Below are 576716 nucleotides of genomic sequence, written 5' to 3'. Positions count from 1 at the left end.
TGTCTTCAGTTGTGTGATTCTAAACCTTGTGCTCTACATGATTTGTGAACTAGCGTAAACTGAGGCTAACCTAGTTTTCCAAATAAGGGGGTACTCTGGCACAAAGCTGTTGCAGCTGTGTTGGATCCAGTATTTGATGTTAACTCTACTTAAATCTCCACAGTACCAGTAGATCATCCACTCACTTGGGTCAGTACTAAGGGTTCAACTCCAGTAAATCCGTAGTGAACTGTGAGCACTACTGCTGGGCCTTTACCTTGGAAATCACCGCCAAGAAAATACGTCTGCACTGACAGAAAACCTCAAAAACAATAGTATGTTGAACTGAAAGCACTCACCAGCTGTAATCCTCTAATTAACCATGACCAGGATGTCAACAACTCTTTGTCTTTTGTATGCTTTCAGCCTTTGCATTGTGGATTCTCCTGGTGTTGAAATCAGGTTCATATAAATGTCAGGATACGTGATTTCCGGCCACATATCAATGTTCGTAGACCACTTGTTGTTTGGTAGCTTGTATAGATCCATGTCCAGTCCAACTGTCTTTAATTTCATGTTATATTCCACATTTTTCCCGGTCTCACTGTAGTTACTGCTATGCTCCACCATGTTGAGCCGGTTTGTTTTTGCCACTCAGTCTGACTTAGAGGGGCGTGGCCCAGGGGGGAAGTGACATATGTGCATTCCCTCTATAACATGTTTCAAAAGTAATGGATTACAGTTACAGGTTACTTTTTGCTGTAACACAGTAGTCTGAGGCATTACTAGTCAATTTCCAGTAATACTTTACTTGGTACATGTTCAATAGCTTGAGTTACAACACACTTTTCACCCATAATTTAATTGCTCAAATGAAAACAAAAAAAAAACAAACAAAAAAAAAAAACAGCAAGACCATGAGACCTTAAGGCAGTGGTTCCCAACCTTTTTTGGCTCATGACCCCATTTTAACATCACAAATTTCTAACCCCAGACATTCAAAATGGAAACTTTTTTTTTTTGGCTAAAATTACTTTGTTTTTGTTCATGTAATAGTTTGCTATACTATGTTGCAAATAAACATTAATTTTAGACGACATTTAGTCTATATAATGTATATTATTATGGACAGAGGCAGAAAAGCCAGGTGTAGTTACTGCACAAAGTGAGAATTTTATTTTCCTTGGTCAGGATATGTACAGTCAGTCCAGCTTGGATTTACAAGGCTGACAATTAATACTGAACAAACAAGAACTCAAACTATGAATTATGAAAGAGCTGCAGCATCTGAAACCGACCACAATGAACATTTGACAGATAAACAGTACCACAGTGCTTCAGTTTCAGCTTCACAGTTTGTCATGTCTTTTATGGATTGGGATTGTCTCTCTCAACCCACCATATATTTTTGATTAGTAGTTTTTGTTTTTATGAATTACTAGAAATTTCAGGTGACCCCATTTGAATTCCAGGTGACCCCACACTTGAAAAACACTGTCTTAAGGAATAAAAATTGCAGAAGGAAAGGTCTATTTCCTGTTAGTGTTCAGCCAATGGGTGAAGACCATAGAAGACAGTAGATTGTCCACATGGTCGTATGCTCATTACTAACTCTAACCCTGCTTTACAGAAGGTAGTTAGCATGACCCCTGTGATCAGCAATGACAAGGTAAGCTAACGTTTCTACGACTAGTTAGAATTCTTCAATTGTGGATTTATCTACCCTCGTCCCTAGCGCCATGCCCCCTGTTTGAACAAGTAAAATGTTGGAAAAACGCAAGTGTTCCTGCTGGAATTATCTGTCCACATGTACTTAGTGGCGCAAATTTATGTGTCTCAAGACTCTCCTTTCTCTTTTATGGGTGGGTGGGTGGGTGGGGGGGGGTCTACTGCGCATGCACCATTTATGACGAGAGTCTGTATGTCACAAGAGTCATGTAACGCATTATAATTCTGAGACAGTAATATTGTAAGGTAAAGAATTACTTTAAAATAACAGTAACAAGTAATCTATAATGTATTACTTTTTGGAAGTAACTTGCACAACACTGATCATAAAGGTCCTGTAGGTCAGTTCTTTAGTCATATAGTGTAAGTTGATGAAAGTATGGATGACATACAGTATATTTTCTCATTGCTGTTGGAGGAATTGTTGTAACATCCCATTAGTGGAGGCTGAATAACCACGATCTCACATTTTTTCCACAACTTTTTTTTTTAGCATATTAGATGAAAGTTACAAATACTACAATCACCTTGCATGCATCTGAGGTAAATTTGGCTTGTAAATAACTGAATTATTCTTCCAATCGTTTATTTAATGGTGTATGCAGGGAAATTAAGATGCTGGAATTGGGTTACCGCTCACTGATTACCTGTGGGGAAAAAAAAGAAAAAAAAAACAAAAAAAAAAACCGCTTCATTATCAGTAGAGAGAAGTTGAGCTTTTATTTTTCGAACCTTGTTGTGTCCAATATGTACTGCACTTAGAGAAAATTGGACAGACAAGTTGTCCTTTGCAATTTGCTATTTTTAGACAGCCACTTGCTTGTTACAGCACTTGCCAACAAGCCATGGACAGTAAGGCTGAGACAGATTAGGACGTGTGTAGGAGGCAGTAACTGCATCTGTTTATAAGAAATGTTTGTCAAATTATTGCCGATAATTGTCAACTGTGTACTTTTTACAAACCGCAATAAACGGACAAATAGATTTTACAAACATGCCACATCTGGAGTGAATGATGTCTCTGTTTTATGATTGTTTTCTGCTCTGTATTATATTATTCTTTGGTTGCAAAACAATGTCAGTTCCATTACGTCCATAGGAGGAGGATATTGCTGTTCATATTTTCTGGCTACTGAAGAAAACTCATAATTGACTTAAATGAATCCTTGAATAGAGCCAATCTAAAAATTACACAGAAGCGAAACAAACATAAACAGATACAGAGAAAAGGAGTCAGACTGAGATGGATACACATTTGTATATTAAAGGGAGCATAAAAGGTGATGGAAGTCGCGCTGGGAAATAAAAACGATAGCAGACAAACATCAGCTTCTTCATATTTAAATCTGTTCACTCTTATTATGTAAGGTCTCATTTTATAAGCGTCTTGCATATAATATTCTGCTCAGGAGATCCAGATAAGACTAAAAAAAGACTGTGTTATCAGTTTATTTCCAAACTGGAAACTGTGCGTCTTATCCACTCTCTCCCTCTTTGTTTTCTTTCCCTCGCTCTCTGGCCTCTTACCTTTCCTTCCCCTCGCTCTTTCCTTCTCTCAGCTTTGATGTCTGAGCTCTACGGGGCTTTCGCTGCTGAATTAGTATTCCCTTCATGATTATTGTATGACGGTGGTTTGTAGACGGAGCGAGGCAATCTGTAAACTGCATAAACTGGAAAAGAGAGGTTGACATCTCTGTGGATCAGATCGTAGTCCGTGTGCAAATGGTCAAATGCACACTTTAGCCCCTGAGAGGTGACAATATTCCTGTAATTAGATCCCAGGATGTCATTTACAGTCACTGGCGTTTTGAACCCGAAGTGTGACAGTAAAGCTGTAGCAGTGACAGTAATTATAACGCTGAGGTCGAGCAGGCAGATTGTGATATTTGCAGGCAAATAACTGTGCTACCGTCATCTTTTTGACTTTTCTCTTTGTACTTCTGTTCACATATTTCACATTCACTTTGTGCTTTTGTCCATATGAGTTGTTTCTTATCGTATTGTTATGTCTATGATGCTGATTTAAAAAAAAAAAAAAAAAAAAAAAATCTGGGTCCTGACTTTGAATTCTCGGAGCACCTTTATTGATTTCCACGTATCGCAGCCCTGGGGTGGCGTGCGACCTTGCCGAGTAAATGATTAACACTTCAGTCAGGGCTGTCAATATCTGATGTGACTCGATGTCAGAACTTCTGACATTTGGTCTTGATGTCAACTATTTAACTACTTCCTGCATTTTTTCCCTCCCTTTTTGTCTACTTTTTTTTTTTTTCTTTTTTCATACCGAGTTGTATAACTACTCCACTTTTTCTTGAAGTATTATTTTTGTTGAATTTATTTATACTGTTAATATATTTACTTGTTTTATTGTTTTTATCCTTCTATGCTGTTTTATGGCTTTATTCTGTTTTACTCTATAATGATTCATGTATTTTCATGATTGTAATGTAGATTTTATTCTATTTTCATAAGATCTGTTGTTTCTATTCAGTTTTATATTGGGTTTCTTTTTTGTTGATGTTGTTCTATTTATGTACAGTACTGTGCAGAACGCTTAGGCCACTTTTAGCTATGTTGTTTTTACATGGTTTTAATGAGCATAATAGCTTTTTATCAGTCGCTGCATTAAAATAATTTTTTTTTTTTTAAAAAGGGGATATCGTTCACAGCATTAAAAACTCACCTTCAACTTCATGGCTTCTACAGGAAACAGTCAATATTTGGTGTGTTCTCTTTTCTAATGACGAAAAGTCACCCAAACAATAAGAAATATTCAACATGTGTTGAATAAAACCTGGTGTGAAATACTAGAAAATTAGTTCAGTGAATTTCATAATATCTGCACATAGGAGAATTCAAGGCATTTAAGTACAAAGGAAGGTCACTAAACACCAGATACTTCAATCTGATCGTTTTTTTCCTCAGAAATTCTTGTTTTTAATGTTGTTCTTTATTTCAGCTGTATCTGAGAAATGTGTTCGTACATTATAATATATCATGACCCTTACTAAAACGACAAACTTTTGCACAATCTTCTATTTGTTACATTTTGAAATTTTTCTCCTTAATCTATAAGAGTCTGTTCTCTCTTAATTAGGGCATTAACAGAAAAGCCGGTTTGATGAGAGAAAGATGTCTGTGGCACAAGTCGACGTTACTTTGAAGGAGTCGACTAGTCGTGCGTTATTCTCTCTCTCCCTTCCATCACCCGACAGTGCGCGTGAGCCTTCATTCAGTGCATGTCATCTTTCTACATGAAAACATGGAGCGTGAGGTAGTGATGCGGATCAGCAGACCCGGGTCAGGTTGGTGCAGGTCCAAAAAATGTCACTTTATTTGCAGGGCGGGTCAAATAATTCCACTAAAGCAGGTTGAAAAAAAACCAAACAAACCTGACCCGTGCACCACTAGCACAAGGCCAAGACTGAAGGAAGAAGACGACTCAGAGTAGAGTTACTAAACTGACTGTGATCTAGAAAAACTATGGTCTAAGCAGACTGATCTCAGGAAATAGCGTTGTATCTGTGTATTGTATTTTGCGTGCTATACGTACGCATTTTCTTCCTTTCGCGTGTTATTTAATGCCATTTGATGGTGCTAGCCCCTAACCGTTAAACAGGCTAATGGTGTGCTATTTTACATGGCGTAAATATACATGTATATACATGAAAGCTTATAATACGCACAGATTACGCGCCACTTTTAATTCATGATATCACGTTGGTCTAAGTAATGTTCTGTGAACCATACAAGCACAACTAATATTGAATAATAATTTGGACAGCCAGTGTGCTTGGATTATTCTGTTCATTTATTTCATGAAGACAATGTGCTCTTTTCTCTAACATGCTGTGTGTCTTTTCTGCCGCTATCTTAACTTTTTCCCACTTTATGTTGTTCACTTAAATTTAAAAGGAAATTCAAGGTGTTTGTCTGTGTTTAGTTTTCATTAAATGTCTGAGAAGGACTGTTGATGCTTGTGTCTTACAAGTTTTTATTCTGCTCTTTTACTGTACATTGTTAATGTTACAGTGAACATTAGTACAAGTTGCTCAGTGTTGATCAGCTGTGTGTCTGTATTGTTCCTCGCTGTCAATGTGATGACGTCATCATACAACTAGTCGACTCGACTTTGACTTTATTGAAAAATAAGTCGATCTGAAAAAATGTATCTCTTATTATCATCTTACCATCATCTGGGAACCATTTTTACCTTATCTATATGAAAAGTACTTTTCAAATGACTGTTACAACCCAAAAGATGAAACATATTTACAGAGGACACCGGGAGTCAAGGAGTATAATTCGAAAGAACATATTTTATTATATTGCATTTATTTTCGTTCTTCGTCGATTCTCTTCTTTTTTTTTGAAAACAAGCTGATTGTTAATCGAGCAGAATCAAAACCCCTTTAAACCCCGTGCCCAAAGTAACAAAAGAAAAGACCAGAGTGGACCGGCAAAATAAACATAAGGATGGTGCGCTAGTCAAGCCAACCCTATACAGGGCCGTAGAAGCTGCCAGCGCACCGCTTCCCTATCAAAAAAATCAAACCACAAACTAAATCCTAACGAAAGAAAAGCGAAAACAAGATGTCCGGATCCACCTGGCCAAACAAAAAGGATAAGCTAACAGAAGGCTAACAAAAACCCCGCTGGCGTGTCAACTTGCGTGGAGTGGAGTGGAGCGGATGCGCGCCTCAACGTGTGCGCTCCGGACGCCGGCATCGCTGGAGGAGGTGGAGAGAGCAGGAGGCAAGAGAGAGCGAGAGCCCAGCACCGGCCCAATTTATAGGCTTTGCCGGCAGAAAAACCAATTAGCCACCTATTTAAAAAAACACTAAATACATAATATTTCACAAAAATGTTATCAAGGCACGATAACAAAGAGAGCAATAATCACCCAAAAGTGTAAAGTAAGAATTATAACAAAAAACCCACAAAAGACAAAGGGGGAAAAATAAAGGTGCGAACATAACAATGACATTTGATTGATTGATCACTAAAAATAAAACCTTGACCTCCTTGAATGAAACTTATTTTTCCGTTTTACCTTCACTGCTTCCATCTTCACTGTTATTGTGTGATCTATTTACTGCTGCTTATTCTCCATTCACATCCTCCTACACTATTTCCTGCTTCATTTAACTCCCTTTTTTACGATCTCCTTGAGTTCCTTTTTTTGTTTTTTGTTTTTTTTGTTTTTTGCCATGTTCTTCTTCCTAAACACCACAGATGGCCACAGCTGAGTAGAAGGAGATGTAGGCTACCTCCTGCTGTAGCCTCCACTCTATGTGTGTCATGTCTCGTAGGCTGAGCTGACCTTCACATGGTTCAGAAGATGCCAGAAGGAAAAGGATCTGACCCCTCCAACAAGAGCAAACACACAGGATAGAACACTCTGAATGTGGTGGGCATATAGAACCAACTGCACAAAGAATATGCCTGTAATCATGTGAAGGACAGTTGCCAACTAATGTATATTTAATGTTTTACCTCAGCACTGCTTTTCCACTAACTCGCATTCTCATCCGAATCTGTCTTTTTGTTTTTATTTTCATCTCATTGCATCTTTAAGAGCCTCTGTAACACAGCTTTTGTTGTAGCTTCATCCTAAGGCTAGTATGTGTTTCATAAATCATTTATGTGAGCAAGCCACTTCAGAATTTTGTCCTCTAATTGGGAGTATTTATTGGCCTCAGTGTGAAACTATGCTAAAATACTGACAGCCATGAATAACACCTACTTTTGCATGGACGGCATATGTCCAATATGAAGTAGCTCAGTTGCATGGAAATACCTATGTCGCTGTTGCTAGGATACAGAGATACGGTGTCAATTAAGATTTTCAAATTCAATATCTCTTTTACACTTGTAGCCAAAAACTTTAGCGAATGACACATTTTGTTTTTGCAAAAAATTTACTTGATTTTATTTTATTTTTTGTATTTAAATTGTGTGTTTCTGATTTACATTGAATGAATGAATGAATGAATGAATTTATTTTTGGTTTGTACATCAATCATGGCACGTAGTACATTAATCATAATAAACATAAAAACCAAAAAAGGAATAGGCTAGAAGGAAAAGCTTACTTTTTTTGGCCTATCCTTTTCACCTAATACACTGCTTACATCAATTTAAATGTGTACAACATTGAGCATTTACACCATAAAAAAAAAATCAACAACAACAAAAACATATCTACCATCTCAATTCAATATTCCTAAATATTTTTAAACTCAAGGCACTTTTTTTTTTACTTTGCTAAAGGAATGAATAACTTAAATGCATCATCAGGTCCATTCGATAATTTCACACCCACAACCCCAGTCCATCTAGACTTCAGATTTGTCCTCTCACCTTTAGTCCACTCACAAATATGAAAATCTCTGAAATTATATTTACTCTTTCTTAATTCCAAGAAACCATGAATGGTATTTGGGACAATACTATTTGTATTCCTCATCTTCCATATACCTATTTAGAAATAATTTTGAAGAACAGTTAAAATCCATTATAGAAGTTCAAAAAAATTGAATGACAAATACGTCATGTTTAACCCATAAAAACCCAAACAGTCATTGGCAACCAAATCATCTACTGATCTAAACTGTTTAATACCTATTGATCCACTAATCCTATCAATACATGTAAATATTTAGTGTAAAATGCAGTTTGTCGTCTTTTCATGGTCATCAGATATGACCCATTTGGACGTTCAGAGGCTCTGTAGTTACCATGGAAACACTGTTATCTTCAACAACATTGATTCAAGAGTAAAACCTATGGAAATGGATAAATGATAGTGGATGTAGATACTTGTTTTTATGTTCAGGTAATGATATCTTTTGCTGAAAAAGTCACATTTTCTTCAGTTTTCTCTGTTTTTGATATAATAACCATTGGATTCACTATGAACTTTAATGAACATCTACATGATCAGTGGATCAAATACAGGAAAATGCATGATTTACACTGAAAAATGGAAAATACAGATGATAATATTGCAATAAATGGATTAAGAAAGGTTAAATAGAGAGAAAAATTCATTTGGGAACTGCCACAAATGTAGCCCTGGATCTTTATGGGTTAACCAAAGAATCCATTTGTGTTTTCCCAAAACTTCTAGGCACAAATATAAGTCTTTTCTGGAAATTCAGCAAAATTTGTCACGCGACTGTGAATACTGTAGTGTATAGAACAGTATGTGTGATAGATTAACAGGAGAGGGTTTCTGTGTTTTGCTCAAGGGCACATCAGTCAAGAGTTTCTCTGCCTGTCTGGGGAATCGAGCTAGCAGCCTTTTATTCACAAGTTGCTCCTCCAACCTCCTATGCTCCAAGTTTAAGTGCAGTGTTGAAAAGTTAGTGACAGTTTTAAATGACAGATCATAAAAACAGACAAAAACAGCATTTTATAATTTTTTATTTATTTATTTTTTGATTGAAAGACACTAAACACAAATTGCTCTCAAATCTCCAGTTGTCAACTCATACTATGAAAGTAGGTCCATGTTTGCATTTTGGAAGATTTTTCAGTCTGATAGTTTCATTTTAGGGAACAACCCCAAGGCCTTATTTGGCAAAACACCAGAATCTGAATGTGAAATCCTGAGTGTGTGACTCAAAAGAACAGGTCAGCGTACTGGGTATAGAAGTGTCTGTGTTTTAAAATCATATTGTTTCTGCAGCTCAAACAGCAAAAGTTAAATGACACCCCTGTGTTTTTTACTCGCAAGAATCAAGTGACAATTGGTGGAGATTTGGAAATAATTGGGGCTGTAGATTTATGACAGAAAAAAATAGCTTTACTAGTCACAGAAGATGGAAGGAGAACAGCTGAGAAAACAGAAAGCTAAAAGGAAAGGATGTTAAGTGCATAAAGAGAAACAGCAGCACATTTCAAAAGTGTATTTTTGTGCAGTGGAGAAAGACTTGGTCATATTAAATGATTTTTGTCCATAGTAAAAAGCAACTAAAAGAAAAGAAATAGATTATTAATTGTTAAGATGTGCTTTGAATAAGAAGTACAGCTATTACTGTCCCTCTACTGATTGTTTTTAATATTTCCACTTGGATATTTTTGTGTGGATAGAGTTTTACAACACACTGGTTTGGAATTTTTTTTAGCTTTTCTCTTTCTATGAAATACAAGGAATGTGTCTTATCTAGATTTTTAATCGTTGCTGTTTTTTTCCACACACTTTCCATGTCAGTAGGAAGAAGTGTAGGTTTTGATTTTAGTTTCGGTATGTTTAACTTTTTCGGGGGAATATAAATTGGAGTGGTGCCCAGAAACAGGAATTAAAAATAAGTACAAATTGTACAGACAGGAATTTGATTTTCCTGTGATCAAAGAAACATGGCTGATGCATTATACAGGGCATTTCTGTCCATCACATTGCTGACCTCAACATCACTGTCTTCATTCTAGGTCCAGTATGGAGAGAAAGCTGTGGAAGTGGAAACTGTTTAACTGAAGGTGATTTTTTCACTGAGCAGCTGACACACACACACACACACACACACACACTAAAACTCAGCTTCAAATAAGAAAAACAGAATTCTGGATTATAATGAGAACTGTCTTCAGGCTGATGCCAAGATGATTCTCCTAACACAATTTTCATAACGGTTTTTCTCACTCAATCAGACACTGATTGTGAATCATTAATTTGTTGTTGTATAGATGCTAAAATCATTTCATTACATCGTATAATGGTCCAGTGTAAGCTACAACCAAAACCCTTAAAAAAAACAATTGGAGAAAATTACAAAACTTTGTAAATTTGGCAACATTTCTCATCTAGCTAGGAATACAAGCTACATAAATTAGTTAGTACATATTGAAGGATATACTATGGTTTGTGAAATCAAGTTTGTGTAAAGTGTTTTTGTCACTTCCATTAGCGTAATATTCACAAAACTGCTTATGGTTAATTTTGTTGAGGCTGAACTAAATTATCCTACACCCAAAAAGTCACTCAAACATCTCACAGTGATTTCAGGTCACTGGGACCAACACTACGGATACTGCTGGGCTATTGTTGAAAGACTGCACATCTGATTTACAATAAGTATTAGTGACAGAATAATCAGTCAATCAAATTTTGATGTTAATGACAGGATGCCCTCTGGGCCCGGTAATGTGCCCTGTGCTACCCCTGACTTTCATATGAACATGAATTTAAAGGAGTGATATTTTGCTTTTTTTTAAACGGAATTATGCATTTTAAAACATTTCCCTGTGGTCTACATAAACTATAAATGCTATGCTTGGGTCTGAATTCTTCATTAATTCAACTCCACAGGTCCATCTTCAACCCTATTTCTGAGTAATGACACCAGAAAGGTCATTTTGAGCGCTGGCCCTTTAAATGCAAATGAGCCATTTCGCACCTAACCCCCTCCAGGTTGTTGACTGTGCTGCTCTGTCCCGTTCAACCAACAACTGAACATTTTAAGTAATCGGCTCAAAGTTTGAACATATTTTCAGTGTGGACTACAATCGCTGCTGCTGATAAACAATTATGGCATACTCGGAGAAATGTTTGTCAGAAGTCTTGACCTTATAGGTGCAAATGTCATGACAAAACTAGTTATAAAGCTTAACTAATTAAGAAGGGATTAAAACAGGTTGTAGAAATCTACTAGATTTTTCCTGGAATGAATATAAAGACAGCTTTGTAGCACCTGGAGGGTTCAAATTCAAACTTTTTAACTTTTAGGGTCCAAATACACAAATAAATGTACCAAAGACTAATAAAAGTGGGTTTAGCAAAATATGACCCCTTTAAAGAAAAAGAAAATGGTATCCACTGTCACTACTACACTAGATCTTTTGTCTCTTGATCTACTGAAAATCCCTTTTTCAAGGCACCCTTTTGGAGACACAAGATAAGTGAGACAGGAAGAGCTATGTCGAACAAGATTCACTAACAAAGGCCGGCAAAGGCATCCTGCAATACAATTAAGACATGAAATAATTCTGGGTTTTATAGTGTGAACGTCTTCACTATGGCAGCTCTTTAACACAGAGGCTCAGCGCGCCATTTAATATCAGTAGTGCATCTGAAAACATTTGGTGAATGGTGGATCTGCAGCTGAACGAGCAGCGGAAATGTTAGATCAGTATCCACAATGAAAGAATTAGAATGAAGGGAGACATCCTGCCGCACCTTAATGACTGTATTCTCTTTTAGGGACAACCAGAATTATCTTTTAAGATGCACAATGAATCTAGAGGCAACTGTTACTAACTGAACATAATGGTGACTTCGGGCATCATTTTACCACAGGCATAGTTTTTACAAGAACATCAGGAAAACTCAAAATGATCTAATGCATGCATTGGACGAGGTCATAAATATATATTAAACATAGTCAATGAGACGTCTGACTTCAGGAAAACTTACACTGTGCATCTGGATGCCTGGCATAATTAAAAAGTTTCAACTTCTCTTTGTTTTTTTCTATTTTCTATACTGGCATTTTCATTTTCAGCTCTCAAATGGATACAAACTTATGCAAGGAACACAACTGAACAAACAAGGCTGTCATTGTTGGCATTTTACTCTTGGTGAAAGAATTGCTGAAATAAAATGTTACATTACGATATTTTCAGGTGAGAATATAGTTGTTAAGACTTAAATCTATGGTCAAGTCATCATGATAGAGCCTAAAAACTTTGCTTGGACATTTTCCCTCTAGCTTGGCTTTGGTGTCCCAGGTCACGACATGATGCAAAAGGGATTCTGTACTGATCAATAAATGATATCAGTATGATCTGATGTTTAGTATCACTTTAATTTGCTTGGAACCTTGGCAAAGGAGATACTGGAGGTAGTATCTGACAGTAGCTTGTGGTTCCTGGGCTCAAACGATTTTGAGTTGAGGTGAGTACAGCACTAATGTTTACTGAACATTATATATTCAGTGCATTTTAATGGGGCAAATGTGACTACGGTAATGACCTGACCATTCCTAATACACTGAAAACGTCTTAGAAGCAAGTGGGATGAGGATCAGCACCTCCAAATCTGAGGCCATGGCTCTCGACCGGAAAAAGGTGGCCTGCCCTCTCCAGATCAGTGGAGAGTCCTTGCCCCAAGTGGAGGAGTTCAAGTATCTCAGGGCCTTCTTCACAACTGAGGGAAGGACGGAACGTGAGACTGAATGACGGATCGGTGCAGCGTCTGCAGTGATGCGGACATTGTATCGGTCTGTCATGGTGAAGAAGGAGCTGAGCTGAAAGCTACCAATTTGCTGGTCAGTCTACATACCTACTCTCACCTATGGTCACTTTGGTCATGACCGAAAGGACAAGATCCTGGATACAAGCGGTCCAAATAAGTTTCCTCCGTGGGGTGGCTGGGCGCCACTGCTCCTCCACATCGAGAGGGGCCAGCTGAGGTGGCTCGGGCATCTGTGTCGAATGCCTCCCTGGGGAGGTGTTCCAGGCATGTCCCACCGGGAGGAGGCCTCAGGGAAGACCTAGCACACGCTGGAGAAACTATGTCTCTCGGCTGGCCTGGGAACACATCGGGATCCCCCCAGATCCAGAGGGAAGTCTGGGCATCCCTGCTTAGACTGTTGCCTCTGCAACCCAGCCCTGGATAAGCAGTAGAGGATGGATGGATGGACAATAGATGGATGGACGGACGGACAGACAGACATATTTAGAAACCATTATTCCAGAACATGAGAGAGAAAAAAAGAAACCATTCTCAGATTTTCTGGAAATCATTATACAACGATGTGCTTCAGTAGACTTTGACTTTAGCCTGAGGAGCCAAAGAGCCAGTGGCACGTGACCAGAGAGGTCTGAGGGGCTCAGAGCTTTCTAGAACATATATTATGGAATAAATCCACTCATTGTTTTATAGATAATCAAAAGAATCAAGGCAGTCCCATTGTGTGCTGAAACCAGTGGAGAGAATTAACGTGTGGCATTTTGTCTGTCTGTGATAAAACTGTGGTTGCATCATTACTGAATGAGCTCCTCTGTGTGTTGAAGAAGACCAGGCATGCCAACACACTGGTCCATTGTGCAAGTTACAGAAGAACACACACTCCTCAGTATGTCTTTGTAAAACTGCACATCTCTCATCCTACGCTGAGTCCAACACAAGTGTTAAAACAGGAACCTACTGCACTTGTGGAGCAATACAGAGAAATGAATTATAATAGAACAATGTTTAGAAGAGTTTAATGTGTTTGGATATACCTGACACAGACCACAACATGAGAGCAAATGTAAAACAAAAAACAAAACAAAACAAAAACTAAGGAAAACCAACCAAGACTTCTAGATTGGTAGCATGACTTCAGTCAAAATGATCAATAACTACAATTTGAATGTTTCCTTCTCTCTTAGGACTCACCCAAATTTACATGAGATTTTCTAAAAGGTAACCTTTTCTGTTTTCTTTTGTCTTCAGAGGTTTTCATTTTCATGCCAGTGCAGTTTTACAGATTCAGCTCACAATTTTAAAAAAACCTTTTTAATCCCTGAGGAGGAAAAATCCAATATTCACTAAAACTTCAGTGGAATTTCAGAACATTTAACTGAGCTTCTGTAAAACTCCTTCCAGGGTGAGGATAATGTTGCTTTTACATTAACATCTTATTTGCTCTTATGTCCTTTGTTTGGCAGCATTGTGTGCGATATGCCAACATGTCTGTCTTTTTTTCTTTCTTTGTGAATCATGCTTGTGTGGACAGGATTGTTGTTTTGTTGAGTTACTCTGTCCAATAGTAGAATGTCTGTGTGACCATTGGCCTGGTGTAAATCTTTCACTTTGGCATTGTCAGCGTCTGGGTGTGGTTGCATGTCTGTGTCTTGTGACTACACTTACTTAAATCTGCTCATGTGTGAAAGCCAGGGATTGTGGGTGTATACATGCATACGCCTTGGTATGGGTGTGTAATGGGGTGGCACATTAGTAGCATCTGTAATGGGGCTGAAACAAAAACCTCAGCTGGCCTCTTTTGTTTTAGCATCACATATGGTCATGTTTCATTCTTCTGCTTTGCATTATTGAGTGAAAGAGCCTTTATATTGTGTGAAAGAGTTCGTACGTCCATTGTGCGTATGGTTGAATTAGTCTTCTTAAGCCAGTTTCATGGTCTTTTCATCAGTATATTTCACATGGGGGTGTCTGCAGCAGTGCGGGTGGACGTATCGGGGCTTGACTGGGTATGTGTTTGTGCAGACTTCCTACTGTATGTGTGTGTTGTGGGGGTGTTTGGGGGCCTTGGTGTACGTTAGTTGTTCCCAACCTTTTTTGGCTTGTTACAAATTTCTGGCGACCCTAGACATTCAAAACAGAGACTTTTTCTTTTTTTTTTTTTTTTTTGCTAAAATTTGTTTTTGATCATGTAATAGTTTGCTATACTATGTTGCAAACAAACATTACTTTTAGACAACATTACGGACAGAGGCAGAAAAGCTAGGTTGCCATTACTGCACAAAGTGAGAATTTTATTTTCCTTGGTCAGGATATGTACAGTCAGTCCAGCTTGGATTTACAAGGCTGACAATTAATACCGAACAAACAATGACTTAAACTATGAATTATGTAAGAGCTGCAGCATCTGAAACTGACCACAATAAACATTTGACAGATAAACAGTACCACACTGCTTCAGTAGTCGTTTTTCCATTGGACATCTGCGCAAAACTTTACCGATATTTACTAAATGTCGAAAAAACAGAAGTGCGTAATGTTGATTTTTCCATTAAATCACAAATGCGATGATTTGTTTATTTATTATCGCGAGATGACACGAGAAGTCATTCCATAAACATGGCGACGAACGAAAATATGGTGTTGATTTACAGATATATTCATTATTATTATATATTACCCCTCTATCTCGTACTAAATTAAAAAATGATCGGGTTTCCTGGTGTGTTCACACATACCACGATATGTTTCTTCTTCTTCTTCGCTTGTTGTAACGTACATCAACATCTGTTTTTTAATTCAGAAGACAGAAGAATCATGAGGTAAGTTACGTATAAAGTCATGCATTATTGAACAGCAACATTTGAAAGGTGGAAATACACAATATAACAACCACCTGAAAAGATTTCTTTGAGTCCCAGTTACTGTTGTATGCCTTCAACTGAAAGGGGGGAAAGAACAGAATACTAACGTAAAAAGAAAAAATTTTTAATCCTGACTTTAGTTGCGAAAAAAGGTCTTTCCATTGCAGTTTTGCATGATATACCATTTGCGCTACGCCCAAAAAACCACCTCTTGCCAGCACAAAAACTTTTAATTGAAAAAATGAGACTTTTGGCATTTTTCCATCAGGTACATTTTTATGCGCAAGTTATGTTTGTGCAATTTGAGGGTCAATGGAAAAGCGACTAGTTTCAGATTCACAGTTTGTCATGTCTTTTATGTATTGTGACTGTCTCTGTCAACTCACCATATATCTTTTATTAGTAAGTTTTATTCTTATTTTTATCAATGACTAGAAATTTCAGGCGACCCCATTTGAATTCCAGGCGACCCAACGTAGGGCTGACAAACACTGGTGTTTGTATAAGATAGTGTAATCATATGTGTGTAATTTTGGGGGGTTTCCTGTGTCTGGTTAATATCCACAGTGTTAATCAAAAGTAGATAAAAATAGTTCGACAGAGGGAAAAGTCTGCTGACAATCTAATCTGCATGAACAATATCTGTCACACGTACACACACACACACACACACACACACACAATAGGTCTGTATAAAGAGAAAAGTTATCAGTCTCAGTGGCGGAGGTTTCTCAGGAAGTTTCAAGTGCTATAGTAGTTGCCACACACACCGACTGTGTTTCTTTAAGCTAATAATAGACTGTCTTTATGAAGGTGGAATACAAACACTTGATTTCTTTTAAAGAGAAACTCTTCTTACAGACGTCATGCTGTGTAAACTCAAACATGAAGCCAAAATAATATGAAGAAGAGCCTGGCTTCTAAGATATGGACAAAGAGAAAGCACCATGCAGCCAGTGTGTCAGAGGGGATGCAACACCACCTCATGTGGCTACGAGGCAAAAAAAAGAACAGACACATGAAAAGCATATTTCAGTTATAGTGTGTTTTTATTTAGTGAACCATGTAGAGCCTTTTTCTGAATAAAGGCATATGTAATGGGATCACAGTTTTAAACAAAATACTATAAAGCGACTAACCCTTTTCTCCTCCCCTCTCCTTTGCTTTTCCAGTCATAGGGAAATGCTGGTTCTCCAGAGAAGGTCGTGAGGGAAATATTTTATTTTTGTGTTGTTTATTCTTGCCTTCCTGGTTTGCATATCGTTAGCCTCCAGCCAAGTGCTGTTAATTAGGTAAACAGGTAATTCCCAGCACGAGCCAAATGCTCTGTGTGCGCCTATCTGCATATGTTATGTGTGCGAGAGTGTACAGTACGAGCACATGTGTGTGGGGGAATGCAAAGGCATAAATACATCATAAAGCGGCGCAATATTCAATAATATTAGCGCACATTGAGAAATAGAATGAAAAATATGCACAGTGACAGAAGAATCATGAGGTAAGTTATGTATAAAGTCATGCATTATTGAAAAGCAACATTTGAAAGGTGGAAATACACAATATAAAAACCACCTGAAAAGATTTCTTTGAGTGCCAGTTACTGTTGTATGCCTTCAACTGAAAGGGGGGAAAGAACAGAATACTAACGTAAAAAAAAAAAGAAGAAGATATTATGAAGAAATTGGAGAGTGAGAGAGAAAGCTAGAAAAGTGATATTCCCTCTCGGTGTGTCAGGCTCGCTGGTGTGTGACATGTCCGTCTCAGTGGGGACTTCCTGCCTCCCTCCCTAACTGTTTTTCTTTTTTGTATCATGCCATCCACTTTTTCTCCATCCTCTACTATTTCTATATTTCTCTTTCTGTCACTGCTTTGTAGTTGCTCTACCTTGACACATTTTCTTTTCCTCCTACATAAAAATCCCCCCTGCCTGTCCCATTCACTTACACTCACAAACACTTGACCTCATCTACTGTACACACTGTGTTTATATCGCATCTGTTTTAATGTAGTCATCTGTTTCATTGTGGTCCATAGGGAAATGCTGGTGTCTATTACTGTTTGCTGTCAAACAATTACAGGGATTGAATGATATGTTTGTATTTAGGGTCTGATACTAATGGGTCCAATCAAGCGAAAGTGAACATCAACATGAAAAAGTAAATTTGCACACATCATTTATCAAGCGGGCTCATTTTTTAGCTAAAGATCTCTATTTTATAGAACTGTTATCCTTTTTAAAATACCACTTAAAACCAATTTTATCGATTGCACTTTTTACACCACAGCCATGCCTCAGACATAAAAATGTAGCTCAAATTTGATGCTAAAAGTTATATCTAAAAAGTTTGAAAATTTATTCCATCTGTTGATTATATAGATGATTAAGTTTCAAGTATTAGATTTTAATTATTTTGTGAGTATTATTGATATTAATGAATTTGAATATTTGTGAGTTGCTTAAAAGGCCCTGTCCATGTGTTACCACAAAAATACCAATTTTAAATTTTCAAGTTACTTATAATTCAAAAATTTGAGTGAAACTTTCAGAAAGTAATGATATTTTGATACATTTTGGGTGATGCATACAATGGTAATGAGTCGTCCACATGTTACTATGGGAACCTGTCCATGTGTTACCACATTCTCATGTCAATAAAACAGAGACTTTTCAATATTTTACTACAAAATTTATTTTCAGCATAGTTGAACATAATATCGAGAAGTTTTTCTTCTACTTGACATCAATTTCTATCGAGAACCGCATGTTTTGAATGTTTGCGCAAAGCTTAAAAAATCATTGTCCGTTTCAAGTCCATGTGTTACCGAGCAGTAATTTGACATTTTTCACCTAAAAATGTTATCTCCCCAAATTTAGTTACACATAAAGTGTAAAAAAAAATGCTTATAAATACCTGCTCAAATATGTATAATACATGCATATAAGTTACTCTGCTTACATGACAGAGACTGCTGAACACGAAATGTGTCCACATGTTACCGCTTGATTGGACCCTAATGCGGATTAATAGTTCAGAAGATAATAACTAATTTTTGGAAATATACTTTTTCAGTAACAATTAAAATCTTGGCATCCAAGTTTGGAATAAATTCAACAGGAAATTTTGATGAAATGCCTTTAAGCCTGCCGCACAATTAAATACAGTACAAATGATTTTAGAATATGTGATGTCCAAAGCTGTGTATGTATATCATAGATGTGAAGGTTTATATGTAATATTACCCATAAAGATGGAATCATTTCATTTTCAGACATATACCTCTTTTAATTCCTATTTATACACATCAGTATGACCTTTGACCTGGTTCAATGATTACATACTGAGTCCCAGTTACACTTTATCTATCAATAATAAATCACATTGTCACAATAATTTCATGAGAAGAGGTAAAAATATTTCATTGCTACTTTATGGGACACAGTATATGTATTTGCTTAATGTGTGTAAGCACCTAATGTAGGTTATTTATGAATCAACAATAATTTTATCCCCTGTTAAAGTTATAATTTAACAGATTGGTTAAAAGATAATGCTAAAAGCACTCATATTTTCATTATTGTACTTTTAAAAATATTTTTATTGTGTACGTTTATTGTGTTCATGTTATCTATGATGGAGACTATAAGGAAGATTGGAATTTAAGAAGTTCATTACTGATCATGGACACATGATCATAGGTCAACTTTGTATTTTTGATTGTGGATATTTGAGACCTGGTGCAGGGATTTTCCCATTGTTTTATGATGTTATAGTAAATAAAATCAGATACTCTCAAGGAAATAGTATAACATTTCTGTAATAATATTCATAACTTTTCAAAAAACACAATACACATGCCCATAAAGTTGGAATAATTTATACATATCAGTGAACACCTTTGACCAGGTCCAGTAATTACATACCGAGTACCAGTAATCTACCAAGAATAAATCATATTGTCACAATAATTTATTGAGAAGAGGTAAATAATAATTTAACTGCAACTTAATGTGCAACAGTGTATTACCACTAATCATAAAAATGTATAAATTACTTACGACAATCACTATTAATTGATAGATCTGTCAGATAATTTTGCCCTGCAAGCATTAGAAGCATAAATAAGACACTCTTCTAGATTTTATATTCAATGATCTTCATAAATAAACATAAAAAAAGAAAAAAAAAACATTTTTGGCAGGCTACTTGATGGTGTTATACAGCAGCCTTGACAAGTCGAGGGCTTTACTGATATCACTGCACATTTGTAAGGTTTCTACATTGTAGTGTTAACAGCCAGTGAACAAATAGCTGTGTTAAAATAGAAAAATGCCCTTTCATAATGTCAGTGTGTAAAGAGAAGTTGTTGAGAATAGTGTCTCCACATTCTGTCACTTCGGGCTGATAAGTCGACCTCCCACCTGCTTAGTAAATCAGACAAGCCCCGCAAAAACAGGCTGACATTTTCATTTGGTCAAATAAATCAGTCAAATATAAATGAAACAAATGAGAAACAGATAGGCCAGCATGGCTGTACAGCCCAAATGCAAATACAAACCCAGGCTTAATTTTAGTTGATGTGTTGCTGTTGTTTTTGCTTCATGTATTTAATTTTGTTTTAACCCAAAAAGACCCAAACAGCTACTGGCGACCAAAACCATCTACTGATGTCAAATGTTTAATACCTGTTGACCCACTAATCCTATTAATATATGTAAATAATTGGTGTAAAATACAGTTTATCATCTTTTCATGGTCATCAGATATGACCCATTTGGACATTCAGAGGCTCTGTAGTTACCATAGAAACACCATCATCTTCTACAACATTAATGCACCAGTAAAACCCATGGAGTTGGGTCAATGACAGTGGATGGAGACACTTGGATTATGTTCAGTTAATGATAGAGTTTACTGAATAAGTCACTTTTTCCTCCATTTTCTCTATTTTTAATATAATAATATTCAGCTTTCATTTGAGATTTTATGGACATCAGTCATAACCTGTAAATTAAATATGGGAACATAACAGAGATCTGGTTTATATATTTTGCTGAAAAAGTCACTTTTTCTTCAGTTTTCTCTCTTTCTGATATAATAACCCTCAACTTTAATCTGAGCTTTTATGAACATTTATAGGATCAATTAAATGTAGGAAAATACCTGATTTTCACAGAAAAAAAAACACAAATTACAGAGGATAATATCATAATAAATGCTGCTAAATCACTTAAAGATTAAATAGTGACAGGAATGTATTTGGGAACTGCCACAAAAACTAGAACTGGGTCTTCATGGGTTAATGTAGATTTTTTTTTTTTTTTTTTTTTTTAAATTACGGTTGTTCTCTTTTTAGTTATGTATATAAGAACATAGAGAAATGTGGCTTTTCACAAGACTGATGACTGATTATCAACAGAATGAGTAACTGCATTCAGGAAATAATAAAGCCTTGTAATATCCCTCCCAAGAACAACATACACTTCTAACATTTCATCTCACTGCTCCATTTTTCAGTCCAGAAAGTCAAAAAATATCCAACATGGGAGACAACTCTGTGGAGGATCAAGAGCCTAACAACAAATACCTTTTCAATCATTGTAGAGTTGTTTTTTTGTGCCACAATAGCAGCCATAAAACAACCAAACAGTGTTGACCTAAATGTTCAGTGTTGCAATGCTATCATTGTGGGCCGTCAATCACCGCTAACTGGCCGAGTTGACAGTTACGTCATAAATCTTGGAGACAAGCCTTCTGAAGAGTCACTCATTATCTGCCCATACAAACAGTGATGAAGGAAGACTGATTGTGGGGATGAGAAATGAGTTTCTCAAGGTTAAATACACAATGTGAGACAAAGGTTTACCCTGTCATCAGAGAGTGGGAGAAGTTAGTGACCGCAAGTGGTAAAGAGGCGTGTTGTAACTTGCACTTAGTGTGTAGTTCCAACGTGATTGTCATGGTGAGAGCATTTAAAGGAGACTCAAGTTATTTATTAATTTATTCTGGTAAAAACTTTACCTGTTATATATTTCAGCTGTGTCTTGAAGAGAGAAAGTATATAATAAAGGCTGCTGTGAAAACAGATGTGTTGTTGTGTTGTTTGATGGATAAAATCGTAAGTAGCTGACATGTTATTTTCTTGACAGGTTCCTTTATCTGCCTGTCAAGCAAGTACACCCTGTCTGTTCCTTTGTGTGTGTGTGTTTTTTTTTTTGTTTGGTTTTTTTTTTTATTAAAGCTGCAGTTTAATTTCTGTAATAATCAGATAATATTTCCCACTTGTACACCATGTACCAGTGGAAGCATAAAGTTTGTTAAAGCTTGGAACAAAACCTCAGACTTCGATTCTACGCTTAAACTACAACCAGTAGTGCGGTGATTAATCTTGTGAAGCATTTCACAAATACACACTGTTACCAATTCTTTAAACAACGGGGCATTGTAGATTCTGGCATTTCTATTTGTTCTGGGCTATTTTCAGCAGCAGACTGGGTTTTCTAAGCACATGCAGGACTTATGTGGGCTGAGTATTTCACTGCTAGGCCTTCAGTGGTGTTATACCTGACTTAATACTCCTTTAAATATCAACTAGCGTGTTGACCCGTGGGGTTCTAGATGTGGTAGTTATTACGCTGTTGTGTATTCATGCATGCTGTACCACATCTGTGAAGCAGTCACTGCGAAAACGTTCTGGCCAAAGCAATGTGACTATAAGGCTATTGTATTCCAAAATTACTAATATCTCCCAAAATACTGGTCCTATCAACTTCCCGTTTTTGCTTGTCTGTTCCTTGACCAAAAATACATAAGTATGCCAAACTGCAGCAGTCAGCTCTGTCTGGATTTTCTGTGAATCCCCAGACACTCACACATGTACACACACAGAAGCCACTTGGCTTTTATAATATAGATGGCTCTCATTGTGTTTTGTATTGAAATCAAAAAGTAATATAAAAGAATGCATTCATAGTTACCTTTAGGGTGCGATTTGTTGAGGTTGGATGGGGGGAATCAACCTATTTCTGCTCAATAAATTTCATTCTCTTGGGGGGGGGGGGCAACCAACCAATGTAAATAAAAGGCAGATTGTGACAGTTTTCTTCCTCCTATATCCTACATTACTGGCACTAACGTTCACCTGAACCGAACTGTCCGCAGTCTCAGAATTCACGAATTTCCCCATGCACTGGGGCACCATAAAGGGGGGGGTAAACGTGTTAAATTCTTGGGGTACAGCATTTGTGTGTCCAGTGGATACAGGTTAGAAGTTGTGGAAATTTGGTGTAAGATCTGCTGTACAATAGAGGAATAGAACCCGGGAGTTGGACATTGAAAGTAGGGCTGAAAAATATATCGTTATCGTATCTATATCCAGATATGAACATTCAAGATATTAATACTGAAAAAGCAACGATATAAACGATATAGATTTCCCCTGTGCTCACCCCGCATGTACAGCTCTGGAAGTCACAACAACTTTCATTTTTACGATTGCCCTTGAATGCATCACTTATTTATTTGTACTTTATGTTAATGTTGATGGCTGGCAGTGAGTTCTTATAAATGAAACTGCACTTTCCACCTTCTTTTGTATTATGATGTTTGTACTTTTCTGAAAAATGCTTGGTTTTCACCGAACCCGTAGTCATATCGTATCGTGTCGATATCGAGATATTTGGCATGAATATCCAGATATGAAATTTTGTCCATATCATTCAGCCCTAATTGAAAGTATGTAAAGTTTAACTTTTGTTTCACATGTTAGTTACATTAGTTATGGACCGCACCCCCACATTTATAAACTGCTGCCCCCCCTCTGAAAAAAACAAAAAAACACCCCCCCCTCTGTTTTTTTGACAAATCACATCCTGGTTACCTTATATACTGTATGTATGTCTTTGAAAGGGCTGCACATCATTACTGTATGACTTCATCAGATTCACATGACTTGATGACTTGACTAATCTTACTGGTGTAACACACAGTTTAGGAAGAAATAGAATGGTCCTCATTTTGTTTTGTACTCCAATCGATGTGGATGAGAGACTTTTACACAGGACTGAACATAACAGTTTATTGCGACTCACTGCCGTCCTGTGTCTGAATGCACTGAACTCCTGTCCGTCTGATCGGAGTCTGTGCTGAACGGTCTGTCACCATGTTATGCGAGGAGGGGGGGTCTGGAGGGGGGCGTTAACGGGCCAGGTCTGACCATGGACTGGCTTTCATAATGTAGATACTGTAGCTTCAATACTCTGCAAAAACACAATAGAACAGGTTGTTTCATTACAGACAGCAAGATTAAATATCATAACAAAAATAAGAAACCCAGTAAATATAATTCAGCAGGTCTCCTTTCACCACATACTGTACATCACCTTGAACAGAATCATCAGTATTTACTGAATAGAATCACAAAAACATGCAAAATTTCATAAAATACATTATAATTACTAAAACTACTGCTTATTTGTTAGTATGTCTATAATCAAGTCCATTTCTTCACCTGTCAGCTTTGTTGTGTGTTGGGAAATCAGCAATTAAATCCTTTTGTTGGTCTCTATAGAAGCAGTTTTCTAGGTGAGCTTGCTCTAACTAGTTTCTCTAACCGTCCAATCAAATGACGTGAAAATGCTGACATTATTGTACACCTGCTAGATCGCCCCATGTGGCCAACAGGAAATCTTATTACCTCCACCAAGGAACGGTGGAGGTTATGTTTTCATCAGGGTTTGTCTGTCTGTCTGTCTGTTAGTAAGATTACTCAAAAGTTACGGAAGGATTTTGATGAAATTTTCAGGAAATGTTGATACTGGCACAAGGAACAAATAATTACATTTTGGTGGTGATTGGGGGGGGGGGGTGGAGGGATGGATTGATCTGCCTTGGCGGAGGTCTGCGCTCTCCGAGTGCTTTTCTAGTTGGTTAATGCAACAGGTTCATTGTCACTTATTTAAAGTTACAGAGGCTGCACTCTTGATTCTGAGTCTGAAGGCAGATGTCTTCTACCCGGCAACACACGATGGTGAAATACAATTGGACAAACAGTCTAACATACACATACACTCCTGGAAGCAGTGTCACCAAGAGAAAATTAATAAAGAGAGGAGACTACTAGCAATAATGTCATACATTTTCAAAGAATGAATATAAAAATGTAGGGTGTAAATTTAGGTCAGTGATCCTGATTCTTTCGGCCACCAGAGAGGGCCTCGCTGACCCTGACGACCCATCACTGCTAAGAGAAGAAAAGCAAGCAAAAACAAATAACAAAAAACAACAACCTATGGTGCCCAGGTTCATTTTAATAACTGAATGTCTCACCCAGTAAACCTTGGAAGCTCTGACTTTTAATAGTTTTGGAAATTCTGCAGAACCAGCTAATAAAACCTAAATACTAAGTTCTTGTATTTTTATGTCAATTTAATTATGTATTCTGTACATAATTGTCCAAAAAAAATGGGTAGAGGAAGCTTGAATGTGAGGCTGAAAACAGGCAGGAGACTTCACTGAAGTCAGCCTCGAATGAAAGATATCCGTGACCATCCCCGTTGTGTAATTCAATTCCATTCTGGAAATGAAAGCAAATAAGTGAAGACATCAGACACGGAGAGTCTTCCTATCAGTCACCGAATATATAGAGTCTTTGAAGTGGCATTAAATCATCTGGGGTTACATACACATATATGCTACATCTGTCACTTCCTGTTCATTCTCACTCTATATAACGTCTGTGTCAAGCGGAGGTAACCTGAATGTGCAATTAACTGATGTTATACTGTAGCCTGTAGATTTGGTATCCATAGTAACTAGCATGATTATTTCTCGAGGCAATGTAGGTGGCTGAGGCATATGCCTCCTCAGAATTGTGAAGAGTTAAGTGTTTGTGAAGAAAAGGAAAGTGCCTTCAAAATGTTCAAGCTTTCTTTGTCTTTCAAACACACACTGAGTAACTTAGTCAAGAGAACAATGTGTACTTTATGAGGGTAATCAAATCCCAAGTCCTACGAGAACTTTAGAAAGTCAGAAAATATCATTAGCATCATTGTGAATGGAGTGTGGAATATTATATACCTGTGTTTACCCTTTGACAGCTGATGGGATGATGGAATTATTCTTGAAAAGCAATGAGCAGAAGGGGAAGGAAAGGAAGCAAACACATTCAATAGTTTTTATGTATAATAGTAATCCAATTTGCCTGCCACTCTGACTGATTGCAATCAGCGAGGGTCCTTCGCCTCTGTATTGGGTCTGAGGCAAATGCTGCTGAAATCTAATTGAACAGCATCGTGTTGTGTCTCCATGAGGCAGTCCACTCTGATGTTTATTGGACCACTGACTGACTGTGCTCATCGGTGTATGTGTCATCTCTCCTTTTCCCTTCATCCCTGCTGTCGGGCAGTTTTCTTTGTTGCGTGACAAAGTCTCCAGTAAATGCTACTTAAACTGTTTTCAGACCACTCTAATCAACAACAAAAAAGGTTGGCAAACATTTGTTAAGAGGAAACAAAAAGTTAACTTGTTCCGGCAGAAAAGTTCTGGACTGCAATTATAAAGTGGAGTGAGTCAATAGTTGTTACTTAGAAAGATAAATAGAAAAAACAGGAGATTACTTTGCTTTATCACACTTGGTGCTTTCCTAGTTGGTCCAGTTAATGGGAACTTGGAGCTTTTTGAGGGAAGACCAGGCTCCTCACTAGCAAACACCGCATGTACCATACTTGTCAGTTAATTAGCTGCAGTGGTTATACGCTTAGAAACATCATGTCTTTAAAATGTTTTTTTCTTTTCCAGTAGTGGCTTGTAATATTTAAAGAAAAAAAAGAATGACATCGATATCTAACTGTGACAAATAGCTTTTGCATTTACAACAAAGTAATTCACAACACCCATCACAACTAAAATGTCAATGATATCCTGAGGGTTTTTATTCTCTCTAGGGAAATTAAGACAGACTCCTATAAATCCAGACGTTGTAATTAGACAAAGATACTACTGACTCCCATAAATCCCGAGGTGATAACTCCATTTCCTGTCAGGTAGGGGCACACTTCCTGTCACAGTGACAGAAGAGGTCAAATGTCGAGCACTAGGGTCAACAGTCTGTTCCCCATCAACACCAATCAGCTTTGTCTTCTACTTTGACCTATGTTCCTCTATGTTCCCCTTCCTGGTGCATTCTTTCCTTCCTTTTTACATCTCATCAGACCATCACCACAGTGAAGCATTTTTTCTCCTCCACCCCCCCTGTGATTTTACTTTCCCACTCCGCTGCTTGTTACGTGACTCCACTCTGTCCCCCTAGGCTAACACACACCAGAACAGACCTGACTATATCTCCCATTCAGCCTCCCAAATCAAATTACCATGGACAAAACAGAGTAATAAAAAGTAATGGGTTGTTATACGAGGTACACACTCAAAACAGAACAAGTCCTTCAGCTCTCTGATTCACAATATTGTGTTTGTTTCTCATAACTGACTGCATAGTTTCAGCCACAATACACTGTTAGAATGTGAGGGTAAATGTACAAGTAATGCATGCTTATTTATCCTTAATGCCAGTATTACTCATAATTTCCAGCAGGTTTTGTTTTATCTATACTGTATTGTAGTGTGGTTATAAATTAATTAATGCAAACCAAGTTAGTAAAATGAGTTTTACATTTTTAAAGTTAATTCACCAGAAATCAATGCCCAATGTAAGCAATGTTCACTCAAATGATCAAGCGACATCTTTGACTCAGGCACGAAATGTGAATTTTAGTGAATTAATTGGTTTGTGGTGCAGTGGATAACGCTCGTGCCTCACAGCAAGAAGGTCCTGGGTTTGATTCCAACACCAATCGATGGTGGTGGGACCTTTCTGCATGGAGTTTGCATGTTCTCCCCATGTCTGTGTGGGTTCTCTCTGGAAACTCCGGCTTCCTCCCACCATCCAAAGACATGCACTGATAGGTTAATCGGTTAATTTAAATTGCCCACAGGTTTGTTTGTCTCTATATGTAAGCCCTGCAATGAACATGTTCAGGGTGTACCCCGCCTTCGCTCATAAATAGCTGGGATAGGCTTCAGCGACCCTAGTGAGGATAAAGCAGGTTCAGATAATGAATTAATTAATTTCTTTGTTGAAACAACTTACTTCAGTGTTAAATAAAATACATATACTATAACAGGGTAAATAAGTTTTTCAAAGCAGTATATAATAAATTAGTACGAACTAAAGGTGAGATGGTAGCTGTCTGATTCAGATAACAGTGGTGTTTTTGGGTGAGTTTTAATCATCATTCCACTCTGACTCATTCTCATTTGTTGGTGTGTTCATTATTTTCTCACTTCACCCTGGTAACACGTGTTGGACTGACACATGCATCCGTTCAGTTGTATCATCCAGAATCATTGTCTAATCACCACAGTGATTATCATACTGCCACTGTCACTTCAGCCTCTGAACACATATAATATAAAAACAGTAGGACAGAAGACATACATCACAGTCAGTGGTTTTCCTTTTGTATGCTTGTGTGTGATAGCTGTGTCATATATGTATATGATTACATGTTTAGCCTACATGTACATGGGTGAAATAATGTAGGTTTTTCCTCTACAACAGCCACTATCTGCAGGGTGACTGTCACAGTGTCACAATGACCACACCGCTTTGACAGACAAGTCATTTCCTCAAAGTGTTTAAGTGATTATTTATGTTTATCGGTCTGTCAGCAGGATTACACCAAAATCACTGTGTTGAATTTAATGAAATTTGGTGGAAAGGTATGACCTGAGACAAGGACGGACCAGTAAAATTATGAAGGAGCTTCATACACAGAGTCTAGGGGTGTATTCACACCTGAAAAGTCCTTTGGTCTGCTTATTTGATTAAGATCGAATGCAGACTTTTTTTTGTTGTTTGGATTGGATCGCATTCTTATTACACTTTTTGCTAGCGGACCAAAATTTGTAAACAGGAGCACGCATGTGATGAACTGCCCTGGCATTGGACAGAAAAGTCGGGGGTGGGGTAAATCAGAGAGGGTGTTGATGAAAACAAACATGGAGGTCCTGAATGTAGTTATCGTTTTCAGAATATGTTCACAAATTTACAAAAATGTTAACTGTCAAGAACAGCTCATTTGGCGCATGTTTCGTAATACGTGCATCTGACCAAATGTCAAGGAGACATTCAATCTCCTCTTTGCTCCATGTCTGTCCACGGCTCATGGCTGCTGCTGTTAGCTCGGACTACCCATGAGGCTGGGCTACTTCCAACAGCTACGGTGGCTCGTCAAGCACAAAAAGGCGCATGGTTCCTTGGTTCGTCTTGGATTGAGGCCAGTTACATTCACACCAGAAGTGAACCGGCCCAGAGTCTGTTTGGAAGCGGACCAAGACACGCTTTTGATTCGATTCAGAGTTCGCATGTTTGTATTCACACCTAAAAAAAGTCTGGACTTTCTGAGGAAACAAACTCTGGTCCGTTATAAAAGGACCAAAGGAAGAAGGTCTGAATACACCCTAGATTTGTTTCCACAACCCTTTGCAGGTCACTCATAGAAAAACTCAGAAATTCAAAATTTCAACCTTTGTCTGTTTTTGGAGAACATAATAAGACTTTATTACTTTTGTGAAATGTTTCTAAATTTTATATTGTTATGTTGAAAGTCAAGGTCAGTGAAGTTACCATATTTGGTTCCTTACCTGTAAGATAAAAAAAAATACAAGAAAAATGCATGTAATGTGAAAGAATCATGTATTTTTGAACTTTAGAACAACATAATTGAATTGAACCTCATTCCTTACATTAGTACCATTACTTCATGGTACCTAACACAGCAGGTCCACTCACTGTTCATGCAGAGGTGGACCTTACAGACCCTGTAGACCACATTGGACCTGAAATTGCTGATTCACTGTCCTCACTGTAACTGTTACTGTTACTGTCTTGTAATTTATGTGGAAATTACCAAAAATAGTCACTTGCCCGATAAAGGGTTACCAGAGGAGACCTCCCAGGCTTAAGGCTTTTACACACTAGGGGCATGATGAATAAACATGGAAGTGCAAAATATTCACCCACTATATTTTGCATCAACACTGTTCATATAGTTCTTATTTTTTATAGCTTTGTTTATTGTTTTTTTAAGTGATAAAAATCCAAAGAACAAAGGAATAACACAAATGTAACATGCTTCCCCAGATTAAAAAAAGAAACTTAGAAAAAAAGGGAGTAAACAGAGGAGTGTAAAAATATAAATATAGCTAAGAAGGGTTGTACAGAGCAACTCCCAAATAGTACAGTATATTCACGCTCATTAGCACAACACTTGCACCAAGACAGCTTTGGTGTAAACAATGGCATAGAAATGACAGCATTAGAGTCAGTTAATAACATAGTAAACATAGTAAAGTTCACTGAGTGCATTTTAGTCAGTTGCAACATTAGTTCAATAAACCATTCAAATACATTCACACCAGCCTGCTGAACACAAATACTAATGGACTCCTTAAGGTCTATGTCCAATGGGTTTGGTTTCTTTGGTTTTTCTGTCCAGTGTCCAGGTAAAAAAGGCCCACATGGTGCAAACTGGATACACATGAGACTCATGAAACAGAAAGTCTTCACAAATGGTTAAGTTGTTGGTTGTTGCTGCTCTACCAGTGGTGTAGTGGTTCATGGAGAAGTGGGTATACTTTTTTTTGGTTTTGTTTTTTACCCAGAAATCCATCAGTAGTATTTGCTCACTATTATAAAATTATCATGACTTGATCAGGAGCAGTTTGTAAGTATTACTGGTCACACAAGCAGCTGCATGAATGTAAATGTATTCAACATGAGGCAAACATAGGATAATGTTAGCCATTTTTAATGTTAGCCTAGCCTAGCCTAGCGTATAGTTTAACTATTGGCGACAAAATCTCCAGTAGTTTAAAACAGTGACTCATTCTGAAACCACCTTAAAACTTACCTCAGAATTATACATTCCATTAAAGTAGGTTCTCTCAATATGTGTCACTCATTTGAAAGACGTTTATTCTGCCTTTCTTGTTGGCATTTCCAATAATCGTGCATCTTTCAACGAGACGTGCACTGACCTGTCAATCGACTGGGGTGGCACTGGGACCTGAGGTGGCCAATCAGGTTCCAGAGATGGCCAGCGCTAAGCAGAGCCCTGGCTCTGGTGCTAAGTTAGCAATATTTTACTTGGCATGACCCGCCCTACTCTGCCCCTGATTGGCTCATCAGTCCTCATGCCTAAAGTTAACCAATCTAATCAGTGAAGGTACCAAGTACTAGCCAATTAGAGGCAGAGTGGGGCGGGTCATGGCTTCACCATCCTAGGGGAAAACATGGGCAGTTTAGCTCAGATACTACTGAGTGGGGGATTTAGAAGTGGGTATACCCAATACTGACTGAAAAATAAGTATGTGTACTCTGTATACTGCCGTATGCCCTGGCCTACACCACTGTGCTCTACACATTGCCCTTCTCTACATTTTATGATGATGATGATGATGGTTGTTGTTGTTGTTGTTGTGGTCCAGGTCCATAGTTGTTGTACATAACATCTATTTCACTTAAATGACTGCCTTATTCCTTATTTGTACTGAGAAATTTTGAAAAAATCAACTTTGCTCTAAAAAAAAAAATATATATATATATATATAAGTATAAGTGATATACCTATATTATGTGCTAATAATATGCAAATTAATCACCAAAAAGCGCAGCTACCTTTAGGTTATAACCATCAATGTATTTGTCTTAGGGTATTTAGTTTTAGTATCGCTAAAATTAGACTTTTGGGAACTCTGCTGCACTTGTTTAGTTTGGAAAATTGCATTAACATATGGATGGACAGAAACTGAATTTTGCAGAACTCACACCTGAATGTTTGATATTCAATTATTTTTCAGTGCCTCCTAGGTCAAGTGGTATTATCAGCTTCTCATCTGAAATGGGTACACAGATTAAATGTCACACTTTGCTAAATGTAACGAAACATTAAAAAATAAAATAAAATAAAACTAACCCATTACACCAACTGACAAAGAAGTAAAACATTTCAGGTTGGTTTTTGGTTTGATAATCCTGTGAAACCAAAAGTGTAAACTAGTATTGAAGTTGAGTTCACTTCTATGTTGGTATTTTTCATACGTATTTTTCTAAAATGATGCCTATTACTACATGGAAATCCATCTATCATGGGGTTTTTTTTTAACAGATTAAGTTTTAAAGGTCTGTTATTTACAGCCTTTAAATGCACACACGATGTCCTTTATCTGTGAGCTTTTTATTTAATTACTTTAATGGCTGCACCAAGGTGAGAACCAGTGGAAAATGGCCTAAAAGAAAATAACATCAATTATAGTTTCTGGTGTTTTTTTTTTTTTTTTTTTAGATTAGTCAGAACTGTAGTCTACACACACACAAAATCACACTCTCCAAATGTATTGCTTGAATGCTTTCGGATTTAAAGGTAATATGCCACTGTGCTAGTTATTTGTACTGAATAATCACTAAACACCCAAAACTCATAACTCACATTTGCTTTCAGGTGAATAAATAAAAGAAAAGACATGTTCTTAAATCAGGTCAAGCTAAATTCATAACGTGCACGCTGCAATTTTGGTGTGTGGGTGGAAAAAAAGAATGAGTCCACCAAGGCTTGACCAGGTGTTTTAAGAGTGTGTGTGACTGTTAGATGTTGTCCATACACACAGACACATACACACACAGTCAGAGCGGCTGAGTCACCGGTCTGGTCCTGTGGAGTGCTGATAACAGCGTTTGCTCTGGGGCCTCTGGAGCAGGGAGCAAACCTATGTGTGTGTGTCTGTGTGTGTGTGTGTGTGTGTTGTTTTTCATGTGTGCAGAAGCAGTGGAGATTGAGTAACGGATAGAGTGAAAAAGTACAAACAAAAGACACAAACTAGACGTACTTTAAGGAATAAAAAGCCATTAAAAAAAGCATACGTAGGAATGTTTGTGTGGGTCTATTTGTCCCTGTGCGAGGGAGTTTGTACACATTCATTAGTCGGACTGTTTCTGGATCAGTGTGTGTTTTCCTACATAAAACAGAGGCTGCAGAAATCTTTTAAGTGGCTTCAGTCATGCAGGTTCAGGGATTGTGCAGCATTTGTGTGTGTGTGTGTGTGTGTTTGTGACAGGACAAAATGAAAGAGTGAGAGACTGAAGTAGAGAAAGAGGTGGAAAAGGAAATAAAAAAAAAACAACAACAAAGCGATGCAGAGATGGAGACAAATAGGAGGAGAAATCTGTTGAGCTGAGGTGAAAGAAGAAACAGCAAATGAGGGAGAAAGAAAGAAAGAAAGAAAATGCAGAAAACACCTCTTTAAAGTGTGCCTTCTCTATCACAGCCAGTGCTAGCTCAAATCCCAACAGCCTCTTCTTCAATGAAGCGTCATTGCTCACAAGCCACCTAAGTCTAAATGACAGTAAGAAACCCCCTAAGCCCCGTAACATGGAACGGCAAGCCCCAAAAGGTCCAGAGTCTTAGAGCTGTGAAACTGTGACACTTCTGTGATCCCTTCACTCCTCTGCACATATATCTCTATTTCTGCAACACAACAGTATTATATAATGCACTGTTGAAAATGAGGTATGTTATTTATCCATCCATTTTCTATACCTCTGACTCTGAGGCACAACGGGGAATCTACTGTCGTCCATAATGTTGGGATAAAATATTTTTTACCTCTTCTCATGAAATGACAGTGGCAATGTGATTTATGTCTGATAGAAAAAGTGGGATTCAGTATGTAATCATTGCACCTGGTCAGAGGTGATACTGATGTGTATAAATTGGAATAAAAAGAGGAATGTGTCTGAAAACAAAATTATTCCAACTTTATGGGCAACAGTGTATTACAGAGAGAAGTGAATTAGAGACAGGGTAGACTAGCAGGGTTTCTGCAAAGTCCTTGTTGCCACGCCATACATTTGATACAAAAAATCATCACCATCTCATTAGACTTATATATATATATATATATATATATATATATATATATATATATATATATCTACAGGGTGTCCCATAAGTCTCCATACATAGGAGACATAATACATTCCATACATATATGGTTCTAACATGTATTTCTTTATATTTCTTCTTTATAGTTCTTCAGCAGTGGAGGACATGCATTGAAATGTGTTCCCGACAAAATGGCAGTCATATAGAGCATATTATATAAATAAAAATGGTTTATGTCAAGAAATGTTTATTTTTCCTATGTATGGAGACTGTATATTATATATACAGGGTGTCCCTAAAAATTTGACATCATGACATCACCTAATAATTTGTTTAAAACTGGTTTGCTCTTTTTGCTCAAAAAAGTGTAATCATAGTTTATGTAATATTTTTGTTTTGTTTTGATTTTCATTTTTCTTACTTTTATTTATTTCTTCTTTTTTCTTCTGATGTTTCAAAATTATCCCTGTGTGGTGTATCTGTAAGTTTATACATTTTTGGGTGTTCCCTCTGTAAAATATGTTTTAGCTCACTCTAACGAACTGTAGATGTTTGTTAAACACCATAAACATCCTGTAAAAGCTTCTGTTAATAAAACCAAATCTTAAAAAAAAAACAAAAAAAACAATGTAATCATTTTTATTGTTCTGCTTTCAGGAATAGACGTGCCCTTTATTGCAACAGAAAAGGTGTTCCGTGTATTGACGTACGCCCAAACTCAGTCAAATGTGAATGCACAACGTGAATTTGTTAGAAAATTTCATAAACTACTGCCAACAGGAAAGGATGTGGCATAAGAATTTTCAAGAGGAAGGCTGTTTGTGTTGGAAAAAAGGACGCCACTACTGACTTGATGTGTGCCGCGTCACAAGCAGCGGACACACATTGAACATTTGTAATAACTTTGAAACATTATAAAATTACCATCCCCGCAGAATTTTTCATTGGGAATTTGTAGAATAAAACATTTGATGTCCAAAATAAATCCTGTTAAGTATCATTTCTCCTGACCATGTAGTCACTCTGATATGAACATCTCAGATGATGTCAAATGTTTTGGGACACCCTGTGTAATAGGCCTACTATTTCCAATAAGAAGCCGTGCGCACTCTGTATCGCTGTACAATTTTTACCCACGTACAATTTCTACCCCCTAAGAATTCTGCACATGCTCCAAACCGTCAGGCAACCGCATTCTTTTCGATGCCAACATCCAGTAGTGAAACCTGTTGTCCTGAATTGACCCTGTTTATTCATCATTTACTAGAATAAATTTCACTTTATTTGAATATTCAAAACTGCACAGTTAAAGGTGGGGCCTGAGGTCTTGGAAAAACGATTCGAGCTAGCTACATTTTGAAAATACTCAGTTCAAAAGTCCAAACCCCTTTCCTCAGACGTCCCTCTGAAGCCACGCCTCCAGAATAGTGGCACACGCAATGCTTGTTCCCGAGCATTCACGAATGCTGCACAGCAACAATTCGCCGGCTGAGGTTCTGCTCTGCTCTGTACCCGTGTTGGGCTCCGACGCTGTCTACGGTCCGGTCCGGTCCGGCCGAACTGTCTCCGACACCGGCTGAGGCTCCGACCCCTGCTTCACTCCCGTACGCCTCCTATCCCAACTATGGCCCTGACTGAGGCTCTGGCTGGTGTATCCATGCATAGCTCATTCAGTTTCCTCCAACACCCCCTGCTCTTCCAGAACAGCCACAGTTCAGACCTGTGTGACTAATGTTACATTTCCTACTGACCTTTCCATCCTAATATAACTAATATAGCCAGGTTCCCGCTACGCTTCCTCTACAAGCACTCCAGCCTCTGGAAACGCAAAGAGGGGTACGCGCAGAGGGGGGAGGGGTGAATGGCAGTTGAGTTTGATAGACATATCACCGTTCAATCATTTCGAGTGGGCGCTCAAAATGATTGGATGGTGTTTTTTCAGTCCTGCCCGTTCCACAGGTGACTGATTTTTTAAATTTTTGTGTTAGAGCATTTAATTAATTAGTTGTAATTGGGGTGTGAAGGGGATTTTAAGGAATAAATGCTCCAGAAAAAACATCTCAGACCCCACCTTTAATGGGGGTAAAAAATAATACAGGTGTAAAATCAGCATGCTGCGTGTTGTTCCAAATTTACCCACATAGTGAGCATGTGCGAAAACACCAGAAGGACAAGAATAATACGGGATAAAAACTGTATGTGACACTGCACGTCTGAGGTAATGGCTGTTTCTCAAGACCAAGAACGCAAGAAGCTAGTTGACAAGAACAACATCCGGATATTCCATGCGTTCTTGGTTTATGCGAACTTGCAACTGGAACAGTACTCGGGCTGCGACTGACGTTTCACAAGAATGTGAGAATGGAAGAACAGACAAGAGTGCGTATTGAGAAACGGCCAATGGGCTCTATGCACAGCCTCACTACTTCCTGAACTTCAGGTGACTCCTTTATTTCCTGTCCGTCATTATTGGACACACTGATTAATCCAAGTGTGTCTAACTAATCAGTAGTTACAATAAGAAGTAGCAGACACACCTGGATTAATCAGTGTGTCCAATAATGACGGACAGGAAATAAAGGAGTCACCTGAAGTTCATGTGGGGTTGTGCATAGAGTCCATTGGAAGATCAGCGCATGAAGGGATTTTTTTTTCTACACTGGGTAGGCTTACTTATTGAATAAGTTGGACAGAAACCAGCCGACCTGGTGTGTGTGTAAAATATATACATTATATATTCACAAAATTATGCTGTTTTCTAAAAAGAATTAATTATATTTGAGTGTAAACCCTTTTGATACGTAACACTAAACAATGTTTTGATTTTAAAGACATGCATCAATGCTGTGTAAATTCACCAGCAATTGATGAATATATAAAAATACATATTTTCTTGGTAAAAACACTTCAACTTGCAATGTCTTGTTTGTTTTTTGAGCATTTCCACACATTTTATGATGCAGACTCACACTCAGTATTCCTTTAATATAACTCTACGTCATGAAATTTGTATTTGTATAAAAAAAATCGATGTTACACCTCTGATACGAAGTGTTCATCTGTGCTTCAGTCAGGTTCTGCCAAACTTCATTTTCCAATTGGTCGAACTGTAACCGTCTTATCAGTCTGGTTAGAAACACAGGACTCACAAGTGCACAGTGGTTTTGCCTTGATCTGTTAATTTTTTGATCATTTTGAAACATAAATAACAGATGAAAACATCACAGTGACATAATACAGGCTGTAGAAGTAGACTTTTAGTTGGAGAAGTCTGGGAGCACTTCAGGGCATCAGTCACAGAAATGGGAGAGGATGGCAAGAAAAGAGAAAATAATTTTCTAACTGTAATGTACATGTAAATAGATGAAGTTTTTGAGGTATTTAACTGGTGGTGAAACCTGCACAAAGACTCAGACTAACCTTGACATGGCTCTGAATATCTTTTGACTCTCAGATCAACGGACATCCCTGAACTACTCATCAACATTCAGTCACTGATTATCTCCATTTCAGCTGTTTTCTGACTTAACCTTCAGAATATTGTAGTGGTTGGAGTTTTATTTTGCATATCACTTTCCAGAAACTATACCAGATTAGATTTATACTGTGTTTTACTTTCATAACTCATATATAATACATATGTTCAACTGCACACAATAGATTCATCCAACCATTCAGTCCTATGGATGGTTTAAAGTCTGTTTACTTTGTATGTGTGGATGAAAGGTAGGATGAGTAAAGCTCCTCACTATGCCCTCCATTTCTACTAGACAATGTGTAGACCTTGTAGAGTGCTACTACTGGCTAAAATGCGCACCTACTGGCAAAAATTGTTGTTATCTTCTGCAATTTGTCTCTTAAGGTCCATGGAAACAGCCCAAGGCCTGAACATGCACCCATAAAGGTGAAATGACACCACGGCAGCTGAATCCCAAAAGGCACTTTTCAGTGTTTTTTTTTTTTTTTTCGTTTTTAGAGCAATTTTCTTGAAAATCTCCTACCACCTTTAATGCCTTAAAAGAATGAGTCAATGTTTTTAAAGCCTGTGCTCTGATGTCCATGAACTAAAATCTAGTTGAGATAATGTTAGTGTTGTTGTTGTTTCTGTGTATTCAGGCAACTGAGTAAACAAAGACCAGTGATTAACAGCAGGTTATGAGTCTAACTAAGCAAGCAGTAATTCCTGCACAATTGTACTATTTTATGATAGTAAATCTTTTTTTTTTTTTTTTTTATACAACTACAGGGTGGGGAAGCAAAATTTACAATAAACATTTAGTTGTTTTTTCTCAGCAGGCACTACGTCAATTGTTTTGAAACCAAATATATATTGATGTCATAATCATACCTAACACTATTATCCATACCTTTTCAGAAACTTTTGCCCATATGAGTAATCAGGAAAGCAAATGTCAAAGAGTGTGTGATTTGCTGAATGCACTCGTCACACCAAAGGAGATTTCAAAAATAGTTGGAGTGTCCATAAAGACTGTTTATAATGGAAAGAAGAGAATGACTATGAGCAAAACTATTACGAGAAAGTCTGGAAGTGGAGGAAGCAACAAAAAACGTACCAAAGCTTTTATTAAAGCTCTCAAATCCAAAATCCTAAAGGATCCAACCAAATCCATGAGAAAAATGGCAATTGAACTTGAGGTAGACAACAAGACCGTTAGAAATGCAGTAAAATATGATTTTTTGAAGTTAAAATCTTACACAAGAACACCAAAACACTTGTTGACAACAGCAACAAATCCAACTTTAGCAATTTTTGGGAATCATGTTTATGGCCGCCTTCTAGCCCAGATCTAAACCCTCTGGATTCTGCTATTTGGGGCGTTTTAGAACATGCTACCAATAGAACATCACACAGCAATGTCGGCTTTCTTAAAGATACTATTAAAGAAGAATGGGAGAAGTTGTCACCCGAATATTTGAGGAACACTTGCGCAAGTTTCAGGAAGTGTGTGAAGGCAGTTATTGAGAAAGAAGGAGGACACAGAATAAAAACATTTTCTATATGAAAATTTTCTTGTGGCAAATAAATTCTCATGACTTTCAATAAACTCATTGGTCATACACTGTCTTTCAATCCCTGCCTCAAAATATTGTAAATTTTGCTTCCCCACCCTGTATAGTGACATTTAAAATGAGTGCGTGCACAGTTGGTACCCAGTAACACCCTATCACTTGCTTTTTATTAAAAAAAAATTTTCAACACTTCTATTTTTTAGTATTAAAAACAATCCAAATTTGGTAAATGGTAAATGGACTGAACTAATATAGCACATTTTATACACCTTCATAGTGCCCAAAGTACTTTACAAGGCCTCACATTCACCCATTCACACACACACACACACACACACACACACACACACACACACACACACACACACACACAATTACACCAGAAGGCAGCTGACCCCCCATACCAGGTGCTGCCAGACCGGACTGGGATCAATTTAGGGTTCAGTGTCTTGCCCAAGGACACTTCAACATGTGGACAGTCGGAGCCAGGATTCAATTCATCACATCATTTAACCCATAAAGACCCAGTGCTACTTTTGTGACAGTTCCCAAATTATTTTTTCTCTATTTTTAATTTTTCTTAAGTCATTTATCACCACTTATTCTAATATTATGCTCAGTATTTTGCATTCTTAAGTGAAAATCTGGTATGTTCCTATATTTAATTGACAGATTATGATTGATGTCCATAAAAGCTCAAATGAAAGCTAATGTTATTATATGAAAAATAGAGAAAATGGGGGAAAAAGTGACTTATTCTGTAAAAATGTATCATTAACTGAATGTAAACCAAGTGTTTCCATCCACTGTCATTTATCCAACTCAATGGGTTTTACTGGTGAATCAATGTTGTGGAAGATGACTGTGTTCCCAGGTTCACTACGGAGCTTCTGGATGTCCAAATGGGTCATATCTGGTGACTATGAAAAGACAAAAAACTGAATTTTACACCATTTATTTACATGTATTGATTGAATAATTGGATCAACAGTTATTTAAATTTTTATATCAGTAAATGATTTTGGTTGCCAGTGGATGTTTGGGTCTTTATGGGTTAATGTGGACCAAAATTGCAATTCAAGACAAAGAAATGCATTTTGTGAAGTCAGTTTATAGTGTGGATGTTTTCTACAAACACTCAAGACCACATTAACAAAGTCAAAATTCTAAGGAAAATCGAGCTATAATTAAGTCTTCCTCATTTTTGTTTTATATAAGTATCATCTTTAATCACTCTTGGTGGTTACTTGACATTTGTAATCTTTTTTTTTATCCTTCGGAGTGTCTAGACAGTCAGAAATGTGTGAGAGAAAGCAGGAGGGGAATGATTTGTAGGCAGAAGTGCAGGTAAAACAAGTGAGATTTGAAGAAAATGAAACAAGGAGAGATGAAGGTGGAGAGGAGTGGGGTTCTCATGGGACAAGTTTCATCTACCACTTCAGACAATTCACCACAATCTCCTCCAAAATACCCAGAAACAGGCCGGAGTCTTTCTTCCATCTCTCCCAGTCTTTGCCAGTTAAGGTGAGCGAAATAATTCACCCAAAATCCCAGTGGAATTGTGGAATACCCCTCATTCCAGTGAGCCCTCATGTTGGAGGTTGGTTCATACCTCCTGTGTGGGAGCTGGATTCTCAAAAAGGCCATAAGCCAAAAAATGGCCTCAAGCCTGAACGCTAACCCACCTATAAACCAGCAGGTTCACCAGTTTGTAGTGAAAATTTCTTTGTGTGTGTATCTTCTACTGCAGTCTTGTGTGCATGTGTGTCTACTTTCCACTTCTTCCATCTTTATTCACCAAAACATGTCCATCTCTACATACTAAAACTTAAAGATGCAACAAAACATCTCAGATAGCCTTGTAGAGCACTGTAGCCTGAGGACACATTACTGCAAATAAATAAAAACTTACTGCCCTAATAACTTTTTGCTGTTTATTTCAATCTGTTCCCATTTTAATTTATTTTCCCAGGAAACATACGCGACCATATTGCCCAGAAAACTTGTCAGTTGCATCACAGCTTTAGTGCTGCGAGGCAGTACAGCCCCAGGGGTTATTGCCAATGTGTTGCATTAATTACAGAGTAAGTTCTTGGTGTCCATGTAAATTTTACTGTGTACTTTTTGATGTTTCGCATTTGTAGCCTTTGTTAGTTAGCGTATCAGCCTGCTCTGGTCATGCTAATGTCAAAAATGAAAATGAGATGATGATGAGAATAGGTATCAAAGTGATTTTAAGGTTTCTGAGCAGTTACATGAGTTTTTATTGATCTTCCTTTTGGTTTAGGATGAGCTGATGTATCATGTGGGGTTTCTGACATTACTTTAAATCTACCAGCAGTGGCTCACACAGAGTTCAGAAAATGTGTAAACAAATCTGATAATAAGGAAAAGTGTGATTATTGGCTACTTGTCAATTAAACAGGCAATGCTACTGTCACTAGCTGGGCTTCCATTGCAGTTTTCCACAAAATGAAAGCGATATTTCTACAATTACAACACTTACAAGTGTTTCCATTGAAGAGTGCTTGGCTTCTGATGCATGATTCTAGTAAAGTCCCATCTCGCGACTTGTTGTATTTCTCATAAAATACTGCATAGTTGCCATAAGATGCTCATTTAAGGAAAACTGACGTACTGAGTTTGATGCCAAACCTCCACGGTGTTGGCACTGTAGTGTCGGTTCATCTACTGCTATTGCAGTGACTGTCTTAAACAGAAGAAGAAGGGACTGTATAATCGTCCGTAGGCAAAGTCCTTATTTATGGCAGTGGCCAAGCAGAATGGATTTCTGGGAGAGAATTGTACATCAGAAATTCACCGAGTTGTGGATCCAGAATTTCCAAATGACCCAGGCAATGTTTAATGAACTGTGTGAAGTTATTGAACCTCTGGTGGCACCAGACTTGTCATGCCCTCGGGAAGCAGTTCCTACATAAAATTCAGTGACTATTGCCCGATACAAACTAGAACCACCTGTTCTGAGTACAGGGGAATAAGTGAGACATTTGAGAAAAAACGCCGTGCACCAATCAAGGTTATTATCGTTAACGAAAACAAAATGATGAAAACTAGAATTGAAAAAACATTTTTGTTAACTGAAATAAATAAAAACTACAATTAAAAGAAATAACGATAACTAGCTGAAACTGTATTGTGTGCTTACAAAACTAAAACATATAAAAACTTATGGATAAAATTCCCTTCGTTTTTGTCATCGTCAATGTCAGATTGATATGAAATCAATTTATTTTGCTTGAGCAAATTGGTGGCACCATACGACACCTCATGGTCCGTCACTTCTTGTCACTTGTCATTTAGAGTTAGCTTCTCGTTCCCACTCTACCTAGAAACATGGAGACTAAAGCTGGGAGAAAGCAGCAGAGTCCTGCCTGAGATTTCTTTGAATACGACGGCGAGGAAGATAAATGATATGAAAAAACTAAACTAAAACTAACCATTTAGAAAAAAACAAAAATAAATAAAAACTATCAAACCAGCTCTAAAAACTAATGAAAACTGACTGAATTAGATAAAAAATAGTCATAACTAAATAAAACTAAACTATAATGAAAAATCCAAAACTATTATAATCTTGGCACAGATGTGTGAAAATTAGCAAAATGTTTTTCCGTTACACTTTTGTGCTATACTTCTATATCGAAACGTCTCAAAAACCACCTCGTGAGAGCATAAAACATTATTGCGATCTTTGATCATTTTTGCGACATTTCAGTGTTACCATTACCATTACCAGTTTGCTATTGGGCAATTTAAGTTTTGTGCATTTCTGAGGGTAATGGAAACACAGCTTTTGATGTCAAAACATTCAATAGTGTGTGTTCACATGCACATGAGTATCCCAGATAATGTTAGGTTTTAGGACTCTCTCGTCTTTGTGTTTGCGTATGTAAACATTGTATCTTGATTTCATTGTACAACCTTCAAGAAACATGGATAGTCCAGCTGAAATACTGTGATAGTACCCAAGATGCTGTTACACATATACACATTATTGTGGTAACTGATGGTTGCAGAAATGATGGTGATGATAGTGAAAGCATCTCACAAGTGGAATTACAGATACAGAGTTTTGTCTTTTAGTAATAAAAAATAAATTCACTTATCAGATCAAGTGGAGATATCTGATTCAACAAATTTAAATAGTCCTCATACACACCCTCTCCCACCCTTACACACACTTAAACTTACTCTTTTTCTTTAATTCTCTGTTTATATTTTTGTTGTACTTATATATTATTATTTTATTCCTATTATCTTTCTTTAAGCTAATGCTGTAATGAGGTGAGATTAATTTTATAAGCCCCACGGGGTTTTCTGATCTCACCTGCACAATTTGCTTCTTTGTTTGTCCTAATGTTTGATTTGTTGTTGTGCAAATAAATAAATAAGTAAATAAATAAATAAATAAATAAATAAAGCATCAGAAAGCTGACTGTTCAGTGTCTGTAGTAAAACAACCAACAGGACGTTGTCTCTCCAACACAGAACAGTACGACAGGTCAGATCACGGTGGAAAACATGACAGAAATATTACATTGAGGAATGTTATTAAGTCCAGAGTCTAATGTCCATCATGACAGCCCTCTGCCATCAGTCACAGCTGTGTATCTTCATCTTTCTCCTCATCCTACATGGTGACAGTGGCTGAAAACAGCTGGACATGTTTATCTGTTGATCTCTTCTCCCAAAGCTGCAGCAGATGAATACCAGTAAGACGAATCCATTACATGACTGATATCAGACTGATATAATCCAAAGTGGCCTCGTTTTCTCCAGTCACAGTAACTTTGACATTTAATTTAATGTCTGAATAAATTATCACGTTACATTATAACAGGGACAGTGGTACTGATTATTTAAACGGGGACACAAATAGCCAGATTTTGCTGTATTCAATATAATCACCATATCCCAAATATGATAAAAACTTGGATAAATCTCATACTGGGATTCTAGTCTACATATAACTACAGTCATTGTTAATGATCTAGAAAGAACACATGAGATTCAAAGAAATGTGCAAAGATGTGGTATTTTTTTATGAAGCATGGAAACCATCTTTTTTCCTCAGATATTTCTGGTTGTGGTGCATGACTGTCAGTCTGTCCTGTTACTTTTCATGGGACTCTAGTTGGTACTATGAAGATGAATGAGCTGAAAATATAGACAGCATTCTCAGCTATGACAACGGCCTGTCCAGCAACAGAGTGAAAATCGGGCTGAAAGACACCAACACAGACCACAGAATAGAAATGTAAGACAGAATTTATGGATGCTATTGATGATGCATTACTTGGTTCTAAGGGTGGGCAATACCGGGAATTTTTGTATCAATCTGATCCCAAGTAAATACAGGGCTAGTATCGCTGATACCGATACTTTTTACTTGAAATGTCATGATCATTGAATAATTTTGTGATTTTGCCTTTAGTTAGTTGATTATGATTATGATAAAACACAGGACAAAGATTTGAATCAAATCAACATGTTTTTTTTATTAACTAGAATATAAAACAATTAACAGTATATATGTATATCTTTTTTTTTCTAAACTTGTCTTGTCCAGCGTCATAACAGCAGAATGGTACTCTGGCTGCCTTTTGGTGCTGAACAAATTTGCTTTGCCAAAGGAAACTTCATAAAGTATCCCCTTGATATTCTACTGTCTGTATTATGTGTTTTATTGAACCATATTTTGATCCCAGACCTGACATGAAGGATGTGTCAGGTGTACAAACATGTGGCAGTTTCCTTGTCAGCTGCAGTGAATTAGCTCCACACAGTGCTTCTCTTTCTCTTCGCCATCACAGGCTGCTCTCAGTCTGTGCTCTGACTCTCTTCTCTCCGACAGAGCTGGGGTAAAGTGTGCCTGAAAGACCAGCAGAGAGAAAGAGAGAGAGGGAGAGAGAGAGGTGCGCTGTTTGCACAGACAGATTTGGAGAGAAGCTGCGCTCACATGAACTCTGTGGGGAAATTGCAACAAAAGTATCGATCTCATCATGCTGGTATCGATCCGATACCGATACTCACCTTGGTATTGATACTATTGATATTTAGATCAATACGCCCAGCCCTACTTGGCACTAATGCTTAGACCAGGAGAGTGCCTGCACTGTCTACAATGGAACAGCAAGGGCAAATAGTTCTTGATCCAAGGTTGACTCCATTGATAGAGCCCACCTCAGTGTCCTTGTCCAAATGGTGTTAGATTGGTATTCACAATGTTGTAAATAACTACTTTGCAGTAAGAAGGTCTGTGTTGAAAAGCTGGTGTCTGTAAGAACTGATGGAACATTGGTGTAGAGTTACATTTCTGAAGTCATTCATCAATAACTATAATAGCAAAGGTTATGTAATTCAGTCCTGCTGTGGCACCTATTATTGAGTGTTGTCTGGCTATCAAAGTAAAGCAACACAGAAACGACCAGATGCTCCTGGAGGAATGTTCCGCTAATGATCTCCTTCTCTATGCTGATGACATATTGCTGTTCAAGGTTATTTTAGTTTCTTTTATTGCTGTGTGAAGTAAAAGCTTCATGGATTCAGTAGAGGAGAATTTCATCTTCTACTTGAGGTGCCTGAGTGGATACCTGATCTTTCATTCTTTATGGATGTACTTAAAAACACGTGAAATAATCAACGTTGTTAAGATTCACAACAAAACTGTCATTTTGTAAGGAAAAGAATAAATTAAAAGGATTCAACATTTCTTCTCACTGAGCCTGTTTACATGTGGCCTGGTTAGCCATCCGGTTTTCTCAGTGTATTCAGTACTGAGAAAACAGTCTGGAATTGGGCTGATCACTTTGAAATATGCACAATCTATTCTGTACTGAACCAATTGCAAGTCTGGGGGGCAGGTATTCTGCAACGTGTCATACGTACCGACTTCTTTTTGTCGCAAGTTAAAGTCAGTTCCAAGTCCACAAATCTCTTTACAGTTGTCGATTGTTTACTTGATTCAAAAATAAGAACTGAATTATAGATTACACCATGTATTCTTAAGTATCTCTGACAAAAGCATCACATCCATCTTATCTGTGACTGGTTTACTCTGAACCTGTTAGTCCCGCCTTCATATTTGGTTTCAAGCCCTGCGTTTCCAGACGGATTTCTCATTGAGAAAGACGGATGGCTGGCCAGGCTAGTTTACATGCACACTAAAACTCAGATTATCTTATTTCTGGAGTTATTATTTATACATTATTTAAGGGATCATATAAACAGGATCATCTGATATCTGATATTGTATTAGATCCATGCATTTATACCTTTTAACCCAGAAAGACCCAAAAATCCACTGGCGACTAAACCCATCTACTGATCTAAACTGTTTAACACCTGTTGCTTCACTAATCCTATCAATACATGTAAATAACTGATGTAAAATGCAGTTTGTCATTTTTTCATGGTCATCAGATATGACCCATTGGGACATTCAGAGGTTCCGTAATTAACGCAGAAACACCGTCATCTTCTACAACAGGGGTGTCAAACTCATTTTAATTCAGGGGCAACATTCAGCCCAATATGACTTGAAGTGGGCCGGACCAGTAAAATAATAACAGCAGAAAAAAGTACAATTACATTAAATCAATGTTTAAAATGTGAATAACATGAAAAACCTGAAATGGCTTAAGAAATATATATGCAATTTTAACAATATGCCTCTGTTTATTATTCACACATGTAGCGTAGAAGACTCTCCAAACCAAAAAATTGTTGGGCACCAGACAGGAGAACAGTTAAAATTCACCTCAACCTGTCAAATTTCTAAAACATTTAACTTAAATTGGAGAGAAAAACCCCAGCTGATCACTTCATGGCTACAAAAATGATATCAGACAGCACCATTAAATTAAAGTTTCTTACTTTTCTCATTTTAAATCAGTAATTCAGAATCATCAACATAATCATCATCAAAACATTTCAGAATATTCATCAACTCAAACAAGTATGAAATCAGGAAACAGTAAATTAAACAGACATTAAAGTAAACGTAGGTAGTAAGTCCCAGGAAACCAAAGTTTGTTAAACACATGTAGACCAAGGGGGGGGGGGGGGGGGGGGGGGGGGTGAGAGTGTGTAGAAGTGCATGTATGTGAGAGGGAGTGTGTAGCAAGGTTATAATCGTTAATGAAAATGAACGAAATGACGAAAACTAAAACTGAAAAAACATTTTCGTTAACTGCAATAAATAAAAACTCTAATTAAAAGAAAACTCACTGTATTGTGAGCGTACAAAACTAACTAAAACGTATAAAAATTATGGATAAAATTCCCTTCGTTTTCGTCTTTGTCAATGTCAGATTGATATCAAATTGATTTATTTGGCTCCAGCAATTTTAGCTAGCAGCACCATACGACACTACACAGTCTGTCATGTGTGGTCACTGTGGTTTCCAGTCGTCTTCTGGTCCCCACTCTACCTGGAACATACAGACTAAAGCTGGGACAAAGCAGCACAGTCCTGTCTGGGATTTACTTTAGTGATGAGTGGGGTCGTTTTTTTTGTTTTGTTTTTTTGCGCTCACTGTGTGTGTGAGGGAGAGAGACAGAGCGGAGCTAAATGACAGACAATGTCAGACAGAACTAGCATCCAGGTAAAGACTGGAGAGTTTATCACCATGAAAAGGCCTTCCAAGCCCTGAACTGCACAGTTTAGAAGAGGAGAGAAGAGGAGGAGGAAAACTAATCCAGTTACAGAGGTATGGAACCTGTTAGAATGTTAAAAACCATTTGATGTTACTAGCTACAGTTAGCTAAACTGAAATGAAGCAAAGTTGGCTAATAATGGAACTGTAGATGATTAAGATATGAGATATCTCCTAAGGTATGGTTTACTGATGATGAACTGGGTTATATATGTTTATATATGTTTCTATCCAGTTTAACTGCTGGTTAGCCGGTTTATATATGTTTCTATCTGCTTTAACTGCTGGTTAGCTGGTTTATGTATGTTTCTATCTGCTTTAACTGCTGGTTAACTGGTTTATGTATGTTTCTATCTGCTTTAACTGCTGGTTAGCTGGTTTATGTATGTTTCTATCTGCTTTAACTGCTGGTTAGCTGGTTTATGTATGTTTCTATCTGCTTTAACTGCTGGTTAGCTGGTTTATGTATGTTTCTATCTGCTTTAACTGCTGGTTAACTGGTTTATGTATGTTTCTATCTGCTTTAACTGCTGGTTAGCTGGTTTATGTATGTTTCTATCCGCTTTAACTGCTGGTTAACTGGTTTATGTATGTTTCTATCTGGTTTAACTGCTGGTTAGCTGGTTTATATATGTTTCTATCTGGTTTAACTGCTGGTTAGCTGGTTTATATATGTTGCTATCTGCTTTAACTGCTGGTTAGCCGGTTTATATATGTTTCTATCCGCTTTAACTGCTGGTTAGCCGGTTTATATATGTTTCTATCTGCTTTAACTGCTGGTTAGCCGGTTTATATATGTTTCTATCCGCTTTAACTGCTGGTTAGCCGGTTTATATATGTCTCTATCCGCTTTAACTGCTGGTTAACTAGTTTATGTATGTTTCTATCTGCTTTATCTGCTGGTTAGCTGGTTTATATATGTTTCTATCTGCTTTAACTGCTGGTTAGTTGGTTTATATATGTTTCTATCCGGTTTAACTGCTGGTTAGATGGGTTATATATGTTTCTATCTGCTTTAACTGCTGGTTAGCTGGTTTATATATGTTTCTATGTGCTTTAACTGCTGGTTAACTGGTTTATATATGTTTCTATCTGGTTTAACTGCTGGTTTGCTGGTTTATATATGTTTCTATCTGGTTTAACTGCTGGCTAACTGGTTTATATATGTTTCTATTTGCTTTAACTGCTGGTTAGCTGGGTTATATATGTTTCTATCTGCTTTAACTGCTGGTTAGCTGGGTTATATATGTTTCTATCTGGTTAAACTGCTGGTTAGCTGGGTTATATATGTTTCTATCTGCTTTAACTGCTGGTTAGTTGGGTTATATATGTTTCTATCTGGTTAAACTGCTGGTTAACTGGTGTATATATATATATGTTTCTATCTGCTTTAACTGCTGGTTAGCTGGGTTATGTATGTTTCTATCTGCTTTAACTGCTGGCTGCTTTGTGCATCTCCTCTCACGCTTTGCACATCTTCGCATTGTTTTCATGTAAGTGACATTGTGTATGGATCGCACCCCAACCTGCTGTAGGGAATTTATACATCGTAATGTACATGTGTTTGTGTCTCTGCTCAGTCAGTGAGCTGCCCTAACCCAACCCCCAAATAAAGTGTCCAGGGTAATCCGCTGATTCGCACCTCACTAATTTCTTTGAGTAGGATGGTGAGGAAGATAAAATATATGAAATAGCTAAAGCTAATACTAAAACTAAACTAAACTAAAACTAAGCATTCAGAAAAAAAACGATAACTAATAAAAACTAGCAAACATGGTCTAAAAACGAATTATGACTAACTGAATTAGAGAAAAAAAAGTCAAAACTAAATAAAACTAAACTATAATTAAAAATCCAAAACTATTATAACCTTGGTGTGTAGGGGAGTATTGTTGGTCAGTCATCAGGTTTGTTCGGTTCTTTCCGGGGGATGATGGTGAGTATGGAGATGAGTTCAGTACAGTTCATAGATATGTGAATGTATGTGTGTGAAAGGGGAAAAAAGATAAATGCGGTCCAGTTCTGGGCAGGTTGGAGGTTAGGGCCAGGGTGCGATTTGCTGGGGGGAATGGGGGGGGGGATCAACCCTCCTCTGGTTTTGACATCCCTACTTCTGCTCAGTGAATTTCATCCTCGGGGGAACAACCAACCAACTGAAATACCTGGCAGGTTGTGGCTGAGTTTTCTTCCACCTATATCCTATATTACTGGCACTAACGTTTACCTGAACCAAACTGTCGGCAGTCTCAGAATTCGCAAATGTCTCCATGCACTGAGGCACTGTGAAGGGGACTAAATGTGACAAATTCCTGGGGCTCAGCATTTGTGTGTCTAGTGGATACAGGTTAGAAGTTGTGAAAATTCCGGGTAAGATCCACTGTATAATAGAGGAATTGAACCTGGGAGTTGGACATTGAAAGTATGTAAAGTTTCACTTTTGTTTTAAGCCAGCGTTAGTTACGTTAGTTGTGGACCGCACCCCATGTATATAACTCGTGGGATTTTGAGCTGGCAAAAACATTTCAGTGTTTTCTATGCTGCCTTTATATTGGCTGTTGACCACATCTAAAGTTACCAGTCAAGCGTGACTCTGTTCAAGAGATTTGACTCAATATAGAACATTAATGGATTAGTGCAAACGCCAACATTGCACGGAAATTATACCACATGTTTGGGCCGTGCGTTTTTAATGGTGTTAACTCTACATGATTTACAGGGAATAATGCAAAATACAGAGGGTAATATTATAATAATTGGTAATAAATTACTTAACAAAGGTTAAATAGAGAGAAGAAATCATTTGGGAACTGCCAGAAAAGTAGCATTGAGTCTTTATGGGTTAATCTGACTTATTTAGTCTTTTTACATCTGTCCATATGTTTAAAAAAAAATCATAAAAGTCAGACGTGAGCAGAAGACAAGAACTGAAAGTTTGATTGACTCTGAAAGAAGTCCCATAATGGAGTGAAATGTCTAGTGTATTTCTGAAGCACATGTAAATTAATGAGATCTGATTACGCCAATTATCTAATATTTATGGTCATGTAAATGGGCTCGGTGAAGATGTTGGAAAACCACACATGGACATGAATGTACATAAATATTGTGAACATACTTTCCAAGGTTGAGCAGGAGTTTGCCGACACATTCAGTGACTTTGAGGAACTTGGATTCTCCGTGACATTTATTTACAATCCCCTTCAGGAAGGTGGGCATAGGTTAGGTTTTTGGACAGATGGCTGAACCGTTTTGTGGTGTTCCTGTGGAGATGGAGATTATGAAACTCCAAAATCGTGTCCACTTAAATTTTCAACAGTATTCACAGCACATCAGGAACCATGTGGAAGCAAAAAAACGATGAAAGCTTCTCTGAAAATGCCTGCTTTGTTTCCACCTGCATAGCTTTTTCTGACAAATGCAGCAAACAAAATGATAAATGTAAATTGTAAAAATAAAACAAGAACATGTTTTTTATGACATTAATGCATATAGTGTAAATTCAACACATTTAAATGCAAATAAATGCATAAAGAAAAATACAAATATGCGGCTGAGTTTAACCCATAAAGACCTAGAGTGACTTTTGTGTCAGTTCCCAAATACATTTTTTTCCCTTTTTAACCTTTCTTAAGTGATTATCCCCATTTATCATAATATTTTCCGATACATTTTGCCTTTTTTTTTTTTTTTTTGGTGAAAATCAGGTATTTTTCTGTATTTATTTTACTGATCATGTGCTTTAATCATCATGCTGAGATTACATTTGAGGGTTATCATGCCAAAAATAGAGAAAACTAGAGAAAAAGAGACTTTTTCACTAAAACCTATCAGTAACTGAATATAAACCAAGTGTGTCCATCCACTGTCATTGATCAAACTCCATAGGTTTTTACTGGTGAATCAACAGCCACTTTTACACAGAGATACCAGAAAAAAGGCAAGATGGTGATCCCACCTTTTTCCCACCACTGACCGATTTCCACAGCCAAAGGAGTAACAGAGGTGAGACAGGCTGGACTTTTACACAGCGGACCCGCGTTCCAGAATCAAAGGGGCAATGACGCAGCATATAGTGTGATGTATAACTTGTACGTTAGAAATACCCCGAGCATAGCGGTATTACTAACCTCTCCAGAGTCTTTCACTGTTCCACAAATGTGGAACGGTGAAACCATTATGGATAGAGTCCTCTGCCCAAAGTGACAACAACTCACGAATCTCAGCGTCTCCCCAGTTTGACATTTTTCTGGTCGCATTGATGTTTGTTTACTGTACACAAGGTAGCTTTCAATAAACATGAAAAGTAAAAAAAAAAAAAAAAAAAAAAAATTACAGAACAAAATATCAATGAAGAAATGCCCGTTTCAAATAATCTTCCAGGCTTACAGAACAGGTGGCTGGTAGCTCTGGTTTTTTAGCTGGTAATCAGTATATTGGGTGGTATTTGATCGAGGAAGAAGTCCAAAATGAGAAGAAGAAGAATCCAGGCACTCCAAAAAAGGATCAATGTGGAACATACTTGCTCCTCTGTCTTTACTAAATGCTTGTGTTAAAGTTGTTTGCTTTAGTATAATTCTGCCTGCTTCCTCTGGCTACGGTGTGGCTGGTCTTCGAGTTCAGTTTGACTCTCATACTGTTTGGGACGGTGTCTCTTCAGCTGATCGAACAGGTTCGTAGTGTTGACATACGTTATTCTAAGAGTATAATATGACGGACCTGTATGTTGAGGACGTGGAGGACTCACATCCATTCTCCCTCAGATTAAGGTTTCCGAAGATAGTGAAACAGAAAATGAGCTGCACAGAGTCGGGTGAACTGTGAGCGGCACAGACACCGCTGAGTCAAGTACGCCAGACTCTGTGGGGGCCGAGTCTTAAGTTATGATAGACTTGCCCTGCCGTATTTAGTTTCACTTTCATTGCATGTACTCATTGTGGGGTATATGCGCCATGGAACGCACCCTCGTACAAACCCCCTCAAATCCATGATCTCTCTGCTTTGTAGGATCATTGATACATTGTAATCCTTTCCGATCTAATATCATCATATCGCACACCCCTAGTTAAGATGCTTTTATGTTTCACACAAAACATGAATGTTGGATATCAGCTTAGGGATGGGAATCGTTAAGAATTTAACGATTTCGATTCCATTATTGATATTGCTTATCGATCCGATTCCTTATCAATTCTCTTATCGATTCTCATTGGGTGAGGGAATAAAAGAGTACAAACAGGTGTGTTTGCATTAAATGTCTTTTATATTTCCATCTCTGCACAGAAAATGTAAGATATACAGTATGTACAAATAATAATTACAGATGACACCGGGCCAGTTCGGGGGGGGGGGGGGGCATGCAGTGAAAGTGAAACTAAAGACTCTTTACTAATTCCTCTATTGCCGCATTTCTAATACGTGGAACCAGTTTGACTCGGCTCGGCTTGTCTCCCATTGTTGTGCACCTCATTTCCTTTCCCTTGTTACCTTCGGAAACTCGTATTTGAGGAGTTACGATGTTTGTTGCCCACACCGGAAGCGGAACCAACCCAGCGTTCACTCTGCTGCTACATTCACAAGCGCCGCTAAGTAGCTTATCAAATACGTGACATTCCTGTAAATGATTCACATGCTGTGGACAAATGTTTGAGCATATTGGAGGGATTCCACCCTTCTGAAGACATGAAAGCTTTGCAAGTGTTCCAAGTAAGTGGACCTGGTGTCATCATTTTAGACCGTTTCTGCCTCAACACCATGTTGGCTACGTTCTGACCAAAACAATGCAGCGTACGTGTGACGTCATCACGCTTGCACAACAAAGGTGGAATTGATAAGCAGAATCGTTAAGCAGGGAGGCAAACGATTCCAAGGAATCAAGCTACTGGGAACCGGTTCTCAAAAAGAACCGGTTCTCGATTCCCATCCCTATATCAGCTTATAAATGTTTACAACTGGTTTGAGTGGAGATCAGCAAAGTGAAGTCATGTTTTCTCTGTTAATTTTGTTTTGCCAAATGGTCTTTCACATGAATAATACTTGGACCCCCTTGACCCATACATTTGCTCTGAGTTCATTTGGACTGATGAGCCTGAAGTACTGTCATTAGTTGTTCACTGTTCAGGTTATAGCGTTCAAAAACAGCCCTAAAGATACAGATCTAAATGCTCCACACAGAGCAGAAAAGGCCAAACGTATATGTGTGGAAAGCTCAAACACTTTGTTACCCGTAGTATAGTATTATTTTTGTCTTTGGCACTTTGTTTGCTGACCTTATTGTTGAATAATCCATCTCAACATAACCACCATTATTCCTGGCTTTGGCAACACCCCACCTTTCAACCACCTCCAGGCCAGAATTAACTTCACCTTCATCTTTCACTTTTTACTTTTTTTCTTCCCTTTTTTTTCCCCACTCTGCTGAATTTCACCTTCCCCCACCTCATACTCCTCTTTAACTTTCTCCTTTACCTCTTCTTTGGCTTTCTGCAGTCACATTTAGAGACTAGATGGTTTATAATAAATACATTAATCTGAGTAGAATAAAAGTTACAGCTGTGGCTTTAAGCGCTGCATGATTTATGAACTGGAAACTTCACAGGCATTTTCATGGTTCAAGCTCTCGTTATGTGCTATCTTTTTCAGTCCTTTATGTAGTTTTTATTAAAAGAATCTATAGAAATTGCAGATGGCTAATTACCTAGTTGTGCTAGTTTTTTTTGCCGGTGCAGTGTCACTACAGCATACACGCTACTCTTTAATTGAAAAGCAACTATATGATTTACTCACTACACCGTGGACTACGTTATGAGATACATTTATATTTTAAAAACACCCCAAAAATTGGAAAATATAAGGCAAAAAAATGCAAGATCTTCATGCCAGGATGTGATAGCAAATGCACCAAGGCTTTTACTGTAGATTACATACATTAGCACTACTTTTTGTGTAAATGTGTCCGTGTTTGCCAGATAAGAGCGGCTTTTTGTTTTGAATAATGCATAACCGATGTGTCATATTTTTAATCATAAATTGATAACAGTAAACACCAAAGCCAGCCCTCAGAGTCTGCTGAGATGCTATTTTTAAATGGCTTTTTTCATGTATGCAAGAAACTTATTGTAAGAGATTAGAGTGCATAAAAAGACAGTAGTATACAGTGTGTTAACTATTGGATCTTAACCCATAAAGACCCAAACAGCCACTGAAAACCAAAAACATCTACTGAACTACAATGTTTAACACCTCTTGATCCACTAATCCTATCATTACATGTAAATAATTGGTGTAAAATACAGTTTGTCAACTTTTCATAGTCATCAGATATGACCCATTTGGACGTTCAGAGGCTCCGTAGTTACCGTGGAAACGCTGTCATCTTCTACAACATTGATTCACCAGTAAAACTCTAGGGAGTTTGATCAATGACGGTAGATGGAAATGCTGTTTTTATGTTCAGGTAATGATATACACTACCAGTCAAAAGTTTGGACTCACCTGGTTTTTCGTTATTTTCATGAAAATTTACATTGTAGATTCTCACTGAAGGTATCAAAACTTTGAAGGAACACATATGGAATTATATAGTTAAAAAAAGTGTGACCTAACTCAAAGCATGTTTTATATTTTCGATTCCACATTTTGCTTTTAACTACTGCTTTGAATAGTCTTAGCAATTTCTCGATGAGCTTTATGAGGTAGTCACCTGAAATGTTATCCAACAGTCTTGAAGGAGTTCCCAGTGATGCTGAGAACTTGTTGGCCATCTGTAGTCCATCTCATGCCTTTTAAATGAGGTGAGTCCAAACTTTTGACTGGTAGTATATATTTACTAAATAGTCACTTTTTCCTTCTGTTTTCTCTGTTTCTTATATAATAGCCCTCAACTTTAATCTGGGCTTTTATGAACATCTACTCAATCCGTGAATTAAATTTAGAAAAATACATGATTTACACTGAAAAACCACATAATATAGAGGATACAATAATAGACCACTTTGGAGTCAACGTTCCGTCTACGTCACCACAGTTGTGCACGCAAGCTGGTGGCAGAAAAACACTGTATATCAACGTAGGTAAATTGAGAGATCAGAGAGAACAGAGAGAAAAGAGGAGGAAAATGTCTTGTGCTGTAGATTGTCAGAATAGAAATGCTGAAAAAAAGCAACCTTCACTTTCACAGACTACTGTCGTTGAAGATGCCCTTTGAGTCAAACCGTAGATGCTTATGGTTGAAAGCTATTAAATAGATGGACTGGAGTGATGAAATCATCTGGAATTCTGGACTCTGCAGTGCCCATTTCATGCAAGTGCAGTTAGCTGTCAGTATATAGCTGGCCGACTCGTCAATGATCGCCCATGTCTTGTAAAACTGCATCTTATGTCCTTGTCGCTGACCATCACACAAATCTCAGTATTCAATATCCTGGACATGACTGCAAAGTACAAAGTTTGTTATATGTTACAACCTGTTCTGTGTTCTTTGTGCTCTTAAACTGAAGGGTCAAACAGGATGTTCATTAATAATAAGTGACATGGGCTGCCTATGTGATTTTTCTTCCGTGAATTGTTGTTGTTACCACAGTATTCGTACCCTTAAAATGCCAGGTGCAACAAAATTATAGACATTAAGGGATTTGTATGCATTGAGCTTTTGAAAAACGCTGTTTTTTTTTTCAACAAGACAGCTTCAGCTTCAGCCATTTGGTTTGTTCTGTGACGCTCTGAGCCGAGTGAGTATGGTTCAGGAAATCTCACCCCTCTAATAATGGTCAACTTATCTTTGGAAGACACCTTGCCTCTCGTTGACAGACCATTAAAATAATCGGAGAAGGCCTCTGTATTTTCCATTACTCTGTTTCTCTCCTGATTTTCGCATTCCTGACACTGGTTTCCATGTACTGTTGATACCACAACTGTCACCTTCTGCCACCAGTTAGGCCCCGCCCACAAAATACATCATCACTGTTACCAACATTGAAATGGTCTGTAATAAATAGTGATCAGTCGCTTAAGAAAAGTTAAATATAGAGAAAAACTGCCTCAAAAGGAGCACTGGGTCTTTATGGGCTAAATGGTACACAACGCCATAAAAATAGGTCCTTTAATAGAGGGTATGCACATACGTCACTCCCCCCTGGGCCACGCCACTCTAAGTCAGACTGAGTGGCAAAAACCAACCTGCTCAACATAACGGAGTATAGCAGTAAACACAGCCAGACCGGGAAAATGTGAAATATGAAATTAAATTAAGGACAACTGGACTGGACATGGAGCCGTACGAGCTACCAAAGAACAAGTGGTCCACGAACATTGACATGTGAACAGAAATCGCGTATCCGGACATCTAGGGTGGAGGGGATCATCGCTATTTTTACCTGAAACAAATATACATGGTTTCATCATTACTGACAACCAGGGGCTAAAATTAGGCAGAGAACCAGAGCTGATCCAAAGTGCATTTACAGTAGACTGTGTACTGACCCCAGGGAATATATGCATGATCTACTGGTACTGAGGAGATTTACGTCTAGTTCAACACAGATACTACTGCTGTGGACCAGCAGGGTACGACTTTATTCTTGTAAAGTATGATATTTTTCCCACCTGTTTTTAAATTACGACATTATTCTTGTATTATGGTTTTATTGTCGGAATAGGATGACTTTAATCTCATAAACGAATGACATTTTTATGAGGTTTTTTTTTTTATAACTACGACTTTATTGTCATAACATTGTGATTCTTTTTGTATTCAACTTTATTATCATAAAATTACAGGTTTTATATCGATATTTCATGACTTTAAATTCGTATTGACAAGTGTTTTTATTTTCTTATGTGGCCCTAATACTCCATTGTAGCTTTATGCTCCAGTTCCCCCGTATTTGAAAAATTGGGTTAGCCTCAGTTTAAGTTAGTTTACAAATCGTGTAGGAGCACAAGGTTCATAATCACAAAATGAAGACAAAAACCATGAAAGAGCTTTACTAAGAAGTAACGTTAGCCAAAACTACATCATTTAAGGTATGATTTTACCCCAAAATACAGCATAAATTAATGTTACCTGACACCAAACAGGATCCACAAATCTAGGTTTGGTTTCCTGGATTTGTGGATCCATCTCTTTTCTTTGGCTTTCAGTGTCTGTAAAACGATAGCTCCGACTGCTTTCCAAACCTGTTCATACACTCAATCTCACAGCAGCTCTTGCCCATTTTTTTTTATTAAATACTGTTTTTCAGTTTAGACAGTATTGAAGCCAACGCTACTACTCATCTCCCTCTTTCTGCCACTCAGTGGGCGGAACCGCGGTGACTTCCGCTAGCGGTGACGTCACGTGCATACCCTCTATACATGACTTAAAAAGGTAATTGTTTTATTCTTGCGTTCCTTATCATATTGAGGCCATATTGGAGAGTAGAAGAGCGGCGTCCCTGAAGCTGGTAAAGATCCAACTCTTCAGGCCTCCTGATGCAAGGTTTTTCAGATGAAGGTCAGTTGCTTTATTCCCTTTTCAGCCCTAAAGAAGCATCATGTGGCTCAGATTCAAACACACACTGATGAACATGGCACGACTCAGAGTGTCTGAATGATTTGTTGCGGTGTATTCCATACTTCCAGACGGGGGAAAAACAAACAAGTAACCTAGTTTCCAAAAAAACGACCTAAAAGGGTAAATTCACAGTTCTCTCTAATTTACTGTGAATCAGCAGTGCAGCTCCCCAACCTTCCTGATTCCTGAATTCCAAAGCAGCAGTAGTTTTCCACCTTGTTAAAAGGGTTCTCCGATGCGCCGTGTTTCTCTGATAACCAACACTCTCCTCTCCCTTCAGGCAGACTGAGAGTGAGCGAGAGGAAGGCAGGCAAACATCCAAATGTGTTCCTCCGTCAAAGGTAATGAAAGAAGCCCGTATTCTTTGATCACGCGGCAAGGGCATCAAGCCTGTGTTAGATTTCTGAAATATCTGAGATGCTCAAAGCCTTATCTGTTTGCACATACACACATTCTTTCGGCATGTCACAGCCACACAAATGTGCATGTAAATAAATCTCGCACATAAACACACTCATTGAGAAGTGGAGACACTTCCAGCACTGTCAAAAGTAGAAACAGCATCTCTGAACAGATAAGTAGGCGAGGAAGGGTTGATTTCTATCACTTTTCGGAATGATGTTGACACCAACAAAAAGCTGCCTGTCTCACAATTTCCTTTTATTTCTCTGCACCACACCTTCATCCTTTTTATTCATCTTTTTCCACTTATCTTTCAGGCTACAATCCTCCCAGTACAATTTTTCATCTTTCAATTTGAGCAACCCATTTTCATCTAATTTTGAAGGCAACTCTCCTTCTAAACTCTGATGTACACTGACACGTCCATCTAAAAACACACACATTCTGACATATAATAATACTTCCAACATGTAAGATTCATTTGTATTTAGGGATGGATTCTGCATGGTTGTTGTCAAATGGCTTTATGAACTCCATCAAGACTTGTCCTGTCTTGTCTTCATTTTTGATTCCTTTAAGATCGATCTGTTTTTCTTTCTATAAATCCTTCATCAAACATCAGAATGCCTTTCACATGCATTACGCCATGTTTCGTGGTATCATTTTCAGGGGTAAAAATGGAGACAAGGAAACCAGTGCCAACAGAGCCTAATTTCAGGATCACAAAAAATACTACATATTGTATTATATTATTGTTGTTTTTGTCATGTATTTTACATGCAATGCTGTTAAGTCAGATGACTGGAAACATGGTTGAATTGCCAGGTTATCAATTTCAGGTGGCTTTTTTGTGTATTTCCAGCTAAAAAAAAAAATCAGAAACAACATTTCATTGGACCATGTTTAGCTTTGATTACAGGACGCTAGTGATGTAGTTCTTGAGACCGGTCTTGGTCTGAGACTGGTCTCCAGACCAATTTGTTTGTGGTCTTGGTCTTGTCTTGGTCTCGATTCTCTTTGGTCTCAGTCTTCTCTTGGTCTCGGACATAGCTGTCTCGATGGGATTTGTACAAAAATTGCATCATCACAGTATCATTATTTATTATGTGCCCTCTTCAAATGCAACAAGTCAGATGCATCTATTTTAAAAACCTGTTACACTATATAAGACTTAATATGAACTTCTTCCACGTACATCCCATCTCTTTCCCTTGACGAGTTCTAATAAACTGGTCATAGGAGAGGACAGATGAGAATATTATTTTCCATCAGGCCTAGAGGGAGTGTTACATTAATGAAATACAGACCTGATGTGTAACTATGACATATCTGGGTGATTTAAAATGAAAGACATAAGGACAATATAATAGAAAAGATAACATGAATTTGATTGAACTAGTCATGACACTTTTCAGCAATGCCTTTTGCTTTACAATTGATATGAGTAATCATGTCATGCTGATTCTAACTCTAGTCTGTTTTCGGTCTTGGTCTCGATCTCGCCTTAGTGTGTCATAGTCTTGGTCTTGTCTTGGTCTCAATACACTTTGGTCTCGGCAGTGTTTTGGTCTCGATACCCTTTGGTCTCGGCAGTGTTTTGGTCTCGATACCCTTTGGTCTCAACAGTGTCTTGGTCTCAATTCCCTCCGGTCTCGGGAGTGCCTTGGTCTCTGTCCAGCTGGTCTTGACTACAACACTACAGGATGCATTGACTGTAACATTCTTTATGATATATAATGCTTATGCAATTGCTCAATAAATGTCACACCATTTGTTTCTTTCCATAGTTGTATTATTTTTTGCCAAGATACTGTATGGATGATGGAAAAGTTGGACGACTGTGTAAAGTCTTCTCCATCACATCCTAGAGATTTTCAGTGTAGTTCAGGTCTGGACTCTGTGGAGGATGATGTTTCATGCATTCCGAACCACTCTTTCACAATTTGAGCCTGGTGAATCCTGGTATTGTCAACTTATAATGTGAATAAAATAATCCACTGATGTTAAAACCTGGTCATTCAGTCCATTCACTTCAACTGACCTCATTTTATGGACACATAACATTGCTGAACCCAGACCTATCCAGGTCAACCAAGGCATGATGGGTAATCACTTCATCCACCTCTCTTCTCATCCTGATGCAACCCCATCACCCTGGAACAGGGTCAAACTGGACTCATCAGACCACATGACCTTTTTTCATTGAAACACAGTCTAAACTGTGGATGTTTAAGAAGTGAGACAAGTTTGGATTAAAGAACTGAAACATATTGATCACTACAGAAAATTTCACGAGTTTTAACAATACAATTGCATCACCTCCTTTCATCTTCTCTACTGCAGAAATGTCCAAAAATGTGGGTGGTATACACAGTCTCCATTTCAAACAAAGAAAGAACTTCCATTAAAATATATGCATGCATAAATACAGGTAAATAACCTAAAAACAGGTTATTGAGTCTTTGTACACTTCCAGAAGGTGTGAGTGTGTCTTCCTGTATTTGGTGGATATCATTTACATTCATGAAAGTGCTGGAACACAGACAACAGTAGACCTTTCAGTCTTGGAGGCCATTACAGTGTTTTGGTTGTTGCAATTGTATGCCTTTCCTCAGGTTCCTCTTGTAAACTGAATGGTGACTGAATGACTAATCGAACACTGCTTGAGCAGAGACACATGTCAAAGCATTTTGATTGGTGAAGATAAATACCCATGAACGCTGCAGAGTCATTTGAGCCGTGAATGAATGCAGGTTGTACCCGACTCCCATTGAAGATAGAAGCCAGAGGACTGTGGGGCTTTTGAGGAAGGGATGATTGTTGATGACAGGTTTGGAGCTTGCAAAAGGACGATGCTAAGCATATGCCCACAAATCACAGGAGACTGAGATTTTAGCAACAAATACAGATGTTGAACTGAGGGGTAGCATCACACGTCAGTATAAGACACACTGTAAAGATAAGTGTATTGACACACAAGGAATTTAGGTGTTTTTGCTAACAGGCATCTAGACTACAACATGATGATGACAAATGACACAATATTATTTAAAATTTAAATATTTTTTGGGTTAATTTTATTTACAATGTAATCTACACATATAAAATGTTTGAGTTTTTACATGATATCTTACTCAACATTGAGGGTTTTTTTTAATCATTATTGTTTTGAATGTTCCGCCTCTAGATTTCTGAAATATTTGTCTCATTCTGACCATAAATCCTCATTTTAACCCTCAAGTAACCGTCTGGTTTCTTCAGCTCTCATTCAGGAAGAAAAATCAGCCTTTAAACTTAACAGGAGTGGAAATCCCAGACTCTGTAGGTGTGATGTGTTTTAATACTGTCCATACAGTGTAAATAAAGATTTATCTTTAACTGTAGATCAAGGAAATCTGGTCTCCTTGAGGAAACTGTGCGTAATGAATCATCTTTAATTAAACATTTTGCATGTTTTAGTGATTTTTGTGGTGTTGAAGTGTTCTGAAAACTGTCAGTTGTGACATAGTTGAGATGTTGTGGGTGTATTTTACTGAATAATACTTAAAATAATACAAAAAGCATAGATTTTTCTCTTGCATCATCTGAAGACCATAACCCATAATTTTGATCATAGCTCACTGCAGTCAAACCAAACATCCTTCCTTTTCTTCTCTACTTAAAAAAGATGTTTAAAAAAATGAACCCATTAGCTCAGCAGCACATTACCAACATCACACTGTCTGGAAGAGGTGAAGAGGAAGAGAGAGTGGGAGACGGTGGAGGGATGGTGGGTAGTATTTACGGGGAAGAGGCCGAAAGGCAATACTGTAAATCTGGGGGAAAAAAAGTGTAGTGAGGAGAGAGCGAGGGAGTTACAGAGAGAAATAGATGAGAAAGGGCAGAGATGAGTAGAAGCAGAGGAGAAAGAGAGAGATGGATGAAGAAGAGAGTGGAAATGTGGGAGAGTGCCAGAAAGGACAAGAATGAAGGCTGATGGGAATGTGTAATGGCTGATGCTCAAATTTTAGTGCAAGGCTACAGACCAGTGGGCTGGTTGTAAGAGGTTTTGATCCCCTGTCGAGTCATTTCAGAGTCTTAAAACCTGGGACTCTTTAGTTGGCACACAGTTGTTAAAGGAGGTGTTAAAGGGGAGCTAAGCCTCTATGAGGAACTGGCGCCCAGTCAGGAGGGCTGCAGTGGCACCTGAACAGCTTCACACCAAAAGAAACAGGAAATAAAATCCTGGCTCGTGACGCAACAGGACTTGAATGAGGCATGCATATTTTGGAAAACACTGAACAGGGACTCACGTTGAAAGGTTTGCTTTAAATGGCCATGAAATCAGGATGACGGTGGAGAAGTGTGTGTGTATGGGGGGTGGGGGGGTGGGGGTGAGTAGGAGGCGTCGAGGGGGGGGAAAGGATGAAAATGCGGAGGTGGAAATAAGGATAGATAGGAGGAGAAGAGCATGACGAATGAGGGAGAGAAGGAGTTGGAGGTGAGAAGAAAGAGAAACGCCAGGAAAAAAAAAACAGTAAAGAAGGAGAGGAGAGCTGAGAGACGACAGGGAGAAAGTGGAGGTGGTGTGGACAGAAAAAACAGAGAAGGAGAGAGGAGAATACAGAGCTGTAGTCTTGCTCCAGGCACCACAATTCTGTCAGCAATGGCATCTTTATCTGCTAAATGCACTTTTGATGCCTCGCCACATATGTTGCTGTAAATTACTTTTAAGACCCATATTAGACGATGAGGAGAAAGAGACCAAGATGAGGGCATGAGTGCCATGATTTTGCCCTGGGTCTTTTTTTTTTTTTTTTTTAATGGAGTGGAGATGGGGTAGGTGGGTGGGTGGGGGGATTCTGGCTCCAGTTTGTCTTGGGTGTGTTTCTCATCCTTGATCACTGCCTTCTCTTCCTTCCCTCTTTCCCCACCTTTCCTTAAGTCCTCCCCTCCACCTCTTACCCCTTCTCTTTGTCATCCTCTTTCAAACATCCTTATATCATCCATATTTCCCGTTTGCTCCCTATTTCTCCCCCTTTTTTGCCTCACTCCTTTCATCTGATCTATCCCTCCTCCCCTTGCCCTATATGCTAGCAGACATTCTTCACTCAGCTTATCTCAGTTTTAATGTAATAGCCGCAGTTTTTCACAAACAAGAGTACGGGCTATTAACCATACGAGGAACAAGAGTTGAGAAGATAGCCTTACAGTACGTGGGTGGTGTGATTTACACTGTTTTCTTTTATTTGAAGAGAAACAGCTGGTTTAATTATCAACCCCTGCAGAAGCGCACAGTGATGCACATTGTATGAACTCGTGTAGTATATCACAAGAGAAAGACAAGTCCGTATGGAGCGTGTTTATTTTAGTAAGTTGTTCGTAAAAATGGATTACAGGAAGTTTGAATATCAACATCATGACAGATTTCTTGTCTTATTTATGCACTTAAATAATGCGCAAGCAAATCATCTCCTCATGCTTCAGCTTTTACACCACTTTATTCATGTCTAAACCAAACCTAGTTTCAGACTTTTTCAGCATTGAGGGGGAACCGGCATTTAAAAAAAAAAAAAAAGCTAAGGCAAGAACAAGTAAAAAAGTAGATGTATTTCCGTTAGAGGGGTTAATCTTTGGAATGGCCTGGAAGATCGATTCAAACAGTCTAAAACAATTAAAAGTTTTCAAAAGATGTACAGAATAATGATTATTCAAAAATATAGAGCTCAGGATTGACTAAAGAAAATACTTGTTTAAAAGACTGGGATCAATATTGGTAGTTGAGATAAGGACATGATTTACTTGAATTAAAATTAAATATGATTACACTGATTTTTTTTTTTTTTTTATGTTTGTTTTTATGTGGAAACGTGTTAATTGTAAATAGGGTTAGGCAAAAATAGTTTTTACTTCAACCTAAACCCTTTTGGTCGCACTGTATATGGAACAATGGATATGTTGTTTTTGTTTGTTGTTTAAAGTAAATAACAACCGAATAAACTACTACTACTACTACTACTACTACTACTACTACTACGACACTGTATGCCCAATACTATCCACTGTTGTTCTGGAATATGGCTAAAAATTATCTGCAAGTTATCAAGCCCAAAGTGACTCGATAACTTTTTGTACACTATTAGCCTATCGTATGATTCTCTTTAAGTGGAAGGAACCTCTGCCACCCACTTTTGTGTAATGGGCGCATTATTTACTTTTCTTATTAAAGTTCTATTCATGGACAAATAATTCATTTTATCAACAATGGAATACTTTTTTCTCTACTGTCAGCAAAAGTGTCCTGCTGTCTCCTATGTCCTCTTGATGGAGAAATTTGTTGTTAGTATACATTATATTAACTCTTAACCAGCCCTGAGCATTGTAAAGAGGAGTTGACAATACTATTCATTTTGTTGTTGTTGTGGGGTTCTTTTTGTGTTTAATACATCTGTAGGTTTGTTGTGTAATTTGTTTTTTTTGTATTGTGTCTGTGTGGTTATTTTGTCTCAGTACATGTTTATGTAAATGTATGTATGTATGTATGTATGTATGTATAATAGATAGATAGATAGATAGATAGATAGATAGATAGATAGATAGATAGATAGATAGATAGATAGATAGATAGATAGATAGATATCTGCTTTTGCAAAACACTGTTAAGAGAGAAGTTTTTTTCAATCTTTAGCCCTATTTGCACTCAACAGGTATTAACTCTTTTCATCTTTTAAGTTTTAATTATAGTTTTAATTATGTGTAACTCTACTATGTCTGTAATTGTAAAGCAGATATGTTCATAATTCCAGGTCGAGCCTCTTCTGCTTGTTATGATCATTCTGTGATCTGCTGCATGCCATCCAGTCCACTTAGAGCATTGCATTGTTATATCTTCAAAGCGTGGGCTACATCATCATCATCATCATCATCATCATCATCATCATCTAACAGCAGACAGCAGCAGCACTGATTAGCTGTTTCGAATGTGATCACTTAAAATAAGCTACTGATATGAAACACAAAAAAGCACACAATGAAAGCTTTCCTTATATAATGAAGATTCACGGCATATTAACATGAACATATGTTAATATAAATCACTAAATATTATAAAACAGGCCTGGGGGCTCTGGAAATAATGTAAGAGCATATAGGGCAGTCATCTAAACATGTGTCAAGCAATAACTCATTTATCTGTAGAAAATATTGGCTACAAAGGTAATAACAGCCTATTGTTAACAGATAATTGAGGCTGAACTACATCTGTTCGCTAACTGTCCATATGTATCAGCGTTTACTTTTCACACTATTAAGTGACATATCTGTTTTCATGTGCCTGATATAGTAAGTGTTGATGGATCTAGTATTTTTTTTCCACATATGGTGCAGTTGCCAAGTGTTTTATTTGTCCCTTGAGTGTAGTTACTGTAGCTGAAACCTGTCGCAGGTGAAGTCACCACTATTGTTATTGTTGTTTTTGTTGTTGCGAGCATGTGGTTACAGATGGAAACTGAGGCGGCAATGACGTTCAAAGTAACAAGAAATAATGATGGAGAACTTATAAAGAAAGATTGTTCATGAATATCAAATCACAAGTTTATGTTAAGTCTCAAGTTACTTATTCATATGTATATATTCGTATATTCAACTTCAAGTGTGACTTGTGTCCAAGTGAAGTGAATTGTAGCATCTTTTTTCCCTCTGTGCAGTTTTTCAGCCTATTTCCTGGTTGACTATGGAGGCTGCTATGGTAATTATAAATGTAAGTTTTATACGAGTTTTGGGTGCGAATTCAAGAGGCTCATGTTGTGATACTGCATGGATATTTATTAAAAGAACAAAATCTGGAAAGATGCGATGAATGACATGCATTAAACTGTTTTTTTCAGTTATCTGTGAGTTGTGAGCCTTGGCATTAGAAGAGGGAAACGTCAATACATTTGAGACAAAAAAACAGACTTAGCTTACCCTGTGCAAATGTGCTGCGTGAGGGGTTCATTTCCAAATCAGCGCTGCTCCAGTTTATAGTATTCTTTTAGTCATTATCTGAACCCGCTTTATCCTCACTAGGGTCTTGGGGGTCACTGGAGTCTATCCCAGCTACTGGGACATGTCACCAGTTCATCACAGGGCTGACATATAGAGACAAACAATCACTCTCACATTCACACCTATGGGCAATTTAGATTAACCAATTAACCTATCAGTGCATGTCTTTGGATGGTGGGAGAAAGCCGGAGTACCCAAAGAGAACCCACACAGACACGGGAAGAACATGTAAAACTCCATCAACTGGTGTTGGAATCGAACCCAGGACCTATCTTGCTGTGAGGCATGAGTTCTACCCACAGCACCATCATGTCACCATTTTGTAATATATATATATATATATATATATATATATGTACATTTTTTTTCAAATATCAATTTCCATGCATGAGTTTCAATTTTGTATCATATCTGATACATCGGGTCTCAATGCTCAAATATTATAATTTTTGAACAAACAAAAACATAATACAACACAAACATGTCTAACAAACTGGTAATTCCTTTTCAAAATTTCAAAGTTCTGCCTCCTTCCTCATTAATGACAATCTTATAGTGTCACTGGAAAGGCCTCTGGTGAACAAATTCCTCCCCCCTGGTGGATTATCTGTGTATTGCATGTATCTAATCATATACATCAGGTTTTTCAAGAAAAAAATATTACACTGATCATGTAGAGAGCTTCAAAACTCAAGTGTCAAATATGATACATTTGGTGTTATAGGGTTAACAAAGAGATAAACTGTCTACAAGTAATTTTTGACTTATTTAATTTTGCCATATTGTTTTTCCACTTTACCATTGTGTTTGACAATCTTTTCAAAACAGACTTTCTAAATGTTAAATCAATTCTGCAATAAAAATTAACAACCCCTGTAATCACTGAAAACCCATGTTGAAACAGTCAATTCATTCTAATCCAATGTCAATGGGAATATCTAAGAGTTTGTGCAGACCAACTAATGGTCCCCTCAAGCAAGCACAATGACGTTAGCATGAACATGATGGTGTTTGCAACTAGCAGCTCATTCCTTTTTGCAGACTTTTCCTCTGTAATGTGCGGATACAGCAGCCATGACGTGCTCCAGAGCTTATTCAATATGCAGCAGTAAAAAAGGAATCAACACTAGAGATAAGTGGGACTGCATTTAATGCTCCGCTGCTTTTATTGTGGATGTTAGGCCAATCTGGAACTTTTCCTGTATTTATAGAAGTAGAGTCATTATACTATTCTTGTGGTGTGGCAACACAATTTAACAGCAAGCTAAACCCCATCCAACAAATGATGTGAAGTCACGAGTCATCGTAGTCTCCGCTTTAATACGATTTTCACAATGGAGTGTGAAACTGAAATGAAGCCCCAACATACATAGAGGATATGATATTACACAATGTAAAAACTAAAAATATTACAGCTTCACTTCTATGACTGTCTTTGACTGAGTAAAATAATGTAGATCTCTTGTACTTGTTTATTTTCTCCATGTTACTATACATTTACAAGCTGTAGAAATGTCCCAAGGGTAAAAATAAGGGATGACGGCAGAAGAATGTCAGAATAAACATGAAGCCTAAAGGAAAAAAGTGTCTTATTTTTCTCATACATATCATATGTAACAGCTACTTGATGATTTATTAAAGTCAACCCTAAATTAACCAGAGGGGAAACATTTTCTATCTGACATCAGTAATATGTCACGTCTAAATACAGTCCCTAATCTTCTCCAGGCAGAAGGACAGAACTTCTCTGGAAGACCTTATGTAACTATTGCACAATCCTTTCATCATGTTGACCTGCACTTTGCCAACCTGTCTATCAGACCCATTCAATACGCTGTGATGAGTGCCATAGGCCACTCATTTTGCTGCTGCAAGTAGCTCTCTCTGCAGAACAAGATCTCCTCTGTGTCTCTGAGTTTCCTTTACCTTGAGACAGAGCTCAGCTGTAAGGAGGCAACTTCAGCACTACAGTAGTCTACAAGATTCTGTTAGACTTTCAGTATAAGACCAAAGGCGATTTTATCTGCAGAAATTGTCCTGTAAGAGCAAGTACACCATACTGATAGGCAGAGTTGTTTTGTATTGAGTATTGTTTCGTGTCAAGCCTTCAGGGTATTTTGGTATGAAACTTTCGCTTTTATTTGGTAAGCATGAATTGATGCAAACAAAAGTGTGTTTGGTTTGGTTTTGCCCTTGCAAAGTCTTCTGAGATTCTTACTAAAATCCCTCTTTATCGATAAATTTCTTGAATTTTTAAGCAAGTTTCATTCCAATAAAATATGAAAACTGAAATACAGAAAATGCTGTCGACAAGAAAGGGTTACTACGATTACAAGGACAGTCTGGAGTGGGTCGATATTGTGAATAATAGGAACCAACTTTGTAAAATTGTTACGACCACAGGTCAGCAGCAACACAATCCTACCCTGTTTTGTGGCTGTAGAATAGTGGGAAAGAACTAAATAATGCTCAACGATACTCCACACCCTCTCCATGGTGAATGTAAGTTATTGCTATCATTATACAAGTACAAGGATAGAGCTTTTAAATATTCCAGTATATCTGTGATTTGATAAATCAGATGCTGTGTGTATGTGTTCATGTATTCTGTTGAACTTTATTCTTCATTGATGAAATAAACACAATTCAGTGGGTGGATATTTGGATATCCACCCACCATCAATAAGATAAAGGAGGATATTAGTTTTTCTTTTAGCCTGTTATAAATATAGTACGACAGCAGGAAACAGTAATGAACATGACCTCATCATGTTTGCTGCTTTTGACACTTATTAGATGTATGCAGGGTGCGATTTGTTGGGGGGGATGGGAGAGATCAACCCCCCCCCAATGAATTTCATCCTCGGGGGGGGGGGACAACCAACCAATTGAGATAACAGGCAGGTTGTGACTGAGTTTTCTTACACCTATATCCTACATTACTGGCACTGAACCGAACTGTCGGTAGTCTCAGAATATGCGAACGTCCCCATGCACTGGAGCGCCGTAAAGGGGAGTAAACGTGACAAATTCATGGGGCCCAGCATTTGTGGATTTGTTGGGGGGCCACAGAGCAGTGGAGAGGGTCCAGTGGATACAGGTAGAAGTTGTCAAATTTCGTGTATAAGAGAGGAATAGAACCCGGGAGTTGGACGTTGAAAGTATGTAATATTTCATTTTCGTTCAATGCCAGCGTTAGTTATGTTAGTTATGGACCGACCGCAACCTCACGTATATAAGTGCTGCCCCCCCCACCCCCGCTCCGACAAAATACTGATATTCCAAACTCTCAAGAGCAGGAGGAAGGTGCAAACAAAAACACACTCATGACTACCAAACCCATCGACAAATTAATGCTATGTATGCACAGACTGTATCGCTCACTAAAGAAACTATAAGGCTCATTATTTACACACATCTGTATTATGGTATCATCAAGTTTTCTTCTTCAAACTAAAACTCATAGCTGGATATTTTTAACACTGTCTTATAATCTTCACGTGCTACATCAGCTGATAGTTTACATTATAGCTGTGTTATCTTAGCATTATTTGTAGACAGAAAACAGCCATAGTAAAATCATGAATCGCCTCTGTTTTCTGTACAGTTAATGTTGTCAGTAGTTGCACTAAAAATCTGTTTGGAATCCAGCAAACAATGTCAGAACTTTCACAGTTTAATCTGAACTGTGGATCAACAAACAGTGAACTCAGCAAAGATAATAACATCACGTAACTAGAAAGGTGTGCAGACTTCCACCAAGGCAGATCAGTCCCCCCCGATCACCACCAAAATTTAATCATTTGTACCGTGTGACAGTATCAACATTTCCTGAAAATTTCATCCAATCCCATCCATGACATTTTGAGTTATCTTGCTAACAAACAAACAGACCAACCCCAGTGAAAACATAACCTCTGCTGTTCCTTTGCAGAGGTAATAACTTCAGACCTTCAGAAACCTAAAAATCAATCTCACTCATGTTGAAGAATTGCTGTGATTTCAACATCAAACTCCATTCTTTTCATTTAGAGCTGTGTCCAGTGGTAAAAACAGCTTTTATCCCTTTATCACTGTTTCTTAGTGGTTCTCATCCCATCTCGTCACTTTCTGACACTTTGGTCAAAGGCTACATTGCGTTACTTTTCCTCACCATGGGAGACCGACAGAGTGACTCACTGCTCCCTCTAGTGGTCACATAAATCAGCTGTATGAATACATTCAATTCATATTTGTTTAATTCAAAATCCTGGTGTCTTTGGCATGACTTCAGAGTTCTTTATTTTTAACACTCTAAACAATATTGTATGTAAAAAATATATGATATAAATGATGATAATTAAAGAAATGAAATAGCTTAAATATAACAATAAAATAGAGAAATTCCAATTATAATCTTTTTTTTTCCCATGGGTACATTTTTAGAGCAGAAACATAACAAATGTACGGTATGTGCAGAGAAAGAGTGGTCTTATTTGGACAGACAGCATCGCTGGACTTGCAAACCTCACACAGTGTGAGTCTCTCCTGGTCTTTTCTTACCAGCGGCATGTTACAGCAGGCACCAGGTCAGGGCCCTCCCTCATTGAAAAGGTTGCACTGCAGACCACACGCCGCCAGACAGGCCACTGCAGGCAGGGCTGCCTCGTACACTGCCTCCCACTAGGGCTGAAGCAAAAACAACAGATAAGACATGAGTGTATGTATGGAATTATAGGGTTTGAAAACTAGGATCTGGCTGTTCTGGGTGGAGAAAATTGCTGGACCAGTGAACAACATTTTGGGGGTTAAGAGTTGGTTTTAAAGTAAAGGTCAGGGTTAGTTGTGATGGTAAAAGGTAGGGTGAGGGACTAGGGAAAAAGAGAACGACAAGAGGTATGTGGGTCTTTCTGTGAAACTGGATTTATTTTAGTATCTGGCACTTTACCAGCTTTTTAGACCCAATAATAAAAGATATATTTAGACATATTTCCCCCCAGGATGTACCTAATGATGACCTCAGATAATTGCAAAAAAAAATTAAAAAAAATTATACTGTTGCTGTGAGCCATCCCAAAATTAGAGAATTTTTAATCAAATATTTGGGCCAAAAATAGGACCCAAATTGGGACATGAAAAGCTACGGCGGTGTCAGTGCATTTGATCTGAAAAACATGGCTTGAAATAGTCTTATGTAGTGCTATAAATAATGACACTGTTAAATTTGATGATCCTAGTGGTCTTTCTAATCTAGACATGTTTTTTTTTTTCATGAATCGGCAGCCTTATTCCAGGTTTTGTGTATAACCCATTGTGTCCACTCGTGTTACATGCGGAACCTGCCCATTTAAACACATATATATTACGAGTGATTTTGAAACAGGGGTCCTTTTTGTGAAACACTCTGTCTTACATATTTACTTCACGTCCCAAAATGTACCTGTGAGAGAATAAAAAGTAGCACCCAATTTTCCTGTCCTTTTTACCGTGTTACATGCGGATTTTTGTATGTAGATGTCAAATAAAAATGTGTTTTATCTGAAAAATAGTTTCTCTCTTCTCTCAGTAAATATTTATTTTTAAAATAGACCCAAAGTGCTTCTAAACTTGTTTCATAACATTAGTCTACATCTTGTTTAAATTTTTAGCCCCCATGTCCTGTTTTTAGGGACCAGTTTTATAGAAGCACCCAGATGTGTATACTTATCAAAGAATTCACAGCACAAAAAAATAAGTTGAATTATTTGATACAGAAATTAAACAGTCAATACACTGTTCTATAAAAAATGAAATGATACTGAGAGTCTGTCATTGACAGTCATGAGACTGTCATTTGTCCCTCCCCCCTCTGCGCGTACCCCTCTTTGTGCATGAATCTATCGTTCTCAGAGGCTTGGAGCAACTGTACAGGAAACGAAGCCAGAACCAGAGCTTGGCTATATTAGTTATATTAGAATGGAAAGTTCATCGGCTGTTTTGTCACTGACATAAATCACTAGGAAATGTAACATTAGTCAGATAGGTGTGAACTGGGGCTGTTCTGGAAGAGCGGAGGTGTTGGAGGAGACTGAATGAGGTATGCCTGGATCGGGGCTGGAGCTGGGGCCGGAGCCAGGCGAACCCTCGGGAACAAGCATTGGGCGTGGCAGTACTCTGGAGGCGTGGCTTCAGGGGGATGTCTGAAGAAAGGAGGTTTGGACTTTTGAATTGAGTATATTCAAAATGTAGCTTGCTCAAACTGTTTTTCTAAAATCTCATACCCCACCTTTAATTTTGCTTTAATTGTAGTTGTGCTTTTATGAACAGTTCTGAAAAAGCAAAACAAAAACAAAACATCATACATATGTGGGACAATATGAGCAAAAATTATGTGTTTTAATTTCAGTTTTGTCAATTTCTCAGTGTATTTTATTGTCATGTACAATTGTGTTCTTGTATGTAGTGATTTAATTCATTTCAAAGAGAAATTAATTTGGGCACAGAATGATTCACTTGTCATGTATCTGTCAGGACTTAAGTGGATACCACACACAGGCAGGTTTAAGGGCAGCCGAACAGATGAAGTGTTACACGTGTGTCTTTTTACACCAAACTGAAAAGGCTACCTTCTGTGCTGATAAATATGTCATATTTTATTGAACTACAGCATATGTGATGTCACTCATAATGCTGCTGTGTAACACAGAAGGAAAGTAACATGTAGCACTAACACTAACACCCTGTGTTATTTCAACACGCATTTACTGAGGAAAAAAGTGCTGTCTCTTTTGTCCGGTTGTGTGACGTGTAAAGGTTCTATTATCCGCATCAGTCAGTTCCATTCAGTCAAGGTGTATTTTAATCTTGGATTTACGTGTAAGGAAAAAGGAATAATGATTTTGGATTTGTCACGTGGCCATGGCTGAATAAGCTTGAACAGCCATAGAACCACTTCAGATAAGCAGTCCTCAGTCCTCTTCCTAAATACACTGTGGGGGATTTATCAGAGCCAGGTCCAGTTTCCACCCTGTTAGTCCAATATTCCTGACTCAACGCCTTTGATTAAATTATAATTTTCTCTCTGTCTTGACTGTTGTGCTTTGTACAAAGGTCTACACTCCCAGCATAAATGCTCAACCTCTTGGGAAATGTGCTCCAGAGGACAAAGACTCTTTCCTTTAATTTTTTTTGTAGGAACCATAATTTTCTTGGTCCTCTTAATTTGCAAGTTTATGACTTTGTTTTCAACTCTCTGGGGGCTTAAAAATATTTCTACAATGTGTCTTTGTGCTTCAATACCAAACAGTGCATCATAAATTCTTAGCACATCTGGTGAAATTGTGGGCTTAACGTTTCATTCAGAAACAACTTTAAAGGCTCCTGTGCACAAGGCTAAAGCTCTATTAACACCTTTGCTTTGCAGAGCTGTTGCAACAAAACAGAGAACTGCTCTTGCTTTCAATACTGAAATTCATTTTGTAGGAAGAACTGTTTAAACTGATGCATCCTCTTCCAAAAACACTGCATATCAATGAGCGCATGTTTAGCTCGTCATATCCTTATGTCAGTGCATTTAGGGTAGTTTCATACCTACTGATTGACTCAAACCAAATTCACAGCCATGGTTCAATTCATGTTCAGTGTGACAAGTTTCAAGAAAATTCACAGGAAGTTATGAAAGGCTATTGCTGCCTAAAACAATGATAGTCTTTTATTACACCCTGATGTGTCTGTGGTGAGCGTGTGAATGTATAAATTATTTAAAACATTCATTAAAGTTCTACTGTTTGTTCAACAGGAAAAAATTCAAAACGTGTTGAGAAATTAGACCTTGTGCTTTCCATAGACAACTGAGCATGCTCAGTGCAGCCCACCACCACCACCTGTGTAATGGAGAGCAAAACACAGAGCAGTGGGTGAGACCGAATCTCTATGAAAATAGACAATTTGGGATTTTTTTTATTTATTTTTTTTTTTTTACACTATTTTCCTTGTTTACACTGTTATTTGCAGTGTTGTCGTGATTTTCCTTTATTTATTTATTTTACTGTTTTTACCAAGTTTTGACTGTTTAACTGCAAAAACAGGCTAAAATTCAAATACTTGTTGTTCAGTGTGTTACAGTTCACAGTTAAACATCCTAAATCTCTTACTGATGTACATTCTGAAAGTACCTGTACACTCAGAATGTAAAACTTGAGTTCCTCTCTTTGTCTTTCAACTGTTATTCTACATTCTTTTGACCCTAAAACACACAGTAAAACAAAACGACTGCCAGATCTTGAAAGCAGAAGGATTCCTGAAGAAAAAGGAACATAAGTACATACTCTCAGCAGCTTTGATGACACTTCTACAGACGCACGTTCACAGCAGCTCATTTTATTGAAATAATGTCTCAGGGGTTAAAGGATTAGACCTCCTATCATCCTCAAATATTACTAACACATTTTACCCTTGGGGTCAATCTGACCCCAGGGATATTTGCCTCCAGAAAACGATTTACATAAATTGTTGACCAAGTTTTTGTGTCAGGCACTTTGTTTATTTGCTGAATACATAAATAACCCCTTGATAATGAAACCTATTAGTGATTATTTTGCATGAATGTCCCTGCAGGAATACCCCACCCTCCACAATATGGGAAATATCAGTTCTACTTCAGCAGGTAGAGTACAGTAGGTCACACACACATACACACACACACACACACACACACACACACACACACACACACACACACCCCTTCATTCCCATAGTATGCGAAAATTCTCATGAGAATATTGTTCCCCCCTTCCCCATGTCATGTTAGCACCAAAAATGGAAAAGGATGGTCCCTCTATTCACTTCAACAACAAAGTAGATGTGCTGCTAAGAGTGTGTCCCACCAGACACACAGTCAGCCATGTTGAAGACAAAAAGTCATTATCTGAGTTCTTCATATGACCATCAATTCAACATATTGTACTTGAGATGATCATTTTAGAGGGGAGGCATGTGTAGTTGGAAAGACTTGGATGCGATCAACTCCCAAGTCGACATTGGCTTCCTCATTTTGGCAGGAGTTCACAAGTCAAGTTGTTTCCCACATGAACACAACAGGAGAAGTTTCAAAGTTCTGGTGGGTATAGTTGTTTTCCCCACCCCCTGTTATGTATCAACTCAAAATTCTGCACCTGCAGGTGTGGGGATACTAGGTCACACTCACACAGACAAGTTTTATACAGATAAAACAGCTCAGGGTCAATATGTGTTCAGCACATTGAACAAATATCATCATGATAATTTTATGCTTAAGTTGTTCCCATCAAATTAGGAAAAGTCATGAAATTTAATGCTGAAAAAAAAAAGCCAACTATTATTTTTTGAATTATAAACATTGAATGGGGTAAAATTGGCCCCAAGGATAATACGAGGGTTAACCATCCTTGTGTTTTGGCAAATTAAATTTAGAAAGTAAGAATGAAGGAATGAGGTGAGTGAATAAAATGTTTCCTTCATGAAAAAGTGACCAAAAACAGAGGATGGATGGATGGATGGATGGATGGATGGATGGATGGATGGATGGATGGATGGATGGATAGATAGATAGATAGATAGATAGATAGATAGATAGATAGATAGATAGATAGATAGATAGATAGATAGATAGATAGATAGATAGATAGATAGATAGATAGATAGATAGATAGATAGATAGATAGATTTACATTGAATTGCTTCACATTATATACACATGGTGTTTGTCTGTTTAAAAGATAATCCTCATGATAAGAAGAAACCCAAATAGTTAAAAAACATATAACATAAAACCTGGTATAAAACATCACAAATTTAATTCAGTTATTGTTGTATTGTCTGAACAAAAGGTTTACAGACATGTTAAGTGAAAATGGAGGTCACACTAAATACTACCACTGATTTATAGAATCAGTTTTCTTCCCTGATACTTTTATTTTTACTGCTGTACATACTTCACATATATCCAATTGTATTTGAATGTAGAGACTAGGGATGTAAACAATTAATCGACTATCAATTAAGAATTTGCTCGATTAAATTACAATAATTGTCGGTTAATTGCCCTTTTCCACTGCGATATTTGTGGTGTCGACAATAGGGGGCGCCACTGCCTGAACTAGACTTTATCGCTGAGGTTGAATACCGGCGGGAGTCACCCTGTCCACCTGTCCCACACCTGTCCACCTGTCCACCTGTCCCACACCTGTCCACCTGTCCCACACTGGTCCACAGGCTGCCGGCTTGTCCGTGCTGCGACGCCACAACCGTACCCGGATTGTGGCATTGATGAGTTAGAATCCCTTTAATTCACTTCAATTCAGTTTTATTTGTAGAGCCCTATATCATAATAAGGTTTCCTCACAGGGCTTTACAGAATTAGTTGAATATGAAAATAAACAGTCAAATAAACAGCTTTAGGGACATGGTGGAGCGAAAAAAACAGATCGGCCCGTCTGTTTGTCCCACATACTGCTGGTTGCTTATTTGTGGGAGCGGTACATCCCTGCTGGTAGGAAGAGGCCCAAATACGTGCACATATGCGGGGTCGGTATCAGGCTGATCCTGGACGGAGCGGGGGGATGGGGGGGGGTCACAGCTCCTTCAGATCCATCACCTGTGTGAACCTTTCTTCTACACTGCCCCTCCTCAGGTCCATTTATTTTATTTTGTTTCTCTGCAGAATTTATTTAGTTCTACTTGTGCCTGTACTATATCCAGTGGTACAATAAATCAATCATTAAGGAATATGACATGCTTTTTTTCATGAAGTATATAAACAATATGTAGCTTTTATTCTCATAAACCCTATCGAAAGACAAATTCAGGTTCACAGGAAAATCACCGCTTATCAGTTAATCGTTAATCGATCGACAAGGTCAACCAACTAATGATTAATCCAATCCAATCCAGCTTTATTTGTAAAGCACTTTAAAACAACTGCATTGGACCAAAGTGCTGTACATAAGAATAATTAAAACCAAAATACAAGTATAAAATACAGAATAGATTTAAAGACATAGAAACTGTGCAAAAAAAAAAAAAGTGCATACAGAAGAATAAATAAAACCCCCCAAAAAAAGAATAAAATACAAGAATAGATTAAGAAGCCATACAATTCAAACAACAATATAAATGAATAAATAAATAAATAAATAAATAGAATAGAATAGAATAGAATAGAATAGAATAGAATAGAATAGAATAGATAAATAAGAACAATAAACCACTACCAAATAAAAAAATAGAATAAAGATAATACCTTCAAACATCTCACATGGTTTCAAAAGCCAAGGAGAAAAGATGAGTTTTAAGAAGGGATTTTAAAAAAAAAATGAATTAATCGATAATTTGCATCCTTAGCAGAGACTAATAAATGCATATGTGATTAAACTGACAAACCTAATATCAGCCAAGGATGTTTGTACAGTACTTTAGTCAGTTCATGATCTTTCACATTTTCTTTTTCTGTGTCATTTATTTAGTAATTTGTTGTATTTTTTTGCGTGAGCTCTTTGTTAAATCACCTTATCCTGCTGCTGTAAGGTGTCAGAGGGGGAAAAAAAGACTGACATTAACTATCCACAGTAAACTGCCGTCTAGTTCAATAAGTGCTGTGATGTGAGCATACATTCTTCTTCACTCTGTTTGTTGTGTTTCAACCCACAAAGACTCAGGATCTGTAGACTTCTCACGTGCTTTGAAATTTCCTCCCCTCCTCAGTCAACATGAATTCACAGTACAGTTTTGCAGCTTTGACCCATTTTTCCAGTGAAAAGGTATCAAAACATTAATAGAAAGCTCTCAAACCGCCGTTTTTGAAACACTATCCCGTGCCTGTCTAGTATACACACATATTTGATATGGTTAGATGCACTACTACTGTCTCTGTTCATCCACATGAACCTCTCGAGCTTATAAACACATACAATCAAACAGAATCATCAACAAATCTGCAAACATGCAACACACTCAGCCAACACTCAACACCGCTAAATTTGGAGTTCCCACACTGTCTGGACGTTGATGCCTCGGCTTAGTTATTCTATTTGCCTTCATTTGTCAAACATGTGATTTTGACAAATGTTATGTTTAAATCATAGATGAAAAGTTTTTTTTTTTTCTCCAAATATACACACGGCACTGTCTGCAAATACTTCCACAGCCTTGAGATTTACAGGCTGAGGTGGAGTGATGAAGTTCAAACAGCAGCTGAAAGAGCTGTGAGGGATTTTATAAAGAGCTCAGAGGGTGACAGCTGAGTCGGGCTGACATGAACCTTGACCTTACACCTCTTTAGAATGTCAGCAAGCACTCACATGTGCTACAGCTACCCTCAAACACACCTATACGCGCATGCATCCACACATATGTCCAATCACCCGGTCGCCATCCGTCACTTTGTCTCTTTCACGCGCCGCCATGCAGTCTTTGAAGGCCTTTGCTGTAGCCACTAATGTGTTGCAGGGTCCCAGTAAGTAGCTGCAAACTGTTTTCTTTCATCTTCAGGGGAACAGATGAGGCGATAGGAGGACAGGGATAGAAGTCATCAAACGTCCAGACTCCCATCACATGAACAAGTCTTATCTCTAAAAAGCCAGATTTTTTTTTTAGGAACTCCCTTATCTTATGAACAGCTGCTATATTTATGCATTTATTATATTTTTTATTGGTATCTATTCCCTGGGCTTTCATATTTTATATTAAATACAGAATAGTCAGACCAATAACTGCAAAATCAAAGACAATCACAGAAATAATATAAAACCCTGTATTTCGAGAGACCTCAGGCAAGGTAAAAAGGTAACGCAGTTCTCTCGTTATTAGTTTACTGAATAAAGAAATGTTTCTGATGTTAGATGTTGTTTATGGAAAGATTTTGATGTAAATTACTTTAAGAAACTGAAGTTGTTGTACCAGAGAGTTTAAAAACAAACACAAAAGTTATGAAGGTTATTACTGACAATCAAATATATTGAACAACAATTTAATTAAATGAGATAAAACTCAAATTAGATTTGCCAGTGGTGGGCTGTGTATTTCAAACAGAGGCCTTCTATGGTATTCAACCTGACTTAATTCAGTTTTTAATATCAATACGACATCATCAATACTATACAAATAATGCAATATAGCAGGGCGTTGCATCACAGACAGGGATCTGATGTGGTGAGAATGAATTCCATTACTGAAGCAGGAAAACCAAATACACACAACCTAGTAGGTCTCCTTCCATCTATACATCATCTCAAGCACAATCATCAAAATGTACGTAGTAATATGACAAAAACATAAAAATGTTCCTAAATTATAATATATGCACCAAAACTATACAGGGGACCAAATCCAGTTCTTCTCTGCCAATGTGTGGTGGGAAATCAGCTACTAAATCTTTTATATTTCTCTTGTGTAAGTTACTACAGATATGGTTTGCTAGCTGAGTTTGCTCTGACTAGTCGCTCTTTAACCGTCCATTTAAATGACGTGAAAATGCAGACGTTATTGTTCGCCTGATAGATCGCCCCTGTACGGCCAACATGGAATTGGATTGGTTAACCCAGTGGTTCCCAACCTTTTTTGGCTCATGACCTCATTTTAACATCACAAATTTCTGGTGACCCCAGACATTCAAAATGGAGATTTTTTTTTTTTTTTTGTGCTAAAATTAATTTGTTTTTGATCATGTAATTGTTTGCTATACTATGTTGCAAATAAACATTAATTTTAGATTACATTTAGTCTATATAATGTATATTATTATGGACGGAGGCAGTAAAGCCAGGTGTAGATTACTGCACAAAGTGAGAATTTTATTTTCCTTGGTCAGGATATGTACAGTCAGTCCAGCTTGGATTTACAAGGCTGACAATGAATACTGAACAAACAATAACTCAAACTATGAATTATGAAAGAGCTGCAGCATCTGAAACTGACCACAATGAACATTCGACAGATAAACAGAACCATAGTGCTTCAGTTTCAGCTTCAGAGTTTGTCATGTCTTTTATGTATTGTGATTACCTCCGCCAAGGAGGTTATGTTTTTGCCAGGGTTTGTTTGTTTGTTTGTTTGTTTGTTTGTTTGTTTGTTTGTTTGTTTGTCTGTCCGTTAGTGTGCAACATAACTCAAAAAGTTATGGACAGATTTTGATGAAATTTTCAGGGTTTGTTGGAAATGGGATAAGGAAGAAATGATTAAATTTTGGTGGTGATCGGGGGTGGGGGGGCCCACGGGGGGGCCCATTTCCAACAAACCCTGAAAATTTCATCAAAATCTGTCCATAACTTTTTGAGTTATGTTGCACACTAACGGACAGACAAACAGACAGACAGACAAACAAACAAACAAACCCTGGCAAAAACATAACCTCCTTGGCGTGGGGGGGGGCCCACAGGGGGGGGCCACTGATCAGCCTTGGCGGAGGTCTGCGCTCTCCGAGTGCTTCTAGTTGTCTCTGTAAACTCACCATATATTTTTTATTAGTCTTTTTTTTTTTTTTTTTTTTTTTTTTAATCAATTACTAGAAATTTCAGGTGACCCCATTTGAATTCCAGGTGACCCTATGTGGGATCCTGACCCCAAGGTTGAAAAACACTCGGTTAACCCAACATGTTCACTGCCATTTATTAGAAGTTACAGAGAAATGCACTGTTGATTCAGAGCCTCAAGGCAGATTTATTTTACCCGGCAACACATGATGGATGAAATATGATTGGACAAACGCTCAAACATACATATACATGAGTGGAAGGAGTGTGACCAAGAGAAAAGCTCCGAATAAAGAGAATGGACTATTAGAAGTATTTAATGCATCTTCATGGAATACATATAAAAATGTAGGGTGTAAATGTAGGTCATTTATTGTGATTCTTGATGGCATAGAAGGACTTGTTGGTACTGACAGACAGACACTGGGTTTTATAAAAGAAATAACTAAATACAATTAGCTTGTGTGTTTACAAAGCTGAAATAAGAGGTTGAAAAATATATTTAGGTTTTCTTTTTTTAATTCATGAAGACATTTCATGTTATTTTCTTACAGAGATAATGTAGTTACTCACATATATTTCTATAGTGTCGTCTTTCCAAAAGAATACTTGGAGCATGTTTCGATTCTCCTTTTCCTCTCACTCTTGGCCTCTTGGCTTATCTTCATTGTGTTTTTTTCATTTAAATTCTAAAACATAATTTCCTGTGTCCCTTGCAGTCAAGAAATTAAAAAAAAAAAGATGCTGCAGCAGCAAACTTCTAATTATTTAATTACATCAATATTCTTCCCTGCTGGAATCACACTTGTAATTAAGTGTGATTTGAGGTTTCCAGGAGTGTGCATGAATTAATAATAAGCTAATCAAAAATCACAGGCTGATTGCCAGGACATTAATACCTAGAAAGAGGAAGGGAATTATCTGTTGTCGTTTTCTGGCTCTTGCAGCACATCTGCACCTGCCAGCGTCGCCTGGAGTCCTTTACTTGAATCCTTTCCTAAAACCTTTTCACTTTGTTTGGCTCGAGATACTCCCATGGCACAATGAGAGTTTGGTGAGATGATGACTGCTTCAAATGCGCTTTCTTTGGGCAAAACACAGCACATTTAGAAATGTTTTTTTTTTTGTTGTTTTTTTCTACTGTATTTTGCAAACATTGCAGAAAACATCCTAGCAGTTCTACAAGAAAATTCTCAGGATAATTCAGACACTTTCAAACAGGTGTAGATCGATTTAACACAGGCAGAAATTACACGTTATTTTCTTCTGATTTATGGCTACAAGAAAATACATCACAAATAAACTGGCAAAAAAACCCAAAAAAACACACAAAAGCTTGTGGCAAAATATAAAAGCTTCCAAGGAAACAAAAGACTTGAATTAAAACGATTGGGAAAATACTGTAAACAGACTGCTCTGTGAGTGTATTGTCTGTGTGTCTGCACTTTGTGGCTTGGAAATAAAATCCCTAGAAGAGATGATGCTGCAGTGAAGGGAGACCACCCACTGACCCATTGTAGGGTGGCATATTCTGGTAAGCATTCGACGCAGATGGTGGGCATCTCGCCTTCTCTTGCGTGACAGAGCTGGAACTGTCAAATGGCTGTGGTGTTACAGAGAATGTTGTTTGGCCATACTCTGTTGTGTCTTATTATGAAGCTTCAAAGACTTCCAGCACTAACAGGATCCTGATTTTGGCATTAGATTTATTTCCTCAGTCTGAAGAGCCACTCTTCACAATATCATCTCTGCTAAAAATCCTGATATTGTTCCGTTGATCCAGTGACTGTATTAAAATAAATCGCTCTCAAAGTACGGTGGATGCTGGAATATTTATGTCATTTCCACATGAATGACCATGCAAACTGCTCATTAAGTATATCCTGTTAATTTAGTAAAACTTACTTTTTAACCACGATATTTTGGCGAGTCATTTGACAAAAAATGAAACACAGCACATTGTGTAATGATAGCATTCAACAAAAATAATGTTCTGTTCAGCATGTGCAGTGACAGGCATGACACGAGGGAAGTGCATTCACAGTCATAGCAGCTTGTAACCTCTTCACCCATTGGGAAATTGTCACTTTCTGCATCACTTGTCTCATGAGGCTCTGAGTGACTTTGTTCTTAACTCGTAATCTGCAACTGCAAATGAGTGAATTATCACTATATGTAACAGGGTTATGCATTTATGCATATACATTCCCTTTCTGAAATGAAAAAAATAAAGATGAAAGAAAAAGCACAAAGCAGTCGGCACCCAGTCTAACTTTTAATTACAGTAGAGTCGTCTCCAGTGGAATAAAGACACTCTGTAACTCAGTGTGTAGAAGCTCTTCAACATTTTGCTATGGCTCACTGAGGTTTGCTCCAAAACAACACTTTTAAAAATGTTTTAATTGTCTTTGTCAGAATAAAATTCATCTGATTGGGTGTGCTTTTTAAAAGCTTACTTTGCTAAGGTCACTTGATGGTAGAAAAATTGAGAAAAATCTCCATGGAACAGTATTATTTTCAGTGAATGATGAGGCTCATACTGTGTTAAACACAACGCACGCTTTGGCCAAAAACATTCCGGAGAAGATCGATTAGTGTAGCAGCTGATGTCGCCTCTGCAGAAGAATCTTGTAGTCTTGTCCTTGTTACATCCTCTTACTGCGAACAAGGGCACTGACATATTTCCTTTCTTCTTCGGCTAACTGAAAGAAGAAGAAGGTTACATCACACATGGACAAGTGTTATATGACTGTGAAACCAATGCGTGTGCTATCTTTGAATGACAGTATTTACATGTTTCATCAGAATTCCTGCTGCATGATTGTACATTTGTTATTTTAGATGTGGGAAAAATCCCCAAAAAACTTCCAACTCAGGATAAATATCTCTACAAATTGCTCCTGGTTGCAGGGAAGACAGTCTTCACCAGGCTTTGGTTACAGATGACCCCCTACCCCCCCATCAGAGGACAACTGGACTGCAACGGTGAATGAAACACATTGAGAAGTTGATTGCTATACAAAATACTGGAACAAAAGGAATACATATAATATGACTTACACTCCACTTGGCCTCTTAAGCACCAGGGACTGGAAGCAGCCACAGTTCCGTCTATGTTGCCATGGCAATACTATGCAACACTTTGCAGTTACACATGCTATACATTCATGTAACCAGAAGAACGTCAACTACAAGCTCCACAAACCAAATGTCGGACAGAACACGACTCAACAAGTATTTAAATGACCAAACATCTTAAACTAGCTAACAGTCCGAAACCAGCGTATGTCATGAATAATTTCTTAAATGCAACAAACTTTGCGGTGCTAAGCTAACACTACTAATACTAAAACTCACTGAACAAGCCACAGAAGAGCAAAAATAAACATTGCATTGTGTATTGATAATTATAACTTTTATCTTACTATTGCTGTTTTCTTATAATAACATGGTTCCATATGAATGAAACTTCTGCTATTGGCTGCAATATTGTTTTATATTAGCTTGAAATAATTCCAACTACAAAATACATGGCTCAGGGTTTAACAGGTTTAATTTTCTTCCTTATGACCAGCAGCATGTTCTAACATTTTTAGTTATTTGTTAACATAAAATTACATTTAAAACAAAAACACTAACATTTCCATACTACTATCTGAAACACACCTCACTCTCTCACTGGTACCCATTCAAAGTACAGTATTTGGTGTTCTAGAAGATATTCGACATTACCTCTGAGTCACTTGATCTGTTCACTCTGACTTACAACAACACTGATGTGATGTTCTAGAATCAAAAAAAGCTGCAAACCTTTTATAAGTCCACTTGTCATCCTGTCAGACAACCTCCCTATCTGTCCTTATGTCCTTGCTTTGTTAATTTGCTTTCTTGATATTTGTTCATAAAAGCTTTTATCTATAAAGAGTTCCTTTTACTTTAAAGTCTGCTTTTGCAGTGGTTTCACCTTCTGACCTGTTCTCATAGAGCTGAGGGGGTTTTATTGGCCTTCATGTTTAATTATCATTGAAAAACCGAAAGGCATTGGACTATGTCATGGCATGACAAAGAGGAAAACAGTCCAACTTCCAATCAAGAAATGAACATTGCATTGATTTCCTGTGTAATGTTTGCGTTTTTAGACCATTACACAGATTGTTGCAACGTAAACTAATAAAAAGACAAAACTACACGCCATTAAAACTATTTTTACGATAAATGTGTAATGCATCTTTAACTTCTTATGGGGTTACATGCTGACTTAGATTTTCAATTTATTTTATTGTAGCCACAGCATTTAGTTTTTCCTGCTAAATCCCTGATGTGAGCCAGTGTGTGTGTGTGTGTGTGTGTGTGTGTGTGTGTGTGTGTGTGTGTGTGTGGTTTTGTGTGTCCCTTACTCTCAGGAAACAATTTAATTTGATGACTCTGATACATTTTCTCATTGTCTGTCTGTCTTTATCTCCATCTGTCTGTCTGGAAACATTTCTTGATTCACTTTTGTTCCCACGGTAATGGTGCGGCCAGCGTACGACACACAACCCGGGTCACTGAGAGCCATCTAGTGAATGAGATTGTCGGTCCTCATCACCAAACACTCCGACGAACGACTAAAATCAAAACTGATCACAAAGGACTGATACTGTCGGAAGTGCATTTTGGAATTGAATACACACAGATACACACAAAAACGCACACTCACATACGTGCAAACTCTGCTCACACGAATCTTCAGCCTCATTTCCTCCATCGAACACGCAAATAAATCCCCCTCCGAACACTGTCTCACATAGGTGCACCACCTGTCCCCCTCCTTTGCCTCGGCGCTCCTCTCTAATCCACTTGAATGTTGCTGGATATTAGATTAGAAAGTTATAGATGTGATTATTCGTCCCTGGGCAGAGCCATCTATTCGCTGATTAAAACGTGAACTGAGGGCCATTATGTAACTGCTTAAACAGATTAAACTTAGTCACCCTCGTGGGGGCCTGTTCTCTGTTGTAACATTCAATAGAGATGGCACTGCAGATGACACATGATGCCGTGTTGTCAAGGCATCTACAGGTAGATTTAGAGGAGGCACAAGACTGACAAAAGACTAATGGTCGGAGATGTGAGCTCAGAAATGTGAGCTTGTCACGAGTTTAACTTTCCAAGGAATTGAGTGTCGCTTTCAATATCTTCAATTAGTAAGCGAAAAGGCAGGCAAAGGGGATTGGTTTTACATTTGGGGGAGAAAAAAAAAAAAACAGGGCTTCTCAGACACACACACACATATGAAACTTTTGGTTTGTTTTTCCTAATATACAAAAAAGATATTGTGAAGAGGGATCTAAATTTAACTACTGCTCTTTAGATCAAATCTTCAACAAGAAGTTTAATACTGTTTTGTCTGTGTACTAGTGGTGTGTGATACCACATATTTTGGTATCGATCCGACACCTAGTAAATACAGGGCCAATATCACCGATATCGATACCAATACTTTTCAATAATTAAGGTGGATGCATAATCAAATTGCTAAATCTTGATTAATTTTCATGACCTTTAAGTGTTTTGTGATGTTTCCTTTTTTATTATTAAATAGGTAAAACCCAGGACAGAATTAGGGCAAAGTTTATAAATAAATAGAAAATACTTTATTATCAAAATAAGTTTTTTTCAGAAACAACAGAACAGTAACAAAACAGTTTTCCCTCATACATTGTCATGTCTGGAATGTTTCTCTTAAATTAAAAAAGTGCACAAAATGATCACCGGAAAACAAATTAAAACAAATCATTTTTTTCAGGTAGTGTTCAGAAACTGCAAAACTAAAATTAAATAAAAATTATCTGTACCTTATAGCCTTTTACAAATTATTCAGCTTGCCATTACCATACTTTCGGCCTGAAAATATAACCACATGGCGTTCCTCTTCCATGCCATTCTTCTGCTCTGTGTCTCAGACTGTGCATGCAATGTGGTTTGTTTTGCGCTGCTGAGTCATGTGACGGCACAACATCAAAACACAAGAGGGGGGAGGAAAAGCAAAGTGTGACTGCTCCGCACTAAGACAGAAGCAGCGAGTCCAGCGACCTGGCTGTCGCCTCTTTGACGAAACCGCAACAATGTGTACAGGAGAAAAACTGAAACTAAAGTATCGATCTCACCACGCTAGTATCAATCTGATACCGACACCGACTTGGTATCGATGCTATCGATATTTGGATTGATCTGCCCACCGCTGCTGTGTACATCGCTTTTGCCTGTTTGCCCTTTGACCTTTTTGAGGACTAAGTGGTTCATGGATGGATGGATGTCTTGTATCCTTTATTCTTTTATTAGAAAGTCTGTAGCCACATTTTTGTTCCTCTTCTGACAGCAAATAAGTAAACTATATGATCTACCCAAAAACACACAAGCAAATGTCAATGTTAATCACTTAAACCAGGGGTGTCAAACATGCGGCCTGGGGGCCAAATCTCGCCCGCCAAAGGTTCCAGTCCGGCCCATGGGATGAATTTGTAAAGCACAAAAATTACACTTAAGATATTAACAATCAACAATGTCGAACTTGTTTTAGTTGAGGTTCCACATACAGAACAATGTGATCTCAACTAAAATAACAGCATAATAACCTATAAATAATGACTCCAAGTTTTAATATTAATATTACATTACATATAATATTACATTACACCTATAAATAATGAACTCCAAATTTTTCTCTTAGTTTTAGTGTAAAAACTTACATTAAATTATGAAAATATTAACATGTACAAACTATCCTTTAACAATAAAATGTGAAAAACCTGAACTTTTGAAAGTGAAATTTTAACATTATTCTTCCTGTTATTAAATATGTTGTGCCTTTGTAGATCCAATCTGTAATATGCATGTGCAAATGGTAAGCTGAGGTGTAATATTGTTTAAATTGCACTTATTTTTTTCAAGAAATTAATTTTTTTTCAGGTTATTCACATCATTTTGTTCAGATAGTTTGTAAATGTACATATTTTCGTAATTTAATTTTTGATTGCAGTAAAACAAAAAGAAAAATTTGGAGTCGTCATTATTACAGGTTATTATGCTACTGTTTTACTGGTCCGGCCCACTTGAGATTAGGTTGGGCTTAATGTGGCCCCTGAACTAAAATGAGTTTGACACCCCTGACTTAAACCAATGTAAGTAGCAGGTTTCTTATTGTGAAACCACTGCCGTCCTACACATTTTCATTCCAAACTTGTCATGTACCATCACTTTGCCATAGGGTACCCTTCAAGCACCATTTTTTTTGACGTGCAGGGTAGTCTAAAAGATATCTACACTGTAAAGTTACATGGACATTATTCTGAATTAGAGAGGTGTCATGTAAATAGCAAATTCTGTCTAAATGAGGCCTTTTTCTCCAAATGTATTTTCTGATTCAGACATATGGAATATGCTGATATGATACAGAGTTCTGAAGATTCTGCCAACATTTATAGAATATTAGGAAACTTCTAATTGACACGTTTTACTGCTTTTCTGCATTTCTGGTTCAAAAGGACAAACACACCTAGTATATATCATTATGACAGAAGATATCAACAGGTTTATAAATATGAGTAAATACCAAAAAGCTGACAACAGAGGGAGGCTGAGTTCACACCGTGAAACATCTGTCACCAATGAAAAACCTGGAAAAATGGTTATTTTTAATGAGGTATGTACAGCTGCATGCAAACAGGAATACTGGAGCAATATTCATTTGAACTGAACGTGTAAACAGCCTTGTTCATATATTATGTTTTTTTGGAATCAAGGAATGAATGAAATACTGTATATTATTATACATGTATGCTACAAACAAAAAGTTAAAGATATTTCTTTTTTTTGTCTTTTTTTTGTAATTTTTGCCATTTGTAAATAAAACTATGTCTGGTCATTTAAAAAGTGTGATTCAATTCAATTCACACTCAAAAAAGTAAAAAGCGCTGTGCAAGAATCCCAACTGAAAAAAATAGCCCAAAAATTAAAAATATCCATAACTTTTTGTTTGTAGTGTAAATGTGGTCAGTGAACTGGCTGTTTAGGTTGATGTGAAGGACTGAAACTTAGGTGGTTCTTCATAACTACTACAACTGTCAAAAACTGGTGCTGTATGGATACTCTGTGCGTTGAAACAGAAGCTAAGGATGTCTGACCACGTGTGACGACTTACAAGTAATATTTTCTGTCACTAAAGCATTCAGTTTATTCCTGTTCAATCAAAATGCATGGTCAAACATGCACCTCTTGTTTCCCTCTAAGCAGCACGAAAATACTCTCCAGTTGGTCTCAACATGTCAAATTTGCTAAATTTGTTTTTCACTAACCTTGGTTGAACTTCCACAGGTTGTTCAAGGCGATGTTTGTTATGCATTTGTTGCTTCGGGTAACATGTCGGGTGTCATCCATCCTTTATACTGGGTTCAGAGAGTTATTGAAACTGCATGATGTGGCTGTCTAGTTGTCAGTTTTAAAAGAGTTGCAAATCCTGTCATACGCTGCCCTCCTATTCTGCTTTGTAATGATGCTACGAGTGTGCCGTGATGCCTTTAAAGTAGAGTTCCTGCTCTGAGACATGATCTACTTCGTCGTTATTTTAAAGTAAATAAGTCCTTCAGTCGGTGTGTACTGACTTTGAGTGTTCATAAAGTCACACTTCTTCTTTATGGACTATTAAGAAAAGTTGCATTAAACATATATTTGATATGTACGCTATAACGTGCATTAATGATGCATAAATAAACACAAACAGCAGGCATTCACTATAAAACCAGACAGGAACCTTTTTTCAAGTTACTGTATATCATAAAATACCTGAGTCTCACCCTACTTCCTGCATTATCAAAGTAATCATATCTCCGTAGTCTGTCTTCTGTCTGCCCGTCTCATTATGTGTGTCTTTGATGTCACGGATTACAGTCTCAGGCACAACTAATGGAGAGAATATGGTTCAACTTTCCAGACAGTCTGTATCTATCCCTGTAATGATGATAAACATGAATAAAGTGGTGTTAGATTGTCTTTGATGATCCTCACATTCAAAGAAAAAGAGAGATGGAAACTGTGTGACAATGTCCTAGGGGAGTTTAGTTAAAAGTAGAGCTGGTGAGCTCAGGGGCACATGGGGTAGGATGCACACAGAAACACAAGCGCCACCATCTTTTATTCTTTCCGCTTAAGTGGGGGAGTTATGCAGTGTGCACATTTCCCATTCACTGTGGTAGAAATAACAATCTGAACTGTGCAAAATGAGGAGGAGGAAGCACATCCACATACAACGTTTCTGAATAACTGCAACACTTCCTTGTTTCCTATAGAGAATGTGCTGCGGCGGTAACCTTTAAATATTACATTTCAGTTAATACTGCAGCACTTGAAAGTTTACAGTTTGATCATTATATTTCAATGTATTGCAATTCAAGTGATTCGATAGGAGACAAGAATTCCACCCACTCCTCTGAACTGTTTTCTAGGTGTTTTCAGAGACGTGCAAGGGTTAAAAACATGATTGGCAGCTATAATTACTCTTTGTTAAGATTCTGTCAGAAGTGATTCTACTGATCTATTCCATGGCTTGACAGCATCAGTGTAAGGTCATCTATATTTATATTTAATCTGCTGATTTGGACTGAGAAAGGAAAGCTGAAGTAAGAAATTCTGATGTTTTTTTTTCTCTTGCAAGAGCCTCAATCTGCAACGGACTGAGCAAAAAAAACCATTATTACTTTTGAGGCAGTGGTGTAGTTCAGAGTATATGGCAGTATATGGAGTATACCCACTTATTTTTCAGTCATCACTGGGTATACTCACTTCTAAATCCCCCCTGATGTGCACCATTCAGTAGTATCTGAGCCAAATTGCCCCTATTTTCCCCTAGGATGGTGAAGCCATGACCTGCCCTACGCTGCCTTTAATTGGCTAGTACTTGGTACCTTCACTGATTAGATTGGTTAACTTTAGGCATGAGGACTGATGAGCCAATCAGAGGCAGAGTAGGGTGGGTCATGCCAAGGAAAATATTGTTAATTTAGCATCAGAGCCAGGGCTCTGCTTAGCGCTGGCCACCTCTAGAACCTGATTGGCCACCTCAGGTGCCGGTGCCACCCCAGTTGATTGACAGGTCACAGCACGTCTCGTTGAAAGATGTGCGATTATTGGAAATCCGAACAAGAAAGGCAGGATAAACGCCTTTCAAATGAGTGACACATATCAAGACAACCTACTTTCATGTAATACAGAATTCTGAGTTAAGTTTTAAGGTGGTTTCAGAATGAGTCACTGTTTTAAACTACTGGTCATATAACTGCACATTTAGAGGAGAGAGTTTGTCGCCAATAGTTAAACTATGCGAGTAGGCTAACGTTATGAAAGGCTAACGTTATCCTTTTGTTTGTCTCATGTTGAATACATTTACATTCATGCATTCATGTGACCAGTAATACTTACAAACTGCTCCTGATCAAGTCATGATCATTTTATAATAGTGAGCAAACACTACTGATGGATTTTTGGGTAAAGTAAACAGAGTAGTATTATATGTCACTGTTTCTAAAATGGCGTTTTTCTGGACTACTTTAAAAAGAAAAAAAAGGCCACTGCTTTGAGGTTATTGTAGTTCAGTAGTAGTGTCAGTAGTATTGTAGTTCCATAGTCTGAGAGGACACAACACTGTGGCATCAACTCCGTACCATTGTTTTCAGGAAAATCCACAATGTGACACTCTGATTTTGCATAATCACAAAGGCTTTTATACAGGTGTGGGCTTAAATACATGATTGGCAGCTGTAATTACCAATCACTGATCAGATTCCATCAGCTGTGACCTGGTCTTCTACTCTACTCCCTTCATCTATATTTATATTTAGTCTTCAGATTTATACAGAGAAGAGACAGCTGACGAAACAAGGTGTGCATTTTCCAATTTGGCATTTTTTTGCCACTTGATTTGGAGTCTTAAGCCACAGATCAAAGTGTGTTACATGCCTCTGACACTACTCAGTGACTCAGATGTTGTATATGCTTTCAGTTGTTGAATAAAAACTGACGTTCACGGCCTAATATTATTGGCATTTAATTTTGACTCCACATATCTGACTGTATAGGAGTAAATAATATGACTTTTAGCCTATCCAGGAGTTGTTTGGATTGTTGCAGAGAGATTATTGCAGAAGCCCAAGGGGTCTGGTCTGGATTTCTGCCTCCACTCCTGAACGTTTGAGGTGAGATGAATTTTGCTTGTGTTGCTCACAGCACTGAAATGATACATGTTTAAGAAAACTTCAGCATCAGCATGTTTATCCTCAAATAGCATTGCAGGTACTCTGTGTTAGCTATCTAAAGAAGGAGCAGGTGATTATTTGATGCTGTTTCTTAGCTAATAAAAGAATATAACGGCAAAAACCTGCTGAAATTGAGCACGCAAATTTGACATGAAATATATGCATGTGTTGTTCAAGTCTCAAAATGGGCTTTAACCATTCCATAATAAATATTCATGTGATATATTACTCTCACATTCTGTTTAGTACACAACCAACATCCGGCTGTGTATATTAAGTGTATATGTTGTGGTACCGTGTGGAGCTGTGAAAATCCCCTTGCCATTGACAGTTGCTAGTGTAAGTGCTGATCCATATCCAAGTGTGCCATATGTTTCTTGTGTAACTTATTGCTTTCCCATTCCCAATAAAGTGGCAGAATAAAAAGGCTTTTACAGGTCCCTGCGGGTAGCAGCTACTTCCAGTGGTAGTCACTGAGCTGTGGGGCTGCTGTGGTGACAAATGGCACCAAGCACATATTTTACTATTGCCATTTACAATGCATGATCCAGGCTGTGCTGCTCAAATGACTGTGCAGCAACACAGTCGAGAGTTATGTTACCTGGGAGTGTGTGTGTGTGTGTGTGTGTGTGTGTGTGTGTGTGTTACTCATACACATACAATGATGTACCATTCACATTCTTTGGAGTTTATTCATCAATCACGTAAACGTTTAGCATTAATAACACATGTCAAGGTGAAAGTATGATTATTCTGTTGTGTTAAAACACAAAGCAGTGTCATCACTTCTTTGTACTTTTATAAAAATGTATTCCTCGCAAATGTAAACGTGTTACACGTCGTCAGACTGATATAACAATAGGTTCAAACACGGAAAAGCTGATAGTCAGCTGGTACTGCCCACCTTCACTGATGCAATTTTTTGACTTTATTAGAAACGAGAGAAATGTGGAACCAAACATCTACCAAAGAAGTAAGAAGTGGTGCCAAGTGCATGTATTGTAGCTTATTTTGGCATGGAGCCAGCTAATGTCATCATGTCTATGCATGTGCTGATGTAAGCACATCAATTGCCTCTATATATGTGCCAAATTTGAAGTCAATTGAAACAAAAGGGATGTTTTTATAGACATTTGAAATTTTGCCGATTTTAAGTAAATGGGAAAAAAAGGCTGAAAAATTTCAAGCAAAATTTGAACTTCAACCTACTTTTCCCAAAATGTAATGAGATCTATTCTGGGTCACTGGCAATCTATGAACCCAATTTAGTACAAATTCAACCAATAGTGTTGCTGCTGCAGAGATTTGAAATCTTGGTCATTATAAGCAAATGGGAAAATAAATAAATAAATAAATAAATTCAAAAACATTTTTTACTTTGACCTACCATTCCCAAAATGTAATCAGATCTATTCTGGGTCACTGGTAATCTATAAACCTAATTTGGTTTGAATTCAACTGATATTTTTTGCTGCTAGAGTGTTAACAAACAAACAAAGAAACAAACCGAACCAAAAACAATACCCCTTGCCTCCCCTTCAGGGGGCGGGGTAATAAATACCAAAACATATTTGCTCTTTATTTACTGACTTACCAATCAATTAACATCTTGTTCACTAGACATCACACTTAAAGTAATGAATTAATAAATCTGGAGCTGGAACATCAAAACAACCTTCTAAAATCCAGGTGAATCAGACATAAAAATTACACTTATATTCACACAGCAACAGCAGTTGAAAAGACCAATGCTGTCCATCGACCAGTGGGATCTAGGTTTTGCAGAAGCCTCCTATTAAAGCTGTTCGATTGCTTCTATCGAATGTGTGGATCAGTAGCTGAATTGAGATAAGAACCAGCTTGTGGTCCTCATGTTTCAGTGGATACAGCAGAGTTTGGTCACTGTCGCAGCAGTGACAGTGAAAGTTCATGTAATGTGATCAGTCCATTTCCTCCATAAAGAAAAATCTAAATATTAAACTTATAAACCATCTACTCTTATTATGTCCAGAAATATGTGATGTTAGCGCCTTTTGTCACTGACCCACTTATATAGTAAAGACACAATGAGCCCCTGAGCATCCTTTAAGTCAGATTATTATAGTCTAATCATCAGAAATGTTTTATTTTTTAAATGTGATCATGTCTTGGTTCCTTTCCAGATGCAGTCTGCTTCACATGCATTACTGTTCCTGTACATTTACCTCTCACGGTGCGTCCTTGTTCAGGTCCCGTGGATGTGGCCGTCAGGGGGCAGACATTAGTCGGCGAGTCATCAGAGAAACGTGGCTCCGTGGTATATTCCACACCTGCAGAAATGACTGTTGTGCACATGGTCGTACACGCGCAATATAATTGGTGGATGAAGTAAATGATAACTGTTCTATGCAGGTGTTCTGCAAGTCACATAGAAGTCACAGTCATGCCTTAGAAAAACAAAGAAATGCAGTTCAAATGAAGGAAATCTCAGCTCATGTACTTCAGGAAAGATTTCCACAATTAAATGCGTAAATGTGGATAAAATGCGCTTTATTGTAAGCGCGCCTATGATAAAGTATTCATTCTAATATGCTGAAATGTAATGCGCCGCTGTTTTTTTTTTTTATGAAAGGGAGTCAGCACATTTTTATTGTGATGCATTCTTGTGTTTTTAAAAGTAAGAAAGAGGAGAAGGAGGAGAAAGCAGAGGAAAACAGGCTGAAATCCAGAGTGTGCTGTGGTAGCCAGAGGGCGGTGGCATCTCTTTCTCTCTGCGTAAACGGAGCGAGTGGCGAAGGAGAGAGCGCACGGAGAGGAAAAGAGCTAGTGGCAAGGCAGCAGTGCCGCTGACACGAGTGAAGGGACCCCGTGGTCATTTCCACAGAGCGTTCTCTTGTCACAGCTTTACCCTGCGCCTTCTGAGCCGGACACAACACTGGGACTAGACTCTTCACACCTATTCACTTTTGGTTTTAGGACTCTTTCGCGCAGAATTTAACCACCAGACCCTGTGGTTGAAAAGGGGGGTTCTTATTCCCCCACCGTGGGAAGAGGAGTTTTTTTTTTTTTTGTATTTTTTTTTTTTTTTTTGTATTTTTTATTGTGTGTGTGTGTGAGTGCGTTGTATGCGTTTTACGCGTCGTTTGCAATGGGGAAAAGTGGCCAGAGAAGTGGAATAGGACACGGAGGCTGCAGCTTGCTGAGGATGTGCGCCACGCCGGGGATCCTGGTTCTCCTGGTGCTCGTACACCCGGGACTCACCCAAAGTAAGGCTGGGAAGTGTGTCTGAAATGTCACACCTTTCAGATTTTAATTTAATGTTCATTTTTGAGCTTGTCTTACATCTGTGTTAGTGGCGGCGATGTAGAGGTATCCCCAGCCGAAGATGTCTACTTTTTTTTTTTTTTTTTTTTTTAATTTTATTCTGTTTTATTTGTATTTTTACCATCATCATGCAATATAATTCCATGTAAAATGATGCTGATGAGAGATCTTTAGATGTGATCCAGTCTGGGTATTTGCGCATTAGATCCCTGCATGTGGAGTGGACTAAACTGAACGGCACAAGTCGAAACCCACGTTCCTCCAAGAAATAACTAAGATCTAACATTAAAACAATACATGGATGCTCTGAAGGGGGGGGGGGGGGGGGGGGCGGCGTATGCGCAACTATACCCTGATATGTGTTCTTTTTACGCGCATATAATAGTATATATTGCAATGGTTTTCCTTCACATTGGAATGAAAACCTGCTCCGGGTCGCAGTTAAATTAAGGCGAAAACTGTGAAGGGCAGGACTTGTTGTCCACGATTAGGCGACTAATGTCTCATTGCAGAACACTTAGAAAAATTGAGGGCGATGCTTCACTGCTCCGATTGGAAAATTGATCAGAAGTCACAAACGCTCAAAAGCTGCTGGAGGCGCGTAGGCAGTTGTACAGATCTCCCAACAAAACCAGCAAGAAAAAAACAAACAAATAATAATAATAATAAATAACACTCTAGAAATCTGATATTGGCATTGAAGATCTGAAACTCACCTTTATTATTAGATTATGAGAAAAAATCCCTCTGCAGAGTCTATATGAAGCAGGTCTACATAAATTATAAGCTTTAAAAAAAATGATATGGTGTTGTGCATTGCTACAGTATTTGCAGGATATGACTCTGGTAAAGCACAACAGGGATATTAAAGTGATATTTGGAGAGGCATGCAGCCATACAAAGGAAAAAAATACGCAGGTCAGAAGGTGAGCGAAAGAAACTCTGATAAGTAAGTTTCAACAGTTAGACGATTTTTGCTGTTATTTGTTAAAATTCACAATAGGGCTGTATTCTTGGCAGTTCCATGATGTTCCATGTTCCACTCTCTGTGACCTCCTCAGCCAGAACCTTTGCCTTGTTAATGTTAATCTAAAAGCCTTAATATTAATAGTCAACTCTGCTGTTACTTATCTGAGCTGTATTCTTCTAAACGGGACCTCATCATAGGTGTAGTTCTGTTTCTGTGATTGTCTACTAGTTCGGTCACTTTTCATGTAATTCCCTCTGTCTTATGAACCTAGTAGTCCGCTCGAAAGCATGCCTTGTCTGCTACCCACACATATTGATGTTTCTGATTGGCCTAGGGTTTTGATGTTAAATTTGGCCAATAATTGGACATGAAGTTGCCGCCACCCTTTTCTCACCACCCGAGGGAATATCATTTCAGCAACCCTCACCAATATTCATTAAAACCTTTCTCTATCGGTTCACTGTTAAATCAATACATTCCAATCCAGGGACACGTTTTTAGAAGGCTTTCACCCCCTTTGATAAATTACCCCTCACCCCCCGACATGTAACTCAACTTGACTTTAGTTGAAATCTCTGATAATTAGAAAGTAAAAGTGTTAGTGCTTTGCAGAGGAGGTCAAACGTGGATCTTTCTATGTCTCAAAAATTCACTCAGTGTTTTCCTCTGCTTGGCTTTTTCTAAGGTTTATATATTTTTCTGGTTACCCTTTTCCGCCTGGACTTTTGCTCTCTTGCCTGGCACTTCTCTGTTCTAAACAACTCAACTCATGTCTCTGAAGTTGTTTCTTTGTGTGTGCAGTTACTCCATTAGTTGTTCTGTCGTATCGGGGAAAAACACACAAACACATTGACCTAACACACAGGGGGAGTGGGTAACTTTGTGTACATAGCTGATCCTCTCTGTGCATCGGCGCTGGGTCCAATTCCCTATCCATTCAAGTGGAGAATAACCTCTAACATCACAAACAATGTTTTTATGTGCTCTTTGTCTTTGAATGGGAAACATAAACAGATGTTGTTTTAATGATCACTGGGCCGTTTCTGCTCATGCATCGCTAAAAAGTTTAGCCGGTTGTTGCTCCTGGTTGAAATCCGCAGTTCCTCTACACCACGTGGGATGTTGTTGTAGTTTGTTAAGGTTGTTTTTAAGGTCATACCATGGTGCAGTTTGTTGAAATGTTGACACTGCTAAAGATGATGATGGATTGGATATTCAAATTTTCTTTTTAATTCCATTTTGAGTTAAGTTATCTCACCACAAAGCAGATTCAATCCAAATTAATGTACTTTATTTCTGAGCTTTTTTTTTTTTTATGCTCTGAGTCATTTAATCTGGCCTTTTTCTTCCATCTCTGCTCAACTGGAGCTATAGAGTGATACACTGTAAGGACACACTGATACACACACCCACATGTGGACCTACAATGAGAGAAAAGTGTTAGCTGAGATCCTCTCATACCAGCTTGAGTGCATGTGTCAGCCTTCCAGCTAAACCCCACCCTCCAGCCTTTCGGCCTATTAAAAAGCCATTAGCTAAGCCCCCTTACATTTGATCCGGAGAGAATGGGTGTCAAGATCACTCTACAAAGTCTGAAAAGTCCCCTTGTTTATTATGATGACTAAGCTCGGTTATAGCCATCTTGTACAATTCAGCTGCAATAGGGTGTTAGCGAAAAACATTTGGTGTGTTTATGCTTTATATGGTTGCGGTTCCACAGTTTGACTGCTGGGTTCTGGTTGTAACACTTATTTACGCACAAACATTTCCTGTTTTATATTTATTAGATTATTCAAGTTATTTTATCAGCAGATGACAGTAATTCTAACAAACTCTACATAAAAATATAAAATAAATAGGAATACAGGGATAAAAAAAAACAAAAACAAAGCATGAGATAAGAGTGATTACATAACTTCCTTTTATTAGCATTATTATTATTATACTTACTCCCTATGTCTGAAAAAAACAAAGTGGAAATTTTGGAGTTTTCCCAAAAATGCATCAACATCACATGTGCGACCTTTGTTTATCCTGACCCTAACCCCATGTCAACGCTCTACGTCATATTTATGCGGGTTTGTGTAGATTAAAAACTTTTCTGAACACAGTCTGGTGTGTACGATGTTATAACTGAAAATAGAAGTAGAGAAGTAGCTGTTTCTATAAATACCAGCCTATGTGTATACATGGCCTAAAATCTGTTTTCCAAGAGTGACCTGGCCAAAAGAGCAACACCGACATAGTTACAACAGATCAAGATGCAACAAACAACTTTTATATACAGGGTGGGGAAGCAAAATTTAGAATGAACATTTAGTTGTTTTTTCTCAGCAGGCACTACGTCAATTGTTTTGAAACTAAACATATATTGATGTCATAATCATACCTAACACTATTATCCATACCTTTTCAGAAACTTTTGCCCATATGAGTAATCAGGAAAGCAAACGTCAAAGAGTGTGTGATTTGCTGAATGCACTCGTCACACCAAAGGAGATTTCAAAAATAGTTGGAGTGTCCATAAAGACTGTTTATAATGGAAAGAAGAGAATGACTATGAGCAAAACTATTACGAGAAAGTCTGGAAGATACTATTAAAGAAGAATGGGAGCAGTTGTCACCTGAATATTTGAGGAACACTTGCACAAGTTTCAGGAAACGTGTGAAGGCAGTTATTGAGAAAGAAGGACTTTCAATAAACTAATTGGTCATACACTGTCTTTCAATCCCTGCCTCAAAATATTGTAAATTTTACTTCCCCACCCTGTATTACAAAGCAATAAAATATGATAAGTAGGTACAATAAAAAGAATGATTCCACAGCTGATAAAAGTTAAAGAAGTGTGAAAAAAGACAAAGTCGGTGTCTAGTTTGCAGGGTGGGGTCTTCCAGGATAAGCTTTTGATTCGTAGTAACAGGATTATCATTATCCATCCTTCTACTATCTGTATTTTACTGTTTAGCAAGTCCGCTTTGCTACGTAAAATAACAAAAACCTGCAACTTCATGCTGAAAACGGCTTTGGCAAACATGCACCATGTTTTCTGTATGTTTTTTGTATTGATTTAATTCTGATGTGCTTCCTTGTGCACACGCTAAAATATCTATCGACATCATTTTGCAAATTCGCTGTCACTGCTTTCAGTGAATGTCCATTCTACATCGCACCCAAAACGCATTTAAAACTGCTCTTCATAATTACCAGAGCAGCCTCTGTAGTCCTTGACCAGGAAATAAGCTGAATAAATGCATGGAGGAAACAAAAAACATTGCAAATAACTCTAAATCACTGAGATGTTGATTCACTGAGGGTCAGATATTATCACAGGGCCTGTGTTTGCAGAGATAGGGTGGGTCATTTTTCAGGGAAATTCTTACTTAAGAAATTAAAGACATGGAGAATTCTCATGGGTTTAAGATCACAGGCAACCTCCTCACTTATTACAACATTACCAGAGGTTTACAGGTAAAACTAATCTCATACCAACAGGGTGAAGGACATGCGACTTTTGATGCGACGTCCACAATCTGCCTCCTCATGTGTTGAAATTCCACCGAAGCAACTTTTTTTTTCTACCAACAGAATTTTGTAAAGGCGCTGTTGCTGCATTCTGCTTTCAACGCTGTCAAAGACAAGTGTGATTCATGTAAAGAATTTGTGAAACATCCCAGATAAATTTTACACCCTCCCCTTTTTTAAAGTGATAGTAGATGGCGCCAGACCTATCTCCAGCACTGGCACATCACCGGCATATTGTAGAAATACAGTAGGTTCAACTATGGAGAGTAGAAAACCAGTGAAGTGTTATGAAGATGATCACATCATCTAAATCCCCAAAACAAAACATTTCTTTTTTCTACCAATATTTTTTGTATATCCTCTTGAGACCCAGCAATGCATTTTTGTCCTCTGTAGGCGACAAAAGTTTCACAGTTTTACTTTTGCATATTGCTTTTTCCAATCAAGATAATTATTTAATGTAAAAAAGCCAAAACATGTACTTTCCTGGGTGTCAGGAGGATATTCCTACTAACATCCATCCATCCATCCATCCATATAGACAGATGATGTGAGTGCTGACATAACCTCCATGGCATAGATTTTAAATAGGTCGTTTGTGTGTTAATGTGGAATTCGGTGTTGGTTCAATTGGGAACACATCTCTAAGTACTGAATACATGTTGGAGGTTGACTGATGTAGGTTTCTCTAAGGCCGATGCCGATTTTTAAAAATTCGGCCAGCCAATAGCCGATATCTAGAGCCGATATTTAAGGCAGATTTTTTTTCTTTTTAAAGCACATTGACTGTAAAATACAGTTGAAACACACAAGATTTATATGCAGCAATATAAATGAAATTATTAATAAACGTACACATGGTACTCTTTTAACATCTATCGAACTTAAAGTGCTGTCCACACAAGTGTCTAATCAAATATATTATAACATTTTTACTACTGATCAAATATTGGTTTTCAATCAAAAATTAAGGCCGATATTGAAAAAAATGAATAAATCGGCCGGCCTATATATCGGTCTGCCTCTAATACATGTGACACCTACTGCATAGGTGTCGAGGTGTACTTCTGCGAGAGGTGTTTTTGTGTGCTCATGGTTTTGGCAGCACAGAGATGTTCTCAAGGAAGTCCTGCGGTGTGTGCCTCTGTATGTCACATGTTTGCATGCCAGCATATCTGTACATGGAAGATTGTGTGATTTTGTTCATGTGTGTGTGAACTTGGCATCACCACAGTGTTCCTGCAGAGCTCACATGGTGTTTCATTACGTGTGTGTATGTGCGTGTGCTTGTGAACTTGGCATTATGATACTGCCAGAGCTCCCATGCTGTCTCCCATTATGCTCTGATCCTGTCCCATGGCGCACTGCAGCCATCAAGGTTTCAGTGCTTGTAGGGAGACAGCTGGGAATTATTGGAACAAAATTGGCCAATTTGATTGGCTGAGCTACCTTAACCAATGCAAAACGACCGGCTGAGCAGGTTTTATGGGCTGAATTTGATGCTACTTATGTATCAGCAAGAAAGGAAGATAGAAAGAGTGTGAGGGGGAAAAGATGAATGGATGAGGAAGGGAGAGATCTCTCTGGGTGGTTTGTACCAGCTTTGATCACTCCACTAGGACTTGACAAGCTGACTGACTGCCACACACACACACACACACACACACATGCACACACACACACACAGAACACACACAGCAAGATATTTCTGTGGTCAAACAATGCTGTATTCTGTCTGCGCGAGTATGCAAGCGTACTAATGCATGCTCGTGTGTGTGTGTGTGTGTGTGTGCTCGGACAGGCGTTCACCAAGTGTGTGTGAAAGGAAGTCTTTGACTGTGTCTGGGGTTGTTTTGTATAGAAGACCCTCCTGCTGCTAGCAGCAGCCTAGTGATGGCAGATTTCCCTCACCCTTTCTGCCTTCTCTCTTATTTTTTATCCATGCTTACTCATCCGTAGATTTCATAGACTCTTACTTTTAAGTGTGACCAGTGATGAGACATTTTTCCACCCACCTTTTCTCTGTCTTTATCCTTTTCAGTCACCGTCCTCTGTTAGCTGCTGAATGGATTTTACTGACCCTCTTTTTTTCTTCTTGCCTGTGGCCTTGTATTTTCCTCCATTCACTCAGTACATTTTATGCTTTAGGTTGAATCATTTCTGTCCACCTACAGTTCTGTGCATTTTGTAGACGGTTTACTTGAACACAGCAATTACGGCTCGGCCTTTTCCAAGAATCAAGGGCCCGAATGTAGGATGTTTGTCTAACGGCAGAAAACTTTGCGGGCTTGTTTTTCTTTCAGGAAAGCAGAGATGAGATCCAGTTTTTGAGGCGCAAGTGTGGTTTTCAAAAGGCTGTGTCGACAAACTGCATCGCGTTGCTTGCACCGTTTACTATCTCTCAGTCTCTGCAGGGGAAAACCCAGAGATGGAACATAAGAATGTGTCCCTGTGTGTCTGTGCATGTTTACTGGAGAGACAGGCTGAACCAGAGAAAAAAGAAAGAAGAGGATAAAGAGTAGGCAGAAGCTAAACGCTCGGAAACTGATTCTCAGCGTCTCCTGCTGTTAGGGGCTAATTCCTTCTAGAGTTTCATGTAAAGATCTGGAATTATGAATTTTTCATGGCTTGCGAAACCTAAGGCCTCATTTGGGGCTCTCATTTCCAGGCTTTTTGTTTTAGTTAGCTGTGTGTGTGTGTGGATGTGTGAGTGGATGTGTTGAGTGGGTGTTCTGAGAGGACTCCGTTTGTTCCCAATCAATGGCCTACTATGTAGTTCCCAATGGTCCCATGCAGTCCCACACTGCAAGAAATTAGAAGCTTAAAGGGTTTTTAACGCAATATCAGGAAGTTGAAATCAAAATGTGACTTCTCTTATTATTTATTTAGCATTTGTTAAAGAAGCTGGGGCGCTTTAATTCACACAATAGACAGCTGGACTTGACATCAACTAGTGCCAGGACACAGATATTTGCACCCTCGACCATCGTCTCAATTCCTGTGTCTATCATTTGTCCCCATTTCTCATTCTTCCTGTCCTGTTTTCTGCTTTTTCTTTCCCATCTGCTACCTCTGACATTGAGTTTCGTCTCTCTCACTTTCGGCTGGCTTTTATTATTCTCCTCCCCTTTGCTGCTGCTGCTGCTGTCTCACTACTCTGTCTCTTTCTCTAGTTAGATTTACACTGTTTAATTAGAGTGTGGTCCAAACAGTGGACATATTGTTGTGCCTCTGAATGGGGCCCACAAGCAGCGGGACATTATCTGTTTGTGTGTATGTGTGTGTGTGTGTGTGTGTGTTTTTGGTCACAGAAACATGGTGGAAACTCATCAGTCAGCCAAAAGGGTGGGAGGAAGTTCACATACACAGGTACTGGATCAACACAGATGGATGGAAGAGAAAAAGGGTGAGAGCGGAGGAGGGTGACAAGTTGAGGAATAGAGCACACCCTGCCCATACCGTGCCAGCTGCTCGCTATTGAGATCTCACCCTGTATCTCTTTGTTTTTAAGGCCTTTGCTTCTATCCGCAACCGGCAGCTTAGACTTTTCATGGTCCATATATTCTTTTTATTTGATACCGTAAAACCTCCAGTAAATAGCCCAGGCTGGTTTATTTGCTTCAAAAACAACGAGCGGCACACTGTGCTTATTGGAAACAAGCGATTACCCGAGCCTTTTTTTTTTTTTTTTTTTTTCCGTGTATGGGAAGACGGGAACTTCTGCTTCTTCAACTTAATCCCCTGTCCCTTCCTGTGTCGGTTTCTTGACACTTTGTTTGGATTCCTGCCAAAGTACCAATCTGCTGCGTCTCCATGTTTTTTTGCTCGTGGCGCTCATATTAAAAACACGCTGCAGATTTGGATGCATGTAAAGCCCCTATTTTTCGATAACGCTGGAAAAACCTTTTGAACCCGAGCGTTGCACAGATGTGACAGCTTCAAACGCATATGTAAACGCACAAAGACTTCACATTAATACATACGTGTGATCTGTTTGACGGAACAAATCCTTAAGGGCAGACACACGACCAGCAGATGGGTGCTGGGTGTTTTGGCTGAGTGGTGTGATAGCGTGTCGGAGTAAGAGAGTCTTATTTGTGTCACCATGAATATGTAATTAAGCTGCCATTGAGAAAAGACGTCGTGCCACAACAGGGGGTCCATGAGTCGGGGGCCATGGTCCTTTTTGTTTTCACTGAAAGCTTGTTATTTGCATTGTCCTTGTATATTGAGAGGGTGAGAGAAGAGGAGAAAACAACCAAAAAAAAAACATGTTTATTATGAGCAGGAACACAGAAAAACGCAGTGACGTAAAATAAAGTTCGGAAAGAACACTTTGGGATAGGGGGATTTCCTTTCTTTCTTTTCTCATGCAGAATCTGACATTCACGCTTCTTTTTCGATAGAAACAAAGGCAAATTGTAAAAGCCCTTTCAGCTCCTGGTTGAGTGTGGTGCGAGTACTGGGGTGAGGAGGCGCAGGAGGGAGTGGGCTGCCGAAAGAAATAGTCTTTCTCCTCTTCGTATCTTCGGCTTCTTCATTCTCTCTTCTTTTATCACTCTTTTTCTCTCCTGCTCTCCTTTCGTATCCTGTGATTTCTTCCAGTTTTTCTTTTACTCATTCCCTCCATCCATCCAACCCCTCCCTCCTTCCCTCCATCACCCCCCCCAACAGTAACTCTTTTCTTTTTTCCCCCACCCTCCCTCCCTCTCTCTCTCTCTCTCTCACTCTCTGTCGCTGTGTGCCAAAACTGTCTGGTAATCTACTGGTCCATCTGAAGGAATATGCAAAACCTGAAACCATAATTACTGTAATCACCACTGTAACTTTTTACCTCCTAGGCTTCATCTGCACTTTGCACATGTGCATACACACAGAGTCGTACTGTTTTCAAAGAGGACATTGTAAGTCTGTAGGATGCCGTGAAAAAACGGATTTAGCATGTGTTGTAAAAGGGTTTTTGGTTGCCTGTTCTGTTGCTGTAGACATGATGTAATTTACTGTACTGTACCTTGTGTAGGATTTGGAAAAACAAGGGCGCAACACACAGCCAAAAGGACAGACATGTTGTACAATGAAATAAAAGGTAGAGCTGGAATATGTGACCAGAAGTGTTATTACAATAAACATTTTAATGTCATTGTTTCTGTCCAGTCTAACCCTCAAAAACCTAAACAGTTTCCACCAACCAAAAGCATCTACTGATAGACTGTAAAATGTTTTAAGAACTTTTGCTGTTTTGTTTGGTATGGCGATTTCTAAAAAGTTGATCTTGAGAGTGTGGAAGAAGGACTCAGTGCCCACATTTGACCTTTGGAAGGGGGAACTGGCAAACACACTACATCTGAAAAGACTAAGGTATTATAATGATGATGGAGGCCAAATGTTTGACCAGATATGGACCCTGTGTTCAAATGTCTTCAATGAGGTGACTGATGTGAGTGACTGACCTTGTTGTTTTCTGCATTACATACACTTTTCTCTCTTTTATGTGACATTACTAATTTGTAGCATATTAATTTACTGTTGTCAGGACTGTGTTACTGTAAATTCATTGGCGTGCGGGAGAGAGGGTGGTGGGGCTGTTTTATGTTTATGTTGTTTTTTTGTAAAAATGAAAAAAACGAATAAATATATATTTAAAAAATGTTTAAGAACTTTTAAACCACTAATCCTATCAATACATTGAAATAATTGACTGAAATAGATGCTCTATAGCTGTGTTTCTCAATGAACGGCCCTTTTCATCATCATGCTGCCCCCCCCCAGGATGGTCAGTCTACCGGAGCTTATATATGTTGCATGAGTAGTGAGCCCCCACCTTATTGTGAAGGAGCACTTGTGAGTTGGGGGGGGGCAGTGGCACGGAAATCGCCATTGACATACCGTACTTTCCGGACTATAAGCCGCTACTTTTTTCTCGTTTTGAACCCTGCGGCTTATACAGCGACGCAGCTCGAGTATAGATTTATACGGGCTAATGGCCACCAGGGGGCGCTCTAGCAGGAAGCGCAAAAGTGAGACAGACAGGTGGAAGAGGTGATGCGAAGAGGAGAAGTTTTAATCTTAACTTTTAACAATCATTTTGCGTGTCATGCACAAACCCTCATCATGGAAAACAAACGAAGAAATGCATATTTTGCAGCTTTTAAGTTAAAAGCAATCGATGTGTCTGTCCAAGAAGGAAATAGAGCTGCAGCAAAGAAGTGCCACTGAGCAACAACGGAGGAGTGATGTAGAAGGTGTGTGACGGAGTCTTTGAGGCTGTTCAACTGAAGAACACTGAAGAAGACGACTGCAGTGGTTTCAATGAGCAGAAGGAAGATGAAGATAGAGATCAATGACTTTTCTGGGTTTTTTAACCAGCCGTGTTAATGCCGTTTAACTGCCGTGTTACAGGCACTGTTTGGAAAAAAGCAGTTAAGGTATGGAAAAAAATATTTAAATAATCTTTCTGTTTACCATCTTTCTGTGTAAATATCTCATGTGACACTGTGGACACCTGCAGCTTATAGTCAGGTACGACTTAAAGTCAGCCGCGGCTTATAGTCAAGTGCGGCTTATATTCTGGTCCGCCTTACAGCCTGGAAAGTACGGCAACATGCTGTTTGATATTGATACTTATACAGACAAACACCCCCCGAATTCAGTCTCAGCGCCCTCCTTCTATCTTTCTCAATCCAAATGCCCCCGTTGAGAAACTCTGCTCTATAGTGACTTTGGTGTCATTTTCTGCAACATTCATTCCCCATTAAAACTCATGTAGTTCAACAAATGAAAGTGGATGTGGACACTTGTAAAAGATGTAACAAGGCAAAAACTGACATACCGTAGTGTCCTGACGAACGTAAAGATGTATCCCGATAACATCGTTGTTATATTACACACATCCAGCTAGAAGTGTTTGTATAATCAGTATGATGACACACTCACAGAAACACACCCTGTACAGTAGACCTACATATGGTTCAACAGGTCCATTCAGTTATTTTGGCACCACATGGACTGTAAAAAAGAAACCCAATATATTTTACACTGCGGCGTGACAAGATTACGTGTAAGCAGTTTGCTGTGATTCATTTGAACACTGCATTCTTAGCGGCTAATGAATATAGGCAGTACTTTGCTGAGAAGGCATGTTTTGTGTGTCCATAGTGGGTGTGTGTGTTGATGAAATATCACATTGTTATTTTCCAGAATAATCCATGCACACGTTTTTTTTTTTTCCTCCCCCAGAGGAGCACAGGTAGGAAGACGCTGTAGGTGGAGAGGAGAGAAAGAGAAAAGAATAATGACTCACTACGGTGAATTTTTTGCTTCCTGAAATCTTTTGTTCTCAGGGAAAAAAGGTGATCATATAGGGGTGAAAAGCCAGGCAGAGCAATACTGAATGAGTGGGAGGGAAGACAATATAGGGAACTCGAATAAAGGGACATCAAGTGCGGGAGCAAGATATGAGAAGACTGCAGGGTTGGTAATTAATCACAGCTCTCAGCGACTGAGATTCCTTGAAATAAAACAGTAAAAGTGGATGAAAGAAGAAGTTCATCCCACTTGAATTCACAGTCGTACAAACAAAACAAAAAACCCTTGTCCAATTTTAGGGTTACGATCCCACTTTGGGGTAGTTTTTCCGGAGGTCAGAAATGAGGCTATGGACAGGACGACGTCTTAATTTGCAGAATGAGTTGATGAGGGCAAAGGAAGGATGATAGTTGGACAGGTAATGAGGACAAAAGACAACTGGGTCAACCCTGTGGAAATCAGAGCAGGCTGTTTTTCACTGCAACCAAATGGAGCTGTTTTTCAATCAGACATCAAAGAAACCAGAAGAGAGGAAAAAAAATATGAAGCTGCTATTGCTGTGAGGTGAACTGGTGGTATCCAGCATCGCTTTTTCACCAGAGTCACAGTGTATGTCTATGATTAACAGCAGCCTTTTAGTACGCTTCTACAAAGTTCTAACACTGCAGAAAAGGACAGTATAGATTCCCTTTACAGAACCAAGGCTAACTGCTAAACTGAAAAGTAAAGTTTTATTTTTCCTGCAGATAATAGGTACATCTGGGCTGATATTAAACAGATCGAAGTCTTAGCTTTGCCTTGGTCCAAGAGTCTGAGGTTTGTGGTTTTGGTCAGATCCTGGTTCTGCTTGCTTTTTTTACCTCAACTTTTCTGTTTTATAAGTCAAAAGTGAGTATATTTATGACCTGTTTTCCGTGTCAGACTGCAGAGAACAGATTGATATTGTTTTCCCGTAGGTTATACTTCTACATTATGATGGTCTATGCTTCATACCTTATATCTTATTGCATGGTTTTTGAATGTCTGTGCATTTGTTTGGTCTGCAGGGCTTGTTACAGCAGGTTTTTCCATAGGGAAATCACTTTAATATTGTGTGAAATGAGAAAGGCACGATATGAATAAAATCATGATAGGTCACAGTGGTGTCGGCATAATATTGAAAGAAAATATACTTTTTCCACAATCTCTAGTCATATACTTGACTTGAAGAACAAACACGGCTCTTTGAATATGAAAACAGGCACCTGTTAAAGAATGATTGAAGGTTCTGTGCTAAAATAGTATTTTTAGATTCTGTTAAAATAAACTATCCCACTAGTCTTCTCAATGCCCACACTGACTGCTGGGACCTTTTTTTTCTGATGTCAGAGGTCCAGAATGTTGGAGGAACGACCAGTAAAAAAAATAAAAAATAATAAAAATAAACTATCCCATACTACATGGACTAAGGTCTTTAAAGATATTTAGTGAATAAAAAATATGCAAGGGGTTCAAGTTCAAAAGGGACAGTTTTACTGCAGGCAGAGATAATCATTTATTACTTTTTGGGAGAGATTGTTTCCACCGGAGCTGAAATTAAATCTGGTGATGATAAGGTCAGTGAATGAAGGCTTAACGTTGTTTTGAATGATTGAGAGATTTACAGTAAAATCTTTTCTACAGTGTCTCGCTAACCTCAGGCTCAAAGTCAGTTTTAATACAGGTGCTGAACGTCGTGACTCAGCAGTGCAGCTATAAAAGCGCAGACCTACTGACTTGTTTTGTGCTGTTGTTTATAGCATGTTTCAGCTATGCTTTGTTTTCATTGATTCTCTCCCACACAGATTTTGTGCGTGTTGATGTGTATGTGTGTGTACTCGCCAGTGATCCTTCTCCAATTCTTCTGGGTTCTGAGCTGTATTGTCTTACAACATTTATTGATGTTTATTAAAAAAAAAAAAAAAAGCAACAACTTTGGATTGACTTTAGAAATCTTTCTGTTGCTTTTTTTTATTCCTGCTGTTTATAGTATTTGTATTTCCATCCTCTAGGATTTTCGAAAGCTTAAGGTCACAATAGGTACAATAGTAAGGGTGATGTTCAACTTATATTATTTTATGCTTTAAACATGGTTCATTGTAGCTGAATGTGTGGTTTGTTTTTGGAAATTGATTAAAGGTAGTACAGTTACGGTTCCTGTAATCTTATTATTTGTCTTATGGAAACATATAATCCATTCCTTTTGACATGAAATGTGTAAAAAAATAAAACAATGCTGCAAAAAAACCAAAACAAAACACAATAATAAAAGTGTACACCCTGTTGTCACCCAGCCCACTTAACCCTTAAAGACCTCAAACTACTTTTGTGGTCTTTTGTAATCTTTCCCAAGTGATTTATCACTATTTATTGTAATATTATCTTCTCTATTTTACATTTTTCAGTAAAAAACAGGATTTTACCATATTTTAGTGATCATGATCACAAAAGCTCAGAGTAAATTTGAAGGTCATTATATCAAAACAAATAAAACTGAGGGAAAAAAGACTTTTTCAGCAAAAAATATCATCAACTAAATGGAAAAACATTTGTTAAACTACATGGGTTTTACTGGTGAATCAATTTTACAGAAAATTACTGTGTTTCCATGTTCACTATGGAGCCTCTGAATATCCAAATGGGTCATATCTGATGCCACGGAAAAGCTGAGAAGCTATATTTTACATGAATTATTTAAATGTATTGATCAGATTTTTGGTACTGAAGTTATAAAATGTCATAGATCAGTTGATCATGTTGGCCACTGGTTGGTTTTTGGGGGTTAACACTGCCAAGGTTTTCTGTCAAATTCCGCTTCTTTTAAGAGATTTCCTGTTTCCGTCGATAAGTCAGGAATTCAATCTCCCATTCCAAAGTTATTTCAACCATTACCGAACTGTAAAACATGGTAAACATGTAAATAATTGAGGGAGTACGTGACACATTTTTCCTGAAATGCTATCATTACCCATCATCCAGCTGTGTTTTTAAACATGAAGATTGAAGCTCACTGCTGTGATCAGACAGCTGATGAAATGGAGATGTAATATTACGTGGGAGCAACAGGCTCACACATGTTTGATCCAAAGTGGCATTGCGGGAAACAAAGACTAAATTGCAGCACAGATATTATATATGAAACAGTGTTTTCTTTGAAACTTTTTAGCAACACATGACAATTCAACTACAGTCATGTTCTGATCTTCACCAGGCTTTTACCGAAGACATTACAATGCTACTTTGATGTCGTCAAGAACTTAGGTCGTAATGAGGAACGCTTTTTTTATTCTGGAGCTGCACTGCTTTTAATCAGGATCGTGACTCCATATTTGTTTCATCCCCGTGCCGCTTTACATTTTTTTATTTTTATTTTTATATTAACTATGACTGTATATTGTGCATTGCAAAATAACAATCTCATGCTTGTCCAACTACATAAAAGTCCATGCATGTGTACAAACAGTTGGTTTTAATGAATGCAGATCCCTTTTTGAAGAAGTGGGTGCTGGTTTTAGTGGCAATGTCACATTCCATAATTGCTGAAATGATTGCCCACTGCAGATCATTATATACCATTATAATATCATTATAATAAATGAATAAATATACAAATGTAAGTATTTTAGTTAGAAAGCTCTACATGTAACCACATTTAACACAAATGCAGATCATTGTCAGTTTTGTAGCTTGAGTGAATTGCATTGCATTTTTCACTTTACAGCATTCAAATTACTGTAACTCTTGAAACGTTTGTGCTACCCACAAAATTCAAACAGCATCGGAAAGCTAAGCTCCTGAGCTTTCCAGTTGTATAACACTTTACAGGTGTAATGTGGGACTTTATTACAAGTAGAAAGGAACTGATGCAAAGACTTAACAAAAAATGTGAAGCCATAATACGGATACTGAACGCTCAAGATCAAAAAGCATGTTTGAGCAGATGTAAAATAGTTGAAAGTTTATCGCTGCAAACTCAAAAAGTTTTGCTATGGACTTTTTCAGTTGTTTTTGATAATAAATATGCTAAAAACTTCAAGTCTTTTTTTTTCCTCTTTCACTAAAGCACACCGTTTTAAGCATTTATTATTTATAATAATGTTAATTAATGGCCAGATGATTAAAGTAAAGTTCTTCCCAAAAAAAAAAAAGTGGGAAAAGAATTGGCAAAAAATACATTTTCTGACACTTTTATTGCAAAGAAAACATGAAGACACCTATGCAGTCTGTTGTAATGGCAGTTTTAAAAGGGTTAAAATATGGAATAATCTGCCGACTCTTCTTACAGACCTTCCTCAAATTCAGTTTCAAAAAAAAAAGTGAAAAGTCTGCTCTTGAGTGATTGTAATTTTCCACATGGGATATATTTTTAAGTGAAGAATTTTACTTGTAGAAAATGTACTTTCGTGTAGCTTCCATTTACTTTTCTGTATTTTTAATTGCAGTTGTAAATGATCTTTGAAATCTGGAAGTTTCCACTTGTTAAGCCCCTTGAAAGTTTTTGGTAACCAGCCATCACAATTTTTAACCAACATGTAATTATAAGTATACTTTTTATTATGTGAAAATTAAATAAATAAAATTAAATAAATAAAAAAATGGTTAAAAACATTGTTGTACAACTGCACAAACATCCAGTGTTGTGTCTGTGTCTTTTGTATCACTGCTAGTTTTTAGCCACCTGTGAAGGAAACCGAACCTCTGATCCTCAGGAAGTCCCGTATCTGTTGTTTTCACACACACAAAATGTATAGCGTCATCATAGTCCCTGCACTAATGGGAGTTCATTTTACTCTGCTGATTGAGGCCAGAGTATTTGAAGTCCATTATAATATCGCAACGAAAACACAGGTGTTTTGTATCAGTGGGCTGTGGTCCAGTACATTTCAGAGGATAACATTTACTTCAAACGGATACTGTTGCATTTGGTGTTCTCCTCTATTTTTCAGTTGCCATCATCATCATCTCCCTGAGGCACAGCTGGTGTAGTGGTGCAGTAACGGATTTGAGCTCACAAACTGGCTCACAGTCCAATGACATGTGGCTCAATCAGCCCACCAGAACTGCGGAAACACTCTAACACACACGCACACACACACACACACACACACACACACACACGCACACACACACACACACACACACACACACACAATATAGTAAAGAACAGGAGACTGTGCCCTGTTCAGCTCCAATGTACAAAGGGGATTCCAGGCAGGACAGCCAACACACACACATGCACACACACACACATGTAATGGCACTGAAAGGTTAGTTTGGCAGTTAAAAGAGAAGAATGTGCCGACACTGGTCTCCATATGCAGTAGCTGTTGTGTTCTTGGCAGGTTTGCTATACATCCTGTCACTCTGTTGGACCCGTCTAATTTCTGGCAGTTGGAAGTTTTACATTGGCGGGAAAAAGTATCTATACAGTTGTAGCTGTTTCTGAAACCTACTATACCATGAGCCTCTGCTTAAAGGCCATGGCTCAGGAGGTAGAGCGGGTCGTCCAATAAACGAAGGGTTGGCGGTTCGAATCTCACTCTGTCCTTGTCATTTACTGTTGTGTTCTTGGGCAAGATACTTTGCCTCCAGTGCCATGGTGTATGAATGTTTGGTGGTGGTCGGAGGGGCTGTTTTGCACAAATTGGCAGCCATGCTTCTGCAAATGTAGTTTACCACCACCAGAGAGTGAATGTGAGAGTGAATGAATAGTGGATCAATAATGTAAAGTGCTTTGGGTGCCTTGAAAAGTGCTATAGAAATCGAATCCATTATTATTATTATTATTATTATTATTATTATTATTATTATTATTATTATTATTGTTATTATTATTATTAAATATGTTAAATATGCTGGGACCAAATATCTGGAGATCCTGGAGTATAATACATGGAGATATAGAGAGCTGAAGTCGTGCCCTGTCAGATCTTATTTCAGGAAAAAAAATTGCTTTACGGTCAGTAATAACCCATAAAGACCCAAACACCCACTGGTGACCAAAATCATTTACTAATATCTAATATTAAATAACTGTTAATCCACTAATCTTATCAATACATGTGAATAATTGGTGTAAAATGCAGTTTGTCATCTTTTCATGGTCATCAGATATGACCCATTTGGATGTTCAGAGGCTCTGTAGTGAATGTGGAAACACCGTCATCTTCTACAACATTGATTCACCAGTAAAACCCATGGAGTTGGATCAGTGACAGTGGATGGACACACTTGGTTTATGTTCAGTTAATAATATCTTTGCAGAAAAATTCACTTTTTTATTCATTTTTCTCAGTTTTTATATAATAACCTTTGAATTTACTCTGAGCTTTTATAGACATCTATATGGTCTGTGAATTAAACATAGGAAAATACACAATTTACAGTGGAAAAATTCAAAAATAAAGAGGATAATATTATATTAAATGATGATCAGTCACTTAAGAAAGATTAAATAGAGAGAAAAATTAATTTGGAACTGCCACAAAAGTAGCACTGGGTTTTTATGGGTTAATGGACAGTTTCAAGAAAGTTGCATTTTGTGGTAAAGCTGTTTCAGCATCAGACCGAAAATGCATAAATAGAAACTCCGTCTGTTCACAGTCACTTAGTGTCTCTGCAGCTTCAACATAACCAGACTCTAGTGATTTCCACTTCTTTTAATACCTTTTCACCTCATTTTCGAAGATTAAGTTTAAATGTATGAAGGCGGCAGTCCATTCATCTGTTTAACACAAAATGACGTGTTTCTCTGCTATCTTTGCTACAAACTGCAACTTTCTTGTCTTCCAAAATTAGCTTTTCAACTGAAAAACATCAAATCTGTAATTGGTGGCACAGAATTATTTATGCTGATCATGGTCCAATGGGGCACAGTGGAAGGAGTGGGACTATGGTTTCTGAAAATGTTTCTTAGTTCAGGAAACAACTATGAACTGTAAGTCACTCTGTTTTTTAAAAATATAAAACTACCTTTATTGGCCAAGTTCGACCTATGAAAACAACTATTCTTAATGCATTCTTGCATCCAGCCTCCAGTCATGAGTGCATACTGTATATTCCTAAACCAAGGATCACCTCAAACAAAACAACTTTTTTGAGTCCAAGAGACGATTCATTTCCAACATTTTTTGCAACCCACATTCAAGGATTCTTGGTTCTTGTAATATTCTACAATTTGAAATATTTCCATTTAATATAAAATAGGTTATTTATCATTTTGGTTTCCTAATGTTGCCTGTTTCTGGACTAAAGTTCATGGGATTGTTTTTTAATCTTCTGAAAATGCCTTAAAATGTAATTTTTCAATAGATTTAGACCATATTGGAGCTTTTAATGAGAGATCCCAGATTTCTGTACATTTCCAATTGTCAGAACACTGCGTCTGTGTTTGTGCATCATTGTTTAAGAATCTCCACCCTAGGGTTGCATTTCTGTGGCTTTTGAGGAACATACTGTAGTGGACCACATCATGCATACATTTACCAACTAAATGGTTACAACTGTACCAGCTGCACTCAATTACAATACTGTTGCCTACTTGTTGAAATATGCCCCGTAGTATGTCCTGAATGGCATGTAGCCATCTGTTAGTAGTATATGTTGTATTTGTGCCAATGACATCATCTGTATGGAGTTACTTTTCCTGTGAGCAGATGAATGAGGGAGAGACTTATGTCATAGTGTCACAGCAGGGTTACTTCACCACATCAGTGGAACATGGACCAAGAGTCTGTGAGCTTCTCCTCGCTTTTATATCTCCGTTTTTCTTTTACACTGTCTTGCATCTGTTTCTTTTTCATTCCTTCTCATCTTTTGTCACTTTGGTCCGAACTTCTTTCCTCCTTTCCTTTCCTTCTTTCCTTCCTGGGGGAAGGGGAGACTTAAACTTTGAACAGAAGACAAAGGGAGGGAAACTTTGCAGAAACATTTGAAGTTTTTCCCCCTTCTCAGTTCTGAGAAATGTCATCTACACCCAAGGAACAGTTTCAAAAGAAGCAGAAAGTAGCTGACTAAAGCCAGACAATGCCCAGGGCTCCCTCTAGCTCCTCCAAATCCTTGTATTGTTGCTGTGGTTATTTGTGTTGCTTCTTCCTCTCGGCCCCTCCAGGGTTTTGGTTTATCTCCGCTCAATGCTGAGGTCTTGTCAGAAAACGAGGACAGGGCTGCCGTTTTGGCCTCAGGTCAACTTACAACTCGCAAAAGTTTATTTTTAGTTTGAAAATGAACTGAAAGCTGAAGCTAATGACAAACTTGTCAGTTAGCCCTGAGAGTCACGTTTCATTTTCTGACATTCTTGTAGCATGTAATAATTTTTTTCCTCTGGTTTTGTTTAGTTGAAGAGTGTAGCCGCAAGGACATATTTTCTACATTTTTATGTATCGATGATGATCGCTGTAAAAGTTGGCTTTAATCAAATGTGGCCTCAACTTTTCATGCTGAATATAAATCCTTCCTTTGTGGAAACATCACATAAAATGTTTTCTTTTTTTTTTTTTTACCAAGGGGAGAGTTAATACATATATGGTTTTTAATGTCTTGTGATCACCATTCAAGATTTTGAGAGCGAATGCCGTCACTTCTCATGTAATCCACACCTGTATTGCAGAATTCAAGGGAAAACATCAGTCCTCACCTTCCCAGAATAGTTTCCTCCACCCTGTGCTGTTGTAGAGTTTAGTCCTTAAGTCCCTTAAGCTTTTAGTTCCATCACTTTTGGTCTTTAGAGCAGAGACGAGTAGCTGTGTCTGATGAATTATTTACAGAACACAGAGTTAAGATAACAAAATACTTCAGACTTTCAGACAGGTTGGTGCCTCGGGGTTATGCAGTCTTTGTAGTGACCGGGGCATTACAGGGGGTAGAGGATTTTGACATGCTATGAAAAGTTGTGTCTTAAAAGGGATTCACAAATAAAACAGACAGTGTTTTTTTTTTTCTGCTACTATTGGTACACAGCGTGGTAGGGGGTTTCCAATTTAATAGCAAAAAAAAAAAAAAAACTGACAAAAAAAAAAAGCAGTATGCACTTGACAGGTTTCTGCTGCTTCCCAGATAGAAGTCAATAGAAAAGCACCTTCATAACCTTGATGTTTTAACTTTTCAAATGTGATTTTTGTGTGTTGAGTGTCTCTTAATTTCTTTCACTACCTTTGTGTTTTGTCGGTTACAGAAAAAAAGGCTGCTTTCCAAATAAGCAGAATCCACTAACTGTACAAATTTCATGATATGTTATTAAATTCTCTGTCATTTTTAGAAGTGAACATCTTAAACATTCAACTAATCTGTAGTACCTATTAGTCAGAGCTGAAATAAAATTGTTATTTTCCAGTGTTATGGACAGTTTATGATTTTAATGAATGGTTTTCTGATACAAGACCTGGAGACAAAACAGGACTTAAAAATACTCCTTTACTAAAAATGTCTCCCATTTACAGTTCTATGCAAAAGCCACCTTTAGCTTTGTTGTTTTTGCAGGGTTGAAGTGAGCATACATATTTATTTCTCATTCTGTTTTCTTCAGATATAACAAGAAAACACGGGGAATATGTGTAAAGCCTTAAACATATAAAACTGAACTCGGTGGGTTCTAAAGGTTAAAGTCAGTATTCATTGTGACCTTTGACCCCATGACAAGAAGCAGCACAAACAGAAACATCTGACATGTGTTGAATGAAACCTGGTATAAAACATCAGAAAACGAATGCAATAAATCTGATATTGTTTGAAGAAAAGAGTTAAAAGCTCACACTAAACACTACCTGTTTGGTTTGTAGAAGCTATTTTTTCCCCCTGAAACTTTTGTTTATGATGCTGTACATACTCATATATATGCAGATTGTATCTTAATACAGAGACTGAAAAATGCTTGGTCAGTGTACTTTACCAAAAAACAAACATAATGTTGGCTTGGGACTTTTGCACAGTACTGTATAACTGGAGAAGCACATTCACTATTAAGATATTACAAGAATCAGGTCTTTTTACATACATTTTTGTTGAGTAAATAAGGAATATCAGAGGCAGAAACTTGGTTTTGTGATTTAAGCATTTTTCCGAGCAAAATCTAAATTTATTAACTGACTTAATTTGATATATTGCTCATCTCTAATAGGAGCTTATGTAATCGCCTCTGTCTGTTAATTTCTTCATTGGTTTTCCTGCACTGATTATGATGAAATTTGGTGGAAATGTCCATGTCCAATGGCTTGGACCGAAACCAAACCCTTTAAGATTTTAAGCATATTATTGTATTATTAGGGCATTTGATTGAATGACAGAACCATGGGGCTTTGGTTTAGGTATGCACATATACACAAACGCCTCTGGTTTTAGTATCTGCACATTTATAACCCCCCTTTTACACAGCACTTCTGTTATGGGAATATTTCACCTTGATTCCAGAATGACGTCTGTGTAAACGAAATAGTGGAATCATTTGGTCCTACCTTTATCGCAGCTTTGTAACTCCTCTGGAGGTAGTAACAGAGCCATGATAAAGGTGGAATCATGGTTCCAGAACGCTATGTAAAAGGAACACCGATCTCGTTCTGCAACCAAGGTGTGACGTTTTGATGAAGTTTTCTTGTTTATTGTTTATACGGATCCCCATTAGCTTCCACCATAGTGGTTGCTACTCTTCCTGGTGTCCGTTAAAATACAGATACAGTCACAAAATACACATAAATAAAAACAAGTTTGCAATTCATTGTTATCATCAGCAAGCTGAACATTTCATCTCAACATATAAACCTTGAAACATTTAAACCTTTATCTCCACAGCAACCTGGACTGCTAGAGTAAAAAAAAATCATCCACATTCCTACACTTCCGTCAGTAGTTCCTGTTCGAGTGTTTTTTTTTTTAATGAATATAAGCTTTTTGTGTGTTTGATGTATAGAGGTAACTTATTCCATAGACTGGAGGCTCTGTAAATTCCAGAATTTTTCAGTCGATTCATTTTTGGTTTGGGAAGTTCAAGGTGACCCATGGTAACCTGTTGTTTTGATGAAGTATTGTGTGTGCGACCCCTGAGCAAATGAGTGTGGGCCGTGTACAGTAAACAAACATATCAACTCGACCAGAAAGATGTCGAACTGGGGAGATGCCGAGATTTGCGAGTTGTTGTCACTGTGGGCGGAGGACTGTATCCATGCTAACATTTGTGGAATGGTGAAAGACTCTGGAGAGGTTAGCAACGCCGCTACAGGGTGGAGAAGCAAAATTTACAATATTTTGAGGCAGGGATTGAAAGACAGTGTATGACCAATTAGTTTATTGAAAGTCATGAGAATTTAAATCTTCAAATCATATTTTACTGCATTTCTAACGGTCTTGTTGTCTACCTCAAGTTCAATTGCTATTTTTCTCATGGATTTGGTTGGATCCTTTAGGATTTTGGATTTGAGAGCTTTAATAAAAGCTTTGGTACGTTTTTTGTTGCTTCCTCCACTTCCAGACTTTCTTGTAATAGTTTTGCTCATAGTCATTCTCTTCTTTACATTATAAACAGTCTTTATGGACACTCCAACTATTTTTGAAATCTCCTTTGGTGTGACGAGTGCATTCAGCAAATCACACACTCTTTGACGTTTGCTTTCCTGATTACTCATATGGGCAAAAGTTTTGAAAAGGTATGGATAATAGTGTTAGGTATGATTATAACATCAATATATGTTTGGTTTCAAAACAATTGACGTAGTGCCTGCTGAGAAAAAACAACTAAATGTTCACTGTAAATTTTGCTTCCCCACCCTGTATGCTCGGGGTATTTCCGATGTGCAAGTTACACATCCTTTGATTCCGGAACGCAGGTCCATTGTGTAAAAGTCCAGCCTGTCTCACCTCTCTTACTCCTTTGGCTTGGCTGTGGAAATCAGTCAATGGTGGAAAACAGGTGGAATCACCATCTCGCCTCTTTTCAGGGATCTCTGTAAAAGTGGCTATAGATTTCAGTGTTTACCTTATGACTTCATGCAAGCTAAACTACACAGTGTTTTCATTTCTAGTATGGAAGGGGACTGTAGTAATAGTAGTATAGATGATGACTGAAACAGAAATGTTATTAACACAGGGGTTGAAGTATTGCCACAAGAGGTTGTCTGAGTTTTAATAGCCTCTGGTCTATAAGAAGGCTAATGAAAGACAAAGGAACCACTTAAAAAAGACTAAAGTTCAAATGGCATTTCAACTTTAAAGTGCTATTTCAGGTTACGATTCCTCTACCTCCTCCGCAGTCGATACTCTAAATAAGACCCTCTAATATGTGGAAACAAAATGGATCGTGCTCAGGTTTTGTAGACCAAGTGTTGTAACCAATTTGTCTGTAGAAAATCAATCAAGGCATTTACTGTTTCCCCAATGTCGTACATAGAATTGCTTAACACGTACGCATGCACACACATGCACAAACACACGTACAGATGTCTCGGAGGTCTGCTTAAGTGGACATTTAATCATGAAGGACCTTTTTCTGCTGGCTGCTCCGTTGACTGGCTCGGACACACACACACACGCACACACACTCTTTTCTTCACTGTTTCAGACGCACACACTATGTCGTGTGGCAAAGTATTGATTCTCAGTGTTGTTCCTGAGCTGTTGGTTAAACAAGACAGTAATAATGGAGCAACATTGTTTAGTCTGCTTATTGAACTGTGACTGGGTGACATTGATTGTTGTCTTCTACTTTGGGAATGAATTTGCGTCGGTGTGCATGTACAGTATGTCATTGTGTCTGCGGTGATGTGTGTGGCTGCAGGAGTTTTGGTGTGAATTTGTAACCAGCTTTGCGAAAGAGGTTGCCGAAATATCGCAGCCAGGAGGTACGTCTTGGCTAAGGTTCTTTTCTTAATTTACTTTCTTCCTCAGTAGTTTAGAGGGGGAGGCTCAGTCAGAGTTGCGGAAAATATGGAGAAGAGGAAAGAGAATTAAGGGTTACTGAAGGGTAGGTGGTCTCTAAGGTGTTTGACAACTTTAACTAGAGGCGGAAAACGACAGGAGAGACGAAGGATGGGAGTGAAAACAAGAATGAAGCTTGAAAAAAAGAGAGGGAGGCACGGGAAAAACACTGGGAAAACACAGAGGAGAACAGGGTGGTGTTTCCTGTTACATTTAAAGGCAGTGGTTCCCAACTTTTTTTGGCTTGTGACCCCATTTTAACATCACAAATTTCTGGCAACCCCAGACATTCAAAACGGAGACAGTTTTTTGCTGAAATTAATTTGTTTTTGATCATGTAACAGTTTGCTATACTATGTTGCAGTAAATGTTAATTTTAGATGACATTTAGGCTATATACAGGGTGGGGAAGCAAAATTTACAATATTTTGAGGCAGGGATTGAAAGACAGTGTATGACCAATTAGTTTACTGAAAGTCATGAGAATTTATTTGCCACAAGAAAATTGACATAATAGAAAATGTTTTTATTCTATGTGTCCTCCTTCTTTCTCAATAACTGCCTTCACACGCTTCCTGAAACTTGCGCAAGTGTTCCTCAAATATTGGGGTGACAACTTCTCCCATTCTTCTTCAATAGTATCTTCCAGACTTTCTCGTAATAGTTTTGCTCATAGTCATTCTCTTCTTTACATTATAAACAGTCTTTATGGACACTCCAACTATTTTTGAAATCTCCTTTTGGTGTGACGAGTGCATTCAGCAAATCACACACTTTGACGTTTGCTTTCCTGATTACTCATATGGGCAAAAGTTTCTGCAAAGGTATGGATAATAGTGTTAGGTATGATTATGACATCAATATATGTTTGGTTTCAAAACAATTGACGTAGTGCCTGCTGAGAAAAAACAACTAAATGTTCATTGTAAATTTTGCTTCCCCACCCTGTATGGTAGGGATGTCCCGATCCGATCCACAGATTGGTATCGGCTGCTGATCTGGCATTTTTTAGAAGATCGGATGGGATTAAGTCACGAGATCGGGGGGGCAAACGTCCTGCTCCCTCAAATTGCAGTTTCCGGAGGTAGGGAAAAACTGCACAACAGCAGGAGGCTTAGAGGAACTAATACAGCATCTATAAGTTTCACTGTCACTCTGCGCTTGTACTCATTATGAGGTATGGTAGTGATGCGTGAGTCTGTTTTTTTTTTAACCCGCGGGGCTTTTGTGGAGTTATTTGACCCGCCCCAACCCAACCCATGAGGAATCTGCTTCACATCACTAACGCACAGCACCGAACACCTGGACGGACCTGTCCATAGTCACACAACAGCAGTGGAAAATATAGGCTTCTAATTTGTCCCACAGTGTGAATTTGGGAAGTGCAAAAATTATACTAAAGTTATTAAGAGTCAAAGGTGTCATAGTTGTTTTAGTTCAAGTTCCACATTCAGCCCAATTGCGATCTCAAGTGAAATAATAGTATAACCTATAAATAATGACTCCAAATTTAAAATCAAAATTTCATTGTAAAAAGTCCATATCAGATCGGTATTGGATCGGTATCGGCAAAACTAATCCCAAAAAAAATCGGATCGGAAGAAAAAAAAATCCAGATCAGGACATCACTAATATATTATATATAATGCATCGGTTTGGTGTCTGCTTCTCACTTTCTTGGAGATGTCTTAGCAGGGTTAGGCGGTTGAAGAAATCTTTCCATTCTCTGTTCCGTCAGGCTTTTTGACTGTGACTGTGTCCGGGCAGGTTGAAGCGTCGTAACGCACGTGGATCTGGTCAAACAACATATGCCCTCTCAGATATTATATCCTGTATTTTATTTGAACTTGATTTTTATTAGGAAAAGTGTGTGGTGTTTTAATTATAATGAAATATATATTGAATCATTAAAAACATATTTTTATTAGTTGTTTTTTTTTTTTTTTTTTTTTACATTTTTTATCAATTACTAGAAATTTCAGGTGACCCCATTTGAATTCCAAGATACACTAAGGTTGAAAAACACTGTTTTAAGGCCATAGTTAAAAAAAAAAAAAAATCATCAGTGTCATTTGTATGTTTTATGATAATCTGTACTTTTCACTTCAGTTTACTTTTCAAGTACTTTTAATAGGAGGTCAACCGAGGATAAATTCTTTTAAAGTAAAAACGCAGTTACCAGCAGTTTAGAAAGTTCAAGGTTTATATTTTCCATTACTATGTTAAACACAATACACTCTTTAACAACAATGAAAAATCTTGATAAGTGTACTTGAAGCTTATACTTATCGTGTTATTAACTGTTGACTGCCAGAGAATCCACGTAGCTCCATCCATTTGTGTTTATTGCAAGCTGTTTAGATATTACACAAGGTTATGCCTTCTAAAATTTCCATGCCTAAAGCCCTACGAGCAGCTATGAATAATTCATAATGGTTTAATATTGAAATTGGTCATTTGTTCCCATGCCAAAGCTCTGTGAAAGGAGAATTACAGAATACTTTGGCACCCAATAATGAATCAAGATGTTTTGAATCGACACCGACAGCGTCTAATGTTAGGTATGTTTTATTATAATGAACAGAGACTCAAAAGCACCTCAGTCGTCTCAGCACTCGGTATATCTCTGGCTCTGTGGTTGAATTGGTCTCTCTGAGACTCACAGAGGGAGATGCTTGGTCTGCACTTTCTCCTCTATCATTAAAGCGCTTTTCTGGTAACACACACACACACACACACATGGTCATTTCCATACATACACAGTTGGGACAGGCTTATGTATTACCATAATGAGGATAATGCTCACAAACGCCAAACTGAACAGACTCCACTGGCTTAATGATCACTCAATAATCTCAGAGATCACTTTAAAGAGCTTTTTTAATATTGCAGACACACTGAAAGAATTAACGCATTTGACTTGATGTTAATTAAAATATGAAAATTGAATAGTGTGATGAAATAATGTTGAAGCTGTCATAAAAGTGTAAGGTTTTAAATCCAAAACTCCCCCATTAATACATAAATGGAAGACATCCAAGCTGACTTTTGCAGCACTTTGTGGCTTGAAGCTGTGGCTCATCTTGAGCTGTTTGGGATGCTGCTCTAGTCCCTTTTCTTTCTCACTTGCTCATTCTCTGTCTTGTTCTTACTTTCTTTCATTTCCACCGTTTCAGCGTTTTCTCTCCTCCAGCCACAAAGGCCAGAGGCAGCGTCCCTGGGGGGAGCAGCTTGTGTTTGTGTACGTGTTTGTGCACGTGTGAGAGAGTTCAAGAGACTGTGAATATGCAGAAGTGTCTGAGAGAGAAAGATAGTGAGACGCAGAGATTGTATGAGAAAGGGATTGTGTGTCCTTGTGTATGTGTGTGCATGTGTGTTTGTGTGTACCGCCTCTCCTCAGCCTCTCTAATTGGGACATGGGTTCTGTCTGTGCTGTGCACCAACCATTTTGATGTAAGTCCCACATGAGCATTGCTGTAAATCTTGATAATGGTATTAAGCTTGTCGAGCCGGTCTGGGACTTTAGCCTGCAGTGCTTGCATGCATACAGACACACACAGACGAGCACGCGCACACACAGATACCAGAGGAGTTTGGTGTGGACGCTGCTTATTAATGTAGGAAAATACCCACTGTAGCCCAAACTCTGCCCATTACTGTAGAGCAGACAGACCTTTGTGACACTTAAGACAGCTTACTACCTGCTGTAAATGTATTTCAGAGCCATGGGGAGATCTGTGTATGTGTGTGTGTGAGTAACCACAGAGATATTCAGAATGTATTAAACGTAACAGCCAAGGAAAGGGGCTACAGTATGAACAAAATGAGACATATTTTGGGAAGGAAAAGGTACTTTAGCAGCAGCTAATTAAAATGCACATCAAAATGATGTGACGGTCAAATAAAAAGTAGAACTATTCTCTCTGCTGTGCAGCCGGTTAGACGTGTTCTTTGTCAGAGTGTCACAGCAATAGGTATCATCCTGTCAGCATATGCAGTGGGCGACACAGGGAAATTACAGCGCATCTTGATTGGTTGGAGCAGCTGTAACAGTACATTGAAAGTATTAAAATTGTTCCCTACCTCAGCAGGTTTCAGACGTATTGAGGCTAGAATGAGGCATCATTTTATTTGAAGACGCTGCCTCACAACTCAGTCTGAAGCTTTTGTACTTTTTGGGAGACAGCTAGACCATAATAACATTACAGAGCAGTGAGAATTTGTCCCTAACCCTGCAAGAATCAACTATGAGTCTGCAGAGTCCGTCTTTACCGTTTATCTAAAACTGATCGTGTTGCTATGAAATAAGGTCTATAAAGTAACTTTTTTTATATTGAAAAGTGAGATTATACTGTGTCATGTACTTGGCTAATTCATTTTTACAGCACTTTCCCTTTCATGAAGGCACAAACAAATAGGTTGTCAAGTTATTTTGCAGCCTGTAGTCAGATGCTCTGAAATAAACTCATTTCAAGACATTTTAAATCAAAGTGTATTAGAGCACTAGGAGGAGATTATTCCGTGACATCTCTTTGATGTTAATGCAAATGTTTTCATCGTGTTTGCTTTAAGGCGGTGAAATTACCTCACAGCAAACTCACAGATTAGTTTTTTTTTTTTTTTTTTTTTTTTTTTTTTTTTTTAGTTTTGTTTGTTTTGTTAATTTGAAACAAGTCATTTACTGATAGGTGACTTTTCACACTCTAGGGAAATTATCTTCAAAAATAGAAGGATCATTTGGTGTTAGATTGCGAGATATGCATCATAAGTCTGTGTAAAGCATATAAACAAACAAACATAATTTTGCATTTCATTTAGCATGTAGACTCTTTCTGAAACTATATCAGCAGTCCATCCTCTTGACTCCCCGCAAATGCAAATGCTGCACCAGCCAAGTGCAGTAAAAGCTAATGAGAGTAATGGGGTCTAGTGTACTCAGTGATGGGCTCAACATAAAGGGAATATGTGGGGGTTAGACGTACTGTAATATATGGGAATAGATGCCTGCAGCTGTTCGTGCTGGCTCGGGCTCAGTTTATGTCTCTATCTCTCAGAGCAGATGGAAAATATTATGATGCTGATGATGAGGGAGAGAGAGGAAAGTGAAACGAAGCAAAGACAACACACAGACTTCAAGAAAATGGCACAGAGAGAGAAATATTGACATCAGACGAAAGGGGTAAAAAAACAAAACAAAACAAAGGTTAAATTCCCCTTTCATTCACTTACATTTTAACAAGACTTTTCAAGAAGTCAGTATTTCACATAATTGCCAAACAAAATGGAAGTTGAAGGCTGAGGTTTTTCCTGATAGATATCGGACTAAAAAAAAAAAGCCTGGTAACAAAACAAACATTTCGCCGCTGGATTTTCATTACAGCGTCTCCAAAGCAGAGCAGCAATAATGTCTTATTAGCGGCAATGCAGCACAATGTGATATAAGATTCATTTCATTGTGTATATATGCAAGTGTTTCACAATCTAACTCAGAATTATAACAAAAACAAGTGAGTAAGTGAGACAAACTCTTAAAGCTGATACGCATGGTGATAAATATACACCAATGCACAGCCCTTTTGGAGTTTTCTATAATCCCTCTCCTTAACAAATTGTCTGAGAGTTTAGAGTTTGTTAGGGGAAACAAGGGGGAATTTAATCGCCGTGACACCAGCAGGGGAATCTAATAAGGTAGACACCAGTGGGGCTTGTTTAATGATTTTCTCCTTTCGCCTTTTTCAATTAGGGTACCTTGCTGTGATGTCTGCTGAGTCTGTCGCTAATTTTTTTTTTTTTTTTTTAGTTTTCTTTCTTTGGGCGAGTCTCTTATTTTCTCTTTTTACATGTCTCTCTTTCTCTCTTTTCTCTGCTGGGCAGTTGTCCTGTCACTGCAGCAAATGTACAAGGTGGGGAAGCAAAATTTACTATGAACATTTAGTTGTTTTTTCTCAGCAGGCACTACGTCAGTTGTTTTGAAACCAAATATATATTGATGTCATAATCATACCTAACACTATTATCCATACCTTTTCAGAAACTTTTGCCCATATGAGTAATCAGGAAAGCAAATGTCAAAGAGTGTGTGATTTGCTGAATGCACTCGTCACACCAAAGGAGATTTCAAAAATAGTTGGAGTGTCCATAAAGACTGTTTATAATGTAAAGAAGAGAATGACTATGAGCAAAACTATTACGAGAAAGTCTGGAAGATACTATTAAAGAAGAATGGGAGAAGTTGTCACCCGAATATTTGAGGAACACTTGCACAAGTTTCAGGAAGCGTGTGAAGGTAGTTATTGAGAAAGAAGGAGGACACATAGAATAAAAACATTTTCTATTATGTCAATTTTCTTGTGGCAAATAAATTCTCATGACTTTCAATAAACTAGTTGGTCATACACTGTCTTTCAATCCCTGCCTCAAAATATTGTAAATTTTGCTTCCCCACTCTGTATATATTGGCTGTTTTGTAGGTCCCTGCTTCTATCCAGTATGTGTTAAAGTGTGTTTTATTTTATTTATTTTATTTAACCTTTATTTACCCAGGCAAGCAATTAAGAACAGATTCTTCTTTACAAATGCAGCTTGGTTTTATGGAAGATGGTGTGCAGCATTAACCCATAAAGACCCAAACAGCCACCATCAACCAAAAGCATCTACTGATCTAAACTGTTTAATACCTGTTGATCCAATAATCCTATCAATACATGAAAATAATAGGTGTAAAATACAGTTTGTCATCTTTTCATGGTCATCAGATATGACCCATTTGGACGTTCGGAGGCTCCGTAGTGCACGTGGAAACACTGTCATCTTCTACAACATCGATTCACCAGTAAAACCCATGGAGTTGAATCAATGACAGTGGATAGAGACACTTGGTTTATGTTCAGTTAATTATATATTTTGCTGAAAAAGCCACTTTTTCTGAAGTTTTCTCTGATTTGATAAAATAACCTTTGAATTCACTCTGAGGTTTAATGAACATCTACATGATCATGATAAAATATAGGAAAATACATTATTTTCACTGAAAAAATGCAAAATGCAGAGGATAATATTGTAATAAATGGTGATAAATAACCTAGGAAAGGTTAGATAGAGACAAAAATTCATTTGGGAACTGCCACAAAATTCACACTGGGTCTTTATGGGTTAAGGTGCATCGTCATCATCACCTAGTATGTTTTGACTGAGGAAACAAGTTAATATTCCCTTAACAAACTAATCACAGAGCATACAAACCAAACACTGGCATTAATGAGGGCATTTTCTGCTTTTGGCATTCCCCAAAAGAAGGGGTTGAGAGATATTCTGCAAGGTGTCACTGAATATTTTTACACTGACTGAAATATTAAGTTATATTTGTCCAGCTCTACTTTGAAAACACCCACTAGGTCAGAGCGAGTGGAGAATTAGTGCATGAATTACAGATCACAAGGCAAAAGGTAGAATTATTCCATTTGGAGCTATTAGCTGCTTTAAAGTATCCGACGATTTACAGTAATGACATGAATAAAGGCACTGAACAGTACTTTACATTGAGAGCTTATGAGCTGAGCTTCTCTGACCTTCTAACAGTCAGTAGGTCACATTACTTCTGACCCATTAGCTAACTGGTACTCCTGCTCTGATCTACCCCAGCAACATGCCCCCCCCCCAACTCTCTCCTTCGCTCTGTCGGTCACGATCTCCCTCTCTCTCTCCATATGCACTGCATGTCCTGATAATGTGTCACAGTTCCATGTCTGGACCGTCGCAGACATTTACGTCTTCATTCTGTTACCCCGGGTGACAGGGCATTGCGTTACCTTCATTGGCAGGGCATCCTGTAACCCCGGGTGACAGGGCATTCTGTTGCCCACGGTGACAGAGCAAGGGAATCATCAGGCTTCAAGCGGGAGCACAGAGCTGCAGTGGCATGTGCAATGAGAGAGACGTGGGTATGCCAGAGGTGACGTCCTGTGTGTGCTGAGTGTGATAAAGTGTGGATGCTGCCGGGTGAGAGTATGTGACTGTGTGATTTTTGTAACTATTGAATTGTGACTCCTAGAGGTCCTGAGTACTTCATAATGGATGCTGAAAAGTTTGGTGAAGGGAATGAAGCTCAAAATTATAAGGTTTGAAATGAATGCATGTACGTGTGTGTGTGTGTTTGTGTGTGTGTGTGTGCATTCCTGGTGAATGTGGGAGGAAAGCGTGCATGGAAGGGTAGCTCTAGGAAACAGTGAAAGGGCAGTGAAGGGTGAAGGAGGATGCTTTGCGCAGAGGAGAGCAGCACTACATGACTGTCTGCTGCCCTAAATCTCAAACCATTTCCCTAATTCATTCACTATACCTGCTGCTTTTGTCTTAAGAAAAAAAGTCAATTAGTAGTATCATGCTTAACTAAGAAACCTACTGTGGACTGTAGAACCAGAGTTCAGCAGATCTGGAGAAACATTCACAAACACAGTGACACATTTGAAATTGTAATGTTCTCAAATAATTGCTGGTTGAGATGACAATTAGTGTGACTGAGCTGTAGAGTTTGCAGACAGTTGTACTCGGTTGCCTGGCTCTCAGTGGGGGGGGGGCTATAAATCAGAAACCGGATCCTTGGACCGTAGTGCACACATACACACACATACACACACACACATACACACAACCTAACCATCCATCAGCGGTGGCTGCTTTCTCGCATGTTTTAATGTTTAGCATGAACTGCCCCACTTTGCATTAGACAAGTTTGTTAGGTCTTGTCTCATGTCACCATCATCATCATCGATCCTTAAGTTAAGGATGGATTTGTTCAGCTGTATGCACATCTATTTATTCTGCAAATATTTGATGAGTTCTATCCTACCTGGGTATTAGCAGTGTTCCTGCCTGTGTGCCTGCCTAAGGCTAGTACAGCTTGTTCAGATACTATTCACTTACCACAGTCTGTTGGATACATTGGCTGCTGTTCTGTACAGTCAATCATTTTGAATGGGAAAATTTTATTTTAAAAAATCTTATCTCTTAAATATAAAGTTACATGACCACATTACCGGACATTTGCCACACAGTATCATGGACAGTATCATTCTGTGGCTGTTATTGGGTTGTGTGTTTGTCTGTACAAGTTTGTCTGGGACTGAATGTTGGATTTTGATTATCGATGACAGTCTCCGCATCAGGTTGAGATTTAATGTTGGAAAAATAAAAATCTGAAAATACAGAGGGAATAGAAATAAAAGGCTGACATTGGTGTTCAGTGTAGAAGAAAGGCAGAATGTATCAGTCAGGCCAATACAGAAAAATGCAACGAGGAACTGCTTATTACATTCTACATTTTCACTTGAAGGGGAAGGTATCATAAAACTAGAAACCATTAGCAGCCATTAGGCTGGTGTCAGTCAGCAGCAGAATAACAACCCAGCAGTTAGCAGGCAAATGGTCCACAGAAGTGTACCCGCCTGGATGGAAAGGATTCAACTTTTAGCTGGCTCGACTGTAACGCTGCAACACTGTCTGATATTAGCGTTTGTGTGTTACAAAAAGAGACACACAAACAATAATGGGTGTCAGCTGCATGTGTGTGTGTTTTTACACACACACACACACACACACACACACACACACACACACACACACACACACACACACACACACACTTGTACTCTAGAATAGCACACTGTTGTTTCTGCCTTTCATGAATTCCTCTTCTTTTTCTTTTCTCATGTTCATTAAAGCAGTGATATTTTGCCTTTTTAAAAATGGAGTATATTTTCAAACATTTCCCTGTGGTCTACATAAACTGTAAATGCTATGTTTGGGTCTGAATTCTTCATTAATTCAACTCCACAGGTCTATCTTCAACCCTATTTCTGAGTAATGACACCAGAAAGGTCATATTTGAGCGCTGGCCCTTTAAATGCTCATGAGCCACTTCAGGCCCCTCCCCCTCCAGGTTGTTGGCTGTGCTGGTCTGTCCCATTAAACCAACAACTGAACATTTTGGGTAATCGGCTCAAAGTTTGGACATATTTTCAGTATGGACTACAACTGCTGCTGCTGACAAACAATTATGGTGTACTCGGAGAAATGTTCGTCGGAAGTCTTGACCTTATATTTGCAAATATCGTGATGTAACTAGTTATAGACGTAACAAATCAAGCAGGAATTCAAACAAGTTGTAGAAATCCACTTGATTTTTGCCAAAATGAATATAAAGATAGCTTTGCAGCACCTGGAGGGTTCAAATTCAAACTTTATGAACTATTAGGGTCCAAATACACAAATAAATGTACCAAAGACTAATACAATTGGGTTTAGCAAAATATATGACCCCTTTAAGACCTAATTTAGTCTTTAGCTTTTTTTAATGTTAATATCTCAATCATACATAATTTCTAAGAAAAGAAGTTAAAGTTGATAATTCCATGGATGTAATGCAGTTCCATGTGAAACACTATAGCTGCAAAATATGGATGAAACAAGAATGCATTGTGAGTGGGTGTGGCTTAGCAAATAGGCAGTGATATGGAGCTGTAGAGACCCATTGGCCACCACCCAAAGCCCCCTCAGGAGGGCAGGTACAGGACAGAGAAATGATTATATCAGGGCACAACCATACTTTCTGGAAATATAAGCAATGTTTTGGTGACTGTGACCTGGCCTACAACTCTGCTCTTCTGGTTCCTGTGAGAAAGAAAAGACAACATAACTTTGGACATGTTCAGACTGCAGGGAAATTGGTTTTCTTTCTCAAATCAGATCCTTTACTTCAGACATCTGTGCTGTTATTCTTGTCCATGATGGGAAATGTGTGTGCAGACGCCACCAGCCCATCTGCGTGGGTTGATGTAGTGATGTTGAAGGTATCGGTAACAACATAAATGGTGATGCAGCTTCAGAGCTTTGGTTTTTATACCAATGTACCAGAAAAGAACTTAATTTTCCTGTCTATGTTTTATGTTTCTGGGTGTCATGTTATGTAGCAAAGTAACTGCAATTTAAACCAAATCCAAAAGTGGTTTGGATGTTATTCTTAAAATTGGGATTCCATGTTTTTTTTGATTGTTTGTTTTGCTGCACAAACTTTCACAAAAATCAGTCTGGGTACAATCTGGATATGACAAAAAAAGGGATTCTTGCAGGTAGTATGAGTAAAGCCTTAGAGACATAGAATTAGCCTTTGGAAAAACAAATGTATTTTCTAGTGTACTAATCCATAAAAAAAAAAAAAAAAAAAAAGACAAAAACATATTTGAAACTGTCTTACGAAAAATGACACTCATTAAAAGCTGAAAAAATCCTAAGCAGAGTTTTATGTTTCACCAAAATGACCAATTTGTTTCCTGGGTATACGTCATATTCAGTGACAGGAAAGCAGTATCAGCTTACAGGAGACACATTCACAGATGCTTGAACACACACAGATGCTCAGTCTTACTGTCAGTCCCTTCTAACTGGTTAAAATTACTGGCTTTGGAAATAGATTGACCATGAGTTCCCATGTTAACATGTAGTTTTAACTTGCAATTTATTTTCCACGCAGGACAAAAGGTCCCATTCATTTGTGGCTGAGGTGGATTCTTTGGAAAAATGACACCTCATCCGAGAGGGAAATAATTTTTTTTTTGCAGAATTAATCAATGTGACGGCTTTCCTGTTCTAGCTTACACTCTTGTGCGTCGTCTGCGCCCAGAAACTTTTCATAAAACAGTAAATTTGCCAAGTCGGCCTTTATCTCTCCTTTTTCACCGTCCTTCTCGCTTTTCCTCCCCCCCCCTCTCCATGTAAAGGAAACAGTTTAGAGAACAGTTAGTCAATCGGACCTCTCCGTCCCGCAGAGGGAGTGCAGAATAACGAGCACTGCCGGTGGATAATGGCCGTGATTTAGCTCCCCAGTCAAAAGGTTACACTGCTCTTGCTCCAGAATGAATGGGCGTAATAAGATACCCCTTGGATAAGTAAGTCTCACATGTACTGCAGTACTTGTTGAGCCCCGAAAGTCTACTTGGAACAGTTACTTTCAGTTTTTAAGGGTGAGCAAAGTTCTTTTTGAAATATAATGAGTTTTATTGAAAGAAATACAGTTATTGAGAGAGTGTTCAAGGCGCAAGGAGAAAGTAATGGATGTGCAGATATTACACAGGAAATCACAACCGCTGTTACTATTATCCTAACGCCTATAGACGGAGATAGAGAACCACTGGCCTAATATAATGTCCGCCCTGGGAAACATAGAGGAGGTCAGGGATGGAAAATGGGTTGATTTCTATCTCACAGCTGCTGTAATTCTACACATGAAGCCAGTTCTTCAGTCAATCAGCAGAAGCACTGAGTAAAGCAGTCCGTAAATGTAACAGTTGGATTTTTGTGAGAAGTGATACGAGACATTCTCCCACCCACATACGGGAAGGAATATACAAATGCACACCACGTCAAAGATGTACGGCGCAGTAGTAATCAAGAATTTATCCCATGCAACCCACAAGCTCTTCCAAACGTTTACAAGTGTTTGTCATTCACATATTGATTTGATTAGTTGTTTGTGTCTGTGTTTTTGTCGTGAACGTAAAGTATAAGTTTACATGCGCTCCCATGTGTGCCGCTGTGTGTTTGCGTAGCTGTTGACATGCGGTAGTGATTACATGTATATTTCCAGTGCCTGAGTGCTAGAGTTGGCTATTTGAAACACATGCTTTCTTTGTTCCACTGTTGGCTACTGTGGAAGCTGAGAGGGTGGTATACACCCACACACACAAACACTGAGGCAGGGTGGTAACTTGCTACTGAGTCAACACTAATTAATGCCATATTGCCTGTTTTCAAGCCAACTTTTTCCATTCTGTTTATTTATTTATTTATTTATTTATTTGTTTGTTTTTCCCTTTTTCTCCGGTGACTTTTTGCAGTAGAAATCATTTTCTGACTAGTTTGTCTCGAGGTGAAAAAAAAAAAAAAAACAGACAAAAGTCAATCAATGATTTTATAGTTTGATGTAAAATAAACATAATTTAGTGAAAAGTAACAGCTAATACACAGGTGTCAAACATGCGGCCCGGGGGCCAAATCTGGCCCGCCAAAGGTTCCAGTCCGGCCCTTGGGATGAATTTATGAAATGCAAAAATTACACTAAGATATTAACAATCCTTTTAGTTCAGGTTCCACATTCAGACAAATTCAATCTCAAGTGGGCAGGATTCAGTAAAATACTATCATAGTAACAGAAAGAATGACAACTCCAAATTTTTCTCTTCCAAAATATAAATATTTTCATGTATTTACACTAAAACAAAGTATAATTTTGCAAAAAAAATGTGAATAAACTGAACAAATATGAACAACCTGAAATGTCTTAAGGGAAGTAAGTACAATTTTAACAAGATTCTGTCTGTTACTAAATGTTTTGTGTATTTTTAAGTTATAATGTACATGTGTAAATGATCAACTGTGGCAGAATATTGTTAAAATTACACTTATTTTTTTCAGTTTGCTCATGTTATTCACATTGTTTGAAAGGATAGTTTGTAGATGTAAACTTTTTCATATTGTAAATTTAGTTTTTTCACTCTGAAACAGAGAAAAGATTGGAGTTGACATTATTTATATATTATTACATTATATTGTTATATATGTTATGTTATTTTACTGGTCTGGCCCACTTCAAATCAAATTTAGCTGAATGTTGCCCCTGAACTAAAAGGAGTTTGACACCCCTGAGGTAATAGATTTGAATGATTAGTATACTTTTGTCCATTTCTTCGTTTAACCTTTAGGGGTCTGAGCCTATTTTGGCCATTTTTCAGTACTTTTGATTTAGCCTTTATATACTATATAAAGAAATGTTTACTCTACCCATGTTTGGTATCTTTTTTTTCAGCACAACTTCATCCATCTCATCTGCGTATTATTTTTTTCACTTTAACCTACTATATCAAAACAAAAGGCCAAAAAACACACAAAAAATATAAAATCAGATTTGAAAAATGTATGTAATTTATTGCATAAATAATACAAAGATGCTTAACAAACCTTTTCAAAGACTTTAAAAGTGAATATTGATTCCAAATATTAGGTATATAAAATTAAAATTGTAATAAATTAAAACTATCCTCATATATTTAAGCATATCTGTATTACATAGGTGTTTTCTCCGGTTTTCTCCCCCGACCTCCCCACCTGCGGTTTTCCCGGTTTCCGCATCCAGGTCAGGTGGGGGTCATTAGCACCCATACCTGTGATGCAAATGCAGTCTGTGGATTAGAATCCACAGGACAAAAATGACGAAGATATGGTAGGAAATATAACACCCGCCCACCTCATTTTCATACTTTTATTCACGTTTGTTTGCTCTGGTTTCAAACCGTCATATCTCTGGTTGTATTTGCTCTATCAATGTCAAATAAAAAGTGGGAGAGTGTTTCAAGTCCGCACTTTCCAATGCAATTATCCACAGTGGTCTACATCATTGACTTCCGACGCTACAACGTATTGAATATGTCATGTGATTGTGTAACAGGGCCGTGACCGTGGACCCCTAAGGGTTAAATGTAACAAAGCTGCTCTAAATGGTGTTTTTAAAAAAATAGATTCTAACTGCTGCAATAAATAGACCATTGTACAATGCAAAGTGGGCAATTTAGTCCTGCCAAATGAGATTTTGACTGGTTCTTTCTCAGCCATAGCACCCTTCCCTTTCTATGTAATACATAAGTCAATAAAAGTGTTGCATCCCACATTATCATCTGTGCATGCCTGTCTTTCTTCCGTCCTCATTAGTGCGCGTGTGTTGTTTTGGTGGATAACCATCTGCCCCGTTTGTCAGTTATTGTCAATACTATTCAGCATACGTCCGTGTTTATCTGGCATGTGTACGTCTGTGTGTGAGAGACAGAGGAAAGAGAGGTTCACATTCAGATGGACAGACGCTGTTGAATTACTTCATTTCAATCTCTGTCTTTCCTTCTTTCTTTCTTTGATTTCACACGTGCTCATCTTCTGTCCTGCTCCTTCATCTCATCCTTTCTGTTGCGCCCACATTGTGACATGAAGAGACCTTGTTCATCTTCTTGGCTTTATTTTGACAAAATGAGATAGATGCTATTTGAAACATGGACACCTACTCTTGTAAAATGAATCATAGCACATGAGAGACAAGTGGTACTATTGGGAGCACAGGAGTTCTTCTGGGTCCTGAGTTGGATGGATGATAGCACTTGTTGAAACTACTTCTCATATATTTTAGAGACACTGAATGATGAACTTGATATATTGAAATAGTTTTTTGAGGGGATGTGAAGATTTTTACAGATGAACTCTTCACTTTAAGGCTCAGTTTCTTAAATCCGGCCTGTGTTTGTCAGTTCCTGTATATTTTGCAGCACCGACCCTTTTGAAAGAATCGAGTAGAATATTCTTTTTACTGCAGTTTTTATTGTGCGGTGTTTGTGTGCACACCAGTAGGCATGCAGTTCTGACACTGTCACAGTAGTAGGATCTAGGTCAGTGTATGCTTTAGAAATGTGTGTAGTGTGTGTCCGCATACTCACACCTTTTGTTTAGTATTGACTTGTGTGAGTATTTATGCATGCACTTGTACTGTATGTGTGTTGCGTTGTATTGTTGACTCGCTTAAATAGTCGGTCTGTCTTCAAAGTCAGCAGCTTGATATTCAGCTTTCAGTATGCAGACAGAGCACATACATGCACACACATTCATAACAATGCACACAGAATTTCCAGTGTACACTCGCCTCATCAGCTACTACTCCATACTTGACATCCAGCTGGCTCGAGTCGGGTGATTGACATGTGAGACAACCAATTATAAAAGGCAAGGAAATGAACATGAAGCACATGTAGCAGCGGGACGCTGGTGTTGGATTATGAATAAAACATTAGAAAACTGGCTCATGGTTTGATTTGGATTCTGCTTCACATTTGTTTGTTGCTGCATGTTGTTGGCAGACAGACAATATTGGGGAAAATTGTCAGGTAATGGTGTGTGTGTGTGTGTGTATGTATTTGTGTGTGTCAGGAAATGCCAGGCAAATTTCAATGCCAAAATGTCACAAAAAATGTACTCCCCACGTTCCTCTGAGTATTCTTTAGAGTTCTTCTGAGTTTTATGATGGGACACGACTCTGTGGCTGCTTTTTCAAAATCACAAAACAGTTGGCAGCATAACTGCACTTAAATTACTGCATGACTGTGAATTCAATCCCATGTGTAATTTGGAAAAAAATATGGGATATTTGTGAAAATGAGCCCTGGTAGTAATTGTGTTAGTATTTTATTTTAAACTTCTTCACTCTTTCTCTTCTACATTTTGCTGTGGGAACTGTTGCTTTGGCCGGTACTGGAGCTCTGAAGATGGGATGCATCTGGGGAAGTCCAATCCAGATCACTGTTAACTGAGAACTGAAGCAGGGGAAAGAATGTGATGCAGGAATGTCAGGCTGCCTGGGAGCGCTGAGCCACAAACCACAGGGTGACCAAAGAGATGGCAGACACTCCCGCTCTCTCTCTATGCCTCTCTATGTCTCTCTCCCACGACCCTCTCAGCTTCCCAGGCTACTGAAAGATGGAACCCAGGACACACACCAGTGCTCAGATGGCAGCACTTACTTAGGATGGTTGCCCATTTGAAAGTATAACTCCACCCTAAAGGCTGATCCAGAGTGGAGTAGCCACACCGAATTTTATGAAAGGTTTCTGCCCTAAGGGTGCTTTTTAAAAGGACAGACACTGCTGAGACCCACATATTTCATGGCCAACCTTTACAGGGGACAAAGGCTCGCTCACATACACGCCCATGTATATGTGAGTTAAAAAAAAAAGCTTAATTTGGGCCAGTAGATGCCTTTAGGCTTTTTTTTTCTGGGAAACTCGCTGGATTGACCTCACGTAGTTGAGGTAAAACCAGTTTAGGGAAGGTGAAGTTAGTGAATGGAACATTGCTAAAATACATTTAAGAACTCATCAGTCATTTGGCTGTGAAATTCGCACTGTAATTTTTGCAAAATGTTTAATGATTGGTTACTCTCGTGACACCACAAGCACACACACCTATGTAACCACACTGTTAATTTCATATAGTCCCTTATTGTGTGTAAAAAAAATAAAAAAAAATCACTGAGGGAAATGGAAATAGATGGAAGAAGGCCAACAGTGGTTGTTTTAACTCTGTAATACTTTCCTGAATGCAGTTTGAGCACAATAAAGCATACAGGTCAGGATGAAAAACTTTCCAAAAACAACAAAATCATCTAACAGGAGAGGAGCTTTTCATGATACCACTATAAATACAGCATCGACACCAAAGCACAAGCATGTTCCAAATGTGGCTTTTCTATTTGTAGTTGGTCTATGCAGCTGTTTTACTGAAAGTTATCTGATTTAGTTTCAGAATGGAGCTGATTCCCTGTCATTCTTTAGGTTGGGGGATGTTTTGCCATCATTGACATCTCATAGAGCGACACTAGCATCACTCTCACTTTACTAAAGGAAACATCTCACATCTCCTACTCTCTCTTTCTCCTCTTATTCTGCGCACATTGGTATATTTTTATATGTTTTACTATATGTCTAATTTCATATCTCCATCTGTCTGTGATCTCCTTTCCCCTCTCTTTGTAACTTTCCTCCCGGATGCTGTCTTTTGGCTTTCCTTCCAGGGAATTGTGCCTTTTTGACTTTGCTTTACTCTGAACTGTGCATTCTCGAGATAAATACAATGAGTGGGTAGCTTATCTGTACTTTATGCGTCTCTGTCACTGTTTTTTTTTTTTATATATATTTACAGTATATATACATTTTTCTGCATCTCTCCTGACATATGGAAGAGTGTGATTACCGTTTACTCATGTCACATTTCTTACTGACATTGCCTGTCCTTTGTTTTGTGTTGTTTACTTTACCCTGATGAACTCACAGTTTTCTCCTTTCTGTATAACACTCAGTTATTCACTTAACTATATAAGACATACATGTAGATCTTCATACTCCATGTGCTGGAGTGAGAAAATGTTTGGTGTTTCCACTAAACACAGTATATTCAGTGATTAAACCCTATGAATTGAACATGTTAATAGAAGAACATTCACTTAACTGACTAATTAGATGTACAACTGACTATGTAAAGGTTCTTGTTCACAGTGTTTTTAGTTGCACTTTTTAAAAGAGACAACAGGAAGATTGGAAAATGATGACATCACACCCTGTTTGCACATGTCTGTTACTGTTTTGTGTAATGAACATTCATACAAAATACAGAGAATAATATTGTAATTAGTAGTAATAAATCACTTAGGAAAAGTTAATTATGGCAAGTAAAATTCACTAGTTATTGTTGCCCACCTTCACGGTAGATTAAAGCAGTGTTTTCAACCTTGGGGTTGGGGCCCCACGAATTCAAATGGGGTCACCTGAAATTTGTAGTAATGGATAAAAATGAAAACCAAAACTTACTAATAAAAAAATATATGGTGAGTTGAGAGAGACAATCCCAATTCATAAAAGACATGACAAACTGAAGCTGAAACTGAAGCACTGTGGTACTGTTTATCTGTCAAATGTTCATTGTGGTCAGTTTCAGATGCTGCAGCACTTTCATAATTCATAGTTTGAGTTATTGTTTGTTCAGTATTAATTTTCAGCCTTGTAAATCCAAGCTGGACTGACTGTACAGGGTGGGGAAGCAAAATTTACAATGAACATTTAGTTGTTTTTTTCTCAGCAGACACTACGTCAGTTGTTTTGAAACCAAACATATATTGATGTCATAATCATACCTAACACTATTATCCATACCTTTTCAGAAACTTTTGCCCATATGAGTAATCAGGAAAGCAAATGTCAGAGTGTGTGATTTGCTGAATGCACTCGTCACACCAAAAGAGATTTCAAAAATAGTTGGAGTGTCCATAAAGACTGTTTATAATGTAAAGAAGAGAATGACTATGAGCAAAACTATTACGAGAAAGTCTGGAAGATACTATTAAAGAAGAATGGGAGAAGTTGTCACCCCAATATTTGAGGAACACTTGCGCAAGTTTCAGGAAACGTGTGAAGGCAGTTATTGAGAAAGAAGGAGGACACATAGAATAAAAACATTTTCTATTATGTAAATTTTCTTGTGGCAAATAAATTCTCATGACTTTCAGTAAACTAATTGGTCATACACTGTCTTTCAATCCCTGCCTCAAAATATTGTAAATTTTGCTTCCCCACCCTGTACAAATCCTGACCAAGGAAAATAAAATTCTCACTTTGTGCAGTAATCTACATCTGGCTTTTCTGCCTCTGTTCATAATAATATACATTTTATAGCTTAAATGTTGTCTAAAATTAATGTTTATTTGCAACATAGCATAGCAAACTATTACATGATCAAAAACAAATTAGTTTTAGCAAAAAAAAAAAGGTCTCCATTTTGAATGTCTGGGGTCGCCAGAAATTTGTGATATTAAAATGGGGTCACGAGCCAAAAAAGGTTTGGAACCACTGGATGAAAGCCCCTGTGCTGTCTACTTCAGTATTATCCATGTTGTCCCACAGTTTAAAGAAACAATGGTTTGTACTTGTTTTGTCATTTTCATGTGGACAGAAATATTTTACAAAAAGAAGGAAGAGGATCTTCATGTTGGGGGTGGACCAGGTATTAGATGTGGATGAGGTGAAGTGAGGGACCCCGACCTCAGAATACGTGGAATATTTTCTACCTGTAGAGCCATAATTGTAAGTTGGTACATAGAAACGCCTGCAGACACACAAGTATGTGACTGTCATTCACAGTGACAGTGAATCTGTTTGACAGCCTTATATTGCACAGATAATTTTCTCTGGAGAAGTTCAAGTATTCTGTCAGTCTCAATGAGTAAGACCAGAAAATCTACTCTGTGTATGTTCGGGTGCATCCATGTGCATATATATGTGTACATATGGATAAACACTTTTCCATGTGTGAATACAGCTGTATTAGAGCGTGGCGGCCTTATTGCATGTGTGCTGTCATCTCACACTCCCTCATGTCTACTCCGATAGCTGTGTGTTTAGTTTGTCTGTTTGTTGGTGAGGGGGTTGACTGCAAGACTACAAATGTCTGATTTTATTCATGCCTTAGTGGTTGTGCTCTGAGCGCTCGTTTTATTCTCCGACCTCGTAAATGTCTCCCTAGTGCACACTTAAAACATGGAACGGCGAAGGGAAGGGAAAAAGGTCAGGAGGAAGAGGAAGAGGAGGAGAGGGGTGAGGGAAATAGTGAAAGAAGAGGGAGACGAAGAGTGAGTAGTCGCTTTTCCATTGGACATCTGCGTAAAACTTGACCGATATTTACTAAATGTCGAGAAAACAGAAGTGCGTAATGTCAGTTTTTCCATTAAATCACAAATGCAATGATTTGTTTATTTATTATCGCAACATGACACGAGAAGTCATTCCATAAACATGGCGACAAATGTAAATATGGTGTTGATTTACAAATATATTCATTATTATTATTATATATTACCCCTCTATCTCGTACTAAATTAAAAAATGATCGGGTTTCCTGGTGTGTCCACACATACTGCGACATGTTTCTTCCTCTTCTTCGCTTGTTGTAACGTACGTCAACATCTGTTTTTTTAATTCACCTGACTCTAGTTGCGATAAAAGGTCTTTCCATTGCAGTTTTGCGTGATATACCAGCGCAAAAACTTTTTATTAAAATATTAGACTTTTGGTGAAACTGTCGTTTTTCCATCAGGTAAATTTTTATGTGCAAGTTATATTTGCGCAATTTGAGGGTCAATGAAAAAACCGACTAGTAATGACCAACAGTCTGTTTGTTTGCGATGGAGGTTGCATCCATTAATATTTGCTTTTTTCTGCAAATCAGTAATGTACTGTTAATAATAAAAAAAATACATTTGCATTTATACAAATTCATGCAATCTGCTGTATTTATGGCTTAAATTGCTTTTCAGTTTCTGAGGTATATAGGGCACCATAGGGAATGTGTTATCTGGGGTCTTTGTTGAGAATGCACAAAGCGTCCTCTGTGCTTTTTCTGCAGAGATTATATATTTTCTCTGACATAAATGAAATAAAGCTCAGACTGAGAAATTAATGGATGACTTCCCCTTTTTGATTTCCCCTTTGGAACTCACCTTCCAACATAATCAGCCTCTGTGTCCCCCCATTTTCCCACATATTCACACACCAGTCACAAAAACAGGCCTGATGCTGAGTTTTTCTTTTTTTTTTTTTTCTCCGTTCGTAAACCTGTTCAGATATGTGTGCTTCGTTCTGGTTCCCACCAGCCCGACGCTCAGGGGACGGACAATAATCTGTCCACCAATCAGCACCAACAAATCCCCAACCAATCACAGAGTTTGTCAAGTCACTAAATATTGTTGACTCAATTTTTTCTCCTTTTGGTTTTTCCGTAAGGACTTCTCTGCATCGTATGGACCAACGGAGAAACAGACAACCCCTGACATTTTCTCACATTCATTGGTTACTACTTTATTTCTTCTTCTTCATCATTTCTTCTTCTTCCTTTTCTCCTTCTTCTCCTCCTCCTTCTTCTCCTCCTTCATCCTTTCTTCTTCTCCTTCTTCTTCTCCTCCTTCTTCTTCTGCTTCATTTCTTCTTTTCTCCTCCTTCTTCTTCCTCTTCTCCTTCCTCTTCTTCTCCTCCTCCTTCTTCTCCTTCTTCCTCTTCTCCTTCTTCCTCTTCCTCTTCTCCTCCTTCTTCTTCATTATTTCTTCTTCTTCCTCTTCCACTTCTTTTCATTCTCCTTCTTCATCTTTTCTTCTTCTTCCTTTTCTCCTCCTTCTTCTTCTTCTTCTTCATCATTTCTTCTCTTTCTTCTTCTTCTTCTTCTTCTTCTCCTTTTTCTTCTTCTCCTTCTTCTTCTCCATCATTTCTTCTTCTTCTCCTTCTTCTTCCTCTTCTCCTTCTTCTTCTCCTCTGCCTCCTCCTCCTTCTTCTGCTTCATTTCTACTTTTCTTCTCCTCCTTCTTCTTCCTCTTTTCCTTTCCTTCTTCTTCCTCTTCTTCTTCTTCTCCTCCTCCTTCTCCTCCTTCTTCTTCCTCTTTTCCTTCTTCTTCCTCTTCTTCTTCTTCTTCTTCTTCTCCTCCTCCTTCTCCTCCTTCTTCTTCCTCTTCTCCTTCTTCTTCTTCTCCATCTTCTTTTTCTTCTCCTCCTTCTTCTCCTTCTTCCTCTTCTCCTCCTTCTTCTTCTTCTTCTTCTTCTTCTTCTTCTTCTTCTTCTTCCTTTCTACATCTTTTTTTCTCCCTCTGTCACATGCACACTCGACCACTTAAAAATGGGGACAAGCACACACATGGGGATTTGGAAAGTGGTTTTGGACATTTGCTCTCCTTCTAAGCACTTAAAGGGGATTTCAACAGGAGAAAATGGAGGAGAAAAGAAATGGAGAGGGAAGAAGTATAGTAAAGAGGAGGAAGGGAGGACAGAAGAGTGTATCTAAGTAGGATAATAGACTACTAAAGCCTACTTCCTTCCTCTCTGCTCCTTTTTAGAACCACCTAACTTTGCTGTGGTCTCTATTTAATTTTTCAATCATATAATTTCTCATCCACATCATCTCCTCTTTGTGAATGCCTTTTTCTCTCTTAAATTACTCTGTATCATTTACTAAGATTTCTGTACAGTTAACTTTTTTTGGTGTGTTTTCCACTAGTTTTCCTTGATAGTATGTTCTTATTCCCTATCTCCTCTTCTGCTTACATTGCTGTAGCCACGAGAACTACTTTGTGCAAAAATGAAAAAAATAAGCAAGTGAAAGGTGATAAATTCATGCTCTGGTTGTTCCTCCACGTTTAGTATTGGCCTTTTCAAGACCTGTGCATATTTTATCACCTAAGAGGAGTTAAGAGCCCTCTGTTTGTCTTTGACTGGAGAGAGAATGAAATCTATAAAACCTCCTCTCCTCTCCTCTCCTCTCCTCTCCTCTCCTCTCCTCTCCTCTCCTCTCCTCTCCTCTCCTCTCCTCTCCTCTCCTCTCCTCTCCTCTCCTCTCCTCTCCTCTCCTCTCCTCTCCTCTCCTCTCCTCTCCTCTCCTCTCCTCTCCTCTCCTCTCCTCTCCTCTCCTCTCCTCTCCTCTCCTCTCCTCTCCTCTCCTCCCCTCCCCTCCCCTCCTTGATAAGGCCTTGTCTGTATCTTGCTGCCCTCCTCCTGCAGGCATATGACACTAACTGTTTGTTCTGTGTAAGTAAAAATCCCTCCATCGCCCTCCTCGCCTTTATCTCTTTTGCTCTTCCTACACACTTAACCCTGTTAGTTACTCTCCAGTTAACTTGTCATTTCCAGTCAGTGTGTCTGCACTTGTGTGCATACCCATACACAGATTATTCTTTGGGAGTATCTCTCTTGCATGCATGCACACCACCTCCTCTACTACCCATTGTTCCACCAGAATTACGGTTTACACGGTAGTGAAATGCAGAGTGGTAGAGATTGAAAGAGAGTGGGAGAACGGCAGCCCGCCCCCCTTTGTAACCCACTGATCAAAGCAAAGGATAAAGGTGTTTTTTTTTCCCTTTCCCAAGATTAATTATTAACAGTAGTGTAGTGTTGTTTATATTGTAGTCGTGATGGTAGGGCAAACTGGACATGTGGTACTTAGGTATTTAATGCTTTTCCATCCTGTATTGGGGACGTGAACAACTGTTATGATGATAGTAACAAAAACAAACAGACCTAATAGAAGCATGAATAGAAAATATACATGTAGTAGGGTAAGTGAATGAAAATTAAAGTATGTCCATCTAAGTGCTACATTTCCAATCGGGATTAAATGTGACTTCTAATCATTTTGGACAAACCATCTGTGATGTCATCCATTGGTTTGTGAACTGAAATGGTGAAGTCTAAAGGTGTACAACAGGGCTGTTGATGTGTTGTTTTAAGGAAACAAGTGGGTGTAGTTTGAAAGGAATGAGACATGTACTGAAAAGACCATTCACATCCACTGACAATATCATAATAATAATAATAATAATAATAATAATAATAATAATAATAATAAAAACAACTAATTTGCGGTCCTTAGTAAAAGTTGTGACATGTACACAGATCAGCCATAACATGATGACCACTGACAGGAGAAGTGGTAATAATATGGATTTTTTCATTACAAAGGTCACGTTCACTGAGGTGGATATATTTGGTCCGTGAAGCTAATTAATGGAAGGAGCAAAATGAGCAACATAAGGAACTGAGTGACTTTAACCAGGTCCATATTGTAACAGTGAAGAGTGGGTCAGAGCATCTCTACAACTGTAGGTCTTGTTGGGTGTTCCTGGTCTGCAGTGGTTTGTATGGACCAAAAATGGACTAAGGAAGGACATCCCACTATCAGGACAACTGAGCATCTGTGGGAGGTGTTGGACAAATAAATCTGATCCTTAGAGGGCCACCTTTGTACTTCCAGGACTTCAGGAATCTGCTGATAATGTCTTGGTCCAGGTGCCACAGCACACCTTCAGAGGTCTGGTGGAGTCTAGGTCTTGGGTCAGAGCTGGTTTTGAGGAAAAAGGAGAACCTACACAATATTAGACAGATGGTAATGATGTCACCCTTACCCTAACCCTACCTCCAGTAGAAGAGGTTGTTGTTCTTTAGACCACATTTGGTAGGTTATAAATCACAATTTGTCCTTTGTCACAGTTTCTCACATCCCTACTCTTGACCATTTTGCTGTTTCAAACGCATCAGTTTCAAGGTCTACATGATCACTTGCTCACTAATATATCCCAACCACTCACAGGTCCCGTTGTAATGAGATAATCAAAATTAATACCACTTTACCTGTCAGTGGTCAGAGTGTTATGGTGGATCAGTGTATAAATGCACTAATTGCTGTTACTTGAGCTAATTAGTAACTGACAGACCATATAATTCAATACAAATTAATGCTGACATCAGCTAATGCTGCTAACTTACATCAGTTGTTGTAGTTAAGTATCACTAAATTTTGACTCATAATCCTTTGAATCCTTGTTAGTGCAGCTTCTTAAACACAACTGTGGCAGAGCAATGAGTTAGGGAGAAAAATATTTTTTTTTACTGTTTTTAATTGTACAGCTGCTTTTATGTCTTTTTAATCTATTGTAATTTGTTCTATCATTTAGATTTTTTTTTATTCTTCTATATGATGCTGTTTTTAATTGTACAACTGTTTTATTTCTTTAATTTATTCTTTTATTTTGGTTTTTATTTATTCTTCTGGACAGCACTTTGGTCCACTGTGGTTGTTTTAAGGTGCTTTACAAAAGAAGTAGAGAGAGGAAGAGAGAGAGCTTAATTGTTAATCTTCCCCTGTAAGTCACTTTGGAAAAAAAACATTTGCCAAATGCATAAATGTAAATATAAAATAAGTTTTATTCATGTGAAAGTCCAACTCCACCAACAAGCTAATGCTATTAAATGACAAATGGGACTAAAGAGACTTTAAGTGTTTTCTGTACCAGACTGTAAATCTACTAATTTCTGCCGTAAAGTTGGAAGTTTTAACGTGGGGGTCTATGGAGAGTGACTTCCACAATCCAGTGGGCATTCATTCAGTTTAGTGCAGATTTTGACACTTCTGCATTAGCTTCTCTTTTCAGCCCTGGGGGGTGGAGATGCTATGTTTCTTCATGCAGTTAATTCACCTTGCACCACGAGCTGACAGATTCACATCATCACTGATCACCAAACCTAGTGCATTCTCTACAGAAACCAATTTAAATCACTTTCAGACACATTAATAACCAGCAGTGATTTAATATAATTGAAAACATTTGAAATGGATTAACCAAAAGACAACAACAAGGTCCTTAAAAGGGTTCATGGACAGACAAGAGATGTGCAGAATACGCAGAATAAAAGTTTTTTTTTTTGCTACTGCTGTAATCATGTTACTATTAGATACAAACATTTCCTTCTCCAGATGCATACGCCCAATATTTCACTGAAGCATAATATTCAGGAGAAACTAACCTGTCAGCAGTTGAAAAAGAGCTGGTTGATTTTTATCATCTCTGCCCGTGCATTTTTGACATTTTCTAAAGTACTTTCAGTGGAATGGTCATGTAATATTTATCTGCTCGGGGGAAGCATTTGTCGCTTATAATAAAAGAAAAAATGGAAGTTTGGAGCTAGTCTGCAGGACACAAAATGATATGTTGAGTGCAATATGTCAGTATATTTTTATTAGATTTCCTTAAGGATCTAAATCGCTTGTGCATAGACATAACTCAGTGTTGACCTCCATCCCCACTCTATCTGCTTTATTGACAATGACTGCATGGACATATATATTTATTGCGAGGATCCTATTACAGGTTGAAATGATAACTAGTGTAATAGACCAAAGTATGGTGGGAATGCACACACGGCTATAAAAGTGTACTGCGAATATGATATGTATCACACATAGCGCACACAGACTAAATCACAGACACAGACACATATCAGTATTGACGGGTAATGGTTTTTGGCGTTTAGTGGCCGAGAAATGCATTATGACCTCAGTAAACCTCCTGTTCAGGCCAAAATATCCCATACTCATACATCCATAAAAGGCTGTGGAATGGAAACCTTCTAAAAGCATATTCTTCCAAACCGTTTCTGCTCTTCCATAAAACCTCTGTTACATGTAAACACTGCTCCTAATGGACACAAACACACATGGAACAAGTCAAGTCATTTTGTCCTTTCACAAACTGTCCTCAAACTCAGTAACCACTTCATTTTACGTGAAAGAAGTACAAATGCAGGTAGGAATTAACATACTGAATTTTTTTTTTTTTACAGTAATTACCAAAGTTTATTGGGCTGTTTATCATATTTGGAGGTTTTTCCAGTGTTGAATGAAAATCTCAGTAGGTGTTTGTTGTTTTTTACTTGAATTAGGAGATTGCATAGCTCTTAATGAGCTAAGCAATTTAAAGTTTTATACACCTACTTGGAATGCGGGGGAATGAAAGTTAATAAGCAGTTAACTGAGGAAAGAATGAGTTTATTATCCCTTGGTTTTGCAGCAAACAGATGATGCACTGTATACAGAAAATAGTTAATTAATGTCACCTCTGAACTCTCCGTTGTGTAATCAATAAAACGTGTAATCACTCCTTTGAAAATAAGAATAAGGTGCTGGAAATCAATTCCTTTTTCTTGTTATGCAGAAATGAAGCTGTGTACACATGCATTTGTAACAGCATAGTGTTGGAGTGCAAATGCATGTATACCTAATATCACTTTTTGTGCATCTGTATGGCATTTGCACAAATCTCAAGTTGAAATTGGAGAATATTATGCGTGTTACAGCGAAGTATTAAGTAAGATTTTAAGTCGGCTGCACATATTGTATGTATTTGTGTGTTGCTTTCATGTGTGCTCATACATTTTGCATGTGTTACTCTGTAAAGTGCTGACCCATGTGAATGAAGGAGGAATACTAGTCAGGATGGAACAGGGGCAGTGGAAGTCTGGCTTTGATCAATTTCACATGTCTGCATAGGAAAAATATATATTCAGTTGAGCATGTTTTTTTTTTTGTTTTTTTTTTTACATCTGTTGATGAAATGATGCTCTGTAAGTCCCTTGTTTTGGATCAGTAATGCATATGTGATTGAGAATGAGTTGCTTCAGATATTAACCTATAAAGGACCAGTGCTACATTTCCAAATGACTTTTTCTCTCTATTGAACCATTTTTAAAGTGATTTATCACCATTTATTGTTATACTCTCCTCTATAGTTTTTGTGTTTTTCAGTGTAAATAATGTATTTTTCAATATTTCACTCACTGATCATGTAGATTTTCCATAAAAGCTCAGATTAAAATTGAGGATTATTATATTAGAAACAGAGAAAACTGAAGAAAAAGTGACTTTTGGAGTGTGGGGTTGAATTAATGAAGAATTCAGACCCAAGCATAGCATTTACAGTTTATGTAGACCACAGAGAAATGTTTTAAAATGCAAAATTTCATTTAAGAAAAGCAAAATATCCTTTAAGCTCACCCATAAAGACCCAGTACTACTTTTGTGGCAGTTCCCAAATTATCTTTTTCTCTCCATTTAACCTTTGTTAAGTGATTTATCACCATTTATTCTAAAATTATCCTCTGTATTTTGTGTTTTTAACTGAAAAATTGGGTATTTTTTTTTAAATTTACTTTACTGATCATGTAGTTGGTGGTTATTATATCAGAAACAGAGAAAACCGAAGAAAATTAATTTTTCTGCAAATATATCATTAACTGAACATAAACCAAGTGTATCCCCCCACTGTCATTGATCCAACTCCATGGGTTTGTAGAAGATGATGGTGTTTCTACATTCACTACGGAACCTCTGAACGTCCAAATGGGTCATATCTGATGACCTTGAAAAGATGACAAACTGTATTTTACACCAATTATTTACATGTATTGATAAAATTAGTGGATCAACAGGTATTAAACAGTTTAGATCAGTAGATGCTTTTGGCCACTGGTGATGGTTTGGGTCTTTATGGGTTAAATATCAGGACCGCATGAAGCATATTGTCCATTTTTTCCCTCAATTCTTTTATTTTGTCCCTAAATGCTCTGGTCTTTCAGGCACTGACTGATTGGCTCAATATTCAACACAAACACGACGCATTTTCTAGATCAGCGGAGTGTAAATTAGGTGTGGTAGACGGTATTGTCACTTCCGGAGACGTTATTGTTGATCTCCTCAGTCTGTCGTCAGTCTGGCCCTGTGGACATTCAAGATGGTGTTGTTGAGTCAGCTTACTTGTTGCATCTTGATTCCCAACATGTTCTGTTTATTACAGTGTATGAGATGCCTCGCGGCTAGAAGTGGTTGAATCACTCTGTGGACACAACACTGATACATTCTTAAAAATCCTCTTTGTAACTCTCTGTTCGCTCATAGTTCAGTAACACTAGCGGACAGTGGTAACCCCAACATACTGCCTGCCTAGACATGTCTGGAGCTGTTTTTTTTCTTCTTTTACAAGGGATCTTTGGTCAAAATTCCATTCCACTTGCTTAGAAAACCGTAAAATTTTTAAGGTTTAGGAGAACCAAGTTAATTCCCAAAGCATAAAAAGCCACTATAAAAAAGGATAATTGAAAGATGTTGCTTATTATTGTTAGTGTTATTGACTTTTTCACTCCTGAATTCTCAAGTCTCATTCCCAGAACCTCCTGTCAAATTGCAAATGCCATCTAGCTGTCTGCAATGATGCATTCAACCATTGTGGCGCCGGACTCCAAAATCTGCTTGCTGTAATTGCCTAAAACATTTTTTTTCCTCCTCTTTCTCTCAGGCATTCACTTAATGTCTCTGGTATCTGATAGTGTCTCCACATTGTTTCTTTGTCTTGGCAGGGTGGATGTTTGCTTTCTCTGGGTGTGAGGGGTCTTGACTATAATTTAATTGGATAGTGCTGTTTTGTGAGGATCTTTCCAGACTGTGGAGGAAAACGAGTCGTGAATGAGCAGAAATGCAGATTATTAACTTCCGAACATAATATGCACTTATAACCGATGCACGACACCGAAATAAACAGCCAGTCAAAAAAAAAAAAAAAACAACAACTAAATAATCAGCTGTCATCTGCCGCTTTTGTTGAGCTCTGCCTTTTCACAGCTTTTTGCTTCACTGCGTTACTGACTTAACATCACTTTGAGCGGTTTGAACACCTCAGTATTTTTACTATTGAATTGTTTTGCAGCCTCTTTGTCCATTGTTCCATCTTCATGTTATTCTGATTTTTCCATTTCTCTGCTGAAGTATTTCCTTCTTGTTTTTTCTCCTTTTGTCGTAGCATCTTTTCTTATCTTTTGAATAAATACACTATGCATCTTCTAATACAGGAGTGTCAAAGTCATTTTAGCTCAGATAGATAGATAGATAGATAGATAGATAGATACTTTATTCATCACATAGGGAAATTTACAGGTTCCAGCAGTATCCATAAACTTAAAAAAACTTAAAAACAACAATAGTACAAATACAATGGCAAAAAACTTTTTAAATTTCCACAAGGAGTCAGTGCAAAGGAGACTGTTATGTTCAGAGTGTCTGTGCAAAAGAGTTCAGGGGCCACATACAGTCCCATATAATCACAAGTGGGCTGGAACAGTAAAAATAATAACAGTAAAAAAGTAAAATTACATTGTGAAAATATATAAATCTACAAACTATCCTTTAAACATGTTGCTTTAAAAATGTAACATGAACAACCATGAATAATCTGAAATTTCTTAAGAAAATTAGGTGCAATTTTGACAATATTATGCTTCCACTTACCACCTACACAAGTTCATTACAACTTACAGATCACAGTAGATTTACAATGGCACAAAACATTTAATAACAGACAGAAAATTGTTAAAATTGCACTTACTTCTCTTAAGACATTTCAGGTTATTCATATTTTTTGACAAAAGTTAGTTTGTAAATTTACAGATTTTCATATAATTTCACTTTTTTTACACTAAACAAAAGGAAAAATTTGGAGCTGTCGTTATTTACAGGATATTATGATAGTATTTTACTGTTCTGACCCACTTTAGACCAAAGTAGAGCTTTTGGTGGCCCATAAACTAAAAAGGCTGATTGTTAATATCTTCTGTGTAATTTTTGCATTTCACAAATTCATCCCACGCACTGGACTGCACCCGGTTTTGGCCCCCACGCCATATGTTTGACACCCCTGTTCTAATACCTCTCTACCCTTCTGTTTTTTTCTTTTTTTTTTTTACTGTTTTCATTTTGTGTTCATATTTATTAGTTCTCAGTTCACTCAGTTTGACGTCAACATGTGAATTTTATTTGTCTTTTGCATTTTAAACTTTGCTTCTTTGCTCTCACCTCCAAATATAACATCACCTCAAGACCTAGAACTAGTTTGCACGTTCTTCCTTGTGATGGCATGGGTTCTCACCAGGTTCTCCAGTTTCCTCCCACCATCCAAAGAAATACATTTCAGTATGTTAAGTGGTAACTAAATCTCTGTCGGTGTGAATATGACAATCATTGGTTGTTTGTTTTTGCCTTGTGATGAAATGGTGACACGTCCAGTTTAACCCTTTCATGCATAGGTCACTCCAGTGGACAGATATTCTCCAGCTGTTCTCTTGTATATTCATGGGTTTTGTTGTTTTAGTTCCATATCAGCCAACACAGTGATGATTATGCACCATCCCATACACTGGCATTCATACAATTACTGTAACTGTGCTGTTCTTGATAAAGCTGATCTGATGTTTGAGTGTAAATCAATTATTTGTTAGACAAAAAGTTTTTTTTTTTTTTTGCATATTATCTCCATGAAGTGAGTAATTACTAGCATTAGAATATGTTAAAATGTGAGAAGACATCAGATTAGCAGCATTAAAAATGTTTTTATTTCATTGTTTTCATATCACTTTCTAATATTGGGTTTTAAACACATGTTTCTTTACTTCAGAAATTAAAAACAAACATTTTCTAATTCCACAGAAAAAATAACTCAATCACATTGTTCTTTTCATGCCTAAGGAGGAATAAAAACACTCTAGAAAGACATCTTGACTAAGGTTCTCGTAATTTATGTATGAAAGGGTTACACCCGCCTTCACCCATCAGTAAGTGGGATGGGTTCTGGCATCCCACCCCCCCACCCCCACTCACCGGACTAAGCAGTTCAGAAAATGGATGGATTCATTTTTGAAGTGATTTATCACCATTTGTTATAATATTAGCTGCTGCATTTTCATTGAAAATCAGGTATTTTCCTCTAATTAATTTACTAGTAATGTAGATATTCAGAAAATATCGTAAAATCAAAGATTATTACATCAAAACAGAGGAAACTGAAGAGAAGGTGACTTTTTTAGAAAATGAACAAAAAAACAAGTGTCTGCAACCACTTTCATTTGACATAATACATGGGTTTTATTGGTGAAATAATGTTAATAGAGGACGAGTATTTCCACATTCACTATGGAGCCTCTCAACTTCCAAAAAAGACGCATGTGACTCATCTGAAAAGCTGACAAACTACATTTTACTTGAATTATATCAGTGTATTGATAGTATCAGAGGTTCAAGGATTATGGTTGTTGGCAGCCGTTTAGGTCTGTGAGGGTTTATTTAATAAAGTAAAATCAGGTAAATGAAGTGAATGAGACAGGATACCACCGCCTTTCTGTGGTTTGGTACACGCTGTTCTCAGTGTGAGGCATCACAGTCGGTAGCGTCAACCTTTGTGGTATTAGCATGGTTTGTGTGCAGTATGTCAAAATTATAAATTGCTGTGTCACTGTGTTTACAGAATATCTAAGTATAGCTCAGTTTGCGCGGCTTCATATTTACTCTTCTTATATATCTTGACATGCACCAAAGACAAATAAGCACTCTCACCCCTGCAGACTGAAGACCGCCAAAGCAGCTGGCCACAATGACGGGACAATTCATCAGACAGACATGCAAACTCGCATAAACACACACGAGAAGAGTTTGTAGACAGAGGGATTAAGACCGAGACAAACAAAGAAATTAAAGCCAGAGGATTCTAGGATCAAATAAAGACACTAGAAATGTAATTATTAGGCTTGTAACAGTAGACAAAATCTTACGTTTGGTACGTTTTTGGTTTTGAAAGCCATGGTTCGTTTTATTTCGGTTCAGTTCAGTACAGGAAGAAAGAAAACCCCTTAAAATGTCTTTAATTCATTTATTATGAATTTTTGAAGAATTTCCCCCCAATTTTTGAAGGCAATAGAATATAGAAAAACAGGAGGACTATAACTCTGCTGCTATAAATCAAATAGAAAATAAAATGAATAAAATATTACTAAATGCATTTTAAATATTAGTATTGCACTTTTCCCTGAAAGGTAGTTTTGAACAAACAACAAAAATCCAATCCCAGCAGTCAGGACCACTAGGAAAAGTTTGTGTGTATCAGTGTGTGGGGTCAAGCTTTGGAATGGGTTGGGGGTAGACCTCAAGCAGTGTCCAAACATTCAAAAAAAAAAAAAAAAAAAAAAAATGCACAAAGAAATGTTTTGCTCACAATATCTGGCACAAGGAAGGGTGTGATCATTATTTGGATTATCAGGTTGTTCTGTTGTATGGTGTGTGTGTGTGTGTGTGTGTGTAAACATGGGGGTGCAGATGTGTGTTGGTGTACGGCTGTAGAGATAAATGGGTGCGTATGTATATGTGTATGTAACTGTATGTGTATGTGTGTACAGGTTTGTAGGGGTGTGTTTATAGATAATCACAATCTTATGTTGTTTAACATGTGATTAAGCACCAACAGTCTGAGGACTGGAATCGGGGGGTAGGAGTGGATAAGCACTGGCTTCTTCCTACTCCCTTTCAGGCACAACAGTTGTTTTTTTTTTCTATTTTTTGATTTTTTATTTGTGTATTATTTATTTTATTATTATTTTTTCTTCCATATGTTTGGTATCATGTCTGTGTCTGAAATAAACTAAACTAAACTAAACTAAAACTAAACAAATCACAATTCTTTCAGTTCACATTCTGCATTAAAATAACATTTGTCAAAAACACAGAGGAAGGGATGTTTTGGGGTTTTTTTGGTTGAGGGGGGGCAGTCCATAACTGACGTAACTAATGATGGCGTGAAACGAAAGTGAAACTTTACAAACTTTCAACGTCCAACTCCCGGGTTCTATTCCTCTATTATACAGTGTGTGTGTGTGTGTGTGTGTGTGTGTGTGAGAGAGACAGACAGACAGAGAGAGCAAGTGTAAATGTTTTAGAACTACCTGGACATAGGCGGCAAATAACGTTTGTCTTATCAACGTCTCTTTCCCCATTGTTGTCTTTCACCTGAACCCGTAGTGATCCCAAACGGGACTGTAATGATAGTGGAGGGTCTTCAGTCTCTTCTTTCCAGGTTGAGATTATATTTGTTTTTTTTTTTTTTTGTTTTTTTTTTACCTTATATCAGCTGCTATTTCGTATTTCAGGTCAATGTGCGCTCCTTCAATATGTCCGTGTGGAACTTGCACAGATTTAAAGTTCCGCATCTAACGACATCTTTCTTTCCTTTTTCTTTTTCTCAACATACTGTGTCATTTCGGTACAGCTGTGTACCGAACCGAAAAGGTACGTACTGAAACGGTTCGGTTCGGTATGTGTACCGTTACAGGCCTAGTAATTATTAGTCTTTTCGAACATTAGACACAAACTGAACGGTAGCAGAGATGACAATGCTGTGATGTCTTTTTTATCTCTGTGACATAGATGTTTTTTGTTCCTCAGGAGTTTAATCTTTACATGTATCATTTCTTCAGCATTACACGCTTGATTACACGACTGAGGTGCTTCTACTGTAGCTCCACCGAAATCCCTCACCAGTGGAGCTGCGAGCATGAGATTCACACAAGAAAGAAGAAAGGAAGGCTAATGAGGATTTTGACTGGTCTTGACCCCAATTATGCGCCTTGTTCGATTTTTTTAGCGGACCCCAGTGAGGATCCTGATTCTGTATTTGTGCTCAATAGAATGCACTGATCTTGAAAATTTATCTGAGGAACTAATAGACCTTAATCTTCACCGTGTGCATGCCCTCTAATTGGCCGTTCTGCAGAGGGCAGCGTACGTCATAGCATAGGCGACCTGAGGCTGACGTGAATCATATGAAAGCACGGATGTTAAAATTATAGGTTTTGTTCACGAAAAATACGACTCACAATAGGTCTGCTGTAATTACTCATGAGTCATTCGGTATAACTACCACTCGACGCATCCTCAAACTTAAAAGAACTCACTTATAGAAGGTGAATGTGAGTTGCACCGTGCTCTAACCCCTTCTGATGACCTGAGTTTATCGTGAGTAAAAAGTATGGAAATTCTCTTGTAGCTCAGAATGAGGTTGTCCCGGCTCAGCTCACACCAGGGAATAGTCGGGTCCTTGAAGGAGTTCAGAGTAGACCTTCACAGTGTGGAAAATGAGCACACGGGCTTCTCCCAGCTATTGGAAATTAAATTTTTGCACTGAATTTTCATTTTAATGCACACTACTCTCAATATGACTGAGCATTTATCATTCAGTTACTTGCATTCACCCCTTTCTGAAGGAGCCAAACACAACCCCACTGTATTTAATATTGACTTCTTTGTAACACTATAAAACTATACTATAAAATTAGATCGAGAGAGGCTGTTTGTAGGACTGAATATAAAGAACTGTAATAGCTTAATGGTTGTCTTACAAATCCAAACATCGGTCTTGTAAATGTGTCTCCTTGCAGATTTGTAATAAATCTGAGATGAAACAATTACTTGCTGGATCGATTACTTGATGGACTGATATTTGGAATGCATCTACAATTAGAGATCAACCTATTTCAGCATCTTCATTGGGAGAGTTTTTATGTGTCATAAAATAGCAGTTACTTGAGGAAACTGTAACAGGACTTAACATAGATCGAATATTTAGACAGGAGAATGTTTGGCAGTTTAATCCGTAAGAAATTATTTGCAGTCCTCGACAAACAGTCCTGTAGACATGAACAGCTTGATGCTGTTTGAAAGTATAGACTTGTGTTTGCTATGCAAAGAAAGGCCAGCAGTCTACGCCGCCTCTGTTGAAGAACTCACTCTTGGCAGAAACGGCAAAACTCAGTCGGCCCTTTTACTCTCAAGTTCAGTCTGAGTCCAGTCCTTTACTTCTTCTTGTCTGTAGTTTATTCTCCAGTTTCAGTGTTTGTTGTACATGACTGAGACGCTGTGCAACAATAGGGGGAAAGGAGAAATAGAAACTAAATGAGACATAGTGTGTGTGAACAGACTCATGGGAAAAGAGATACAGACTGAGCGATACAGCAGGAGACAGTGTACAGCAGAACAAACGAACAAGAGAGTGAATAATAGAACAAGAGGACAAGAAAAGAGAGGAGCACTGTTGACTTTGTTTAAAAAAAAATCAAATCCTACCATGCCATCTGAAAATGCAACAGATCTGTTCTTATCCCAGTTTTACTGCAGATCAAATGCTTTTGTTTTTTTCTTCTTTTTTTTCTTTTTTTTTTTCCCCAGTTTGAGTCCAACAATAGAGTAATTCTCCCTTCATCTCTTACCGAGATTTACATCACCCGAAAGATCTTCACTGACAAAGACACAGCGGCTGTCGACACTTTTAGCCAGATTGATTTATTAGCGGTCGCTGTGAGTTTTTGTGCGGTGTTTGTTTTTGTTGTGTTTGATGGATCTTTCGCAGTAAAATCTACCGTCCCACTTTAAAATCATTTGTCATAAATTATGTTTAATGTTATGCTCTGACTTTTACGTAAAACTTTCTCTTTTTGACTGAAGGTTTGGATCTTTGAGCGTCATCTGTTAATTCTCAGAAGGTCTGCGTTTTTATTTGGGGTTTTCACTTAAAGAATTTCTGATTAGAGAAGATAAAGTGGGAGTTGTTAAGTCGTGTTCTTAGTTTTTGTCTGCTTTAACACTAGTTTGGGCGTTCCCTTTGTGTTGGGCCTCAGTCATCTCTTTAGTCTACAGCTTTAAGAAAAACAGAAATGAAACCAAGCTAAGACATTTTCTTTTGTATTATTGCTGATGCTGATTGCTGATGAGTATTGATTTAGTATTTACTTGAGAGTGGACAATTACCCCTCTTTTACTCTTTTACCTTACTATCTCCTCTTTTCCTCTCTGTTCATCCCTCTCTCCTAACAGACTGACTCAAGAAATAATTCTCAGTAAATTACTGCCTCTGTTTTTTTCTTCTTCTTCTTCTTTTCTTTTTGTCTAGTGGTTTGAGGTTTCCGCAAATTCTCTCTGAGACAAACATCAAAGATCTTCCAAACCACTTTACAATTAGACTAGAGAGGAGCAGCTTAAAACTGAAGATCTGTGATTTTTGCTTTGAAGACCGAGCATGTAATGAAAAATGAAGGCAGAGAAGCTGAAAGTTGTTTAGAGAGTCCTGAAGTTGTAATATTTTTTTTCTTTTGAGGAAGAAAGTCGTTAATTACATATTTTATGGCTGATTACCTGAATATTTAATTTGCATGAAAATTGTCTGACTGACCTGTTTTTTTTCTCTGGTGAGGTACAAGCTTTGTGTTTTAGTGTTTAGAGTCACCAAAGTGCGTTTGAGGTTAGTGGGTCTAGGTGCTTCTATGAAACTGGTCCATAAAAACAGGACAGAGGGGCTAAATATTCAAACAAGATATAGACTAATGTTATGGAGCAAATTTGGAAGCACTTAGGGTGTATTTTAAAAATATTTACTGAGATAAAAGAGAAACTATTTTTCAGATAAAACAAATTTTTCTATTATTTTTCTATTATTTTTATACAAAAATCTGCATATAACACTGTAAAATAGACACGAAAATTACGGCCTACTATATTTTGGAATATCTTTTTATTCTCTCCCAGGTACATTTTGGGAATTGAAATAATTAAGGTAGAGTGTTTCACAAAAATGACCGCTGTTTCAAAATCACTCGTGATTTATTTGTGTTTAAATGGACAGGTTCCACGTGTAATACAAGTGGACATGATGGATTACATACAAAACCTGGAATGAGACTGTAGGTTCATGAAAAACCTGTATGTCTGGATTAGAAAAACCACTAGGATTATCAAATTTAACACAGTGTCTTTATTTATATGTATTTTATGTATATAAGACCATTTCAAACCATGTTTTAAGATAAAATTTACTGACACCTAGGTAGCTTTTCCTGTCCCAGTTTTGGTTGTATATTTAAGATAAGATAAGATAAGATAAGACTTTATGCATCCCACCATGGGGAAATTTCACAGTTGACTGCAGCAACATACAACACACCAGTGCAAAAAACCGGAGGAAAAAAAAACACAAGTGAGAGTGAAACATAAAGGAAAATGAGGAAGTTGGTATTTATATAAATAAATATTTATATAAATAGAGAGTTTAGAATTAAACATTCTTAAAATTTCTTAAAATTTAAATGGTATTTACAATTTACAATTTATTTTGGCCCCAATATTTTATTAAAAATGCATTAATTTTGGGATGGCTCAGAGCAAGAGTATATATATTTTGCATTTATCTGAAGTCATCATTCGGTACACCCTGGGGGGAAATATATCTAAATTTGTCTTTTATTATGCGGTCTAAAAAAGCTGGCAAAGTGCCAGATACCAAAATAAACCCAGTTTCATAGAAGCACCTATTTCTAAGGATTCAGCAACCTGGCAAAAAATACAGGTCTAACAAAGTCAGACAAGGAAGTAATGTTATGATTTCTGACCACATATTTCAAAGCATCTAACTATTCAGAAAGTCAGGATTGAAAATGATTCCATTGTACAGATATTAAGAGCTTTACACGAAGGGGCACAATGAAAAATGACACGAAGGTTAGACAGAAATGAAGAAAACAAGCATTTGAATTCAACATACGAGCAGCTATAGCAGAAGCAGCGCCATATTTGATATTTCACACCAAACTTACACACACCAAGGGATGCAAGTTTGCAAAAGTTGCACCACTTCTGCATGGAAATATGCAAATATAGTCACGCCAGATCAGACCATTCAAGAGAAATGGGGGGAGTTCAACATCCCCTGGGGTCTCATCTGTAGCTTCTGCGTCTCCGTCCATCTGATCCAATGAAGTGGGATTCATGACGTTAGCATTGCAAAAATTCCCCACTGTCCCGACTGTTTTTCTGTCTTCATCATCTTTCTCTGTCATAGTAAACAAAATGTGACTAAAAATCAACAGTTCCACTTCCATCATTGTTATCACATGACATATGGTGCATAAAAAAACTGGTTGATACCTTTATTCGCAAACCTTTTGAAAAATCAAAACATTGCATCTTCACGGTGACACATTCACATTCTGTGTGAAAGTGTGAATTTATCCTGGTTAGTTTAGTCAGAAAAAGCAAAATTAATTCTACTCCATAAGAAAATAATAAAGTCAACCACATAACTCATGAAAAATACAGTGAATTCTGAAGTAATTGTGAAGCAAAATCATATCCATGCACCAGTCAGACATCAGTAAAGTCAGGATCAAAACATAACCTTTTGCTCTTTTTGTGAACTAAGACATTTTATTTTTATGCAGAAGAAGAATAATAACACTATAAAACTGTCTGATTGAACAGAGCATTATCAGACGTGGAAGACCAAGGTGAGCACCAGGTTTAATTCCAAGTGTGTCTGAGTAGTGGTTGTCATTAATAGAGTACGGCGCTAGTCCGTCCTGCCGTCCTGTCAGATACTGTATGAAAAAAAAGGACATGAAGGCGAGATATGGGTATGAATCTGCTTTAAAACAAATCCTGGGAGTGACAGGGAAAACACGCCGGCAGACAGATAATCACACATAATCACACACTCAAACAAGAGCCTCTGTGAATTCAGAAGACACGGAAAGATGGATGGAGAGGGAGAATGTTGAAATTATGAAAGGTGGAAAAAAAAAGTATCTACTGACAGTGAAAGCTCTCCTCGGTGCGAATGTAGTTTTCTGTTTACTGCTCCATAAACATCAGCCGTCAGATGAGACTTGAGCTGGAAAATGCAGTAGTTTATAGATAGTGGTCCTCAGATTTTATCCAGTATTGCTCCTTAGTGACAGACTATATGTAGATATATATATATATATATATATATAAAAAAAACCAAAAAACACAAGTGAAAATATCCCTAAAATGTTTACTTGTACATGTAATAATCTATCTCTATCTGCCATATGTAATAATATGACTCATTGTTTTAATGTATAATTAGTTTTATTGTTTTTAATTAAGTTTTAATTCTAATTCTTTATTTATATAAATATTTATATGAATACCAAATTTCTTATTTTTCTCTTGATATTTTCAGTTTTTACTTGTTTGTGGTTTTTCGACCTGTCTTTTTCTCAGCACTTGTTTTTATGTTGCTGCTGTTAACTGTGAAATTTCCCTACGGTGAGATAAATAAAATCAAATCTTACCTTACCTTACCTTGCCTTACCTTACCTGACCTTACTTTACCTTGCTTTACCTTGCTTTACCTTACCTTACCTTTCCTTACTTAACCTTACCTTACCTTTCCTTACTTTACTTTGCTTTACCTTACCTTACCTTACCTTACCTTACTTTACCTTACCTTACTTTACCTTGCTTTACCTTATCTTACCTTACTTTACCTTGCTTTACCTTACCTTACATTACCTTACCTTACCTTACCTTTATTACCCTGCCCCCTGAAGAGGAGGCAAGGGTATTGTTTTTGGTTCGGTTTGTTTGTTTGTTTGTTTGTTTGTTTGTTTGTTAACACTAGCAGCAAAACTATTGGTTGAATTCATACCAAATTGGGTTTATAGATTGCCAGTGACCCAGAATAGATGTGGTTACATTTTGGGAAAAGTAGGTCAAAGTTTTAATTTTTTTATAATTAAAAAAAAAATTCTCCCATTTACTTTACTAATTTCAAATGTCTCTAAAAACATCAATTTTGTTTCGATTTGCTTCAAACTTGGCACAAATATAGACGCAAATGATATGCTAACATCACCACACACATAGATATGATGTCATCAGCTGGATCCATGCCAAAATAAACTACAGTACGTGCGAGGGGCGGGGTTTGTTGTGCCTGGCACCACTTGTTAATTCTTGTACGTGTTTTATTTGTTGTTATGTCTGTGTACAGCACTTTAGCCAGCTGTGTTGTTTTTAAAGTGCTTTATAAATAGACTTGACTTGATAATAATGATAAATGAATCCCTCAGTCTTCTGGATTGTTTATCTGAGTGGTTTACTCAGTTTTATTCAAGCATGTTTGACTTGACCTCAGTCACAAACTGTATTTACAGGCCGCTGCGGTTATATAGATGTTTGTTTATTCCTCTCATCCTTCCATTCTTGTCTGCTGCAAATTGATTGTTTGTGGTAGATGGAAACGCTGGACCTGTTGGTAGCAGATATAAACTGTGAAATGGAGCTGGATGATGGCGCAGGGCCTCCAGTGAAATATGCTTAAGAAAATAGAAGCAGACAGGTAGGATCATACAACAAATTAGAACAACTCTGTACCTTGTAAATTTACCGTACACTGACTGACAATATCAACAAAATATTTGGCAGGTTTGGATGCAGGTAGAGGGAGAGGAAAGGAGGTTGTGGATGCGTTCTTAGTTGGTAGATAGCAGTGCATGTTTGTGGGAAAGATCCAAATAAAACACATTGATCTTATGCTTTGGAGACAAGAAGAAAGACGTTTTAACATCTGTTTGTGCTCTTTGTAGCTGTTCTTTAAACGTTCACCAAGGCTTTCTCTGTCAGCATTTAACAATATATTTACATATACAGAACGCGCTAATAATGTGACAACTTGACATCTGCCTCGCTCCTTCACCTTTCTACAGCCCACACTGGCTTGTTTACCATTCTTGCACTGGAGATCACTGCACGCACTTATTTATTTATTTATTTATTTATTCAGCGGTTTAAAGCAGGATTCTACAGATAGATTTGTTCTCTTTTTATGATAAACTTTAACTGTGAAAGACCGAAACAGCTGCTGGCAATCAAAAGCATCTACTGATCTGAAGTTTTTCATAACTATTGAACCACTAAGTCTAAATACATGTAAGTAATTCAGGTCAAATGTAATGTTTCTGCTTTTCATCGTCATCAGATATGACCCATTTGGATGTTTATAGACTCTGTAGTGGACATGGAAACACCGTCACCCTCTGTAAGAACACACCCGTATACGTGCGCACTAAAAATCTGATCATTATACGATTTCTGGAGTTATCAGATTATTCAAGTGATCATGTAAACAGAATAAAGTGATATCAGATTATGAAGAAACAGATTAACAAACCTAGACTCCTCCCCCAATAGACAAAAACAGGAAGATTGAGTCAACAGTTGCTATGTGTGTACGTATAGTGAAAGAAATCTGTGTTTTTCAATGATTGCATTTCTGAAGTGCATGTAAAAGTGTCACTGATTCACTAGTAAAACCCAAGTAGTTTGAAAAACGCTCAATTTTTAATGTTCAGTTAATAATGAATTTTGCTGCAAAAGTCCATTTCTCATCAGTTTTCTTTGTCTTGTTAGATTTTATTTTTTTTTTAACTTGTATTAAGCAAAAAATTCTGCCAATGGAACAGGTGAAAATTATCTTGTGAGATTTATTGAAATAAGATTTTCAAGATCTGTTCTCTAAAAATATGTTCGTATATCTCGCTGAAAAGTTACTCTTTAGGTGATTATGTCTTATTTTAAATGTGATGAGATATTTTGACTAGAAACAAGAAAAATACACTTGGTAAGATTTAGATTTTTGCAGTGTAAACACACAAGTTGAAATTGAGAAATTGGGGGTATGAGTACATAAGTTTTTACTTCTTCCTACACCTTTTTGAGGATGTATAATTTAATTTCATTTGTTTTATTTATCTTATAATAATAATAATAATAATAATAATAATAATATTAATAATAATAATAATAATTGTTATTATTGTTATTATTATTATTATTTTTATTTTATTATTTTTATTTATTTATTTATTCATTTATTTTTTGTTTGTTTGCTTATCAATCATTTATGTACCTGTACTTATATTTTGTTGGTTGATTTTTGTTTCGATTTCACTGTATACATGTTCAAAATAAAGAATTCATTCATTCATTCATTCATTCATTCATTCAAATAAATGTACCAAAGACTAATAAAAGTGGGTTTAGCCAAATACGACCCCTTTAAGCCATCTCCTAGCGATGGCTTTTTTGTTTGCTGCCAATAAACTATAGAGTAGTGTAGTTTCCGAAAAGGTATGGATAATAGTGTTAGGTATGATTATGACATCAATATATGTTTGGTTTCAAAACAATTGACCTAGTGCCTGCTGAGAAAAAACAACTAAATTTTCATTGTAAATTTTGCTTCCCCACCATTTATTTATTTTTTTATTTTTTATTTTTTATTTTTTTTTTGTTTGTTTGCTTATCAATCATTTATGTACCAGTACTTATATTTTGTTGGTTAATTTTTGTTTAGATTTCACTGTCTACATGTTCAAAATAAAGATTTCATTCATTCATTCATTCAAATAAATGTACCAAAGACTAATAAAAGTGGATTTAGCCAAATATAACCCCTTTAAGCCACCTCCTAGCAATGGCTGTTTTGTTTGCTGCCAATAAAATATAGAGTACTGTAGTTTCTTTTCCTAATGGTTAAAGTCATCTGTTGTAATATTACCAAGATAAATAGTTTCAAATGATAAAGGAAAAACACATTGTGAATATGTTTGTGGATCTCAGACCAGTATTCGCTAAAGGATCATTGCTTTATTAATTACAGTTGCTCTTATCTGTTGGTCGTAGCCAAAGCTGTAACTAACCCAGCAGATAAACTGCAGAGATAAGCAGTGTCGTGGGCATGCTGGTGCCTGCTCAAACTTAATGATAGCTGCCTTGTTGATTGCTCTCAAGCCAATTATGGTGCTAGGTAATTGGGGTTGATTGCTTTGAGGCCAATTATGTCCGTTGGCACACCCGATGCCTGTGTTTTCTGTGGTTGTGCATGAGGTGCCAGTATCCTGTGTGGTCTTAAAGGATAATATCAAGCTCCTGTTCCATAAAGACATTCACTTCCAAATTGGGTAGTTTTACTGTGACCTTTTTTTTTTTTTTTTTTTCTCCTTTTGAATAAAAAGTTGTCTTGTGTTTTTGTGTGCTGACTTGCAGTACATATGAAACCCATTGAAGGCCCAATTACTGTGTTTGCAGCTTACACAGTAGATGTATAAATGTGCTCATTATCCTGTGTGGTCATACAGTAGGTGTCATTACCCTCCATTCTAGCTGAGCGGAGCCATGACAGTGGGTTACAGACTCAGGGCTGGGTGGCTGAACACTGAGACTCTGTTCACAGCTTGCATCGAAATGAGCTGTAACTGAACAGACTATGTTTGAACTTCAAACTGGCTGAATTTCTCTCAGATTCAGGACTTCTGCCTCACATAGCAGGCCAAAACCGGACATGAAACCAGTGTATGTTTATTTTACAAAAACACCATTTTTTTTTTTTTTTTCCTTTAATAAACAAAAACTCTCTTCAGCAAAGCCAGGACTGTTTGCGAAACCTGATGAAAGAAAACCGTTTTTTTTTTTTTTTTTTTGCCTGTGTTAAGACAGCCTTCTGTATCGGCTGCTTCATTGGTTCTGTGTAGTAAATGTTTTTTTTTGTCTGATTGTCCAACAGCTGCTAAGTTGGCCTAAAAGACTTCATAGATGCATTTATGGGAACATAATAGTTGTTTTATAAGGTTTTAAATCAAAGGAACTGCAAAAATTGGAGCATATCTTTAACATCAGCTCCTTTAAATAACACCTAATGCACACACACTTGATGGCAATCTTGAAAATAAACTGTTTAAATAGCAAATGTTATTTTCTGTACATTGTTTTTATGCAGTTAGTGAAAATGAACTTTAATAGGCAACAATTACACTTCATGTCAGTTTTTGCACGCATACTTAGAATAACATTTCTTAATGTGTCTGATAATGAAAAAGGTGTGATGTGCAATTACATATATAATGGTGTTGGAGAATGTGAAAGAGAGGAATGCAATTTGTGTCATTATGCTAGTGGGAACTCTATAAACTTGGTAAATAACATATATTCTTCTAAAGGAGCCAACTTTTTTTTTATGTGAAAATGGCAAACTAGAGAATGTATTCCAGATATTGTTAGCTGAGAAAATGAAAAGTGTGTTAAACAGTTGCTGGCTAAATAACACTTGGTTAAGTTTTTTTTTTTTTTCCAAGATGAAAATTCTCAGATGAATGTTACATCACTGGAAGTTGTTTGAGGGAGCTTGAAAGAGTTTGGAGTATAGTAGAGGGCTTGATGTGCTCCCAAACAGGACGAGTAATGGGCATCACTGTTAGCGTTCATTAACAGGTGATTCAGAGAGGAAGAAACTCAAAATGGTTTGTTTTTGCAGGGAGTTAGCATTTACACAGAAACTCTATCCGTGTGTTAATGTATATTTTGTATATAATATAAAGCCTAGCTAGCTGAGGATCAGTTTTTATAGATGTGTGCTCAAGGGCTTGGGAAAAAGAAGGTAGAATAAGATTGTTTAGAGGTTACAAAGTAAAGGAAAGGAAGAGATTTGGGTAGAGGGGAGCTCAAAGAGATGCCTGAGAGAGTGTGGAGCAGCAGGGATGAGAAGGAGCGATACAAATAGCACTGCGAAAGGACTCGGAGATGTTTCCCAGCGGGCGACGGCTGATGTAATATTTAGAGGTACAGGGGCACTGGTGTCACCTCTGCTTGCTTTTAGACCTCTCTGAATAGCAGTCAAACACTGCCAGCTCCCACGGTGCGAAGCAACTGCGCACAAGTCAAACGGCATTAGACAAAAGCAGCACACAGGTTAGAGACTGTTTAGTGAAATTTGCATCCACGTAGTGCACACTTGTTTGGCAACTTCTGCCTTTCTCAACTTTTTCCAGCTACGTCAGCCGTACATTTCACTCGACAAACATAATGGTGCTAGATAAACATGCGTATCTCCCCCGAGAACTGACAGTTATAATTAAAAACAATTCATTACCAGAGCCTGTAAATGCTTGCAAAGTTAAGTCCATTATGCACATGCAGAGGCCTGTCCATTTAACACCACTGTATATATTGTGGAAGTCGTGATGAAGCTGGGAAGCATTGCCAGGTGCTTCCAGTTCCAGTGGATTACACAGAAAACCCATTTTCAATATACTGCTAGTGACGTTATAGATTAAACGCTTTGCTTTTTAACTTTTGCTTCATTTTTAACACATAAAGACCCAAATATCTACCAGTGACCAAAACCCTTTGCTGATCTAAACTGTTTGTTGATCCATTAATCCTATCAATCCATGTAAATAATTGGTGTAAAATACAGTTTGTCGTCTTTTCATGGTCATCAGATAAGACCCATTTGAACGTTCAGAGGCTCTGTAGTGAAAGCGGAAACACCATCATCTTCTACAACATTGATTCACCAGTAAAACCCATGGAGTTTGAAACTGAAAAAGACACTTTTTCTTCAGTTTTCTCTATTTCTGATATAATAACCATTAACTTTAATCTGCACTCCATGATCAGTAAAGTAAATACAGGAAAATACCCAATTTTTCAGTTAAAAATGCAAAATGCAGAGGGTAATTTTATAATAAATGGTGATAAGCCACGTAAAGGAGTGATGCTTTTTTGCTTTTTTAGAATGGAATTACGCATTTTAAAACATTTCCCTGTGGTCTACATAAACTGTAAATGCTATACTTGGGTCTGAATTCTTCATTAATTCAACTCCACAGGTCCATCTTCAACCCTATTTCTGAGTAATGATACCAGAAAGGTTGTTTTTAGCGCTGGCCCTTTAAATGCAAATGAGCCACTTCATGCCCCACCTACTCCAGGTTGTTGACTGTGCTGCTCTGTTCCGTTCATCCAACAACTAAACATTTTAGGCTCAAAGTTTGGACATATTTTCAGTATGGACTACAACCACTGCTGCTGATAAACAATTATGTCGTACTCGGAGAAATGAGCATCAGAAGTCTTGACCTTACATGTGCAAATGTCGTGACATAACTAGTTATAGATGTAACAAATTAAGCAGAAATTAAAACAGGTTGTAGAAATTCACTGGATTTTTGCCGGAATGAATATAAAGATAGCTTTGCAGCACCTGGAGGGTTCAAATTTAAACTTTATAAACTATTAGGGTCCAAATATACAAATATATGTACCAACGACTAATAAAAGTGGGTTTAGCAAAATATAATCCCTTTAAGACCTAATTTAGTCTTTAGCTTTTTTTAATGCTAATATCTCAATCATACATAATTTTTAAGAAAAGAAGTTAAAGTTGATAATTCCATGTGTGTAATGCAGTTCCATGTGAAACACTGCATCACTTCATAGGAACATGCAGATTTCTCATGCATAATAAGAAACAAATTGTGAGATGTATAAAAAAAAAGAAGGAAGATATGACGTATTGGAGTAAATGTTTCTTTCCACTGCGGCTGTGGTTTGTAAGTAGGTTTATGAGGCAACACAGGTGAAGCCAGTGTGACGTGAGGCGAAGGCAACACTTATGAAATGCAAACATTTCTGTCTTTCTCTAAAGTTCACTGCCAGTATTAACTGTGAATTCCAGGTGAAGTGGTGTTCAGTGTGTGATTTGACCTGAGTTCAATTTGTGCAATAGAGCTGTTTAAATTATTGATACACACACATACACACTCTCACACACACTGCGATTACATGAACTTTGGAGCTCCTGGCCCTTGGGACATTGCAGCGCCTTCCTCTGTCTAGAAAGTTGTGTGTCTCTTTGTACGTGTGTGTGTCCTGAGCAGAGCGTGACAACAGGCCCTTTCATAAAGGTCTTGGCCCTTCATCTACCTTGGGGCTTAGACTGCATGCTGGCTGCCCCTGGAAAGACCTACATCTGTCTCTTTCCCTTTTTTCCTCCCTTCTCCTCTCAGGCCGACTGTCTTTGTACTTCCTCTTTTGTTTCTTTACCTCTAGTTTTCCTCCATTTCCTGCCAACATAATTCCAAAGACATAATTGGAACTGTCTGACTCTGTTGTATTTTTTAGTTACGTAGATACTTTTTCGCCAGGCGGCCTTACTTTTCCCTTTTTTTTTTTTTTTCATCCGTCATGTTCTCTTCTTCCCTTGACATTGTGATCCCTTTCACCTTTTCTCACCTCCTGTCATCCACTCGCTTGCAAGATCATATTTTACACTTTTACCCTTGCGAACACTCTCACGCCCATGCACACTCTGCCTTGTCGATGATGCACACTCGATGGCGTCTATGGAAATTTTCAGCAATATTTGCATCACGTGTTAAATAAATAAGTCACAAAGCTGTTCTGTCCTGTAAGAAATCACATAAAATGGTGTAAAATAGCAAAAAACACCAATTATAATTTCCCTCAGGCCAAGGTTATATATTTAATATATTTTGGGGCGGCCATGGCTCAGATTATAGAGTGGGTCGTCCAATAACCGAAGGGTTGGCGGTTCGAATCCCGCTCTGTCCTTGTCAGTCTGTTGTGTCCTTGGGCAAGACACTTCACCCTCCTTGCCTCCAGTGCCACTCACACTCACACTGGTGTGGTCGGAGGGGCCGAAGGAGCAAATTTGCAGCCACACTTCTGTCAGTCTGCCCCAGGGCAACTGTGACTACAGATGTAGTTTACCACCACCAGAGGGAGAATGTGAGAGTGAATGAATAACGGGTCAATAATGTAAAGCGCTTTGAGTGACCAAAAAGCGCTACATAAATCTAATCTGTTATTTAAATGGACTTTTGGACAATTCCTCCAGCATCCAAAGCACAAAAATACTCATTTTAACCCTTTATCAGGCAAGTGACTTTTTTTTAGTCATTCCCACATACATTACAAGACAGTGACGGCAACAGTTACAGTGAGGACAGTGATTTAGCAATCTCAGGTCCAGTGTGGTCTCCAGGGTCTGTAAGGTCCACCTCTGCATGAACAGTGAGTGTACTTGCTTTGTTAGGTACCATGCAGTAATGGTACTAATGTAAGGAATGATGTTCAAAGGGAGAATGTGGATGTGGACAGGGGTCTGGATCAGCACTTTTGTAGTCATCTTATAAAAGTGATGTTCTAATGTTCTAAAATACATGTTCCTTTCACCTTACATGTGTTTTTCTTGTCTTTTTACCCCGCTCCCGAAGGGGAGGCAAGGGGTATTGTTTTTGGTTTGTTTTGTTTGTTTGTTAATGCTTTGGCAGCAAAACTGTTGGTTGAATTCATTCCAAATTTGGTTTATAGATTGCCAGTGACACAGAATAGATCTGATTACATTTTGGGAACAGTAGGTCAAAGTTCTCATTTTTTATGAATTTTTTTTATCCTTTTTTTTCTCCCATTTACTTATAATGAGTGACGTTTTTAAATGTCTATAAAATCAGCAATTTTGTTTCAGTTAACTTCAAACTTTGCACATATATAGAGGCAGTTGATATGCTGACATCAGCACAGGCATAGACATGATGACGTCAGCTGGGTCGATGCCAAAATAAGCTATGTGCGAGGGGCGGAGTTTGTTGTGCCTGGCACCACTTGTTAATTCTTGTATGTGGTTTATTTGTTTTTATGTCTGTGCACAGCACTTTGACCAAATGTGTTGTTTTTAAAGTGCTTTATAAATAGACTTAACTTGATAATAATGATAATTTAACCCCTCAGTTTTATGGATTGTTTATTTGTTGACATTGTTTGTTGATTTTTTTTTCACCTATGGGTAAGGAACCAAAAATGGTAACTTTATTGACCTTAATTTTTTGCATAACAATAACTTTTTTTTTTTTTTTAAATTTCACTAAAGTGATAAAGTGTCTAGGTCCTCCAATAACACACTAAGGTTTAAAATGTGAATTTCAGAGTATTTTTATGAGTACATTATAAAGGGTTAATATCAGATTATTGCCAGTATGCACATTTCTGAGGCAGCAGCTTAGAAAAGTTCAGCTTGTTTTTGTGAAAAGTGACTAAAACCATAAACTTTAGTTGACTATAAATACACTTAGCATAAACCGTAAGCATACACTGAAGATGAACACATTGACATATAGTAGGCGTTGTGTAACATGTGGTCCTAATGCTGCCCCAGTGCTCAGAACACTGTACCAACCTTCAACCTTCTGTTATTCATAGATGAATACAGAGCATGTAATGAACAGATAAACATGTTGTTGCAAATACCTATAGACTTGATGGAGTGGGGATGCAGTGCCATAATGGTCTTGTGTTGTGCACTCAGAGAGGTTCAATAAATGTCACTGTGAGTCACCAGCACCACAACAACAACACAACAAGGGAACATGACGTGACAATTGTGGGATGGATATGCACTTTGCCAGTCAGATGCTCAAACTGTGTACATTATTTAGCGTCTCCTCTTAATCTTCTCTTCTCGTTCTTCCCATCACTCAACCTTTATTCAGTCATCTCTCTCCTTCTCTCTCTCTGTTGCTATTTTGCTCTGCTGCTCAGTGTCCTTGTCTATCTCTTAGTCACCTTGAGATTCTGAGCGTCCATTAAGGCTTTCAACTTTACTGAAGCACCGTGCTTTCAAAGCGGTATTTTCTTTTTTTTTTTTTTTTTTTTTTTTGTACATTATTTCACCCACGACTGACTTCTCTCATCTGGACATAAAACATCACCAAACACATACACCCTGAATTTACTTTAAAAGTGATTTTAACAGTTTGTCTGCTTCTACTTGCTGTGCTTGAATATGTTGAATTTAACGTGTTTGTGTTGTGCTTTAACAGTTTTTTTCCCTTTCATATTAACCCATAAAGACCTAAATTTCCACCACTAACCAAAAGCATCAACTGATCTAAAATATTTAATAAACTTAGAGCCACTAATCCTATCAACACATGTAAATAATAGGTGTAAAATACAGTTTGTCATCTTTTCATGGTCATCAGATATGACCCATTTGGACGTTCAGAGACTCCGTAGTGAACGTGGAAACACTGTCATCTTCTACAACATTGATTCACCAGTAAAACCCATGGAGTTGAATCTATGACAGTAGATGGAGACCCTTCAGTTAATGATAGATTTTACTGAAAAGTCACTTTTTTCTCAAGTTTTCTCTGTTTTTGATATGATAACTCAAATATAATCTCAACATAATGATTAAAGTGCATGATCAGTAAAATTAATATAGAAAGATACCTGATTTTTCACTGACAAAATGCAAAATGGAGAGGATGATAGTATAATAAATGGTGATAAATAACTAAAGAAAGGTTAAATAGTGAGAAAAATTAATTTGGGAACTGACACAAAAGTAGCGCTGGGTCTTTATTAGGGATGCATCGATACCACTTTTTTCCAGACCAAATACAAGTACTTACATTTATTTATTTGCCGATACCGAATACTGATTTGAGTACTTAATACCATTACAGTTCTTAGTTACTTTTGAAAATGTGCTTTATTGTCGTTGTCATTAGTCTGATTGTATCAAAATGCTGCTACTGACATTTAATGCAGTGGAATAAGCATTTCTAAATCAATCCACCAGGGGGCATCGCTCTTAATTAACCATACTGGACCATACCACGAAGAAAAGTAAAGTTTTTTTGAGAAGAAGAAAGTCAGTAATAACAAACATGGTGATGACAGAGGAGGTAACACTAATGTGGATACTAATGTTGATATTGATGCGGGTAGTTGTCATAAATATGTCAGTAATTTTTCTCTAACTCACAGTTGCTCTTTGAAAAGATCCGCTACCTCCTCAGTTGTCCGTGGTACTGCTCCTCCATCTTGGTTCACACAGAGCCTTATATATAAGATAATATGATGATCTTATATGGCTCTGGGTACGCATCAGCAGGCTCTGGGCAAACGGACAGAATTATGTACAGAATGTACGTAGAGGACGGATAATACGCTCCATCCATATCCATCTGTCTTTATCGTAACTTGCAGTCAGCGTTACTTTTGTCACCATGGTTTATTTAGAAAAATCTCCACACTGCTGCACTATGAGGTGAACGTCACGCTGCCGTCAAGTGGTATCGGTGTGTTTCTACCGGAGCACTTTCACGAGTACGAATAGTAATACGCACGCTCAGTATCGGACCGATTCCTGAAACTGGTATCAGCGTCGGTTCATCCCTAGTCTTTATGGGCTAAAATTTTAATGCAACTAATGCCTTTCAACCCTTGAACTGCTTACATTTGCAGGGAAAATGAGCTGGTGGACTGCTATGTGTCAAAGGTATTGCAAAAATAACCCTGATATATAAATGTATAAGGACTGCAATACTTCGATATAGGTATATATGTGTGTGTATGTGCGTGTGTGTGTGGTTGTGTCAGCTTCTCAAAGTAGTACCAGTAAATTGGTTTGTCATGTTGCTGACTGGAAGCTTCAGTTTTTATCCAGGGCAAAGCCTTTTTTTTTTTTTCACTCTCTCTCTCTCTCTGCAGCTCACACAAACAGTGGGTTTGTCTCTATGCGCTGGCTCAAACTGCTGTCCTGGATTCAGAATAGCCATTTGTCAAAGTCATGCTTTATGTATTAGAAAGTTCCGCGCTTTCTTTTTCTCTACATGTCTCTCTTTGTTTGTGTGTAAATATGTGGCTCGCTTTTGTTTTCATTCTGTCATTATTCTCGGCCTCTCACTGTCGTATATAGGTTGATGTGTTATTTTATTTATGTATTAATTCATTTATTTGTTTATTTTTCTCTTGTAATTGTGACATGCATGAAGGCCAAATGTTGAGAGTTTCTATCATAGTATAATTGTTTTAATCCTTTGTAAGAACAGGCGTTATGAGTAGGAGTGGGAAGCTTTGTCATATATGAATCACATAATGTTTGTACAGTTAAGCATCTGCTGCGTACATCGTCATGGTGGAATTTACCCTGTTTAATGTTGTTGAACCTCCTCTTAGTCGCTGAATTAACCTTATAACAAACCATCGCTATATATATTAATTTTACATTAACTAGCCATGCATCATTAAAAGATCATAACACAGCCTGTTGCCTCTTAATGGTTGTCATTTAAAGGCCTCTGCTATACACAGGTGTACATACATAAGCTTTTTTTTTTTTTTTTCATTTGTGCTGAATATAACTGTAGTTGTATGTTTTGCAGGTCTCTTTTGCTGTACAGATCTTTAACGTCAATCCTGGTGTCCAACGCTGCTCTATTCCAGACTGAAACGTCTCATTCATTGTTATTGACTGAAAGACCCTGACCTTTTGTACAGACATTAGTAGTGCTTTGAGTATGAATCCTGGTGTCTTTTTTGCTCCACAGATGTTTTTTTTTTTTTTTCTAAAGCACCTCTAGCGTATCCAGTTATAAATCTTCCTTTCCTATAAATCTACTCCACTAGTCTTTGACATAATGGTCTTCGTACTTTTTCTTCCACTAGAAAAGTTCACATATGTGGGAGTATATTAATAAATAAACAAAGCAAAAAGCATCCACCGGCATCTGACAAAGAAAGTGGGATATTGTAACACTTTAATACGACCAACAGCTATTCAGCACTTAGTTTGGAGTCAGCGGTAAACATCAGTACAGGATGTGTGTGTGTGTGTGTGTTTATGCAGAGTATAGCCACCGACCAGCTGCTCCCCAATTACACAAATGGAGCTCCGAACAGGTGGAGGATGGAAGAAAATCTTACTCTGTCATCTCTTTCTGCTACAAACATATGGACAAACTCTACATCCGGAATACATTTAGATATTCTGTATGCACACAAATAAACAAAACACACCACCTGGTAAGAGCACAACAATGGATATAGATATATATATATGTTTGTGCGGTGGTTTGCATTGATCTGTGCGTTGAAATATGTTATCTGCAGCCTAGATACATATCATTTGACTATATTTGCAGCCCACATACAGATTGCACACAAAAGCATCAAGTCTTTGCTTTTTGTTTTTTTTTTTTTATGTTTTTTTTTTTTCTACTTTTGAGTACACCTTGGTCCCTTGTGTGTCTGTATGAGAATTTGTGTACGTGTGTGTGTGTGTGTGTGTGTGTGTGTGTGAGTGCGTGCATGTGTTTTGGCAGAGCTCTATAGATGTGCACAAACAACCCTCTGTGTACATAGCTCATTAGTGGTGTGGTGTGTGTGTGTGTGTGTGTGTGTGTGTGTGCGTGTGTGTGTGTGTGTGATAGAGGGGTGGATGGGAAGGGGTATACTCATGTATGTGTGTGTGTGTGTGTGTATATGTGGTGATTGATGGGGTCACAGCAGGGTGCCAGGCCTACTTACAACCTACTCCTTCCCCTCCCGTGCCTCCCTCCCATCGCTCTGTTCCATCCTCGTTTAATCTGGCAGCAGAGGCGAAGGAGCGAGAGTCACCGAGGGACATTGCTCATCTTCAAACACCACACTCATACCCCCCACCCCCCCCACCCCACTCCCACCTCTCGTCACCTTGTCTCTTTACTTTGCCCTCACTTGTCTCTCCTCCCTCCGTGCCTCCTCCCTGCAGTTTTGTCTAGCGTTTTAACTTCTCCCACCTCCCTTGTCTTCCTCCCTCCCTCCGTGCAGCCTCGGTGATGCAACGCACCTTGTCATTTTTGTTGTGGCGTTTCCCAACTTTTTTCTTTCTGTCTGAATCACGCCTCATCAACTCTGCATTTCAAATACTATTGGAAATGTCACCATTTCAGAACCCATATACACAGACACCCACACACTCACACACACACACACACACACACACACACACACACACACACACCTCCGTCTGGATATTTACTCTGATGTCTAATTCCATTTCACCCTATTTTTTTTTTTTTTTTTTTAACTCCCTCATTCTTTTTTTTTTTTTTTTTTACCGTTTCAGCTCTTGTTTCACTTGAACTTGTCAACTCTCTTCTCAAAAGAAATGGGAAATACCTGAATATCTATCTAAAAAGTGTACGGGAAAAGAGTATGTGTGTGTTGAGACAGACAGATAAGGAGGACACAGAGACGGAGGCAGGAAGTCAAACAGAGCAGTGCTGAAAAGTAATAAATGACAGACTGAATACACATTCTTTTCTGTGTGCATTTTAACAAAAGCATATATATTTGAACATAAAGCAGACAGTGTGATGAAATAACTGACAGCCCTGTTTCAGACTCACACTGTACCGCTCTCTTTTTTTTTAAACACTTTTCTTTAACATACTGCTGGTATTTCCACTGAATGGCTATTCATACAGCTTATTTGTATCTATGCAATGTTTTTGAAGCCGCTGTATAGAGCAAAAGTAAATTTCCTCTTTGAGCTGCTTCTTTCTCTGAGTGAATCTAAACTGCAGAAAAGAAAAACATAAATAAAAATATGAGTAGGTGAAAGAAGTCAAGCTGAAAACCTTTCTATGTCTGGGTTATATCTGTAAAAGATGACTTATTCGTACATGGAAGGAAATGGAAAACACATTTACAAATTAGTCTTTATTAGCTGTTTTTGTTTTGCTTTGCTGCTCACATTAAACCTTTTCTAAAAGACAAGCACTTGATTATTATAAACAACAAAAATGCCAAAGTGCGTGTGGCCTGGGAGGGGTGTGTTTTTTTGGACTTCCTTTTTTTTTTGAGTGTGTGTGTGCGTTAACTGCCAGATGAAAATGAGTAGGGGGGTGGTGGAGGGTATTGTGTGGAATGAATGACTACTTAAAGACCACCACCACAGTAGATGAACAGGCACACACATACACACACATACACACTCTCTGAAAAACCACTAAAACACTTGACCTTTCACCCCTTCTTTTGGAGCCAAGTCATTTTATTGGCTCTCCATCTTTTCCCCCTCGGTCAGTCCAAACAAACAGGCTCTTTGTTTACGATCCCCGTCTTTGTTACTGTGTCCATCTACTGCTGGCTGTCTGCAAGTATGTGGCTGTGTGTACTTGTTGAGTGTGTGTGTGTGTGCGTGTCGCATACTGGTATAAGCTACATGCTTTTGTGTGAGTTTGTGTGTGTTTATGCTAGTTTCCTGACAAAGAGAAAGTGGTTTTTGATTGTCTTCCTGTGCTAATGTTAAACAAAGGCTTAACTAAAGCCAGCCCGGCGGTAGCGAGACATAGCGTGACTGACTTACAGGGACAGGGTGACAGTCAACAGAAAGACAGGTGGACTGTCAGGACAAGAGACAGACAGGCAACAGTCAAATATCCAGACAGGCAAGGAAGGCTGACAGGCAGGGGAGTAAACACAGTAAGAATGTGTGTTTGCAGAAGAGATTTGCAATCAGATAGCCTTAGTTAAACACTTTTCTTTCTATTTAGTAAAAGACGGTACAATAGAAAAGTAGAAAAGAGACAGACCGTGTATCAGAAAGAGGTACAGACACAAATGGGAATCGTAGGAGGAATGGACATGAACAATAATGGAAGATGAACAGGGGCAATTTGGCAATAATCAGATTTATATTGTTGCCATGGGAACAATGGCAAAGAGAGCTTGGTGGGAAAAAAAAGTACAGGAGACTTGGGTAATTATGTGTATGTGAGCACCCACACAGAGAAGACTTTGAATACAGGTCTTTATTTTTTGTGCAGAACACCTGTCTTGGGTTCTTTTCCTATACCTGCATATGTGTGTATATATGAGGACACTTATGTGTGATTTCCATCTATAATGTCCTGTATCTGAATGTGTATGTGCATGTGTACGGCTATAATCAAGAAAACTCCTCCCACATCTAACCCAGCTAACCTCTCTTCTGGTGATAATCTTGAAAAAATAATAAAAATGGGAAAAAGGTAATTTGGCGAATGAGAGAAAATTACAGCCAGGGTCTCTCTCAGATCTGAAGGATGAAAAGAACAGGGAAGCTGAAATCTAAATTTAGCTTAATATTATTAAGAGAACAATATGCAAGGCAGATTGTAGCTCAAGGTTGAGACTTGATTTGGAAGTAGGAAGGATTTTTTTAATTGAACATGCAAGTACGGAAAGGTTTGTGAGGGACCTGATCTCATAAATAATTAGATGTGCACACAGAGCAAAGATCTCCAAGGCCAGTAGTCTGCGCTTCATTTCACATTATTAAAACATAAATAAATCACAAATTATGGCCTATTTTTTGTACTTTTTGCTATTTGGTGCCACTGCTGGAATCATTTTGCATTTTTTAATTTGCCTCAGAGGAAAGTTGAAAAACAAGTTGTAGGATCAAGTAATTCATCTTTGGTTCATGTCTTACCCTTTCACCAAGTTTTCAGAAAAGTTTCATGCAGTATTTTTGTGTAATTCTGCCAACATCCTTATTTGAAATACTTAAATATCATTGTCAATTCTGTTCATTTATTTGCTGTATTTTTTAAAGTCAGAGATTTTTGGTTGACTTTTTAAAACTTAGAAAAACTGCAGTAAAAATTCTAACCTTCCACTTTTAAAATGATTTATTTCCTGTCAAAGAAGAATGTGAATATGGCAGAAAAAAAAAAAAGAAAAATTGTGTTCTTTCAGCTCATTGAACTTCAGTGACCAGGAAAGATAAATAACATTAGTTAAGAGACTGAGCAGGCAGAACTGCTGAACAACTTGTTTTTGAGAAACATGAAAGTCGAACAAAAATTTGCCTTTAGTGTCCCATAAAAGTGACTATGGTAGATCTACAATGTGACTCCACAGTATGCGCTCTGTTAAATTTGCTATTGCGGCTTCTTTTTTTCATGTTTTAGTTCTTCATGCAGCGATGTGTGGGAATGAAAACTAGAAAACAGTGCACAGTATATCAAGACTTCATTATGCTTGTAAAGTTCCCCAAATGCACTAAAACTAAACAAAGATGATTATGCCATCATGGCAAACTGCATAATCTACATCTTTTCCAGAGTTTCACTTTACAACTATTTTTCTTTTTAATGGTAATCCCCACCCTTTTGTTTGGTCTCGTACAGTATCTCTTCTACATTTCCTTAGGCTTATCCTTTTTTCCTCGTATCTGTCTCTTCTAACAGCTGTGTTTCCATAGAGGATTTATGATAGTTGTGACAGCCTTAAAATCGACTGGAATGGAAAGCAACATTTCATGAAAGGAGATTGTGTGTGAGGAAAAATGGGATTCCTCTCGTCTGCTTCAGTGTTTGTGCAAGTTTTTTTTTTGTTTGTTTTTATTTGTAATTTCATAAAGTGGTGTAGAAAACCTTGCTAATTCAAGATGAGCAGAATGAACATAAAAACCTGCAAATAACTTAAGTGTTAAGTGTTCTTCTTGAATCAGTTTCTGTGGATAGCCAGTCGCTCTTGCATACATTTGGGTGCTTCTAAAAACAGGACATGGGGCTAAAAATTCAAACCAGATGTAGACTAATGTTATGAAACAAGTTTGGCAGCACTTTGGGTCTATTTTAAAAATAAATATTTACTGAGATAAAAGAGAAACTATTTTTCAGATAAAATACTTTTTATATTATCTTTATATTATTTTTATACAAAAATCTGCGTGTAACACGGAAAAAAGGACACGGAAATTATTCGCTACTTTTTTTTTTTATATCTTTTTATTCTCTCACAGGTACATTTTTGGAATCTGACTAATTATGCAAGGCACAGTGTTTCACAAAACTGTTGCAAAATCACTCATTATTTTGTTGTGTTTAAATGGGCAGGCTCTGTATGTAACACGAGTGGACACGATGGGTTACACACAAAACCTAGATTGAGATTCATGAAAAACTTGCATGTTTGGATTAGAAAAACCTACTAGAATCATCAAATTTAACACAGTGTCTTTATTTATTGCGGTATATAAGAACATTTCAAGTCATGTTTTTCAGATCAAATGCACTGACACCTTGGTAGCTTTTCCTGTCCCAATTTTAGTCCTATTTTTGGGCCCAATATTTTATTAAAAATTCATTAATTTTGGGATGGCTCAGAGCAAGAGTATAATTTTTTTTTTGGCATTTATCTGAGGTCATCATTAGGTACATCCCGGGGGGAAATATGTCTAAATTTCTCTTTTTTATTGGGTCTAAAAAGCTGGCAAAGTGCCAGGTACCAAAATGAACCCAGTTTCATAGAAGCACCCATATAATAGTCAATGTATAATGTTAATGTTATGTACTATAGATGTTAAACATATTGTATCAGCTGCATTTGGATGTCTGAAGAAATATTCTAGTGTGAAGAAAAGTCCATTTTGTACTTAATCGCAATTGTATTAAGGCTTTAATCAGTGTAAAACTATACTATCTCTGTGTTCAGTTATGGTATCAGTATGTAATGAAACTGAAATGAGTGAGCAATGCAATGTAATTAAGGGATTAAATGAGATTCTTTGAGTTTCCTGTGGTCATGACTAACAAATCTGTTTGAAGTGGTTATTAGATCATTTGTGGTTATTGTTTTAACTGTGGTGTGGTTCATCAGTTGTGTTGACTGCTAATAATGAGCAAAGAAAAACAACAAAACAAAAACATTTGTTGCAAAATCACAAGGAAAGCCTGCTGTTTTCATGCCGTAGAGGTAATTTATTCATTATTTCACCCAGCCACTGATTCATTCATTTATTCAGTCACTCCTTAGTACAATCAGTCAGTCAGGAAAGCATGCTCTAAATTGTCTGCTGTGTAGTGAATACCTTACAGACAATCAATAAGACTTTAATTCATCGCTCAAAGATAATTTCATGCTCTCAGAAGTCCATTGGTTATATTAATACATCTATTAAAGCACTGGGCTATGAACTTAATATTACTCAGGCTCAGAGGGAGTGGGAAAGAGACAGAGAAGAGGAGGAGGGGGAGGAGGAGGGGGAGTGCGAAGTGAAGAGGATGGCATGACCAGGGCTATCTCTGCGTGTTAAATGGGAGTTTAAACTGTTAATCATCCTGGTTAGGTTCCCTCTCAGATGAGGTCTAGCACTTTAATGGCTAATAAGACTCTAAAACATACTCTGCACTGCCAGAGGAAACAGACAGTTCAAGCAGCTGCGGACATCCTGCAGATTGCTTGCTCTTTTGAAGATTTTTTTTTTTCCCTTTTGTGATGAACTGCTTTAAAACTGCGTCTTTGTTGAACATCTTCCGTTATTAGTCAATGACCTGGTGCGTTTTCACTTCAGATGCATTGAAACGAGCCACTTAAGCGGAAAAGGAAAAGTGTTTTTTTTTGTGTTTTCATCAGGGTTTGGTCTGTCTGTTTGTCTGTTAGCAAGATAAGTCAAAAAGTTGTGGACAGATTTTCAGGAAATGTTGATACTGGCACAAGGAACAAATGAAAACATTTTAGTGGCAATCAGGGGGGTTGATGAAATTTTCATGAAATGTTGATTCTGGCACAAGGAAGAAATGATAAAATTTTGGTGGTGATGGGGGGGCAGATTTTGAAGAAATGTTCAGGAAATGTTGATCCTGGCACAAGGAACACATGAAAAAATGTTGGTGGTGATGGGGAGGGAGGGGGGGACTGATCTGCCTTTGGCGGAGGTCTGCGCTCTCAGAGTGCTTTTCTAGTTTTTTTTTTTTTTTTCCGTGCTGAGCTACATCTATTTATTTCAAAGACTAGACAATCATGCAAAAAAAAAAAAAAAAAAATATGGAAGGTGCTAAGGGGCCGTTGTGTGTCTTTTCTGTTATGCATCAGGATGACTTCATGTCTGATTGCAAATCTGTTCTGATGAAAATTGTGATGTAGAGGCAAACTGAAAAGAAATAAAAGTCAAAAAATGAAAATGGCACACAAAAGCAGGAAGCAGACGGCATTATCATAAAGAACTTGATGAAAAGAGTTGTGGGAGGAACAGATGTGAACAATAATGAACGATGAAAGTTCTGATGATTGATGAGTCATCTCCCACAGCCGATAATGACAGCTATCACTCTTTTTATAGTTGATGCCTTCAGGCTTATTTTTTTAAGGTTTTTTTTTTCCCATCTGCACTTCCTTTTTTTTTTTTTTTTTTTTTTTTTTTTTTTTTTTGCCTGTTCCCAGTATTTAAATGCAGTCAGTTTATAAAAATGTGACTGGCAGACAGCTGTTTGTGAAGAGTTCGTACAATAAGAGTGAGTGATTGATGAGTGATCTCTGTGCGCTGCTTTTTTCATCACTTATTTTCACTGTGGCGTGTTGCATTTATGTTTAAGGTAAGAGTCAGTCTGCTCAAAAGGATTGTAAGTCAATGGAAAATCCCTTAAATGTGACGGTGAAAGAGATTTTTGGTGCATGCACTGTATGCGCGAGTGATTTGTGATGTAAATGCTTTCTGCACACTATATTTTACCTGGATGTTTTTGAATGTGGTTCAAGTGTGTGTGTGTGTGTGTGTGTGTGTGTGAGCAGTGTTGAAAGGTTGTGTGGTCTCCTGTCACAGGTCTATGACTAATGTAGTGTGAGGGTCAACCGACTTACAGTGATAATGAAAGAAACAGGCCACCTTGTGTGTGTGTGTGTGTGTGTGTGTGTGTGTGTGAGAGTCCAGACCTATGAGAGCCTGAACAGGGTTACAGCAGCAGGAGGTCTTCCTCACAATTACGAAGACACACACCTGGCTTCCATTACACACTAGTTTACACATGATCACTCAGAAACACTCGTACAGACAGTCGCTCTGCCTCTGCATCTCCCCGCCCATCCTGCTTTGTATCGTACACTTGGAGCCATCGAACTCCTTAATGGAGGCACAGTTTCATCCGCTTTAAGGTCCACGTATATAATGTACACACACACAAACACACAAACCAGGACCTAAACAGAGCCGCAACAACATCTGCACACTACCATAGATTTAAGATGGGCCCTTTACAAAATTACAGAGCACTTTAACCCTTTATTGAGTGACAAAAGGCCATTTAGCTTTTCTAGTGACATTAAGGAGCATCACATATGCACATTACAGGAAGTGTGTGTAAGCACCAGCTGCAGTGATGAATGTTTTCCTTTTAGCTTATTGGTTTAATGTTGGAGGAAAGATTCACAGATGTGCCCGGTCTAAATGTAATGACACACTAATGACAAAAAAAACATCAAATGTATAATATGGAGTGTAGTTTAATTCCTTTTTACTGTATTACATGCACAACAATCATTTAAAAACACTCTCTTTGTAACTGTAATTTAATTTCTCTTGCATAAAAGTGGAAATTTAATATTTTAATACATCCTCCAGGTTTTTTTTTTCTCTTTTCTATAGGGCCAATAATAATATGCATGAATAAAATGATGGAGAAATAGTTTAATTATTCCTTCCATTGGGGAAATTCCATTGTTTCACTCATTTGTTACTTTGTACACACACACACACACACACACACACACACACACCTACACACACACACGCACAAACAGGTCTAGTTTACATGCATTTAATATGTAGAGTGTCAGAGCGAGTGGGCTGCCACATGGTAAGGAGCCCCGAGCAGTTGGAAGTTTGGTTCTTTGCTCAAGGGCACCTCAGCAGTGCCCTAGTGGTGAACTGGCACCTCTCCAGCTACCAGTCCACATGCACTAACCCGATTGGACCTGAACTAGCGACCCTCCGGTTCCCAAGCTGAGCCCCCACCAATGCCACTGCCACTCCAATAATAATAATGTAAATAAATGAATGTTTAGATAAGATCAGATTATTTTAGTCGCAGAATACAGCGTCACCATTGTAGGTTTTCAACGTGGCTGAGCCCAAAATATGCGTCATGTCAACATGTCTGGATATGTATTTATAAGTGTTAGAGTGAGATAAGTGCTTATGCTTTTTTATATTTAGAGGCTACAACAACCACCGTGTTTCTCAAAGGCAAAGGCATTTTTACACTTTATTATGAAACTTTTCATGGTTCCGTTTATGCACTGGCAGCACATGATTTAGGGGAAAAATGCCAGAGCTTGGTTTAATACAGAAAAAAGCCTGCAAAGATTTGATAAACAAGGTCCACACTGTATTTATTATATTTAACCAAACCATGTCATTTTCACCATGACCAAAGCCTTTGTAGCCTAAGAAACTTGGAGCAGACAGGATGAAAATTCCACTCTTGAATATCAGAAAGGAAGAGGGGGAAATAAAAAGTATTGCTTTAATGACAGATGATACTGAATTTACATGTATTCATGTTGTGACAGAAAAATAAACAACCATCACCATACAAACCCCGCTTCATTCTACAACTGCACACGGCTAGCTATACCCATTTACAATTTTTCTCAAATATGTTTGGAATATTTCTATTTTACTGGGTAGAAGATGTTGTAATATTAGCATACCAACAGGGTTTTATGTGAATCAGTGCAGGGATGGGTAAGCTCTGGTAAACAAGTAGCTTGAAAAGGTTCAATCAAGCAAAATGTGCATGATTGGTTGACCAAATAGCAGGGCTTAAATCAGGTACAGATTCCTAAGATGAGATATCATTAATCATTTTTTCAGAGGAAACACCTGAGATACAGAGTGTCTTTTCCATATACAGTACTGTGCAAATGTCGAAGGCCACCTTTAGCTTTATTATTTCTGCAGGGTTGAACTGAGCAAATCTATTTATTTCACATTCTCTTTTTTTCGGATGCAGCGATAAAAAACAGGAATTCCATGTGCAGCCTTAAAAGACACACAAAAAACTGAACCAAATGGGTTCTAAAGGTGAAAGTGAGTATTCAGTGTGACCCCTGATCCCATGACAAGAAGCAGCACAGATAGATAGATATATAGATAGACTGATAGATAGATATATAGATAGATAGATAGATAGATAGATAGATAGATAGATAGATAGATAGATAGATACCAGGTTTCATTCAATACATGTCAGATCTATCTATCTATCTATCTATCTATCTATCTATCTATCTATCTATCTATCTATCTATCTATCTATCTATCTATCTATCTATCTATCTATCATCTATCTATCTATCATCTATCTATCTATCTATCTATCTATCTATCTATCTATCTGAAAATGAATCCAGTAAATCCCATGTTGTCTGAACAAGGGGGTTAAAGACATGTTCAGTGCAAATGGAGGTCAAATTAAATACTACCTCAGGTTTGTAGAAACTTTTTTTTCCCCCTAAAACTTATATTTTTAATTTTTTTTTTTGTTTGTTACATTAATATTCTGTCTTGTCTGATTTTGTTTGTTCCTTGTTTTTTGTGTGTTTTTTGATTATGTTTTGTTTGATTGCTGTTTACTTTGTCTTATTGTTTACTTTATTGTGTATTCATTTGTGTTGCCTTCAAGGATTTATGTATGTATGTATGTACTTATTTATTTATATATTTACTTTTCTGGCACGTCCATATGGGTGTGTATGTATGTGTATGTGAGGATGATAAGTGAGGTGAATTACTTACAAAAGATCCAAGGGACTTGACTTTTCATATATTATGCTGATAGGAAGCTAAAGGATAAACTGTTGTGTGGAGAAGTGGTGGGATTACATAAGTTCTGCTTCCTCCCACTCCTTTTCGAATGTGCAAATGAAGTCATGTATATGTATACGTTTTGTTTTTTGTTTTCTTCCATGACTTCTTGCTAACTGCTTTATTTCTAAGGACTAAGTAAGATTACTTTGTCTTGTTGCATATTCGAAATAAACTAAACTAAAAAAAAAAAAAAAAAAAAAGTATCTGTAGTCGCGTAGACAGGCAGTCCTAACTCGAGTATAGAGGGGGAATCGGAGGCGTTCATACTGTATGTGTGCAGTTCCATAAGTGCATGTATACATTAGCCAGCTGTTACCCAAAGTAGATGTTGACACAGGGCCATGACCCACTACATACTACACACAAAAAACACATGCTTTCACACAGTGGCAGCAACACCCTAGATTCCTCACAGATCAATGACCTGTGTGTGTGTCTGTTTGTGTTTCACTGTTTGTGTGTATATGTTTAATGTGGAAAAGTGAGGTATGTGTGTACGTAGGTGGTCAAAGGAATACATTCATTCAGACGTCTCAGACCAGAGCAAAGGCTGTCGGGAGAAAGAATATACAGCTGCATATACTGTCTCCTTACCCTCGGTTTCTCTCTCTCTCTCTCTCTCTCTCGCTCATTTACTTAGACTCCCAGAGGAACTCACAGGCCGTACCAGGCCACTTTGTGATTGGGCTTAATGACCTTAGAAACAACAAAAGGCCTTTCAGGTTTCTTGTTTAGCTGTAGTTTTCTGAATTGCTCATTAACTCCCAAAGGAAGTCATTAGAAGAAAAAATCCATCCTGATAGGTCAACAGCAGCTGAAAGGGTCCCCATAACCGGGAAGTAATCAGGTGCTGATTATCAACATGATGCCAAGTGTAATTAGAATTTTTTTCTCTTAATTTTTCTTAGTTGTGCTTGATTTCTAGTCGTTTCCCAAGAATAACAACAGCAGCTCATGATAAAGAATCATGTTCCGTTACTGATATGAAACAGTTTTAAACTTTTCATGCTGGGCTTTTGAAACTGAATCTTTGAACACTGAAAATGAAAAGTGTATTTCACTGAAAAGTATGATGGCTGCTCTGATTTCTTTTCAACTTACTGCATCAAAATATGAAACAACTCTTTTGGGAGTTAAAACCGGCTCTGAATGTTGGTGTTCGCTCAAGTGCTTACTTCTCTTCATAAAAGTGTGTCTGTTTTGCACGTGATGTTTGTACTTTGACAGTGACATGATGGTGAGCTGCAACTTGGGCAGAGATTTGTCTCAACTATTAATTTTTATGCCTTTTTTTTAATTTTTTTGTTACTGACTTCATATACTTCCACAAATCGTAAACCTATAGATGTTTTGCATATTTTGAGGAAAAATGGAATGAGTAATGAGGAGTGACATTAAAAGAAAAACAGAAGAAATCCAACACTGCTTTATACTCTCAAAATACATAAACACAGCAAAATACAGAGTAGTTTTATTCGGAAATACTTTTTTTTTTTTTTTTTTTGCTTTTGCTGTTGCTGTCTCCTTTCCTTTCCCAACTTTCACTCTGTGTTCACAAACAACTACCTATGAAGAACAGGAAAGCTGTGCGATGTGTTCAGACAGACTGACAGAGATAGTTGTTGTGAGATATCAGACATGTCAGTGGCAGGCACTATCCAGTTGTGATCAGTTCCTGAGCTCAGAGGCTGGTGTTGATCAAGCATTTAATACCGTGTCACACCTACACGCTGACAACGTTGTACATACACGCTCTGAAAGCACAACTCTATAACTCTGTATCACATAGACGTACAGTGGCTGGTGCAGACAGATACAGTTGTGTACGCATTGTTAATACTCACACACAGCAGATTCCATCACACATGACCTTTCTTGTAGCCTTGATGAGATTAAATGAGCACAGGAGTCGGAATATTTCTGGATAGCAGTGATGGTAATAAGGCCTTCCTGATAAACATACACGTATACAGTTGTGCTCATAAGTTTGCATACTCTGACAGAATGCACATGGGACGGTCTTGGATGTTCCAACATGACAATGACCCAAAACACAAGGCCAAGTTCACCTGTCATTGGCTACAGCTAGGGATGCAAATTATTGATTAATCCATTAATCCAGTGGTTCCCAACCTTTTTTGGCTCGTGACCCCATTTTAACATCACAAGTTTCTGGCGACCCCAGACATTCAAAATGGAGACATTTTTCTCTTGGAGATGTCTTAGTGGGGCCATGTGGGTGAAAAAATCTTTCCATTCTCTGTTCGGTCCAGTTTTCTGACTACGACTGTGTCCGGGCAGGTTGAAACATCGTAATGCATGTGGTCATGTGATCGAGTCAATCACGATATGCCCTCTCAGATATTATATCCTGCATTTTATTTGAACTTGATTTTTATTAGGAAAAGTGTGTGGTGTTTTAATTATAATGGAATATATATTTGATCATTAAAAATACTTTTATTAGTATTTTTTTTTTTTTTAAATCAATTACTAGAAATTTCAGGTGACCCCATTTGGATTCCAGGTGACCCCACATGGGGTCACGACCCCAAGGTTGAAAAACACTGTGTTAATCATTAGTTGATTGAACCTTATCTATCGAATAAAGATTAATTGATAAGTGGTGATTTTTCTGAGAATCTGAATTTGTCTTTCAATAAGATCTATAACAATAAAAGCTGAAGATTGTTTATATACTTCATGAAAAAAGCATGTCATATTCCTTAATGATTGATTTATTGTACCATTGGATACAGTACAGGCAATGACATTCATGGAGTAGAACTAATGGATTTGAAGAAGGGCAGTTTTGAAGAAATGGGCATTTCTGACTTTGCATCACTGACATGATGGAGCCAGGTTTCAGTGGACAAGTGTGGCAAAGGACAATTAACTGACAATTATTAATTTAATCGAGCAAATTCTTATCAACAACTAATTGATAGTTGATTAATTGTTTACATCCCGAGCTACAGCAGAAAAAAGTGAAGGTGAATGCTTGGCCATCTCAATCTTCTGACATCAATATCATTGAGCCACCTTGGGGAGGTCTCAAACATGCAGGTCATGCAAGAAAACCGAAAATCTTAAAGGAACTGAAGGTGTTTTGTCAAGAAGAATGGTCAGCTTTACCATCTGAGAAAATAAAGAGCCTCATCCACAATTACCACAAAAGACTTGAAGCCGTCATTGATGTTAAAGGGGCTGATACAGAGGATTAAGAACTAGGGTATGGAAACTTTAGATCAGAGTCATTTGGTTAGTTTCTGTTGTCAGTATGACTTAAAAAACAGCAACACATTTGTTTGATAAAAAATGGCTTCACCCAACCACTAGCCACAAGTGAAAGAAAAGTTTTTGTGTTATCATTTATATTCTCTGGAAAGTAGCCAAAGTTCTGTAATTTCTTTGTAATTCTAAAATGCACTAAAACTTTTATTTAATCTTGACGTATTCTTTACCAACTCATCCTAAAGAGCTTGTCACAGTCACCACTTTAAGGTAAAACATAGTAAGGATTTTTTGTCTCCAGATATTTTTTTCTTCCTTTTTGCCCAAAAATGGCTCTTTAGTAAGTAAGTAAGTAAATTTTATTTATATAGCACTTTTCACAGATAAAATCAGAAAGTGCTTTACAGTTTAGTATAAAATGTTAGTAAAAGCTTAAAATAAAATATAATAAACTGTCATACATACACCAGGATAAAAACAAGACAGTAGTACAGAGAAACAGACAATAACACAAGCCCATAAAACATCAACCCAGGCTAAATGCCTGCCTAAAAAGATACGTTTAGATGGTAAAGGTTGCTGACCCATGGTCTAAGATATCACATATTGCACGTGGGTTCTGCTTGTGGCCACCCTGCTCATACTGTGTACGTTCTGCTTCAAGGTTCGTGTGGAAACTTAAGTGTTTGCATTCTTTACATAGGCTACATATATTCGTTCGGTACACCTCCATATTGTATTGAAAGCCCCTAAATGAAACGGTTGAGTATTAACAAGTGCACCATTACACCCCTAACACATACACACAGTAGGAGTAATGATAAGGCATCTTGCAGGCACACACACTCATAGCTACACATATTGTACAAATCGCTGTTCTAATTTTCTGCCTTAATAGAGGGTTTAAATATGTATATTTGGTATATATTGATAATTCTTCCCTGCTGCTTTTTATTATACTTGAATGGATCGACTGTAACACCCAATAATTTCCCCCTTGGATTAATAAAGTATTCTGATTCTGATAGTGATGATAAAAAAATAAAAAATAAAAAAATCAACACTTTGGGAACAGGATCTGAATTGATAAGCAGTGGTATCCTGGGGGAAATGTAAATAATGCTACGCTACACAAAAAAAAGCGACCACAAGTTTTGGAAGTGTTGATTACTATTTGAATGAGTACCAGAGAGAGAAAGTAGTAGCATGGGGGCGGGGGGATAGCTAAAGAAGGACTAAAAAGCAGTGCCGGGAGAGGCATGCAGAGTGAGAGAGGCCGCAATGACATTAAGTGTGAAATATTTTGAGGAGATGAAAAAGCAAGTAAATATTCTGGAGAGGGTTGAGAAGAAGGGAGTGAATTTCTCAGTCCGATGTGAATGTCTGGGTTGCATATATGGTCCATTTGTCTCACGTCAGACGCCGGAGAATTCGTTGTGCTCATCTCTTCCCGTCTCTTCGCCACCTTTTCTCTCACGCATCCCCTCCTCCTCTTGTCTATCTGTCACTCTGCATCTAAATGGTTGAAAATAATTCCTCTGTATTTATTTCTCACTGCGACTCTACCCCTTCAGTCTCCAAAACACCCCCCTCCACACACACACACACACACACACACACACACACACACACACACACACACACACACACATACAAACGAGCAGAAACGAATGCACGCGCACACTCAAATGCACACAGGAATACACACACATCTCAGTTTTGACAGAAGCCAGACAGAGCAATTATGGTTTGTTTTAGTGCCCCTGTGTCTCATCAGCCCTGATTGGTTCAAACAAGACATTGCCTCATTGGGTCTTGTCTCATCATGGAGAACATAAAGCAGTGGGCATATCAAGATTCCATTCAATGCCTATAGATGTATCTTAGATTTCCATTTTTTACTTATTTAGTAGCTGCACTGCAGTGTTTTGTAAAATACTGTCATGGTAATGTTCAGAGAGATGCACTGAATTACCTTGTCACAGGCGACTCCGGGTTCCAAACTGAATTATTTAACTTGCATGATGATGGAAAATGTCCTGGAAATAGAAGCGAAGTCTAGGCTAGCGACTGTAATTGTTTTAGAGAACTTGGATATTCAATAATCTAACAAAATGCTGTTCTTTCTCTCTGTTTTTTTTTCTCTCCCTCCTCCCTCCTCCCTCCTCCCTCCTCCCTTCACTGATTCCTGTTTTCCCCCCGTCGCTGGCCCTCTTCTGCTGAAATCATCTCAGGTAAGACCGTTTTCTATAATAAAAGCTGATGTGTCAGGTCTGATACCGAAATAGCAATATAGAAATCTCACTTTGCATTGTCCCACTTTGCAACGATGCACAGCTGCAGCAGTACAAATACGACCCAGGAGAATTTTATTTGGAAATACAGCAGCAGAAACTTATACAGACTTGTAGGTTTGGTGTACTCCTTTATGATCTTTATATACAGTACCACAACAGGAAAATAGGCTGCGTATCATATATAATGAATGTATATATGGTTGCAGTGGCTAAAAAATAAGTTATTTTGACAGAATAAATACTTCTTAAAATACACACACATACATCACCATGAGTTAAAGTAACTTTTAGACATTATGGGCCGGATCTACTAAAGGTTTGCATGTATGAAAAAAAAAAATAAAATGTATAAACCAATTTACTAACAGTGCACACTAAAAGTTGCATCTTTCAAAGGTGCAAAATAGCATGTCTGCACCCAGTTAGTATGTAATGGATATGCAATATGGGGTGTTGACATGCAATTTTGCGTGTACTGGGAGGAGAAAATGTAAATATATTAATTTAATACATGCAAAGTGATTTATCAAACAGGAAAGCAATTTTGCTCATAGAAACTGTGCCTATATTTAACACATCTCAAAAGGAGGTGCGAATGGTTTGTATGCTTAATTGCGCACACATGGAAGTGGTTATTGTCATAAAAAAGAGACGTCGAAATGATGAAACGAGATGCAGAGAACGCATTTTTCACCCTTGTGTGAACATTTTTTGAATGATTCTTTTCCACTTGAACTGACAATTGTGATTAAAAATACACACCAACATTTGGCTACAGTGGGACAAAATTATGTGGGCGTGACAGTCAATCCAACAACCCCCCCCCCTCCCTCCACACACACACACACATACACACAACTCTAAAATGAAAAATGAATGAATGAGTCATGCAATACCTCCTATGACAAAACTCCTCCAACTTTACATTTCCTTGTGTCTGGATCATTTCAGCGCACCGTTCCCATTAATCCTGACATATCCCGGTGCAGTTTTTACAGCGTATTGTCTCCAGTAGCACACAAAATTCTAGATTGTGCGTGCAAATTAGTACACTCAAATTGGGACCTTTGTAGTTCTGGCCCTATATGGGTACAGGTTTTGCTACAATGAGTTTTCTGTGTTTTGACAGTAAACATCATAGTATTCCTGATGTAGAAATCTACGTATATCTCTCTGTGTGTGATATAACCGGACGTTATGTCCCTCATATCTCAAACCTTGCCGAAGCCAAATTCCTATTAACTTGAGACGATGCGGTAGCACGGTACTGAATCTTGTTAGATGACAGCGACTGAGAGATACAGTTTTCTGATTCTCAGAGAAATGGCCTTGGACAGGAACAGTGGTTCTCGATCTCCAATTCCCCCCGGGGTGCGTTAAGTTTTTGTTCCAGCTTATCCCCTCATCTAGTCGACTCAATTGTGCTGTTCAGTGAACAGTGAAATGGACTTAGCAGCTCCTCAGTACTGTCAGGTGTGTTTGTTCTCTGAAATAAATGAACAGATGGCTCACAAACCAGCACAGGTCGTGGAGGGTAGAGATGTGTGTGTCTGTGTTGGCCTGTACGCATGCATGATGGCGTGTGGCCCTGCGCAAACACACTCTTCTGGATGCTGTTTAGGGGCATCCGTGCAAGTGTGTTTGCATCTATGTATGTGTGAGTTTGGGAGTATAACACTGTTGTTGCATGTGTGCTTGTATTTAGGCCAGTGCAGTAGGTATTTTGGCATCTCGGCGCTTTGGCGAAGCTTCGAGTTTTCTACTGCCAGGGTCTGGCATCGGAAGACGGAAGCAAAGATGAGAATGAAAAAAAAAAAAAAAAACGGCCAAGAAGATGAAAAAGGAAAAGCAAAGTCTAGGAACATAGTTGTGGATGACAGAATAGAGGGCATATTAGAAGATAATTGAAAGAAAAGGCAGAGTCCAGAAGCAGAAATGAAGAAGAAATGAAAGGTTTCCATGTGTGTCGGTAGCAGTTAGAAGACGGAAAAATGGAAGGATACAAGTATTTGGAGAAATGATAGGAAAATAAATCAGATCCAGGGAGGGAGGAGTAAAAACAGGGCATGTGTATAGTTTTAAAAGTGTAAAACAAAGGACATGGAACAAGGAAAAAGACAAGCAAGCATAGTATGATGACTGATTATAGAAATATAAAATATGAAGCCCAACTGGGGATAAAAGTGGAAATTGAGTGGGTGATGAAAAAGTTAGGACCAATCAGAAGCAAAAGCAGCAGTAGGATGAGGTTGCGCTGTGAGGGCAAGGTAAGAAAACTGGAAAAAGAGAAGCACAAAGAGAGACAAGAGGAGGCTTTAATAGTTCATTTCCAACAGAAGAATCAGCTGAAATCTTAACTTTCAAAATAAGACGATGGCGGCGTTGGAGCGATAGACAGACAAAGCATGTGGAAAACAAGACAGACTGAAGGTGTTGAGGCGGCCCTGACATGTAGAGCAAGTGACCCAAACAGAAGTTTAATTAGCATATGTAAATTACATCTGCCTCTCATGTGCCAGCCCTCTTGCCTCTCCATCCACCTTTCGCTTCTGTCTCTCACCTTTTTTTCTTTCATTACTCCAACGCAACACTTATTCATCCTCTTCTTCCTGCTCTCCTACTATCACCTTGTCCTCCTTCCAGCCCATCCCCCCCCCCCCCCCCCCGTACACTCCCTTTTATTTACTCTTTGTCTTTTCTGGCTATCACCTTATGATTTAAATCCACCCCCCTTCGCCTCCTTTTCTCCTCTCCCACCTCCTCGTTCCTCTCTCCTTTGCTCCATCCTCTGCTTCCTGGTTGCTTGGCAGATAACGTTGGCAGTTTGCTTAGCAATTGTTGACGTTATTATGGCACACTTCACTGGGGTATTTATGCGGTCTGTAATCTAAGCCTGTGAGTGATCCAGCCAAACTGTGAGCCACCCAATCTAATGGTGAGATTTGCTGGCAAACAGGGAAAGTCAGCTTTTTCTAGTGATGCCGGAAAAACCTGGTCACCGTCTCAAATTCAACCCACATAGGCGTGCGTAATGCGTCTGCGTCCCCCTCTACTGATGTCGTGACACCTCAGGTAATACTGAAGTATCTCTTTCTTTTCCTTCCTTTTCTGTTCATGCACAAACACCCATGCATCTGTCGTCCTCACACCCTTTTTCTCCTCTGTCCTAACAGCTTGGCTCACTGCCTGAACAAACCTCATGTCCAATTTAAGTAGTTTTTGTTTCCCTATCTGAATTGGAGTGACCTTTTTAGCCGAAGCCTCGTGTGATCAAAATGAGGAACATACGGGTTGTTTCTTAAAACACACTCTGCTGTAATTACAGCCCCTGCTGGAATCTTTGATGTCTACTGTGTACAAACACTTGGAATTCTAGTAGCGTCTAGTATTAATTAATCAAATTTCACAACAGATTTTTCCCTGCACTTTATTTATTTATTTATTTTTTTCATTATCGACCCAGAATGAAAGTTAGTCCACATTAGGTAATAGAAACCAAGAAAAACTACATCCAGGAAGAGGAGTCTGAAATTAGAGCCCAGATATGTACAGTGATGTTCAACATAATTGAAAAATATCGTAAAACTAGAAAAGCACTCAGAGAGCACAGACCTCCGCCAAGGCAGATCAGTCCACCCCCCATCACCACCAAAATGTAATCATTTGTTCCTTGTGCTAGTATCAACAATTTCCTGAAAATTCATGAAAATCTGTCCATAACTTTTTGAGTGATCTTGCTAACAGATAAACAAACAAACAGACAGACAGACAGACAAACCCCAATGAAAACATAACCTCCGCCGTTACAGTTAGTGGAGGTAAATATCTCAGCAGAGTTCAGATTCTTGTGCATTATATCTGGACATTTATGCGCCGTCAACTGCCGCAATATCCGTTAATGTTTGTCCTTTTTTTGTTCGGTAAACACTGGCTCATTCCAGGCTGTTTGTTAAACAGCATCTCATTTTCCATCTCATCCCAGACATCAAACGTCGGTGGAAACCCTCGGGGTCTTAGCATACTAAAAACCTTAACAAGGTGTACAGGCAGAGGAGGGGTCTCAATAAACACTCCCTTTGAAGTCTGTTAAGTTCATTGAAGCAACATCACAATAGGCTATATAACCTAGCAGTGTTTGTTATGTTGAAATGATTACATATCAGTATTTTAACTGAACTCGTATATTTGTGCTGTTTCAGTGGCCTTATATCAGAGCCTGCGTTTGATTTACGGCTACGCTTTGTTCTTTAAACTTCTCATTACTGTCTGCATTCAAAGAAGAACGACGGATATGAGAGCTCTTTGAATTACAGTAAACACTGTACCTCATCAAGGCAAACTCCAGTTAAAAACTTCCTTAACTTCATACTTTGGTTGCATATCTTGTTGTCCAAAATATATCAATAATTCATTTTAGGGAAAAAAAAATGAATAAATTGACACTTTTGCATTAATATATTAAAATCTGATGAACGCACAAAAAACTTTTGTTAAAAATACCTGAGATCCTGTTTTATACTTTTTCATAAACGCTATGACATATGTGCTGTCTGTCTATCAGCATTTTCTTTTCTCCACTTCTATGCCATTATGTATTCGGAGTTTATTCAGTTAGCTTCTCCCTAGTTATTTAGTGACTCTTGTTCTTTCTATTGCCGTTCAGCTCCTCATATTTTAATGAAATCAACAGGGTCCTTTATTGGCATGATACAAGTTTAGAGTTCTCTGCCAAGACAGAAGCTGAGTCTGATTTGTATTCTTTATAGGATAATAATATACAAAACGGAACACATTAGTGTATGTAAATTGGCCTGTCTGTAAGGTGTCATTTATGCAACTTAAATGACTTTCTGAATATTCTTCTGACATTAAAATTATTTTCTTTCCTCCAGAGTTGACTTCACAATTAAACTGTGGGAATATTTTACTCATTTTGTCAAATAAAATCACTCGTTTGTGTTCGTCAGCGCTGAACTGAACCACACCATGACACACTGACTTTGTCATGATGTGTTCCTCTTTGGAGTTTGTGCTTATTTATGTTTTGTTTGGGCTCTTTCTGGCACTATGTGTCACACTTTTCACGACAAATTGGGACATTTATTTGTCATCTGGATGTCCCCCTGGCACACATGACTTTCTTTTATGATTTTATTTTTATTTTTTTAAAGTTGAACTTGAGTTTTTCTTTTCCTTTGCCTTTATTGTCTTGTAATGGCATCGTTCACCATGATGCAACATATTTATCATCTTGGAAGGAACATAATGAAAGTTTTTCACCCAGTCAAGTTATCATTTATCACATCTCCTGTCTGCTTTTAGTTTCTACATCAAATGACTTGGTTCAGGTTTTCTACAGAGTTATTGTTGCCAAAGGAACTTCAACCACTTATGAAATCCAAGGTTTCTTGTATTTTTTTTCATTAGTATTATGAATGTTTATTGGCTGTGTTCGATAAAGACGTGAAATATCATAATTATTTGCATGGTATTAGGTTAAGAGCATTGTTTTTGTCTCTACATGTGACTTAGATGCAGATCAGATCACATTTTATGTCCAACTTGTGTAGCAAAAAGGACATTTCAAAAGCTTCAACTCCTTTTTTCTGGCCACTGTGTCACTGTTTAATCACTGGTCAAAAACCATGTTGTTCCAGTTTGATGCAGGATAGACGATACATGCAGTAAAAATGATTTTCAGTATAACAATAATATATATTTATGAACCTAGTTTTGTCAGTCATAATACAGTGTTTATGGTGTTTTTTCAGGAACTTTGTAAATGTGTCTCCTGAGGTAGATGGTCAGATTAAGTTCAGTAACTTGGTCCGCGTGCATTATTCAAAATGTAATTTAAAGCTGAAAGACACATTAATATTCATTGCAAAAACATAATATCATGCACAGTTACATACATGACAGCGTAACTGTATATTTTCTGGAAAGGCAACACGATGAGCTCATCCTATGGCAAAATCAAACAGAGTGGGGGATGAAATAGGATGACTGATAAAGAAGATCCCTTCAAGCTCCTCAGATTTTTTTTTTTTTTAATTGGATTATTGGAGGCAATGGCACAGGATTTTCCCAGTGATGATTCAGATGAGTACCACATTTCTTGCAGAAGATGGCTGTGTGTCCATCTGGACAGAATCTCTGCATTCCCCTGTCAGTAAAAACTGGGACCTGTTCCAGTTGACCATAGCGGGAACCATCCACGGGTCTGGGAGTTGATGGTCTTTAGATGCATTGTCTGGGCTCATACTCCTCACTTCCCTTGGAAAGGCCTCCCGTCCTCCTCCCACTGTGGATAAGTGCATCTGCAACCTCCAGCCTGAAGGTTTTCAGCCGTCTGTGCTTTACACACCAAGGCTTTTGGCATTTCAGTGATACAACAGCAGTTGTTGATAACGATTTCATCCATTTGCCAAAAGAGACACACGTACCACTGGTGAGACTTTGCAGTTCAGTACAAGGCCTTCATCATCTCAGTAAGATGAACAAATCACATGTGGAGTGGACAACGTTTTTGACACTGTGCTTGGACGAGGGACTCTTGATGGTAATGGGATAAATACTAGAATTAAATTATTTTTCACAACTCATTCACTCCTATCTGCTGAGAGGTTAAGATCCCTACATATGTAGTGGAGGATACTAGAATTATTACTTCACATCAGTATGGAAAGTCATTTTTCCCCCTAAATTTCCTTCTTTGTCATTGACCTCACATATGCACATCATCTCATTTTCCCTATTTTGTCAGTCAATAATTTCCCAAATTTCAGCCTCTATTTTCCTCTTCTCCTCTTGGCAGTCTTTCTCTCCTTTCACACTGTCCTATTCTGTGTCATCTGTGCCTCCCCCTCTCCTCCCCTCTGTTCTGCTCTGGTGTCCGGGGGCCTGAGGGCGGATTTAGTTATAAAAATGGTGTAGAAATGACAGAGAGCGTGAAAGAGAGGAACAGAGGATAGAGGAAGAGTGGAGCGGACACTCATCAACTAGTGTCTTGTGAAGCTGCTGATGCAGATCAGAATCCAGTTTCTGATCCAGTGTCACACTTCACTCAAACCACTAGTGACCAAAATGAAAAATTGACTTGAAATCAGTACAGAATTGGAAATGTCCTCTGTTTCCCATAGGATGCAAAAGAGGAAACCCTCATGTAAAAGCAGAATTCTCCAACTAGTGGGGAGAAAAATAACCTGAATAACAAAATATCTGATGTCAGTCTTTGTCTAATGAATACTAGGGATGAGTATTGGCAAGAATCTGGACATAAAACATAGTGGCATTATGGCACTACTTTCCACGCAGTGCAAACAACGGAATTAACAATGAAATATCAGTAAAACATACATGAAGGACTCTAGATAAACACATAATGAGCATGTTTTCATACATAATATATGCAGAATGTACATTAATCCGGTTGAATTTGTCTCAAATAGAATACCTGCATTAGTACATTTACATGGACAATACTGAAAACATTGTGTATTTAGTTTTGTAATGTCCAAAACCAACTATTTAGCACTTACCAGAACTGGAAATGGTGATGCAATGCTCTTCTTTGCTGCTTTTCACCTGCATTTCCACCTGCTAGAATATTAACCTGCCACATTATTCACTAACTTGTACTTATATTTGTTTATTTCTTTTTATGACAGTCACACAAACACAACCTCATCTGCCGCCATATCTGGTCCCTCCCCTTCTACTATCTTTGTGGCAGTTGCTGAGGGTGCTGCATTCACTTTCTGGCATTTTGCACTAAGTTTTGTTTTACCATTTCAAGTGTACATGTTGGTAGTTACAATGCACTTCATTGTGCCGCAGCTACCAGTGTTAAAACCCTTATACACTCAGTAAGTACCCAAGTACACAGTGTGAGACACAGTTGCATTCCCTGAGTATTTACACGTCATACAAACACCTTAGGCATTGTCGCCAAGTTTCACCTGCGCCTTTTTATGTTGTGTTTTTTATATTTGGCTTACATATTAAATTTCAATTAACCCGTAAAGACCCATTGCTACTTTCATGGCAGTTCCCAAATGGAATTTTCTCTGTATTTACCCTTTATCAAGTGATTTATCCCCATTTATTATAATATTATCCTCTGCACTGGAAAAAATCAAAATTTTACCAAGTGTATTTTTTTCCATTTTTAGTCAAAATATCAATCTCATCACACTTAAAATAAGACATAATCATCTAAAGCACAGGTGTCAAACATGCGGCCCGGGGGCCAAATCCGGCCCCCCAAAGGGTCCAATCCGGCCCGCAGGATGAATTTGTGAAATGCAAAAGTTACACTGAAGATATTAACGATCAATGGTGTCAAAATTATTTTAATTCAGGTTCCACATACAGACACATACAGTCCAATTAGATTTCAAGTGGGTCAGAACCAGTAAAATATTATCATAATAACCTATAAATTATGAAAACCCCAAATTCTGTCTTTGTTTTTTAGGTGTAAAAAAAGTAAAATTACATGAAAATGTTTACATTACCAAACTATACTTTTACAAAAATCATGAATAACCTGAAGAAAAATGAACATACAGAAATGTCTTTAGAAAAGTAAATGCAATTTTGTCAATATTCTGCCTGTTACTAAATGTTTTGTGCGATTGTAACGCACATATGTAAATGATAAACTGATAAACTGAGGCATAATATTGTCAAAATTGCACTTGTTTTTCTTAAGACAATTCAAGTTGTTCCTTTTATTCAGATTTTTAAGGAAACTTCGTAGGTGTAAATCTGATCGTAATATAATTTGACTTTTTCACTGTTACTATTTTACTGGTTCGGCCCACTTGAGATCAAATTGGGGTGAATGCAGCCCCTGAACTAAAATGAGTTTGACACCCCTGATCTAAAGAGTAACTTTTCAGTGAGATATAAGAACTTTGCTTAATTCAAGCAAAAAAAGTCAAAGGAACAAGTGACAAATTATCTTGGTAAGATTTCTTGAAATAAGATTTTCAAGATCTGTTGTCTAAAAATAAGTTCTTCTATCTCACTGAAAAGTTACTCTTTAGGTGGTTATGTCTTATTTTAAGTGTGATGAGATATTTTGACTAGAAATGAGAAAAATACACTTTGTAAGATTTTGATTTTTGCAGTATGTATTTTGTGTTTTTCAGTGAAAATCAAGTATTTTCCTTTATTTAATTTACTGCTCATGTAGATGTCCATCCACTGTTGTTTGTCAAACTCCATGGCTTTTACTGGTGAATCAGTGTTGTAGAAGATAACACTGTTTCCACGTTTACAACGTTCAGATGGGTCATATCTGATGACCATGAATAGATGACAAACTGTATTTTTACACCACTTATTTACATGTGTTGATAAGGTTAGTGGATCAACAGGCATTAAACAGTTTAGATCAGTAGTGGAAGTTTGGGTCTTGATGGGTTAAAGATCAACGCAGCATTTTTAATAATACTCTATCTAATGAAAATGACAAATCTGGGTTTTTTGTGGCGTTTATTTTAGGAAATGTTGTCACTGAATGTAAAATTCTCTGCTGACAAGTGAAATCTCATTTACTTTGAGCGCACTGGTGGAGGTGTTTGTGAAAGACTAAACTATCAAAATCTACGCAAAGGTTGATCTTCTGCGAATGGTCAAGGAAGTCAGATACACAGTGTTCATATGCACACACACACACACACGTATGTACTGGCCACACAGTCATTATAATGTGAAAAGTGAGTATTATCATATTCCTAATTTGCACCCGAATAGTGAGAGACACAAAGGGGATGAAGGGGACGCAGCATAACATTTCATAGCAGGGTCATAAATCTTCTATCCTCACTGCCCCCCACTTTCCACATCCCCACAACACATACATGCACACACAATGAGGACACCTACACGTCTGTTAGATGTGCACTGAGGTAATTAGGTCTTTCAGGTTATGATAATGTTTGTGCTGTTTTCTAGTTCATCTGTTCACTGGTGCACAGAATGCCATTAATCACACCAGTCTAAATCACATGCTGATTCCGCCACAGTCTCACAGTGTGTATTTGTGTGTCTTTCTGTTTAAGTGTGCATGGCTCATTTGGTACAATGCTTTTTTTCTTCTTTTTTGTCTTTACACTTTGAGAGAGACACACACAGGATAAGGAAGAATCAAGTGGAAAAAGCCAAAAATTAATGAAGGTGTTTTACCTAATAATGTGCCGGTCATAGTCTATTTTTGCCGATCATCAAATATTTTTGTATTTCTATCCCCTAAGCTCACAACTACATTTCTCTCTGTCGACTCTTCATTAATTTCTTATTCCCATCTTTCATGTTTTTTTCAGTGCTTGCAAGAAAGGCACCAGAGGCTGAGGCACCACGAGGGATGGTGGTGGGGGGCAGGGTGGGGGGGTAGGAAGAGAAGCATGTCGTCCTTTTCTCACATGAACAATCATATTTAAAATTCAGAACAAGAAAATCATTTTCACTACTTAAAGGTTGCCATGATGGGTTTTAGCAGAATTGAATTGGCATCGTTCCATTTAAAGTACAGTATCCTGAGTCCCTTTCAGAAGCCTAATTGTAAGTAATGTAGCTGTGTGCAACCTTTAAACCCAAATTATTTGCAAGAACACAAAGTTACCTTGAGGTGGAGTACAGGTTGAAGAGCAAAATGGGGACCAACAGCTGTGTCTCTCAGGTCATTTCCATATTTTAACATTTAGTACTGTGTTTCCCTCTCTGTGATGATAGACTTGTTGCTCAGAACAATTATTAACTCCTTTGCCTCCTGACATAAGACGTACAAATGTATTTATTTTCTCCATCCTTTTTTCTCCAGGACATTAAAGACTTAGGGCCAGATCCAAAAATGTATGGCTTGGGTTTTTCCAGCACAAAATTGATGCAAATGAGACTAAACACCAGCACAAACTGAGCTCCTGCGACTTCCACCTGGTGCAAAAACTCACTTCTCACTCACTAGTGGCTTTTCTACTGGACATCTGTGCAAAACTTTACTGATATTTACTAAATGTTGAAAAAACAGAAGTGCCTAATGGGGGTGTAACGGTACAGAAAAAAATCGGGTTCGGTACGTTTTCGACAGGAGGGTCTTCGGTTTGATACATTTTTGATACAGTGAGGGAGACCAGTGAAGGGGAGGGTGTTGTGTATGAGGGGGTGTGCTCCATAACTACCAAAAACCGAAAGTGAAACTTAACATGCGGCGAACGTCCAACCCGGGTTCCGTGCCTCTGTTATATTCTCTGTTGTCATGTTTAAACCCCTACTGGGCAGAATAAAGTGTGTGTGTGTCGGGGGTGCACCTGTGTTCTGCTTGCAGCCAACCTGTTCATACTGTGTGCGTTCGGTGGAAACTTAAGGCAAGTGTTTGCGTTCGTCATCTAGGCTACATGTATTAGTTCAATACATGTCTGTACTGTATCGAAGGCCCCGAACCGAAATGGTTTGGTACAAATGAGTGCACCGTTACACCCCTAGTGCGTAATGTTGGTTTTTCCATTAAATCACAGATGCAATGATGTGTTTATTTATTATCACGAGATGACACAAGAAGTCATTCCATAAACATGGCAATGAACATAAATATCACATTGATTTACAGATTTATTCAATATTATTACTATTATTATTATATATTACCCCTCTATCTCTTACTAAATTAAAAAATGATTTGGTTTCCTGGTGTGTCCACATATACCGCACCATGTTTCTTTTAAAACTCTTCTTCTTCGCTTGTTGTAACATCCGTCAACATTCTTTTTTTTTTTTTTTTCATGTGACTCTAGTTGCGGAAAATCGTCTTTCCATTGCAGTTTTGCACAATATACCAATTTCGCTACGCCCGAAAAACCACCTCTTGCCAGCGCAAAAACGTTTCATCAGAAAACGAGACTTGTAGCAAAATTTTCGCTTTCCATTAGGCAAATTTTATATGCGCAAGTTATATTTGCACAATTTGAAGGTCAGGGCGACACGGTGGTGCAGTGGTTAGCACTCGTGCCTCACAGCAAGAAGGTCCTGGGTTCAATTCCGACACCAGTCGACGGGGGGTGGGACCTTTCTGTGTGGAGTTTGCATGTTCTCCCCGTGTCTGCGTGGGTTCTCTCCGGGTACTCCGGCTTCCTCCCACAATCCAAAAACACGCACTAATAGGTTAATTGGTTAATCTAAATTGCCCATAGGTGTGAATGTGAGAGTGATTGTTTGTCTCTATATGTCAGCCCTGCGATGAACTGGCGACTTGTCCAGGGTGTACCCCGCCTTCGCCTCTGTGTAGCTGGGATAGGCTCCAAGCGACCCCCGTGACCCTAGTGAGGATAAAGCGGGTTTAGAAAATGAATGAATGAATGAATTTGACGGTCAATGGAAAATGTGACCCAGCCCTTAAAACTGAATAAGCTGAAATCGGGGGGGTGGGGGTGGGGCAGAAATTTGGAAATACTCACCTTACTTCTGCAGAGTACAAATAAAAAAAACAAACAAAAAACTAAATATCAATGTTAATGAGTCAGTACTGTTTATGGCAAAGAGACACTTTTCTAAGCTACCATGTTGAGCTGTAGAGTAGACTTGTAGAGTCAAATCTCGTAGCAGTAGGTAATTACAGCTGTCATGTACTCAGCCTGTCTGAAAACACCTGTGATTAGACAAAGACCAGCATCACGAGGTAGATTTTGCTCAGTCTGAAAACAATCTGGTGGCCACAGAAATGGGTGGGTTTCTTGTTTCTTCTCTTACCACTTTAGTTAAAATATCCTAAAACACAATTGTGGCCTTTTTGCCCAGTGATGCCAAAATATATGCACTGCAGCTTCAATACTACAGCATCTCACAGGTTTTCTCAGTGTTTATCTCAGTTTATTGTAAAACTAACACTCAAGGTCAGACGTTTCTTATCCAGACACATTCAGACGTTTCATAAAGCTGTCTGACATAATTTTTCACCGCAGATCATTTTCCAATATTTTATTTTACAATATGTTTTCTTATAGCTCTGGGACATTCTTTGTAGGTAATTATCCCACTGATAAAACAAACGCTATATTTTCAAGGTTTTCATGTTTTACTTGGGTAATGTTCTGTATCACTTTTCATGCCTGAATGCAAGTGATGACTCACAAAAGTCATTTCGCCACCTTTTCTCACTCTTAATTTGATTATAACTTGTTTTTTTAATAGTGTTTTTCTTTCTAAATTAGTATTATAATGAAAATAATTTGTTTTCCAGCGTCCCAGGCTCATTAACAAGATGAGGATACACTGGTGAAAAATGTGGTAACATGGCTCTCTTAGGCTTTAGTCTCTATTCTCTAAGGTTAGCATTTGTGTATAGTGTGAAGGAAAAAAAGGGGGTGTATAACATACCTGACCAAGAAAGCCCAGAGATCAATGGCGTTACAAAAAAGTGACGGAGAAAAAAGGAAAAAGAGCATCTCCAAGGACTCAAGATCACATAGTCTCACGCTTTTTTTTTCATAGCTACATTTTCTTTTGTTGTCTTTCCTTGACTCTTTCTGTTTCTTTTCATCCTCCTACTCTTTCTTCTTCTTTTCTTTGCTGTTTTTTCTGTTAGACACCCCACCACCACCCCCACCACCTCGGCACATATACAATGCATACACTGTGCTGCATATGTAGAAATGGATAAACTGCAGACATGATGTTGCCTGTGAAATATGCTTGGTTTACCAGAGGACAGATAAAGTCCTTTGATTTTTTTTTTTCCCCATCTCCATGTTCAGTGTATGTTATGTGATAGTAAGAGACGGGGAGGAGGGATTAAAATATCTCCTTGTTAAAATGATCCCAGACTGTGTTGGAGAAAGTGTGTCACCATATCACTGAGCCCTGACAACCACGCTGTGGTCTTGTAAGACACCTGATATAACAAGAATAAGTCTTTGTTCTCCAGTTGTAGGAAAGTAATCCAACTCCAATTACAGCACTGATGCATAACAGTTTGCATACACCTTCTGAGTGGTTCTATTTTAATTTCCTTTATCATTAGTTGAGCATCTTTGCCGTATACGCAACCCATCAGAGATAATTCACTCACAAAACTAGACATTTTTCTAAAGTTACTTCTAGTTGTTTTACCAACAGTCTTTATATGCTGTCATGCAACATTACCATTTTTTTTGACAGTTAGTAATAAACTGTACTTGGAGCTGAAAAGACCATGACAATATCTTGTTGCAGTGTGGAAAGGCAACACATGTGGACAGTTAATGCTTCCTTTAAACTAGTCCATGTGACATAAGATCTGTCTCCAAGTAAGTTATGTCCAAAAACGGCTTCTCATCATTTTCACATCAGTCAGTATCAATAATTCACAACATATGTCAAATAATTATTTCTTTCCACTTTTAAGTTATGATTTTTGTCATTTATAGTGAAAGTTGAAGAAACAAATGGTTCTTTATGGTTTTGAAGTACTGATAAAAGATGAAACAAGACAAAAATGGTGCAATAATGTTAAACAGATAAAAGACAAAACCATTATAGTGTTAAAATGGTTGTTAACAGAAACCAAAGATTGATGTGGAGAAGTGTTTTAGCTGGGAATGTCAATGAAATAAACCCTAAAGACAAAAATAGAGACCCAGGAAAGTAATAGTTTTGTATTTTTTACCTTAAATAATTAATGACTGAATTGAAAGGATTCTAAACTGCTATTTAAACATATGGTCTGGTCCTGGTGTAAAGATAGAGGGTCTTAATACTTACGTTACATCAATATTCTGTCTTACAATGTTAATGTGTGCTCGTTGTTCCTCATCTAGTTGATATGTGTTGTCCATTATCTTCTGGTGTTGTTCTTACCATTGCTGGTATGTGCTGCCCTTTACCATTATCAGTATTGTAGTTTTTCTTACCATTGTTGGTATGTAATTATTATAATATTCATTCATTCATTTATTTGTTTTGAGCAGAAGAAAAAATTAAACATGTTTTTGTGTACAAGAAACTAACATCTGAGCAAATACATGAATAAATAAAGATGATCAAGACAAAATAGCAATTGCCATGTACACTAGTAATAACAAAATAAATTCGATATGTACCGCTCAAAAATGTAAGTTGACGGTTAACTGTTACCCATGCTACCACCACCATGGATGTACTTTGTTTAAATTTTTCACACACATTTTGGTTATATAATGTAAATACTGTCAAATTAGCTTATTCTAATTTGGTATAGGCCTATTTTATTCATTGTTCTGTCTTGAAGTCTAAGGACATGAGTGAGTATTTGAAACGTTATGATGTTAAGTTATTTGATGATGAGAATGGGGGTGGGATTAAATAAGTTTTTCTTCTTCCCACTCATTTTCGAGTGTAAATGAATGATTTTGGAATTTTGAACTTGCACGTATACTGTAAATGCTCGGAATAAACAAATAAATGAATGAAATGATTGGAAATGGAATAATGCAACTTTTTTTTTTCAAACACATTTTTATTTATTTTATATTTTTTATGAGGTGTCCTTTGCAGGGGACAGTGTTTTTAAATAAAGCTGTGAATCTCTTGTCCCCTGCAGAGGACATTATTGCATTGCTTGGTCTCAAGAGGATATCATGAAAAATATAAAACAAAATCTGAAAATATATGACGCTGATTATTGTTCTATTGCTTAGCCTTTAATAAATGTGTTGCTTTTTTGGAGTGACCCCATTAAGAGTAGAGGTGCGAAGCCGAGGTCAAAGAGACAGGAGATGAACAATATTGTTTAAATATAGCGACAAAGGAGCACAACTTGGACGCTCTCATGCAGGTGATTCATAGTGTCGCCCTTGGTTGTTGATATTTTTGACTGACCAACAAGCGGTCCAGATGGAGTTCAAACTGTCCTCTTTGGCTTGTCCTAAAGTTTGAGCGTGAATCTATTTTAATCTTTTATATACCATATTGTAATTCCAGTGGTCTGACAGGAAATGAGACTGCAGAAGTGAGTCTGTTCACCCATTTTTCCAGAGCACTTTTTTTCCCCAGATTTTTCAAAATCTAGCAGTCATTTATGATTTACTGCGTGTTATAATTCTGCTAAAATGGCTACTTCTCCAGCTTCTACTACAGGCGTGAGTGAAATTACCGTAATGACCCACTATACCCTATAAAAGCCAATGTCTCAGGTTTCAGAAACTGTTGGAATTTTTCCAATTGCACAAACAGTGAAAGTTACAGCCATCCAAACTGCATATGCGCAGGGTGTGTCAGCGATGACACGTCAGGTTTTAAGGAGTTAAAATGCATCTAATCACAAGAATTTTGTGTAACTTCGATGGAGAATAAAGATTAACAAAACATTATTGTTATCTGTTTTGTTGCTGTTGATTTTTTTTTTTTTTCAATTTAGGCTGTTTATTTTTTCATAGAGGTGCTGGATCCAATCAAATAGGTTCTGGATCCCAATCAGGCTCAAATTCAGCCCTCCACATTCAAGAGAAACATAAACAGTCTGTTCCAAAATTTAGCAAAATTCCATCAACAGTTACAGAAATGCACAGTTGGATGTTTAGCTCATAAACATTTCATCAGTTCATCAAATAGTTCATCTTTTTGTCCCATTTATTTTATATATCACTATGGCAACAGCCCGGAGCACAAATATGAACATGAGTTAATAATTAAAAGTGACTGGTGAATAGATGAGTGTTTCGTTATATAAATTTAATGTGAGATGGTCAACATGATCTCATTTGTTCATCTTCTCTGATTTAGATCTCAGTTTTCTACTTAAATATGAAGTGAATCATTTATGATACTGTTTCACATTATTATCAAAACTAAATCATGTATATTATAGTAATCAGTTCAAGATAATGCAGTAGCACTTTTACTACAAAGGAATGTTAATCATATCAAATATTTAGGCCTTCATTATATATGAGAAAAGTTAATAATTCTGGCCACAATTTAAAATTTAACCCTAGCTTGAAAACAGAACAAAAAATAATACCATATAAGTACCACAGCTATAAGCAAAATTGATAAATGTAGTAATATTGATCAAACCTTAACAATACCCATCCCTACTCAAACCTCCATCAGGTTGTTGTACATCCCCTACGTATGATATCCTACTTCCTATTTTTTCTAGTGGCATAAAATAGTGCCACATGGACTGTATTAACCCATAAAAACCCAAACATAAACATTCGACCAAAAGCATCTGATCTAAGCTGTTGGGCCATTAATTCTATCAATCCATGTAACTGGTGTAAAATACAGTTATTCATCTTTTCATGGTCATCAGATATGACCCATTTGCACGTTCAGAGGCTCTGTAGTTACCGTGGAAACACCTTCATCTTCTACAACATTGATTCACCAGTAAAACCGATGGAATTGGATCAATGACAGTGGATGGAGACACTGGGTTTATGTTTAGTTAGTGATATTTCATTGGAAAAAAGTCACCTTTTCTTCATTTTTTTTTTTGTTTTGATACAGCAACCTTTGAATTTACTTTTAATTTGTATTAACATCTACATGATCAATCAATTAAACATAGGAAAATAGTTAATTTTCACTGGAAAAAATGCAAAATTCTGAGGATGATAGTATAAATGATGATAAATCACTTAAGAAAGGTTAAACTGAGAGAAAAATTCATTTGGGAGCTGCCACAAAAGTCACACTGGGTCGTTATGGGTTAATAGTGTTTACTCTGTACAAATTCAAGTTTAATTTTGATAAACTACAATGAATTTAAATAGTTAAATTGAATTTTTTTTGTGTGAATTTCAATTAAGAAATTAAATATTTGTTCCTTTCTGATGCTAATATGCTAACACCACTCGATAAATCCAAAACATTTGAACATAGAGGTTGTTTGACCGATGAACATTGGTCACAAGACTCTATCTACGCAGTAATAATTTCCACATGCCAGCTTTCTGGAAACAATACTATTGGCTCACTCAGCTGTAGTCCATTACCTCTGAGCTTACAAGTCCGAGATACTCAAAACCCATTCATCAGCTCTCTGACAAGGCAACCTACTGCAAACAGATTCAGTCATGCAGGGAATCCTCTCTGTTATAGACCCCCACACCATTTCAACTTCTGACCTCAGCGTCCACCTGCACAGGGGCTCTTTCATCACGCAGCACATCTTCTTTATGGCTTACACGCACGGGCCGTACATGTGCAGCTTCGCACATAACTCACAGAGGCCTGGAGACACACTCAGGTGCACTCAAACACACAAAAACATATAGACACTTAAAAGCCTACCCACCTTTGACCTTGTGATCCCAGTTAACTAACTAACCTCTTGTTATTTCCCCTGTTCACTGCACCTCTTTGTGTGGGGCCCACGCTGAAAAGAACCAGTCATGCAGTACTGGTAGCTCCGGGGTGATTTCGTCTTTCAGCCTATTAACATTTCCATACATCTTTTTTCCTAGACCCTTTCATACTTAGTCACTAATTCAGCTGAGTATTTGAACTTCTAACCTTTGGCTTCCTGACATTTCTACTCTTTGATTACCTTTATACCGTATATGTTGTTAATGTGAAAAGTGACAGGTAGCGCTCTTAGCATTGCTTTATTAGAACGTCGACCCATTTTACCTGTGATCGCGCGGAGTTCAATGAAAAAAGTCTTTCAAGGCATTGGAAAACATCACATGTAAGGAGATCTTTATGTAAAAAGAATAATGGGTAACCTAATGCCGTAGACTTAAACCCTGTTGGGCATTTTAAAGAAATGAAATCCACTTTACCGTTTCCACATTTGAACTCTTAACCTTCTTGTTTATGTACGGCCATGTGTTCCTAATGACGGACTTCCCTCACCAACATTGCTGGCCTGTTAAGAAACCATCCTGCAAACCAAAGCCAACCTAACATTAATGGTGCATACAGTAACCCCCTTTCCATATGAACTGCATTTGAACCTTGTTGCGTGTCGCCATGATCTATTTTCTGACCAGCTAAGTTTGATGAGTTTTGTAAATAAATAATTAACCGCACAGCGACTCTGTATTAAATCGAATAAAACTGTGTTGCTGCATAGCCTGAAATGGAAATGAATCTTAAAATTAAATCACCTAAGACCGAATCACAACCTCTAGCCATGTTTCCACTAAAACTCTTTTCCCAATGTTTATCCACGGTATCCACAGATGCACTAATGCCCTAACTTTAGCCTTTTTGTCCACCTTTCTGAGAGTCGTAAGGCAGGTTATAGTGAATAGTTAAAGTAGGGGTGTTGAACTTCCCTTTCCTTCGGTATCAGGGATTGAAATGTGAAAGAGAAGCATTGAGACTCCGAGAAGGAGGTAGATTGGGTCTTTTCGAACACTACCTCTCTTTAAACTGTAAGTTAAAAAAGAACCAGTGCTGAAATATTTCACTTTAATGGTTTTGTTATCAACATTTCAGTCACACGGCTATAATTCTTTGATTTTTCCAGAATAATTGATTGAAACTTTTGCCACCAGAAGCATATCTTTTGATCAGTGCTACCAGATTTTTAATGCGGTATCTTACTGGAAAAAAAAAAAAAAAAAAAAAGGTGGATACATGAATGTACATGCCTTCAGTTCTTCTCCTTTTTATAGATGATCCACCCACTCATAACACTGCTCCAGCTCATCTGGGAAGAAAAAAAAGGAAATATATCTCTTCCAAGTGGGAAGATTTTGCCAGCTAAAGTAACTCATTATCCCCCTTGTAACATTAAACATTTTTGTAGTCACGCTACCTGCTGCAATTTGAGCTTGTGAAGTCTCTCACAACTTTAAACTGTACCCTCATGCCTCGGAGCTTTACTGAGTTTTTGTGCCCAGCAGCATCAATATCTTGCATCTAGGCCACATGTCAGTCAAACCCAGTCAACAAACCAATCCCACAACAGAAACCAGCATGTTTATTCGCACCAATACTATCCATGTATTTCTCAAGGGGAACATGAGAAGTCGAGGCACTGTTTGATTTAAATATGAAGGCAAATCTAGGCCACTGCCGCTTAGTGTACACATTCTATACTTCAGAATGTTTTACTCCATGTATATGCTTATAAGTACTGTTTATAGCACCGAGAACATGAAAACTGCATGCTGGGGTTAATGTAGAAATCACCTTAGAGTTAACTACATGAAGGATATTCATTTTTAATGTTGATGGTGAAGTGCTCACTTCAAATAGCAAACATTCAAATCAACGCGACACGTGCTGAATCATGCATAATGTTTCTCTCCACTGAGTTGTAGCATCAATACTGGTATATACAGGGGTGCCGCTACCAATTGTGGGCCCCATGAAAGGTAAACGTTGTTGACCCTTCATAAAATTCAGTATCTTGTTGATCTGTCGGAGCAGGGGGGGGGGGGTCCCTACATAATGTCACTTGCGCTAGCGTGAATACGAAACTGACGACCCCCAACTTCTACACCTCTTATACAATCGTAGATCTTACACAAAATTTCCACAACTTCTAGCCTGTATCCATTGGACCCCCTCCACTGCTCTATGGGCACCCCAACAAATGCTGTGCCCCATGAATTTGTCATGTTTATCCCCCCCTCCACTGGGTACATATCATGAAATCAAATCAAATTTATTTCTAGAGCCCTATACCACATCAAGTTTGCCTCACAGGGCTTTAGAGAATTAGTTGGATATGAAAACAAACAACAGTCAAATAAACAGCAGATGAAGGAAATGGATTAATGTCCCTGGTCCTTAGACCCTCCTTCTCGGCAAGGAAAACCTCCAAAAACCCAGTGGGAAAAGAGAGACCTCGGGGAGAACCACAGTGAAGGAGAGATCCACTCCCATGGATGGACAGGCTATAGATGCACCAGGACTGATGGATGTCCATTTGCAGATGTAGTTCCAGTCTGTAAAGATGCAGTGGGGGGGAGCACATGAGGGGGTCCATCCAGTCAGATGAGACAGGTGAGGGTGTAATAACTCAAAACCCTCAGAGTATGTTGAGCTTCAGCTAATGCTGCGTTTCCACCACATGGAACTGGCTCGACTTGGCTCGACTCGACTCAGGTACCAGGTACTATTCATAGAGACCGTTTCCATTACAGGATACTACCAACCGTACAGTACCTGGACGTCATAGCGATGTGGTGCATTACTTCCGTGTCATCTACTCGGAGACTTGCTGATAAACTCACTCATTGCATGTTGTCTCATCAAGCTCATGCTGAATGTTTACGTCAGCCACCTAACTGACCATGGTGTAGTTTTGTGGGCTGTCATCATGTGGATTAACCTACCGCTATATTTACTGTAAATTTCCGCATCCGTTTTTTGTAAAACGGCGGGCCACAGAGTGACCAACTCTCTTGCCAATCAGTGGTCTGCAGTGCCTACATGTCACATTTTAGTATCTGTTCCCCAGTCTTGGAACCTCGGCGGATGTGATACCAAAAAACTAGTACCGGGTACCAGATTCCAGGTCCTTTTTTTGTAATGAAAATGCAAAAAGGCCAAGTCGAGTCGAGTTGAGTCGAGCCGGTACCACATAGTGGAAACGTGGCATTAGATGAAACCCCTGACAGGTTCCATTTAGGCCTCTTTATTATTATTATTATTATTATTATTATTATTATTATTATTATTATTATTCATTTATTTATTTTTGATACATGGAAGTAGCAGTGATTTGGTCTTTTGGGGGTTCAACTGCTTTCTCCCCAGAGTCTGATAAAACCTCCTCAAAGCCTGTTGTGTGATTTCTTTAAAAAGCCTTTGGATTTGACCAAAATAAGGCCAAAAATAACAGAAGACTGTTTCTGCGCTGCCATAGCTCCACCTCCCTCTCTTTCTCTCACTCTTGAGATTGTTGCATCGCTGCTCAGTAACTACTGCTCTAGTTCCCACAAGCTCAAGCACATTCAGGCTCATTTTAGAAAGTAGTGCTTGTGAGGCGAACAGACCCGAGATAAAAGTTAATTAGGGCACTGGCAGCAGTGGATCACACAGACAGAGGGACAAAACAACAAAGATGGTGTCAGAGGAATAACTTGACATTTTTGGACGTCAGTTTTTTCTTCCTCATGTGGCTCACACCATGGCAGACCATAATCCCCATGTTGGCACTCCAGATTTCAAAATGGCACTGCTGGCATTTATCATTAACACTATTATAGGTAGCACGAGCAGCCAGCCAAACTCATTAGCTTGCAACCGTAGCCACTGGTTACATAGAAAAGTGCAACACTAATGATGTGTTTTTTTTTATTTAATCTCATGAACAAATTAAGATTCTCTTTTTTCACAATGTAACACATCCCTGGAGAAGAAAACTAACACACCAACAAATCCCAAATGTTGTTATAAATCTCATTAAGATTAGGAGCCAATTACTTGTAACAAAACGTGGGAACAACGGGACGACAAATTGGTCAAAAGAAATGTCAGTGTGAGAAGCTATGATGAGGCTGGTGAAGTGTAGAGGATGAAATGGATAAAACCACATGGGAGCGGGATGGAAATGTAGCTTTCTTAAGATGCCGTTTTGAGTAGAGATAGTGCAAATACTAAAACAAAGGAAGGATGGGAGAAACAATTGGTGTGTATACATGAGACTGAGAGAACAGGAGAAAGGCAAGAAAGATGAGTATGGTCAGTAATGTGTCTGTAATAAGGTCAGAGGCAGAAGTCCATTATGAAACTCCCCAGAGGCTCTATTTATAGTGACCTAAGTAGGGAGGGAGGAAGGATATAGAGAGCGGGTAAGGTGGAGCGATTGAGATGAAGAAGAGGAGGAAGGAGGAATGAAGGAGACAAAGAGGAAGGGATGCCAGAGAGTGAAATAGGGGGAAGAAAGTGTAAAGATCTGAAAAGCAAGAAATGAGGAAGAGAGGAGCAATGGCATAAAAGTAGAAGAAAGGAAGTAGGAAGAGCTAAAAAAAAAAAAAGGAGAAGAGAATGAGGGAACACAGCAGGAGAGAAGAAAAGTTTGGCGAGAGGAGAGAGAAACCGAGTCGTGCGGCCGGAAGGAATGAGGGTGGTAGGGAGAGAGGAGAGGTGCGAGATAGACATTGAGCCTCCAGATGGAGAAAGGCATGAGCAGTGAAATGTCTGATCCAATTTTATCTTGAGCTCTGAATAAAATAGCCAAAATATGGGAAAATCTTCAAATGAAATAAGCCTCTAAGCTGTTCTTTATCGTTTGAGTTCGGGCCATCTTTATTATTTTATTGTGTGCCTGTGTGTGTATATGTGTGTGTTTTGTGTTGTACCAATTTTTCCTCCTTAAATAGATTACTTAGAAGGCTGGGCTTAGAATGGTGTCTTAATTCTTTTTTTTGGAGGAACAAAAGGAAACCAGTGAGAACATACTGTAGGTGACGGAAGCACAAGATGTGACGGATGGACAGGAAGAAGGAAAAAAATCAATAAAAAAATACAAATACATGAAAAGGAGATCTAGACTTGCACAAAGCCGATAGGGGTCGACATGAAATGTGCCTTTGGGGAACTGACTGGGAAATGAATGGATGGTTAAATCTATGTCATTTGTCCAAATAAAAAGGAGCAAGAAAGTGGGCTGGAAAGAGCAGAAAGATGCACATAACAAAAGTAAAGAGGTTTGTAAAGGATTTAGAAAAGACATCACATACCAAGATGAAAAGAAGCAGACAGTCATATTGGATGGGTAAGCAAAAAAAAAAAGGAAAAAAAAGTAATCATAAAACCGATAGGCCTGCACAGAGAGATACTGACAGGTGGAAAATTTGCAGACAGACATTAAACAGAGAGAAACCCAGGTGGATAGTGAGGCGTGGTTGATACAGCGCAGACGTACACACAACCAGCCAGCCATAGGCCACTATCAGTTGTCAGCCACCCAGAAAAACATTATCCTATCTCCCTGAAAATAGAAGTCCTTCCCTGGCCAATGTTTTGATATTCTAATGTACTGCCCTGCGCTGGCTGCTTGTATTAATAGCGATGTGAGCTGTGATAGTAGAACATGAATGAAAGCGAAGCCTTGCTTTTCCCTCAGGCTTGGGGATAAGGGAGACAGAATCCATCTGGAAGATAGTATTACACAGCAACTCATCACAAGTTTGTACCCCCACAAGCTTACATAAGACTATGCATATGAATGAGATATTTCATCTGCATGGGGTGCGCATGCTGTGTGTACCTTTGTGTCTGTGCGTGTGAATATGAAGACAAAGCGAGACTTGGGTTATACAGAGCCAACAACTGTCCTTGTCTTACCCCCCCCACCCCACCCCGCTTCTCTTTTTATATGCGAATTGTTTCTTATTATGGTGCTATTGTATTATTACTATTTTAGTCCCTCCTGACAAATCCTGTGGTTTTTTTTGTTAAAAGTGCAGTATTATCGTGTGAAATACAAAACAGCAGATATATTTGTGAAAAATGGTGGTCTTGTTTTCGCATTCTGCAGCGCCAAACTAGGGGTGTGAGAAAATATCGGTTCTGCAATATATTGCGATATTTCATTTCACAATACTGTATCGATATTAAAAAGTACTGTATCAATATTTTTAGGTATTTATTCAAATGAAGATATTTTGGAGGTTCATATTTGTTTTTTTGTTTTTTGTTTTTGTTTATATTTTATTATTATTTAACACTCTTTTATTAAATAATGTTAGTTCCTTTGTTGAGATTGCACAAAAATAATGTGATGATGTTAGTTATGAACTAATAGAATATGAACATTTGAACAGGATCTTAAACTGTAATGTCTGTAAAACATAATTTAAGTTTTAACACAGGAAAGTTTTGTGATAGATTAGATTAGATCCTGTTCTGATCAAATAAAAATGTGTTTCATTAAATATTTCTGGTGTAATTCAATTCTTCAAGGAAATAATCATTTAAAAAAAGAAACAAACAAAAAATTCCCTTTTTAACAATCATAATATATTGTATTGTGATCCTATTTGTATTGTATCGCTAGATTCTTGCCAATACACACCCCTGATCCAGACAATGACGTTGAGAAAAAGAAAGAGCAGACTTGGCCTCAATGAACTAGCATCACTGTTTTCCACACCAGTGATCCCGTTCAGAAGGAGGATGTAGAATTAAATACCTAGTTGTTAGCCATGGACTGTAACAGATTGGCGCTCATCTGGCCTTACCGTGATACCATGATCGCAGTGGCTGATAGTGTGGCATTTACACTTCCACCTACATCCCAACTCACATAATGGACACATACGAAAAGCTGTATCCAGAGCCCCATGCCATGGTACTCAACCTTGAAAGAGAGGAATTGGATATAAACTCTGCTGTGGACCAGCCGGTGCTGTCTAGTGAGGTGTATCTGCACATCTAAGCTGACTTGCACCACAGAAACTGGAGATAAGCCCAGGCTTAGAAGCCATTTCAGAACAAACGAGGCATGTTTGCTCCGCAGTTCTTCATATAGAGTAATATTCTGAATTCTGGACCCCTGCCTCTTTTTCTCCTTACATTCTCGCTACTCCATTGCTTTCTACAATTGTTTGGAATGAAGAACAGATAACTGAAAGGAACACATCCAGAAAAATGCTTTGAAGGTAATAAAGCCGTACAATATGGTACTAAGAACAGATGCAGGGGTTGTCATTGAGGACAAGCACAAATCCCTATATGCGATATTTATTTAAATAATAGTGTGTTTGCGTGAATGTAACGCTTGGCGGAGACTGCCATCAAAAGTAGCATCTGAGTGCTCTCACACTACCTACCTCCAAACACCCACACATCAGCTGCCTATGTGCTGTATGCTAAAAGCGTTCATGCATCAAGTTGTAAATATGTGTGATATATGTCTGACTGTGCAAGTGATGGTCTCACTTTCACCAGTGAACAAGTGTGTTTGTGCAGTAAGGAAGCATTACCATTTGGGTTCTATTTATGAAAAAGAACTTCATTACCAAACATATCTCTGGTTTTTAGATGGGTTTGTAAAGTTGTTTCCTTAACAGTTGTTTAGTTAGAGTGCTGCAGAAAAATCTTCAATCAGTCTACATATTTTGCCAACTGTATGACTTTCCTGGCTAGCAATTAGTGAGTTTAATTTTAGTTTCTACCTCAGAGGCGTGTGGAATAAGTGTTAATTTCACTTGTTGCAAAAGTTTGGAAGATTTAATTGTTTAGTTTAACTATGTTGTTTTTTTTAAGAGAGCCTGACACAATAAATACTACTTAATGTGGTTTATTTTCTTTGTACCTTATGTAATGAGTGGCACCATAATTAAACATATTCACTTAGTTTAAATTAAAAAGTTGATTGCCTTTCACTGTTTTTCACTTTGCAGTAGGGTGCAGCCATCTTTAAACATGACAGATGATGATGTCAGAGGGTTGGTTCATCTCTGCTGTTAGAGTTACTGAAGTAAATGCGCTATATTGTAACATGTTCAGAATACAGTGAAAATAGATAGATAGATAGATAGATAGATAGATAGATAGATAGATAGATAGATAGATAGATAGATAGATAGAGTGAGTGAGTGAGTGAGTGAGTGAGTGAGTGAGTGAGTGAGTGAGTGAGTGAGTGAGTGAGGGAGTGAGGGAGTGAGTGAGTGAGGGAGTGAGTGAGTGAGTGAGTGAGTGAGTGAGGGAGGGAGGGAGGGAGGGACCCACCCACCCGGATGTTGTTACGCCCCGGCTAGGGGACCCAGGGTGCAACACGAAGTTTGTGATCACTTTTCCTCACTCCCAAGCCATAGAGGAAAAAACCCTGGACACGGGTTTTACAAGTTTAACAAAAAGGTGATTTATTTACAAGGTGCAACATAAGGTTACTGAAAACTAGACAGAAAGCAACTGAAACTTCAGGGTGGGCTCTGGCCAAAACAACAAACAAAACTGCACTAATGAGAAATTAGGCTGACCTGCAAAACAAAAGAAACCAAAATACAAGGTCTAACCCTCCTACCAAAAACAGGAGAAAACGAGATAAAACAAACAGGGCCGCCCACCCCTACTTCTGAACAGGACTTCTGGCGGAATGGAGGCAGGGTTGGGAGTGGAGGAAGAGCGACACAGGTCCGGCCCAGCTCCGCGGTCTTTAAAGGTCCACCTCCCGTTGCTGCTCCAATCACGGCGGTGCATTTGGCTCGGCACCTGCAACATATTATCCACTCACATACAAAACAAAGGACACACCCACAGAGTGACACTACGACCCACCTATGGGTCGTAACAATGTTCAGAGGCTCTGTAGTGAATGTGGAGACACCATCATTTTCTACAACATTAAAGCACCAGTAAAACCCATGGAGTTTGATCAATAACAGTGGAGGGAGACACTTCGTTTATGTTCAGTTAATGATATCTTCACTGAAAAAGTCACTCTTTCTTCCGTTTTCTGTCTTAATATAATAACCTTTGAATTTACTCTGAGTTTTCAGGAACATCTAAATAAAATGTGTGAAGTTAAATATAGGAAAACACATGATTTACACTGAAAATACAAAGGATAGTATTATAATAAATGGTGATAAATCACTTAAGAAAGGTTAGAGACAGAGAAAAAAATAATTTGGGAACTGCCACAAAAGTACCTCTGGGTTTTTATGGGTTAAAGTGGTTCAGCTACAGCTATATGAATAGTCATGCGTTCACTTCATTAACTACTTGTAACAGCAGAGATGAACTGACCTCTGACATCATTAGCTTGTTTCAAGATGGCAGCGTCCCCACTGTGGACAAAGTGAAAAACAATCTAGTTTTCAAATTTTCAGACTTTCTATTGCAGTGCCATGTATTACCTAAGGTACAAAGACAATATAAAGCAATAATATTGTCCAGTGTTTCAGGTCCACTTTAAAGGTCACACAGATCGATTTGCATTGCTTTACGTGCATTGGTTTTCCTGCTCAGTAGGAAATATATCATCAAGTTATCTCTCTATCTGATGTTATCTATAGAAACGCCTCAGCCTCCACTCTACATGTCTAGAATCCATTTATCTGATTCATGACTGGTGCAGAGTATTCAACTCATCATTGCATTTGATATGAAATAGTTGCATGGACACCTTTAACGGTAAGATGTTCTCTGCATTGATATTTAGCTTTAAAGCCTTACATAGCAACGGGCCACTATCTAGCACTTCTTTATTGAAGTGGTCACATAGTTATTATTCAACAAGTTCAGATGATAGGCAAATACTTGAAGTTCCTTGGCCGTACATTGGTTTCTCCTCTGCACTTTCCCAGATTTCTTCACACTGTACAGTAAGATTTAACACAATTATATCAGTCAACACTATGATTACAAACTGCTTCTGAATTCAAGTGCTTTTAATTGTCTTTTGTTTTTACCCCACCGTCCACAGGGAAGGCAAGGGGTATTGTTTTTGTTCTGGTTTGTTTGTTTTTTTGTTTGTTTACAGATTGCCAGTGACCCATAATAGATCCGATTACATTTTGGGGAAAGTAGGTTCAAATTTTTCATGAATTTTGAAAAACGTTTTTTTCCCATTTACTTATGATGGATGAAATTTCACATCTATAGTAGCAAAACTCTTGGTTGCATTCTTACCAAATTGGGTTTATAGATTACCAGTGACCCAAAACAGATGTGATTGCACTGGTTGAAGTTCAAATTTTTAATGAATTTTTAAAATCTTTTTTCTTCTATCATTTACATATAATGGACGAAATTTCAAATGCCTATTAAAACATCAATTTTGTTTCAATTTACTTCAAACTTGGCACATATATAGAGACAATTAATATGCTGACATCAGCACACACATAGACATGATGACATCAGTTGGATCGATGCAAAAATAAGCTACAATATGTGCAAGGGGCAGGGTTTGTTGTGCCTGGTACCACTTGTTATCTTTTGTTTGTTGTTATCATTCCTATGTATTTATTCTCTTCTATTTGTCCTCTAGAAATCAGTGAAAATGCTTTTCCTCAGTTATTCCTCAAACTTTAAATAAAGGCTGAATGGAATAAACATATTCCTACGCATATGCGCTCCATGCTGTTCTGTGTCACAGGACATTTATAGCAGAGCAGCTGTGTCAGAGTAAGAAAGGACCGTCAGATGACATGTAAAGCAGTGAAAATATTCTCTATATTTTCATAATATAATATAGCATACACTTAAACTGTCAGTGATAGTAGTTTGTAGTTCAGCCTTTTTCAGATGTCTAAAAGGATGTTTTTGCATCTAGTCCTCTGCTCAGAGTTGCATTGTTATTCTTCCATGTTGGTACTGCTGTGTACTTCTACAAAATAGAGCTGTTTTGACTGCAATGTATCAGAGGAAAAAGTGTCACTTTAGAGTGAACTAGAAAAGACGCAAAACTATAGCTATAACATTTTTGCATAGAGACCAGGGTGACCTTTCTTGCCCCCATGTTACTGCTAAAGATAAATGCTTAAAACATACTGTATACACATGATATTCATGTGGACAGTATGCCTTAATAAAAAACATAAAACATAAGATTCACAGCACACATCTGCATAATGAACTCAGATATTCATAAATACTGTATATAACACTACAGTGATGTACACTATGATTTATTCCAACACACATGATAAAAACACATGACACAAACACTTCTTACTTATGCATTGACCTGATAAAGAGAGGCAGTACAGAACTGGAGAATTACAGTATAGGAGTGAATAAATATGGATGCCACACATATGTCAGTGCTCAGGGTTTTTTTTTTTTTTATTTAAGTAGTGTAAGTGGCAGCGGCTGACTGTGTGTGTGTGTGCGGCTCTAACACAATTATTCACAATGTGAACTAACCCCATCGTGCAATGCATGGCTGAATTTTAATGAGCAGTGATTCCTCTAACACATGCAAAATGGAGACTATCAATCCAGAAGCTATATTTTTATGGGAATATTGAAGTAAAGTCCATGAGACTCAAATCAAGTTTTGAGTCTTGGTAAACACATGTTCTTTCTTGCTACATTTTTCACATTAGCTTTTTTCTTTTTTATGCTGACTTAATACACCTGGCTGTCGAAAAGGAATGAATGCAGTATAAACATGTTCTTTTGCATATCCACTCTGTAGCCTTTCACTCTCTACTTCCCAGGCAGGGCTGCAAATTTAGTTGGAGGTTTTAGCTTGGGCCTTATCTGTCACACACAATGAAGGTCCTGTGATGCCGAACAGCTGTCTCTGTCTGCTCATATAGGAATACTCCAGCTTTCAAGTACTTTCTGCTATTATGAATTGCTTAGAATAGAGCTGAAAGCTGGATGGGTATGTAATTGGCTATGACAAGGAGTGTGCTATGCATGCTTTATTATACCTTGGCTCAGATATTTCTGTCATCAAACGGTCATGTTTGGCCACCCACTCATGGTATGATGTCTCTCCAAATTGAAATAATGCAGATGATCCTTCGAATATGAATCGGTCTAAAAAAGCCTCCAACACCTTAATACACCTCTAATGACACTGAACTCTCAAATCCATAAAGCTATATTCTAGTTGTTGCACTTTATTGCACTGGTTTTCCTCTCTGTTCTTATAATTTCACTTTATTTTTTAGCTCATCATCTAATATATGCAAATCTAATTGATCTCTGGACAGAAGTAATGGAGTGATTAAGTTCCCTGAATCTGCATGTCTATTCATGTCTTGAATAATGTGGCTTTTATCAAAGTGCTGATGGAGGATAAGACCCTGATTAAGTTTCATATTGATGTAAGTGATGTGTGCCCACCCGACACGTTGTTTCAAAGAGGATATGGTATTCAGGACATGGTGTATAATTCCCTGACTCACTATGTCAAGTAGTTCAACATCCTTAACTTACTCTCCATCTCTTGTTTTATAAACAAGCCCCATATTTGGAATAAATCCACAAACCTACATGGAGCAGTATGTGCTTTATCTTATTATCTTTTGTCAACCAGCATAAGTTTGTTGTTGGTTCTTGTTTTATCGCCCGCATCTAAACCACTTTTTATATAGACAAAGTACTCTGGATAAGGAGGAGGCAAGAAGCACACACTGAGAAACAAGGGAAGAAAGATAGGAAGATTTAATGTTTGATTAGTGGAACTAATAGGTTTTTTTTTAATCTTTGTCCAAACTTAAGTGAAAATGAAGCCATGAACAGCTGCCCTACAACAACAACATACAATATCATAAATCACTCTGTAAAAAGTCTCATTCTCTGCTCAAAAACCAAGGAATGCTCTAAATATATACACTCTGTTTGCAAATGTGTTTGTCATTTACCTACCCTAACCCTAGGCAAATACACTTCCCAGCTAACAATAGATAAAATGGACACTACATCAGCAGTGAGAGGAAAGGTTTTTGTGGTAAATTCACCCAAGACCCCAAAATCCACCCAACCTAACGTTTAACAAGGATGAAGGCAGTTGAGATAGCTGTTAGCTTAGAAATGCAGTTGGTTAATACCAACAGCAGTGTTTCCCACTGAGTCCTATTGTGTGTGTGATGCACTGGGGGTCATAAATACAGTACATTTCACAACTGAGATATGTATAAATTAGCACAACCACAGAAACAGATGCAGCATCCCTGAAACCATGGTAAATCATGCCTACATGTGCTCTCGGGATACTCTGCTTCATCTCATGGATGTGTTATGTTCTGTCAATGGTGTCTTTGTGCTTCATCAAGTTTTCAGTAATGAGGTTATTTTTGACCCTGTGAGAAAATGTTTGATCTGAGAGTCCGATTAGGTTCATACTGTCTACTGAAAATATAAAGATTTTCTTTTCTTTTTTGTCTGTCAGGTGGAAAAAGTTGAATTTTGCCTTGACATGTTTTGGTTACTACCTGTAGCCTTCCTCAGGAGGGTCACGTGATGTTACTGTGACGTGTCATTGTTTGATCTGAGAGTTACCACTGGAATTAACACACAGACTGGCATAGATCACCTGTTGTTTTGCTGATTATCTGATATCTGATGATTTGTCCGTGGAAATCATATATACATATGTCAGTGTTATCAGGTTGTAATAATAATAATAATAATAATAATAATAATAATAATAATAATAATAATGGAATACATTTATATAGCGCTTTTCTATGAGCATACAGTGGATCCATTATTCATTCACTCAAACATTCACACTCTGGTGGTGGTAAACTACATATGTAGCCACAATCCTCGCTTACGCACCACCAAACAATCATACGCCAGTGTGAGTAGCAGCACTGGAGGCAAGGCGGGTGAAGTGTCTTGCCCAAGGACACACCAGAATGACTAGGACATGGCTGTTCAATTTACTGTAAAACTAACCTTGGATACTGACAAATGGTAACGAGGTAAAAAAAATATTAAAAGAAAATGGCAGTAGCATTAATGCAGACCTTACCTCAGTGTGTTGGTTGGTTTTCGGAGGCTACTGGTTCTGGGTTTGACCTGGTTATAAGTTTTTTGCACAGGTGTGTATGTTGTAAAATGTAGCTTGTGCAGTCAGTTTCATTTTCATTGCTGTGTATTGGAACGTTAAGAGTGGCTCCAAAATTAATTTACATCGTCAGCAACATGATTAAGTAAGACTCTGCTCACCATAGTATTTTCAGTTCATTATAAGACTGTGACGGAGTAAAATAGAGTGTGGCAGGGTGCCACAGTCTGTATCATTAATGGGAAACATTGAACAAATGGCTTGCACCCACAGAATCCAAACAGAATCCACAAACTTAATGTAAGCACATGAGTGTATGTGTGGATGTTACATCATGAGAATATAATTAGACTATAAATCTAATCATATTGAAGCTTCAAGACTAAACTATATAAACAAAACCTCATCAAGTTATTGTGTGAACGGGTACACATTCGAGACAACTGAGGTCTGATTTCCCAATAAGAGGTTACAAATCATTTAAAAAAGAATAATGAAACCATTCAATATTTTCTAAAAGTGGTAATTGTCGGTGAAATGTAACAGAAATGGAAAAAGACAGAAGCAATCATGCAGTTCACAGAACCATGAAGTAAAAGAGCACTGCTTTATGGGTTAATGGTTGGTAACATTATTTCATTTTCTTACAAAATGTGTGTGACAGGTGTGTGTGCGTGTAGGTTTGACTGAAGACATCTTTGTGTGCAGTGTGTGCCTTCTGCTGACATGTTTTTCCGTGCCTGCACATTTCTGTGTTTTCTTCTGTGACTGTCTGTGAGTGTGAGTGTTTGGGAAGCATCATATATCTAATTCCAGAGCAATGATACACTCGCTCCCTGCTGTCCCATCATCCCTCACTCCTTCTCTCCGCTTTCATTTCTCCCTTCATCTCCCTAAACTCCCCAAATTGCCTCCCTAAACCTTTCCAATTTCTAATAATGGGGTTATTCAATTCTGTGTCATATAATAAAGACTGAAGGTTTCTCTCTGTGTGTGCAGTATGTGTTTTAAGTGTGCTAGTGGTGATTGTGAACAGGCGCTCAGTGGGCTGGAGCTGGGGTAATATGAGAGTCAAGAATGTCTATTTGTATTCCTGTGTTAGTGAAACAATGTGTGTATTTGTGTTTTTGCCTGTGTGTAACAAAAGAACCCAGAAAGGAAAGGGGGGAAAAAGTGAAATCTGTGACTCCATGTGTTTTTCTTTTTGTTTTAGTGCATACAAACGCTTCTGTGCTTTTGTATGTGTCTGTGCAAGTCAAGTTTTTGTTTGTATGTGTGGTTCGTGTAATTAGGCAGCACAAGTGTCTGAGAAAGATAGGGATCACTCCAGCTTTGTTTTCATTGTTGTCCATTTATGTGTGTCTGTGTTGGCAATAGTGGTTGTGGGAAAGGGTTAGTGATAAAGAGGCACTGGTTTTAGAAGTGTTTGCATGCCTATTTAAGGTATACGTACATGTGTGTGAGGGCTTGTTTCACTCTTGTGTATATGCATGTATGTTTTTGCAGCTGCTGCTGATTCTAACTAGCTGATAACAGGATAGAAGTCCAATTTCCACGGCTGATTCACATCACAGACCACTTACCACGAGCACAATTCACAGACACACAAAAACACATGCACACGCCGCGACATTATGACCCTATATGGCTGTGTTTTTGTTACGTTAGACAGACACACGGCTGAGTATCTCAGGCACTTGAAAATAGTTTGTGTTGTTTTTAAAAGCTGGGTAACTGTCGACTATCAGCATCATTGTTATTTTAGTAGTTGTGATAAGTGTGATAATCGCGCTCTAGTCTGGATCCGTCCGAGTCTTGTCCACTTCAGCTGAAATTAGACTCACATTTTATTTTATTTTGTTCGCCGTCTCCATCATGCACCCTCTCCTTTCTCCCTCCATCACTGACCCATCAGTCTCTCTTGTGGCTATTTGTATAATGGGTCAATTCATACTGTCTGTGACACTTGAACATGATTGGCCACTTCTGCTGACATCATCTGTAATAGATTTACAGATATTTATTGGTCGGGGTTTTAGGTTTTCAGAATCAGGCCGGCCTACAGGGATGAGTGAAGGAATAAATGTGGTTTTTGCTCCGGGTGCATATTTACTACATACCGTAAATCGAACCTGGACATTGTTCTGCTACAGCCATCCATTATTGATGACAGCATTCAGGGAAGACGTTTATGAGGTGGGCTGTTAGGATCTGTAATTCACTCTGTCAGTAGATCAGGAGAGAGGAATGGGGGTAAAAAGAAGGAAGAGAAAGAGGAAGAGAGATTTGGGAAAGGAAAACAGATGGGAAAATGTGAAATCTGGGGAAAGACCACAGAGGATCTTGCTAAAGAGAAAGGAAAGCATTTCTGAAACAAAGCTTTTATTCATGGGCTTTTTTTTTTTTTTTCACTCTCTGTTCCTCCCCTTTTCCTCCATTCCACCCACCCTTTTCACTGGCTATCATGTTTCTTGTGCCAATCAATAATTTATAGCTGTCACTCCAGAGCAATGAACCTCCCAGCTCTGTGAATGACAGATGAGGGTGAGAATGACTGTTGGGGCAAAGAGAAAAGTGGGAGGGGTATTAAATAAGAAACTGCAGAAACATAAAGTAACAAGTAAATGAGAGAGAGAGGAAGCAGTGCAGTAAGAAGGAAAGAGACTGACAGAGAAATGGGTGAACATGACACTGGGTAAATAACGAAGTGTGGGAGAAATTTCCCACAGATAATGAAATTATGCAGTGAAAATGTCTACCAATTTTCATACTCTCAGAGAACTAATTACAGAACTAAGAGAGAAAATGTCAGCTTCGTGACATCAAAGTGGGGAGGCTGCCTACTCATTTTTCCCCTATTTATGCCTTGTTGTTTTACCTAAGCTGCTTTTAGCTTTTAGCCCACAGCACGCTGCTATTCTCCAAGATAAGAACCACAGAAACGCAGGGAAGGGAGGGGATGGAAGACTGCACAGATACACAACTGTGTCTTCAGTTTTACATTGTAATGTGTGTTTTTAGTATTGGATATATGGGCCTGGCCAAGCGGAGTGAGAAAGCACTGAGCAGCAATACTAATTATTCCATATCTGTTTTTAAAAATTAATTTAGCAGCAAACATAATAGCTCAAATTGTAAGTCTAAGCAAGTACTTTAACATGCCATTAAGGAATAATAACCAAATGTTTAATAAAAACATGAATTTATCATCACTGACAAAGTAACTGAGGAGGAAAAATATACAGCAGTTATTCAAGGTTTGAAAAAGATACCAAAAAAGTGCTGTTCCTAAAGGAAAGTACAAATATTTAGCATACCACACTTTTCTTAATATATGAGAGTACATTATATTCAAAAATGAAACTCATCTCATTTTTATTTTAGTTTTAAAAGACATTAATTCATGGTAACAGAGTGAGAATCCAAAAAAAAAGTGAGTTGTTCAGTGTGATGCACCAGAGTAATAATCAAAGATTTTATTAAGATACTGAGAAAATTATTAGTCTTTGATGACATATGTTTCTTCACTATATTTAATACACATCTTTCTGCTGTTTTTTTTTAATATAATAAATATCATTCAAAATATTTACAGTATTTGAATATAATAAAATATAAGATTAGACACAGGCATATATTTTGAACATATTTATTTACACATTGTTATTTACATTCTGAATTTATGCTGTTTACATTCATTTACAGCCTTTACTGTTCTAAATTTACACTGGATTCTCATATATATTACTTATATATCCAGTTGTAATTCAGGTAGAAATTAAATAAACACTGTTTTAGAAACTACAGATATATGTCTTTCATGCTGAGTAATCAAAAATATTGTTTAAGAGAAAAATGAACTTGACCCTGATGTTCACTTTCGCTTGGCCAGGCCCAAAAAAACATGAATCTTAAAGCTGTGCCTGAATGTTTATAGTGTTAAAATCTTGCCCTGAGTCAGAGGCAAACACACATGAATGTTAACTGGCCCTGGTATTCAGGACTGGAACCCTAATGCCACTTAAGGACATTAGGTATAAGCTCGGTCTAAGTTCAACTTGCGTCACCTCTGGATGGCTTTTTTGGTGTTTCCATAGTGTGAGGGCAGGGACCACCAGATACTATCAGATACTATTTCTACAACCACCCTTGCCAAGGTTCCAAGCAGGCCAAAGCGATACTAAACGTGGATGGGTCAGATCCAGAATCGTCACTGCGTCGTGTGGGTGTCATCATGTTGCAATGGGAGACACTGAGCCAAGCTAGTGGGAAGTCCCCGAAAACACTGGAGAAATTTGTCAAGTCCGCTCTTTCTTTATAATTCAACCACAGATTTGAAATGTAAACAATAATACTCTCACCTGAAAAAACCTTAATGTGTCATTTTGGAAATTATAACTTGTCACCTGTAGCCAGGGGGGCCTCCACCAATTGTGGACTCCATGGAAGGTATACGTTGTGGGCCCTTCAGAAAATAAATTATCTGTAAATTTGTCGGGGGATGGGGGTACGTTGTGAAGGGACTGGAGGTATAGGGATGCATTTCTTAAGTGCCGTAACAACTGCAGCTGTCGAACTGCTGAAACCGAAACTTAATTTTGGACGTCCAACTCCCGCCTCTCTTTTACTCCGGAGCTTACACAAAATTTTCACAACTTCTTACCTATATCCACTAGGCCCCCTGGAAATGCTGGGCCCCATGAATTTGTCATTTTTACCTCCGCTTTACGGCACCCAGGCCTGTAGCTACAGTCATGCTAAAGATAACCACATAATAGTTCATGCTGTGTTGCTATTACAACTAGCCACACTAAGCATTAGCATTAGTGGAAATGCTGCTGGAAAAAATCTAAATCTTATCAAGTGTATTTTTCAAAATTTTAGTCAAAATATCTCATCACACTTAAAATAAGACATAATCATGTAAAGAGTAACTTTTCAGTGAGATATAAGATCTTATTTTTAGACTACAGAAAATCTTATTTCAATAAATCTTACCAAGATAATTTTCACTTGTTCCATTTGCATTTTTTTTTTTTTTTTTTTTTTTTTGCTTAATTCAAGATTTTTTTTTTTGCTTAATTCAATCAAAAAAATCTGCCAATATGAACATTATGAACATATGAAATTTATCTTGGTAAGATTTATTGAAATAGGATTTTCTATTGTCTAAAAATAAGTTCTTATATCTCACTGAGAAGTTACCCTTTAGGTGATTATGTCTTATTTTAAGTGTGATGAGGTATTTTGACTAGAAATGAAAAAAAATACACTTGGTAAGATTTAAATTTTTGTAGTGTGCATGCCACATTTTTTTTTGGCCCCAAATATTTGTCCTTTTTTGCACAGTTTGTCACTAGATAACTGAGCATCATCAAAAAAGACAAAACTGCTGTTATTTTGCATCTTCAGCCAGGCGAAATACCAGGAAAACCCAACAGTTGCAACTTTATGGGAAAATTTACTTTGACTAGTCAGCTACTTTCTACTCTCATTTGTCAAGTTGACAATGCATTATGGGATTTGCAGATTTCTTTGCAGAAAGTACATATATTTTTAATATTCTCTCTGCTCCTTATACCCACAGACTCTTTTTTTTTGTTGTACTACATTTGAAGGAGTTTATAGATTATTGTTCATTTTGCATAATTAGTAATGAGATCTACCAAATTACATGGAATGGACAACACATACATACAGTCGTGGAAAAAATTATTAGACCATCAAAAGTCATCAAAAACAATGGTTATGCAATCAAGTACTAAGTCCTGTGTGTATCATGTGACTAAAACAGACAGAAAAGAAAACATGGAATGCCTAAAAGCACTGTTTTTGTCAGTACAATCCCAAAGCTATTGATGTAAGAACTGAAGTGATTTTGGTTATTATCAAGAAAACATGGAAAATGGCTAGATATCAGCTCTAAAATTAAACTCTTATGAGCTATTTTTTTGTTGTCTTCATTATATTTGTCCAAACAAATGTACCTTTAGTTGTACCAGGCATTAAAATGAACAACAAATTGAAAAAAATAAGGGTGGTCTAATAATTTTTTCTGTGACTATACAAAAAACAACCCCATATCATGCAGAACAGATAGGGATATAAAAGACAAAACATTCCAGAGAGACAGATGACCATGGGAAAAAAAGTACAGTTTATTTCTTTAAACGTCCAAGACTGAGACCAGTAATACTGACATGGATAATAAGAGATTTGGTATCTTTGCACAGAAACAGCCAGTCTAAATGTAGAACTTTGAGTACATTTCAGAGCTTATACCATTACACTTTTACTCGAGTAAAGAAGTTGAAGTCTGTGTATTATTTCTACATAATTGTCTGTATTTCCAGAATAGAGACTGTGTATCTCTGAGGACCAGTAATAATGACAGTTGGTAGTGATTTGATGCTTATTATTGTTGGAGACATTTGAGCGTCTGGAATATTCATGTGCAGATTATATGGTAAATCAAATCCAATCGCTTTCTTGCCTCTCCAGCTTTTATATTTTTAACTGATGTGTAGCCCCCCACACATAAAGAAAGACGCATTCAAGCCAGTGCCCTGTTACACACATCGTGTTTTTCTAGACACCCTTAATGAAAGCGGGTGATGATATAGTGGAGGGAAATTACAAGCTTGAGGAAAATTTGCATTTGCTTGTGTGCATGTGTATAGTGTGTGTGTCTGAACTTGGAATACGTACCTGGATATATGGTGTGTGTGAGAAACAGATACTGAATTTTCTCCCTCTCCCTCCCACTCGTTCTTGTAATCCTCTGTGTTTCGATGACCTCGGCAACCTGGTGACAAAACATTCTTGCTGTCCCTTTGATTGAGGCCACTGGTGGGCGTGAAGTTTGAGCAGAGTGAAAAGACAGTGGAGGAGAGAGCATTATGGCAGAGAAGGAGGATAAAGTTGCCGGTGCCCTTAAGGTTGGCCGGCTGAGTGCTCTGTCTGTTCACTTAATTCCTCCAGTCACTCTGTCTCTTGGTATCATTTCCTCTTCCATTCTACTTCTACTTGACTGTACCATTATCATGATTTGTGGTGCATATTTAAAAAGTTTCAGATAGTGATTTGATTATAATGGAGAAAGAAGCTTCCAATGGATTAGTCTTTAATAAGTCATTTTGTGGCTTCAGATAATGTTTCTAATGCTTAAGAATTAATAACATAAGGCATAATACATTCATTCAAGTACAGAAATAATACTAGGTAAGGATGCTGATGTCCATACTCACTGTGCCTCCTGCCTTAGTCCATGTTATGAGTCAATAAAACGACTGATAGAACTGGAAATCAGTGTATAACAGCTTGGTGTGTACCAAGGTTATACTAGATAGTTTTAGATGTTTCATTATAGTTTAGTTTCATTTAGTTTTGACTTGTTTTTCTCTGATTCCGTTAGTTGTAATTAGTTTTTAGAGCAGGTTTGCTACTTTTTGTTAGTTTTTATTTTTTTTCTAAATGCTTAGTTTTAGTTTAGTTTTAGTTGTTTCATATCTTTTGTCTTCCTCGCCGTCGTATTTAAATAAATCCCATACAGGACTCTGGTGCTTACTCCCAACTTTAGTCTTCATGTTTCCAGGTAGAGTGGGGACAAGAAGATTACTCTAAACAAGTGACGAGAAGTGACGGACTGTGAAGTGCCGCTAGCTAAAATCGCTCAAGCAAAATTAATCAACTTCATATCAATCTGACACTGACAAAGACGAAAACGAAGGGAATTTTATCCATCATTTTTTATAGGTTTTAGTTAGTTTCGTAAGCGCACAATACAGTTTTAGTTAGTTATTGTTTTTTCTTTTAATTATAGTTTTTATTTATTTCAGTTAACGAAAATGTTTTTTCAATTCTAGTTTTCATCATTTCGTTAGTTTTCGTTATCGACAATAACCTTGATGTGTACTAATTAAGAACGACCGCTTTAAAAGTTTTCAAGAATTAAAACAGGAATTTGACTTGACAAATCAAGATCACTCCCTGTACCTACAATTAAGGGACTTTTATAACAAAAAACAATAAAGCACAATATTGATGCAATACAAGCTCATTGATTACAATGAGCTTGTAAAAATGATGATTAAAGTATATCATTCTAAAAAATACAGAATTATATCTTCTCTTTACAAACATTTAATGGGGAAGAGAGGTTGGAACACTTTGGATGTGAAACAGAAATGGGAAGAAGAACTAAGAATGTGTGTCTCGGAGGAGGAATGGATCAATATCTGGAGAACTCAACAGTCAACCACTTCTTCAAGAACATGGAGGGAACATTGCTGGAAAAATATAATTCGATTTTTCATAACACCTAAAATTACAGCTAAATATGTGTCCAGAGTTCAACCTTGTTGGAGAGAATGTGGAGATATCAATGTAAATCAGGCACATGTCTTTTGGTTATGTCCTAATCCTGCATCATTTTGGGATAATATACATTCAACGGTTGTTAAGATATTAGGTTATGCAATTCCTAAAACATGTTTGGTGATGTATTTTGGATGTATTATTGGTAATAATGTAAGAAAAAAACGATCGATATTTGTTTAAAATACTATTAGCAGCCTGTAAAAAAGGCTATTACCAAAAAATGGTGCAGATTAGAACCACCTACAACTAACGACTGGATAAAAATAGTGAATGGAATATTTGAGATGGACATTCTGACCCACAGACTGAGGACTAGAGAAGAACGCTGTCATGATGAATGGAGGAAATGGACAGTTTTCATTTCAATGTCACATTACTAAGAGCAATTGTTAGTCACAAAGGTTTATTATGGTCAGTGTATCCCAAATGTCACTTATGTTTGTTTTGTTTTGTAATGTACAGAAATCAAACAATGAAAATAAAGTAAAAAAAAAAAAAAGAAAAAAAAAAGAACTGGAAATCAGTGTCAGATATTTATTATTTTTCTTTTCTCCTCCTGCAGTGAGAGATGATGATGATTTCCTGAGTCTGAGTGAACTACCAGAAACCTTCCCCTCCGACCCTCCAGAGCCCTTACCTCACTTCCTGTTTGAGCCTGAGGAGGGATACATCGTCAAGAATAAGCCTGTGAATCTTTATTGCAAGGCCACGCCCGCCACACAGATTTACTTCAAATGCAACAGTGAGTGGGTCCATCAGAAAGACCACACTGTAGAGGAGAGGGTGGACGAAAACTCAGGTAAGTCTCCCACACATACAGTCGTGTTTACACTCAGATGCTCATGTAGATCTTACTGTGTTGTGCTTTGGGTTAATGGCTCAATGTTTTTTTGACTTAAAACACTGTGTAGGGTAATTGCAGCAGTGTGTACAGACACAAGAGAGTTTACTGTTCTCATTTATATAAGCTGCTAATAGAGAGCCAAAGTCCTGCGCCTTCCACTGTGGCCCATGGGATCAGACTCAGTCAATGCATACAGACAAATAATGCTGTGACTCTATCTGAGTTGTGCCACTATTAATATATATCATTTGTCTCATAGCATATTTTTTGCCAAATTGTCATATGTGTTTAACTTTACTCTCCTAACACTGCTTCATTTGCATCAGAAGTTGCTTTTCCATTGACCCTCAAACTGTGCAAATTTTACTTGCGCATAAAAATTTACCGAAGGGAAAAAGACAATTTTGCCAAAAGTCTCATTTTTCAATTAAAAGTTTTTGCGCTGGCAAGAGGTGGTTTTTCAGGCATAGCGCAAATGGTATATCACGCAAAACTGCAATGGAAATACCTTTTTTTCGCAACTAAAGTCAGGTGAATTAAAAAACTGGATGTTGATGTACAGTACAACAAACGAAGAAGAATAAACATGTCGCGGTGTGTGTGGACACACCAGGAAACTCAATAATTTTTTAATTTAGTACAAGATAGAGGGGTAATATATAATAATAAAGAATATATCTGTAAATCAACACCATATTTACATTCATCGCCATGTTTATGGAATGACTTCTCATGTCATCTTGCAATAATAAATAAACAAATCATCGCATCTGTGATTTAATGGAAAAACCGACATCTCACACTTTTGTTTTTTCGGCATTTAGTAAATATTGTTAAAGTTCTGCGCAGATGTCCAATGGAAAAGTGACTACTGGCTATGTACTGAAAACAATATGACTTAGTCCAGTGTTTTTCAGCCTTGGGGTCAGGACCCCAGGTGGGATCACCTGGAATTCAAATGGGGTCACCTGAAATTTCTAGTAAGTGATTTAAAAAAAAAAAAAACAAACAAAAACAAACTACTAATAAAAAATATGTGGTGAGTTGACAGAGACAGTCACAATACATAAAAGACATGACAAACTCTGAAGCTGAAACTGAAGCACTGTGGTACTGTTTATGTGTCAAATGTTCATTGTGGTCGGTTTCAGATGCTGCAGCTCTTTCACAATTCATAGTTTAAGTTCTTGTTTGTTCAGTATTAATTGTCAGCTTTGTAAATCCAAGCTGGACTGACTGTACATATCCTGACCAAGGAAAATAAAATTCTCACTTTGTGCAGTAATCTACACCTGGCTTTTCTGCCTCTGTCCATAATAATATACATTATATAGCCTAAATGTTGTCTAAAATTAATGTTTATTTGCAACATAGTATAGCAAACTATTACATGATCAAAAACAAATTAGGCAATTATGCTATGAGGCAACAATATGGCATTTTTCAAATTAGAAGATAATTTAGCAGCAGTGGTTGTTAGTCTGTATGTGTCAGGCCTGTGATGAACTGGTACCATATCCAGGCTGTACCCCACTTTTGATGATTGGTAACCGGGATAAACTCCAGTGCCCCTGTGACCCTCACGAGGATTAGGCAGTTTGTAAAATGAATAAAATTAATTAATCAATTTTACAAGCCGAGGAAGTCACATTGTCATAGATAGTGAAGAAACATCTAGTTTCATGTTAAACAGCTCAATGGACTGCATCTCTCACTGAAAGATGCACATCATTAACACCTAAATGGCAGCTGCTTTGGTACATTTTGCCCCCATCTTTGAGAGTTAGGTGAAAAAAGTATTACAAGAGGTGAAAGTCACAACATGTCTGGTCATGTCTGAGGTGCAGACACAGCTCAACAGACCATGGAAAGAGACAGTTACAATGACGTCACCTCCACTACTCGCTTTTGAGTGTGTGGTCTTTGTTGTTATGTTTTTCCACATTTGATCCTTTAGTAGTTTTACGACAAACTGCAACTTCATTGATTTGTAGAATTTTCTCTCAAACTGACAAACATCAAGTGTATATGATAAGTGACAATTCGATGTAATTAAGAAGGAAAAACAGTCACTTGTCTCTCACCATTTACAACAATATAGATTTTTCCAAAAATAAGGTTCCATTGGGCACAACCAGAAGGGGCGGGACTTCACATTTTTGTACTGCAGTTTTCCTGGTGAGAAGAAAATTAAAGATAAAAAAAAGAAAGTCATTTTGTGTCATGACACCAAAACTACTTTATATTCAGTAACAATTTGGTTCTGATTTGGTTTAATGAACCACAAACCTTTTAGGGTTATTTGATTAAAGGCCACTAAAGGTTTTTTTTTTTTTTTTTTGTGTGTGTGTGTGTTTGTGTGTGTGTGTGTGTGTGTGTGTGTGTGTGTGTGTGTGTGTGTGTGTGTGTGTGTGTGTGTGTGTGTGTGTAGGAGTTTCATTCAGTCTGTATAACACACAGTAACAGTTTCATGCTCCATGAAATGTGGCCAGCATTCTTCCCGAGTTGTGTCACCGGCTCACTGTAACAAACAGGTTAAACCTATTATTCAGATGTTTAGTTATTTGTGCAGAAAGTTAGGTCACATGTCAGATGTGTGTACACAGCTGTCTTATGGCTGCGACTGTACTGCAGTGTTCACAGGACAGTTTAATAGGATCCACAGTGATGTGCTGGCCTGCAGCCAAAGTTCTACACTTGTCACTTGACAGCAAACGGTATTACTTTGTTGGCTAGGTAATGATGAATCATGCTGTTGTTTTGGCAGGAAGACAAAGATGTACACAACCTGGTTTCTTGGACTTAAGGTTGACATTAGCTCAGCTTCTGGGTCTCCACCTGCTTGTTAATGAGCCTGTGTCCCCAGTGGGGGTGATTAAACGCATGATTTCCACCCTGGAAACAGTTTGAAAACCACTGATATATAATACCTGCTGAATGGAAAACACACCAGGGTCAACAGTAGTACAAATCACAGTGTTTTGGTGGAGTTTGCACATTTGTTTCTTGAAGTAGGTGAACAGAACACATACTGTATGGAGCCTGGTTCTGTGTTAACTCTTCAATAGTTGTCAGTGATTATATTGGATGCAGCATTGAAGTGGCAGAACTTTTGATTCTTTTTCAACTCAACTTGACACATCAACTTGCCCACCGAAGATTTCCACTTGTAATACAAAGCAGACCCCGGAGCCATACACTGTGCTGTACGTATGTGTGTGTATGTGTGTAGTCTTTGGTTGTCCTGTTTACTGAGTGGTTCTGCCACACTGTTAAACCCAAAACACAGCCAGAAGCAACTGAGCAGGACAGTTTGATGTCTCCCCTGATTCAGTTGTCACACACGAATAGTCAAGCCAGTGGAGATGCAAGAAACAAAAGCTGAATGCAGTAAACATAAGATAAGTAAACCAGTAAGGTACAAATATCGAAATATAGTTTGTTTACACAGTGGCAAACACTGTGAAGTTTTAATATAACAGGAAAAAAATATATGTTTTAGTCACTGATGTGTGATTTGCTTTGTAATTCATCACCTATTTTTTCACTGCAAATGACATTTCAGCCAAACTGCCATCAGTCTCGGTTGTGACTGTTTTGCTCTTGTGTCCTCTGGCTGCTGTCTTTTCTCTAATCTTTTTCATTACACCTCATATATTATATCAAGCTACTGTTTGTGTTCCCTTTTTAATCTCTCAGTTTCCCTCAGACTTACATTTTTTCTGAATATGTAATCATAACTTTTTTTTTTCTTTTCTGCTTTGGCCTCTTAGCTCTTTTTTTCTGGTTCCATTCATCTCTCTCTGTCTCTCATGTCATTTTTCAACTTACCTGTTTCATTCATTTCTTTTGTTGTTGAGTGTCCTCCCATGCTTGCGTTTGTCCTTTGTCTCCTTAAAACTTTGTTCTACAAGTTGTTGTTTTTTTTGCCTTCAGAAAAATAAGGGAGTGCTGTTATAGCCTTGTACTTGAACTACAGCAGTATTTGCAATTTTACAGGTCATTACACCAGTGCCTGAGATCTGTTTCTATAATGGTGCAAACATTTGATAAGACATTTTCACATATACTATGTTAAAGTCTCTAAATGATGGATAGTTAAGCAAAATCAATTGACTGTGAGAAAGAGGTTATGGTAAGAGGGTATGTCCTTATATCTGATCACTGAGTGGTTGTCACTCTGACTCAGGTCTATTATAGTTAATGAAAACGATGACTCAACTAAAGCTATCAGTGCAAAAGTTACTTTAAGTTGAATAAAGTACACAAAAAAATATAAATACAATATGTTTTCACAGATGGAAATTTGAACCAAGGTCTGTTTCAAGGTCTGCGTTTTTGTTGCCTTGTGTAGATTTGATCCACTTGGTGTGAATTTCACACTGTGCTTTTGATAGTGGACTAAAGCCTTATTTGCACTGGACTAGTATGACCTGAGAACCACTGATGATCTGGAAATCAATCCGCTAAACTTTTGCTAAGTCTGGTTTTCACTCAAATTTATTGACATTATCACTTAATTCTGATGTGGTTAGAAAGGTAGAAAAATGTTTCTTACTGGAGCTGTCACGCTCTCTCCTTTGAAAATGTCGCTTTTCTGAAGGATTTAAGTGAATATCCATGCTACATCATGTCATGAACCCCCTAAATTTCCATCCAGACTACTTTTCCAAGTTTGATTTATCACCACCAGTGCAGCCTCCATAATCCTTGACCAGGAAATAGGCTTTAAAATGCATGAAGGAAACAACTAATTTTGCAAAAGACTCCAAAACACAATGATGCCATTTCACACTGGTTTAATGTTATCACATAATATTGCACTGGAATTTTTACTGAACAGATTACAGGCATAAATCGACCACAGATGACAGACAAGCTTCATAATTATGTCAAATTACCGGAAGTGACTTGTCAATAGAGCTTGTGTTCTATGTTGTAGAATTGAACATTTTACTAATTCCCTTTTTTTGTTTACTTTGTCAGTCTTCTATTAGTTCTTTATCCTCCTTATATTTTGTGTTGTTGTGATGATGTCTTTAAAGTTAAAATGATGGACTAGTGTTTCACACCAATATGAACCGAGCCATGGTTATGATTGATCCAGACCAAGACCATCTTTTGGTTGGACCACATACTGGCTGCTCAGTCCTGGTTGTGGGGGTATGTGTGTCCAGAGGAAGTTTCACTGCTGCTACTTTGCTCTGAATCAAACTGGGAAGTCTGAAAGTGGAAACAGGGTGGGTGTGAAAGTGCCCTAAAACTAAATATCAAACTAAATGAATACATATATATATATATATATATATATATATATATATATATATATATATATATATATATATATATGTACACACACACACACGCTTACTTTAAAACACACAATTAGAATATCAATTTGTACAGTATTTACTAGACAATATATTATCAATATGATAATTAACCCTTAGGGGTCTGGGCCTATTTTGGCTGTTTTCAGTACTTTTGATATTGCCTTTATATACTATATAAAGAAATGTTTACTGTACTGTTACGCCCCGGCCTAGGGGTTCACCAGGGCGAACATAATGTGCTCAACTTTGTCCCCTCCCAGCTCCCAAGCACACACGTCAGTCGAAAACTAAAGTTTACAATGTTTATTACAATTATTTTTTCCTAAACAACTAAGGAAGGGTTAGGGGAGGGAGCGGCTAAAACAACAAACAAAATATCTTCTTTACAGTTTAAACTAAATTACCTACTCAAAATAAATGCACGAAATAAAATACAGCAAACTTGCCTAAACTTCCTAACCAAAAACAGGAGAAAAGGTGAAACGAAAAAGAGCCGACCTCCCCTACCTGAAAAAGGTTCAATTTTCAAAAACTATTTATAACGATAAACAAACGAATTTTGCAGGAGCACACGAAGACTGACGGTCACACACACACAAACACAGGGTTGGGAGCTGGCAGGAGGCAAGAGAGAGCATGGATGGAAGCTCCAGGGCCATTTTTAAAGGGGCCGGTCAATCACCTTCCACCAATCCGCTTCCTGCAACAAACAGACACAAAAGGGGCACAGCACACCTACAGGACGGGGGAGAACACACACACTAAAAACGCAGACCAGAAAATTTAATCAAAATCTGTCCATAACTTTTTGAGTTATGTTGCACACTAACGGACAGACAAACAGACAGACAGACAAACAAACCCTGGCAAAAACATAACCTCCTTGGCATGGGGGGGGCCACGGGGGGGCCACTGATCAGCCTTGGCAGAGGTCTGCGCTCTCCGAGTGCTTCTAGTTTTTCACTTTAATCTACTATATCAACACAGAAGGCCAAAAAAACACACCAAAAATATAAAATCTAATTGAAAAAATTTGTATAATTTATTGCATAAATAACACAAAGATGCTTAATGAACCTTTTCAAAGACTTTAAAAGTGAATATTGGTTCCAAATATTAGGTATATAAAATTTAAATTGTAATAAATTAAAACTATACTCAAATATTTGACATAAAAGCATATCTTTACATAGGCGTTTTCTCCAGTTTTCTCACCCCCCCCCGGGCCTCCTGGATTCCGCATCCAGTTGAGGTGGGGTCATTCTCACCCTTACCTGTAATGCAAATACAGTCTGTGGATTAGAATCCGCAGTTTGGGCCATTTTTTTCCATTTTGAAAAAGGACAAAAAATGACAAAGATATAGTAAGAAATATAACGCCCCCACCCCCCCACCTCATTTTCATACTTCTATTCACGTTTGTTTGCTCCAGTTTCAAACCATCATATCTCCAGTTTTATTTGCTCTATCAACATCAAAAAAAAAGTGGGAGAGTGTCTTTCGAATGCAGTTGTCCCCAATGGTCTACGTGACCAACTTCTGATGTTACAACTCGTTGAAAATGTCATGTGATTCAGTCTCAGGGCTGTGACAGTGGACCCCTAAGGGTTAAAGAAGTACACAAATAATTGTGCAAAAATTGTTGTTTTATTAAATTTATGTGTTTATAATGTGTAATTAAAAGTAAACTGGAAATAAACTGAACTAAATCAAATGTGAAAAACTAAATTAACAAAATAAAAACAGTCCAAACTCTCCCTGACTCAAGTCTTTCACTAAAAGCGATGCTGTTATACACATATTATACACTCTCATCCTACTGTTGACTCGTTTTCCTTCTGTCCTTCCCCCCAGCCTCTCTGTGTTCTTTACTGACATCATATGCAGCTGGTAGTCATTTATTAGTCTCCCATCAGTCATTCATTATCTAGCTGCTGGATTCCAGACACTGCGTTATTGGGAGAATATTCTCCTCAATTAACAACCCATGGAGATAGCCTCTCATATGTGATAGAAAAATCAGGATTACACACTCAGCTAGATAACAAAAAATAATCGACATATTTTGAATATCAACTTTTTTTTTTTTTTTTTTTGTGACAATGCAGTTTTCTGGATGTCTCGCAGCCACATTAACCGATTAAATATATATCGTTTAAATTGAACTTTTAGTTTTAAACAAGTTTTATAATTTCATTTTCAAGTTATCTAGTACTGCAGCTTGTTGGGAAAAAAAAAACCCTCAGGCCTGTTTAGAAAAAGGATGTTTTTTTTTTTGTTTTTTTTAATTTATGGAGTGTGTTAATTTAAGCTTAATTTATCTCATACAAAGCAGTCTTGATGTTACTTAAATTTAAAAAAGAAAGAAAAATTGCTCACTACTTTGTACTGCTCTGGGACATTTAATCTCTCTAGCACACACTGATCCATTCAGATATGCACATAAAAAATATAATCAATCAATAAATAAATGGAGATCATTATGTAATATAAAGAGCAAGTGAGTTTTGGGAATATCTGTCTCTACTGAAATAGTTTTACTAGTGAATATGCTTCTTTGCTTTTTCGGGAATCTGCTGTGCACAAAGTTTTCTGAAGCTGTGCGATATTGATGCTTAGCTTTATCTAGGCTGAGCTGTCACGCAGAATAGAAATATAAAGAAATAAAACAATCATGCCCTAATATAATGAAACATGAAACTCAATTTGTGCTTTTTTGCAAGTCTTTTGGGTCTCCTAAACAAAGGCAATGAGAATCAGAAGGGGATTCTAAATATATATTATTCAACACAAGCTGTATGTATTATGCAATGTAGTTTAATGAAGGGCATAGAAAGCAGCTGTAGGGTCTTTGCCTGGTGCATGTGCATGTGCGTGTGTGTGTGTGTGTGTGGGTGTGTGTGTGTGTGTGTGTGCAGTTTATCTGTTTATCTGTGTGAAAACCTAAACTCTGTAAGCTGTTTTCCCTTTTTGTTTCCTGCTGTTTCAGAGACACAGCTAGAAGCTATGGGCCCCATACTGTTTTTATTATCTGTCTTCTCACTCCTATCCTCTCCATTTCTTTCTTCCTTCTCTTCTCTTCTCTTCCCTCTGCTCCATGCTGTTTTCTGCTCTACTCTAATTTCCAGCATCTGAAATTGGAGAGAGCAAAGGCAGATAAAACCTGAGCCTGAGAAAGCATGGGAGAGGAGCGGGGATGATGGAGGGATGCTGACGAAGGCTACCTTAGAGAGGGCTCGAAAGGCCAACAGATATCAGGGAGTCACACTGAGGAGAAAGATGATATGAATCCTGCTGTGTTGTTTTCTTTCTCTTTCTTATTCACTCCCACTCTCTCTTTCTGTCATCCTTTTTGGAGCATGAAAAGGAAAGCCAGCTTAAGTGCTGAAACATGGTGTCGAATTGATCTCTGGGTTTAAGTTAAAAGAAAACAACACAAAAAAGCCTACAAAGATGAAAACAAAACTGAAAGGCCCTGTGTGTGATGCCTTGCAGCGTAAATACATTTGCAGGCTTTAAACATGTATGTCCAAACAAGATAAAGCAAATGCTGTTTATTTGTCTGTATACAGGCAACGAAAGGCACACAAAGAAACATTCCGACTAACTTAAGGTGATTCATTTGAAGTGGGGTTGTATGAGGTACTTTTCGTTTACTCAGTGTGCTCCTAGTTGTAGATGGTGGTTCTCTGTTTGGAGAAGCAGAATGCGCAGCACAGTTGGAATATTTTTACCCTTTTGCTTTGAAGTGAGACTCATAACAGATAGTTCCAGTTCAGAACACGCTCTTATTGCAAGGTAAAGTAGTGGAATGTTCTAAATGTTTGCTTACACTTACACTCGGAGGTAAAGGAGTGATATTTGGCTTTTTTAAATGGAATTATGCATTTTAAAACATTTTCCCGTGGTCTACATAAACTGTAAATGCTATACGTTGGTCTGAATTCTTCATTAATTCAACTCCACAAGTCCATCTTCAACCCTATTTCTGAGGAATGACACCAGAAAGGTGGTTTTGAGCGCTGGCCCTTTAAATGCAAATGAGCCACTTCATGCCCCACCCCCCACAGGTTGTTGTCTGTGCTGCTCTGTCCTGTTCATCCAACAACTGAACATTTTAGGTAATCGGCTCAAAGTTTGGACATATTTTCAGTATGGACTACAACTACTGCTGCTGACAATCAGTTATGGCGTACTCAGAGAAATGTTCATCAGAAGCCTTGACCTTATATGTGCAAATGTCATGACATAACTAGTTGTAAACATAGCAAATTAAGCAGGAATTGAAACGGGTTGTAGAAATCCACTCGATTTTTGCCCTAATGAATATAATAATAGCTTTGCAGCACCTGGAGGGTTCAGATTCAAACTTTATGAACTGTTAGGGTCCAAATACACAAATAAATGTACCAAAGACTTATAAAAGTGGGATTATAGCAAAATATGACCCCTTTAAGGTGGACCTCTTTTTAGGTCATCAGGTTATATTTGTGTGTTTCCAGTACCATCACATGTACGTCATACAACCCCTACAAATGAAGCCAAATCTTAAACCCTGTAAAGCCTGAACCATTAAATCACTGACAGAAAATTAACATTTTTCGAAACTGGAGCCTTTATTGGTCCTTCTGAACAACCCCCCAATTTTTTTTTTCAAATATCAATTTCCATGTATGAGTTTCAATTTTGTATCATATTTGATACATCGGATCTCAGTGCTCAAATATTATTATTTTTGAACAAACAAAAACATAATATAACACAAACATGTCTAACAAATTGGTAATTCCTTTTCAAAACTGGCAAAGTTCTGCCTCCTTCCTCATTAATGAAAATCTTGTAGTGTCACTGGAAAGGCCTCTGGTGAACAAATCCCCCCCCCCCCCCCAGTGGATTATCCATGTATTGCATGTATCTAAATGTATACATCAGGTTTTCCAAAAAAAATAAATAAATAAATCAAACTGATCACGTAGAGGGCTTCAAAACTCATGTATCAAATATGATACGTTTGGCGTTATGGGGTTAAAGACACACAGGATGCAGGAATGTACAGTAAACACAACCTAATATTTTTATAGTTTTCATTTCGATAACACTAATCTTACACCCATTTTCCATCATATGTGCCATAAAATTTGAAAAGGTATTACAATTTAGTTGAAATGCTGCATGTTAAAATGAATACACGGTGGCAGAAACACTGATGAAGTCAGAATCAGTAAAGGTTTTTCTTTTAATAACTCTCATCATGGTGAAAACACACAACTATAAACAGGGGCGCCACTACCAGTTGAAATCTAAATGAAAGTTAAAAGTTGTGGGCCCTTTCATAAAATTAAATATCTTGTCAATCTGTCAGAGCACGTGCAGGGTTGGGGTGGGGTCCATACATAACGTCACTTACGTTAGCATGAAACAAAACTTAAACTTAACATGCTTTCAACGTCCGATTCCTGACTTCTGTGCCTCTCTTATACAACGGATCTTACACGAAATTTTCATAACTTCTAGCCTGTATCCACTGGACCCCCTCCTCTGCTCTATGGCCCCCCCCACAAATGCTGGGCCCCATGAATTTGTCATGTTTACCCCCCCTTATCGGCGCCCCCAGACTATAAATATTACCACGCTCATGCCTCTTTACATTTTATGTTCGCTGTTTACTTTACCGCATGCTGGCTCTCTAAAATTAATTAACTGAACACTTAAATTAAAATGTGGCACCATTAGTGTCATTTACACCATCTGTGCTTTTCATGGTATGAAAACTGAAAAAGCCTACTGCTGAAAAACAACACACAACTACCTCACTAAGTTTACCTGGCAGGTCTAACACCATTATAAAGGGTTATTACCTAATGTTTTCATCTGGGTTTGTCTGTTTGTTTGTTTGTCCGTCTTTTAGCAAGATAACTCAAAAAAGTTATGGACGGATTTGGATGAAATTTTCAGGAAATGTTGATACTGGCACAAGGAACAAATGATAAAATTTGGGTGGTGATTGGGGTGGGGCAGATTTTTTGTTTGTTCATCTGTCTGTTAGCAAGATAACTCAAAAAGTTATGGATGGATTTGGATGAAATTTTCAGGAAATGTTGATACTAGCACAAGGAGCAAATGATTAAGTTTTGGTGGTGATTGGGGGGGTGGGGGGGGTGGGCTTTTGATGAAATTTTCAGGAAATAGTGATACTGGCAAAAGGAACAAATTATTAAATTTTGGTGGTGATTGGGGAGGGGGGGTTGTTGTAATTTTCAGGAAATGTTGATACTGGCACAAGGAACAAATGCTGAAATTTTGGTGGTGATTGGGGGGGCGGGGGGGGGGGGGTTGATGAAATTTTCAGGAAAAGTTGTATCTTGGCACAATTAACAAATGATTACGTTTTGTTGGTAATTGGGGGGGTGGATGAAATTTTCAGGAAATGTTGATACTGGCACAAGGAGCAAATGATTAAATTTTGGTGGTGATGGTGGGGGTGTGGGCTTTTGATGAAATTTTCAGGAAATAGTGATACTGGCAAAAGGAACAAATGATTAAATTTTGGTGGTGATTGATGTAATTTTCAGGAAATGTTGATACTGGCACAAGGAACAAATGTTGAAATTTTGGGGGGGGGGTTGATGAAATTTTCAGGAAAAGTTGTATCTTGGCACAATTAACAAATGATTACATTTTGTTGGTGATTGGGGGGGGGGGTTGATGAAATTTTCAGGAAATGTTGATACTGGCACAAGGAGCAAATGATTAAATTTTGGTGGTGATTGTGGGGGTGGGGGAGTGGGCTTTTGATGAAATTTTCAGGAAATAGTGATACTGGCAAAAGGAACAAATGATTAAATTTTGGTGGTGATTGATGTAATTTTCAGGAAATGTTGATACTGGCACAAGGAACAAATGATTAAATTTTGGTGGTGATTGATGTAATTTTCAGGAAATGTTGATACTGGCACAAGGAACAAATGCTGAAATTTTTGGGGGGGGGGGGGTTGATGAAATTTTCAGGAAAAGTTGTATCTTGGCACAATTAACAAATGATTACATTTTGTTGGTGATTGGGGGGGGGGGGGGGTTGATGAAATTTTCAGGAAATGTTGATACTGGCACAAGGAACACATGATTAAATTTTGGTGATGTTGGGGGGGGGGGCACTGATCTGCCTTGGTGGAGGTCTGCGCTCTCCAAGTGCTTTTCTAGTTTTATGTGCATTTGATGGAAGTATGGCTGTGTTGCTTTCATAAATCATATACATGTGAACACTTAGAGCCTCATCTGGAGGCTGGGTTAACCAGGTGAAGGTCACATCCAAGGGTGGGAGTGCAGGATTGTGAAGGAGGAGGAGGCGTGTGTGGGAGTAGGGGGTGGGGTGGGTCAGCAGGATGGCCTAAGGGTTAGTGAGGTCATATTCCAACTGGAGGGAATGGGCTTGATTCCCTAAGCAGCTACAGTTCTTGTCACAGTATCCTTCACAAACACAGCGAACTCGACCTGCCTCTGGGTCACTGCCTCCCCCTCCCCCTCCCCATCTCTCGTAGCCGCAGCGGGAAAGTAGCATTTCATCAAGTCCAAAACCACAAAAACAAGCTGCCTCCATTCAGACAGGCATTTTAATAAAGTAGCATCATTAACAGTGGCATTTGCTAAAACATGCTTAGCAGATTTCCATCACACTGAAACTGACTTAAGGTGAGAACAGGCATTATTCATCCAGAATGTGAAGGGCATTTCCAACGTTTTCTTAAACAACGTCCATACGACCTCAGTATATCTCCATTAGCCTTGAAGAGTGCTAATGGCATATTGTGTACCAGGTTACTTACTTTGTCTCCATTAGCCAAAGTGTGAATAGTTATTAGTCTGCCAGCACTGACCTGTGACTCCACTTCCACACATACACACACACACACACACACACACACACACACACACACACACACACACACACATACACACACATACATTACTAGCACACCGTATTGGCTGGCGTGATTTGTGACCTCTTTCCCTCCTTCGCTGCCATCGCACTCGTATTGATTTCTTCTCATCTTTTCTTCTGTCCCTCCTTCTTTCTCCTCCTCCTAATGTTTCTCTTCTCCTCTCTCTCCTTCTCACTTTCTGGCATTACTCCCACCCTCCAGCTCTTCCCCCTCTCCTCCTTTTACCCCCTGTCTTTTTTGTCTCAATCAATCTCTTCATCTCTTACACTGAGATTGTTGAATTATTAACAACTATGAGGACTTATAAAAGAGGTCAGTTAGCTTCTGTGTCAGTGAGTCTTGATATGCCGTCTGTTTGTGTTTGTATCGCTGTTGTATAGACAACTCCGTTTATTGCCCTGCTGTTTCCGTTTGTGCTGTCTGTGTGAAAGGTGACGCTTTCGTTTCTGGGAAGTTGTGTGATCCCAAAACAAGCACTTTTCTTTTCCTGTTTGTTGCTTTGTGAGTCTGTATGCGCATCAGTGTGTAGCTGCAGTTCCCTGTAGACTTTCTCTCATGTCCTGAAATGTCCTGCATTGCTGCCTTTTAGAGCTACTGGAGCACACAAATGTGCACAGTGAATGACATTCACATGTACAGCGTGCATGTGCAAACACATGCATTACAGGGAGTCTAACATGAACTGTGAACAACCGTGATGATCAATCAAAGTCAGAACGATGGCTATTAACAGAGTGGAAACACACACACACACACACACACATACACACACGTATACACGCGTATCCACGTTCTGTGTGTGTGTTGTGTGGCTGAATTGGTCATGGCTCGGCGACTCTTCTGTTTAAGTTCTGGATGATTTCCCTCCACTGGCTGAGACCTTACTTAACCCGTCCATGCTTTCTCTCACTATGTCTCATCCTGTTTGTCAGTTTCTTTTCCTCTTTCTGTCTCCATCTTTGACCTTGACTCTATTTTTTAAAACATTAAAGCAATAATTTCTTGCATGCTTTCAAGTGATGTACACACTCTGGCGGCAATACTTTAAGTTTTTATTCATAAAAGGTCAGTTTTTATTTTTTTATTTCTCAATATATGACTCAACTGAAGCAGATTTTTTTTTTTTTAAATACACTGTTCTCCATAAAGTTGGAACACATTATTTTTACATTTTCTCATGAAATATTTGTGACAATGATTGCTATGTGTTCTTGATGTGTAACTACGATTCAGTATGTAATCATTAGACCTGGTAAAAGATGATACTGATGTGTATGAATAAGAATGAAAAGAGGAGTGTATGTGAATATATATATATATATATATATATATATATATATATATATATATATATATACATACATACATACATACATACATACATACATACATACACACACACACACACACAGTAAAAAATGCAGTGTCAATATTTCTGAGTCAAGCTATTTTAACTCAGACAGAGTATTTATAGCTTTATGGAGAGTAAACCAGCTCTGACAGTAGAGTTAAAAGTCAGTGTAAAGTTTTACACAGATGCAGTGTAAAATTCAACTCTATGGAGTGATGTTTAGTGCCAGATTAGTGGGTACTGGACATTTTACTCATTGTGTTCATTTTCATGTACAGGGGTTTGGGAGGGGTGGGGGTGGTGTTGGTTAATGTTTATTTAGGTTAATATGTCTGTTTTATAATGTTTTTTGGCCTTTTCATGTTTATTATTTAATTAATGTATTAGTTAAACCTGTAGGCAGAACAATACCTTACCTGATTGTCGCTGTAAAGCTCTACATGTATTACAAGTGAAGAGGACTTCAAAGTATAAAGTATAAATAATTAAATGATGACAAATCACTTCAGAAATGTTAAATATAGTGAAAAAAATCATTTGGGAACTACTACAAAAGTAGCACTGGGTCTTTATGGCTTAAAAAAACAAATAAATAATAATAATAAAAGCTCCTAGGTTTCCATACACCCATATGACATGAATCTTTTTCCAGCTTTCTTGTCAGTTACGTTCATTTTAACCAATCAGTGTCAATTCAACTCCAGTTTTCTTCCATTTAACAGGTTTAAATGCAGTAATAAACTTGCTAAGGTACTCAAAGAGGTCCCCTGTAGGGAAATCTGCTCTCACTTTACAGCTCCTCTATAAAGTAATGGTGCAGGGTCACATCTGAAAAAAAAAAAAAAAAAAAAAAAAAAAAAAAAGATGCTCAGATCTCTGTCTCTTGGTATGTATGTGATTTATTTACAGTAGCTTGGGAAAAAAATGTTGAAACAATATTTGTGTCAGAGCTGTTTTTGCGTCCGCCCCCTGGTTGTCTGATCTCCTGTCTTCTGTCAGTCACTCTCCTCTGTGCTGCTGATGAAATAATAGTAGCCGGTGTTGACTTTTTTCTTTATCCTCTGTGTCTTTTCCCTAAAGGCCTGTCTGTTTGACCTGTCACTGATCACATTTGAACACCACAAAGCTTTGGAGTGCCCCCCCCTCCCTTCCCTTATCTCTTTCAGTTTCTAAACCATTTAGCCTCAAACCCCCATCTGTGTTTCCACGTCTGTCCCTGACTCACAGGCTTTTCTCTCACATGTCTTCCTCTCAAGCGCTTTTCGTACATGTCTAATTCATTTGATCAAAACTTGATACCTTTTTTTTTTTTCAATTTTTAATCAGATCATCTATGGTTTTAATGTGATTACAGACTTTGATGTGAATGACCATAATGTGCTACAACAAAATACATTTGTAAATGTTTCTAATTAACATCAAATCCAGTTACTTTTAACAAATGATTAAAAATTAACTAATTGACTCAGCATTTGCCATGCTTGTCTAAATCCATTAAAACAAAAAAAAAAAACCAACATGCTTTTTCTGCTTCCCTTATCGCCTCAGTGAAAAAGCTGCTTATCAACCGTTCCTCCTCCAAATTTTGACTAAATTTGATAACATGACAGAACCCTGTCTGTAAGCTTCTGATGACAGTGCATTTTTTTTTCAGTTTCAGCCTTTTAAAGTAAATTATCCAACTTGCTCTTGTGCCGTAATAACATTTATTTAATAATGTGGCTTGAAATCATCAGTCATAAACTTGGTGAAATTAAGATAAACTGTATGGTAAATTATTATAAAGGCTACTTGTCCTATTTCTTTAGACATATTTGCATGGATATAAACAGCTCTATATCTTGAATATCTTTATTTTCACTCCAGTTTTTTTCCCTTCAGTTCACATTTGTCAAATAAAGTCCCAACCTGACAAAATATATTCACCTAGTTGTACTTTAACTCCCCAGTTGACAAGAAAACTTTGTTATGAGAATTGACTTGGAGAAATCTTTGGGCTTGTGCACACATTTGTGATTGATAGAAATATTTGACAGTATCCACTTGTCTTGATAGTTGTCTTCCATTTTTCATCTACTCCTTCCCCCTCACCTCCCTCAGCTGACAGTTGTGGTTTTGTTGATGTGAAGCTCTGTCATGCTACAGAGACCCAAAACTCCTCGCCTGTCTTCTCATAAGTGAATGATGTGAATGCTTTAAGCACTGTATCTAAACAAAATAAGACACTTTTTTTTTTTTTTTAAAGCCTCAGGTAATTCCGTCATATTCTGCCCAGTAACACTAGATATGTGAGCTTTGCATCGGCAAATAGTGGCAACAACTGGGATTTTACCAACAGTAAATCATCAGTGAGACTCTGCATCCAGTGACATTTGTCTTTATTCTCAGTTTTTTTTACTCCTCAGTGACATATTCCATATTGACATGACACTGAAGAAAAATAAGGGGATCTGTTTTTGTGCTGGATATAGATATTTGTACGTTTGTGATGCCACATGTTTGACATTTAAATCTACTTTTCTCTTGTGACTTTCCACATTTATATTAGGTGTGATATGACAATATTTAGATTCAGGAGTTATGGCATTGATTCGTAGTCAGGTTTGTTCATTACTCTGTCAATTTTGCTAAGTTTTGCATACAGTCATTCAAGATTGAAGAAGTTTATTGTCATATACACAGCAGGTACTTACTTTGCGAGTTCCTTTCACACAACTAACATTAACAATTAAACTAAACAAAAATGAAAATAAAGGACATAAACTGTACATTTAAAAAGAATAACACAAGTGGTACCAGGCACAACAAACCCCGCCCCTTGCACATATTGTAGCTTATTTGGGTATCGATCCAGCTGATGTCATCATGTCTATGCGTGTGTGATGTCAGCCTATCAATTGTCTCTATATATGTGCCAAGTTTGAAGTAAATTGAAACAAAAGTTATGTTTTTATAGACATTTGAAATTTTGCCCATTATAAGTGAATGGGAGAAAAAAAAAAGAATTAGAAAATATATAAAAAGTTTGAAGTTTAACCAACTTTTCCCAAAATGTAACCACTTCTATCCTGGGTCACTGGCAATCTGTAAACCCAATTTTGTATGAATTCAACTAATACTTTTGCTGCTACAAACATTTGAAATTTCACCCATTAAAAGTAAATGGGAAAAAAAAAAAGATTTTAAAAATTCATAAAAAATTTGAACTTTGACCTACTTTTCCCAAAATGTAATCATATGTAGTCTGGGTCACTGGCAATCTCTAACCCCAATTTGGTATGAATTCAACCAGTATTTTTACAGGCATTTGAAATTTTGCCCAAAATAAGTAAATAGGGAAAAATTATTTTAAAAATTCATTTAAAAAAAAAAAAAAAATGAAAGTTTGACTTATATTTTTCAAAATGTAATGGCATGTATTCTGGGCCACTGGCAATCTATAAACCAAATTTGGTGTGAATTCAACCAATAGTTCTGCTGCTACAGACATTTGAATTTTTGCCCATTATAAGTAAATGTGGGGGGGGGGGGGGGGGGGGGGGATTTAAAAATTCACAACAAATTTGAATTTTGACATACTTTTTCTAAAATGTAATCAGATCTATTCTGGGTCACTGGCAATCTATAAACCTAATTTGGTAGGAATTCCACCAATAGTTTTGCTGCTAGAGTGTTAACAAACAAACAAACAAACTGAACCAAAAACAATACCCCTTGCCTCCCTTTCAGGGGGGCGGGGTAATTAAACTAAAAGAAAATAAAGGAAATAAACTGTACACAAAGCAAGGAAAAATAAATAGGTAAAATAAAAGTGCTCTGTGCAAAAAGTAAGTGTATCAGGTGCAAGAAAAAAAAAAAGATTGATTGCAAAATACAAAATACTGTCACAGTGGTAAGACGCTGAGGGTAAATATTATTACTGTCGTCGAGCAGATATGCAAGGATATGTACAATGTGAGTTGCAGTCAATCATGCATACAATATAATCCATATGCCTTTCTTACAGCAGCTTTTATACACATTAACAGTTCATTAGAAACACTGACACAAATGCAAGGAAATGTGTCCTTTAAGCGTGTGCCTCGATTAAGAAAGCACAGTGTCTCCTTTAGATGATGTTTGGAAAATCCGGATTTCGATTTCTGATCAGTCGTCTGAAGCTGACAGTAGCGCAATTACGTGAGTGCAGGAAAACATACAGAGGGGTTTGTGTATCTTCTTAGTTTCTGCCAGTATGAGAAACACATTTCATCATTACAACCATTGATTTTTCCTGCTGTGAAACCAACTCAGCTTTCCCCCAAAGCTCCCTATTTCACTCTATACGTGTCCTGTTCGTGCTTTGTTTTTTTCTCTCTTTTGTCAATTTTCTCAGCTTGTCTTCTCTTACCAATGTCTCTGTGCTTCTTTACTTCCAATAAACTCAAAATAGGGTTAGCGTTATTTTCTGCACTGTCATAAATAATCTGTAGAGGCTGAAAGATACTTTCTCTGATCCAACCTCTTTTCCACGTTCAACATAAATACACTTAAAAGTACAAATAAGCTAAATTTTTCATGCAGCTGCAGAGGTATAAAATGCACTGCTTTTCTTCTCAGACTATATATGTCGAGTCGACTATAAGGTACGTGAAATCCTTGAGCCTAAAATGTAAGTAGAGCACCTTTCTTCAAAGTTGCGTCTCTAGAAAGTAGCTTTATGCAGCAGGTCTCCAGCAGCTGTTGTCCCATACGCTGCAGTGATAGTGTCTAACCCATAAATAGTGAAGAGCAGGTGAAAATACTGACTAATATCTGTAGTTGTGTGTTTGAATGTTTAATTACTTCATATTTTATGTATTGCTAAGAAAAGTAACTGCTTACTGTTACTGTTTAATCTAACACACAGCAAAAAAAATGCAATGTATCTATTGGCTATCGCTGAAACCGCTGCAGTAACTTCATATTTTGCAAGTAAACGTTTTATCTGTAGGTTAACCCTTTATCGGGCAAGTGACTATTTTTTGGTCATTTCTACATATATTACATGACAGTGACAGCAACAGTTACAGTGAGGACAGTAAGTCAACAATCTCCGTTCCAATGTGGTCTACAGGGTCTGTAAGGTCCACCTCTGCATGAACAGTGAGTAGGGATGGGAATCGAGAACCGGTTCTTTTTGAGAACCGGTTCCCAGTAGCTCGATTCCTTGGAATTGTTTGCCTGCCTGCTTAACGATTCTGCCTTATCGATTCCGCCTTCGTTGTGCATGCGCGATGACGTCACACGTACGCTGCATTGTTTTGGTCAGAACGTAGCCAACATGGCATTGAGGCAGAAACGGTCTAAAAAGATGACACCAGGGCCACTTACTTGGAACACTTGCAAAGCTTCCATGTCTTCAAAAGGGTGGAATCCCTCCAATATCCTCACACATTTGTCCACAGCATGTGAATCATTTACAGGAATGTCACGTATTTGATACTCAGCGGCGCTTGTGAATGTAGCGGCAGAGTGAACGCCGGGCCGGTTCCAGTTCCGGTGTGGGCAACAAACATCGTACCTCCTCAAATACAAGTTTTTGAAGGGAAGAAGGGAAAGGAAAGGAGGCGCACAACGACGGGAGACAAGCTGAGCTGAGTCGAACTGGTTCCACATAGTAGAAATGCAGCAATAGAGGAATTAGTAAAGAGTCTTTAGTTTCACTTTCCCTGTACCCCCCCCCCCCCCCCCCGAACCGGCCCAGCATCATCTGTTCTTATTATTTGTACATACTGTATATGATATATTTTCTGTGCAGAGATGGAAGTATAAAAGACAGTTAATGCAAACACACGCGTTTGTACTCCTTTATTCCCTCACCCAATGAGAATTGATAAGAGAATCGATAAGGAATCGGATCGATAAGCAATATCGATAATGGAATCGGAATCGTTAGATTCTTAATGATTCCCATCCCTAACAGTGAGTGTACCTGCTTTGTTAGGTACCATGAAGTAATGGTACTAATGTAATGAATGATGTTCAAATAATGTGGATTTGGACAGGTGTCTGGATGAGCACTGATGTTGTAATGTTATAAAAGTGATGTTCTAATGTTCTAAAATACATATTCCTTTCGCCTTACATGTGTTTTTTTTGTAGTTTTATTTATTTATTTATTTATTTTACTTCTTGTATTATTAATATAATTTTTTTGCCCCTTATGGGTAAGGAACCAAATATTAGGGATGTGCCAAAAAATCGATTCATATAATTCGCGATTCTCATTTACTACAATTCAGAATCGATTTAAAAGGTCCAAAATCGACTTTAAAAAATAAAACAAATCCGCCGGTAGTCTGCCTCCATTTTGTATGCGGGACGTCCTGACGTCATCACACAGCCAGTTCTGGAACATATGCATGCGTGGTAAGCACCAAAACAAAGAGAAAACTAATGGAGGAGGTAGGGTTAGCTATGGGGTTAGCAGTTAGCGATTAGTGGCTTGTGCAATTAGCGGCTAGCGCATTGACACATCATCAAATGGCATTAAATAACACGTGAAAGGATTAAAATGCGTATGTATAGCACACCAAATGCAAACTACTGGCGTCACATACAATGCGATTTCATGAGCTCAGTCTGTCAGCTGCATCACCCAGAGTTTAAGGACATGGTTCCGAGTCAGCCACCAGCAGCAAACGAATACACACTGCTGTACCTCACTAAACTCCCTGGCAAGCATGGATAAATGTTTAAGACTTAATAAATGTGAAAAAGACATTTTAATGTCTGTATTTGTTATTCTGTCTTGCAAAGCAGACTGGAGTAGATCATGAGGATCCTTTGCACACCTATAGATTGAAGTAGAAATCATAATGAATCAAATCGTTTTGAATTGAAAATTGATTTTGAATCGAATCGTAGTCCCAAAAATCAGATTTGAATTGAATTGTGAGATAGTAAAAGATTCCCATGCCTACCAAATATGGTAACTTCATTGACCTTGGTTTTCTACACGACAAAACATTTTGAAAACTTTCACAAAATTAATAAAGTCTTGTTATGTCCTCCAATAACACACTCAAGTTGAAATTTTGAAAGTCAGATTATTTCTATTAGTGCCCTGTAAAGGGTTAATAAGGCATGTTGGTAGTAAAGAGGGTAATAAAGCTTTAAATGTGCATACGTTTTTCTTTTATTTGGCTTTTGCACAAACTTGTTCATGACCTCAAACTGTGTCTCCCAATTCCATGATCCTGTTCATGTGTCATCCCATATGCTTTCTTTGCATTAGTTTGAGTCCATTTGCTATAACTGGCTGTCTGGCTCATTTGAGGCATTCACTGAAATTGCCTTCCTCTCCTCATTACTTCAGCAGTACCATGCTCTCTGGTCCTTACCTCCTCCCTATTCCTTGTGCCCTTTTTGTCCTCATGCTGAGTTTTTTGCTCATTGCAACTGCCTACTAGTTGTCTTCGGCTTTAGTCGCGGGTCCGCTTGCTGGTTATAATTGCCTTTTTAGCTGCCATTTTCTTAGCCTCTATGTCTCTTACTGTGTCCCCAGCTCTTTCATTTAAACTCCCTTGTTTGCTAGTTTGCTGTTTTCACGCTAGTTTGTAAACAGTTTCTGCTCTTTGCCCTTGTGGCTCGTAGCTTTTCTCCCCCTCAGTGGTTATTATTCCTTGTTATGCCAGCAGTCCACATTCTTCTTTACTTTGTGTTGCTTTCCTCTTTTCCACTCAGTGCTACTTCAGTGTCATCCGAGTTCTCGTTTTATTGTCCGTCTTGATGTACAATCTTATCAACCTTGATTTATTTTCTTATAAAAACCATGTTCTTCATGTCTCAGCTCACTTCAGTAGGAGCTCCTTTAGCCTTTTCAACTTTTTTCCCCTTATGGTTTCTTTTAAATTCTCCTGCCAGTTTTTAATGCCTTTCAGTGCACTATATCTCTGACTGGATTTACCTTTTTACCACTGTGTCCCCTTTGCCTCTGTGCTGGCTTGATTATTGTAACTGTCTCTCAATTTCTTAGTGAACTTACTGAGAGTCTTCCTGAGTACGAAGACTAAGGCAGTCCCACAGAGCTGGATGTGTCTTTGTTAGACTGCAGAAATAAACCACTAACACCCTTTCTCACGATGTGTTGCCCATCTCCCCCTCATCCCCCGTGAACTTTTGCCTAAAATCCGTTTTTATCTCCTTTTCTTTTTCCTTTCCATCTCACATTTCATTGCCCTTTCCCGCCTCTCATTCTGTCAACCTTTCTCTTGTGTCGTTCCATTACTTCTGCCCGTCTGCTGTTTTTCTCCCTTTGCTTTTTTTGTCTGTATGATTACTCTGCTTTTTTCTTTTTTTTCCCCCATCGTGCACTAACTTCTTTTACACACATTTTCTTTACTGCTTGTGCTTGTGTGTTCTACCCATCCCTTTCTTTGCTATATTCTTGTTCTCCATTTCCTCGTTCCTATTTCTATGCTTCCTAACGATGGGGGGCCAGCCATTAAACCTCACACGTATTCTTTACATGATGCTGCTTTCAAAACACCGAAGAAAAGGGAATTGGAGAGGGATGTAAAATAAGCAGCAAAAGCACATAAGAACAATCTCATGAAGTTTTTGTAGCATTAACCCATAAAGACCCAAACATCCACCACTGACCAAAACCATCTGTTGATCTAAACTGTTCATCCACTAATCTTACCAGTACATGTAAATAATTGGTGTAAAATGCAGGTTGTTGTCTTATCATGGTCATCAGATATGACCCATTTGGAGGTTCAGAGTCTCCGTAGTTACCGTAGAAATACGGTCATCTTCTGCAACATTGATTCGCCAGTAAAACCCATGGAGTTGGATCAACGACAGTGGATGGAGACACTGGGTTTATGCTCACTTAATGATAGATTTGCTGAAAATGTGACTTTTTCCTCATGTCTTTCTGTTTTGATATAATAACCTTTGACTTTACCTTGACCTTTATGAACATCTACATGATCAGTCAGTTAAACAGAGAAAAATAGATGATTTTCAGTGGAAAAAATGCAAAATTCAGAGGATAATGTTATAATATTCATTCATTCAGTTTCTGAACCTGCTTTATCCTCACTAGGGTCACGGGGGTCGCTGGAGCCTATCCCAGCTACTTATGGGTGAAGGCGGGGTACACCCTGTGCGAGTTACCAGTTCATCGCAGGGCTTACATATAAAGACAAACAATCACTCTCACATTCATGCCTATGGGCAATTTAGGTTAACCGATTAAGATATCAGTGCATGTCTTTGGATGATGGGAGTAAGCCAGAGCACCCAGAGAGAACCCACACAGACATGGGGAGAACATGCAAACTCCACACAGAAAGGTCCCACCCCCATCAACTGGTGTTGGAATTGAACCCAGGACCTTCCTGCTGTGAGGCACGAGTGCTAATAATATTATAATAAATGGTGAAAAATCACTTAGGAAAGAAAAAAAATCATTTGGGAACTGCCACAAAAGTCTCAGTGGATCCTTATGGGTTAAATCCTTGAATCTGCTAAGCAAATTTATGTGGATTTGTATACAGCAGCAGATATTCCGTGATTTAACCCCCACCCCCCATATATTTACTCGAGAAGATATTTACTGCTTGCTTTTGCTCGCCGTTTTGCTTTTTAAATATAAATCTCTGTCACAAATGGGTATGATATTTTACTTTTAGAATTTCAGCCTTGACTGATATTACAGGTATGATGTTTTCTTCTCTCCTGCAGGTCTGGTGGTAAGAGAAGCCAGCATAGAAATAACACGGCAGCAGGTGGAGGAATTGTTTGGTCCAGAAGATTATTGGTGTCAGTGTGTGGCCTGGAGCTCTGCCGGAACCACCAAAAGCCGCAAAGCACACGTCCGCATTGCATGTGAGTACAAATCAGACAACTAATTATACAAACAACAGGGAAGATGAACAATGAGGGAATCAGGGAGTTTCCTATTTGTCAAAAAAAAATAGTGTGAAAGCTTAACGCTGCTGTATAAAGACAAATTCATGTATTTTTTGTGGAGATGGCCGAGCAAATCCTTACTCGGATCTTCAACTTCACACGACTGGCAGATCTGTGTGTCCGTTTAGTCGGATCAGTTGAGTCCTACCACATTAAAATTCCAAACGGCGTCACCCACAAACCTCCAGCAACTTTTACAACCTAATAACAGCACATGCTCTTATAGAGGCTGCCAAGAGTCCCATAAATTACAGTAAGGAGTTGATTTGTAGCGAGGAGTGGGACTGAATGAGCCAAATCTATCTGTGAGCCCAGCAGTCTGAGTTAGAGACGGTTGAGTGAATCCATATTCAGATCTCTTACCTGAGATCCACTCACACACAGAGATTCAGATACTCATGAGATCCTCTGTGATTCAACTCCTCTGCTTCAGATTTGTACTAATGGGTTTAACTTTGCAAGGCTGGCTCAAATAACTCAAGTGACTCGTACAACCTGGATCATATTCAGACTAGGGGTGTTTATTGGCAAGAATCTGGCATTACAATATAAATCACAATACTAGGATCACGATATGATATATCACGATATGTCATGATACTGTTAAAAAGGCAATTTTTTTGTTTGTTTCGTTTTTAAATGATTATTTCCTTGAAGAATTGAATTATACCAGAAATATGCACAAATCCTATACATATTTTTATTTGATCACAACAGGATGTAATGCTATATCACAAAATTTTCCGGTATTATAACTTAAATTATGTTTTACAGACATTACAGTTTAAGATCCTGTTCAAATGTTCATATTCTATTAGTTCATAACTAACATCATAACATTATTTTTGTGCAATCCCAACAAAGGAACTAACATTATTTAATAAAAGAGTGTTAAATAATAATAATTAAAATATAAACAACAAAGAAAAAGAAAAAAACAAAAATGAATCTCCACAATATCTGCATTTGAATAAATACCTAAAAATATCGATACAGTACTTTTTAATATCAATACAGTATTGTGAAGTGAAATATCATGATATATTGCAGAACCAATATTTTCTTACTCCCCTAATTCAGACTGATCCAGATCCTTGAAATGATCCAAGATTCCCATCACTAATTTTCAGACTTTTTTCTTCCTCCTAAATCAGGTGTGTCAGACTCGTTTTAGTTCAGGGGCCTCATACAGCCCAATATAATGTCAGGTGGGCCAGACCAGTAAAATAATTTAGTGAAAAAAGTAAAATTACATCATGAAAATATTTATAAAAGTTTCCTTTAAAATGTGAGTAATATGAACCACCTGAAATTTCGTAAGAAAAAGTGCAGTTTTAACAATGTTGTGCCTCAGTTTATCATTTACACTTGTATTAAAACTTACAGATCACAGTGAATCTACAAATACACACAACATTTAGTAACAGGCAGAATATTGGTCAAATTGCACTTATTTCCCTTAAGACATTACAGGTTCTTATTTGTTCTGGTTATCCAGGTTTTGCTGTAAAAGGATAGTTTGTAATTGTCAACAATTTCATGTAATTTTACTTTTTCACACCGAAACAAAGAGGAAAAAAATTGGAGTTGTCAGTATTTATTGGTTATTATTACAGTATTTTATTGCTCTGACCCACTTTAGATCATATTGGTCTGTATGTGGAACCTGAACTACAATGATTCTGACACCTTTAATTGTTTGCATTTCGCAAATTCATCACATGCGCTGGATTGGACCCTGTGGCAGGCCAGTTATGGCCCGTGGGCTGTATGTTTGACACCTGTGTCCTGAATTATAGATTTAAGTCAGCCAAAGTTCATTCAGTTGTTAAATTCATTGTGCTGTTAAACTCATTTCTGACACTATTTCACTGTAACTATAACTTGTTTTCTTAAATGAGGCACCAGTCAGGGTTCAGAAATGACTACATTTATTCATTTACATCAAACACAGTTACTAGTGCAGTTTTCCATAGACAGTGTTTCACTGCTTTAAGTCTCTTGTTTCAGCTCTTGGTCTGTTTACAGCAGTGTATCGTTTCACGTTGTGTTCAGTTGTGTTTTGACATAAACCGGTGCTTTATTTACCCTCCATCTGAACTGGAAAGTTCAGATAAAGAGCTGACAAACAAAACACAAAGTGTGAAGATGTGAAACACCAGATAAGAGTCTTATTCTATAGGAGTATACTCCATTAAGATCCAGTTTGAATGATGCAGCGGGAACTATTTAGTTTGCATGCTAAAATTAGCTTCTGCTTAACTTGATTTTTCTCCTTAAATTAGGACTTTGAATTTTATTTATTAACCTCATGTACTTTTTTTTTGTTTTTTTTTTATCATTACATGTAAAGTAGTAGAATGACACCTAGATGTGTTTTAGGAACTCAGGGACACAGTACTGCAGCAGATTGAACACAGATTAGGACCCGTAAGTAGGAAGTGATGTCACAACTAACAAGTAGTTCCAGGCACAACAAACTCCGCCTCTCGCACGTATTGGATCTTTTTTTGGCATCGATCCAGCTGATGTCATCATGTCTATGCCTATGCTAATGTCGTCATATCAGTTTCCTCTATATATGTTAGAAGTAAATTGAAACAAAATTGATGTTTTTATAGACATTTGAAATTTCACCCATTATAAGTAAATGGAAAAAAAAAAGATTTCAAAAATTCATAGAAAATTTGAACTTTGACCTACTTTTCCCAAAATGTAATGACGTCTATCCTGGATCACTGGTAATCTATAAACCCAATTTGCATGAATTCAACCAATAGTTTTGCTGCTACAGACATTTGAAATTTCGCCCATTAGAAGTAAATGGGAAAAAAAAAGATTTTAAAAATTCATAAAAAAATTTTAACTTTGACCTACTTTTCCTAAAATGTAATCAGGTCTATTCTGGGTCACTGGTGATCTATAAATCCAATTTGGTATGAATTCAATCAAAAGTTTTGCTGCTTAAGTGTTAACAAACTAACAAACAAACCAAACCAAAAACAACACCCTTGGCCTATCCCTCAGGGGGCAGGGTTATAAACCCAATCCGCACAATATTACCTTTTGCTTTGCTGATTTTCATGCAAAAAAGCACATGTAACAAACCACAGTGATGGTATGGATTCACAGCAGAACATTTCTCAATTTAACAACAGTCAGGTCCTACTTCAGCTACATTTCATTGTGCTTTTTCTGCTTTTATTCTGAAAGTAAATACAAAAGATGTGTCATACAGTGGGTATTAGTTTTTAATTATCCACATTCGTATTATATTAGTAAACTGTAGTTATGGAAACCCCACATGATTCATGGTTGGAAACTTTTCTTCCAGTCAAGACTTAACTTCATAACTTCAGTCTGTCATCAGTAGCTTTTTGCTACGGTCTGGTGAAGAATTTAATAAGACAACTGGGAGTCTGAATATAAGGTCATCAAAAGAACACAGTCCAGACTAAGAACAAAGCAGACTCGATATCCCTCTAGCAGACAGTGTTAGCATGTAACACAGATCACATTGGGAAATCATTTTAGTGTAACTCTAACAACACTGCAGGAGAAAAGAAATACTTATATGTTGACTGATGGTTATTTGACAGTTCTGCAGCAACTATGTAGCAAGGGGATTGTTTGGTCGATGGAGATGTGTGACAGAAATGACCCAAAAAGCCTTGTTTGTTCTTTCAATATAAGCTTCATATAACACAATTGATTGGTCCTCTAAAGCTCGCTTTGCTGTCCTGACAACCTAACCCACAGCAGTAGTTTTCCGAACATCATTGCAGCGGTCAGTTCATCCATATAAGACAACAGGGACTTGTCTGAGTGCTCAGGTTATAGAGGGGTCAATCAGACAAGAAATACCAATAACAAAATCGACCACACCTCCAGAGTTTACCCAGCTTACTGACAGTGTAGCTGTGCTTCAGTCAACTCTCCAGAGTCCATTCAGGAGGCTCACAGAACAAACTGCTCACTTTCACATATGTAGTACTTTCACAGACCATATGACTCCAACAGACAGCTACTCTGGAAATGTGCTTTTCCCAGGTTGGTCATATAGGGTGTTGCAAAAGGAAATCCATCACTTACCCTTGTTTTTCACTCGTGGTTATTTTATTTGACTGTAAATATGTCTCACATTTTCACTTTTGCAGGTGCTGGTTGTGTAGTCACATTTTCATATTAACAATGCAATAAATAATAGAATAAATACTTGGAGACAGTGTCAAAAAGCATCAGGATATTTTGTCTAGACTATTACATCATCTGTGACACTTTCTCGTGAAATAGAGTCAGATTTTTAGCCGTTAATTTGGCCTGTGAGCTTTAAAGTCTGAATTTAGAACAGAGCTTCCCTACTCTCTGCATTGCTCTGTTCAGTATTTGTGGCAGTATGTGAGGATGTTTTTGTGTCTGTCAGTAGAGAGTTAGTGACTCAGTCAGAAATATCCTTCTAAGCTCCGCTAATAACATTCTCAAATGGAATGGGTGCTCCTTGGGGTGCAATGAAATCTGGGTAATGTGCTGTTTTTGGCTTATGTTCTAGCTGATACATGCTGAGAGACAGATGCAGGCAAGTGTATGTATACAGACGTTTTCGACTCACAAAAGCAGACACTTAACAGTGAATGTAGACACCAACAGCACAAAACACTCAATAATGTATTAAATGCAGTAGTGGTATATAACACTGAAGAGGATGATGTGTGTGTTTACAGTGTGTGCTGGCATTACTTCTTGACATATCGCTTCCAATAGTATCATGAAATAGAGCTGTGAAGAGGGATGGGCTGCCTGTTCAGTTTTGTCCTATTCTGCATTGCATCGTTAGTCAGATTGATTTGTCTGCATTATCTAATCTATGATATATTTCTGTCAAAATTAAGTGTTTTGCTATAGATTGGAATTAGCTGCAAATTGAAGACCAGGTCAAATATTGTACCATAGTTGCTGAATTTAGGAGTTTTATGTAGTATTGATTCCCAACTCTCAACAGCAGAACACACTTAGGACTACCAAATCCAACAACAAATCAATGCTGTGTATCCACAGACTGTATCACTCACTGAATAAAGTATAAAGCTCAATGTTTACTGTATTATGGTATCATCAAGTTTTCTTCATAGCCACTTATTTGGACAGTCCGTTAAAATTATGCTGTGTTTTATAACCGTCACGTGCTGCTTCGGCTGATAGTTTACATCATAGCTCTGTTAGCTTAAAACAGCCACAATTAAATGACAAATTACCTCAGTTTTTGTAGGGTTTGTGTTGTCAATAACTGCACTAAAGATGTGTTTGGAATCAAATAAAGTCAGAACTGTCATAGTTTAGTCTGAAGCATGGATCAACAAACAGCGAACTTAAAAGATAATGACATCACATATAGGGATGGGAATCGAGAACCGGTTCTTTTTGAGAACCGGATCCCAGTAGCTCAATTCCTTGGAATCGTTTGCCTGCCTGCTTAACGTTTCTGATTATCAATTACGCCTTCGTTGCGCATGCGCAATGACATCACGCGTACACTGCATTGTTTTGGTCGGAACGTAGCCAACATGGTGTTGAGGCAGCAACGGTCTAAAAAGATGACACCAGGTCCACTTGGAACACTTGCAAAGCTTCCATGTCTTCAAAAGGGTGGAATCCCTCCAATCTGCTCAAACATTTGTCTGCACAGCATATGATTCATTTACAGGAATGTCACGTATTTGATATGGTACTTAGTGACGCTTGTGAATGTAGCGGCAGAGTGAACGCCGGGCCCAGCTCAGGTTCCGGTACAGGCAACAAATGTCATACCCAAATACAAGTTTCCGAAGGTAGGGGAAAGGAAATGAGGTGCACAACAATGGGCCGAGTCGAACTGGTTCGACGTAGTGGACATGCGGCAATAGAGGAATTAGTAAAGAGTCTTTAGTTTCACTTTCACTGCCCCCAACCCCCCCCCCCCCCCCCCGAACCGGGCCCACCATCATCTGTTATTAATATTTGTACATACTGTATAAGGTATATTTTCTGTGCAGAGATGGAAATATAAAAGACAGTTAATGCTAACACACCCGTTTGTACTCTTTTATTCCCTCACCCAATGAAAATCGATAAGAGAATTAATAATGAATCGGATCGATAGGCAAAATCGATAATGGAATCGAAATCGATAAATTCTTAACAGTTCCCATCCCTAGTCACATAATATCTTTATACCTTGAAACTTACTAATGCAAAAGAAATGCTATGATTTCAACATAAAATTTATCATGGGAGACTGTCAGAGTGACTCACTACTCCCTCTAGTGGACACATGAATATGTCAGACCTTCAATATGAATAGATTTAGTTCATACATTTTGTCTACAATCCAATAGATTTGTGTCGTAAGTATAATTTAAAGGGGTCATATTTAGCTAAACCCCCTTATATTAGTCTTTGGTACATCTATTTGTGTGTTTGGGGGCCGTAATAGTAGAAAAAGTTTGAATTTGAACCCTCCACGTGCTGCAAAGCTATCTTTATATTCATTTTGGCAAAAATCGAGTGGATTTCTACAACCTGTTTTAATTCCTGCTTTATTTGTTACGTCTATAACTAGTTACGTCACGACATTTGCACATATAAGATTGAGACCTCCGATGAACATTTCTCAGAGTACGGCGAAACAGGACAGAGCAGCATGGTCAATAACCTGGAGGGGATGGGGTGTGAAGTGGCTCATTTGCATTTAAAGGGCCAGCGCTCAAAATGACCTTTCTGGTGTCATTACTCAGAAATAGGGTTGAAGATGGACCTGTGCAGTTAAATTAATGAAGAATTCAGACCCAAGCATAGCATTTGCAGTTTATGTAGACCACAGGGAAATGTTTTAAAATGCATAATTCCATTTAAAAAAGCAAAATATGACCCCTTTAAAAGCTCTTTATTCTAAACACTCAAATGAAAATTTTAGGTAGTTTTTTAATATTTGAAAGTAGAAATACTATATATAACCCCTTTAAAAGTGAATATAGAGATTTCTCAATATTACTGTAGATACCAGGGTTCTTATTCTTTCTATCTTCTATGCTGCATCTATTTATTGTCCCTTTTTTTTTTTTTTCATTTTCTCAGCCCACACACTATATCCCATTTCCCACACATAAGACCTCTGTTAGACGTTAGGTGTATGTATGGAGATGGAGAAACTGTCTATGCCGACTGGTATCAAGGAGAAGGAATATGATGAAGGTCTTTTTTTTTTTTTTGGTGGTTTATATCTTCTTTATATTTGCTTCCTCATGGTTTTCCAGTTTTTTGCTCACTTTCTCCCTCTGACTTTGTCCCCCTGTCCTTCACTTTCTCTCTCTGTGTAGTAACAGTGATTTTTCCTTTAACCAGATCTGATTACAGTCAGCCCCCTCTTGCGATAACCTTTTACTTCAAATCGACCCAACCTTCTGACCTACCCCTGCTTTCTGCTCCTATTTGGATCTAGTGTTGTGATTAAAATGCTTCCTGGCAGGCAGAGCTTGCTGAGCAAAGTGTCTTTTCTACCGCACCATGCAATAGCAATTCAGCATTTCTCTCCAGCGCTCCTATCTCCTCTTCCCACTCATTGTCTTATTTTCCTCTTTCTCAGTGTCTCCTCTTTTATTTATTTCTTCTTCTCTCTTGTTTTGCCCATCATGTGCTTATTGTTTAATATTGTCACTCCAGCTCTCCTTCATGCTTTGATGTCCCTCATTTTTCAGCATCTTCCGGCTGTTTTAATAACTGTACAATTACCGCTTCAAGGCAGAAACTAAATATGGAGTTTGTAGCTGGATAATCGCAATCAGTGTTGTGGCTGTAAAAGTGTCAAACACACAATCAGGGATTAAATCTCAGAGTGATTTGTTGGCATTTTGGAGGAAACCACTTTAGTTGAGTTATGGCTATTTCAGGTTTATAAAGCAGGTGAGAGAATCACGCACATTCACAGCTACTTAGTAATGCAAAGCGTTGCAGTCACACACACATACAAGTGTAAGTGAAACACAGACATGCACATACACACAAATGTGCATGCAGTGTCAGTTATGCTCTTTGGCCCTGCAGCTATCAGGTCAAGTCTTTCTCCTTCAATGGATTAGCAATATGTCAAGGTCGCACTGCATACAAACACACACTCAACACATAGGTACACACACCCAGACACACACATTTCAGATGATGGCAATTTGTTCTGCCACCTTCCACTGAGACATGTGTGTGCATAGCAATCAGGAGGCCAGACACTCAGGGACACAGAAATGCAGGCAGCCACTTATGCCAACTGAAAAAATGTCTGTTACTTAAATTTTTGTTTATGAGGGAAATGTTTCGTCTGGATGTTTTTATTTTCCCTCAGTCACAGAAGGAATCGACCAACAAAAACAATACTCAACAGTGATTTTTTTTTTATTAGAACTTTAAACACATTAAGCATTGATTAGGCCTCCTGCTTACTGTATTTCCACTCTCTTTTTCTTGTACCTGTGTGTCCCCCTCATTTGTAAATCAGCACTTAAAAATAACTGCAGTGCCTTTGCCAGACACTTAGTCTTGCTTAGCAACCCAGAAAACGAAGTGCCACAACCACCACAATCTTGAAAACATTTGACCTTTTTGGCATGAAATGGCACACTAAGCAGTGTGAGCATTTGCATAATGCAAATCAAAACAGAAATGTGCAGACAGGTCTGATATACCACTGGCACAGTCCTCAACACAGTCAGTGGAAAAGCTCCAGTGTTTTTCTCGAGATGACATCATTAAGTCTTGGTTTCTGGTTTTGAAGAGACTTCATAATGGTCACAATCACTGAATAAACATTTTCACAGTAGAACCCATAGGCTGTGTGGATGTGTGGTTATGATGTCTCACCATCGCTGGAAGCCACTGAGCTTTTTCCCAGATGTCAAGGACCGCTTCGGCGTACACATAAGTGTTAAAGTGGTAAGCCGCAGTGTTGAAATAGTCATATGAAACTGAAGTTACTTCCAAGTGTGATAAGAATAACACATGTATATCAATATATCATTAACATACTAAAGTGTATCTTTAAAGAAGCCACTATAAAGGAGGGGGGGGGGTTTGTTTTAAAACCCAATGAAGTAAAACCATATGTTGCGTATAGGTCAGATGTCAAATCAATAAAGAAAGGTCTCAACTCAGTAAAAAGGTTCATTATTAAGCAGTAAACATGATATATTATTTTCACCAAAAAAAAATCTAAAGGTTGAAAGAAAAAATACTTTTCCATTTAATCTGAGCTACCATGAACTGTACTCCTACCACTAATGTATCATAATGTAAAATACACAAAACTAAATGCCATTTATATCAAGATGCTCTCTGTCCACTGCTGTTCTTTATATACTTTTCATTTTCAGAAATCTTGACTCACTTTACTGAACATCTAAAGTATATATTTTCAGTATGAATCTCATTTCATTATTTGAAGAGGCAACTACAACTTTGAATCCCTACGGGTATAAATGAGTCCTTTGTAAAATCCAGATCAGAGTGCAGGTGTGGTGCCAACAAATAAAGTTGTTTACGTGTTCAAAAGTTGACGGTGCATGGAAAGACCTTGCCTGATGTCTAAGACTGATCACAGGTTGTGTAGAGGAGAAATGACAGGGTGGGGAATTCAGTGAAAGAACTGGTCGGAGTGGAAAGAGACTCTCTAAAGTCACTTAGAGAAAATGATCCCCTATGTAACCACAGCGAAAATGACTGCGACATACAAGGTCACTTCATTTTTTCCACTTTTGATATTTCTTACCTCCACTGGTGGTAGAATGCCCAAAAAATACACAAATGCCAGTAAATATTTGTACTGTAAAAATTGTTCAAGCCAGTTTGGGTTATTTCTGTAGCTCAGAGCTGGACCAGAGATAGGCCAGAGTCAGCCACAATTTGTTGTAAACCAGTGTGTTAGGTCAGACGTTTGACCAAAAATGTTGTTGGGTTTTTTTTTGTTTTTTTTTTTTTGTTTTTTTTAAACAACAGTTTTTCACTGCAGGGGAAACAGAACATGTTGGCAGAGTCATTCTGTGCTAAATCACAGTCTGTAGAAAAATGGCGGACTGCAAAGAATGATGAGCTTTAATGGCAGGTCGCCGTGCCAGCCCAATGCATTGGGTCATTATTTTTATTCCAATTTCAGGTCAAACCAGTTAAATCTGAAACCTTAAACTTATTATTATTCCCTATATATCAATATATTGAGAGATTCCCTCCAGTGGCTGCAGCTAGCCCGAAATGATAAGTAAGAATTATTACCGGAGTTTTGAAGAAGGTTAGCTCACTTTATAGTCCCCAGAGGGAAATTCAGTCTCTGCATTTTACTCCTAAGGGTGTTTTCACACAGCGCACTCGAGTCCGTATCCGAGTATGCTGGACCCCCAAGTCCGCTTAATTTTATCCATGTGAATGCAACTGTTTCGTACTCGAGTACCGTGCCTGAGTCCAGTTGAGAAGGTAGTCTGGGGTCTGGACTGCCTGTACTCCAGCATGGTATGTTGCAGTGTGAATGCAATCTGTGCCCGAGTCCGGAAGTGACCAAATCACCACTCCAACAACGGAAGTGGGTTAATCACCACGAAACCATAGACGGCGCTCCTGTTGTCTCCTGAAAAAGCCTCGGATCCGCGTGGCACAGGCTCGCCTTATCGACCGAACCACTCAGTGATGTATCAGGGATAACGAAGGTCGCTCTGCTTCACTTTTCCCTCAAACAGGCTAACAGATAGGTAAGGGTTTGTCTTGTCGCATTTGTAGGAAAACAACAGAATACCTTCCACATCGCCACCTACTGTTTCAGCCCTGTAACACCCATTCGTACTTGGGCATGGGCCATGGTACGCACATGTGAACGCAACATCTGCAGGAAAGGTGTATATGTATCCAAGTACAGTATGGATTGGAGTACACTGTGTGAAAATGCCCTAATATACACAGTACCTAGCATTAGCAAGTAGTATTAGCACATAGAACATCAGGAGCATCAGAAGATGCATGTGGACCAACTTCATCATCTTCATCAGCACTGTGGTCAAAGGTGAGAATGAACCTATAAAGTGGAAAAGGGGTGGTGCAGTGGTTAGCACTATCGCTTCACAGTAAGAGGGTCCTGGGCTTAATTCCAGTGCCGACCAGTGTGGACCTTTCTGAGTGGAGTTTGCATGTTCTCCCTGTGTCTGCGTGGGTTCTCTCTAGATACTCAGGCTTCCTCCCACCATCCGAAGACACGGTCTAAATCTAAATCACCTGTAGGTATGAATGTGAGAGTGAACGGTTATCTGTCTGCGTCACCCCTGCAGTGAGCTGGTGACACATCCAGGATGAACCCCGCCCTCGCCCATAGGTAGTTGGGGTAGGCTCTGGAACCCCAGCAACCCCCACAAGGACTAAGCTTCAGTGTTTTGAAGCTCAACCATTAATCCTATCAACACATGTAAATAATCGGTGTAAAATACAGTTTGTCATCTTTTCATGGTCATCAGATATGACCCATTTGGATGTTCAGAGGCTCTGTAGTTGCCATGGAAACACCGTCATCTTCTATAACATTAATTCACCAGTAAAACCCATGGAGTTGGATCAATGACAGTGGATGGACACAGTTGTTTTACATTCAGGTATTGATATGTTTACTAAAAAAAAGTCACTTTTTCCCTCAGTTTTCTCTGTTTTTGATATAATATCCCTCAATTTTAATCTGAGCTTTAATGAACATCTACATGATCAGTAAATTAAATATAGGAAAATGCATGATTTATACTGGAAAAACGGAAAATACAGAAGATAATATTATAATAAATGGAGATAAATCACATAAGAAAATATAAATATAGAGGAAAAAAAAAAACCACAAAAGTAGCACTGGGTCTTTGGGTTAATATATTTTACATTTATCTACAACAGTTATTATCTTACTTTCATTTGTGCTTTATCAGTTAGACTATATCTCTTTTTTTTTTTTTACGCCAGAAGTCTAATTGTTTTCATTTCTTTCATTGTGAAGGAAATTGGATATCCAAATTATTCTCTCTGAGAGCAAAAGAGAGTGTTTTCTTGCTATTTTCTTCCCAAGAATCTCACACAGCTTTTTATTGCTTGAGCAGCTCCACCAGGGGAAACCGTTATGATTTGGCATGGGTAGCATGTAGGCAGAGACACCCATTTTGGATAATTGCTCTGAAATGTGCTTATGTGGAGGTGCTTCGGGCAACAAACTAACCACAAACATAATAACAGTTTTAGTTGAGCAATGGCAGAAGGAGAAGTTTTAGACTGAGAGAGGTAAGGAGGCGGAGTATCATAGAAGGAAAAGAGGAGTTTATGCAAGAGGAGGTCATTCTGAAAAGATGCTTACCCCGCCTCATTGTATATATACGAGAGTTTATGCTGAAGAACGCTTTACAAGGTTGCCCCGTGTGCCCCACTGTACTTCAGAAAACTTGTTCAGTGAATTCATCTGCGCTTTTATTATATTTATGAGGCCGGGTAATGTTATCTGTATTTTCCGAGTGAAGCGGGGTCAGTGAATTGTTATGACACAGCTGTCCCTCCTCTCCTGTGCACAGATTTCCCCCGAGTACATATTTGCGCACAAACAACACAACACACACCTTCCATTCATGTGAATCCGTGTTTTCCTTGATGCTGTGAACACAATGTCACATTCTTTTTATCGGAAACATACTGACGGTTACAAACACACATACACACACACACATAAGGCCTGGCTTCCTAAGTGGCAAAACTGTCTCTGTCATAGCCTGAGATTAGTCGAATGTGTGAGCTTTTAAGTGTATGTGTGTATTTCCGTCCCTTGAGCAGTTTGCGTTAATCTCTTTTAATTTCATTCTCAATCTTTATGGAAATCAACTCGCAGCCAACTCCTCATTTCACCATCTCCCTTACTAATTAAGACCAGGAAATTTGTGCTGGAATTGGCTGGCATGAAAGAAACGCTTCCCATCCTTCAATCACCGTCCTCATCCTCATCCTCATCTCGTGTCTGCGGTTGTTTGTGTGTGTGTTTGTGATTGACCCTGTTTGTCTGTCCCGTTGTGTGAGTATCTGCTTGTTGCTGTTTCCCTCTGCATATGTTGTGCCTGTTTGTTTGCATAGATCTGCTGTTTGTCTTGTTTTTCTCCTTATGATTGCATCTTTCTGTCTTTCCGTCTTGATTTATCTCTGTGTTTTTGAGTATTTATCCATGTATGTGTGTCTCGGTGCATTGTGTGGGTAGCCATGTGGTGGATTTAGAACTAAATCTTTGGGTGATTACTCCCATAATGAACCATCATGCTCTGTTCAGGCTGTCAACCCCCATAGGGATTGACTGTATTATGAAGTTATCATTCAGCTCCAGCAATACCCTGTGTCGTAACTCTCTTATCCAATATAGCTCCTCACAGAATCTGATAATGAGTAGACATGTACAATTAATGCATTTGTTAAGGTGGGAAGTCTTTATGAGAATTTTAAAGGCTTTGTCACTGGTGTTTGTAGAAAGCAGACGGCATGTTCACTTCTGACACTTCCTAACATCAGTTTACAGCCTGCGTATAGCTAATTATGCACTTAAAATTGAGTGTCCTTATTTGTAATGTACATATTTTTCCACATCATTTTCTCTTCATGCAGCCTAAGGCAGAAAAACAACTCCTCATGCTGATGCCATTAAGGTCTGGCTTTTTGAACACTGTCATTGAGAGAAAAATATGAGTCTGTGGAAAACAGCCTATTCACTGTGAAGGGTTCCTCTTACTCCTTTTCAGTGTTTGGGGTGTTACTGTATGTGTGAATAGGGGAGAGCGTCATTCCTGATGATGCATCTACACTAAAAAACAAGAAGATAGAACAAGAAAATTGGATTGAATTTTAAAGGTGGGAAACTTTTAGTATACTGATAAAGGTGTTATCTCTCAGTTTCTTCTTTATTAATAAGATTCTGATGGCGACGAGGTGGATGTAATCAAAGACTAATGTCTGGCTGTTTTGATGGATTACTGAACTGTTTTGAGAAAGATAAGGGACATAAAAAAGACAGTACAAAGTGATGATACATCTCATGATACTTAGTGGATTTGCTGATGTTTGGGAACAGGACATGACTTTGATAGGTAAAAACCAAGCAGGTGGTTTTGGTATTAAGAAGGACTAAGGTGGTCTTGCTGTGTGCTGCCAACGTCCCCCCTTCTTCCTCCTGACTCTGTCTGCTTCTCATCTTTCAACCCCCCACCTGTCTTCCTAACTGCAAACGCCCCTCTCGTCCTGTGTATTTTACCTCTCCTTCATCTTCCACTGCTGCCTTTTCTACCTGTTAGCCGCTGTAAGGTGACTGTCTTGATAAAATACCCAGAGTGTCTAGAACTCAACCAGTACAGCATTAAAAACAGTATATCTAGTGTGTGTGTCTGTTTGTGTCCATAAATGGTGCACCATAGCTGACGGATAAGGTGATTAAGAGTACACCTGGGAACCAGGAGAGTGAAAGGACGCAAGGATAAAACACACACACACTGTGCCCTCCTATGAAAGTTTTCTGTGTGGTTTAGAAAAACTAAAGGACAGGGAGGATTTGTCTTTCATAGCTGCAGCAATCCTTCAAAAAGTAATAAAGTGAACCAAAGTCTTCAAAGTCAAAAAGTTCTTTAAGAACAAAAGTGTGATACGGATCATAGTTTCCCAAAGATTAGAATCAGTGTTATACTGAAGGAATAATATAAGAATAAATGTGTGGATCAGTCATATGATTATGTCGACAGTTGAACTCATAACTGTGTCTGAGTCACACTAAGATATGCACCTACCATACTCACCTTCATGCACGTGTCTACTCATACATTACTTAAATCTTTAACTTAAATCTTTAATAATACGTATGTACACATGTACAAAGAAGTTAATTCCACTTGAATTTATTTCTGACACATTAATTACTATGTTACCATGTTATGTTAATTACTATGTGTTTATGGCAGTTTGTGTTACACTGTGGACAGTTTTAAGCACAGCTCGTCTACTGTGCAAAAAACAGTCATGCAAAAAATGATCAGACCACCCCTTGTTTTCTTCAGTTTCTTGGTTGTTTTTATGCCTGGAGCAACTAAAGGTACATTTGTTTAGACAAATGTAATGATAACAACAAAAATAGCTCATAAGAATTTAATTTTAGAGCTGATATCTAGCCATTTTCCATGTTTTCTTGATAATAACCAAAATCCCTTCAGTTCTTACACCAACAGCTATGGCATTGTACTGACAAAAACAGTGCTTTTAGACATTCCATGTTTTCTTTTCTGTCTGTTTTAGTCACATGATACACACAGGAGTTAGTACTTGATTGCATAACCATTGTTTTAGATGACTTTTAATGGTCTAATTTTTTTTTCCGCAACTATATAATCCTTACAGAACTATTTTTGCAGATGTTTCCAAATTATTTATGTTCACTACATTTAACATTGCTTAAATGACTTATTAGCATTTGTTATAATATTTTCCATTTTTGAGATCAAATGCGCTATTTTCCTCTATTTAATGTACTGATCATGTACCTGTTCATAAAAGCTCAGAGTCAATTCAAAGGTGGTTATATTATAACTGAAGAAGGAGTGACTTTTTACAGAGAAGTATATCATACTGAACATATAACCAAATGCCTTCAACCACTGCCATTTGTCAAACCACATGGATTTATTGGTGAATCAGTGTTGCAGACGATGACAGTTTTTCTTCATCGAGTAGTAGACAGCCTCTGTATGTCCAAATAAGACACATCTGATGTCAATTAAATGCTGAGACACTGTATTTCACCTGAATTATTTACATGTATTGATGAGATTAGTGGTTCAGAACCTATAAAACTTTTTAGATCAGTAGATGCATTTGGTTGCTATAGCAGCTGTTTAGGTCTTTGAGGGTTAAATAGCACTAACAATAACAAAAAAAAAATGTGTATTTCCTGATTCTATTCCTGTGCCCTCAGAAATACACTGCAGTTCTTTTTCCCCACTTCATCCCTTCCATATGTTCGCATTCAGAAATCCATCAGACCATCTGATCAGCACCATAAATAAAGTCACCTGCTAAGTCCGGCGACACCGCCACCCTCTCATGTTGCAGTTTGTTTTATGGCCTTTTTCTGCAGCAGGATAATTATTTTAACATGTGTTGAGACAAGCTACCAGTACACACACACACACACACACACACACCTACACACACGTACACACACACACACACACACACACACACACACACACACATACAATCTATAGAATCAGAGAGGTAGAAAGAAAACTTGTGACTATGTGCTTTAGGGGACCCAACTAGACGACAGAAGAACGTTAAGAACGAAGGTCTGAATAAATTATATTAGAGTAATGCTTGCATATCATCAGCGTCAAAGCACTTCAGTGTTAAAGGCAGACTCAGGCAGAGATTGTGAGAAATAAAATGCACATTAAAAGGGTGTCGTTAAAGCAACTCATTCCAAAAGTACTATAGAGAAGAAAAGAAAACTCATCTAAACAACTGAGTTGTCGTTGGCCCTGTTGAACTCCTTTAGTGACTGTGATTCAGTTTTTTTGTGTAAGAGTCTGTAAAGAAGTCTGGCAGTGAGGGAAACAAAAATACAGCTTCAGAGTCAAGATCACTGTTAAAGAAAAGCCCCCCTCTATCCATTCATTCATTAATTTTCGTCATCCTCTCCTCCATTCATTTTCCTTCCACCCACAAGTTCTTCGTAAATTTTATTTAATTTAATTTTCTTTCAAACGCCTTTGCGCGCTTCTCCTTTTTGTCTTTCCATCATTTGTTGTTTTTATTTAAAAGTCAGAGTAATTGTCTTTAAGTCAGCTACTGTGAGCGTTTTCTTTCTCCTCAAAATGAAAACAGCTGAACTTGCTGTGAAATGTTCTGGTGAAAGAAATGGCAGTGCATTCCATGCTGCTTTGTAATGCTGTCATTTATCACAGCATGTGAACCATTAGTGAAAATCATTTATTGTTTTTGGCCTGCTACAGATTCTCAATCTCTGGCAAGTCTATATGGAATGAAAGCAAGATTAAATACTGTGCATAATGACTGAGGCAAGTATGTAACAAAGCAGCTTGTGTTTAGTGTCTGAAGCAGTTACACTTATTGCTATTACTACATTACGCAAACAGTAAAATGTGTGTATTTGTGAATGTGTTTTTCTGTGCTTTCAAGCTCCGTAATAATGACCTCATTGTTGTCGTTTTGTTGAAATGAAGTATTGAGTCCAGTTTACAGTGACATTGCACCTTCTCTAAAATGGCTGCTCCAATAAATAGATTTTTTTTCTCTTTTCTTATAATTATCAATAATGCCATTATGGTTCTTTTTTCTATCATCCTGCTTAGAAACTGAAAATCTTGTCAGTTTAACCCTCAAAGTCCTAAACAGTCACTGGTGACCAAAAGTATCTGCTGATATAAAATGTTTAATCCCTTTTGCACCACTAATCTTGTCGATGCATTTTAGTATTCCAGGTTTAAATGCAATTTCTCAGATCAGATATGGCATCACATATGACCCATTTGGATGTTCAGAAGGTCCATAGTCAACGTGGAAACACTGTCATCTACTGCAACATTGATTCACTAGTAAAACCCATGGAGTTTAACAAACAGCAGTGATTTTATGTTCAGTTAATAATATATTCTGTTGAAAAAGTCACTTTTTCTTCAGCTTCTCTGTTTTGATAGAATAATTTTTCAGTTTATTTAATTTACACTGAGTTTTTATGATGATTTCATGATTGGCAAATTAAATATAGAAAAATAACTGATTTTTACCAGAAAATGCAAAATGCAGAAGACCTTTACTGGTGTATTTCATTTATCAGGTGTCAAACATTATCTGATTCAGGTCTACTTCGATCTCATTCAGTTCATTTAAAGTCACAGTTTTCACCAAAAATATTAATAGCGTCAAAATGTGATATTTTCTCACTTTGGAACTTTGACAGAAACCTTTAAAAAGTTTTTTTTTTTTTTTTTCCTTTTAGAGAATTTAATATAGATGTTTTTAGACTTCCAAATAAATCACTGCCTTCCCAAAGCAAATGTCCAACTAAGAGCTACATAATGTCACTGAAAAGCTGAGGAACTCAACCTTACTTAACTTTATGCATTTATTTATTTATTTATTAAAGCATGTGTAGATAAGTGAGTCAAACATTGTTTAACCCTTTCATGCATGAATTATGAGAACCTTAGTCAAGATTTTTTTTTCTGGAGTGTTTTTATACCTCGTTAGGCATAAAAAAAAATTGCAATTGAGTTTTTTTTTTTTTCATGGAGTTACAAAAATGTCCATGCATTTAATTTTTTAAGTAAAGAAACATGTATTTAAAACCCGGTATCAGAAAGTAAAATGAAAACAATGAAATAAAAACATTTTTAAGGCTGCTAATTTGATGTTTCTCACATTTTAACACACTCTAATGCTAGTTATTACCTCATATAATATGCAAAAAACAACTCTTTTTGTCTAACAAATAATAACTGATTTACACTTAAACATGTTAGTGCAGATCAGGTTTATCAAGAACAGCAAAGTTATAGAAATGGTATGAATTGCAGTGTATTATGGGATGTTGCATAAGTGTCCACTGTATTGGCTCATATGGAACTAAAACAACAAAACCTATGAATATACAAGAGAACAGCTGGAGAACGACTGTCCTCTGGAGTGACCACAATGAATGAAAGTGTTAACATTTTTGGGGGAAAAACAGCCATTTGAGCCACAGATGATGACCTCATTCTTACAGGGTAAAATAAATGGTGATAAATAAATGACTTGAGAGAAAAAAATCATTTGGAAATCACCATAAATATACCTCTAGGTCTTTAAGAACTACTCAGTTTTCTTGTGTGACCTTAATTTTTCAATTGGTGCTGTTGCAGGTATTTCAGTATCACATTATTTAATAAGTACCTTATTAAGTGCATTCTAACCAACAGCTCTAAGGAAATCCTGTACTATACTAAGCTACATAATACAATGAAAATCAAGGCTCAAAGCTAATTCGTCTCTACAGTTTATAATAATCTGCCTCTCAATGACATGTCTCTCTTTGTCTCTCCTACAGACCTGAAGAAGTCATTTGAACAGGAACCACTAGGGAAAGAAGTATCTCTGGAGCAGGAAGTGCTGCTGCAGTGTCGCCCTCCGGAGGGGATACCGGCTGCCGAGGTACGTGCAGCGTTACCATTAACCTCCACCTGAAGAGAATACAAAGCCAGACGTAGGCTTGACAGAAAGGACTGCTAGCATTGAACAGAGGGTGATGGAAGACACGGGTTGTCAGAATAAAGACAGAGAAGGGAAAAAAAGATTTATAAATAGAAATTGTCAAGTGCAAAAAAAAAACAAAAAAAAAAACTTGAAAGTGCCACCAAAAGTCAGTTATTACAGATGACACTTTCTGAAATTGCCTGGAACGATGAGTGACAGACAGCAGAAACAATGGTTTGATTGGTGCATACATTGTTACATTCAGGGCTTAGAGGGTGTGCTGAATAAAAATGTGTCCTGATCATTATTGTGTCCAAAGTAACAAAAAAGTCTCACCAAGTAACTTTAACCCATGAAGACCCAAACAGCCACTGGTGACCAAAACCATCTACTGGTACTAAATGTTTAATACCTGTTGATCCACTAATTCTATCAATACATATAAATAATTGGTGTAAAATGCAGTTTATCGTCTTTTCATGGTCATCAGATATGACCCATTTGGACGTTGTGAACGTGGAAACAGCGTCATCTTCTACAACATTTATTCACCAGTAAAACCCATGGAGTTGGATCAATGACACTGGATGGCGATGCTTGTTTTTACATTCAATTATTGATATCTTTGCTGAAAAAAGTCACTTTTTCTTCAATTTTCTGTGTCTGATTTAATCACTTTTAAATTTACTCTGAGCTTTTATGAAAATCTATATAATCAGTAAATTAAATGTCAGAAAATACATGATTCGCACTGAAAAAATGCAAAATACATAAGATAATATTATCATAAATGGTGATAAATAACTTAAGAAAGGTTGAATCTGCCACAAAAGTAGCACTGGGTCTTTATGGGTTAAACGCCCATTCCCGACAGAAACGTATCTCTCTAGAAATGAAATAAACACTTATTACAATACAAAGCTGTTTATCCTTTATGGGGCAAGTGACTGTTTTTGGTAATTTCCTCAAACATTAAATATGGGGCCAATCCCGTGCCTCAGTGAGGTCCAGAAGCATATTGTTTTTTTCTAACACTATACAGTGATTCAGAGAAATTTTATAGATATTTTTAACTTGTAAATCGTGAAAATGAGTGATTTTTGTCAGTTTATTTATGTAGTTACAGGACAGTGGGCATTAGCATTAGTTACAAAGAACAAGATGCATGCACCAGATTTAGCAGAGAAGCTAATTTCCATCTGTTGTCCTGGACTGGTTTATGACCTTATAACAGTTGTTTTATTGCATGTGTTTACTTTTTAGCAAGTGTTGCTGGGATGTTTTGAGGCAAAAGGAGGTAGATGACGATGTCCAATAACACACTAAGGTTGAAATTTTGAATTTCAGTATTTCAATGAATGCCTTATAAAGGGTTAATGAATTAAACAGATGTGCAGCAGCATTTCCGTTGAACTGTCATAGTAAAATAAAATCACGGGAAGAGCCTGAGTTACTTTTTGAGTTGCTTGAAAGTGCTGCTACGAGGGTATAACACTGTTCCAATGAACCGAAGTTTAAAGTTAGACGTAAAAGTCCCCAGAGAGCCAATTTAAGTCACAGCTCAACTTACATGATGGGATCTCAGTGGCTACAGAGATTTAGCCTATATTCCTGTGTCCATTTTTGCATTCACGCTATTACTGTACTTGCAAAATATTACAGAGATAAATGAAAGTGGATTGGCCACCCTCCCTTAAAAGGAAAATAAATTGTTCCTTGTCACCAGCTCAAGCACATAAATTGTAATAGCATTTCAGCTGAAGGAGCAGAGGCACAATAATTAACATTTCTTTAGATTCAATTTTTAACTTGCTTATAGGAGTTGCCTGTTACAATCACCAGTCTGTGGGCTGTGTAAATAGTTCCTTCAGTGCCTTGCTTAAGCACACTTTAATGGTGAAGTCAGAGTTTCCAGGCTTCTTAATGCAAACAGATGGCTTTACCCGTACAGTATAAGCACACCGACAGTGACATAAACATGCACAGTTTATCAGACAATCACAATCCTGCACTGTGTGATGTAAAAGAATATTATCCGCCTCAAGTACATTGTCTGCACATCGATATTTTATTCACTCATCAAATGCTTCACACGGTAAACATCCACTTTGGAAGAGCCACACATGTCACTTCCACTCCCCGAGGGCTTTAACTACAGCGAAGAACATCATTTACAATTCAGATTGTTCTTTACTTTCCTGGTTTCATCTGGCTGTGTTCCCACCTGAATGGATAAAAAGACATAATTTCATTTAGTCGGTCACCGGGGAAGAGCAGCGCAGCACTTTGAGAGGCCTGTGCTACTGGATAAGGAGTCTATGAATCAGGTTTCGCTCCTCGGGGTTTGATAGTCGTTTTCAATTGCACCTAAGTACACAGCTCCCCTGAGAGACTGAAGGGGAGAGGGAAACTGAAGGAGGAGGGGGGGTGGGGTGGGGGGTTCAGAAGGAGGTACTCCAGCAGACCAGAATACAAAGTGAGAGGTGTTTGTGGGGGGGTAGTGGGAGGAAAAGTAGAGATCAAGGTGTAGAGCAGGAAAAAAAAAAAAGACAGAGGAGTCATAGTTTCCTGGGCTTCACTAGTCGCTTTTCCATTGACCCTCAAATTGCGCAACAATAACTTGACATACAACATTAACATAAAAATTTACCCAATGGAAAAACAACAATTTCTCCAAGTCTCATTTTTCGATTAAAGGTTTTCGCGCTGGCAAGAGGTGGTTTTTCGGGCGTATCGCAAATGGTATATCACGCAAAACTGCGATGACAAAGACTTTTTTTCACAACTAGAGTCAGGTGAATTAAAAAAACGGATGTTGACATACGTTACAACAAGCGAAGAAGAAGAAGAAACATGTCACGATATGTGCGGACACACCAGGAAACCCAGTCATTTTTAAATTTAGTACAAGACAGAGGGATAATATATAATAATAATAATGAATATATCTGTAAATCAACACCATATTTATGTTCATATTTATGTCCTCTCTATGGATATGGAATGACTTCTCATGTCATCTCGCGATAATAAATAAACAAATCATCGCATTTGTGATTTAATGGAAAAACCGACATTACGCACTTCTGTTTTTTCGACATTTAGTAAATATCGGTAAAGTTTTGCGCAGATGTCCAATGGAAAAGCGACTAGTCTTTCACTTATAGAATCTCGTATTCCATTTCGAGGGGGGAAATCAGGCAAATAAATTGGACGCCTCGTGGCAGCAATTAAACAATACGAGCCGGAGAGACTTTTACACACATACAAACCATCGCTTCATTTCATGTTTCTCCACTCAGACTCAAAATTCATGCTTCATTATCTTGCAAGCAAATCTGCCACACTAGTGACTAATTACAAGTCTTATCTGCGTGTGTTTTTTTGACACCTGTTTGAACAGAACACATTCTCCTGCGTGCACGTACACACAGACACACCTACACCAGGAGGATTTTCCCAGAGTGTTGAATTTGCTATCTTTTTCCCTTTCTTTCTCCTGTCATAATGGGATCTCAGGACAAATGGATTGGTCTGTCTCCCCTGTCTGTTGAAGCTGATTAGAGGGATTTAGGTTTAAAACCCGCTGATGACCTCAGGTTGCAGCCCCGACTTTCTTTTTTTATCTCTTCTGACTTTCCATTTCTCTTTGTTCTTATCATGTCCATTTTCTCGGCCATTCCCATTCCCTATTTCCCCTTTCCTCTTTCTTTTACTTGCTTCCACACACACATACATACACACACACATATATATGTACAAAGTTTTTTACTTTTTGATTGACAGCTCTCCATGCTGGTGTCCTATGACCTCTCTCAAAATGGTCTAATATTAGTGGTTGCGGTTCCTGTGTCGACCAGTTGACGACTGTTGTAAAGTTGTCAATGTGATGGGGTTGGTGCCCTGATATGCGATACCCCCATCATAATGCCCAGCTGGTATCACGTGGGTGTCAACATGCCGCAATAAAGCTTTAGCTCCTTAGACAAACACATACAGTTTACATTCATCCACACGCAGCGAGTGTATACATTCACATGCCAACATGTGGTCACAGCCATAAAAACAACCACACACATACGGTCTAAGACATGACAAAAGGTTCAACGTGGGGGAAATTATCAAGGGATTCTTTTTGTTTCACATCTGTTATACCTAAAAGGTCAGGGTCATACCCATCTGAAACAGTTAAAGAAAAAACAGCCAACACACTGTTTTCCTTTTCACTTTCTCCTGACAGTATAGCTTCTGTCATCAGTCAGTCTCTTCAATGTATTTTTTTTTTCTTTCTTTCAATCTCAAGCTCCTCAGAGACACAATTTGAGGTATCGTGAAATCCTTAAGAAACATCTAAATCTCTTTAGACTGTGATAGAAAGCCTTTAAAAGCTGATGGAAAGCTATTGGATTCAGCAGAGAGGGTTCAGCAGTTCAACAGGAAAGGCTTTATAGATACAGACGGTGAATTCAGACAACTTGCAACAAGTTCATCCACTTTCTATGAAAAAGGTTCCTTGGTTTGGTGCACTTTACTGTGAATAGTTTATTTATTTATTTATTTATTTATTTTTGGTGGTATCCTGCATAGTATTTACTCCGATGAGTTAAGATGATGCAAATACCCATTAGAATGTCATCAAATCACCCACAAAGTAAGCTGTGATGCGAAATAAGCATTTTAATAGCAAACAGTGGGACTTTATGTTGGCCTGTTGTGAGGTTCATTAGGACAACTGGAAAAAAGGTTTAAAAAAGACTGCAGTCTGAGAGTGAGAAAACATTTTATCTTGAAACCCTAAGAGTACAAATGACCCCAAAGGCCAGGCAAAGCCAGCAGATTCCACATAGCAGGTGGGGTTATAGACGTGTGTGTTGGCGTTGCGTCCTCGATGCTGCGGATGCCTGCGTTGGTGTCTATGTGAATATTTGTGTGTGCCTGTCTGCGTCTGTCTCTGCGTGTGAGTGATTACGGCAGCTGCGGTGAAATAAACACATCACTGTGTGGTGACAGGCCCTCCACGTGTCTACCCCCGATGTGCACATACACACACACACACACTCACTCACAAATACGCACACACAAATACACACACATGCATGCCTATAAACACACAAGCAGTAACTGGATATATGTCTGGAGCCTGGTCAAGTTCCTGTCACATTCTTAACCACTCAATCCACACCCTAAATTAGTTATTTACTTGAATAATGGCCGTTGCATCAAGTTATCCATTAGTGTAAACTGTCTGTTGAATAAATTATGACTGAACTGAAAACTTTTATTACAGAGTATTGTAATAACATCACAGTAGCTAAATGTTAAATATTATAGAGTGGGATCTGTCAGACGGTAATATCCTCTTAAACTACAGGTTTAATATCATAAAGCTTTTGTTCCACTGTAGTATCGGTGCTGCACAAACATCTGGCTGCATGCTCCATGGATGCTGTCATTGACAACAGCCATCATTTAAAAAAAAAAAGATTTTACCATGAGGCAGAACACACACAGAACACATCATCCTGAGCAAGAGGCAACTAGGACATTCATAGTGTACAATTATGTGTTTTTATGTGAATACCCCCAACCTCACCCTTCACATACACACACATACACACATTCTGCCTCCAAACCTCCTGGCAATGACCATTAATGTCATTTTTTTTTTTGTGTGTGTGTGTGTGTGAATGACTTTCTATGTCAGCCAGTATAAAATATGTCTAGATGGACATTTGTGTAATTACCTGTGTGTGTATGTGTGTGTGAATGAATCTCTGTGTGATGCAAATTACAGCAGACTTTTCTGTCAAAAAGCATCAGTGCTGTAGTGTGGCCAAAATGCTAACGGCTACTCCCTCTTACAGTCACACAGGATACTGTACACACACACACAGACACACACACACACGCACACACACACACACACACACACACACACACATACACATACACATACACACAGTCCCTGAAGTCACCATTGTTAATGTGTCATATGATGACTTTTACTAGCAGAACCTATCTGGAGGTTATAATGTTAGTGCCAGTGGTACGCTTGAAATGGACAGTGAAGGTGACAGTGCGAATTAAACTGTCTAACAAATAAGACACGCTCCCTTCCTGTGTCCAAAGATAAAAGCAGATCTATTGAATTGCTTTGGCTTTAAATTTGTTTCAGATCCCACCAGAACTCAGCGTTCCTCTCTGCACGTTTAAAAAAAATGGTACTAGAGGAAACACTCGAGAACTTCCAAATACATCTGAATCATGTTCTACCAATCCTAATAATAATAAGATATATTTTATCCAGTGGAAGATTTATCCTCCAAGCTAGAAAACATCCACACATTCTGAAATATTGGATTTCTGAGTGAATAAAATGATCTAACCTTCAGTGATTGAAATGGCCAGTAAATTGGATTCTATTAAACATTCATTGGATCTTTCTACTTGGAGTATTGTGCCCACTGCATCTAGAAAAACACATTGGATGCAATGTGTGGATGAGTTTGTGTACCTGTGTGAGTGTGTTGCTGTGTGCACAAAAAACAATTTATGTAATGCTGCTTCCCAATAGATCCTTACCTTAATCCTCTTTGAGCTAGCATAGTAAGCCCAATGGCTCATCTCCCATCACATTTTACCTTGATCCTCAACCTCTGTCAGAAATCATCACCGTAATCCACAGATTAGTCAGCAATCTCTTTTTTTTATTCCAACTGCCTGGGTGAATTATTGGAATGGTGTTAACATTATTAAAATGCTGTTGCAATGGTCTATCATTGCAGAGTAATTTACAAATGGGACAGGCGGCTTTTCTATTGTTTGCCTGATGTTTTGGTAGTAAATGTATTGTGGTTGGAAGATGACAGTGAAGAGAGGGATTATGATCTTAATCTAATGATGTGTGCACACTGACACATGGATAAAGATGAACATGTACAAGCACAGAAACACATAAAGAGGCATTCATCACTCAGACTCCATATATGCTAGCGCAGTCTTTTATCAGCAGTTTTTCTTTTCAAAAGGATAGTGTCACAGTTTTGTACACAGAGAGAAAAATATACTGAATATACAAAAAAACAGATATATACAGCCGGTGTTAGCTGTGATTTTAAAAGCCTTGGGAGGCTGTTCATCCAGTGCTAAGCCATGTCAGTAAATTCAGGCATTAGTCAGATCCCACTCCAAAGCCAGCAGACTGTGCAGAACTGCATCAGAAATGTGTGTTTTCCATTGCAGAATCTCATCATCAGCAATCCAAGTTTCTCACTATTTTAGTCTGTTGACTTCTTTCTCACTTTCTGTGTCTTTATACAGTCATAAAATCTGTTGCTCACTTTCTCAGTTCAGATACTTTCAGTTCCAATCACTGGTTCTGTCTAGACTAAGAAACTCAAATTCATTTTGTTTGCAAAATAGTCTCACAAAAGATTTTTGTTCTTTTCTTTCTTTTATCTTACTTTCTTTCTTTTTTGTACCTCTGCAAGCCATTTGAACATATATATATATATATACACTGTATAAAAACCCAGATGTTTATCTTGGCTTTGCCACACAAGTGGAAGAGTTTTGCAGCCCTTATAATGACTATAACTGCAAGCATTTACTGTACATTCATCTTTCCTCTCAGCCATTTAAGGAAACTATCAATCAAAATTCAAAGAAGGAACCTTCTCATTACGTGTAGCAGCCCTGTGTTTTGTTTCTTAACTAACAGCTCAATCTGCATTATTTTCTTACCTCCTCAGAGGGAACAGGAAGTGAGCAGGGCGGTGATCATATGCAGTTTTAGTCTCGTGGTCTGAGGTTTGACTCTTTCTGAAACTCTGAGTCTCTTCTTTGTGTGTGTGGTGTGTCAAAGGCTGAGTGGGTTCTTGACTCAGAGGTATGAGGTTATAGGAAATAATGAAGGAGTCTGTATGAGTTGCCCCCCCTCAAAAAAACCAGGAGGACCTAACCCTCTCCCCTTCATTACCTATTAACCGGCTTGTGAAATACTATAGTGTGGACCAGCTTTGCCATTAACCTTCTTCCTTCCTTACCTTTTTTAATGTCTGTCTGGAACGAGTCCTAAATTTGCTGGTGTTGAAATACTAACCCACTGTTGTGTTTTTTAATACTTATTTGATGACAGTTTAATTGATTTTCTGTGTCTGCGAAAGGAACTGTGGGACGTTTGCTCACAGACGTTGGGGCCTGTGTCTTTATTTGCATGCTTCTTGCACATTCCACTTCATTGTATTGTTCCTCTTTGTCTCTTTCTGCCAATGTCGCTGTCTCTCTATCTTCATCATGTTCTGTCTTTCTTGACATAGTTCTGGGACAAAGCTGTGGATTGATGGTGACATGACAGTGTAGGGTGTACTGCGTTGTCAGGCAGCTAGCCGTGCTGCCCTCGGCACTCCTGACAGTGTTGTCATGGATGAATGAACACAGTGTTTTGACACGGGGTGTGACAGTGTCAAATAACTAAACTTCTCTGTTCTGTCAAATTTTATAAGTTGTTAGACCTTATAAGGTCCTCAAAAAACTTTAAGCTACACATTCACTTCCATTTGACATCGTCTCCTTTCAAATGTCTATGTATTATTAACCAGTGACAGCATTAGAAATATGGTTATTGAACGATTAAGTACCTTAAAATATTTCTCAGCCTTACAATTGACAAGATGTGGATATAATTTTGTGTGCTTAACTACTAATGCAATTGGGACCATAAATTCTTCATTTGGGACCAAGATTGAAAAAGTTTAATAAGACAGGCCTTTGAGTAATTGCAACCAATTAATTGCTTTTCACTTCCATTGCCATTCCCGTTCAGTTAAGTAGTCTTCAGTGAGTTACTAAAAGAGGTCATTGTCAGCACAGTTAACATTTTTAATAACATTGAAAGGGTTGATAACAGAAAATTATGTTCTCAAAAATCTGATGACTATCTCATCTTGGAGCAGCAAAGATGTTTGTCATAAAACGATCTTCCGCTGTGTAACGCTCATTACTGGTACGACGCAGTCCTCCATTAAAACTATGTAAAACAGGGGGTGTGAAATTGAATATGACTGCATTTTTTGCTGAGTAGTATTTATCAAGATACTGCTTACACTCTGAAATGGTATTGAAACATTAGCTTATCAAACACCGCAGAGCAGCTTCTGGCGCAGTTGATGCTTTGCTGAAATCAGAAGCATAATTCTTTCAAAGGTAGATAATTGTTGGTACTTAAATGGGACCTGGCAGACACCGGTATACAGCACTTACAGAAAGGATGCACTTGTAGGAAGCCATAAAGACAGAATCTGCTGTTTATGATGACTTCTGATGTGTTCGGTGAAAGGCCTGTAATAGTAACTGCCGCAATTATGGTTTTCAGCTTTCAACAGGAAAGCAAGGGGTTGTTTTCAAAGATGTATTCTTGGCTAGTGCGGGTTAAAAATAATTATGCTGAAAATGTCGACACTACTTTCACCTAGAATTACTGCCTCACTTTGTTAACATGTATGATTCCAGTGGAAAAAAACAAGCATTTTTTACTGAGGCTTTTGTCACATGGTATAGTGACACTCATCTGAACATCAGTAAAATCAGTGTTCTCTTAGTGGACTGCAAGAGGAAGCTCTGAAGCCCCCTAGTTCTCCAGAGAGTCATCCAGAAACAAGAGGGTGGACTCTCAGTAGGGTCATGCTCCAAAGGAAGTGGTACAGTAGACTATCCTTTCTGAGGAGACATGGATTGTTCAGTATATGCTGGCACACCGATAAGGGGGGGTTCACATGACAAATTCATGGGGCCCAGCATTTGTAGGAGGCCCGTAGAGCAATGGAGGGGGTCCAGTGAATACAGGTTAAAAGTTGTGTAAATTTTGTGAAAATATGTTAAAGTATGTTAAGCTTCAGTGTTGTTTCACGCTAGCATAAGTGATGTTGTGTACGGACCACACCCCCACATACATACCCCCCAACCCCACCCCCTGATCCAACAGATTGAGGATCTACAATTGGTAGTAAGTAAGTAAGTAAGTAAGTAAAGCTTTATTCATATAACACTTTTTAAAACAACATGTTACAAATTGCTTCACATAAAGGAGAGATAGATAAGAACAAATAAATCAAATTTTATTTATATAGCGCCAAAAGTTATCTCATGACACTTTACATATAGAGTTGGTCAGAACCAGACTCTAAGCCAATTTACAGAAAGTGGCGCCCCTGAGTGCATGCTACAGGTTTCTGAAGATCCTCAGTCAGTCCAGAGCAGCTAATGATCCGAACTTCACAGTAGCAGGTTTTGGACGTCAGCAATCTCAATAAGGTGTTAAAAACGCCATGAGGTGATGAGGCTGGAAAAGAATAGTGTGCAGACAAGGGACAAAATCAACAATCTGTGACACTGCCGCAAAAGAGCTATAAATTGTAAAACATACTGTAGGTGCTTTACTCATTTTCAACAGAACATTACATTATCTGACCAAATGTGAAATATTACCACAGTCATCTGTTCTTGAATTGTGTTGAATTATAGCCTTAACCCATAATGACCCAGCGCTACTTTTGTGGCAGCTCCCAAAAGATTTTTCTCTCTATTTAACCTCTCTTAAATGATTTTTCACCATTTATTATAATATTATCCTCTGTGTTTTTCGTTTTTCATTGAATATCAGGTATTTTCTTATATTTACTTCACTGATCATGTAGATGTTCATAAAAGCTTGGATTGAAGTTCAGGGTTATTATATCAAAAACAAGAGGAACCAGAAGAAAAGGTGACTTTTTCAGCAATAAATGAACACAAAAATAAGCATCTCCATCCACTGTCATTTATCAAACTCCAAGATAATTTTCACCTGTTCCACTGGCAGATTTTTTTTTTGCTTAATTCAGGCAAAAAAAAATATCTGCCAATGGAATAAGTGAAAATTATCTAGGTAAGATTTTTTGAAGTATGATTTTCAAGAACTATTGTCTAAAAATAAGTTCTTATATTTCAGTTTGGGTGATTATGTCTTATTTTAAGTGAGATACTTTGACTAGAAATGAGAAAAATACACTTGGTAAGATTTAGATTTTTTCAGTGTACTGGTGAGTCAATGTTGTAGAAGATGACAGTGTTTCCATGTTCACTACGGAGCCTCTGAACATCCAAATGGGTCATATCTTATGATCATGAAAAGACGACAAACTGCATTTTACACCAATTATTTTCATGTATTGTAAGGATTAATGGATCAACAGGTATTAAACATTTTATATCAGTAGATGCTTTTGGTCAGCGATGGATATTTGGGTCTTTATGGGTTAAAGTTGTCCATTGCTCATTTGATTCCTCAAGTCAAAGATGACGTTTTTCCAAATTTTCTTCAAGACTCTCCTGACTCACATTAGTGGAAGGGACCGATGGACATATGCACTTGCAGAAAACATAATGAATCTGGCTCCAGCTGTTGCCAACATGGAGGCATTAAAAAAGAAAAACTGAGCTCGAAATGGATGTCATAATAAATTAAGTTAAATGTGTTACACGTAGAACTGCAACCTACACAGAAAGCTCACTGTTCTTGCACTGGCACTAATATTTGGCATCAGATATGTTTTGTAGGGTTTTAATATAATGCCATTAAATGTTTTTGCGACTATATGTTATTGCTTTTCTGCAGCACTAGGCCTTTGTGTACTGCGATTAGCTTCTGCTTTGCATGTTAACCGAGCTTGCACTGTACTGTAATTTACACTGTACATCCTCGACAAAATGCAGCAGTACCAAACAGGGAGGTCTCCGATAGTTCAGCTGACCCGGCTAATAAAGCAAAGCTGATTTTGTTATTGGGCGGTTTTAATAACACTGGAGAGCTAGAGAGTCAATTAAAAAGGATTAGCATGCCCCCAATCAGCTCAGAGCCTCTTCATGCTTTAATGATTATGGAGTGTCATCAGCACTCCTACACTGTACAGTGAATCAGCTTTGACATAGACACACACACACACACACACACATATATATATATATATACAGAAACACAAACTAAAACGGGTTCAGAGATGTCTGTGCATCTACACCTGTATCATAAAAGAACCGAAAGGGTTAATATCGCCTGGGGTTTCTTTTCTGATTGCTCTCAATTTTATACCCGCTGTTACTTTTGTCTCTGTCTTAGTGCATCTCCCTTTTTTATTTTTTTTTTTCCTTTTACCTTCTTTCCCCCCTCCCCTCTCAGTTGTCTGTTGTTTCCATTAGTGATGCTAAAGTACTTAGTGAACTGGAGGGTTCAGCAGGAAAGGCAAAATACATCACTGTCCAGAGAAATAAAGAACGCCGCAGAGACACAGATACACAGGGCTTCAACACTTTTACCGCATTGACCTGTAACCATGCACGGGGCTGTTCTAAAATTTAACAACCCGTCAGTCATTTCAACACTGGCTCAACAGCCACGACTGTCAGTTAAGCAACTGCACTTGGCTGTTAAAGAAAGAGAGGAGCTCAGTAAACTCCCATTCTTATTCTCTGTCCTTATGTGGTTCTTTCATCACTATTCTAATCACAGCAGTGGCCAATGACAAAATAGTTTCTGTATTTCTTTTTAATGTGAATATATATTTAAAAATAATCAGCCTTGTCCTCATGGTTACAAACCTTTCACAGATTTATATAGACATGCTGAAAGCTCTCTTCAAGTGTAATTCACTTAATATTTACCCCCTCCCCTGTATTTCCACCCGACCTTGGTATTGCAAAATAACTTAAAAACAACTATGCACACTTGAATAAGCATACAGGCCAAGTAGGCATCGACAGTCCACATAAAAAGTATGCCAAATACAAGAAAAGAACATTTTAAGCATGTGTAGTGAGCTTATTTTCCTGGCAGTAAAACAAAAAGTGCAGATGCAGAGGCTTCCGCATGCCAGTGAAGTGGTGCAACAATGTCAAGTGAAGTTGTGAATGTGTAAATGGTAACGCTACCCAAACGTAGATAAAGTAGTCAGTGTCTGACTTGGTGGTTGATTTTTCAGCCATGAGCTTCTACACAAAAAGCAGTGATGGGCATGTGCAAATCAAGGTATGACATCAGTGTTTCCGAAACCTCTCATATGTTCTTTTTTTTTTTGTGGAAAGTAAAAAATCTGCCTAAAATCTTAGTAAAAATCTGCACTTAAGAAAAATGTCAGTTTTCTTAGCTATAAAACTTTATGTTGATGAGGCCCAAACATAAAGAATAGGGATTATCAAAGACTGGAGTATCTATACCAGTGTTTCTCAACCTTTTTTTGAACAGACACCCCTTTACGTCATTATCCTCCTACATTATTATCCTATGCATTTTTGTCCTCTGTAGGGGACAAAAGTTTTACTTCAAAAATGCTGTCCATTGCAAAGGACATTCCATTAAAAATAATTTTAAAAATGTATTTAAAAAACTGATATATTATGCAGTTTCCAATCAAGACAATTGTTTAATGTAAAAAAGCTAAAACTTTAACTTTCCTGGGTCTCAGGAGGTTATGAGCTCCTGCCCCCCCCCCCCAAAAAAAAGTATAATAATAATTGTAAATTTTGCGACTGGGGGGGGATTTATAGCGCTCTGTAACAAGTTGTTGGGTGAGGGGTGGGGGGGTTAAGTAAATTGATCTGATGGAGCTTATGCACATTGCATAGGTAGTGCCCCCCTCGCGACTGGGGGGTGGGCGTGACGGGTCCTACCACTGAAGCCCGGGGGGGCACGGAACTTCACCATTGACATAACATGCTGCTTGATATTGATACTTATACAGACTAACACCCCCCATTTCGGTCTCAGTCCCCCCTCAGCTTTCTCCTTCCAAACACCCCCCTGAGGGGCAGTATCGCCCCCGTTGAGAAACACTGATCTATACACTCAAGCGTTATTGGTTTTCCTAATGGTACCGGAGAAAGAAAAATAGGTTTCCTATGTTTTACAGCAACATAGAAATTGTTTGTCTTTTTTTTTTTTCTCATTTTTTCTGTGATGTATTTTTGATTTGAAGATATTGAGACCGCTGGAAACCCCCACATAGTAAAGACACTGATAGTCCTGCAGTCAGGTTTATACTTAAAATCATGAGACGTTTTGCTGTGAATAATTTTGGCATTTGTTTGCAATCATAACAAAATTTGAATCAAGGATATAGTGATCAGTTAAAAAAAAAAAAAGCTGCTGCACTTTATTATGAAAATTAAGAAAGATTAGGCCAATATTTTAAATATATAGGCCTACACTATGAATAAGAAAAAGTTAATAATTATGTTCACAATTTTTACTGTAACATTAATTCCAACTGGAAAAAAGTAAAACAAAAAGAACACGGTTAAAGATCAATAAGCTACATCAATAAATGTGGAAGTATCAATAAAGTCTTAACAATATACAAAGAAAAATGCTTGTTTTGCAAAATATCCACAGCTCTGATTCACTATATTTACACTGGTCTACAAGGAAAATGCTTCCAGAATAAAAGTAATGAAATTTTACCACATGAGAGTCACTGATAAAGAAAAATCAAGTAAAAAATGCTGGTTAGCTGAACTTCCCAAGATAGAGCCTTGGGTCAAAATGTGAAATTCAAGAATTAACGAGAGAATGGGTTTGACTCAAAAGGAATATTTGTCTCAGAGCTACAAGATCTACTTCAAAACACTGTCTGCACATTAGAATACATTCACTTTACAGGTTCTATTTAGTGGAAGATTTATAAAACTATTATATAGTTGTACATAAACCAATATATATGTGTAATAACACTTAATCATATACCTTGAAAACATCAGCAAACCAGCACTTTTGTCATTTATTCTCCAATTAATCTTATTAAAATACGTAACATTTAGCACATTTAATCTCCGAAGCAAATCATTTCTAAAAAATTGTAGACCAGTGTTATCGACATGTTCTGAAATCTGTACCTTCAGATTGAAATAGTGCCTTATGACATCAAAAACAGTCCAAATGACACACAAATACACAGTGCAAATTCAATAATAGATTCATCAAATGGTTTACTTTCCTAACTTAAATCCTTTCCATTTCACCAGTAGAAAGTGTTTCCCTTTTCAACTGTTCCCCAGTGATATCTGAGGTGTTAATTTTGATTCCAGCTGTTAGTAGGTCACTATGTGTTTTGGGAAATATTCCCCTGATGTGTGAGAGCTGTTGAGTAGATTTGGATGTTTTTGGTCTTGCCTCTTCCTCTGATGATTTGAGTCTAGGGTCTCATTTCAGTGTTCCGTCCTCTTCACCCTAAACGGTCATTTCTGCATTTTTTCTGTCCCTTCAGTCATTTCTGCAGATATCACTGTCCCACTGAAGTTCCATTCTTCTTCAAGACTCTCAAAGACTGTGTGCTTTTCTATATGCTCTTTTTATTTGTTCACTTGTTCACTTTTTTTTTTTTCTGTTTACAATACAGTATTTATATTTGCGCCTTATTCAGTTTCTTGCTTCTGCTCTCAAATGAAATGATGGCTTTTATTTTGCTTCTGCTCATGAGAAGGGACAAACTATTCCATTTATTATTGCTTGATGATGTAGTTTTCCAGTGGATTGTCCAGTGCAGTTGTTATATACTGATGGTTACATGGCTAAAAGCTGAATTAACCCGTAAAGACCCAAACATCCACCACTGACCAAAAGCATCTACTGATCTAAACTGTAGATCCACTAATCCTATTAAAACATGTAAATAAGTGATGTAAAATACAGTTTATCATCTTTTCATGGTCATCAGATATGACCCATGTGGACGTTCAGAGGCTCCGTAGTGAATGTGGAAACACCGTCATCTTCTACAACATTGATTCACCAGTAAAACCCATGGAGTTGGATCAATGACAGTGGATGGAGACACTTGGTTTATCTTCAGTTAATAATAAATATGGCTAAAAAAAGTCACATTTCTTTAGTTTTCTCTGTTTTTGATATAATATCCATCAACTTTAATCTGAATTTTTATGGACTTCTACATGATCAGTGAATTAAATACAAGAAAAATACTTGATTTATATTTAAAAAACACAAAATACAGAACATAATATTAGAATAAATGGTGATAAATCAGTGAAGAAAGGTTAAAAACTGAGAAAAATACATTTGGGAGATTCCACAATAGTAGCACTGGGTTAAGTTTTAATGGTCAGTAGCATGTGATAGTAGAATTTACCCATAAAGACCCAAACAGCCACTGGTAACCTAAAGTATATATTGATCTAAAATGTGTAATAGCTTCTGAACCACTAAACCTATCAATACATTGAAAAATATTGGTGTAAAATACAGTTTGTCATCTTTTCATGGTCATCAGATATGACCCATTTGGATGTTCAGATGCTCCGTAGTGAATGTGGAAACACCATCATCTTCTACAACATTGATTCACCAGTAAAACCCATGGAGTTGGATCAATGACAGTGGATGGACACACTTGATTTATGTTCAGTTAATGATATATTTTACTGAAAAAGTCACTTTTTCTTCAGTTTAAATAATAACCTTTGAATTTAATCAGAGCTTTTATGAACATCTACATGATCCGTCAATTAAACATAGGAAAATAGATGATTTTCACCAGAAAGAAAAGAAAAATTCAGAAGATAATATTAATAATAAATGATGATAAATCACTTAAGAAAGTTTAAATAGAGAAAAAAAATCTTTTGGGACCTGATATATATATATCTACAGGGTGGGGAAGCAAAATTTACACTATTTTGAGGCAGGGATTGAAAGACAGTGTATGACCAATTAGTTTATTGAAAGTCAAGAGAATTTATTTGCCACAAGAAAATTTACATAATAGAAAATATTTTTATTCTATGTGTCCTCCTTCTTTCTCAATAACTGCCTTCACACGCTTCCTGAAACTTGCGCAAGTGTTCCTCAAATTCGGGTGACAACTTCTCCCATTCTTCTTTAATAGTATCTTCCAGACTTTCTCGTAATAGTTTTGCTCATAGTCATTCTCTTCTTTCCATTATAAACAGTTTTTATGGACACTCCAACTATTTTTGAAATCTCCTTTGGTGTGACGAGTGCATTCAGCAAATCACACACTCTTTGACGTTTGCTTTCCTGATTACTCATATGGGCAAAAGTTTCTGAAAAGGTATGGATAATAGTGTTAGGTATGATTATGACATCAATATATGTTTGGTTTCAAAACAATTGACGTAGTGCCTGCTAAGAAAAAACAACTAAATGCTTAAACTTATTTTCTTTTAATACGAACAGCATCCTTGAGTGTCTAGAAAAGCACCAGTACAATGTATTATTATTGTTTATTGTTATATTTGTTCAACGATATGTCATTGATGATGACAGTCTACAAAGGTTAGAATATCTGGCAATACTTTGTAATAATAATGTATAGAACACACTTTTCTGTGCTTGGTTATATTTTTTTCTGCATCACCTACTTTTATATTCAGTCATTCTTATTTTATATATTTTTTTTTAACAAACAGAAAACCAACCCCTGTACTGTATCTTGGCAATGAAATATTATTGAATTGTCTGGAGGAAATTTGGGCTTCAGTGAATTCAATATCACACGTCTTTGTTAAAAGCTGCCTCTGCCCTTGGCTTCAGACTTTGCTTTGCCTCAAGCCTTCCTCTGCTGGTATCTATCTTATGTTCTCTGTTTCATGTTTTTCAAAAGTCTTTCCAAGTCTCTGGCCTCTTCCTCTGTCTCCTTCAGTATTTGCACATGTCTTTTTCCTCATCTACTCACCCATCACCTTCACTACGTCTCCAAAGTGTAGCCCATCTATCAGTCCACCTCAGTGGGAGTCATGCCATGTTACACCTGCTTCTTTGATACTAAAGAAAAAGGTTATTAAAGCTATCTGAAGTCAGGGTTTTCTTTTTTTCCCCCCTCTTTTCCCCTCCTCCAGACACACATACGCATACCTTGTGTTTTGACATGTAGGGTCTATGTTAAAATATTACCCTTGCCAACTTCCTCCTGTCGTCTACTAATTTTCTCTCCCCTGTGCTTCCTCCTCTCCCCTGCATTCCTCACATGACTTCTACTTTACCTCTTTTCTTTTCCCAAGTGTTGGCTCTAATGGATTGCCCTGGTATATCTTCCCTATCTCGCCTCTTCACTCACTTTTCTCCCCATTCAGCACCACATTCTCTTTCTGCTCCCACTCCATCGTTCTTTCCCTAATTGTTGACACTGTATGGAAATTCCAAATTGCCCCCTCTCTCCTCCGGTCTCCCTCACCTCCTCATTACCTTTTCATTTGTCCTTTTCATACCATCGCTCTCTCACTCTCCCTCTCTACCTTCCACTCTTGCTTCCTCTCCCTATTTGTTGACATTGTCGGGTTAGCTTTAATGGATCACCCACAGATATCTGTTCCTAGCCTCCACTCCCTGTTTCCTCATCCTCCTCTACCATAATCACCGCCTCCCTAACTCTCCATCTCTCTGTCTCTTTCTCTCTCCCCTCTTTTACTGTTGCTGTGGAAATACCTTTTCTCTATCCGACCCTCTCTCGAGATTGCTCCCCATCCATCTTTCCCTCTCTCTGTCTCTCTCCACTCTTGAATGTTGACATGAGAGGGTGAGTCTAATAGATCACTGTGAAGCATCTGCACCTGTGTTAAATCTCAGAGGTAACACAATGTGTGTGTATGTGTGTGTGTGTGTGTTCGTGTGTAGGTTTGTGAGTACATGCGTGCACCCTAGAGAAGCCAAAGCAGGCTTTCTATTCAGCACATCTGTGACCTCTTTTAGTGCTGAGCAACTTTCTGTTTTACCTCTCCTCTTCTTTCCTACGTCCTTTTTCATTTCACCTGCTTCTACATGCCCACATTTGTCATTTGTATGCACTCTCCTTTTGAATCATTTATAAGATTACAATGCATAAAGGGAACCTCTTGACTTTGTTGTTTTATTTTAGTTTTCAGGGACAGTCTAACTTACAGTACATGGGAACGATGAAACTGCAGAAACAAATGCTGTGTTGTTATGATGCACTCAAGCACAAAGATGATGGTGATCTTTGAAGTCATGCTTGCAAGTAAGCAGCTGAGTAAAATAAAACTCATGTATCATATGTACGTGCCATGCATCATTCATTGGAAGTGTACCAAGGTGCAGTGGAGTAGTAGGTTATAAATAGGCCTCTGTAGGCCTGTCCCAGTCCAACTGGGTGTCCTCCTGTGTCCCAGTTCTGTCTGTGTGGGACACCTTGGAAAGCGCTCTGCTATTCCTCACACTCTGCTGCACATTGGGGAATCTTCCTTTTGTATATATGTGCTTCTTTCACACTGCTCAACTACATCTTAATTCCTAGTGGTGCACCTCTTTTAAGAACATACAAGTCCTAGTTCTTCTAATGTGTGAGACCTCAGAGAATTCATGGCCTTGTCCGTGAAATATATTCTTTTTTTTGTGGCTTTTGCAATTCAGTAGATACCGTATGGTGCAGTGTAATACAGAAACCACAGCTTAAAAAATAGAAAGAGAGAAAGACGGAGAGATAATTTAGTTTAGTTTTTTTTTTTTTTTTTTTTTTTTTTTTTACACATTTTATCTGATTTATTTGTAACTGCTAAGAGACTTCCCCATTCATTTTCCAAAAGGCTGTTGGGATCTTGTGTACATTTTGTAAAGTTTTTGTGGAATTGAGTAAAAGTTACCTTTTCTCTTCTGTCACATCACATAATTTCGAAATAAAGAATCCACATCTAGTCTTAATATATGTCTGGTTTTTTTTTTGTTTTTTTTTTCCAATATTTTTATTGTGTTTCAAAACAACAAAGTAGCTTATAGAAATACAAAGGAAAAAACAAATTAATAAATACAAAAGAAAAAAAGAGAAGAAGAAGAAAAAGAATTAAGTGAAGTAAATAGGGCGTAAAACTCAAGATTATAAGGTATATGATGTTGCATCACTAGTAAACTGGCTGGATTCCACATAGATTCCTACAAAAAATCAAAGAGGTGAGTGACATGTTATGGACAACTTCCGTGGCCAAGGTCTTCTTTGGTTTGAGCCATATGGTCCAAAAAAGGCTGCCAAATCTAATAGAATGTCTTTAGATTATTACTCATGTTGTATCTGATCTCCATGTGAAGCATAATGCAATATGTGTGTTGTTATACACCATTCAGTTTTACAAGAGAAAGCTGTACAGAGATGAAAATGCACTGAATGATTTGTGAGCGCATAAATGAAACAGAACATTATCAGAAAGCTGAATTAGGTAGCTAAAAAAGTTGTAACTGCTTTTTATCAAAGGTGTCTTTTAGGACATCAGTGTGGGATGATTGTCGATGGCGACCCAGTTATGTCAGTGTGGTTAATTGGGTCTTTATGTCACTCGCCTGGATCTGGTTAATTAAGCTGTCAGAGCCTCTGAAATCCCATGTTGGCATAGTCACACACAGACATATACACACACACACACTTCCATCCTTTCAGTCCTGTGTAAATGCATGCACATGGCGACCTGATGTTAACCTGCACAATCTGCCCAGTCTGCCCAGCCCTGGCATGTATTGTATAGTAGCGGAGCTTGTGGCCATAGTAAATTCCCCACAGTAGTATTGGGCAGCAGGATTGTCCTAATCACCTCCCATGTGTGATGAAGATGCAGCCAGAAACACCAGGACATATGGCCAATTAAAACAGGGATGTGAAATGGCACAGATAAGCTGTAGGTGACTGAAAATCAGGCTTCACACAATCAATGTTAGGCAATGACAAGGTTATCATTAACGACTATTCTTGATGTCTCCACGGATAATAGACCTAGTTTTTTAAACAGAGCCTAAAAGCTGATCGATTTCTTGATTAGTTGTATCTGATTGCATCTGACATCTCGCCTGAGTTTGTCTTTTTTATCGCCTCTGATCGTAGATGGTTGCCCTGCATTTCTTTTGTGTGAAAGACAGCCTCTTGTCAGTAATGTCTGTTCCATTATCATCCTTGAAGACCTAAATCACACTTGAAAGCAGGCTGCTTTGATGACAGCCTAAATAATGGGTCTTTTAATCTGCCGCTCAACATTCCTACTGAAGTGAATGTGCATCAGAATGAAAAAAACTTTTTGAATTTAGCAGCATCTTAAAATTGTATGTTTGAATTTGGAAATCTTAGCTGAAAGATGCGAACAAAACAGAATCGATAATGTCACTGTTAGAGTAAATAGGTTAAGGCATTTTGTTCATTCAGAGTAATGTTAGGGAGGAGAGTAAAGTGGGGTACACACATAAGGATTTTTGTAAATCTGAAAATGATTTTAATCTGTTACAGACCCCACACATGAAGACAAAAAATCAGGCATCGAACAGTTTTGATCATACTGTGTGTGTGATGTGCTCTGATAATCTCAACACACCACACACTAAACGATTCTGTCCCACCACTGTTCTAGAATCTATCCTCAAGCCAGAAATGCTGTGTGATCAAAAGTGATCTAACAAAAATAAAGAAGAAACATAGCATGACTCGGGAGCAGAGTCCTGAATCAAGTTGGGTAACCCCCCCTCCAAAAAAAAAAGGGTCTGGTAATCTGCAAAAATATGCGGTGACGGGTAAAAAAAAGAAAAAAAAAAGAGAAGAATTTTTGGGTGTACAGGACCAGGTAAAATTAAACGAAATGCGGGTGGGTAGTGGGCAAGCAAGTGAAAAAAAAACATTTGTGGATTAACCTAATTTGCAGGACCTTTAATGATGATGAGCATCTAATTTTACCGTGGTTGATCCACATCCGTTTTTATTTTGAAGTGAGCTTCACCTCTGTTTACATCCGGCCACAGATGTCATTGAGCAGCACATATTTGAGATGTATTTGGTCAAGGCAGACGGCCATCCTTCAGGAGTCTGGGTCTGCTCGAGGTTTCTGCCTGTTAAAGGGAAGTTTTTCCTCGCCACTGTCACCAGTCACAAGTGGTTGCTCCTGGAGGATTCTGTTGGGTTTCCATAAATTTGATTTGATTTTGATAAAGCACTTTGTGACTCTGTCTGTAAAAAGTGTTCTATAAATAAAACTTACTTACTTATATATTGATGGCGTGCGTTGTGGGCAAAAATGAAGCCCTTAAAAGTGAGTTATGTGTAGACAATGTGTTTAATCATGGGTCGGGTCAGGTTGTGGGTCTAATGTACATGAGTACAGGTGGGTGTGGGTTTGGAAAAGTGGACCCGTGTAGGACTCTGCTCGAGAGTCGTCGGCTTTCCCCACACACATGAAGATTTTTCGTCGTAAATATTGAACAAGTTTAATATTTACGATTGCCGGTCCCGACCCATTTCAGAGCCAATTATGGGGACAAATTCACTCTTAACACACCTCAGACCACAGAATAATCTTAAAGGATAATCTTAGAAAACATAAAATAATCTGACGTCTGCCATCTTTGGTTGGGAAGGGGGAAAATCGGGACAAAAACAGTCCGATTATCTTTAAGTGTGTACTCCGCTTAAGGGAGTAGGAGATGTTCGAAGTGGTCAGAGTAAGATACAGCCCTTGGAGTTGAGAGGACAATTAGTGCCGAGGTTTTGTTGGCACTATTCTGCAGCCATTTGTATTTGTTAGAGTAGTACAAATTGGCAGGTACTGTATAGAAGAACTGAGGTAAGCAAGAGAAGAGGCGCAGTCGTGTGGAGAACAGAGGATAAACACAAACACATGCGCCCAGTTCTCCCCGTAAATCTACTTTGCTACAACTTTCTTGTCCAAATCAATGGTTTCTACTTTGGTACCTACAAATTACGTCTGTGGTAATGTCACAAAATTGACATATAACGGGCTGTTTGCTTCATTCTACTGGATAGGCTGTGTTATAAACACACGTCTGCAGGACCGATGGAAGTGTAAGTTATATGCTTTTCTATTTCAGTCCGAGCTGGATTTAGATAAGAAGCAAAGTTCCTGTTACACAGATGCACAGTAATATCTCAGGAGTTTGGAGCGAATCTAGTCGCCTCTCAAATCCGCTCTCCATTTCAAAAGTATATACTCTATCAGAATGAAGTCTCAGTAGGAATAAATAAGCATGAGTTCCTCTTATAGAGTTGGTGTTATAATAACCGACATAATATGGTTCGAAACTACTCTGATCTCTTAAACAGACATAATCAGCCGACAAGCGTTTACCGATCTAGGTTTAACAACTTTTGAACCATTAACCTTATCAATAAAGTAAAATAATTCAGCTAAAATCCAGCATCTCAACTTTAAGCAAAGTCAGATATGACCCATCATCATCTGCAACATTGATTTACCAATAAAGCTCATGTAGTTTAGTGGTTGTAGATGTTTGTTTTTATGTTCAGTTGATATATTTTCCCGATAAAAGTCACTTTTTCTTTAGTTTTCTCATTTTGATCAAATAAACTTTGAACTTACTCATCAGTAAATTACATATAGGAAGGTGAATGGGCGAGGTCAAGGGCGTCACAGATGGACAGCCCGCTACTTTTTAATTCATAACTTTTGAACCAGACAAGTTTAAGACAAATATTACACATAATTGGAAAGGTCTAAATGCCATCTTAAACATACTCAAAGGGCAAAATTTAGTTTCAAATATTTTTAAATGAAAAATATAAAAAAACTGCTGTGTCACGGATGGACAAAAAATTAACGTCCATTTTTTTTGTGCAAGAATTACAAAGTTCTCAAAAGCGAAGTTCCTATGACATTTTCATCCTAAAATGTATTCAGTGTAAACCTTAAACCCTCTATTTTAGAACCTAATAATTGGTTAGAGGAAAAAAATATTTGCTCATACCTAAATAGCAAGAGTTTTGAAAAATGGCAGCGTCACAGATGGACAACAAAAGTAAATATCAAATTAAGCTTTTTTTTTTTTCAATTTTTTTTTTTTTTTTTTTACAATATTTACAGCATACAAATTATATTAACATTATATTCAAATGTATTTTACATAGATATATGCATTTATTAATTTTGAACATGTGTTTAGAATATGACATAAATAATATAACAGTCAAATATCAATGTATTTGGAATAAATTTAGTTTATTTATGAGAGTTTATAAAAATGAACCCAGAATGACAGCACAAAACTTTGTCACTTTCTAAACACTCACACTCATAAAACTCCTCAAAATTTTATTTTTTTTTACATTTTCCTGAAAATATAAGTAATTACCTACCCAAAAATTTAAGTTTGGTGTAGATTATTGTAATTAAATTTTTTTTGACCAGATGTTAACCTTCCCTTGACTTCGCCTAAATGTCACATTGCCTCTAAAAAATGGAAAACATTATAATAAATGGACATAAATCGTTTAGCAAAGGTTAAATGTACAGAAAATTCATTGGGAAATCGCCACTACTTTGAGCTTTTATGAACATCCAAATGCAGAGGATAACATTATAATGAATGGTGATACCTGTTAAATAAATGTTAAATGTAGAGAAAATTTAATTTGGAAGTCGCCACAAAAACAGTTTTAAGGATTAAGCTCATCACAAACCAAACGCTGCAGAGACAATCAGTGAATGTTTGGCGCAGCCTTTGTGACATGCACAGTTAATTTGTCAGTTTATGTGCCACGTTTGTTTGATGGGGAGGAAAACAATTCAAGACAAATTGTTTTCTTTCAGTTTGTTTTTGTTTTTATGTTTATTTTTGTTCATATGATGGTTTATCTCTGAAACAGCAAAGTCCTTTTGTTCATCTAATTACAATGAGCTAATTGTTTTGTCTTTTACCAACATGCACATGTATCCATACACACACACACACACACTCGCGCACACACACACAGTCTTCACCATATCCATGTGCACTGTTGGATTAAATTTCTATTAGCTTTCCTCGATTGAGTTTGAAGATTGTTGATTAGCCAGTAATGGCCTTTGTTACTGCACTAATGAATAGCTTGATTACAATTCTACTTAGCTACACATCAGGAGGCGAGTGATATGTGTGTGTGTGTGTGTGTGTGTGTGTGTGTGTGTGTGTGTGTGTATTTGTGTGTGCCTTTAGGTGTGTGTGGCATCTGTTGGTATTATCCTCTGATAAACACACACACACACACACACACACACACACATATACACACTCACAGTTATAGCCAATTGTCTGGGTTTGTGTCAAGAAAGCTGATGGTAGCAGAAGAAAATGATAGATGGTCTTCTGTGCCAACACTCATCTCTCATTCTCTCTCATTCTCTCTCTCTCCCTCTCTCTCTCTCTCTCTATCTCACTCTGTCTGTCTCTGTGCTTCTCAGTATGTTTTCTCCCACCTGCTCTTGATTTCTCCAGCCTACTGTCACTCGATCTGTTCTCCTTTTTCTTAATGTATCCATCCTATCCTTACTCACATCCTTCCATTCCGTCCCTTTCTTTACATTCCTCTCACAGCGTCCTCAACCCCCTCCTTTCATATCTCTCTCTCTCTCTCTCTCTCTTTTCTGCTGACTGGACTGACCGTGCTCTTGAGAACTGCGTTGGCATGTTTTGTTTGGTGCACGTATGTGGCTTTGTAATATGTTTGCGTGTGCATATGTGCATCTGTGAGTGTATGCTAATGGAAACAAGCATGCCAATTACTGTGATGGCTCTCTAGATGCCAGTCAACGCCAATAATGAGTGTGGCACATCTGGCAGAGGTGTATGTGTGTGTCGGAGGAGGAGGGAGTATAGGGACAAGGTTGAATGTTAGAGCCGATGTGGGAGAATCAGGTGATTTTTCTTCTGACAGTGAACTTCCACAAAGGATTTGATGCATTTGTTAACTAAAAATGAAAAACAAGCAGTGGATTATTTTATGGAAGAGACACAATCTACACAAGATATTTCAAAGATTAACCCATAAAGACCCAAAATCAACTACAGATCTAAACTGTTTAATAACTGTCGATCTACTAATCCTATCAATACATGTAAATAATTGGTGTAAAATGCAGTTTGTCATCTTTTCATGGTCACCAAATATGACCCATTTGGACGTTCAGAGGCTCCGTAGTGAATATGGAAACACCGTCATCTTCTTCAACAGTGATTCACCAGTAAGACCATGGAGTTGGATCAATGACAGTGGATGGACACACTTGGTTTACTTTCAGTTAATAATAAATTTGACTAAAAAAGTCACATTTCTTTAGTTTTCTCTGTTTTTCATATAATATCCATCAACTTTAATCTGCACTTTTATGAACTTCTACATGATCAGTGAATTAAATACAGGAAGATACCTGATTTATATTTAAAAACGCAAAATACAGAATAAATGGTGATAAATCAGTGAAAAAAGGTTAAAAACAGACAAAAATACATTTGGGAGATTCCACAATAGTAGCACTGGGTCTTTATGGGTTAAGTTTTAATGATCTGTAGCGTGTGAAAGTAGAATTTACCCATAAAGATCTAAAACAGCCACCGGTAACCTAAAGCATCTACTGATCTGAAATGTGTAATAGCTTCTAAATCACTAAACCTATCAATACATTGAAAAAAAATTGGTGTAAAATGCAGTTTGACATCTTTTCATGGTCATCAGATATGACCCATTTTGACATTCAATGGCTTCGAAGTGAATGTGGATACACTGTCATCTTCTTCAACGTTGATTCATCAATTAAACCCATGGAGTTGGATCAATGACAGTGGATGGACACACTTGGTTTACATTCAGTTAATAATAAATTTGACTAAGAAAGTCCAAATTCTTCATTTTTCTCTGTTTTTGATATAATATCCATCAACTTTAATCTGAGCTTTTATGGACTTCTATATGATCAGTGAATTAAATATGAGAAAATACCGGATTTATATTTAAAAACGCAAAATACAGAACATAAAATTAGAATAAATGGTGATAAATCAGTGAAGAAAGGTTAAAAATAGAGAAAAATACATTTGGGAGATTACACAATAGTAGCACTGGGTCTTTATGGGTTAAGTTTTAATGATCTGTAGCATGTGAAAGTAAAATTAACCCATAAAGACCCAAACAGCCACCAGTAACCTAAAGCATCTACTGATCTAAAATGTTAAATAGCTTCTAAACCACTAAACCTATCAATACTTTGGAAAAAATTGGTGTAAAATGCAGGTTGTCATTTTTTCATGGTCATCAGATATGACCCATTTGGACGTTCAGAGGCTCCGTAGTGAACGTGGAAACACTATCATCTTCTACAACATTGATTCACCAGTAAAACCCATGGAGTTGGATCAATGACAGTGGATGGACACACTGGGTTTATATTCAATGACTGATATCTTTACTGAAAAGTCAATAATATCCATTAACTTTAATCTGAGCTTTTTTGAACATCTACATGATCAGTAAATTGAATATAGGAAAATACCTGATTTTCACTGAAAAACCACCAATAGAGGATAATATTAGAATAAATGGTGAACAATTGCTTAAGAACAGTTAAATATGGAGAACCGTGTCTATCTGAAAACTCTAATTTGAGCCAAACCTACATAATATGAAGAATACACTTTGACAATCAAAACTACCAGTTAAGTTTATAATTTAACTTGTTGTTTCTCACTTTCATGACATATTAAACCCAGTGCATCTGCTATGTCCAGTATGATCCAATTACAGTATATCTGCAGTTTTAAGTCCAACAGAAACAATAGACTTTCTAATGGTTTGTACTGGTTTATTTTTGTGTTGTCATGTGGACAGGGATATTTTCCAAAACTGAATTTGTGTGGGAAGAATTAAAAAAAAAAAAAAAATGTCAGGAGAAAATATGCGTTTAGAAAAATACCCATGTTATTATGAGCAGGGCAGCAGACAAGGCGATGTGAGGTTTGTGTCATAGTTCAGAGGATGCTTCAACAATGTGACTCTCTCTCTCCTCGTCCTTATCTCCCGTGACTGCCTCCCTCACTGTTTCTTTTTTCTGCTGTCCGACACCTCGGTCTCAGTTTGCCTTGAAAATAATGTGACAGAGCTTGCCGGGGTGGGTAGTGGGAGGTGGAATTATTAAATCATGGAAGGGACACATGAAGCACACTCAGTCCCTACCCACACATAGGTAGAGTAATCCCTGTGAGAGCTCTTTAACCCACTCATCTGTGGTCTTACAGTGATCCAGATAATATAGCTAATCAAGAGGATAATCCTCAGTGACGAACATAATAACACTTAAGTGAGTCACAGGCGCGCACACACATGCAGTACAGCTTGATTTCCTGGCATTGTCTTTGATTGCAGATGGAGATTTTTCATAACTGGTTTATTCCATGTTTCGTCATACTCTTATTATGTACGTGCCCGTTTGCGTCTGCCGCTACTTTAAAAAATTAATGTCGTGATTCGGTGGCTGATTCTATCCGTGAACCTCGTATCTCTCCGCTTGTATCGACTCCCATATGAGACGCTTTGTAGTGGCTCTACAAAGCATGTCATATTTTAGCATTTATCATAGATATTCTTTGCTCTGTTATCTCACTTCTTGCTCTGTGGTCTGCCATTTGTTTTGCTTTTGCAAGATTTATACTGTGTTTCTCTTTGTGACATAGTGTGACTATGATGTTCCTGCTCTCAATAGCAGATATGCTGCAAAGCTTTTGCGTTTTCAAACATTTTATGCTGCTCTCTCCAGTGCAACAAAAGGGGGAATATATCTCTATATCTTGGCCTACTTTTATCTTACACAGCATGCGTCCAAGCTTTTGTTCAAACAAAGATGCATATCGCAATAGATTGTATAATACATTACACTTTTCTCATGCTTTATTACACAGCATGAGATGGGCATTTGGCCTTAACTTGCAGAAAATCTGAAATAATCACTCCCTTTTGCATAAGGCTGGTAATTCCTGTTATTAAGTCCTGAGGAAATAAAGATCCGCATTTATCAAATATACAAGTACACAGGCTTTGAGAGTACCTGAAGGGAAATGAATGTCTTTGTTGGTAGGTTGAAAACATCACAAAAGAAAGGGTGTAACTGATCAGGCCAAGCTTTTATCCCTCTGAAGAGAAAGCAAACTGTTTTCTATGTCTTTGGAAAAAGAATGGACTCTTCTTGAACCGCACTTGAAATCCTGTTACAGTTTAAATGGAGGGCAGACTACTTTTTTGTGTATGTGCACTGTGTCAAAGGGTGTTTTGTGTGGGTGTAACAGTGCCAGAGATTGAAGTGTCTCCACAAAGGCATGTATAATGTTATTATTTCATATATACACAGCAGCAATAAAGGTTTTATGGGTGTTTTCTGTCTGGTGGTGTGTGGGTAAAGCAGAGAGACAGGTGATGTAGGGCCAAGAGTTAAAATAACAAATACACATTTTCCCCTGGGGTTGACTTGATCCAATCAGCCTCCCTCTTCCATTCACACACACACACACACACACACACACACACACACACACACACACACACACACACACACACACACTCTCTCACCAGCTGTGGCTAATGATGCGGTGGCAGTGGTAGTATAGCCACCACATGTGGTCTCTTTGTCTGAGCCCAACAGAGCACATATCAGTCTCACATGCTTCAACCTTTAGGCATCATCAAACGCTGCAGCTATTTCCAGTGCATTATCGCACAAGAGCACACAGCCAATTTTAATAAGCTGCCGGTACAGCCCTGCATTAGTATTATTTCTTTTCTTTTTTTTTTTTTTTTTGCTGGGAAATGACTTGATCGCCCATTTTAAAGCAAACATTATGCTGGATTCACACTCACGTCACATTCTAAACACTGATCTCTGAGCTCACCAAAGAGCCTACAAACTAGAATGATTCATCAATTGATTGCTGGAAAAGCTGATTATATAAATACACAATCCCTACATCTCAGTTACCTCTGATCAAATCACTAGTGGTTGTATTTTTAATTCACTATTTGCATAAGATGGTTTTCATTTGTTAAATTGTAGCTGCAGCAAAGGTCTGCTTATATCACTGTGGCATCGAAACATTTCCTTATAAGGGATGTTTAATGTTATAAGTATTTTTTTTTTTTCCTGTTTTTTGTTGTCCACTCTGGTTTATGGAGCCATATTGTTGGTGTGTGTTAGTTGAATAAGCAACTTTTAGAGCAGAAAGTTCTGCAGGTTAATTAGAAATTGAAATTTATTTTAATTTTTGAAGCATGGTTCACATGTTTATCCTCACTGGTGTTGTTGACTGACAGTTAATTATTAATGGTGCTTTCAGGAAGAAGTGAGCAACGAAGGAAGTAAATGATTGCATAGATTAACTGTAGACTTCCAAGGGTATAAAAGAAGATTAGATAGATGAGTTTAGTGTAGATTTGAACTTTTCACGCACTATACAAAAATTGTAAGTCCATTTACTATTTTAATATAATAAGAAAAAATACGGAAGATTGTAAAATGTTATTGTATATTGATTGATCGATTGATTGATTGATTGAAATTTTTGTTTCAAACATGTAGACAGTGAAATCAAAACAAAATCAACCAACAAAATATTAGTAATGATACATAACTGGTTGATAAGTAAACAAAATAAAATAAATAAATAAAATTAAATAAATTAAATATGCTCAAAAAGGAGTAAGAAGTAAAAGCTTATATACTCCTATCCCCAGTCTCTATTCCTTATGATCTCTATATAGCAATTATTATTTTATATGAATATCAATATAATAATAATAATAATAAGAAGAAGAAGAAGAAATACAAGAAGAAGAAGAACGATAATAAAACAATATAACACATCCTTATTCCTATATACACTAATATAATAATAACCTTTTACAAATTATCATACCAGTATCAGCATTCTCAGCTATTAATAAAATCTAAAAAAAACAAACAAAAAACAAAAACACATATACATATGTAATATAAATACATATAATATTGTAAATTGTCCTATGTAGTACTATAATAATAATAATAATAATAATAATATATTCATATATCCATATTTAAACTAGATATTATCAACGCATATGTAGCAAAGCCCCACTCTGAAAAACCACCAGATGCCCCCCCCCCCCCCCCCCCAAGCCCTTTCCCCTCTATATTTTGTAAAAATGATTTGTTTTTAATGAATAAATCATCATCATCATCATCATCATCATCATCATCATCATCATCATCATCATGCCATTCATTGACAACATTTTAGTTACTGGATTAACTCACCAAAGCTAGGAAGCATGGTATAATGGCATTTCACGACTCCTTCTGGGGAAACTAATAAAGAGGAAACAGATTATGGATTATAATCAGGGTATTTAATGGATTTAACCAGCTACATTTTACAGTTAAACCCAACCAGACGCTCTTGTAGTCCCTCAGGGGTCTTTCCTGATCAGGAGAAGGTACTCTGAAGCAATGACTCTCTTGGGATCATTTTCATTTTTCAACACCCCTTTCCAGTTAAACTTGTTTTTCTCTTTTACCCTTTAATTTTCTGTGTCCTGTGGGTTGCTACTTCACTGCCTGCATGCTATTTTTTTTCCCTTTGATCATCAAGAGCCAAATTCAGGTCAAGGGGTGGTATAAAGAATATCAGTGAAAACCTTATATCTTCTCATTGCTGTTGTGTTTCATTTAAGAGTCAGCCTGTTATGGAGACATCATCTGCTTCTACTTAGACATGTCCCGTTACGGTTGGGACAACTATATGAACATGTTTACAGATAATTTATTCTCTGAAGACTGAGCTATTCAACGTCACTTTGTGATTATCGACTTAATACGGCTTGAGAGTGTGGCTTTAGATTAGAGTTTATCAGATATATTGTTTTAGATTGTACTCTGGTTTATTCTCTGTCGTAGCTTATTTAAGTAACCAGAGCGTGAATGAATACAGTCCATTTACAGAATATGCTTTTGTTCACTACATACTACACATATAGGGCCAGATCTACTAAGGTCCCAATTTGTATTTGCGTGTGCAATCTAAAATTTTGTGTGTGAGGTTTAACCGTGGTTTGTGGGTGATTTACAAAGATTACTTGCAAAAATTATAACAGGTGCAAAGTCTTGGAGACCACCTTATGTAAATGAGGATTTTGTGTGCACTTTTGGAGACAATACGCTGTAAAAACTGCTCTGGGATAATCCAGGATTAATGGGAACAGTGTGATAAAATGATCCATACACAAGGAAATGTAAAGTTGGAAGAGTTTGGTCATAGAAGGTATTGCATGACCCATTCATTAATTTATTTTTCATTTTAGAGCTCGGGGGGAGGGGTTGTTGGACTGACTGTCACGCCCACATAATTTCGTCACACTGTAGCCTAATGTTGGTGCGTATTTTTAATCACAATCGTCAGATCAAGGGGAAAAGAATCAAAAATATACTCACAAGGGTGAAAAATGCGTTTCGTCGTTTCATCATTTTGAAGTCTCCTTTTTGCGACAATAACCATTCCATGTGTGCGCAATTACGCATACAAACCGTTTGCACCTCCCTTTGAGATGTGTTAAATATAGATGCAGTTTCTATGAGTAAAGTTGCTTTTGGGTTTGATAAATCACTTTGCGTGTGCTAAATTAAATTATGAATGAATGTTTATTTCAGTTAAATACAAAACACATACATATTAAAAAAGAAACAAACAAACATAAAATGAACACAATTTGTAACTGAAAAAGGAAGAAGCTGAAGCCAGAGGCTTATTTCTGCTTCTCCTATTCCCATCCTTACTCCAAGTCCACACCTGAAGTTGCAGCAGATTAGTACTTAAACACAAATTATACTGCATTCGGTGTTATAAGTCACTTTGAAATCATATTACTTTCATAGCCCTTAAGAATTTGACAAATTAAAGCCTTTTTGAAACTCGACAGTGAACTACACAATTTCACTTCATCCTTCAATTTGTTCCATAATTTGACACCGATAACAGAAACACAGTGATATTTAACGTTTGTTCTTACTTTACATTTTTCAAACACAAACATCCCTCTTAAATTATCATTTCCTTCTCTTAACTTAAAAATTTTCTGAATACAACGAGACGTGTTAAATATAGACACAGTTTCTATGAGCAAAATTGCTTTTGGGTTTGATAAATCTCTTTGCGTGTGCTAATTAATATATTTACATTTTCTCCTCCCAGCACACACACAATTGCATATAAACCCCCCGTATTGCATATTCATTGCGGCAAACATACTAACTGGATTCAGACACACTATTTTGCACCTTTGAAAGACGTAACCCTTAGTGCGCACTGTTAGTAAATCAGTTTATACATTTTTTTTGTGTGTGGAATGAGTTTGCACACGTTTTTATACACGTAAATCTTTATTAGATCCAGCTCTGTATTTGCTTTCTTCAGACAGAAAACCTACCTTGTGTTTTGCTCTTATAGTACAGGTAGTATTTGCCCAGCCGTTTGTGTTCTGCGTATATACACTGTATTTTTCTTTTGTTTTGTCTTTGCCTTTTCTTCAGTATAACCTTTACTTTGTAATAGAAACTGAAAGGTCACACAGCATCTCACTTTTTGAGATTGAGAACACAGAGCTCCAGTATGCCCCTTGGCCAAAGATCAGACAGCGAGGCAGGTAGAATAACTGAGAGAGGAGGATGACAAGGAGGCCGGGGCATGCAGTAAACTGAAGAATAGCACCGAATTTCCTCTTCTTCTGAGATTTCCATTTCCTAATGTGAAGGGAGGAGGAAATTAAACAACGTGAATTAAACCACGCCACTTGGACATTTATGTGGCTGCCATAAAGCTCGGACAGGCTGAATTTATGAGGGTTTGGACCAGTAAATACAGCACTCAGGAAATGTGATTAGCCTCATAAATAGGATAGTTTCCCACTGTCCTTCCCTTCACCCAAAGTACCCTGTGAAAGCATATGTTTGAGATGTTTTTTTTCCTGCTCACTCCCACCCTTGGCTTCGATTCTGTGAATGACAACCTTTATGATAAGACGTTACTTCCATCACTTATAATAAAAATAGTTAATAGTTTTACACCCTTCTCCCTAAAGTACATTTATTTGCTCATAAAATCCACCTGTCACTTCTGAGACATATTTTTGACAATAGGTTTATCTTTTCCACTGACACAGGATATTGACATAAGATAAATCTGTCCCCTTTTCTTGCATGTTTATTGGTTTAACCCATAAAAACCCAGTGCAGTTCCCAAATGAATTTTTCTGTATTTCTACCTTTCTTAACTGATTTATCACCTTTTTAAAATAATATTATCCTCTATTTTGCATTTTTTTTGGTGTAAATCATATGTTTTCCTATATTTAATTCACACATCATGTAGATGTTCATGAAAACTCAGAATACATTCAAAGTTAATTATATCAAAACAGAGAAAAATTAATCTCTTTAATGATTTACCATCATTTATTATATTATCCTCTGTATTTTTAATTTTTCATTGAATACCAGGTATTGTCTTATATTTACTTCACTGATCATATAGATGTTCATAAAAGCTTGGATTAAAGTTCAGGGTTATTATATCAAAAATAAGAGAAAGCAGAAGAAAAGGTGACTTTTTCAGCAATAACTGAACACAAAAACAAGCATCTCCATCCGCTGTCGCTGATCAAATTCCAGAGGTTTTACTGGTGAATCAATGTTGTAGAAGATGACAGTGTTTCCACGTTCTCTACGGAGCCTCTGAACGTCTAAATGGGTCATATCTGATGACCATGAAAGGACGACAAACTGCATTTTACACTAATTATTTACATGTATTGATAGAATTAGTTGATCAAGTGGTATTAAACAGTAGTGATGGGGATGAGACTGCATATGTCGAGACCGAGTCCAAACCAAGACGAAGACCATAAAAACAAGTCAGTTTTCATGACCATGATATTATATCACCCTAGTTAATAATCAGCAGTTAGGCAGTCTGGCAAACTCTTGCCTACTTAACCTCTTCATATGGACTTTTTACTATCTTTAAAAAAATCCCCACCATATGCATCATCTTCTGGCAATTTTTCAAAACTGCTTCAACAGCACTGCTCTGTCATCAACATGTTAAACCCACCCTGCTTTTGAATCATAGTTAGGACGTGCAGAGTAAATTCAAATTTGCCAGTGGTATGTGTAGATTTGTAGGCTACTTTACAATATTTTTCCAATATTTCTAAAATGTAATAATTTTGACAATACACTAGAACATAATATTCAATATCCTTTAAAACTTTTCAAATGTAGCCCATCAACATTCCATATGTTTTTATATTATTATTATTATTATTATTATTATTATTATTATTATTATTTAAATTTATTTGTAAAGATGGATAATTGAATTTTTTGTTAACACGAACATAAAAAAAAAAAAAATGTGTTGGTCTCGAGGACTCGCTTTAAAATTACGAGTCCTTCCTCCCACTGTGGTCCGAGACCAAGTCAAGACCGAGTCCTTGACGGGTCAAGTCCAAAACGAGACCGAGAAAGCAGAAAATGGTCTCAAGACTCAAGACCGGACGCGAGTACCTCAACACTATTAAACAGTTTATGTCAGTAGATGGTTTGTGTCACTGGTGGCTGTTTGGGTTTCTATGAGTTAACTGAATTTCCTCAAACTATCTGTGTGAAACCATCAATTCCTGTATTTATTCTTTTTACTCATACTGTATCTATTCTAGAGACTTTAGACTGTTTTAGTGAAAAATATCACTTTGACAGTGGATTGTATTCCCCTTTCACCAGCCATTACTCTGACGGTGAATCAGTTGTGAAAACAAGATTATTCTGTGATCCTATAATATTTCTCAGCTGGCAGGATCTAACAGTGTTACAAAAAGCCAAGAGTTTAAATTGATGTATAATATTTTATCTGCTTTAATTGGGTTTTGGTTTATAGCATCAAGACACTCTCCCACTGTAAAATCAGATAAAACCCGCTGCTCTGTACTGTCAGTACACAGTAACGCCATTAAGTACCTTTATCTCTCCTTTGCCTAATATTTCTGATGGCTTCTCTCTGTCTCTCTGAGGTGAAATAGAAACATTTAATCTGACTCGGAGCTTCTCGTCTCCATCTCTGTCTTGCAGGTGGAGTGGTTGAAGAATGAGGAGATAATTGACCCGGCTGAAGACAGGAATTTCTACATCACCATCGACCATAACCTGATCATCAAACAGGCCCGACTCTCCGACACAGCCAACTACACATGCGTTGCAAAGAACATAGTAGCCAAAAGAAAAAGCACCATAGCTACTGTAATCGTTTACGGTAAGCTCTTGGGTTTATCTCTGCATTTATGTGAAGGGGTAGGGTGTCAGAACTGAAAAGCACTTGATATGACACCTTTTCTAACTGCTAACTGCCGCGATCCAACAGCGTCTTTGATCAACCAGCCCCCATCTGCCGCCTGAAATGAGCTCTACTGCCATGCCAGATAGCTCTCTTTGTGATTGGCCTGATTTTCCCATGTCACCCTTGACCTCATCCAATTAAAATCCACCAATCATGTCTTCAGTTTCAAATTAGAACACTTGGGCTCTCCAAATGTCTTTGTTTTCAGCCAAGAACCCCACTACCAAATCAATTGTACAGCATATGGTGTGATAACAGCTGTGACAAAAACAACAAAAAATAACTTAGAGTTGCTCGGTCTTAAATGAATGCGAATTTGTTTTTCAGGCAAAGCTCTTCTTGCGTTGTTGTAGAAAAATGCCCTGCAAAAAATCTAAATCTTACCAAGTGTATATTTGTCATTTCTAGTCCAAATATCTCATCACACTTAAAATAAGACATAATCACCTAAAGAGTAACTTTTCAGTGAGATATAAGAACTTATTTTTAGATAATAGATCTTGAAAAACTTATTTCAAGAAATCTTACCAAGATTTTCACTTGTTCCATTGGCAGTTTTTTTTTTTTTTTAGCTAAATTACCTCCGCCAAATAGGTTATGTTTTCATCGGGGTTTGTCTGTTTGTTTGTTTGTCTGTTAGCAAGATAACTCAAAAAGTTATGGATGGATTTTGGTGAAATTTTCAGATGTTGATACTGGCACAAGGAACAAATGATTAAATTTTGGTGGTGATCGGGGGGAGGGGTTGTTTGTTTGTAAGTAAGTAATTTATTTGTCCATTTAACAAAACATGATATATACATACATACAGTTTGGATTTCTATATTACACGTGGGTGAAAAGGTGTAGGCTGAAGCAACAGCTTATTTATGCCTACCCTATTTACAAAAAGGAAAGATGCAGAAACAAAACAAGACAAGAAAAGCACTCGGAGAGCGCAGACCTCCGCCAAGACAGATCTGCCCCCGCGGTCACCACCAAAATTTAATCATTTCTTCCTTGTGCCAGTATCAACATTTCCTGAAAATTTCATGAAAATGCGTCCATAACTTTTTGAGTTATCTTGCTAAAAAACAAACACGCACACAAACACGCAAATACACAAAGCAAAGTCATCACAATACCTCCTGGCGGTGGTAATAACAAGATGGTGTAGTTTTAAACAATAATATAGATAAACAAATAATATAATCTAAGCAAAATCTTAGATTCATACTGATAATTTGCTTAGTTTATCCAGACATTTTATATTTATTGAATACATTAGTTTTAAACATCTGTCTGTTAGCAAGATAACTGAAAAAGTTATGGAAGGATTTTGATGATTTTTGATGATTTTGATTTGGGGGGGATCTACCTTGGCGGTGGTCTGTGCTTTTCTAGTTCAATATATATATATTTATTTATTTTTTTTTTTTTTTGCTTAATTCAAGCAAAAAAAAATCTGCCAATGGAACAAGTGAAAATTATCTTGATAAGATTTATTGAAATAAGATTTTCAAGATCTATTGTTTAAAAATAAGTTCTTATATCTCACTGAAAAGTTATTCTTTAGGTGATTGTGTTTTATTTTAAGTGTGATGAGATATTTTGACTAGAAAGGAGAAAAAAAAAACACTTGGTAAGATTTAGATTTTTTGCAGTGTGTTTCATATTTCTTGTGTTTTTTTCTCTTCATTTTTACCAAACACTACCCTGACATGAGAAAATGAGAAATGTTTTGTGGGGAAGCAATGCATAGCACAAACACATAGAAAGTATGCCCCACCCTTTACACACACACACACACACACGCACACATATACACACAACAGCATAACACTGACTCTATTCAAGAAGAGGAGTGTTTCAATCAAAAATAACTGTGCATGTGTGCGTGTTGGATGGAGACAGCGAGAGATGGAGTGGTTTGACACTGATGTATCCTTACAGAAATAGATTGTTCAATCTGTGGTTCAATCTTCTCGGCTCCACAAGGGCCTGGCTGACACTGGTTACAAGGTGAAATAGTAACGGGAAAAAAACACAGGAACATAACGGGGGGAAAAAATGGAACGGCTACAGACAGAAAAGAGACAGGTGAGGAGAAAGGAGAGGTGGAGGAGAAGCAAAGTTAATAACTGGAAAACCCAAGGAAGGAGATGACAAAAGTTGACTACCTGATTTTTGCAGTTACATTCCTTCTGGATATCCATTTCTAATTGGGCATTAGGAAAAGGCCCGGGCACTGAGAGAGCTGTCAGGAAGCAGGAGAGGAATTTCAACCCACTACACTTCTCTGGACATCAGCTCACTCTCCTGGTCTCCCTTTATACCTCCTCTTTTCTATCCCCCTGTCTGTATTTAATCCACTCATCTTTACCTGTTACATGGAGCATTTTTCCTCTATATGAAAATCAATAATAATACAATAGAATGAAGTGGCAAAATAAACAAAAACAGATTCACAAAAGCACAGAAGAGACTATGAAAGCACTTATGATTATTTTAGCTTCTGAGCAATTGAGTCTCTGAGACTATGGTTTTTGTTATTATGATTTTATTTATTTATTTATTTATTTTCAAATTTCTGTTTCCCTCCAACAAGGGTGCAGGGTTAAGCAATTTGCGAGCAGAGTGACAGTATGTGTATGTTTTATTATGTGTTTTAGTGGGTTTGAGAATGAGCATTATAGGGAAAAATTGTGTCACAGTAGCAGTAGGGTAACAAAAACATTGCATAAGACTGTGTGTGTTTGTGTGTTTGTGTGTTTGTGGTATTTGAGAGCAGAAAAATCCAGCTGTTCTCACTAAACTTGAACAACCCAGCCTCTTGGCATTTGTAAAACACTTACTGAATCCATCAAAACAAGTAGTTCAATTAAATCAAACACCACATTAAAATCACAAGTCTCTCCGTAGAGAATTACACTTGATTTATTACAGAATGTTTTCAATGCATTTTGTGTTATTTATATGCATGACCAGAGGCCTATTCTGAATGCATACAAACCCATTTATTGCTACATACAGCTTTAACATCAACTTTCAGAACAGTTTGATTAAATGTTTATTAACTTGGCTCTGTTATCACAGTGAACGGCGGTTGGTCGACTTGGACAGAGTGGTCAGCGTGTAACAGTCGCTGTGGGCGGGGCTTTCAGAAACGTACCCGAAGCTGTACTAACCCCGCCCCCCTCAATGGTGGACTCCCCTGTGATGGACAGGCCATACAGAAACAGGTCTGCACAACGCTATGCACCGGTAAGATTCAACCCAGACTCACCTTATACCGATTCAGACATTACTGTGTATTCTTTTTTCCATTTTTTAAAACTTTTTTAAAAATTATTATTATTATTATTATTATTATTATTATTATTATTATTATTATTATTATTATTAATAATAATTCATTTTAAATGTCTTTTTTTTTTTTTTTTTTTTTTTTTTTTTTTTTACATTACTGCGTATTCTAACATCTCTCTCTCTGCTACATAATCATACTTCACCTTCCTGTCCTCTCCCACTAGTGGATGGCGTTTGGACTGAGTGGAGTAAGTGGTCTGCCTGTGGGACAGAGTGTACTCAGTGGAGAAGGAGAGAGTGCAACAACCCCGCCCCTAAAAATGGAGGAAAGGACTGTGAAGGACTGGTACTCCAGTCCCAGAACTGTACGGATGGACTCTGTATGCAAAGTGAGCAGACTTCAGTTTAAATAAATTACTAACAATTTCTGTTTTATGTATCAACTGATGACATAATCATTTACTGGCATTTTTAATCATGGTTAGATAACTTTTAAGAACAGAAGTAGCAGAGAGTTTACTTTTAATAATCAGACAATTTACAGTAGGGCTGGGCGATCTCACCAAAAATGATCACATGATGATCTTTAGAGGAAAAATCATGATCCAACATTTTCTCACCTCTTATTTAAAAGTAGGAGTTAAACCCAAACAATGTTAACCTCTAGTTTTCTCTGATTTATGGAGGAATAGTCTGCGTGTAATGGTGTTTATTGTTATCTGACTAGAAAATCTGAATTTTTATGTCATATTGGACCAACATTATTGCAATATTGACTATATCTAGCTGAAGTAAACATGAGTGACATTTTACCGTGTATACAGCTGCAGTGTTTCCATTAATTATCTCAACTGTGGCAGCTGCCCGCTGGTGTTTTATAATGAATCAAAAACATTTTCCCCCCAGCGTAACTCATAATCATCTGTCTAAATCCGACTTGTTGTATGTCAGAGTTTAGAAGCCAGACCTACAGCTGACAGACTTGCATCACTATTTCTTCACCAGTAAAACAAATTTTGCAAATTAAAGTGGACTTAACCTGAACACTTTTGCACAAACAGACACTAAAGTATCCCTACAATAGGACTTAAGTGAACTCATTAGCTTAGTGACCTGTGCTAGTGATAGTAATGCTACAAAATGCTCTGTTTAAGATAATAATAATAAACAACACATTTAAAACGAACATAATATAATTTTTGATTATTTACTCCGCCCCCCGAAGGGGAGGCAAGGGGTATTGTTTTTGGTTCGGTTTGTTTGTTTAACACTCTAGCAGCAAAACTATTGGTTAAATTCATACCAAATTGGGTTTATAGATTCCCAGTGACCCAGAATAGATCTCATTGCATTTTGGGAAAAGTACATCAAAGATAAAAATTTTTTATGAATTTTTAATTTTAATTTTTTTTTTTATCCCATTTACTTATAATGGGAGACATTTCTAATGTCTGTAGCAGCATAACAATTTGTTGAATTCATACCAAACTGGGTTGATAGATTGCCAGTGACCCAGAATAGATGTGGTTACATTTTGGAAAAATTAGGTCAAAGTTAAAAATGTTCTATGAATTTTTGTTTTATTCCTCCCATTTACTTAAAATGGACAAAATTTCAAATGTCTATAAAAAACATCAATTTTGTTTAAATTTGCTTCAAACTTGGCACATATATAGAGGTAATTAATATACTGACATCACCACATGCATAGACATGATGACATCAACTGGATGGATGCCTAAATTAGCTACTATACGTGCGAGGGGTGGGGTTTCTTGTGCCTGGCACCACTTGGTACTATCTAAGTTGGAGAGATCACCCAGCCCTTGTTTCCAGTAAAGTATAGTATCATATCATAGTATGTATCTGTATTTATAAATCTATAATAATCTATGTTTAGAAATTCATAACTGAACTCATCCCACCACACAATACTACACTACATATAGGTCTGGAATATAGCAAACTGTGTTCTCATTGAACCCCTGGTTTGACATCCACTGCATGATTTTGAGATGAGCTACACTGTTAGAAAATGGCTGAGAGCTGGGTAGAGAGGTGCTGAATGACCAGGTATGGATGTGTGTGACAGGAGTAGTTCAGAGACATCTGCAGCAGGGAGAATTCTAAGACACCTACAAAGAACAATATGAGGCTCTGACAGGGTTAGGTTGGGTTTTTGACTGCTTTGCCACTTTACAAAACTCAATATCACCTTAAGTGTACACTATATTTAGAATATGTTCGCTGCTTTGCCTAGCTGTCATATAGTGCTTTTTTTTAACAGCTAATATCCTGAAGTTCGCTTCATGCCTGCCAGACTCACCTGACAATAAGAGTGATCCAGTTTCCACCATGAACAGGTTTTTTAGCGCATTAATACAGATCCGCCTCTGTTGCAATCCAGTGATTCAGCTGCCTTCATCAGGTACAGTTGAATGTAAAATTTGGGCAACCATTAAGATATAGCACAATTTGATAACTTTTTTTTACTGAAAAGATATAAACACACCCTCATGGAAAGTAAGACAATATTACATATTATAATATTACATAATCTGAAAAAAAAAAAAAAAAAAAAAGCATGTGGCATGTGCAAAACTTGGGGCACCCTACACACTCAGAACCCCCTCGGCAGATACCAAAACATGCAAATGCTTTTTGGGGTCAGCTAAAAGCACTTTTAACTCTTGTATGTGGGATATTCTCTCATTCTTTCTTGCAAAAGACCTCTACTTCTGCAATATTCTGGGGCCATCTTGCATGCACAGCTATTATAAGATCTACCCACTGATTTTCAATGATGCTTAAAGCTGAGGACTGTGAGGACCATTCAGTGACCTTCATCTTATGTCTCTAATGTAGTCCACTGGGGATGCTGACGTATCATCAGGATAATTTTTAGAATGCATCATCATCTTTTGACAGTTTGATGTTTGCTTCCAGAATTTGCTGTTTTTTAGTTGAATCAGTTCTTGCCGCTACCTGTGCAATTTTTCCTGTGTCACTGGGTGCGACATAACCCTGAAGCATGATGGATCCAGAACAGATGTCAAGCTGTTCTTTTCATGAATGCTGCTCCTTTTTTATTTCTCCTAACATACATTTGCTGGTTGTAGCCTAAGTGTTCTCTTTTAGCTTCATCAGTCCGCAGCATTTGTTCCCAAAATGCATTTGGCTTTTTGTCCCATCGCACGCTTTTGATGTTGGATTTTATGATTAGGACACCGTACGGTTTTCTCCTACAGACTCCCCCATGCAGGCCTTCTTTTGCAAGTATAGCACAGTGGAGTAGAACACCACCACTCCTGAGTTTGCTAAATGGTAAGATTTTTTGCTGTCAAATGGGGATTGATTCAGCTCTTTGACCAGCTAATAAGCAGTTCTCTCTGAGATTGCTCTTGGTCTTCCAGATGTCATCTTGACCTCCACAGTTCCCCTCAGCTGCCATATCTTTATTATATTTCACACTGTGGAAACAGAAAATGTTTCACTATGTTCTTGTAGCTTCCCCGGCTTGGTGGACACTTTCATTTTCAGTCTTACAGAGCTGCATAGAAGACCCCACAGTTGCTGAGTGTTTGCACAAGGTCTAAAGAGTCAGAGAATTTAGACTTTACTTTGACACTTCCTGATGACACCTGTTGACATTATTCACAGGCTGATAAAGATCTGAGCTTCTAAAAACTTGTAAAACAATCTGAGACATGGGAACATGTAGGGTGCCAAAACATCTGCACATTCCAATTGTGTTCTTATTCTTTTAATTTTTATTACATTTCTGAAATAAAATGTAACCATGCATTAATGTTGCTGGTAATATTGACATTTTTCCACATACTCCAGAGGCTGTTTATATCTTTTCCATTAAAAAAGTCACCAAATGAAAAAGATGAAAATGTTTTTTCAAGTGATGTTGACTGTACTTTGCTGTCAGTTTGGATGTGAACTTGTGAGTCTGTCAGGCATGAAGGGCTTCTCCATTAAAAGGATCTATATGACAACAACGTCAAGTAACACACTGTACATTGCTGTCTTATTGTCACAAGAACTGGATTTTGAAATAAATCCAATAGTTCTTTGTAGAACAGTGGCTTCAGTCACACATTAACAATGACGGTTTGGCAGAGTTCCTCTGAAGAACAGGTGGGCTGTTCACCCTGATCACAGTGCATTAGTATGGATTATACCAGCATCAAGATGGGATTTTAATCAGAAAATGGCACGCTGAGCCATTTTCACCTCTGAAAGACAGATTTTTAGGAGGCTCTGGGGGCTCAGCTGGTAGAGTGGGTCCAGCCTTGGACACTTTCTGCATGTCATTCCCTCTCTGTCTGCCTTGGCTCTCATCTCTCTAAACTGCAGAAGCAGAAAAAGAAAAAACAGATTTTTATAAATTGGCAGATTTTTATATGTAATATCACCAGCTGCACAATACTGGAAAAAACTGACATTGTGATTATGTTTTTTTAACCCTCCGATATATATTGCGATATAAAATAGCTGTGTGGTGCCGATGTAAATGGTCAAACAAATCAGTTGTGTTACCTCTCGTGTCAACAACTGCAAGGCACTATCGACGCAGAACATGTCTTTCAGTATCATCCTTTTTGTCGCTGAAATAATCCCAAATAACTGATGTTGCTTTTCTTTTTGGCACCAAGTCTTTGTTTTTGGTGATTTTCTCTTGTTCGTTGCTCATTTTTCAATGTTGTTACCAGTGACTCACTCCATGTGCAGGGGCGTGGTCTGCTTTGGCAAATTGATTAAGAACGATTGTGATTGGTGGATCGCTGTGCGCAGTGTGGGTCAGGTACCCTTGTAGTTAGATGAGAACACACTGAGTTCATTTGCAGGACCTGCGATGTGACTATTGCACACACGTATATTGCAATGACGATGCTCAAACATGCAGCTCTAGCATTGATGTATTTCACCACAATCGAGTCATTTAATTTCTTTTTACAGCAACATGTTTTTGTGTTTAGTATCACTAATGCGTTTCCCATTCCATGTAAACTTCTGTCAAGTAATTAACAACTCACACAAACAAAGCAGCTGTCAGATGTATCCCAGTCAAACTATCCTAGTCAACAGGCTTTAGAGGTTCGTCAACATAAAGACAGGATTCCTTCTTCTTCTTCTCTGCTCTTGCTTGTGGATGTGTTTACTTGTCTCTGTTTACTTGTGCCACTCCTCCCATCATCATTTCCTCCATGAAACTATAATTTTCAATTTTCTACTGCAACAACTACTCTTTGTATCCATTTTATATTCTCATTTTCATCGTTTTTTTACTCTGTCTCTCAGTCCCCCAGGTTTTATGTGTTTCTCCAGGAAGCTTTCTTCTTCTCCTTTTGTAGTGGTTTCCTCTTATTCAGCCTTACCCACAAAACCTCCATGTACATTGCATTTGATTCATCGGCCAGTCATCTTGATTAATGTTACTATTTCTTGTTCAGAACCCCAGTCAAAGTTCTACCTCAAGCAGTGGTAAATCATGTGTGGAAAAATCTGTGAAATAACAATTTTCTCATTTCTGACACCAGTAAGAAAAAAAAAAGTGGTAAATTCAAAACCGCATGGAAAGAGGGGGCTGAGTCATATTGGGACGAATATAGCAGCAGCAGTTTTTCCAAGGTGGAGGCAATTATATTTGTTGACTTGTAGGAATAGTGCTTGTTACTCCCTGTGCTCAGAGTAATTGGCAGACAAGCATCTGACGTGAAGAGAGAGAAAGGGAGAAAAGAGGGAAAGAGAGAGAGACAGGCCTGACCATGTGAGGAGGGAAAAAAGGTAAAATCAGAGACATGTTCATCTTGAAACGAGTGCACATATTGGACACGATACACCTATGGTTTCCATCATTGCTCTTCAGTCTTCATACTTCAGAAACATAAATCTACCAGTAAGTACCAGTATAGTAAGAATTTCTTGGAAGGGGGATCATCTCTGCTTCAGTTGAGGAATTAGGTCCACTCATTCCCATTTAAAGCTGTGTATGACTTTCATTACCAATTTTTCCTCAAATCTGTAAAACCCCAGTCATAGCCTAAGTATCACGAATCCGTAAGTCTTTCCGTGAGTACGCACCTGAATCTCTTCCCTCATGGTGAACAATTTCAAAGTGCACTCCACCGTAAACAGTCCATTTGTTTTCAAACAGAGCCGGTTGGTCACTTGGGCATTTTCGTAAATTTGTCGCAGCTACAGTAGCAAGAGACAATGAAGCTGTTTCCGTGTTTGTTGCCACTGCAGCCATAATGCAGCTGTGTGGAGCTCCGCTTTCCGAAATGCACATTGTGACAAATTTCCGAAAATGCCCGAGTGACCTACTGGCTCTGTTTGTAAATAAATGGATTGTTTATGGTGGAGTACACTTGGAAATTGTTCACCGTGAGGAAAGAGATTCAGGTGCGTAATCATGGAAAGACTGACGGAGTCGTGATACTTAGGCTATGACTCAGGTTTTACACATTTCATGGAAAATTGGTGACAAAAGTCATACACAGCTTTAAGGTTCCCTGACCTTATGATATTAGAGATGTTATGCTGATGATGTTATGATGCTCACTCATAAAACAGCGTCCAGTTGTCCATTTCACTGAACAAACAAAAAACTTTTTTCATTTGCTACTGAAGGAAAAATATCTAATCTTGACTAAACTGGGCATGTTGATTCCAAATCTTAAACTAGAATTTCTTCATCATGTCAGGATTTTGAGATATTTGAACTTGTAAAAAAAAAAAAAAATTCCAGTCTTACACCAACACTGTTTATTGTGTGATAGTATGTGCTGATAATTAAAGTCAGAATTATTTAGAGAGGAACACCAAGCCCAAACAAGCTTGGCTCAAAATTGTCCCAAAACTTTTCAATCACAGTCTTTTGTGTGAGTGGTTTTTGTCAGTTTCCTGTTGTAGAACCAACAGTAATCACCATCATGGGTTTAAATTGGGTTGAAACTCCTTGGAATATAGTTTCCATTTCAAAATATATTGATGATTGTTTACAATGCTCATCACTTACATCATCATGGGAAAAAAAAATAAGATGTGGGTGGAGGAAATTAAGTTTGCCATTACAACATTAATGCATGCATGCATTCATTAATTTTCTTAATAGCTTAATCCTCTGGAGGGTAACGAGGGAGGCTGAGCGTATCCTAGCTACCAACAGGTGAAGGCGGGGTTTACCCTGGACGTGTCCTCAGTTCATCGCAGGGCTGACATATACAGACGGACCACCCTTCACTGTCACTTTCACATCTATGGGGGATTTAGTGGCCAATTAACCTGTTAAGCAAGGTTATTATTGTTAACGAATGAAATGGCGAAAACTAGAATTGAAAAAACATGTTTGCTAACTGAAATAAATAAAAACTATAATTAAAAGAAAAAATGATAACTAACTGAAACTGTATTGTGCACTTACAAAACTAACTAAAAATTATGGATAAAATTCCCTTCGTATTCTTCTTTGTCAATGTCGGATTGATAAGAAATTGATTTATTTCGCTCGAGCAATTTTAGCTTCACGGTCCGTCACTTCTCGTCACTTGTCATTTAGAGTCGTCTTCTCTTCCCCACTCTACCTGGAAACATGGAGACTAAAGTTGGAAGGAATCAGCAGAGTCCTGTATTGGATTTCTCTGAATATGACGGCGAGGAAGATAAAAGATATGAAAAAACTAAAACTAAACTAAAACGAAGCATTTGGAAAAAAAAAAAAGTAAACTAATAAAAACTAGTAAACCTGTTCTAAAAACTAAATAAAACTGACTGAATTAGAGAAAAAAAGTAATAACTAAATAAAACTAAACTATAATGAAAAATCCAAAACTATTATAACCTTGCTGTTGAGGTGCATGTCTTTGGATGGTTGGAGGAAGCCCGGACAGAACCTATGTGGACACGGGGAGAACATGCAAAGTCTACACAGAAAGGCCAACGGCGGCCAGCGCTGGATCACACACAGAACCTTCTTGCTGTGAGATGACAGCGCTGACACTATTTTAAGTGACATTTTGCAGACCATCTGTTCATATCCTTTTTAGGAGCAAATACTTATAAATTTGGACTCTATGTTGCCCTGAAGACTTCACAAATGAATCCCAAGCTATTAAATCTAGAGAGCTTTGAGAGGAATAGAGGATTTCTGGAATATGAGTTCTTCAATCTAGGGCTCAGTGAAAATTCCAGCTTTCAGGTTTCCATCATGTTGGACTGCACCACATTTTTGAAGGTATTAAAAGCATCTGACTTTTTAGCAGTTATAATTTCTAGAATTTAAATTATGGTGTGATATGCTGTTAAATGCATCTTGTGCATAACTCAAAATCCTCACATGCCAGAGAAATTTAGCTTTCACATTTGGAATCAATGAACCAGATTTAAGTGAAATTGCATATTTCAGAGATTTTATTGATAATAAAGGAGAGATTGTCACCAAACGCCCAGGAAGAGATACTACAAACTAGTTTTTCTATAACCTACTAAGGGCCAGATCTACTAAGGTCCCAGTTTGTATGTACTACTTTGCGTGCGCAATCTAGAATTTTTTATGTGGGGCTGAACCATGGTTTGCAAGTGATTTACAAAGATTGCTTGCATAAATGACAACAGGTGCAAAGTCTTGGAGACCGCCCTATTTAAATGACGATTTTGTGTGCACTAGTGGAAACAATACGCTGGAAAAACTGCTCTGGGATACACCAGCACTAATGGGAACAGTGACTGAAATGATCCAGACGCACAGAAATGTTAAGTTGGAAGAGTTTTGTCATAAAAGGTATTGCATGACTCATTCATTCATTTATTTTTCATTTTAGAGCTGGGGGGGTGTATTTGGATTGACTGTCACGCCCACATAATTTCGTCACACTGTAGCCTAATGTCGGTATGTATTTTAATCACAATCATCAGATCAAGTAGAAAAGAATCATTCCACAAATGTTCACATCGGGGTGAAAAATTCGTTCTCTGCATCTTGTTTCGTCATTTCGATGTCTCCTTTTTGCGACAATAACCACTTCCATGTGTGCACAAGTACGCATACAAACCGTTTGCACCTCCCTTTGAGATGTGTTAAATATAGACGCAGTTTCTATGAGCAAAACTGCTTTGAGTTTGATTAACCACTTTACGTGTGCTAAATTAATATATTTACATTTTCTCCTCCCAGCACACGCACAATTATGTGTAAATGCCCCATCTTGCATATTCATTGTGACAAACATACTAATTGGATGCAGACGCGCTATTTTGCACCTTTGATAGATGCGACCCTTAGTACGCACTGTTAGTAAATCAGTTTGTTCATTTTTTTTGCGTGTGCAGTGAGTTTTGTACACGTTTTTATACATGCAAACCTTTAGTAGATCCGTCCCTAAATGTTGTTTGCATTGTCTTTTGTGCAAAGTGTTTACTTCTGCATGTTCAAGGCTCATTTTAACCTAGAAGTGATGTGAGCCTTTAGAGAGAGAAAAAAACCTGATCCAAACAGTGAATCCTTGTTTGTCTGAAAAGGCCGTCTGTCTTCTGCCAGAGGGAGGTGGATAGCAATGATTTAATTCGTTGTCCGTGTCATGGGCAATGGAATAATACTATATAATCCCTCAAAAAGCTTTGCCTTTAGGCACGTTATTGACAGACCTGACTGTATATGTAGGGCCCTGCCCACTTATGCACTGTCTCTGATCCATCTAAAGGATTCCCTGAGGCTTGTGAGGTATGGCCACACAATATGTGGTAAAACCTAGAGGGGTATAGATTTAGGCTCATTTCCCCTAATTGATTTTCTGTCTTTAAAATGACTGTACAGACGTGGTTTTATGTCAGCACTAATGTTTCAACTGTTTCCTGTAGCATTTACAGGAATCCATGAAGTATGTATGCATGTGTATGTGCTTGTTTGTAAGGTTAGGAGGGAACATCCTGCACACACAGCAGTAATAGGCTACATATGTAAACCCTATACTCTTACATACAACATGATATTCTGTTTTAATCTCTTTACTGTGTAGTAGGGGTATGTTTCAGTGTTATTGGGTTGTGAATGAAACGATAAAACACTGGGAAGGTAGAGAGTGAGTTAGTGTTCTTAATAGTGCTCTGTAATTGACTTTGTGTTCAAAAAGCTCTTCACTTTCCACTTCTTTTTTTATTTCTCATCCTCTTTCCACCAACACCTCCCTCCCTTCTATTTAATTCAGTGGTTTCTCTCTCCTTTTTTTTTTTTTTTTTTTTCTAAACTTGTCCTGTTATATCCTGAGACGTAGAAATCCATTTGACCTCGCTTTTGGCCCCTTACTCTGCCTCCTCTCTTTCTGTTTATGTGTTTAACCAAGAGTTATAGAGTGTTCTCACCAGACGTTGCAGGTCTTTTTTTCGAAGTTGTTTGTGTTGTTTTATATCTCTTGGCCTGCTGACATTTTTCTGACGCATCGATCAGGATTTTTGGAGGAGATTCACTCAGTGCGCTTCTGTCATTTTCAAGAGCATGACATTTTTCTGCACGTGTATGCGCGCTTGTATGTTTGTGAGTGTATGTGGTGCATGATAGTACTTTTACAGGGTGGGGAAGCAAAATTTACAATATTTTGAGGCAGGGATTGAAAGACAGTGTACGACCAATTAGTTTATTGAAAGTCATGAGAATTTATTTGCCACAAGAAAATTGACATAATAGAAAATGTTTTTATTCTATGTGTCCTCCTTCTTTCTCAATAACTGCCTTCACACGCTTCCTGAAACTTGCGCAAGTGTTCCTCAAATATTCGGGTGACAACTTCTCCCATTCTTTAATAGTATCTTCCAGACTTTCTCGTAATAGTTTTGCTCATAGTCATTCTCTTCTTTCCATTATAAACAGTCTTTATGGACACTCCAACTATTTTTGAAATCTCCTTTGGTGTGACGAGTGCATTCAGCAAATCACACACTCTTTGAGGTTTGCTTTCCGGATTACTCATATGGGCAAAAATTTCTGAAAAGGTATGGATAATAGTGTTAGGTATGATTATGACATCAATATATGTTTGGTTTCAAAACAATTGACATAGTGCCTGCTGAGAAAAAACAACTAAATGTTCATTGTAAATTTTGCTTCCCCACCCTGTAGTTGTATAAAAAAAAAAAAAAAGATTGACTAAAAATCTAAAAAGATTTGTCAAATTTGCTGTATGTTCTGTAAAATCACAGTAACCACAAAAGACATTACCTTTTATGGAAGTTCTTGTTGTTTGAAAAGAACATTGAGTGGTGTTTGTATTGTATTATACAAAACGATTGGCAGTATCAGCAGGAACGGTGGAGAAATCAAACCCATCTCCCTGCTGAAAGCTCTATTCTTCACCTTCTTGTGCTTTCTCATTGTGGGTTCTAATCACCTCACTTTGTTGTATTGTTTCCTGCTCTCTGTGTGAGCTGTTTTCTGCTCTTTGATTATCCTCATTTACAGTGCTACTGCTCCTTTCCATTGTGCTTGCGTTGGCTCTTTCTGAATCATTTACTCTCATTTTTCTACCACCATGTTTTAGTATTTGCACATTTCTGTCATAATTTCAACATGATAAATCTTTTTCATGGCATGTCGCTCCTGCTTATACAGACAATCAGTGTGACATTTTTTCAATGCAGTCATGTAATGAATAAGTTTGCCAAATCATCTAATACGAGAATAAGAAATCAGATAAAACAGTGTTGAAAAATGCTAGTTCATGTCATTTATAGCATCATATGACTGTGTCTTTATCTAAAACTAAAGACATGAAAAGTGGTTCAGCCCACATGCAAAGTTAAGCATAAACACCTCATTGTGTCTGTCATTTAGAATAGAATAGAATAGAATAGAATAGAATAGAATAGAATAGAATAGAATAGAATAGAATAGAATAGAATAGAATAGAATGCCTTCATTGTCATTATACATATGTACAACGAAATTGTAAGTGATTTGTTCATGAGTGGGACTGTTTGCATTACCCCACTTAACCATATCTTGTCGTTTGGTGCAGAATCAGTGTGTCTAATACAGTCAGCTGGTCTGGCAAGAAGCTTTTAAGCTGACCATGTTGCTATGTTGTCTTTATCAATTATACACCAGCATCTCAATTATACATCAGTACATCAGCGGTTCGTCTATGTCATAGACCTTCTGTCTGCCCCGACTAAGTGGACCACTCAGCATGACACAGCAATAACTGCCCCACAGATGTCAGGGTTTCATAAATTACCTGTGTGTCTTATTTAGTCTTGTGCCTGTCACAATGCTGCATATCTGAAATTCCACTCAAGACATAGTGTTGGATGCAAGGTTATTATCGTTAACGAAAACTAACGAAATGACGAAAACTAGAATTGAAATAACTGAATTTGAAATTAACTGAAATAAATTAAAACTATAATTAGAAGAAAAATGATAACTAACTGAAACTGTATTGTGTGGTTACAAAACTAATTAAAACATATAAATATTACGGATAAAATTCCCTTCGTTTTCGTCTTTGTCAATGTCAGATTGATATGAAATCAATTTATTTTGCTCAAGCAATTTTAGCTGATGGGACCATACAGCACTTCACATCACGTCGTTTAGAGTCATTTTCTCGACCTAACTCTACTTGGAAATATGGAAATTAAAGTTGGGAGAAAGCAGCAGAGTCCTGTGTGGGATTTATTTGAATATGATGGCAAGAAAGATAAAAGATATGAAAAAAGTAAAACTAAGCATTTAGAAAAAACAAAAACTAATAAAAACTAGCAAACCTGCTCTAAAAACTAACTAAAACCAACTGAATTAGAGGGGAAAAAATTCAATACTAAATAAAACTAAACTATAATGAAAAATCCAAAACTATTATAACCTTGGTTGGATGTGCTCAGTTTGGAACTTCTTTTTAGCCCCTCACAATATTGACACTCAACACAGACTCACAACCAGCAGACGATTGAATTGAATCTTGTAATTTCATCCAAAACGTAAAGCCACTGGAAACACTACATCCTGTTCTCACAGCATGAAATTACCCAAACTGGACCAGATAATGAACCAGTGCTTGCATTCACATGTAATGGTTCTCTATGCTAGATTTGTGCTTGTGTGTGTATGTGAAGTTTGTGTTGTGATGGGATCCAGATGTCTGTTGACATCCACTAAGCCAACAGTCTTTAGTGCTGCACACTGTTGCAGCTGTAGTGAAGCAGAAGACATGCATAAAATAACTGGAGGGTGAGCGTGTGGATATTACTTTACATAGACATCAGTGTGTTATGGCTGTTATCGTGGATTCTGATTGTTAGCTTTGTAATTCAGTTAGCTAATGTCAGCAAACGAGCAGTTCCCAGCATGAAATAGATTAATATACAGGGTGGGGAAGCAGAATTTACAATATTTTGAGACAGGGATTGAAAGACAGTGTATGACCAATTAGTTTATTGAAAGTCATGAGAATTTCTTTGCCACAAGAAAATTTACATAATAGAAAATGTTTTTATTCTATGTGTCCTCCTTCTTTCTCAATAACTGCCTTCACACACTTCCTGAAACTTGCGCAAGTGTTCCTCAAACATTCGGGTGACAACTTCTCCCATTCTTCTTTAATAGTATCTTCCAGACTTTCTCGTAATAGTTTTGCTCATAGTCATGCTCTTCTTTACATTATAAACAGTCTTTACCGGACACTCCAACTATTTTTGAAATCTCCTTTGGTGTGACGAGTGCATTCAGCAAATCACACACTCTTTGACGTTTGCTTTCCTGATTACTCATATGGGCAAAAGTTTCTGAAAAGGTATGGATAATAGTGTTAGGTATGATTATGACATCAATATATGTTTGGTTTCAAAACAATTGACGTAGTGCCTGCTGAGAAAAAACAACTAAATGTTCATTGTAAATTTTGCTTCCCCACCCTGTAAACATCACAAAACTGTAGGTAGTAGATTCGTTCAGCAATCCAGTCACCATTTTGTACTAAATACATTAAAGTTTCTACAATAAAACTTGTTAGAAAGCGTAGATTCTCTGCAAATGACCTTCTAAGTTATTGCCCCGCCCCCCTCAAGAGGTTTTGTTTTTGGTTCGATTTGTTTGTTTTCCTGTTTACTTATAATGGATGAAATTTCAAATGTCTGCAGCTGCAAAACTATTTGTTGAATTCATACCAAATTTAGTTAGTTAGTCAGGATAGATGTCATTACATTTTGGAAAAAGTAGGTCAAAGTTAAAATTTTTAATAAATTTTTTAAAATGTTTTTTCTTCTCCGATTTACTTATAATGGACAAATTTTCAAATGTCTTCAAACACATCAATTTTGTTTCAGTTTACTTCAAACTTGGCACAATATAAAGGCACTTGATATGCTGACATCATCACATGCATAGAACTGGATCCATGTCAAAATAAGCTACAATACATGCGAGGGGCGGGATTTGTTGTGCCTGGCACCACTTGTTTTGATATTATTCCTGAGTGCCAAAACGTAATAAGTGAAATAATCACCTGGATTGTGGTAATAAAGCCAATGATACTAGTGTTACATATTAAAAAAGGACGTGTTTTGTCCTTGTGCTTCTTCAGTTATAAGCCTTGGAATCTGGAATAGTAAATAGGTGAAAATGAACAGAAATTAGGAGGGAAGGAACAGGTTAAAGATGGAAAAAGTAACTTGATCTGATGTTTATTTAGAGTAATAACCAAATGTTCTCTGTCACGATTGCATAACATACATTTTTTTAAGTTTAGTCTTTAATTTTCTAAATATCAGTTCCACCCACTTTGTCATTGCACCTATTGCTTGTTCATGATTCATATTAATTTATTCTGTGTTAGTAGGTTGTAGGTAAATAGATGCTCGTTTAGTCATTTAGTTCAACTCACTGTCCTGCATTTTCCTTAGAGGCAATGACACATCACTTAAATTAACTAACTACATCATGTCAAAAACTGATTCATCTGATTTAGGATTAGTTGAATGTAATAAGGTTTTTGCACAGGAAAAAAACAACAACTTTAGCCTCATTTAATGGCCCATTTCTACCTCAAATGACAGCTTCACTCTGCAGTGTTAGCTTTGCTTGCACAAAATTACCCCCAGAAAACTGCATCCATCTTCCACAGGCACATTTCCACTTCATCCATGGTAATAGTCAGCAGCTTTGTGGGTTCAGAGGGCAATCATGACAGATTGTTAATATTTTGTGTTTGTGTAAACCTAATTGTCTAACAAATGCCATCTTGGTGGTTTTTGTAACATAAGCATAACTTGTATTCATTCCACAGATATTTTCATTGTCTGGTTAATGCTGTCTGACTCTACATGATGGGAATGATGGAGTACTTTAATATGACAAAAAGAAAAAAAAAATACACTTTTACATAAAATATGTTCAAATTATGGTACAGTTTCACCATAGTAACAAGTTTGAGTTGAGGGGAATCATTTAGGTTTATGGACAGCCAAACCCAACACCACTGTAGCGTGTCAGGTCATTTTGTGTGTCTGTGTCCTGTCATGTTTGTTCCATTTTATTTGACCTATTTGTTTGATTTTTGTTGTCTCCCTCTCCTTTTCCTTCATCCATTCCACCTCCCCCTTTTCCCGTCTCAAGGTTCATTGTTTCAGAAGTCCACTGAGCCCAAAGAAAAGACTCAATGTAAGTCAATGTTTTATGTTTTATCATCTTTATTTTTCTTTCTTTGTCATCTCTCTCACTCTTTTTTTTTAATTTTTATTTTACTGTATTTTTCCTTTGATTACATACATTAAACTACCGGCCTTGTCTTTGTGCTGTCATTTCGTCTCCCTTGATGCACGACCTCGGCTGATCAAACTGTAACTTCAATCCTCCTATAAGATATTTTCTCTGATCTGAAACATCCAATCATGGTGGTATTTCTAGCTTTTTCCTCTATTGTGTGAGTAGGATTTCTAAAGCCTATGTCTTGAATTCAGGGTTCAGGGTGAATTTAGAGCACCAGCTTATCTTCATTTTTTGTTGACTTTTCATACATGCATATTTCTATATCTATTCATCCAGTTTTATTCAATATGAAATATACTTTAATGTCGAGGTCCCAAATCTCAAAGGTATGTGCTGAAACAAACACCAGGGTAGTGACAGATACTTTAATTAACTTGGCTCTCTCTTTCTTTCCTTCTGTCCTACAGTAGTGATCGATCGATTCAGCATCAGTTCACTCGACTCACAATTTGTGAGTTTGTTGCAGTTGTGGTCATTCTGGAGATTAGCCAGCCAGCTTTGAATCATTGCCAAAGTAGACAATTTGCCATAGTTCTGAACACTTGTTTTGTGTTTACAAGGATATTGGCTCGCTCAGAACTCAGCGGAGCATGGTCCAACTGTACAGAACTGAATTAAAGTTTGATCCCGACCTTTGTTTTTTTTCTTTCTCTGAAAATGAATGCTTTATCCAACCCACTGGTAATGCATCATCTTGTTGTAATGTATCATCTTGTTGGCCGTATAATTTGTAATTTAAAAGTCAGATTACAGATAATATAGTATAGAGATTTTATATATATATAAACTGACAAAGAAGGCCAGCTCTGTCCTGGGATGTCCTCTAGAACAGGTGGAGGAGGTGGGGAAGAGGAGGTTGACAGCCAAGCTGTCCTCCATGATGGACAAAGACTCCCACCCCCTCCAACACACACTCACTGCACTAAGGAGCTCCATTAGTTACAGGATGAGACACCCCAAGTGTGCGAAGGAGAGGTATTGCAGGTCTTTCCTTCCTGTAGCAAGTCAGGCTCCACAACAGAAACTGCTCCAAATAATTCTGTGCAATAAACCGTACAATAAACCGTATCCCTGTTCAACCTGTAACACGATCAACATACACACAACTGTAAATAGTATATATAAGTTTTTAGATTTGACTTTATTTTTTGATTTTGCATTTCTTCTGCTCTTTGGTTTTTGTGCTTCGCTGCTGTAACCTGGAATTTCCCCTTGTGGGACAAAAATGGCATATCTGTCTGTCTGTCTGTCTGTCTGTCTGTCTGTCTGTCTGTCTGTCTGTCTGTCTGTCTGTCTGTCTATCTATCTATCTATCTATCTATCTATCTATCTATCTCTCTCTCTCTCTCTCTCTCTCTCTCTATATATATATATATATATATATGTATATGTATATGTATACAGCTCTGAAGAAAATTAAGAAACCACTGCAATTTCCTCTGAAATCAGTATGTCTGCATGTATGACAGCCATTCCATTCCTGCCTGTTGAATTCCAACACAAGCACACCTTATTCGACGGAATAAACACTAGATCCATGTCTTATTTAACAAGGAGAAGATTAAGCGCTACTACTGTGGCCATCACTATCCTCTTGCAGTACACAAAAACAGTGCTGTTAGTACCGCAAAAGTAACTGGAATCCAAAAATAACTATTGAAAACTACTGGACTTCTGCTCTGACAATGTTCCCAAACTCTGAGGACTGGTTCTTCTATCAGGACAATGCTCCTGGCCTCAGCTAGGTCAATAAAAGTGTGGATGGAAGATGGAGGAAGATGGATGAATTTAGATTCCAGGAGCTGCATAAAGTCATCCCACAACAATGGTGGAGAGCCACAACACGTGAAAGCTGTCATTGAAAATCAAGGTTATTCCACCAAATATTGATGTCTGAACATATTTTACAGGCCAGGCACAAAGAGGATTTGCCGAGGACTCGCCATTCCGAGGGTAAACAAACAACTGAAAGTTGCTGGAGGAACAATGCGACTACAGCACCCCTGTGGTAGCCTTTCAGAACTTAGAAAACTCCTCTTTCAAATGGTCACTGACTCATTCCATGACAATGCTTGAGAACTGAAGCAATGCGTCATGAAATTGGTTCATTCTTTTTCAATAACCCTGTACATGCTCTAAATAACAATATTTTTTTTGGAATTCTGGAGAAATGTTGGTAGTTTAGAGAATAAAACGAAAATGTTCATTTTACTCAAACACATACCTATAAATGGTCAAATCACAGAAAGTGATATTTTTGCAGTGGTCTCTTATGTTTTTTTCCAGAGCTGTAGATTGTATACACATCTGTATTCTCCCTCCTAATCTTTTCCCTTCTCTACTACCGTCTTTTACTTCCCCTTTTTCTCACTGTTTTAGTAGTTCCTCAGCGAGGTAGACAAAAATCGAAAGGTGCAAGAGGAAAAGAGCCTCTGCCATTTATTATTACTGTAGCTTTTACTCCTTTCATTGCGCAAACGCTCATTTTATCTTCAAAGCGATCTATGAGAGTCTGTGATGTGTTCTAATGACTCTCGTTTAAGGCCCGCTCAACCATTTTCATCGTCCCTGTGTGTGTTTGAGATGACGAGTCCCAGAAAGAAACAGCGGAAATGGAGGCAGTCGTTGCTCATTTAACAGATCGTCACTCTAAGTTTTAGTATTCACATTATAGTCAGTAACATGAGCACTGGGAGGTTGTATGAGTCCATGAAGTGGCTTTGAGGCTTAATCACACCTGTTTTTGCAGAATGTGACTATTGTTATAAACATCATGTGGTTCATTTTAGATCTCATTGTGATATTTTGCATTATTTTTAATATCATTTGTTATAGAGCCCGACAGATTTATCGGGCCGATTATAGCGTATCACCGATTAATCAACATGGGTCAATATGTAACTGATGTATTAACTTTTTTGCTGTGGAGATTCTGTCACTTGCTGCTTTTGAGAGAGTTAGAGGAATAGTAGACTGCTATCCCACCTCCTCGCTCTGAAAATCATGGACCGCTACCTACCCCCCCCCCCCCCCACACACACACACACACGCACACACAATAACAGACTGCTACCTCCACCCTGAAAATCACGGACCTCTACCCAACTCCTGTCTTACGAACTACCCCCCCCCCCCCCCCCCCCCCCCCATCCGTGCACTTCCTGTTCACCTCACAATTTCATTCTGCGGGCACGCTTGGGTATTAATACCATATATTAGTTGTCGCTTACATTTTAAAGAATGATTTGCCAAACAGTTTTTATGCCACTACTTATAAGATATAGATTCACATCTTTTCCGAAAAGTCTGCTCTCCCCAGCATAAAAACTACCACATCTACAGGGTGGGGAAGCAAAATTTACAATGAACATTTAGTTGTTTTTTCTCAGCAGACACTACGTCAATTGTTTTGAAACCAAACATATATTGATGTCATAATCATACCTAACACTATTATCCATACCTTTTCAGAAACTTTTGCCCATATGAGTAATCAGGAAAGCAAACCTCAAAGAGTGTGTGATTTGCTGAATGCACTCGTCACACCAAAGGAGATTTCAAAAATAGTTGGAGTGTCCATAAAGACTGTTTATAATGGAAAGAAGAGAATGACTATGAGCAAAACTATTACGAGAAAGTCTGGAAGATACTATGAAAGAAGAATGGGAGAAGTTGTCACTCGAATATTTGAGGAACACTTGCACAAGTTTCAGGAAGCGTGTGAAGGCAGTTATTGAGAAAGAAGGAGGACACATAGAATAAAAACATTTTCTATTATGTAAATTTTCTTGTGGCAAATAAATTCTCATGACTTTCAATAAACTAATTGGTCATACACTGTCTTTCAATCCCTTTCAATCAAAATATTGTAAATTTTGCTTCCCCACCCTGTACAACCTGTGATTCCCCATGGGTCACATACTAGTCTAATATAAGACTATTATACAGCATTTTAAAGTTGTGTAAATTATCTTTGTGAGATAAACAAAGATGCAACTGTCCACCATTATCTAATATGAGACTATTATATCATGTGTATGTCAATGTTCTTATTTCATATATCAGCCGATATATCGGTTATTGGCCGATATAGCAGCTTTTTTTAGCCCCCAATATCAGTATCGCCATCGGCCCCAAAAATCCCAAAATATCAGTCAGGCTCTAATTTGTTATATTGGCCATATGTTTAATGTCTACTTTTTTGCACACATAGCTGCAGTGCACAAAAGTTTTTGAGAAACGCTGCAAAAATGCTATATTTCTGTTTTAGTGAGTTATATTTCAAGCAGTCTGGGAGGAATGACAATGGAAATAAGACAGCTACTGCACGGATCAGTTTAAGGTCTGTAGAAAATCTGTCCCGTGGCTCAGTGTTTGGCTACTCAGAGGTAGGGGGTTAATTATGTGATTAATGTAATTTAGTGGTCGCTGAGGTTCAGAAAAGTTGTGGAATGAAATGACGTCGGGTCACCTATGTTTGTGTTTAGTCTAGTAATTGGACAGAAAGGAGAGCTCCAGAAGGAAGGTGTGTCTCTCCAAATCCTAGTGTTTCTTTTTCCAACTGATTTCAGCTCCTGCAGCTTTAAAAGGAAAATATGAAACTTTAAATTTTACAGTTTTGTTGACCAAGATGACTGCACTGTAGGGACGAATAGAGGGTTTTATTCACTACTAAAAATGATTCAGAGGTGCTGCGATTTTGCTCTGTTTCTAATCACTGCTCAGTTTGGGAATAGAATCTCCAAACCAACAAAATTGTAAGATGTTTCTTGTGGGATTTTGATCTCAATTCAGCAGTTGTGGATGTTACTTCATTGCCTTTTAATCATTACTGCCTCTTTGTACATTATTATAAGCACGATTTTCACTTGTAGGAGCATTTGTCATAGGATGAAAAACTTCATCTGCAACAGAACAGAATTCTAATTAGTGCTACTTTATTTTTCCCATTTGTGCTGCATTTTCCCCTTCACTTGTTAGCTCCTGACTGTGTTTTGAAAAAAAAACTGACAGAGCTGTTTGTCTCAGTTACAGAGCAGCTCAGCTGGAGGGATGGGAGGATGGTGACTGAACCGTAGATTTGTGCAGAGAGAGACTGTTTTTTGGCAGTAGTTTGTGACTCATTTTTATGTCCAGAAAACACTCAGAGAGGTCATAATGTCCCTATCTGCTGGTTAAAACCAGTTGCCCTGAAAGGCTTGCATTCAGGCTGTTGATTAAATAGCTACAATTATGGTGTTTACAGGGTTGTTTCTCAATGCATGAGACCCAATGATTTCACATAAAGAGTTGTTTGCCATCATATAAATACACCTACTGGCTTCAGTGACTCCAAAGTGACTTCAGTTTTTGGCACCATTAACTGTCAAGTTTTTCCACATAGAAGATAAGCACGGACACATTTACAAATTACTGCTCATCTTGTCTCTCCCGCTTTCACTCTCTCTTCTGCTCATCCCTGCCAGTTACTTAGAGCGGATGTGTGTGCCAGGAGAGCAGTATGGGTGGTGTTTGCGTGTTTGTGCCAAGCAAGATCAAAAAGGCAGTTGAATGAGTTTCAAGTAGTGATTGTCCACAGCTCTGCTTTGGATGCAGATCACAAAGGAGATAGAGATGAACTAAGCTGAGTTATCCTTGTTTCCCCCTTCTCGAAATCCTCTCCGTGGCAGATTGGACAGACTCTGCGAATGACAAAAAGCTCAGCCAATCGATAGACAGCGATCCGTGATGACTGAGGGTGAGCCGCAGCTTCTGTTCCACTCACCCATGTGTGTAATCAACTGTGTGTGATAGACAGTTGTCTTGAGACGTGGAAGTTCATGATGAAGTCCCACACTTTAGTACAGACTGAAAAAAAAAACAACTTCACAGGAATTTTTTGCATTTCAAAGTCGTGCTAGACATGACGCTCATTAGATACATGATGCAGTCGACACTAACACTTACACTGTCATACTGCGTGTACGCTCCAGAATAACTGAATTTAGCATGTGGACACTGGCAGAATAATGTGGTTTCTGTAACCAGTAAACATTTGGCAATAACTGCATTCATATACTCTATTCAGTGCTGCTCCTGTAACACTATCATCCTAAATGATGACAAACTGTGATTAGTTCTTTCCTAAAGATAAACCAAATAATCAAATAGCCCATTAATCTGAGCCAATATGAAGCTTTTAAAAAGTATCACAATCAGTTGAATGTGACTCAGAGTTTCTGATGGCTGAAATTAGACTCCACAAGTGGAATTACTGACTTTACAGGATTTTTTTTTTTTTTTAATGCATATGCTGAGATTGTTATGATTAGTTTGATGTACACTTCCGGATTTATTGATGGATTACTTGAATTTGATATTCAATGATCCTGATTCATTAATGTATTCAACAATATCTGACTTTGAGAGATAACGAGATAATATTGGCTGATTAAACATTGTTTGGCTTTTCCTTGCTCCAAACTATATTATTATATAATGATGCCGGTAAATCTCTGGTTTATAGCATGAAAAGTAGGGAAGTGTTGCCTTACTTTAAATTATTTTTCCTTCAAGCCAACCTTACCTCATAAAATATATACTAAATAACTGCATCTTGTTAGCCATCATGGATAATTTTTAAAAGAAGAAAACTTGAATAATTTGCGCTTGACTCACATGCAAATATCAGATAAGTAAAATCTGGAGGGCAGGATCTCATCTGAGCTGTTGTAGAGACTAGAGTCTAATGGGCAGTCACATTCTTTTTAGACCGTCAGAGGGCAGGTACTCTTCGTTCATTCACATGTTTTTTGAGCATGTGCACATATTTGTGTGTATATATTGATGGTGTTGTGTGTTTCCTAACCTTTTGAACACAACATCCTCCCTCCTATCCGGAGCTGTCAGATAGCACTCGCAGATGTTTGAGTGTATCACTCTCTTCCCAGGTGATTTATTGTTTATTCAATTCCTTTCTGGTGTGTCCACTGAAAGGCACATATTTTTAATCTAAATCCAATTTAGCGTAGCTTACGGGTGAGCGCTTTGGACATGAAACTGCTTGTCAAGTACATGGGAGGGAAAAAAGCACAGGTGATAGTTGACTTGTGGTTAAAAGTTAATATATTTGTGTGTGTGTGTGTGTGGGGGGGGGGGGGGGGGGGGGGGGGGGGGGGCTTGTCCGTCCATGCAGTCGTGAGCGACAGTTTTCGCATGAGTGCCCATAGAAATGAGCATAGGTATGTACCTATCAGTACTTAGTCAGCTTGTATGCCTTCCTCATTCTATCACTGCTGATTTTGTCATTCTGGCTTCACAGTGCACAGCCCCGGGCCACGCTTAGATACACACAGAGGTCCAAACACATTATTCATTCATCTGGGCTTGGTCAGAAGTGCACACCCACGTTCACTGCCTTTTTTAGACTCCATCTTGTCAAACTAAAGACTGACTGTTATGCAAGGCTGTCAGGTAGCAAAAGAACATCATAATTTAAGAATAGGCAGTTAGCATTTTGAAAAGTACTCTGGTTTTCAGGTGGACATAATAAAATAAAAACCCAAGAAGCAGACTAACATGCAGTGCAAAAAAGGATGAAGGCCGTCAAACAGCAGCAGAAGTATTGGCAACATAATAGGAAATTGCAGCAAATTAAGCCCAAATAATCATCTATCGGTGGGAGATCACGCAAGAAACGTCTTTTTACTGTGTCTCTTTAAAAGCAGTAATTGATTGATTCTGTGAATTCAGAGACGCACTTGGTCTTTTCATTGTACCAGTCCTTTTTGTTGTGACATTCTCAATAGCATATTCACCACTTTACCAGCACAGTATCGGTTCAGTAGCATCAGCAACATCCTGGCTGTGCTTTGTTTTTTTGGGATATGTCAGTTGTACAGAAGAACTTATTACAAGTAGCTGAAAACCAGCATTACTGTTACTGTTTCTGAAGCTCTGATAATAAAAAAAGACATGTTCAGGCTGTCAGACAATGTGATGTTAACATGTAACAGGGAAATGCAATCAGAGAACGAAAACGGAAATGTAAAGAAAAAACAAAACAAAAAAAAAAAAAAACATTGGTTTCCAGCAAGTTTATGTAGGTTACTCAGACAGGTAGAAGCTCTAATGGGACATGTTGTTTCATTCATCTACAAATCAAACAGATGGAGGCAGAGGAGGTCGGAGAGGGACGTGTGAGTTTTAGAGGGAGACGAAGATCTGAGAGAGATGGGATTTAAACTGATAGACACAGAATAAAGGATTTTAAGCCCAGTGGTATCACACAATTCCAAAAAATACACTTACTCTCACACGTGTATGAAGAACGCAGCAGGCCATAGCCTAGTTAACTTCTCCCAAAGCATCACCAGAAAATAGGCAAAGATAGGCAGCCTCAAGAAAAACTTTTTTTTTTTTTTTCTGAAGTTCCAGACCTTCAAGTTAAAGTAAAACAAGATAAAGATTCCCCAAATAGATGAGGACGATGATGATTATAATTAAGATCATGCTTAAGAGGATTATCCAACTCCATTCCCTCCTGACAAGTGCAAGGACCTTGATAAGGGAGCAGCTTTATGAAGCAACGCCATTTGAGTGTAAGGGAATTCACAGCAATTTCTAACATGAACTAAGTGGAAATTGATTGCTGTATATGGAAAAATCCAAAACAGGTCAAGCACTTTTTTAATTTTTTTTTTTTTAACTTTGAAGGTTTTACTCTTTCAGGTTTTCCCCCACAGTGACATAAATGTTTCAAGGTGGGATGTGAGGTTATCTGATGTTCATCGCCGCTCTGTTCCTCACTATGATATATGTGCTTTAAACCATGAGAGTTCATATACAGACTGGTGACAAATTAAAGGAAAAAATAATGTTTCAAGGTTAGAACAGGGTTAATATACAGTAGAAGCACTGATTCTACATGTGAAGTGTGAACTTTACTGGAGGGATGACACCATTCTTTCAGAGGATAGTCTCTCAATTTTTGTTCGGACTCAGAGATAAAAGGCTGTGGGTTCGATTCCCTTTGGTCTGCAGTCTGTCTATATTAATTCTACCTGTTTTCACAATGCCGTGCAGGTTTCCTCTGGTTTCCCCTGTCATTGAAAACAGGTACATATATGAAAAGTCTCCTGTCAGTGTCCTTCACCAAGGTACCGATGGAGATTTGGAGTCGCTCCCTGAGTGCCTTCAGTGGCAGCTCGCAGCTCGTAATGTTTATGTTTACGCATTTGGCAGACGCTTTTTCCAAAGCGACTTACAGGGGAAAACCAATTAAATCACTCAATCAATCAAATTTTATTTATATAGCGCCAGATCACAAAAAAGTTATCTCTTGACATTTTATATATAGAGTTGGTCAAAACCAGACTCTAAGTCAATTTACAGAAAAATGTAATGCATAGCATCTGATGTGCAACATGCTAATGCTAGGTGCTTTGTGTGTGAGGATGGGTAAATGCACAGACCAAATTTCCCTACAGGATAATAAAGTGACTTAACCTCAACCTTTAACCTTTATTTTTAAGAAGATTTAAAATGTAATTCAAGAACAGACACACTGTGGTTACATTAATGAAGTTCTTACTTTGCGAGTTCTATTCACACTACGGAAATAGCAACTAAACTACAGTAAACTAAACTAAATTAAAGGAATGAACTTATCTCTAAGCACAGAAAATAAAGTAATAACTATGTACAAAAAGGTAGATAACCCCACCCACCCTATTTTTACCTTATTGATATCCTCAAAAATATAAAATTCAATTAACCCCTAAAGACCCAGTGCTACTTATCTGGCAGTTCCAAACTACTTTTTTTTTCCTCTATATTTGCCCTTTCTTAAGTGATTTATCACCATTTATTATAATATTATCCTCTTTATTTTGCAGCTTTTCAGTGAAAATCATGTATTTTCCTATATTTAATTTACAGATTATGTAGATCTTCATTAAAGCTCAGAATAAAAGGTGAAGGTTATTATATCAGAAACAGAGAAAACAGAATTTTTCAGTGAAGATATCAATAACTGAACATAAACCCAGTGCGTTCATCCACTGTCATTGATCCAACTCCATGGGTTTTACTGGTGAATCAATGTTGTAGAAGATGACAGTGTTTCCACATTCGATACGGAGCCTCTGAACGTCCAAATGGGTCATATCTGATGACCATGAAAAGATGACAAACTGCATTTTACATCAATTATTTACATGTATTGATAAGATTAGTGGATCAACAGGTATTTAACATTTGATATCAGTAAATGATTTTGGTCACCAGTAGGTGTTTGGGTCTTTATGGTTTATTATTGACCGTAAAGCTATTTTTTTTCCTGAAATAAGATCGGACAGGGCACGACTTCAGCTCTCTATAGCTCCATGTATTGTACTCCAGGATCTGCACATATTTGGTCCCAGCGTATTTAACATATTTAAGGAGAGGTTCATCGATTAGTATGTCTTAGTGAATCACCAGGTATTAAACATTTTAGATCAGTAGATAGTTGTTTGCCGGTGGCTGTTTGGGTCTTTATGGGTTAAGCTGGTGTTGTGGTGCCCTCCCACGTGTCATAATAGGATGCCACCAGTGGCGGCTGCTCGTCTTTCAGACAGGGGAAGCTCATTGTCGGCTTAAATCCAAAAAAAAAAAAAAAAAAAAAAAAAAGTCAAGTTATTTAAACATACATTCGTCCCTCTGTTCCTTTTTAAGAAAATGCTCAGTAACCTTATCGTACCAAGTAGGCGTCTTTTCCAGGGACTGGACCAGTGTCCTCTCTGCTTAGATTGCTTTGGCCCAGCGTGTTGTGGGTGTAAGACTTCAGCCTTTTTAAACTACAGATGCTCCTTTCACTGCGACCTAGCCGACAGTATGATTGATTTAACTATCTACAAAACGATATTAAACTCGAACAAGAAATGATTAAATTATGGAACTGAAACAAGAAAACAGTGAAATTATGTTAAATTGAAACAAAAAAAGTACAATGAGTGTGTTTTATTTACAGTGCAAGAAATGAACGAGTAATTTCGTAGTGGGTTCTCTGATTTCACAGCAGAATGTGTGACGGTATTAAACTGAACTGTGTCAGTGAAGGAGCAGATCTGAAAACAGCTGTCAATCAAACGGGATTCAGCCTTTCAACTGATCCTCCAATCAGCACGTGGGATTCTGGCATCCAGGCCGGCCGAGCTCCACCCACAGCTCCATTCACCCCCAGAGACGCCCGGCGTCCGGGGGCAGGACAACATCGAGGCATTTATCCAATTACCGTCCAGTTTAGAGGCAATGAAAAAAACTGTTCCACTCAGTCCCATTGAAGCCCAGAGACGCCCGCAGTCTACGGACAAATGCACTGAGCAGAGATGGAGGAGAAAACAGCACAACGGGAATGGAGGAGAAGTGAACAACATCGCGTCCGTTGGTTTGTGATAAAGCTGATTTGAACAAACTCATCTTTAAGATGAACGTGTTCTAACACATTTGTAGTCAATAAAATGTCAACACAACAGTACATATTTAACCATTTAATTTTCGTAATTTTAGGGGAAGCCGGGCTTCCCTTGCAGTCTATGAGAAATCGCCACTGGATGCCACGTATTACAAAGTTGTTGTTTTTTTTTTTTTACTTGAACCCTGTAGTCACTGCTTTTGCACAAATAATCACCAAGTATATCCAGATTTGTAAAATACAGATAAACCCAATAAAGATAGGCAATTAGGAAGGTGAGTTTGCATTCATTTTTATGTTGTTGTGTCATGTTCGATGTCAAAAACTTGCTGGAAAACAGGGAACAAAAAAGAACTAATTCGCTGTTGCACATTGCTCCTGACCGTAAAAACCAATAAATAATGTTCCAGTTCAGCTATAGACACAGTGCATGTCATAGCATGCTAGAGGAGGATTGAAAAATAGCAGCTACACCTGCATATCACGTTTCAATCATTGTCGATGAGAGCTGGAGTCAATAACCATGACTGTTGCAGAGTCTGTTGACCCTGGAACGCCAAAAGCCGGGCATGAGTGTGTTTAGTTAAGTCTGTTTTCCATTGTGAAAGGATTATCAGATTAATCATTGTCAATTTGGTAGCAATTTGGTTTGTTTATCACTAGACATTGCCATTGCAATACTGAACAATGCACTGCACATAACAGATTTTCCTCATGGAGAAGGGCTATAGTGAAGGATGAATCATCTGGCTACATATTTTTTTTGTCCGCATCTCTTCAGATCAGTACCTACTGCATGTATTCATCTTGAAACACTAGCCTATTTAGCAGCCTTTGTAACTGAAGCTCCTGTTATTCACACCACAACAACAAACCCTCATTCAGACTCATTCATCTTGATCCAACATCAGAACGAACTGGGCCTTTTGCAGCATTTTCCTCCACGCCATGGATCATGATCAGATGTTAATTGGTTGATTGTACCATGCAGTGCACCTGTGTGAAAGCATCTGCATTCATTATGTTTCTCCAGTTCCCTTCTTCTTCAGCTGTTTCCTTTCATTTGTGTCGTATTTCTTTTCATTCATGCTGTGCTTTAAGCTTTTCTACAGGGTGGGGAAGCAAAATTTACAATGAACATTTAGTTGTTTTTTCTCAGCAGGCACTACGTCAATTGTTTTGAAACCAAACATATATTGATGTCATAATCATACCTAACACTATTATCCATACCTTTTCAGAAACTTTTGCCCATATGAGTAATCAGGAAAGCAAACGTCAAGGAGTGTGTGATTTGCCGAATGCACTCGTCACACCAAAGGAGATTTCAAAAATAGTTGGAATAGATTAGGTCTGATGAATAACTCAATGTGTTGGAAATGTCAAAATGATAATGGTACTCTGATCCACTGTTTGTGGGAATGTCCAATCATCAGACGTTTCTGGATAGTTGTAAATCATACTCTAAATAACTGGTTGGACAGAACTGTGCCACTTTGTCCAAGGCTGTGTTTATTGGGTGAAAAAGGACAGATAGCTAATGTATCAAATGAAAAATTTTCTGTTATTATGGTTGGGGTCTCAGTAGCAGTCAGGATTATTCTTAAACACTGGAAAATACCTAAAGCCCCACAGTTTAAAGAATGGGTCAATAGGATGATAAAGACTGCTTCATATGAATGTATGCTTCATAAGGTCAATAACAGGGATAAAACCACAGCACCAGTTTGGGAGTCATTCTGGTCTTACATAACTGTGACTGACAGTCAGCAGGATGATAGTTGAACTACTTCCCTCATGTATTTAATTAATTAATTAATTAATTAATTAATTATCATTTTTATTTTATTATTATTATTATTATTTATTTTTTTTTTTTTTTAAGATCTTCCACGCTTTGTAGTTTTTTTTGTTTTGTTTTGTTTTGTTTTTTTTCATGTATGTACAGAAGCCCTCAATGTTATTGTTGTTATTGAGCAACACTGTATGAGTGTCATGACCCAAGTGAAAACTCTAATAAAAACTTGAATTATAAAAAAAAAAAAAAAAATAGTTGGAGTGCCCATAAAGACTGTTTATAATGTAAAGAAGAGAATGACTATGAGCAAAACTATTACGAGAAAGTCTGGAAGATACTATTAAAGAAGAATGGGAGAAGTTGTCACCCGAATATTTGAGGAACACTTGCGCAAGTTTCAGGAAGCGTGTGAAGGCAGTTATTGAGAAAGGAGGACACATAGAATAAAAACATTTTCTATTATGTAAATTTTCTTGTGGCAAAGAAATTCTCTTGACTTTCAATAAACTAATTGGTCATACACTGTCTTTCAATCCCTGCCTCAAAATATTGTAAATTTTGCTTCCCCACCCTGTACTTGCATATACATATATTTTAGGTCTGTGTGTGAAACATCCTTATACACACATATGATCATGTTGGATCAGAAACCCTCCAATTATTATTTTTTTTCTTTTCTTGGACAAAGTGCCCACAGACATTTGATTCAACACCATCTCAGACATAATTATGACAGACACACACTATCCTCACACACACGGCTCCCCAGAGACTCTGAAAGTGGTTCATAGCCCCCTCAAGTGGTAAATGAGTAACTAACAGCCAGAGTGACCTTTCCTCTGTGAATACGTATGTGTATAATAGTTGTCAGTGCACAGCTGTATGAGAGTGGGGATGTTTGTGTGCCTCATCAAAGGGTTCTTTCATGCATAATCAAGTTCATGCTTTCTGAACTTGTTCTGATGCGACAACAGCAAATCCTTTAGCAAATGACTCCGGCTGTTTGTAGCTAAAAGCCTGTTATCTGCCTCTCAACTTTAAGGGTGGATTAAAAAGGAGCATTCCTATACTTTTCTGTCTTCTCCTTAATAGCTGCAGACAAATCCCCTCCTACCAGCTACAGAGGACATGATTATACAAGTGAGAGACTCCTAAAAACTTTAACAGGCACTTTCATGTTAAGTATGTTGGTTTGTTTGTTTGGCTTTGAAGTTTAAGTGCATTTTGACTTCATGTGCCCCCACGCCACTTCTACTGTTTTTTTTTTTTTTTTATTATCACCCTCTCCTCATTTCTACTCTTCTTTCCTTGTTTCTCTGCTCTTAATTTCTTCTATCCTCATTTGCTTTCTCTTCTCTTCTTTTCTCTTCTCTCCTTTCCTCTCCTCCATCCTACTAATTTCCTCTTATCATCCCTGGTTCCTTCTTTTTTTCCAAATGCTTCTTTTATTCCTCTCTACCCTCTTTTCATTTTATATCCTCTCTGCTTCTGTGTCCTCTTTTCCATATTCCTTCCCACGTATTGGTTTTTCCATCCTGTTATTGTCCGTATTTCCTTCATTGTGCTTTTACTTTATGTTCTCCCATCCTTTTTTCATTTCTTCTTTTTTCATCCTTAAGTGTGGCCTACACTTTTTCACCATCTGAATCATCCCATCAGGTACATTTTTCTCAGTCCCTTCTGGAGCTTTAAAATCCTGATCATGAATGACAATTGTACTATTGTTCCCACTGAAACACCATTAAAGTCTCAGCCAGATTGAAAAAGGATGTTAGGACCCTTGTAAAATAATTAACAGCCTTATTAAGTTTTAAGTGTTGGGACCACTCTTTTTTTTTTTTTTTTTTAATGAAAGGTGTCTCTGTCTTCTCTCTACCTCTGTCTAGACAAATTATCATATTACACAAGCTGGAGGCCTATTTAAAGTTTTATTTGAAATGAAACTTATAGAGAATGTCCTTTGTGTCTAAAACGTGGTCTGAGGTGAAAATGAAAGTGTTGGACACAAATTAGACAGATGGACATATGGGATATAAATTAAAGTTCGGTATGAAATAAAACTTAATAAACTATTAGTCCTTTTGCTGCTGTTTCATAAAAATAATTATTTTGCACTCCAAGCATATTTAGATGGATTGGGTTATTGTATATTTAACAATAGCTCTGTTTCTAAACTTATTTTTTCTCTATGTCCCCTTTTAGCTGCCACTAGTTCGGACGATGTGGCGCTGTACGTCGGCGTCGTCATCGCCGTCATCATGTGCCTGGTCATCTCTGTCATCGTAGCTCTGTTCGTTTACCGCAAGACGCACCGTGAATTCGACTCGGTCATCATCGATACCTCAGCGCTAAATGGAGGATTCCAGTCTGTTATTATCAAAACGGCACGATCAGGTAAGGAATGTTGTACTTTAAGAGGGAATGTCAATGAATAAGAAATCTAATACATTTTGAAAATAAAGTAAACCTGAAGGAAAAAGGTGCAGGTCTTTAGAGACAAATAAATCCAATTTACAAATGACATTTGAACAACATAAATGTCAGACGAAAATTGTGCATGCAAAGGTGAGGCTGAATGTCTAGCCTTTTTCACTTCTACCTTAGAAAAGCTGACTTTAATAGTAAGTTATTTTTATACAATAGTACTTATACTGTTCTAGCTCTGTCTGTCTACCTAGATGTTTCATAGGTAATGTATAGCCTCCTGAAACCTAGCAATGCATTTTTGTCCTCTGCAGGGGACAAAAGTTCCACAGTTTTACTTAAAAATGCTGTCCATTGCAAAGGACATTTCATTAAAAAATTAAAAATAAATAAAAAATAATTTTAAAAATGTATCTGAAAAAACTGTTGCATTATGCAGTTTCCAATCAAGACAACTGTTTAATGTAAAATAAAAAAGCTAAAACTTTCACTTTCCTGGGTCTCAGGAGGATAGATAACAGTAAACCTATGGTGACCTTGGGACTGGTAGAATTTTTCCAGATTTTTAGAAACACTTTTTTTCTTTTTCAAAATGTTTTATTATTATGTAGAACATCAAGGTTAGTGAAGTTACCATATTTGGTTCCTTACCTGTTAGCAGCAAAATAAATAAATAAATAAATCCAAGAAGTACAGTATACATAAAAAATACTAGAAAAACACATGTAAATATCCACATTATCCCTTTGAACATCATTCCTTACATTAGTACCATTACTTCCTGGTACCTAACAAAGCAGGTGTAACCGGTGGTGTCAGACTCTGCGCTGTGTTTTTAAAGACGAGACCCGCACATACGACTTTGGAGGCAGTCTCCGTTTATTGTTTCTTTTGCTCCTGACAAAAATGGCATAAAACAAAAACCTCCGGTCAGCGACCCCCGTAAAACATGCCCCTCTCCCATAGAAATCCAGAAGAAAAGGGCAATACATTAAGTTATTAAAACAAAATACAACATACCTGACAAAAGTGGCATAAAACAAAGACCTCCAGTCAGCGACCCCCATAAAACATGCCCCTGCACAAACCAAATGATACGGAAATGTATTCTAGCACATCATAAGCACCTCATACACTTCAAACTGGCCAGTTCATACAAAAAAATCAAATCAGCAGAGGCTAAACCAAAAACTTTCATGAACTGCATGGCTGCTTACCTCTCCCATAGAAATCCGGAACAAAAGGGAAGAGGTAAAGGCACGAAAACTCTGGTTATAGCGGGCAGTGTCACACTGTAAATTGCTCATTGGGGAACAGACTCAAATTAAAAGTTGCACGTACTGACTCAGAGGCGTATAATGTCAGGTATTAACCAAAAGAAATTAAAATAAAATGAACAGATTTTTTGTAATTATAACAATACACAATTTCCTCTCCATACCCACATTGCTGTGAAATAATTGACCCCGTTATACAGGTACACCTCATGCAGAGGTGGACCTTACAGACCCTGTAGACCACATTGGACCTCGCTGTCCTCACTGGAACTGTTGGTGTCGCTGTCTTGTAATGTGTGCAGAAGTGACCAAAAATAGTCACTTGCTAGATAAAGGGTTAATATAAAGTGTGCGTACAATCCCATCCACTTTGACTCTCTTTTAGATGCTATCATTGTCTGTACTTTGTTACTGGCAGTCAATCTACACCGGTCCAGATTAATCTCTGTCTCAACCAGAGACCACTGTCTTCCATCAACTACTCTTTCTCTGTCATTCCCTCTGTCTCTCCCTCTCATTCCCCCCTTTCCCATCTGCACATTCAGGTCAATCACATTTCCTGTTTATCAGCATCCTCTCCTCTCCATCTTCGTCTCTGTGTCTCTGTCTTTCTCTTTGCTCTGCCTCGGTGTCTCCCGTCACAGTGACTCCTACCACAACAGACACTCCCTCCCTGTTTGTCTTCTTGTTGAAGTGGAGCCATCTTTCACTCTCCCCTGTCTCTGTTGTCATTTCTTTCTGTCTTTGGGAAATGGATCAGACAACATTAAACAACCACACGCATTTATGCATACTGGTGAACATATAAGCAGGAAATCTAAAGTCCTTACAGATCATAAACCTTTTATATTGCAGCTGTTGTTTTAAATTGTTAAACATGACAAAAAAATCTATATCAAATCCAGGTATTTCTATGCTGTTTTACTTTTAACCCTTAGGGGTCCACGGTCATGGCCCTGTGACTGAATCACATGACATTTTCAACACGTCATAGTGTCGGAAGTCGGTCACGTAGACCACTGAGGAAGTGCAGACTTGTAACACTCTCCCACTTTTTATTTGATGTTGATAGAGCAAATACAACTGGAGATATGATGTTTTGAAACCAGAGCAAACGATCGTGAATAAAAGTATAAAAATGAGGTGGGGGGGAGGGTATATTTCTTACCATCATTTTTTTGTCCTTTTTCAAAATGGAAAAAAATGGCCAAATCTGTGGATTCTAATCCACAGACTGCATTAGCATGACAGGTAAGGGTGAGAATGACACCCACCTGAACCGGATGCAGAAACCGGGGGGTTAGAAAACCGGAGAAAACACCTATATAAAGATGTGCTTTTATGTCAAATATTTGAGGATGGTTTCAATTGATTCCAATTTTGATTTTATATACCAAATATTTGGAACCAATATTCACTTTTACAGTCTTTGAAAAGATTCGTTAAGCATCTTCGTGTTATTTATGCAATAAATTATATACGTTTTTCAAATCGGATTTAATATTATTTTGTGTGTTTTTGGCCATTTGTGTTGATATAGTAGATTAAAGTGAAAAAATAATGGGCAGATGAGATTAAGTTGTGCTGAAAAAAAAAGATACCAAACATGGGAAAAGTAAACATTTCTCTGTATAGTATATAAAGGCAAAACCAAAAGTACTCAAAATGGCCAAAATAGGCTCAGACCCCTAAGGGTTAAATATATTTGATAAACACCCACCGAAAAAGTTGAGGTAAATGCTGTCGGATGGGGTTATTTGAAGAATATAACGTATGCATTAATGCGGCTATGTTCAAGTCTGCAGCATAAACAAAAACTCACAAAAACAGACACCCCTCCTCACCTTTAAGAGGATAATTAAACAGTGTGCAGAGTGTGCAGGTATGGGGTCGGTTGTGGGTGGTGCGATTAAAATTCTAATCATGGTACAGGAAAAATGGGAAAGCGAGGTCGGGAATAATGCAGGGCGCACTGGTAGACTGTGGGCTAATTTTATGTGTGTGTACAGGGGTGAATGTCCTTCCCTGAGCTGAGATTGTGTGACATTTTATCAGTGAAGAATTAGGATACTTGTCACTCTACACCGAGGGACCGTCTACGATTACGATTAACAAAGAATTACGTCTCCACAAGTCTTTTTCCTCTCTGTTCCTCTCTCTGTCTGTCTCTAGTTTCTCTCTCTCTCTGGCTTTTCGTTAGTTGTTAATTAAATTTCAGCAGGGATAATTTGGCAGGAATACCCGCTGGCTTTAAGGGTAAACAGCCTGATGACAGAGAGAGAGGAAGAGAGTGATAGGTGACAGATGTGTGTGTGGGGGTGTGTTAGTGGTGGTGGTGAGTGATAATGAGGCATTTTAAAATTAGAATGGATAGCCTCATGGTGGGAATGATGGGATTTTAGGCTTCTTGCCCAAAAAAACCCAAAAAAAAAACATGCAGCCTGGTGCAAAGAATTGTGGAATTGTTCTCGGTTGGCACCTGGAGTTCCTGTGATTCTATTTCTAATTAAATCTCCAATTTCTTTCTCCAAGATTTATATGATTGGATAGCTGAACATTTGGTTGGGTTTATTATCCATGGAGTAAATTGTGTTAATTTGAACAGCTGTAATGGAAGAAATGCTAAGAGCACATTTGCTTGATTCATGTAGTGTTTAATTCCGTGTTAGCATAAGGCGAATCGCTGTAGGGACCTGGGTTCAATCCCAGTGTCGGCCAATAGGGGCGTTTTTTGTGTGGAGTTTGCATGTTCCTCTGTCTGTCTGTCTGTCTGTCTGTCTGTCTGTCTGTCTGTCTGTCTGTCTGTCTGTCCTCCCACCATCCAAACAAATGCAGCTTATGTAAATCAGTCACTGTAAATTACCTGTATGTGTAAATGTTACAGTTATTAATGGTTTATTGCCTGTATATGTGGGCAAGCACTAAGCAGATCAGAAAATGACTGGATGGATGGATGGTTGGATGGATGGATGGATGGATGGATGGATGGATGGATGGATGGATGGATGGATGGATAAGTAGGTGGATGGATGTACAGACAGATGGACAGACGGACAGACGGACGGATGGATGGATGGATGGATGGATGGATGGATGGATGGATGGATGGATGGATAGATAGATAGATAGATAGATAGATAGATAGATAGATAGATAGATAGATAGATAGATAGATAGATAGATAGATAGATAGATAGATAGATAGATAGATAGATAGATAGATAGATGATTTGTACATTAATCATTGCACTTAGTATAAAAATTATAATAAACATAAAAACCAAAAAAGGAATAGGTTAGAAACAAAAGCTTATTTTTTGCCTTTTCTTTTCCTTTGATACACTGCTTACATTAAATTAAATGTGTAAAGCATCGAGCATTCTCAATATAACAAAAAATCAACAAAAACTACATACCCACCATCTCAAGTGTAGACAGACAGACAGACAGATTATTTGTACATTAATCATTGCACTTAGTATACAAATTATTAGAAACATAAAAACCAAAAATGGACTAGGCTAGACGCAAAAGCTTTTTTTCCCTCTCCTTTTCCTCTGATACACTGCTTGTATTAAATTAAATGTGTACATCATCGAGCATTCTCAATAAAAAAAAAAAGATCAACAAAAACATATCTACCATCTCAACTTTAGACAGATAAACTTTCTGATCTCGAAGTTTATTAATAATGACTAACAATTAACATCCCTCATCAGTTACCATTTGAACAGCAGGTTTGTCAGTCAGTTCCTTAGATGTGACATTGTTAGCGTTTTAAAAATAGACAGTGATGCGGTTCAGGTCTGACAGCTTCCTTGGTTGTGGGGGTGAAGTCAGAGTGGCTGACAACAACTTAAAGAGCTTAAATCACAGTGTGGCGGAATGAACCCCCAGTATAGTGCATGAAAAATACAGACAGGTGACAAACTGGAGGAGAAGTCTGTACAAACGAACAGAGAAACATAATGAATACAGCTGCTTCCACACAGGTGCACTGCACGCTACAATTGACCAATTAACATCCAATCATGCTCTGTGGCATGGATGAAAACGCCGAGCAGGCCCAGTTGATTCAGATTTTTGGATCAAAATTAGAAGGGGAGAAGATCTGAGTTTGTTTGAAAGGAGGTTCATTTTCAGGGTACAGCTGGTAGGAGCTTCAGCCACAAAGACAGTTTGTGAGTAGTGTTTGAGCAGCAGCGGTGACTAGTCCATCTGCATTTAGATCCCTGAGAAAATCACACGGTGGTTTGATACACATGAGTCATTTGGCTTTACTGTCCCCAGATCGAAGAGAGGTTTTTAAACACCATGTTAGACAACACTCCCCACCACCACCACCATCATCATCATCATAATCATCATCACACTGGAAAAAATCCAAATCTTACTCAGTGTATTTTTCTCATTTTCACATCTGAGTCTGAGTGTGACAACCATAAGTCACCAATCAACACATAAACCTCATAACTCTACAGTGACTAAGGATTAAGTAAACCTGTAATTTTTCTTGCATCTAGTTTAAGGATATACTGTCTTCTGGCCTCACTGCAAAAATCTAAATCTTACCAAGTGTATTTTTCTCATTTTTAGTCAAAATATCTCATCACACTTAAAGTAACTTTTGAGCCAGTGAGATATGAGGACTTAATTTTAGACAATAGATCTTGAAAATCCTATTTCAAGAAATCTTACCAAGATAATTTTCACTTGTTCCATTGGGAGATTTTTTTAGCTTGAAGTAAGCAAAAAAAAAAAAAAAAAAAAATCTCGAATTAAGCAAAAAGAAAAAAAAAAAAAGAGATTAAATGAGAATTAATGACATTCTTGTGGTTCAGACACGTTCTATACATGAAATTACCTGGTATTACAAAAATATTGTCATTAAAATTAAGTTACAATTAAATTGACAGTTTGGCAATATTGTCAGCTTGAATTAAGCAAAAAAAAAAAAAAAAAAAAATTTGAATTTAGCAAAAAAAAAAATCTTGAATTAAGCAAAAAAAAAAAAAAATCTACCAATGGAACAAGTGAATTTTTTTTTTTTTTTTGGTAAGATTTCTTGAAATAAGATTTTCAAGATATATTGTCTAAAAATAAGTTCTTATATCTCACTGGCTGAAAAGTTATTTTAAGTGTGATGAGATATTTTGACTAAAAATGAGAAGAAGACACTTGGTAAGGTTTTGATTTTTGCAGTGAGGCCAGAAGACAGTATATCCTTAAACTAGATGCAATAAAAATTACAGGTTTACATAATCCTTAGTCATGTTTATTAAAAATAAGTTCTTATATCTCACTGAAAAGTTACTCTTTAGGTGATTGTCTTATTTTAAGTGTGATGAGATATTTTGACTAGAAATGAGAAAAATACACTTGGTAAGATTTTGATTTTTTCAGTGCATAATCATCATCATCATCACCATCATCATCACCATCATCATCATCATCATCGTTCTGGCAGACAGTTTTTTCCTTTAAAATGACACCATCTGGTTTCAAAATCCTTGTTCTCCTATGTCGGCCTCTTACTGTGCACCAGCCGTGACAGGTTTGTGATCCAGGTCGTGGCCCTGTGTTCTGCAGTATATCATCCCAGGCACTGATACTTTATCAGCTGCCCTACCTGCTCTCCTTTCACTCCCCTTATTCCTGCTCACTGATCTTCCTAACTTCAGCCCATACTTGCAGCCCTGAGTTACACTTTATGCTTTTGAGGACATAAAGTATAGTTCTCATTCTTTCTCTTTCTGGTTCAAGTGTCCTCAATGCTTCCAGGTGCTCCTCCTTCTTCTTCTTCTTCTTCTTCTTCTCATTCTTTATTTTTCTTTGACTTCATCCCTGTAGCTGATCAGCTGACTGCTCCTCCAGATTTGACGAATGCAGCTGCTATGTATCGCGGTCCGGTTTACGCCCTCCATGATGTATCCGATAAAATCCCGATGACCAACTCTCCTCTGTTGGATCCTCTTCCAAACCTGAAGATCAAAGTCTATAACTCTTCCGGTTTGGTTACACCACAGGACGACCTCGGAGGAGACTTCACATCTAAACTGTCTCCAAAGGTAATTCCTGTTCCCCTCATACTAATGCCTTTTTTTTTTGTTTTGTTTTTTTTTTTTTGTTTTTTTTTTTTTGTTTGTTTTTTTTTTTTTTTTTTTTACTTTTACTGTGTTTTACAGGAGCAAACAGGACTGTTAAATGTCCCCTCCCCAAAGTGAGATTACACTGCAGAAGAAGCACTGTGAGAAGTACTTAAACAGGGAAGCTATGTATTCCCAGTCACATAAATAAAACCAAACAGCATTAGTATACATGCAGCTCAGTGTCCCAGTTTCCTCCCTCTGCTCTGTCAACTACATGGCATGCATACTAGAGTCTGTCACAAATACAGATGAAACTCCTCACTTTCATCATAGCACCTGTCCCGAGGCAGTACGAGAGCTGAACTCAGTATCTTAAAGCTTTACAGAGAAGCTTTACTTTATCATGATTTTTATCAGTTATCCTTGGTGTGTTTTTTTTTTTTTTTTTTCAATTATAGACCATTTTAACTCTGCTTTGTTTAACAAGCCACTTTAACACTTATTTTGTTTTCGGTTTGTTGTCTGTCCTATACACAGTGAATCCAATTTGCATCTATATTGTTTGACGTCGCTGTAAACTGCATAATTACAATTCCTTATTTTACATCTCACAATGGAAATGGGACAGTGATATGCAAAACACCTTGTATTTTCGCCCTTACCCTGAGGGGGTTTCATATGTGTATTCTAAGTGATTTACATCTTCTAACTAAAACCTAGCTTCACCCTACGGCACAGCTTCGAGGTGAATTCATATCTCACCTGAAGCATTCTAATTAATGATTATGAACATAGCAGAAAAATGAAAAGAGTGGGACATATTTCCTTTTTAGTGATTGCCCACCTCAGCCCAGACAAATAAACCAAACCTGCACTTCTTCTAGAGAATTTTGTCCTTCAACCTGCACCGAGTTCACAATGTACAGTCTGAATGTTTTCATCTGTCTCTGCCAGTAGTATAGCAAATTTACTGCCTGCCCAACTGTGTTAAGTAAAAAAAGTCAAAACATTAAAGCTCCAGTAACACTTCAGTTGAGTGAACATGCTTCATCCGTTTCAATTATTTCTGCAGCCGGTAATAGTTCCATAATGTTAAAAAAAAAAAAAAAAAAAAATAGAATTTCTAAAGTGAATACATGTCTTCTAGGAGATAACTGCAGCAAACTACAGAACCATTTATCCATTCTTGGTTTATTCACCGTTTTAAAGCTTTAGTGAATCCCATCTGAATAGCAATGTACCCATTACAGTCTGGGACTGGGTGTCATGTTTTGCTCTGTGGTTCATATTTTCTTATTACTGCACTCACTGCTGTCTTTTGATTCACAGGTAACTCAGTCTTTGTTAGATAACAGCGACACCATGAATCTTCGCAACCAGACTTTGGCCCGAACACGAGACCCTTCCTGCACTGCTCATGGATCCTTCAACAACCAGGGAGGACACCTTATTGTACCCAACTCAGGTAAACTTCTTTTTTTTTTTTTTTTTGCATATTTAGCAGCTAATTACCCCGCCCCCTGAAGGTTGTTTTTGGTTTGATTTGTTTCATTCTTTGTTCGTTTCTTTGTTTGTTAACACTTTAGCAGCAACACTATTAGTTGAATTCATACCAGATTGGGTTTATAGATTACCAGTGACCCAGAATAGATCCGATTACATTTTGGGAACAGTAGGTCAAAGTTCCAATTTTTTACGAATTTAAAAAAAAAAAAAAAAATCCCCATTTACTTATAATGGGTGAAATTTCAAATGTCTGTAGCAGCAAAACTACATGTATTGGTTGAATTCATACCAAATTGGGTTTAAAGATTGCCAGTAACCCAGAATAGATGTGGGCACATTTTGGGAAAAGTAGGTCAAAGTTCACATTTTTTATGAATTTTTAAAAACTTTTTTTCTCCCATTTACTTATAATGGGTGAAATTTATTTATTTATTTTTTTTTATTGTATCTTTATTTGGAATGAACTGGTAAATTCCCTTGCAGATCGACATTGGTAAAAAAGAGACAAATGTCATTCCAGTTTTTTTTTTTGAGTTCAGGAGATGCACTTCACCAGCCCATAAAAGGCAAACGAGTCCCACAAAAAAAAGGCTCGAATCATGGAACAAAGTTTGTTCGTAATGGGTGAAATTTCAAATGTCTTTTAAAACATCAATTTTGTTTCAATTTATTTCAAACTTGCCACATATATAGAGGCAATTGATATGCTGACAACAGCACATGCATAGACGTGATGACATCAGCTGGATCTATGCCAAAACAAGCTAAAATACGCACAAGGGGCGGGGTTTGTTGTGCCTGGCACCACTTGTTATGAATGTGTTACTGTTACATGACGATGCAGTCATCATTGTGGTGTTTTGCAGCTTCTTTCCATTTGGAATGTTCAGTCAACATGGTTAAAAAAATGGTAGGAGATCTAAGACAGTTTTATAAATGACAAGGAAATAGTTGAAAGACATATGATATAAATGCAAATATATTTTATGGTTGAAAGTGTATCCACCGGCAAAGTCAGCATATGTCACAAAACAGCCCCAGGATGTGCTTTAGCCGGAAAAGATTTAAAAGAAAAAAAGAAGACCTTTTACTATGTGTAATTTAAGATTTAAAAGCAGTGGATAGAGGAAAGTAATGAATAATGTAACCTGCTGATAGGAAGCCTGTGTTAGAAGCTGTAAAACATTGCACATGATAATATATTTAAGACAGCGTTTTACATGGTTGCCTTTAAAATGATTAATTAATCGTTTTGATAAAGTGATAAGGGTTGGCACATTCAATAATTCAGTTGTTCATGCTTATGACATGAATAAATCTAATGTTAGAACATGTTATTTTTGCCTCCATTCGTCTTACTTCCTGTGTCCTCCCTCATGCAGGTGTGAGTTTGTTGGTTCCAGCGGGGGCCGTTCCGCAGGGCAGGGTATATGAGATGTATGTGACTGTGCACAGGAAGGACAGCCTCAGGTACGTTTCATATCCTGTTGTTCCGATTTTCTCTTCATCTCAGCATCTTCCTTTATGTTCTTTTCCTTTGTTTCTTTGTTTTTCTTTGTCTATACCTATCGCGTGTGTTGTAGCTTCCAGACCTGTTTTGAAGGTTTTGTGAGGAGGTTTTTCGCAGTGTGACATGAAATGAGGGATGAATCATTATTATTTATAGTGCACAACAAACCCATCTGCATGTTTTCTGGTGATTCATTCAACAGAGGTCAGTTAATACCACACAATTCTTATATTAATGCTAGAATAAAAAGGAGCAGATCTCTGATTCAGATTCAGAAAACTTTATTTATTCCGTACGGGCAATTCATTTGCAGCTTACCACAGACATCAGGCTACATCCAAAGTGCAATGTGACAAACATAAACAAGTGTTCAGAGAACACAAAGCTCCGCCAAGCACCCTGAACGGTGTGCATGCGTGGATAGACTATTTGTTTTTAAATTACAGGGTGGGGAAGCAAAATTTACAATATTTTGAGGCAGGGATAGAAAGACAGTGTATGACCAATTAGTTTATTGAAAGTCATGAGAATTTATTTGCCACAAGAAAATTGACATAATAGAAAATGTTTTTATTCTATGTGTCCTCCTTCTTTCTCAATAACTGCCTTCACACACTTCCTGAAACTTGCGCAAGTGTTCCTCAAATATTCAGGTGACAACTTCTCCCATTCTTTTTTAATAGTATCTTCCAGACTTTCTCGTAATAGTTTTCCTCATAGTCATTCTCTTCTTTACATTATAAACAGTCTTTATGGACACTCCAACTATTTTTGAAGTCTCCTTTGGTGTGACGAGTGCATTCAGCAAATCACACACTCTTTGACGTTTGCTTTCCTGATTACTCATATGGGCAAAAGTTTCTGAAAAGGTATGGATAATAGTGTTAGGTATGATTATGACATCAATATATGTTTGGTTTCAAAACAATTGACGTAGTGCCTGCTGAGAAAAAACAACTAAATGTTCATTGTAAATTTTGCTTCCCCACCCTGTAAACAGTTTCAAGGTTGTTCCATACAGCAGAAAAAGTTAAAGCTTGGTACCAGTCATGTGTATGTCAAATTATATTAAATTCCAATCAATATTTGTTGAATTATAATGAAAAATATGTGGTAAATGGGATTTTCAATGTTAAATTGAAATGTCCACAGAGTTAACATTCCACAGTGGATGTGGACAATTTTGTGCCAGATACAAGATATTGTTATAAGCTATGGGTGTATGAAATGGGAGGCTAATTGGAGTCGTTTTGAATTTTTAATGAATTTTCAAAAATAGCTCAATGATGAGAGATAGGAAAATTTGAGATTTTGTGACCTTGGTGTGACCTTGAACTTTGGCCTACTTGGCCCAAAATTTAATGGGTTCGTCCCAGGGCCTAGGCCTATCTGTGAGAAAGATTTGGTAAAGATGGTTGGAATAGTTTTCCCGTAAAGTTGCTAACAAACAAACAAACATGCAAACAAACAAGCACACAAAGCAAAGTGATCACAATACCTCCTGGCGGAGGTAATACATAAATCGATGCACAAATACAAGATCATTGAAAGCAACTATGAATAATGCATTTAAATAATCAACAATAAATAATCAATAAATACCAATACAGACTAAAAGACTAAAAGACCCTATTGGTTCTGCTAACATAAAAAAAAAAAAAAAAATCTCATATAAAATGACTAAAATGGCTGCTGTCAGAGTTTAAAAGTGTGATCTGAGTAAATCATAATGAAATGTTTTACACATGAATCTTCACTTAAGCATAATCACTCACATACTGAGTGCTAATATTCCGTATTTACAAATCTAACCAGTGTTTTTTTTCCAAACTTTAGAGCCCAGAATACAATTATCCCAACATGTATCAAACAAATATTGACAACTGAGCAATGTGACCAGATGATTTTTTCATTTCATGCCATGTTAAAGACGGATAAACAAACAAGCTTTTACAAACATAAGAGATCATTTCAGTGTTCACAGTATCTAACAGATTAGTGGCTGTTTATCATGTTACATGCAATATAATCCTTTTAAACCCTGTGCAGTAAGTTTGCTCTTTATGTGAGATGAGCAGTAATGGAACAAACATTTTCTTGGAAATACACACAGAACGTTCAAGTTACAGTTTGTCATAAAACTATTGAAGTATCAGACTGTAAAAAATTGGTGTGCGGCTAAAAGTTGTGTAAGTGACATCATCGTAACTTTTTCTTTCTACAAACTGTTCCGAACTGCTGAAGGTGTCCATGCATTACAGACGTGCAATGGTTTTCACCCCTTTAACACTGTGTCTTGAAGAATGATGTGAAATGTGTTGTTTTCATGTGGTGTCGTGTTTCACAATAGATGAGAGATTCAGTCAACTGAGCTATTTCACTGAAAACTACAGGATACTTTGCTATTTTTTGTGAGAACCTGTGACTTTCTTCACTTCCTCCTCTCCTCATAGCTCTATTCTGTATCTGTATTCAATTTGTTTTACAGAGAAAGAGAGATAAGGATTTCATTTGGCAGGATCAGTGTGTATCTGATGATCAACTCTGCTTCATCCAATTCAACCAAAATAAATAAATAAATAAATAAATGTCCCTTTTGATTTGCCAATGTATTATGGTAACATACTGCTTCATTCTGATTCATTTCTGCACATGATTCCATTTCTTCTGCTAAATCATTCATAGCAAGAGCAGATTCTTCATTAATCATAAAAAAATGTGCATTAGACCGAAAACTCTGTCGTCTTTAACCCATTAAAACCCAAATATCCACCATCGACTAAAAGCATATACTGATCTAAAATGTTTAATGCCTGTTCATACACTAATCTTACCACTACATGTAAATAATTGGTGTAAAATACAGGTTGTCATCTTGTCATGGTCATCAGATATGACCCATTTGGACGTTCAGAGGCTCCATAGTGAATGTAGAAACACCGTCATCTTTTACAACATTGATTCACCAGTGAAACCTATGGAGGTGAATCAATGACAGTGGATGGACACACTTGGTTTATGTTCAGTTATTGATATATTTGACTGAAAATGTCAGTTTTTCTTCAGTTTTTGGTATTTCTGATATAATAACCCTTAACTTTAATCTGAGCTTTTATGAACATCTGCATGATCAGTACATTAAATATAGGAAAATACATGATTATCACTGAAAAAAACACAAAATAAAGAGGATAACATTACAATAAGGGTGATAAATCACTTAAGAAAGGTTAAATCTAAAGAAAAAATAATTTAGGAACTGCCACAAAAGTAGTACTGGGTCTTTATGGGTTAAAATGAACCAACCCATGGAGGAGTTATTGTACAAAAGGAGCATCACCCCTCACATGCCACTATGGGTAAATTCAAGCATATTGCTCACTGAAAAAGTGTATTTTTACACTGTGCTTTACACCAGTTTTATGGTATTTTCAACTTTTTTCCTTCAAACAAAAGCTCAGTCGATCAAAGTAACACTTCTGCCTCATCTTATGTATGTCTCAGGCTCACTTAGCTCAGGTTTTTAGCCAGAAAACAAACAGCAACAACAGAGTAAAACCCTCAGTTCACCATGTTTGTTTCTCTGTATGGTTTACATTGTTAGTAGATTGTTGTAGACATCTGATCTGACCCACAATTGTAATTTTTATACCTTTATTTGCTATTGGTACATCACTCACTTAGAGAGAGCTCTATGCAGAAAATAAACAATGCTGACTCTAATTCTGCTTCTATTTTTATCGCTTCTTTTCTTAGACTTGTAAAATTGTTTGTTACAGGCTGTGGGAGGTGGCGCTGATAATTGTTGGTCGTGTTAATTTATTTAAAAAAAATTCCAGCTGTTGTTACATGTACTGTTAACTAATGCATTTATAATTCACTTCCAGTTCTTCTACATGAATGAAAAGGTTAGAATTGGCCCGGTGTGCACAGCTAGGTTACTTCCTATTTACTATATATACATACTGGGCTATGAGTAAAATACCCCCAGAATATACGTAGTGAAACTTTACTAAATCTGAGTCACTAATAAAGAAAAAATAAGTCAGAAAGTTTCAGAGATACAGTCTTAGGTCAAAAAGCAACATTTTGCGAATTAATGAGAGAATGGGTTTTACTCAAAATGAATGTTTGCCTTAGAGCTACTAGAGCACATTACAATACATTGTAATATATACAGTATATGTGTGTGTTTGTGTGTGTGTGTCTAAAATCACTTTGTTAAATACACTGAAAAACATCAACTGACCAGCACTTTTGTCATTTGTTTTCCACTTCATGTTATTAAAAATGTAAGCTTTGACATGTTTAATCTCTGAAGCAGATAATAACTAGAAGCACTCGGAGAGCGCAGACCTCCACCAAGGCTGATCAGTGGCCCCCCCCCGTGGGCCCCCCCACGCCAAGGAGGTTATGTTTTTGCCAGGGTTTGTTTGTCTGTCTGTCTGTTTGTCTGTCCATTAGTGTGCAACATAACTCAAAAAGTTATGGACAGATTTTGCTGAAATTTTCTGGTCTGCCCCCCCCCCCCCCCCCCCCCCCCGATCACCACCAAAATTTAATCATTTCTTCCTTATCCCATTTCCAACAAACCCTGAAAATTTCATCAAAATCTGTCCATAACTTTTTGAATTATGTTGCACACTAACGGACAGACAAACAAACAAACAAACCCTGGCAAAAACATAACCTCCTTGGCGGAGGTAATAATGAGAAGAAGAAAAGCACTCGGAGAGCGCAGACCTCTGCCAAGACAGACCTGCCCCCACCCCCAATCACCACCAAAATTTAATCATTTCTTCCTTGTGCCACTATCAACGTTTCCTGAAAATTTCATGAAAATCCATCCATAACTTTTTGAGTCATGCTGCTAACAAACAAACAAACAAATACGCAAACACACAAAGCAAAGCGATCACAATATCTCCTGGCAGAGGTAATAATAATAATAATAATAATAATAATAATAATAATAATAATGATGATGATGATGATGATGATGATGATGATGATGATAATAATAATAATAATAATAATAATAATAATAATGATAATAATAATAATAACTAGAAGCACTCGGAGAGCGCAGACCTCCACCAAGGCTGATCAGTGGCCCCCCCTGTGGGCCCCCCCCACGCCAAGGAGGTTATGTTTTTGCCAGGGTTTGTTTGTTTGTTTGTTTGTCTGTCTGTTTGTCTGTCCGTTAGTGTGCAACATAACTCAAAAAGTTATGGACAGATTTTGATGAAATTTTCAGGGTTTGTTGGAAATGGGCCCCCCCATGGGCCCCCCCACCCCCGATCACCACCAAAATTTAATCATTTCTTCCTTATCCCATTTCCAACAAACCCTGAAAATTTCATCAAAATCTGTCCATAACTTTTTGAGTTATGTTGCACACTAACGGACAGACAAACAAACAAACAAACAAACAAACAAACCCTGGCAAAAACATAACCTCCTTGGCGGAGGTAATAATAATAGTAATAATAGAAACATGTATACCAGTGATATTGGACTGAGGCTTTGAGCTTTGAGCAGATAGCCCAGGCATTATGGGATGTTGTAATTATCCAAATTATGTCCAAAAATAAGGAAGAGAGACTCTGGGTTTATAAAGACGCATTCCTTTTTACTGCAGCACCTTAAAAACACATATACAACTTTCACAACTTGTGGCATACATCGACTTACTTCCGTGAAAATTCCAAAGCTTCATTGGTAATGCTAAGCCTCACAGGAAACGTAGTTATCTTAATGCATATAATCTTAGCATTCACTATTGCTTATTTTAACTCCACTTTTAACATAAATCACAAATGAAATGTATTGTATCTTTTAACTCAGAAATAAATTAACTGCAATTGCATATACATCATGAAATTATAATAAATCCAAACACAAATTGCTTATACTTTATCTTTCCCAAATAAAGTGACAACATGGGACAGCTAACCCAGGCCCAGCTGCCTGTACAGTAGATATTTCTACTATCATTCTTTCCAAACATGCTCATGATAACTGCATTTTTTAACATTTTGAGGTACAGATATTACAAATAGCTCCTTTGCTTTGTGAAATCTGAGCTACAGTACATCCTTTTTAGTGTAGGTTATGCATTCTGTCCCATGCTCCCTCTTTCGTTTGTCTTCAATCAATATTAATCGATAAGAATTAGGCCCTCTGCAATGTGTTACAGTATTTCTTCGAGTCAAACCTCTACTCTGTCCTCTGTTTCTACTGCAGTCGATACCGAGCCGGCAAAAATTACATAGCTAGATTGATTTATCTCAGCATCACTAAGCAAGCCAGAATCATGCGGATTAGTTCATTAAGTTTTAACTCTCAGATGCTCGTTCTGATGCACACACATCTCTGTGATAATAAAAGATAAATGACAATCTCAATAACACTCTAACTCATTAGAGGCTGACCCCGGCTGCTGTTACACTTTGAGTCATCCTGTCTCTATAGTGCGCTTTTTCTCAGCTTCTTCTGCCCATGTGAACCCTTCATGAGTCAATAATGAGCTCCTGCAGCTGAATCGATTATACTGCGAAGGATTAGTGTCCCCCTGACACAACGTGGAGCAAAAAAAATCACAGTTAAATTTTAGATCCATCTCCTCTATCCATACGGGATCTTTAGGAGTCGAAAAAAAACCTCAGCTGACTAATGGATTACAAAGAAGACACACCCACCATGTGTACTTTCTATTGTTTAATTCACAGATTGTTTTTACTTTTTAATAAGTTATCAAAGTAAATGTATAAATAATATATAATTATAATTACTAATGGATTTCCTGATATTTAACCCTTAAAGACCGAAAAGTGTTTTGTGGCAATTTTTAAATACAATTTTCTCTACAGTTAACCATTCCTAAGTTATTTGTTATAACAATATCCTCTGTATTTTGCATTTTTCAGTTAAAACCAGGTATTTTCTGATATTTCATTCACTGACCATGTAGTTCATAAAAGCTCAGAGTAAATTCAAAGGCTGAAAACTGAAGGCAAAAGTGGCTTTTTCAGCAAAATAAATCATTAAATGAACATAAAAACTAGTATCTACAATCACTGTAATTACTGATAGATTTCCTGATATTAGACCAAAAACTATTTTGCGGTGATTTTTAAATAACATTTTCTCTACAGTTAACCATTCCTAAGTTATTTGTCACCATTTGTTATAACATTATCCTCTGTATTTTGCGTTTTTCAGTTAAAAGCAGGTATTTTCTGATATTTAATTCACTGATATTTAATTTCATAAAAGCTCAGAGTAAATTCAAAGGCTAAAAACTGAAGATGAAAGTCACTTTTTCAGTAAAATATATCATTAAACGAACCTAAAAACTGGTAAATCACTATAATTATTGATGGATTTCCTGAAATTAGACCAAAAACTATTTTTGTTGTGATTTTTAAATTAAATTTTCTCTACATTTAACCATTCCTAAGTTATTTGTCACCATTTGTTATAACATTATCCTCTGCACTTTGCGTTTTTCAGTTAAAATCAGGTATTTTCTGATATTTAATTCACTGACCGTGTAGTTCATAAAAGCTCAGCAAAATATATCATTAAATGAACATAAAAACCAGTACCTACAATCACCATCATTTATCAAACTACATACCAGAAGATGATGTCATTTCATTGTTCACTATGAAGCCTCTGAACGTCCAAATGGGTTGTACCTGATGCCACTTGAAAGCAGACAAAACTTTATTTAACCTGAATTATTTCATTATATTTGATAGGATTATTGCTTCAAAACTTCTTAAACATTTTAGATCGATAGAGGCTTTTGGTCCCGCGTGGCTGTCCAGGTCTTTGAGGGTTAATATTGGAATGAGTACTCATGCTGCGCAGTATCATTCAATGGTTATCAAACACTCGTGGTCCCAGTGCTTATTCAGTGTGAATTGTAAAATTGTAAGTAAGGAGATGAAGGCTTGTAACCGCAAGTCATTTATTTTCTGCCTGTGAGCTGTGAACTCCTGACTCCGGCTGAGACCCGACCGAAGCCTTGCTGACTACCCTAATCATCCTCTGATTGAATTTGTGCTGCCCTGCTCTGATCTGTTTTGTTCTCTGATTTTCCTCATCTACTCCGAGCTAGTTCATCCTACTCTAACATAGCTGTCCACCTGCCTCCGCTATTACACCAGCCAGGATTTTCCATACATGAAAATGATGACAGACTATCACAGACAAGAAGAGAAATCAATAACGCTTTCTACAGTTGATGCACACACTAAGCAGTAGCCGACAGCGCAGCCCTCCTGTCACTCTCTTCTAAAGAATCATTTCGCCTCTGTGTTATCTGTTTTTTCCAGACCCCCGGTTGAAGACATCCAGACGGTGCTGAGCCCTGTGGTGAGTTGTGGACCTCCTGGAGCTCTTCTGACCAGACCAGTGATCCTCACCATCCACCACTGCGCTGACAACGTGCAGGAGGACTGGTTCATTCAGCTGAAGAATCAACTGGCCATGGGCGAATGGGAGGTGTGTGTTGTATATTATGTGTTTGGGTGCAGTCAGTTGACTGCTGTGTTCTTCTAGTGTTAACGGGTGACATAAGGCAGATAAACCTGAAAACACATCCAGTTGCAGAGATAACAACATACATTATCCAACAGCTAAATAAGAAGCTCGAATGCAGGAGCCTGTATGAACCAACCCACTTACATTAAATACTATAAAACCTGCACACACATTAGTATAAAGCAAGGATGTCAAAGTCATTTTAGTTCAGAGGCCACATTCAGCCCAGTTTGATCTCAAGTGGGTCAAACCAGTAAAATAATAACATGACACCCTAGAAATAATAACCAATACAATTAGTTCTCTTTGTTTTAGCACAAAAAAATGACATTAAATTATGAAAATATTAACATTTACAAACTATCCAAACAAAAAAAAGTGTGACTAACCTGAAAAAAGTGAAATTTCTTAAAGAAAAATAAGTGCAATTTTAACAATATTATGCCTCAACTTATCATTTATACATGGGCATTACGGATCGGATCTACAAAAAGGCACAAAACATTTAGTAAAAGGCAGAATATTGTTAAAATTGTACTTAATTTTCTTAAGACATTTTAGGTTGTTCATGTTTGTTCAGGTTAGTCACATTTTATTGCTGAAGGATTGTTTGTCAATGTAAATATTTTCATAATTTAATGTTTTTTTGCACTTAAAGAGAAAAATGTTTTGTCATTATTTATAGGCATAATATATTTTTTTTTTTCCCACATTATTTATTTATTTTATTTATTTATTTCGAACATGCAAAGAAACAAACTAAAACAAAACGAAGCAAATTAAGACAAAAACAAAATAACATTTAAATGAACAGAATCTATCTTCAAGTATGTGCAAGTCTGAATTTTGCATGGTTGAAAAGGAGTAGGAAGAAGTATAAATTTGTTATTAAACCAAGAAGAAAATTTAGAGTCATTATTTATAAGGTATATTATTATTTTACTTGAGATAACATTGGTTTGTATGTGGAACCTGAATTAAGTTAGTATCTTCGGTGTCATTTTTTACACTTTGGGCCGGATTGGACCCTTTGGCTGGCCAGTTTTTGCCCGTGAGCTGGATGTTTGACCCCCCTGGTATAAAAACACAGCAATGCACACATCATATGTACACAAGCTACAGCATGCTAGCATATATATATATATATATATATATATATATATATATATATATATATATATATATATATATATACACACACACACACACACACACACACACACACACACACACACAGGGTGGGAAAGCAAAATTTACAATATGTTGAGGCAGGGATTGAAAGACAGTGTATGACCAGTTAGTTTATTGAAAGTCATGAGAATTTATTTGCCACAAGAAAATTTACATAATAGAAAATGTTTTTATTCTATGTGTCCTCCTTCTTTCTCAATAACTGCCTTCACACGCTTCCTGAAACTTGTGCAAGTGTTCCTCAAATATTCGGGTGACAACTTCTCCCATTCTTCTTTAATAGTATCTTCCAGACTTTCTCTTAATAGTTTTGCTCATAGTCATTCTCTTCTTTACATTATAAACAGTCTTTATGGACACTCAACTATTTTTGAAATCTCCTTTGGTTTGACGAGTGCATTCAGCAAATCACACACTCTTTGACGTTTGCTTTCCTGATTATTCATATGGGCAAAAGTTTCTGAAAAGGTATGGATAATAGTGTTAGGTATGATTATGACATCAATATATGTTTGGTTTCAAAACAATTGACATAGTGCCTGCTGAGAAAAAACAACTAAATGTTCATTGTAAATTTTTCTTCCCCACCCTGTTTTATATATATATATATATATATATATATATATATATATATATATATATATATATATGGTCATCATCATTCTAAAGGATAACATTTTAAACATACATGCATGCATGGAGTATGAAGAAGCAAAAGAACGAGAAGGAGAGAAAATTTGGTAAACATAAAGTGCCTACAGGCCAGTAGACAAGCAGGGGGTTGAAGACTCCTATCAGAAGCAATTTGTTATGCTCCTGCCGTCCTCCTCTTCTCTCATCTTTCTTCTTATGTTTCTTTCCTTCCTTTCTCTATCTATCCTTCTCTCTCTCTCCTCCTGTGTCTCTCAGCATGAAGTCTCTACCTCAGCAATCTGTTTGTGTGTATGTTTGAGATTGTGTGTGTGTGTGTTTCGCTTACAGTGTGTGTGTGTATCCTTGTGTGTGGGTGTGGGTGATAAGGCTGTCTTGCAGCATCACTGTGTCTACAAGGCCCCCGTATGCTGTCTTCTGTTGCTTATCACAGCTCAACACAATGTCTCTGCACAATTAGCCATGCATAAGATCCTGTATGTGTGTGTGTGTGTGTGTGTGTGTGTGTGTGTGTGTGTGTGTGTGTGTGTGTGTGTGTGTGAGAGAGAGAGAGAGAGAGAGAAAGAGAGAGTGTGAGTGAGAGAGAGAGGGGAAAAAAGAAAAGGAGACAGAAGAGGTTTGCTGCAGAGTGGGTAAAGACGAGAAAAATGAAAAGTGGAATTTCATCAGGAAGTCGATTTGTTTTTCTCTTATTACAGTAGAACATCCATTTCCCATTAGAAAGTTTCCCCAAAACAGGGAGAGGAAGGTAATTGAATTCCCCTCACATCAGGGGAGAGCAGCTACGGTTGTGATTACCAGTAATAACAGATTCATACCATATTGCTTTCCTACCCCTTTGTATTGATTCTGCTCATCTGTAGGAACACAACTCCACAGGAATTGTGATTCAAAACTCAATATTTGTATCACAAATAGCACACAGATCCATGCAACATAAGCACAGGCATACCCGCAGTAACCCATGCAAAGATGGGCATGACTAAGAAGATTCATCTCTCAAATAAAAAGAACACAGCGAGCCTGCAGATCCTTGGTCTACCCAAGGAAACATATGGATTTATCATAACTCAGGCTGTGACAAAGAGCTATAGAATCATATGAGCAGCAGCCAGCAGATAATCACAGCTGGATTGGACACACTTCACAGACGACAGCACCAAACAAGTGTCATCATTCTCCTAATGGACACTTTGATTTAGTTTCACAAGTAATATGTGCAATATTACATACATTTACATTTCATTCCAGCGTCTCAGCATGAATTGAAAATTGCCTGACAGTTTTTCCAAGATAATTTACCAGACTAACAGGAGGAGTTGCGTGCTGTTTATGGTCTCACTGCTTATTAACTGCTCATTGACATTTAGGAGAGAAGGAAGCACGCATTCTGCATATTTTCATTTAGAGATTCGGAATTCTTCAGTGAGTGGAAACTGAAAACAATGAACAATTTAACCATCTTTAACGAGGTAATTGAACCTTATGGAAAATAACTTCGGAAAGATGATTATATTTCAGAGTATTCTTACTGAGTTTTAGATAATGTCTATAGGGACTTTTTAATGTTTAGAGCTGGGTTTTTGTGGCTTAACAGTAAACATTTACAAATAGCACTGCTTACTCTGTCTAGTAGAGAAAAAAAAAATACCTGTTTATATAAGCAGTGAGCTGCTGCGGTTAAATACAACGTTGCTTACTCAGAGTTGTTTGCATTAGGGAAATGACTCTAAATCCAAGTCCGATTGTGTTATGTTAATTGACAGAAACAGGCTCAATGTCTGTAAATACAGCAAATATTCAAATGACAGCCACGTTGCAGCACTACTGGTCTGCATAAGCAAATTAAAAAAAAGTCAGCAAGCCAGCAGCCCACTGTGAATGAATAATTGTAATATATATATAAATCACTAAAAGTAAAACTCTTACCAAGATGCTGATGATGTATTTACTGTGGATGGATCGTATCGAGCTGATACCCAATCCACTTTGTAATGTCAGTGCCCATTATAAAGTCTGTGTGCAAAGTAAACACTTTGAAAGTCAAACTAGTTTATGACTTTGTGTGTTTGTGGCTCTTACAGGATGTGGTTGTGGTGGGAGAGGAAAACTTCACCACCCCCTGCTATGTACAGATGGACTCAGAGGCTTGTCACATCCTAACAGAGACACTGGGGACTTACTGCCTGGTTGGACAGTCAGTTGGCAAAGCAGCCGCCAAGAGGCTCAAACTGGCTGTTTTTGGACCCATCTCCTGCACAACTTTGGACTATCACATCCGGGTCTACTGTCTGGATGACACACAGGATGCACTCAAGGTAAAGTATTACAATTTACCCAGAAAGACCCAGTGCTACTTATGTGGCAGTTCCAGAAGAGTTTTTTTTTTTCTGTATATATAACTTTTGTAAGTGATTTATCAGCATTTATTATAATATTACTTTCTGTAGTTTGTGTTTGGACTATAAAAATCTGGCATTTTTCTATCTTTAATTCACTGATCATGTAGATGTTCATAAAAGCTCAGATCAAGGTTATAACGAAATGATGAAAACTAGAACTGAAAAAAACATTTTCGTTAACTGAAATAAATAAAAACCATAATTAAATTTTAAAAAATGATAATTAACTGAAACTGTATTGTGTGCTTACAAAAGTAACTAAAACATAAAAATTAAGGATAAAATTCCCTTCGTTTTTATCTTTGTCAATGTCGGATTGATATGAAATTGATTTAGTTTGCTCTAGTAATTTTAGCTGGCAGCACCACACAGCACTTCACGGTACATCACTTCTCGTCACTTGGGGTTTAGAGTTGTCTTCTGGTCCCCACTCTACCTGGAAACATGGAGACTAAAGTTGGAAGAAAGCAACAGAGTCCTGTATGGGATTTTTTTTTATATAACGGCGAGGAAGATAAAAGATATGAAAAAACTAAAACTAAATTAAAACTTAACTAAAACTAAGCATTTAGAAAAAAAAAGAAAACTAATAAAAACCAGCAAACCTGCTCAAAAAAATAATTAAAACTAACTGAATTAGAGAAAAAAGTCAAAACTAAATAAAACTAAACTATAATGAAAAATCCAAAACTATTATAACCTTGGCTAAGATTATAGTTGTGGGTTCTTCTGTCAGAACCAGAAAAAAAAAATTGAAGAAAAACTGACTTTTTCTGAAAAATATATCACTAACTTAACATACTCAACATGGTGAATCAATGTTGTAGAAGATGACGGTGTTTCCATGTTCACTACAGAGCCTCTGAATGTCCAAATGGGTCATATCTGATGACCAAGAAAAGACGACAAACTGCATTTTACACCAATTATTTACATGTATTGATAGGATTAGTGGATCAATAGTTGTAAAACATTTTAGATCAGTAGATGGTTTTGGTCATCAGTGGCTGTTTGGGTCTTTATGGGTCAAAATCATCAAAGAATGTATTAAACTTACTGTGCTTTTATTTTCCCTTTGCATTTCAGAGACAATCGTACATATACATGTATATACGCATTGAAAGTATTATTTTTCTGAGGTACTCATGAATAAGGCTCAAAACAAGGAAAAGGTGTACGTGTGTGATATTTTTGGCTCATCTTTTTGTTGTGTTCTTTAATCCTTTAAGGGATTTGCTTTTGTCTTCGACCACCCATACAAAAATTCCTCCCAGTTAATTTGCATTTGAAATAAAATGTATAATGCTTTGAAAAGAAGCAATCGTCTACAGTTATAAATAAAAGTTTGTTCACCTCTAGTCTTCTGGAAATGAGCTGAGAAGTGGTAAACAAAACAGGGTCAAGCAATGTCAAAACGGCGGATGCTTTAGAATTTAAACAAATTCAAAGCACTGGAGGGACCATCTGATACGAGAGATTAACATCGGTAATTTATGCATGCGATGATAAGTCAAGTGTCAGTGTGGCACACAGCTATGCACACACAAGCACAAACTGACACAAACTCAGTTTTAACATTTCAAACAAGCAATTGTAGCTTGAAAACAAAGTTCAGAGGTGGACTTTTTAATGATGGAGTGTGTGTAGTATAATTGATCTGTGGCTGTTTCAAAGAGAGAGTCTCTGCTGTATATCTACAGTAGAACTGGTGTGTAGGAAGATGATAGGAAGGAGGAATTGATTATTTTGAAAAGGTTGTGGGAGGCCTCCAAAGTCATACTAATAACTTATTCTTCTGTAAAAACCCCTTTCTTTTGCATTCATACATGCATGTGTAGGAGTGTGCCTGTGTATTAATTAATCCATTACAGTATAAACTCACAGTTCAGGTGTTGATATTATCGATACACCCCCGTGCATGTTTGTGTGTATTCAGGGCACAGGGTACTTTATCTGTACTCTCTTGGCTTAGTTAATATACAGAACTCAATTTGAAAAGGATGAGCAAAACCCCCACAGGACTCTGTGCACAATGCATTATTGAAAGAACTGCAGCACTGGAAAGAGGAAAAAATGAAGTGCTGCTTCCTTCGGTTCATAATATAAAAAAAGATATCAAGTGGACAGATTAGTTTTACATCCCTCTGATGAAAGCCAGAAACTAAAAGCTAAAACTCCAGTTAAATCTAGATCACCTTTAAATATACAGTGTGTATGATTATTACTGTATTAAAATACCACCCAAAGGAGAAAGGATAATGGAAGAAATGGGCTACAAATCTTATAATTGAGGTGCATTCATTCTTCCCTTTAATTTAGGGAAAGTAATTCAATGTAACTGTCTTACATTCAAGATATGCTTTCTTTTTCTGCATCTGACAATAGCAGTGCTTTGACTACTGCCTTATTAATCAGTGTTGAGAATCTGAATGATTCTCTTAAGCTCTGCCTAAATCCAGTGAATACAGCTTCTGAGGCTTGTGATGATATGTTAATAAAAGCCCATGTGTCTTTCCATGGTACATAAAAGACTGCATTGTCTGCACAAAAGTATGCAAGATAAATTAAAAGCTTTCCAAAATTTCCAATGCCGTATGAAGTACAAATTGTTCAGTGAGCAAAGCAAAGATGGAGAGGAAATTGAAAGTAGTTTGTGTTTTTTGGGGGATTTGTGTAGGAGGTTCTTCAGATGGAGACCCAGATGGGAGGAAAGCTTCTGGATGAGCCAAAGACTCTGAACTTTAAAGACAGCACACACAATCTGAGACTGTCAATCCATGATGTGCCGCACACACACTGGAGGAGCAAACTCATCGCCAAGTATCAGGTATGACACACATTCACACAAACAGATGGTTACATCCAGAAGCATTTTACGGGATACCAGATACAATATAATTTGTAATTTGAGCTAAATCACATTTCATTTCTCCAATTAAACCAGTGAAGAAGAGACTGTAGAAGATGAGCTGATGAGAATGTACTTTTTTTTTTCCAACAGCAGAGGGTTATTGTCATTCAAGTAAGCCTCTGCTGCAATTTGAAATTAATAATAATGCAGCATTTTATGGAAAGTATATCTAATGCTAGATAAGATTAGCCAAGTGTAACAATAACAAGCTGACAGGCAATTTGGGTCTTAGATTTCCTAAAATATTCAATATAAGCATTTTAATTTAGTTTACAACCATTGGCCTTTTGCAGATCATTTCTCTTTTTGGTGTATAATGATAATTACACCCAGAGGATGGGGCTGCAGTCAATAACACAGACTTTTAGTCTTGAGAATATGATCTGTCATAGGGTATTTTGTTACTCTACCCAGGGTGCCATTTGTTGGGGGGGGGGGGATCAACCCCTCCTCTCGTTTTTACATCCCTACTTCTGCCGAATGAATTTCATCCTCGGGGGGGACAACCCCATCAATGATTAAAAACCAATTGAAATAACAGGCCGGTTGTGACAGTTTTCTTACACCTGTAGCCTACATCACTGGCACCAACTTTCACCTGAACTGAACTGTCGGCAGTCTCAGAATTCACAAATGTCCCCATGCACATACATACATTGTATACCTCACCTGTCTTTCTCTGTATATATCATTGTCTATTTCTCTGTGTCTCTGGTTGCTTTTCCATTGGACATCTGCGCAAAACTTTGCCAATATTTACTAAATCTCGAAAAAACCGAAATGCGTAATGTCAGTTTTTCCATTAAATCACAAATGCGATGATTTGTTTATTTATTATCGCGAGATGACATGAGAAGTCATTCCATAAACATGGTGACAAATGTAAATATGGTGTTGATTTACAGATATATTCATTATTATTATATATTACCCCTATATCTCATACTAAATTAAAAAATGATCGGGTTTCCGGGTGTGTCCACACATACCGCGACATGTTTCATGTTTCTTCTTCTACTTCGCTTGTTGTAACGTACGTCAACATCTGTTTTTTTAATTCACCCGACTCTAGTTGCGAAAAGAGGTCTTTCCATTGCAGTTTTGTATGATATACCATTTGCACTACACCTGAGAAGCCACCTCTTGCCAGCGCAAAAACTTTTAATCGAAAAATGAGACTTTTGGCGAAATCGTCGTTTTCCATTAGGTACATTTTTATGCGCAAGTTATTGTTGCGCAATTTGAGGGTCAATGTAAAAGCGACTTCTCTCTCTCAAATGTCACTCAGTACGCATGAGGTCTGCAGGCGCCAATGAACATGTTCAATAACATGTTCAACACATTAAGTCCGACATCACAACAAACTGTTTATTTAGTCTAGTTAGCTAAATTATTTTGACATGATGTGAAATCTTAACCGATTAGGTTTGTTACATTTTATAGTCTGATTGAGTTGCCTGTTCGCCATAAATCCTCTACCACGTTTGCATGATTGACCCTTATCCATGGTCCTGAAACTTAATTAGACCATCTCCCACGTTGCAGGTGTGGCTGACACAGAACATTAAATATTTTGTGTATTTTTAGTTTCCATTAAAGATGAAAGCTAAACTGACATGTAATAGCGCCGACTTAAAAAAGAATTAGGTCTGTTCATTGCTTGTTTTTTCATGATTAACAAAAGAAAAAAAAAACATCCCATTCTCTGTTTTTTTAACAAATCACACCCTGATTGGATTTTTTTTTGGAATTGTAATGAATGCTTCAGCGCTAGTGCATAATAATAATAAACTTTTTAATATGTACAGTTATGCTTATAAGTTTACAAACCCTGACAGAATTCACATGGGATTGTCTTGGATGTTCCAACATGACAGTGACCCAAAACAAGGCCAAGTCCACCTGTCACTGGCTACAGCAGAAAAAAGTGAAAATGAAAGCGTGTCCATCTCAGTCTCCTGACCTCAATATCATTGAGCCACCTTGGGAAGGTCTCAAACATGCCATTCATGCAAGAAAACCCAATATCTTAAAGGAACTGAAGGTGTTTTGCCAAGAAGAATGGTCAGCTTTAGCATCTGAGAAAATAAAGAGCCTCATCCACAACTACCACAAAAGGCGTAAAGGTGTCATTGATGTTAAAGGGGCCGATACAGAGGATTCAGAACTAGGGTATGGAAACTTTAGGTCAGGTTCATTTGGATAGTTTCTGTTGTCAGTATGATTTAAAAAAGAGGAAACACATTTATTTGATAATAAATAGCTTCACCCAACCACTAGCCACAAGTGAAAGAAAAGTTTTTGCATTATCATTCATATTCTGTGAAAAATGGCCAAAGAATCACAAATTCTGCTGGGGTATGTAAATTAATGAGCACAACTGTACTAATCTGAAGGGATTATGGTTGAAATGGCTTTACCAAATAATGCAAGCACTCTTCAACACCGTATTGTTTATATACAGGCTAGTCCATGTAGACCCAGGGTCATATATGGCTGAGACAATTTTAAGCAGTTTAATATGATGTGTTTATTTCTTTCCAGGAGATTCCATTCTACCAGGTGTGGAGTGGCAGCCAGAGAAGTCTTCACTGCACCTTCACCCTAGAGAGACTGAGCTCAGCCACAATGGAGATCAGCTGCAAACTGTGTGTACGGCAGGTGGAAGGAGAAGGACAGATCTTTCAGCTCAGCAACACACTGGAGGAGGCGAGTTCATAGAAATCAAAATGCACATCTTAAAATGTATTCCCACTGTGTATCGTGTTGGTGTGCGTATGTACAAAAGAGCACTGTATATGGCAAGTGGCTGAAGGCGGGTTACTGAAGGATAAAACAATACAGAAGAAAAAGACACAAAGACAGTGAGCTGCTTCCACATCCTTTCACTGACGTCTAACTTTCGCATTCACAGGCTTAAGGTCTTAAAGTCACTAAGTTTTTCTTTAACTGATAGACAGTCAGGGTTCCTGCTACGGTTCTGTGACTCTGTTCAATCATTCATACTCGGGCGAGAGGTCACATAACACGCCTGGAATAACTCGTCTTTGATTTTGCGAGGCCACGCAGCCACTAAGTCGCTGCGTGCGTGTGTGTGTCGTTGTCCAGTGTGAGCGGTTTTGGTCGAAGGTCAGATAGTTCTTTTGGAATGTGAGTGCTTTGAATTCTCCCATGGTGTTCGTGGGTGATGGCTTTGCACTTCAGGGAGTTTGTGCAGCTTATGTAGCCATTTTTTTTTGTTTACCGGAGGAGCATTTGTAGGAGCAGGAGGTTACAAGATATTTTGTACTCACCTATCAGACGGTGTTAAGCAAAATGAGGATGACAACCACAGTCTGCAAACTTAGACAAAAAATTGGACTGAGCATTATGTATTTTGTAGATAGAAAATGTTCAATAGTAATTCCTTTTAACCCTTTAACAACTGCAGTCTCTCCGACGCTGCATTTTGCACTTCACAGCATTCAAATTACTCTAATTTATGAACCATTTGTGCTGTGGACAGAATTTCAAATGGCATCGGAAAGCTGAGATCCTGAGCTTTACGGCAGCAGTGTGGGACTCTATTACAGGTAGAAAAGAACTGTTGCCAAGACTTCCACACAGGTTAAAAAATGCCTGGAAATAACAAATATGAAGCCATAATATAGATACTCAATGTTCAAGACCAAAAAGCATGTTTGAGCAGATCAGATAATCTCAAAAAGTTTTGTTATGGACATTTACAATTGTTTCTGATAATAAATATGCTGACTTCTTCAGGTTAATTTTTTTCTTTTTTACTAAAAAACACTGTTTTAAGCATTTATTATTTATAATAATGATAATTAATGGCCAGATATTGAAAGTTAAGTTCTTCCTGAAAACAGAAGTGCAAAAGAATTGTCAAAAAAGACATTTTCTGACACTTTCATTACAAAGAAAGTATGAAGACACCTAGGCGGCCAAAATACTATTGTAGCATTGGATTTTTCTCAGGTACAGCTGAACACCTTAAGCAGTAGAAAGTGCCTCTTTGTGGTATGTTAAATAAAATAACACTATGAAATATCTTGTATGTTCAAGTATTTATTATTTGAACAGAGAAATAGAGACTTAGCTTGCATCCATCACTCAGTCTCCAGCAGCAGGGGCTTTGGGCTGTAAATTGAGGCTAAGTAGACACAGTAAATAGTAATCATTTACATCAACAGTGGCAGTTGTTGTTTCCCTTTGCCAAGCTACATTCATTACAATGCTTCCTCCTTTCAGCTCAGGAGTGGCAGATTAATGGAATGAAGGTTTAGAAAGAGACGGAGATCGACAGCGAGAAGAGAGAGAGTGTTTGGAAGCAGATCTTTGTGTTTGTATTAATTAGGAAACTCATCTGTAATTGGTCGCACTGAAGAGAAGCTGCAGGAACCGAGTGTTTGCCAAATGGAATAAACCAGTCATATTTGAGATAGGAATATATTTGACTCAATTTCTACATGAAGACACATGAATGCACATTATGATACACGTTTCAGGGGTTTATAGCCTTTAAAGATTGTATAAAAGATCCATTCGTTTTCTCTCCCCTATCTCTACTGCACCTTGTAGCTTTCTGGATAATGTTACATAACACACCAGTAGACAGAAACATAATTACTTTAAGATTCTTTCCAGAAAGTTTGACTTTTTTTTTTTTCTTTCACTAGTAGTTAAAATATTTTTTGTTTTTGTTTTTGTCTTTCCAGGAGGTTCAGTGCATAGACACGTCCCTGATGGACCCTGCCAGTAATATCACCACCTTAGTCGGACCTAATGCTTTCCGCATACCTTTATCCATCAGACAGAAATTATGCGGTAGTCTGGATGCACCTCAGACCAGAGGAAATGACTGGAGGATGCTGGCTCATAAACTCAACCTTGACAGGTGACACACTCATAAATTAGATTCCGCTCATCATTTAGGTAAAAACACTTGTCAGACAGGACAGCGGCTCATCCAGGTGGTCGACTATATCTCTTTAAAAGAAAAAAAAAAAAAGCTTGAGTGCCTGGCAGCTTATTTAGATCAATAATGACTTAGCAGGAAATAATTATGCATTCTTCTGTTATGTAATTGTTCTCAATGGGATAAACAATATAATACCACATATAAAGAATAAAATCTCCAGTATAATCCCTTCCACTCTTGCAAACTTTAAAGCAGTTTACCAAAGAGACATTCCGATACTCATGGCTAATCATGTGGAAAAACCTGCTAATTGAATGTAATGGTCTATTCTAACACAGGGGAACAGTTCTAGCCACACACCTGCTTCTGAGTAAAGTTAACACTGTTGGACTCCCATGCACCTATATCATAAAGACGTATTTTGTATTTGCATTGGGCTCAGAGGTAACATCCTCATCTCCATTCCCAGATGTGTATCTTGAAGATTCAGTCCCGAGGTTCATTTACCAGCAGTTACTAAAGCAGAGGCAGCAATTGAAAGGATAATTGGGCGCAAGTGTGCCTCATTGTCCCAAAAGACATACAGCTCATCATGTAGTCTGTTAATGTGGGTATCAAATACTCCAAAACAGTGGGTAAAAAAAAATACTCAGGTAGCCAGAGCAGTGTTTAGATCCACATTTCTTCTAAAAGCTGCTCTTCAAAGGGAGCATGATAGAATCTCCTAAGAAACAAAAAAACACATTTGTTTTGCTCTTGCTGTTTCTACATCATATCTGTTTGACTTTACAATCTGTCATACTTACCCATATCCTCACCTCACCTCACCTACCGTACATACCCATATATCAGAACAAACAAATCTCAGTTTTCTTCATTCTTACAGACATAACAAACTTTGTGGTTTACAGTTTAGAAAAAACGTGTAAAAAAAAAAAAAGGTGGAAAATCTCTTTGGCTGACACCCCACATAAATCACAAATAAAAGGGACATTTTAGCTATTCACTTCACTTAACAGCAGGATACTCCTTATCACACTGCCAACAGATGGAGGCAGAGACAGAGAAAAGTGAGACAAAGAAAAAACTAAGCACGAAAATAGCTTTATTAGATGTTCCGAGTGAGAGAAAATATGAAGAAAATATGAAAAAAGTAAAAAAAAAAAAAGTACAGTCATTTGCAGTAGCAGCAGATGAGGGATGTACATGTTGGTGTTTAGACAGTCTCAGAATGTACCAGGAGGGCAACCACAGGGTTTACAGAGGAACACAGAGTCTCATTTTTATCCACACAGGACTCAAATCTGATGGTTTTTCCACTTTAAAGCAGACTCAAGATCTTCATCACAGATGGCTGAGCTTTTTCTCTGCAGTCATACTACAAATATACTCGATGCTCAAGAGATTTAGGATATACTCTTACTATAAAAAAGCAATTTTTTCTACTCATATGCATCTACATTAGAATGATGCAATTCTTTATTATGCTGATAATATATTGTCTGCAAGTAAAAATTCATAAAAGGAGTGATATTTTGCTTTTTTAAATTGAATTATGGATTTTAAAACATGTCCCTGTTGTGTACATAAACTGTAAATGCTATTCTTGGGTCTGAATTCTTCATTAATTAAACTCCACAGGTCCATCTTCAAGCCTATTTTTGAGTAATGACACAAAAAAGGTTGTTTTGAGCACTGGCCCTTTAAATGCACATGACCCCACCCCCTCCAGGTTGTTGACTGTGCGCTCTGTCCCGTTCAGCCACTTGTGTTCGTTAATCAACCAACAACTGAACACTTTAGGTTGAAGTTTGGACATATTTTCAGTATGGACTACAACCGCTGCTGCTGACAAACAATTACGGCATAATCGGATAAATGTTCATCGGAAGTCTTGACCTTATATGTGCAAATGTCATGATGTAACTAGTTATAAAATGTAACAAATTTAGATGGAATTAAAACAGGTTGTAGAAATTCACTGGATTTTTGCCAAAATGAATATAAAGATAGCTTTGCAGCACCTGGAGGGTTCAAATTCAAACTTTTTGAACTATTAGGGTCCAAATACACAAATAAATGTAGGTAATCGGCTCAAAGTTTGGACATATTTTCAGTATGGACTCTTTTGTTTTCTTTTGTCCCAGGTACCTGAACTACTTTGCCACCAAGTCCAGTCCAACAGGGGTGATCCTGGACCTCTGGGAGGCTCAGCACTTCCCTGATGGAGATCTAAATGAACTGGCTGCTGTGCTTGAAGAGATGGGTCGCCATGACAGCAATCTTGCCTCCATGACAACAGAACACTGACGAAGCAACATGGTTACCATGACAATGACAGAACTCTGGAGATGATTTCACGTAAATTCTCTACGGTTGATCCTGCAGCAAGGGCAGCAAATTTGATGTGAACAAAAGAAAAGTTGTCACCATGGTGATTGAGCGCCGATTAAATACCATGGCAATGATGCCGACATGGTAACAGAAGGAGAAGACAGCAGTTGAAGGGACGGTGCTCGAATTGTGTGTGTATCCTTGTGTGTGTATTTGCCCAAAGTTGCAGTGTTGTGTGTAACCGAAGAAGAGATAGCCCTAGCTACCACACAAACCACACCTATCAGGAACAACAACAAAAAAAACATACACGCCTAAAAAGACCTTGTTTAGTGTGAAACCAGTTGTTCTCTTGCTGTTATTTTATACTGAACAAAGAGAAGCAGAGAAAAGAAAAAAGAGAGCAACAGAGGTGGTGACGCTGAAAACCTCTTTAATGTACGGATAGAATGATAATGAGAGTGGAGCTAAAGTGATTGCAGAAGAGTGGGAGAATGCAGATTGAGGAGAAACAGAAAGCGAGTTAGAGGCAAGTCTATTTTAAGGAGAGCATAAACAGAGAGAGGCTAAATTGATTAGAAAAGTGAGGGAGGACATAAACAGGAAATGATGGAAGAGCCAACAGGTGATCACCTGAAATAAGAGGATGGAAAACGGATGGGGGGGGGAAGGAAATGAACCCACTCTTCTCTAGTGAGTCATGGCTGTATGTGTTTGCCAGTAGAGTTTGTTGTCTTTATATAGTTTCCTAGGGAACGCTCTATGTATTCTGCTGTCCATATGTGTGGATCATTTCCTGCTAAAAGAATTTGCAACACATATTCAATCAAGGGTCCTGACCAGAAGCAAGCCCCTGACAGCAAGCATCCTTTTTTGGCTGAGATCAATGTGGTCTTTTTTAGTTTCCATATATGGATCAAAACATGATGTTTGAAATCTCTCTGATGGGACATTTTAGAGACAATTTAACAGATTAGTGACAGATTAAATTCATTTTTGCTTTAGTTGGACCATAAGGGATTATCCAAAACAAGGAGCTACTTTATATTGAAATAAATGTTGGAATGGCAATCAATTAAAGTTGGCTCTCTGATGGGACATTACTGTGTTTTGACCCCTTGCGTGACATTAATATTGGGCGTTCATCCCGATCGTTAGAGGATCAGTCGAAGGCGGTCCACTTACCTAACGTGTGCCTCTAATTTCAGTAAAAAACACCAATCCAAAGATGATTACCCTCCTGATAATGGTCAGATGTTTGTTTTAATCATCTATTTTTTTTGCTATTTTATCAGGGCATAGTTGTGACATGCTTGTTTGAGAGTCTGTTTTGAGGTATGTTAAATATTTCACTTATGATAAACAGATAAACAAGGCAGACATGCAAAAAAAAAAGTCCATTTCAGTTTCATTCTTAGGCTTGTATTTATTATATAGTCATGCTCTGTTTCTCCCCCAAAGAGGACTTGTTTGGATGAGGCTGTACTGCAGATGTAGACTACATGAGGGGTGGGAAACTCTAGCTGCGGCTACCACGTTTGGTTGACTACAGCCTCCAGGAGTGTTGTTCGTAAAATTGCTGGGGCTTGTTTCTGACCAGGATCCAACTCAGAGAAAATGGGGAGCAAGCAAGAGGTGAAAATACAAGTGTTTTTAAATACAGTAATATACAGAGTACCATAGTATTATGTGATATATAGTGAATAAAATACTGATATCACTCATTACCATTACATTTTAATTTTCTAAAATATATATACACACACACATGCACACACACACACATCAGTATCACACACTGTCAGTTATGTTATCTCCATTAGATTTAATTTGTGATCATCACCATGACTTTGCTGGTCACTAGCACCATCCAGTGGCCTTTGAAGAACAACAGCATTTACATTTTAGTGCATCTAAAACATGTAAATACATTATCTTCATCTTAATGACCTTGTATTATCATAATATTTTTGTTCAGTGTCATTCTTGTGTTATTTACATTAACATTATTATTTTTATTATTTTGCCATTTTAATGTTTTTTAGAGATGTGAACGGCGGTGTGGGGATGGGGGGGTCTGTAACATATCAAGTTAGTTGCCCTTTATCTCAACAGATGTTATGTCAGCAACTAACATTCCAGCTTATGGTGTACAAAAGAAAAAAAAAAAAAAAAAGAAAAAGACAAAAAAGTGATTTAGAGGAAAACATCAACATACAGATTACAGGGCCTATGTAAAATGTAGTGTAATATATTTGTATTTCGCAGGATGAGTTTGTGAATCAAGGCTGGCTGTTCAATGGATACAGGTTTAGTGTGTGTGTTGGCTGGAGTCAACAGTGTCATAACTCTTAAAAGCCAGGTTTGATGAAAAATATGAGCCTTATTTCTGCTTTTTAATAGTGTCAGATTCCCCCAAGGGCATCTGTGAAGCAAAGGATGATGTGAACGTTTGATTCAAGGGAAATGCGTGTAAAATATTCAAGAACTGGAACTCAGAAATTTGTGTTCTGAACTACGGAGAGACGCCATATGAAACCGAACATCAGGTACGAAGAGGAGATTCTGAGGAGGATACTGTAAAGAAAACAAAGTAGACAAAGGCTGAGTTAACACCTGTACAAAAGGTCAGATCTTTACCTGGTCATGACAGATTTCATCTTGTGGCTGTCTCCACAGGAGTAAACCTTGAAACATTGATTTTTCACATTGATTTTCTTTCTTTGTTCAGTCAGTCAGAAATTCCTGAAGAAAAAATCTGACCTCTTGTATCAGTGTTAAAGCAGATGTAGAAAACGCGGAGGCCTCAAAAGTGTGTACATGTTAATGTTTGGACAGCCTTATTAACCAAATTAAGAAAAGTGTATGGTTAAATGACAGAGTGGATGTTTTGTATATTTTCACATGTAACGGCTGATGTCAGATGTGGGGAAACAAAGGGAACAGTCTTGTAAATTTTAACAGGATGAAAGCCTAAAAGGTCAAATCATCAATGCAGTTTCTTTCCGAACATGAACCAAATTTCATGACATTGTCTCTTTCATAAAATATGACCATCAACATCTCCGACTAAGTCAAAAGCAGAATTCACGGTCTCGTAAGATCAATATTTACCTCTCAGAAGCAACCCTCTTTCATCCAGCCTGATTCATCATTAGAAGAGGAAATGCAAGGAAACAATTGATGAAGAAATTACCTTACCATTACTGTGTAATCAAAAGCCCAAAAGTTGCCAGGTCTAATTTGACAGTTTACCAGTGGGTTAGACTGTTTGTTTGAGAGAGTAAGACTGAAAAAAGCAGTTTTTAATGTGGAGAGCACACTGGACCTCCAAACGGGGATCCTTTGTGATGTGAAAATGAAGAAAGTAGTGTTAAAATATCAAAGTATGTAAACATATTTTCTATTCACAGTATGTACAGTTATGTACTGTCAGCTATATTTGGCAAATTTCAGAATATAAAAAAAAGAAAAACAGTACGGTTAGATACTAGTTTGTATGTTTCGAGTTTTTATTTAATTTTCTTTCCTTTTTTTGTAAAAGCTGTGTCTACTATGCAAACTTGGCATTGGTTATCATGATAGAAGTCTATAACTAGAGCTGTGCTTGTAAGTGCATTTTTATTTTACTATCAGGGGTGATTTTATTTGATTAGTGCGGGGTAATGTTGGTCTATTTTAGCTAATTCTGGCACGCTTCATGAATCTTGCTCAATCTTGCTGAATGCTCGCTTCTCTATCTCCTCTAATTGTTTTCTGTACAAAGTGTAAGAAAGAATTTTTAAGACAATTAATAAATTATATTTATAAGCAATGCTAAAAATGATTAGTGTCTATGGTGTTTTATTTTAGTAACATTTCTTTTCATTGACTGGTGTTTAACTTAAATATCTTACTTGTTGCACTATTAATATAACTGTACCGTATGGATTAATGGTCAGAAATCCCATCTGTGTATCATAAATATATAAATTTGCATATATTTGCACAAAGTTTACATTACTTTCATAGCTTTAGATTTGAAACAGGTTCCAAACGCCATTATTGGATGGATATAAAATAGCCTGAAGGGGAGGATATTGCAACAGAAGCTCCTTATGGTGTCACTGTTTAACATGCTGTGTGCTCAGCAGCACTGGTGGGTTATAATGAGGCATGCAGCTTTTTTTTAACTAATAAAATATGGACAGCATGCCTTAACAGTACGAGGCAGGCGGCTAGTTAGTATTCACCTCATTCATCCACAAACTGTGCATCAGCCGCATGGATGAGTGAAACAATTTATTAAAGGAATGTTCAACCTTTTACTGGATGGAAATCATCACTTCCTGACAGAATGAATATGGTACAGTATCCAATAGGAAATAAAAAGATTTTAGAAATGAGTAAATCTATCCAATCCTCCAATGATGAAACTGTATTCTTACTATTTTAGCTACAACAAAAAATACACCTCTGATGCAAAGTTATAAAGCTAAAAAGGTTTATTCCGTTTAGGTTTTCAACACTGGTCTGCCATCACTGAAGTGTTAATGAAGACCCCCTGTATTATAGCTGTTGAAGGAAGACAAATGAGGAAGGTCTAATAATACCTAAGACCTCCTGAAGGGCTATAACATAAACCCCATCCATCTTGAACATCTGGCACTCAACACATCACTGTGGCAGGTCATCTGTGCTGCGGCAACTGAACAAACACGCGACACCATCCAACAGTCGAGGACCTGGCGACACCAGAGGACAGCTGGCGTTACCCCAATATCTGGGCTCTCTTACCCCACCTGTGGGTGAAAGTGTGGTTGGCACATTGACCTCCACCAATCTCTCCTCATCATCGACTGTTCAAAACCATTGGAGTTTTCCCCTGATGCTGCTGTGAAGGCAGACACACAAGGAACTCCAAACTGCGAGGATGAAAGGCGTCCAGAATTACCTGAAGAACCAATTCACGCTAAGGCTGTAAGGCTGTTAAAGCTTCCAAATACGTGACTGCTGCAGTTTAAGAATTTCATCTATTGGAAAAACTTGCCTGATTGAAGCTGTGGGATGGATTTTTAAATGACTCTGCTGCAAGTTGATTTTTTTTTTTTTTTTTGGTGACAGATGGTTTATTATGGTGAATCAATTCAACACATTCTTTAGTGTGAAAGTGTGAGGTGTCCAGTGGTCAGGATAAAGACACCATGTGATGTCCACAGTAAAATATGGTGAAAGTTTAGAAATAGCAGGACCAAATGGGTTTTAATAATACATTTTTTTCCCTTTAGTTTCTCATGGTGAGTCTAGTGTGTCAGCATCTGCATCAACTGCCAAAAAAACCACACATCCATTATTGGTCTTGTTTCAGTGCTTACTTAGAAGTGACTGAAGAGTACAGTAGGCATGACACCACTCCTGTTGACATATAAATTACAGCACAGTACCCCTGAATGAGAAAAGCACATTTTCAAAGTTTTATAATGGATCCCTACATTCTCAACACATCTACCCTGTGGTTCGACTACAACAGTTTCTGATTGTCTTTGCAGTCTTGCCTTTCTATAATTACTACATAGTGCCTATTCTACTTCATTCTTTTACTTTAATGCCTGCCTCAACTCAAGTTTTATTTCAGTTCCATTAGAGATCAAGAAACACAGAGGCATTTGGAGCCTCAATCCAGAGTTTATTTGGACATATAAACTTTATTTTTCACATATAGACAAAGAGTTTGAGCTTTACACAGAAAATACACTTTTTCAACTGTCATTGTCCATCACAACTCAAAAATACAGATTATCTTTTCTTCAGTGTTTATAAATCTTACTAGCATAAACAAAATGTTTAAAGCCCCAGCAATGTCTTTTTTTTTCTGTCACATAGTGTCAGTCCTTTTACTCAAAACCAGCCATTTTAAGAAGTTCAAAAAAAGTGTTCAATCCAATTTTAACAAAGCCAGTAGTGGGGTGACAGTGTCTGAAAGGAAAAGTCATGCTGCAATTACAGATTGCGTTTTCGCACATCTCATCCATTCTATCAATCACAGACCTTCATCTACAGGTAGGGTAGCTTTCACAGAAAGCAGTGATATAGTATTCCACACACTGGTCAGTAGCCTGTTTGCGTTTTTCTGCAGCTACAGTGGTCCTCCAAGGCCTTTGGAGCATGTGAACAGGAGCCTGCGATGGATTTTAGAGTCCTTAAACTAGTCTGAAATTAAAATTATTTCCTAAATTTATAACCTTGGATGACAGAATAATCCATTTTTATCATCATTATTATAATTTTCTCATTTGTTTTCACTAAGCACCTTGGTCCTGTAACACATTTTCAAGGGAGGGCATGGGTTGCAGAGCTCCGGGCGTTTGGACTCGACGTTCATGATCATCAGGTGATTTTCTTGCTCCCTGTTCAACTCCTTTTCCCAGCGAAAAAGATTGTGCATCCTGGACTAGAGCCAGTGTGATTGTTAGTGCCCTCTCTATGTGTATCTCACAGCTTGATATCCTGTGATTCTGACATTTTGGCAAGTGTCTTTTTGACCCGTAGCGCTGTGAGTCGGGAGGCTGGATTGTGGGCCCAGCATTCTGTCATCAGTTTCCCCATCTGTCTCAAACACTGCAGAGACACAGAAAAACATGTCAGGGAGATGATTTTTGTGTGTCAATGACCACATGTGTCTATACAGTGGTGTAAAAAAAAGTTTTTGGACACCCCATGCATTTGTGACATACTGCATTAAGAATCACTCGTCAGTCATTAAACTCTGCCAAGTATTGTTCCATTCTCCAAACCCACATTCTCCCTTCTGCACATGCTCTGTTCGATTAAGGTCAAAACTGGATGTTTCAGCAAGATAATAAAACACATCCAGGACATGACATGTTGAATCTGCCAAGAATTTAGTTTGGTTATTTTTTCTTATTAATAATAAACAAACAAACTAATTTTTGAGATTGTACAAAATTTAAAGGGTGTCCAAAAACTTTCCAAAACTGTTCAGCAACATATTTTAACATGTTTCACCTCATCGCTGGTCCATCGATTCGGGAATGATGGCCGTAGTCTCTTGATGCAGACCACCTCTCTCATGTCTTCATATGAAGGGTCTGTAGGGACCAAGTCGTGGTAGGGTAGCTGGTACTCTTCCAGAATCCCTGAAACAAAGTAATCACAGAAAAACACCATCTGTTTTCATGTTTTTGTTTTTTTTGCTTTGCCAAAAATGATGCAGAAAAAATTGGTACAATGATTCCATTTCTTTCCATAACAAACAGAATATGTTCCACAAATTTCCTGTGATTCACTAATGCAGTTTGATTTGCAAATACAGAACATTAACAAACAACAATGGGTTTTGTCTGCAAAAATTACATATACATATGGAACAAAATCTGTGTTTACAAGAAGAAAAACACAGTCTTTACTCTGTGCTCACAATTTTCTCACAAATGTCCTGAGTAATTCACCCACCACAACAGCAGATGGCATGATGAGTACATTTAATTCCTAGTTATGCTGAGGTCTGACCAAAAGCCAACATCCAGGATGGAAAAATCTGCAGTAACTTGTAATGGCCAGTAGGAGTTGGCTCTAAAAGCGAGTCAGTCTCCACAGACCACCATGTTAAAATGGCAAACTTGAAGAGAGGTGATGACACATGCAGTCACTAAAAGGTTTGCAGGATCCCAAAGAAACAGTGGATGAAAGAATCAGAAGAATCAGATAAGGTCCGCACAACCTGTGAGCTCCTCAGAAAAAATTTTATTCACCGCAAGTAGTGACGTTTCGGGCCATAGCTCTTCATCTGACATGGGACAGATCATGACATACAATGTTAATATAAGGTACTAATGGACTCTATGCACAGCTCCACTACTTCCTGAACTTCAGGTGACTCCTTTATTTCCTGTCTTTCATTATTGGAGACATTGATTAATGCAGGTGTGCCTAATTATTCAGTAGTTACAACAAGAAGCAGCAGACGCACCTGGGTTAAACAGTGTGTCAAATAATGAAAGACAGGAAATAAAGGACCCACCTGAAGTTCAGGAAGTAGTGGAGCTGTGCATAGAGCCCACTGCAATATCACGTGACAGGTGACACGTGACATAAGAGTACATAAGTTTTTACTTCTTCCTACTCCTTTTCAAGCGTGTATAATTTCATTTCATTTGTTTTATTATTATTATTATTATTATTATTATTATTATTATTATTATTATTATTATTATTATTATTTTATTCATTTATTTATTTATTTATTTACTTACTTACTATTATTTATTTATTTATTTGTTTTGTTGTTTGTTTGCTTATCAATCATTTACGAACCAGCACTCATATTTTGTTGGTTGATTTTTGTTTTGATTTCACTGTCAAAATGTTTGAAATAAAGATTTCATTTGTTCATTCATTCAGGTGGTACAAATCATTTTATGTTATCAGTAACTATTAAATAAGGATAGGTGTCTTTAAATACAAACTTAAATGGCAAACTTACATCAGAAATAAACACGTTTACAGCCTGCAAAACAAGTTTTTGTTTTAATTTCCTGCTACACAAGGAGGACATTTTTATGCAACTCACCTGTTTATATTATGTTAAGGCAAAAACTAAACATAATTGAGTGGTCACTGTGATTGACAGGTAAGTGTTATAGTGTCTGCCATGCTGTGTGGGTTTTAACTAATGTTAGCTTGGCTGTTGTGTTGGATATTATGAGCTCTTCTTTGTCAAAGAAACATAATTTTTCTCCCTGACAGGCAACACTGACACAGTTGAATTTAAAGACATTCTATCATGAAGTTTACAAGTACTTAATTATAATAATCAGTGTGACTTAGCTGCATTAGCATTGCATTAATTTTTAACTTCTGTTAATTATCTAAGGCAGCCATATTTAATGTCTGTACATGTATGACCTTGACTTTATTCATATAAAACACAACCATATTTTTATTAAGAAACTGAAATTACAATTGTACTATTGTATATGAAAGTTGTGGTATCATGCTACTCTTAATCCAAATATAGAAAGTTGTTTACAAACAAAGCCAAACATCCTGAGTGGGTGATGTCACACAGGGTTTGTCTACAATCAATACACAGTCTATGATCAGAACTGAATCAGATCTGACAAATAATGAATACAAGCTTATTTTTGAGACGTTTAAGGCTCAAGTGATGATGCCCACATTATACTTTAGGTTGTTTTAGTTTAACAAGGCTAATTTCATACATGTTGGTGAACAAACAAGAAGTATAAATGTGGACAGGTATAAAATTCACTCTGGTATGTGCTGCTTCCCAACTGGAAGGGTAATGAACACTAATAAAAAATGCAGTTGTGCCAAACAAAATCAAAATTGCACCAAAAGTTGGCTTTCTGTTTTATTCTTTTTTTTTTTTAAATTGTCAGACATGTTGTATTTGTTTCTGAAGAATGGTGAAGAAAACAAGATTAGATTAGATTAGATTAGATTAGATTAGATTAGATTAAGTACAACTTTATTGATCCTATGATGGGGAAATTCACTGGGTAATGCAGCAACAGGATATAGAGCAATAAGGCTTGCAGAATAATATGCACTAATTTGCAAATCATGGTTTGTATTTGCAACCCAAACTGTGTAAGTGAATTTGTTTGTTAGTTACATTTTTGCATAATATTAGCTTGATCCCCCATAGTTTTTTGTGTGTGGAGTTGGACCGTAGAATTAAGTACCTCCTGAGACACAACGGCGAGCGATCTCCCATAGAATGAGCCCAAAGCTGTAGATATCGGCCATGATGTACGACTGAAAGTGGCTTCTGTTCAGAGTTTCGTCGAGAACCTCCGGAGGCATGTAGCGCTTCGTGCCGACCCTGGTGTTGGGGGGGATGTCTACCTCGTTGGTGTCACTGCAGAGATCAAAGTACAAACTTTAATTAAAAAGATTAACTCACTTGACTCCATTAACTGAGCCCAATCCATAACCCTTTGATACATTATGAGTCCAAAATACTGTGAAACATTTCTGATTGAAATTCTTCGAAACACAATTCAAAATGAGAACTAAATTAAAGCAACAGTAACAGCTGTTTTTTTTTTTTTTTTTTGCACATTCACCTGATGAACTTGACGGCCAGTCCTAGGTCAGCTATACAACAGGTCCCATTTCTTTTCACCAGTATGTTCTTACTCTTCAGATCCCTGTGAGCAATTGCGGGTTTGCCCTGTGTACCAAAGATCTCAGTGTGGAGGTGACAAAGGCCTGACACAGAAGAGTAAGCCAATCGCAGCATGGCTTTATTGTCTAGAGTTGTTGACTTGAGGTAATCATACAAAGAGCCGTTTTCGTGGTAGTCTGTGATCAGGTAGAGCTGAGTCCAAGAGCCAGTCCCTTTGATATCTGCAGCGATGAAGCCTGTGAGCACAATGGAAAGAGAAAAAAAAAAAACATTAAGAGAGAAAGAACTTTTTAGTTTGAATCTTGAACCATGTTTTAATGACGTCCACAAAACAATAGAGGAAAAAAAAATCATGCAGAAAATTCAACCTTTAACTTTGTTTTTAAGATGCTTTGACCTTATAATTAATACATTCATCTTAGAAATTGTCTGCTTTGATGGATTTAATGACAAACATTTTTTTAATCATCAACATTGCTAGTGTTGTAGTCAAAATGAAGTGTGTATTATCAACAATAGAAGGCACCAATGTGCACTGCAGCATCTTCTTTGTTTTCTGGTTTACTGGCGAGTGATCTTTTGCCCTAGTACTTAATTGCTATGCAACTTGTGGTGTTTAATTATGCAAGATTGGCTTTGCAGTCTATTGTTGTCTACGTTTTAATTTGCTGTGGTGTGTATTCTCTTGGCTATAATTGATCTGTTTTGGCACTAAGTGCAGTGTGGTGCAGCATAGATAAACATGGACACAGGCCAAATCCATTTACAGGGTATTCTTAAGCAGTGATGACGTTTTTTGTTTTTTTTTTAATGTCAAGATTTCAGTATTTTTGCTGCCAAATGTATAACTGTGATTACATTGATTTGTCACAATCATTAATCTTTCATCAGTAGTTTAGTATGACTCCTCCTATGTATCTTAAATATTTAAAAAGAAATATGATAAATGATTTCTAAATAGGTATATGGAAGATGAGGGATAAAAATAGTATTGTCCCAAACACCTTTCATCATTTCTTTGAATTAAGAGAGAGTAATTATGACTTCAGAGATCTTTATATGAGTGAATAGATTAAACTGAGGACAAATGTGAAGTCTAGATGGACTTTATGGAATGGACCTGATCATGAATTTAAGTTATTCACTCCTTTGACAATGTTAAAAAAAAAAAAAGCCTTAAGTTTAAAATCATTTAGGAATATTGAATTGAGATGGTAGATATGTTTTTGTTGTTGATTTTTTTTTTTTTTAGGTGTGAATACTCGATGCTGTACACATTTAATTTAACCCTTTCATGCATGAATTATGAGAACCTTAGTCAAGATTTTTTTTCTTGAGTGTTTTTATTCCTCCTTAGGCATGAAAAAACAATGCAATCAAGTTTTTTTTTTTAATGGAGTTACAAAAATGTCCATGCATTTAATTTTTGAAGTAAAGAAACATGTTTAAAACCCAATATCAGAAAGTGATATAAAAACAATGAAATAATAACATTTTTAATGCTGCTAATCTGATGTTTTCTCTCATTTTAACATATTCTAATGCTAGTTATTACTCACTTCATGGAGATAATATGCAAAAAAAAAAACAACCCTGATTTTGTGTAAGAAATCACAATTGATTTACACTCAAACATGTTTCTGCAGATCAGGTTGATCAAAAACAGCAAAGTTTCAGTAATGGTCTGAATGTCAGTGTATAGGATGATGCATAAGTGTCCACTGTGTTGGCTAATATGGAACTAAAACCACAAAATCCATGAATATACAATAGAACAGCTGTAAAATAACTGTCCACTGTAGTGACCACCATGCATGAAAGGGTTAGTATAAGCAGTGTATCAGGTGAAAAGGATAGGCAAAAAAATAAACTTTTGCCTCTCGCCTATTCTGTTTTTTGGTTTGTATGTTTATTATAATTACTGTACTAAGTGCAATGATTAATGTACAAACCAAAAATAAATTCATTCATTCATAGATATTATCCTCTCCATTAACTTAACATAATATGTTAAGTTAATGGTTAAAAGTTAAAAGTTAAAAGTTAAAAGTTAAAAGTTAACTTATTATAATATAAGAGTGAAAGAAAAACAAGGGGAGCAGAGGCAGGACATCTTACCCAGTATGTTCTCATGTCTCATCAGGACAGTCTGGTAGATCTCGGTCTCTCTGAACCAGCTGGCCTCCTCTGTGGTAAAGAATACTTTAACGGCAACTTTTTCTCCCCTCCACCTGCCCATCCACACCTCGCCGTACCTCCCCTTTCCGATCTGCTTCACCATCTGAATCTGCTTGGCTATTGTTCTCTGCACCTGTACAGCAAATAGTGAGAAAGGGTTTCTATTAAACTTTACATCATTTTTTTTTTCTTGAAACACATTTGTCATTTTTTGTTTGTAAAAATCAGTAACTCAGTATTAATGCTCCTACTATGGTGATAGGAGCTCCTTCGGCACATATATATATATATATATATATATATATATATATATATATATATATATATATATATATATACAGGGTGGGGAAGCAAAATTTACAATGAACATTTAGTTGTTTTTTCTCAGCAGGCACTACGTCAATTGTTTTGAAACCAAACATATATTGATGTCATAATCATACCTAGCACTATTATCCATACCTTTTCAGAAACTTTTGCCCATATGAGTAATCAGGAAAGCAAACGTCAAAGAGTGTGTGATTTGCTGAACGCACTCGTCACACCAAAGGAGATTTCAAAAATAGTTGGAGTGTCCATAAAGACTGTTTATAATGTAAAGAAGAGAATGACTATGAGCAAAACTATTACGAGAAAGTCTGGAAGATACTATTAAAGAAGAATGGGAGAAGCTGTCACCCGAATATTTGAGGAACACTTGCACAAGTTTCAGGAAGCGTGTGAAGGCAGTTATTGAGAAAGAAGGAGGACACATAGAATAAAAACATTTTCTATTATGTAAATTTTCTTGTGGCAAATAAATTCTCATGACTTTCAGTAAACTAATTGGTCATACACTGTCTTTCAATCCCTGCCTCAAAATATTGTAAATTTTGCTTCCCCACCCTGTATATATAAACAAGACTGACGCTGGTTCGGCCACTTCATGAAACATTTCTTTATTAAATGTAATGTAGGTATCTCACCAATAGAGGGAGCCCTGAGCCTGAGCCTGAGCTTTGCGACTGCTCTATGAGGTCCTTCAGAGACTCTCCTGGGGGAATGTAGGTCTCGTCCTGCTCCAGTCCAATACTGTAACGTGGACGAGACTCTTGACGCTTATACCTGAAAAACACATTTTTTTAATACATTATGTAATGAAAGCAGAAAAAATGTTGTAGTTCTATATAGTCGAGTGTTTCTGTAGGTGACAGAGGTTTGTTACTTGTATGTTGTTGGGTCAAAATTACCTGAAGTAGCAGAAGATGATAATGAGAGCCAGTATTATGCTGCAAACAGTGACTGAGATCAGCAAAGCCATGTGGTGGATCTTTCCATCTACGTAGACTGGAGAAGGGAGGAGGCAGAGTAGAAGAGTTGAATGAAATGGTGGAAAAAAGAACAAACGAAAAGTAGAAAACAGTAAAGGGTAATAGTATGACGTAAATGTTAGTGAGGGAAAATGCTTTTGTTGCTTTTGTTAATAAAATTGAATGGAACACAACTTTCTATGAAAAATGCAGCAGGAGATATTTTTACTCAAAAAAAACCCCAAAAAAACCTGTAACTAATAAAAAAAAAAGAAAAAAAAAAAAGAAAAGAAAATTACTCTAAAATCGTGGAAAATGACACCAAGAAATCAGTCATCCTTACACAGTGCTTGAAAGAACCCAGTAAAGGATAAGAGTATGAAGTAAACGTTAGTGAGTGAAAATGCTTTTGTTACTTTTGCTAATAAAACTGAATGTAACACAGCTCTCTATGAAAAAAAAAAAAAAAAAAAAAAAAAAAAAGAAAATTACTCTAAAATCGTGGAAAATGACACCAAGAAATCAGTCATCCTTACGCGGCACTTGAAAGAACCCATGTACTGTAAATCAAGTACAAATCATATTTCACTCATCAATTTTTCATTTTCTTCTGGCACAAAGCCCCTTCCCTTAAGGCCCCAGTCAACAGCCAGAGGAAGCCCTCAGCCTAGTCGATGAATTCTCTTCCTGATCCCCTATGATAGGGTTTCAGATTGATGACTCTGCCCTGGGTGTCTGCTGGGGCTCGAGATTTCCCTGGGAATCTAGGTTTACTGTCTCTCAAATACACAAAAAGACTCCTCCTCACACACACATAGAGTATAGTGTTGTACACAGTAGAGACCTCGGTATTCTCTTGACACCCAGCTCCGTTCAGGACAGTTTGACAGTAACTTCCACTGTCTCGGCCACTTTAAACGCCTTTGACTCCCTGACATTGTCATGATATCGATATGTGATATCTGTAATAGTGGGTGCCATAACACCATCACTCACAGCTTTTGGCCCTGTCTATGTCACTGTCACCTGCCAAGTACGGAACAAGTGGCTCTTTAAAACTGTTCTTGTGTTTCATTAGCGAAAAAGGGTTAAAGGGGGCTGAAAGGAGACGGACTTACTAGGTGGTTTGAGGGGTGGCAGTGTAGGATGCAGGTTTCTGTTACAGTAATCTTGGTCTGTACAACATTCTAGGGATCGCCTCTGACGAGAGTTTGATGTGTCCTGCAAAACAGAAAGTGCATATTTACTTCTAAATAAAACAAGACTGGTACATCTACTTTATTAACCCATAAAGACCCAGTGCTACTTTTTTTTTTTTTTTTTCTCTATATTTGACTTTTCTTAAGTGATTTATCACCATTTATTATTATATTATCCTCTATATTTTGTGTTTTGTCAGTGTAAAGCATGTATTTTCCTATATTTAATTCAATGATCATGTAGATGTTCATAAAAGCTCAGATTAAAATTGAGGGTTATTATATCAAAAACAGAGAAAACTGAAGAAAAAGTGATTTTTTTTCAGTAAAATCTATCATTAACTGAACATAAATCAAGTTTCTCCATCCACTGTCATTGATCCAACTCCATGGGTTTTACTGGTGAATCAATGTTGTAGAAGATGACAGTGTTTCCATGGTAACTACAGAGCCTCTGAATGTCCAAATGTCCAAACTGCATTTTACACCAATTATTTACATGGATTGATAGGATTAATGGATCAACATGTATGTTAAACAGTTACATCAGCAGATGTTTAGGTCTTTATGGATTAAACCAATAAATTGTCAGATAATCAATCTACCATTTCATTAATTAGTTAACTGCACGGGTCTATAATTTTTTTTTATAAATCATCTGCCTCAGAGATTAAATATGCTAATTCTTCCATACATTGATGAATTGAAAAATAAATGGCTAAAGTGCTGGTTAGCTGTTGCTGATATAAATATGATAAAGTGTTATCAGTCATATATATATTAGTTTATGTACATTTATACAATAGATGTATAAATCTTCCACTAGAAAGAACCTAAAAAGTGAATGTATTCAAATATGTAACAGTGTTTTGAAGTAGATGTGGTAGCTCTGATTTAAATATTCCTGTTGAGCCAAACCCATTCTCTCATTAATTCTCACAATTTCACATTTTGACCCACGAATGTATGTTGGAAACTACAACCAAACCAGCATTTTTGACTTTATTAGTGATTCAAACTTTTATTCTGGGAGTATTTTACTTACAGACCAGTCGCTGTAGTAATAAATACTAAAAGAAATGTGAATATTTCAAGGTTTCCACTACTTTCCTTCTTCATTATAAAGTGAAAAGCTTTGGATTATAGACAAATAACATTTTGCAGTGACTCACCCGACACTGAAACTCTGATCCGACCAGCCCTAAGCATCCTGCAGTTAGGACCGGGACCCCTCCCTCCTCTTCTACCATGGTAAAACAGTAGCCGTCCGTCCTAAGAGAAGATTTATCTATGATGAGTAACAAGCTACACCGTAATATATCACAATATATCATCATTTTAAGAAAAGCATTCACTGATCTGCTCTTATTATGTCTGGCATGGACATTTTAATTTGAATTCAGTGGATTCTTGTTTTTTCAAACTACTATCATTATTATGTCCGTACAGAAGACAGTTGTTATATCACCATTAATAAAAATATAGTAAGTAAATATTAAAATGCACAAGAAAAAATAATGAAAGGTTGCACAACTGTTGCATATCACCATAAATAAACATATAGTAAGTAAATATCAAAATGCAGAAGAAAAAAAATAATGAAAGGCTGCACAACTGTTGCATTTGTTGGTTTTGTGTCCTCCTTCCAGTACCTGCATGTGTTATTGGTTGAATCTTCAGGGCAGTGGTGATTACAGTGACACCACAGTAGCCTTTGGGAGGATGAAGCAGGAGCTATGCTGCCACTGATCTCCTTCCCACTCTCTACTGCCTCCTTATTGGATGCTCTTAGCAGCATACTGTCCAATATGTTGCCTATGAAACAAGACGAGAAGGAGAAAACAGGAGAAATTTAGTCATGAGTGAAAATGTGACATTTTGCAACACAAAAATGTACAAATGTGTGGACTGAATATTTGATGAGCGGTGTATGGATGTAAATGGTAGATGCTACTCTACACAAACCTTCATCTTTATACTGATAATTATAGATAATTATTTCATCTGAATAGGACTGTGCATAGCTTCACAATCTTTTCATTTATTTACATGCTTAGGTTAGTGCTATTTCACTTCAACATGGTAAATATCTGATGATAGGCTATATATTTGGATCCTATATTTAACGTCTGACACCTTTTTTTTTCATCATATTCACTTCACACCAATCTGTGTTTGCATATTTTCTTCTTTTTTAAGTAGTAGAAACCCCAATATAAGTGAAAAACACAAAGAAAATCCTGTTGATACAGAAACAAATTATGGTATTTGTCATATAGAAAATAAAATCGAACCGAAGTGAAACTCGATAAACAAATACATGTGGGATATAAATTAGGAAAAGCTAACGTTAAGCCCCAACACCTGACACTGTAACGTGTTCATTCACCACTGTTATTTCTTCAGCCTTACAACTGATACAGCCCTTAAGATCTGGAACGAAGCTCTTGTACTGGCTACTTATCCTATTTCAAAGGGGCACCTGTTTGTCACTTGAGGGGGAAAAAAAGCGATCACGGAAGTGTCTTTACTTCATGGCTTTTAAGACTTTCATTCATTCCAGCATGATCATTGGGACCAGATGCCTAACAGCTGTGAGCAGAGATGGTCCAAAATCAGCACAAGTCCTTCCTCTCGGAATTAAACCAACAGCAGATACAGCATCTGTACCTCGACTTTGCTATCTTTCTTCCGCCTTATCACTTCTTTCTCACGTTCAGATTCCGTTTTCAGTAAATTCTTCTCACACAGGTGGAGGAGAATTAGTTCATCTGTCATGTTATAGAAGAAACTGAGAAACATGAATGTGTTATGTGCTTTGATTTTCTCTCCAGTATCTATAGTATATTAGAGCGAATATTTGTAAAATCAAGAAATACCTATTTTCTAAATGAGAAAAAGAAAAATTACATAAAAAGAAGATGCCAGAAAATAGAAATAATCTTAATTTGCATTTTCTGGTGGTAGGATGAATGCTTAATTGTCACAAAAATGTTGAGGTTTTTTGTAATATAGTTGGGTGCGTCAGTGAAACTGGTCCCTAAAAACAGGACATGGGGCTAAAAATTCAAACCAGATGTAGACTAATGTTATGAAGAAAGTTTGGAAGCACTTTGTTTTTTTAGTTTTTTTTAAAAATAAATATTTACTGAGATAAAAGGGAAACTATTTTTAAGATAAAACACATTTTTATATTTTTTAATATGATTTTTTACACAAAAATCAGCATGGAACACGGTACAAAGGACACAAAAATTACGCTCTATTTTTTTTAAAACATCTTTTTATTCTTTCATGGGTACATTTTGGGAATTGAACTAATTTTGCAAGGCAGAGTGTTTCACAAAAATGACCACTGTTGCAAAATCCCTCATGATTTATTTATGTTTAAATGGGCAGGTTCCGCTTGTAACACAAGTGGACACGATGGGCTACACATGAAACCTGGAATGAGACTGAGATTCACGAAAAACCGACATGTCTTGATAAAAAAAAACACTAGGATCATCACATTTAACACAGTATTTTTATTTATAGCATATAAGACCATTTACAGCCATGTTTTCCTGATCAAATGCACTGACACCTCAGTAGCTTTTCATGTCCCAATTTTGGTCCTATTTTTGGCCCCAATATTTGATTCGAAATTCCTTAATTTTGGGATGGCTCAGAGCAAGAGCATTATTTTTTTTTGCATTTATCTAAGGTTGTCATTAGGTACATCCTGGGGGGATATATGTCTAAATTTCTCTTTTATTATTGGGTGTAAAAAGCTGGCAAAGTGCCAGGTACCAAAATGTACCCAGTTTCATAGAAGCACCCAGTTCTAAGCTTAAGAACCATCTGGAGTAAAAACTAAAATGTCTCTTGGTCATATTTATCTGAAGTCGTGGCCAAAAACTGCAGCACGTCACTTCTTTGTCCTTGTGTTTTGTTATTGCGTATTTTTGCTTCAGTCTGCACAGCTGTGAACTCTACTAAAGTCTAAGTCTGAAGTCAAAACTTTATGAAAGCATTAAGTGTGATTACTTCAAACTCACCACTGAACCACATCCAACTCTTCAATTTTGTTGAGTGTGTTACACAGAAGAGCCTGTTACCAGAGACATCAAAGTCTGTTCTTACACAGATTGGGTATCACCATTAGAAATCTAACTAATCAGAATATGGTGGAAATAAAAGACATTCTACTAGGTGGAACTGAGGTTTTCTTTCTCCTAATGGCACGTGAGAGCTGTTCACAGGAAGTAAGAGGCTGAGTAGATACTGCATCAGGAATAGTGGTCAGTGCAGAGTAATAGGAGCAACCACAGGAGGAATATGGGATATGTTTGTCCACCATGAGATGCTCCAACATTTTCAGTGTGCTGAGGCCTTAATTCTGCACATATTTGGTTTTGACGATGGTGATGACAGTGAGTATGCTTTTAAACATGTCAATTCACGATGAGATGTATTGGATGCATAGGCCATGGCACATGATTCAGATCATTTTCATGCTCAACAAGCCATTCAGTGAGCCCCCATGCCCTCTGGGTAGGGGGGCATTGTCACTGTAGAACAAAACCACCCATCAGAGTAGAACTGTTCATCATAAGATAAAGGTGATCAATCAGAAGCTCAGTGACATTTCCCTCTAAGGAGACAAATGGGCTCATACTATGCCAGTAAATACCCCCCCAGAGCATAGCAGAACCGCTAAACCCCCTGACTGTAGGAGGTGCATTCAGGCCTGAGCCCTAATCATCTACACGTGCACTTCTCGCAGAATACAGTCAAAGATGCCTCATCTGTTTTCCCTTCCATATCACACATCATCACATGAGCGCCGCAGACATGAAAATACCACGGTTCACACTTTATTTACTGATGCTCCTTCTATAGATTTACGTGCAGATGTCACTTTTGTCTCTATTCCTATTAAAACACTAGAGCTAAGCAGTCTTTGTGACTGAAGCTGCTGCCATCTGTGCCCCAATAATGATCCCTATTTCAGAGCCATTCAAATCTCCTCCTCCAACTGGGTTTTTATACATGATACAGAGCATGTACCTGTGTGGAAACATCTGCATTCCACATATTTATACTGATTTTTTCATCGTCTCATCACCAATCTAGTACTACTACTACTACTACTACTTCAGTAAAACCATCTTGGATGAGAAGGAAACTTTAAAATGTGCTATATATTTTCAGGGTGGTTACAGACTGTCAGTCAAATGTCAGATAATAGGTATTATCTTCTCTTTCATCTGTGCTCAGCTGTCTTTCACTACATCAAAGTACTTCCTCTGGGGAAAAATGGTTAAACCTCTTTAATGGACTTAAAAGCACAAGGACATAGATATACACTAGTACATACACATTTTTACTCAAAGAAACCAATGCCACTCTGAGTGCCGAGGGCGAACAGGGTATTAATTTCGACCACGTCTGAGTCTGAGTGTGACAACCATAAGTCACCAATGAACACATAAACCACAACTCTACAGTGACTAAGGATTATGTAAACCGGTAATTTTTCTTGCATCTAGTTTAAGGATATACTGTCTTCTGGCCTCACTGCAAAATCTAAATCTTACCAACTGTATTTTTCTCATTTCTACTCAAAATATCTCATCACACTTAAAATAAGACACAATCACCTAAAGAGTAATTTTTCAGTGAGATATAACAAATTATTTTTAGACAATAGATCTTGAAAATCTTTATTTCAAGAAATCTTACCAAGATAATTTTCACTTGTTCCATTGGCAGACTTTTTTTTTTTTTTTTGGCTTAATTCAAGATTGTTTTGCTTAATTCAAGAGAGTAGTAAGATTTTTGATTTTTGCAGTGTGTAAATCATGTATTTTCCTATATTTAATTCACTGATCATGTAGATGTTCATACAAGCTCAGAGTAAATTCAGAGGTTATTATATCACAAACAGAGAAAACTGTGGAAAAAGCGACTGTTTTTTTTTGTAAAATACATCATTAACTGAACATCAAGTCTCCATCCACTGTCATTGATTCAACTCCATGGGCAGGGACAGACTGAGACTGAAAAAAGGCCCTGGACTTTTTCCAAAATTTAGCAAAATTAAGCAGAAAAATCTGCCAATGGAACAAGTGAAAATTATCTTGGTAAAATTGGTTGAAACAAGATTTTCAAGCTCTATTGTCAAAAAATAAGTTCTTATATCTCACTGAAAAGTTACTATTTAGGTGACTGTGTCTTATTTTAAGTGTGATGAGATATTTTGACTAGAAATGAGAAAAATACACTTGATAATATTTTGATTTTTGCAATGCTCTGTTTGCCACATCATAAAAAACACATTAATCTGTTTCATAAACCAGTTTAATGCTGCCAACTATGTGAGAACTGTAGAGTTACATTTCACTTTTGTCATATTACAGGAGTATGAATACTGAAAAAACACTATTCCCTCACAGTACATCCCATACTGGTCAAGCTAACATTGTAACTTTGTGTTTATCAGGAAGGTCTGTGGAACTCGGAGGTGTGTAATCATTTTCATCTGACAATAGCAGAGATTATCTTGTGTTAAGTCCTGGCTATATTAGCTGTTAGCCATTATATTGTATGGTGTTTGTAACATCTGCCATCTTGTTATGCTCCATTATCATGTCACATACAACGACATAGATGTAACGTCCATGTAACATAAGGAGATGTGATGGTTTTGGATCAGTTCTGCATCATGTCTGCAGACACTTTCTACACATCATCAGTGTTGCACCAGTTACATTTTTATTGCTATTCTTTTCCTTTAATTTGTTACTCTGATGAGCATCCTCTCTGTCTATGACTACCATAACTCATGAATGACTGCATCAATATTTATGACATTTGACTGAGTGTACCGACTGATTGAATATTATCTACAAGTAATTACATCATGTCTTCTCCATGTGGAGATCATGTTTTCCATCTTATGTGTTTTACTGTCTGTTATACATTGTTTGATCTTTAATAATCTGTATTTCTGAAATAATGAGGCTTATGTGATACTGATTACAGGACTCTAATGTTACCAGAAAGATTCAATTGTATAGTAATAATGAGACAGTTTCTTCTAAATACCGGCTGTTTAATGGATGAAAAGCTTCATTTCCTGCAATTAAAGTGAGTGAAAACCAACAATTTAAAAGCATCTACTAGTTTTGTGCACAAAATTTAAAAAAATCAGTGCATGTTTCATATTGTAGCCACTCTTACCCTCATTACAGTAGGTTCATATGAACAGTTTGTGCCTTATTTGTGTTTAAAACTACCAGTAAAAGAATAATCCATGCCTTAGCTGAAACAGGAATTCACTGAATTTACTTTTCATCGTGCACTTCCTTCTCTAAATGTCTCTCTTGTACACACTGATAATGTGTTGACAATACTGGAAAAGAGGGACGGGCGGGTTTAAAGGGGTCACATTAACAATTGACTGATTTGAGAGAAAGGGAGTGAGGAAGAGTAGGAGGGGGAGAAGAAAGGGGGATTAACAAACAAGAAGTGACAGAGCTGCGGGGAACGGGTGGGCAGTTTAGCGGCACACAGAGGGGACAGAGCAGAGGCCACCGGCCTTTTCCAACCTTTCTCTCACTCTCCCCCCCCCTACTCACTAATGCTCACTCACTTTGTGCTCACTCACTGCCCACCTCTGTGTGTCCTGTTTCTTTCTTAACCTCCTCTCCTCTCTCCTCCCTCTATCCTCCTAAAGAAACTAAACTTCACATCCTTTTTGTTCCCCATTCAAACTGTTTTTTTTCCCCTCCTTTTTGTGCCCCCCTTTACTCCTTTAGTCTCCCTATCTACTTGTACCCCACCCTCTTCCTCTTCTCATCTTCCACTTTCTTTGCTTTGTCCTCTCTATGTGAGTCCGGTGCATAGTCATGTGAGGTGCTGCTGTGCTGTTGACAAAACACACAAGCCTTTCACATCCATCCAGCACCTGCGATCCCTGGCTATTTGCTCTGTGTGAGTGTCTGCACGTATGAGCGTCTTGAGAAACGGACGGAATAAACAGAAACTGCACAGTAGAATGAAGTTTAACAATACTTCTACAATCCAAGTGACTGACTCTTTACTTACAAATGGATTTAAGTAACAACATCAGTAGACTGGAAAAGCACTCAGAGAGCATAGACCTCTGCCAAAGCAGATCAGTCCCCCCCCCCCCCCTCCAAATCACCACCAAAATGTAATCATTTGTTCCTTGTGCCAGTATCAACATTTCCTGAAAATTTCATCAAAATCCTTCCAAAACTTTTTGAGTTATCTTGCTAACAGACAAAAACAAAGAGACAAACAAAGAGACAAACAAACAAACAAACAAACAAACAAACAAACAAACAGACAGACAAACAAACAGACAAACAGACAGACAAACCCTGATGAAAACATAACCTCCATTGTTCCTTGGCAGAGGTAATAAAACAGAATCGCAGAATGCACATTAGATATATACACACTACTTTTTTTTTGCATCCCAAATTCAATTAAACATATATGGTGAGGTAGGAGCAGTGCAAAAATGCAATCCCATCAATTCCAAAGTTGCACTAATAAAAGATATGTGCATGAATAAGTATTACCCCGTTTAAACTGTCGTACATTTCACACATCTCTACACTTCATCAGACAAATTACTTGATCATAATTCACAATCTGCCTTAGAGCTCTCTCCGTTCTTGTCAAGCATGTGAAGGAATCCCACTTCTCTGAATCTTTATCTTTATCTGTATCTCTATCTCGAACCGAGTAATTTTTGCATTAAAGTTTTTTTTTTTCCTTCTTACTTTCCATCTTTAACTACTATGTTTCACTCTTTTTTCCAAGTACTTCGAAATATTTCACTTGTACGAGGTAGTTTTTACACATGCTGCATTCATCCGTGGGAGGGAGAAGGAGCAAGGTCAAATATTTTGTTTTCTGACAAAGCAGGAAGGCTCTGACCCTGCATGTTCCTCACATCTTATCTTCAAGCATAAGAAACAAGGTTAGGCGATATGGAGTTTGGAAGATTTGCTTTTTTTTATTTTATTTTAAAGCTGCAGTGCTTGGTAGTTTTTTATGACACTGAACAAAAAAAACATGATTACCCTGCAGCATATTGTCTCAAGTGGTCTGAGAGGACATGAGACTTCTGCAATTGATACTTTTGCTTTCAGGCTGTAGAAAATGTGATGCAGACTTTGATAATCAGTGGTGTTTTCAGACAGGTAAGGGTTAAATATGTAGTTACTGATCATTACAGAGTTTATCAGATGTGTCTGGAAGTAGAAATGTGGAAAAGGGGGTTCACTTTTCTATTATGCCTCCTTATTTTTATGTTAAGTATGTTTAATTCTTGTGTTTTCCCTTCTTATTCCAGCTCCTGCAGCTTTAATTGAAACACGAATGTCTGACAGAGATGTTATAGTGTGAAAAGTGTTATATTTATTTAACACTGTGCAGAAAACTAGCAATTTCATGGTGTAACATGCAGCCAAAAAATACCTTAAGGCTGCATCAATGACCTAGAACAGGGGTGTCCAACTCATTTTAGTTCAGGGGCCACATTAAGCCAAATTTGATCTGAAGCGGGCCAAACCATTAAAATAATAGCATCAAAACCTATAAATAATGACAACTCCAAACTTTTCTTTTTGTTTTAGTGCAAAAAAACATATTAAATAATAAAAATATTTTTAGATTTACAAACTATCTGAACACAAAAGACATGAATACCCTGAAAAAACTAGAATAAGTGCAATTTTCATGATATATTGCCTCAGCTTCTCATTTATACATGTCAGATCAGATCTACAAAGGCACAAAACATTTAGTAACAGGCAAAATATTGTTAAAAATGTACTTAATTTTCTTTAGACAATTCAGGTTGTTCATATTTGTTCAGGTTATTCACGTTTCACCATCAGCTAGTTTGTAAATGTAAACATTTTCTTAATTTAACATTATTTATTATACTACAATAAATAAACAAAATTGAAGTTGTCATTATTTACAGGTATAATATAATATTATTTTTTCACATTAAACCAAAAATAATATTTTGAGTCATTATTTTTAGGTTATTATGCCTTTATTTTACTTGCAAATTCATCCCACGGGCTGGATTGGAACCTTTTGTGGGCCGGTTTTGGCCCCCGGGCCACATGTTTGACACCTGTGACCTAGAATATACAATAATAACACAGTAAACAGAAAGAATAAGAAAATGTTGTTATTCTACATCTTAGGTCCAGATTCTCTAAAACCTTTCACTGACCAACGGGGATTCAGTCCAAACCTCTCCGAGTATCACTTATGTCAAAACATACCACAAGTCAAACAATTTGTGTCCTTAAACTGGCCGAATTTCCAGGCACTTCACTGACACCATAATTGTTTCAAGCTCTTTCAGGAAAATGGCCTTTCAGATACTGGTATGAGCTTTCAGGTCTCCCCTACAGGGTATTTGAAGCTTGATGGCAGGATATAGGGGCCACTGTCAACACGCAATTAACAACTGTGGCCCCATGAACCCCCCCCCCCCCCCCCCCCCCTCCAAAAAAAAAAAAACCTAAAAGGAGTCTTTTCAACAGATGCCGCTTTGTACAAACTACAACAGAAAAGAAAGAAGAGCACATATATTAAGATAGGCAGCAGCGGGGACAGAGATGAGGGAGAGGGATATTGTGCTTGTGATAGAAGGATAAAGAGCAGAGATTCAAAGAAAGATAGAAAGACAGACAGAATAACAGAGAGCGGGAGAACATATTCATTAGTTATCCTGGCCATGTCAAACAAGGCCTACTAGAAAAGCCCTTTCACCGAGCCCGTGTAAACACTACCCGCCTCCCCCCTCCACTTAAGACACACTCATTTGACAAAACTGCTCCCTTTCCCCCCTTCCTTCTCTCCCTTCTCCCCTAAGTAGCAGTTCATCTTCCTGGTGTTTGACAGTGCCGTCTGTACAGCTGGAGAAACATGGAGGGTGAAAGGTTTTCTGCTGTCATTTTCTCCCTCTCGTACATTTTTCCCCCCTCTCTCTCTCTCTCTTTCCATATTTCCATGTACTTTCGATGTCTGGTCTTATCTCAACTTTCTTCCTGTCACCGCTGAGACAAGACGAGCCATCCCACATGTGCAGGAATGTCTTAATGAACCATATTTGTGATGCAGAGACTGGATGCTGGGAGGCTGAGGATGGCAAAAATTCACTGTAAAACAGAATGTTGTGTCTTTGAGTTGAGTGACCATGCTTTTGTTTCTCACAGTATTCTCATCCTAATTGCCATATTTGACCATGATAAACTGACACTATTTTGAGTCACAGGGACAACTAAAATTCCAGCCACCATTTTCTTTTTCACTGTACAAACTATGGCTGAGGCTCGTGAATGCCAGAGTGACAGAAAAAGCTTCTAAGATGAATGGATTTTGGAGGTACAACAGAAGTAGTGAGAGTAAGGGGTAAAGAAAGGAGACAAAAGGGAAAAAGTTTCTTTCTAACAACAGTCTGTTTTCAGTCCTGCTGGAGCTGCATAGAGCCGGTCATTCCTCCAACACAAAGACATCATCAACGCTTTTTAAACCATTCCTTCATTATGTCACACTGATGAATGATGCAGTAATGAGCCAGTGCCAGTCTTTGGTTATACAGCTGTCATCTGCCAGCTTCATGCTGCAATCAGCGGTGTGTGTGTATGTGTGTGTGTGGTTGTGTGCGTCTCTTTGCCATGGATGAGTGACAGGTACACAAGGATGCCGGATCTCTGAGTTCATTCCAGAAGGCCCTCAGCGCTCCCTCCGGAATACACGGAAATGATGAAAAGGTCCTTTAAGGAGGTGTGAGAGAGAAGGACAGAGAGCAAAGCAAAGATAAAGAGAGACCAGCTGGTCTCTTCATCAAACGCTCCTTTGCTCCTTCTCATGGCCATCTGCAGGCTCCTACTCATCACAAAACAGCCCACATTAATTCACAGACACTGGGCATCCGGCGGGATCAAGGAGCTATGGCTGCATCTGCACTTACAAAGCGGATGGTTCAAATCTGCATGAAAACTTTACTGATAGGAACACATGCCACAACGTAAGGGTAATTTGTCAGAAAGTTTATACCGGGCACAACGTAAAGGGTCAAGCAACTGAACAGAGGAAGATGTGTACAAAATGCTTCAAAAGTCAGCAAAAATCACATGCTGGAAACCTTGGATATAAAGATTTTTTTTATGTTTTTGGGACCAAATGACCTCATATAATAAAAACAGAAACTTCCACCTATTGGGATTATTTATGAGTTTTACTGAAACATACGTTATAAGAACCTATATGTTAGAGTAGTGAAACACAACATAACTCAAGTTGACATTCCTTAATTAAAATTCACATCTGCATTGAGGATCCTGTAAATGTACTAATGCAAGCATAACCATCAAAAATGTCTACTGATTAAAAAGGAATTTACATTAAAGTTCACACAGAATTTTTGCATTTCAGAATTTATGCAAAGAAGATGGATGACATCCTCCCACATCTCTTTTCAAATAATTCTTATTGAAGATGAATGAACTGATCTCCTCCAGATCCGTGAAAGCAGCTGCTCTTTACTACCATCAGACAAATGTGTCTGTCACAGTGGAATGTTTTACCGCATGTAAGAGCATATACAGAGAAACGGCACACACTGTGCCTAACACTAAATGAGTGTATCAGTGTAGTTGTGCAGAACATACTCTATTGCAACACAAAACACACCACTATATACACAAAAAAGACTTGAAAACTGTTTACTCTGTCATCAACGGTGATGTTAATACATCGACTTGTCCCAATGGGTTCATTAAATTTGTTGTGTTATGATAGAAAAAACAACCAAAGCTGACACCAAACAAGTTCAATTGAAGGTTTCTTGAGGCGTTGAATCTCCTGCTGTTTATTCACATTGTGGGTGGGTATGAACATGTTTTCATGAAACATATGGCTTTGATGTTGGAAACAAACCTTAATAATGATTTCCTTGTGCAATAAAGCCATTCTTTATATGCAACTCCCAATTAAACATCATACAAAACAAAACTATATACATTAAGGATAAGAAATAAAGAAAGAGATATATGTTTTAAATGCATACTTAATCTATATAACGGAAATCTGTTTTTTTTCACCAAACATAAAATACCTGGACTATAATAGACTCTAATACACAGCCATCATTGAGTAAGATAACTACATTGGGTTACAGTATACACACTCGCCCAGTTCATTCAAACTTGGCAGCTATTTTTAACACATTGGATATGCTATTCCCGTGATATTGTCATGTGACTCATTGTTCCATCATGGTGGTATGCAAAAATCATGCCTATAAACTGATAAACAATAGCCGCGCACCGGCCAAGTCGATACTTGGCCATGACGAATATAACAGCCCAAGTTTAGAATTGGAGGAATGTGTTGCTCGTACCCACACTGCGCTGAACAGAGCCATTAAAAACACATAAAGACGCACTATTAGGCAAAACTCACATACACGAGCTAAAGGTGTTTGGGCAGAGGAGGATGACAACAGCACAGGAGGGAGACTGTGCATTTTTGCGTGATGAAATCCTGTGCAGTTTGATACAGCAGGTATGAGATCAAGTCATATGATGTCACATTTTTTACAGCAGACATGAAAATGTTTAGAAAACTTAACAGCTATCAGAAATCAGTCCACTTAAAACAACACTGACATACTTATAATGCCACTCCATGGTTTTCTCATGTCTCAGACCTGTCCGAATGCATCTTTTCTAATAGATTTTATGACTTAATCAGCTCCTTTTTCTTCTTTTCCTGTGTTTTCTTTTGGCTGCCACACTTTAATGATAACCAAACACCCTTAAACGGGATGTTTAGTTTAAAATGAGAGCTATAAGTTAATCAAAACTTCCCTCTTTTCTTAAATAAACACTGTGATACTCAACAGCTGCTCATCGGTTCATCAACACAACATCCTAGCACATACACACATATACTTCTTTTCTCCCTGGCAAGCTGAGAAATTGCTCTACTTAAAAACATACTGTGCATTTTAAATAAATAAATGCTCAAAGTAATATACAAACTTCAAATGCACAGGAAATCGCAGAGAAAAGCATAAGATACAGAAGAATTCAGTGTAGACAGTGGGTGAAAGATGAATTATAGTGCAAAAGTAGCAAGACGAAGAAAAGAGAAGTTTTTTTTAGCAGACTAATATGGGAATTAAATGACATTTTAAAAGGTTTTATGTGTGTCTGGCATTTTGATAACCTTAATGGCTCAATAAGAAAAACAATGCAACAGGTTTAGTGTTTCCTTTTATTGAACTAGTCGCCACATAAACAGTGTTATTACAATTAACTTTTTCTACATGCAACCCTGACTAAGTGATTTATATCCATTTTATTATAATAGTTTCCTCTGCCTTTTGCATTTCACTGAAAATCTAGTATTTATCTATACCTTATCTAAATCAAAACAGAAAAAAAATGGGAAAAAAACACTTTTACAGCAAAATATACCATTAACTTAAGGTAAATAACTGTCTATAACCACTATCATTTGTTGTACTACATGGGTTTTACTGGTGAATCGCTGTTGCAGAAGATGACAGTGTTTACACGTTCACTACGGAGCCTCTGAACGTCCACATGTGTCATATCAGATGATGCTATTATTAAACACTTTAGATCAGTAGATGCTTTTGTTCACCAGCGGCTGTTTAGGTCTTTGAGGGTTAGGATTAAACCTCAGATTTGAATGTTTCGACACTAAATATAGAATAATGCAAGATATATGGACAATATGGAAACCTGAAGAATTACTGTGTGTCTTAACTCTATGGTACTGTGTCAAGGACCATCTAGATCAGGGGTGTCAAACTCATTTACATCACAATTACATTATGAAAACGTTTACATCTACAAAGTTTCATTAAAAATGTTAATAACATGAACAACCTGAGATGTCTTAAGAAATATAAGTGCAATTTTAACAAAAATATGCCTCAGTTTATCATTTACACATGTACATTACAACATACAGATCACAATGAATTTACAAAGACGCAAAACATTTAGTAACAGGCAGAATATTGATAACATTTCTCTTAAGACATTTCAGGCTGTTCATATTTGTTCAGGTTATTTAGATTTTTTATGAAAGGATAGTTTCTAAATGTAAATATTTTCACGTGATTTAACTTTTTAATACTAAAACAAAGGAAAAAATGTGGAATTGTCATTATATCTTGGCTGGGGTGCCGATAAGGGGGGTAAACATGACAAACTCATGGGGCCCAGTATTTGTGGGGGGCCCATAGAGCAGTGGAGGGGGTCCAGTGGATACAGGTTAGAAGATGTGGAAATTATGTGTACGATCCGCTGTATAAGAGAGGCATAGAAGTCAGGAGTTGGACACTGAAAGCATGATAAGTTTCAGTTTTGTTTCACACTAACGCAAGTGACATTATTCATGCCCCCCCATGGTCCGATAGATTGAGAAGATACTCAATTTAAGAAGTGTCCACAACGATTATGCTTTTATGGGGCCCATAATTAGTAGTGGCGCTCCTCTTTCTAGATTATGATAGTATTTTACTGGTCGGACCCACTTCAGATCAAATTGGTCTGAATGTGGAACCTGAACTAAAATGATTTTGACACCCTTGATTGTTAATATATTCAGGGTCATTTTTGCATTTCACAAATTCATCCCACGGGCCGGATTGGATCCTTTGGCGGGCTGGTTTTGGCCCTATGTTTGACAACTGTAATCTAGAGGAAATAAAATCACACAGAAGTGGTAAAAAATCTGCCAGTTGGTCCAGATGCCACTAACTAGGCTCTCCTTGTGGACTGAAGTGACATTTTCTATTAACTAACACAAATAGTTGATAAAACTGGCCTGGGGTGCTTTTAAAAAATCACTTTATTAGAAAATGAATGTTTCCTACTCAGAGTTATCTCACTTTAATAAGCAAGTAATTTAAAGAAACTGCTCCTCTTGTTTTGACTGAACCAGTTCTCTGCACTGCGTACTTGAACATATTACTGCTTATTGTACAGAAATTTCTCCTGGCTGCTTATGAACCATCTCAAGCGCAGGCATTTCTGTAAATTTAGACTGTTTATTCAGGCAGCACGGGTTCATTTTCATTTAACTGTTCTGGATGCCAGGTTCTGCCAAGGGATTCACAGGCTTAAAGTCAAGTCTGTCTGAAGCTTGTGCAGATTTGTTCTGGTGCATCACAGGAGCAGAGACCACAGCACCAAACACAAATGTTTGTTCTTGTTGCTTTAAAGGGCTTAAACCTTGACGAGACAATCTTGACTGGATTCATATCATGGAATTACAGTGTTACTCGACAGTGGCAGTGAAACACAGAGTAAAACAATACAGCATAACTAAAGGCTCCACTGATATACACTCATATTTATTGCTCTATAGCCCTGAAGACATCCTTATCTTAATCTTAACCACAACATTTAACAGTTTTTATGCACCAGGGTTTTAATTAATTCATATATCAACATATTTTCAGACATGTAGACTTTGTTGTTGTTGTTGTTGTATTTTTTTTTACCTGGGCACTGAAAGACAATCCAAACTAAGGCAAAGTGCAAAAGAGAATTAAATGATATATATTTTTATAAGGTTGCTCCAAGTGAGAATGGATCCATATTTTTTTCAGAGGACCAAGCTGGTGCAAATCTATTCTGACCTTTTGTTGAACATGAATTGCAAATATTGCAAATGTGCATCGCCGTTGGTGTGAACAGTTTTGATGTTAATATCTGCAGGAAAGTATTTTGTATTTTTGTGTAGCTCTGTTAGGCCTTAAAGTTAACCCCAACCAAGAGCCAAGGACCTCGGCTCCAAAAGTGAAGCACCTTAAAGTTGTAAAACTGCTGATGGCTACAAAAAACCCTGACTTCCATAGATTCACACTGAACTAGTCTCTGGAAATAATAAGCCACCTGTTTTTATTCAGGACTTAATTCTGGTTTCAGCCTCTAAACAGTAATCTAGTGGTGTATTTTAAAAATGTTTTCCCCATTAATCACATGTCAAATCAAATAGAAGGCATTGATGTCTGCCATGATTGTTGATTGTTTATTGTTTATTGGGGTCCCCATTAGCGTCCATTGTAGTGGTTGCTAGTCTTCCTGGGGTCCCAGTTAAAAAGACATCAAAAATTTATACATCATTCGCAATAAATACAGTGACAATAAAGTAGCAATAAATAACAGCTAACACATCCAATAAGTACAACTTTCATATATGGTACACCCTAGATTTTAGTAAACTTTTAAATACATGTAAATTAGGTGAGTCCCTCAGTCTTTTGGCAAATTATTCCAGAGTTGCGATGACCTGAATAAAACAGACTTTCGCAGTGGATTAGTAATGAGCTTTTACTGACAGTCACCACATGAGGCAGCGTCTTGGTTTGATTTTTTTGTCTTGACAGCTCATATATACTTATAGTTGACAAGTTAAACTAACAACACAGCAAAATAACTTTGTTGGTCACTGTTTAATGAAGTTCAACATTTTACCAAGTTAGTAAGCTAGCACTTATCATCTTTGTCCAAATATGGTCACTTCAAAAATCCAACATGGAAATGACTGAATCAAAAACCACTGGCTTTAGAAGTTCAGAAACCAATGGGTGAACTCACTATGACCCTAATTTAAAGGGGTCATATTTAGCTATTCCCACTTTTATTAGTCTTTGGTTCATTTATTTATTATTATTTATTTCTTCATATTCATTTTGGCAAAAATCCAGTGAATTTCTACAACCTGTTTTAATTCCTTCTTAATTTGTTACGTTTTATAACTAGTTACATCATGACATTTGCACATATAAGGTCAAGACTTCCGATGAACATTTATCCGATTACGCCGTAATTGTCAGCAGCAGCGGTTGTAGTCTATACTGAAAATATGTCCAAACTTCAACCTAAAATGTTCAGTTGTTGGTTGATTAACGAACACAAGTGGCTGAACGGGACAGAGCAGCACAGTCAACAACCTGGAGGAGGTGGGTTGTGAAGTGGCTCATTTGCATTTAAAGGGCCAGCGCTCAAAACGACATTTCTTGTGTCATTACTCAGAAATAGGGTTGAAGATGGACCTGTGGAGTTGAATTAATGAAGAATTCAGACTAAAGTATAGCATTTACAGTTTATGTAGACCACAGGGAAATGTTTTAAAATGCATAATTCCATTTAAAAAAGCAAAATATCACTCCTTTAACTCTAAGCCCAAACCATCTGTTAAAGAACCAGTTTATATGACTCAGGAGGATAAAATTAATGAAATGGGATATAATATTCCGAATTGCATCTTCAGTAGTTTGCACTGAAGTGGCAGCCTCTTCTTTTTTGACATGTCGTCCAGTGTTATCATCAAAATCAGAATCAGAATACTTTATTAATCCCAATGGGAAATTATTGAAATTTAAAGAAATTAATAAAACAAAGTGTTAAGGTTACCATCAGTGGACTTGAACTAATTCCCCCTTGGCTAAAAATCCCAAAGTGGACAAAACATACATGCTGAGGGACTTCCATGTTTTTTGCGGGCATCGTAAGTATCACTAAACAACATGTATTCAACCTTTAACCTTCAAAAAGCAAACTCCACCCATGGACTATGCAACTTTTGTCCCTACAGTAACAAATGTCCCCATGGATCAGTGTGCATTCAGGTCAAAGCCCCTACCATGACAGAAGAACAAGGAACACACACACACACAAACAGGATGTAATAAGATACCAGAAACTATAATTTCACTTTAAAGGCACATCTAACCCACAGCTAGGGCAATCAAAACAGGATTTGTCAGTGGGCAAAACATGTCTCACACACATACACACAAACACACACATAATGACAAGTAAATACACCATAATACTGTAGTAGAACTAACGGCCCCTGGCAACGACTGCATGGACTCGACGATGAATTAGCAGTCTGAATCTGAGCCTTAAAGGTATATCTGTGTGTAGGTGAACGCTTCTCTGTGTGTGCTTGTGAAGTTGCATTAGTGTGACTGTGTGTGTGGAGATTTTCATGTGAGGAGGGGGGCCAATGGTGTTAACATTACAGCTGCCATGTGTTTATTTCCCAGAGTTCTGGTCTGTGGCGTCTCAGTCATCTCCACAGGCTTAAGCAATCACTTTCCATCCATTTACAGCATGTACGTAGGTGTGTGTGTGTGGACATTAAATGTGAATGTGTGAATGCTGTGGGAAGATATTAATGTATTTCCTATTAATGTGTGGATAATGTGTGGAACGAAGACATTAGTGTGTATTTGTGTGACATCCATGTCACTGAGACATACCAGTGATCTGTACTTGTAATCTGTATATGTGTGTGTGTGTGTGTGTGTGTGTGTGTCTGTGCTTCGTGACTGTGTTTGTGTAAGTGTACATGTGTTTACAGTCGTATGCGTCCCACTGTCTCCTCTGTGTGATTAGCTTCCCATTAACTAAGTCACATATCACCCATCGCTGGCTCCAGGCCTCCTCTGTACTATCTCACTGGACAAACACGCTGTCGGCTCGACCCAATCGCACACACACAGATATTCAAACACACACTCGTATGTCCAACATCCACTCCCATCTGGACACCCATTAGGCACCTATCACAGCGTATGATGATTGTCTCTATTGCAAAGCCATTTGGTTAAAAGAGCGTTTTGAATTACAGAGTGGATTTATTCGTTTTATTTTTTTTTTTTTTACTGCCACATCTACATTAGCTGATTTTTTTTTCTTCTTTTTTTCATATGTCACTGCTCTTTGGTGATTGGACCAACATATTATAACTTTATCAGTTAAATTAATTCAATTTAAGACCTTTTGAAGATGATTATGGATGAATTTAAGAACAATTTCTCCACTTGTTGCACCGAGGACAGGCTGTGATGATTGTCTCAATATGAATAAAAAGCAATAGTTGGATGCTGGCAGCTATATTTCTATATTTTTCCAACATACCATGGTACTTTATTATCTTTATCCCCTTAATGCCTGAATTTATATACAAGTATATTAAGCAGATTCTACATTAATCTGACTATAGTAGGTAAAATAGATAGAAATTTGGGTATAATGTTCAATAGTAATGAAAAAGTAATAAAACAGATTTTCCCGTTTCAGGGGACAGAGATGGTTTTATTGATGCCACAAAATTATAAGTACATTTCAAATATGTCTGAACCAGTCTTGGGGGAATACATCCATTATCCCAGATGATTCCGTAATAAAAAGAGTTTGGTGCAAATTTGCAACAGTAGGCGTCAAGGGGTTAAACCAAACTTTCTATTTTAACCGTTTCCTTGCACAAGGTAGGGCGGGCTTCAACCAGTCACATTTAAAATTATTACAATTTATATTTTTTTAGAGTTCCTGCACAAAATTTTCTGCTGAGGAAAGCACATCTATATGGATGAGCATTAGTTTAAAAAAAAAGGGTGTGTAACTCAATCCTCAAATTAAATAAACCAGATTATCATGTCATAGTACTTTTTTGGGCAGTGAGGTGTAACTGAATACATCACAGAAAAACTGCATTTCCTCCAAAATCCATAATGTTCACTTATTCTGTCTTGTCAATTCCCAGCATGCATCTGACCCACCCTCCCTCATCCTCTATATCGCCGTTCCTCCTCATTTTTCCCAAACACTTTCATCTGATATCCCTCAACGGCGAGTCAGTGGCCCTCTACTTGTCACATTTCCCCTTCTGCTCTTCTCCATCCAAAAAAATTGTTCCAGGGTCTAAGAGGGTTGGTATTATGGGGGTAGTGCAAGTGCATGGAAAATCCTAAGCCCTTCTAGTCCCAGCGCACTGTGGCCGTAACAGCCAGCTTTGCCCTGCTTTGCTCCACTTCACCTGTTATCTGTCCATCACTGCATTGTGTTGTACTGAACTGAGAGCTCTCAGCTCAAACAATTGGAGTGGCAGAACTCACCCACAATAGTTCAACACTTAAAGATCAAAATTTAGGTATGCGCAAAACACATTGAAGTAAAAATATTCCAGTGGTCCATATAAAAGTCTCATCTGTGAACTTTAGCATCAGCAGAACAGACAAAATAAAGTCAGAGACAGTGAAGTAATTTAGCTAAACATGCTTGAATGAATTTAAAATAATGCAACATACATGCAAATATGTAAAAAAAAAAAAATAAAGAAGAAAAAAAGGGTATCTCTCTCTCTCTCTCTCATGCGTATACACACACAGACACACACAACTTCCCCTGCTCCAGCTGTGTCTTAAGAAGTCAGGGCCAGACCGGTAATCTGACTGGGATAGAAGTTACTGGATCTGTATCCATTACAGGATGTAATACCCCACCGTCCCAAACTCTGCTCCTTCCCTTTACCTTCACCCTTCAGAGGTCATTTCAACATCTTTTTTGTTTTTTTTCCAAGCACACAACTTATGTAAGTACCAGATGTATTGCATGGTATCCCATTTTTTGTCATTGTTTTGTTACTTAAGCCTTACTTCTTCAGCTCCTGCCACCAGATTAGTCCTCTCCCTGTTCACAGACTCCCTGGGCAGATCATTGTGACTCCACCTGTGCTGAAGAATAGATTACAACAGCAATGAAAATAAAAAAGGCTGTATGTAAGGTGTTTTCTTTGGAACACCTGTAATTTGTTTTGAACTACCGGCAGGAACACCTCAGCTCTCCATTTCAGATTCACAGCCAGCAGATCAGTAGTTCTAATGAGATATCAGTTTCCAGTGAGGGAACCCAACACATCCTGTCAGGAAGCCCTGAGACTGAGAAGCAGAAAGGCTTACAAGCAGTTTGCTACAATGAGTCAGCTCGTATGCCTTCTGTCTCGGCTCCTTACTCAGAAAATTATCTTACTCAGCATGATACTTTTATCAATGACCCCGTCAAGTACAAGTATCAAGGCTCACAGCCCACAGCCCACTGTTTTGTTATTTCACACTCCATTTTCCTCCATATAATCATAGGTTACAATAAACGCAAATAGAGCATGCAGTCAATTATCGAAACGACCTCTTGAAAAAAAACTAAAAGATGCAAGCTAAAGTATGACGGTCCAAGTTAAACTGCACATTTGGTCTAGCTCCGACTCTGGGAAAACAGTTTAGAGTAAAGCTGTCCTTGAGTGAAGAAAACATCAACTCACTGAAACCTGAAATCATTAAGCAGGTGTTCAGTGACAGAGAGAGAGTGAGAGAGAGGGATAAAGCACTCAGATCTTGCCAAAAAACTTTATGAAAACTAAAAACAGATCATTTTGAACTGTGAGATGAAACGTAGTACAGAACACTCTCGGTGCTTGGAGAACAGCGTCAAACAACAACATGTGTGAAGTGATTATTTTGGCTAAATACCGTGGAGGTGTTTTTTGGACCGCTAAAACAAAATGCTGAAATTCTGGAGAGAGCAACAGAGTCTCATTAGCGGGCAGTGACAAAAGCAAAGCAACTGGCAGAGCTTTGACTCTGAAAACTGATACAGCAGTGCTTATTTCCACCAAGGACAATGAAATGTAAGCTATCACGCTCACTCCTCACTTCCCAGAACTCACATGGATGGCTGTAGCCTGGCGTAGGTGGAAGGTCACAGAATCAGTGTGTGTGATTTACTCAGTATACATAAGTGTGTGCATTCCCTCTGCTCTCATTTCTCCTTGAAGTATATGAACACACCAGCCTGTATTTGTTTGCTGCAGAGACAATAGCCTTGACATGCTGTAGGGCAAACTGTGACCTTTCTGTATACAGTACACTGAAGCTGTCTAGTACCTGTCCAAAACTTGTAACCGCTCCAATTCACCTGTGGCTACAAGATCCAGAAACAACAGCAGACCAAGTCTAGACCTCCATTCAGTCAACCGAGCATCTATGTGCTGTTTAAAATGGGAAGAAATGAGAGAAAAGAATACAGAAAGAAAGATAGAGGAGTAATCAGATAAATAAAAATCCCTATATGTTCCATATTTTTTCACTATTTGTCGAAGCAAATATTTGCACGTTGATTCACGGCAGACTCTAGCGCCAGACAATAAATCATCTAGATGTCACCCAATGAATGAGGCTGTTACGAATAGGCCGCCGGCAAAACGTTATTTAAATACAGCGTCAGTAATCTGGAACGGCTTGAGCAAACCTGATTCAACTTTAACGACTAAAAACACGGAATTACAAAATAACATGACACACTCGTTCTGTTTAAGCTTTTAATCACAATTAGGGCATTTTACTGATGCTTAGCTTGGTGAGTTGACAGGAAAAAAGTACACTCTTACAAAACTCTGACCAACCAGAAACTTGGGGCAAGCTTTAAATTAGGAAATGAGAGCGACATTTTTTACTTTGTTAGTTTCTTTTAAGATCAATGAAAAAATGAAGATAGAATTTGGGGAAATGGGGATAAAGGATGAAGGAAAATCCCTGAAATGCTCTGTTTTCTGCTTTAATCCTAAAGATTTCAAGGACAATAAATCAGTTTCACACTCCTGTAGGTGCTGCAGCAACATCTGAAAACACTTTTTTTTTTTTTCATCTCTCCCAGCCCTATCTATAGTCGAGTGAAGGAATAGTGTGAATGACTTGCTACACGTTTAACACAAACAAGAAAAAAACTTGGTCGGCATCCAACTTCATGTCAGATTTCACATATGTCTTCTTCTTTAGCAGCTGCTCTGTACATCTTGGACAGAGAAGTCAGTGTTGCCATGAATCTAAAACATTCAGGCGATTTTTATGTTTGTGTCCATGTGTGTGCTCATGTGTGCAGTGCAAATGTTTAAATGCTCTTTCACAAATATATGTATATGTACGAATATCGATGCGAGGTTTGCTTTCAAAAGACTAAGTGTCTGGTAGGGTTAAGAGCAAAGAGAGTAAATCAAAAGAAGCAGCAGCACAGCATGGGCTCTAGGAAAGCCGACTCGACCAGTCACAATGACAGGGAAGATGAACGAGAAAGATGGGATGACACGCAGCCAAAGGTCACAGGACGACCTCAGCGCAGAGCCTTTGCTGGCTTAACTTCAGGGCTCCCAGCTGAAACAATCCCTGATGACTTTAAATAGACCAACAATAAAAGAAGCAAAGAAAAACATGTGCAGACACCAACATAAGAAGAAACACAATCCAAGGCTAAATTCTGAACAACAGCAGCCCTATACCCATATCATTTCTGTTATTTCAATAGTGATTTTATCAACCGCTGACTGTGAAGATAATCTACAGGACTGAGGCGGTGTGGCTAAAAGCACATGTAAGAGAAACACCGGAGGCACAGAGTGAGACCGTAATGATACACATTACAGCCCTAAACATAACAGACTAGTAAATCTGACACGTTCTTTTGGTAACACCCCGCCAATCACACTCCAGATACCAAACATGGTCACAGACAAAGCGACTCATGTGTCAAACAGAAACAATGTTGGACCATGACAATATATCTCACTGTCTGTTTGAGTAACAGCAATGGAACAATAACAGAACTCTAGGAGCAGAGCATCTGCAGATAGTCAATGAAATGCCAATACAAGGTGATACGAGGCCACCTGTTTTCTTAACCCTTTATCGGTCAAGTGACTATTTTTGGTCATTTCCACATGCATTACAAGAGAGTGACAGCAACAGTAACATTGTGGCAACAATCTCAGGTCCAATGTGGTCTACAGGGTCTATAAGGTCCATCTATGCATGAACAGTGAGTGTACCTGCTTTGTTAGGTACCATGAAGTAATGGTACTAATGTAACGAATGATGTTCAAAGGGAGAATGTGGATGTGGACAGGTGTCTGGATCAGCATTTATGTTGCTCTAATGTTCTAAAAGTGATGCTCTAATGTTTTAAAATACATGTTTTTTTTCACATTTTTGTTGTATGTTTTAAATCTACTTGTTTTTTTTTTTGTCACTCAAAGGTAAGGAACCAAATATGGTAACTTCATTGACCTTGATTTTCTACATAACAACAAAAAATTTAGAAACATTTCACAAAAGTAATAAAGTCTTCTTATGTCCTTCAATAACACACTAAGGTTGAAATTTTGAATTTCAGAGTATTTCAATGAGCGCACTATAAAGGGTTACAGAGATTGATGTTTCTTTAATATATCTGACTAATGTACTGTGACACTCTTTGAGATACTTCTTGTCTCCAATAAAAAATTAAAAAAAAAAAACACTGATCACTTTGACTGAAAAATAAAATGTAAACCATCAGATTATATTGTCATAGCAGCTACTTAAAATGTAAAATAACTTCATATATGTGTCATTTACATCAGTTGCCTTGCGTTGTAGTTAATACCAAAGTGAAAGGAGTTCAGCCATGGCTGTAGCAAACATCACAAGAATGAAAAGATGCACAAAAAGTATGAGCAAGTAAGAAGAACTGCAGAAATCTGTTTTATATATGTGTGGAACAAGTTCAGCGCAAATCAGGGTAAAAAAAAACAAACAAAAAAAAACAACAACTTTGCACCAACTTACCGTGTGCTTGTCCGTGCAGAGAGAACAGTCCAAGCAACAGCAGAGGACTCCGGCTCCAGAGACAGAGAGAGAGACAGCGCTTCAGCCTTTCTCCCTGCACTGGCATGGTAGAGTCTGCAGCTCCACTCGTCTCTTCTCCCCTCTTCAGTTCGCTCCACAGGACAGGATCGGCCACTCACAAACCGCCTCTCCCTCTCAGTGCTCGTACGTATGTGCCGGCCAGAGAGGTAGGAGGGGAGGGGGGGTCACAACTGAGCATGCAAGCTCCCGTATGTGTGTCCACCGCAATGTGAGAAAGTCCACACCACACAAAACACACCAGCAGCGGCAGCAGCAGTTGTAGTTGATTGTCCTCCAATGCGGTCTGACAGTAGCAGCCAGCTGAGAGAGAGGGAGAGAGAGAGAGAGTGAGAGAGGGAGAGAGAGAGAGAGAGAGAAAAGGGGAGTTTACTTCACTCTGCCTAGTAGGGAGGGCTACCCACTCACACACAGGGAGGGAGGACATGGGTGGAAAGAAAAACGGGGGCAGGGAGCAGACAGGAGCAAGAAGGGGTTTTAGAAAAAAAAAAAAAGTAGTAGGAGGGTGAGGAGGATATTAAAAACAAGCAGTGGGATCAGTGGGATTCAAAGCCTTTAACAGATTAGAGATAACTGTTTTCACTTTTCATTTTCTACAAGGTAAAAGTGGAATAAACAGGTTTCAGTGGGATGACGTTACACACAAAAACAGTATTTTTTTCTATATTTTAGAAGAGTATGTATGGGCATTATATGAAATGTATTTAACTCATGAAGTCAACCCAGTGCTACTTTTGTGGCAGTTTCCAAATGAATTAGGTAATTTATCTCCATTTATTATAAAATTATCCTCTGTATTTTGCATTTTTTTCAGTGAAAATCATGCATTTTCCTGTATTTAATTTACTGATCATGTAGATGTTCATAAATCCTCAGATCAAAATTGAGGGTTGTTATGTCAGGAACAGAGAAAAATGAAGAAACTGTGACTTTTTCATCAAATATATCATTAACTGAACAGAAACCAAGTGTCTCCATCTACTGTCATTGATCCAACTCCCTGGCTTTTACTGGAGAATCAATGTTGTAGAAGATGACGGTGGTTCCACATTCACTACGGAGCCTCTGAATGTCCAGATGGGTCATATCTGATGACCATGAAAAGATGACAAACTGTATTTTACATCAATTATTTACATGTATTGATAGGATTAGTGGAACAGAAGTTATCATACATTTTAGATCAGTAGATGCTTTTGGTCACCACTGGCTCTTTGGGTCTTTATGAATCAATCCATGAAGTTAACCCAGTGCAACTTTTGTGGCAGTTCCCAAACTAACCCATAAAGACCCAAACATCCACCGTTCACAAAAAACCATCTACTGCTGTAAACTGTTTAATACCTGTTGATCCACTAATCCTATCAATCCCATCAATAACTGGTGTAAAATGCAGTTTGTCACCTTTTCATGGTCATCACATATGACCCATTTGGACGTTCAGAGGCTCCGTAGTGAATGTGGAAACACCGTCATCTTCTACAACATTGATTCACCGGTAAGACCCATGGAGTTGGATCAGTGACAGTGGATGGAGACACTTGTTTTATGTTCAGTTATTGATATATTTACTGAAAAAGTAACTTTTTCCTGAGTTATCTCTATTTTTTTTTACATAACCCTCAACTTTAATCTGAGCTTTTATGAAAATCCACATGATCAGTAAATAAAATACAGAAAAATGCCTGATTTTACTGAAACCCCCCCACACACACACAAAATACACAATGGCAAATGGTGATAAATAACTTAATAAAAGTGAAATATAAAAGGTAAAAAAAAATTACAGATCATGTATTTTAATCATCATGCTAAGATCACATTTGAGGGTTATTATATTTAAAACAGAGAAAACTGAAGAAAAGGTGACTTTTTCAGTAAAATCTAACATTAACTGAACTTAAAAACAAGCATCTCCAGCCACTATCACTACCCCCTTTTACACAGCACTTCCGTTACAGGAATATTTTGCCTTTATTCCAGAACGATGTCTGTGTAAACAAAATGGTGGGATCATTTTGTTCCACCTTTATCGCGGCTTTGTAATGACTCTGGAGGTAGTAACAGAGCCGTGATAAAGGTGGAAACATGATTCCAGAACGCTATGTAAAAGGAACACCTCTCGTTCAGCAACCAAGGTGTCGTTTTGCTGAGGTATTGCAAGTGCAACCGCTGTGCAAATGACCGTGAGCCGTGTACAGTAAACAAACATATCAACACGACCGGAAAGATGTCGAACTGGGGAGACGTCGAGATCAGTGAGCTGTTGTCACTTCAGGCGGAGGACTCTATCCATGCTAACATTTGTGGAACGATGAAAGACGGGCCGACTCTGGAGAGGTTAGCAACACCGCTATGTTCGGGGTATTTCCTTTATGGAAGTTATACATCACACTATACGCTGCACTACTTCACCGCCCCTTTGATTCCAGAATGCAGGTCCGCTGTGTAAAAGTCCATGCCTGTCTCACCTCTGTTACTCATTTGGCTTGTTGTGTAAATCTGTCAATGGTAAAAAAAAAAAAAAAAACGTGGGATCAATATCTCGCCTTTCTTCTGGGATCTCTGTGTAAAAGTAACTATTTATCAAACTCCATGGGTTTTACTGGTAAATCAATGTTGTAGAAGATGACGATGTTTCCATGTTCACTATGGAGCCTCTGAACGTCCAAATGGGTCATATCTGATGACCATGAAAAGATGACAAACTGCATGTTACCCAAATAATATCAACGTATTGATAGGATTAATGGGTCTAAAATTACTAACATTTTAGATCAGTAGATACTTTTGATCAACAGTGGATATTTGGGTCTTTATGAATTACGGAAAAATCAATACTCAACACAATTACTTCATGTTGAGTAAAATGCAAATGAATTCCAAATAATTTCATAAAATGCCTGTAAACCTATTCCAACTCTTCTTCATTGAGTTGTGTGTTAACAAAGCAGGTAGCTGGCAGAGACACTGTTAAAGATGACATCACCCCAGCCTGGAGCTTTTAAGACTAATAAATAAATGGGTTGAGACAATCTAATAGACCATTTCCTTTCCAGAGCTATCCTCTTGCAAGTAAGGCCTTTATTGTAGGCACAACTGTCTACATGTGAGCTGAGAACACAGCCGTGAAATACATACAAAATGAACAGCTTTATCTCCCAACACAAAACACAGATTTTGACGTTAAATAGACGGGGCGAACTGTTTTTGTTTTCATGTTAATCTGTCTCGTTTGTAGCCGCCGCTGTTCTTTGCACTTCTTTTCTTTCTCACACTCGTTCACGTTGTTCATTAGTGATGAACAATAGGCAGCCTGGCTCCCTCGCTCCTAGATGAGAGGAAAAATCACTTCATAAATAAACAGTCCTGCCCTATTCGTCCTCCATCCCCCCACCACCCTCTCATACCCACTTTTCTGTGAAGTCTCATTCCCACATTACCAATATTTCTCTTGATTCTGATGGTGAATGGAGTCCATTATTGGGATTTTTATAAAAAGCACACATGTTCAAAGGAGTGATATTATTTTATAATTTATGGAATTGTGAAATGAATTTTATTTGACATTTGACTGGTTGCTAACATTTTTTTAATGATGAAAATTAAGTGAAAAAGCATTTAATTGCTTAGGCCAAATATTAGAGTATCTGATGTTAAGGACTTCACTACATCAATGAAAGATTAAGAAAGATTCTTTTCATGTAAGATGAAACACCTTGTTCTTACATGCACACTTTTTTCCATCACTGAGTTGTTGTTTTTTTCTAAAATAAAGATCAAGCATTTGTAAACTTCTTATTGTTGGCTTGCAATACAAGTACAAAATTATGCAAAATTATGAAACTGTGTGAAACTGCACGACAGCAAGTATTTAGAATAAGTAAAAACAATTGATGTCATAACACTGTTAAATAAGAGGGGTGGGAAGTACTCCAACCACTTTTTCTGTTTTTTCTACTTTGTTAACTTACGTATGTATTGACTCATATTTTGCACTTTTATAGATACTGGTGTTGTTATAAGATAAGATGAGATAAGATAAGATAAGATAAGATAAGATAAGATAAGATAAGATAAGATAAGATAAGATAAGATAAGATAAGATATGCCTTTATTTGTCCCACAAGGGGAAATTCCAGGTTATAGCAGCAAAGCACAAAAAATACACAAGAGCAGAAGAAGTGCAAAATCAAAGAATAAAGACAAATCGAAAAAGTTACAAAAATATATTTACAGTTGTGCGTATGTTGATCATGCTACTGGTTGAACAGAGATACAATTTATTGCACGTTCTATTGCACAGAATTATAATATGTGTTGTGTGCTGCACATTGTTCTGTCATTTGCCATGAATTGCTTCATAAGGGTTAAATATCATTTCATTCACTGACTGACTGGTTTCCTGCCCTACCGTATCACTCGGCTATCTCGTATTGTTTCTACACCTCTTTAAATTAATCGTAACTTAACAAACTGCCCTCCCCCACCACTCCCTCACCCCCCCACTCCCCCACTCCGTTCCTCCAGTGAACCAGAATGTCATTTCAAGCATGTCTAACCACAGGAAGCCTTTTAAAAACTGTGACAGCATTTGCCCCCAGTCCCCACTAGCTGTGAAGCTGTACGTGTGTATATGTGTGTGTAGGTGTGTGTAGGTGTGTGTGTGTGTGTGTGATTCCTATGAATGTCTGCAGAGAATTGCTAGAGGACAGGTTATCATATGCATCGGGGAACGACCCCTTCAAGAACAGTTACTTTAAGGTATTGTCGATCGGTGCCCCATGAGTCACACCGTCCCACACACACATACACACACAGTCACACACTCTATTCTTCCACAGTGTCACCCTCATGCTGGGCCTATGATGAATGGCAGAGACTGTCACAAGCGAAGGCTGAGCAGTAAAATTGAAAGAGAAAGAGGAGCAAAGAAAAGGCTGCTGACATGAAAAACAAAAGGCGAGATCAGAGAAGAGAGATGCTTGTCTGAGGCGTTTTGAAAGACGATTTCTGAAGAGTTGTGGGATAATAAATGAAACATGGCGATCATTTGCATAGAACAACTTCAGAGGAAAGAGCAAAAAATATGCATGGGAGGGAAAGGACGGGGTGATGGACAGTGAGCATCAAACAGAGATAAAAGAAGACAAAACGCAAACAAAATCTCAGTTTAAGTTGTTGAAAACTAATTTGTAAGTCAACCAAAGAAGGCAACACATCTTTTTTTTTTTTTTCTTTTCGTGACTTTCAAATGCTAATGCTGTTCGAGTCGACTTTAGCGGGGGTCAGTGGGTGCTCTATTCAGCATCGAGCCTCTCAGGATTTTTGACAGGCTGTCATAACACAAGAACATCACATGTCAACATCTTTCAGCGCTAAAGACACTTAACTGTGAAAAAGCATTTACTTTACTTCACTGGGGCCAAAAATTACAGTTACATATCTGATCTTAAGCATGTTTTGAGCTAAATCAATGAAAAAAAAAAATTCTTTTAATGTAAGATGAGATACCTTATTCTTGCACGCATACTCTTTTCCATCATTTTGAGTTTTTTTCTAAAATCACACAGCGGCTCTTTATGTTTATACGGTCTCTACATTCCAAAAATATATATAAATGGACTTGGCTGGCTTAATATACACACATATGTGTTATTCAAATACATCTCGCTGCTTAGGGATTTCCATCTGCTCCAGAGGATTTAAAGAGCACCTTACCTTTTCCTGGTTCACTTTTAGAAGCATTTATCCCTTTATTTCATGTGTGAACTGACTAACAGACAGGGGATTAAGTCCATTTTAGGGAAACACCTCCCTGGCACAGCAGCACATCTGCTAATCCCCATGCATTCACTTCAGCATGTCTTTAAACTAACAAGCAGTTTAACATAATCTGCTTTAAGCCTGTCCATTCACTCCTATTCACTGGTGCATTTACATAGCAATCCTTTACGCCTGAATGGGCTATAAAGAGAGAGACACGGAGGGAGACGGCAGTGAGAAAACATGTATTCTGCATTGGTGCGGGGTTGTAGATTTGGGTGAAATGTGTATATATGCTCAATTGATGCAGCTGATTTTTTTTTTTTTTTTTTTTAATTCTAAATGTGCCTGATTCCAGAAGTACGCAAGCCAAAAACCCATTCAGAGTACAGCTTAAAGTAGTTTTGCCACTCCAAAAAAAGTCTTTGTGAAGAAAGTCAAACGGAGATTAAGGGAGTTGGTGTAAAAAGATTTATGGATGGAAGCAAATACTGTAGGGAGTGGATGAAAAGCTGGTCCACAAGGGAATGTATAAGGGGTGGAGCAAACAAGAAAAACAGGGTGATGACGAAGAATAAATGAGCTGTGTACGACCAAAGTAAAACCTTTTCACCTTTAGTAACAACAACTTCAGCCACAAGTCACTTTGTCGCGTGTCATAACTTTCATCGACTTTATCACCGTCGTAGATCGAACCACAAAAGGAAGTTAGTAAAGAAATAAGAAGAATGAGTTCAAATGAAGAGCACAATGATGACGCAGTGACAAAAGAGGCCTATCACATCTACCTCTGACCTCAGCACTGATTTGTTCTTAATTGACCTTTCACCTTTAGGGATAATCCCTCTGCACCCCTGCCAGAAAATCCTTTTTTAGAGTCAAAGCATAAAATGCATGAAAGAACAGACACATAAGCAGTAAACGGAGAAAACATTCAGGCCCTGTCCATACGAAGACGATTTCGGTCGTATCCGCAAAAGTTTTGTATCAGATAGGAGTTTCATCCACATGAAACCAGGTCCTAGAGTGGATAAATTTGAAAATGTTGATTTCGCGTCTTCGTCTGTACAACCAAACTAAAACTTTTCTAAAACGATGATGTCGAAGCCCCACCTCTCTAACTTTTCATCCCGAAAGCAAGAAGCCACTTCTATTGATCTTAATGGAAATATTGAATCAAAATCTTTGGCTACTCTTTCATTACAATGAGCAACAAACAACTATAGCTAACAATATTCACTACATGCTCTTGGATCTACCGCAGAAAGGGGCAACAAGAAGGAAATTTTAGATCAGAACCAAGCAAGCTTAATGCGCATGCTCCACGTCTTCCTCTCCATTTTTTTTTTTTTTTTGTGAGAGCATTACAACACCACATACAGGCCTGGCATTTGTATTACATCGTTTTCAGTGGTTTCGTGGGAATGCAAATATTTCCTGAAACGACTTCGTGTTTATGGACCACTTTTTTGAAAACGACAAAGAAAAAGATCGGATTAGAAAAGATGCTGTTTCGTGTAGACATGGCCTAAAACTCAAGTTGAACAGCATTATTCTTTCTTGGCTTGAAAATATAGTACAAGATAGATCAAACTACCCACATGAACATACTAGTTATTATTGTAATAGATTTAAATTTACTGTTCTGGAAGTATAAGTACTCAAATAAAGTATGCAGTTTTGTATCCAATCTGAAATTCAAAAGGTAAAAAGGAGGCAAAATTTGTACATGTACATGTTTTTCTGTCTTATAATTTAATCATGCTTTTGGATGTAAAGCACTTTGGTCTTCTTCATGTTGTTGTAAAGTGCTATATAGATAAACTTTGACTGATTGATTGATTTTTAATATATTTTATATATTTACAGACTCCTTTCCTAAGATAATCATAGCTACTGTTGTACACACTTATAATCTGGAACAACAACCCAAGTCTTCTACATAAATATCAGTAAATTCTAAATATTTTTCATGGATGAAGGCAATGGATACAACCATTAGCTTATCAATGGAGTTAGACCATGTCATTAAACAACCAGTCAGATCATAGAACTGTATAAAATATTGATTCATATAAATACAGGTATAGATACATCTAAATATGACAACAGATTCATTATAGATAACATGGGCTCGCTAGCAAAAGGTTTGAGACTTCAAAAAATGAACCCATAAGTACATTTCAGTGTGCTTGTAGTGTAATATTTATGAATCTATTACAAAAATGCACACAAATCGATGTATATAAGTACTAAAACTTTATGATGTATCTTGAAAACATGAGCCAAATAGTATATATTGTCATTTGTTTTCTACTTCATCCTATCAAAGTATGTCCACATTTTAACTGAAGCAGATAATTTCCAGAATGATATCGTATCTTATCTTATATTTGTACACCAAGTATAGCTTTATAGGGAAGTAGATGTATGCTTTATATATATTTTTGGAATGTAGAGACCATATAAACATAAAGAGCCGCTGTGTGATTTTAGAAAAAAACTCAAAATGATTTATGTACATATTTGTACAAGGTTGTGTTTTCTACTAACAGTGTGATCATTGACATATTAGACTATAACTGTGTACACCTGCTACACAGATAATGACTTCATCAAAAGTAAAGTATTCTCTTCCTCGTTTTTGTCTTTTCTTCCCAATATTTTTTTCCGAATGTAAATACGCACATGCACAAAGTGAGCAAGCCGGAGAGAGGTAGGTGTCAAGCCATTTAAAGTTAATGACGGCCTAATGATAGACTGGGAATGACTTTTACAGCTTGTTATTGTCATTGTGAAACCACTCAGTGTATCAATTTACAACCACCATAAAATCATTGACAGGCATAGGTGTGGTTAGGGCGAGGTACAACAAAACTGAGGAGGAGTATCAGAAAACCCCTCTCTGTAATCATGATATCATAAATATTTCAATTATTCTAAATTGCCTTACTGTAACGTGTATCTAAAGTGAATGACTTGAATTTTCCCTCAAGTCATTTAGAAAATACCGTGCTTTCTACACAATTTCAATAGGACTGATATCCTGTTACCCTGCTCCGAGGCACATATAAAAATACAGTAAATAGAACCAGACTTTAAAAGCTCAAATTAACTTTTAGTGATCACAGTGTCGTAAATAAACTTTGAAGTGGAGCATATCAACGTTCAAGGGATTAGTGTCTGAATAAGATTAAACTACTTGTGCACTTTTGACAAGTGAAAATAAGTTCACTTTTTGAGTTCACCTTTGTAAATGTGGGAGAAGCCAAACCGACCTACCCCCCCCCCCCCCGTGAAGAACAGGGTGTAGGGTTGTTAAAGAAGGCACCGACTGCCCAAAAGGGTGGAATTTAAAAAATGTACCATTAAGGTAAGTTAATAGCACATAGAAGGCAGAGGAGTCGTGTGGCAGCTTTTTCCTGAGTGGGAGCTGAGAGAGATGTCCCACCTGCTCTGTGGGATCCGTGCCTGCCTACTTTTCTGATTCATAAATACGCAACAGCAATGTGAATAACTGAGGATCACGATTTGCAGCCGCCCACGTTCAGTTTTTGTCCCCCACAGTATGTTTGGCCCTCGCCTGTTGGTCCATCTGTCACAGCATCTAAAAAAAAAAAAACTCACTGGAGTTTGCTGTGACTTTAAAGGGGGTGGTGTTTTTTCTGCTTGTGTGTTACATACAATATTTTAACTCTGCTTGTTAGACTGAAGACGGATCTCAGTGATTCATTTTGGCATTTTAAAACTGTGCCAAGAAGCATATAATGTTTTTTTTTTTGTTTTTTTTTGTTGCTAAACTGGCCAGAGATTGTAGCCTAAATTGTGGGCGGCCGGTGTGTTTACTATAATTTTTACTTAATGTGAGTGCTATCAAACAATGTGAAGCATTAAAAGAGGAGCTTAAGATTTCTGAACACAGCAACACCAAAAAGTTCAACAGGAGTTCAATCAGCTGCATAGGAGGCACATGCCTGTCATGTGGTAAAATAATTGCAAGATTCCAGTGTTTTTGTTGAGCCTGTCACAGCGACAGTTTGAAGCAATAGGCTACACATTCAAGCTGTTTAACAGCTTATGTGCCATAACACTGTGTTTAGATATGCAAACAAACAATTGACACTGCTATAAAATGCTTGTTTATTCTGCTTCTTTCATATTTTTGTTCCGTATTGTGCAGTGTTCTACAAAGAGCAGTGATTTACAGGCAATGAGGTTTTCTGATTGTAATTAAACTTGTAAAACTAAGTCATTCTAGTCTAAAAGGGTGAGGAGGACCACCTAAAGTGGCAGCTTACACTAATAAAAGAGGTACATGTGTTTCTACGGTCAATGACAACTGTTCCTCCAGCCAAGAATAGGGTTGAGTAGAATAAAACCTCTCTCTCCACAGCTCTCAATCCATGCCCATCTGTCTCACAAACACACAAACACAAAGTTTAAAGGCAAAACTTCCATTCTGAAATAAAAAAAACCAACACTTTTCTGATTGAGTAATTGACTGTGAAGACTTTTACAGATATGAAGCACAAGCAAATGATTTGAAAACATAAGCTCGCTGATTATCAGAAAGATAACTAATTGAATTGAAGGCAATAACAAAGTTATCTACAGAAAAGAGGACGAAGAAGAAAAAAGGAAAGAAAGGAGAAGAGGAGAGGAAAAGGAAAAAAGGAAAAGAAAGCAATGAGGAAGAGGAAGAAGAGATTGAAAGTGAAAAAATAGGAGGGGAAAAGAAGAAGAAAAGGAAGTTAAAAGGAAAGGAAGTAGAAGGAAAAGACGAAGAAACTGAAGAAGAAAAAACAGAGGAAAAAGAAGAGGAAGAATAACAAGAGAGAGAAGAGAAAAGAACAGAAGAGAAGAGAAGAGGAGGAAAAGAAAAGAAGAGGAAAAGAAGAAAGGATGAAAAGAAGAGAAGAGAAAAGAAGAGAGGAGAAGCGAAGAGAAAAGAAGAAAGGAAAAATTAGAGGAATAGAAGAGGAAAAGAAGAAAGGAGGAAAAGAGGAAAAGGAGAAGAGAAGAGAAGAGAAGAGAAGAGAAGAGAAGAGAAGAGAAGAGAAGAGAAGAGAAGAGAAGAGAAGAGAAGAGAAGAGAAGAGAAGAGAAGAGAAGAGAAGAGAAGAGAAGAGAAGAGGAAAAGAAAAGGAGGTCTTGTTATGGTGGTTGTTTGGGGCCAAACAGAGCAAGGTGACACCCGGGGCAGGGAACTGACCTACAAACTGCATGTATCCCTCACACCTGCAGGAACACACAGACGCCCCCCCCACCCACCCACACACACACACACACACACACACACACACACACACACACTCAGACATACAAACACACACCGTCTTTATTCACAGATCATTGCCCACGACACCAGCTCCTCTGGACCTGCCAAAAGGCCGCCATTTGACCGACTGATAATACCATCTGTTAGGCAAAACACTAGTGCTTTGTAATTGTTCTTTTTCATAGACTTTACCAAACAACCACATAAATAGTGCCAGGAACTGAAAAGAGCGATTTACTGAAGACTTCAAAGAGGGCTATACGTGAGAGAGGTTAGAGGAAAAAGGGGGCTGGAAAGGACGGAGAGAGGAGGGATGTAGGGAGGAATAAAGACCAAGAATGCAAGACAAATCCGAATAATATATTAATATATGAAATGCTTATGGAATATGTTTTAATATAGGGCATTGTTTGATTATCTTCTGTAGTTTTCATTTATTTAGTTTGATTTATCAGTTATCTTATTGAATTTAGAGATCTTAAAGAAGCGTGACCAATTGAAATGAATTAAATCTAACTTTAAATACAATAAATCGAATTTCTCTATGTGCTTCAGAGCCAGCAGGTCTATGACCACTGCCGAAGACGATATTGATCGAGGAAAAACTCATCATGTTACACTAGGAACACGCTGTACCGCAGGCCCTTACTGACCTCCACCCGAATGCACTTAAGCTTCAATTTTTGATGTTGACGAAGCTCGACAGAAAGGAGGGACAACAGGACACGGGGAGGGAGGAGAGGAGTTTGGGCAGGAGTTTAGTCGGATACAGGAGGTGATGGGAGCAAAGTTGGGTGTCGGAAGGGTGGCGGGGGGGCATGGGGGTCTGCTAGGGGTGAGTGGCGCAGTGGGATAAGAGCGTGGGGAGTTCATGCCCCCGCCAGGCCCTTTCGCACTGCATAAACAAAGAGATTACAGTGAGAAGGGGCTCCGCACAGCTAACAAGCAGAGGCACCACACATACACACTTAAACATGGACACACACGCGCACACACACACATCCACATGCCTATAGCAGCCGTGCACGCACTCACACATGAGCGTAAAGTGTACACAAGCAAAAAACAAAAAAATGCACACACACACACACACACACACACAAGCTCATACAAGCAAACATGAACAAAAACTGACACACAACTAACAAGAAGCATCACAACATAGTGGCGCCACCTGTCTCCTCTTCACCAATTAATGAGCTCCCGGCTCCCGGGATGCTACAACGAGGTGGCAATTAGCAGGGAAAAGAAAGAAATGAGGGGGAAAAACAGACGACAGGGGGGTGAAGGGGTTAGGAGATAGGAGAGGAGACGGAGAGAGGACGAGGGAAGTGGTAGCGAGATATAAAAAAGAAGATTAAAAAAGACTAATATGAGTAAAAGTTGAGATGAGAATATGAAAAAGGACAAAACAGACAGAGTATGTTGGGGGCAAAAGGTCAGAAAGCAGGCGCGGAACTGGTACAGGCTCAGTTACTGTATTTCTAAAGTTTTTTCAATAGTAACAACATTTTACAAGAAGCGCAAACAGTAATAGATTTAATTTTCACTCACTATGATGAATTCTTAAGTTGTACAATAACAGCATGATTGAAATGATAACAACAACAAATTGGACACTATTGTCTCCGTTTTAGAAGTGATGTACTTGGCTGTGCAATCTGGAAAATATGCCTGTTTGGTTTCCTGCACAGTGTTACATAAGAAGTCCAGTACTGCTCATATCTGTCCAGAGAATATAAAGGTTATGAGCCTCACTAACCAGGAGTCAGTTAGTTTAGCTTAGCACACAGACTGAACACAGGGGAAATATTTAGCCTGGCTTCGTGTGAAAGTAACAGTACCTCGAACGAACACAAAAGTAGAAAGAAAAAAATAATAATAATAAAAGGTCTTAAAACATTTGACATGGAACTCCAGAATTTATTTCAGGGTATTTTACTGCTTTATTTTGAATGAAAGCAAGTAAAGGGGTAATGATGGTGAAAAGAATGTCTGCAAAATAAGGGGAAGTTCCCATATACGACAGAAAAAAAAACACAGAAGCAGAGTGTCATAATAAGTGAAAGAAGATGAGACAGTGAAATCTGACGTAAACAAATAAGTTTCTCTGTGTGATCTTTACTTTTATCTTACTGTCGTCTGCCTTTGTTTAAAACTTCCACCATTATTGCTCTGACTTCCAATCTTTCCTTCTGTCACTGTCAACTTTTGTTTCCTGTTTTTCACTCTTAAACACATGCATGCCCACACACACACACACACACACACACACACATATGCACTCTTGTTTGCCACTTGATAACAGGCAGTCATTCATACCGCCTCTCGACCCCTGTGACCCCTGATCCCCGAGACCTAAATACGGAACAAGAACCGGTCACGCATTTGCTGACAGTGATTGCACACACGCTATTGAGGGCCACCTATACTTACATTTAAGAGGTAAAATGACATTGAATAGCTGAAGCAATAATGAAAAGTGCTTCTTTTAGCAGACTTACTGGCTTGTCCCATCCTGTCCCTGTACACTTCTGTCTATGTGAGCCCTCCCTCTATGTATATGAATAAAAGCAAGGAATGAATGAACATGTGAATAGGAAGTTGGAGATTGTTACTTAAACACGAGCTGTAAGTAAAAATAAAGATGTCCTCCGAAGAGGGGTGATGGTGGCGGGCTTAGGAAAAAAACAGAACAAAAACTGAACAAACAAAAAAAAAATAAAACAAAACTAGAAAAACACTCGGAGAACACAGACCTCCGCCAAGGCAGATCCGCCACCCCTCCATCACCCCCAAAATGTAATCATTTGTTCCTTGTGCCAGTATCAACATTTCCTGAAAATTTCATCCAAATCCATCCATAACTTTTTGAGTTATCTTGCACAGACAGATGAACAAACAGACAGACAGACCGACAAACCCTGATGAAAACATAACCTCAGCCATTTCACTTGGCAGAGGTAAAAAAAAACAAAAAAAAAACTGAACAAACAAACAAACAAACAAAAAAACAGACTTAGAGAAAATATTTTAACTCAGTGTGAACAGGTAATAGAGACCCAATACTAGTGTCGACTCCAACACACATGCATAAAGGTATGGTGGAGACATGCAATGCACACAACACACACACACACACACACACACACACACATACACACACACACACACACTTCCGTGCATATTCTTGCTTTATACAACCTTTTCGTGTACACATTCACACACACACATGCACAGGGCAGGTGTGGGGTCAACGTAAGGGTCAGCAGCCTCGCTCCAACTCCCAAATATAGAGCATCTACTATTAGGGGATCCTTAAGTTCACCGCAGGCTCTTGTATGAACACCATGAACCCTTTATGTACTGAAGCAAAAGAGACATACCTGACACACAAAACACGCATTCATACGTTCAACACTGCACACAGATCCAACACAAGTATTCCCCTACAGCATACATATGCAAATGAATGTATGGGCTGCATCTAAGTACTGGGAGACACACACTCTCACACAGTCTTAGACATATCCATGTGTGTTACATCTGCCCTAACACAATGTTATCACCCTGTTGTTTGCAAAAATAAATGCTCACTTCCTCTCTTGCCCCCAACCCTTCAACCACACCAACTTTTTTCCTGTTTCTCTTCTTCTGTTTCCCCTGCTTTCCTCGCTCTCACCATGTCTCGCTATCTCTCCGCAGACACTATTCACAGTGTCCATTCAGTGTGTAAAAGAGGAGCCTTCTCTAGCTGAAACATAAGACTGCTACTTTGACCCCTCGGAGTGACCTTTGCACCCCAGGCTAACGGCCCGACACGTAGATACATGCCTGTATGCATGCGGGTGTGCATTTGTTGCATGTGCAAAGCGCAAACTGATCGTCTTTACCTCCGCTGGCTGTGAATCGGCAGCGAGGGAATGCGTCTGCAATGCTTGTAAAAAAGTTTATATTTACAAACAGAAGCCTTTTCTAATCCTTTACCACAATTAACAAGGACACTTACACATTAAGTATCTGTGAGTTTTGCAGCTCACACATTCTAGAACAAATACTGAGATGACAATGGTTTTTATTTACAATTCATTTCAATCCAAATAAAATATATACTGCCGCGGAAAAAATCCTTAGACCATCAAAAGTCACCAAAAGCAACGGTTATGCAATCAAGTACTAACTCCTGTGTGTATCATGTGACTAAAACAGACAGAAAAGAAAACATGGAATGCCTAAAAGCACTGTTTTTGTCAGTACAATGCCACAGCTATTGATGTAAGAAATGAAGTGGTTTTGGTTATTATCAAGAAAACATGGAAAATGGATAGATATCAGGTGTTAAATTAAACTCTTATGAGCTATTTTTGTTGTTATCATTATATTTGTCCAAACAAATGTACCTTTAGTTGTACCAGGCATTAAAATGAACAAGAAATTGAAGAAAACAAGGGTGGTCAAATTCTTTTTCCGTGACTATATATATATATATATATATAACGTACAGATATTCAGTGTGAATTTAACCTACCACTTATTCATTCACAATAGCTCTTGTTCAGAACATGATAACTCATAATTCTTGGTGGGAAACAAAACAAAATCAAATGACAGCAAAAGGAATCCTATCATCAAATGACCGCAATGAACCATCTGATCTGAACATCAATTGCATGCCTGTTTAACAAATGGCAATGAGACTGTTTTTTAATCCATGTACTGATGACTAACACACTGTTTTTCTCTGCACCTAATTAGCACATCATTCTTTAAAAAAGACCTTTGTTATATTGTAAATTATTAACTTTTTGATACTATACAACTGTACTTCATCCTGTTATGCAAAAGTAATACAATTATGCAGCCTGTACTATTCTGGATAATTAAAAAAAGAAAAAGAACAAAAACATCCCTTTCTAGTCCTTCACTTTTCATCTGTGCAAACACAACAACTTGTGTTAAAACTGTGTAATTGAATTTCCCTTTGACTGGAAGCGCATGCCTGAGCAAAAATATTGCAAGACTCTGTCTAATTGGATAATTTGTGTGTTTGCGTGTGTATATGAATGCATGTATGCATTCGTTAGTGTCCAAAATGTAGTGTTTGTTCAAAGATTTGGAGGACATTCCACATTAGCTGAAATCCACTTATTGATTCCACATGCTGTCATATGGTGCAAACGGTGCTACACTCCCAGATAACCTCAGATCCTATCTTTGTCTTTCCTTGTCAGTGCTAAAGCTGACTGATCCAGTGTAACAAAGCGGTACTGTTTTGTTTGAGGTTTTTGGCATTGTCTTGTTACTTTTAAAAGAAGTTTATTTCTCTGTCTTTAAACATACACGTAAGTTTATACATTCCTTCAGCTGCAGTCACATTGCATTTAGCACCGTTCTAACAAAATCACTAAGGTGGAACCAGGAACCTGGCATCACGAATAGCAGGTCAATGAAAACACAGATAAAAAAAATCAAGATTTGTATTGACCTGTTTATTGTTTAGCTTCTATTTTTTTACTTTTTGGGCAAACCCTCAGAGTGAGAGAAGCAGCACCGACATATATATTTGTTGCAGAGTTCCCCAGTTAAAAAAAAAAAAAAAAGAAAAAATACTGCAGAAAAAATTAAAAACCCCTCTGTGTTATATTCAGTGTACATGTAAAAGGGTTTTTAAGTTGCTAATGACTTACCAGATTTTATGAACAAATCCCTCAAAATCACAAAGAATTTCTGTCAGCCACGTATTACTGGCTCGTAATATTTTCTTGATACGTTGCTTGATGTAATCAAGGTCAAGGGTACACTAAGGGAACATGCAGTTACTCTTACTAACTCATCAACAACAGCACAAGTCATTCAGTGTAACTCAATCTTGTGATTGCTCCCTGTAGAGCACAAAAGACCCTTGATGTGGTGTATCCTGAGGATAAATTGGTATGTCCTTCAGGAAAAACCACCGAACTGAAAAACCATATTACTACATTTAAAGTCTGACAAATAAGGGTTATAATGATCTAAATCTGTGGTGTGAGTTTTATCAGGCGTGGGAGAGGATCTATGGAAAAAAATAAACCCCCACTGACCCATTCTGCACCCTCTTATATATGAAACAGGTCACTGGGGTTCCCTTGTCTTTTACTACTTCTGTTCTTTTTTATTTCAGAGATAAAATACTTATTAATAATTGTTCATGCTGTACGGATCAAAAAAGTCATAAAAATACAATCAGGTAAAGGAACTCACATGTGTTGCACATGTTAAAGGGATGAAAATCTGTTTCCACAATCACCGGCGTGGAGCAAAATGGAGGTCATAATGGCTGGTTTTACCGTTCGAGTTAGGTTGAGGTGTGTGTGTGTGTGTTTGTGTGTGTAGGCCTTAGAGAGTCATTGGAAGATTATTGGATATTCTAGAACATCAGCCTGTGACATTTAATAACCAGCTCTTGTTTTCTCATCTAAAATACCTGGAGCTCTTCAGGTACATTGATCCAGCTCAGTATCAGGTGTAGAGAACAGATGAGGCCTTGAAATAGCAAAGCGAGTCAAACACACATCATGCATGCACATACGGCTCAGCCTCTGCCTCTAACAATGCCACATTTGTCTGACAGCTGATCTCCATATGATAAGAGATAAAAGTATATTAGGCAGGACACCCACACACACAATCATGTCTTCAGATGGTTATCGTATTTACATAATCATTAGCTGTGGGTGAGACTCTGTCACGGTCTGTGTGGTACTCCAGATGGTATTAGAGGCAAGCAATTACTGTCCGAGAGATATGCACATGTGCACACACAAACACACAAACACATGCATTTGCACATTATCAACACCACAGATCATTATTTGAACTAATCATAAGAAAACAGACGCTAACGCACTATGATTTGGTTTTGTTTAACTGTGACAGATATGTGTTTTCCATGTAAAGGCTCTCACACACTGATACACACTCTCTCTCTGTCGCAAAAACACACCAAATCCGACCCTGCTGCCCCTCCCCATGGCTTAGAGAAATTACTGCCACCTGAAGCGGAACCCTGTCCATCATCTGGAGGCCCCCCAATGCCCCACAGGTGTCCTTTAACATGTCCAAAGGTTCCTTCTCCCCCTCCCTGCTCTCCATGTGGCCATTCATCTGTCTGCAGTGGAGGACATCGGAACAAAACACAGCCCCGGGGGGAGAAAAAACCTCACATCTAACCAAGCACACAGAGGAATTACTCTGCAGTGAAGACATGGCCTGTTGCTTCGAAGCCTCCAGGACACAAAACACGTAAAACTATAATCTTTAACTTTCTTTTGTAGAGGGAACAGAGTGATTCCACTGTGGGGTATTAAATGCATTTTCACTGGTGCTAATGTAGGTCATATTATCTATTTACAATACTCGTCTCCCATTGTGAGTCCTCTTTTAACAAGTCGATCTTTATCAAAAAAATAAATAACAAATTATTTCTTCTCAACCCAGACTGGTAGTGTGAAGATGAACACACAGAGTTATAAAAGTCAGGTGGAAAACACACCAAACCACACAGAACAACTATGTGTTTCTTGTCCATAAATCAGCTGGCTGCGGTTTGAAAGAGCACTGCTAAACAAAACACAATTTGTTTGAAATGGAGCAATTACCAATTTATGCTAAACGGTGCTGGAGTAAAAACCTCAGAAGAAGAGGCCAAATCCAGTCTGTCCACATTCCCAGGCAGGGGGGGTGAAAACATAATATGCATGGCACCGGACAAATGGTTTTGCATTGTAGGGCATAGTCCATATTTCTTAAACCATGCAGTATGACTTTTAATTTAGAATACAGCGCGGGAAAGATACAACATAATAACACCAGAAGAAGAGAATTATGCTAATGCAGGTAACAGCCATGAGAGCAGCCACGTCCAGACAGAAAAGACAGAGAGACAGACAGACTTTTAGAATAAACACCAGAGCTCTCAGTGTCGCCCAGGAAGAAATTCTTTTCTTTGATGTCAAGCCATGTGACCTCGCAGCAGTCTGAGGAATTGAAGCGCCGTCCAAACAAACGTCAACACCACTAACACCCTCAAGGTCGGGGTGTGTGTATGTTCTAACTTTTGGTGTGAGCACATGTATGAGAGGGTCGGATGCCCCAGATCTGTGGGGGTGTTTTAGTTATGAACTCTAACAGTTTTGGATTTTTCCAGCAGCAGCTATTTTTCCTAGAAATCACAAGTCTTTGCAACATAGTGGAAAAATTAAGAATTATACATTGATTAAGAATAAAGTATATAATTATTGAAAAATTTTCTCTTTTTTATTTGTTAATTTTGATCTGTATTAGTCTCTAGTGATGTATTGAAAATATTCATAATAATGACCTTATTTGTATAGCAGACCTTAATAATGACAAATATCACTTATACAGAGAAAAGTCTTTTACTATGATAAACAATAAAGCCCATAAAGTTGTAATAATGTTTTTAGACACATTCCTCTTTTTATTCCTTCTCGTATAAATAAATAATCATTTTTGACTTGGTGCAATTATTACATACTGAGTCGCAGTTACACTTCATCTATCAAGAATAAACCATATTGCCACAATTATTTCATGAGAATGGATAAAAATATTTTATATTGGCAACAGTGTATGATAACATTGCATTTATGAGGGGTGTATTTTGCACCCACAGATCTGCACAGCCATGTTGCGGTACAGCAGTTTATTTCTTAATAACTACATTTACATTACATTTACATTTAGGCATTTGGCAGATTCTTACAGGGGAAAACCAATCAAACCAATCAATCAATTAAATTTTATTTATATAGCGCCAAATCACAACAAAAGTTATCTCATGACACTTTACATAAAGAGTTGGTCAAAACTATACTATACTACTACAAACTACAACCAGTCACTTTTCACTACTAGAATGACTGTAAACATCAACTTAAATTTTATGCATCTGTGAAGAAGTCCACTTCTGTGTGTTTTCCCCCCTCTCTCTTTGTTGCAGCGTACACAGCAGTCAGTTTTTATGTCTGTTTTTACTCATCACAGCTGGTTGAGTGCAGAGACAACAGTGCTACACTTTGACTACAGTCATCTGACTGCTGGTAAACAGTGGTGTCCCATTGCAGCTGTTTATTTAGGAGTGTGTTCTAACCCAAACAGGGATTATGACAAAGCCCACTGCTGCCTCTTTTAGACCACTAAGTACTTTCTGCTTCTGTTGCTGCTGCTGAAGGCTGCTGGGTGGCTGAAGCACATGGACAGCTGTTTATATGCGTGAGTACATAAAAAGTGAGACAAAGAAAAGACAATGAGAAACTAAGATAATGCGAAAGAAAGACTATAGGTGTAAGTGAGAACAGCAATAAACACAGCAGCTCACATGAGCACCACTTGAGATGTAACTGATTAAATCTTGGCTTGAACTGAATGGAACTTCATAATATATTTACTACATGCCTTAACTACAGTGCAGTACGTGGTCTGCTTTAACCTAATGTGAAGAGTATACAGACCTGCAAAACTGACACAAAAAAGTCTTAAAAACTTACAAATGGTCTTGTTTTTCCATGAGATGCAAGTGAGGAATAAACTAAAAGTATGGTGCCCCCTTGGGGATAAAAGACACACATTCACGGTTGTTTACTCACCCATTATACCAGACAACATAACAAATAAAAATAGCTGCCACGAATTTGAAGGCTGTTGTTCAATAATCATTTCACTAATCCACCACAGCCACACAAATGCCAATATGCATCATTTATTGGAAATCCTTACAATCAGTATGCCAAAAACTAGAATGGAAACCCATGTATTTTACAATGCCTCTCAAGGGAAATAACATGAACAGGAGCATTAATCTGTGGAGGAGAATATACATAATCTGGTTGGTATCTACGACAAACACAACACAACAGAAATCCTTGGAGTGAAATGTAATGGAAAAGTAAGAGGAAGCTTGTTTTTTTTTTTTTCCTTTTACAAGTTCATGACCTCACCAAGAGCCACTTCACTCTTCACTTAAACTCACATGATTTCACACACAATCACACTGTACATCTACACACTCTCACACACACCCTCCGACCTGCAGCATGCTCCTCAGGTAGAGTCCTGCCATGTCGAAAGATGTTCTTGCCAACACATCTGTGTGAACACACTGGTTCACGTGTACATGTCCTTTTGTGTGTGTGTGTGTGTGCGTGTGTGTGTGTGTGTGTGTACAGTAAATGTGCAGGTGTAGATCAGCGCATGTGAAAACACTTTCTCATGTTTCAGCAGTAATGGCCCTGCTGAAACATGTGTCTCCCACTCAATGGTTGCAGTTTACTACACCGCAGTTTCCTCAACACTTGTGAGTCCGGTGGGCAGAGGTCACCTCACCTAAAGAGAAGCTAATACGTTAAATGTAATTTGAGTGATTACGGCAATGTAGAGAATTACTAAAAATGTGGATGACTAGAGGTTAGTGGTGCATCAAGACCTTGTACATGCAAAGGCCACTTTCACTTAGACTACATTCAGACAGCAGGTCTTAACCCTTTCATGCACAGTGGTCACTCCAGTGGACAGTTCTTCTCCAGCTGTTCTCTTGTATATTCATGGGTTTAGTTGTTTTAGTTCCATATCAGCCAACACAGTGGACGCTTATGCATCATCACATACACTGACATTCAGTCCATTACTGTACCTTTGCTGTTCTTGATAAACCTGATCTGCAGTAACATGCTTGAGTGTAAATCAGTTGTTATTTATTAGACAAAAAGTTTTTTTTTTTTTTTTGCATATTATCTACATGAAGTGAGTAATAACTAGCATTAGAATATGTTAAAATGTGAGAAAACATCAGATTAGTTGCATTAAAAATGTTTTTATTTCATTGTTTTCATCTCAGTTTCTGATATTGGGTTTTAAACACGTTTCTTTACTTCAAAAATTAAATGCATGGACATTATGTAACTCCATGAAAAGAAAAAAAAAACCTCAATCACATTGTTTTTTTCATGCCTAAGGAGGAATAAAAACACTCAAGAAAAAAATCTTGATGAAGGTTGTCATAGTTCATGCATGAAAAGGTTAATGCACAATTTGGATCTTTTGGTGAAATCTGATTTTTTTTTGTGTGCTCGTTCATGATACACATTAAATGCAACTTCTATCAGTTTTGAGTATGAATTGAATGTGACCTTGAAGTGACCCGCATGTGTAAAAGAGGTCCTGACGTAACACGTGACCATGCAGGCACACACTGTGTTTATGGAAGTAAGTACGTTTTTCCCGGCGCTCATCCTCCTGGGATGCAGAATTGAGACATTTGTCACATTTCAATGACGTAAAGGTCAGATAAATACGACCTGGCCGTTCAGACTGAAATCACATTGGAAAATATCAGATACATATCGGATTTAGGAACACATATGAAAGTGGCCTGGGTCGGATTTGAAAAAAATCGGAATTGTGCTCTTCAAAGTGTCTGTAACAGATTGGATACAGGTCACATATGGGCCACATTTGCCTGTAGTCTGAACGTAGCCTTAGCTTCTCTACACCATCCTATAGTGCCGTCTAATATAGAAACTGAATCTAGGACAATAAATCCTAATGCAGGCTGCACATGTCTCTGCTCTCTGACAAAAGCCTCTGGTCTCACCAACAAAAGTTTGCCTGAAAAACCATGTGATTATGTATCACAGATGGTCAAATGTAGACTATCCCTGTGTAAGATCATGGATGTGTACGTTACAAATGCTGCACCTGACTATAAAATTCTCTCCTCGCCTGTAAAGCTCAAGTTAGCCCTAGATATATATTTAAAGACACATCAAATATAAAGTAATTTATGAAGGATATAGTATCACTGCCTTTATGTTACTCTTGGCGAGTCTGGATTCCAGAGAACGTGCAACATGAGACTGGAGCACTTCACAACCATCCTGTGGTGTGGGATATTTTGATGGCACAAATGGCTTCAAAAGTATTTTCAGGACAGTTACAATGGACCTAGATTATCTGGTCTGTCTTTATAAATTACTACAGTTACTCCGCATGCTCCAATGCCTATAAATAACAAACATTATAATAAAAAGGTTTTAAAGCTGTTTTCCAGACATACTGATCTGACATCAGCACTGGAACACATATTCAGCACTTTCCTCAAACATTTTTTGTACATGTATTGTACTTTATGTGCACATTAATCTATCAACATTCACACTACAACATCTTCTCTAGATTATGGCTAAAGATCATTCATCATATAAGGTCAGCTTGATAGTGTAACGAAGCTATTTTGTGCTTTTACCTGTGTTTTAAGGGTTTTCAGCCACTTTTATGGATGAGTCAAGCCCCGCAGATCTCCAATCCCTGCAAATGCACACACAAACACACATAGTAATGCATTAACATACAGAACTACAACATGCAGTAAATAACCTCCATTATTTAATGCACATTATAATATGCTGTTTTATGTCACAGGTTGTATGTCATGGATCGTACATTTTATTAGATTTTGCAATTGGATGGTCAGGTCATACACATTCCCACCTGTAGAGTTGGAAAATTAAACTCAAATAAAATTTGTTGCATAAACATAACACTGTGAGCAGGTCCATTTCATCTCTAAGAAAACACAGCCTCCGAACCACTGTAACTCACACTGGATTCATTTCACACAACGTTTCATTTTATTGCCACCCTATAAACCACTCAGGCCTTATATGTGTGTATTAGACAGTGTGGGTCTGTTCGTCTGCTTTGTGTGTCTGTCTGCTGCCTTTTCTGCATGTGTTATCCCCCATAGTCAGAACCGGCATTAGACAAAGAGGTCAATTCATATTAGGTGTTAAAAAGTCCAGATTGTCCATAAATCAAAGCTACAAACTTTATAAATCTCCCAAACCACACCAGTGGAAAAAGAAATTAAAATTACTGACTTTACTTAAATAGAGGTGCCATTCATTTCACTTCACAGAAACATTTAGTAATTACTTTAAGGTCAGAATAATATCTCTTTTAGCAAACATACAGTTTTAAGTTAGACCTAAGCTCACCACTGTTAAATCACCATTACCAGCATAGATGTCCATTATATTCAGGCTTTAAAATGTGACACAAGTTGAAATAGCTAGTGGTTATTCTCGACTGCAAAAGAAAGAAAAAATGTCATTTCCACCCTTTTTTTTGGATGAGTGACAGATGAAAGAAAAATAAGTAGGATCATTACATGTCAGAGATGATGATTCAACTTAGGTTTAAAGATAAAGAGGATTTATGATGGAGCTAAATCAACTGCTCAAAGTCATCTACTTGGCAAACACCCATCATCAACAAAAAGTGTAAAACAAACAAAATCCATATTCCAATCAGAAATTTCCTACTTTTTTTTTTGAAGACCTAACCTGAACAATGAAGGTGAAAATTAACCCTGAAAAGAACATAGCTGAGCATATTTAATTATAACTCAGCTAATTCTTATATTAAAATAGAAGAAAAAATGTATATAATCGACCTGAATTTGAGATTATTTGCAAATTCAGATTCAGATTCAGATCACTTTTATTGTCATTCAGGCAAATTACATCAGAGATGCACCGCAGAACGAAATGACAATGCAGGGTCAACAATAAAAACACACATAGGCCTAATTAAAAACACCTGTGATAAAATAAGTCATAAAATACTGACATGGTAGTGCAGTGAATACAATAAATAAGTAAATAAGTATAAAAACCAGGGAATAATTAAGTAGTTATTGCACAAATAAACAGCTATTGCACAATCGTGAACCTGCGCAGCCGCAACTAGTCAGGGCGCCACCAACTTACCAATATCAAATGTCAAATTATCAATAAAAGCTTGCCAGAAGAGCCTCAAAAAACAATTACTTTCATTATCAGAAAAGTATTAGAAAATAATGCCTATTACAACTGCCCACATCCCGTGGTTATGTACTTAAACAGCCTTTTTTATTCAAGATACAACAAGAAATCATCAAACCATTACCTATTGTGAATAGAATAGAATAGAATAGAATAGAATAGAATAGAATAGAATAGAATAGAATAGAATAGAATAGAATAGAATAGAATAGAGAGTTTGTGGTTCAACATTATACACATGCACAGTACATATAGTTCAAATATTATAATGTATGTATGTTTATATGCCAAATCAGAATAGAATAGAATAGAATAGAATAGAATAGAATTATTGTCTTTGTAAGCCAGACAGACAACGAAATTATTTGTACATCTCTGTTGGTGTTAAAAACACACAGGACAACAGACATACAGATCCTGGAACGATAAATATAACCTGTAAAAATACACAAAACAAAAATATGAAATACTAAATTAAACAGACAATGGAGATCTTAAGGTGCAAAATGGCAGAGCTACACAACATCCATTCAGCGCAGGTCACTGAATACTGATCCTTAAATCTTGAATTAAGTGGTGTGTGTTTTACCTGAATAAAGAACCATTCAATTAACACAAAAATTCCATCATTAGAAATAAACAACTTCTGTGACCTGCACTGCCAAAAGGTGACAGAAGTAGTAAAATAGCGTCAAAGTACGTTTATATCAAAATTCACTGACTTAGACATAAACCCTGAGGTACGCATCAGCTCAGCTCATCAGAACAGCAGAAAACCAGTCATTTTTCCATTTATGAAAAAAAAAAAAAAAACTTCAATCTACTCTAGGTCTGATCTGAGATATGTAGGAAGCACAAAACGCCACTGTGGGTGTCAGTTTACAGTCCAGGCTTCAGGTATCAAAAGCAGGCGTGTCGTGGCGAGGGCTCGGCGGTGTGCCAGACAGTTGGTTGTTTCAAAAAGGATCAGTGAAGCAGATTACTGCCTAAATCCCTTCTTTCAGTGGATTTCTACAAACTGTCATTTCTCCTTTTGCTTCACAATAGCCAATGAAAACAGTGACAGGTAGGATGACTGAGATAAGAAGTAGCCTGCAGAGGAAACATGTAGTATTAGACAGACAGACATAAGTACACAGAAGTACACTGTGTTACATGATGTCACCAGCAGTAAGAGATGCACAGAATAAGTATCTGGATTCAAAGTTGGAGGAAAACATATGTGTTTTTCTTTGTTTTGTTTTTTTGTTTTGTTTTTTTAAATTATGTATAGATAATGAATTGAATGAACATTACTTCCATACACATTAGAGATAACTGATATATCACCAGACTGATATATCAGTATATATATGTAGTCTGTCACATCTACTGGAGGACAGATGTATACTGAATAAGGTATAGGACATCTTGGACTATCCAGATCATCCCATTCTAACTAACCAGAGAAGCAGCTGCTGTGGACAACCCACCTAAGATACAGAAACGAAATGTTACAGAAGATCCTTCACCCCCACTGCCATCAAACTGTAATATCTTAGTCTGATGACTGACAGACTGATGATTTCTTGGTTCATTTTGTTTTTGGTTGATTTCTTTGTTGTTCTTGAGCTAATGGAAGAGTAAATTTTCCCCTGGGGTTCAATAAACGTTCTGTATCTGTTTGTGTATCTGGAGATAATTCAATGATCAGATGTAAAGTCTGATATGATAATAGGCATTTTGACTTGTTAACAGAACAAGCACAATTGTTACTAACAACAATAAAGTTGTCATCGTTTAATCCATAAAGACCCACTGCTACTTTTGTGGTAGTTCCCAAATGTTTTTTTCCTCTATTTTTAGCCTTTCTTGAGTGTTTTTATCAACATTTATTCTAATATTATGCACTGTAGTTTTGCATTTTTAAGAGGTAATCAGGTATTTCCCTATATTTAATTCATTGATCATGTAAACGTTCATAAAAGCTCAAATTAAAGATGAGGGTAATTATATCAAAAACAGAGAAAATGGAAGAAAAAGTGACTTTTTCAGTAAAATATATAATTAATTGAACATAAAACAAGTTACTCCATCCATTGTCATTTGTCAAACTCCATGAGTTTTACTGGTGAATCAATGTTGTAGAAGATGACAGTGCTTCCATGTACATTACAGAGCCTCTGAACGTCCAAATGGGTCATATCCGATGACCATGAAAAGATGACAAACTACATTTTACAGCAATTATTTACATGTATTGATAGAATTAGTGGATTAACAGGTATTAAACTTTTTATATCAGTAAATATTCTTGGTTGTCAGTGGATGTTTGGGTCTTTATGGATTAGGCTATGACAATGTGACCATGAACCAGCGACACAACGCAAGCCTGAAGGTGAAGGGGGAGAAAATAATAATAATAATAATAATAATAATAATAATAATAATAATAATAATAATAATAATAATACATTTTATTTGTATAGCACTTTTCATGGAACTCAAAGACACTATACATACAGCAGACAAAACAGAAGCCAAACACATTAAAAACAGATAAACAGCAGGTGCAAAAGGCAAGTATATGAATATACAACCATTAAACATCAAAAGTAAACATTAAAAGCAATCCATAAGTGCTTTTAATTAGGCTATACACACCTTCCCTCAACAGCTCTCTCCTCTTAGTCCAAATGAAAAGCCTAATACAGATACAGACAACTCAATGTGGTTTCATGCTACTGTGGAAAAGAGATGCTGCTTCTTCAAAGGAGTACAACAGTAGAGTACCAGCTGACTACATCTGAATCTGATCTCAGCTGTCAATCACCTATTGAACCCCTCTACCTGCCTGACAATATCTGTAATTACCCAAAGACCATGTCACATGGTCAGTTTTCTACAGTCCAAATGGTTGGGTAGAATTCTTGTTTCTTGTCAGATCACTTCAATTACAATATACTGAAAGGCAATACAATTTTATCTGACATGAAAAAACTGTGAAACACTGCAACTATTTTTGAGAAGAAGACCTGCTGTGTAGTTATTTAAAAAGATATATGTGGTATTTGAGTGTTTTTACATTTTTCTTTAAATTCAGCTCTCACTGCATGGTCTACTACTGGGGTCTCTGATCTCCTCAGTTTGTATAATTTAATACATCCAGATCCTCTGATGCTCTGACCTGTTACTCATCCTTATTCCACACTCTCAGTCCAAATCTAAAGGTGATAGAGCTTTTTCCATTGCAACTCCCAGACTGTGGAAAAGTTTAGCCCTCACAGTAAGATCTTCCACATCTGTTGCCACATTTAGATACAAAAGACCTACTTTTACAAAGTTGGATTTGAGTCTGTATAATTACTCACATAAAATACAATGGTATTGTTCATTTTATTTGCTAAAACATTCATCTTTACTTATCAATTGTACTTTTTCTGATATAACTCTGCTCTATTTGCCTGTTTTTTACTTGTATTTGAGTTAACTGCATCCAGTTGATGCTTCATATTTATAGATGTACTGTTCACAAATATACGACTTAACAAATCAAGACAAACATACCTGGCCATAACTTATGATAAGAGGTCTCCATCTGGGTTTCATGTCTCAATCTCAGGTGCAACACTGAGATATACACACACAATGCCTGCCCTAAAAGGTGTTTGCAAAGCATGCCTCAGGGATGGGCGAGTATGTAATTTTATATCACACTGAGGGCATATATCACAATACAGTAACTATTATGTAAAGTCAACACTTGTCTCATGTTAGACAACACTTGAGTTAAAAACAAAACAGTCAAAACAGTCAAACTAACACTCTTTCAAAGTGGAATTTTTAAAGTACCACATGTTAACGCTAACTTCATATTACCTTGTCACTCTCTTCATCTGTGGCTTTTCATAAACCAGCCTTTATTAATAGCCACAGCTACTTCCATCAGTCCTGCCAAGCTTTGCTATGTAATCTGTTCAATGACAGCACTGGTGTTTGCAAATAGAGAACCTACTTCTTGTCTATTTCAATATACCCCATAGGATGAAACTTTGGGGAAAAATACCACAAGGGATTTTTTGATCCTGTGTGAATTGTGCCACCATTCACACAAAAAATTATTTCAAACCAAAAAAAAGTCATGGTTTTTGGCAAGGATTGTAAAGAAACATTTAGTTTAGCATTATATGGCTGGATGGTCTGCATCTCTTGGCTCATGTGATACACGTCATCAACACTAAAACGACTGCTGCCAAGGCACAGTTTACTTCAATCTTAGAGGTGGAGGTGAAACAGCATTAAAACAGATGAAAATCCCCAGTCATTTTAAAGCTGCAGTTACATTTTCAGTGACTGAACATATCAAGTAGTGATGTTCGATAACACAGATTTCCTTTCCGATCCGATACCAAGTAAAATTCAGGCTGGTATCGGCGATACCGATCCGATACAGATACTTTGTACAAATACACTTAATGTCTGGGCAATCTAAAAAAAAATAAAAAATAGTGTTTTTTCAAATCATAACTTCATAAAGAATACAATACATGAGAGTAACTATTGTTTAATTAATATTTGCTTATTGAATTAAGCAAAAAAAATCTTGAAACAAACAAAAAAAATCTGCCAATGGAACAAGTGAAAATTATTTGGTAAGATTTCTTGAAATACGATTTTCAAGATCTATTGTTTAAAAATAAGTTCTTATATCTCACTTACAAGTTACTCTTTAGGTGATTATGTCTTATTTTAAGTGTGATGAGATATTTTGACTAGAAATGAGGAAAAATATGCATGGTAAGATTTAGATTTTTTGCAGTGTGTCAGTGCCCTTGACCATGTTGCTGATGAAGATCTGGAGTTGGTCCCTGAACACCTTCACCTGCAGCTCACTGGTCCTAATGTGCTACGTGCTAATGGTAAGTGCTAATGCTAAGTCCTAAAGCTAATGCTAGGTGCTATGTGCATTGCAATAGATAAAATGCAGAGACTTTGATTTATAATTGAGGGAGACCACCATCTAATAATCAAAAATGGCTTGCAGAATTCTGTTCATTAATTTTCACTAGGGTTTCTATTGAGAATAGGGAAAAAAAAAACAAAACAAATGGCACACAAACACTTGACTTATATTCTAACTCCACTCAAGAACTCCATCTTGATCTGACAGCAGTTTGCAAGCCAACATACCACCCGTGTTCCACCATCTGCGCTCATTCCAGTAAAACAGAACTGCCTTAAAGGTTTTAGCAAATCCTAGAAAACCATTAAAAGAAAAACACATGATCAAATTCATGTGAGTCTGTAAATAGCTGACTGTTTGAACAGAAGATTGATTCATACTTTTGGGTAATGTGGCAATCACTCAGCAAGCCTGGTCTTTTACCACACACTCGCACATTACTGCTCTGAGGCACCTCTGTTAGCTGGACACACACACTCGAACACACACATGCACTCCACCCACATTGTAAAAGTGCTCAGCAGTAATCATTCTAAAAGATGCATGTCTAACCAGCAGTATGTCTAACACTCACAACCCAGGCCTTTTCATATATATGATCTTTACCAAATAAAGGAGGTGATTTGAATATGATCGCTTTGGAAAGGCAAACTGATACCTGGTTTGTGTGTGTATGTGTTTCATCCTTTGTTTTCTCTGTTTTTATCTATGCTCATCCATTCCACAGCCAGTGGTAGCCTCATAATTGCATTTACAGTGACCTGGCTGGATTCAATTACAATGAAAACCATCCAGTTCATTTACAGGCTACAAAGTCCCCCATGAAAGGTATCCAAATCTGACGTGGTTGAACTAAAATACAGCTTCAAAACTAAATATGGGTATATTCAAGACAATATTAAAATGTAATGAAAGGTACAAATTTTGTAAGAAATGCCTTAATGGTGTCAATGTTGTTATGGAAAAATGATTAAGTTGTTAAAAAAAATGTAATGAAAGGTAATGATGTAAAAGTTGTGAAATAGAAAACAACTAAATTTTTACCGTTATATAATTTGACAACATTAAAAAACACATTATAAAATTGTTTGAAACTTACAGACTAATTCTAACTGCATAATTATTATGTTATGTCTTCATCTGTCTACTACAATCACAGCAAAGGAATTTCTTGCTCATACATTTTCCTAAAGAAGAAGACGCTATAAGAGACAGAAACTTTTACAGAGACAGTGGGGAGTGAGACTAGGTGCACTGAAGCAGAGAACAGGGCTGATACTTTAATCATTTTTAACAAGGAGCACAGTATGTTTTATCCAGCTCCGCAACAGATCTCACACACAGACATGCTTCAGTTAATTTGCATGTCAAATTAAAACTGCTGTCTGTGTGCGCGTGCATGTACGCATGCAGTTTGAAGAGTTACGCCAAGTGGAACGCAATGTCAAGGATGTTCATCTTTGTATTTTGATTTTTTTACCTCTGCCAAGTGTAACGGCGGAGGTAATGTTTTTCAGTCGGGGTTTGTCTGTCTGTCTGTCTGTTAGCAAGATAACTCAAAAAGTTATGGATGGATTTGGATGAAATTTTCTGGAAATGTTGATACTGACACAAATTTTGGTGGTGATCCGGGGGGGGGGGGGGGGGGGGGGGCTTGGCGGAGGTCTGTGCTCTCCAAGTGCTTTTCTAGTTTCTTGTAATATTCTTTAATGAAAAACATTCAACATATTTATGAGACAATGACAGTATAAATGCCAACAGCACAAAACACAGTGTTTTCATTCTGTAAGGCAAACTCCAGCCAACTCTAATAAAACTCAAACAAACATATTTTGCATGTAGTCTGACCTCAGTTAACGCTCTAATTTCTTTGATGTATTATTGTTTTTCAAGCACAAGAGCTAGATTTCAGATTTTCTATTAACTAATATCTGCAAGGCTGCATGTCCTATTCCCACTGTGGTCACACTTCCATTTTCATTTTGCTTTTTTTCAATTTAATATATTTATTTATTTATTCTGATACCTGATGAGAGACTGCAGAAAAACATCACAGAAAATGTAATCCTCTAAGTCAAAACTTCTCCAGACCACCCCTGCTGGCTACACCTGCCAGACGACATTCACTCTGTTTGCACAACTTTGACACCCTGACGCTGGTGACTGACGTGATGTGTTTCCTGAAGAAAACACCCCCAGAGGTGTGAAGTACAGTACAGAGTCATGAACGGGTTAGAGGAGTGTGTGTTTGAGAGAGAGAGAGAGAGAGAGAGAGAGAGAGAGAGAGAGAGAGAGAGAGAGAGAGAGAGAGAGAGAGAGAGAGAAAGCATACTGTATGTGTCTGTATGTTTATGTATATGGGTCTGATGGTCATGGCAGTGTGAATTTTAAGAGGTGGCTGAGATAGAACGCAGCAGTCACAAGGATATGACTCATTACTGGCTCTGTGAAACCATCAGTATGTACCTTCTCTACCTGGAGGCTTAAAACAAGGAACAAATCTATTTACCTTCCAGCTTACCCAATGTTTTCCGCCCGATCGCTCTGGAATCTTTTTTCGCCCCGACACTGCAATGTTGAAATGTGTTGAGAGCAAAACCAACTTGTATAGTTTAATATGTAAAATGGAAGCTATTGAAAAGCAAATGCCTTCTAGCTTACAGCAAGGTTTTCCTGACAAGAGGAAAAAGAGTCCAATTTGAGGAAATCTTAACAGTGATTAGTAATTAAAACTGTCAATCACATATTTAACCCCTGACCTCTATGAAAACACCTGTGATTAGCCACACAGACCAAAATTTACCCCATAACCTTCAGTTATGAGATAGATTATCTCCAGCCTAAATCAAGCATAGGTGCAGAAGTCGTATCTACTGCCAGACCTCTTGCATTACAAAAAGCCAAAAGGTGATTATGGATTTTTTTTTGCCCAATAAAGATGAAAAAATTAATAAAAATCATGCACTCAATTCTTAAAGTCAATCATTGATTGACTCAAAATAAGGACTCATTCCCAGCCAATGCAACGCCCCACCATAATATTCCCCCTCCTCCCTCACACACCCACCCTCACCTACACAGGACTGTTCCAACGTGCAATATAACTGTGCAATATCCTCCTGAGACCCGGCAATGCATTTTTGTCCTTTGAAGGGGACAAAAGTTTAACAGTTTTACTTAAAAAATTCCGTCCATTGCAAAGGACATTCCATTAAAAAATAACTAAATAAACAAAAATTATTTAAAAATTTATCTGAAAAGACTGTTGCAATGCAGTTTCCAATCAAGACAACTATTTAGTGTAAAAAAAAAAAAAAAAAAAAAAAAAGCTAAAACTTTCACTTTCCTGGGTTTCAGGAGGATATTCAGTACTGAAAATAATTTTATTGTTTTTTTATTGTATTTTTTTTTTTTTATTAGAGAGCCATAGTTTTTTTTTAAACTCACACAGGTTTTTTTTTTTCATGCATATTCATTATATCTTCAAAAATGTCATTTTTGATGTAAAATCTGGAATGACAAATAAAGTCTGTTTAAGTCTAAGTCTACTAATATACTCATTGAAAACAAGCGTAATTGGGTGTATTGTTCTATTATTTACTTATTTTTCTGGCTATGAAGAACAAAAATAAGACTGAGGTTGAAAGTATGTGAAAAGTATAACTCAAACAATTAATACAACACATCTGTTACTCACCTTTTTTTCTCTGCACCAACAACACAAACATAGACTCAAACTAAACACCACAGTAAACCAGATCCAGTGCAAAATCAATTACACCTCCTGAGTAAATCAAGAGAATTGTGTCCTTGTGTCTCAAATCACCCAGAAAGTGAAATGTTTTCCAAAAGAAAATCACATTTACTGTTGCACTTCAAAACAGACATTCACTATCAATTTGTTCTGTCATAAAATATGGATAGATTCATATCAGAGGTTGGACATCATCTTTGTAATGGGAAAATAAACTTGTTTAAATAAGCCTCTGATCATATAAAACGAGTAAAAAGATCTTTTAAAAACTGGCAATAATACAGCTTCAAAATCAAGCCAATGCAGAAGTATGTTCAAGTTTTACTGTTGATGGATGTTATATTGAACTTCTCTCTAGAAATAATAAGTCAGTAATGTTTTCCAGGAGTTATTTTCATGTCATTCGTCATATTTCAACTGTCTCATACTAAACATGGTTGGCCATTTCTGAGATCTCAGGTTGAAAGCTTTGACTGAAAGGTAGATGATTCTGCTTATTTGATGAAATGTGTTTTTTACTGACGGACAGACCGACTGCAGCTGTGGTTAATAGGTTACACAGTTATCAACAGATATATAACCTAAATCTGATATATTTTCACTACCTTTTTACACTTACCTTGTCATCATATCACCTTTTCTCTCAGGAAACTGTGGTCAAATTAACCAGACTCATCTATTAACATCCAACAGCAATTCTACATCCACTTTGAATAGGTACAGAGAGACTATAGTGCAGGGGTGTCCAATTCTGGTCCTCGAGGGCTGGTATCCTACTTGTTTTAGATGTTTCCCTCTTCCAGCACACCTGACGGTCATTATCAGGCTTCTGCAGAGCTGGATGATAGGCTGATCATTCGAATCAGGTGTGTTGGAAGAGGGACACATCTAAAACATGCAGAATACCGGCCCTTGAGGACCAGGATTGGACACCCCTGCAATAGAGGTAGAAAATGAAAGCAGTTCACAGACTCCCACTGAAGGACAGGCTGATTGCACATCTCTGAAAAGAAGGCTTTAATATTGCATTTTCTAAATGCATTTGCTAACAAAGTGATCCCAAAAAGTTTGACTCTGTCAGCATCAAAATGGGAATAAGATTTTAAAACAGGAAGTGGCATGTTAAACCTGTTCATCAGCAATGACGTGTTTCATTACAGTTAAATCATATAATACACTGGATGGTTCGAAGACATTTAGTATCATGTTAAAGTTCCGAGTTGGATCTGGTGGGATGTCAGGTGGTATGCAGATTTATGTACTTTATTTAACCTTTATTCAACCAGTTTGGTCCCTTTGAGATGGGGGATCTCTTTTTCGAGGGAGACCTGGCCAAAACGGCAGCAGTACAGTCGTATCATTACAGTTGTACAATAATAGAGGGTATGCACGTGACGTCACCGCTAGCGGAAGTCACCGCGGTTACGTCCACTGAGTGGCAGAAAGAGGGAGATGAGTAGCAGCTTTGGCTTGAATACTGCAAAAACTTTAGAACAATCTAAAAAATGGGGAAGAGCTGTTGTGTCATTGATTGCACAAACAGGTTTAATAAGCACTCGGAGCTATCGTTTTACCGGCGACCGAAAGCCAAAGACAGAAGAAGCAGATGGATCACTGCAATTCGTAGAAATAACTGGAATCCAGGCAACGAAACCTGGATTCGTGTCAGGTAACATTAATTTATGCTGTATTCTTGCATAAAATCATACCTTAAATTACATATCGTTTTGGCTAACGTTACTTCTTTGTAAACCTCTTAATGTTAGCATCTGTCATTTAGTTCGATATTTGATAACTGAAACGTTTTTGTCTTTAATTGTGTGATTCTGAACCTTGTGCTCTACATGATTTGTAAACTAGCGTAAACTGAGGCTAACCTAGTTTTCCAAATAAGGGGGTACTCTCGCACAAAGCTGTTGTAGCTGTGTTGGATCCAGTATTTGATGTTAACTCTACTTAAATCTCCACAGTACCAGTAGATCATCCACTCACTTGGGTCAGTACTAAGGGTTCAACTCCAGTAAATCAGTAGTGAACTGTGAGCACTACTGCTGGGCCTTTACCTTGGCCATCACCGCCAAGAAAATATATCTTCACAGACAGAAAACCTCAAAAACAATAGTATGTTGAACTGAAAGCACTCACCAGCTGTAATCCTCTAATTAATGATGATGAGGATGTCAACAACTCTTTAGCTTTTGTATGCTTTCAGGCTTTGCATTGTGGATTTTCCCGGCATTGAAATCAGGTTCATATAAATGTCAGGACAGGTGATTTCCGGCCACATATCAATGTTCGTAGACCACTTGTTGTTTGGTTGTTGTATGGATCCATGTCGAGTCCAACTGTCTTTAATTTCATGTTATATTCCACATTTTTCCTGGTCTCGCTGTAGTTACTGCTATGCTCTGCCATGTTGAGCCGGTTTGTTTTTGCCACTCAGTCTGACTTAGAGGGGCGTGGCCCAGAGGGGAAGTGACGTATCTGCATTCCCTTTATAAAAGCATTTGCGATCAACACATACAATCAATCAAAACATTTACAGACCAACAGTCTTCATTCCAGAATTTTAATGCTCTCTTTAAAATCAGTCAAAGGAATCAGTGTTTGTAGATGGAGCTCAGACTGAAGCTTGTTCCAGGCATCTGGAGCTGAAAACCGAAAAGATTTTTTTGTCTTAATTCAGTCCTTATCTTTGGAACAAACCGTTTCAAAATGTTCACTGAGCAGAGATTGAAACTGCCATAATTCCAGGTTAACAGTGAACATAAATAATAAGAAGGAAGTCTCCCCAAAACTGCTTTGTAAATTAAAATATACCAGTGACTGAGCCAACAAGCAGAAAACAATGACCTACTTATTATTACCATCCATTGCCTGTGAAACTGGCACCTGAGCCACACACACAATTTTTTTATTTTTTTATTTCCAGTCTACATCCCTTCCCTCACCAATGATCAGGAACTCCAGTTAATGTCGGACAGAACTAGACTGTGAGTACAAGGGGCTGAGGTTAAGTTTGGAGCAGACCTACGGCTCCTCTATTTTTAAAGGCTCCAGTTCAGGTTCTGGTTCTTCATAAGGATTCCACCTGGGCCCCTGTAAGAGGAGGCCCCATAACAGACCCAAGACTCACTAGAGGGATTATGTCCCCTGGGAAAGGCTGGGAATCCTCCAAAAGGAGCTGGGGGAAGTTACAAAAGACCAGGAGGCATGGCTGTCTGTTCTCACTGTTACCATGAACCTATGCTGGATTCGGAGGTTTGTTTGGAGAATGGATGGGTGGATGTTTGACACAGTGTTCTGTCCAAAAACACCCTATCCATAGAGGATATTATATGTTCACACACACATATTGATGTGATTACAGTTAATAACTAGTCAATACACAGATGTAAAACAAGAAAAGGAGGGGTTTTTGTAGTTACAGTGCATAATATTTTTCATACATGTAAATAAAATACACATAATGATCTCATATCCAGTTTTAAGTATCAGACACATATATTTGTAATGTAAAATCAATAAAATTCTTCATTCTTTCTAAACTTTAAAAACTTTCCCAAGGAAAAGAGAAACAAAAAGCTATTTATTAACCTGATAGGAAGAACTTTTTTGACACAACACATTTTTTTTATTGTATATAAATAATTCTATTGAATAAAAAAGAGTCAGGAACTAAAAATAGCAACTATAAAGGGAGTACAATTTAGTAAATAATGGAACAGGGTTGATTCTCAACCTTGTTTTGATGGTTTTTTTGGGGTGATGGGAACACAAGCAGACTACAGACAACAAGCAAAATCAAAACTACACTGAAAAGTAATGAGAAAGACAGAGTAAGAGCAGAAACACGCAAAACTAATTCATTCAGGATAAAAACAAATCTTAAAGCAGAGCCACTTCACCTTGAGAATGCCTTGTGGCAACAAAGAGCCTCCACAGCCTCCAGATTATCCTCAATTTCCTGCAGCAGAAGGACTGACCATGGTGCAGCGCAAACAAGTTTTCATTGCCTAATCACAGACATTTGCAAAAGGGTCAGAATAAGGTTTGGATTTAGGTTTTGAGATCTGCACTGTAGAGACTGTACTCGCCAAGATGTTACAAAAGAAATAGTGAGTAATCTCCTAAAAACTACAGCAAGTCTAAATGCATTAGTAAAATGTCATTCATTCCCCATCTCTGAATTAAATTACATTGTGTATAAAATAGACCAGCAGTTGGGCACCAAGGTCTTATCCTACACAGACATTACACACTACAGATGGCAGTTTCATTACACTTGGCACAGAAATTCAAGCTTTATGTTGGACCTGAGGTCTTCTGTATGTAACTTACTTTGTGGTTGCTTAATAAGAAATGACTTTAGGTAGGAAACCGAACCATGTGAACACAATATAAATAAAATAAATAAAGATGTCAGAAGTAGATTTTTGAGACAGGGCTTCTCAGAGTTACATAGCTGCATAGCATAAGTGGATATTGTGCTTAAGTGGTGCAAATCTCCAAACCAAATTTCAACTAATGAAAACACCAAAAAAACAACTGACATGTAGACTTAGGGCTTCTGGACCCCTGGAGGTCTGGGGCCTTGATGTAGCATGTTTTGCACAGTTGAGACTTGAGCAGGCGATACATGTAGACTATTTTGCTGATCTAACCTGGGTAGACAAAATGTGCAAGCCACTGAAAATGCCTGAAGTCGTGCAAAGCCCTTACCTATGCTATCTGGGATGAATGAGTGCTTTAAGCAGAGCTCTGTTGAACACTGGCTGCTTAATGTATGTATGTACACTGTAATTCTCCACACCTCTTAGAAATACAAAGTGTATGGAAATGTCCCAAAGACTCTGCACAGTGTGACTGTTATAACACAGGCTATTTTAGTAATTCTCTTTAAGCATTCATTGTTTTACCAGCTGCATGTTAAATATTCCATTTATATTTTATTTGACAACTCTCCCCTACCTCTGAGTTTAGGTTCACCGAACAGAGCCCCTCACATTTGTCTGTGCCAGTCTGAGCTTATTAAATCTTAAAACAGAACATGGGCCGGGTCAAATGGATTGTTTTGCTATTTCATGAACTTGTGCGTGATTTCTGAGCTTTTTTTTTTTTCTGATTTAGTGAAATGACAACATGTCAAACAACATATGTAAAAATGTCAAATTCCTGGCACCAGAATACTTAACAATAACTTGCAATATCATAAATGGTTCAATATGTGAGCAAAGTGGAACTTGTTAGTGATAAAAAAATCAATTTGATTGTCCTTTTAGACCATGGCCTATAAGATTTATTTGACAATTATTAAGTCGTACTACATACAGTGCCACTTTTATTTTTTTTCCCCATCAAATAACTCATCCTCAGTCTTGAAATGTAAAGATTTTGAAACACTAGACTTTTCATAAGGCCACTACACTTAGCTTAATGGATATTTTGTGTAGTGTTCATTTCATTTTTCATTTATGCACATATGGGAATTCACAAAAATGAAATTTTAATTCAATATGCACATTGAGACATTGCTAAATCAACAGAACTTTAGTTTGTCATAAAAATCTGCTGGCTGACCACTAATTCTCCATCATTTGCTCTCTATTTTCCATCTCACACGTTCTCAGACAACAAAGGACAGCCTAGTTAGGTAGAGTTTTTCCCTTTCTCCCTCCAGGCGGCCACAGGCCTCGTAAATGGCTCCAGACGTGAGGACTCTGTCCACCATCTGACAATGATTAGGACATGGCCTCACTGAATACAAGTAGAGCCTGCACACTCAATTGCTGCAACACACCTTTATATGCAGCTAACCTAAACATGCCACCCACAAGTTTCGAGATTCAGGCTAGAGACGCCAATCAGAAGTTATGAACGGCAATCTACTGTACCAGCTTTACTAAAACGAACAGACATACCTCATTTCCTCGTATGGATACACACTGGTGAACATACACTTAAGAAAACTATGAAGAAATGCCGCAAACAAATCAGAGATCAGAAATGATTCTGGGTTCTGACTGTGAAAATTAAACATATGCCAGAAAAGCTGCAGCTGGAGCAAAATTAGTTATATCTGATGTGGAAAAGTGGAGAAAATAGGAGCTAAAAGGACTAAAAATGTGAGACGCATACAATCTAGTATAACTCAAAAGCTGTGAATGACATCTTTAAACACATGTCATATTTCTATTCTTTCTCATGCACATATGGAGCATATTGCTGTTTTGTCTCTTTTGTTCCTCCAACTTTATTTATTATTCTATATTTTTATCTTCCTTCCTTCCCTTTTTCTCATTTACATACACTTACACACTCTCATACACAGGTCCTCTCTCTCTCTTTTTTTTTTTTTTTTTTTTTTTTTTTACTATGTCCCTCTGCTCCACCCAGACATCTGATAGTGATTATAGCACAGCCTCAGAAACGCAACTCACTTAACTCTCCACTATTAAGTATCGTGGTACCACTGACATAATTTGCTCATCTAGCCTACATGTTGAATTAACCGACACACACATACAGATTCCCTGGAGGTTTCACGGAGGCAGAAAGACAGTCTCGAGGAACACACTCTCAAAAACACACACATGCATCCACCTCAATCTCACCATTGCTTGCAGTCTTTCCCTCCTCCTATACTTATGCCCCCATTTCAAACAGGACCCTCATCCTGTCCACCCCCTCCCTCTCTCCATCTGCAGTCCCCTGGAACAGAACAGTCACGGCTGTGTGCACCGTTGATTAGCTAGAACCTGAACCCAGGGGCAACACTGGAAAGCTCAGTGTTCCTTATTGTGTTTCCTTTACAGAGAAAGGGAGTCGCTGATGACTTGGCTTTCCCTGTCCTATTACCTTATCTCTTACTAATGTAACCCTAACATCGAGGAAACTAGGATACATTTTCTTTAACACAGCTGTCACCAACTTTCTAAAGAGTGGAGTAGAGTTAAAGAGAGGAATGAAGTTTACAAGATTCCGGGTTTTCCTGGGCTTCGGGAGGGCTTAGGCGGTGGATGGGGGGTTGGCTGGCTCAGGGATTTAGGGTTCCTCCATCAGGAAATTTTGCTGCAGACTTATATTAGAGCAATAGACAGTTAGAAAACATCTGTAAAATGACTTACTGTCCAGACATCTGCAGCCACCACCATCTCCTTCAATCCTTTCGCAATCATTTTCTGACAGATTGCATTTTTCACTCCGTTTTCTTGAGCTCATCATCCATAACTGATGTACTTTTTGGCTACAAGAACTGGTTTTCTTTTGTTGAGTAGTTACACAAAGTCCTGCAGGTTAAAGTGGAAGCACTTTTAGAGCTGATATATGAAAGTCTCACTATAAATGGATTTAATATACCCTTAACCTTGCAACATTGATGTTTCAAATGTCCCATGATGCAATGCTCTGGTGCATACTGGTGCTGGATTCAAATTAACTCAAATACATTTTTCATATTCCAGTTTTCTGAATAATAAACGTCTTTCCACAAAAACTATATGGTATCTTTTCATTCTCCAGTAGGGCGGCACGATTCTGGCAAAAATGTGAATCATGATGTTTTTTGCTTAGAATTGAGGTCACGATTCTCTGGCACAATTTTTTTCACAAAATGTTTATTGCACCGTGGTCAAGGAAAATGGGTTCTTTTACCTCTGATTCGCGTCTTTCATATGACTCCGCAAGTAGTCCAGTCACTTATGGTCCCAATTTGCTAAGCGACGTCAGCTGATGTGTGAAAGTTTGCAGTGCAAATAAACTCCCCAGCCGGCACAATGGAATATTTTTAATATAACATTTTTGGAGAGGGTGAAACTTTTGATTCTTGGTTAAAGGCCGAGTTATCCTCACCGGCAAAGAAAAGAAAAGGAGAAGGAGAACAGCGCAGAAGTCAGAGGAGTGAAAGTGAAAAGACACTTGGATCTGGACAACAGAAAAGACCGGCATGAGATTAACTACCGAATAAAAACCTTTATTGGGCTCGAGTTCGGGTGGGTGACTCTCGCCACTACCACTGAGGTTTTCATCCATTTCACTCTCTTTACCGCAGACGTTCCTCCGCTGTAATTCACTCTTTCCTCACTCAACTGCAGCCGACAGCAGAAGGTCAGGTGTTTTAAAGACGCTTTACCATTGGTTGAGGGAGGAGGTGGAGGCGGTTCTGCGTTTGTGGGCGTTTGTTTGTAACGCAGCCCATGAAATAAAATGTTTAAGAATTGTCAGTGTTTAGAAATGAGATCGTGTACATCTGTGAATCGAGATTGCGATCTTTTAATCATCAGTCGTGCAGCCCTACTCCTCAATGTTAAAAATCTCAGTTTAGGTTTATTATTCCTGCAGCTCAAGCACTATGTAAAAATGCTTAGGCCACTTTGACTCTGTCTTTTAATGGGAGGGAAAACCCTAAGATTTGAGAGCAGGAGAACATGTGTGGATGTGTACAGTGGTCTGGGATTGTAGTTGTGGGATGTTATGTGGTGACTAGTGTGCAGCAATGAGCATGCAGGGAGTGTGCATGAGGTTATTTGTTATGGGCAATCCTTCAATCCCACAATGTGTGCCTAAAACCTGTAACAGATGCCTCGGAGGATCACACACAAGCGCACATATGCAGACACAGTGCGAAAACACACTACACCCACTGCTATCATTATTTTTCCCTGCTTACTGTGCCTGCACCAGCTGGTCAGCAGGAACAAAATATCTATAGGAGCAAGATTTAGAGAACAAACAAGAAAATATTTGCCCTTGTCGTTCAGTCAGCTTTAAAAAAGAAACTTAGGTTTGTTTTACAGTTTTTGCAGCATATCCTGTTGTTTTTATTCGGATTAAAACATGTTAAAGATAGCAGATCCAATAATCCTGCACAGTGGATTTATAAATACATTTTTGATGTCTGTTTCTCCTTTGTCTATGTATGCTGCTTATATAGCAAAGCTAGCTAAACTCAGGATTATTTTCTTGATTTCCATATTGTAGACAAGATATAACTGTTGACTTTATGAGCTAAAAGCTTCATGCACAAGGGCAAGGCTGAGAGTAGCTCATCTGGCGGAAGCCTGTAACATAGCATCTGCCTACAGCATGTGACATCTCAACTCTGAACTAGACTCCAAAATTGGACGTTACTTCCATTCTACCACTTTTTGTTTCCATTTTAACCACAAACTAACATGTTAACAACTTTCACCGAAGCATGGGTGGGTTTTGGGACGGCTTTTTTTTTCCAACAGGAAGCTGCATGGACAAGGTTCAGGGGTTTTGGCTTGTAAAAACATTGCTCCCAGCATATCACATTAAATATAAAACTGGTGAGCATGTGGTGCAGATTTGTGTGTATGCACATTCACACCTGTCACAGACCTATAGATGCAGGTAGCGTATGTTCGTTGTGCGAGAAGTGGGAAGCGTGTGAGCTCGAGAGTACTGTGTATGATGCTGAAAATTCTAGAAACAATAACTTGATCAAGTGCGAGGAACTACTATCGACGCTGAAAGTCATTCTTGAATGTCTTTGTTTCCTGTGTGACTTTATAAAACAGTGGCAACTTGCCACTTAGAGTGTGTCATGCTGACCTAATATGCAGTCATTTGCTTGATGGTGTTTGGCTAGGATGATACGGGGGCCTGCTTCAGACATCTGGTCTCTCTTGGACTCTCTTACTCTTGATTTTATTTTTCTCTCATTTTGGATCTTGCAGGCTCCCTGATCTGGCAGAACTGATTCAGTGTTGGGCATCTGGTCAGTGCTACTTCTCTGTATAATTAAATCTGGAAACAGCCGTTATCCTTCACAGCCTGATGTGATATATAACTTTTATCAAGCTCATCTACACATTTCCTGCATCTACTTCCTGTGATGTGGGAACTGATTAGCCTCATAATTTGTCTCCAAAGAAACTCCACATCATACATGACTTAAAATATCTGACTCAAGTTAATGTCACCTGTAGTCAGTAATCGATCAACAGATTTCCCCCTGCTGAACCTATCAATAAGCTGATTCGATAAGCACTGCACCGTTGCACAGTACACAATGCAAAGACTCCCAGAGGCCTGCTTCTCATTGTGCAGTAATTGCCTTGTGAAATGGATGTGTATAAATCCACCGGACATGTAAGTGAAGAAACAGGCCCCCACATTATTTGATTTCAAATGCATCAGATTCAATATTGCAGGGACAAGATTTGATTTGGTATCGATCAGATTTAATTTCTGTGGAATAATGACTTCGGAAAACACATCGACGAGGCCATCATGAATTTATGTCTCATGGGAGGGCAGAGTCTGCACAGGCAATGTGGATGCAATTTCATGTTTAAAAGAGTATCAATGATGTGACACAAAACAGTACATCTACAGCACCACATTTACTACTGTTCACTGCAGGTCAGCGGTGGCCTTTCAGACATCGAGGCAGACTGTGAAAGAGACACCGAGAAATAGAATAATAACAACTAGTGGCTCCTGAGATTATACTCATTACACTTCATCCTTTGCCAAAGACACATCTGTGCAAATCAAAGAAGACCATTTATCATTCCAGACCAGATGAATGTGTGTGGAGGTGAAACAAAGGCAGAGACGGAAAAAGTGCAAAACACAGTCATATTACAAACCCTAGAGACGTCCAGATAATACCGTCAGCTCTATAGTTACAGTGGAGTTTCTCCTTAATGACATTCTTTAAAGCCGTGCTCGCCCTGTCTTGGTCTGTTTGACAGTTGGTTTAAACAGACAAGTATAAATGTCTGCTTATTAATAACGATGAGTATAATGGGGTGTTTTTAACATATCTGAAACCTCTATGTAGGGCTAGGAAACATATGTTGAATGCACTTGATCAATCATTACTTGTTCTATGTTGGATGTTTTCATATCCAACTAATTCTGTAAAGCCCTGTGAGGCAACCTTATTGTGATATAGGGTTCTACAAACAAAATTGAATTGAATTGATGTTGTATATTCATTCATTCATTTATTTGTTTTGAGCAGAAGAAAAAAAAAAAAAACATTTTTTGTGAATAAGGAACTAATATCCAAGCAAATACATTAATGAATGGAGATGATCAAGAAAAAATAGCAATTGCCATGTACACTAGTAATAACAAAATAAATTCAATATGTACTGCTCAAAAAGGAGTGGGAAGAAGAAAACGTATTAAATCCCACCCCCATCTCACATTTATACAACATAACACATCATTTTTGCTTCCTTAATGATATAGTAACATCTGTTTAGAGTCGTAAATAACCGATAGAAAACAGATTAGGAAAACTGAAGTATATCACACTTAGTAACAATCTAAATAATAGTCTGCATAACTTATAATAATATATTTCAACAATAATCACTTACCAACAGTAGTAATGAAAGTGGAACATACCAACATGGTAAATGACTATATTGTGAATAATACTCATTGAAAATTGTCACTGGCAAATCAAGTGGCATGAAACTCACTTTTTTCCTATGGCTCTCAGCTTCTCAGAAACTCAGTATATTAACTATGAATTAAGGAATCCTTTATAGCATTCTGTATTTAATGCATAGGGATATTTTCTTCTTGTTTTTTTTTTTTTTGGAAAAGGCCTTATGTGACAACATAAAACACCTGAAAACTGGCACAGATGCTTGTTTCTAATGGAGTTTAAACTGTGGTATAATACTGGACGTAGCAGACATAGAGAACCTGTCATGAAGCTTGGTTAAGTTAGAAACTGAAGTTACCTTAAGTGTTGGTTCAGGTTGTCTGAGTGTATTCTTTACATGATGTAGATTTGGAGTCTGTTTCCCAAAGGTTGTGCTGATGTCAGTCTAGTGCAGGTGATACACTTGGATTTGATGTTTCAGGTGCAGGTTCATTACACAAAATAATAACAGACATGAGCGAAAAATGAGATGTGATGCCATCATTTTCTAATTTTTCTGCTTTCCTTGTCCGTGTGGCTACACAAACCAGAGTTTTTAAAAATTTTTACTATTTTTGCAACCTGAAATGCAGTTTACATGTGCACAAGTGTTCCAAACACATCTCTTCTGGAAAATATCTGCATTAGTGTGGACAGGAAACAATGACTGGGATCATTACACCCAAACAAATGTGTCCAATTGGATTATTTTTAGTGGGATACAAACATTATAGTAAACTGCTTAAACACAACTTAACAGATAAATACATTTTTCAGTATAGTGTCTAAAAGCCTTTCTCCATAAAGATAACATTTGATTTATTTAGCAAAATTTCATCTAAAATGTAACTGTAGTGCATGTTACACTCCAATTATCTGATAAAGTAGAAAAAAAATATTAATTAATCAAGAAATCCATTTAGTAATTTAATGTTTGTCCATTGAGTAATTATTGCAAATATTAGTTTTAACTGAAGCTTCATTAACCCTATGCATGAAAAGGTTAAAACGATTTTTTTGCATGTGTAAACTCTGAAACTGCATTAAGTCAGTCCTTTGTGACATCTTGTACGTCTTATGTTTACAACTAAAACTTTACCCCTTTCAGAAAAACATTTCCATTCAGGCAAACTATGTTGAGATGTGAATTTTTCTGCCCACGGTGAATTCTGGTTGATGTTTTTCGCGACTTCAAACATACTGAAATACTCATGGCTTTTACACAGAGCCAGTCTTTTAAAAAAGGTTAGAGTTTTCCACCAAGTCAATCTGACCTTTAACCTCTGAGACACAACAGCTAAACCATGAAGTGATTAATGTCTGCGTGTTTTTCTTTGAACGTAACCAAAATTAAACTGTGAAACCGAGGTTTGATAAATCTATTTATAACGACTGACTCACTGACTTACTCAGTCCCTCCACATTAATGCACAGTTAGGACATCAGCGAGTAGTGGTATAATAAAAGCCTTAAGTAGTGACGGGGTGTCTAGACCGAGAGGTGAAGGCACTTCCTGAAACTTAACAATGACACTTGCTCTTAGGCAAATATTTCTCCCGTCACTGATGGAATGGCACCTCAAAAGGAGGCACCGTGGAAATTGGGGGTCTCGGGTTTGAAGGGCAGGAGGGATGAAATTGTCTCAAAGTGCTTCCAGATGGTTATCTCTCCCTGGGCTCTGCCTTTTTCTTATTTTTCTTCGTAGTCTCCCCACTCATCACTCCATCATTTCTCTTTTTGATTTTTCCTTTGAGTGAACTACGGCCCCCGTGATTACTTTGGTTAGGAAAGAGCCAAACCAAACATAAGAAGACAGAGCTGTGGTCTGCTAAATAAAGAACAGCTTCACAGTTCAAAGCAAATCTGTATGAGTTAAAGCATCCTCGGGGCTCAACCTGTTTACATTTGTGAGAGCTGATCGTACGAACAATACACTTTTCTATTAGGTTACAAATGTTTGTTATCATTTATAAGAGAAATGACTTACTATCAGAAAGCAGTAAAACAGTGTGAGCTGGTAGTTGATTATTATTACCTCCGCCAAGTGAAATGGTGGTGGTTATGTTTTCATCAGGGTTTGTCTGTCTGTCTGTCTGTCTGTTTGTCTGTTAGCAAGATAACTCAAAAAAGTTATGGATGGATTTTCAGGAAATTTTTCAGGAAATGTTGATATTAGCACAAGGAACAAATGCTTAAATTTTGGTGGTGATGGGGGGGGGGGCACTGATCTGCCTTGGTGGAGGTCTGTGCTCTCCGAGTGCTTTTCTAGTTATTTATGTTTTACTGATTATGTTTTAATTGTAATTGTGTCTTTTTAACCTGTCTCTTCCATTTTTGTAAAACACTGTAAATTGTCCTGTGTATGAATTTGCCTTGCCTTGCTTAAAACAACAGGTAAACAATGCAATGTACAATTCTAACACACAAGATGTTCAGATGTCAAGAAAACAGAGCAAAGAACATCCAGAGGAGTGGCTGAGCTGTGCGACCTGTGTGAATTAGAGAGCAGCGAGAGAAAAAAATAGCCAAATCATGAGATCAGAGACTGGCTGGTAGTATGTTTTAACATCCGCCCAGTGGGATACAGGCCAAAACTGATTCTGTAGATTATTAACCGTGCCAATAAATCACCATTTAAACATGCTTCAGCCTACCAGCCTGTGCTGCTGACAGCACAGCAGCAGCTCCGCTTTAGCCACAAGGTTCGTCACAGTAATTTGCTGATTACTATGATCTCTCTCCGCGTCCTGCTGTCTTCAATAAACAAAGGGCTGGAAAATGTCAAGTATTGTTTCTGACGGTGCTGATGCCAACTTTTCGTCACATCATTCAAAGAAAAGAAAAAAAAACGGGGAACACCGGGAGAGGAGTGGCTGAACTGGGCGCCCTGTGTGAATTATAGAGCGCTGGGACAGAATAACTCAATCATGACATCAGGAGAGCTGGTGTGTTTGAGTGTCCACCCTGAGGGGGAGTAGGGAAATGATACATCTGAAGATTTGGATAATGACTGTGTCGCTGGATGATCTGGTTTGGAAAAAGAAGCCTTATAAAGGCGACTGAAGCTATAAATGCAGCCTCTGTGCATTACACATGTGCAAAAAACATTAGACTCTTCCAGTCACTACCTTTTACTATAACAGACCTTTAACACTATAGGGTCCAAACACAGTAATGTCCCGTCAGAGAGCCAACTTTAATTGATTGCCATTCCAACATTTATTTCAATATAAAGTAGCACCTTGTTTTGGATAATCCCTTATGGTCCAACTAAAGCAAAAATGAATTTTAAAGTAAAAATGTGGGTCATTTAGCAACACTAATCTGTTAAATTGTTTCTAAAATGTCCCGTTAGAGAGATTTCGAATACTGTGTTTTGACCCTATAACAGATACACACACTTATTTGCATGCAACGCTGGGTTTTATAAAATCACACACACACATAAAACCCAACTTCAGCATGTTATTGGCCTTTAATGGTTAACACACATGCACACACAGCAGCTACTGTGATTTCGCTGTGGACTAACTATGCCTTTATCAGTGGCTTCCTCCTCAATGAACTACAACAGCTGCATTCAGCCTAGTAGGAAAATTTCCTGTCAGATCCTATCTCGTCTCCGCAGTTTATGCCCTACAGTAACGTAAAACTTTTTACATGGGGGTGCTTTAGTAAAAAAAACATAGTATAAATGATTAGTTTAAATTAAAAACAAATTCTGTTTAGTCTTAGCATGAAGTCCATCTTAATAGATCATGACATGTTAACTCAGAATACTGGATGTGACCATATGGGGTTGGTAGTGTAACACTGATACAATCTTTAGAGTAAACGTCTGTGTTGTTTTCTGCAAAAAAAGAAAGAATGAAAGAAAGAAAAAAGATGTACAATGTTCACTAGAGGAGCGCAGAAGCTAGGGCAGGAACAAAAGATGAAATAAGGAGACCTGGTGACATACAGTAAGAAAAATCTGCAGACATACAATGAAAAGGCACGTTTGCTCCTAGTGAGGGTGCATGTGTCAGTGCATACTTGTTTGAACATATCAAAGCAGCTCAGGCAATAGATCACAACTCCCATCTGAAAAGTTAAAAAGATTTTAACTCATGCCAGCATCAGAAGACAACGGAGAAGAACCTGATGGAATCCATGTGTGAGGACAAAGGGATCACACACATATACACATGCACACACACATACTCGCAGTTGTGATTGTACTTGCTCAATCTCTCAGTCTTTTTTTTTTTTTTTAATCTAATATCTGACTGAAATTAAAAATCTCAGGGTAAGCAGTAAGGATGTTTATGTAAAAACACGTTTGGTTTAGGTTCTGGAGCTGCAGACGGCTGTGTAAGTGTATAGACAAAGTGTTGACGTCACAGCACACGGATCAGGAGGTCAGGGATCAGCAACACAGAGGAGATGACTGGAAGAAGTTTACAAATCTGAAGCAGTCACTTAAGATATCTGCTGTTCTATTTGCATACTTTTCCAAATAACTGACATCAGTTTGCATCTATAATTTCACCCCTGACTTAACACTAAGCTGCCTGTTTCATTTCTCTACATATCTACATGTTCTCTTAACCCATAAAGACCCAAACAGCCACTACTGATCTAAACTGTTCAATACCTGTTGATCCGCTGTAGAAGCCAATAACGTAATAATGACCCATAATGTAATAATGACCCATAACGTAATAAATTTGCAATTTTTAAAATGTAATAGGCCAATAACGTAATAACTGTCCAATAACGTAATAAAAGTCCTGAACCCATAACGTAATATCTTTTGGCCACTAACGTAATAACTGATTACGTTATCGGTTAGTTATTACATTATTGGCCTGGTAAAAAAAAAAATTCTTCATAAGTTATTACGTTATTGGCCAAAAGTTATTATGTTATCGGTTCAGGACTTTTATTACATTATTGGCCAGTTATTATGTTATTGGCCTATTACATTTGGCAAAATGGCAAATTTATTACGTTATGGGTTGTTATTGGCTTCTACATCCACTAATCTGTCAATACATGCTAATAATTGGCGTAAAATATAGTTTGTCATCTTTTCATGGTCATCAAATATGACCCATTTGGGCATCCAGAGGCTCCGTAGTGAACATGAAAACACCATCATTTTCTACAACATTGATTCACCGCTAAAACCCATGGAGTTGGATCAATGACAGTGGATGGACACACTTGGTTTATGTTCAGTTAATGATATATTTTGCTGAAAAAGTAACTTTTTCTTCAGTTTTGTCTGTTTCTGATATAACAGTTAACTTTAATCTAAGCTTTTATGAACATTGACATGGTCAGTAAATTCTATATAGGAAAATACCTGATTTACACTGAAAGAACACAAAATACATATCATAATGAATGGTGATAAATCACTTAAGAAAGGTTAAACAGAGAGAGAAATTCATTTGGGAACTGCCACAAAAGTTGCACTGGGTCTTTATGGGTTAACGTACAAGAAACACCAACAGCCAAAGTACACAATTTTATAACCACAATAGCATCTGTTGAACTTCTTTTCTATTTTGCTATAATTGTCCAATAGCAGTTATTTCAAGGTATGTATAGCTGTATGAGTGGAAATATTCTGTGACGTTTCACCATTTCAGTTTCAGCTGTTAAAGACTACTTGCAATGCAGTAAATACAAACATCTAGCATCACAGTTCCAAATATGACAGTTTAATACAATACATGTTTTATTAGTGTCTTGCTGTAATGCACATAATTATGAAATATCACAACCACCTCCATTCTACAAAGAGTCAGTCTGTATTTTTGGCAAAACACAGTCATGTCTACACCTCTCCTGTTAGGTGCCATGTTATAAAAAGTCAAATACTGCAGCTACACTTTTCACTCTGGATTCAGATTCACATAGAGATAGATGCTGGAATGTTTCTATAAATCACACTGACACTGTAATTAAGAAAGAGAGTTAGATGTATGAGGAAAAGGCCTCAGGCTTCAGGCTCCTATCTCTTTTTGATTGTTATCAAGATGATCTCTAACTTGAGGAAATTGGACATTAAAGAAACATAACACTGGCAAACCTGTCCTCTGGTTCACATGAAGAACTGTTTTGTCTCTATTTGAACATAATATTTTCAAGGCTGAATTTGCTGTTGTCATTTAATCCATACTGACTGTAGATTTACCTGCACCTGAGCGCTGTAATGTGATTTGTACTGGCATTTATATGTATCTCAATCTTAACATGATAAAATTAATCTGATTTATATATTAGACGATAGACTACACTGGCTCTGCTTTTGCTAGTGCACATGAAAGCATACTTTGGTCTTTACACTCTGTCCTGTTCTCAGTGATCCACTCAAATTTTATTGTGGACTGACAGAAATTGAGTTTGTTTTGGGCAAATTTACTATTCTTGGAAGCCACATTAAGCTTGAGCAATGTGATCTGAATTTCCAGTAGTCCGTATCAGACACCTCGTCTCACATCACGCGGTGTCTGAAACCTTAAAGTGTCTCAACTGCTCGGCCTCTTTTACTCACACACATACAAGAGGAGAAAATGAGGGAAGTGGTGTGTTTACAGCTGCTACGTGAAACTCAATTACACAGCCAATTGAGAACTCACCCGTTACTTAGATTTGGGTGATGTGTTCATGACCTAAATAACATTTCTCTTCCCTGTAAAGTCTCAGCAACAACTGCATGATACTCCCTGGATGGACAGACAATGAAAACTGTCCATAAACACACACACACATCTGGACCTCTGCTACTCTCATTCATATTTGCTGAGTGTTTTCCTGCGTGGTCCCCTGGTGTTACTGCCCCCGGACCCCTCACATGCGGTGAGGTAAGATTTGGAGCTACACTGTTATGCCATCTGGATATACATTCACACACGCTTCTCATATACACACATACACAAGTATGTACAGATATACCCTTGTCATAACGCACACTGACAAACACCTGGACCTAGTTACTGCAGTTACATACTGTGTGCATGCCTGTGTGTATTAGTGCAATGTCTGTGGAATACTGGGCTGTGGCTTATTCAGTGCTGGAGGCTGTGTGGAGGTACATTTTAATTTTTTTTTTTTTTTTTTTTTTTTGTGCTTTCTGAGCCCCTGAAGAAGGGGGCTACTCAGAAATTTAAAGGTCAAGGTACTAGTATTTACATTATTCTCAAAGGAATAAAATATTAGCAACCAGGTTTTCATTTTCTTTTGTTTTTCTTACTATGTGTAGTAGTAGTAGTAGTAGTTTGTAGAAGTATAAAAACTAAACTCTGTATCTCTTAATCTTCTTAATATATATCTTTGAGAAATCCATGCAGTGACAGGTTTCACTCAAATATAGTCAATGCAAAACAGCATAGGTTATATTTAAATATGAATTGCAGTGTAAAATAAGAGTAATTTGCAAACTCCACAACCTCTAGAAGTGTTTTCAGCTCCCAGTGATGATCGAAGTCCCATCACTGTGAAAGAAGTTCACATTTGGATCATATTTTCCAACTGATCACGATTTTGTAAAATTTGGAGACAGTTCACTCACATCGAATGCACTTGGAAAACACAAAATCAGGCCATTTGTCCAAACCCATCTTCTGATTGCTCTTTTCTATCGGTGTATAGTGGACACAGGTCGACACAAACACCATGCTGCTGCTGCTGATACAAAACTGTGATCCAACTCTTACGCTCTTTCCCATCATCTAAAACTTCTCCGTCACATGTTTCAGTCACGTAAACGCATCCCAAACAATCTACAATGTTATTAAAAGTCAATCACGCGTGCGGGAAAACTGTCAACACCACGGGTGAACAAAAAGAGGCTGTCAAACTTTAGATTTACGCAGCTGAAAACGGCTGCAGGACGCACACGGCGTGCGTAAAGACGCTCCTGGACGGTTTGGTTTACTCACCTCGGTAGATGCCTTCTCGTCTTATTTCGGTGAAAAGTTAAAGTTGCTTGTCGTGCTCGGCGCTGTTGGTGTAGATTCTAGTCGGTCTGTGTTTTTCACACCACACCAGCAGCTCCCTCTCTCTCTCGCTCTCTCTCCCCCTGCCGCTCGCTCTTTTCTCTAACTTTGCTCACGCAGACTTTCACAGTCTCACCCACTGAAGCCACTCTGCTCCACTGAAATTCACCATGTATGAAGGGTGATTAGTGCCTCAAAGAAGGAACACAACTGGACTTTGTCTGATGCACAAGTCAATCTTTTTTTTCCTGTAAATTTTAAAACATCTGTCTCTTAGATTCTCCAAAAGCTTAAGGGAAATCCAACAGACAACGAACATCTATTGTTTTAAAACATCAAAATACCTTTTTCAATTCACCCAAATATTGTAAAGTTCACTTTTACTAGACACTTTTCCATTGACCCTCAAATTGCACAAATATAACCTGCACATAAAAATTTACCTGAAGGAAAAATGACAATTTCGCCAAAAGTCTTATTTTTCGATTAAAAGTTTTTGCGCTGGCAAGAGGTAGTTTTTCGGGAGTCGCGCAAATGGTATATCATGCAAAACTGCAATGGAAAGACCTTTTTTCACAACTAGAGTCAGGTGAATTAAAAAAACAGATGTTGACAAACATTACAAAAAGCACAGAAGAAGAAGAAACATGTGGTGGTATGTGTGGACACACCAGGAAACCCAATCATTTTTAAATTTAGTACGAGATAGAGGGGTAATATATAATAATAATGAATATATCTGTAAACTAGAAGCACTCGGAGAGCGCAGACCTCCGCCAAGGCTGATCAGTGGCCCCCCCTGTGGGCCCCCCCACGGCAAGGAGGTTATGTTTTTGCCAGGGTTTGTTTGTTTGTCTGTTTGTCTGTCCGTTAGTGTGCAACATAACTCAAAAAGTTATGGACAGATTTTGATGAAATTTTCAGGGTTTGTTGGAAATGGGCCCCCCCCATGGGCCCCCCCACCCCCGATCACCACCAAAATTTAATCATTTCTTCCTTATCCCATTTCCAACAAGCCCTGAAAATTTCATCAAAATCTGTCCATAACTTTTTGAGTTATGTTGCACACCCACGGACAGACAAACAGACAAACAAACAAACCCTGGCAAAAACATAACCTCCTTGGCGGAGGTAATCAACACCATATTTACATTTGTCACCATGTTTACGGAATGACTTCTCGTGTCATCTCGCGATAATAAATAAACAAATCATCGCATTTGTGATTTAAAGGAAAAACCGACATTACGCACTTCTGTTTTTTCGGCATTTAGTAAATATCGGTAAAGTTTGGCGCAGATGTCCAATGGAAAAGTGACTACTGTCCATGAGGGATGTTCAAATTTGCATTTCACCCATCCTTGCCAGTGGGCTGGAAACCAACTCCATTAGCATCACTCACAGGAGAATTAACCTAACATACATATTTTTGATGGTATGAGAAGCCAAATAACCCAGAGGAAGTCCACCTGGCATAAGGAAAACATGCAAACTTTGCACAGAAAAGTCTTGGCTCGAGAGGGAATCAAACTTACTACTGAATTACTGAGTCAGTGTGCTGACCCCAAATGACAAACATACATAGTTAGAGCATTATTTCATAACAGACATCTATTTATAGTTTAGTAATTGCCAGCATTTAGTAGTATGACCGCCATAATAATCTGATGTGATGGCAGAGTTTAAAACCAGTCCTATCAGTTGAAATCTGTGTCAAGATCGTCAAGCCTGAAATCCTGATACCCATATAATTACCTTTATCAATGCATATCAGCTGATAGTGACATGTTGTGTGTAGTACTTTTGCATGAGAAGAGAAAGTGTCCATGAGAAACGATTCGACTCAAATCCACCTTGTTGAGTTTTTCATACATTCCTGCCCTGGCTTCACTCTTCTACACGCTCATCTCCTCATAGCAGTATCTGATACTATCTGTAGGACTCTTGTGACCTTTCTCAGAGTGGAAATGTGTTAAATTTTACATTTTACACTGGTTATGTCAGGCTTACGTAGCCTACAACCATGTGGTTTTGTAAGTAATGACAGAAGTGAGGTATCTATGTCATACACAGGCATGATTACAAATATAAAGAAACACAGGATGTTAATGTTGGGGTGAAAGTACATCATTTATTAAACAGTTCGGACTAATTATAATAGAGCACAAAATTGCCAGTTTTGTAAGTGAGAATTACGCATCTTCCTCACGTTTGGTGCAAGATATGTGGTGAACTGTACAACGCAAGAACTTTTCAAGAATAATTATATGACATTAAGCTGAAATATGGGGGGTGGGGGGGTACCAGAATCTAAAAACACACACCTCCTTTCTGCAGCTTTCTCCTCTGGGTCCAAATTAAGAAAATAAATATAAATACAGATGAACATGTTATGGTTTCATGTCACTGTGGAAAAGTTACGCTGCTTTCATAGGCCTCTGTGTTGAACCAGAAAGCAGAGCAGTGGAGTCACATCGGACAGTGTCAACCATGTATTAAACCCAAAACCTGTATGAAAACTTCTGTCTCCAAAATCCACTAATACCCCTTTGTCACCAGACTGGTTCCAGGGCTGGTTCGGAGCAAGTACCTGACTTAGCGCCAGTTCTTTGTGTGTCCACCGCCTAAGCACTGGCCAAACTGGTTCCAAAGTGGTTCCAAACAGGTTCCACGCAAGCACCAACTTTGAGCTGGGCTAAACTGGGGTCAGACTGAGAACCAATGACGCAAACCCCTGCGTCATCGATGGGCGGGGGTTACGGACCGGTTCTTTGGAGGCACCAGGTTGGGACCAAGGTTATAATAGTTTGGGATTTCCATTATAGTTTAGTTTTATTTAGGTTCAACTTTTTTTTTTCTCTAATTCAGTTAGTTTTAATTAGTATTAAGAGCAGGTTTGCTAGTTTTTATTAGTTTTTGTTATTTTCGAAATGCCTAGTTTTAGTTTAGTTTTAGTTTTTTTTATATCTTTTATCTTCTTCGCAGTCATAGTCAAATAAATCCCAGACAGGACTCTGCTGTTTTCTCCCAACTTTAGTCTCCATGTTTCCAGGTAGAGTGGGGATGAAAAGCTGACTCTAAATGACAAGTGAGGAACCGTTAAATATCATATTGTGCCAGCAGCTAAAATTGCTGGAGGGAAATAAATCGATTTCATATCAGTCCGACACTGACAAAGATGAAAACGAAGGGAATTTTATCCATAATTTTTATAAGTTTTAGTTAGTTTTGTAAGCACACAATACAGTTTCAGTTAGTTATCGTTTTTTTCTTTTAATTATAGTTTTTATTTATTTCAGTTAACGAAAATGTTTTTACAATTCTAGTTTTCGTCATTTCGTTAGTTTTCGTTAACAATAATAACCTTGGTTGGGACCAGTTAAGCACTGGCTCTAGCACCAGCACTGAACTATCACCAGGTTCTTTTTGGTGGAAAAGGGGTACAAGTCACAATCCATTTTCAACAGGTCAAAAAAAAAAAAAAAAAAAAAAACAGAAAAATTGTTTTGTCTCAGACCACATGAATTACATTACATTGAACTGTTTGCATTATTGAAACCAAACATTAAAAAAAAAAAAACTATGAAGCACTGCAGATTTAAGATAAAAAGGGACTTTCTTGCAATTCATTCTGTTGACTTAAACATAAAACAATATGAACATCTCAGTAACCCACTATGCAAAGTGAATTGTAAATATCCCCGTATTATTATCATGAGGAGTTAGGGGATACACTTACAGAGAATGAACTACCACTCATCCAATCCATGAAACAAGCCTCTAAAAAATACTACCCACACAATAGAATACTAATGTTTGATACAGCATTTCTCCCAAATATGAACTACAAATATACAGAGTTTAAACATTTATTTCCACCCATGTTTGACATTTTAAGCTACAAAGAGCTTTAAACTTTATGAATCAGGAAAACTGAATCAACCATAAACAAACCTTATGGACGTTCTATTATTTTGCTATATATTACATTTGTTTATTATTATTCATTAACTTAGTTTATATGAAAGGGTAATTCTGTCCTCTATAACATTAAGACCACATGTTTCTCTCTCTTACTGTTATAAGGTAAAATGTATATTATCAAATGTGTGTTACCGCACACACACACAAAAATATACGCTAACATAGTATAACAGAGTTTGATACGGGGTATTGGATGGCTACTGTTCCTGTGAAGTTGTCTTTGGAAGTGCTGGCTAGACGCTTTATTTTGACTACAGCTATAAAAACATGAACACCTGCTCATAAAATAGTATAATACACAGATACAGTATTCTGGTGGTGTCTTCCACAGCAACTGGACTGACTTACAAATAATGCCACCATGTTTTACTTTCTTGTTTTAAAGTAACTCTGGTAAACACCATTAATGAATAAAAAAATTAATTTTTTTTTCTAGTGTTTTAGGGTAGAAATGAACTTTAATTTTGACAAAAGAATAAGAAAAAAGCATTATTTCCCTTATAACCACCAGCAGGAGCTGCCACCTACATGACTGGGTATTACTGTTACTTTATGAGTTAACTATGATGTGAAGCCTTCTGACATGGTCTTTCTGACACCAGTCACAAATAAAATATGGTCAAAAAGTATGCAGCAAGTCCAAGATTCATATCTTGAATGTATGAGCATGTTTCTTGCAAAGCGGCTTGTCTTTCTTGGAGAAAAACGTTTGACCCTCTAGGGTGGTGCAGCACACCTAAAAAAAGAAGCAAAACACATCAAATGAAAGGGTGCAGAAGTTAAATTGTCCAGGATATTGTGAATGTGGAAATACAGTATATTTTTCACATTACTTTGAGACAATTTGACAAAATCCTGAAAAGTGACATAAATGCTACTACTGCACAGCGATCAGCCAGAACACTGTGACCACTGACTGAAAAAAAGTAGTCTTCATTTTTAATTATCTCATTACAATGGAACCTGTCAGTGGGTGGGATATAATAGGCAGCAGTAGAACATGTAGACCTCGAAGTTGATGTGCTAGAAGATTAGATTAAGATCCTTTACTGTCCGTATACAGTACATGCACCACACACTGAAATGTAACTTCTGCTTTAAACCCATCAGAAGAACATACAGGAACACACCACACACTGCAGACTAGGAGCATCGGGCTTGCCATATCAGGTGCCCAGGGAGCAAATGGGGGGTTAAGTGCCTTGCTCAAGGGCACAACAGCCAACAACTATTTCTGCCAGTCCGTGGAATCGAACCGGCGACCCTTCAGTCACAAGCCAACTTTACAGTACGGGATCTGAACAACTTTGACCACGGACAAATTGTGATGGTCAAATCACTGGGTCAGAACATCTCCAGATTCTGTTCATTCTCAGTGTAAAGTGTTTAGGACTTACCAAACGTATCTAAAGAACAACAACTAGTTCTCAGCCAAACGAGCATCAGTGGGAAAAGACCACTATTACCACCTGTCTAATATTGTGTAGGTTCCCCTTTTTCCACAAAAACAGCCCTGATCCGAGGCCTAGACTCCACCAGACCTCTGAAGGTGTGCTGTGGTATCTGGACTAAGACATTATCAGGAGATCCCTGAAGTCCTGGAGGTGGAGACATGGACCTACATGGATCAGATGTATTTGTCCAAAACCTCCCACAGATGATCAACTGGCCTGAGACTTAGTCCATTTTTGGTCGGTGCTAACCACTGTAGACCAGAAACATCCTATAAGACCTGCAGTTGTGGAGATGCTCTGACCCAGTCACCACCGTTACAATGTGGACCTGGTCAAAGTCACTCAGTTCCTGACGTTGCTCATTTTGCTGCTTCCAACACATCAGCTTTGAGGACTAAATGTGTCCAATCTAGTGAATGATACCATTTTAATGAAATAATCACTATTATTACAACTCCTCCTGTCAGTGGTCATAATGTTATGGCTGATGGGTGTATGTGTGTGCAGTAAATGTGTCCTTACAGCGCAGACAAAGCAGGTGTCATGCCAGGTGTATCCAAGGGCCTCCAAAAACGTATCTCCAGCCTCGATGGGGAACTCACAGCCATGGCAGCTAGTCCCGAACAAATTGTAGAAGTCTGTTTGAAACAGATGATTGGATGGTTGAGACAAAAGAAACATCACGTGTCATTCCAAGAATAGTGTGTCCATGTTTTCAAAGCAGTTACATGAAAGATATGTACATATATGCACAGGGTGGTGCATCAGTTGTTTCTTTACTCTATTGAAAAATCAAGGTCCAAAACACATTTAAAATATTGAGCCATTTCAGTATAATGCTCTTCATCTGTAGACTCTTTTGTGATGTTTGGCCAAATGTAGGATGAGTAAACTGCCCAAAGTCTGCATCACTTGCCTTGTTCACAGTATGGCTCCCCATCCTCCAAGTGAAAGGTGTTGTTTCTGATTGGCTGCTGACAGCAAGCACACAGGAAGCAGTAGACATGCCAGGTCTGTTTGAGGGCATTTATCACCTCCTGGGTTCACAAGCAAAGTTATTAGTTTTATCAGTATAGTATGAGCATTTATCATTGTCAGAAATACTGAAAGGACAGAATGGCTAATAATTTAACAGTACCTTCTTCTCTTCTAATATCGCCTGTGTGTTTTGAGATATAATGGGATCAAAAACCAAATTTCTGTTTTTAGATTAGATTAGATTAGATTAGATTAAACTTTATTGATCCTTTGGGCAAAACCTTCAGGAAATTGAGGTTCCAATAGCAGCACAACACCAAATATAGAAACAATAAATACTGCAAAAAATAGTACAGCAAAACAATAACTATAAAAAAGAAAACAGTGTTGAAAAAAACAGGCAAATTGCACATTGTAAAGTACTAGTAGAAACAAGTAGCAAGGTGGTAATAATAATAAAAAAAAAAAAAAAAAAAAAAAAAAATTTAAAATAATAATAATAACAATAGCATAAGTAGCTAATTATGTTGTATATATATATATATATATATATATATATATATATATATATATATATATACATATATATAATAAAGTGGTAACAGTAATAGTCATAATGATATATTATAATAATAATAATGATAATAATAACGAGCAGCGGTAAGAAAACTAAAAAATTACCAGAAGAAAACACACATTGCACACTGGAATAAACAATAAACCACCCAAACAACATTGCACCACAGAATTGCAATTATTTTGAGTCCTTCCAAAAACAAAATAAAACAATCAAAACAATCTGAGACTTGTTTTACATGAAATGCACAGCCTTTCTTTGAGTTCACTTCATTTCACATTGCACTTAAATACAACTTTTTTTTCTGGGGTCCCATGACCCAGCTTAAAAGAGACATTTTCCCACCCTTAAACTGCAAGACATGACAAGGGAATCAGTTGGTGGGCCAAAGAAAGATTAAGAGAGAGGGGTGAGAAAACAGGTTAATAAGAAGCCATAAGCTGGTTGAAGATGTGTGAGAAATGGAGGGTTGAAAGGGATTGAGGCTAAAGAGGTTAGAACACGTGAGAGATGAATGTCAGGGCTGTTCCAAGACCAGAGACCTCAGCTTCCTGACACTGTGGGTTCAAGCTCCACCTGCAGCCTCCAGACCACTAAGCTTAATTCTCCTAACACCCTAACGTATACCACATTCCTGAGTTTCACTGGCGGTCACTAAAGAAAATTCCTTAACCTACAGATTTTCAACCACAGTGTGTGTTTCTTCTCTGTCTTTTCAGGGGTGAAAATACAGCGAGACAGATAGCAAGCACTTTTAATTCAGAACTTCTAATGCTGTCTGCAACAATGCATTTTTTAAAAGAATATATTTACTAAATTTTCATTTTTCAAAACAAAACAAAACAGCACCACAGTCAAAACAGAAATAGAGATTTACAGTCAGCAGAGACAGATTTCCATCACATTCGTATCTATATAATATAATAAGAGTCCATTTAAGAGCAGATGAAAGCCCGAAACCAAATTGAGGGCACATTTCCTTCAGTATAGTCCAAGAAGGATTTCCAAATGCGGTTGAATATGTTGATCTTTGAATGTGCCAAGCATGTCAAAAAGTCAAGTGGAATGTGCTCCAGTATTAGCTTCATCCAGAAATAGTAGGGGGTTTATTAGAAGTCCAGTGTAGTAATATATTCTTTCAGGCACAGAATGTTAAAATAATACAATTTCCTATTATGTTTATTACTAATACACTTATTTGGTAAGCCAAGGAGAAGAGATGGAGGATAAAGGTCAATGTCGGTTTTGAAAATGCAACAATGCATTTTATTCTTCTTTATTATTTGGTCTTAACTGATCACTGGTGAAAATAGGCTCTTTACATATAAATTAGACAATTTAAATTTTGACTTTGGACATAAAAAGAGGCCTGGATATTATGTAAACATAAAAAATGCTCTTATATTCATGTTCATATGCACCCAAATTGATCATAGGCAAAAAAAACGAGTTACATATAAAGAGTTGATGTTTTGTTAACAGTAATAAACATACATTCATCAAAAAATATGTGGTGGATTGGACTTTAACAGGGTCTATTATAATTAACAGATGCTTTGAAGTAACAGGGAATGCTGAAACCATTAAATAAATTACACTGGTATGTGTGGCCGGCTTACACGGAATTCCACAGATGAACAATTGTTTCTTTTAGTCTCCAAACAACAGGTGGTGAATTTTAAGACCAACAACCACACACACAACATCTAAGACAGCTGTACAGTAAGATAGAGGCTCTTTAGACAAATGGTTAAACATGAGGAGATGCCGACCTTTTATTCATTTTCATTTTTGATTTATGTACATATTTTGTTGAATGATCATAGCGAAAAAGACACAAGGATCCTGTCTCAATCTGAGATGCAATCCAGCCTCCCTCTATTCGCTTACAAATTCACACAAACACATTGTATTAGTGTCTCCCACGTAAACTCACCCCCAGTATCTTGGCCTTGCAGCGGCTACATGTTGGAGCGAAGAACTCTTCATAACAGTGCTCACAGTAGACACATCCCTGCTCCTCCACAAAGCCTATATCTGCCAAGGACGTACGGCAGTGGGCACAGTTAAACTCTTCCTTGTGCCATGATTTTCCCATCGCTACCAAAAACGGTCCTCTGAAACAAGCAAAACATGCCATCACATACACAGTGTACTGGCGATTCTGTATCTGTTTTCATTGTCATTTAGGATTAGGGGTGTGTATTGGCAAGAATCTGGCAATATGATACAAATAACAATACTAGGATCACAATACGATATATCGTGATATATCATATACTTTTAAAAAGGCAATTTTTTGTTTGTTTCTTTTTTTTAAATGATTATTTCTGTGAAGAATTGAATTACACCTGAAATATGCACAAATACTAAACACATTTTTATTTGATCACAACAGGATCTGATGCTATCCCACAAAATTTTCCTCAGTTAAAACTTAAATTATATTTTACAGACATTACAGTTTAAGATCCTGCTCAAATGTTCATTTTCTATTAGTTCATAACTAACATCATAACATTATTTTTGTGCAGTCCCAACAAAGGAACTTCTGCCTCTCTCAGACAGTAAAAAGTGCTTTTAGGATGCTTTGAATAACCATTATTTAATAAAACAGTGTTAAATAATAATAAATAAAATATAGACAAAAAAGAAGAACAAAACCCAATATCTGGATTTGAATAAATACCTAAAAACATCAATATAGTACTTTTTAATATCGATACAGTATCGTGAAATGAAATATTGTGATATATTGCAGAACCAATATTTTCCAACACGTCTACTTAGGATATTCACGATTATAAGGATCCATCTATACAGAAAAAAAGAGTGGCATTGCTACACTATGTTGACAGTTATGGTCTCAGTTAATATTTTATTGATTAATTTTCAGGTTATAAATTTCTCAGTAGCAAAATGAGAAACCTGGTATTCTGTGTCACTGAAAGTTTCCTACTTAGAAAGCACTTTTGCTACATCCACTTCTATGATCAGGTAAACGGGAAAGACGAAGAAGACTAATTTCCTCCTCTCAATAGCTGTGCTTATCTGAGCTTACTCTGACAGTGACCGGGGCTTGACATGTGAGCAACCATATCCTCAGCGATATGGACTGTAAGGTGACACAAACGGAAAGATAACACTCGAGTAGCAGCTACCAGACATGAAGACAGGTAGACAAACGTATACATGCTTGTATGAAGATATGTCTTCAGTCCAAACATGTATTATACTGTATTTTAGTACAAATATGTTTTCAACGACTGGTTAAAACATACAGAGAATAGTGAAACCCTTCATATTTTGTTGAGCTGTTGCTTACACTATGATGCTCAGACAGGACATTGGATGACAGCCATCAGTCGATATGACCTTATCATGTGTGTGTGCACTGAGTGTATCTATGCAACCAATACTACTCTACAGTATGATTTACTGCAAGTGCAACTTAATTCTCCTTGGTCTTATCTAAACTACAGTCACATCACTGTAGCTCTAATGTTTCATACAAAGATAATTTACTTGTGATGTTTCCAAGTTAATTAATTTAAGTGCAGAACTGAGCGCACTGAATAATTGAGGATAAGACATGCTTTCCTCCCTCAGTTGTTAATTTAAGGACAGATGGATGTGTGTTCAGCTGAGTGAAGGACTCTAGTAGCATTCTAGAGTTAATAAACTGGTTTATTCGCCACCTTAGTCTTCACTTACCTGATGACCATGTTGCAGTGGGCGCACATGGGCGTGCGAGTCCCAGCAGGGATATGTTCTGCCATCTGAACCAGGGTGTCCTCGTCTTTAGGGTGGGGCTGAGGTACAGGTCGTGTTGGGACAGGACCTCTTGGGACACTGCCGTTCCCCTTCATACCAAACGATGGGGTGATCAAACCAGTCTGTCGACCACAACCTGTAGGACATGGATGAGAAATAAAAGGCTTTATGGATCAAAACGAAAAAAAGTGAGCATCTCAAAAAGTGAGCACTCCTAAAATTATGTCTGTATGTGTTTCTTTTTTCTCCCAGGTGTGTAAGTTATTTGACCTCTACCCTCTGTGTCTATACACCCAGCAGGAGTCCTAGCAGTGCATGCAGCTGGCTGACTGCTGTTGCCACAACCATGGATTCACCACATCAATCTTCAGCAAGTCACAGAATCTTTTGCTCAGGCTTTGACACATTCCTATGGCGTATGTGCATGCATACGCATGACCAAACATACAGACATAGACCACCATGGCATTCCCTCCGCTAAAACCCAGACACCTGGCTAAACATGGAGTTTGGCCTTTGATCTACACTCTCAGGCTGGAGATGTGTTTGTATGTGTATGAGTGGTGAGGTTAGGGCTACTTTTGGAACCTGGCTTACCATTACATGTTGTGTTTGTGTCCCTGTGTTTTTTTCAATAGGACACATGGCCAGGCGCACACATTCATTAATATATTAATGACAAAAAAACATGTATTTCTAAGCCTAATCAGAGGATAAACACTAAATATATATATATATATATATATATATATATATATATATATATATATATATGTGTGTGTGTGTGTGTGTGTGTGTGTGTGTGTGTTTTCTCACCTAAAGATAAGCCAAAATTACATTAAGCAAATTTTCTTGTAAAAACAACTGCAGTAGAAACATATGGAAAAATACAATTTTAGCTTTAGCTATAATGTAAATATATTTGTATAAAGCAGGCAGCTGTGACAGTTTTAACCCATGAAGATCCAAACAGCCACTGGCAACTCAAATCAACTACTGATGTAAAATGTTTAATATATGTTAATCCACTAGTCTTATCAATACATGTACACAACTGGTGTAAAATGCAGTTTGTCGTCTTTTCATGGTCATCAGATATGACCCATTTGGACGTTCAGAGGCTCTGTAGTGAACTTGGAAACACCGTCATCTTCTACAACATTGACTCACCAGTAAAACCCATGGAGCTGGATCAAAGACAATGGATGGGGACGCTTGTTTTCAAGTTCAGTTAATGATATTTTTACAGGAAAAGACACTTTTTCTTAAGTTTTCTCTGTTTTTGATGTAAAAACCCTCAAATGTTATATCAGAGTGATGATTAAAGTACATGATCTGTAAATGTAATATAGGAAAATACTGGATTTTCACTGAAAAAGTCAAAATACAGCGGATAATATTTTAATGAATGGTGACAAATCACTTAAAGGTTAAACAGAAAGAAAAGTTCATTTGGGAACTGCCACAAAAGTAGCACTGGGTCTTTATGGGTTAAATTAGAAATAAAGTTACTGAACGAATGGCAGAAAATAGGAAATAGATGGAACCATTTGAATGCATTATATTTGCACATTATAACGACGTAAATATTGTTTAATCATGAATATTTTCAACAGATCAGTAAAGAAGCCTGGCTTCTGCAACTAAGTTAAGGGTTTGAATTGGGTCAGTGCCTTATTGCAGCTGGAATGCTATACAGCTAGCAGTATATTTTCATGAGCATGAGTCCCCTTGTGGGTGACTACATTTATGATTTTGGGTGAGCTGCAGTTACACCACTGGGAACTGAAAGAGCAGACACTGAGATCTGATGGAGTAGAGAGCTAGGCTATTAACATTCACAAAGGATTAATCTGTTTGCAAATAAACAAACACACAGACCTATGTACGTATATTTATGTCACATATGCACATGATAAACAGAGACAAACACACAGTGCAGGGGCATTATACTGCAGCTCTGTGGCTTGCCTTTAAAATTTTATTCATAACTCCCATCAGGTTCCCTTAGTAAATATTATCTTTCTTACAGCGTGTGTGACTGAACAAGGCGCCATAGGCAGAGCAGGGCCTTCTCACCTGCTTAATGGGCTTCCACAGAGGAAAAAGACGAGAAAAGAAAAAGAAATTCTGCAATGACCTATTTCACAACATATGTCACGCTTCAACCATGGAAAATAAGCCTCTTTCCCCTTACTAACTGGCTGCAACAACATTCAATCCAACAGCAGTAAATCAGTTTTACACTTCGCCTGCATTTGAAACTAAACTCTTTTTTGGGATGAAAAAATACCCCCTTCATAACTGGGGGGAATATATTAATCAACCATAAACATACCTAAAAGAAGATGGAGTTCTTTTCCTAAATGAGCATTTATTTTTAGAAATCTTTTCGGGGAAAGTCTTCATTTTGGGTATTCATGCATGCATTCCCCGTGACTTATGTTATGAAAACAGTTCAGGCACCTCAGTGTGATTATACTCTGCCAGTTAATTTAGTGAAAACATACCACAACATGCCTACGGTTAAAGCAACTAACACACACATACAGATATACTTTTGTTGGGTTTGGTATTGCATAACTGTCTCAATTTTGTCACTGATACCCATGTTTTATGTATGTAAATATCAATATCCTCTTGAGACCCAGCAATATGTTTGTGTCCTCTGTAGGGGACAAGAGTTTCACATCTTTACTTAAAAAAATAACACTGTCCACTGCAAAGGACATTCCATAAAAAAAAACCCAAAACTGTTGCATCATACTGTTTCCAATAAATTAGATTATTTAATATAAAAAGCCGAAACTTATACTTTCCTGGGTCTCAAGAGGACATGTAGTTACACGTGTTAAATGTTTCTGTGTGACGTATTCACAAGGGTGTAAATTCGGCTCCAAATAGGTTGATAATGGTGACAGTAGTTGTGGCTTGGTACCACATCTATAAAACATATGATACACTTAAAGGAGTGATATTTAGCTTTTTTTTTTTTTTTTTTTTAAATGGAATCATGCATTTTAAAACATTTCCCTGTGGTCTACATAAACTGTAAATGCTATGCTCGGGTCTGAATTCTTCATTAATTGAACTCCACAGGTCCATCTTCAACCCTATTTCTGAGTAATGACACCAGAAAGGTTGTTTTGAGCGCTGGCCTTTTAAATACAAATGAGCCACTTCACGCCCTACTGCCTCCAGGTTGTTGGCTGTGCTGCTCTGTCCCGTTCAACCAACAACTGAACATTTTAGGTAATCAGCTCGAAGTTTGGACATATTTTCAATATGGACTACAACCGCTGCTGCTGACAGACAATTATGGCATACTCTGAGAAATGTACATTGGAATATTGTAAAGAGGAGTTGATAATATTATTTATCTTGTTGTTGTTGTGTTTTTGTTGCTGCGTTTTGTTTTGTTTTTTCTCTTTTTTGGGTTTAATAGGTTTATTGTACAATTTGTTTTTTTTTGGTATTGTGTCTGTGTGGTTCCTTATGTCTAAATACATGTTTATGTAAATATATAACTTAAAATAATAAAACAAATGAATAAAAAAAGAAGGAAATGTTCGTCGGAGGTCTTGACCTTATATGTGCAAATGTCGTGACATAACACGTTATAGACATAACAAATTAAGCAGGAATTTCAATGGGTTGTAGAAATCCACTCGATTTTTGCCAAAATGAATATAAAGATAGCTTTGCAGCACCTGGAGGGTTCAAATTGAAACTTTTTGAACTATTCGGGTCCAAATACACAAATACGTGTACCGAAGACTAATGAAAGTAACAAACTTTAAATGAAAATGACAGCTAATAGTCTCTCATATTCATTTTAGATGTACAGTTTTGTGGAAAAAAATGTGAAAATATGTACACAAACACACTCATATGGACTGACAATGCTTACCCTGGGTTGTGGCAGGACCTTTGACCATGGTTTTGACGACTGCAGACTCATGGGTGTTGAGTCCTGGCTCTTCCCCGTCCTCGCTGTGTAGGAAAACACCATGAAACACCAATAAATATAGTTCACAATAACCCCCATTTAATTAAAAATACAACAAATTGTTTATATAATTGTTGATATAAGGTCCTTTCTCATAACAACAGAATGTGCCGTGTCCTTTGCTGTGTGTAAACCATTCCTAAAGTCACTGCTCTCATGACCTGGAGTCTTCATGTAGAACTCGCTGTATTCATTACCAAGAGAAGAGAATAAAGGGGAAAAAACGTCACCATCCTAATTTTTCAAGTTCCTGTCAAAATACAGCGAGACAGATTCCAGACCACCTACCTGCTGACAGAGCTGAGACAAATACAGTACCAACCAAAACATTGCACATAGTTGCAGCCAAAGCAGTACAGTGCTCAACTTCACGGTGCACTTCCTACTTGTGAGTATAGTACACACAAAAATGTTGCCTATGCGCCACTTTTTACGGCAGAACAGAGTCCAGGCCACCCTCCTAATGACGGATAGGAGACGAGCAGGTTTGCAGAACACTAACAGTACAGCACAGCCATTCAAAGCCAGTGCCAGAATACCAATTTAAATGAGTCAATAGAGAGAAACCGACAACAGCAGAGTGAAATATAACATGGTGTAATGAACAAACGTGCCCATTCCAGATGTCCTGCAGACAGATGCCAGACAACCAGGGCTAATGATAGAGGGAAAACATCTATCATGCTACAGTAGAGCTTGACCACAAACATTTCAGCTGATTTATTAAATTGTTTGTGTGTTTTTCTGACAAATGTGTATAAAGGTAAACACTGGTGCCACTACCTTTTATGTTTTACATCTCTCCTATAAATGTGAATGAACAACACGTAGGTTCAGACACATAATTGAGGTTATTAAGTCCCTATGGTAACGTTAGCAGCCAATTTATATTGATATTTCATAAATTTTACATTTGGGTCAAAGGCTGAGCACATTTAAGAGAGTCTGCACTAAAATTTAGCGTTCATCACACATAACGATGCCATAAAACTATTCCAAATGACGAAATGAGAAAAATTACTTCATGGGAATGGAGTATTTTTTTTAGCACTAACACCAAATATATTGCAGGGTTTCAGATTTATAATCAGCAAACAGTGCTGCAGCACAGGGTGACACACTGTGTCTTTAAAAAATGTAAACATATAATATTTAGGGCATTGTTTTGAGTACTCGTCCAAGGTTTAAGGAGCCAAACATTTTTTCTGAGAACAGCATATTCTTTTTGAGGGTCACACATTCTCTCGCACGTCAAAATGTTCAAAGTTTATCACAGGACAAAACGTGTTGCAGAGAAGGACTTTTTCTGTACTTTGTAAAACACTTTTTCATCAAACCAAACACACTCTTAACGGGGAAAACATTTTCACTGCCCATTTGGAAGGCAATTTCATTTTCTGTTCATTCTTTCAGTGTTATTTTATACAAATACAAATTATTTTAACTGGCTTGCAAAAGAAACAATGTGAAATGCCTATTTAACTTCCTGTTTTTCAGACGTCCATGTTGTAGACAGACACTGGAGACCCATCCAGCTACCATGGAAGGGTGAAAAAAGTCTCTGCTCTTCAATCAAATGTGGCTCCAGGGCTTCAACCTCTCCACTGCCTTTTTCTAATGTGATATTCAATGAATAACCTCTCTATTAGTACCGCTGAGTGTGTGTATTTTTAAGTATGTGTGCATTCACCAGCGCCAGCTGAAGAACATGGGTGGGCCAACAATCACTCCCTAGATGTATTACACCCATAATGCATGGCTTTAGCCCATGCCAACAGTTGGATCACTGCTGTCTTCCCCTTGTGCCTCGTTGTTAGGAGACTCATGGGAGACAAGTGTTATGGCAACTGCCGTCATAGTTACTTTGAGTTGTGCCTGTATGTTTTGTGTAGTGGGAAAGAAAGAAAGACAGAAAGAAAGACAGAAAGAAAGAAAGAAAGAAAGAAAGAAAGAAAGAAAGAAAGAAAGAAAGAAAGAAAGAAAGAAAGAAAGAAAGAAAGAAAGAAAGAAAGAAAGAAAGAGAGGGGGAGAAAATGACAGATCAAAGAAAAACAAAGAAAGAATATCACAGTTGTGTGTAAATTGGCTTCACTGTAGACGATGCTTTGTATTTCAGCGGTGTCCTTCAGCTGTGACTTTCCTTTACAAACATAAGACACAAAATGATCTGCATTTACCACCACAGGAGGAGAGGAGAGGAGAGGAGAGGAAAGGAGAGGAGAGGAGAGGAGAGGAGAGGAGAAACGAGGAGAAACGAGGAGAAACGAGGAGAGGAGAAACAAGGAGAGGAGAGGAGAAACGAGGAGAGGAGAGGTGTTTGGTTTACCTAAAGACATAGACAGCATTGACTGGAGAGGAAAATAACGAGTCTCCCACTTTTGTGACTGACTGATGCCACGACACCCTTTGACATGAGAAAAAAGATACAATAAGCAAAGATAATTATAAAAAAAAAAAGTTAATTCATAGAAAATGTGTCAGTTGTTAATTTCAGACACAGACTTGCACTCTGATAGAAGGTGAATGTCACTGGATAAATGGTTACAAAGGTCTGTGATTTATATCCACTGTTGAACACAAAAACACACAGGCTCAGTGAAGTGACAAGGATTGTGATAAATGCACCCAGAGGACTGTTGTGTTAGCATCGATTCCAGCTAATCAGTATAGCCGGTGCAGGTCTAATCTAAGAACTCTCTATAGGAAAAAGACTGTCAGACTGCACAACATCTCTGTTTATACTCATTATCATTTAATACACCATATGTCTGACAGGATGATGCAGTACATAAGGGGCATTTAGCATCAATTCATCAATATTACATAAAGTGAAGTTGTAACCTGAGAGTTTTAAGAGTTCATTGAGAAATAAAAAGAAAAAAATGACTTGGAATTGAAATGTACGATAAGCAGGTTGGGTTATGTGTAAGTAAGGAAAGTGGTTAAATTAAGTAAATAGCATAAGTAATTCACTGAAGTAAATTCAATATATACTCTTAAGTGATGCTGAAAGAAGTTCTTCAGCTACAATGGAGACCAGAAAACACCTCAAACTAATTATCCTACTTCTCTCTCAGATTTAAGGCTATAGCACCATCTATTCACATTACTCGGGCGATGCAACGCTAACAACATTCATTCACATTAGCTCAATCTAATTGGCAAACAACAGGTGACAAGTAAAGCAGGAAATAAGATGCTCCCCAGTCCTTCATTCATTAGAGCCAATTACAGCGCAGCTCGTTAATATTCTCCACCAATCAGGGCAATTAAAGGGGGGCTTAATTGTATTGTCTGAGACTGTGATTGGTTGATTAATGGAGAGCCCACTGTTTTGATTCAATAGCAGCCGGTTAGAGCACTGACCATCTGGACGTATTGGGCCGCATACAAACCTTGTTAACTGGTGAGACAATTAAAGAGGTTTGGGAGGAAGAAAGGGACAGGAAACACATTTATTTAGCTTTAATCTGACTTTGTCTTCCCTTTTCTGCTCAATGAAACTTGTTCCTGTACATCGATAATGTAAAACCTTCCTATTTTGTCGTTAGGTATCACTTATCACCGGTTCTGCGTGTCCGTTTGTGTTTCTCATATCTTCAGTAATTCCCAGAAGTCTGTTTTCAGCATTGATTCTGCCTAAAAATAAGACTTGTTTGCTTGTATAAAGTGATACTGGGAAAAAAAAAAAGAGAGAGAGAATTTCATTCCCCCAAATGGTCACGTATGTAAAGTAACCCCTTGTGTACTGTAGCTACAATAAGAACTTGGTTTATGCATCTCATAAACGTGTTGATTTTGTTTGAACACTGAACAAATGGTCCATTAACATAGCTGACTGCTGTCCAGCAGCTCTCTCCACCACACAACAGATGGTCTATAATTCAGCTCTGTGATATTCTTTGGATCAAATTCAATCCTCACACGCTATACTATGCATGCGTGTGCATTCCATACACAAACACACACAATGAAAAAGACATCCATTTATACAGACCCTCACTCTCTTAATCACACACACACACACACACCACACACACTTTTCATACTTCACAGTTTAAATGTGTGCAGTTGCGTCCACTAACCAATGACTGATCTCTGTGAGATGCTGCCAAGTTGTTTCTCGGTGACCACAGAATGTCATAGTTGGTATGAGCTGTCTCCACAGAGACATATGGGCTGTGTCTTTTGGTGTTGGCATGGTATGGACAAACTTGGCTTTTGCTATTCCGTGAATGGCATGTTCAATGAACTCAAGGGCCTTGTCTAGACCATGTGTCAAAAATACTTCAAAACACTTTTTTTTTAAAAATTAATCATATTAGAGGAATTGATAAAATGGTGAAATGACTCTTATACAGTCCAGGTTTAGTGTGGAACGAATATTTAAAGGTATAGTGTCAACCCCACAAACGCAATAACTCCCCATAAATGTAATAAAAATTTGCAGCTTTTAAGGTAATAATCCCACAAATGTAATAATTCTACCAAAAACATATTAACAGGTGCCTATCACAAATGAAATACCTCATTTACCACAAGCGTAATAATTATTACTTTTGTGCGAATTTATTACGTTTGTGGGATGGTAAAAATCTTCAGTTTCCAAAACTGTAATAACTTCCCACAAATGTAATAAATGAGTACATCACATACATTTAAATAATGCATGCATGAATATTCATTCATCTTTCTTTTTATTCCCATTTATTCTTGTCCTTTGGGTACTTGCTTTTTTAAAATGATCAAATGTTGCAGTTACACCACATGGTACTAATTCCAGATAAATAGATGTTTAACTATAAATACAAGTGGAGGAATGAAACAGAATGGGCAAAAGTGTTATAAAGGTTTTATTATAAAAGCTTCACTATGAACTGGGTATTATTTATTCTCATTAAGTATAATAGAAGCCGTTTGAACTATGTAAATAAAATGTCTGGATACGATTGTGATGACGTTTGTGGCTGGCGACTGTTATTACATTTGTGGGAGTTATTACGTTTGTGGAGTTAGAAATTGAAGGATCTCAATGCAGAAATTGAATATAATAGTAGGATTATGTTTTTATTAACATATAATCTCCGGTTTACTACCTTATGAGGCTTATATATCTGCACAAAGTCTGCCATGTTTCTACAGTAGCTCAGAACATACCATCTAATGTACATAGTACCTACTCTGAGCTCAAAAGCTCAGAAACAACAAACTTAACACTGGATTTAGGAGGTCATTTCTCATACTCAATCAATTCATTCTTATCTCAATTTGAGTGGCCACTGTAGGGGAGGGTGAGGCGAGGGGTATTCAGTTGGCTGTTGTTTTGATGCAAGATACCATACTGAGAAAAAACAAACAAACAAACACAGCCTGAAATATTAAAATATACAGTGCTATGAAATGTTTTTCTAGCGTGCTTGTTGTTTTGTTAGCACCATTGTGGACTGTGTTGTTAGGTGCTATTATTGTGATGTCGCATGCATTATTTAACACCAGTATACACTGAACAAGCCTCAGATAAATATAACACACTGATATTGTTAGCCAGTCATGTATATTTATCATTTAATTGTACATGTTTAACAGTTTGTGCAGGTCAACCCCATCTACCTCTTATTCTTGGGCAGGTGCAGCTCACTGAAGCTACGCTGCTTTTTCTTCTTTCTCAAGCGCAGCGGTGGAGCTTGAGTGATTGGGGTGATCAGGAGGGCATCCAGTAAGGATTGAGAGGCAGTCTTGACAGGAGGAAAATGATTGCTCTGACAAGTAGTGCTGATCAGAGAAGGCACAGGTAGGAAAATCAAGAGGATCAAGATGTGAGTTTTAGAAGTTAAAGGGAAAAAAAAATCACGATGATTTGATCAGGACTGGGTTTAAAGCTGACATTTTCCTTGCGTGCTCCTTTTTACCTGGCATGCACTGCAATAGCAGCTTCAGCATGTGTGTTTTTTGAGAGCTGTTTGGGGGCACTGGGGGTGAGGGGAGGGGGGCAAGGAGCCGCTCTGGGCAGGAATTCTAGAGGATTTGACAGGAGCTCTTTCCTATTCATAAAAATATTCAGTCATAGAGATAGTGAGACACCCAGAAGATTATTTTTTATGCATCTGCACTAAATATTTTTCAGTTAATAGTGAGACTAATATTTTATTGCAATAGTGCTGTGAAAATCATTAAAATCTTGTACCTGACGGGTTTGGTAGTAAGTACATGATGATGTGCTGATACCTGAGATATGGAGGTATCGACTTGGAAACTAAGAGGACAGAGAAAGGACAGACAACAAAGTTTGAAAAGAAAGTTAAAGCAATTTATGGACCTGTCATAGAAAAATTGCTAAATTTGTAAAAAATCTATTTCAATTATTGTTCAGCACCTGTTTAACAGTGAAACGTCACACTGTGCTGCTGCCTCCGACGTCACACACTCAAAAGTCAGAGTGTGTAATTTGTGGTCGTCTTCATCATGCCCATTCACAGACATACTGGACTCAAATTTCTCTGAATTTGCATTGCCATCTAGTGGTGTTATAGGGGAACTGCTAGTGTCAAGTAAAAAAAAAAAAAAAAAAAAAAAAAAAAGATTATAATTACACTGGTCAACAACAAATTTATTATTTAAGTTTTTTGAGCCGATTTAGGATAATTTTGGTGTGCTGAATCCAAAAATCACATTAATTTTGCTCAATCAGGTCAACTTTCTGAACTATGCTACATACTGGCTTTTTAACATTTTTGCTTATATTTATGGGCATTTTCACATCATATGATCCAAAATTCTTTCATATTTCTTGCAATAAACAAGTTCTGAAGATTTTACTTTTGCCAATTTATGATTAATGTTTTTTTTTAATATTACAGGTGAATGAAATGGCTTTGACTAGAAGATCTTGCAAAAATAAGCCTGACGTATTCTGCTACATCTGCGGTGAATACACCATTGTACCTAACAGGAATCAAGTCACAAGTTTCATAAAGTGTACTTACCAGTCTTATTTTGGTATTAACCTTGGTGACCAAGATAAAGTTTGGGCACAGATTGTGAGAAGATCAAATTTTTCAAAATCAAATTAGCAAAAAAAACCTGACCTGATTGAGAAAAACAGATGTCATTTTTGGATTTAGCAGTGCAAAACGGTCCTAATTCAGTTGAAAAAACCTAGACAACTTGCAAAAAATATTTTTTTGTAACCCAGTATTATTAATATTGTCATAACTCTTTATGCCTGTAAGACTGTAGAGCTTAATGTACCTTTTATCTGAAGTAGATCTCAGGATGGGGATTGAATAAGCTGATGCTCCAGGTGGAATACCCTTAACGCTATCACATGAAGAGTATAATTGTACTGTTTGTCCAGGTAAAACACTACAAACAGGCAAGCAGGATGCTGGAGTCTGGGTACAAACTGGTCTTGACTCATGAAGAGATTGGGGCATGTTAACAGACAAACATCCTGAACTATAATCTGGGTTTACATCTGAAACTTTACAATGTGATGATGAAACTGGCCTCAGGGCTGAGTCCGAATATGTTAAAGGTACCAACATCGGAGCTAATGAATAGTTCATATTAGACAAATAAGTAGGACTTATTTTACAAAACATATCATATGAACTTATCGGCATAGCAACAAGGTGAAATTGCATTGGAGATGGTGTATTGTTCTCGGAAATTAAGGGAAAATTGGGGTTTGTGGCGTCCTTGTCTGGCCACTGCTGATTGGCTGATGAGCTGACTGTCTGTCGCTGCAGTTGGTCAATGACAGCAGGAGGAGGTGTGTCTTCTGCACCATTCAGGCCATTGACGGCTGTACATGAGACGCCTACATGTCTGGATGAGTGATCAGCTGTAGATCTCACACTGGCAGGTAACAGTTAGCAGAGCATAATTTTACTTGGTATAAGGAGAGGAGACAGTATGGAAAAGATCAGCAAATGCATTGAGATCAGATTTGTGCAAAAGCTTGCAAAACTCCTGTGTATCAAATAAAAATCAGTGTTATAAAATTATTTCTCACAGCATTTCCGATGACTACCCCTTATCATTTTGTGCGCAGCGGACTACAAGTGAGCCGTTAGATTCTGCAGTTAAATGGGAGAGTTTTCATGTGACTGTGGTTGATGTTAAAGTAGTAACTGTGTTGAGGGAGAAGCTGAAGCAGTGGACAAACAGTTGTAGGTGATAACGTATACCTGACCTCTTCTTTGTTCTCAGATTCAGAAGAGGAAATAGTACAAGAACTAAGAAAAAGGAGGAAGAAGAGGGACACCAGAGACAGAGAAGAAAGGAAACAAGAAAAATATGCTTTATTAACTATGCTAAATAATAACTATATACTTTCTCAAACTCAAAACAGAAAAAGAATCTCAGCTACTAATTTCCCAACAGTTCTAAAAGTGCAACATTATTATGATTTTATAGTAAAAGTTAGCACAATCTGCAGACAGTAAACAAAGCGATAAATAATTATGAAGGCACTAGAGAAATATTTTACATAGCATTCTGCTTTACAAGGCATTTATAGCATTTATACAGTGACATTGCACTCTATCAAACCTAAATAACTTCCATCCTTACCATTACCAGCCCTTATACCACTGAAAAAGTCTTAAAGCATCAATCTAGAGTCTGTTACATTCCTGCATCACGGCACATAAACTATGGCTTTATATTGTATATAAATACATGCACTCTCAGATGTCAAGTGTGTTTGAGGATACTCTATTATAAAATACAGGCAGAATCTGTGTCATTGTCAACAGATATAACAGATGTAAACAAGCCATAGCGTACAGTTATACAAGTTTCTGCTTTTGTGTTTCAGAGCAGTTAATAAATACCTTTAATGACAGTCTACAGTCGTTAACATAAAGCGAGTCAATGCATCTTTGGGTTGATCTTTGACAGACAAAGCTGCTATTTTTGGGAAGCCCCTTAACTCCAGTGTACAACAGTGAAACTACTTCAATATTATACTGTTGTGTTGCAGAAAATAACAAGGGTGAAAATAAAGTGTAGCACCTATGTTATTTATTACAGCATGTTTTGCATCAATAGCCAGTATCCAGATGAAGGAAATCTGAATTTTTGCCATGGTCATTCTTTACATGAACACAGGGTGAATTATTTATAACATATTGCTTGAGTAACTCTAAACAGAACAGAACTTCTCATTACAGCAGTGACAGGTTCTGTGTGTTGTATTTATCACAGTCAGGGTAGGCACACTACAAATAAAATATAGTTGTTCTGCAGAAATATATATTCCGACTCCTATGTTGGAATATGTTGTCAAGCACGTTATATTTAATGTCACTTTCATGAAGTCACTTATTATACTTAGAAATATGTATAGTTAGATACTGGATCTAACAAAGTGGACACTGAAAAGAATGTGTGTTTCCCCTAATCTTTACTTTAAGAGTTCAAATCAGTGGGCTTCATATATTTGGAACATTTTATTCTAAGGCTATGCAACCTAGAGAAAACTCTGTACTGGAAAATAATAATGAAAGACAAGTCTAAGTATGCATACACACATGTGCGTGCACATACACACATACACAGATTGACCCCAACAGTTTCTTTGACAGCTCTCATTCTGGTAAACTTCCTCTGACAATACTTCCTCTGTTCCTGTTAGTCTGCAATCTTCAACCCTCATAAGCAGTCAAATTCATAGACATAACCCTATGGCAGTGAAAAGTGTACAGTATACACACTGAGAGACAAACATACACATATTTGTATATATTAACATTGTCTATTGGACATTGAGGGTGCGAGCGGACACTCCGTGGTGCCAGTCTCTCAGCTCGTGGTACTTAGGGCCAACCACCAACCGAGTGGTGTGCGTTTTCACTCTGTCATCCAGGACACGTGAATAAGACAGGAAGACAAGATAAGACAGACAATAAAACAGAGGAGAGGATAGTTTAGGAAATTTTGGAAGGTAATTGCTCTACTTCTGCTGTAATGCACACTGTAAGCCATTCCACACAGAAAGCTTAGTGAGCTGTCACCGCAAACGTAACAGAGGACATTCTGATATGATGAAATGGGCAGTATTGCTGTCATCATCCGAAAAGAAAATGACAGAAATCAATACATACACAGAAAGGAAATGGGCAGCAAAGAATACATCATTTCCTGTGATGAAATGGTTTTCTTTATGTCAAAGTGTCCATGAACTATAGACGCATTGACTAAAAAGATGATTTAATCAGAAAGCCACACACCAACACCACCAAGCCAGGGGAAATGCCTGCATGTTAAAGCACATGATCTGAGATGTAGTTATAGACTATGGTGCCACAGACCACCAAGACAAATGGATTACCTGTACTGAGAACAAAACAACAATCCACCCAACAACATGCAGCACTGCAATAGTACAACATCCACAACCAAATGCACACACATCAACAAAGTGTACATAAATCATCACATATTCCATAACTACACAATAACTCAAACACAGAGCAGCTGCTGCAGGCTGGTGTTTCAACCCAACCTTTTATAATGTGAGTAGAGAAAAAAATGTAATGTAGAGTTAGTTTTTTGAAGTTTTCAGATTTAAGCAGGGTCATAAAGTAGAGCACACAAAGGTCTGGCTTTTGCCTGTTTGGCAGACAGGAAGAACCCATATAGCACTGATCAGTTCCTCCTTATCTAAGCCATAAAAACCAGATGTGTGCTGCGGTGAATTGGAGATTTTTCTGCTCTATAAATGCACTCTACTTGAGCTGGAATGATTAGAAGCGTATGATGACGTGTTTAGTTTCATCAGAAATGTGATGTTAAGTGAGGATTAACATGGCCATGCACTTACTTTGTCTTCTTGGCTGCATCAGCATCCTCTTGTGGAGCTGGAGAACAAACAAGAACAATAACAGAGACATTAACGCACATTTTTAAGGTTAAATAATGCAGGACTAAATGTTGATGGAGATGTAAATTGAAACAGCATGTGACATATTTGTGTGTGCCTATGTTTAGAGGATGTGTGTTTTCATTCATTCACAGTAAAACCAGCTTGTGTAATGAATCTGCAGAGACTGTGACACTTCCTTCGATGGTTGTTGATCTATCTGTCAGGAGCTCACTTACCATTCTCAGTGCCAGTGATCTGAGCCAGAATCCTAAAGGATCTAGACTGGGTAGTCCCAGTCCGTGGGCGCCAGTCCTCTGTGTCCTCCATTATACGCTTTCTACTGGCATCAGCATGAGTGGGCACATGGTAAAAATGGATGTCTGTCTCCACAACGTGTTTCCTAGGAGCTCTGAAGAAGGGCACAGTAACAGGAGAAGAATATCAGCATATATTTATCAGAGACTCACTGTCATGTTGAGACAGAAACAAGGATTTATATCATTTACTCTGTCCTCTTTAAAGGTTTCACAGGCCCCTTGAAGCAAATCTGCAAAATTGTTTGAAAATCATCTTGCGCTTAAAAATTCCAGTTATTACTTTATAAAACAGTGTTAAATTTAGCATGGATGGATAATCAATGTATATTAACTGAATTAGAAGGATGGGGTTAGAATGGGAAGCAGATTGAATTATTCTACAAGTAAAGAGTGTAATGACTGATGCCACAAATGTATTAGATGAGCTGAAGACACTATGTGACTCTATATTAGTTAAATGGATCTGTTGTCTAAGTTTAAGTCAGGCTAATACCTTGGTGCCTGGGGTTTTCTTCAAAACCACAAATGAAGAACAATAAGAGAAAAGAAAACAGAAATAGACTAAACAAGGGCAGGAGAAATTCACCAGCACTATACACAGTGTACTCAGTTTAGAGATAAAGTTTTGCAAAATGACTTACTTCAAAATATTTTGAGGTCCACTACAAGAGCAGAGAGGTACGTAGAAGGATAGAAACAACAGAAAAGAATTAAAAGAGTTATTCAGTAATTTAAGGAAATGTTAAAGGAGGAACAAGACATGCACTGATGGAACACAACCTCTGCTTCATGCAAAAACATCAGTAAAATATGAGGTATTTGTTCACATTGATATGTAGAATGCGATCTTAAAAAACAAATCAATTCTTCTCTCAACCACATGGTGGTGCTATTGGATTTGTATGTTTTTTTATGACTCTCATTCTGAATTAAGGATATTTAAATGCTAATAATTTTAAATCTAAATTCTTATTCCAATTATGCGTCTTTTGTTGATCCATTGTTCTGACTGTGTGTGCAGCTGAATGAGGTTCTATTGCCATTGTGTTTTTTTTTGAACGCATGAACAATACCACAAAGTGCATGTGCAATTCTCCCTTAAGGCGCTGACAAGCCCGATACTAATTGGCTGACAGTAAATCAGCCCTCAGGTCGAATACACACACATAACACACACAGAGCTATTGAAGGCTTTTCAGGCACTGCTGTCAATAAATCACCTATAAATACACACATGAACCGACACACTCACCTAGCACACTGAATAGACTGATTTATGAGTGGCTCTCAACACATTCTTGTCACAGCTGCAGCTATGCGGGTGTGGGAGTGCTGACAGCTCTATGTGAGTCTGGCACACATTCTTTATATGCTGAAGTATCTGACAATATATGCTGTATGCATATACTATACATATTGTGTATATGTGAACTATTTTTGTGCCTTACAATAGGGATAAGTACTATAGGATATTGTATCTCATACAAATATTAATAGCTGATTTAATGTGCTGGTACATAAAGTGCACTGAACAAAAATACCAGCGGTAAACTAGTAAATAAGGACACGTCTGTTACTGTCCAGTAAACACTTCAAACACACAAAGATACAGACAAGGGAAGATCCAAAGGAAAGCAGGCAGAAAAATACAGACATTCTGACAAACTACAGGGACTAACTTTGCGACTGGAGGAGGAGCTGCAGTCTGCAGAGCAGAAGAACAAGAAGAAAGCAGAGAGAAAAGAGAGAAAACACTGACATAGGGTACAGGTCATGGTCAAATTCTGGGGCATATGACAAAATAGTGACAGGTTTCACACAAATCCCCTCTGAAATGAAGTGCACAACACAGCTCATTTAAAGCATGCAGAAACATGCACAAGCTCACATGTCGTCTCTTACTGTATGACTCTTCTGTACGACCCTCAGCAACAGAATTAAATATAGTAAATACGAAATGGATTCAGTGACACTGAAACAGATCACGTAACTTACTGCTAATTTTTACGAGAAAAATTACATGAAAACGTGACTCAGGAATGTGATTCTCAGATACTGAAAACTTCCTGAAATGTGTGGTAAAATGACCTACGTGAAGGTGTAAATAATTTGGACAAATACTGAAAACCAATCTAGATCCTGTTTATTAAGGTGGTGTGTAAATGTCATCTGCGGTACTTGGGGGAGGCTATGTACCCTTCCTGAAGCCCAGCTTGTGTATTTGTACATGCACACATGAGTGCACAGTGTAAGATTATATTGTGCAGATCCCTGGCGTCTGCTGAGTCTCACAGAAGGAGAAACCAATGATCATGTTGTCAGTGTGTTGCACACAAAACAGCACAGAGAGTTTAAACATGACATGAAATGATTAAATTGACAGAGTCACAAAAGGCTCCTTATGTGAAATCAGTCAAAAATAACCATTGTGACCTCTTTGTTTTAAGGCCGTTTTCTGAAATTACCTAATAAAAACGAGACTCTGAAAAAAGTGTGTGTAAGTCTGTCATAACGTGAGTGATAAATCTTCATGGATGCATAGCTGAAACCCTCACTGACTGACTCAGTTGCTACAAGAGCAAAGAGAATGCCATGGAGTCTTAAGTTACCAATGCAGGCTATATATACACTGAGCTTCATCATCGTCGTAAAGCTAAACTCACTATGCCTTTGGAGAAAGTGGAGTTGGTGTTAAACAGAAACAGAGTGAGAAAAGTGACAGTGGGAAGGTAAAAAAGATGGAGGAGGGTGGACAGTAAAGAGGCAGACAATCGAGGACCATAATGAACACTGTTTATGAACATGAATTCATTAATTATTTATGCAAAAATGAAAGCATAATGTATAAAAGAAAAAAGCATATGTTGGGTTCATATGAGGTCATGCTCTCATTATATGAATAGTGGTTTTCTTCATAACTGTTACAAATGTTGGTTCTATTGTTTTTAGATCATTAATTCATCAATCTGTATTTACAAGATTAAAGTATGAACAACTTGAAAACCCATTTAAAGACTAAATGAAGTGTTCTCTTCCACTAGAGCCAAGCTATTGTCTGTCTAGATCATTATTTTCCAGTATGTTCTATTCACTTCTGACCACATCCAGCATGGATAGAGCCAGTACCATGTATACTTCTATAGGAAATGTCTTTTGGTCTTGTTGGAGGAAAGAATTCCATACCTTTCAAGAATTTCAGCATATTGTAATTGAAGTGGTCTGAGAGGAAACAGGACCCCTGCACCTCCTCTTGACTCTGTTTTCAGGCTCATGACACAGGACTATGGCCGATCACAGTCTCAGAAAGGAAGGACATGAAAATGGGTGATTGACGGCTGTGATGACCAATCCCTGTCAAGGTGTTTCTGGCATTACAGAAGCAACATGGAAGCTATGTACTTCTATTTTGGGTTTGTTTTTCCATCACATCTTATATCTTTATATACACTGATGTATAAGGCAGAGGGAGTAAATGCCTTCTGAATGAATTATCAGCAACAGAAAAGCCACGGAGAGTCTTATCTAAGCCTGAAAAGAGCCAAGATGGAGGATGCTGAAGATAATCAAAGTGCCAAGAAATGATTTATTGCACTGGCTTACAGAGACCACCACTCACCCATTAAACTGCAATGGTAAGGCTCCGCCCTGACTCTCCAACAGGCCCCGCCTCTGCCCCATGGCTACCTCGCATGCGTTCTCGTTGGAGTAGAGGTTGATCGGCGTGTTATATACCGAGGGCTGGGGTGGAACGAGCACAGGGGGGGAGGAGGAGGAGGAGGAAGAGGATGGGTAAGAAGCAGGTGGTGGAGGAGGGCTGGTGTAGGAGATGGAGGACGCAGGAGTGAAGGCGGAGGAGGGGGATGGAATGAACGCAGCTATAGGGGACTGCGACGGGGGGTATTCATTCTCTGACCCGCAGCCCCCATAAGGTCTGGGGGCCTTGTTGTAGGGGGCGGTGGTGGGGCTGGAGGTGTGAGGATGAGGATGATTTGGAGGAGGGGGGTGCGTGAGGGCCACTGGCTTTATGATGGTTAATCTGTCGTCCTACAGGCATGAGAGAAAAGCATGCAGATACACACACAAAAACAAATCACACATAATATACTGATGCTTCTTTATGATTTGAACTTACCCTGTCTTTATTTTCAATCAGTGACTCAATATGATCAATATGTTTACTTCATGTGTTATGTCTCTAAACAGGGAAGCATCAGTATATTTCACATTATTCTTAAAAACACAGGTGGATTTCATGCAACTACATTACGTATATGGCCTCATTTCAGAAGGGTGTAATCAGTAAATACAAACAATCACAGCGATTAAAGCATGGCATCCATAGTGTTTTTTAAAGCTGCAATAATGATTCAGTCTCAGATTCAATAAATATTTGAAATGGAAAATTTCATGGATGGATTTTTTTTAAATACAAAAATGGCAGAAACTAAACACTTGAGATCAAATTGAATTCAGTTTTAAGGATAACAATAAAAACAAACAGTTATTTTCATCCAAAACAATATAAAGTATTGAAAAGTATAGGAAAAAATTCCTAAAATTCATTCATTGAGCCTGTTTGCACCTGGAATGCTGCTTTAATTAAATATTTTTATCTTATTTTTTCTGCACTAACAGACAGTGATATATGACTTTACCTTTGGTGCCACAGGAGGGGGTTTAGGGACACTGGGAGCCCTGAAAAACAGCAAAAAAAAATGAATAGAGTGAGAAAAAAGAGATATAATAACACAGCCCACTTCTTTCTAATGCAATATTTCCTTTAAAAAGTGGTTTAATGTGTGTATATTTATTCTTTTTATAGATTTAAGTGCCTGTTAACTAATACCATGTGGGCAAAAAAAAAGTGGAAGTTCCTCCAAAGTCTACTCGCTGATATTTATGGAACCATTCAAAACGGTTAAGACCAAACTGTAAAATTTTCAGATGTTTCTGGCGTTGAAAAACACTGTGGTTATGGTGAATTATGAGTAAACCTGAACTCTCAGCATAGAGACCAACATGGAGAGGTCGCTGTCATCATCTCAGACACAATCCAAATGAGTATTACTGAGTGTGTGAGTCAGACCATGAAACCTGAGGCTACAATCGTTTGGTCCTTTTTTATTTATTTTTTTTATGTATGTGTGCTTGTGCTTTTGAAGCCTGATGCTATTAGTCTCTTATGTATAATTCCCTCTTTGATTACTTCATCTGTCTGCAACTGGAAATTTCTTTTAATTTTAACACTTGAGGGGGAAAAAAGTGAATTATTGCATAGAATAAATGATTGGTGGGTTGGCCATAGATTGACTGAACACGATATGGAGGCAAAAATACACAACTTTACATAAATTAAAGGTTAAACAAACTGTGTAGTAACTGAAGACGTGTGAATGTCAGCAGCCCCACATTCCTTTCAGAGCAGCCCTTCTTGAAACTTCCTCAGGGAGGTTCATGTCCTTCACTTCAGTGCCTTTGGACCGATAGTCTTGTAGTAACTAGAAACACATACAGATACTCAAACTGTGGCCTTTCTTGCTCTGCCTACGGTTCCCCTCGAGCTCTGGTTCACCTGAGTGTATAATAGTGCCATCATGTTCTATTATCCTGACTTTAGGAGGTCTTAGATGATATTAAAAGCAGATGCAAAAGAACAGTGCGCCATTAAATTATTATTCCCCAGAGCTGTAGCAGGAACAGTTCTGGGAAACAGCCGAAATCCTATTTTCCATCATAACTGTGGATTTTGGGTGTAATTATCTAATAGAGAGCTTGGTTACAACGTCCAATGAAGAGAGCAGCAGGAGTTCAAAGAATAAAGGTTTGGAGGGAATTGATGGAAAGATTCATCAATTAAATTCCCCTAGATGCTGTTTGAGACGAGTAATTGAGTTATATGAAAGTCCTTGCACTCCTGCAATCCATCAATCAAACATACATACACACACACACATATATATATACATATATGTATATATATATATATATATATATATATATATATATATACACACACACACATATATATATACATATATGTATATATATATATATATATATATATATATATATATATATATATATATATATATATATATATATATATGTGTATATATATATATATATATATATATATATATATATATATATATATATATATATATAAGGTCAGCTGATCAACTGCTCCTGACTGTACCAAAAACTAAGCACAAGTTCAGGAGTGACCGTGCCTTTGCTGTAGCAGCTCTGAAACTATGGCACGATCTGCCTCTTCATATAAGACAGACGTCCTCTCTGTCTGTTTTTAAATTCCTTCTTAAAACCCATCTTTTCTCCTTGGCTTTTGAAACCATGTGAGATGTCTGAATGTATTATTTTTATTCATTTGTTTTATTTGGTATTGGTTTATTGTTCTTATTTGTTGTTTTTAAATTGTACACCTTTTTATGTTTTTAATCTATTCTTGTATTTTATTCTTTTATTTAGGCTTAATTTATTCTTTTTTTTCCTACAGCTCTATGTCTTTTAATCTATTCTAATATTTTACTCTGTTATTTTGCTTTTTATTTATTTTTCTGTATATCACTTTGGTCCACTGTTGTTGTTTTAAAGTGCTTTACAAATAAAGTTGGATTGGATATAACATTAGGGATGGTTAAAGATAAAAATAGGTCCATGTTCTTTTTTCAACAGTCCAAATACAGAAGGTTTAATGCATCTTTATAGTCTAAGGGATGTGTGAAGTCCATTCCTAATATCATTTGAGACAATAAAACAATAAAAGTAGACATAAACAGCTATAGTATATATACATCTGCCCTGTGGGTTTCCCTGGACACACTATACTGTAAATAGTCCGACTGGTATCCAGTGAGCGCAGCACCTAAATATGTATCCATTCAAAGCTGAGCTAATGGCAGTAATTACTTAAGTTGCGCAACTATATGAGCAACCAATGGCTTGGAAATGTGCAAGGCATTTCACATACGTCACCGTGATCCCCTGTGTGCTGTAGACTTAATTACACCAAGGCTATAAATAAAAACACCAACAAGGTCATGTGGTAAGAGGGAGAAAAATATGACTGCTAACAAATTGTTAGGAACTAGTCTTTTAAATGTAACTCAGGAAGCATCGTTGGAGGTTATTTTAAGCTTCAAAGAACACCTTAATATCTCATGAGTATGTCTTCTGCATTTCATAACCTATGATAAAACCAGAGTGGCATTTCCACTTTGGTTGTGTATCCTAGACTACAATGATCCAAACAGTAGTAACCTAAAAAGACCACCTCAGAAAACTTCCAAAAAATAATTAAAACATGTATATTGCTTCTACAGAAGTCTAATATTACTTAGAGTAGACACACCATTGACACTTTGCCACAGGATTACTTCTCCATAGCTCAAATGTGTGAAGGCCAAAGAGTAAGTAGATGCAATAGAGACATAGTGTCACTTTGACACACACAACATTTCATGTGTCATTTCATGTCTCCTACACACCCAATGGAAGTATTTACTGTGTTCTACGTCTGTATGCATGTTTCCACTCAGTATGCAGACCCACCAAGCACTAACTTGATTCATAGTTTATGAGCAGCAGCTATAGGAGTTTCTGTTCTTTGTGTTTGCAGTTGTAACCGTGCATGTTCCATGTTATCTGTCAGCCTCTACGGGTCTGCATTTCCTTCACTCCACTTCACATTCATGGGAGTTTTAAATTGTATAATACAGCAATTGGTCTGTTCGTGTGAGTCTGTTTCAGAGTTTCCCCAGCAATTCTTCATGATTGAGGCTATTTTGGTTTCGCTTTGATATTCTACCGCATCCGAGTGCAGGCTGTGGTCGGAGTGGTGGCGCTTTAACATATTTCCATATTTCGTTAAGCATCGAAATAATTAAAGAAAATATTTATTGTACTTCTACTAGACATAAAGTACTGGGTTTACTGCATTAGTGTGTGTGTGTAACCATTTCCAACATGTTTGCTCAGTTTACTGGAAATTGTTGTTGTTTAATTTTTTTTTCTTTTTTTGAGATTCAAAGCTTTTTTTCATAACTACGACCTCATGCTTTCATTAGCTTTTCCAATCTGTACTTGCTAAAACACTGCTTTTTCTTATATAGACTATATATAAAATCAACTAAACAACAAGATATCCAACAAAATAAATAACACGACCATATAAGACAACACGATTAATACTGTAAACTGAATAATATTCATCTGTTTATGCACCTGCACATGAGAATTTGTGATTGAATATAAATTGATGCTGAAATGCATGTGATAAGGTGTTCCTGTTGTGTCGATAACAGAAAAATAACTCATTCTCAGCCTTTCTTCATCTGGTGTGTATTATTGTACTGCATGGTGCTGGAGTACAAGTGTTTGACAAAATTGATGATTACCTTTCTTGTACAAATTTTCCCACATGAACTTCATGTGTCATATCTTGTGGGATGTTCCGTCCTTTTCATTTCCTCTCCAAATACCCCTGAGCATGCGGCTGTTCTGTGTTCTCAGTTGTGCATTTGTATTTAATCTCTGAGGTCTATTCTTACTTGGGTGAGATCATTGACCGATGTTTCCACGGCTGTGCCCTGACATGCCATCAACTTCACCAACAAGAACCAAGCCGTTCTGAATCAGTAAGAGGTTGCTCGCCTACGTGCACGTGTTTGTGTGTGTTTTTGACGTGTAAACTGGCGTTGTCAAAGAGGTGATACTGACTGGAATCTGTTAGTTACAGATGCAGACAAGTATACAATAAAGTTATGCATGTATGAAGAAATTTTACAAGTGGAAGTGATCTGTCATACACTGCCTTGGTGTGTGACTTCTAATAAAGTGTATTTTACATTTTCCGTTGTCGGTTTTGCATAGTTTCACAAACACTGAAACTATGAACATGGGCGTAGCCTGAAAATTACAAACACACACATGCTTGCAAATAGCCGTTTCAATATCTGTCTGTCTCATTTAGTGACTGATCTAGTGTGAGCTACACACACATCATTGTGTTTGGACATAAAACAGGTCTTAAATGAAGTGTGCTGCCATTTGGATGACAGAATCGTTAAAGGTAGTGAACTGACAAGGGCCATTTGACATGCACATTCCCCTGCACAAATACACACACACACACACACACACACACACACACACACAGTGGCACATTGTTCAGGGAGCGGTGACAGTGATTTCAGGCATGTAGGGTTGGTCCTCGCACCGTTACTGTGGTAGTGAAATAACAAAGACTGCATAGACCAGTTTATACACTGCACAGCATCTGCACCTGTAAGGACGCTCTGAATACAGACATCGGCCATGTCTATTTGGTTTGAGTCTCTGGTTGTGTTTGTCTAAATTGCAGACAATTTTTGCAAGCTATAATCTAATTTTAACACTTTATAGGACACTCATAGAAAAACTGTGAAATTTAACATTTCAATCTTGGTGTGTTATTGGAAAACATAACAAGACTTTATTACTTTTGTGAAACTCTTCACATTTTTTGAATTGTCATGTAGAAAATTAAAGTCAGTGAAGCTACCATATTTGGTTCTTTGCCCGTATGTAGTAATAAGTAAATAAATAAACAAACTCAAGAAGTATATACAAATAATACAAGAAAAACACATGTAAGGTGAAAGGAACATATATTTTTGAACATTAGACCAACATAAACATCCACATTATCCCTTTGAAGATCATTCCTTACATTAGTACCATTACTTCATGGTACCTAACAAAGCAGGTACACTCACTGTTCATGCAGAGGTGGACCTTACAGACCCTATAGACCACATTGGACCAGAGATTGTTGACTCTGTGTCCTCACTGGAACTGTTGCTGTTACTGTCTTGTAATGTATTCAAAAATGACCAAAAATAGTCACTTGCCTGATAAAGGGTTAAGTGAAATTTTTTGATGTAGCAGCACTCAGATGTACTTAACAATAGTATAAATGAACAAAGAACTTAAAAACATTACAATGAAAGAGTGCTCTCAAAAGACATAATAGTAATAAGGAAATAATAAGTTCTTTTCAATTTGCACTTAATAGAGACACATTTTCAGGCCAGCAAAATCAGCACACTTTAAGTTAATTTATTCAAAATTAATGATTGAAATTATTCAATTCAGCACTTTCTGCATTCTTTCTTATTATATGAGTTCATTCATTCATTCATTTTCTGAACCCGGTTTATCCTCACTAGGGTCATGTGATCACTGGAGCCTATCCCAGCTACTTCTGGGCAAATTATATGAGTTAAATAAATTAAATTAAAAATGGTTAATACATTTTACTTTATGTCTTTACATGCTGGTACAAACTCTTGTTTGTTACTGACCCTGACATTAATGAGATAAGGTGTGTTTTTTTTGTTTGTTTTTTTGTTTTTTAACAACACCAGAGAATAGATGGGAGGCACTTGCATTTTCACTCTTTAAACAGTTTGATAATTTATGCACAGGTATAACTGTAGCATTAAGTGTGTTTTTTCAGTTATAGTGTAGCTAAAAAAAACCCGTACCTGTTATCATTCCTCAGTGTGCTGTTAATCTTTTCCTCTCTCTCTTTCTTATTCCATCTCTATGCACCTTTACACTCTTCCCTCTTCTGTTTCAATTATCTCACTCTGCTCCTCTTACGTACTCTTTCCTGTCTTTTAAGCAGTTTCCCTCTTCTTTCTCCTTCCCCTAGAATGAGATCACCCTTTGTTAAACAAAAGAAAAGAAAATCATTATTAAAGCAAAGTCCTCTAAAATGTATGCAGTCGTCATTCCTGAAGGTGGGACACTCTGAGCCCTGAGTCTATTTATTTCTCTTTCTGTGCCTTATTAGGAAAAAAAAGGGGGAAAAAGAGTGGGCTGGTTTGGTTTCAGGGCTTTTTTAGTTTTACCTTAAACTGAAGCAGACAGACCAACGTGACCAGGAGAGGAGGCCAGGGCACCGTGTAAGAACACAGTGACGGAAAGAATTATTGCCATGTGTGGCTCACCATTTGGGTGTCTTCAGTAAGTAAGTGTATGTGTTTGTTCTTGAATGTAGCATCGAGCGAAACAGAAAAATGACAAGTAAAAAAACAAAAAAAAAAAAAACAAAAAACATGATCACTTTTTCTCTCACTTCACCTTGCCACATTCCATTACTGGGGTGATTAAATCCAAAAACAACTGCGTTATTCCTCTGCTATTTTGAGACCCATGTGTGAGTTTATCATGAACTGACCTTTAAATAGATCTGGAAGCTGAGCCTGCCTGTCTTTATCAGGTCTCACATTAGGCAGGACCATAGGAGACAGGGTTCACCCACAGAGCAAGTACTGGAGATGTGTGTGTGCTCAGTGTGAGTCTATGAGTTACAGAGAACAGGAAAGAAAGCGATCCTCCCCCCCTTTCCTTATCCGCTACCTCCTACTTCCATATCTACAGAGGCCTCGACAGGCTTTTCAGCTGAGTATGACTTCACTAGCACTCCTAAAAGAAGCTCTGACACTGAGCAGACGAAAGGAAAATATGTTAAAACTGTCACATTTTTGCCACGAAAACATTACTCAGTTGAATAATCTGAGAAAACGTCTGTATTTTTGGATAAACACAGTTGCAGAGGAGAAAATTTCCCTTATTATAGAGTGATTGCTGCACTATTAGTGGATCCAGTGCAACATTATCACACTAAGGCAGTCTACACAACATGCATCATCATATCTGCTGTTATGTTTAGTCTCCTGTATCCTTGTTTTAGATCAATATGGCTAGACAAGAAGCCTGAGGGTGAATCATAGTTACCTGCCCACTGTTTTTCCAGATGGAAATCCACCTATTTCTTCCTCATAATTGACACATTCAGGTCAATACTCTGTTGTTGGTTTGATATCTGTTACTTGCAAGTTTTTGGATTTTTCATTATAGTTTAGTTTTATTTAGTTTTGACTTTTTTCTCTTTAATTCAATTAGTTTTAATTAGTTTTTGGAGCAGGTTTGCTAGTTTTTACTAGTTTTCGTTTTTTTCTAAATGCGTAGTTTTAGTTTTTTCATATTTTTTATCTTCTTGGCCATCGTATTCCCATAAATCCCATACAGGACTCTGCTGCTTTCTCCCAACTTTAGTCTCCATGTTTCCAGGTAGAGTGGGAAGGAGAAGCCGAATCCAAACCACAAGTGACGAGAAGTGACGGGCCATGAAGTGTCGTATGGTGCCACCAGCTAAAAATTGCTTGAGCAAAATAAATCGATTTCATATCAATCAGACATTGACGAAGACGAAAACAAAGGGAATTTTATCTGTAATTTTTATACATTTTAGTTTTGTAAACACAATACAGTTTCAGTTAGTTATAATTTTTTTTTTTTAATTATAGTTTTTATTTATTTCAGTTAACAAAAAAGATTTTACAATTGTATTTTTCATCAATTTGTTAGTCTTTGTTAACGACAATAACCTTGGTTACTTGTGAATAATTGCTGATTGACTAAAATTACACATAACATCCAATCGTCTAATTGTGGGTTATCGCACAGGCGTCCACTGAAATGAGACTTAAAACCCGCAAATGCTGCCACTGTGTTTCCTGTGGTTACGCAGCAACAAACAAGCGCATTTTGTAGTACCTAACTTTCTAACAAAAACATGCAGCAGTACACCCTAGTGCCCTAAGGAGTCTTAAAAGTAGACCACGAGAGGAAACAGGCACATTAAGTTAAACTCTGAAAGAGGGGAGGCAATGTCTCCAACAGCCTGCAGGTCAACGGTATCAAAACCCCGACCGAGCACAGGAGCAGGGGTGAGCAGTATGTCCTCACAGAATAATACTCACTAAATTCAAAGGAAGAGAAGGTACAAACTACTACAGCTCAAAAAAAAAAAAAAAAAAAAAAAAAAAAAAAAAAGAAGACAGCAGTGTAAATTTAAAAATAAAGGAGGGTGTATAGAAATTTATGAGTTTGGACAATGGAAAACATGAGCACCATTAAACAGCAAATGCAGTGAATGCAGTGGAAAAGACATATATACAAGACAAGGAGCTGTAAAATCTAATACACTCAATGAAAATTCAAAATAAAGTTACTGCTGTTAACATATAGATCCAGTCTCACAACACATTTCATATAATTAAAGGCAATAAAACAGATGAACTGTCTAGGAACTTTTATTCTTCTTAGATGTTCTCCAAAGATTGTAAAAGTATTTTTATGTTACATAACGTTCATGTAAATATATATCTTGTAAAGCCAGAGAGGACAGATGTTTTATTTTTACACAGAAGAGTAATGCGATTGTCTGGTTTGCTGGTCTATAGGAGGAAGTTGTGTTCCGTTTGTTCTGTGACAGGGCAGTAAAACGGTGGACTGTGTTGTCTTCTGAAATCTAATTTAAACTTTTATAGTGTTGTTTCTCAGTAGACTGACCAAGGAGTACAAGATGTCCATGTAAACAAAGGAGCTCACATGGAGACATAAAGACAGACACACGGGGAAGGACTTTTCGACAAACATAACATTTACAGGGTTTAAAAATCACTGTTAATGACTCTTCCCCATTAATGGTCATTCATACCTCAGCTCTAACTTCATGGTAACTCCCACACTTAAGGCTGCCATCATTATTTAACCCTTTAACCCCTGACGTGTCTGTGGTGAGCATTCTGAATGTGTGATTTATTTTAAATATTCATAAAATCTCAACCATTTGCTCAATAGGAGAAATTTCAGAATGCACTGATAGAATAGACCTTGTTCTTTTGACAGACATCTGAGCATGCTCAATGCACCCCCCCCCTCCGTGTGTGGAATGGGGGTCAAAACACAAAGTAGTGAGTAAGACCAACTCACTATAGGGCTTTTTTTTTAAAAAACAAAACAAAACACAGATTTCCTTGTTGTTTTTACTGTTGTTTACAGTGTTACTGTCTTTTTCCTGTATTTTGACTGTGTAACTGGTTTTTGGAGTTCAACCAGGTGCCAAAAAGCAGCTGGACTGATTTAGAAAAAAAGAGCCCAAAACAAAAACTACTGGGCAAAATTCAAATACTTGTTTTTGTTCAGTGTATTCCAGTTCACAGTTCATGTTCAACATCCTAAATCTCTTACTGATGTACATTCTGAGTGCCTTATTTAGTAAAAACCTGTAAAACTTCAGTTCTTCTCTTTGTCTTTTTCTGTTATTCCACCTTGTTTTGACCCTTAAACATACAGTAAAACAAAAACCACTGAAGAAAAGGCACACAAGCACATACTCACAGAAGCTTTTATGACACTGAAACAGACGCAAATTCACAGCAGCACGTTTACCTGAAATAATGTCTCAGGGGTTAAAGGGTTAAAGCATTTAAGGTGTAATTGAATAAACTAATGACTCCATGGGTGGTGACTGGATTGAAACCGGCTTGTTTGTGAAAGACATAAATGATATTTCAACACATAAATGAGCCTTCTCTCTCACCGGAGATGACTGACAAACAAGCTTTGACAACCTTGACTTGAAGCATACAACGCCAGGAGCAGAAAAACACTACATCAGTCTCCAGAGCAAAGAAAGGTTCATCAAGATTATGTCTGCGCTGTCAAAGTTACTTACAATACATTAATACTGTGTTTTTGAAAATTACACAACACTGGCTGAACCTTGGAACCTTCGACATCCTAAAACAACCGCTGCATGTGGTGTGATTTCATGATGCTTAGATGGAGCCTGTGTTGTTTTAAGTGTGGGCCCCAGGCAGAAGCTGTTAAGGAATCCCAGCCTTGAAGGCAAAATCTGTACATTTTGGGGCCCAAAACTGGATGAGAACTTCCACATGAGAGGGCCCCTAATGGGATGGGAAATATACAGCAGAGGCTTCAGATTAAAAGGATTTTAGATGCTATAGATTTATTATCCCTGAAGGGGAGGCAAGGGATAGTGTTTTTGGGTTGGTTGGTTTGTTTGTTTGTTTGTTACCGCTCTAGCAGCAAAACTATTGGTTGAATTCATACGTAATTGGGTTTATAGATTGCCAGTGATCCAGAATAGGTGTGATTACATTTTGGGAACAGTAGGTCAAAGTTCAAATTTTTCATGAATTTTTAAAATCTTTTTTTCCCCCATTTACTTATAATGAGCGAAATTTAAAATGTCTATAGCAGCAAAACTGTTGGTTGAATTCACACCAAACTAGGTTTACAGATTGCCAGTGACCCAGAATAGATGTGGTTATATTTTGGGAAAAATAGGTCAAAGTTGAAATTTTTATTGAATTTAAAAAAAAACAAAATTTCTCCCACTTACTTATAATGGGCGACATTTCGCACTTCTTGTCTGTAAAAACATCAATTTTGTTTCAATTTACTTCAAACTTGGCACATACAGTCATGGAAAAAAATATTAGACCACCCTTGTTTTCTTCAATTTCTTGCTCATTTTAATGTCTGGTACAACTAAAGGTACATTTGTTTGGACAAATATAATGATAACAACAAAAATAGCTTATAACAGTTTAAATCAAGAGCTGACATCTATCCATTTTCCATGTTTTCTTGATAATAACCAAAATCACTTCAGTTCTTACATCAATAGCTATGGCATTGTACTGACAAAAACAGTGCTTTTAGGAATTCCATATTTTCTTTTCTGTCTGTTTTAGTCACATGATACACACAGGAGTTAGTAATTGATTGCATAATCATTGTTTTTGATGACTTTTGATGGTCTAATAATTTTTTTTCTGTGATTGTATATAGAGGCAACTGATACGCTGACATCAGGACACACATAGACATGATGACATCAGCTGGATCAATGCCAAAATAAGTTACAGTACCTGCGAAGGGCGGGGTTTGTTGTGCCTGGACCACATGTTCAGCTTTGAAGTCATATATATAATTATTTAGTTACTATATCAATATTGTGTGTCCTCAGCATCAGAGCAAACCATACAAAAACTACTCAAATGTGTATTTAATATGAGTAAGACAGGCGGAAAGTGGAATTTATTGTAGAGTTGATGCTTTTTCCTCTCTAGCACTTCACAGTTATTTTATAAAGCACTTCAAACAGAAACAATTCATGCAGAAAGAGAAACAAGTTAAAGAGACAGAGTTCAAACTGTGTCCAAAACTCAGTCCTGAGACAGCCTGCCTATCAAAATGATCCACAGCTGGACCAGGAAGTATTTTCCATATTCAACATCTGGCCCCGGGTCTGCTCAGAGGTTTTACAGATATCATTGCGAGTCAGTTCCACTCAAGAGAGATTCACACACAGAGACACAAGATTTATTTTTGACTCCATTGGATGTCCAGTGTTCTGTTTCTGTTTACCTGAGCCCACTGTTGCTTCCTCTTTCTCGTCTCCTTGAAGGAGACTCCCTGAACTCACGCTGCTCTTCAGTTGTCTCTGGGAAACGCAGTCAAACGGACTTATATGACAGCAAAACTGACGACAAATCTGGTCTTCATATTAACCTATAAAGACCCTGTGCTACTTTTGTGGCAATTTCCAAATTTTTCTCCATATTTAATATTTCTTAAATAATTTATCACCATTTATTGTAATATTATCTTCTTTATTTAGCATTTTTTCTGTGAAAATCAGGTATTTTCCTACATTTAATTTACTGATTGTGTAAATGTTCATAAAAGCTCAGATTAAAGTTGAGGGTTATTATATCAGAAACAGAAAAAAACTGAATAAAAAGTTACTCTTTCAGCAAAATCTATCATTAACTGGACATAAACCAAGCGTGTCCATCCACTGTCATTGATCCAGCTCCATGGGTTTTACTGGTAAATCAATGTTGCAGAAGATAATAGTGTTTCCACATTCACTACGGAGCCTCTTTATGTCCAAATGGGTCATATCTGATGACCATGAAAAAATGACAAACTGTATTTTACACCAATTATTTACATGTATTGATAGATGATTGATTGATGTATTGATTAGTGGACCAATAGATATTAAACAGTTTAGATCAGCAGATGCTTTTGGTCGCCAGTGGATGTTTGGGTCTTTATGGGTTAAACAAATACTTTAGATAATGGAATTCCTTCAACTTCTTTTATTTTTTTCACTTTTCTTTCTATATTTTAAGCAGGACAGCACACTGAGATCAACAAAAAGGATGAACATGTGCAAGGGGCACACAAAAAAATATGCATTTTTATTCACACAAAACCCTTAAGAATTTTGTGTTAAAAAGTAATAGACATAACAGGAGCACAAATGTGTGATCCCAAAACCACACATGCATCTGTGGATTGCACACTGTGACTGAGTTAACCATGGTGTCATCTGGTTATGTCATAAAACTGTAGCAAAAATAAACACATAGTGAGTCATCTGGCTGAATGTAAATTTCTCCCAGCCAATCTGAACTGATAACAGCAGACCTTAACTGCAACTTAATGTGAGAACTGAACAAGACGACAAAATTGCTTAGTAATTGTATTATGTTTCAAAACATGCTGATTACAATTTATGATAGAGTCATGTATGCGTACAATTAGAAGTTTATTTTATTTGGAAGAAAATTGCTGAGTCTACAGTTTATGTTCAGACTCTGCCTCACACCCTCAGACCCATTTATAATAATTACGCAGCATCTTATAATTCTTGATCGTTCACACTGTTCCAGCTGCATCTATCATTCAACAATGCTGGCTGGCTGAAAGATGAGCGCTCTTGGCTTACAGTAAGATATATTTGGCATATAGCAACGAAAAATTAAAAAAACAGAGACAGATGAGCTTAACACGGCGATCTTGGCTTCGGAATATCCGTGGGCTACCTCCACAAACCCCTAATGTTCTTGGGATTTGTATTTTCTTTGGCAAAAACAACGAGGAGCTAAAGACAGGCAGAGACAGGTGTGTCTAACTGTAGCTGCATTCTCTTGGTATTAGGATATTACTGGCGAATACTACAAGCCTAGCCAAAGATGAAGGCCATCAGTTTTAGATGATCTTTGGCAAATACTGCCAGTTAGTGAAAGACAGAGACAGGTGAGTCCAGTTTAGCAGTCTTGGCTTTGAAACAACTTGAGCGAATATCAGCGTCGAGTAAGTGACAATGGCAGCTGTGTCGACGCTGTCTATTAGTACAGAGGATTTACACGGAGCGGTGAGGTTCTGCAGCTACAGCGCATGTCGCACATGTTTCAAATCACGCCACAATTACACCAATATCTGCCAAATCTGAACTACTTTTATTAGGTGTTTTATTCCTTATTTCCTTATATGCATATTGGTGTAACGGGCAATAACATCCTTATGTGTGAGTTCATTGGTGGTTTTAATTTTATGTTTTTTAGATATTATGGTTAGAATAAAGAGTTGAGGCTTTATCTGTCAATATAACACCATCTTCATCATCACAGAGATATTATTTTATCTTTACTGGAACTGTATAGATGCTCAGGTATGTTAGCACAACTACAGTATCTTCACCCTCTCGACCAGGAAATGCAATTATCTCGCTCCTTGCAAGCCAAACTCCTTCAAACATGCTGTTCTTGTTACCCGCAGGTCAGCTCCAAGTGAGCATACCATCTATTCTGGGTTTTATTTCAAAGTGTAAGCTCGAAAACAGGCATCATTTGATCAAGGTCTTCCCTATAAACAGGTAACTGATACATACCTCTGCAACATCACATGACAAACTACGCAAACTAATACATCTGCTTTGCTGATCTGATCCGATTCCATAACACACAGGGATAAACAAACAACTTGAGGTTTTAAATAAACTATCGGTGTATTCGTGTATATATTCAGAATCAGATTTCAAATAAATGTTTGTGAGTAGCTTTATACACTATGTCTACTGTACTGAAAATGTTTGTTATAAGCAGACAGACACTTATAACAGAGCAGTGGGCGGTCTTCAACACCAGGTAAACTGACATCTCTAGTATGTATGCGTGTGTTTACCGGGCACATATGTTCACCAACATATGTGTGCATAACCAAGGGATCGTGTTGTCTCTATTCAAAGAACACAGTGTAAACAGAGTGAAAATGTATACCCCAATGCTACATAAACTTCCCTTGCCCGCCCACTTACCCAGACACTCAGAGCCAACTTCCAGACTCAAAATAACTCAAGCAGCTGCCAGTGTGAGATCTGTGCAACTGCGCTTGCTAGAGTGTGTCTGATGGTTTGTGCGCACATGTGGACTGAACCATACCAACTGCCACAAACAATATCACTACCATTATTCTTCACCTTAATTTAGGTAGTTATATGCAGGGCAGAAAGTGCTGGGGTGTGTTAAAATCCCTGTGTGTCTCTGCATGAGTGAAGTTGGTGCCACTGCAGAGTAACAACAGTGACTGAGTTGTTCCATAGTGTTACAACATTTACACACACACACATACATAGAAGAGAAACAAAACCTGATAGTGTTTGCGTATAACTTACTCTGGTTTGTCCTTGTGGTTTTCTACATGAATGCATGGGACTCAACCATTATAAATGTGTGTGACGGCTCCACCACTGACACACTCGGTCACTTCACTGTAACACTGTAATTATCCTGTTTGAGCTCCTTTCAATAGGGTGAGATTTCGTCGCCGATATAAAGAGGAGTTGGAACCAATTAACTCGGCACAACACAAAAGCTGCCTCAAAACTTTTTATGAGAGCCCGTTCACTCAAATTAATTTGCTTTGCGTTTGTATGATGTGCCCACGTAGATACGGGTGAACGCATCAGGCCAAAAGGAGTCAAGAGCGAACTTTTTAAGCCCCTCAAACGCATCACAACTTTGAGACTGTGCCACTGCTTGTACAAAACGGTCAAACACACACATGCACACAAGCCCATTAAATAGTCAAATCGGCTTCTAAAAGACTTTACTGTGGGGAATAAAGCATTTAGCCAGACACTGGCAGTCGAAACGCATAACAGTGAAATACAAAGGTGGTTTTGTGAAGGGAAGGCATGATTGGTTGAAATGAACAGTTTAATACTTTGGTGGACCTCTAAAGAGAATAATTACGTAGCTGAAGAGTATAATTAAATTGTTGAAACTTTGTGATTGCGCTGAACTAGTGGGACTTTTCCAGGACAAAGCCATCGACAAGGACACAACTTGTTTCTGTATCAGTAATCCCTAAAAAAAACTTCTCAGATGTTAAGTTCGACTCCTGTAGCTTTGACTTCAGCCCAACTGTCAGACTTCAGTTTGGCTGCTGAATTAATGCTGTAACCCCAGGATCGCAGTTCACATTCTTCCATAGGTAATTTGTGTATACCTGGAAGATAAGAGCATAACCAGATCTCTCAACACGTTAGGACAGTGCCAGCACAGGAGATAAATCTGGCACCGTCCACTATCGCTCTGGAATAAGCAAAAAAAAAAAAAAAAAAAACAACTCCTGGCTAGTTTTCTTATATTTTTCATAAATGAATCACATTCTTCATGGGTAGCATCAACCACAGGATGGAGCGACTCTGACTTTTATGAGAGAGAAGCTGTTTTGGTCAAACAAATTAAACTGACAAAAGAAAATGCAACAGAAAAAGATGTTTCTTTGTCAAAACTGACATTTTCAGAGACAATACAGCTCAGATACCAGTGTACATTTACTACAGTGGGATCGACACAGCAGCAGGGAGGAGAATGTCAATCCTGCCACTGAGCGACATAATCTGAGCATGTGATCCAGCCTACCTGGAGGTTTACACATGTCCACTAGAGGGCAGATTACAGATACACATAGATTAACTTTATTGATCCCAAGGGAGAAGTTCAACTTTTTAGGTCTCTTGGTCTTTCCCATTCCGATTCTTTTGAAATATTACTATGAACATCCATGTCAGTCGTTGTTACTATTTATCAAAATGAATGTCAAATTGGTATTTTTGTTAAGTTTAAAGGTAGATTTTTCTTCCTGTATGACAGCTGATGAAACTACATGGTTACTTGTGTTTTAAAATGATTATTTATTGTCAGATCATAACAAATATTCCAGAAATCCAGAACTTTTCACATTATACTTATAACTACAATTCAATTAATTGCAATCATAATAATTTCAACACTGACTCAAATTAATTGCAAAAAATCTGAGACATTTTGTAAGTGCAGATGACAATGTAAACAAAATTAACCATAAAGACAGAATAAAATAATTCTTATGCAATATGACGCATTGTGTTACACTTATTGCAATACAAAATTATATTAAGACATTATTTTGTCATTAGAATTTTGCAAGCTAGCCCCTGTTCGCAGGAAAACACCTGAATTCATTGTGTCCAGATACTTTTGTCTGTAAATTGTATTTGTCACAGTGGAAGAAACGTGATTTAAAGTAATGATAATGTCTGTTCTAAATGTATTTTGTTTTTCACTATTGCATCCTCATGCTCTGATACTCCTCCCACTGCCTTTGTCCCCATTACCTCTCAATTGCACATATTAGTTGAGTTATATTTCTACCCATTTGTCCTTTTTCTGCTTTTCTTGGGATAAATGTCTGCTTTTGGGTTTTCATCTGTCAAAACAAACTCTTCCACTGTCTTCTGTTTGTACCTGCTAGAAAGAGGTTCAATGAACGGTACAAAAACTTCACAGTCAATTTGTTTGTGTACGTCTATAATAGACACATGTGCTCCATCTGTGTCCACTGTTTCACTCATAGTAAGACAAGATATTGTTTTATTGATCTCATCTGATGGAATTCAGTTTGACACATGAGCATGGAAAAGGGATTTACTAAAAGAAAAATCCCAGAAACTCAACTGCATATTTCCATGGGTATGGATAAGCAATCAGAGTAAAATTTTATGGCTTCCTATGAATCTAAATATGAGACAGTGATGTTTTAACATCGTCACCTGTGGAGATATCCACAGACATCAAGCAACTGATTAAAAGCTGTAGGCTTCGGAAAACATATCTCCATCACTCCTTTTGATTACTGTTATGATTATTTCCTTCCCTTGACAGTTTATTGGTCATGCATTGTCTATTATTTCCTGTTTTTCCTGCTTTAAAGCTTCACTGTCATGAGAACTTCATACAAACATACAATGAACAAGCTGTAAAAGGTCCCGAGTTCATGAGCAGGATTTTGTGTTTTGACAGCTATTTTTAACCCTAACAATATAGAGTGCATTCCTAGACAGAAGGAAAACTCTGGTAAAGAGTGAATGCTTGGATAAATCAACAAACTCTAGTCATTCATCAGTCAAATTGTCACTTTCTATTTCCCTGCTGCTCAAGATCTGTGAGAGAAAAAATTTCCAACATGGTACCACCACAACCAATCTTACAGAACAATAATAAAGTTAGGATAAGATAAAATAAGTGAACTATCTGTGATGTTGGGGATAGTGATCTCTTGGCATCCACAGAAACAGCCCCTTCCCAATGTGTGATGCTGTGATAAACTGACAGACTTATTGCCATGTAATTCAATTTACACAGTACATTAGCAGACACTTGCTGTTGTGGACAAATATAGCTCAGCCCTATATGCTAGGATGTAAACTAAGCCTCCAGTTCAGACAAAACATATGCATATTTACTATGAAAGCACAGAGTCAAGCTAAAACCCGTGAAGCAGCATCTACAGAAATGTTATAAAACATAAAAGCTAAAACTTAAGATTCCTCAACTTTATAGCTCCCAAAGCCTAAAGGAAAAATTGCACAGATACAGAAACATACCAGCATAAACTAACCTTTGATGTATTTCCTAAGTGGGTTTTCTGGCACATAAAAACCTGATGTTGAATAGAGGAAGCAGCTGATAGGGAGACTGCCAGAGACTACAGTGCATCAAAAAAAATCTGCAGCAGGTCTGTAAAAAAAAAAAAAAAAAAAGCACAGGGGAGTATCAAAGCGTTCTTTAATGTGCTGCTTGTTAAAGTCAACTCTTTCTCTGATATGATGCACAGATTTTTTTTTTTTATCCTTATTTGACTGTTGAACCTGTCTTTACTTTGCTTAGATCTGCGCTTGAACTCAGATGAAGGGAGCAGCGATACTGAAGTCACGCTCTTTTGGCGTCTCTAACTGGTATTAATTACACCAAAGCTAGTGTTTTAATGGTAGTTTCATTTGTTTCTCTAGAGACGAGTGTACTTCACAGCTTTTCTCCTTCTTGTCCTTCACACATCTGCTGCCCATCTCTTCTCCCGTTCCTTCCTCCTCCATCGCCTCTTTATTTGGAAAAGAAATAACAACCTGTCTCCTGGTAAAATACACACATACAGACACCACATGCATTGTCAACATTTCTCTATATCTTCTCAGTGTTATCATTCCTTGTGCTATCTGACCCAGTGACAAACCCAATCACAATGTGCGAGCAGAAAGGAAAAATGAAGAGAAAAGCGAGTGATCCCTATAAAAACTAACAGAAACAGAGGACTAGATTGGTTCTTTCCATTACGCATGTAAACCCATTAAAGTCCAGATGTTGACCTATGCCTGACACTCATTGAATACACAATATGTCTAATTCAGTACCAGCGAATGCCAGCAACAAACAGACACAAAACCTAAAATGCTACCCTTATTTACTTTTGTAAATAAAGTCTGTCAATCTCTGGGATGCTCAAGTATCTCAGTAAAGCAGAAGTCCCCAAAGTGGCTCCCTGGTCACACGGCTTTCATAATATAATCCTGCCACTTAATGAAATAAGCCATTGCATGTGTTTCTAATAGGACGTAAATCAACCCTTCAAGGGCTGACGTCTGCCACAAAGACGATCCAATACAGAGCAGATGATCCGTTAACTGGTCACTGAAAACAAGCACACACTTACACGGGATGTGTTCAGTTACATTTTTTTTTTTTTTTTTTTGCGGCGCCTAAATGCTAAATGAAGTAACTGAAAATCAAAAGTCCTCTGACCCACTGTCTCGCTGTGGTTATCACTGAAATTAAAAAACATGACTAAAATGAATGAGTAATATGAGAAAATGTACTTTGTGATAGTTGTAATATGTATGTTGGCCGCTCACAGTTATGAGAAGAGTCCCAAAAGCACAGACGACACATTGACCTTTATAGAAAATGCGCCAAGTCTTTGAAAATAGAGACAGCAAAGTTGAATGGAGACAAATGATATAAACACATGCAGAGTTTTGTTGTGTAATATAATACTGAAAAAATAATAATGCAAATCAGGATCTGGTGTTTTGATTATTTGTCATTCTAATCTATGGCTGCCCCATTCATCAAATAGAAACAGCCAGTGGTGCTTCATACATTCATTGCTTAGAGCACAGGTGTCAAACATGCGGCCTGGGGGCCAAAACCGGACCGCCAAAGGTTCCAATCTGGCCTGCGGGATGAATTTGCAAAGTGCAGAAGATATTAACAGTCAAGGGTGTCAAACTCGAAAATAATAGTATAATAACCTTGAAATAATGACTCCAAATTTCTTTCTTGGTTTCATGTGAAAAAAATAATACGACATCATGCCTATAAATAATGGCAACACCAATTTTTTCTCTGATTTACTGCAAAGAACATTAAATTCTGATATCCTTTAATCATAAAATATCAATAACCTGAACAAATATGAACAACCTGAAATGTCTAAAGCAAAATAAGTGCAATTTTAACAATATCCTGCCTGTTTTGTGTCTTGGTAGATCTGATCTGTAATGCACATGTATTAATCATAAGTTGAGGCATAATATTGATCAGATTTTTCTTATTATTATTTCTTATTATTTTTCTTCAGAAATTTCAGTTTTTTCAGCTTATTCACATCTTTTTTGTTTTGATAGTTTATAAAATGTAAATCTTTTCATAATTTAATGTTATTTTTTGCATATAAAAAATTTGGAGTATTCATTATTTACAGGCTATTATGCTATTATTTGACTGGTCTGACCCACTGGAGATCAAATTGAGCTAAATGTGGGACCTGGAAGAAAATGAGTTTGACACCCCTGGCTTAGAGAGACTGTAATGCAGTGTTTTTCAACCTTGGGGTCAGGACTCCACATGGGGTCGCCTGAAATTTCTAGTAATTGATAAAAAAAAAAAAATAAAAAAAAACTTACTAATAAAAATATATGTTGAGTTGACAGAGACAATCCCAACCCATAAAAGACATGACAAACTGTGAAGCTGAAACTGAAGCACTGTGGTACTATTTATCTTTCAAATGTTCATTGTGGTCAGTTTCAGATGCTGCAGTTCTTTCATAATTCATAGTTTGACTTATTGTTTGTTCAGTATTAATTGTCAGCCTTGTAAATCCAAGCTGGACTGACTGTACATATCCTGACCAAGGAAAATAAAATTCGCAGTTTGTGCAGTAATCTACACCTGGCTTTTCTGCCTCCGTCCATAATAATATATATTCGATAGACTAAATGTCGTCTAAAATCAACGTTTATTTGCAACGTAGTATAGCAAACTATTACATGATCAAAAACAAATTAATCTTACCAAAAAAAAAAAAATCTCCGTTTTGAATGTCTGGGGTCACAAGAAATTTGTTAGTTTTGTTAAATTTGTAAAAATGCGGTCACCAGCCAAAAAAGGTTGGGAACTACTGCTGTAATGTGTATTTGAAATACTGTACTATATGACTGCTACAGTTTTCTGCAAAATCCATTCCAGTTTCAGTGGTCACCTATCTTCCTCTTGTAAAATCTTGCTCATAATTCAAAGTATGAACTCTCTTTCATGGCTTTATTATACATTAGTGACCTTTAGATAAAGTAAGTGTTATTCTAAAATCTGCTTCCTTCATCATAAACTTGATTTGACCATCGTTTCATGATAGTAGCACAGACACACATAGAAACCCACGCACTGACCTTGAGTTACTGTAAGCCTGTGGTATTACTGTTTGCGATTTCTGCCACTCAACCAAATGCAAATATCTTTAGTCTGTCATCAATTGGAGTTAAATTAAAGGATATGCTCAGTTAGCCACAAATGAGGGTGAAAGAAATATGAAAAGTCATCTAGAGAGCACAGAACATGAAGTTCAGTGCAAAACAGTATTTTATTACTTGAGCCGGTGTAATTTCATGTATAACGCTATCGCTTTATTGAATTTTACCTCACGTGTATCACATTGCAGATGCTGTTTATATCGTGGAGTAAAAAGGGCGAATGTAGGAGCCTTTAAAATTTAACAGCATGAAAATACACACACGCCTGCGAGAGCCAGACAATTCAAACCACATGACAACACACACACACACACACAGACACACACACAGATGAATGCTTGTGATAAATCAGCCCTACTCTACTACAAGAGTCTAAAAAATAGTAAAAAGTAGGCCTTGGGGGACAGGAGGTGGTCCACATGTGTGATGCTCTCGCTGTGATTTCAGTTATTTCTCTTTTCTTTAGGGAATGAGAAATCGAGCAGAACTAATGGTGTTACTGAGAGAGTAAAGATTAACTCCTACAACAACAGTGAACATCTGCCTGTATTGTATGTGGGATGTCTGGGGTGAAAACTGAAGCATGGACTTTAAATTTGATGTTGAGATGTGTTGTTTGGGAGTGTATGAAAGGAACATATAGATCCCATACTGTTACGGAGATAAATGGCTATCTGTTCACATTCGCACATTCAGTCAATATTAGATTTCTACACCCTGGTTTTGGGTTCTTGGCTTACTTCTGCAGGGTGAGGCTGAGGTCGCCAGTGCAGTTTTTGATCTTGTTCTGGGCCTCCAGGTGGTTCATACCCTCTGTGGCGATGCCGTCAATCGACAGAACCAAGTCTCCGACTGCAATCCCACCTTTGGCCGCCTTCCCACCATCTGTCAGCTGCAAAACACAATAACCACACACAGTTTAAATAGCCTGCAACATCACAGTCAGCATCATTAAGGAGGGTGGGTCAAGGTGCTGTGGGAAGTACACATTCACCCTGTATTTATCACGGGATTTATGACTCGGGCACTTTACAGAAGTATTTGGGCAAAGCTAATGAAAGACCTGATTCTCTACCACATGATGGTGGGCCCACTGTATGTTCACTGATGTGTGTCTAATCGCAGGAGACTTCATGTTTGACTTATCTTTGTTTCTTTTTTATTACCTGCTGTCATACTGGGCTTACAGCTTGTTAGCGAACAGAGAAGAGTTCAAAAGTTCGCTTTACTGTAACATTGGTAACACAAAAATTCACAGCCATGCGTCCAGTCTCTTCATTACTGTACGTGATAGAACCACTTCTCATTAGTGGGTTGTTACCAGAAAGAAAACTTAATTTTGCGGAACCTTATAACATCATGGAACCACATTCAGACCCAGCAGCATAACTAACATCTTGTTTATACCATATATGTACGTAAACTTATCTACCTACAAACTTTACTATCACAATAATGATCAAATAAACTGAATGTAGTCCCTGTAAAAAGCAATTATGCTATTATGCTCCACACATAATGCTGTTAAAAAGGTGACAAATAGCTAATGGGACGCTACATGGTGTAGACTCATTACACTTTTACTGGCTTTGAGGAAACAAACCACGAAAACAAGAAAAAGTCTCATTTTGCATGCATCATAAAAACACTTGTGTCCAATTTGTCTTCCTCTCTGGTTTGCAGTGTCTTCCATGACTTTTGAGTTATGTTTCAAATATCAGCATCTAAACAACATTTAATTGCTACACTTCCACTCGGGGGGAAGCTGCTTAATGTGAAACAGATCTGAGCCACACAGAAGAGCCCATGTTTAACAGCGTGGATGGTATTTAACACCTACCCCGCTGTTCAACATGACTTTAGCATCCACAAGTGTTAGCCTGCAACAACTCTGCTCCTGTCAGTAACATTGAATGTATAATCATAATAATTCCATCTTCCATTTGGGGAACAAATGTAGACTTTTCCACATACATAAGCAGTGTTGTTTTCCATCTTCTTCAGAGCAATGCTTAACATATTATGAGAACAATTGTTGGAGAGCAGTTGCGAGGCAACTGAGCACGCAACAGGCAAACAAGTAAGCCTGAGCCCATACCAGAATAAAATAGAAATAAAATTAGATTAAGTGTGTAATTATGTGTTCTCTTTTTTACAGTGCTAAAAACAGCTGCGTTCCTTTCTCAGTTAAGCTAAAACATGTACAGTAATATCTAAGTAGAGTTATAAAGATGAGACAACATTTTGTAGGACCTAGGTAACACTGATAAAAATAAAAAACAAACCAATTCTATGTAAATCCTATATACATTTCTGTATTTTAGGTCTACAAATGCCTTTTCCAAGTGCTGTTGACCTATAACTTTTTTTTTTTTTAGTGTCTGCAAATGGGCAGCTTATTACTTTCCTTCAACCCCGCCAGTGTCAACAACAAAGAGGACAGTACATTGTGTCGGCATGTGTCATATAAGCCAGAACCATTCTTATCAGTAGGCTGCAGCACAGAAACACGTTTGGAAATGTGTGTAGGGTGTTACACATTGTACGTCTTTTTCCCATGACACCAAAGCATGTATATCGAGCCAGTTTAAAAAGGTATCATTTTAACAATTCAAGTTCCAACCAATAACTTCATATGTTTTAATAACAGGTTTACAGGACCGGCCATTACAATGATGACCCAGATTTAGTTTATACAATATATAATGGATAAAACAAGAGGAGTACATTGTTACTGTTCAAGGCCAAGAACCTTGAAATCTTCACAGCTGTAGTTCTGCCCATTCTTGGTCACACAGGAGGTCCGAATGTGTCCGCAGAGGACTGAGGTCATTTGTTTCTTTTGACAGCATGATAAAGGACGACACAGACACACATGGAAGCACACACCAGTTTTGTGGCGGTTACTTCCTTAAATTAAAATATGAGTTGAATCTGGAGCTTGAGCAAGAAAGTGTGTTTCTGCTAAGATGACAGTCGAGGATAAGAGCGTGGGATCTGAACAGTGGACACTTGGGATTTCTATGTCTGTTTCCTCTGCTTCTATCTTTTCTATCTTTATATATCTATCGTTCTGTCTCGCCCGCAGATACACTCACCCACTCACATCTATGCCCACACAAAGACAGACAGACACAGGCAGGGCTAATAAAAGAGGCTCTGCACCCGGATTAGTGTAAAAGCTCCGTGGCCCCAACCTTTTATAGTCATATTAGTCCAACACACGCAACATCACTCACCACAACTCACAGCCACGGAGGGCAGGAGGAAGAGAGTAATGAGGGATCCACTTGACATTGATTAAATTTGGGTGAGTGGAAAGGAGGGTGAAAGGGAAGAAAAGGAAAAAGAAACTGCTACTGGGTTTTTTTTGTTGTTTTTTTTACGTCTGTGGTCTGTTCATCCTCTGCATTTTCCTTCAATTGCTCTCTTCCTGCCTTCTGTGTGTTCAATTTCTCTATTTGCATTTGGAGCTGGTAGCAACAGTAAAATCTGTTATTTTCCTTCGCATCAAAGTTCATTTTTACAAAAAAACTTCAAGTAGTGTCTTTGAAAAGCACAAAGATTGAGAGTATTTGATCAGTACTTAGCTTACATTTTGTGCAAGTCTAAAAACAGTCAGCCTGGCTGGTATTCAATCTGATTCCAAAAGCAAACATTTGTTTTTAATCACTGTGATTATAAGGAATACAGAGCTCAAAGTAGTTCAATTTTCATATCAAAGACAGCGTAACATATCATTGAGAATATCAGAAACAGAAATCTAAATAATCTGTCTGTGCAACAAGCCAAGCTCTTCAACTTTCCCAGGGCATTTGATTTATGACTCTGTTACTTGGGCTTTGATGTAAAAACAGCAGCCTTAACATTACTCACATATCTAACACAGTAAGAAACACAGTTATTTACATATTCCTTTATCAGATTATCACACTTTCAACACCTGAACTCAATGACAAATGTTCAATGGCATCAATTATATGATACTGATACACACAGATTGTATGGGGTGTCCCATAAGTCTTCATACACAGGAAAAATAAACGTTTCTTGACATAAACCATTTTTATTTGTATAATATACTCTATATGACTGCCATTTTGTCGGGAACACATTTCAATGCGTGTCCTCTACTGCTGAAGAACTATAAAGAAGAAATATAAAGAAATACATGTTAGAACCATATGTATTTTGTCTCCTATGTATGGAGACTTATGGGACACCCTGTATATAATTAAACAATGGAGGAAATGTGACATCACCTGTCGCTTCATGAATTGCTGCTTTGAAGCCAGTAGTTTGTGATCAGGCTGTAACCATGTTGGATTTTTGGAGCAACAAGTGACCGTATATGGACAAAAGGGACATAGCAAAAGGCGTCAGAGGTAGTTGATGCTAGTATGTAGGGCTGCACAATTAATCGGTTTTAAATTAAAATTGGTTATTTAATCAGGACAATGTTTAAAAAAGGGTCAAATCGAATTTCATCTCTCTTGTGTCGCCGGGCCGCACGCCTCTGGGCTACCGTAGGCTCCTCCTCCTAAAAGCGGCCATACGCTGTGCGATTATGTCGATCGTTGCACGCAGCTCCATCTCAAACTGTGCGAATCAGTCGTACAGTCAGGCTCACGATTCCTGTTCTCACACTGTACGGACCAACGTTCGTATGCGACCTGACTGCTCACACTGTAGGACCATACACCACAGGACGCACGACACGTTTGAGTGTTGTATCCGGAAATACAACGTTAAAATACAAGGAATCCAAAAGTGCATATAGACGATTGTGCATTGGTGTGAGTCATGAAATGGTAGTGCTAAACAAAAACCAACGAGCTGCTTTGGTAATATGTGCCATTATCTGTGAGGAATCAAAAAAGAAGAGAAGACAATGATGTGTTTGGTGCAGGCATTGGTTGTCCAGACGTGGACAGTATGGGCTGTCATCCAGGAACTAGAGGTAAGCTGCAACAGCCAAACTGCATAAGGACAATAGCCAGCTACTGTTAGCTTGTACGCTACTGTACGCGTCTGTGTTCGCGCATGCACAGTGTGAGAATTTGAGGCACATCGGTTCGTGGCACTGCTTTGACAGTACGATACACTCACAAGGAGCGAGCAGGATTTCAAACAGCTCTGTTTTCCTTGCGAACACACGATTGCTGGTCGTGAGGTGGTCGTGAGGTGCTAATCGCTTCTCTTTACCCCATGTACACTGCACAAAGCACGACACACGATTAGAGGCACATCGGGCCCGATCCCAGAAAGAGTCGCACGAGTGAGAAATCGTCTCTAAACTCGCACAGTGTAAGGCTGCCTTAACTGTGAGAACAGTCTCCACAGTCTTTGGTCTCCACACACCAGTACAAAAATGGCGTTTGCTGAGAAGAATGAGAAGTTTGTGGCTAAAAATAGCAAGAGCAAGACGTTTGTGTGGAATTGGTACGACTGAAGTTTCTGATGAAGACCAAATCATTACTCGCTGCTAACTCTGTCTGATGGCAGTATCTGTCATAACAGAAATATAACCAACTTATTCCAGCAACTCAAGTCGGAGCAGTGTGTTGTATTTCGGGTTGCACACAAAAAAGACATGCTGGCTAAAATGCCACCACTAGCCCGAATCGAAATTGGAATTGAAAATCAAGTTTTTAGAGGAAAAAATCTGGATTTTATTTTTGGTCAAAATTGTGCAGCGCTACGGATATGACATCACCTGTTGCTTCATGAATTGCTGTTTTGAAGCCAGTAGTTTCCGATCAGCCTGTAACCATGTTGGATTCTTGCAGCCACAAGTGACCATATATGGACAAAAGAGGTGTAAAATCGTGCAGCCCTACAGATGGACGGACAGACAGATCACTTTGATTTTAAAATGTTACTTGATGTTAGAAAACAGCTGTAATGAATAATCGCATCTCAACTGTTCCGACTATTGCTCCACGTTGCATCACACAGGCAACAAGACAGCTCCAGTGACTGCATTATTTTGGCTTTATTTTTACACAGTGGAAGGAAATGGCATTGCAATATCCATCTTTATATACAGTACACTGAATGGTGCCGATTAAATACAAGCCAAACCAACAGCCATTATTAGACTGGTCTTAATCAGAAGAATCAGTAATTGTTGGCATTTGCTCATGTATAGTTTATCTACTGTCACACCCCAATAGATTTATAATACATACATCAACTTTATTTAACATACCCTTAATGTATTATGAATATTTATTTCAACACTTACTCAAAAGTATAACAGACATACAGCGTTTAAAAGCCTTCACAGCTGAACTTGCCATGATGCATCTATGTCAGTTTTCAACACATACGCTGCCTGATTGGAGTGCTTTAAAAAAAAAAAAAAAAAAAAAAAGGTTTCAACACATAGTAATAAGGGCTCGCAGGAGTGCAGAAACATTGTCTGGTTTGAACATACACTGACTAGTTTGAGTGCTTTGAACAATGCCTGCTTTCAGCACACGGAGTGATAGAGATGAGAGGCAGATGGTTCACGTCACGCTATGACTGAGGCACAAATACTTACATCTACAGAGTCCAATACAATACGGTCCATATGCCAGCATTCATAGTATTCATTTCATCCAAACAACACAATCACAAGGTTATCTTTCGGTGTGATTTTGTATGACAAGAACTGTCTCTGGTAATCGAAAGGAAGGGGAAGAAAATTTACATCTGAAAATGCAATCAAAGGACCTTTGTGTAATATTATTCTGTCAACATACATTTTTAGCAAAAACTTTATTGTTCACTGCAAAGGTCCCAAATGGAGGGAGTAAAATAAAATGTTAAAATGAAGTGCTTTGGTCCCTTAGCAACAAAGAAAATACCAACAAACACGTCATATCCAGAGGTACAGGCAGAGATGGAGGGATATTAAGACAGAGTGGAAGAAATACAGATGGTGTGCTCACTACAAGGTTCCTCACATACATTTCTTAATAAATGGCAATCTTTTTGGATTACTTTCAATCTTTACAGACACTGCCTTTAGATTGATCTCTTACACCTCCACCCTACTCTCTATTTTGTGTTTTTTGTCTTAATTCATTCTGTCTACCAATTATTTTCACGTTTGATACATCTATGTAATGCCTAATATTTTAAAGTAGGCACATGTATCTACAAGCTATGTCTTTTTTTTTTCTTATTTATATTTTACTCTCTTCTATTTCCATTGGCTCAGTTGATATTTTTGTATATCACAGATTTGTTACTGCTTGTAGTTGTAATTGATTTTCTACTACTCAGAGACTTTGTTATAATGTTCTTATTCCTGCTGCTGCCCCTTCTCAGAGGGCCTTGAGGTTGGTTTGGGCATGGGGGGAATATAATATAAAAGGCAATGTATAATGAATGCACTGCAATTCCATTCCTTTGTACATACCGTTACATTGCTCAAAAAAGATTAATAAAAAAAGAAACACTGTTAATAAAGTTGGTTGATAGGTTAAAATAAAGTAATTAAACCATAAAAAAAAGAAAGAAAAGACATACAGATGATGGAGCTACAAGGATGGAAGTGGAAAGATGTTAGTAAAAAAAAAAAAAAAAAAAAAGAATAAAAATAAAAGTAAAATGACCAAAATGTAAGAAAAAGGAGCAGGGGTAGACATCACCTCCACATCCATCCATCAGAAACAACCATGTATGTTACGTCCGCAACATGATAATATATGTTTTGTTCAAGTGGCCAAATTCAATGATCGGTTTCAAAGTAATGATGATATGAAGTGAAGTAGTGGTTTATTTGGTCGTTAATTACTTTAAACAACAAACAAAAACAACATATCCATTGTTCCATACACAATGTGACCGAAAGGGTTTAGACTTAAGTAAAGATGTATTTTGCCTATAACCCCATTTATAATTAACACAATCTTTCCATATGAAAACAAACATTTAAAAAAAATCAGTGTAATCATTGCTAAATATACAACAGAAGAGAATACATATTTAATTTAATTCAAGTAAATCATGTCCTTATCTCAACTACCAATATTGATCCTAGTCTTTTAAACAAGTATTTTGTTTGGTCAATCCTGAGCTCTATATTTTTGAATAATAGTTAATATGATCATTAAAGGGAAAATAATAGTCAAATAAAACAAATTGTGACGCCCTTTGCATTTTTATTAATATACAGAAACATACAACACACTTTACTGGGAGCTACTTACACATCAACACGCTAAACTGAAAAATTGATTTGGAAGAGGGAAGGTTTCAAGCCATACATGATTCAAGAATATAAAATAGTAGCAGGAGAACTGAATGCAGACTCTGGATAGTATATTCCTAATAGAAAAGGCAGCGCTCCAACCTCCAGTTAAAATCAATATCTTATACCGCATGATTTTAAGGGCTTCGACTGGCTGGTGGAGTTTTGTCAATGGCTGAGCATTCCTGTAACAGTATATACATGGTGTGCATATATAAATGAAGCCAAGCATGAATACATTTTATTATAAACACAATGCATCTGAAAATAACAGTCATTTCGCCTGAAGCTGTGCACCAGTGTCTAATAATCATGGCTCTACTCATATGTTAATACTAAACATCCTAGTGAGAAAAGGCTATATCGGATATGGTTTTCGGCTGCCAAACCCACAAACACACATTGCATGCATTAAACATACAGTTTTGCATATGATATTTAGAATCTGGCTACGATATCTGCTCTGATTACACACTTACAAGCAGCCTTTACGTTCAACTAGTCTATGATCCAACACTAATTCAATTTGATAAAAGCCGGGTGATATCTGATATTATTTAGCCTAGAAAAACTATATGTTCTGTTAATATGGGACAAAGAACAGTGCAGTTTTTTCCCCAATAATGGTAATGATTATGTTTGAGAGTGCTGAGCCAACACGGTATATCTTTTGTTAAGCCTATGGATAAAAACAAAACAAAACAACAATCTTAAGTACTTAAAGAATCATAGAAATCTCTGGATTTGGAGTGTGATGTACTCCAGGAGTGGGTTGAAGATAATCTGTGTAATGATAAAATAAACAGTTTTCATAAATTTTAACAACATGAGTGCTGTAAGGCATTAAACATGTCATATTTTGGGTTTCATCATATTGAATGAAAGGTTGGACTGATGAAAATAAAGTCAAAGGTGCAGGATGTAACAGGCTTCTAGGCTGTAAAAAAACAAAAACAAAAAAAAACAGGGGACCTGCATTAACAAATCCACATGACATTATTTTGGATTGTAAAACCTAACAGCGCTAAAGAGTGAACAAGCCAGCATTCACAGTCTGAGTCAATGATATGATTGTCGTGGTGCTGAGGGACTGAACATGGGCAGAACTACTGGAAACACATCCAGGAAAACAGCTGTATGAAAACAAGACAGAAGTGTTCCTACTCCGTACGAACATAAGGCGTTAGTTGTGCGTCATCAGCGGCAAATGCTTACAGACCCACATAATCCAGAATGAGTGTGGCTGTTTTAACTTACAAATCATACAAATTATGTCATATTTAATACGTGTTAAGGGGGTTCTACTGATATGTCTGTGTCGACACCTAAAAGGAAAACTAAAAGAGAAGTTAGAGACAAAATTATTCTCCTACATTCAGATAAAGTGAACATATATAACTCAGTATATTATGTCTCAGATGGTGAGAGTGATGAGAATTAGCTCTAGTTAATAAGGCACTGTTATAAGATCAGTTATTCTGAGTTTAATTATTGACAGAGACTTTGAATTATGAATGCAGGAGCAAGTGATCCAACTCCTAACCGCAATGTAACGTACATAGCACCAATCTGGAAGTATATTAAAGCTGTAATACCACTGACAGCCTCTAGGGGAGGCTTTAAAAAGCACTTGCTTCCATAAATGTACATTGACTACTGAACTTCTCCCTAAAAGTTCAGTCATTCTATTTTTTCAGGAAACACTGCAGTCTCATTTGTTTTTTATTGGACCCTCTAATAGGTGATCTGGTGGTCCCTCCTTAAATTTTTGCTCCATTAATCAGATCTCAGGTCAAATGGAAGCATCAGGGTTTGATTGACACATCAGTATGACAGCTTGTTCACCAGCCTAATCAAACAGTTGGAGATGGAATTTATTTAACAAAACACATTTTCGTTGTCCCATTATAAACCAATGGGGATTTTTAAAATTTCAAAAATTCATAAAAAATACAAAAATCAATATTTCTCGATTCTTTGAACAAACTTGGTAGACCTTGCCCCAAGAAACCTCTGCTATGAATTTCAATTGATACTGGCTGGCGATTTTGGAGAAGGAGTTTGTAGAAGTCTGAACATAGATGACCTTGGGTTTGACCTTTCAAAGTCACTCAAGGTCAAAGGTCATAGCACCAAATGAAAGCCTATTTGTGACTTTCTTTCTATAGCCAATAGTAATTATATCAATATTGTCAACTGTTTTCAAGTTATAGCACTTTGAAATATGTCCCATTATAAACCAATGGGGATTTTTAAGATTCAAGATTCAAGAGTTTTATTGTCATATGCACAGCAAAAACAGGTAGTTATACTATGCAATGAAATTCTTATTCTGTTCATCTCCCTAAAAACACAACACACTAAAAATAAATAAGAATAGTGGAAACAATAGCAATAATAAAATCAACTATTAAAATTAAAACAATTAAAACCAGCAGTAAAGTGTTCATTGCACCAGCAGTAAAGTGTTCAGTGCATCAGTATGTGCTTGTGTTGCGTGGGGCATGTTTTAAAATTTCAAAAATCAATATTTCCCAATTCTTTGACCAAACTTGGTAGACCTTACCCCAAAGATGTCCCACAACAAATATACAGTCAATCTGACTGACTGTTTTGGAGAAGAAGATTGTTGAAAAATTGTTTACAGACAGACTGATGATGGATGAACACCAACTAATACCAATGGTCCACTGGACCCTTCAGGCCCTTGGACTAAAAACAGCAATTCACAAACCAATGGGTGGCACCATGGTTCCTTCATCCACTAATTACATGCAGCTTATGATACCAACCTAAAATGGAACTTAGAAAGGGTTAGAAAATGAGAGTTTGTAAAGACTATATAATTACTAACACATTATATGACATCTCAGGTCATATTTTTAACCAATATGCAGGATTCACATAATAGGACAAAATTTAAATCCCTTACAAAGTACAGTACAGGGATGACAGCTACTACAGTCCTCTTTAGCCTCTTTTGGATTCTTCATACTCATACTGTTTTCTATCATATTTTTGTTAGTCTCATGTCATCAGCAGTGCTACTATAAAACAAAAACATGATACCTGCATTGAGGCCTGTATCCTGACAGGAAGGCAGAGGAGACATGACGGGATTAGCAGCCACAGTGGAAAACACATTAAAGCCACATTAAACAATAGGTTATTCAAGACTATTCATTGTGAATTCACTGCAGTACATGTTACGACCTGGCTCTGCTGTTTTTGCCAAGGTTATAAAACTTTTTCTGGCCTGAAATAATTCTATTCATTCCAGTTACACTAAAACACTTCTGCTACTCAAACACATTTTTAAAGACTAAAATATCCATCTGTCATATCTCTTAGAGCATGACTTCACAGCCAATAGATAATATTACCTACTTTATTTCACATAAACACTATTAATAAACTCAGTGATTTATTGAAGTCTGTTGTTTGGTTTGATTTCTGCCCAATATTCGGTTAAGAAACCTCTCAACTGCTGTAACATACAAAACAGATTAATCAATTGTCACTCATGCCCAAATGTATTTCATTTCAACTGTTGGCATGCGTGACCCTGATAGGGATTTTTCTGTAGATTATTTCCTCCTCTGCCAGTGACGACAGCAAGGGTTGGTGATGTCGGAAACAGAAACTATCAACCTGTCAATGTGCAATATGGAGCAATGAGGATATTTTCAAAAACTAATCCGCTTTTTCGCCTAAATTATGACTTATTGAAAGGTGCCGTCTGGCTAAACAAATACCTCATAAATAACAGGAACTGTAGAAAATCGCTAACACGTTCAACACTCGAGCAGCACTGAACACATTTTCCAATGCAAGACAAATCTCACACAATTTAAGGAGGGCTGTAATAATTCTTGCACTGTTGTGAACTGCAAAGTTCATGAGTTCAAGTCAAAAGTCTGCTGCAATTTCCAAATATAACATGTCTGCCATAACAAGCACACACACACACACACACACACACACACACACTGACACAAACACACACAGATTGACAGATTGATTTGTGGGAAAGGAAAAGATAAGGTGCTTACTCTGGCTGTTTCACTAAGATATATTGCTACTTAAAGGAAAGCAAGGGACTTTTTTAATTAAGATAAATTAAAGTACTAAGTCAAATTGGAACTAGATCTGAGTAGTATCATAAATTATGGCCAAATGCTTACAATACCACCGGTTTGTGGCTTGATTAAGGAGTGTGTGAGGGGTCTGGGTATTTATTATGTTATGAGGATGTACTTCCACAGTTAGTTAAGTGGTTCAAATGAAGTAATACATTCAATATGAGAGTTAAAGGAGTTGTGTGAGGTGACCAAAAAAGTGTATATGAATGGATTCTATGGATGTTTTGTGCTATTGTGAAAATATACAGAGAAAGGGTGTGTTCACAAAGCAAAGGAACCGGAATTAATTTAATTCTTAGTTTGTAAAATGGGGTGGGAGTCAATAAGTTATACTTCTTCCCACTCCTTTTCGAGTGCAGAAAAATTTTGTTTGACCATGTTGTATGGTTCTTTGTTATCTGATGATTCTATGTGCTCAAAATAAAACTACACTAACTTAAAAAAAAAGGAGTCATGCTTTGCTTATTTTAAAAAATGGAATAATGCATTTTAAAACATTTCCTTGTGGTCTACATAAACTGTAAATGCTATGTTTGGGTCTGAATTCTTCATTAATTCAACTCCACAGGTCCATCTTCAACCCTATTTCTGAGTAATGACACCAGAAAGGTCATTTTGAGTGCTGGCCCTTTAAATGCAAACGAGACACTTCACGCCCCACGTACTCCAGGTTGTTGACTGTGCTGCTCTGTCCCATTCAGTCACTTGTGTTCGTTAATACAACCAACAACTGAACATTTTAGGTAATAGGTTTGAAGTTTGGATATATTTTCAGTATGGCTGCTGACAAACACTTATGTCGTACTCGGGGAAATGTTCGTTGGAAGTCTTGACCTTACATGTGGAAATGTTGTGACGTAACTAGTTATAGATGTAATAAATTAATAAGGAATTAAAACAGGTTGTATAAATCCACTCAATCTTTCCCAAAATGAATATAAAGATAGCTTTGCAGCACCTGGACGGTTCAAATTCAAACTTTATGAACTATTAGGGTCCAAATACACAAATAAATGAACCAAAGACTAATAAAAGTGGGTTTAGCAAAATATGACCCCTTTAAGAATTATTTTAATGTTTTGGTAAGTCATTGTTCTGTACCATACACCTGTGGAGACCTAATCAGCATGCATTTAAGTAAAAAAGAAATAGAGGATCAGGAAGAGAGTGGAAAGAGAAAGACACAGAGAGAGACCGACAGATGCATAGAGAAGAATTTATATATAGAAGTACTTTGAAACAGAGCCATCCTTGTGGTCTGTTGTTATCATCGCCTATTAAAAAGCCTCTCGGGGGAAACAGGAAGCCGCCATTACTGATGCCCTTCCAGGAACAGCATTCTTCCATGAAAAGGTTTTAATATAGATGATGCTGTTCAGCTCTAACATTATCATCATTAACATCATGTGATTACAATCCTCACCTTCAGATCTTTTTATGTCGAGCACTAATGAAAGGTTTTCAGCACTTGTACACACTGACTTATAAGAAGGCTGTGATAAGGATACACAGATATACATACAGTAGGTATCGACCAGTATTTGCCTTGATGCTTGTCATCGCAAATAAGATGACATTTCACCAGTGGCAGCATCCAGGATGTATCTGTTGGGTTTTACACTGTGAGGGAACTTCTCCCAACCCTAACCCTTTCTGCTAAGTGTAGTAGTAGTGGTAGTAGTAGTAGTAGTAGTAGTAGTAGTAGTAGTAGTTTATTCAGTCATGACAACACCAAATATTGTACGCAGTATTGACATTTCACGCAAAAGAAAGAAAAGAATCACAGAATCACAAAATCAAGAATCATGTGTTGAATAATGTGTTGAATAATGACTGAAAAGGTATAGGCAGAAGCAGACTGCTTATCAAAGCCTATCCTATATTACAACTTTTTAGGCTACCAACCTCCAAAGAAACAACAACAACAGATAATTAATCACATTTATAAGCTTCAAAAATAGCTTTACAAACTATTTTCTTAAAAAACCAAAAAAGAATTACATGTTTTTAAATTTATGTTGGCATCATTCCAAAATTTAACTCCAATAATGGATACACATCTCCTTTTCATACCTTTTTTAGCTTTTTGTATAGTAAATTTGCAAACACCTCTAAGATTATATGGAATGTCCTGAATTGAAAAGAACCTCTGTATTGGGTCAGGGAGCATTTTTGATTTTGCTCTGAACATAATTTGCATTATTTTATAATAAAAGAGATCATAAAATTTCATCACATAAGAATTTAGAAAAAGTGCTAATGCTAATACTAATACTAGGTGCTATGTGTGTATTAATATCAGTAAAATGCAGACAGTATTTCCATACAGGGATAATAAAGTGAGTTGAACCTTATTCTACTACACTATGAGGTAGCCAAGAAGGGATTTTAGGGATGCACCGACACCGATACCAGTATCAGGTATCGGGTCCGATACTCAGTGTGTGTACTTGTACTCCTAAAAGTACTCCGATACAACTGCACCGATACCACTTACGGCAGCGTGACATCTACAGTTAAATGCAGCAGTTACGCAGCGGAGAAGTAATGTCAGCAGTGTGGAGATTTTTCAAAATAAATGACCAAAGTAACGCTGACTGCAAGTAACGTTAAATACACAGATGGATACGGTCGAAGCATTCTGTCCGTCCTCTGCATACATTCCATCTGTTTTCCAGGTGCTCCCGGATGCGTACCCAGACAGAGAATACCACCGGGAACTGTGGAGGTAGAGGATGTGTTCAAAGAGTGACTGTGTGAGTTAGTGAAAAACTACTGACAGATTTATGACAACTACCCTCATCAATATCAATATCAATATCAACATTAGTATCCACATTAGTGTTACCTCTGTCGTCTCCATGTTTATCATTACTGACTTTCTTCTTCTCAAAAATCTTTGCTTTTCTTCATGGTATTTGTCCAATATGGTTAATTAAGAGTGGCACCCCCTAGTGGATTGATTAAGAAACACTCATTCCAATGCATTAAATGTCAGTAGCAGCACTCTGTTCCAGTCAGACTAATGACAACGACAATAAAGCACATTTTCAAAAGTAACTAAGAACTGTAGTGGTATTATTAAGTACACATATCAGTACTCGGTATCAGCAAGTACTCAAATGTAAGTACTTGTCCTCGGTCTGGAAAAAAGTAGTATTGGTACATCCCTACATGAAATTAACATCTATTAGATGAAAAATTATCATAAACATCAGCATTAGTATTAGCCCAAAATGTCACAATCAGTGAATTTCTAGCTCATGGCATTACTTTGAAAGACAGAGGAGGTAAAAGATCTGACACCTAGCCTTGACTCAAGAGCTTTTAGACCAGGAGTACTGATCTGAGGTCCACTTGGTCTCCAAAGTGCCTCTAGTCATGTCAGCTGACCCATGAAAATATGCACCTATTCTTAGAAGCTTAATGCGTATATTCCCCTGGCTTTCCTTCTCTTAAATTATTTTAGCAGCGGATCCTGTAATGGGCTACCCTCAAAAAGGTTTAAATATTGATTCGCTGTGTTGTAAATTTAACTGGCAACAGTAGTTGTGTATTTTCTGTCTCTACACACGAGGGACCGTGTTCATGAAAATTCAGGGATCAATAAAACAAGTAAGGGGATCTTGCAATAATTGTTTATGGAATAACCATGACTAAAATGCATTTCAGGCAATTTATTTAAAAAAACATATTTAGCAGAAAAAAAACAGTTGCATTAAAAGATTAAACAGTCTTGTGTATAGAAAAATATAAATAGTGCAAGTTCCACTTCATCACTTTCCTGAAATCTTTCGATAGTCTCTGACCAAATCCCTTGCTTGTAATCCCTTGCACATATTATGCAAGGATAACCCAGATTGGTAAATAGCTGTTATGCTGCAAACTGTCCATATTTTGAAAGTTCTCAAAAACTAATGCAAAGTATGTTAAAAAAAAACAAAAAACAAAAAAAGAAGAAGGGATAGGTTACCCGTGTCTTTTAAAGTGGGATACCTGCTTAAATATTTTGTTTTTTCTCCAAATGTCTCATTTTACAAACTTCGAAACTTGGATGCTATGGTAAAACATTTCATTGGCACAGTGGGAAGCAGCACCATCAATCTTAGTTTGTTATAAAACCTGTTTTTCTACACCATAAAAAGGAGACTTAAAAAAAAAAGGAAGACTAGTAACACTCGTACTGTGTAGGTACTGTACAGAGCATAAAGCAGCGGTTGCGGGTTGCTCATGATGCAACACTAGTAAAATGTGACAATACCGTAGCTACCGACAGTGCCATAACTGAAACACACAGTATATTCACATACGTAAAAAAGCTTAGCAACAGCAGCTGTTAGGGTAAGTGTGGTCTGGCAGTGGTGCTACATTCTCTAATAACCCCTACTCTGCGGTTCCTTCTTAGAACCAACTCCTTGGTTGGACTGGCACAGAGTAACGAGTGAGTGTATTTCTGTTGTGTGGAAGTGTACAGGGGAACGTGTGTATGTGTTATGGATTTAAGAGGTCAGATAAGATTAAGATAAATGGCCTAGTGAGTGACAGCATGTTACATGGACTGGCTGTCATCAGTCCTGGACACATTCCATATACTGTTCACGGACCAATTTGATATGATCCGTCTCTGTTCTCAGTTCTGGTCATTTCACGGTTTATCAATCACCACGTGCATTTTAGATGTTTACTTTTGCAGCACTTCCACCAAACTGAATATTAGTAGGTTAGATAAAAAAAATAGATGTTTGTGAATTCAGGTTTAATTCCTGATTTAAACCTGAATGCTGACTCGCAAACGTTGGTAAAAATCTAACAGCATGACATCATTCACTTGTTTTATGAAAATCCAATCTCACTAACGGTCACTACATCAACACCCAAGTGCACTAGTAGTTCATACAAGTTCTTGCCAGTGTCTTAAAACCTCAAACCCCAGTATATCTGTCATTGTGATGCAGTTGTAAAGGTCAGACTGCGTGTTAAGACAATTATAGTTCAGTTTCTGCCAATTTCTCTATAAAGAAAACTTTCATAGACCATTAGTTCCACCACTTATTCCACACACCACCTTTATAGTTCCTCAGAATTCCTTAAAAAAGAATATTTATCTGTTATTGCAGCAATGTCTCAGCATACACTGAATTTAACAAGTCGCCTTTATACAAATGTAACTTGTTTCACTCCATATCTTGCTTTCTTTTTCTATTTCTGTTTTCTGTCTGTCATGTTTTCTCTCAGCTACTCAGATGGTCTTTTCCAAAATTTTGTGTCTGTGCACACTCTCCTAGACACAAACACACAACTGTGGTGAAAATTCACATGGCTTCAGTTAGTGGGAAAAGTATCACATCCAAAGTAATAACACAAACATGGCAACCCGAAGCGGCCCCAAGGGGGATTGGCACAGGACCTGGCAAGCCATCCATCATCAGTTTTATGTTGCCATAAGCCAGTACACTGCCAGTTTGTGTGTGTTTGAGGTGTGCAGTGTTGGCTATTGCATATGTGTGTGTGTGCAATTGTACCGTCCAAGCAGAGCAGAACAGAAGCTTAAGAAAACCTAGAAAAGGATTATCCTGTTTCAGGATCACACGTTAGGTAAAATGATGACGGAAACATGCTGTTATTGTGTGAACTTTGATGTGCGAGCATATGAATGGACAGCCAACTCAAGAGGGCAACAAAGGGTAATGTACGGCGTAGACACTGAAAGGCATTGAAACCAAGGGACCATCAAGTTACTTGTTCAAGCACAAGGACTGAAGCCAAAGTTTCTGCGCCAGAACTTTGATTGCCGCACATTCACTACAGACACTCAAGATGAAGTGGAATGCATAGAAAAGCGAGAATGGATTTCCTGTGTGGTCAATACATGACAGATGGCATATGATTCAGCTACACTAACACAAGTGTAAGAGACTGACTCAAGAGGACAGCAGAAGTGCAATGAAGTAGGGAGAGGATGGAGAGGAGGATGAAGGAGCGAGAGACGAAGGAAAGAGGCATCAGTTATTGTCAGCAGTACAGAGCGGTGAGAGTGACTCTGACAAATGAGCGTATGAGGAGATAAAACAGAGTAACGCACTGTAACCAGATACAGAAATCTAAATAAAAAGTGTGTCTGAGTTCTCCTATCAGCATGTGTCTGTCTGTGTGTGTGTGTTTGTGTGTTGAAGTCTAACCCTGGAGATGGTGAGAGGCATGTTGAAGTCTTTCCCTCCTTGCAGCCTGAAGCCCCAGGGGGCGGGGCCTGAGAGAGTGACACTGTAGTTGCTGCTCATGGTCTTCAGTTGCGTCCGGTGTTGACGTTCGCTGGTGAGTGACGAAGAGGTTGAAGATCAGGTGATAAAGACAATGATGTCACTGAGTTTCGACAATAGCTAAGACTTTGTTCTGAAGAGCTTCGACTCCCTGTAAGATGTTGTTTCAAGATCTGAAGAAAGATAAGAAAGACAAGCGGACATGGGTTTGTTATTTTATAGTCATGTAAGACAAAGGTGAAGGTGTAGGTGTTGATAAAAGGAAGAGGGGTTAAGAGAATAAATCAATAGGAGTAAAAAAAATGAATAAAAGCACATAATAGAAAAAAAACATATCTTCAGAACAATGTATAAAGGAGAAAAATGCAAATATTCTCAGAGAACATCCCATACTATGCAATTGACTGTGCAGTCCTATGCAGGTGAAATTAAGCAGAAATCTAATCAGAAATGCAGAGCAGTACAATATAAGCAGGTAAGTAGCACAAAAAATATAACCTTTGCTTTTTTATGTATAATGTCTCCAGGAAACACTCTCCAGAGAACATTTATGCAGCTCATATTAATATAATTGCAGCTCATTTTCAGAAACAATATTTGAAGAGAAAAACTATACCTCTTTAATGGAAATTCCAGAGTGGAAAATTATTCCTTTAAAGGCAGGTAGACAATTTAATCCCTAGTTTCCCCAAGACTATCCCCTTCCCAGCCAACACACTGTGTGTGTGTGAGAGAGGTAGAGAGGGATGCAATGCTCTTATATACCAGCTAATGACAGAAGGGAGGGGAAAGGTGGAGGAGGGGAGAGACGAAGAGGGAGGCGAGAGGAAGAATGGGTAGAGGGGAGGAGGGGAGGAGAAAGAGGAGGGGAATCGCCCATGGGTGGAGTGAGTGGAACACAGAAGAGGAGGAGAAATGAGGGAAATGATATGAAGGGGGAGATTAGGGGATGGGAGGAGACGACGCACAGGGGAAAAAAAGTGGGGGATCAAGGGGTGGGGAGTAGGGGGAGATTTAGAAGGAGTGTGGGAGCACTGTAGACAGAGAAAATGACAAGGGGAAGCAGAGAGGGGCAAAGGAGAGGGGGCGGTTTATCTTTCATCTGGATATTTTGGGAACATGGACTCAGTGCTGCAGGCTGCTTCATTTACCAGATCAGATCATGACCTGAGCATACATCCCTAAGGCTTGAACTAAAGGTCTCTCAAGGTCAGCTTTAAAGGATAAAACCTGCTGATAGAGACTGCATACAAGCCGGATCACCTTACCTTTAATGTGAATATTTCACTACTTTAATAAGATAAGACCTAATACTATCAGTCATTTTCTTTTGATAGCATATTAAACAGAAAATCCTTATTTATTGCCAATTTTTTAGTTTAGTTTAGTTTCTGGATATATACACAGCTCATGTTATTAAAATATCCAATAACTACTCAGAGCCGCAAAAACAAGCCAATCCAATCAAGTTATTTGCTGCTATCTGTTACAATCTCATTTTGCTTGGAATACATGAGTAAACCCTGCCTCTGTGTAGCACCAGATTTCAGTCTTGTTTATTTACCGTATGAATTTCCTCATCATTTACGTTCAGATGGCAGGCTATTCTTCTGCTTCTGCACTTCTGCACTGGCTCCTGTCCATTCCTTCTTTCCTAGCCCAGACAGATCAATATTGACTTTGTGTTTAGACTGATATAGTAGTGGCTCAATTAAATACTGATCCCGTTCTTTTCTTGGCACTAACCACATGCAGTCAGTACTTTTTGCCAAGTGATAGCTCTGCACTGTGCTCACTGAGTACTTTAGCAGCTTGAAGATCCCACACTTGAAAGACGCTTCCTCATCAATAACAAAACAAATTCCGAGAAAGAGATGGAAGGCTACAGATGAGGGAAAAAAATCTGATATAAATTTAAGACAGAGGTGTTTGGATTAGGTCTGGAAGGTCTTCATGATAAATATTAAGAGCAAGTAAAGAGAAACACAGGAGTGAACAACAAGAGGTTTAACTCTTCTCAGGCTGATCTCTCCAAGAAGAAACCATGTTTTATAGTTACTGTTGGTGGAAGAGGGGAGTCTACATCAAAAATCTAAATCTCCTGCAACGTGAATATTAGGTGAACAGTTTGTTAATATATACCCTTCACCTAAACCGAAATGATAATAAAAAACTAACCGACAAAGGACTGAGTGAATCATAAGTATACCATTAATTTTTCAGGCTTAACATATGCAGCAGTCTGGCAGAAACAGTGTCGTAAACATTTATTCTACATCTCTAAGGAGTAAAATATTAAACTCCTACCAACTCCCCCCCAAAATCTTAACTCTTAAAACATGTTAACTATGCTTTTTACCAACTGACAAATCAATTTTTCCAGCTTTTTTCCTATAAAAGTCAAGCATATGCCCTCTTTCTTGGTCATGAACCTGATGGTCTCAGTAAGAATAACTCTTATCTCCTGAAGATCTTGCTGGCAGCGAGTAAAAAGACCATTACAAAATACTGGCATAATAGAGAGTGTCTACCAGTGACTGTCTTTACCAGTATTGTAAAACATCTCCATTTACTAGAACAGATGACCTACACAATATGACTTCAGAAAGATCTGGGTGAAGAACTTTGTGAAAAATGACACGTTTCCATAACCTGTGAGACAACCTTATAAACCTTTAGGTGGAAAAACGGTGTTGTTTGTCAATGTAATCTATGTAATCCCTAGACCTCACGACGTGTTTGTTTTGTTTTTTGAATCTGTAAAAAAAAAAACAACAAAACCCTCGTAAAAAAAAACAGTTAAAAAAAAGTCAAGCATATGCAAGTTAAATAGACATCAACTGGCATTAGGTTCAGGATACTGAAACTGAACATATTACAAATAGTGAATTACAGTGAGTATTTGCACACAGAGAGAAAAAAAGATGAATACAGCTCATTTGAAATGAAAGCACAAGTTCAATTGTCTACTCAACAGAGCACAACCACATACGACTGCATGACCAGTGAAAATGTTAAAAAACACAGATTAATAACTATGGGTTCTGTTTCAGAGCAGACATGCATCAATGCCCATTCCCATTTTACACAAACACTGATCCTGAGTCCCATGAAGATATTATTTCAAAAATGTGAGCCCTCTCCTGGGCCTACCTGTCCATTTCACTGTTTTCAAACATTTGATTAATTGCACATAGGCCTATAGTGTCAAATGGCCAGTGACCAAGAAGTGTAACTGAGGAAACAAAGGAGATTTGTGGGACAAAGGATAATGATATCAAACACTAACAATAGAGAGTGTGTTATAGCTCAAAACCTCAGACATCCTGCCAGTCCTTTGTTCTGACAAATTCTGTCTATTCCAGTCCCCATATGTTCACCTCTTCACATGCTTAATAATCACAGCTTAGCAGCCTCCGGCCAAACACACACAAGCTCCACCCCTTAATGGTATGATAATCTACCCCCTAAATGACTTTTAATACATCATGCACATGAACAGGGGACACCCCCTATTCTGCCAGCTGCCCACACATACATACATAAGCATGTGGCAGACACATGCACATCCTTCTCTTTCTTCACGTGTTTCCTGTGAATACATTAACTGGTTATTTTGCATTTAAATGAGTCATTTTAACTAAATTACTTCAAAAGACAATAGCAAGGCTGTTGTGTTTCATGGAGAGAGGAATAGTGAAAACTGACATGTTTTTGTCTCTTTCATTGTAAACTTCAACCTAAAAAGAGGGTAAAAGCCTAGAAACAGAGAACAACATGAGCACAAATGATTCTCTGTACAGAGTTAAACTGACTCCGGTGTAGACACGCATGTCCAACCTACAAAGGTAAACAGACGAGCAGACAATTCACTTTGGGGAGAGTATTGTGTCTGATCTCAGTCTAATCGGTCTGACCCTCCAGACTGATATAAGCCAAACTAATCCTCAAAGCCATCTCTGTAAATAGTACCCAGTAAGGGTTAATGTTAGGGCAGGAGCCTTTTTGGTCCTTTTCTACCCCAAGGTTAGAAAATGGCACTTTTAGTTAGCAGTCAAAGGAGGTTTAAGTGAAAGATCAAAACTTTCTTTGAGAAACTGAGCCCGTTTTATTTGCTTTGTTTCTCTGCGGAAACATGGAATAGAGTCTGTAAAGCTTCAGGAATGTAATATTGTCTTGATTTGATGCACAAAAGATAGTGTTATCCTCTAAGCTGCAGAGTGTAACCACCTCAAGAGAAAATCACCCCACAAATGCACAGTTGACATTTTGCTCAAAGATACAGAAATACTGACAGCATGACTAGAATCCAGAAATGGGACATCTATCAGAGCCCATGTATCTCCTGTCTGAGCTCAGGCACTGTTTATAACCGCTCGCTTCCACGGTGGAAAATATTCCTCCATGCTTACCAGCCAAGCAGGCAGACAGAGATAGACAGACATACACACCAGGAGACAGATAGCGCAGCCCAAGTGATTGTCCATCCTCAGAATGATAAACTGAGAGAAATCACGAGTGTCCACACGCACACACACACTAACCACAATGTTTGGGTCGAGACGGGGTCAAGTAAAGTGAGGCATTTTAAAAGGCCGATATAATGTTTCCACAGAGACAAACACAAATTTCAAGAGACCATTCAGCCCATTAGACTCAGGATCAGCTGCTGATGAAAACATTTAATGTAGGCAGAGTGATAAACTAAAGGCTGTTCCCGTGATATCCCCATCATGTGCTGAATAAAAATACAAGAGAAAATGTATGAGTCCATTTGGGATCACAAAAAGACCTGCTATTAATAGTACTGAGAGATAATCAACAGTATAGTCTGTCCTTATGAGCCGAGTGGGGTTAAATAAAAAAGCCTCTAAAAGTTACAAATAGCCTTGAATTTACCTGAAGAAGGCTCATGCCGACATGAGTTGGTGTGTTTTTTACTCCAGCCCCTATGAATTGATCTATATGCCCATATGAAAAAGGTTTTTCAAAGTTTTCCAACTAAGTGAGAGCCTGGATTTTTGTCTTTTTCCAAATAGCCTTCAATATAGTCTAATTTTACCATATATACTTTTTACAATGTGCTTTAACAACATCGTTGCTCAAAAAGTTGGAATAATTTTTGTTTTCAGTCAACTTTTAAATCACCTTTGACCAGGTACAGTGAGTACATACATACAGTCCCAGTTACACTTTATCTATCAAGAATAAACCACATTGTTACAATCATTTCATGAGAGGAGGTAAAAAATATTTCATCCCAACTTTATGGGCAACACTATGTATACTGTGCTACCAAAAAAGTGATCAAATTTGGTAATTGTGACTTGTCAGTCTGCATCTTTGTTGCAGTATCACATGTCATGTTGTTGCACGCTACTATCCCACAATGCATTGCACAGCAGACATGAACCAGCTACTTGCAGCTGGAAAAATTAAAACAAATTGCGGGCGATGGTAAGACAGCTCCAAGAACATGTTGGAAAACAAAAAATAAATTACGAAATCTTGGAAACAAATTTGGGCTTGATGTTTGTTTCCAAATTTGAAACTGGCAGCAGCATTCTTGAGTTGCGCTGTGATGGACGTTCACTGGCTCAGCTCATTTCCTGTATATGAACCTGAAGTGCATTAACTGCCAAAACAGTATGAGTATTAAAAGATGACAGATCAGGTTTTAGAGTAGGATAAGTATTCATCTGGGACAATACTTTAGAACTGTTTAGAGATAAGAAACAAGAAAGAGAGATGATAAGATGAGAAACTCTGACATGGCTCATAATGCACTGTCATATTCTATAAAGTGTGCTGTCTGTATCATAGATGAATCTGTGTGTGATACTTCTATCTCATAATGCCTGCAGTTTTCAGCCATGATGGAGGGATGTGTCATGATAGATATGCCTGATTCAAACTGCATTCATCATATTAGCTCCAATGTCATAACACCAGTGCTGGTGAATGATGAATTATGCATGGATGGAGTGCGTTCCATCACTTTTAGGCAAATATGCTCCCACAGACCCAGACAACGCAGAAACACACACTTGCACGCACACACTACATATTTGCTGCAGTGAGTAGACTCCTGTGCTTTTCCTGTCCTTCACTTTCTTCCTCTCTAGACAGCAGCTGTTCTGCGTTGACTGCAAAAAAGAGAGGGAAGGAATAAACACAGGATATAAAGGGAAAGAAGTGAAATAGAGCAGATAAAATCACAAATATGGAGGAAAGGGTAGAGTAAGAGACGCTAAAAGAACCGTGTCAGCGTGTGTGGTCAAATATTACTCAAGTTACAGGGACGTGAACAGTCGCATATGGGCACTCAGATCACTTTGGGGGGGACAAAACACAGGCCCTCTGTAATGTAAACTGTTAAATTTGAAGGTTAAGATGTTTTAAGATGGGGTTATGGTTAGTTTGAGGCCTACTGTGGTGAGAGCTGACACCAAAAACAGAATACAAGTCAAAGGGAGGCAGAACCGGTGCATATGTGTGTCCACTGCTGCCCATATATCAGTGTCCAGAGGCAGAGTGTTAGCATCAGCAGGGTCTCTAGGGGAGATCAAAGCATCTGGTCCATTCAGCACAGACTATAAGCATGACCAAACATCAATACAGCCCTACCCCCACCACTTTCTACCCTTCATCCCTGCTCTTATATGTTAGAGCAGCCTGAATAAACTTTACATTGTTTTATGTCCACAGTCTTTCAGATCACCATCTCATCTTCATGCCCTCTTTTAGTTTATTTATTTATTTATTTATTTTAGCTTCCATGACAGTAATGAAAGTAATGACCCTGCTGTTAAATGACAAGCTTGACACAAATATGTGTAACACCATGCACAAAGAAACAATTTCCATTCCATTTCAGGTACATTTGCACTATTAAAACAAAAAAAAACAAAAAAAAACCTTGAGCTCCAAACAGCAGATGTATGGCACTTTATTTCTCTAAGGGTTTGCAATCAAATAATGTAGGATATTCCCATTAAATCTGATTGTGGCCAAAATAAACTACAAAAATAGTGTTTATAATAGACTACAAACTGTACCTTGGTGAGCAGGTCCTGCTGCTGGTCTGGATGACTCGGGGTCTTGGGACAGTTTTCCGTTTATTTTGACATCCGCCGCCACTCACTGAGCTCTTTGTGGGATAGGTCCCCCAGTAGCGTAATGACGTCATGACGCACTCAGGCAGAGAGCGCAGTCAACGCGGCGTGAAATGAATTTCTCCTCAGTGTGATAGTGGTTTATGGTGGTTTCGTGGTATTTATTATTTATTAGTGGATTAAAAAGGTCCATTACTGGGAGGATGGCAAGTCTAGATATTTTGATTATCTGTCTGTCTAATTTTTATTAACGTTCTTATTAAAATTACCCCTTGGGGACAAATAAGTGTGTTGTGTTGAGCTGAATTGAATTGAATTGATGAATAAACAGTAAAATATTCTAGTCAAGTTTCAGCCTGTTCATGTGCATCTACATAATGGGTTTGTCATGATTTAAGTTAGATTGTATATGTACAAATGAGCATAATTCAGACTAAATGCATGTAATACGTGATGATACTGGATTATAAAAATGATAATGAAGTTCAGTATATAGATAGAAGGTTGCTCTTTATAATGAACCTGACAGAAAGTATTCCAATCTGCAGAATTAGTGACTGTTCATAGTGGTTTCATGGTCCTAAATGTGATTCACTACACCCCTCTAGTGGCCGTTCACTTACATTACATATATAGTTCTCATCCACACTGTTCAGAAGGATGTTTTCATGCATTTGGCTTTTTGTGACTGTATATTTCTGTGAAAATTACACCACAAAATACATTTTACCAATATTTTGTTTGCTGAAAAATGTTCAATTGACATATATTTGTTTAAAGTACAAATTGCCATGAGCACAACAGACTCAAGGTTTCAGCGTTAAAACAGATTGTCATTTTTTTTTATTAGTGTGGAAAACTGACTTGAACAGTAATGCGAGTGCACAGAGGAAAGAAAGGCATAAAACCACCCAGTGAGATTAAAATCACATTAATATTAGTGTAAAAAAGACACTTTGTTCACTGTGTTACAAACATAATCTGCAACTACTATCCAAAGATGGACACAAGTAAATTAATTTTCTTTCAAAATAAGGCTGTGTAGTAAGGGTTTTATTTTCCCATAAAGGTCTATGATGCACTATAAACATGCTTTATGCTTTGTTTGATTTAGATTTGCAGCCTCTTTGTGGTTTATTTTAGTGGATGTGCTCAAAATTGTAACAGATCAACATGGTTCCATATTTGAAAGTTTTTGCCTTTCACATCATTTGGTTTAATGTGGCATAAATTGACTATAAACACAGCAATGACCGATTTATATCCTGTAAATAGAAATAATATTGTGCAGTTAAATTCTAATTTCCCGAGTGATGCCGACCGAAACATATGGGGTTGTTTTTTTCTCTCTCAGTGTGTGTCCATATGGTAGATAAAACCAAAATTAGCTGCATCAACTCTCTTTGAGCACATTCAGCTTTTTGTATGTTTTAAAGCTTCATTACCTCTGTAATTCGATATGTTCATTACACTGAAATACTGGACTTTATGGGGGGAAAATAAAAAGCAAAGATGCATTATGTAATTTGCACAACTTAAACTCTATTTTGTTTTTTTGTTTTTTACAAATATTCTTACTTTGCAATACTTTTTATTTTTCTTATGTAAATAAACTGTGCCTTTTTACTGATATTTGTTGTCTTGTAAATTCTTGTACTGAACCTGAGAGCTCTACCTCAATTTCGTTGTACTTGGTACAATAACAACAAAGAGATTCTGATTCTGAAAAGCAAACATTCCTTGACAATGAATGATGGTGATTGTTTTTGTGTAAATTTAAGTTGCACCTAAACAGTATATTGTATCACTACATGTTATAGAATAAATTTAGAATAGAGTACATTTATTTCTCATTTGCACAGAGAACCAGACGGTTACATCGTACAATGAAATTCTTATTTTGCAGGTACCTCTTCGCTGAGCATATACAATCTAAGCAGAACTATAACAACTTAACTTTAAATAAGAAGCCTATATAAATATAATTAAGCATATCTAACAAACTGCAGCAAGTCTAAAAAAATCAAAAAAGGGAGTCTAAATAAATATAAATAAGCAAATCTAATGAACTAAGCAAACTAACAACTCTAAATGTAAATGATTAGCCTAACTAAATAAACAAACAGTAGCAGCAGTCGTAAAGTGCGCCGTGCATTATTGTAAACTTTGTTAAATAAAGTGGTTACAGCCATGATAAAGTGACAACAGCAGAATGTTATGAAAATTTCAACAAATTTTCAAAGAAACATTTGTATAAAAATTATTTTAATATCAATTCATTGGATCAAAGGTATGACATCCTTTCTGTTTTAATCATAAAAGCAGGATTATAATGTGTATTTTTCTAAAGTTCACTTTGATACAGAATGTTTCAGCACATGGACTTACATGAAACTCACTTCATCATATTCAATGCAATAAACACAACCAATGCACGTGTATCAAGTGATAAAATATAAATTGTATACCAACAAATGCAAGTAAAGTGTCATTGTCCATTAATGGCAGCATTTACTGTGGGACAACTTGTGTTTCAGTGCAATAGATAAATGAATCAATATATTTTAAGACACAATTTTAAGCACATAATACAACACTGTACACATGCAACAAAATATACATTTAGGTGTTTTTTTTTTTTTTTATATCTAGGAACCAGGAAATATTTGTTATGCCATGTTCACATAAATACAAATCAAAAGTCACCATGAAGAGTTTTCTTTAATCAAACGTGTAACATTTACACTCAGATCTCACATCTTAATTTCATGACATAATAAGATAGTTTTTTTCTGTCCATGGGTGAGAAAGGCTTCATCGTTTTTAAGTCAGCTCAGTCACTGTAAGGACAATATAAAAACTGGAACAACTTAGTTTTTCGGGATGAGGCAGCAGAATAAGTTTAGTGGATGAATGCACTGTCCAAAGCCAACACAGGTGGTTGTTGGAGGTGACTGTTTTTAAATCAAGAAAGTAACTCCACTGCTTCAAACACCTCTGATGAGAAGTTTAAGCTGACAAAAACATTGTCCTCCATCGCCTCCACACTTTCCTCCCTGCAGATGCTGTCACGGTTGATGAGGCTACTTTCAGACGTAGGACTGATGACGATAATACGTGGAACATCTCGAGATGACGTTACATCGCTCGATGGGATTTTCCCAAAATTCAGAGAATCAAAAGAATTGCTACTGTGGTTTCTTAGTTTATCTCTGACGCTGCTCTTCTCCATTGCACCTGAGAACTGGTTGGTCAGACTCTTGCTTCGCTTCCTGGTAAGAACTAAGGGGAGAGTGGCGATGGTGAGAGAGCTGGAGACTAGTTCATGGTCACAGCTGCTAGATGAGTCACTCATGGTAGATGGATGCTGGCATTGCAAAGACACACAAATACACAGATCAATGGCCAAAAGCAAACATATGAATTCATGCAGGGAATGAGGATAATTCACATAAGCACATGCGATGAGGTTTTATAATAGTTTTCTTTGTAACCAGAAACCCATTCAGATCATTTCCACATGACTTTTCAGGTCATGTGTTCTCACCTTCTCTATTGCATGGGTCATCATGGTCTTCTGCTCTAACTGTTTTTTGTAGGACTTCGCCCTGCAAGACTGACTGTACAGCGACATGCTCCGTACAGAACCAAATGACTTCCTGCCTACAAGCTCCATCTCCACATCCCTAAATACCTACAGGAGAAGAAAAAAGAGAAAAATCTAATGTCAATGCTAAAGATACAAAAGTAATAATTCTGTCAATAAGAATGATTTTGTTTGTTTTCTTTAGAATCAGTAGTGGATGTAAAATAGTGGGTTCCTGGACTGAGGGAAGTCATATAACAAACTCTACAGCAAGGTCAGATCCAGGAAAGAAGAAATAAATGTTAATGTTTCAGTTGGAAATGACAGGAAAAATCAAAGAGGCTGTTGAAAGGCAATTGCAAGGATTATGGGAAAAGAAGACCAGAGAAAGGTACCATTTTCTCTTCAAATTTAGAATAAAAAGACTCACTGTGTCACATCTTTGTCAGACTCATAAGTCTTTTGTCGTGGTTTTCTGCATTGTTAGGTTCACTTCCTGTTGTATTTTGTATTACTTTACCTTGTTCCTTGTGTCACTTTTACACTCCCTCCCTATGTGTTTCCCGCCTCAGTGATTGTCTGCCCTGCTCTTATCTGCCACACCTGTGCTTCAATCATCCTGACCTCTTTTGTGTATTTAGTTTGTCTGCTTCGCTGTCCTTGTTCCAGTTCATCTTGGTGTTTCATGCAAGCGATTCAGCCATGTTTCCCAGTATAGATTTCTAGTTTTTCTATTTTGTAATAGTGTGGGGTTTTTTTAGTTTAGTGTTCTGCCTTTTTCTTTTTTGTGTACTTTCAGTATAAAAGAATTCATTTACAGTCAAGAGTGTTTGGAGTCGTGCTCTTGAGTCCTTTGCACATTTCTTGCCACACTGTTAGTAACTGTTAAGTGTGCACAATATATAAATATACAGTCGCGGAAAAAATTATGAGACTACCAAAAGTCATCAAAAACAACAGTTATGAGATCAAGTACTAACTCCAGTGTGTATCATGTGACTAAAACAGACAGAAAAGAAAACATGGAATGCCTAAAAGCACTGTTTTTGGCAGTAGAATGCCATAGCTATTGATGTAAGAACCTAAGTGATTTTGGTTATTAGCAAGAAAACATGGAAAATGGTTCGATATCAGCTCTTAAATTAAAGTCTTATGAGCTATTTTTGTTGTTATCATTATATTTGTCCAAACAAATGTACCTTTAGTTGTACCAGGCATTAAAATGAACAAGAAATTGAAGAAAACAAGCGGTGGTCTAAAAACTTTTACGCGACTCTTTGTGTGCATGTGTGTGTGTACATATTTAACGTTCTTCTGGGTTGTGTGAGTGTGGAAGCCCTAAGACAGTCAAACATGAAATGGCAAACTAAAAAAATTCTGTCTTTTTCTGTTAATTCTCTCTTTGGCCAAAATGAGAGTATCAACTTTCAGAAGCACTCATGAGTTCACTCATGGTATATTTTTATCCTGTAGAGGGCAATATCATGTCTAGTAGTATCCATACTTGCCAAAAAAAATCAAGGAAATAGAATGAAGAACGCATATTCACATCAGCTGTGTGGTTTAATGTGCAACCTGATATCGCTTAGAAATTTGATAAAAGGAAAATAAGTTTCACCTGAAGCAATGTTCTGAACAGACCAAAAAAAAAAGAATATTTCTGTATAATCACCATATCAGTGGAGTTGGATGATGCAGTAATAAAGTGAGTCCTTGAAGCTGTGGACTGTCTGCTGATGATGGAGTCCCTGAAGGAGGACTCACTGATGGAGGAAGAGATGCACTCTTTTCGAGGGGTCGGAGACAGAAAACGCAAGCACGGAAACTTCTCTGACAGAGTCGTCCTGTTGAGAATATAGAAAAATGAGAAAACACTGAGACAAATAAGTGTGAAAGTCATCAACAAAATATTTTGTCACTTTTTTTTTTAATTGCGATGGACTGCGCCATGCTAACACAGTGAAAAAGGCTCAGAATCAATGCTGCGCTGATTACATTTACCTGTACTTGTTGTGTATAATAGCGTAGATGAAAGGGTTGTAGATAGTGGAGGCTTTTGCTATGATTGCAGGTACAGCCTTAGAGTATGGGGACAGGATGTTAGCATACCTGCATAAAAAAGAACAACAGAAACAAAATTAATTCAGTGTAGTTTGAAACAATAATAATAATAATAATAATAATACCACATTGAAAAATAAAGTAATCTTCCGTTTTGAGTGAATAACATGAACACGTCCAACATGACCCAAGTTTCCCTTTTATATGTCAATGACAAAAGGCGGGTTAGGGATTACCCAAAATGCACCAGCTGCCTCAGAACAGTAGTTAAATCCTCCTATTTGTGTGTGAGCAGGGCTACCTTTACACGCGAAAGATGTGATTTCAGTGTTATGTAACTCTGTTCTATCTCCTTGTGCTGTATGTCCTGAAAGCCACATGTGGTTTAGTGAATGTTTTGATGGATTGGATAAGAAGAGGACATGTAAGGAACTTCACTGTCGGTTGGCTGTTATTCATTCTAAGTTACATGGTGTCTAGCTGATACAAAATTACATATGGTACATTCAACACGATTTAGGTAAGCTCTTCCTCACCGTTACTTCCTGCTAAAATCTATCACACTGATACCACCTCTTGTACTGCTAAGTTAGTGTACATCAGTATATAGTGTTACCAATACTATCGTTATGTAGTTAAGAGTAACATTACATTAAAGTTAAAGAGGCTATATCTAGTATTTCTACTAGTATCATCAGACTGTTCAGAATTAAAGATTCCTGAAATTATGTCAAAGATACAAATGTTTTGAATAATAGTTGATATAGAGTGAATCTGATAGGCTGAGGGATTTATGTGACCACTAGAGAAAGTAGTGGGTCACTCTGTTAGTCTCCCATGATGACTAAAAATAACTCCATGTGGCCTTTGATCAAAGCGTCACAAAGTTCTGAGATGGGATGAGAACCATTAAGAAACAATTTTCAGAGTCAAAGAAAGTGACAAAGTGATAAAAGCTGTTTTCACCACTGGACACAACTCTAAATGAAAAGAAGGGAGTTTGATGCCGAAATCACAGTATTTTTTCTACATGGGTGAGTTTGATAATGAGGTTTATGAAAGCATGAAGTTATTTTATGATGTTATTATTTTTGCTGAGTTCACTGTTAGTTCACGGTTCAGCCTGAACTGTGACGGTTCTGACCTTGTTTGGACGATTCCAGATTAGATTAGATTAGATTAGATTAGATTAGATTAGATAGATCTTTAGTGCAACTACTGAACACAAACTGTACAGAAAACAGAGGTGATTTATGATTTTATCATGTTTGTTTTCTGTCAAAAAACAGAGTTAAGATAACAGAGCTATAAGGTAAACTATCAGCTGACACAGCACATGACAATTATGAGACACGGTGTTATTTTGATGGACGAACCTTAATGATTGCATAGCACAGATGTGTGTAAACCATGAACTTTATACTTTATTCAGTATCCACACAATCTGTGGATACATGACTTCCCTTTTCTGTTGAGATTTTGGAATATCAGTATCAAACACATCCCCTTTAATGAGAGAGATGTTTACATTACAGCTGCAAAATGATATGCTAATGCAAAAAATGTTTTTGTTTTTTTTTTCAGTTTGGATGGCCAAGTAACTGGATGTGATAAAAAGTATTAAATCCCATTATTAAATACATTTGGAATAGGTTAACCACTAATCTGCAACCTTTAACATGGTGTTACAGGTAGCATTCCCAACACTTCGGATGTCTGGACAGATTAAGTTCAGACAGTGAATTCATGTCTCACAGAACATTAATGTAATAAAACACTCCTCCACCAACAACCCAATGTGTCTGCTCCATTTGAATCTCTGAATAAAGCATGTGTTGGTGCTAAAATGGAGTGTGAAGTCAAACAGTGAGCATGACCATGAAGACCCAGATGGTGAATGGGAGGAGTTTTCCCTGTCTACAACCTGGGATGGTTGAGACTATTTGCCCCAATTAAAGATGCCTCTGGTGTAAATTCATTTATGCAGTGAGTGTCAAAAAAAGTGTAAATGATTTTATGTTTATCTGAGTTTACATACAATATTACATACATACAATCACATGTCATTATGATCTATTATCAATCATATAATAAAACATTAACCTTTTAACCCCGATCGTGTCTGTGGTCAACCATTTACTCAATAGAAATGTGAATATAAATGTGCTGATAAAATAGACCTTGTTCTTTCCATAGACAACTGAGCATGCTCAGTTTTTCACACCATTGTCTTTGTTTTCTTTTTTTTTTTTTTTATTGTTGTTTGCAGTGTTGTCATGAATTTTCTCTTCTTTTCTTTTTTTTTTTTTTTTTTTTACTGCATTTTTACCTAGTTTTGACCGTGTAACTGCTTTTTAGAGTTCAATCAGGTGCCAAAAAGCAGCTGAACTGATTTAGGAAAAAAAAGAGCCCCAAAACAAAAACTACTGGGCCAAAATTCGAATCCTTGTTGTTCAGTGTGTTCCAGTTCACACTTCATGTTCTACATCCTAAATTTCTTATTGATGTACATTCTGAGTGCCTAATTTAGTAAAAACCTGTCAAACTTCATTTCCTCTCTTTGTCTTTTTCTGTTATTCCACCTTATTTTGACCCAAAAACACAGTAAAACAAAACTAGTGACGAAAACGAACACAAGCACAAACTCACAGCAGCTTTTATGACACTGAAACAAATTCACAGCAGCACGTTTACCTGAAGTGATATCTCAGGGGTAAAAGGGTTAATCCATAAAAGAGCATAGATTAAAAAAAAAAAAAAAAAAAAAAAAGAAAAGAAAACAAGTCTTACCCAGCCCAGGAAATCAAGGTGACACAGGCGTACGGTGACCAGGACAGAACGTAAACTACAATGACGACAAAAGCGATTTTAGCCAACTTCCACTCACTCCTGATGGACTTCTGCTGGATCAAAGTGGATTTCCTCACTTGAGTCCCCAGTCGCTCCACCTCCCTATAAGTGGAGTCAGATGAAAAAGAAAAGAAACCATGGTTTATTTTTTATTGTAATTCTGAAATAAAATTTTGACTGAAACAAGATGATGCAAAGTAACTCTGTCTGTCACAGTTTCAATTCATTTACATTACATTTATGTCTTATTTTTTAGCTATAAAGCAGTGATACTCAAAGTGTGTTCCGTGAGCGCCCCCATGTGGTCTGCGAGAGGATGTCATAAAAAAGTCCAATTATATCAGTGTTTCTTAAATCACCCTCGTCTGACTTCCAAAGCAAAGTTACAAATACAGATAGTTGTTTTCTAAATTAAAATTAAAATGAATAAATAAAATTAAAAGTGAATCAAATGTAGTCTAAATATTGAATTTGTCTATGCAAACCCACATTTTGTGTCACCGTCTCTATACGGTTAGGCTACTTCGGTTACCTATTGTCATATCAAAGAACTCTCTTGACTTGTGAATTGTGTTGGAAATGAAGTAGAATAGCTACTAACCAGAAACAAAGAGTGAAACAAAACGAAATGAAGAGTGTCTTGAACAGTTCTAAAATATGACAATAGATCAGTGACTGAGGAGAAAAGCTGGAAAAATGACGACCAATGTTAGCAACAAGGTGCAAAGACATGCTGTTAGCATTGAGCTGTTAGCACCATTTGTAATATACTGCAGACTTAATTTGTAATATACAAAATATAATAATATTGTGATATAGGCTGTTTAAAAAGGTTTTTTTTTTAGGGTGGTAGTGGGAAACTGAACGGCTGGTTAGGTGGTCCATAATTTTTTTTTTCATTTTATTATTTTTTTTAATTATAAAGTGGTCCTTAGTATGAAAAAAGTTTAAGAACCCCTGCTATAAAGTAATGCTAAGATGGACACAGGATGTACGCATACACTCTCACATAAAGGTTACAGTACCTGCTAGTCTTTCTTATGGCCAGAAACATTAAGACATAGCAGTAAAAGATGATTCCCAGGGGAATGAAGAAGACGAAACAGCATAACATCATTGTGTAGCTTCTGTTGGCTGTTGTGAATGTGACATAATCCCATGTACAAGATGTCATGAGGCCCTCAGGGATATACGAGCCTAGAGAGGAAAAACATCACCTTAAGATACATATAAGTAACACATATTTTAAGATGTACTGAACATAAATCATGTCATCATTTGTCTTTTAATTTTAGGCTGTGATACAAAAGGAGATGTACTTCTATGATATGATGAATATATGAAGAATTGTGAATAATATCCAGGGGAACTCACTCCAGCCAATCAGAGGAGCCAAACTCCACGCCAGAGAATACAGCCAAACCATGATGATGGCCACTGTGGTTCTTCGCTTGGAGTTCCAGTTCATGACCTGTAAGGGCTTGGTGATAACCAAGTAGCGGTCGATAGAGATGGCCAGGAGGTTGATCATGGAAGTGATGCCAAACAGGGCTCCACAGAACGCATACATCTTACAGCCTACAAGGAGGGAGAGCATATGGACAACTGTAGAGCAGCAGATCTAACTACAGCATACTGTCAAAGGGAATTAAAAAAACAAATTACCCATCTCCCCAAACACCCATTCCTTGTAGAGGCAGTTGATGAAGAAGATGGGTGATTGTGTGAAGGCCATGAGGAAATCACTGACTGCCAGGTTCATGATGAAGTAGTTAGGCAGATTACGAAGCTTCTTGTTACTATACACACACACAGGGAAGAACAGAAAAAGAAAAACAAATCATTTTCTTTCAGTCACTTAATTAATACCAGTCAGTGGTGATGATTAATGATAGGGATTTCATCCACAGTTTTTATTATTTTCTTCTTCATATATACTGTCTGTATGTTCCAAAGGTCAACTGCAATGGGAAAACGACATTACAATACACTGCTCCCTCTGCTTGGAATCAATGAAAAATGACCTCAGACTTAAGGACTTGGTCTCACTGGATAATTAGACTTAGACAGACTGTATTTGCCATTCCAGATTTTACATCAAAAATGAAATTTTGATGCAGTTTTCTCAGCAGGGAGCAGCAATAAATATAAAACAGGCACCATAAAGTCTTGGAAAAATTATTAGACCACCCTTGTTTTCTTCAACTTGTTGTTCATTTTAATGGACTGGAACAACTAAAGGTTCATTGGTTTGGACAAATATAATGATAACAACAAAAATAGCTCAGAAGAGTTTAATTTAAGAGCTGATATCTAGCCATTTTACATGTTTTTTTTTTTTTTTTAAATAACCAAAATCACTTCAGTTCTCACATCAATAGCTATAGCATTGTACTGCCAAAAACAGTGCTTTCAGGCATTCCATGTTTTCTTTTCTGTCTGTTTTAGTCACATGATACACACAGGACTTGATTACATAACCATTGTTTTTGATGACTTTTGATAGTCTAATTATTTTTTCCATGACTGTACATAGAGGATAATATATAGAAGATAGAATAAATATGCATATAAAAACTATAGAATATAGAAGATAGAATAAATATGCATATAAAACTGTGTGTGAGTACAAAAAAACTAAAAAAAAAAAATCAGTACTGAATATTGCAGTTATATTGCACGTTGGAACAGTCCTGTGAAGGTGAGGGTGTGTATGTGTGTGTGTGGGGGGGCATTATGTTGAGTTATAATATCCCTCCCCTTATAAAATTTTTAAGGGATTTTAAGTGACACAGAGGCAGAGGCATTTGGCTGTAGATATTAGTCATGTTTGACTTGCTTTATATTCCATATGTTTGTTCATATGTATGTTTGGTTGCAGATGTGAAACCTGGTTAACTGTGCTGCTGCCTATTTTGGCTAGGACGCCCTTCGATTTTCCAGATCGACAGAGAAACTGTTGGTTAATAGTGTTATAAGATTTTATGTTTCTGTGGGACCATATGTGGACAATAAAGATCTCTATTCTATTCTATTCTATTCTATTCTATTCTATTCTATAAATTACTGACAAATAAAGACTCTTTCTCTTCTAAATGAGTTCTGGTCAAACAACAATTAAACAGAAATAAACTAAAAACTACATCATCTCAAATGTCATTAAGGTTAAAGGTCATGGGAGAGGCTAAATGTGCATATCTAATGTTTAAAACATTTGTTAAAAATACCATCTTGTTGCTGTTAATTTCTCACTTATATGCTCACACGTCACCATCCATAATTAAAATTTTTATATTTACAGCAAAGAAAAATAAGTAAAGAATTTGGTCTCATTTTTCCCACACTAAGACTGTATATATTGATTGATACCATAATTATGTGTATCTCAAACTTTTTTTTTTTTTAAACTTGTGTTGTCCAGCATCCTAACAGCAGCGTGGTAATCCGGCTGCCTTTTGGTGCTGAACAAATTCGCTTTGCCAAGGGAAACTTCACAAAGTACATGAGGCTCCCCTTGATATTCTACTGTCTTTATTATGAGTTTTGTTGAACCGCATTTTGATCTGACATGGAGGAACAGGGGGGAGGAGAAGAGAGGGAGAGAAGAGAAGGAAAGAGTGAAGGGGGAGAAAAAGGAAGAAGAAGATGGCGAAGGCCCTCAAAAGAAAATGTCAGCAACACTAACAATAACAACCATGGTGATAATTATAGTAGTAATAATAACTAGAATAAGCACTGAGTAAACTGGGCAGAAAGACAGAAAAACAAAGAAACAAATAAATAATATCTCAAACTATTTGAACAGTCACTATTATTCTGACGTAATATCTATATTGAACCAGAAAACTCTGTTTGAACCTGTACTCATAACAGCTTGATTAAGTATCATATTGAGCTGCTGTCTGCCTCCACGGCTTTTCATTGATTCAACTCCATTACTGTGTCTTCTGAATTTGTGGCTTGCTCCCTTTACCTAACCAAATCCCATGAAATTAGGTTACATACATTTGTGGGTGTAAATCTGTATGAAAACAGATGCTAATGGGACCATTTCCATCGGTCACAAAATAGGAGTCATCTCACATTTGAGATCATTGTGTCAGTCTCTCAGCCTCTCTGTCTCATTAACAGACACACAGAGAGGGGATGACTGATTTTTCTTGGAAACCATAACAACACTGTGTACATTTCTGATTCAGTAAACACAAATTATTAGTGGGATACAATGAAGAGTCCATTTAATCTATCTGCTGTGATGGACAGATGGAATATAAAAGCTCCTGAAAATCCCCCACGACACGCACACATACACACAGACACTCTGTGACCCAGTTTCTATGAAGTAACTAGTGTCAGTAGAGCAGGAAAAGGTCAACGCTAAAGTCTAAATTACATAAACACAAAAGAGAAACAGCTGAATGATAGATACTATGACAGTAGTGCAGCACTTTTATTATACATAATTTCCTCTAAACCAGTGGTTCCCAACCTTTTTTAGCATGTCACCCCATTTCAACATCACAAATTTTTTAACCCCAGACATTCAAAACGGAGACTTTTTTTTTTTTTTTTTGCTAAAATGAATTTATTTTTGATCATGTAGTAGTTTGCTATACTATGTTGCAAATAAACGTTAATTTTAGAAAACATTTAGTCTATATAATTATATTATTCTGGACGGAGGCAGAAAAGCCAGGTGTAGATTACTGCACAAAGTGAGAATTTTATTTTCCTTGGTCAGGATATGTACAGTCAGTCCAGCTTATATTTACAAGGCTGACAATTAATACTGAACAAACAATAACTAAAATTATGAATTATGAAAGAGCTGCAGGATCTGAAACCAACCACAATGAACATTTGACACATAAACAGTACCACAGTGCTTCAGTTTCAGCTGCAGAGTTTATCATGTCTTTTATGTATGTGAATGTCTCTCTCAACTCACCATATATTTTTTATTAGTAAGTTGGTTTTTTTTATCAATTACTAGAAATTTCAGGCGACCCCATTTGAATTCCAGGCGACCCCACAGTTGAAAAACACTGCTCTAAATCCTTTAGAGCCTTCTGATGTAGATTATAGTAATTGTGTTAACTTCTATGGATATGGATCCATGTGTGTCTTAACTATGAGTCCTGTTCATTGACCATTTCACTATTTCACTATTTGATTTAATACTTTCTGCTCATAGTTTATGGATTTGCTTATGCCACTGCAATCCAGACTTCAGGCTACAAACAACACCACATGTCAAGCATTGTTAAGATGAATATTTTCACATTTTTTTTGACATTTCATGTGATATAAGTAAAAACACACCCACGATAAGCCTGTCAGTGTCTCAACTGTGATGTATATATTCCATGACATTACAGCTGCAACCATTTGCAAAAGCACATGTAAGCCTTAACAGAAAATCTATTCCAAAACAGTGTCAAATCACAAGGTTGATCACGGTGCAGGACAGATCAGTTAACTTGAGCAGCCGTTTGGTGCCATGTAACTGATAATGATCATTTGACTGAGATGCAAAGATTTCATGTCATTACCAGCTTTTGAAAAGCCTGTTGAGCTTGTTAAGATCAAAAGACATGACCCATAACATACCTTTAACCCATAAGGACCCAGTGTGACATTTGTGTCCATTCCCAAATACATTTTTCTCTATATTTAACCGTTCTTAAGTGATTTATCACCATTTATTGTCATATTATCGTCTGTTTGTTGTGTCTTTTTCAGTGAAAATCTGGTATTTTTCTACATTTAATTTACTAATCATATAAATGTTCATAAAAGCTCAGAGTAAAGTTGAGGATTATACCAAAAAATAGAAAAAAATGAAGAAAAAGTGATTTTTTTCAGCAAAATATATCATTAACTGAACATAAACCAAGTATCTCCACCCAGTGTCATTGATCAAACTCCATGGGTTTTACTGGTGAATCAATGTTGTAGAAGATGACAGTGACAGTGTTTCCACGTTCACTATGGAGCCTCTGAATGTCCAAATGGGTCATATCTGATGACCATAAAAGATGAAAAGAAAAAAACTGCAATTCACACCAATTATTTCCATGGATTAGTGGATCAACATTAAATAGTTTATATGAGTTGATGACTTAGGTAGATCGTGGATGTTTGGGTCTTTATGGGTTAATTTATTATTCACATCTCAATAATAATGTTTTTTTTTCTTTGCATGCTATTTGGTGTCAATATTGGAGATTAAAATTGTCTTGAATGTGACCGTTTTACTTTTGATACAGGTATTATGTCTACAAAATAACAGTTTATCTTCCTTGAATATCATTATATAAGGGTTGCAAGAGCTGGGGAATTTACAAATTACCTTTAAATGATCGGTTTCTATCCAGTCCAAACAGCACAAAGTAAAATATGAAAAAGATGAAAAATAAATAAATAAATCACTCACACACACACACACACACACACACACACACTCACCTATAGAAGGCGAACATAACCAGAGCATTGCCAGTGATGCCCAGTGTCCCAATGACAAGGACGAAAAAGGCAATGATGTAGTGAGCATGGTCGGGCACATCCACCTTATTGAAGAGGCTGCTCTGGGTGTGTGATTTTTCTGGCTCCATGCTCTCAGTGGACCACATGGCTCAAACACCTCATCAGAACTGCCAACCTGGCAGGATGCAGCTGGTTTATCACTTTGTAGTGCACCTCCTTTGGCTTGTGTCCCTTCTCCATATCATTTGTTTTCGTTTGATGCAGTGGAAACGTCCAGCATCTTATTCTGCTTGGTTAAGGGTGCAGATCGATCAAGATTCACTTTGCTGGTCATTTCAGGAGCAACCTTCTGCAAAACATAAATATCTTATACCACTGTGAAGATGAGGTGTAAAAAAAAAAAAAAAAAAAAAAAAAAACGCTTGAGATGCAACAAATCAGATTCAGTCAAGTCCAGGAATAAATGTATTGTTTTACATAACTGCTGCAGGCAAAATCTTGAGGAACTAAACTGCAAAACTTCACAAAAGAATGTCTGTTTATGTCTGCTGCTATACTTTATAAAAAATCAAATGTAATAAAATGTAGAACATCAAAAAAGCATCAGTCCCTCAGTCACTTGAAAAAAACAGATGATTCCCAAAGCCATTCACTTACTGCTTACGTCCAAATATTCTGTAGAAGTTATTTCCCCACAAATCTCCTGTTAAATACTTGTTGAGCTGATAAAATGATCCAGTGTGTTACATCCCAGCAAGAAGCCACTCCACTGTACATCCATTGTGTACTGTCACTGTCCGTCCACTCAGTGTTACCCTGCAGCCACTTCACCCATCACACCAGCTGTGCACCAAGCTCTGAGTCAGTGGCCTGTTTCTGATTATCTTGCCGACTCCTAACCTCTCAGCTCTCTCACTGTTGCTCTCTCAACCCTGCCCCCTTGTCATCCTCTCTCTCCCTTACTATCTCAGCCTCTCTCAACCCCTCCCTCCTGAAACATACTGGCTCCCCCTCCCTGCACTTCATGTAATACGGCCCAGCCTTGAGCCGTCACCCGCTAACTACTTACATAACATACATGATGCTATTACTAACATCACAGTATCAACGGCCACTTTTCGTTCAGATGTGCAACAGACTTTGCATGAAGTATTGGACTTGTTTGTGTCTCATTTTTCATGTCGGCAGATCCCTTCAAATCAGCGGCTCATTAAGCATTAATCACCTCTTATGTCCACACAAGTAGTCATGCATTTTACAAAAAGACATGCATTTTTTTTCTGTCCAAATAGTGCATGGCCTGTTGCAATATCAATGTGCTTTCATCATTGCAGCCTGGATAACATATGGATACCTTATGCATAGCACATGACCCAGGAGCCATCCTGCTCCTTTCCTCAGAGGCTGTTGATTATCCACGTTCAGAGAGGTCATAAAATCTCCCCTCAGTATTAGTTTAACATCAAAATACTGGTCTTGTGCTACTTTAAACAGCAATTTGTTTTTATCAGTCTGGAAATATGATAGCATGAAAACAAACGTCCCCCATGTGTTGTGCTTTTTGCTGTTTTTCTCTCAAACCAGGAGCATGTGGTGTCCTTGTTTAAAATGTATGCATAGGTCAGGGGTTGGAAGACCCTTGCATGCCACATCTGTTGGTCATTGCTTTTTATGGTGCTGATAACAGGAGATGAAGGGAGAGGAGTGAGGTGAAGAATGCAGAGCTTAGAAAGAGATGTCAAGTAAGCCTCTGCCGCAAGGGATAGTCTTAATCTGCACACTGTGCATGCATGTGGATCAGTGTGTGATCTGCCTGAAATAAGAACTTAAATCATACTCAACATGTTTATGTGTGTTTCATCTGTGTGTACATACCTGCATGCACGTTTGTTGACATGTGCATGCATATGCATATATGTATTTGTACAATATACTGTACATGGGCAGATGTTTTCAGGGATTACTGTTGCTGTGTCTCACCCTTATATCAGAGCTGTCGTATGTTATGTTTACTATACCAGCTATAAAACAGGAGGTTATGGTTTACAAGCATCTATACATTAAGAGATCTATTGATATTTGAAGAATGGGTTGGATATAATTTATGATTTTCTATTAGACTTGTGACGGATGATAGAAATGGATGACATGTCTTGATATACTGAGGTCTGTAGATTAGAATATTCAAATCTATACTGTATTATCAGCTGTCAAAATCAACAAGTCAAAACAAAGCAGTATGATACAAGTGACCTTCAAAAGGGATGGAATAATTTTGAAAAAAATTCATGTCAAATCAGATGTTTGCGTCAGACTGGCTCTGGCAGTGAGGTCACTTGACATGACAGTGTGTGCTGTGAGCCCAGGTTTGGATGACTTGCCACTTTCATCTTTCTCTAATCCCACTCTAACTCCAAGGCAATGTACCGGATGACAGCTGTCAGATTTAAGCAGGGAGGGGTGACACTTTCAACTGAAAAATTATTCACATAATAAAGTTAAAATGTATTTAAATTAATTTACAGTAGCACATGGTTTAATACTGTGTTTCAGAAAGTAAGGCAAAATGTGAGATCAAATGTGTGACTTTTGCTGTTTGGCTGTATTCTAATCAGTTCATACTTGGGTCAAAGGGATCAAATGAAAAAATTCCCATATGACGTCGCTGAGATGTAATGTTTACGATGATGGAATGCAACCTGAAAACATGCATCCTGCCATTGCATGATGTTGATATGTAGGTATAATCCTGTATTATCCACTGTCTATCTACTCCACACAGGCTTCTTCCAGGTCCTCTGATTTCCCTGACCATTTAAAAACTGGTATACACTGTGCAGCCATAACATCACCTGTGGCAGGTGAAGTAGTAATAATATTGATTATCTCCTCACACTGGCACCTTTCAGTTGGTGGTGTATACTGGGGAGCATAAGGATCTGAGAGACTTGTCAAGGGCCAAATTGTGATGGCCAAATGACTGGGTCAGAGCATCTCCAAAACTGCAGGTCCTGTATGGAGTGTGTGGAGATAATCTATATTATAAAAGCCAAGTGGCCTCTGTGTGCGTGTGTGTGTGCATGTATGTGTGTCTGGGGATTCACACAAAATCCAGACAGAGCTGACTGCTGCAGTTTGGCATATTTATGTATTTTTAGTCAAGGAACAGACTAGAGAAAACAGCAAGTTGATAGGACCAACATTTTGGTAGATATTAGTAATTTTGGAATACAATAGCCTTACAATCACGTTGCTATACCCAGGGTGCGATTTGTTGGGGGGGTGGGGGGTGGATAAACCCCCCCTCTGGTTTTTACATAAATAAACCAGTTGAAATAACAGGCAGGTTGTGACTGTGTTTTCTTAAACCTATATCCTACATTACTGGCACAAATGGTCACCTGAACTGAACTGTTGGCAGTCTCAGAATTTGAAAACATTCCTCACACCAGCATTAGTTACGTTAGTTCCAGACCGTGGACCGCACCCCCCACCACTCCGACAAAAAACAAAACAAAAGTAACCCCCCCCCCCCCTAGTTTTTAACAAATCACACCCTGGCTATACCCAGAACGCTTTGGCAGTGACTGCTGGACAAATGTGGTACAGCATGCACAAATACACAACAGCATAAAAACTACCATATCTAGAACTCATGGATCCTGACGGGTCAACATGCTAGTCTACATTATTACCACTTCCCCTGTCAGTGGTTGTAAGGTTATGACTGATTGGTGCATGGTTTAATTCTCCTGTTGGTGCCCCTGACCACGGTACTGATGAAGATCTGGAGTTGGTCCCTGAGCAGATTCATTGGCAGCTCATTGCTTTAAATGTGCTACATGCTAATGCTAAACCTAATAAAGGATACAGTGAGTGTATTATGATGGGTAAAATGCAGAGACTAACTTTCCCTACATGGTCAATAAAGTGAGTTAACCTTTAACCTTTGGCATTTCCTTTTCCATTCCAAAGTTTAAGATTTATATTAAACTCTGGAAGGTTTCAAAGTCTTCACCTCACAAGTATTTCGGTGACCTGAGGCACACATCCTCTTTGCATGTTAACTCCATGCTGTTTGACTCCTCACTATGTGGATAAGTCTAAATGGAAAAAAACATTGGTGATGTGGAAATAGAGCATGAACTGAAAAGTTGAGGTCAGTATTTCCAGTATGTCCATTACTATCGAACCAGCCAGTAGCAATGGAGCTTAAGTCCTGGTTGTGAATTCCTCGTGGTCAGAGATAGCTGGCTCTTGTCCGAGGTGGAAAGAGGATAATTATTATTGAGTGATCCTGGCCGTGTGACCATGACCTAGCGGGAGATCAATACTCCACACAGAGACAAGGCACACTGTGTAGATCAGACCAGCATCAGCTTTAAAAATACACTCCAGTAAGATGACAGAGGTAAGATATCAAGTGTCTGCTACCCTGAAATGTCTTTTTACAGGTTCATTTAAGTATAATATATAGTACAATAGTTGATATATGGGAGCTTTGAAAAAGAAAACCATAAGATGCAGTTGACAGTTAGTGAACAGCACTAAAAACAGAAGAGAGTAAATATTTAGCCAACACATTACATTATGACTCGGTAATAACATAGTTTGGTAATACACAGGAAATAATGCAGTCATAATTCCATGATAATAAATATATAATAACTCCAAAAATAATCAATTTTGTAGATAAAAACTCTAAAAATTCTCCTTTCTTTCAAGATAATAATGTAGAATTCATTTGTTTAAAGCTGAGGATTGTTACCTGGAAACACTTGTAGTTTCAGATTAATAATCATGAGTAAGGGCTGCAAAAAGCACAACTAGCTCCTTTCTATTTAATGCTGTGGTCATGTTAAATATTAAGACTTCAAAAGCAAACTGGAGGACCATATGGGTTCCCCAGGGGAAAGGATGGAAGGAAAACGAAAAGGAAAATGAGCAGAGGTCACACAGAACTTAAAATGAATGAAAATATCCTGAAAATCCTCACACTTGAGTGTTTCTTTTATGACATTTAAAAGAAACACCCAAGTGTGAGGATTTTTAGGACATTTTCATGAAGGACAGCCCTATAAAATCCATGCAAATTCAGTTTGTTATTTTAATGTTCTAGATCTTACCAATGTAAATCTGACACCTTAGGCTAATATTAACCACAGGACCCTATATTTTGATTTGAATGATTGATATCTCCACGGTACCATGGTAGAAGGCTAAAATTTGAACCTGTTAACCATAGGATTGAATGGTATCAAAATGAAGGTCACAGAAATTGAATATGACCAATAGTCGCTGTGCATAATGTCTACAATTTGACACTGGGCGTAAAACATGTCATGGTTAAACTGTACAACGCTGCAGGCAGAAGGGCTGATGTTTGGACTGTATGACCCTCTCAACCTAAAAGTTAAACAGTGTCAAAATGAAAGCAGTCGGACTAGTTTCAATTGTAGCCGGTTGTCAGAGTGCAGATGTAAAATATGACTTTTAGGAGTTACTGTGTTGGTTTTAGAAGCTCTGACATGTCACGGTCAGTATAACTGTAACACCTTGAACTAAGAGGCTGAAATCTGACCTCTGTGACCCCCTCCACTGAAGATTTAAGTTTTGATGCCTGCCAGTTCTTACTGGCAGTTCTTTACAAGTGTAAAATCTGACATGTGAGTGTAAATTCCAAATGTTACTTCAGTGTCTGCAATGACATGAGCCAGATCCTTTTCTTTAGTGCAGTCCTCTCCTTCATTTCACCAATAGCTGCCAAAGTAACATTAAGAAACTACAATCAGCACAAACTCCTAAGCAACAAATTAACTAAAGCTGATCTTGCACGTCTTTTTGTCCTCTGGAAGGTTGTTAATAAATGCTCCATCTTTGAGGTTTCTTAGAAATATCATGTTGCATTACATTTTCTCATCTTTACCAAGTTATTTGTGACTTCTGCTCATTTTTTCCTCTGTTAGTGTCTGAATACTGCAAGACTAAGCATAGTCATAGCTTCACATAACACTCCATTAAACATATCATTTCTACAGTTTTATATTGAAACAAATAGGGATTTTTGGAATGGAAGATGGCTATCAACATTATAATATGACAATATCCATTTTTATTTCTTAGAATGTTCATTAGTTGTTACTGGAGTTCTTACATAGTTATTACTTTGGTAATTAAGTTATTACTAACACACCTATTTATAAGTGAGCTATGATGTAATTGCTCAGTGCTTATATGTATAGTGGATGTATAAAAGGGTGTTGTTGACATGTGGCTGATCTTAATTATAGAATTATAAATGTTTCTATAATAAAATCATTAGACTTTGTGTGGCTGCTGCCTTGGCCAGGTCTCCCTTACGAAAGAGATTTCTAATCTCAACGGAACTTCCTGGTTAAATAAAGGTAAAATCAATAATTAGCAAAATAGGTGGCAGTGATGCAGTGGTTCGCACAATCACCTCACAGCAAGACGGTCCTGGATAGGATTTATCACCATTTATTATATCATCCTCTATATTTCAAGTTTTTAGTGAAAATCAGGTATTTTTCTGTATTTAATTTACTGATCATGTTGATATTCATTAAAAAAGTATTAGTAAATCCAAAGATTAATAAATCAGAACAGAAAAAAGTGACTTTTTCAGCAAAATACATCAACAACTGAACATAAAAACATTTGTCAAATTACGTGGGTTTTACTGTTGAATCAATGCTGCAGATGATGGTGTTTAAACTTTCACAATGGAACCTCTGAATGTCCAAATGGGTCATATTTGATGATGATGAAAAACTGACAAACTGCATGGTACCTGGTTTGTGTAACTTTATTGACAGTATTAAAGGTTCAAAAATTATCAAACATTTTAGATCAGTGGATGGTTTTGGTCGATGGCAGCTGTTTAGGTGTTTAAAGGTTAATTTTGTTTTTTAATTTTTGTTTTTAATTTAATTTTATTTATCTAACCTTTATTTAACCAGGTAAGTCATTAAGAAAACATTTTTATTTACAATAATGACAAAAGTCAAAGCCTCTTGGAAGGAAGGACGTGTGTGTGTGTGTGTGTGTGTGTGTGCGTGTGTGTGTGGGGGGGGTGTCACAAAACATGCAGCCATGAAAATGTCATGAAACCATGTGCTTAAATAGGCACTAAAACAGACATAAAAACAGCAGCATATTAGTCATGGTTTACTCAAAGCAGCGGCATGTGTCTGTTAATCCATAATAGTTTTCTTAGAAGCAGATAATGAAATGAAATTGTCCAGTTTCAGTGACTTTTGAAGTTCATTCCAGTGGTTTGCTGCTGTTTATAGAAAAGGGGATTGATCAATGAAAGTTTTATTGTGGGCATTTTCAGCATAAGATTTGGAATGACCATGTGTCATAGGCAGCAGACATGATTTGCAGTAGATGACAGAGGTAGGATGGTGAAAAAACCAAGATGACATTTGAAGATGAACATGAAGGTTCAGAGAATGTAATGATGGACATTTCTCAATGGAGTACAGAGAGCAGTGGTTTGTCCTGAAGGGGACATTTATGGTAAATTGGAGAATGGAGTGCATCTGTTTGTGTTTAAAACAGCTGCAATAGCATTCAATAAGATGGGGGGGGCAAACTAATTTTAGTTCAGGCCAGTCATACAGCCCAATACGATCTCAAGTGGGTCCGACCAGTAAAATAAGCCAGAGAAACACAGAAAACTGTGAAATTATATTGTGAAAATGTTTTCATCTACAGTGTCCTTCAAAAAAATATGAATAGCCTAACAGTAATAACCATGAACAACTGGAAATTTCTTAGGAAAAATAAGTGCAATTTTAACATTAGGCCGAATCTATCAAAGGTTTTGCGTGTATTAAATCGTGTGCAAACTCACTGCACACGCAAAAAAATTGTACAAACTGATTTACAAACAGTACGCAATAAGGGTTGCGTCTTTCAAAGATGCAAAAAAGCGCATCTGCATCCAGTTAGTACATTTGCCACAATGAATATGCAATTTGGGGCATTTACATGCAGTTGTGCATGTGCTGGGCGGAGAAAATGTAAATATATTAATTTGCAAAGTGATTTATCAAACCCGAAAGCAATTTTGCTCTTAGAAACTGCGTCTATATTTAACACATCTCAAAAGGAGGTGCAAATGGTTTGGATGCGTAATTGCGCACACATGGAAGTGGTTAGGAGACAGAGAAATGATGAAACGAGATGCAGAGGACGCATTTTTCACCCTGGTGTGAACATTTTTGGAGTGACGGAAGAAAAAATAATTGAGACATATGCCTCCCCTACACACACACACAAACATGCACACACTTTACGGGACTCTTTTCCACTCCTGATGATTGTGATTAAAAATATGCACCAACATTCGGCTACAGTGTGACAACATTATATACCCCCCCTGCACACACACACACACACACACACACACACACACACACACACACACACCTTTAAAATGAAAAATGAATGAATGAGTCATGCCATACCTTCTATGACAAAACTCCTCCAACGTCACATTTCCGTGTGTCTGGATCATTCAGTCACTGTTCCCATTATAGTACAGGTGTATCTCAGAGCAGTTTTAACAGCGTACTGTCTCCAGTAGCGCACACAAAACCCTAATTTAAATAGGGTGGTCTCCAAGACTTTGCACCTGTTGCAATTTACGCGAGCAATCTTAGTAAATCACCTGCAAACCGTGGTCACACCCCACACGCAAAATTCTAGATTGCGCAAGCAAATTACTACACGCAAATTGGGATCTTAGTAGATCCGGCCCATTATGCCTCAGCTTACCATTTACACATGTGCATTACAACTTACACAACACTATTAAAATTGCACTTACTTCTCGTAAGAGTTTTTATGTTATTCATATTTATTTAGGTTACTGAATTTTTTTGTGAAACGATATTAAATAATATTAGATAGATAGAAACAATTTGATGTATTGTAACATTATATATCGGTTAAGATAGTGCTTTACTGGTCTGACCCACTTATGATCAAATTGGGATGTATGTGGCCCCTGAACGAAACTGATTTTTCCACCATTTTCTGTTAATATCCATCCATCCATCCATTATCCACTGCTTATCCGGGACTGGGTCGCGGGGGCAACTGTCTAAGAAGGGATGCCCAGACTTCCCTCTCCCCAGACACCTCCTCCAGCTCTTCCGGGGGGACCCCGCGGCGTTCCCAGGCCAGCTGAGGGACATAGTCTCTCCAACGTGTCCTAGGTCTTCCCCGAGGCCTCCTCCCGGTGGGACATGCCCGGAACACCTCCCCAGGGAGGCGTCCAGGAGGCATCCGAAACAGATGCCCGAGCCACCTCAGCTGGCCCCTCTCGATGTGGAGGAGCAGCGGCTCTACTCCGAGTTCCTCCCTGGTGACTGAGCTCCTCACCCTATCCCTAAGGGTGCGCCCAGCCACCCTGCGGAGGAAACTCATTTTGATCGCTTGTATATGTTAATATCTTCAGTGTAAATTCTACATTTTATAAATTCATCCCATGGGTCAAATTGGACCCACTGGTGGGTCAGTTTTGGCCCATGAACACCCCTGCTATAAGCACTCATTTGGGTATTTTTGTGACATTGCATTTGTTTAGAATTAGCGTGATAATAATAATAATAATTATTATTATTATTATTATTTTTATTATTATTATTATTACATGAGGTAGAGTTGGTCGTCCAGTAACCGAAGGGTTGGCGGTTCAAATCCCACTCTGTCCTAGTATTATGCTGTTGTGTCCTTGGGCAAGACACTTCACGCTCCTTGCCTCCAGTGCTGCTACACACACTGGTGTATGAATGCGTATGAATGCTTGGTGGTGGTCGGAGGGGCCGTAGGCACAAATTAGCGTCCATGCTTCCATCAGTCTGCCCCAGGGCAGCTGTGGGTACATATGTAGTTTACCACCAGAGTGTGAATGTGTGAGTGAATAAATAATAGATCCACTGTACACACTTTGAGTATGCATTCATAGAAAAGATATAAATCTAATCCATTATTATTATTATTATCATTATGTATGGTTTGTTATGACTTCATAGTTTAACTATGATTTTTATTATGTCTGTGCTGAAGATGTTCACTCAGATTATTACTCAGACTCCATTGCCTTTACTGATCATTAGAGTTTGTGTCAAAATATACATATACAGTCTAGTTTGTATGAGATTACTTTGTCTGTCATGTTTTATAATGTAATATGCAAGACCACTTATCTAACATTGCTTTAGTAATCACAGTAACCATTGTACCTCGTGACTGAAGCAGGAAACAATGGATGTAGCTACAGATCTTTAAATCGCATATGGCTTAGGCCTGTTTAATGTCTGCCGGGGCTTCTGTTAAACACCATACCAGGAATCAGGTTATGGATGACATGATGTGGAAAAAGCAGGTCAAAACATACTCTTTATTACGTCGAATGAGTTTCAGTCAATAACAAATAACCACAGCAGAACCCGGTCCCTCTGTCTCCCTGTTATTGTCGGACTTTATTCCCACCTTTCTATGAAATTAGAAAGACACAATTAATCTAATGCACTTTAATTATGAGTAGTGATGGATTAAAAGGAGAATTACAACCAGACCCTGTTATGTGCAATAGAGATATTTAAGAAGAGTCAACAATAATAAATAAGTGATAACTCAAAATTTAAGTATTTTGTCAACAGTGTAAAAGAACTGATCATTTACATCACAGAGATTATTATTAGTAGTAGATGTAAGAGTAGTAGTAGTAGTGGGAGTAGTAGTAGTAGTTGTAGTACTAGTATGAACAATCAGGGAATTGGCAAAATCTGTACTTTGACTCTATCCTTTTAATGCATTTTCTTAAAAACACTGAAATTTTACAGATTTTCAGTGCTGTCTCTGGCATGTGCCACTGTTTTGTTTCATACATAACTACAAATATGAACAAACATACACCAAATCCCTACAAATCATCTTCTTCTTCATTTCTACTGCAGGAAAATTATACACTGAGTCTGTTCCAGTGTCCAATACCACAGTGTGAATCAACAGTAACAGACTTTTCTAGACTTCATGTTTAGAGTACAATAAGACATAAAACATGAGTGCTAATATCAGGATTTCATTAAACATTAACATTTTTTCTTTTTGGACAAATTGATTGCTTTGCAACACCTAAGATGTCTCAAGTGTCAAATGTCTGTTTATCCATGAAAAAGGGCTAGAAATTGTCACTTAATTCTTGCTAAAACCAGCAAGAGTGTGAGTTAACTTTTTATT

General features: G+C 37.6%; 4 protein-coding genes across 10 annotated transcripts; 1 reads left to right on the top strand and 3 right to left on the bottom strand.

Moving 5' to 3' along the window:
• The first annotated feature begins 95000 nt into the window (after positions 1-95000).
• LOC115425562 (netrin receptor UNC5C-like) lies at positions 95001-382867 on the top strand. Its single transcript, XM_030143191.1, has 18 exons — positions 95001-95440; positions 230971-231207; positions 255594-255737; positions 274966-275069; positions 311079-311259; positions 314419-314586; positions 314856-315020; positions 330245-330289; positions 345832-346023; positions 353181-353398; positions 354749-354884; positions 356308-356395; positions 364781-364949; positions 368915-369148; positions 371910-372059; positions 374688-374852; positions 376862-377040; positions 379212-382867. The coding sequence occupies exons 1-18, from the start codon at positions 95323-95325 to the stop codon at positions 379372-379374; spliced, it is 2856 nt and encodes a 951-aa protein (XP_029999051.1). The 5' UTR covers positions 95001-95322; the 3' UTR covers positions 379375-382867.
• Positions 382868-385042: 2175 nt separating this feature from the next.
• Positions 385043-472869, bottom strand: bmpr1ba (bone morphogenetic protein receptor, type IBa). The gene is made up of 13 exons (XM_030143192.1): positions 472805-472869; positions 443183-443244; positions 419761-420141; positions 395870-396032; positions 395390-395489; positions 394137-394239; positions 392959-393055; positions 392695-392833; positions 391670-391862; positions 389490-389787; positions 389106-389281; positions 386404-386534; positions 385043-385995 (listed from the first exon to the last, which is right to left on the bottom strand). The coding sequence occupies exons 3-13, from the start codon at positions 419864-419866 to the stop codon at positions 385870-385872; spliced, it is 1632 nt and encodes a 543-aa protein (XP_029999052.1). The 5' UTR covers positions 419867-420141; positions 443183-443244; positions 472805-472869; the 3' UTR covers positions 385043-385869.
• A 4408-nt stretch (positions 472870-477277) lies between these two features.
• pdlim5a (PDZ and LIM domain 5a) lies at positions 477278-550485 on the bottom strand. Of its 6 annotated transcripts, none has more exons than XM_030144042.1 (15): positions 550397-550485; positions 543261-543511; positions 525435-525586; positions 503480-503519; positions 502441-502868; positions 499466-499486; positions 499318-499335; positions 498744-498916; positions 498466-498502; positions 487539-487621; positions 483569-483764; positions 481791-481971; positions 479216-479336; positions 478822-478937; positions 477278-477581 (listed from the first exon to the last, which is right to left on the bottom strand). In XM_030144042.1, exons 2-15 carry the CDS (start codon positions 543357-543359, stop codon positions 477492-477494), a joined length of 1755 nt encoding a protein of 584 aa, XP_029999902.1. In that variant the 5' UTR covers positions 543360-543511; positions 550397-550485; the 3' UTR covers positions 477278-477491. The 6 variants fall into 6 exon arrangements, with proteins under 6 accessions (XP_029999902.1, XP_029999901.1, XP_029999905.1 ...); XM_030144041.1 differs by lacking the exon at positions 550397-550485 and adding an exon at positions 543955-544115; XM_030144045.1 differs by lacking the exons at positions 502441-502868; positions 550397-550485 and adding exons at positions 500504-500529; positions 543955-544092.
• Positions 550486-552701: 2216 nt separating this feature from the next.
• On the bottom strand, positions 552702-566363 carry opn4xb (opsin 4xb). Of its 2 annotated transcripts, none has more exons than XM_030143858.1 (9): positions 565419-566363; positions 560616-560749; positions 560325-560528; positions 559976-560147; positions 558891-559052; positions 556041-556148; positions 555712-555883; positions 554001-554147; positions 552702-553820 (listed from the first exon to the last, which is right to left on the bottom strand). In XM_030143858.1, the coding sequence occupies exons 1-9, from the start codon at positions 565583-565585 to the stop codon at positions 553419-553421; spliced, it is 1668 nt and encodes a 555-aa protein (XP_029999718.1). In that variant the 5' UTR covers positions 565586-566363; the 3' UTR covers positions 552702-553418. The 2 variants fall into 2 exon arrangements, with proteins under 2 accessions (XP_029999718.1, XP_029999719.1); XM_030143859.1 differs by having other exon boundaries at positions 553615-553735.
• Positions 566364-576716: the final 10353 nt, after the last annotated feature.

Source organism: Sphaeramia orbicularis, chromosome 9 (genome assembly GCF_902148855.1).
Source record: "Sphaeramia orbicularis chromosome 9, fSphaOr1.1, whole genome shotgun sequence".
In the NCBI taxonomy this organism is placed as follows: domain Eukaryota; kingdom Metazoa; phylum Chordata; class Actinopteri; order Kurtiformes; family Apogonidae; genus Sphaeramia; species Sphaeramia orbicularis.
The sequence above is the reverse complement of the archived record's forward strand: the minus strand, read 5'-3'. Positions and strand labels throughout refer to the sequence as shown.

Excerpts from the sequence above, each read along its gene's own strand:
- opn4xb (XM_030143858.1), bottom strand. The coding sequence starts at position 565,585 with ATGTGGTCCACTGAGAGCATGGAGCCAGAAAAATCACACACCCAGAGC. Across the intron at positions 560,750-565,418 it reads GTTATGTTCGCCTTCTATAG|TAACAAGAAGCTTCGTAATC; the intron begins GTGAGTGTGTGT and ends GTGTGTGTATAG. Across the intron at positions 555,884-556,040 it reads ATTATACACAACAAGTACAG|GACGACTCTGTCAGAGAAGT; the intron begins GTAAATGTAATC and ends TATTCTCAACAG.
- bmpr1ba (XM_030143192.1), bottom strand. The coding sequence starts at position 419,866 with ATGCCAGTGCAGGGAGAAAGGCTGAAGCGCTGTCTCTCTCTCTGTCTC. Across the intron at positions 393,056-394,136 it reads GCCACCCCTCAAACCACCTA|TCTACGTAGATGGAAAGATC; the intron begins GTAAGTCCGTCT and ends TCCCTTCTCCAG. Across the intron at positions 391,863-392,694 it reads GCTCAGGGCTCCCTCTATTG|GTGCAGAGAACAATAGCCAA; the intron begins GTGAGATACCTA and ends TTTGCTGTACAG.
- LOC115425562 (XM_030143191.1), top strand. The coding sequence starts at position 95,323 with ATGGGGAAAAGTGGCCAGAGAAGTGGAATAGGACACGGAGGCTGCAGC. Across the intron at positions 364,950-368,914 it reads TGGCCATGGGCGAATGGGAG|GATGTGGTTGTGGTGGGAGA; the intron begins GTGTGTGTTGTA and ends TGGCTCTTACAG. Across the intron at positions 377,041-379,211 it reads CATAAACTCAACCTTGACAG|GTACCTGAACTACTTTGCCA; the intron begins GTGACACACTCA and ends CTTTTGTCCCAG.
- pdlim5a (XM_030144042.1), bottom strand. The coding sequence starts at position 543,359 with ATGAGCAGCAACTACAGTGTCACTCTCTCAGGCCCCGCCCCCTGGGGC. Across the intron at positions 503,520-525,434 it reads CTCAGCCTCACCCTGCAGAA|GGCTCCCAGTGTCCCTAAAC; the intron begins GTAAGCCAAGAA and ends GCTGTTTTTCAG. Across the intron at positions 498,503-498,743 it reads GATCACTGGCACTGAGAATG|CTCCACAAGAGGATGCTGAT; the intron begins GTAAGTGAGCTC and ends TTTGTTCTCCAG.